The sequence below is a fragment of the Netta rufina genome (assembly GCF_964035555.1).
Source record: "Netta rufina genome assembly, chromosome: 9".
Lineage (NCBI taxonomy): Eukaryota > Metazoa > Chordata > Aves > Anseriformes > Anatidae > Netta > Netta rufina.
The window spans coordinates 20,892,199-21,468,914 of NC_140132.1; the positions used below are offsets into that span (position 1 = coordinate 20,892,199).

General features: G+C 38.2%; 4 protein-coding genes across 11 annotated transcripts in view; 2 read left to right on the forward strand and 2 right to left on the reverse strand.

Annotated features, from left to right (window-relative positions):
• Positions 1-4,375: 4,375 nt before the first annotated feature.
• Positions 4,376-295,247, reverse strand: NLGN1 (neuroligin 1; the record flags this gene model as incomplete). Of its 5 annotated transcripts, XM_084292423.1 has the most annotated exons (7): positions 4,376-5,204; positions 5,954-6,743; positions 10,768-10,980; positions 194,453-194,605; positions 203,395-203,454; positions 294,245-294,304; positions 294,752-295,244. In XM_084292423.1, the coding sequence occupies 7 exons, from the start codon at positions 295,242-295,244 to the stop codon at positions 4,376-4,378; spliced, it is 2,598 nt and encodes an 865-aa protein (XP_084148549.1). The 5 variants fall into 5 exon arrangements, with proteins under 5 accessions (XP_084148549.1, XP_084148551.1, XP_084148550.1 ...); XM_084292425.1 differs by lacking the exon at positions 294,245-294,304 and having other exon boundaries at positions 10,795-10,980; XM_084292424.1 differs by lacking the exon at positions 294,245-294,304.
• A 156,906-nt stretch (positions 295,248-452,153) lies between these two features.
• On the forward strand, positions 452,154-527,050 carry SPATA16 (spermatogenesis associated 16; the record flags this gene model as incomplete). The annotated part of the gene is made up of 10 exons (XM_084291810.1): positions 452,154-452,747; positions 466,914-467,059; positions 477,036-477,125; positions 488,524-488,608; positions 501,072-501,219; positions 504,421-504,567; positions 504,780-504,892; positions 511,222-511,386; positions 515,685-515,768; positions 526,928-527,050. 10 exons carry the CDS (start codon positions 452,154-452,156, stop codon positions 527,048-527,050), a joined length of 1,695 nt encoding a protein of 564 aa, XP_084147936.1.
• An 11,207-nt stretch (positions 527,051-538,257) lies between these two features.
• Positions 538,258-560,328, reverse strand: ECT2 (epithelial cell transforming 2; the record flags this gene model as incomplete). 4 transcript variants are annotated; one of them, XM_084291739.1, is made up of 24 exons in its annotated part: positions 538,258-538,347; positions 539,419-539,565; positions 540,677-540,784; positions 542,267-542,421; positions 544,046-544,184; positions 545,717-545,836; positions 546,027-546,105; positions 547,125-547,206; positions 547,670-547,766; positions 548,741-548,851; positions 549,810-549,878; positions 551,211-551,330; positions 551,978-552,114; positions 553,430-553,652; positions 554,031-554,093; positions 554,273-554,388; positions 555,299-555,429; positions 555,546-555,619; positions 556,255-556,362; positions 557,371-557,460; positions 557,953-558,135; positions 559,014-559,106; positions 559,208-559,287; positions 560,199-560,328. In XM_084291739.1, 24 exons carry the CDS (start codon positions 560,326-560,328, stop codon positions 538,258-538,260), a joined length of 2,745 nt encoding a protein of 914 aa, XP_084147865.1. The 4 variants fall into 4 exon arrangements, with proteins under 4 accessions (XP_084147865.1, XP_084147867.1, XP_084147868.1 ...); XM_084291741.1 differs by lacking the exon at positions 559,014-559,106 and having other exon boundaries at positions 559,208-559,284; XM_084291742.1 differs by lacking the exon at positions 559,014-559,106 and having other exon boundaries at positions 553,517-553,652.
• Positions 560,329-566,588: 6,260 nt separating this feature from the next.
• The window catches only part of NCEH1 (neutral cholesterol ester hydrolase 1), an 18,162-nt gene continuing 8,034 nt past the window's right edge, over positions 566,589-576,716 (forward strand). Inside the window, exons 1-3 of the mRNA XM_084292049.1 lie at positions 566,589-566,767; positions 574,304-574,532; positions 575,871-575,940. Coding sequence (XP_084148175.1) covers positions 566,630-566,767; positions 574,304-574,532; positions 575,871-575,940 — 437 coding nt within the window. The 5' untranslated portion in view covers positions 566,589-566,629. The remainder of the gene's footprint in view (positions 566,768-574,303; positions 574,533-575,870; positions 575,941-576,716) is intronic.

A 576,716-nucleotide genomic window follows, 5' to 3' on the forward strand; every position in this document is an offset into this window, starting at 1 on the left:
AGAAAATGCACATTGTGCATAACTCATAGTTAACTCACTGATTCTGCTATGTAGCTCTCTTATCAAATGCCACTAATTTCGATACATACACATCACATGGATATGCCAGAATTAAATACAAATAGGATGTTTAAGTAAAAGAACCCCCTTTGCCATGTTTCATATTGTTCAGCTGTATTTGGAGACCTCAAAAGGACATGTTCATCTTACAGTGTTATTATTTCAAATGGAACAGGAGATTTTTCATGTTTCATGTTTTCATGTCCCTTAGCTGAAGGGAGAGAAAGAACAGACTGAAAAAAAGATAGACTAAAAAAAGCAGAACTACTGCAACAGATATTTTGATGAGAGCTTTGAATGAAAAATAACAAAACCTCTGCAGGGAATTTCCCATTCATTTATTTGGGAGCACATTTTCACAACAATAATTAAATTACCTAATGTTCGCTTACATTAAAAAGTGATAATCCATAACGTTTTGTTACTAAAAAAAAAAAAGGGGGATAAAAGGCCAATATATTAAACTAACACCACGGGAAAAAAACATAAAAAAATTACAAACATCAAAAGAAAACCATGGTGTTTGACAGCTTCCTGTGAATTCTGTTTATTTCACCAAGCGGTGAAGTTGGCAACAGAAGTCCCAGTATTTTCTGTGCAGTGGTGTCTTAAAGTTTTAACATGCTTATTAGCTATTTGCAGGGTATTTCAATAACCAAAACATCTGGTAATTAATGTCTTAGGACATAGGAATCCATGTTAAGTACAGATTAAAAAACCCAACAACTACATTGTCCTAGTGAGCATCATGTTCTAGTAGCTCATCCAGGCTCTGCAACTCTTCAGTGGGTGGAGAATACCACATGGAACCAACTGAGATACCATTGAGCAAAATGCATTTTTATCTGCTTTATTACTCCTAGAAATGTCAGCACAGCACATTGTGTTGCCTGTAATTTTAATAGATAAACAAGACAATGATTCCATTGTGTTTTCTTTTTTCTTTTTTTTTTTTTTTTTTCTTCTCAAAATGGTAGAATACATTTTCTTAAAAAGGTCTGCAAACATATTTACAAAAGTGTGAAAGCAGTAAATGCAGGCTTTTAATATTTTTACTGAACTTCCAAAGACTGACTAATATCTTAATTTTATTAGAAATCTGGTCCAAGGATGATACAAGAAATTAAATATCACACTTAAATTTGTTTACTTGTAGGCTACTGTGGAAACAAATCAAACAGATAAATATTTAAAAAGAACAAACTTATAATCCATGAAGCATAAAGAAGATATTCCAAAACCACTTCCTATATTTTTATTATGTTTCAGCTCTAAAACAGCTCTTGCTCTTTCTTAATGTTGTCTTAAAATGTGGGACACAATCTTCCTTTTGGAAAGCTAGCTGCTGTAATGTAATTATAAAGTAGCCACTAAAATATCATTCACAGTATCTGCATCACATGAATGAACTTATTTTCAAACAGGAATGATAAAACTTGTGGAGTTGCCTTCATCTTTCACATTTTAAGTACTGTTGGCTGACAGAAATAAAGTGTAGTGTCATGCTTGGTTTACCTAAATCATTTATTTTGTAACTAATAAAAGTAAACAATTACCAGATACTGTATATATAGAGATATATAGATATATGGCCACAAATAAACTATAGTAAAAAGTTATTTTGGTTTTGATAAAGTTAAGAAAAGCACATAAAATCATATTTCATTAATATCTTGTTTTATGGCCATCAATATTTTTGTATTTTTTTTTGTTTTGTTTCATCAACATAGCAAAATACAATCTTCCTATTAAACAATAATTATCAGATGGCAGACAATTCTTTTATTGGTTTACATTGGCAGGTCACAGTCTAAAAGCACAACCACATCAGGCAGAAATTGCACACAGACCACCCTCGATTTTGAAGACTATATTTTATGCTTCTACAAAAGAGTTAAATTTAAAATTGGGAATATGATCCACTAATTAAATACATGGACTCCTATTGTGTTTTTTTTTTTTTTTTTTTTTGTTTGTTTGTTTGTTAGTTTGCTTGCTTTTAGCTGAATAAAACTTATTTTAAAATACTTATGTTGATTATAGCATTAGTTTTAACAATTGTGCTTGGTGTTAGCAAATATGCTTTGAACTTCCTAGCATTTGTTTTATGAAAGCTAACTCACAAATAAAACCTAGACTTCTCCTGTTGTGGACCACTGGAGATTTATTTAAATTTGTCCTGATCCTTGGCTTTTTTTTTTTTTTTTTTCCAGTCTTGATATTTGTATTTTTAACTTATTTTTGAAAATAATAAGGGACATTTTCATATAGTGCTATGACACTGTACATTTGCAATATCAGTATTTTTGTAAGAAACAGTTGTATATGGGACTAGACTATAAATATGTAGTTATTTTAATTGTAGAAGTCATGTCATGTCTTCAAAAACCAGGCTGGTCTTAAGATATTACTCTTTATTTGAGACAGTTACCATTACTTCATTAAAAAATGACAAAACAGCAATAAACATTTTAGCTCTTTAATGAGCAAAGATCAGGTCTCTTAGCATTGGAATAATATTCGTTATCCAGATTATCTTTATTTCACTCAGTGACCAGTAATATGGCCAAGAAGTACAAAGTAATTTTCCATCAAGTAGTATACAATTTTTTTTTTTTTTTTGTGTAATAAGCTTTCATTCTTGAAAAAGAGTAACTGAAAAGAAATGTTTCTGTTACTGCAGTTAGTTTGTCAGAGAAAGTTCTTCGCATTATCTTACAAACTATCAAAATTGCTAGTAATTTGAAAAAAGGTAAAAAAAAATCACATAACTTTAGTCTAATAGAAATATAGTACAGGTAAGAGAGAAAGTATTTATCAGGGATGTGCTCTTAAGTCCATCTCAATTATTTGTTTTATATAAATGTACATCTGATTACATATACAAACATTTTGAAAGGACTGTGGTATATAATTACTGGAAAGCAACAGGGGAATGAAAAATTTCTTGCAATTTAGAACATTCATTTCAAACCACACATGTAGTATTCAGATTTTAAAAATTCCAGTTTTTGGCTCTCTCCCCGGTCTTACGTACCCTCTTCTTCTATACTATTACAACCTGCTCTACAGAATTCATTGGAATGGCAAAGCTAATGTTTATCAAAAAGGGAATTAACTTTATGCTAAAATATTATAAATAAACTTTGTAACATGCAACATGAGTTTAAAGAATAAATGGAGAGGTGTAATCATAGTGGTAATGTTGGGGCATTTTTATATTGCAAAATATCACTGTAATTAAATCTTTGGACACACTTTACCTTACCAATTTGAACTAAATATATTGTAACTAAATCACAGTAAATTATAAATCCTTCATCAAAACAGATTCCATTAAAGTTATAATTATGTTAAAGTTAGAAATTATTTAGGTGGAAAGGAAAAAGAACGTTAATAAAACAGATTTTTATTTTTTTTTTCTGGGATTTAAATCAGCAAGTTTTCACCACTGTATACCTAGAATTCCAAAAATACCTTTAAGAACTGTTGCAATTCCTTCTATTACTGAAGCTACAGTGAAATATTTCACTGTAATTACTTTTGCCCCTTTAAAAAATCTTCTTTAGGTTGTGCCAATTGATGGAGAAAGCTTCTATTAAAAACTCCAATGGGATGAGAAGAATTTTAATTACGGCTTAATCAGCAGCACAGCCACCAAGCATATAAATTATCATGCACATCGTGCTAAAAATATCCAGTTTCCTTTATTCCCACAACTTTTATACTGACAGCACTTAAGTGATAATGTTGTACCTGCCAGGCTGTAAAACTTCTTTGTCTGACTGGCAGATTTCAGCATGAGCCCCTTCCTAAGGCCTTAACAGCACTGGTGCTTTGTGTACTTATTCAAATATGTAAATATGGTCTACACAATAAAACAGGTCCAAATAAAAATTGGTGAAAATTATCTGACATTCCATTAGTGTGTCCCTTGTGCATATTTATAGGTTTTTAAAATTTTCAGTCATTGTTCTTTCCTGTTTGTGTTGCACATGCCTAATTCCATTATGTAACTTAAATCTTCAAAAAATTAATACTTGAATGTGAATGAAAAAGTATCATTCAGGACAACTGTTTCAAGCAATTGCAAACAGTTGGGTGTTTTTGTTTGTTTGTTTTTTGTTTCTTAAGTTCATTTGATATATGTACAATTCATTTTTTTCAAAACCCCAAAAGTTCTTGATATGTATATTCACATAATATTCCTCCATATTTAAATAGTAAGAGTCTTGTAGGTTGAAAGCCAAGTAATCTTCAGTAATATCACCTACTGTAATCCATCAAAAAATAAAGTTTGTTTCATCTTGTCTGGCTATACCCTGGTTGTTGAGTGTGAATGGGGGTGGGGGTGGGGATGAGGATGGGGCAGAGTATTGTTCTGTCCTCCGGTAAATGTATTGAATGTGTGTAGGGGTTGAATCCCTGGTATAGTGTTGGGGATCATTGTGATGGTGTTGGGTGTCATTAAGGGAATATCATCAGGAGACCTTCTCATAGCTAGCGTGTAGTCTGGGGGACAGGCGGTCCTAAGAACCACCTCATGTGGATGGATGGACTCACATTCATGATCCAAGTCAGTGTGCTTCATTTGGAGGGACATTATCTCCTCTTCTTGTGCATGAGTAAGATCATTGGTAGTAGTACGTTGTGGGCTACATCTCCTGTGAACATCATGTCTCCGCTTGTCTTTTTTGTAGTACAATGCTGCAAAGGCCAAAATGTTCAGGAACAGCAAAGATGCACCAACTGCAATAGTAACACTCAATTCTGTTGAATAGTCCCTTTGATCCACTGAAAACGGGCTTGGCTGTTGCTTGGGATCATCTTGTTTGGCTGTAGGAAAGGCTGAAGTAACAGAAACAGAATTTTTCCTTGTTGGTCTGAAAGTATTATCTGTTGATGGCACTTTAGTTGTGGTAGAGGTATACTGTGAAATGTCGTTAAGATTGTGCAGATGAGGTACCAGTTCCAACCAAAGGTTCACTTTATTGGCCCTATAATGTTCTTTAACTCGTGGTTTTAATCCAATGTGAAGATACAGTTGGTCTTTCTGAGAATATCTGGTCCATGCTACTTCTTCAAAACGATTTGGTTTTGTATGGATGAATTTTGTGTCTTGTGGCACTGGTTGATTTGGGTCACTAAAAAAGAAAATCTCAAATGTTACACAGTATTTCAAACAGTATTTCAAAAGTAAGTGTAAAATTAATATTTTATACTTAATGTTTAAGTCTGCCTTTGGATAGAGCAGAATACTATTTCTTAGAATTAGAGGACTTATTAACTTTGGTTAGAAACAGCATTATGCAAATGAACCCTACATAATCTTTTACATAGAATTCATCAACTTCTCTAGTTCCCCCAAATGATAGTATAACTCACATAGTAAACTTTTATGGCTGAGGAAAGATTGCCAGCAACATGGTGATTTGAACAAATGCCTATGAGAGACCAGTGTGAGAGGCCATTAAGCTTTTTCTGTTTTCATTTTAGTGAATTGATGCTCAGAATTTCAGTTCAAACACAGTATCTGTGTCCTTCCAGAGGTGAAAGACCACAGCAGGGCATAATTCAGTGTAGCACACAGCGACTTGGACTCCACTGGCCAAAAGTAGAAAAGTTTTTTGAGCTACCAGTGAAAGCAGATTTAATGAAAATGTCAAAACCTCTCAAGTTGCAAGTCACTTATTTTTTAGTCAAAGGTGTTAATGTAAAGCGTTTTAAACTATATGCATATATTAAATACTTATTTTTTCACTCTCCTAGGGATCCCTTAATTATTTTTGTGTACAGGGTATTTAAAATTTCTTAAGGAAAAAAAAAAAAAGAAAAGCATTGTGTAGTCATATCCTGAGTTTGTATACAAGATTATTTATTATCTGGTACTCACCCAGTTTTTGCAAAGTTTGTCCAGTACGTCATCACCACTGCACTTAACATGACATCATTTTTGGAGAAATTACAAGGAAATAATTCAGTAGGACCAATCATGGGGATTCCTAGTACGTAAGGAACCTCATCTCCATGGGCTGCATCTGCCCATGCAGGTACCTGATCTGTCTGGCAATGATGGTAGAAGGCATAGAAATACGTAGGCGATCCAAAATTCGAGTGAAGATCTGCTGTGGCCACTGCTGGTGCAACCCACTGGTGATCAGTAAACAAAGCCAGCAGTGTTTTCCTTCTGGTCTCAGGATTGTGTCGATCTGCCCAGTCTGTGTACATAAATTTAATAGTTTCCCTCAATATATCTTTGCCTTCAGGGTATCCATACAAGTTATCGACAAAATTAGAAACTGCAAAGTCAAAATCACTAGCTGATATGCCATCTTCACTATCCACAATATTTTCAACAAATTTTAACCCTTCCCCTTGGTTAACTCCCAACATGATGTCATAATTAAGGAATTCTCCTTGTTCCATCAATATCTGAGGATCATCTGGTATCACATCACCATCGATTACTGGTCCAAAGGCTATATGGTATCTTGCTGGTTGAATGTCCTGGTCAACAAGTTCTCTATAAGGCTTCTTCTGTAGACATTCTACCAATTCTACAGTGTCTGACATGTTGCAACCAACTTTTGTAGCCAACATCCTGGCGTATTTCGCAGGCTGAAAACTAACTGCCCAGCTGGAGAGCGCTGTTCCACTTTGAGCTATTGCTCTTTGAAAAAGTCCTGTGGGGAGAAATATTTAAAAGCTACTGAAGTGACCTTGAAACAGCTATATATTTGAAAGATTCAAAGGAGTTCTTTGAAACAATAGGAAACTTTACCAACTTTACCAGAAGAGATATTTGAAAACAATCTGAGAAATAGATAAATACACAAGATGGTGAGATCTGACTGCCATTATATCTTAGAGGCAATGTCTACGAAATAAATGCAATATGTGCATAAATTGAAGCAAATGTTTCTACCTCTGTGCAGTTCAGCTGAGGATCAGACTTTCAAAAGGAACTCAGAAAGAAAAAGAAGTGGTATTACCTTATGTAGAACAATACTATTAGCTTGAAAGAAACTCCTGACATTAAAACAATTTATAGGCTGAAGGAAAATACAAGAAGTCTCTTCAAGGCATCAACAGCATGCATGCATATGACCATGTGTTAAATAAATCCAATATACTGCCATTTTATGTTCTATTTGGGATTAAACTTTGTTTGAGAGGTATATATCTTTGAATTTTGTATTATAGCAAAAGTTTATGTTCTGGAGCGATGGATGAGAAGGCAGTAATTAAATTTGTATGTCTGAGAGTTAAGATCTTGCAGACAGTCTTTTTTAATGAAAGTTTATAGCGATCACATTTACATAAAAAAGAATATTATATATTTTACATTACTTGGCTATGTAATTCAGAGATTTGATCATATGTTCAGGTATTCATTTATGAAAGAGATGATTTATTTGTGAATGAACTGACTGCATATAAACTTGTAGCAAATCCCAAAGACTTCAGTGCAATTAATTTGAATTTATGCTGATTTAGCTAGCATTTTGGACCTGTGAGTAATATAAAAATGGTCTATAGCAAATGTAAGTTGTACTAATATAAGCTATATGAGTCAGAATTAGATCTTGCTTATGCTTATAGGCACCTGAAGTAATTCCACTGACTTTGGTTGAATTATTTGGGAAGTGGAAGTGACATCTGGCTTCACTTAATTTTGCTAAAGATGTATCTTTGGTCTAATGTTTTAAGAAGAGCTGAACACTCTAAAGGAACTAAAGGAACCAGAACGAAAGTACTCAGCTTACCTCAAAACTTGATTTCAATAATGCAAAACATAACATTTACTTTGATAAGTAACATATTTCTATTGATAGACTTCCATAGTCTCTAAATCTAATCAGACACATGCCTTTACAGACTGTATTGCAGTACCAGACTCTGTACACTCAGAAGTCAGTTAGAATCAATTGTTGGCAGGAAACATTTTACAAGCTTCAGAGGAATTTTCAAATCATTTTAGATCGTATTATGGTCAAATCCAAAAGTCTTAAAATCAGATAGGTGGAGGGACTGAAATATGTAAACTCAAGCCTCTTCTTAAATTTATGAGAAGAATCATATCCAAGATATTATTTCCTTGCAAGATATGAGTAAAAAATGAGAAAGAGTTTGAGCTATAAAACAAGAAAAATATATTTGCATGTTTACAAGGTCAGATACTGAGCTAGTATAAATCAGCTCAAAGTCAGTGGAATTACTGCAGAGGATCCAGGCATTGTAATAAATGTAACAAAATGACAAAACTGAATTTTCACAAAGATGTATTTCATGATGCTTCATAACGTTTCTTTCTTTCTTTTTGCATATAGTGTAAATCTATTTTTATTGCTTTATTAAATATCTGTGAACGAGGACAGAAAAAGTAAACTACGTATTAAGAAAATGCTGATATAAACAGGATGGCTTGCTAAGTGCACATAAACTTTAAATGTTGGATTATGTGAAAGTGGTCAAGTCCTCTGGCCATAAAGTTATCTTAGGAAATGAAACTAAACATCTCTCCTTCTTGTGAGGAATTCTTAAGGAAATATTCCTCCTCTCAAACCATTCTGTAAAAAATGAACAAAAGTGTGAAAAATTATTTTCATTCTCTCATATAATTCCTGGCAGAAATTGGTATTTCGCAGGAAGGAGAATGACATTTTTATCTGATAATGTGTATGATTATTATAGCTTATGGGCCTCAGACTGATGGAAAGAAGATTTAAATGCTCAATGGACCATACCACTTTGTGACTCCTATTCAAAGGCTCACCAAAGTAAATAATAATAATTTGCATTTATTCATCTACATTTTCAGAGTGCTTTCTAAAGATGGGTGCTGTTCTGCGTACTTGCAGATGGGCAGTTATGAACATCACCATCTTGAAGGAGGTTGAATGCTTCCTCTCAACTACCAAGTGATCCTTTCAAAGGGAAATGAAGGAGCAAAGAGAGCATCCGAATTTACAGCTTATGAAAGAGACTGGTTAACAATTTGTACCTTTTTTTTTTTTTTTTTTTTTTTTTTAATGTTAAGATATGACAAAACGTTTGGAAATTTGGAAATTTGGAAGAATTTTTCTTATTTGAAGCTGACCAATTTATTTTAATACTTTTAAAGGCAGGTCTAAAAGTCCCCAGGTGTAACATAGCAAGCATGTGGTGTATGGCACATTGTTTTGTTCAAAACTGAATAAAGCTTTTTTCCTAAAAGAAATCCTGAAAAATTTACGTTTTCAACTGGATTTTGCCTACACAGACTTAAGCCTTCCACAGTCTATCCGTTTCCCACACCTAATTTCTCTGATCCGCTCCCTTGGCAAATAATTATATCAATATCCCCACACAAATTCTGTTTCTGGCAGAATTCTGGACGTGTTAGAATATGATAGAGTAAAATCATCTGATAAGAGACAACACGACTGTCCAGATATAGTAAATATTGGCGTATCATGTTAGCGTAACATTACGTCAGGAAGATCAATATTAAGATCAAATAAGAGGAGGGAGGAAAAACCAGGTCTCTGCAACCAACCTTAAGGTAAATCTATGCCAAAAGTTATCTTTTGTGGGTTCTGATGAAAAAATGATGAAGTAGGTCGACCCTCAGATTACAGTGTAATGTTTCTTTTAAAAACAGATTTTTCTGTCTTTTTAAATAGTGTAAAGGCATGATTTAAAGAGTCTGTTGCTTTCATTGACCTCAGTGGGCTCTGTATCATGGCATTGGGTAAATACAGCTCTTTTCATGTCAGTGGAATTATTTTTTTATGACTGGCCAATTAGTCTCCCACGAAGATACTGCAATATAAATCAGTGGAGGATTGTATGCACTGGGAACAGTGCAATGTCCCTGGGAAAAAAAAAAAAATAAACAATACAGATAAAAATGTGTGAAAACAGTGAGACAAAAGTAATGTAATCAATAAGCAATAGCCATGCAAGTGAGAAAAACTGTGTGGAACTTTGATGCCAAAATCATGGGATAAAAAAGTGGGGCCTCAAACAGCATGTTTTTAATTTCCTGCTGTCTGCCTCAAGTAGATAAAAAAGGTGTTAGTTATGGAACAGGAAAAAACATATAGAAGAAAATCCATTTGCAACTTGGATGCTTTGACAATTTTGGATCATGCATGCAAAACATTCAACCATTGTTTTATTAGATGACAGCAAGTGAAGTTCATGCAGTTTCAGACCAAAGATTTCTGAACTAGGTACTCCTTTCCTACACACAAAATAATAGTTTTAAGCATTTCAGCTATTAGCCTGAACAGAGAAACTGTGTCATTTTAGTTTTCTTTAAATTCTGCTCCTCGTGAGAAACTAAACGTGCCATTCATGACTTTCTGAATATAGATGACCTCATCTACTATGAGCATGACTGACTGGTTTTCCAAAAAGAGGACACCCTTAGGTAGGAAAGAAGAGAGACAAAAATGATGCATTGAGCATATGCTGTTCAGAAGTCTGCTATAAAGTGTTTCAACAAAGCTCTATAGGAAAAAGAAGAAAGTGACCCAAAATTTAAACATGCACAGAAGAGCTGAGGGAGAAGGCAGCTAGTACAGCCTTTAAAAAGTTTGCTTAATATTGAGCTGAACTCAACCTTTCTTAGAACAAAGAGAATATACAGAGCGTCACATAGTACTAATGGTGGTGGCATGCAGACACCAAAATTGTCAAAATTTGCAACCTGCATAATACCTTTGGTTGAATTGCTCCAACGGTTACCTTCAGAATAATGGGATAAAGTCAACAGATTGACGCATGAACCGCCTGCACCAGATCCAAAAACAGTTATTCTTAATGGGTCACCACCAAAGAACCCAATATTTTCACTAGTCCATCGCAAAGCTTGAATTAGATCAAGGAGGCCATAGTTTCCTTTTGCTGCTTGGTCCCCAGTGCTTAAAAATCCTGTGAATGTAAATGAAAAAAAGAAAGGGTTAGAGAGTGCTCTTCTGACTAATCTTGTTGCAATCTTCTAAGTAATACTTCCAAAGTATATGTAGTTAAGTATTATGGAACTACATAATTTTCCATATTTACTGAACAACAGTTTGCAATTCTGCACTCTTGCCCAAATAAATCCTATGGTATTCACTCTTCTGGCCATGATGTATTAATGTAGGGAAGGTGGAGAAACATCACAGGCTGAGTACTCAAAGTATTAACAGGTCACAACTTATTACACCCAAAGACTCTGTGCTGATTACACCAAGTTGAAGAGTAAAGCTTTAGCAAACATACAATGAAGGTATTTTTAAGGGATTTGGTCAACTGTGTATTGCATTTCTGTACTCAGCAGCAGCCACGATAGCCTTAGATGCAGGCAATGACTGAACTTCTTTGGAGACTTTGGTTAACTCACAATAATACACTCTTCCCCCGCCCTTATTTCTCCCATTGGCTTTGCTCTCCCCCAAAATACAGTTCGTGTCACAGGACAGGCTGTGTTGAACAATGTGAGCAGCACTCAACTCCCTGAGCTCCAGTCCACAGTCATTAACCTCAGTTAATTGAATCTACATTAAAAGGATAAAGACAATTTAAGCTGTTTCCATGCCCCTCCAACATCAAAAAGATAAGAGCTCAGGGGTAATCTGTAGAGCACAGGAATTGCTCCTTTTTATTCCTACTGGAAAACAGACAATGCAACGTGTCAGGTGCAGGAATGACTGTTTTACACTATGCTCCCAGCAGTGCCCTGGTATTTGTTATTGTTGTTACTTTTGCCATTAGAGGCCACTGAATAAACAGTGGACAATACAAACTTTGAAGACAATTGCTGTTGACTGAAGACATTGTTTTGCTCTTGGAACCCATTAGCTGACATTTCCAATTTTCTAAGGTTAAAAACCAAAATGTTTAAATAATACCAGCATTGAGAAGTAGCCCAGTGCCTCCATTTGCATACGAAACTGATTTAATAATCACTAAATCAACAGTGTAACTGCTTTTCCGTACATGCTTTGTAGAGAAATGCAACCATTATGACAATTATTTCCACATTAATTAGATATTAGTGGGTCTTCTACTCTAAAGTCATATGGATTTATCTCTCTTTAGTGGAGACAGCCTACTCAAAAAACGTTTACAGTAGTTTTTCGGAGAAAACCAGAAGACGTTTCTCAAAGGACTTTACTGTTTCACTATGACAATAAGAGCAGCTTTTGAGACATTTTTAAGAAGAAATACATATGTGCGTATACATATGTAATGTAAGGATTTAACAAGAATACTAGGTGCACAAATGCACTGATATCCACATATATTATGAACATGTCATTCGGTACTGTATTATTGTTCCAACCTGACTTTAGATGGCAAGCTTATATTTGGTGCTCTGTTGATTGTGTAGACATTTACAGTAACAGGCCTTCTTTGCTGTAAACTGCACCAGAGGCTAATTGGCCTCACTGCCTCTGTGGCTGAGCTGTGCCACCTCTAGGGTGAGCAGCCTTGTTTGCATAGGTCAGGTCTGATTTTTGTTACCATGGAGAACAAAGAGGGAAGAGGCGTGAGGTGCCAGGCCAGCTATTCTCCCACATCAGACCCAGTCTAATGGACATACTTCATTCACTGAAGCCATACTAAATTGTTGTTTAGATACTCGTCTCTAAAATAACTGGTATTTTACAACCAAAAATGGCCACGCTTACTACTTTGCTATATAAAAAAGCAAAGTAGCAACACTATCATAGAAGAAAATATAATTTTGATACTCAGGGGAAACACAGAAAGAAACTGATAACCAATTAATTATCCTTTTACTACTACAACTCAGTACTGAGCTGAGATGAATATGATGATATTTTACCCTCCCTCACTCTCTTTCATTTTCTTCCATCCTGCCAGAGGTGCTGGTAAGCATGCCAATGCTGTCAAAGAATGGCCCTGGTATACTCTTTCCTGCAGAGAAGTATTCATTCTTGTCTCCGTGTTCCAGGAAAATGTTGTCCCCTATAAATAATTAATTTTTAAAGACACAGAGATGATGTCTTTGAATCCATGGCAGAAAATCTAATGAGAGCTTCCTAACTAGTCTTACTGCCTTTGTCAGCCTGCTTGGAGTTGAGGGATGGCACCAGAGATTGTAACAAAATTACATGTAAAACATGGGAATCTATGGGAACTACTGGATCCAATGGCTGCACTTGCTAGGAGAGTCTTCCCCTTGCCTAAGTACATGACTGTGGAAATTCAGAGACAAACTATTTTGTCACGAAGCACATAAGCGATTGCACTGATTTAAGGGACTACAGGAAAAATTGACAGTGGTGCTCCTTGAAACACAGGCACCAATAAGATGGGAGCATTTGGAAGCAGTTACCAAAATTGTGCCCTAAACAAGTCATTCTTTGCTTTTTGTCCCCCTTTTTCTGCTTTGCAGATTCACTGGGCTCAGGCAGGATGTGCCCTGAGCAGACCTGCAGTGTTGGTTCAGAAAGATGCTTTAGACATCTCAAAGTGATTCCTCGCATTTATTAGTAAAATAGATGGTAGGGTTATAGCTGAGATACAGTGATCTCCCTGAAGGAGAACAAATGTGAACACTCAAGCTCTAAGAAAAAATTGGTTTTTGTACTCTGCATAATATGCAGCAAAATAGGAAGCAAGTAAGTCTTTGCCTAAAAAAGCAACAGATGAAAATTATAGGTAAAGCCTTAAGGCGGTCCCCTGATGTTAAATGAGTTCACATCAAGCCCTGAAGCTTGATGGGAAAATGGGAAATCCTTGGGAAATCATAGTTTTAAAGAACGTTTTGTGAAAAGGACCTTAAAAAGAAAGGGAAATGTCTCTCGTTGCTAAAAGTAGAAACTTGCATTCAGTTCAGGAAATGTGCCAGAAGGGGGAGCTTTCAGTTTATTAAAAAAAAAAAAAAAAAAAAGTATTGGTAATATTTACCTCATTTATCTATATTAGACAAATTATGACTTGTGTCCAGAGCAACATCTCTGATGCAAAAGAAATATCTCACGCCTCCTCAGCAAGAACCACATTGGCTGACTTCCATATCTACACAAGATGGATGATTATTGATGTTGACTTTCATGACATGAAACATTTCTATCTCATTTTTCAGAACCATAAGAAGCCTGTTAATATCACCACCTGTTCATGCATTTTTTCTTGTATGCAGTAGTACCAGCATGGTTTAAAAGCATTCAAAATGTCATGAAATCAGAGATAGTACTGATAAAACAGATGAGGCTTTTCTATTTTATTTTTTTTTTTCTCCCCTAGTGCAGCTAAAATTATCTAACTAAACATCCATAGAGAAATACCTTAAAACACATCATACCTGGTCTGTAGGTGCAAGTACTTATTTATGACAGACAAAAGAGAGATTGTACCAATATGTGTTGTCTTTATCCCTGGAGGAGCTTTCAGAATGCAATTAATACAGATACTATACAAACAAATATCAAATCTATTTCTCCATCTGTGGCATTTCTAGGACACAATCATCACATTATCGAGATATTAAGCTAGCAATTTGGAGTCAAAGAGGTGAACCTGCTCTTGTTGGAAAGGTTTGTGTGTCTGAAAGCTTGTCTTTTTTTTTTTTTTTTCCCCAAATGTTTTTTTTTTTTTTTCCAACTCTATCAGCTGTTTTTTTAAATGTATTATCCATCTCTGCAAATGCTGTCTTACTAACATCCTTGGATTGTCATCTCTGCAAGAACACTACTATCATATGTTGCCACCTTTTGCTCTAATGAAAGAAAAGTTGAAGTAAATTATTCCTTGTTTTAGTTACTCCAGGAAGACTTCCAAAAAAAACCCCTTATTTTTGCATTATTCTCTAAAAAGGTCAGATTGAGCTAATTTTATTCTATAATTAAGTCCTTCTACTCAAAATATTCCAATCATCAGTGAACAATTGCTATTTTATATTCTGAATGGAGAGGTTATCTCTTCTTCCATCTCCTCCAAAGGATCAGACTCTAATAGAATTATGGAAGTGAGGATGTGGTCTTTTGTGAATTAAGAAAGGGATTTATTAAGCTCATTTGGACCGTGTGTCTATTACATTGCTGTTATACAAATGGGCAGAGTGTGCCACAATCAGGCCCTGTATTTTGTGTTTGAATAAATTTTAATGCTGTATAGGCTTATCTGCCCAGGTAATGATTTATACTTGCCATTCAGATAAAACATTTTTCTAATACAATTCCTGTACTTTTGAAGAGTAAATAAAGTAATAGACTTGGGGATGTTAAAACATATTTTTGAAAACCTTACTAGATTCAATTATTTTAAGCTCTGACCTAATCTGAACATTCAAACTAATGAAGAGGGAAAGGCCAAGAGAGAATTTTTCCTACTGTAAGAAAATGTCCACAGCTTGATGATGCAGTGGGAGGAGGCTCTGGCTGGCTAATATGCAGGTGCCATTTCACATCACCAGGAACCAACCCATCACTGATGAGTCTGGCCATTTAAGTGTTTCATAACCCAGCGGTTTATATGACCGGATGAAAAAAGGGGGCAGAATGTCTTGCAGGATTAAAAAAAATAATAATAATCTACCCATGAGAAAATATACAGCAATAAATGCTATTCTAAAAATAAAACACATGACCTTGTGAAAAGTGGTATAACTTTAAGAATTTTTTTTCAAAGAGCTGTGTTACTGAAAGCAGCAACACTTAAGACTTTAAAACACATGCCTAAACAGGTGAGCAATTTTAGCTATCTTTCCTATTATAAATCCCTATGCAGTCAAATGTCATCTTTTATTTTGCTAAAAGCATATGTTACATTGTACAAGTATAAATGCTTCAACGTATAGTGGAAGAATACAGGACATATTTTGAGGGAGGAATTTTTATTCCCGCTGGATTGTAAATTCCTTGGTGAGGGCTTTGGTTTGACATCCTCTATTAATATTCAATGGTAATTGCCATCTACATAAAATTTCAGTTGCCCTTTAAACTGTACCTACTGAGTTAGAAATGTGAGCAAGATAAGCAAATTTTAAGTAATATGGTTAAACTTAAAGAGCACATTTGTTTTCATCTTAGACATCTCTCTTGAATTTGAATCAAGTAACTAATCTGAATGAATTACGTAGGCAGCAGCACTGTGAACATTAGTGTATATATGATATTCATGAAGCTGATGATACTGATACTCACTTTGCTGACCAGCCCACCCTAATATTAATAGCATATTTTAGTAATGGATAAGTGATAAGGAGACTAAAAGGACTAGGAACTCCAGTAAGGAAGATGTAGGAGAATGCGAAACGCTTAGAGCAAGAAAAATATACCTTCATGTACATCTACAATATACCTCTGCTCAAGGATCAGAGAAGCAGGTCTTCTAAAAAGGCTGTTGCTCAAACAGGAATTTTGTGACAAATTTATTTGATGTGCAGAAAAAGTCATTGCAAAACTAGCAAAGTTCTCATCTGTTTCTGTAGCTTGCTGTCATATACACGTTAGGAATAAGATGAATGATTCCAGAAGTGCAAGATTTTATCTGAACTCCATGTGGCAAGTGAAGTATCATGCTAGAACACTAGGCACTCTTTACTTGCTTTTTAAGATATGTGAAACTGCATTTATACATGGATTGTATTTTGATGTTTTTTCTTTTTTTTTTTTTTTCCTTTTTAATATAAGATTAATTTGTATCAGAATCTTTGAAGATAAATGCACTGTATTTTCAACCAATTTGAAGACAAATAAATGTTCTTTTGCAAAATATTTGTTAACAGGTGTACATGCTATACACATATTCGATTGCGACTATTCACTTTTCACTCTAGTACTAAGGTTATGTGATTGGTCACATAAATTGCTTGAAAACTTATTTATAATCTCTGATTTCATACTATAAACATTAAGGGGAAGTGTTTTCCATACAAATAGCCTGAAATTACTTTTATATTTTTAATATACCAACAACTCCAACTTCTCTGGCCAGTGCTATTGCTCCAGCAGTTAGCCTTTGGAAATTCCTATTCATTTCACCAAAGTAAATAATTTTCAGAACTTAATTAGTTCTCTATATAGGAACTTCTTATCCTTTGTCCTTTGCCATTTTGAAAGCATACATGGAGAAAAGTGCGTTGTGTTATATAAGCTGTGATGTGCTTTTCCAGCATTGCTATTTTACTGCTGGAATTTTTAGCACTTCTCCAAAGGGTACCAAATCCCTTGAACCAATATTAGCGAAGTGGCTGGAGCCTACAAAAAGGCTGGCCTTTTCTTTCAGCTCTTAGAAATAATGAAAGTTTTCACATCCTTGCATTTGACTTCATTTGTTTTCCCATGAGAGGCAAAACGAGTCGAGCACTGCAAGTTACAGAAGTCCCTTACAGCTGTTTGAGTCTGGCAACTGCCACTTGCCAGTGCTGATGCATTACAGCAGACTGTGACTGTGGAGGCATATTGCAAAAGAGTGAAGTGTCGTACACCAGAGCAGTTTATTCCTTTGTCACAGATGTACACAACGGTACACAATGGCACAATATGGGTGCAGTGCAGCCCACAGCATAATAGCCCATTCTTCCAAAATGCAGGTTCTTTTTCACAAGCTATATCAAAGCCCTTTAAATGAAAAAAACAAACAAACAAACAAAACAAAACAAAAAAAAGGTCTGCATGAAGCCAGAGTTTTTCCTGTCCTTGAAAGATTATCCTCAACTGTTACAGAAGGAAATTCTACGATTCTATGATTCTAAGTTGCTCATATATACTGTGATAGTCTTGGCAAGTATGCCATAGACATTGAATCAGCCTGAGATTATAATTTCAGGCATTCGCTGAAGGGTGTAAGAAAGTTTAAAAGTTTCAGTGGGGAGTTTAAAGATGTCTGAGAGTGCTTCCAAAGGCTTTGGCTGCCTCTTCTCCATGTGGCCAATAGTGTTTTCCACTGTCTTCTGTCCATCGTGTTAAACCTGATATGGACAATCTCTCATATTCTGAGTATTTCACATGTACAATACATTCACTTAACAATCCCATGCTGGAATATGGGGTCATGCTATGGGGAAGGCCCACACAAAGTGCTGTTTGTCAAACTGGTGTTGTTCCTCCCCAGCCCTCACATCAGGCATGACTTGGGTCGCAGCTCCCACAGCATGTGCTGAGCTTGTCAGACGCGGGGCAATGGTGGGAACACACCAAGTCAGCTGTTTGCTACAGAACTATCAGCTGCAGAGACAAGCTTCATGGAGGCAATCCTCTAAGCCGATGCGGTAGATTTGGGATCACAATGGGAAGTGTAAACTGATCCTGGGCTCTGCAGGCAGCTCTTACAGCCAGAGTCATTCTGGCTTCTGCACAGGGAGTGCGGATAAAACGGGCTTCAGCTGCCCTCTGTTTGTCAGACCTGTGCTCAAAATACAACACAGCTGGTCCCAAATGATCACCCAAGACATCAGCTCTGTGGTAGCTTATTATGGATGGTCTTTGCTGAAGAGTCAAATGAAAGACTGATAATAATCTTGAAGATACTTTAAAACAGTTGTATAAGCAACAGGGCTAGTTCACTAGTAGTGATCTTTAATACTCTTTACTGATCTGAATGTGCTGAAAAAGGAAAAAAGAAAAGGAAAGGCAAGACTAGTCTCAGGGACACAGCTGCAGAAACTCATTTTACAGGATTTTTAGTGATATGTGCTGACACATATCAGGAAGTAGAAGTAAGCTCTAAGAGCTGATGAATGACATTTGGCATAGGTGGACACAAAGGGAAGATGGAGTATGTTTGATTTGATCGTCTGCTTTTCTTCTTTAAAAATACAGAAAAAAAAAGATATATATTCTTTTGCTATTGAAAAGAGCAGATATCCATTAATATTTTCATCTTTGAAAAAGTAAGCAATACTGCTGCCAGCAGATAACATCTGCTTTAATGCCTTCTGCAAGGTAAAATTCAAACTTGCTAGTATACGGCTGAGTCATGCTCTATGGTGGCTTAAAGTATTTTAAAAGTATTTTTAAGCTGCATACAAAATTTTCTCAGGATAATGAGCAACACTGTAGTAGTAAATAATACAATAACAATGCTCTTATGACCTAGCTTCTTTGAGAACTTTAACAAAAAATATAAACAAAATCAATAGTCCCTAACAGACAGCATAGGCGAAACCAAATCTTATTACAGGATAAACTGTGGAATAATAAAAATCAAACATGATTTTTATTTATTAAAATACATTCAGCCAAGCCACAAATGATAAGGAAAGACTACTTGGGAGAATGGAAAAGTCCATAGCCAAAGTCATCATTTGACTTCCTGACTTAGAGGAAAAAAGTGATATCTCAAGGGAGAGATTCTTGACTTCACTGGGATTGAGTGGTCAGCTGTTCCAGCCCTACTTACTTTAAGTAGCACAATATACAAAAAATATGTAACCCACAGCACATCGTATCAAATATCTGTCCTCTACTTTGGTCTTTCACCTTTCCCACTTTCAATAAAAATAAAAATAAAAGATAAACAAAACCCACAAACAATAACAAGACATAGCAGAGAGTTAACAAATACCAATATTCTTAATGTGCAAGCTTTTACATATAAAAATTGGCCCATAAAAAAATCTCCTTTCTATTTTCATTCAAGATTGGGTCAGAACATTTTCATTACTCTCAAGATAGCCCAGATGGTACTTGAAGATCATTGTACCCAATATATTTGAGATTTTTTTGCTATATAATGAACTGTTTAATATGTGCAGCTACTTAGAACTACATGTAGTTCAAATTCAGATTGCAAAAGCATCATTTATATTGCACATTTCCATTGATTTTGTCATGCCAGAGACTACTTTTTCCAGTTCGGGCCTGGAAATCACCTTTGCTTTATAATGGTCATTCTGGTTGTGTAATAGTATATGTTTTCAGTAATATCATTCAGCTTTTCAGAATTTTGAATATGTATATGGATGAGAGAAAGGATGGATTTAATTTCACTAGAAGGGAAATTTCATATTTAAGAAATAAGAAAATCATAATTATGAGTTCCATTGAGAGGGACAGCACCATAATTTTTTATACTTCTTCACAGTATTGAGATGTGCAATGAGGGTCCAATCAATGCTAATATATATTCTATGAGCTGATGAAAGGGAAGTCAGAAATCTTCATGTAAAACTGCATATGCAAATCACTAGTTAGAAGCCTAGCAGCTATTTGAAAGTGCAATCTTTCAATCAGAACACAGAAATTATGGTGCTAATTTACTGTGAACTCAAATATCCTTATTTGAAAATAAATAGAAAAGATTAACCATTGGACCAATTTACCAAGAACTGCATTCAGTATGATATCACTTCCATTTTTAAACCAGAACTGGAGACTTTCTAAAAATATATCACTGTTCAGATAAGATTTCATTCAGGAAAGTCTTATGAACAGTATAATACAGGTAGATGTGATACCAGATCACAGAAATGCTTTTGAATGTGTGAACTAAAAAACATATGAGCCTTAAATAATCAAGATCTAACTTCTGTAGCCTGAGCAGTGCAGACAGGCACTTTAAATATATTGGGAATTTAAAAAGTTTTGAGAAATAAAGATTCTCTATCTTGCATCTTTCTCTCTTCCTCTCTCTTTCCTCTTCTCTTTCTTTCTCTCTTTTGAAGTTTAATCTTATTTAATCACTATCAACATTATTCTTGGAGTTCTGTCATGCATATGAAGATATGTATGTCCACCATGCTCTTCGAAATATACTTGGGGAGACAGAACCAATTTCATTGCTTCACAAATCCTTAGGAACACTTGGCCATATTTTCACCCCTATGGTAACAATCTGCTGTACTTTCTACAGTCTGACAAACTCCTTGACCTACCTATGGCACCACACCCACAACTGTTTCCCTCCTGCAATACAATGCACAGCAAGCAGTAGCACAGTGATCAGAAAGTTGCTCTGTCCCCTTCAATACCTACAGGCATATTTGTCTTACTGAAGACGCTATTTATGGCTATCTTAGCCTGTGTGTAATAACTTCTGATTTAAAAAAAAAAAAAAAAAAAAAGCGCAGAGAAAGCAGCAAGCCAATTTCAGTTTGAATTTTAAAGTGAGGCATGTTGAAGCACACTGCAACACCACAGATCTCATTCTGTAATTATATCACATCAGGTTAGACATCATAACTTGTTACTGCAGCTGCCATTTGTGTTCAGGAAAGCAGAGGTGCTAATGCTCCTACCCAGAGAGAGGTACTTGTCCAACAGTAAGAAATATAGTGGGTTTTTGACTTATATTTGTAGACCATTAAAGGTCTGTAGACTACAAACTAAGGGGCTAAAAATCACCAAGTAAAGCAAACCAATTACTAGCAAACACAAACGTACTTTAAGACTATTTGTGGTACCAAGGAAAAATTTGACAAAAATAAGTTGAAAACAACCATCTTCATAAACAGACTTGTGCTAGCCAGATTCCCACACTGTTTTCATTGCTATTAACTGAACACCAGAAACATTCATAAGAACATATATACTTAGAGAGAGGCATCAAATCTAATTTTATGCTAAATATCTATCAGTTCTGGCAAAACATGAAGTAAATAAGAATTGACTGGATCACCATATGCCTGTTCCTTTCTCACATGGCATCCTGCCTTTCCTAGTACAGTTTTTGCTTTTAGACACTGCTGCATCTAAACTTCCTGTTGCATAGGACAAGATGCTGTATTTCTTTGCAACAAATATTCTATAAATTAAAGAAAGGGAACTGAAGAGTCAAGAATGGGATAAGGATGTTACAGAGAGAGTAACTGCTATTTACAAAAAAAAAAAAAAAAAAAAATCACTATTAAACTATTTCACCCCAGCAGAATCCTGAGGGATTTGGCTACTGCTGACTGCTTATCTATTAAGCAAAACAGTAGGACATAGTAGATATATATTAATATACAAATCATACATACAAATCCTGTGCATCTCCTCCAAGCAGTCTTCTGAAGCACCTGGTCACATGTATATCCTCTAAATTTTCTAGCAGCATTTTAAATAAATACAAGATGTCAAATAATTGTCCCTAGTTCAAGGAAAGGGAAGGAAAAGAGACTAAAATCCTCCCAAAGTTAATTGAGGCTAAAATCACTGCTGCTCCATCTACTGCAATTTCACATTGGTGCACTTCAATTAAGGCATAATAAGAGTGCAAAGTCATTTATACTCATAGATTAGATGTCGTCTGTGAAAAATCACTGATTGACTCAAAGTAGGCTCCTGGAGTACCAGAAGAACAAATGTTGTAGGACTCTGAGTTTTGCTCTTCAGTTAGCACCTTGATAACACACAAACAAAGCCAGTTAAAGGCTCCAGTTAAAGGTATTAAAGGTAAGACATACTTTAAACATATGGGCACACATGGACACATGCTATCAGATCTTCAGGCTTCTTTCATCAAAAAACTGTCACAACAAAAATGCCTGTAGTGTTTCCATTAACGGTCTCAAATGTTTATTCGGTTACTGAAAGGCATTTTTTTTCTCTGTTATGTTGCAATGAGAGTATTCTTCAAAAGATTTTCTACTTCAGCCTCAACTAAATGCACACCTCTCATTTCCCATAAAATGTTGCATTCTTTCATGCCACTCTGCAGTATTGTATGCATCGCTACTACATCATCATATGCATATACAGATCTGCAGATGGAGCAGGCTTACTGCTATTCTAAATCTAAGTAATTCTAATGAAGTCATGAAAATTTGTCCATTGAAAGCAAGCAGGGATATGAGTCCATGTACTTAATCTTTTAGGATATGTAAAAGCACGACATTAGTAAGTGCATTTATAGATACTGCATCAAATACACAGCATTAACAAAATGGCTAAACTAAGTAATATTGAGTGGGTAGCAGGGAATAATTGATGTTTCAGATAATTAAGTATGCGAGATGACTGGAAGCTGAAGTAAGATTCTGGAAATCTTTGAAAAGACAAATGCATGCACATATGCCATCCAGCTCTCAATAACTGAGATTGCCCTACACTTAAAGATTTCTGCAACATATAAAATGAATGAAAACCAGTGTCCAGCTGAGGTAAATATGCTGTTAAAGATGCTAACTTTGCATTTACTGCTCCTATATTTGGTTCACAGTAGGAATCCACATATTCAATACTGCCTAATCAGAGATGGAGAGCATTGCATAAGAGCCCCATTGAGCATGGCTAGTTTCACCTTTTGCCATAAGAAAATAGAAATCAGGTAAGTACCAAAGTGAGGAAAATAAAAACAACAAAACCTAAATTATTTCATGCTGCTATCCTATCCTATCTTGTATTTTAAGGTCTAACACTTTTTTTTTTTTTTTTTTTTTTTTTTTTTTTAAGCAACTCTACAATTGTAAAGTAGTACTTTGATATAAGACAATCAATTACGCAGTTTTCAAGTAGAAGGATTCTTTTATGGGGAGGGTAAAATTTGTCAGTTGTTCACATTTGAATGAAACTAAGTGTCTTGAAGCTTACAACGCACGTTGCAGCCAATCTGAGAGAAGGAACAGGAGTCAGAGGTCACAGGGAATAAATTCTCAGCCCTGAGCAAGAACTAAATTTATCCAAAATGGTCACGGATAACAAAACAGTGCTCAGGAGAGGACAAGAATGTCAAGCACTTCTATAAAGTAACAAAGAAATGTTGTGGCAGTGGCTTGCTCAGAGGCATCACTTTTCTATTTTGCCATTAATAAGCATTCTAGTACAATTCTTGTAACTTACTACAAAGTAACTTAACAAAGTGGACTAATTTGCACAATATTAAGTAAAACACATTAAGTAAAACGGTGCTGATTTGTTTTTAATAGTTAACTAAATACTACAGGTTCTAAAGGCACTTTCTTAGCCTCAGATGAGTTGGTGTAAAATCTAATCTGTGCTAATCTTCTAAAAAACAGATGGTGCATGAATAAAACTGTGTAGACCCTTTTAAGCTTTCATTCCCACTAAGTCCCTTTTGGGATAACTACTGTTCATTTCTTAGGGCTCTGTTCTCCTCTTAAGTAACTGAAAACAAACTAAATTATTGTATAGGAAGATATGCTCAATAGGAGCAAAGTCAGACAATTTGGGCCTTCAAGGGATTACATTACGTATGCAAAGCTATTTGATAAAACATTTATTTTTTTTTTTCACGGACAGTACAATGATATCTGTGTTATTTACAATGGGAAAATGTTTCACTCCAGGCTAAGCAGTTCTATTCACTATGGAAAGTAAATAAAAACAGGACTAAGCCACTAAACCTCATTCATGTACATCACTTGACAACAGTTATGAACTCATAGGACTAAAGACCATCTCATCTGAAAACAAAGATTGCAGACAGTAGGTATTAACATGTGCTTCTTATTATGTAAGCATCTTAAAACCTCACCACAGACCAGGGTTTAACCGTATTGAAGAGATGAAAACAGGGTGTTTTTATGCTCTGTGCAGAGGAATGCAATCAACATACGGAAAATTAATTAAAGTTAGAAAGGTGAAATAACACAAAAAGAAAAAAGTTCATTAAAAGAGTCACACAAGTCATAGTTTCTCAGTAGTCTAAGAACAGATTTGTTGCAGTATCATAACCTTCAAAAAGACTGTTTCACAAGACCACACTGAAAGGAAGGATACCCATTCTCCTGGAGCTGCTGCACCTCACACAATGGGACACAACATGTCCCATTCCTTCCCCCTCCAAGTCAGGCATCTTTACCGAAAGGGTTGTAAGGCATTGGAATAGGCTGCCCAGGGAAGTGGTGGAGTCACCATCCCTGGAGGTCTTTAAAAGACGTTTAGATGTAGAGCTCAGGGATATGGTTTAGCGGGGACTGTTAGCATTAGGTCAGAGGTTGGACTCGATGATCTTGAGGTCTCTTCCAACCTAGAAATTCTGTGAATCTGTGAATCTCTGTATGTCTTGCAAGAAAGCCTGAGCCCCAGGGTCTACGCTGGGATTCCAGTCTTGATCTGCTTGTTTTAGGGTTAAGGGAACAAAATATAAATGGTCTATCAGTGTTCTTTCTTCCTCGCCCTGAATAGTAGCAATATTCAGTTCATAGGTACAAGGAGATACAGCATGAAGAGGACAGTGGCACAGACAAGATTACAGAGGAAAGCCCTGGTGGAAGAGGGAATTGAACTAGCCTCTGAACTATAAGGCCAGAAACATTTTTTATTTTTATTTCCCCCCCTCCCTGGTTATTCACACCTTGTGGTGGAGCTCTCTTGCAGTTCTTTTCCTCCAGTTATAGCTGCTGGCAGACTTATGCAATGAAGTAGCTAGAGAAGTTCCACACCAGTATGTTTTGAATATTTTTAGCCACCACATGTCCATCTTTGAACTTCCAGAAAAAGACACTGTTTTAATGTACCATATAAAGTAAGTTGGGTGCTAACTGATCAAATAAATTGAGTTTTAATAGACTTTGCTCAACAACATACCCCAAATGACACATCAGTAATTACCATCAGATCTCAAGCAATGTCCTGAAAAAGTTACTGAATGTGAAGCGCATCTGCTAGATTGCTACGGATTGCATTCTTGGTGTGCTTGAGATTTGTCAGAAAATGTATTTATACTCAACAGTAATTCTGCTGACTTTGAGGATTGCGTCAGTTAACAAAGGCATCTCTGACACTGCAGTATGGAATCATTTCTGGCAATGTACTGCTAGCAAAATACCAGCTGTTTTCAGTGGAGGATCAGTGTGATACAATGAGTTGATGTGCTGGCTTGATTAATCTTTATATGATTTCTCAGCCTCTAACATAAGATGTGCATAACTTTATATATGTACTCAATGGTGTAGAACATCACTTGACAGTTAAAGTACTTATGTACTTATTCTTTACTCATGAGAGTTACTGACAGAAGAAAGTTCATCTCTTTTTTAATTTGCTAACTTCTGAAAACAGCAGTGATGAGTCGACTGCAGAAAGAAAGATAGCGGCTCAGTGACTAGCAGTTTCATTTGGTATCATTCAGTATATCATTGCTATTTAACTACAGAACAAAAGGTATACATGGCTTTTGCTCCTCAATGATTCATCAAATTCAAATAAGTTGAATCGTGAATTTTAAATATTAATTTATAAAATGCTTTGTTAATCCTCATGGCAAAATCATATATGATTTAAGAAATAAACAAAGCATGTCCCTTAATGTTTTGAACTAGCCTCAGTAATTTTAACACAACATGTTTCTTTCTAGGAGAGAAACTTGAACTTCTACTTTAAGTATCATTCTTCTCCTGAAGATTAGAGTTGATTGCTGTAAGTTTGGAAGACTATGTAACAGAATTACCAGGACTGCAAAATCATGTCCCCCTCTGCTGTCAATAAGTCCATCTCCCACTATCACAGGCTCTATAGGCGTGGATATGAACTTTTTTTTTTTTTTTTTAGTGTTGTTTTGTTTCTTTTAAATGCAATACTTGCTCAGTTCTTTGCATGGTTTATATTAAGATTCCCTGCATCATTACTTGTATGTGTGGAAACCTAAAACACATATCTTGATCACTGTTTCTTTGTAAACCATTTTTAAATATTACTGTACACTGCCCCAGCTATTGTTTCACAATATGTGTACATTGTAGTCAACAAGGTGTAATATCTCACTGGATGTGACTGAACACAAATAATGCCATGCAAGGTGTGAAAAATACTTGCTTTAATACTGTAAGTTACTTCCTGATAGCTGTTGGGAACTGGCCATCAAGGAGAGTTTATGTTTCCTTCTACCTTTGTCCTTCCCAGAACTATATCAAAATAGATATAGAAAAGATGCTATGTAATAAGAAATGCCAAGTAAAAGAACATTACAGCTGGACAGTCAGAAACCTACACATAAGAAAAGCAATCTTGTTTGGACTCCTGTATGGAACAAAACATCATTTACATTATTTGTAATTACGTGGCTGTTATTTTCAATGGTACTTTTGCATTCGTAGTACTCCAGGTAACTTAAAAGCTATTTCTGATTAACTCAATTGTTTTGAGGGTTGTATCTCACTTCACAGAGCCAAGCAATATGTCTACATCTAGATCACCCAGAGCTTAGCAAATCTTTGGCTTTCTATTGCTTGGGGACCTCAGGCTTCCTATGTTTTCCATACTTAGAATTTATTCCCTTATCTTCTCCCAGTTGGAGGAGGAGCAACTAGAAAGTTGTTCTCTGCTTTAAAAAAGTAGTGGTGAGTTAAACTTTTTTTTTTTTTTCTCCCTAATATATATCAGGATCAATGAGTTTCAGTGCTGACAAATAAAATCAGACAGCTTTCTGCATATCAGAGTACACACACAGGCATTTTTCTCCCACGTATATAAAGTAGGTATAGACCAGTACACAAAAAAGAGTAAATAAGGAGTCACAATTATTATCATAAAAGTGAGACCTTAGATAACAAAGTAACAGAGCTGGGACGTAGGAATGAATTTAACCAAGACATATGAAAAGACATGGAAAAGCCATCCTCAATTCAAACCTTTATCAGTCATTTCCTATGAATTTGTTCATGGGGTTATTGCAATGCTTTCCAGAAGAGATGATTGTTTTTTGAGGCAATGAAGCCAGTGAACTTAATGAAGATATTTTCATTAATTTCATAGACTCTGCATTCCTCATTTAAAACAGGGATTGAACATTGGTACACTTCCTGCTGTTTATTGCTGTTGCAGCACAATCTTGCATATATGTTTTAAAATCAAAACCCTGAAGCTATTTATTCCAAAGTGATTAATTGATTGGAGAAGATGTTTATTATAAAATAATGGAAGATTTGCTTCACAGCTCACCTATTGCATCTATTTACTACTTCCAATAATACATAGGGCAGAAATGGAAGTAGCAGTTATTTCATCAATATATTGTTTTCTTTCATCTGTTTTCAAATTAGTAATCAGATTATGTTTTGCCTACCCTCTCAGCATGGAGGGGTGAACAGAATGAACTTTTCACCCTAGAATCTTTTAGATTCAAAGCATTTGATTTCCCACAAGCTAAAGAAAAAATAATTATACAATCTTTGTTCCCACTGCAGGTACCTAGCAGGTTTTAAATATAATAAATGCATTCTGGCAAAGTTAATGTACCATAAAATCAAGCAGACTGTATCACTCTTTGATACATATACCTGGAAAGCCACCACTGAAAATAACAGTAATTTATGCTAACAGATTATTCATCCATTCCAAACCCACCCTCTCTGTCAGGAAAGGTATTTTAAGACACAAAAACATAATCCCCTCCTCTTATATGTTTTCTCTAAGTACATTATTTACCCGGGATGCAGTGTCTGGTTTAAGTCCTGCTTTTAGTCAATTTTATAGTACGACTGAAACACTGGAAGTCAAGTGACTCAATGCAAGGTCACACAATGAATCTGTACCTCCGTGCATGCCAGGGCTTGGCTGCAGCCAACACCTGCTCCTTTGCCTTAGATCATCCTGCCTCCTATCTGCTGGCATTAGCCTCAAAAAGAAGTTGCAAATTCTGTTTTCAGTCATCAGTGGTGGGTGAAGCATTGTTCAGGAGGATCAAATAGCTCTTGTGACTGGGATGCAGGGCAAATTGTGCTTGTAAAACCAAGGGTTGCTGGCTACCTCTTCATTGTCACAATATTACTTATCTTTCATGCGACAAAACAGTGCAGATGCCAAGGTCATAAAAAGTATTATATGGTTCTGCCTGCCATCTCCTTAAGGTGGGTTGGCAAGGCAAAGGGCTACAGACAGAAAAATAGAGTAATAAAATTTAAGTGGTGGGCAATAATATTCATCTGCAGTGCTGCAATGCCGATTAAGAGATTGAGAAAAAAAAATCCCTGCAGTTCTAATTGGATTTTTTTTGTGTTGTGTACAACCGTTAGGGGACCCTATGCTGATCAACCGTACTCATGCTACCCATTTATCCTACATGCATGATTCCATAGGGTGGGCTTATCCATAGGAACAACAAATTCTTATGGCGTGGTGTGACTGCCACAGTACCCTTCAGAAATCACTATATATGACTCAGAAAACCAAAATCTTATCGATTAATATGACACACCACAGCACAAATGCCTACCTAAAAATGTCTTATTTGCACTATAAGAAAAATCAACAGCAAAACCAGAATGTAGTAGTCTTTGTGTGGTTATCTATCTTATATAAAATCATCTTAGACCTTATATATTGCTAACCATCCATGTAAGTAAATCTGATGGAAAAATATAGAACACTCACACAAAACTAGGTTTTGAAAAACAAAATATTTGTCTGGGAAAGCAAAATCTATAGCATTTGAACACTGCCTTCTGCTGAACTGAATCTGTTTTGATTTACTCAGCCTTGTACTCTGAAAAAAAAACTTACAAAAGCAAAAAGACGACTATTCTGAGTCTGCATACAGCCTTCACAAGTGCCTCCTTTTTTTCTTACAATTTCCTAAACTACAGACCAAAGCAATTAACTATTCCTGTTCACTGCTAATTTCCAACCCATTAAACAGGAGAGAAACTGATAAAAGCTGAAAAGAGCTGAAAAAGTTTCATTCCACAGACAGAATACTGCAACTGTTTGCTGTGAAGAAAACTCTAGAACAAATGAAATATTAGAAGACTGGGAATGTATTTATTCTTTTGCTAGAAAAGAAAAGAAGCTGGAAGGATAAAGTAACAAATCTCTCACTCTCCCAATAATTAGAGGGTCGAGAGTCATGAAGAGGAAATCAAGAAGCTGGGAATAGAGAGGTACATCTGTGATTCATCAACATAGAGCTGACAGTTGTATTTGTTTGAGATTATTGAGTGCTGTTTATTGAATTTTCTTCCTTGCTTATGATTGTTTGCTTCTTTTATTCAGATTCTTTCAGCTTCCTACACATGACCTGATGATTTTATAAGATCACACAGACTGGGCTTTTGCTATCTAGCTTTTTTTGGGAAATATGTTGGTGGTACATAGTTGAAGTGAACATCATTAAAAAAGGCTTTAGTACTTTAATTTAAACCCTGAAAAATAATTGGGAAGAAGGAAGAAAATCAGTTAAGTTAACCAGTGACACTAAAATGAGAAGGTGCTTGTGAACACAGCAGCAATAAAATAGAGGCAGAGAGAATAAAAACAGGGTGAAGAAAGATTAGCTTCAGGAAAAATGCAGACCACTAAACCTGAGGAGAAATGAGAAACGATAGGACAATATGTTTGAGATTTCTCCACTTCTACCCCAGTTAAATCCATCACAGGTTTGCATTGCCATATGGCAGCCAAAACTGATTTGCTTCTGCAAATGCGGCTCAGCACTTGTTCAGCAGTGGATAGGTATTAAACAACCCAGGTGTGACAGCATGTCTTTCTTACCCAGAATACAGTGGAAAAACAAATAGGAATAAGCTCAGAAAAAAAAAAAAAAAGAAAAAAAAAAGGAAAAAAAAAAGATAAGGTGCCGAAGGGGGAAGACTTTGGCAAAGATCAGAAATTGAGTAAACAACACAAGGTAAAATGAGTGTCACTTGGTCAAAAACCACCCTAGGGACTATGGGTACGTTACAGTCCAAATTATTCAGGTTGCCACGTAAGGTTATCACTTGGCACAAGAGCACTAAAATAAGAACAGGAAACAAACACACTTCTTGGTTATGAGAACTGCTATAAATAAAGGAAAGTTTCCTGAGGGAAATGGTGGCATACCTCATTGATCTGAACTTTTAAAGTCAGGAGACATAAAGCACCACAAAGTTGTGCATTGGTGGACAACAGAGAAATGAAGATGAAAAATTGAGCTTTTCCCTGCCTAATTTCTCTAGATCTGTGTTTCTGCAGCTTTGCTGACGGCATGATTGATAAACGATCCTTATAGTATTTTACCATCACTGTGTTCCTGCTTTCCAGTAATGAGAAGACTTTCCTTAAAAGGGCAGCATATGGGAGGCTTTCTCTGCTTTATAAATTTTATCCTTGAAGCAGGCTAGCTGCCAATTATTGCAGAAGGTTAGAGAACCTGGGATGTGAGCGTACAATATGCCTCAGATCCTCTGTACAGCTCTCTTGAAAAAGGCATTTTTATAAAGGATGTTGATGTGATTTCAATAAGGCCTTAGAAGCAAGGGTCAGGCTTTGCTGAGGAATTTTTGCATTTTATGTCACAGACTGGCATCTAGAAAACCTCCCCTCCATTCCTCCCTTCATTTCCAGAGACAACAAAATTAACTTAACCCCTTACATAATGGAACCAAGTTGCCAAATGTTACTCTGATTAATTGCTCTTTCCCCTTCTTACTGACATTTATGTATCTGCTGCTCTCCTCTCACCGAAAGCAGAGCAACAGAGATCTCAGGCGCTCCAGGGGTCACTCAGCCATTAGAGAAGGGTCCAGTCATGTAGGTCTTCCCAAACCCAAAGAAGCAACTGCTCCCAACCTTTTCAGAAAGCAAACAAACATCCAAGCATGGCAATGGGCTTCAGGTTGAAACGCTGTCTGAACTGATTGATTTCCTTTTTCTCAAACTTCGATGCATCATGTTATGTGGCAGCATCTTTTAAAGTGGCTACAGAAGCATACAAAGCATTTGTGTTGTTTACCATTTAGAATTTGGCAAGTAAATCCTTTTTGCAGTCACTTAGGATTAAAAATAAATTATTATAAAGTGCCTCTAATAAACCTTTTCTTCTTTTTAGACGGTGAGATCCAATCCATGAGAGATTAAAACTTCAATCATGATGTTCATGCTCATAATGCTATGAAAAGTAGCTGTATTTGTAATATAATTGAATTATTCTGAAGTCAGTTAAAGAGCTCTAGAAAACTAAAAATGAGAAGAAAAAAGGGTAGTTTTTCAGCACCTGCTGTTCAAGCCCCCAGTTGTCATGTTCATCAATCCTGTGCAGCCATGAATGCCTGCAAGCACACTTCAACACGACTGACACCTGCGCACACACATCAGCAGTGCTATTAGAGCCTGAAAAGAGCATTTATGAAAGCTCAGGGGGATAAACTCTAAAACCTGCATGCACTTTACTACTGTGGTTGTTAACCTGCACAAGTGTAGCTGCAAAAACATCTGTTTGCACGAGTGGCAGAGCACATTTTAGAAGGAAACATGGTGGAAAATTTGGTTTCCAGCACAGCCACTGAATACAAAACTGTTGCAGCAGGTGTGAGGGTCAGTGCTAGTCAAAGGAACAAATTGGTGTCACTCCTTGTTGCATGAAGTTTTCATTAGCTGAGACCAGGTTTCAATATTTGAAATGCATGTTAGACTATGGCCAGCTTGTAGACAAGGTAGTCTAGTCTAGAGAGCTGAGAACTACTCAGTGCTTGGCAGCTTCTTCTGGCAAGTCAATGAAATATGCAGCTTTAGATTAGAAATAGGTGTATTTTGAATCTGGCTTCCAGTGCTTGCTGAAGTCAAAGTTAAATTGGATCAGGATCCTCTGAAGAGTATTTGGACTGTAAACTTGACACTGTCACAATACTCTAAAGTTTCTCATTTGCAATAATGAATAAGACATTTAGAGATGTGAAGTGGAAAGCGTTTTCAAACAAGTTAGGAGGGTTTCTGTATTTAGCCTGTATAAGTGCAGAAAATCTAGAAGAAGAGTGTGTCATTTAAGTAGCACGCAGGCAGGGAGATAGCTGAGCTCAAGAAAGACCCTGGCTTCTGCTGCTTGAGCACTACTGCCAGCCTTGTCAAGGGCTCCAATTTACTGTGCATCTGCTAAATGGCTTCAAGATGATGCCTGTTCTCAGAGCACTTCCACTTTGTTTAAAAACCTGTGGCAACCAAGAATCCAGCATGTAGTCCTCAGACCTGATTCAGCAAGGAGTTTGAGCACCCGAGTACTTACATTGAAGTGCTTTGCCCAATCAGGGGCTAAATGTTGAAAGTGATTAAAAACCCCTTGTAGTCTGAAGAATAAGTCATTACAGTGCTCTTGCATAAATTTAGATTAAATACATCTCCAAAAAAACTTAAGAGCTTTGAAGCCAATTTGTGAAAAAAACGAGTCGCAGAACAATTAGTGAATCATGTAAGTCTAAACATTGTTATTTTTTATTTTTATTTTTTTTTAAACATAATGAAATAAACCTTAGATCTAACCTCAGGCTAATTGTATTTTGAAATGGGTTAGAAAGCAGAAACAAAACAAAACGTTTCATAGCTATGCTTTGAATCTCAAGGATCTCCTCAGAGGAAGATACAGAGCTGCTGCAGCTGAGAACCAAGGGGCATACATTGCAGCTCTTGTTTTCTCTCTTTGCACTCTAAGCTCAAGCTGCTTTTGCTACCACAAATAACTCAGAGGTTGTGCAACGCACTTACTCTTAACCAAAGTCATGATACATAAGGCATGCTGGCATGTCTTATTCATTATTGCAAATGATAAACTTGAGAGTTCCTAAAAGGTAAGGCTATATCGCTAGATCTAGCATAATAATATGAATAATTTTAAACATACTCTTCCTGCTGGTCTTTTCCCAGCTAGCACATTTAAATCTGTCTTTAATGAACCCCTACACTCTAGGAAATGATGTCCAGAGGCAGGTAATCCAAAAGGATTTTGCAGCAGCCATCTGCAATAAATCTGTTTGAAGTTTAGTTAATCTGCATTTTAATAGTTCACCAGACAGAAAATTCAAGATTTGGAAAGTTGGAGGTTGGTGATATACTAATCTCTATCACTAAACTCTACGGATGAAAACATGAACACCCCAGGACTCATCGTCACCATAAATAAGCCTTCTGTGGACTTCAACTGAGGAGATGTTGCAGAAGTTGGTAGCTCTGCATCCCCTAGAAGTACAGTTCACTGTTCTGGGCCTTCCACCTTCCTCTGCATGACCATCAGCTCCCATTACTAGCCCTCTATTAATCCACAGCAACACTTGGCTGAAAAGTCAGCTTGTCTAAGCCTGCCTTCCTAACAATACTGCATGTCTGTAAGGCACAAAGAACAACTTTGATAATCATATAGATGAGTTACAATGCCAAGATATGAACAAAACAAAGTTTTGGTGGGGGGTAAATCATTTTATCTCCTTGTTTTTGTGGCTCAGTAAGCCTTCAGTGAAGGACTGTTTAAAATTTCTTCTGAAGAATCCAGCGTAGATTCCAGTGTTTGAATCCAATTAGATGCAGGTCAAAAATGTTACTAGAGGTATTTCCAGGCTGTCTTGCATTTGTGTTTTAATTAGGAATTTCTTTTCCATGTCATAACCTGCTTGCTCCTACTTGGATGTCAGTGAATACATACAATGCACACAAAAACATAGATCATATTTCTGCGTGGACCAAATTCTCTGTGATTAAGCCATAATCCCTTGAGCTAAAGGCAGCAATGGCCCTTGGAGCAACTCTGAACTGGTCTCATAACTTGACCACACAAGCCTTTTCAACAATACAATGAAAAAATAATAATAATCTGGTTTATATAATCTTCCATTTACTGGAATGCAAGAAAAGTCACCCCAAATAGGAAGGCAATAAGTATTTCTGAGTTTGATTCTTGCTTTTCAGAACAGACAAGCAAGGGCTAAATTCCTCCCTTGTGTAACACACGCAAGCTGTCTGCTCACCTACACATGGACTGATTTTCACCTTTCCTCTTATATATTGTTTCAGCTAATAAATGATTTGGAGCAATAAGTAGCTACCCAAGAGCACTGCTTGAGCATGTTTGGATACAAAGCACCTCTTCAGCAGTAGGTGGCAAGCCTCTCTTGGTTTGTCAGCTGCATCCTTTCCTCTTCGCTTGAGATAGATCATAGCTCCAAGCCTCATTTTTCCCACATAAAAGATAAGGATTATGGTTCTCTCTTCTGAGGATTATTTTGAAGTCTACTGGTGTAAAATGATATACATATCATTTATTAATAATATGGGACTGTAAAAATCTTTGAGATTCTTGTAAGACACATACATTGAGGTACTTTGAATGAGAAAAAAAGCCCTCAAACCCCAGAGGTTCTAAAATGACGGTAACAAGGGATAATGCAGACAACTCAACCAGACATCGCCTTTAAGAGACATTTGAGGTTATAATAAATAAAAAACTCGTTATTAGCATGGCTATCCTAGGGCCTTCTGTAAATCCAGCCCGATCGCTGCACAATCAGTCATTAGTAGAATGCTGAAGAATGAGTCATTGCCTCTCAAGCAGTTATTTATGAGGATAGATCTTCATTTTTTGGTATTGTATTAACCCAAAGATAAATACTGCTTCAGTCTCATCGATGCATGATCTCTGCCTGCTCATCAGCTGCACTTGTAACATTTCTTGTTTGCTCACCAAAGCAGCGCAGTAAGCGTGACAGCAGAGAGATGACATTTTGCAAAGAGTATCACTACATAGCATCTGTTCTGAACTGTGTTTTTAAACTACCTTGTAAATGGCAGGTTATTTTTCATGTATCAAATATTTTCATATCACATTTTCACAATATCAGAAACCTCCTACTCTGTCAATTACTGCTTCGATTAAACAATGGACTAATTTTATCTTTTTTTCCTCCTGGTTTTAGAGATTGACTGGGCAGGTATATCTTTTTCATCATGAGGATAAAGGCTGGAAAAACAGACTTAACACCTGATCCATAGGATTTCCTATTTCAGGCGTAGAATGATAATATTCACTTCTTATGAAAAAGAATGACAGACGAATTTAAATTCACTCTGTAGATGCGCCACATACAGAAGGAAAGTTGTTATTGCTAAAGACAAAAACAAAAAGCCATATTTTAGCTACCATTTACCAGCCAAGGGAAATACTGTTGATTCAGATTTGTGCTCCAATTCCATGGCTGTGTGAAATAAAATAAAACTTCTGACCCTGGCTTGCTTTGCACCGTGAGAATACAATACAGAGACCTGATGTATCCTAAATGGGTGGCTACACCACTGGGCATTTCCAGCAATGTGATGTCCTCACTGTGGCAGCTCAAGGAGCATGAGCAGCAGGTCTGGCATCGCTCTGCAGCCCAGCGGTGCATGGGAAGGATGCTTTGCACCAAAGCTTCCTTATAGGAACACATCAGGTGTCTGGATTCCATGTGCATATGTACTCATAAGTTTAAAACAAACCTGGTGTTTACAAATGTTTATCACACCTGCAGCTGAATTGGTGAAAGTGATTTGCAGTGTTCAGGATAAGCATTTCAAATGCCACTGTGGAACTGTTATCTTTTGAATTTTATTGAGTGACCATTCCAATATGTCTCTTAATTGAACATCATCTGCATCCTGCTCTGAAATCACATTCATCAAAAAAAAAAAAAAAAAAGAAAAAAAAAAGATTGCTTCAGTTTTAAGCTTTAATTCACAATAGTTCTATGCTTATCAAATTCAGGTTTTTCATTAAAATAAACTTTAAACTTTTATAAAATAAAATCAATGTAGTCTTTCATTAAATAAATGTAAATAGGTTCTGTAGATAATTTTGTACATCTGAGCTGGTTCAGACCTTGCTGTAATCTAAATAACCCGATTTAGCTGTGAAGGATGGAAATGAGGGTGCTGAATATAAAAGAGAAAGCACTATAAGAAGGTTTTATTCTAATTCTGATTCAACAGCAACTGTGTAGCTCTTGGTATTTTTGGAAAAGCCGTAGATGGCTAATCTTAGACTTGATGAATGGAGGTTACAGTTCTTTTAGGAGGAAAATAACAGGAAAACAGAATATTGAATCAAACGAACAGGCACATCCTCATGAATAAGCCTGACATGAGAGACATCTGGCTTGAGCATATAAGAAAACTAACTTCCCCCCAGTACCTAGGTACCTCTCTGATTCATTTATTTTCAGGTCAAAAACCCAATTAAAAATAAAATGTGCGCAAATTGCATGTCAAAAACAATAGATTGATTTAGAATACACCCCTTTCTTTTGAATAGACAATGATGGCAGCTAAAGTAAGAGTACCCTGGCAGTGCTGGTCTCTGACCTGAGATGAGCAATATGTAGAACTATGTACAGATTCACAAAATCTGCTGCTGACATTTTCTGTGAGTCAGAAGAGAAAATACATCTTTGCCTAGCAAGGCATTTAAAGGCCATACACAGCATCCTCCAAACTCCTCATATAAAAGAGATTCATATTCACGCAGCCCTTAAGCAGCAGTGGTGACAGATGAGGTACTTTGAGATATTTTGACATCTCCCTTGAAAACACCTCTTTTAACTAAGTCAGTAAAAAATCACTCTCTACAATTCAGATAATGCACACCAGCGTAAAACAAACCCATGCATGTGAGAAGAAAAGGAATTGCTAGTTTGGGAAGAGGCAAAACACCATGCAAGAAACTAAGAATTACCTATCTAATAATACCTGTGCAGAATGGCTAACAAAATGTGAAGTTGGCATTTTATCAAACTTGCCCATAGGTAGACAAAACACATCTGTATGAATTTATGCACTAATTGAATTTTAAAGAGAATGCAAGAAGTGTCATAAATTAAGTCTTATAGACATCCACCTACTTATTTTCTTATTTTAAAGGGTAAGAGATTTCAAGAACAAATTTTCCCAGAACTTAAGCATGTTAAAAGTTAAGGTTTATGTCATCCAGTAATTTAATTGCAAAACTGAGTTACATGACCACAGTTGGTGGTGTTACACCTTTTCACCCTGACTCTGTCCCAAGTGTTGTTATGTTCCCATTTATTGAACCTCCCTGGATATTGATGTCATGGTTGCAAATTGGCTTCCCTCCCAACCTAATAACTTGGAGACTCCCTGTAAAACAAATGTAATATTAAAATGCAGACAAGTGACCTAAAAATGGCCCTTGAGGGCAGGCCTGCAATTTCCTGAATCACACATTCCTTATTCCCTCATTTCTTAAGTTTCGCAACATCAAGTTTTATACTGTTGCTGTTTTATTCAGTCAAATGATTGCTGAATACTAATGAACTGTCTCTCTTTGACAAATGAGTTATTGTTTGATATATTACATTGGGGACATAGAGACTGAACTACTTACAGATACTAGACATTTATAGAAAATACATTTACATAATAGTATACTATTAGCGTAATGAGGTCCCATATCTGGAAATAAATAGGGGTTTCAATAAACACAAATTTTGGCACCCATGTTCATGCTATAATAATATTTTGTAAGATATATTTAGGGAAACAATGGGAAATTGTCATTTTTTTCTTCAAATACTTTTCCATTTTGATATTTTATCCTACACTAGCCAGCTGTGCAAACACAGTTGACATTACAAGTACAGTAATATCAGGTTGCTTTATAATGGTTCACCATGAACCATTGTTCACCACTATAGTTATCATATACTTTGCTTTATACTTATATGATAACTGTAGTTATCATATACTTTGCTTTTAAAGATGCATTATTAGGGCACGAGTCCCAGTGTATTCAGATTATTCACCAGTGGCATATTTCATTTTAACACTCCTACCCACCTTTTTTAAGAAAAAAAGAGGTAACGTACAAAACAACTCGAGTGGACTGGCCTCATTTATCTAATGCTGTGCAGAGCACCTGCTCTACATTGGAACTTCTGCACTGCTCATTATTAATTGCTTTTTCAAAAAAATAAATAAATAAATAAATAAAGTAATTCTGCACAGAAATCTTTTCTCCTTTATTATCTGTCAGAGGCAGGGTACTCTCAGAATACATAAAGGGAGTCACTGATCCTCCTTGAAGACTCTTACAAGTCTTCTTGTGACTACATTTTCTTTTGACATATAACATTTTTCCACAGGTAGAGTTTTCTTCAGCTGGAACTCCCAGAACATTTTGCATTCCCACTGCTTAAAGATTTCTGAACTGAGAGAGTTGGGATTTTATTTATTTATTTTTCTACAGATATTTTGGCCACCGATATAAGAAATCCAAACTGTAAAATACTGCAAATACTGCTTCATTATTTCATGGCAGGATTTTCCAGTTCTAGTTGGTGTGTAAGAGCACAAAGGTCTGGGGTATCAGAGCTTGCTGCAACCGAGCTTCATCTTCTACCAATGTAGAAGCCTGAGATCCTAAAAATACTCTAGGCTGTCTTGTCTTTTTTTTTTTTTTTTTTTTTTGGGGTAAGGCTTTTTTTGAGGCATCAATATTTTCCTTTTTGTTCAGCCTTGCTTACTGTTTGTCATTTGCTATTCCTTTCATAAGCTACATCTCAAACTATCTTTGCTTAGATTTACTTTACTAATATTGTCTGACTTTTCTATTTGCACCTCTCAGCTAAATAAATTAATTTCTATTTGAGGCTCTATGGAGAACAATGCACCTCCTGAAAGCATGAATGGAACTGTCTGTGTGCAGCAGTATATACTTTTTCCTGGTTCACATCACAAACTACAATGCAACAAAAGGGAGAGACCCTTGATTGTTAAAATCTTTCAGATTAAAAAGAGTGGGAAGGAGGTAGATGTGCTTATCCCCTGTTCAACTCATATCTGTAGTCATCAGGATGTGATTACAAGATTAATTTTTCAGAATTTCTTTGTAATCAGTGGCTAGTCACACAACATGGAAATTTCTTTCCTATAAAATCTTTTATACATTTTTCTTACTCTTTAGTTAGAGTCTCTCATTCTTGTTTTTGTTTTTACACAGTTATTAGTCTGGGTGAACAGTTCAATTCAATAACATTTTATTTCCTACAAAAGTCATGTCTTTTTCTTCTTTTGACACTTGCCTTCTTTAACAAAATTGTGAACTTAAGTTTTGCCACTTGAGATATTTTGCCTTTATGTTTCTTCCAAGCAGTTTAGTCGAGCAACACTATAAATGTCAAATTAACCAATCAGCAGTAGTATGGTTCACATTGCAACATGAGAACTTTGGACTACAAATATTAGTGAGCACTAGAGATCATGACGGCTCATGAAATGTCCTTGTCAAATCATTAGCATAGTCAGTGACACTTCTAAGAACACGATAGTGCTATCCTCCAGATTCTGGCTGTCTCAACAGTGAATGGATTCATTTAAATATCAATAAATTTATAAGCAGTTTATGGGGGAAATCTCCCCCTCCCCAAAATTAAAACCAACACTTAGTAGAGCAGATCCCTTACCTAAAAGCCAAAGAAGTTGTTTTGGATAGCCTATCTACTTTTAAGTGGTTGTTTTAAGTCAGAAGCTGTCTTTCATGTCAGTTTTATTTTATTTATTACAATTGCCATCCCTTACACATTTCACTAACAGCAACTCACATAGGAGTTGTGTACTATTCGTTATATGCCAGTAGATTTAACTGACTGAATGGGCAAATCAACATATTCAGACATAAAGAGGAAAAAATACAGCCATATATATGCATTCAAATTGTGCTTAGATACTGAGGTGCAGCAAACAGGGTAAAACCATCATATTGATTCCTTCCCACAGTTAGATGCTATGCTTCTCCCAAACTTTCATTTGTAAAACCTCTCACCGGTCAGCATTTCTCTACTAAGAGCATCTTTGCCATTGCTCTTCTCCCAAATACTAAATGTTCTTCTCCTCATTTAATGTCTTCATTAAATCATATTAAGAAACATTCACCCAGAAATCCTATTTATGGAGATAGCACATGTTTTGTGACCAAGCTTCTATAAAACCTGAATATTATCTAGCAAACTGACCATGTTTCTGCATTTATTTCTCAACAACAACAAAAAAGCCACACCACATCATAATCTTTCAAAATAAATTTCCTGCCCAGAATATCAACACAGGACTGTAAGGTTTGTCTTTGACCCTCCCCCCTAGCAAATACAGTACCAACAATATAAAAATACACTTTATTTCCAATTTCTCCGGTCACCAACTTCTGATTTTCCAAGTTAGGCAAAGTGCAAACATTGCTACAAAGCATGCAGTGTGTCTGAGTAGTTATTATAAGAATTATTATAGACATTTGAGATGTTGCTATTAGCAAGAAAACATTACCTGTCTCATTCATTTCTGTTCTTATTTTGACCATACAATATTTCTATTTAAGTATCCTGTAACAATTGTATTTTATGAAAAACATTTATTAAAGGCATTACTGCTTTCTCATTTATTCTGTAAAGGTTATTAAGTTAATGCAACTGTCACTTTTAAATTGTGAGGAAATAAGCTCAAGGAGTATTATAACTAAAATCAAACAGAAATTAGAGGTTGATATACTATGTATGAATTAATGTTGGATGAATGAGTCATTTATCGAGTACAATTAAGGGGCTTGCAGATTTTTTTATTTTTTATTTTTTAAGTTCTTTCTAAAGCCTTTACTAAAATAAAGTACTAAAATTCAAATTCTTTTTTAAGAACAGAACAAATCAAATCATGAAGCCAAAACACATCCTTCTGGACTAGCAGATAAGATGCAATTTACCACTGCTACCCAAACAATGGCTAACACCAATGTATAAACAACCACTACATGCCAAAGAGTTTAGACTGCCCATGTCATTACATGTCCAGAGATGGAACTTTCACTTCCATCTGACTTCTCTCAGATCTAAAATATTTTCTTCCATTTATCTCCAAGTTGAATTGTTCTTTTGAATAACTATCACAAAACTATGGCAGAATGAAAAACGTGCATCTGTGTCTTGCTGCAGCTTTTACTTTGGAAGAGAATGTTTGAAAAAACATTTTTCCTTATCTCTCAGGCAAGACATATTAAAGATATTGTTATAACTATTATTATTATCCAAGCATCTTTGGATTACAAGCATTTTAACACTAGATCCAAATAAAATGTACGTACAAATTTGTTGTCCGAAAAGAAAAATCTCATTCCTCTCAAAAAATTTTTTTTGAAAAACCACACAAACTGATCTATTACATGATGAAAAATATTAACTTCAAGCTACTGGTCCAGGTGAAAATTTTAAAAGAAGAAAGCACGTACAGTGACTGTGACCACATGTGAACTTCTTCATTAAAAGCTTTTTCAAGAGTCACTTAGCGATTTGTTGTGATAGACAAGATGTTTCATGAACGGTGTTTTGGTAATCAATAATGGAATCAGCCTGCAAAACAAGTACTTGGAATGAAACTTTGCACCTTTGGCAGGGAACTAAAAGCTGTGAAATTAATAGCTGTGGACAGCACACTGGATTTTCCTATAAATGCCAATTGAGTAACTCTTATGTTCATATATCAAAATCCTGCAACTCACAGAAATGAGTTATGAAAACTGCTTTCCTATCACCTTTGCTCTCTAGTAATAGAGTTAAATTCATGTGTTCATGATTCTTTTGCTTCCTTCTATTAAGACATACCTTTCTCTTTTATCTGACTTCTCACATACATGAAGCATGCCTGTCCCTGAAATGTTTTTATATCTTTAACTTCAGTCATATTTGCTTGGAATTGACCAACAGATTAACAACCTATTGGTATGAGAAAAGAGACTGGAGGCAGTACAGTAAAAACAGACAGCATAATCACTTAAGTCTTATTTCTTTAACGACCCAGATTAAAAGTTTCCTTTGATGCAGTTTTCAAATGACTTTTGAAGAGAAAAATGCTCTAATACTGCAGCCATAAATATCAAAATACTCTGATTTTGCTATTTTGTTTGTAAGACTTGTCTGAAAAATATAAAACACAGTAATAGCATTAAATAAATTAGAAACAGCAATATAACCTAGGAAAAATAGAATAACTTTCAACAGATCGGACTGGAACCTGAATTATTGTTTCCTGGATTACAATAAATTACACCACCATGAGCACTAACAATGGTTTTAATGACATACAGAGAACTCACCACAAATATTTTCACTACCATCTGAAAACTCATTTTAACAACTTGTACAATAGAAGGCTGTTTAAAGCACATTGTTTCTTGTCTGCCACTGTTATGATGACATATTACATCAAATAAGCAATGAGACTGCAGTGATACATTATTACAGCATGTTGTAAGAGTGCCCCGATATAATGATTGTTTGGTATATCATGAGAACACTCTTGGAAGCATTGGGTTTGGGAAACAGGTCTGTTTGGTAAGGTTTGAACTTTGTGAAAGTACATATTCTGCTAAGAAACAATTTGAGATAGAGGCTTGAAAGCAGGCTCATAGAAATAAGGAAGATTTCAGATCACTGGGGCCCAGAGTGTACTTGAGAAAACTCTCCATTGAAAGGGCATCTCCCTTAAATTTCTGGGCTCTCAAAGGAGACCAGAGAAGTATTATGCTATGGGGCTGTGCCCAAATGCCCTCAGGTAATGCATTTAAGAAGCACCTGTAGAGATGGTACTAGCAGGTAAATGACAGTAGAATTGGTGGGAATGAGACCTAACAGAAGGTACACAGGAGGATAGCACTATTGAGATGTTTCCACAGTCTTTGTTACTTTGGTTACCAGGAACTGGTGCAACTAGGGGCAATCATTCTAAAGGGGAAACAAACCAAATAGTATGGATTATGTAGAGGTACTAAAAACATGCACAAACACTGAAGTGCTCAAAAAGATATGAGAAAAAGATTTGGTATGTTTTTTGTTGTTGTTGCTGCTAGAGACTGATCTCACACAACAGAAAAAGCAGCACAAGAATATGAACTCTAAATAAAGTGAAAGGTTCCATCCTTGCACAAAATGTCTTCAATAATTAGGCACAAGGGATTGATGCGACACAGAAAACATGATGTCCATAGATTTTCTGACTCCCTTCCCTATACGTAGATAAATTTAGATTTGGGTCTTAATGAGCAAATTCCAGGTTTCTGAAGTTTGTTATTGGTCACATTAGTCTGTCTTAAACAAATGGGAGCAGGAAAGCTTAGTAGGGACACATCAAATGTAATTCAAGGCTTACTGACGAGTTTTGATTTTAATTTCATCAACAAATCTGGGGAAAGAGACATCCACAGCCATGTATTCTTCCTTATGAACATAAGGAAGAGACCTCAAAGAGCCGTAGCTGCTTCTCACTTCTGCACCACAAGCAGATTGCTGGGCTCATTGAAAACCTCTACATCTGAATTTACAAATGGTGCAGGTCTTTACAAATGCTGGCCTTAGCTTTACACGGATTAATAGGTCATTCACCTCCTGCTGCTACCTCTTTTTATGAAAAACAAACACACACATGCAGAGCTTTCATATGGCTTGATAGTCTTCAGCTAGCTTTCCTCTCTGTTTAGTTACTTGGCTTCTGTCGCGAAGCTGACTTTCGTACCGAGGCACAAATCCACCGCCCTCCCACAGCGATGCTTGGCAGTAGGCAGCATGAAGCTGGAGCTCCGATTTCATGTTAGCGCTGGCTCTGGCTCAGCATCCCAACAAGCTTCCTGGGGGTCGGTGCTGCAGGGAATTCCTGCTGAGGATTCAATTAGTGCTACGCAGAAGCGGAGCAGTGCCAGGTGGCAACACGGCAGCCTGCGTCCTGCACGTGTGGCCTCAAGGTCCAGGCTCAGACCTTTAATTTGTGACCACTGCCCACAGTGTATGTTTTAAAAGGCAAGTGTTCAGGAAAATGGATGAACCTTCTGCTCAGCTAACTGGTCACGGGAGCAGGGTCAGCAGCTCACCTGGCAGATTTTTAGGAATTCAGCAGTAAAGTAGTAACTGAAAGCTGAGAACTTATTTCAGAAATAAACTGGACAACCTATTTCATTTATAGGACTAATTTTTTCACCTGTTCTTTGGATCTGGAATCCTTTTATATCTCTTGTCCATCACTGAAGGAATTCTGTTAGATTTTTAAAGTTAATGACAGCTTCATTAGTATCTTTGAGTGGAGCAGTGACTTCTAAACACATCTGGAAAATCAGTTCCTTCAAGTTGAATATTCAAAAGTTGAAACAGATTAACATAACTAACATTTCCGAAATATCTGGTTGTGTTCTCTGACAACATGTTTCACTCTGGTTCTTGAAATACAAAAATGACATTTCCAAGTGGTACCTGATAGAAAGCAGTACTTCCTCTCCATCCTATGAAGTATTCATTGCTAACTAGAAGATATTGCCCATGTACTATCTATGTGGACCCCCCACAGGCACAGCAAAGAATCAAAACAGTCATTTAAAGGATGAACTCAGCAAACTTTTCACACATGGGACACATGGGAATAAAATAATGAACATCTTTATTGCTACTGGACAAATTAAAAAAAGCACTAGAAAATAAACTGCAATGGAAAACCAGGTTGCAAGAGGATGTATGTGCACTTATAAGATCTAAGGGAACTGAAAATATGGTGAAATTAAAATAGCTCAAGACAGTCTAATCTCTGAAGTGATGTACATACAGCACTTACAGCACAATATTCTGCAGCACAGGAGAATAACTGGGCTATCTGCACAGCTCTGAAATGTAGACACATGCTCGTGCATTTCCTCCACTTTCAAAGTAAGCTGGAGAAATCCTACCACCTGTCTTGCAATAGCTTAGTTTTTAAATACTTATCTGTAAGGAAAATAAATTTGCTCTAATTCTCCAATAATTTCTTTTTTTAGAACTTCACTTCAGCCTTAACAAGAAATTGTTTAGACTATATCTTTAAACTGAGTACCTAGTAATGACACAGAGTACTGGTGCAGGAGCCAGGGCAGATGGATGCTGAAACTCACTCCACAGCACCAGACACTATCATTATGCCATTTGGGTCTGTTCAAAGGCAGAAAGTAGATAACAACGTTGTGGATCCTTGCAGCTGAAATTTCCCTACTGCTGTGACACCAAGGGGGAGAACAGTTGGATTACTGCAGTGATGAATGGAAAAGTCATTATTATGAGATACTTTAACATTGTGTTTTTCCTCTACCGGCACTATAGTTACCACTACAGATCTTCCCTGAAGAAGGGGAAAACACTGCTGCAAACTTTATTTTCCACTTTTATCTGCAGTCTATGCTGATGCTGCACCACACAGAGCTTTACTCCACTGATGAACAGAATGAGAACACAAAATACTTTTTTCCCCATGGATCCCAAAGTCCTTATTTGTAGAATTTTACAATACGCTTGTATGTCTCTTATATCACCAAAATGGTCATTATTACCTAGATCTTCCAAATCACAGTGAACAAATGTGAATCACTGAAATACAGAGTTAGAATTGTGAATGCTAAGAAGCATGTACCAGTCAGTAAACCTGCAAAAATTTCCAGTTTTACCGCAATCTACCAGACTCTTTTCACCCAAGGTTTCCTAACTTCAGTGAGTCTTATTCTACTGTGTACTTATGCTCATATCTAAGCCCCATTTAGTAAAACATATTTTGGTCAGTCCCATGATGGAAAAATCAAGACAGGTTTCACAGTAGTACAGATGGTTTACAATAACTTTAGCTTGGATTCTTCTCTCCCTCCCACTCTGCCTATTCATGTTCATACAGACTTCATGTTAAAAATTTACATTAACCAGCTCTCCTATGCCTCAGTCTTAGCAGAAGTAAAAGAACCTGACCTTATGCTAAGTACTGAAAAGGCATGAAATGCCAATGCTCGCTTACAAGGTGGGTTAGAATGAATTCATTTAAGCATCCCAGAGTTGAGCTTAGCTTTCACCTACATTTACAAGCTTATACATTGAGATTAAAAAAGAGTGGTTTTGTTAAATTGCTTTGTTTTCTTTGTCCATATTGACCTGAAATTGAGATTTGTATTTTAAAGAGCACCTTTATACTCACTTGGAGGTTGCCTGAGCTATTTTAAGGACCATGTAAACCACATAGACATAACTGTTTCTTCCCACATTGCTATATGAAAAACTTGAAGCTTACTCCCACCATATAAAGCTCACCAATGCCTCATTGTCCCTTTGACAAACAGTCTGTGGCAAATTACTGAAATCATCTCTTGCAGCACTGCAGCTTAAGTGATTCAAGCCATTGAACACTCCCCCTCAAAGGCTGAAGTCTAGCCTCAAAATTCCAAATATTGCAGCTTAATAAAGTTTTAAAGACTTTGAGACCCTCTCCTGGGATCAGCTGTCAAACATCTTTTCAAAAGAAGAGACATAAACAGCGTCCACCCTAGAGTCTGAATGCCTTAGTCTCTGGGAGGAAAAAAAAAAAAAAAAAAAAGACATAGCAAGGGGTGTTTATTACTGAAAAAAATATTCAGAATATGCTTTTTGATGTTAAAATGATAGGGTTTTGATCTTCTGTTGAAGACTACGCAGGGATACTTATTTTAAATGTTAGGATCCTGTTTATACTGAAAAAGCATAGCTGCGGTTATCTTTCTCCTTGCCATTTTAAATATCCACTGCTTTTGTGGATCTTTCTTGGGAATTGCATATCACTTTCTGTTACACAGAGCCTTCCCCTGATAGCTGCACTCGGCCTCATCAGCCCAGCAAAACAGCCCAGATTCATCAGGGCTTTCCTGCCTGCCCCGAGGAAAGAGCAAAGTTCACTGTAGTTCATGACACTTCCAATTTTGTTTATTTCCTTCTAATCAAACCTTATCTCAGATTTTTTAGCAAGTTTCAGTAATACTCTTTGTCACCATATGCTCGGAAAGCTAATCCCCCATCGTCTCTTGCAGAAGGGAAAACTTGTGACCAGACAGGGGAAGTGGCTCAAGGCATTCCTGCTTCCAGGAACTTGGTTTGGGCAACTTGTTCCAAACCCACACCTTTAATTGGTTCCTCTCCAAGCCCCAGACCCATGCCTTTAGTTACAGGTGTCCTTTATGTTCATATCTAACCTAGCCTCTAACTAATACAGGTACCTATTTTACTGTGCCTGTCAAAGTTATTTTTGAGTAAGAAATCCATGGAATCTCTTGTAACCACTTTAGATCCTGGAAGAGAAGAAGAATGGGAGCTATTCAATGTGAATTAATAGGACACATACTGAAGCCTGGGCTCTGAGCATTCCCTGAGCTCTCAGATGTGCACTTTGTGGGTGCTGAGAGAGAGTTTTAAAACTTTCCAATTTAAACCCATTAATAAATATGATGACACTTAGTACTAAAACACTTGAGTAATTAATGCTTAGGTGAAGCTACAAAGCAATGGGATGTTTATGCTGCTTTGAGCACACCAGCAAGTCTCCATCTAGAAAGCATTGCTTAGAGAATAATAGAAACATTTCTACCAAGTTAGAAAAGATTGTTTACTTTGAATAGTAGTTGTGGAAAACAGTTCAAGCTACTCTACTTGCAAATACTTTTGCTGTGCATTGTGACTGGAAGCACAGAAACCCCTTACTGCCCACCTACAGCAAAGATTAGAAGACTCAAAAGTCTACGTTACTAAAACACCCACAGTCTCATCATATATTTTGCAACAAAAAGGTTCCCTGGAGCAGTTTTGCAATTCATTGCATTCTGGTTCAATGCCCACAGAAATTAAGGAAGATACTCTTAACGGCTTCCCAAATCCTCTGGGTGGGAACCTTGCTCTTTGTTTTGCTAAACTGGCACCTCCATTCAGCGCCTCACAGAAGTTATCAGTCAGTGTGCAATTGTATATCCTATAGAAAATGTAAAAGTAGACTGGGAATCCTCCTGTCTGACTAAAATTAATTTATTGGGAACAAAATTAAAGCTGCAGAACTAAATGAACTGTTACTGACACAATATTTGCACTGTACTGTTGTGCTTTGTTTGAACAATGCCATTGCTCCATGGCATTTCAGTTGCATTGACAAACGGAAAAATTACTTTATTTTTGTTTTTGTTTTTAACCTAAGCCACTATGTTTGGCATTCTCTAATATAGTAGCTGAGTGATGGTAAAAACAAAGGCACAAGGAAGTGGGGTATTACATTCATTAGAAATTTTTCTTATTTGAAACAAAAGCACACTACAGAACTCACAGAATAAAAGCTGACCTAGATATTGTACTGCTATTGATCAGAAAGACAGGACAACTAATGCACTGAGTTTAAAGCTGATCCCTACTGCCTTTCCAAGGTATTTCTACTATATTAGTTTGTATATAAATATTATTCCCATATGCTTTAGAGAGGGTTTTAATGCTTCCCTAGCAAGTCAGAAAATGCCAGTATTCTTGCCATTCTTTTCACCAGCAAGTCTGCTCATTCATCGTGTATTTAAAATCCTCAAGTTTAAGTCACTTGACTTGACTGTATAGAATTTCACTAAATTTACTCAAAGCCAAATCAGGGAGTTTTTCCTTAAACACATGGGAAAAGTCCCTTACATTTAATCATTTATTAAAATGTATATTTACAAACATACTTTATAAATATTATCTCTTTGTGTACATGTTTACATATATGTATTTATACACACACACAAAACATTGCCTTGACACATCCCAGCCTTTAGCAGCTAAGATAATCAGCCAACACCCAATTCCTCTTCTAACTGAAGCTGGCATGTGCTATTGTCCAAAGTGGTCCATACATGCAAGTGGTTACTACTATTAGTATTCTGATGTAGAAGAGAAGACATTGGATATAAAACCATCAGAAGATCAAATAATATATAAAATAATTTGTATGAAGAATTCTTGCACATTAGTTTATATTACTGGAAAATGTATAATTCAATTGAATAGAGAAAACTATTGTTGAATGTTACAACACTTTCTGCAGTCCAATTGCTTTCTGAAATTATAGTCCTTGCCTCTAGAATTTCTAAAAGAGAAAAAAGAGAAAAGAAAAAAGAAATCTCCCTTCTCTATTCTTGAAAAGTTTATCGGAAAAAATGAATTCCCCAAACCATGATCATAGCTGGAATGCAGCTTTATGACATTCACGGCTGTGTTATATTTGGCTAGGCACCATACATCAGGTCAGCTACTGAAGTCACTTTTGGAGATGGGGGGTCTGTAAAACAGAGGACTGCAATACAGTTGCACATTAAGTAAGTGTAGATATAGGTTAGATTGTAACTTGAAAACTCAGCCATGCATTCAAGATGTATGGGAGTAACTGAACAACAAGAAAAACTCCTGTGGCACGCAGAGAAAATTGCATGCAGCAGCACAGCTTTCTGTACAGATGCACAGCAGGCTCAGCAACATCTGGCTGGAGGCAGTCATGCCTCACTGACCCCGGGAACAAGCTGTGTGGGCAGCGCCTTCCTTCTCTGGCACTAAGTACCGAGCTGTCATATCATGGTGCTGCTGCGAGGCCCTAGGGGAAGGTGCAAACCACCCTCTCTTTCCATTCATTATGCTGATAAATTCAACCTAAGCATATTGTGATGATGCCACGATGACATCAGTGGCACTGCAGCAGGTCGGTGTTTCTTCAACACCTGCCTGAATTACATGACACAACTTTATTCTTTGTGGCCCAAACTAAATTTCTTTTAAATTAGAGTACTCACAGCAATGCTTAATTTCATGTTCTCATTTGTACTCAAGAAGATATGAAGAATTCCTCAATAACAGTTTAAATGTGGAGCAGAGAGAGGTAGAGGTAAACAATTTAGAAGATGGAGTAATCTTGTAATGAATTGATTGATGAGTTTAGGGGACACTTGTTAAAGTTCTGAAACTGGCAGCTCTGTGAATGGTATTGGCTTTTTAAAAAGCATTTAAGGTCTAAATGATCACTGCCAAATACTCTCTGTAAGTAATGGAGAAATGCCTACCATTTATGGGTAATTACTCATTTCCACCCATTTCTAAAGACAGTGGCAGGAGGTGAGACATGAATTGTGCAGTGTTTCATTACATAAGGACGCACTGGGTCTATTTTGGGAATGTAACCTGCCAAAATGTAAAAGAATATATTTTATTAATAAATGATGCTTTCTCAAAGGCACTTTATGTTTCATAGAACAGAGGACAACAGCTAGAAAGGGTAAGAAGACTTCTAAAGCTGGAATGATGAATATGATGGCTTCCCTCCTGCCAGATCTGCATTACTTTGCAGCCCCATGGTGCAAAGACTTGAACTTTAGAGCTATATACCATGTAATCTGAAACTTGAAAGGGATGGAGACTTCACTGCTGACACCTACTGATGACTATGGACAGGTTCCTGAGTACTGAAGTGTCAAGAGACTTGCTGATTCCTAGACAGATGCCCCAAAGGAGAAGAAATACTTTCACTACAAGCCCTCACAGTGAGCAACCACGGCTAGATAGCAGAGACTAGAAAGATGTGTTGTCTGCTACGAATGCTTGTTAGACTGCCTTCATGCTTTGAAGTTGTGGGTGAATAGAATATTATTCGTGCTTCACAAGGAATGGACAAGATAACTGTGGCTGGTAGGACTTGTGACAGCCTAGCTTGTTCTCACACTCTGGAATTCATAGGTAAAACTCTCTGGTTTGTGTAAAACTTGAAGCAGAGCTCTGCCCTCATAGACTACCAGCCTGAAGCCCCAGAGAATTCTCCACACTTTGCCACCTGGCCAGGACTAAGAAGAAGTGCAATCTAATCACTTCAGAAGGAATGCAATAAAGCAGGAATTTATGATGGAGTTATTGTGCCACTGCAAGCACCAGGCATCAACAGGATCTCTGAGCAGGGTCACAAGAAGGTTAAAAGAAGGAAACGTGACTTCTGGAAAGCAAGGAGTTCAAATACGACATCAGCATATCCAACATGAGAATGATTTCACATACATGAAGTAAAAAGGCTGCTTATTACAAAATGTTAGTCACAGAGTTTGTGGACATAATTGCATGATGGCGGTAGGAAAGCTGAAACCAGTAACAATGTAGAAAGTAATTTCTTGCTTATGGAAATAGGACAGGACTTGACACAATGCATATAAACTAGTTAAAAATTGGAGTAACTACCAGTAAAATTGCTTCTTTTCCTAACAGGCTTTGCAGTAAGCTGTATGGGATGGACACAAATATAGTAGTCTGAAAACCAAAAAGCTGTAGGGCTTTGATGACGTGACCTATACCCAGCATGTCCAGGGGCTGGTAAAATCCCAGCAAGGCCACAGCCAGTGACGTCCAAATGAGCTACAGTGCTTCAGGCAAAGGGAGATGAAGGAAAAAGGCCCTGGTGGACAAGGTCTGAGCTAGGATCCTGACTGCTGTTCCCTCCATCCCCAGAGCCAAGCGCTGCAGATTACTGTCACCAACAAGTCAGAGCCCAGGCACTGAAGGAGCTGTGACAAGAGCCCTGGTGATAGGGGACTTGTCACAAAATACAAAGACTGACTGGGCTGGCATCAAGGAGAACAGCTTTGACAGGGCACTCTACAAGGGTCTGCCTACGTACTGCCGGAACGACTGCACTGGGTTAATCCCAGTCATATGTCTGCCACTGTGGAAAGCATACGGCGCACTGCATCGCTTGCTATGGGACTCCCGATAAATGAGATGAACCTGAGTGTTTTTAAATTACAATTGCCAAACATAGGTCACAGAGGTAACAGATGATATAGAGGCTCTGATGGTTAGAGACTATTCATAATATAATGAACCTTTATATTTGTGTATTGCAAAGCTTTCTTTTTAGAAACACACACATTCTCCCTCAATTTTAACCATATCTTTGTGCTCTGGACTAGTGTACCCCTGAATACTTAAGGACATTAACTTACCAGTGCCATAACTGATTTTGAAAAAGGAGTGCTGCAATTTAAAAATGTAAGAAAATATGAATGTTATTTTTAAGCTGTGAAATTTCTAAGCGCCAGCTGTCTCAACATTAACTGAAAATATGCATGGCAGTCTTCTCTCTTCTTCATATTTTATATCCATTCTCATCTTTATATCTTATACTGCAGGAAGCAAGTCCTGCCTATTTTAAAGTTAACAGCCATATCTTTCCAGGCTGAACCCCAAAGCTGCTGTGAATCTCAGCTCATTAGGACCCTCCATTTAATTTATTTTTATTTTTTAAATTATTTATTTGCTTAATTCTTGGTTATTTTTTTTCAGTCCCTGTATTTGGGCTGATGTTTCTGTCCTAGTGAAATCCCTCAGTAGCCTCCATCCAGGCCATGGGACCAGGCAAAAATTTAATTCTCAGGATATTCAACAAATTCTAACTCATCATTTTGAAGCCTGGGTGAAAACTTTTTTTTTTTTCTGTCCTGAATTACTGGTTAAAAATACAGTCTTACCTTCACTTGTGAATTTCTTTGAGAAAGTAAATAGCACTCCCTATTAACTTCCTGAAAAATAATTTGATGTCAAGGGATTTTTTATGCTTGCTTTTTCCTTTCTTATTACAGTTTACTGTATCACTACTTCGACTGGGGAGAAAAATACCACCCCACACCCCCAGACCCTGGAGTATTTTTAGGAGATCTAGAAAGCAATGTCACACATGAAAAAACAATCTTGCAGTAATATTTAATTGCCTGCTTTCTGTCTTTCTGCTGCCATGAGCTGGGCTGCACCATTTTATTTCAGGGAAGAATTTGGCCCCTTACATTTAACTTGTCTACACTTTTTTTTTTTTTTTTTTTTGTAAAGTCTCATGTCCTTGATAATTAATTCTCAGATCTAAATACAGGATAACAACACATTTCAGAAATTAGGAGGAAAAAAACTAAACTAGTTGTCAACATCATACTGAGTAATTCAATAGTACTGGAATATCCCGAGGGTGGATATGAATAAACAATTCATGAGGAGCTGGTAAATTACATTTCAGCTTCTGTTTATTGCAGAACTAGATACTAGTCAAATACTTAGCTCTATCGAATAAAGATAGCCCATTGGGCTTAGAATAAAGAGCATTTCTTAAGAGGTTTTCCTTCTGTATTTATTTTGTGTAGGATTGCTTAAAAACCAAAACCTGTCTTGAATGCAAACAGATAAGATTATATCAGACAAGGTCAAAGAGGGAATCTGATGGCCTGCAGCAAGCTGGGTAAGTCCTCAATTCTTTCAGAGGTTAAAAAAATAAAATAAAACTAAAAAAAAATATGACTTTCAGTTTCTAGACCAGCTTTTAAGATAACATGAAAAATGAATACAATTCAGAATATCTTCATGGTACATTTAGAAGCATTTATAAAATTAGATGGTTAGATGAGCCAATAGCATGCGGTACTTCTAAGATCCCAACTCACATTCATTTTATAACCCTAAACAAAATTATTTTAACTCTTTGGAGTCAGTCTTTCTAGCAAATCAATGCAGATGAAAAGGTCACTAAATACTAGTCAGTGTGAAATTGCTGGCTAAGATTCACAGCATATTTTAGGACTGAAAGGACCTCTGCAGTTGACCTGGGAAGACGACCTTTCAAAGCAGCCAGCTTTGAAGTTGAAACAAACTTTGAAATTGGGTCAGGTTGCTCAGGGTTTTATCCAGTCATGTTTCTCATACCTCTAACAATGGAGATTACAAAACATCTCTGGGCAACTTTTCATAATGAGTCTTCAGAACTTCCCTTGTTGCAGCTTGATCCTAGTTTCTTGTGTTGTTTACCAACACTAAACCCTGTACCACCCTGTCTCAGATCACATCACCGACTTGTGTAATGCTAGGAGAGAGCTATTTAGAAAGCTGAGAGCTGTGGGAATTTTCTCCATCTCTGCGGTAGCTGTGAAAATTCCCTTAAATTGGAAAAATACCAAATCTTCCATTGCCAGATCAGATTGCAAGTTTCACTTGCTTGTTGAAGAATACTCCCCAGTGAAATCACCCTCCTTTCACTGGGGAGGAGAGAATATTAGGAAAAGAATGAAAGTGCAGAAGAAAGGTCAGATGAAAGAGAAAGCCCTAATATGCTGCCACCTTTACCAGCATAAACAGAAGGATTGGTTCTATTATTATAGTTCTTGTGCATTAAGAGCAGTACGGTCAAGGCCAACTTGCTGCACAACACATGTCAAGGAATCTCATTTTACAACTAGGATTTTAATTTACACACGTGTATTTGCAAGCATCATTTGCTCTGGGGAATCAGTTTGATAAAGTCATCAGGACAAGTCTGAAATCCATTGTTAACCACCTTAAATGTCGTTTATTCACCAAAAGAACATATCCAATTAATCTGCTAGTTTATTCCTCAGTAGTACCACTGGTGAACCAGTCTCTATACTCTTCGGTTGGTTACCCAGTTAATTGCAATAAATGAAGTCCAATAAAACTCACAGGTTTTGCATTGCTTCTGCTGGATATAGTTTGGCATCGAGAGTGAGATTCGTTTGTGGAACAGACCCTAGGACCGTTGAAATGTCAGGGCCATAAAAGCTGGATGCTGTTAATCTTTAGAGCATTAGTGAAGTATTACGAAAGAAATCTAGCAAGCACCTTGCTAGCCTTCTCATACGATTAGGAATATGCTTTGGGGCAGTTAAGGAGGAGGAAGTCTTAGAGTAAATGGAACAAAAATACTGCAAGGTGAAATGGTGAATTAGCTTCTGGGATGCTTAATCAAACCATTGCAGTGTTCACACATCTAGCCCTGGGAAGAGAGGTGAGGTGAACCCGTGGAATTGTTAGTCAAGAAAATTACTAGGGTTGAAATTCGTGTTGCTAGCTATACCACAATACTGTGTGATGTACCAATAAATAACATCAGAGTGGCAACCTCTGTAATGAGAATCACAATCATTCTCATCCCAACCCTCCCAGATTTATTAGCATGAATTGATACTCCAGCTAGAGATGCCCTGACAGTCAGATATTAACTGAAGGCTGTAGGTAATTTTAACAATATTTTCCCGTTCAGATGTTACATTTGATTTGTTTCTACCTGCTACCATAGCTTATATTGACAGCATTAAAAATGGGTTACCGCACTGTGGTATTTTACAAAGGTTCATGTCACTTCTTGTTACTTCATTTTGTGTTGCAACATGACAGAGCACAGTCTGATATAATGTAGTGTGGCCTCCTATGCTAGAAAGGGTCAAACATTTTCTAAATAGTAATATTTACATTGCAATTGATATTAACACAGTAGCATTAAATGCTATATCAAATTGTGGCAGCACATTATTTACCATTTCTGTTAATTTATATGGCTCATACACATCAGGTTACATCAGTCAATGCCCTGTACCAGAATCCTATTTCTGTAAAAAAGAGATCAAGTAGGAAAAAAAAAAAAAAAAAAAAAAGATAAAATAAATATCTGCCTTTCCTCCCTGAAAATTCACACACAAACAATCTTGCATTATAAATACCTAAGCTTGTAGATGCTCTTCTATGATCTTAACTCTTCTATGGTCTTAATAAAGCACTCACCTGGCACAGTCATGGTAAAATACTTGCCTATTTGCATATAGAATACATTTCCTACTATCCTCTACAGTTCTTTGTGCCCCTTATTTCAGCTCTACTCATGTCCATAGATTATAAGCAGAAGTGGACATCCACTCTTTTCTCTTATAGCAAGAAGCTCATCACAGGTACAACCCATCTAAGTTGTTCTTCTCCATTTAATTTGATTTCTCTCTTGTTTAGAGTGAAGTGAGTATAGAATTAGCTCCATTGTTTACCTTACTAAAATCAAGATAAGATTTAGCCAAGTATTCCTAGTCCCAGGAGGGTTTTTTTTGTTTGTTTGTTTTCTTAAAACAAAAAAAAAAAAACATTTTTATTTCTTTTTAAAAACTTGCTTTTGTCCTAGATAACATTTTTAGAGGGGCAGAAAAGAAAAATCCAGATGAAAGTGAGTTTCAGTTTGCTTCTAAGAGTACCTCTGGAAACAGGGAGAAAGTTTTAGAACATGAGCTTTGCCTACACCAGTCTTTCCCTATGATGGAGAATCTTGCTTTTATTCCTGCTTTGAGTTCAGCCTATTTAGCAAGAATTTGGTAGTTCCCATTAAAAGTAGGGAACGAAAAGAAAGAGAATCAAAACTTTACACCAGAAATGCCTGAGTTCTAGTAAGAGCTACAATAAAGCCTAGTGCTTTGATTTCTTTTTTTCTTTAAAAAAAAGTGTGAAATTAGGATTAAAGGAGAGGAAGATCAAACAACTGTTATTGATACATTTCTCGGATGCCTGTATTAATTAAATGGTATTCTATTCCTCAAATGATACTGTCATGATAGTAGTCATATTCATATTCTTTCCTATTTAGTATTGCAAGAGATCCTGGGAGTATAAGCTTTTTGTATGCTGACTACCATTGACAGTTGGCAAAAGTATAACTGTTGGTATAAATTTAAAGCAATTTAACTTAAAACAGGTGCAAAAGACTGTGTTATTTGGGCTTAAGCCAAACTCATTTAAGATAATTTCAATCAATATGAATTGACTTATGTTAAATTCAATTAAAACAGACCTAAAAAATAAATTGAAAGTGCCTTGATGAGAAGCTGTACAGAAGTAACTTAAATTAGGTTTAAAAATTACATATGGTAAACGGTTCAACTATCTTCCATAGATAAAAGTGTCAGAAGTTATAGACATAAGTCAGAAATGAGAGAGAGCTTGCATTCCTAAAAGTTGTCTGAACAAGAGCGATGCAGCCTGAGCTAGATCTCCCAGATAGGAACGTGAGACCACTCTGACCAGTCTCTTCTTCCCGGAGTTTGCTATACTGTACAGAGCATAGCACACAAAACCAGGATCTTTCCATATTTTCTTTCCCCTTTTTTTGTTAAAAGGGAAAAATGGACATTTCTCAAAATTTTTGTATTTTGAGACAAATGTTTAAAAAAAAATTCCCATAGAAACATCCTTCAACAAAGCAATGCTTTGTTTTGAATTACATTCCTTTTGGAATATTTTAGAATTCAATTCGTTTCCTTCTAAAATATGTTCTGACATGCCTTTTTATTTTGTGTTAATGCATTCCATGCCAGCAACAGTGCACTACAATTAGTGGTATAGTCAACTACAGCTTAAGAGCTGAAATATTTTAGTATTAAATCAGAGACATATCTGCCACCGAGCATCGATTAAAACAAGATACTCGTTCTAGATTGAAATGTATCCAGCTTGGTTTAAGATGGAACATTTTGACATCTCAACAATCAATAATAAATAATAGCTGCCCTTAAAATGACTTTAAAAGCAAACCCAAGTTATTTCAATTATGTTATTCGATAACATCTCAAACTAAGAGTAGTAGTGAAAAGTAAGGCAGACTGCCTTCTGTAACATCACAGCCTCTTTCTGTGCAAGTTCTCAACAAAAGCCCAAATAATTTCCATGAAACATATGAGTTTCCTTGAAACATCATTTTCCAGGAAAATGTATTTTGCTAGAAAATTCCTTCTAGACAGCCTTCTCTTTCATTTCTTTCCATTTTATGTACTTCACAACTCTGAACGTCCCTAAAACTTGCAAGGGCATCATAAACCTGACAAGTAAAAGTCCCAATGAACTAGAAAAAAAAAAAGTTATCCCCATCTGTACCTTCCATGAAATCACACAAAAAAAAAGTGTCTAAGTTTGCCATCAGTCAATAAACATGATTTCTTTATAATTTGATGCTTTAAACTTCTGATTACTTACCACATCCTCAGAATACCCAGCGTAGCACAAGCATTGACGTGCTGTTATGCAAAGAACTGTTGAAGGTTGGAGTTTTTCAACTGTTTTATAATTACCGATTTCACAGAGCCCTCCTGGGCTTGCATTCGAGCAGGACCTGTAGGTACACACACCCCAGCTCCAGGGGCCAACTTTGCTATTTTGCCCACTTTGGTGACTGCATTCAAGGGTTAAAACTACCAACAGAAAGAAAATGAGACCATTTTGTATCAGCAAAAGGGAAAGAAGCAAGGGACAAGTGAGAATGCCTAGCTAAGTAGCCAACATCACAAGTACAGATGCCCAGAATCAAGACACCAGGGAAGCAGAGGCACACAGCCAAATAACAGAGCTGGGCCATTGGGCAGAAACAACTCAACTCCACCCTCATCAGAAGAACAGGTGATAAGGAAAGGTGGGAGAGAACTGCAGCAGATGGGAGGAGGCGTGGAAGAGCAGAAACACAATTAACAGTTTTCCATGTGGTTTAAATGATTTTGAATTAAGAACTGCTAAAATTCACAGCTAACAACAAACAAGCCTTTTCCACCTGTAGGAGCCAAGTGCTCCGGGAGGAGCCACGCAGCATTAACTCCATTTGCAGACAGCAGAACTGAGGCACACAAAAGGAAAATAAAAGGCATCCTACAGGCTGATTTCAGAGATAGCAACAGTATCTGAATGGCAGCTACAGCTCCATCCCTAGCCCAGCTACGGTTCCTGTGTATTTTTTTCTAAGCTAATAACTTATAATTAGACAGATTGGGTTGGGGATAGATGGGCAGAATTGGCCCTTGTGCAAAGGGAACTTATGAAGGAAAGTGCAATGGAGTTGGACAGAGTTTGAGAATGCCAGCTTAAGAAACTAAGTTTTCTGAAATGGTTAATTCTTAAATGGTCTTCTAGACAAACCCAGTGACCTTATCCTTTTAAATTAACCAAAATTTATGAACGTGGCGGGGAAGACATTTCTCAAAGATCCAGAATTCACATTTAGCACAATTTACTGGGAACGGAAGGTTCTCAAACCTTGAAGATGGCCATTAGCATTTCACAATGTTTTAGCATTTAGTATGTAGCCAGGTCAATTTTAAGTACCAATAGAACTCCTCAGACAGAATATGTTCTAAAGATGTGTCTTTAGAAACTCTGCAAAATCTTGTCATTATAGGTGATAAAAATGTTAGCTAATGTAATAACATTTGGGGAAAAAATGTGGACAACATTCAAATTCCAGCAGAACAGTAAATTGACCTTTCATAATGAAAATGACTAACCACATATTTCAAAAAAGAAAAAAAAAAAAAAGAAAGATCAGACACATTACAGTACGTGTAAAAGTGATGAGAAGGCAGCAGCATATCCAGCACTGACTCCTCTACCACTAACAATGAGTCAAAGGACCGTTATGGGTTGCAGCTCTCTTCCTTTTTTCTCCACTTTCCTCAGTTACTTATTTTCTTACTCTATTAAAGAATCCTATTGGTGAAAGCATTAAGGTCAAACCTTGATGTACATTGGAGCCACCGTTTGACTCTGGGGTAGAATAAAAATCCTTTCATTTCCTTTTTTACTTCTAGTTTTAATTTGACTTGATAACTTGTTGCACTTTGACTTGCAGCAAGTGTTTCCTATGTGAAGAAGTCATATGCAAAAGTTAAAAGACTTTAAAAATCAAAGTTTCTGTACGTTGAACTTCACAGCCTTTCTGACCATGCAGGAGCCATCTTGCCCTGGATGTAAAGAACAGATGCCCTCAGAAAACCCTCTCTGGAAGAGCTATTCTAGCAATGCTTTATTCTAAAATTAATCAACTAGAAGCACCAGTGACTACAGCAAGAAGAAAGGGAAGGGTATGCATTGAACTACCAAACCTGTTGTGTGGAAAGGCTAAATGGAAAATTCTGTGCATTCCACTAAAACTAGAATGCTGCAAAGATATGAAAAAAAAAAAGAAAAGCTTTTTACGTGTTTCGTAGTTTCATATTATTCCTCAAAGGAGACTAAAAAAACCACAAGAGTAACCTTTATGTGATAAAAAATTTTCAAATCTCACAATGAAAAGATTCCCTTCTTCCTCATAAGACCACAAAGTGATTTTAGAAAAAAAAAAAAAAAAAAGTACAAATATCATTACTATACACACCAGCCTCTAAAATAATGACATCTCAACAATGGCATGCTGTAACTCAGTGCTTTACATAGCACAACGAGAGCCAAGACTTTATAAACACACCAATGCTTGTAGATGTCATTAAATGTAATAAGCTTTCTTTCATCTCTTCACAGCTTGAAGATAATACATAAAATATATAATTTCCATTAAAAAAAAACTAATTGTGTACATCGTGTATTGTGACATCTTTTACCTGCTGTGTATGTGCATCATTTTATTTGTGATTTATTTTTTTAAAGAATATATAATGTTGGTACTTGCTTTCCTCAGAAATTCTTTCAATTTTTTATTCTCCATTGTGCCAGATATTGCTGCCTGCATTTTTAGTGAAAACAAAGGTCTCGCAATTACAAGAGTTGTGAAAAATTACTGGAGAAAGGAATCAGTGACATTTTCAGGAGAAAATACTTCATTGTTCTTTGTACTGGAGAAGTTTCCAGATGCAAATACTGTTTAATTTCATCTCATAGTATTGTGAAACAACAGAATTATTACCATGTATGCCCCAATGCATTTAGTTTCCTTTCTATGCAAAAATTCTGCAGGTCATTTCTGTTTGAATGGCTAGTTCTTCATGTGGAAAGAAAGCTCAAACAATGTCTTATTGAATAAAACAGGCTTGTTTTATGATTCATTACACCTCTTTTTGTCCTTATGTGTAAACCAGCTCTTCTCAGTTCCATACCAAGGCAGAATGCACAATGGAGGTTGTGCAGAGTCATAAAAATAATGCTGCAAATTCTCATGCATACAGTAAAAAGCTCAATAAAAATAAGAACATTTTGCAAAAGGTACTAATAGTCTCCATTTTAGAACTTATTTTTCATTCTGCATAAGCTCATTTTTCGTTGTGCTTAAACAAAATGACAGATGTTCATAAAAATGATATTAAGGATTCCTTTTGGCACTTTTGTTCAGTGTTTTCATTTATTACTCTTCTGGTAATAGAGTATGCAATGTTATTCTTATGAAACCAGGATCATCAAAATTGCCAGGTGTCTGATGTGTGATCACTCCCTCTATATGCAAAGCAAAGTGTTTCTGAATGCATTAATCTAGCGAATTCTATGCTTACGGCTCAGTTCTTCAGAGTGTTGTGTACTCTATATGCACCTTAGCTCTATGAGTTTAATGTCAATAATGATCAGCCTCCTGTAAGACTAAGCCCTTGAAGAAAAATAAATTCTAATTGTGATTCTTCCACTGAATAGGTTTGCATTCTTGAGCAAATCTATAAACTTGGGTTCCAAACTATAAAATCCATTCACATTTTCAAGCTCTAAGAAACAGTCCTCTTTTACAGAAATGCTAGGCTGCAGATAAAGTTTGCAGTAAAGTCAGTGAGAATAAGAGCTGCCTAAATATAAAGCTGGGCACTTAAATTAAGATGCCTGGAACTGGTGCTGCTAGTGCAATCTTTTGCATATGAATAATTTACATGCTTCCTCTTCCCCCTCACCTATGCCTCCCCCAAGCAGAAAAGAAGTTCAGATCCATTCATTTCACAAAGTAGACCTCTACGTGGATGGATTGGGTTATGTCATGAAAGGTTGCAGGAAGCAGGACAGAAAAGCTGAGCAACATGTGCTAAAGGAGGCAGCTGATAGCTTAAACCCTAAGCACACCAAGTATGTGCTGCACATATCCATGTAACACCTCCTGTGAAGTCAGCAAGTGATTTTTCATGGTTGGTAGAAGAACAGAACAATCTGACAGCAGTTTTTCAGACACTGAGTGGCAGCAAAAGAAAGGGGACCCTCGGGGGATCCCTCCCAGCCTCTGAAACTCCATTTGCTGTACTGGAGAACCCCCTTTGATTTTTCCCTCATTTTCTGCCTTCTGCTGCATTCAGTCCACCTAGCTCCTCATTCTCTTTTTCTTGTGGCCTCAATCTTGTCATTTACACAGTCCATCTTCTCCTTCCCCTTCCCATATAACCTTATAGCTTCAGAGCATCTCTCCTCCCACCTTGCTGTGCTCTGGGCAGCTCATATTCCCCATTTCTGCTGTCCCCAGCTCAAAGAAAACCAACAAAAATAAAATATTTTATAAGCTAGTGTATCCTTTAATTGTGTATCTTTATCAGAGAATACTATTTCAGTTGAGCCAAGTCTGTACCTTTCTATATATACGAAGTATTATTGTATAATATTTTCAGCTCAGCTACATTCTCCTTTCTTAGAAAAAAAATGTTCCTAATGACTGCAGTGTCACTGTGAGGATGACATTCATTGGCATATTTCTGGTTTGGGATAAACTGTAATTTTATCATCTTAGCCACAGGGCAGTTAAATGGCAACGGATTTACTAATCACTACTTAGTAAGATAAATCTGTTTACTTCCCAAATAATAGAGAAATCCTGCCTCCAGCTACTCATTTCTGCTTCTTGTCTTAAAATTTTTACCCCCTCAGAGTCCCCAAATGAAAACAGACCAGAATTTGTTAAAACAAAGGATTTTGTGAGAGGTATATTGCAATGAGGAGGGGTGAGGACATTGAGGGTGGAGGGAGAAACCTCCCAAGGTGGATCAGAGTGAAGCTCTATTAATGGCAAAATCAGTTAAAACTCCTTATTCTCCTACGTTTGTTCCTGCCCTCTCCAAGAAGGTTTTCGTCTCTTCATTTACACTACAGTCTCAAGTGAGAAAGCATGAAATGAAGCAGAAGGTAGAAAAAAAGTGTGATCACAAATTTATACTTTGTTTTTAGAAAATGATTAATATTGTAATTATGACTCAAAATTAACAAAATTACTCAGGAGGAGCACTGCTTCTGCCCCTGCCCTTCCCAGAGCAACATAATACAAAACTAGAAAACAATAGAAAACATACAGAACTAGAAATTGTACTTCTAATAAGTATCCAATGGATGTCTGGAAGATGAAATACTGGGGACTCATACAACATTTATGAAATGGACATTGCTGAAGAAAAAGTTGCCTTTCCGTATTGTAACTCTTCAAATCTCTGTGGCAAAATATATGGGTGAAACTTTTTTTCACAGAAAGAACTATTGGGGCTTAATTTAAGCAAAATAACTTTTCTCCTCCAGTTTTGTATTTTGAAGAAAAAAATGTTCCAATTTTCCATTTAATTCAGCCTGACACAAAGATCTGCTCTGGTTTTCAGTACAAATACAAAGTCATAGAAGCAATTCCAAAAAGCATCTTACAATATAAGAAGAATCAGAAAACCTTAGTTATAGTCTACATAATTTCCCTGTTTACAATGTACATTATATTATAGCGCATATCTTACACTAATCTGTAAGTACCCTTCCAAATCAGTACCTCAAATAATAGTCAAACTGAAAGAATTCTAGATAAATGCTGCAAGTCTTCATATTGTAGTTGTAGAAGAAGAAGAATTAAATACCATTACTGGTGTAATTTGAAAACCTCAAGTGAAAACCATGCAGATGTGAAAAAAGTGTTATGTATCAGGATGCTCTGTATTAATCCTAAAATTTTACTTGTGAATTATATAAACAAGATTCTAAAGTCATCCTCTAATACATTCAAGGTTATGGTTGGACTTGCTCTGCATTGCTTTAGCAGTTCAAATCTTGCAAATTCAGAAGCCCTGCAAATGAGTAGAGTTTGGTTACAGAAGACGTGAAAAAAGTTGCTCAGTCAAAGGTGTACCACTCATCTCTACACTGACCAAAAAGCCTCCAAGACCTAAAGACAGAGTATATATATATATATATATATATATATTTCTTGTTATCTTTTGCTATCTCTGTTGCAAAGTATTTATTATAAGCTTATATATGTTCATATAAATTATAAGCAAAAAAAATAAATAAAAATCCAGGTTTGCATAAATCTAAGGAAAGGATTTAATCTCAGGAGAAACTCTATTTTATACACAATTCACCTTCTGTTACTACTGAAATCATGGAAGATTCCTTTCTTCATTCAACAGGGATAAAATTAAGCAACTAAAAATGACTCCAACATTTCTTGCACTTGGAGACTGCTCTAATCTTCACATCATCCATCATGTCTTGTTCATTTAATGACAAAATATGTTCTTCCTTCACTGTTTACGTACTCTTGTTACTAGCTTTACTTTTAAACTAGCAAAATAATATAGCTTTTATTCACTCCAAGTCAGATAGCATTGCGTAATCCAACCCTGGACGAGGAAAGTAATGAGAGTTTTGTCATAAAGTTGTAAGTTTACATGGTTAGTTGTTGCAATGTTGCCCCTGTCTCTCTTTTATGAGCATTAATTTTCATCAGTACAAGGGAAAAGAAGTACAGCAGAGCTCCTTTGCTTTGGGAAGTCTATCCCCCTATAATGACTAAAAAACAAAGTCACTTCAAGCCTGAAGGGCAAATTTAGTGCATAACAGTCATGGGAAATACTACAAATTATTCCCCATGTTACAGCCTGTCTCCCTGATGAGGCTGTTGTACCATAAAAGTAAAAAGTCAGAGGTTAAAATAAAAACCTTCCCCCTTTGAACTAAAAACAGCTTAAGACCAAAACAACCCGTTTGATTTTTGTCATTCCATATGAAAGTGTTTCCTTTCTTTCCATAGTTTAATACCCCTCTAGTTCTTTTACTAGTCACAAGGTAGATTTCAGTGTCAATCTACACTTTTACAAGCTGATTGATGCCAGACTCTGTGCCAACTGCTATCTGGGGAGTTAGAGGATTTAGAGTTTACTCCTCTGTAGCAACGTTTGATTTTAAAGGCTGTGGTACTGTCTCAGCAGGGCTGCAGAAGCTTTCCAAGGTTTCCAAAGCATGTACAATGCGAAGAATACAAGGCATTGTGCAGTCTGAGAAACAAGAAGAGGTGTGGAAACATCTCAGGTATGCTCTGGGTAGGATGGAAGTTAGACCAGAGGGCTCTAACTCTCTTTTGCAGCTGGATTCATGTTTCTCTACACCTAAACTGATTATTTTGTGATGACCAGGTACACCAAGGATATGGTCATCTTGCTGTGCTCTGATGATATCTTAGACAACTTCTTTTTTTACATCTTGCTTCAGCTCATAAGCTTCACTTCCCAGCAAGTATCATACTTCAGATGCTTTAGGGAGCAGTTTGGTTCTTCCTCCTTGTTTCTGAGGGGGGAGGAAGGATGTAGCAATTAATTACCCTGCAAACACACAATCATCTCTGGTCATCTATCATCATTGTAGTGCCTCTACTGTTTTATGGTTAATGTATGTCAGCAGACACATGGGTCTATCATCAGACTCTGTAACATCTCTTTAGCAAGATGCCTGTGGAAGAAGATATACATAAAGCAGACTTTTTGTCTGAGGGCATCCAAATAAAATCTAGCTTTTTTACTCATGAGCTACACCAATTCATGTGCGTTATGGCCCTCACACTGAAAAAAAAACAGGAGACTGGGAGTGCAATCCAGCAGTGGTTACACTGCAGAAAGTTCATAGCCCACAGCATCTGCACATAAATAGCAGGCCAGACTGGTTGTAGGCAAACTGTGTCCATTTGCGAATTTCAGAGTAAATTGCAGCCTGGGACAGGGCTCTGACAAGCACTCATTTTGTTCAGGACTTGAGGACAAAAATCTCAGGACCTTGGGCATCAGAGAAGGTCACCCAGCCTGCAGCTTGAACTCGGAAGCATTTTCATTCTCCTGAACATTGAGAACAGCCCTTGCTGTACCAGGGGTACATGCTGGTACGTTGACCTTCATTCTTTTATTTTCCAAGCTATGTAGCACATTAGTAGAGGAAAGCTAATGCAATTGGCATCAAAGAACTTACACGCTGTCTGATGGGCTGGAGTGCTGCCAAGCCTCTAATCCACCATGTGACCGACAGGACTTTAGTCCCCAGGAAAAAGTGATTTTTAACACAGTTTTCTATTTCTCTGAAGTTATCAGCAGTTTCATTCAGATCATACAGATCAAATGCCTTCAAGGTAAGTGATTATTTAAGGAGTTATTTTCAATGAGAGCCTTTGGTCCTAGTGTTCATTCTGATAGTTAGCTGGAAGGAAAAAATATTCTCTGGTTCCCTGATGTCGAGATTTTTTGTACCAAGTTGTGCCAGATGAGTCTTATTCTACACAAAAAGAAAAAATAATCTGGGCCCTTTATATATATATAAGATGGAAAAAAAAAAAGAAAAAAGCGAAGTTCAGAGCTAAGTATGGTATTCATTCCAGGAGTCACCAAAGAAGATGAAGCCAAATCAATATTAAAAAATCTTACATCTTTCTCTGTAGCTTAAAATAACAGCATGCATTGCAACTGCATCTGTGGAGTTTGCTTACAAAGTGCTCAGAAAGCAATGAGGGAGAAGGGTGCCCGGATTCAGCAAAGCACTGCAGCATTTACTAACTTCCCTCATAAAAAGTGTCCCGAAGTAATAAAATTAAATCACCTCAATGGCTTGTAATAGGACTTAAACTTGGCTAAAGCTGCGAGATAAATCTGCCTAGACCTGTTCCTTACTGTGAGTTCACAAAAAAAAGACAGGCAGTCTCCTAAAATTAAAAAGGCCAAATACCATTAGACTAAGAAGCAGAATAACTAACTCTTCAGGACAGAGAAAATTCAAAGTAATAAGAAAAGACAGAAAATGAATAAATGTGGATCTAGGGAAGATTTCCCTCTTCCTCCTCTGCCCTTCCAGGCTGTCCCTCTGCCCCAGGCTTGGTGTAAATCCCTGTGCAGCTTTCTGGATTGCAGCAAGCACTGCTCGGTCCCCAGATTCCCAATGAAATTTCCTTTCTCTTATCCAGAGACCTGGGGGATGGGTGGGAGTCTCTTTCCAGCCCTGCTCAGCATCTCTCTGTTTTGCTTGTGCTCACAAGGCTCTCCCCTTGCTCACTGTTTCCCTACAACCCCCCAGGCACCTCTGGGACTTGAAGGGGTGTCATCCCCTGACATGTCCTGAGAGGAACCGACTGCACAAACCGAACAAACAAGCTGGAAAGTCTGCCATGAGGCCTAAATGCATGAGCCCCCAAATGCTTTTGCAGCCACAATTTCTCTGTGAGGCTTACGTGGCAGGTCCATAAATTGTGGTCCACGACCTGTGAGGAGTGATGCTTTTGTTTAAATCAATGCCCCTCAGAAGTCCCATCGATATCAAGAAGATGACTTAGGCATGTGAAGTTAAGCACATACATTTTGCGGGCTGTAGGTTTAGCTTTCGTAGGAAGTGATAAAGGAGATTTACAGCATTGCTTTTTCACCTGGGTTTTTACCCCATTTGTCCAGCCGGGTAGAAAAATGACCAAAGCTAGCCAGTAGCTGTAGTGCACATTTGAATAGGCTGCACTGGAATGCGAAGACAAGGTAAAAATTACTACAGACAAGGTAGAAACTATCTGAAGCTCATATTTAGAGAGAGTTTATGCTCCTTTCCTTTTTAATGTCCCAACAAGCAGGCTGGGTTCCCAAGCAAGAAAAAGATGCCATTAGACTAAGCACTGAAAAGAAGTCTAATGAGTGACAAACTCTACCAAAATACCTTGCAAGTTGAATATTAGATACAAGTAAATGCAGGTACACAGAGAGGTACAGAGATTTGTTTAAGTCCCATAGATACAGTCAAGATCTGTATATTATCAGTCAAATCCTATAACTGTGAGACTCCCCTGTACTCCCAGATACATGGAAACAATCCATTCAAAATCCAATATATTTCCATAGTTGGGGTTGCTTATCTTTACTACACATAAGAGAATAAATAATTATGCAAAAATATGGTTAAAATTCTTTGAGCATTGTCAATTTATCTCCATCGCATTTATCTTGTCTTCTAATTTACTAGTTAAGCTCTTTAAAATATACTTCACAGAAAGTCAGAAATCCCATGCAAGAGAATCAATTTTGGTATGAGAGATTCAGCTGGAGCATTTGTTAGGGTTGTTTTGGGGGGTGATTAAATACTTAACATAATCTGCCATCAAATTATTTCTGGAGTTTAATATGATTTCTAATTCTGCTATGCACTTTGAAGCTTACAAAAGATGTTATACAAATCAATAGGTGATCATATTGATTTTATTCATCTATTAAATACTAGGAGGGTGCAGAAAAAAAGGGGGACTAATACCTACTTTTTCATGCCAGAAAATAGCACAGCTTTCAAAATTGATTGAAAATAAATAAAAGCTAGCCTCAGGTGCACATTTTATATTCCCAGAGATGGTTTTGAAACATAATAAATTATTGGAAACAGAGGCTTTGCATCCAGAAAATTAAGTCAAAAAGCCCTCCAAGGCCAATACCACTTATGCTCTGCACAGTACTGCCAAAGATAAAGCATTCATTAAGGCTACGTACTAGAGATAACACAGGCATGTGCACTATCCAAAGGAGCTGGGTCTTTGGGAAATAAGTGAAATGGCCATTTTCCACTTCTTTAGCATACATGGTAAGCTGTATTTAGGTATTGTTTTCACAACCTGTACAAATCAATATCTTCTATTTGAAATGTATAGACTGCATAAATACACTGAAAAGGCTGGAGAGAATATACTACCTAAACCCAAATCCAAGGTTAGACAATCTCAATGGAATGAAATTGGAAAAATTCCAGGCCCTATGAATGAAATGCTAATAAAATGCGCTGTAGAAAGCATACTGTAAAGAGAATGGTAACTCTTTCTTTTTTTTTTTTTTTCCCCCTTGAAAACAAATTGGGATCCATTCTACACAAAATATATTCACTGCAAATTTACCCCCATTATGTTGCATCATGTCTAATACTCCATAAAGTATATTCTGAAAAGAACAATTTGTTTTCTAATATGCCTACTGAAATGTGATTTATGATCCTAAACAGGATTGGTCAGCAGACTCAAGAGGCCTCTTTGAAAAGAGTGAGAACTTCTTTTAAAAAGGTTTTTCTTTTAAACTGAAGTAAAAATTAGCGGAATAAGTCCTCCTTGAAAATTGGATGAGACCATGTATCCAGATGGCAGTGAACTTGACATTAAATGAATTTAAAATTTAAGGGGAAAATAACACATTTTATCTGTCTAATAATTTATAAAGAAAAGGACATGAGTTTAAAATTTCCTTTCTGTGACAAACTGTAATTGTTCCTTTGACACAGTCTAGTTTAAATTTATGGTTGGAATAAATGTAGCATCAGAATAATAGGCCTGAGGAGCTCAGTTAAGTATTTATAGAGCTACTAGAATAATCTATATTCTGCTTTAAAAACTGGGAGTATATACACATGAAGTTGTAACTTTATAATCTTCTCCATCCAGTGAGTAAGGTTGTAAGTTGCCACTCATAGCCTGATCTTTTTATTACTTCTGTTCTTTGAAGTACTGAAGATAGGAACACTTGGCATTACAACCAAAGCTGACTTGCACTCATCATTAGCTCTGAAATCTATGTCTAAAAGTAGGACTTTTTATTGAGAACCAAACCTAATGATCAGGACTTGGGGCAAAGGAAAAAATACAAACATAAAGCAACACATTCACAGGTTTCAGGAAGAACAAATACAAAAATGAAAAACTATGTCTAAAACTCAGGGAAGCTTTTCTGGAAAGACTTTTACCTGCTTAAACGGCCTTTGTTTTAGACTATATCAGACTTTCACGTGGTCTTAGTAATGGCTTATCTAGGACTTAAAGGAGTCCCACTATAAAATCTAAAGTAAAAAACGGTTCTAAAGTGACCAGTACTTGAAATGAAAAACCTTATATATCATCTCTCTTCTGATTTGTAAAATTATGGAATGATTACTTACAGCTGTATTGAGTTAACAAAACAAACAATAATAATAAAAAAAAAAAGAATTAACTGAAAAAACACGTGGCTTCTTTTCAAAATTTGTTACCATTCATATTTACCAGTGTTGGAACACGGGTCATAAAATTATTTTCTCTGAAGTTTGTTTCAAGTTGATATAACATTAAAAGTATCTTATTGAAGACTGACAAAGGAATTATGACTGATAAAACAACAACAAAACAAAACAAACAAAAAACAAAAAAAAATTTTAAAGCAAAAGGTAGAACTTCTGAAATTTTATCTTAATTCTTCTCATATCTATGGTGTAACCTAAATAAAGACTATTAGTTACTTTCAAGTAACCAATGCAACAAAATAAGTCCACTCTTCTGCATTCCTATTAAGCACTAATATAAGTACTCTGTCACAGCAACACTGAATTCTCCTGCACAGCATACACTGAAATCTATAACATTAAGAAATATCACTGAAACACCACTGTGTCAGAAGAATGATTTATAAAGCTGCATTTGCACTAGCCTACAATGATATATGTATTTTAATGGATCAGATTTCAGCCAGACTGTCAAAAATCAGTATTGCATTTGAAATAGATGTGTTTTACTTACATCAACAAGAATGAATCAGGGAGTCTCCTTCTTTCTTTCTCCAGTTCTTAAGTGCCAAACTCAGATAAGCAAAGAAACCAAAGCCGCAGTGCTTGGTACAAGAGATAGGCGCTGCCAGGGGACCAGTGCTGCTGTCAGCAAGGGTCTCTGGCTTCTGCATTAACTCTATCTTTACAGAATACTTTAAAGATATACTTTAAAGTATACTCGAAAGTATACTTTACTTTAATAAAGAATATTCTTTACTTTAAAGAATATTCTGAGACTTGTCACTTCTAGGGAAAGCTAATCTGTTGACTTCTTAGAATGCATGTTTATTTATATTACATTATTACACTGAGGTTATTACAATATATTTATTCCAGGCAATTACTGTGCTGGGGTAAGGCCTTTTATTTATTTTGTACTTCTGCACTCCAGTAGCTGCAATTGTGTGTTAGTCCTATGCTTTCTACAGGGACCCATACGAGCTATTTTACTGTTCAGTTCAACATTTTGATTAAAATTTGTTAATTTTTTTGCAACCTTAGGGACCACAGGCTGTTTTACTAAAGCTGAGTTCATACCATTGCAAGCTTAAAATCCACTTCTTTAGAGAATGGATCAGGATCAAATTGATAATGAACCTTGATCTTATAATGAAAAGTCAAAACCTACACTATGCCAAATTTTAATTTTAATTTTTGAATGATGTGGCAACAATGTATTGACCAAGAGAAAACATGAGCAAGCAGTTTCCAAACTACAGTACAAAACTCTCCAGTTACTAGACTGGAATCCTTGCTGCTTTAAGACCTGACTTTGTGAGATATTGACCAGAGCCAGAGCCTTGGAGCACCCAGTTCCCAGCCCTCAGTGAGACATTCATGGCACACCAGAAAATGTCAAACACTTTCAGGCTCATGCAGGCATTTGCTCTGCACCCTCCTACAAGTCAATTAGTTCATCATCGTGACAACTTGTGAACTTTTAATGCCTTACAAACATTCTCCAAAGATTAAATCAAGGTCATCATACTCATATCTGGTTTTATTCTAATCCACAGCAGATGTGAAGGCAGGTTGTACTAGGCACTCAGTTCAAACCACTCTGTCATTTGTCATTTATTTAATCTACTGACCCAAACAAACAAACTAATAGAGTAGTGCCAGATGCATCCACAATTATTTGAAATATAAGTCATTTTTCCTCATATATGATATGAAGTTACGTAATATATTTTTAAAGCATAATCAACAGTATGTAATAGAAACATGTAAGAAGAAAGGGGATCAAACTACAAGGTATTTTTTCATGAAGAAAAGGGAAGATCTTTCAACTACTCCATGTTTGAACCTGAACTGTGTACAGACTGAAGGGAGCTACAGTCTTAATAAAATATAATTTCATTATATTAAGCCTGGTATAATCAATGTAGTAATGGAAGTAAATGAAAAAAAAAATAAAAATGTGATCAAAACACAAGGGATTTTGAGATGAAATGAAGAGCAATCACTGGATCTTTAGATGGAAGTAAAGACAAATAAGGAAAAGTAGAAAGCAGAGATGAATTTAATAACTTTGGATCAACCTGAATATGTAATGAAGAGCAGCCAATCACATGAACATTCAGCTGCAAGGAATACATACACGTGTGAAAGAAATGGCTGACGTATGTAGAGCTGTAACATATAGAACAGGTTTTCTATACCTCTTTAGTTACAAAATTATTTAAATTCATATCCTAATATGTGTTATAGTATGGACATAAAACAGAAACATAGGGTAAGGTAGAATAAATTGCTTTTCATTGTAACAGACCAATAACAGACATTTAACAGACTAGCCAAACCAAAAGCCCTTGTGAGGTTATGTCCAGAAAGGTTCCCTGGTTCTGTGGAGCCACTATAAACACCTGCTTGCAGAAACACAACCAGGTGCCATAAACAGTATGCTCTCACCTCTGAGTCTGCCTAGGAATTTAGTGCAGATCATCACCTGAAAGAATCCTGACCAAGCAATCACTGAATATAAAACCACTGTCCTTGACCAAATCCTCACACAAATTACTGCAAAAATATGAAGCAAGTTCATAGTCATGTATGGCATATGTAAACTCTTTCTGGATTTTGTTACTTGGAACATTCAGCAATTAATATTACAATTAACTTAATTAATCAAAATGGCAGGTCAGAAGTATTAGGAACCCAAATTATAAATTTTCAATTTCAAATTGTAATTAACTTCGTATAATACCTATCACCTTCTGCCTGTGAGAAACAGAGCATGCAGTAGATTGGCTTCAATTTGCTACAGTGAAAAGCAATCACTTTACGTACAGAGGAAAATGGGACTGGAAAGTAAGGGAATTTTTCCCCCCATAATCTTGTCTGCTGAAAAATGGTGCAAGGCAATGCACAGTGGTGTCTGAACACTTGCTCAACCGTCTAGCAGCAGTCAGCAGAAAGGCTGGCAGAAGAAAAGCTCTCTTTGCTGCCGCTGCTTGTTGAAGTACTAATTTCTCCCACAAGAAATCTCGAGCCCACAAACCTTTCACTTGCTCAACCTCACTGATTAGAAAAGAAATCAGAAATAATAGTGCATATTTGTGTGTGCGAGCCATACGAAAGCCCCAGGAATTTCAGGTTTAATTCAAATAAGCGATGCCGTACAGCACTGCGCTCCAGTGAATGCAGGCTCATTCCTTACAACATCAGAAGCATTACATTTACTATCAGGTCTGGACATGATACCCTCACGTTGATTGAATCAGGCAGATTAGTTACCTCCTGATGGCAGGAAGGGTAAGCAAGAAGAAGAATGAGAGTTAAGTCGTGCCACTGAACTGGCTGGCACCCAGATCCACCGTGCTGTCAGCGAGCTGGGAGTGCCATCATGGTGGATACCAGTAGTTAACAGGGGAAAAAAAAAACAAAAACAACAACAACAAAAAAAAACAGGTCTGATGCAGAGTAATTCTAGGCAGGACACGTACTCATATGAGCAGAAACTTTAATTTAGAAAGCTCAGCATTAGCCAATGCATCTCCAATTTTTGTGAAAATAGCTCCAAAACAACTTGAACAATAACGCGCACAACCACAAGCTGCTGTAAGATTTATGATCGCACCAGACTCAGCCTTATTTTATAGCTGCCATATGAGATTTTATTTCTGGAAAGAAGCGGCATTGATAAAGAGGTTTAATTGTCTGTCAGCATGCCTTATGCTGCAGTTACTTCATTTACTTCAAGCCTGAATCTCATTACTACTTCAATTCTCCAGGTTCCCCTCCTTCTTGAGGTGGGTGCTTAATTAGAGCAGCCCTGGTAATGCAAGCAAATACGGCAGACATTCGCTTTTTTCTCCCCCTGTCATCCTGACAAATCTAATAGACTATTGATTTTCCATCCTCAAAGAGATCAGGCTCCACTTTTACCATTCAATCATGATATTAGCTGTCCATTAACTCCAATTCCCTGGCCTGACAGCTTCTGGACACCTCCAAGGCTGTTCAATCAGGCAGTCAACACCCGGACAACAACGCAATTACAAACCTCTTCCAGACCAGAGCCAAGGTCTTAACCTTCCTCTTTCTCTTGCTTCGTAAGAAGTTTCTGTTCCTATTTTTGCATTTCTTACTTATCAGCTTAATGATACTATTGCTTATTTAATTACCGTGCTTGAAAGGAAGTATATTTGTGATTGACAGGATGATTGTGTTATTCCCCGGCAAAATCATCATTTTTAAGTAAAGTTATTCTTCCACCTCTGCTGCACCTGTAATGGCTTGAAACTAAAGCAAGTGCTATTAACATTTGGTATTTGTCAGAGGAAATAAATTTGTCAAATCTCAGAGTTCTTCATTAACTTCAGCTGTGCAATTGATCCTGCCATTTCAAAAATGATCGTCAGGCATGACTAGTCCACTAACGAGATCATTCAGTATTGGGTGAAAAGAAGAAAAGGAGGTTGATAATTTTATAGCTTTGGTTATTACCCAGTCCACTTGTGAAAATGCAAGGAATAGTTAAGAATTCTGTGACAACCAAAAATAGGGCATTAAAATGTATTTTTAGTTAAATTAACTCTGTATTATTGAAATACCTGTATTTTGCGTACATGTAAAGCCTTAAGGTGTTTTTTGTTTGTTTGTTTTTGTGCAAAATGAATATTAAATATTTCATTAGGAGTTTTAATAACCTGTAACGTTTGAGGCTTGAGAGATCTCAGATTGTTAAGCACAGCCATACAATTTGGCATGAATACAAACAAAACACTTGTATCTTATAGGAACATCCTTACATACATGAAGTGTATGGAAAAGCAACTTTTCATGATAACCTTATCTATGGGAATGCAGCTTAAATGTATTTTTTGTTTGTTTGTTTATTTGTTTTTGTCTTAGACCAATACATCCACAAAAACAGTCATCTTTTCCTAGGTTTTACCTGTAACCACAATGGAACAAGACTAGCATGATATTCTTTAACGTATTCTGTTTGCAACACTTTATGAGCAATGGGGCATTTTGGTACTCACTTAAGTTCTGGCTGCCACATCACATTTGACTCAAATATTTTACAGCTGAAATTCGAACAGGTATCTGATTCTGTATAATGCCACCTTTATTTGATGATTGCACTGCATGGCATTCTCAGTGCATGCACTACTGGATATAGTCAAGCAAGAATAATTACTTCTTAAAATATGTATTATACGTGTAGAAATATTTTGGTTCTTTGGCAGGGGGATGCACAGGTGTTTCAATGTGAATTAACATTTAGCTTTAATGAAAAAATGCCTGGTTTTACATGCTTCAATACAGACTTTTTTTTTTTAATAGCCATTTCATTTTAAGCAATAAACAAACTGTCATTTATTACTGGTAATATTTTAAATAAGAAATCAGAAAAGTTTTTACAGTGCATATTCAATTAACTAGTTCTCTAAACAGATTTTCTGTTCCATGTCAGCTTATTCCAGAGATCAGGAACGTACACGTAAGTAACGCCACAGTTTATATTACACTTCATGCATCCTATGATCAAATATTTACTAGGTCTTCCAATCTGGCCAAATTCAGTCCTCAATTAATTTATGTCTAGGCTTCTTAAAATCAGAACTCTTAATTGAGCAAAGCTCTTTTCTGTACTGTGATGCAGAGCGATCTGAACTGGGAAGAATGACACTGCCACAGAAAACCCTTTTGTATTCTAATAAGTTGATTTTATCAAGGCATAAAATAGTAATCTACAACAATACCTGAACCCTATGTTAAATATTTGACCAACTGCAAAATTACTGTCATCCCTAAATTGCACAGCAGGTCCACTGGGATATTAATAGTAGCTTAACAGCTCCCTTAAATGCTCCCCAGAGTAGACTGAATTTACAATAATCACCCCGCATGACATTCAGTATGCAAAATTCAGAGTCCGCATGCAAAATGATGGAAATTAAACCTATTTACCCTCAAATTCAGACATACCTTTCACAACTTACACAGCCTAGGTTAGGGGAAACTGAGGCTATTTATTCACATTTATCTTCATCTGCTCACATTGCCACAGATCTCAAGGGATCATTCATAAGTAGTTTTGCAGGAGACTTAAATTAAAAGCCAGTATTTGCAGATATTACCAACCTGTTGTCCAATCCAGCACTCTGTCCTCACTCATGGACATTTTAGAAGGGTGGAATGTTTGCTAAATGAGATTTTCCTTTCCATAATGCAGCCAGACAGGAAATTGGCATGATGTGTCACCTTTGATGACACTGTGCTTGTTTATTCCAGAGAAGAGTTTAGCCACTAAATCACTGCTACAATGTCCTTGGTGAATTATATGAAGCTTGACTGTGTAATATATTGAAAATATAAAATATATATAAAATATAATCTCTCCAGAATAGTTACAAAGTCCATATGCTATTTTCTGTACTTTTTTTTTTTTTTTTTCTTTCAAGAGACGGTTATAGTTTAAGAGGACTTTAACCTTCCTAGGGAGAACAAATATTAAACATTTTCCCACCAAGCTCCTCTAACAACTCCTCCACAGCTGCAGGCTGGGACTCTGTCCTAAATATCTCACACAATATGTGGGGTCCCTCTCTGTATAAGTCTAATGTTAGCCAAACCAGCAGGCTCCACATTGGCTGATTACTCCATTTAGTGCAGCAAATCTGCCTGATTCACCGATTTTAACTCTTTGCTGCATGTTTAGATTGCCTCCAAGAAGTGAAACCTTGCTTCAGGTGAATTGCTGCAAAGAATTATGGCTGAGTTAATAAAGTGGTATCGGAAAGAGATTAAATTAAAATATTAGTGATGCTACCTGGAAGCAGGACAGAAGAAATTCTGCATACAGAAATGAATTTCAACCAGAAAGCAGACTAAAGATGAATCTGTTCGGTTTGTTGTACCACTCCAAAACAAGCTTGTATTTTAGCAACCAGTAGGCTCTCTGCCAGCACTAGACCCTCTCTCAAGCATGTCTGTGATAATTCTCCTTCTCTCCCTCTCCTCTTTGTCAATTTCCTCCTTACTGATTTCCATTTTCCTCTTCATACACTTCTTCCCATTATTTCTTTGGCATCATCTGAATCATTCTTGCAGGACTGACATGGGAGCCTGAAGTGGTCACCATGACCTGGTGCAATCAGGGTAATCACAGCTGCTTGTTAAACACTCTGGTGGTTGATTGTAGTTGAGGCACTTCTAATATAATGTCTCAAACAGGAACCAATTTAGTACTTTAATTCCTCCTTGTTGGCAATGGTGCATCAGATCAAAGTTTCAAGCCTGAAAGACAGAGGGGATGGATAGCAGCAAAGGAGCTTGCAGCAAGGTGGATAAAGCTTTGGATTGCTTTCTGACTAAAGACTAAGATATTAAAATACATAAACAGAAAATAAAGGGAAATACAACGTTAGTTCTGGTATAATTAATGCTTTTTTTCCTAATTAAATTCTGACTGGATCACTGAATATAAAGAGCCCAGCGATTTGCAAATTTCTTCTAGGAGGACCTGTCTCTGAAGCACAGGAAAGCTGTGGTAGCCAACCAAAATCATTTGCTGACCACTGACAAATCCTTCCTGGTAACCTTCACACCTTTAGACCCATTGACACTATATATGTAGTATTTTTGCTCCATCTTCAACCGAGATAGAGGCTGTTGCCACCAATACACTCTTTTAACTGACACTCTATAGGCCCACACAAACACAATCTATGATGACCTACATACACAGGAATAGATTTTGTAATGTAGACGTAATTTCAGGCTTTAATGATATTAGCTTGCCAATATAGCTACTCAATATGCAACTCATTTATTCCAACAATTTAAAAAGTTGCTCTTCTATGATTTACCTAAAAATAGCCTTTATGTCCATTTATACAGGTTTTAGCATACATTTATAATCAGCTTTCAGCCTGATTCAATAATTTTTATGCAGATTCAGTAAGGCTTACTTAAGTAGGCTCAAAGTCAACAAGACTACAGGGGTGCTTAAGGACTATCAAAATAAGTTAAAGTTAAAGTTAAAAAAAAAAAAAAAAAAAAAAAAAAGCTAAAAACTTTAGCCCAGAGAGAAGTCATACTCAAAGAAGCAAATGTGTAATTAAAATTATACTCATTCAAAGACTGAAAAAAATGAAAGGAGGGTCTGTTCTAAATAATACATTATATTTCTAAAAACTTTGCACAGTCTTTTTTCATCTGCTGACCTTACCATGGGGAAAATTGCTGTATCTCTTTTAATAAAAATTACATATCTCATTTGCAGTCTTCCAATCTGTTTCAATTGGAAGCTTTTTCATCCATTCCCTGTAGGTGGAACTCCTTCTTTAGACTAATTAAGTGGTGTTGCTTTGACCACTGTTGCTTAGATTTAGTTTGGTTAGACTCTAAAATGGCCACTTGTGTATTTTCATTTGACTATCAAGAAAATATCCCCACAAATTTGATGCAGCATTTTGTTCCAGTGTTTTGAAATACTTTTTTTTTGCCTCGTTGTATTTCATCATTTCTTTTCTAAGAAGACCACTATCGTTCTTTGATGAAACTTGCTATTGGTTTCCAAATTCACCACTATCTCTTTTAAACAACATTGAAAAAAAAGTGGTTTCCAAAAAAGTACAGAGTTCAATTTCATCTTCCACATTGTGCTGTTTCACGTGGCTCAGTGCACATTTCTGAATTAGCACTGACACAGACTTCAACCAGGACTTGTTGATGTGATTTATTTGCTGAATATTTCATGTATTTTTGACACTATCAATGATAACATTTTAATGAATTGCTTACACAACTATAACATTATCTCACAAACCAGCGAATAATTTCATCCTTCTGTGAATTTGTTCAGTTAAAACAAACAAGCAAACAAAAAAAAAAACCAAACAATGCGGTCCCCCATAAATACATAGAAGATATATCACAATGGAAAATATCCTTTGGTTTCTGGGTTTCTCCAGGGTGGAAGCTTGGGGTCACATTTTAACACTGATTCATAGCTCAGGGCACTATTACTTCATAGAGCACTTTGGTTTGAATTTTCATTGGTATGCAAATATCTCTCTGATTTATGGCACTAGCAAAGGTATTACTCAATGGCTCCTATTTTTCAAAGTTTCTTTCAGGGTATGTAAAATTAGTTAAGAAACAATTTTCTCTAAGTCTGTATGCCAACAAAATCCCATGGAGTATTAAAGTATCGCCCAACTTTTTGCTAAGAAAAAAATGAAAAGTTTAAAAAACTTTTTGTTTTCAATAGAGTTCATTTCTTGGAAAAAAAAGAAAAAAAGAAAAAATAAGTCTACAATTTAAAAAGTTTGATATATTAGATTATCTGGTTCTCTGTGTTATAATAGAAACAGCCCAGACTTTTCATTCACACTTTGCTTCCAAGAGATTAAGGGATTTATAGTCAAACTTGAAACTCACACCTGAGTTTTGATGAATCTGAATTACTGATAACAAAACTAGACCTGCAAAATAAAGGAATTAAATGAAAACAACAAATGGCATATTGTTCTTCAACAAACATCACATCTCATTATTTAATTTTTTTTGTTCAACAGAACCAAAATTAAGTTGATTCACACAGATTTTGTTACGTTAAAAAACCAAAGCCACGTGGCCTAGTAAAGAATATACCTATTGAATAAGTTAATTTTCATCCATGTAAATCTCCATTTTTCCATAGCACCTTCTGCACCTTTATAAACCACCTGGAAAATGTGCTAATAATCAATGTCTCAATGTTCTTTTACAGTATTGAAATTTGTAGTGCACCCATTACTTACTTATTTATAACAGTTGAGCTTCTGGCTGCTCACTCATTAAAATCCAAAAGGAGACAGGTTTGGGGATCAGTACAGAGGGCAGTGCAAGACCATACACTAAGAAGTTTTCTCATATTGTTCTTCCATGCTCTCATCTCTGTCGGCCTGACACACTCGCTTATGTAGAAATTAAAATAATCTTTTCATGCACATACATGGTGTGATTCACAGAACCCCATTTTATCTGTCATATTATCTCCAGCTGAAGAAATGCTCTCATTAATTAGATGACTGCGCTTCAGAGGAAATGAGTGAGCAATCACTAATTGCAGCTCAGGGCTGAATTTTCTCATGGCCACCCTGCTGTACAGGAGGCAGAAGATGGAAACAATGTCACTGTCAAAAGTGTCACTGCTGCTCTAGTTCTGCTGATTTCTGTTCAAAGTTCCAGCTGAAAACAAGAATTCAGCTGTGAGGATGAAAGCGCATGGGCACAGGTTGCCCAGAGAGGCTGTGGAGTCTCCTTTTCTGGAGGTATTCAAAACCCACCTGGATGCCATCCTGTGAAACGTGCTCTGGGTGACCCTGCTTGGTAGGCAGATGGACGAGATGATCTCCAGAGGTCCCTTCCAACCTCAGCCATTCTGTGGTTCTGTGCCAATGGATGAGCCACAGAGAAGTAGGAAAGAGCACCAGGAAAACAGCACTTCAGTCTGGCAACAACTGGGAATTGAAGGATTGAGACTGTCCATCTAAAGGCCTGATGGGCATCAGTTTCTTTCATCATTCCTACTAGCACATCACTTAACAGACTGATACACAGCCCAGATGCTGCAACTGTGCGATCTAATTATGCAGAGCATTATGCTTTGAAATGAGCAATTTATATGGGAAAGTGCAGACTGAAAATACTTTGATTTCAACCCCCTTCTAAATATAAGCTTGTCGTTTATTGTGTGTATGGTGTTCCTTTTTATGAAAAAGAATTCTTGTACTTAATCTTTTTTTTGTTTAGATTTCCCTAGGGCAACAACCAAATTAATATGTTCCTCACGGGAAAACACATGTTGGTAATAACATTGTAGACAAATTAGGTAGATAACCTGAAATCACAGTCAAAAGTAATCAGATCAGTGCTGAGTTCTAGGACAGAAAATGGTAACACTTTTACCTTCCGTAATATTTCTAAATTAGGTATCCCTGCATGACCTGGAGAAAGTACTTCAGAAGACTTTATACTGAGCATGCCTACTAGTGAGAAGATATTTCTTTACTGAATGGAGAAAGACAAAACTTTTAGGCTTAACTTCAAAATCTGCCATTTGAAGTTGGGGGGCCTCTGAAGGGGAAAATTTTTGTGAGTTACAAACCAGGTCCAGTAGCAGAGGGGTATAGAATTAGGGATGCATAAATGGTGGTATAACTTCACCTCCACCTGTTTCTTTATACTATAGTTGGAAATGTGACTATTTGTTAACCAATGAGCTTTTCACCTTCAGCCATGGATGGCTGAGCCACAGAACAGTAAACCATGTGGTTTCCAGTCAGCCTAAATTTCCTGTGCTCAGTTATAGCCTATTATGCTAGCTACAACCCCTGAGCCACTCCGAATAAATCTTCCTCTATTTTGTACTTAGAGTCTCCAGAAGTCTAGGACAGTTATGCTTTCCCTCCCTTATATATTTACAACCCGATTCTTCTTTCTTTACAACAGTGTAAATCATGGGTCACTCCAATGAAATCAGCACATTTGTGCTGATGTAAAAGAGGCATTAGAAATATATCAGGCCATTGTTCTGATTAGGTTAAAAGAAAAATCTGTTACGGCCACACATAAGATGAGTACAAAACACCTCCTTCAATGCTGGAAGTAATTCAAAGTTTGCTGATTATTTCTCATTTTTATGCTCCAATAAGCTACCCATGCAATACCTACTTTCCTTCCCTGTCCTTCTTGAACACGTTGAAAAGGTTTTGTTCACATGAATGTATTTGGCAAGACAGATACAGAGAATTGACCACATAAAGCATGAATTAATACAGTATCTTATTTTTTTGTTACAAAGATTATGAAGATCTGTATGTGTACATATATATGGAAAGATAATTTCTTCTACTCTTTCTTTCAAAGTCCATAAAATATGATGGGAGAAAGAGTGTGAAGGAGGGGCAATTGCAGCCATGGTGAAAAGCTTTTTAGCCTGCCCTGGCAGGTCTTCACAGAGAACCCCTGAGAAACAGGGGGACCTCAAGCCACATTTTACAACTTACCACATGAAATCCCACCATCCTTAACCTGTAGAAGACAGTCATTATAATACTTCTAATGCCAGCAGAACAAAAATATGCCACAAACATTTATATTATGTATAAAATAAAGAAGTTGTATTTTATAAAATCCTTATAACACGGCTGTCTTGGTATATGACACCTTACAGAGCACCTCTAAATAAGCATTTGGGAAAAGCAATCTGAGTAAATGGTTTTAAAGACAGGTTATTTATTTATTACACAAGACACAACTTCTCACATTATTGCCTCAAGTAAAATGAATGCTGATAATGCTCCTGTCTCTGAAACTGAACACATTTATATTAAAAATGTAGAAAGTACAGTATACACTGAGGTGCAATCTATTGACTATGTCAGTAATAGCAGCTTTTTCATTTTTCCCCTTGTAATAGAAGTCATTGCTTGCATTCAGAATGTATTGTCAAGCTTTATTAATCTCAGCACAGAGGCCATCCTGGGCCTTGAAAGCTATTGATTTTTTTAAAGAGATGGTATTCTTTTTCCACGGCCTACTCGAGATCTATTTCAGATCTGTCATAAAAAGGAACCTCAAATTACGGGACTGCTTAAACAACGCTTCATAATCAGTCATGTGTTTAAAGTCTCTTCCTTGAAAAGCTTGAAAATGAATTATAATATCTTCAATTTAAAAAAAAAAAAAAAAAAGAATCTTTGCAGGTTGGCAGTCACGCTGTAAAGTGCTTCTTTGTCTCATTATTCTCAGATGAAAATTGATTATTAGACACTGAAGGTGATATTCTGAGCAGAGCTGAATGCCTAGGGGAAAGTCCTAGGGAAAGGACTGAGAAACATCCCTCTCTGAGCTCTAAAAAAAAGCAGTCATTTTGGTGTCTTCATTCCAGAGATGAAATTCTGACCCTAGGGAATTCATTGGGATTTTTGTCATTTACAGCGTATGTTTTTTGTTTGTTTGTTTTAAACCTATGAATGCACACAGGAAGTATTGGTGCCATAAGCAGTGCCAGCAACCCTAGTATCATTTGGACTGTCCCATTATGAAACAGTAAGGCCAGATAAGCTTGTGTGCATTGTGGGATGGAAGAGTTGTCATAAGGTACAGAATCTTTTTAGCATTCACATCTGTTTTTTCTCTAAGGGGCAGAATCCACTGGTATAGGCTTCATCAGTATAACTCCCCAACAATTGTCATTTGGATTCAGACTTGTCATAAACAGAACTCCTCTCCCTAGTTTGAGCACTGACAGTGCAGTGTTCTAACAGCACATATCCGTGTTACTTCTCTGTTACTTGTCAATGGTTAGGAGACCAAAGATCTAGGCCTTAAAGTCATTTCAAGCACTGTTAACTTTCTGACATGCCCCTGACCTACCTGCATCCCTGTTTCTGCATCTGTTTCAAAATTTACGTTGCCAAATGATTTTCATGAAAGATCCTGCACAACTCTAATTGCCATGAGGAAGGACCAAATACAAGCATGTATTACTAAAATGCAAGATTTTATACAGCATGTGATACTTGAATTCAAAATCATTGATATTAATAAAGAGTGGTCAAGTCTAAAATATGAAACAATCTGTTTAATCACTTCTGTGGTGGTAGTTTGAATTACTTGTATCTGGCAGGACTATATGCTTCTATTTCATACTGCCTTTGGAGAAATGATGTAGGTATTTTTACCCCTTAGTAATACAGCAAAAAAATTATGAAGAGACTTGCAATTTTGCAGCTTTACATTCCAGTAGCACAGATAGGATTATCCACTTGTTCTTACTACTTGGATATAAAATAAGATCTCAGAGCAATGTATTTGCTGTTGAAACTCAGTTCCTGTAAAAGCTTAATAGTTTGTGTGTAGCAAGTTAATAGCAACATTGAATAAGATTTTACTCATAGTCTTTCAGTTAAGTCATGCTTAAAAAATGAAAAACCCTCAGTGCCAGAGTACAGAGATTTAAATCTTACAAGTGATGTGCACAAAGTGAAATATAGAACAGATACAACTAATGAAGTTAAAAATCAGCTCAAGCTGTCTGTGATTTACAATTAAAATCTGATAACCCAACAAGAACTTATTCGATAATGTTTGTGATTTCTTAGGCTTGATTTGAAAGAGTTTTTATTTATTTGTGTATTTAATTAAAGATGAAGATAGTTTCACATTTTACAAACATGAGAGATTACCAAGCATCATTCAAATTCCAGAAAGAAATTCTCCTGAAATTTCCAAGAAGTCCATGGGAATGTGGTGCCCTGTTTATTTCTGCAAAATAAAATGTATCCTTTACTAGACCTTTGGCCTATGACGATGAGTGCTTTTCTTCCATCTGAATTGCAAAATCAGACCTTAAGTAAATGCATTGAGTAGCCTTTGAGAATAATTTATAGCCTTTTCAAAATGGGCTCACATAAAAAAAGAAACCCTCTTGCAGTTACAGAGTAAGTGTACTTTGTTTAATACATCGAATTGCTGTTGAAGTCAGCAAGAAAATTTTGTGCCAAAGAACTGTAGAACTGAATAAATTTTGCATAATTTGACAATTCAAGTAATCAAGACACACTACCATATACTCTGTTCCTTCCGGACTGAAGTACATGATGACAATATCCTGTTCTAATGTATTATGAGATGCTGGGAAAAATTACTATTCTAAAAAGACCTTTTGGTGTTAAATGACACCCACAGCATTTTTTTTATTATTTTAAAATTTCCTAGAATTTATGTTTTCTTTCTAAATTTCAGACTCAACATTAGTAGATATGGCTCATATTTATTAAATCTACTTTGAAAGCATTAAAATATATATATATCTAATTGAAACAACACAACCATTTGCACATAAAATAGAGAAAATTAAAGGCAGAACAACTGATTTTTGTTAAGGGCAATCAATCTAGTCAGTCACTAGACTGATCCTGAAGCAAAATGGCATAATTACTCAGTATCTATAGATGATATAGCCATGCTTTACACAAGATAAAATAGGATGTAGAAATATAGAAAATAGATTCAAAGTTGCATTTAGAAGCTAATAATGCTCTCTCTTTTCTATGGCCTATTTTATTCTCCAGGGCAAGTTTCAAAGTAGCAGTTGTGTCTTTACATAGAAGTTTTACAGCTCCACATCCTACAATCCTACATGTGTCTCTCTGGCCTGGCTGTTATCAAATATGTGTAATGGGCTAGAAATACCCATATGTATACACATACACACACATTCTACATATACATCTAAACATCTCCCCCATCCTATTTTGCCAGACGTACTAACAATTTAGTAAATACGTAAATTTAAATATGTAAATTTAAAATCAGTTCAACACAAGGAAATTCACACAAGCACACATGAATGAGTTGATACAAAAAGGACCGATAACCTAAAAAGTTAAAGACTGAAAATGTTTTTCTGTGAGATGAGAAGCAAACCAATCCATCATTGTTGTTTTACAATCTGGTAATCTGATTTTAACTATTTCCCTCCCTTAGGTAGTAGAGACTGCTCTTAAAGAATTTTTTGATAGTCAAGAAGTATCCCCTTCCAAGTGTTGAGGATCTTGTTCCTGATGGCTTGAGTAGTGTGAATGTGAGATACTGAGTATTTCGTCTTTGGTGGAAGCTGCCCGGAACCCAGCAGCTCTTAAAACCCAGCTATGAAAGTCTTTTTCTGGCAGCATCTGCCACAACACTGCATTGCAGTGATCCTAGGCAGTGTGAAAGGCGAAAGGGAAAATAAAGTAGAAACATCTATTTTGCTACCAATATTTCCAGGGCATAAACTATGCAGCCTGTAAAAACTTGTTAAATCGTTTTGCAAACTACACCTTTTTGCCATATAGCTGAAGTTTTGGTAAGACTGATAAGTTCAATGTTTGTTTTCTACTAAAAACAAGAGCTTGGGATTACAGTTCTGCCTTCTTTTCTTCCAGCAAGGTAGAAGATGCTAATGTAAAAAAAAGCAGAACAAACAGGCTCTTTATTTCTGCAGGACAAAGAGCATTTGAACTTCATCAGTGGCTCTTTGACTGCCTTCAAAGCTTGTCTCTGACTAAATTAAAGCCTCTGCTGACTTCTGATTTGTACAACACTGTAGGCTTTCCATTGCACAACTAGATGTATGCAATAGCCTAAATGTTGCCTTACATTAATACAGCCCATGAAAAATATTTGAATTAAGATTTACAAAGGGCTATATTCTCACTCAATGCAAAGTAATGTAGCTCCTCAGATCAATTTTTATTATAGCATTTTACAGTGGCTCTGAATCTGACCCCTAATTCAATGAGCTAGTTCTGAGAGAGAAGTCTTAACCTTATTCTGTATAACCAGGGTAGTACATTTTGAGGTCACTGATAACATGAAATAGTTTAACTGGAATTAAAGTGATTTTGTGAAGATAGAAAAGCACAACTCAGCAGATCAACCAGCAAAATTGGCCCCAACACAGGAGACCACTGATCCTGATCTCACTTAAATTAAGAGGCACTCCTGTGAAATCTGTAGGGTTATCTTGGTACAGAAAAGCCAATCACAACAATAAAAAGAAGAGCAGAAAAGCATTTGGGGAAAAGCATTTGCATAGATGTAGTCCTGGTGTTTTGGCACTTCTTCATCATAAGATTACGGTAACTGGTTAACACCTAAACATTTACATATGATGGAGGTGGAGTGTAAACACTTGCCAAGGAAATTGAAATGCATGTTTATTTCCCCTCTCCCCACTGCTCTCACCATGAGACTGCCTCTGCACACCTCCTGAGCTAAGAAAATATGTAGCTGTTGGAAGACCTTGCTGCAGGAACAGAAAGGCATGGCTTGACTTTTAAGCAATCTCTTTTGGATGCAAGAAACCCGTATCGTGTTTACCTCATCTTCTTCTTGTATATACCTTTAAGGTGACAGCTAATTGATTGGCATTATTGAACTAAAAAGGATGAATTTACATTTTGGTACTTTACACCTGAATTACACTTATTTTTCTTACACTGGCCTCATCCTGGTATTTGCTGAGGTTGTACTACAGCTTTGAAAAGGCTTAAAAAAAATCAATCATTGGTTGTCATTAAAGAAATCCTAATATGAACTCACAAGAAGCTCCCAAATGGTAAGTAAAACAATACATTTGAAATGCTATAGTGTTTTCTTTTCTTTTAAGGCAGGGTAGTTCACCTTTTCTTTTAAGGCAAGGTAGTTTACCTTGTCTTCAGCATTTAGAAAATAAGAACCATTTCAAGGAGATGAGCCTCAGTGGAGATAATATTCCTACAGCAAGACCAAGTGCCCTCAATAAGGAGAATGTCCGCGAAAGAATTCACCCACCAACACAAGGTTATTCCCAACAAGTTGAAGTTTCAAGAGGGTGAAGGCAGAAAGCAGAGATGAACATTCTTTTAGACTCATTGGAAATAAAGGTAGATTGCTAGAATGGGAACAATAACATAAAAGCCCTAGGACACACAGGAATTGTGTGCAGAGTTATGTACCATAGGCACTTGCTAAAATCATAGGAGCAAAGTAGAGAAGATTCAGTAGAGACTACAACTAAGGAATGGAACATCTCTACATGCACTTTACAGAGGGAAAGAGCTGTATGCAGTCAGACCCAGTTTAAGCTATATTTTATCTGTCATTTTATTATTTTGCCATTCAAAAGATGAGTTTTAAAGCAACTGATTATTTTGTTCCTTTCATCTAGAACTGTGTAGTTTGAAAGAGACATTAGGACAGCAGCAAACCAGGGGAGAGGAGAAAATGGGTATTAATCATAGATACAAGAAAAAACATTCGTGCTTAGTGTGTGTAAGAAATCTAAAATAAGCTTGCTTTGGCACAGCCATGAGACAAATTATTCCTGAATGTAGCAGAAGGGATTAGTTATGTCAAAATACTAACTTCCCAGTTGACTTCTTCATCCTCCAAGAGGCAGACCTGCTTTTCCAAAACAGTTTTGAGAACTCCAGTGCTGCCACATAAAACCTCTCCTTTGAGCAATTAGTAGTAGGAAGAACTGGCTTAGTTCTTCTTTCCTTTTCTAATTGCATTATATTGCATAAAATGGAGTATCCGTACAGACTACACAGCTCAATCAATGGAAATCTACATTAGCAGAAAGACCTGTGGGACAAAGTCCTTCTAGCTTTGCCATAAAATTGGATGCTGTCATAGTTATTTCATGTAAAAAATAAATATACGGATACCTTCAGATGCCCAAATCCATAATTTGTCTACCAAATGAGGTTCACCACACATTTTTACCCTCTTCAGAAATCAGGATATTTACTTACTAAGACATAAAACCTGACTTCTTAAATAGAAATCCTGCTTATTACCTGAAGGGCAGGATTTGGATGTCCAGCCTTTTTTTTCTGCTTATGCAAATTATCCCGCCCCACCTCCAGCTGCTGATTCAAAAGGCTTTGAGTCTCTCCTATGTCCTGCGTTGTGCCTGTTAGGGTGTAAGGCATTCCAGATCCCAAAGGGTACCTTAACCTGTGCTACGTATTCATGCTTCTGCCCTGGAGAAAAATTAGGTTCTAGACACACTACAAAGAGGGAAGGAGGTGGCATGACTTTAATGACTGGCAGTCATTGACAACAAGCATAGGTTTAGGCTTTCCACTCCCTTGTAATGCTGGTAGTTTAACTAGTTTTCTTTCCCTCTGCTGTGGTGAGCTAAAAGCAAGCCTTTCTTACAGACTGCCTGCCTACAGAGCTTGATAAACCCTGGACAAGCTTCTCACCACACATCCCCTCAGCAGATCAAACACAAATTCTCCCAAAGCTCTCTGCCCTGTTCCTCCGCCCGCCTCATTCACTTAATAGCACTCTCAAAATGTTACAAGTTTCACATCTTACTGCTCATAAAGCACAATAATATCTCCCAACAACCACTGAATCCTGTTTATCCCTGAGAAGTATGTTTCAATTTGTTTTTCAAAGTGAATTTTTTGTTCTTAATGATGCCAGGCTAATAATCCTGAAGGCTTATTTTACAGGTAAAGCAGTAAAAGTGTAACCAAAATGTCTTTATTAAGGCCTTTATTTTGTAATCTTATGGGAAAAAAAAAAAAAAAGTGAATGTTTCTATTGGGCAAAAAACAATACACCCGCAGGCTCAAGCTGTCCTCAGTTTCTCTGAACTACGAGTAAACAAATAAATAGTTTTTTTTTTCTTTTTTCTTTTTTTCCCCAGATAATCAGTATCTAAATATCTGTAAGTCTACAAAGAGACATCAAATAGAAATATATTTCTTTTGCTTCTATAAACCCTTTACTTGAAATATCTCCAATTAAAAGGCTCTACCTCAGCTCAAACCGCCCCACATCTTCTATGAATGGAAGTAAGAAAACTGTGTATTTTGATCAACACATCTCTGATCAGTTGAATCTCCTGCTGTCTCCATTGATTAATTGTCTATTTTCTGGAAAATTTGCTGCTTAATAGTTGCAACTGTCAGGCTAGAGTTTTCTGAAGGCTGATAGTTGCCGGCTTTAGAAGGACTTCTTACTGTTAGAGGTCACTGCACCAACATGTTTGTACATTCTTTGTGACATTTTCTCATACAGCACTGAATAATTGGTGGTATGTATGTGAACAGGCTTATATTCTTTTGTTTATAACTTTTTAACAGAAAATCTTATCTTCTTGAGTTCTGTCAGTCATAGATGAAGAGAGTGTAGTTTATACCTAAGTGCCTCAAGCACTGTGCATTACTTCCCCCCCTTCCTCCCTGTTTCTAAGCAGATTCTATGATATATTGAAGCTTGGCCATAAACACTACTCCTCTGTATGAGTACAGCAGGCTTCTGAGTGCTGTGTATTAAGGGTACGCATGAACAATGTAAACCCACTTTATCAATGCATCATATGGCAGGATAGAAACTTGCTTCTGTAGGCTCACTGCTTCCCTTGAACATTCCCCAAGGAAACACGTGTAACATTTTCTATGATTCCACCAAGGCCGCAATATGCTAAGCGATCTTACTGCAAACTAGAACAGAACGTGCTAAAGAACAACTCTTCAAGGATGCAGTCCCTTTTAGTCCAAGTTCAGCTCATACTGAAGAATTTGACTTTGGGTAAAGCTTGGGAGCTGAGTTCACACCAGCCTGCAGGATTTAGCCGAAGGCTTTTCATGCTATAGGGAGGAATATGTGGTGCCTTTTGTCTTACACTGCACACAGAGAAGAGGACTATTGAGAACTAATGGAACATGTTTCATCTGACTTTTAACTTCAGTTTGTCCCTGAAATATTATGAAATAAGGCTTTCATTTCAATAACTCCTAAAGCTTTATCATTTCCTATCATCCCATGCACTCTGTTATTACTGTATTCTGACCAACTTTCACAATAACGTTATTTAGAAATCTGTCAGGTTAGTTTAATAGCAGATGCTATGCAGTCAGGTTTTCCCCAAAGAACTTGAAATGTTGGTTATAATCAAGACAATAAAGGAATAATATATATATTAAAAATAAATAAAAAACTGAAACAATGAGGAACAGAGAAAGACAAAGTCAAAATTTTACATGGCTGAGTGGTGACCTCACTCCTGCAGGATTATTATCAAAGAGAGCAGCAACCAGGATTAAAACAGAGAAAGAAATGGGGGAGGGAAAAGGAATAAGCATTCTCTTTCTGTTATGATAAATTTAAACTTAAAACTAAATAGTCACATGGGATCTCTGGAGTTGATGGGGTGTTAGTTTTGACAGATGACAGGATAATAGATAGGTCTTTAATTCAGTATCATGGAATTGTTTCTTTAAGTTAGTTGCAAATGAAATCCAAGTAAGATAAAGCACAGTGTGAAAAAAAGAAACCAACCAGGACATGTAAGGAACCCTTCACCGAAAGCAGGATGGCATCAAAAAAAAAAAGATTTCTGAAAAGCAGTCTGAAAGAACAGATAGAAAAAGAGGAGGAAAAAGAAGAAAGTCAGCTGCCTTGACAACTGTCAACAGGTCCAGTGGGAAACCCAAGAACTAATCCCAAGGTTTGCCTAAGAAATGGTCAAAATGTTTTCATTGCCATAAAGGAAATACAGTTCTGGTATTTAGTCCAGAGCTGCAAATAACTTTTGGAAGCACACTGCCCATGAGCTCAAGATGAAAAGAGAAGAGGAAGGTGAGGCAGATGTGAGAAGTAAGTTAGCTCATGTCCATGCACAGTTTGAACCCCACAGATTCCATCTGCTCTGTCTTTGGTCGCTGTTCACATGCCATCCTCAATCAGCAAGACTGCCAGCAGTAAGTACCCAGCTCTGAGAAAAGCAACATGTTAATTAAGTGTTTTTGCAGTAAATCCAGCACGGAAGTAAGTGCAAAATTATTCCCCTACTATAGCTTTTAGGAAAAAATGCAATTTCTCACAGATGTTAGTGTGGGGTTTTGCAAATATTGATGTTTACAACCAGGGATGCACTTAAGAGAAGTAAAAGACAAGTCACAGTTTGTGTATAGGATCCCTGAAATGACATTGAAAAAATGCTTCCTCACGACTCGTAATGCTGTTCACAGTGTTAGCTGCATGAATATAATGTGGTATATAGCTGCCTTATCTGTAAATAAGCAGGTATAAAATATTCTACCCTGATTTGATAAATTAGAAAACAAAGTAAACTGGACAGGTAATTAAAAGTAATAAAACATTTTAATTGGTTAAGTAACAATGTAGAAATTTGGTACCAAAAGCAGAAGTATAAAATAGAGCAATTTGGGTTTTGGTATTTTAAGTATCTCTGATGCTGTTGAGCCACAGTAGTTTCAGATACCATAGGGAAGCTAGTACATCATTACTATGCATGCAAAAATCATTAGCACGCCTGACTCTGTACACTTAAATAAAATATGTAATATAGATAACTGGCATCCTGAACATAGCAGGATGGTGATTAAACAGCAGGTACTCAAGAAATATTGCAGATGGGGCCCAAAGGCATTTTTATTTCTCTTCTGGTCAAGCTAATAAGAGGCCTGATGACCCCATCTCACAGCAATACCCCGTTAAATTTCAATAGGAATGATGACAAGCCTTCATAAATAAAATCATCCATTCACAATAGCACTAAACAAGGGCTAGGTAAGTCACTTTGCTAGCATGAGCACTTGCAGCTAAGGGCATAATCCTTCCATGCTACAACCAAGCTCCGAAAGACTTGCAGTGGGCAGGACAACCAGCACTGGCCAGCAGAATTAGGTACTCTGAAAGCTCAGTAATCTCCCAAAGGACCACAAGAGCTAGTCATTTTAAATGTAACATCATTCCCTTTTGATTTTCTCAGCAGAAATACAGTAGGAATAGCAGTATGGATGAGTTGAGTGCAGAAGGTGGGTATCCTGAGGAGCATGAGTGTGATGGGGAATATAATGAGTAACTCCAAAAGATATTGGCTCATTAACAATGCCCTACAGGAAAGATTTTTCCATCTAATAATAGAAGTAGCACAAGCACAGATTCTCGATATGATCTGAAGCCTGTTTAATTCAACTGCTTTGGGAGTAGGGTCCTTGATTTCTCCCTTTCTCTGTCACTTACATAATTTGGGCACTGAAGTGCTAACTCTATTATGTGGTTCAACATGAAAATGGAGACTTTTTTTCAAGCTTCATTAACATACTATTGCAAAAATTGGCCTGAAAAGAAGCTCTGTCATTTTGCAAGACTAACAATCTCCAGCACTATTTGTTGCCAAAAATAATAAGATCCATTTTTAAAAAGCAAAAACAGGATTAAAAAAATATTGTGTATGATATAAAATGGAGAACCTGGCATGGATCAGAACTCTACAACAAAATTTGTCAGAACAGTACTTCGATTGCCTGAGTCTGCTAAATTTAACACTAGCTATAGGATTGCAAGTCCATTGTCTTTGGCACTTTGAAAGAAATAAGCCCAGGAAGTCTGTATTTTGTCTCATCAGATCAGCAACAGCTTCCACAGATTTAAATTGGTATAACACTATGTAGCTGACTCTTTCTTTCCGAATGTCACGTTCATGACTTTTTTCCAATCTATCCTAAACGGAGCCTGTAGAAGACATAGTCACAAACAGATTTCTCTTTGAAGGTGACAGGATCGTACACCAGATGTACACTAATATTATACCACACAGTCTTCATCTTTCCTTTCCTGAAGTAGGTGATAAACCTTTTTGACTTAAAATGGAACCCATGACTGTACTAAAATAAAATAACCATTATAGTAGTAGATCACATTTGATCACGTGTCCTACCATACCCCAAATTTGTCTGTCCCAAAAATGAACCAAATTTAATATATATATATTAAATGTTTCCAAATCCCATTAAATTTTGATTGAATGTGTTTTCATAGTAAACAAAGTATGCATTAATAAAGTTTGTTTTCTAAATAAAAGGTATTGTAAATTTAATACAAAAAGGAATTGAATGGTCTGCTATTTTGAAACCAACATTTTCTGATTGTTGATGTTGTAAATGTTTATCTTACAAACAAATGTTTATACTTCAGATAGCTCCAGGAATAGTCTATGTAGCCCCAGACATGCATAGAAAGTACCCAGGTACTTTTTTGGAGGTAGTCAGCATGATAAATAGGAGGAAAAAAGGAATCAAAAGGCAGCTTTTATTTTTCACTGCCTGGGTGATTGGGAGAAACCAACTGAAGAAATATTATATGTAACTGAAACAGTTCAATGCATGGGCGTTTATTATTCTTTTTTATTCTGAAGGTGCTGTTTTTGGCAACATATCTGTTTTTTTTCATAGGTGTTTGCACTTTCCAGCAGTGAAACAATTGCACTGTCAACAATAGAGGTATCTCACTGAAAGAATGAAGCATTAGCGGGAACCATGATATAATGTCTCAGTATCTGAATTGACTATAATTAACAAAATATTTATGATATACTAGCAAAAAAAAAAAGATAAATATAAGTAAAAGCCTGATTACCCTATGCAATGCACATCTTGAGTAGTGAATAGAAATATAAACTCTTATAATCACTATGCGATTTACATTCTTCCACACAAGCCTTTCAGATACAACACGGAACCAAATATATTGTGCCTCAACCAAGAATAATTCTGATTTAGATATAATCAGGCAGGAAGGTGTTACTCACCCAACAGAGCTCTGTCTTCTGTGAACACACAGAGTGACGGCTGATGACTTCAGAAATTCCTTCCTTTTTGCCTCTCTCCAGCCTTCTCCTCCTTGCATCCTATGGATCCCAGAGAGCGAAGACAGAGCAGGTGGGGCAAGGATAACAAAGATGTACCTGATTGTGCTGGCTGTATCAGCACAGAGTTGGGTCCAGAGACGTAGCCCTTGGAAGCCCAAAGGAGAGATAAGATGCAGTACTGGAAATTGTAAAGTGTTTGCAGTTAATTAAGATGTTTTTGCTCCTCCTTCAGAACAAGTACAGGATAAACAAATTAACATGTTTCAACTGAGAGACAGGAAGTTTAAGGCTCCTTAGCTTTTGAAGCGAGTGCATTCACTGTGACAATGACAGGCGAGCAGCGAGCATGAAGTTACACATTGACATCTGTACTCTTGCTGCCCTGAATGGATCTGCATTTAGTTTTTTTGTTTTTTTGTTTTTTTTATACAAAGATCACATGTTCAGCAGAAGCCCTTTCATAAAACAAGATGTACAAACAGAAGTATCACCTCTAGGACAAGCAGAATGATCCCTTCTGCTCTAATAAGCACTGGAAAGACTTCATCCAGAGCACTGACTCTGCTTTTGAGCACCTTCTTCACAGGCAGGAACTGCAAGGAGAGAGAACTGTGCAGGGAACAGAAAAGAGGGGACAAGAAACATAGTGTATGAAAGAAAATGTGTAAGCTGAGGAGGGTGTAGAAGAGAGAATTGATAAGAGTCTGCCAATACGTAAATGAATGCTGCTATTTATCCCTCTTTCAGGGAAGGCAGTATGAGGAGTAAGAGTAAAGCAAGGTAGGTTTTGACTAGTTATTAGGAAAAAGTATCTAATGATAAGGACAGTTAAACACGGGAATAGATTTTCTGGAGTAGTTACAGTCATCTTCTCTCTGGAAGTTTATGAAGATGGATGTTCACATCCATCAGGAATGACAGGAGTATGGCTGACCCTGTTTGGGGCAGAGGAATGAATTAGATAGCCTCTGGGAGCCCGACTTGTGAGACTGTTCAAGAAATACGCCCAAACTGGGTCTCTTTGAATCAGCATCGAGGAGAATATATGTTACAAAAGCACAGCAGCAGACTTCAGGGATTTGAATCTATAATATACCTAAGGAAGAGGGATCATACTGGGATATAAGCTCCTTTAATTTTTAAGAGAAATACTATGTAAATCTGGGGGTTGAAACATTCAGTTGTAGAGATATGAGGGATGGAGGGATGTTGGGCCCAAAGGAATATAAAAGCCCTCCAAGCTATCAGCTTTGGATTAGCAGGACAATTTCATGTTCAGAGCTTTGGAAGGGATGTGTACAGGTAATGGAAACTCTCAAGCTGGTCTAAAAAGAAGTTTCTGTAATTTTCCACTACGATTTTTTCCATAATATTTTTCTCTATTAAAACACTATCTGCTGATTAATTAAACAACTTAGCATAATCAATGCACAAAATAATACGACTCCAATATTGATTAAAGCTTTCTTTGAAAACCTCTGAGCTCTTTTATTGCAACCCATAGAGAGAGATGGTATTTTCTAGAACAAAACAGAACTGCCTAGCAAGTGTGAAAGCGTGACAGAAGAAAGGCACAAAATATGTTACTGTTTAGCTGAGGATGTTGAAACAAAGCATGTTCAGAAATGGAATAACGTGACAGGTAATTTACAGTGATCTGATGTAAGCTGACTGGATGCCAAATAACCTGGTGTAGTCATGGTATTTTTTTTCCTCCAGATACATTAAGTATCTTCTTTCAAAGCTGGTGTAATTGACACATTAGATTAGTTACAAGATCACCTGCCAGGAATGAACAGGGATGAACACTGACATTTAGTTTTTTAGGACCATTTAGGCATAATGGGTTTTGATGCTTTCTACACAGCTCAGATTTAGGAAATGATCAGTGTCCATCTGGATAAGAGTAAAGATGATATCAGCTTTTGGGCAGTCTTCCTGGTTTTGGATTTAATTCCCTAAATAATATTAATTAATTAATATTGGGGTGAAATTCAGTGACTTTGGAGGACATTCTGGGAATATCATAGGCTCTTACCCAGCATTCACTGCAGACAGCAGTGGCAAGACTCTTGGTGATTTCTACAGGTATTGGATGATGATTAGTGATATTCATTTAGTGAGTATCTGCACATTTAAGTAATTAACAAATATAGTCTTAGAACGGTCATGCCAGGTTGGTGCTTCTCCCATGTTAATGAAACCACTTCCTTGAAAATTAAGTTGCTAACATGAATAACAATTAAAATTTCCAATCTTTTCTATGTGTATCAAACACCTGTAATTTGACAGAGCAAATGAGGAAAGTCCTGCATGCAAGATTATATGAGTAAAACAAACCAACAACTGTTTATGTAACTTCTCATCAATGTGCAGATTGTGTCAAATTATACCAGAACATAATTTAGCATATCCAAAGAACTGGAAAGTAAAATTGTTTCACGTATTTTAGGTACTATTAATTTTTCTAAGTGCATGGCAGTTTAGATTTATTCTTCCATTTTATTTCATAATGCACAATAGCTTAAATTAACTTGAAGTTGATTATAATGGAAGGAAGTTACATGGTCTGTTAAATGTTGCTCTATCTGATGAACACCTAGTATTTCTGCAATTACAGGGGCTGTTTTTCAAGAAATAGAGGGAAATGATGAACTCTGTGGGACTGAAGGATACCTTCCCATGTAAATATGATTTTGGAAGGCTACTACCACTTTCTGTGCAATGAACCTTGAAGCCGGACTTTATGATTATTATCCCAGCATTCTGCATATATACTACATAACCTGCCAACCAAAACCTGCCAACCTACAATTATGTGGTGTAGCAACTCCAATTATTTACACAAACATTTTCATTTGGTACAATTGTTTTCCTTCTGTCATCGATGCCATGCTTTTACAGATGAGTCCCATACTGTTCTGTTTACCTTCTGTCTTTCTACCTACAATGCATGAACTAGTTCCAGTGGTTTTCTTGAAAGCATAATGACTTTTCCTGTACTCCAGTAAAAATATATCCCCACAAATCAAGAGGAAGCAGGCTCAGACTAAGTGGCTGAGAAGATTTACATTCCATTGCTAACTCAGTTATTACTCTGCTGAAAACCCCATAGCATCAATATAATGAATCCCTCAACCTCTGCTGCTAGCACAATTTTTCTTCCCAACCTCATTGGCTCCCAACTTTCTGCTTGACCTTTTACAATCTGTGTGCAGCAGAACTTCATTACAACCTTTTAATGATGCACAAATGGCACACAACACCAAGGTCACAGCACATCCCCGGTGAGAACTTCTCCAACACCTCCCAAGAGGCAGCAAGATTTCATTTAAAGACACAGACAGTCCAGTGAGGAAAAAAAAACTTAGGATTAATCACAGCTCCCAATAGCTGCTAATGCACAAGTGACCGTGTCGTAAAATGAGTATCTGCTTCCATGAAAATGTTTTAAAAAACAAATTGATGTCTCAAGCAACCAAATGAATAAAATGGCTCATTTAGAGATCTATTTGTATCTCAGAAAAATAATAGTATTTTTCCATATAGGAAGATTATTTAAACATATTTATTTATATATCATATAATATATATAAATGGTAAGGGGTGAGCAACATTCATCCATCTAGCACATCGGAAGTCTTTCCAATGTCACAGCAATCCAGTGAATATCAGACAATGGATTATATCTCAAATGATAACCAACTTTTTTTCTTTTGGTTAAAACAGAGAATAAATAGTTCAAATTCCATCCTGCAATTTTCCAGCTGAAACATGGGGATACCAATTCTTAAGCCTGCTTTAAAAAAACTTCAGTTGCCTGTTTGGAAAGTGTTATATAAATGCAAAGCATCTCTCTATTCAAGTCTGTGGACTGCAGAGCACATTATTTGGTATTGGTGAGCGATAAGTCACTGCACCTCAGTTATTGGTGATGCATATTACAATGTTCTAAGTGTATATTTAATAATTACCTTATAAGCATTTTGTGTCTGAAGTAATTAATGCTTAAAACCCATTAAGTCTCATCTAAAGTTACCACATGAGGGAATATTGTAGTCCTTTAATTTTGATGCTTGATCTTCAGTTTATGAACTGCAGAGTTCATAAACTCCAGAATCTTTCCATTTGTTGTGTGCAGGTACATACATACAAAGCTAAACTAAATGCATTTTACATGCTCAATTCTTCTTCCTTTCAATAGGGCAAGTAGGAGTAACTCGCTGTAATCAGTGCAGCCAGACACACAACCACGCAGCTAATCTCAGGGAAGAATTAGGACCCAAACTAACACACATCTCATGATACACTACTACGGTTACAGTGATTAACTAATCAGATTAAATACCTCATATTCTTTTCCCTGAGTTGTCAGTGACACATCGTGCTTTAATCTTGGCCAAGTCATTTAATCGTATTTCCATTTACCCATTCGTAAAAATAGTACAAAACATACTTCTCACCCATATAAGAGAACATATAAGGATTGCCATGATGATAAAGATCTCTGATATCCTTGGACACACAGCAATCTGAAAATGTGAGGCCATGTATATGATTTCAGGTATTTTTCTAATATTAAAAACGGAGATATCAGGAGTCAAACACAATCACTGCCAGTAGTAAAGTCTTACTACTGGCATATTGCCCTGGATCTTAGACAAATGTGAAAAAATTCATCATGGACAATTGAATTTTACGTCCCTTGGACAAAGACTACCAGGGGCAAACTGTGCTTTCAAACTTTCAGAGTAGTAACTAATACATTGTTCTGGATTTATAGCAACATAAACAACAGCAGATATTGGCTGTGTTCCTTTAAACAGTTTGTACAAATACATAGATTTGGTGCAAGAATGTACTGCAAATTTTACTACCCATTAAGTTCTGGAAAGCAACACATCTTACGTGCTCTCTCTTAAACGCTTCAAAAACAAAATGTTTCCACAGAAAATTTGGCCTTCAAGTCAGAGCAGGCACAAAAACCCAAACCAATACTTAGCCACATTTCACTGGAGGAGAACAGGACCGACTCAGAGTGTCAATCAGCAAATAATTAAGCTTAATGTATGAAAATGGAAAACTAAATACAGTTTAATGAATTTTTTAATATATATTAAACAAACAAACAAACAAACAAACAAAAAACAAGGGACCCGACATTTCTGAAATACACTGGAAGTGTGTTTATTGTTGATTTGATTGAGTTCACGTATAGCAGGACAAATAACAAGGTTCTTTGATTTACTGAAACTGAGAATGACTTCCCTATATGTAAAGCTTGTTGCTGTTCACAATGATAAGATTTTAATAAATCAACTTACTGAAAGAAGCTTGATCAGAGAAATATTAAGTATACGTGTATTCAAGTGATACATGTCAATGGATGCACCCACAGAGAACACAAGACTGCTTAGACCCAGTTTCTGATTTGACTGCTGAAAATATTTATTTTCAGAGGGAAGGGAAAGGATGAGGGAGATGCACAGTGCTCTGAGGGAATGGGGAGGTTGTAGAACAGTTCTGGGCAAACTAACAGTTGGAGATTTATGCACATATGAGGAAAGGGAAGGGCCAGACCTTCTGGGAGAAGAAAGCTGGTGTTCAATGTAAAACACAACAGAATAATTTGTTTACAGTAAAGCACAAAGTGGCACCTTGCACCATATCATATCAAGTAGTGAGATATATTTTATCTTCTTTTCATATTAATTAGCAATAGAAATCATTAAGATGTGTATAAAACTGTATTACGGAAAAATGCAGTTAATTTGACTAAGTTTATTTACTGCAAACATTGTGTCCATCCTGTAACATAACTTCTCTAAAGCTTGTGACGTTAAAGGCTGCTCAGGAAATATTTAGAAATTCCATTCTTGGAGATTTTCACAGACATCTAGATGAGAGCCTGAGCAGCCCTATCAAACTTTGATGTTTGCCCTATTGTGGGCTATGATGCTGGACAAGAGACCTGCAGAGGTCCCTCCTGACCTATGGTTCTGTGATTCATGCCTTACTTCTCAAGTTCATTCCCACCAATCGAGCAAAATATTTTTTGAACTAACCATGTCTTTTGGAGAAATTAAAATAGTATGCTTAATTCTTGGAAAGACAAAGTTGGTATTGAATACTAGTTACCATGAAGAAATGCCCTTTTCTGCAAGGTTCTTTCCTGCAAATTCACTATTCGATGCCACAGGAACACACGTTAACCGAAAATGACTTCAGAAGAATTTTTACAAGCAGCAGACATTTCCTGGTGTGACCATGTTCTCAATCTCAATGATCTTCTGTTTCTTTACTTTCATCTAGACAGAATAACTGTGTGTCACCAGGAAGCATTGCTCTTCCTATACCTGTTTCACTAAAATTGGTTTTCATTTGCTCAAGTGGCCCCTACTACATTAAAGCCTTTTGAAAACGCATAGCTAATCACGCACATGGATGCAGCCAAAACAACTAATTGAATTAGGAGCCTGCTCAGTCTAAATTTCATTATTAGTATATACAGCAATGGGGGAGAACCAATCAGTACATCGATTTTTACATTACCGGAGTTACCAGGATGTGCTAACTGTTTTTCAAATGCAGAAGCAGCAAGTCCTGTTCTAACTAAAAGACCAAGATTTTTCCATGTCTTAGAGTAGAGGAAAGAGTTACCCACTAGCAGGATCATACTAAATCGGTATATGTGATATTCTATTCTATTCTACTATTAGTCCTCCTGCGATTTTTGCAACATATGTAAGTTTGTATGCGCTTAACTCCATATTTGTTAAAACAATTTAATGTCAGGCCTATGTATGCGTACACATGCATATATTGATATAGTTTATCCCTAAACATCCACAATATATCTATAACATGCTAATGCATCAGCAAAGATGTTTGTATTTATATGATACTGCAGTAACCACTTGGCCGTATCTTGCAAAAGGTTCTCCACTATTTTGAAATGCTGTGCTGTCACATAACAATTTATTGTTATTCAAACTTCCCCATTACTTTTTCATATTAAAAATCGGTAATGAGGCTCCCATCTTGCTGAAGAACTCACAGAAAGAATCCTGCTACTCCCCTAATGAAGTCCCCAGACACAACTGACAATTTTATGAAGAATAAAAGAAAAATGTTGCTCTAAGATTCAGAACTGACCCTATCAAGTGGAAGCTGTGTTTTACCTTGTTGCAAATTAATGCACTAGGCAAATTACCCCAGACCAAAAAGGCAGGAGAAAAGGCTTAAATGACATTCATGCTCCACATTTCCCAATTGGTATTGTCAGCAGTTGCTTTGTGTCAAACCCACCAACATCTTAATAAGAGCTGGAAGAGAGAAAATTGCCATCTCATGGTAGATCTGCCTGGGATCCCTTAAATAAAATAAAATAAAATAAAATAAAATAAAATAAAATAAAATAAAATAAAATAAAATAAAATAAAATAAAATAAAATAAAATAAAATAAAATAAAATAAAATAAAATAAAATAAAATAAAATAAAATAAAACAAAATAAAATAGCAACAGAGGATGCTCTCCAAGAAGGGAACAAAACCACTTCTTGGAGGTATGAGAAAATGGAATTCATAAATTTCTGCTTCTTCAGAGTGTCTGTTCCTCTCACTTCATCTCTGTTTCAGCTCCACATCAATGTGGGTTGAATTTTCTTCCTCGAGAAACTCAAAACGCTTTTCAAGAATAGAAACTACTCTCATGAATTTATGCAGATACCATAAATGATAAGACCTTCTGTTTTCATATTTTATTGTTCTTTCATATTACTCTTATTCATTTTTATTCTTCTTCCTTTCCTTAGTTTCTTTAGCATCAGCAATATTGCAGCACAATCCTTGCTACCTTGCTTTATAGAAATTGATATAGCACGTATAGTATTTATATTCCTTCTTTCTCTAAGAAAATATAATCTGACCTTTTAGCTTTCAGATCTCAATTATTTTACTCCATTTTATACTCCTATTTTTGTTTGTTGTTACTCTATCTCTGTCCTCCATGTCCTTTTTCTATCCTTTTCTTCTCATTGAAAGAATCTGCTGACAGGGTGTCTCAATGTAATAACTTTTATACCATGACTGTTTATAATTTTTGGCACATGAAATACTTTAACAAAGCATAGAAGGAATATTGGGTATGTTAGTCAAAAAGAACTTCTTTAATCTAACAGGTTAATTAAACAAAAATGGTCTTTATTTCAGAAGACAGACAAGCTAAACATAAGTAATGCTTTTACTTTCTTGAATTAAGTTTGTTTAACTATAATTCCAGTAGCAAAGCATTGCAAGCTGACTCTCAGGAGGGATGAGTATTTAGTCTCATCTTTTAACCCACCATCCCATGTCACATTTACTTTTTTTTTTTTTGTTTTGTTTTGTTTTTACACACAGACATTGTGCAAGCAGGATCAGATACAATTCAACAGGAAATGACAAATTTGTACTGGTTACCAGCCACAGAAGACAGCTTAGGATACAAGGCTATGTGCTAAGAGGCTGAGCACCAGCACCAATACCTGTTGGCCAGCCAAGGTGCCTCTATCAATCACTGCTGCTTTCAGAGTGGGCTGATCCTCTGTCTTTACTCTGAACCTGCTCTTTCTGGAGTTTTATATATTTTCATGTCAGTACTTTTCCCTTGAGCCCTAGATTTACTATAATCATCTCAAGATTTCATTTTTCCGGTATTAATTTTTTCATACTGTAAAGCTTTTGCTTATATGCAACCTCACAGCTCAACAACTGCATTTTTTTTTTTTTATTTGTTTATTATTTTCTTTTGTTTTTCCAGCAAAACTGAGCCAGTCACTGTGTGTCTCACTATTCTGGCTTTAAGCAAGACAGCCAAACACCTGGAATGTGGGTCGCAACCCACTTGTGTCATGAAAACTGCACCCTACTGCACCCTACTTGTGTCATGAAAACTGTTCAACATTTTTCTTGTGTTTATTATTAGATGGCTAGACAGTTTACATTTTCTCTAAGTATTGAATTCCTATTTTCAAGTACCCCCTCCAAATAGGCTTTCTGCTCATTTAATTTCTTTCATTAAAATCAATTTGAAATCAGGATTTTATATTGCTGGACCAAGCCAATCTCATAATATTGCCACAGCATAATAACAAACCGTTGAAAGTTTCTATTGCAATTCCTTTCTTGTAGTAATTAGTAACTAGTGTTTTGCATTATGGCATTATTTAAATTCAATTGCTTGACAGACTTACTGCATTATTAAACCTTTTGCTCTTGGGGCCTCTATTTCAATTTCTGGTTGTGCTGGTAGAATCTGCACAATGCTCTCCAATGTCAAGTGGCAATTTTCTGAAGTTCATTCTCACTGGTAAGGACCAGGACCCTTCCTGATAGTGAGTTCATTTGCTTGCAGGGAAGAAGAAAATGATTAGGGTTAAATTCCCTCTGGCCTTCATTACAGGAGCAGATAGTAGGTTTCAAGTTGGTAACTTCCACTATTTAAACGTATTTAAGTTTAGCAGTTGAAGACAAACAATTTGAAAAGCGTGATGATTATTTGTGTCTCTATTGCACAGTGTCTAGAATTCAGCTTTCAAAGGGGAGTGGAAGAGCACTTCAGAGAGCTGCATTTATTCATCTCTAGTGAAGCAGATGGAAATAAAATCCTGAGTCAATCAGTGGTGAGAGCCCAGTGCAGTGCTAATGGGGAACTTTCATGCCCACCAACAAGCAACAGGAGGCAAGTCCTACCTTCACACAAAGCAAAACCAGAGTCTGCTGAACACAGTGAGATCATAAGGCTTCTTCAGAGAAAAGATCACCTTATGTGCTGGCATTTATAATGTGTAATACATTATATATTTACACATACATTACACTGATTTTATACAGAGCTCATATGCATTTCTATACCAACATTCTTCTAAAACTTATTATTCCTAGGGCCTACTGCATGGGCCAACATGTGACAGAGATGATGGTGACAGTTGGGGATAATAGCGAGACCCTGCTGTTGTATAAAATGATCCATCTTAATTTTTTAGGGATAGGATGGGATAAATAAAACATGCAGTTTTGTTAAATACAGTAAATCATTTAAGGACAGAAAAACTGATCCCATCTAGAGTTTCCTTTAACATATCCATATGGCTGTGAAAGAGAAACTGCAAATCCTACCTCAATTTATAGGATGGAAGCCAGCAAGATTAAAAGCTGATTTTCAGAAGAAATTTATCATGCAATAATTCATTATTCTCTACTCCTTTCATCAGCAAAAAATGGCTCAAAGTATACTTCATTTTATATTTGTCTATTACTGGAGCAGTCCAGATACAGAAAGAGTACTGGCTGCACCACAAAGCTAGAGACAAATTCCTAAAAATATGTTTTAATAGGCATCCCCTGAGATGTAACTGTACATGGATAGGTATACAGATGAACAAAACTAGCAGACTGGGTAAAAGAAAAGCAAAGAGATTGCTTTGATCCTTCAGTCGTAAGCTTCTAAGCTTTTTGATAAAATTTTCAGGTAATTTTCAGCTTTTATGCTAAGTAGCTATGATCAACCTTGAGGTATCTCTATGTATGTTCTCTCAATACCCATGACTACGTAGCACTATGTGGGTGAGATGGAGTATATGCAGCTTTCCCCAAAGTTCAGCTCTGCCAGTTACTATTTAAAGCCGTTTTCACTCTTTTCAGAAATTTGTCTGCATTTTCTCAAAATGCGGATTGTGCTTGCATTTTTTTTTCCCAAAGATGCTGTATCACAACATAGTTTTACAAACTCAGACCTTCCTTTTGCTAATTCCTGGTTACTCATCCTACCCCCTCTCTCCCTGAGGCATCCCCCTGGATATTTGAGGCTTGACAACATCAACAAAACAGAAATGGTAACAAAGATGGGAAAAGCTAAGGCAGTGATAATCCCTAACCCAGTCTCTTTTGGGGGCTCATTAGGAAATAAGTCTCCAAAATGAAGAATCATATTGTTATGCTATTACAAGGAAAAAAACAAGCACATTTAGAAATGCAACATGGAACACTACTGGATTTACTTTCAATCAAGGATGATTTAGAGAAATACTGGTAACACGGGATCTCTTGTTCATTCAGGTGCAGCAGACATTGCAGTAATTGCAGAACTTCCTTAACAAGCCAAAGAAATGAAACTGATACAAGGACAGAGACCAACTCGGCATCAGGGGTTTGTTGCTTCTTGCAACATCTGTCCAGGCAAGAAGAATAGCACCTTTGAGACCTATGCCTACATTTTCCACCTTTTACACTCAGGGAAACAAGTTCAGCTTCCAAAACCATCAGCTTAACATTTTCCTAGACGGTAAATCAACTGTAAAAAGTTGAGAGTCAAGTCATAATAAATGGAAAACCACCAACAAAAGTAATACCAATCATGAAGATAAGTTGAAAAGCAGAATACGCTTATTATTCAAATTCTGGTTTGGAGGAATATATATTTTTAATTCTTGAACATGGGAGTGGCTGGATCTGAAATTTGCTCCTAATCTGATTTTTGTCATGTATGAGCTACTTTGAAAGAAATCCTTGATGATATTTCAGAACTCTGCCTCACTCTCAAAGAAATCATAGCCTCCCGTGTGCATTTTCCAGGAAGATTAGTTTGAATGATGCTGGTTGGACATAGGCAAGACAAGAAAATTCATAAAGAGAAAGGTACATTAAGTATTGTAATGACTACGGGAAAGAAAACAAAACAAAACAAAAAAAAAAAACAACTTGTAGGCTTGCAGTTAGGCACTTTGAGACAAAATTTTATGAACTTGCAGTTTATATATTAATGTTACAGCAAGTTAGACTAGTCACTGTTGGAAGACTTACCTCCTCTAGGGAAAGTAGTTCTTAAGAGATGTGTAGGAATTTAAAAACTTTAATGCTATAACATGACACAATTGTTAAATAAGCTATACCAGTGCTGAAATTACTGTTTACGTCTTTCAAATTCCAAGCTTAAAAGTGTTGAGATTCTCTCTCTGGGCTGGGAGAAGATGTGACATTCACACAGCATAGGAAGAGGAAGGCTTGTAGCAAGGGAACATATGAAGTATCTGGAGAACTTCAGAGTTCAGATAGGAGACTGCTCTCTGTGGGGTATATCAGGGAAACTTGTTATTCAAAAGCCGTAAAGGTAAAGTATTCCCTCATCTGAGACCTTCTGCAGAATTTAAAAGAAAAGTGGCTTTCTGGAACAAATGAAAGAAAACAACAACAACAAAACCAAGACGCATTTCTGCATGAAAACAAAGAAATCAAGAAAAAACTTCAGCACTGAAACTGTTCTCTGTCAAGCTACAGATCTGAAGTAGAAGGGTTCTTGCTGGGATATGTGCCACTGAGGAATTGGAGCATATCTAGACCTTTAGTGTAGTGCATCAGTGTATCCTGCACAGTGTTGTGGTAAATTTGAAAAGCTAAAAGCTTCCCTAAGATTTTACAATACTAATTGCATTGCTTGTTCTCTGCTTTTAGACTAAAATAATCCCATTTGAAGTTACTGAAAGAGAGGATCTCTGCTTGAAGATCCTGTGCTGCTATTGAAATTTGCTGCATATCAATCTGCTTCATAATCTATATAGGAAATTTCCTTTAAAAATTGCCAGTGACTTATTTCATAAATAAAGCACAGTGGGTGGGAAGAGGAAGAAAGGAATAACTACTAGCTGTGGAAGGTGAAAAGCTAAAGCACAAGAGAAAACAGTCATTAACAAACACTAGCAGGCAACAAGAAGCAGGGGTCTGAATGAAGTTCTAAGGCAGTTCTCCTACAAGAGTGATGGAGGTGAAAAGCAAAACTAGTTCCAGAACAGCTTGATACATACATTAATGGTGTTGTGTGATGTTGTTGGATACATCACTGGAGACTATAAACTTCATGACCTGTTCCCTTCATTTCTACGATGTGGTATTTATCCTAAACCAAGTGTTTCACTGGAAAAAAATTACCTTTCCATCTAATGTAATCTGAGGCATGTTTTTTTACTGTTTCAAATGTTGCTGGAAATTTGTACACATGCTGTTACTTGCAAAAGAACAGACTAATTTGTCCTAGACTCCAGTTCTGGAATAAATAAATAAATAAATAAATCTCAACCAAAAAACCCTCCAGTCCTGCAATGTTATCTTGCTGAAACCTTGCAGCAAAATTTAAAAACACAGCAGCTGTCATTTACCAGATCCTCCAGTACTCTTCTAAAACCAGATAAGATGAATACAGAAATCTCTAAGGACAGTATATAAACTGCAGTATAAATGGGAAAATGTGAAACAGAATTCATTAAAATACATCAGTAGCTCTACTGCCGGCTTAGAATGGATTGATTCAGGAGAAAATCCTGTGCAGAACTTACTGAACTGCTGCTGGCAGGCAGCAAAGGCTCAACATGTGCAAAAGTGATAACTGGTGAGACTGCAGAAGGCCTCTTGGCGATTTAAATGCATAGGCTGCAGACAATTCAGGCTGATTCTCCGCAACCACTTTTAGTGTTTATTTCATTACTTTCTGCAGCAAATGGCTGGGAACAGAAGGGTAGCTACATTAAAAAAAAAAAAAAAAAAAAAAGTATCAGTACCCTTGCTGCCTGCCCAAAAGTTTCAGTAAGCCAGCTTTTCACTTCAGTTGTGTCCTTGCAAGAATGAAAACTTCCATGATCATGATATGTACCACCAAGGCTGCTGGTGGTACAGAAAACCTTCAGCTCAGGAATATAGAGACACAAAGGCTGGAGATGTATTTAGTTTTGCATACAATGATCCTTCCAGTCATTACATTTTCATTCTCTCAGGCATACTGAGGCAAAATGAAATGAGTTATTCAACCAAAGCCAGCCAGAAACTAATGGCAAAACTGGATTCAATATCCTGAAACCGTAAATCAGTAATCCATGTCCTGGAAATCTTCATATGCACAGCAATACTGACTCTGATAATTTTTCTTGACATATCAATACCAACAGGAGTCTGAATTTAGATACAGAGATGCTTGCCAAACACATTGATACTATATTTTATCATAGCCACTTAAACATGTTAAGCTATACTGGAAAAATTACATTGGTGGGAGGGAGAGGGGGGGGGCAAAGCAAAGGGGAGACCATATAAATTGTATCCAACCTATCTGGATTTGCTGATTTTAAAGTCTTGCCAATAAACAAACATATAAATAAATCATATTCACAGCTGATCCAGATTGCCACATCAGCAAAAGTCCTTAGGGAAGAGCAGAACAACAACAGATGTTTTGCAAATAAAACTATGTTAGCATAGATATATCAACAGAATTTGCCAATGAAGACTGAGCTTAAATTATATGCCATCCTACCAAAGATGCTTTTCTGAGGAAGAAAAAAAAAAAAAAAAAAAAAAAGGATCCAAATATTATTCAACCTTATCTAAGGTTAGATACTTTATCCAGGTATCCACCTATTGAGCCCCAGCACTGCCACTAAAACCAGCATCACATATGTGGGTGTGCTGCTGCAGCCAGTCCCAGCCAATACGCAACAGAAAATCCCAAAGATGCTCCTAGAATAAATTTCTCTAATTCCCATACAGAATGGGCAACTTCAGTGTTAATTCCTTGGCTTTTAGGTTTCTTTTAGCACTTGTAATGCAACTGAGCTACCTCCATCTATGTTTTTTTATTTGATATAGCACTTTTTCAGTGTTCATACACCTCCTTGCATTCAGCTTACTTCACATCAGACATGAACAAACACTTCACAATTTGCCACTGGCAGCTCTGTTCCTGAAACTTTTTAACCAAAGAACATTAAAGCTCTCTGACAAAATCCAGAGTACCTTCTGGATTTTCATTTCCAACCAAATAAAAATTATAATGAATTTCAAATGGTAATTTATTACTGTTACTTTCCTCTGTTGCGCTTGTTTTATGTTCTTGCTTGATTTTTTTTTGTTGTTTTTGCTATTTCATTTTTTACATTTTATTTGCCTAGATTCTTCCACTAATTATCTTAAGATATTTTCATACACCATGTGCTCATTTCGAGATGTGTCACAAGATCAGTCCTCACATATTGGAGCAGATATTTCTGTAAATTAGACACGGAAATGTACACGACCTATTTAAGAGTTTAGGATTCTACACGCACAGACGTAATGTGCACAGACAGCCAACTAAGGCCATTTGTATTGGTTTCTGCTTTTTGGTGTTTTTTCTCCTTTAATAGAAGCACAAAATATGATACAGAGCTGGATGAAGGGAACACAGCTATCCTTCAGCTAATTATGGTTAGAAAAAAATACAAATTCATAACTGCCATTTATCACAGCCTTAACTTTGAGTTATGGGAGGGTTAGCGAAACGCCAGCATGGCTTGCACGTCCACCAGCACACCGGGTTGTCAGTCCCTTCTCGGAAATCCTTCCCAAGATGATACTTCTGGGAATGACATTAATTAGTCACCAATCAACATTACCAGCTCTGTAACACTGTTCCCAGAAATGGCATCTTTCTGCAGTCATATTTCCAGGAACAAAACACGATATGTATATAGAGGCATGCAAGAAAGGTAATAAGCACTTACATATACATGAGGCCAGCAAGCCCCAGCTCTTAAAAGGCAGAGGCTTTCATGAGGCTCATTCCTGCAAAACAACACCCATGACTACTTTTTAATCTGACAAAACATTACTATTGATTAAACTGGTACGATTTTTATCGAACCAGGCTCCGTTGCAGCATGAAGTGCACACCATTTTTTTGTGCTGTGTAGCATACCAAAACAAGAAATCTGAAGGGTCTGTTTGCTTTGGAGTAATGGAGCCCTTTTGCTGCCAGTCTGGAAAAAACAAACTGCATTGCATCCCTTACAAACGTGAACAGATTCCTGTTGCACTGGTGGCATTAACCAGGCCATAGGATTTGGACCCAAAGAACATCATTTCAGAGGTAAACAGGGAGGTAACGGGATACATAAAAGGCAGCTAAAATGGTTGCAGCCATTAATTCTAAAGGGAGTTAGGTCCATAACTTGGTTTGGTGTCTTTTGGACACCCAAACCAATGCAAAGCTGCATGGTTAGAAGCTCAGTAAGCTAGCTGTAGCTTTTCAGTAATTAAAATTATTGCATAAATTCCCTATCATTTTATCATTTGAACAAAACTCCAAATCCCTGCACAAACATATATCTTGCATCCAAGTCATTACGTATAAATGTGTTTTCTTAATCAGATTTCCACAGTTGATTTTTCCGCCTTATGCACTCAAGGAATGACTTTCTGATAGAGCGCAATGTTTAAGTAGTGATGAATTTGATTTGACCACTAAAGACTAAGGCAAAAGTCACTGTGCTGTAGCACATTCGCAGTCACTTAAAATCAGCTGAAGCATTCAAATTAGCACTTACATTGGAATATGGCATTGATGCTAATGTAAAATGAACCCTTTACAAGTTTATATGCATTTCCTCAAGTAGACACTGTAATAGATTTCCTTGTTAAAACAGACCTAATTGCATCTTTGGGAAGAATATTTTTTGAAATAGACGTCTATATTGAAACAATTAATCTGAATTACATTATTAACTATCTCCTCAAGAAGATTTGAGAGGTAGTATTGTAAACAGCCTGTAAATGTAAAATGGAATTCATACTAGTCTTGCACAATTTTTCATCCTTTAAGAGAAAACGTATGCTTGCTTAATCTGCCTTTTCAGCAGATAGTGAAAGTACTTTCAACAAAGTTGAACCAAGTTTTGTTGTAGTTTCACCACTAAAATTTTGGTATAAATACAAAACTGTGCAAATTTTACTTCATCCAACATTCCTTACAGAAAGAATCAACAATAAGGATAATTGGAAACTATACAATTTCTAATTGATTCAAATTATGCCCACTGGCTTTGTAATTTGGATAAATGGTTGGTGAAAAAGGGTACCTTTAAACTTTTGTTTGAGTCCAAGCATAGGTAGTTTCTGAAGTTATCCCTGGTACTATGTGCCAGAAGAATTCTGCAGAAATCACTTGGAAGAAAACTTGCAGAATGCATGTGCTAATTTTCCTGAAGGGAAAGAGAAGTTACTCACTTGAATCTTGGCTTTAGTTTGAGGCTTACTGGAAGACCAAAACACTTTGGGTTCTGGCCCTGGCCAACAATCAGAAGGTATCCTTTCCACATCAACAGTTTTCTTACTGACCAGTGTCCAACAAAAGCAACCACCAGAAAACGAAAGTGGACGTAAACAAACTATAATGCTTTCATCTCTCAGCCCAATAAAAGATTGGGAAGAATGTTTAATAGAACTTCTGCTGTATTTGTTAGCAGTGACTATGAAGAGGCTAAAGTGTTTTGGCAGTCAATTGACAATGAAATATCGCCAAAATGTTACATCTAGAAGACCCGTCAAATGTTAGAGTTAAGAGAATGGCTCTCTAATGCTTTCATTTCTTTGAGGAATTTTTGCTGGCTTATCCCTTTGTGGTTGGAAAGAGCAAGAGAGCACCAATATGGTTTAAAGATTACTGGCTTTGCAGATTGTAGAATGAAGATTTATCTGCTACCAAATGATAGCAATGACAACTTGTTTTCCAAAATATTATTTTTACTTCTTCATGGATACCTTTAAAAAGGAACAGTATGCCTTTGCAGTCTCCCTTTCCACATGTGCTGGGTGCACATTTTGATAGTACTTGGCAAACAAACAAACAAACAAACAAACAACAACAACAACAAAAAAACACAAATAAATCAGTAAATATTTTGTCAAACACATGGCCCTGATGAAGCAGGAAACCTCATAATACTTCTAATCTTCATGAATGCTCTTTCCAGTCAAATAAACATAAACATGGCTTTAAGTCAAACTCAGTTTTATTTTTGTAATCAATGATATGAAATACTGAAAACCATAAACATATTGAATATGTTGAGCACCTGTTCTTCAGGTTATTTTATTTTTCTCTTTAGGGATGCACTGTTTTCCTAGTTCTATTCCTTCCATGCTCAGGGAGGAAATATAATATCAGGAAAAATACGTATGCCATTTTTCTGATCTTTTAAAAGGGCTATGTATTGAATTCTTTAAAATGTAAAGCAGTGTAAGTATCAACTACTACTAGAATTTTAAAATAACACTGTAAATTTAAAAAAGAAATACATTCATATCAAATTCTACTTTCTATGCAAGATGGCTCAAGAACATATATATTCAGATGTGACATATACAGCATTAGAAACTAATAAAATACCAGATAATTGTGAAGAAAATGCCTGAAGATCTGATTACAGATATAAAGCCTCTCTCAAGGCTTTAAAATTATTCTAAGCGATGTTGAATTGTATGTGTGCACTCTTATTTCCATGGCTGAAGGAGAATGAACACAGTATTTTCTCCACTATTGCTCTCTGAGAATGCTATTTCACATTTACAGCTCAAGCTCCACTAAAATGCTAATGACAAATTGTTATTAGATGTCAAGTAGGGTGATACATCTGTCAGGCAGAAGGATGATAGCAGCCTTCAGGACTGCTAGATCTGGACCTGCATCAGAATCTGGTGCAAAGCCAGGAGCAGCCATTCAGCAAAGCCCGGGAGGAGAGGTTGCTGCCCAAAGCTGCCCTGCATACCATCAGCAAGATCAGACCAAGAGCTACATGCAGTAATCGGATGACCCTGGCCACTACGGGAGCGAAGCTGCATGGTCGTGACCTGTACCTGTTCTCTACGCCTCCACTGGTTGATGGGAAACATTATGTACAGTGCAATTACAGTGTCCAGAACATAGTATTGCCTTAATAATAGCTTCTTATAATTAATATTTTATTTGATTAGGCTAACCTTCCACTCGAAATTTGAGCATATTTTTTATGTTAGAAAAACATTTCGAAACTTGCATTCATTACAATATATTTGAATGTGTTTTTGTTTGTTTGTTTTTTTTTTTCTCCAAGGGAATTAAAATACAATAATTCATGCTAGGAGTCTCAAATGACAACGACAACAAAATAAGAATAACTATTGCGAACAACTTGCCAGAGAAATTCATCCAGCTAATGCTACAAAGAATGCTTCTGCCAACTTACTGAAGAAAGGAGCACAATTCAGAGACTGTTGTTTACTACACATAAGTATATTTAGCAAAAATACCAAGCTAAAAACAGAGGTGACAAATGGAGGTATAAATTATAGACTAGAAAATTAGAGAAAGGCAGAGTAAATTGGCATGGGTTGAAAAAAGTAATTTAGAGCTTTAATTTCTGAAAATGTCCACGACATGGAATGTAAGACCTGTCATGACCCTCTGCATGGTGTGGAGAATATTTCAAATCACAGAATTTCTAGGTTGGAAGAGACCTCTAGATCATCGAGTCCAACCTCTGACCTAAAAACTAGCATTAGACTTCATTTATGTATCTGTCTAGTTGAAAATTGACATATTCCCATATTCTGAATGAACATTTAAAGATTTATGGAAGTACTTACCAAAGACTTGGTAAGTTTGGCCTACAGTCATAAAATGTGTACGATCAAAATTACAAACGTGCAAGCTGCTTAGTAGAATGCAAATAAAAAATGTATGTAAAAAAAAAAAAAAGGCTACAAATGAACTATTAGCATTATAAACTTTACAGCACACTTTTTTTCAGTATAGACTTAGCTTTTATGGAAACAGACGTCACTTTGACAATATAACTATGCACATCTTAACCAAAACTTAATAAAAAGATCTATTCAGTGAATAATAATGTGAATGTAATACATTTATTTAATCCCTCACACAACGGAGCCAATGTGCCTACCAATTGGGCTATTCACACATAAATTTTATTTAATGGCTTCTTGTTAATATGCTCTAGTTGTATAATGAAAATCCAGAAATTTTAAAGCTTGAGCATCCTTGTTCCTCTACTGCCATCAAACTGAGCAATAACTGAGTCATACAGGAAAGTACACCTGACCTTGAAGCTTTAAACTTTGATTATCCAGCCACATCACAAAAACAGTCCTTTGTAGTTTTCTTTGTCTTTAAAGGTGGGTGGCAGTAGTAGATATTGCATTTTAACAGTTGAGAACCAATACCATTTTGTTAGAGTCAAATAAAAATTGATGTTTATTTCAATAAAAAAAAATATCCAGTGATTTTTGTAACAGTCTGTTGGCACAACATGAATTTTCTGAAGAGACAATAAATCATCAATAAATTCATAAATTTTCATTCAGAAAACTAGAAAAATTGATGAAGCAAAACCTTAACTCACACAGATTCAATTTTTTAATTCTGTGTTTCACCAACCATAAGCCATTTAACTAATAAGCAATTCAGGTGTTATTCAGAATCTGTCAGAGGAGAATTTGTAACTATATTGTATTATAGGAAAAAGATCAGTTAAGAACATGTGGCATACAATAGACGGGTTTAGCGATATATGTCATACCTCTGCTGTACTTTAAAAGAAGGCAAGTCCAGTCCACTGAAAATGGTCTCATGGTTTTGCATTATTATACTATAAATACCAGAGGAAGAGACATGGTCTGGTATTTAATGGTCTGACATAATACTTTCAGGTGATTTTCAAAGTTCTTGTGCTATTCTGCTTTTGTGCTATTCTGCTGTTGTCTATAGCAGCATATGCACTGAATATTGCGCAACTAATTCTTGGATTTAATATATCAAATGGTATTTCAGGCATTACACAGAAGAAAGAGTTTTATTTGGCCAACAAGACTATCATGCAAGTATTTCTAACAAAAAGGCTTCCTCCAAGCTAAGGCTATTACAAAAAACAAGGAGTTTCATGCCACATCCTGTCCATCTCCTATCTCCCTCTTCAGTGAAGGAAAACCAAAGTTCCTGTGTTCTCTAGTAGCCTAAGTGGCCTCTACAGCCAAAAGCTGTCCTGGTGTCACATCTCAGCTTCTGATACTTGAAATAAAGAAAATTCCAACTCCTCTGAATACACTGCAAATCATACAAGCAGTGTTGCTCTCCTCCTACTGACAGAGAGAAAAAGCTGATTCAGCGTAGCTATGTCTGGTGATGGGCAAAATGTTAATTAGCAATGCTGAATTTCTGTCAATCCTAAATGATGTGTTTTATTCTTAATAACTAAACTAACTTGCTAGTTCTTGAGTTCATGCATGAGTATAGCATAAGGGCCTTTTTGTGTTACGTCAGATTAAATCAAGCACCACATACTGAGAGATCATCTTACTACAGTGCTCTTCAACATGTTAGTTGACTTTCTTAGGTTCAGAGAGCTAACTTTATTTTTCTTCAGTCTCTCTAGTACTAATGGCTAAGAGCTCTCCACATGCAGAAGGAAATAAACTTATTTTGGAATAACTGTATGCAGAAGTTGATATCATGCAAGTAGCAACGGTTTCTCTCTAATCTGAGTTATGTTTAGAAGAGCACTCCAGAAACATTCAGCAAGTCCATTGCCTGTATTTCAGTAAAGTTGTATTTAAATCAGTTAAATTAGTTAAATATTCACGAACATTCACTTTATCCAAGTTCGGATATGTTACTATGAATTTGATACTCCATGTCCAATGCCACTCTAATACATTATATATGAAATTTAAAAATAACTAATCATACTCAAAGCCTAGTGGATTTTATCAGAATTTATAAATGCAAATTAAATGTGTCTAAGTTGTAGTTTTACATTATTGACTCAAGTAAGGGTCAAAACTGTGTCACATGGGAAAATCAACAAGTTTGTAACCTGCTGCACCATCTACTGACCAAAGGATACTACAACAGATCTCAGAAAAATAATGCACAATTTGAAGAACATACTTAAGAGCAAAATATACATATAATAGGCTGTTTTTTCTAAGACACAGCACTGATCACTGTAATTAATATGATCTTCGCTGCAGTGACATTACAGACAGTATATGTTTGTAGGGTATAACTAGTCAAAGTTACATACTGTTATCAAGATAGTGTGTTGTTTTTTTTTTTTTAATTTTATTTTTATTTGACCGAATTTCAAAACGGTTAACGGCCAATAAAACTCACTTGGGATTACTAATTGGATCTTAAAGGTATAATTGTCACACAATTCAGGCTTTCCAAGCTTGAAATACCACCCTTCCACTGGATATAGGTCAAATATTTGAACAATGTTGAGATTTACTTGGTGACACCAACAGCTAATGAAAATGGCCTCATGGTGTCCTCTACTTATTTACATAGTTTAATAAGAGTCAAGGTAAAAAGGAAGAAAAAAAAATTAGTTATCCATGGGAAATGGAGATCCTCTTGTTCTATTCCACTTTGTTCATTTTAATTGCTTCAATTTTTAAATCCAATTTTGAAAAATAAATCAAGACACTTTTCTCACTGGGAAGAAAGATAAATAGTCTAAGCCCAAATTGTCTATAACGGTATGCTGTAACTGTATATGAATATTTTTTCTCTCCATACAATTGCTAAAAGATGCAGAATCACATGATGAATTAAATAAGGCAATATTCCCTATTTATAGAACACTAGCATAATTGCATCCAAAAGAATGCACATGTACACAAGGAAGAGACTAGCAAATTGTAAGGCTTCAAAAATTGTTAAAGTAGTAATTATGAGTATGGAAATAAAAACTTATGAAGAAAGAGTATAAGAAATAATAAGCCTAGCTTGGTTAAATAATTACTAAATGGACTTGCGATTATTGTGTAAAAGTATTTCAAGGAAGTAAACATCAGTGCATTGCAGGGGGACTTTGCTAAAATTAATGGATCGGAATAAAGCAGAAAAAAAGTTTAACAGTAACACTTTATATTTTTCATTGGTAAAATTCTATAGGACTTGCTAGTGACTTTCCATAAAAATTACCAAATACGCTTAAGATGCTTAAATATGCTTTAAAGGTGCTTTTTTTTCCTATTAAAACACATACGTTACAGTAGTACATGTAGAATTTTATGACTCTAGGTTTGTTATGAAGTTTAATTGAAAGTTCAGGAAAAAAAATCTAAACGATTGTATGCAGTATTTTCAGGAAGTAAGATATGGTGTCAAAAGACAAGAAAAATAATGTAAGCAACTGAAAAAAAAAAAAAAAAAGTAGAATAGAAGATCTTGACTTGTAACTTCCTGATTCAACCCCAAATTCATTAGGTATCCTTCAGTAGCAGAAACATGAAAAGCTTAAGCACTTGAGAAGGGCACTTACCCTCTCTAGAATTAGTTTAAATCCTTGTGTATACGGTTGCACACAGCATTACAGATATGGTCAACTAGACCAAGCAAAACAAACTATGCATCAACAAAATCACCACCTACTGCTTAAACAGCTTAGTCAACAGCTAAGTGAGAGCAATTCATTGATTCGGCTACACAGAGACACTATCGAGAACTGGATGGATATCACCAAATGCATTTTTCATTTCCAAATTGTATTGATAAAATACTGTTCTTGGTAGTTGGAACCAAAGTCAAGAGACCAATACTTAAAAATACATACAGGAAATGAACAAACCAATAAAGAACAACAACAAAATTGGGAACTTACAGACAGGCTGCTCTGGATAGCAAAGCTATTATGCTAAAAAAAAAAATAGTAACTACAGAATTTCATGGAAGAAAATACCATTGGGAGCTGTCAAACATAAAGAAATTATGATAGGACTTTCTGATTCAGATATGAATTTGTATCAGCCTGTAAAACCATTTTACCAAATCAATAAGGATTTGGGGTGCCTTACACTGTTAAGAGAACATACATTTACAATCCAGATGGTTACCTAACTTCAGAGTTTATGAGGCTAAAAAAAATTTCTAAAAGAGCTTAAAAGATACTCCAACTTGCACATATTATTCCTCTTTGCCCTTGTTCCCCTCTTAGGGGCTTTCATGTATCTTAAATTCCCCGTCTAAAGTTCTTTTTCTTCTAAGCCCGTTGAAAGAGCTTTACAGGAATTTATAAATGTCAATGAAGCCTAGCCTATATCCTCAACATGAAAAGTGGAATTTTTCTATCAAATTATTGTGATGAAAAAAATAAAATCTGATTTCTTACAGGACAGAGTTCATAGTTCCGCTAGTTAAGTGAGCATTAAGCAGAAAAAGCTTAAAGAATAAGCTTTCTTCCTTTTAAAAGTTCATTGGCGTAGCTCTAAATGAAATTAGGACTAAAATTAAGAACAAAGAAGTCCATGCTGATCTGAGTAACAGCTTCTGCTTATTGACCACCCCACAGAATCTAGTTATACCTAAATTAAATTCACGAGTAAAATGTTCCTGTTCCTCCTCAAGGCCGATACAACACTGAAGAAATCTTAAAGGTCCCTGTATGTATGTCAAGCTTGCTTGAAAAAATAAAATGAAACTCATTACCTCAGTTGTATAACTTTATGCCAGATCAACAATTCATTTATGGCAATGGTTGTAAACCTTTTTTTCAGATGACACTGGAGAGAAAAGATGGTGTTTAGCACCTCATGGGGATAACATCCTCTGAGAATATTTGGAAGTTCTCAGTAAAATTTCTAACTCTAAGTATTTAGTAAATCCACTTTTGGTGGTGACACTCCCCACCCCACCCTCTCCAACTCCCAAGAAAGGAGAATAAAAGAATCATGGAACTTTATATCACTTTATTTCATTGATTTTTGAGAAATTGGTACTACATCAAGAGGACCAAGAGCAGTGATATTTAAATATGCAAAAAGTGGCTGCAAATATTATAGGCATAAAATATTACCCTCATCTCATATAGGACAAATAGCAGTGGTCTTAAATTGCAGAAGTAGAAGTTTTGGTATACAAAATCATGGAATCCTAGATTTAGATTGGTTTAGATTTATATTTGTGAGTTCTTCTGGAAATTATCTGCTCCAATGTCCTCAAAACAAGGCTGACTCCAAGTTAGATCTTCAAAGATCTTCATAGGAAAGAAAATCTGATTCATGGTACAGATATAAGAATAAACTTCTCACTACTGGTATCTCCATTATTTGAAACAAAGAACAGATTATACTGAAAGAGTTTACTTTTTTTTTTTTTTTTTCTTTTCTATGTTTGGGAAAAGGGATGAACACAAGGCCTCTTCAGGTCCTATTCTGTAGTTTTGTAAACTTCATCCTTTAGGCTCTTCACACATAGAATACATGTGGAAAAACATTTGTTTCAAAGATATTTAAAGCTTCCATAAAGCAGCTCTTTGCAATGCTTAGTGAGAATATACATATAGGGAGATTCATACATCACTGACACCAGCCATGGAAAACAAACTACATTATTTGCCAAACATCAATTTATAAAATATCATTTAGTTGTTTCTCTGAAAAAAAAAAAAAAAAAAAAAAAAAACACCCACAAATTAATAAGTGTTACTGTATGAAATACTAATGAATATGCATTACTATACAAACATTTTGCACAACAGCTGTGAGTTGTTTACTAAATCCTCATTCAAATAATAATGAGATTATTTAGAGGAGGTGAATATTGCTGTAGCTATTATTTATAAGTGAGGATTAATCAAGTAGCCAATAGAGTAAACAACTAAATTATCACCAGTGGTATCCCAGAACCTTATTAACCACAAAATAAAAATATATTTACATGTAAAATCTAAATTTCCATATAAGCAATTGTTGTCCATTGTGGGAAAATACAACAGGTAGAAATGAAACATGGTTGTCAAATGTCTAAAGGATTATTTTTTCCCAGACATAATTCAATAGAAGCTCTGAGTACAGGATAAAAATAAAATATACATCAAGACGACAAGATGGAAGTATGAAAAATGATGGACTTCGGCTTTTCATGTTAAGTAGACCTTTTACATAAATATAAAAGAAATTATGCATTTTGTGCAAGGCAGCATCCAGCTCTACACAGCACATCTGTCAAGTAAAATCTACTTTTATTTTCATGTTGCTAATCACTGTACCAAAACATGACTGCCTCTTCCAGATGAGGAGAATCACTACCTGAATCTGTGCATACACTTACATGAAAACAAAACTGTGCCTGTGACGAGCAGGAACAATTACAAGTGGAGCACATGAGTTTTACATCGTTTTGAAATTCTCAGTAAGCTTTCTCATCTCTTCCCTGCTTTTTTCTTGACTGCTTACCTCCATTTAAACATTAAGGAGATTTCATAAAAGAACTGTACCTGTAGTGATGATCTTGCTTGGCAGTCTCTGAATTCTGCTTCTTACTATTTGATCAGTCCAGAACAAATAAAACCACACTAACTGCTACAGGACAGTTCCTGGTGAGACAGTGACTGTCTCACCAGATTGTAATGTCAGAGCATATCCAGAACCTGGTGCACAAAGATTCAAGTTCCTGAGTGTGGTGCTGGTAGAGTCAACTCAAAACTCAAGGAGAAGAAATTACAAGCAACTGATACACAATAGCCTTGCTGAAGTGAATGCTGGATCCTGTGTTCACACCATTCTGCATTTAATCAAAGGCAGAGTTAGATCCGGAAGTCAGAATCATATTTTTCAAGATTACGGACATCTAAATGATGCTGAACAAAGTGTCGGGATAATTTGTGTCTCTGAAAACTTCAGAAATCCATCTTGTGTCCCAACGACACCACAGTAATATCATTAAAGCCTCTATTGCCACTGCAGTAAGACAATGTTTTACCTGAGGTGGAGTTACAGTATCTTGCTGAAGGTTTTTGTCTATGCACCTGTTCAAATTATTTCTAAAGACATACAAACATGACCCAATTCCTACAATTTCCTTCACACAAACACATTATACTATGTATTTGCGTATGTAAAATGGGTTTTTAAATTATGTTTTGAAATTACAGAAAAAAAAATAAAATAGTTTTTCTAAGCAAATTAATAGAATAATGAACAGTAGAATTTATCCTCTTAAAATGGCAACTACTCAGTCATCTTTATTATCTCTTCCTCCTAAGACTGTATATCAGTGTTCCATACCAAAACTACTAGGATATAATTCTGTGCATCTTGTGCTATACTTTGGAACAGGGTTTGGACCCCTGTTCTGCGCTGGAGAATTGGGGATTTCAGAGAAAAGATACGCATTTCCCCAAACACCAAATCTTCAGCACTACCTGCCCTCAGGACCAGATTTCAATGTGGTATGTATATCCTACATGTATATCACACAACTTTTTATCCAGCTTTTGCAAAATGCTGAAGTTTTCATAACCATATAAGTTAATTGTTTACTTCCATTATTAATTCACCAGTGTTTTGATAATCTTCATAGGAATATTCATTAATAACACACATATTAAGGAAACTGATTAATATAATGCAGTAAAAGGCATGAAATTAATCTTTTATAGAATATAAATGAAAAGCGTACATAAACTTTGATCTTCTGCCATGAAGTGTTCTGCAGAAATTGATTTGTTTTGTTATCATAAACAATGTGTTTACATGTCACACATTTTAGGCAGGGAACTCGCAATAAATCTTTCATTTAAAAAACATCTGTAACTACGCATGGTAATCCTATACATACAAGGAGATTTTCATTAACTCTAATTGTTCATTGATAACACTTTTGATTATTTGCCCCAAGGCAACATTATAAATTCTAAAATGTTTTTCACAGTTGTAATTACGGTATGTTTTCATTAATCTGATTTTGTTAGCTCACTCTTTGCTTAGTGATCTTAGTGTCAATCAATTATTCTGCCAATGCATGCATCAAACCAATTAAAAGGGATTTGGGGAATTGGAAATTTATTTAATTATTTATTTATTTTTAAGTTTTGAGGAATTGTGCCAATACTCTGAGTCATAAAATTATGCAACTACTGCTTAAACGTAAGTGATAATAATACAACCTCTGTGTTTCCAGGGGGCCATATTTGATTTATCTGTACAATACCTAGTGCTTCTCTGTCCATTCTTAAAAGAACAGAAGCACAAAAATACATGTTTAAAATATTGGTTAAAAAGCGGTGATTTCTTTTAAATTCTGGACTTGTCAGAAAGGGTGAAGGAGCAGTTACACACCTGGTGGTGTTTCTTAGCACCTACATTTTGGGTCATATTTGCATAGAACTGCAGCCGTCATTCAGGCCATACTTTGCTGTTCGGTGATTTGGGTCCTTGCCCCTAGTTAATATAACCCTGAGACTTTTTTGTTTATAGTGTATTTAACCCAAAGACACATTTATAGTTAATGAACACACATTAAATTACTACTGCAATTTTCATCGTGGAAGACAAACCCAGTAAAAATATGAACCAGCTTTGCACTTTGTATTTGAAGCAATTTTATCAGCCTTGTCATTAGAAAAATGGGAAAGCCTGTATTTAATATGGAGTGGAAATCAAATTGAATTTGTCTTGGGATATTAAATGAATGTTTATTTTTAACTTACTTTAAAGAATGCCTATGCTTCACTTTTTTAAAAACATGTTTTAGCATCATTATAAGAACAGAAAAACATTCATCCCAGTGCTGACAATATGAAGCACAGTCAAACAAACTTTTACATGACTTCTGTTTACAGTACTAAGCTGTACTGTGAGGAAAAAAAAAAAAAAAAAAAAAAGGCAACAAAAAGCTTTTTTAGTTATTGGTGGTGGAAAATGACTATGCATAATTCACATCTTTTGTTACAATAAATTATCCACAGTGCCAACCTCAGTATACAGAATACAAAGTACACCATCTGGCTATAAAATAGATCCTACATGGTACTCACTTAACAAATTTCATTACAGTTCATCCACAGCTTGAACATCACAGAAATGAAAGCAGGTACTTGTACATTTCAAAAATAAGCCTGGGAAATGCATCCACTATGACCACACATATGATAAACTTGCAAAGCACTGTTTTGATATAAATAAGGATAATACGAATGAATAAAAAGAATAAAAGTGAAGATTCAAATAGAGTCAGTATTTTGTTCATTTAGACAAATCTAATTCAAGAAATGTATTTTTCATTGGAAAATTTCCTTATCTTGATTATATCAATTAGAGATTATAGGTGATGGACTCTTCCTCAGTGGAAGGACATTAGTGAGGTGTTTGAAAAAGAAAATAAAACTAATTTAGATTGCAAACTTTTCTGAGGAAAGACCTTATTTCATAGTGTTCTTCTGGACCATGACTGGAGCAATAAGGCACTCCTACATCTCCAGTAACTCACAGAGAGATGCACTTGTCAAATCTATACATCCTCGGGGTGTTTCAGAAGCCTCTGGGCTAGCTAAAGGGCTGCTCCAGTCAAGTAAATCCTATGAATAATGCTAACAAAACAAGTGGCTGATACACCTCCATACCTTCATTTAGGAAAGCATCACAGCACAGCACTAAAACTTCCACCAGTTGGTACTGATCCAGGTTGCAAATTAAGACATCTCAGAATCTCACCATCTCCTATAGTCATCCAAATGCCTGAGTATTTTGGCAGCTGATAAAAATTTAAAATTTCAGTGAATATAAACTGAATCAAAATTGAGTGTTTTCTTGCCAAAGTAAGATTTTGCTTGCTTCTTTTATTGCCGAGTGTTAGTACATTTATATATATATATATATATATATATATATTTGGATCATCTCTATCTGGAACATTTTCTTTTTAGATGAAAGCACCCAACTTCCATTTCTGAAGTCCAAATCCTTAGCAGGTTGCAAGTGTCAAACATGTCAGAGGCAGCTCACCACAGAAATGGAAAGCTGAGAGCCTTTCTGCCGGCTGCTAGGAGGATTTCTACCTTGGCTTCGGTTTTCACTGTGCCTGGTCCCATAGTTGGGGGACCCAAGTGCTAAGATGATCACAAAACAATGGTCTCTTTTTAGATAATTTTGGAACAAAATTGATCTTAATTGTATTTGGGAAATTTCATTTTACTACAAATTGTATAAATTTTCTTTGATTATTATTATTTATTTAATTTCCTGTGGAAGATAAATTCCAAATACTGATTAGCTCAAAAGTTATTTTATATTTTGAAGACAGCAGTATATTTCATAGACCATATGAGAATATCCAAAGGTAATCATAAAAAAAAAAAAAGTGACAGAAGATACAACTGTGAGGAGGTACAGGTTCCTCTCTAATGGTGCTGGCCTTCATTGTTCTTTAAATCTTAAATTTATCAAGCCTATTTTCACATTTGTTTCTCATGTTTGCTAAATGGGCACACTACTCTTGACTACCTTATTTAATTGCAACATGGTAAATATTAAATTTCTTCCTTCTATTACTATTATTTAAATAACAAAATGCATCTCAAATGGTCTGAAATATAATTTCTATGCTGAAGAGCGAACATTTATAACTGTTATTTATATTTCTACATTAGCAAACATCCCTCTTTACATTCCTGACTTCAACACAGGACATAAGTACATTTATAATTACAGCTTCCATTCATGCAAATGACAGTTGTGCCTTGGTATTTATCAATGGGAAATGCTAGAGAATTTTAAGTGGAGCATGACACCCAAAATGATTAAAAAACCTCTCTATCAACAGTTGACATACAGTAACATGTTGAATAGAGTCCAATGTTTGTCTTTGGAGACTTTGTGCATTAGCTTAAAAAGTGATTGATAATGCCAGAATTAGTGATGGATTTGTCTGTGATTTGCTGTCATCTGTTTATCTGAGATGCATTACTGGAAATAATCTCCCTGTGAACTAAACATCGCAATATAAGCAATCACAATATCACAAGCTTAATTAGAAACTCAACCCAAGGTATTTACCAAGTCAAAGGGAAAAATAAAAGTCAACCATTTGTTATTACTTTTTTGACTAAAAATCCTGCTGGGTTGCCTTTTACTGAGATAAACATTTATGTCAGTCTACGCAGGTTATGTCTGTTAACTATCTGACATTCTTCTTCACACACATTAGCACAGAAGTAACATACCAACAGTCACTGCTCTTAAAACAGTTTAAACTGCTTGTGACAGACCCAAGATAAAAATCAAAGTTCACATGGGCTATCACATTGTTTTAGATAGCTAAAGCCTTTTTACATTAGGCTGCTTCTGAAAGGTTCAGTTCAAGAAATTCCTTAGGATATGCCTATAAGATAATTCATATTGAGTGTTTGAGATTTAGAGTTACAGTACAGTCCTGGGTGGGATGGCTTGACAAAGGTTGAAATTCTTGTTAAGAGCTCCCTTTGAATTCACCAGATCTTATACAACTTTATCTCCAAAATACATATGAGAGTATAGGTGGCTCAGCAAGAGGCAATGCAGTACAAAAGTCCTCTGAGGATTACACAGATTTACTTGCTAAACCCTGTGTCTGTAGTGTTATGGCTTAACATACGTGTTTTTACTGTAGCTATTACAGTGATTAAACAATAATGCACTTTTGAAATATAATAAGGATTTTATATTGTCCTCTGCTTCCTTTATTCTGTCAGGGTCCTCCTCCTGCCAGTCTGATCCCTCCTCCAGCAGTTTTTCAGAAGATTCTCAAGGCAAATCCTCAAGATTGTATTCTCAGTCTTGTACCTCCTTATGGTAAACTTTGGATAATCTCAAATACAAATGAAATTCTCTCTCAATAAGATCTTAGGTTCCATTTGAAATTTCTTATTTCTGTGAACCTGCAAGGCTGACATACCTGAACCAGCCTTAATATAACTATTATAGGTAAAAATGCAGCATAAATTGGCTAGCCAATTCATCTCAAGTTTCACTGTTTTTCCACAATCTTACACGAAACTTCAGTTGTTCTGTCATTACTGCCATCTCTCATAAATAATGCAGAGGTATGCCTAAATGTGCTGCAATTACATCTTTCAATGATATCCTGCCACACTTGCTGTTTTAGACTTTAAGCTCTTTATAACAGTGGGTTCTTGATGTATGCTTAGCTCTCTTAGTGTTATGATGAGTGAAATCATGGGTCATAAAACAAAATCGCTAGAATTTTCAATTTAATCTATTTGTTCAGTTCCTGCATTTAAATTCTTTTCAGCATCCAAAGTCCACAAAAGTCTACTGTAATTTCCTAATCTGTAGATATTGCACACTGTCATGATACGGCTCCAAAATGTTAACGTATACCTAGAAAGATGTGTTTTCTTTTATAATACTTTTCAACATTCTTTGTAATTTCAGTGATTAATGGGCTTCCTAGGGGTAAAGAATACTTGCAGTTGTTGAGCTTTTTTTTTTTTTTTTTTTTTTTTCCCAGACACCATACAAGAGATGGCCAGGAAGTCCAAAATACCTCTAAGGAATATACGTGAGTGTAGCATTAAATGAAGGAAAGAATAGCTTCTCTTTGGAGAAAACAAAGTTAACCTGGGGCTTTTGCATGATACAACAGACAAAGCAGAGTATATAAATATCTCAAAGGCAAAAATATGCACAGTACTTTTAATCACAGAGATAGAGATTTGCTTAGCTGAACAGAGCACCTATGCCAAAATAGGGGAACAAAAAAAAAAAAAAAAAAAAGAGTTTTGCATCTATCATTCTAAAAGACCTAACTTCAAAGCTAGAATGTCAAAATTTCATTTCTAAAAATTCTGAGTTCATAACATTCAAATACATGCATTATATTCATGAATTACTGCCTTTTACTTTGTACAGTAATATAGCAAATACATATAGATACAAGAAACTAAAAACTGAAAGTTATACATTAGATTCACTCTGCATATCTTTCTATAATGACATACATGTATTTAGAGTAACATTTCATACACTGTTATTATTATCATCATATGGAGCCATATTTTCAGGCTAGCAATATATTTTTATGATGCTCTGATTCTAGAGTTGCTTTCAATTGTTCCTACCATTAAAATTAGAGTTAAAAAAATTAATTTACACAAACTAAGCCATGGAATGACTTCAACTAAACTAATTAGCATAACCTTCTCAGATGTCATCCATATTCATTCTGCAGATTGTGGCAATGCTTAGTGGCTGAACTAGAACTGATGAAGCCTTAAGCTGTTTCAGTGCTACACTTCATAAACCTGTGAATTCAGCAAATCTTACCGTTGCCACCTACAGCAAGCACTGTGTATAATGTTAAGCAACTGCCGTAAACTTCATTAAAGCCATCAAGGGAACTGTGCACTGCAGAGATTAGAAATAACATCACCAGTGTCCATGCAGCATCATTCCTCAGCTGCAGGCTCCACTTGGCAGGTGGAAGCAGCGTACATATGTCCTCGAGGAGGTGACACACGCAGGTCGAGAGCGTGCCCAGCAGCATGTGCATCTAATGAAAGCTCCTAAGAGTGTGGCTTCACATCTTCTGCTGCAGCACATATGATTGGAATCGCCAAGAAGTGTCAGCATTAAAAGTTAAGAGCCCCATGAGCTGTGCAAAAACTTGCATCTGAAGATGCGTCTTGGGCTTATGCTCCTTACAGGAAGGCTGTGATATACAGCCCATACTGTCTTTCACTGGGAGGTAGATGCCAAAATCTAAGAGGGTCCTTTAGAACAGCTAGTTTTATTAGGAATCTCATACAATCTTGAATCTTGTGACCAGCAAAAATGAGGCCAGACTACTGTGGACGTGTTGGTTTCAATGAACACAAATGACCAAGAAGCTACTGAATGCCTGATCTTAAGCTAAATGTATCTTCCTAAACAGAGCTAGAAAATGATTCAAGTTCTCATATGAGAAATAGTATCCTCATGAAATATAAACCATGAGATACACGTTTTATATTCCTTGTTATTAATAATCATATAAATATTTTGATGAGGAAATCTTAACAGGCTGTAACCACACTTAATCTCTCGGGCTTTTAGGGCACAAGATTAGAAACAAACACCTAAGAGCTCTCCCTAGAAGCAGAGACTTTCTTCCAACTGCCCGCTCACACACTTATCTCCAGCCAGCCATAGACATGCATTTGTAAATTGTATCCACTCGCTGCAAACATTATACAATACTTACACCTTAAAAAAATTACAGTCACATTGCTTCTCCATTAGAATGCTTCGCACACAACTTCTTCAAATATTAACTTTGTAAGAATCTCATAAAATACTGCCTGGTCTCATTAATGTTGATACGGTCACTCAGTCAGAATATCCTTCTACAAACAATTCAAATATACGTAAGTGGCCACTGACATGTATAGTTTATTGTTATTTTAATCCTTTCACATATGAAAGGACACAAATTCTTGTAAAATACATTAACCCACTCTTGTATATACATAATCCAAATACCATTACAGAAATTAACAATTTATCCAGAAGCCCCCAAGCCCTAATTCTGATTCTATACCTTTCTATGCATTAGTACTACAAAGCCTACATTTATACTTAAATATAATTAACAAACAGAAACCTTTCCACTGCCCACACATGCCTGTGGCTTCCAGGACAAACAGCACAAACAGCAACATTGCTCTTGGTGATTTGTAATTGGAATTTTAATAAAGGCTTTAGCACACCAAAGCAAACTGCCATCAGCACAGCACTGACTCTGCTAAACGAATTCCTTGGTGATCATTCTTGGGACTGACTGGAACATGGACAGTTATTCTAGCAATATTTGTATTTTCTATTGGGAAAAATATAATAAATAAATAAAAACACCACTACCACCACCAAAATTTTAATGAAAGTTCTTACCCAAGTAAAAAGATCAAAAAATTGTAACACAAAAAGTTTTCCCTAAGAGCTATCTGGCACTTAGAGACAAGTAGTTCAGCAAAATGCAAGAGGGTAATACCAGAAGTAGAATCAGAAGTAAAAATTCTGAGAAACAACATCAGGTTAACTTCTAAAAATAACATTTTATTTACAGTTTGGATATACTATATTGTATGGCTTATACTGTGGGATCAGCCCAGGTTTTTACACTATTTCCATTCCAACAGCACACAGAAACAGTCAGAAGAACTGCATTTCCCTAATAAGTGCCAAATGGGCTCACTGCAAGAGCATACTATTCTTCAACACACGTTTTTTTCTCAAGATGGAGCTGCAAATTTCTACAGGAGTTCAGTGCATTAACATCTTCAGATAAAAGCTTGTCCCTTATCTCATAAAAGATTGCAATAACAAGTTATTAGGTTACAATAAATTCGCATAACTAAACCTCGTTCTTCTCTGAAAACCTCCTCATCTATTCACTGATTTCACTTGCTTCATTTTAAAAGGACAAGTAGCAGGCACTGCACAAATATTTTGATATGCATGCTTTCTATTTCTTATCTCAACTTGAATCCAAGAAACAAAGAAAAGAAAATCTTAATTATTCTGTGCAATTTTTAGAATATGCATGTAGATTTCTAATATTATGAAATGTAGATTTAAATCATGTAAATCAAACTATTCCATTGAAGTATGTTTCTGAAAAGACCCTTAAAAATGCAGCTGGACAGATATATATCTTTGTCATTGGTTTGCATTCAACAAGCAGTTGGGTCAAACATCATTTCACATCTCTGCAAATGAAAACCTCTCAATAAACGGATGGCTAATATCATTCAGCAGCACAAGATGATGATCTCCTTCTTCAATGGCACAGTGAACCAGGCAGTTGAAGCAGTAATGCAAGAAGACATTATTAATGCTATTACCTCTGCTAATTCTAAGTCTACCACGCAGTCTCTTAAATTCGCTGTGGTGACTTCTGTGATATCCCCTCCTCATTGCTGCGCTTCATACTTCTGCAGCAGAAACTCCCTTAAAAAGATTTCTGATACAGCTACTTCAAAGACAAACATATATATTCTGAATTATGCCAGTCAAAGTTTTTGAAAATTAAGTAGAGAGCTAGAACTTTAACTCCAAGTGACTAATCTTCCCATGGTCCACTGATTACTTAAGATAATGGCTTAGTGAAAGTTATTTTTATATTTAACAGTTTTATCATATAATTAAGAAACATATCTAAAAAGTCCTTAAGGAAGGACAGTTCCTAAAAATACCTATTTATATATATATATTTAAATAGAGTTAAGCATTTTAAAGGTTTTGTATCAGAGCAATATCTTTTTACCAGTGTCACCTATAAAAATTTTTTGAACCATTTGCTGTTATTTTAAAATTAAAAACAAACAAACAAACAATGAAATAGAAAATACTAGTTTAAAGTAATTTCTACTTCTGTTTCTAGTTATCTGAATGCAGTTTTCAAGAATGGCATTAAATCCACTCAATGCACCAGCAGGTGATGCTTTGCAGCAGGAGGGAAGGCATGGCTGGGAGTACACGGGTAAGCAGGGACCCTTCAAGAAGCATGCAAAACCAAAATGACATGCACAGGAAGATTTGATTTGTAAAAATTATGTTCAAAACTAATGAGAAGGAGCTTTAGGATATTGAGACTTGGAGACTTATTTGAACTGTCTCAAAGTACAAATAAGATCAGTTAAATAAAAAAATGATCAGTTAAGTAAGATGGCCTTCAATTCCCCTCTATTTCCTCTTTGTACATGACAAACGACCCCCACACCAGCAACATCTCTGGCAGACTGTGCTGACTTTGGGATTTCAGTATTACACTCAAGATTTAGCCAGTCCAGGTTTGACAAATTCTGCATCTATTGATCCTCTCTCTGAAATGGAAATGTTGCAAATACAGAGACAGCAAGGAACTTGCCCAGCATTTCTTTGGTAGGCAGTCAAACACAAATGAGTCAGTTATTCACTGCCACTCTGAAAGTTTTCCCTAAGAGCTATCTGGCACTTAGAGACAAGTAGTTCAGCACAAAATGCAAGAGGGCAATACCAGAGGTAGAATCAGAAGTAAAAATTCTGAGAAACAACATCAGGTTAACTTCTAAAAATAACATTTTATTTACAGTTTGGATCTTTGATCTTTTTTGGATCTTTGGATCTTTTGCTCAACAATTCACAAAGTTGTCCTTCCATTTTTAATATCCATTATTTATGGATTGGAGGACAATTTGGAATCATAATTGCTTCAGTCAAGCTTTGGAGTAAACCCTGGAGTAAATGCTTTTTATTTTATTAAAAAAAGCCTGTTTGACTTTGTAATATTAATATTTTAACATGACTTTATGCATAAGAGCAGCTGCTGATTGTCACATATATTCAATACACTATAAGAAAACTGAGAACGGGTGTTCAAAATGCACAACAAGCAAAGGAAACAGTTTTTATGATCATTAAAGATGCATGCATAGTTACAGTGAAAATTTTAATTAAATGCTATTAAATAACTTAATTATTCCCTCAGTTTGTGAAAATGTATCACATCTTTCATACCTCATTTAACTGGTTCTCATGGTATCAGGAGACCAAGCCCCTGATTTGATTTCTAACAGGGTCACTCTATTCTTAACCCTGAGATTATCATTCATAACACTGAAAAATAAATAAATAAATAAAGGCAAACACCAACACCACTATCTTTATGGCCTTTTCCACTTTCACCATGAGTGTAATCACAGAGAGATCCTGCAGCACTGCACCTACATCCCACTGAACCTGGGGCTGTTCATTCAGGTGTCCTTGCAACACACTTGCATTACTACTGTTAAAGAACAATCACAAGAATCTCCCATTTATATGACTCTCTCACACATAATCTAAGGGACAAGTTTAAGTATGTTTGAAATATTATGTCATAAACATCTAGAAATGATCATTTACTTCCTTCCTTCCCAGTGCAACAAGGAAGTCTCAAAACTAATGCTGCGGGACTAATGCCTCTAATGAACCCTTTGAACTGAAAATCAAGGCAGGTTTCTGATCACTGGCAACAGATCTGCAGACTCAAAGATGCATCAATGCACATCGTTAATGCCTGTGTTATACTGAAGATGTGTGTCTTTGACTGACAAACACAGTTTCCAGAAAGGAAACAGAAATTCCAGTGCAGAGAAATTCTGGATAAGGGGTGATGGGAAAATAAAACCAGAGAAAACTCAAGCTATGGTACCACATTCAGTTTCAGCTGTACCCATGAAATTCCACCACATCGTTTGGAAGCTATTCAAACATGATTTGGAGTAACAAAAAGTACAGCTTCACTTCAAAACCAATAACAACCATTATTTGCCACAGGTCAGAGATTTCATGCTCTCAAAGCTGGAAAAAGCTTGAGCAGGATGTAATTCCTTTGCATGATTTTTGGACAAAATTGAGGAATATCCATCCCACAATACTCCCACATCTATCTACTTTCTCACATGGGATTCTGGATGAGCCTGTGAAGTGAGAAAGGGAGAAAATGCTCTTTGTGGAGAAAAGAACAGAAGGAAAGCAGGATGGGGACTGCAGAGCAAGTTCCTCTGCTGGCAAAGCTGCCCTGTCTTCCAGATGGTGGGAAAAGGGAGCTGATTACGTTCCTGTGGGAAGAACTGCATAGCCAAAAACTTACCAGGTGCTTCAAGTCTCTTGCTCTGTGCAATTGTCATGCCCTTTTCTATCCCCTGTTGTTTAGTACAGAAGCTCCATTTTCAGAGGAAATTGACTATTTAGAGATTGGAAGAAAATATCCCTGTTGAGGCCAAGACTGGCGGACATTTGTAGGAATATAGCTTAAACACACTTGGACTTGGGAATCAAAGTGAATAATCTGGGGGAAAGTTTGGTTTATCTCACCTTCTGGCTAATATTCAGTACTGATAGAAGGCAGAAAGGGAACTCGAGGAAGCGCTGAAGACCCCGGTTTTCATAGCTGGACATTAAACCTGCATCAAGTTCTCTATTTTCCTTTAAAAAGGTTGAACTACATATAGCACTAGATGGACGGAAAAGGACAACTCATTAGAGGTTTACTGTATTAGGGGTATAAAGAACCACTTCACCACTCCTACACTAGTACCACTTGAAAATTGCCAAGTACGTTAATAAAGCTGCAGTGTGACACTTCAAAATCATCCCTTTAATCACATGCCACTCAAGATCGTACAAAATCATAATAAACAGCAGACTTACCATTTTAGAGTGCCCACCACTACTCTGAAGCATGTCACTTACTACAGAGAAGCAGGAAAAAAACCACGCTTTTAGCAGAGCAATTCTAGATAATCAAGGCAGCCTGCAAATATAGTCCAAATCCAATCTCTGCCTGACAAAATAGGAACCATCTCCACTGAGTTCAGATGGGTGAGTTTCTGTAAGCAGGTATAAAGCTTCCATAGTGCCCTAGGTAATAAAAAAACTATTTCATAATAATATACGTGAAAACTCCAACTTCTGAATTCTGTATGCCTGAAAGAAATAAAATCTTTGTGCTATCATTTGGTTCTAGCAGTTTTTAATGTACAAAGGCAAATTATAACCAAACAACAAGTGCAGAGCAGCAAGCTTTCAAAGATTCACAGGGAAAGGCCACGTGCAGAATTTTTCCCTACAATGACCTTGGAAACCAAAGCTCTGAGATGAGGACAGAGAGACTCATCAGTTGTAATACTGAGCGCATGGACTGAACTTGCACTTTCTGCTTTACCGTGTTGTGCCTCATTAGCTGCATTTCTTGTCATTTTATTAAAATAATTATAATACAAAAAGCAATATGCTCTTTGCCAATGATACATATTTGATAGGCTTTTTATGCCGGTAACTACATAATGAGTAAATACTTTTAGTAGCTATTAAATCTGAAATGTAAGGTAAGTAAAAATATTTTTTCCCCTGACACTAACGTGTTTCTTAGACATACCAAAGCTCGCTCTCAGCTATATAATAGAAAAAGAAAAAGCTTTGTCTTAATCTGTAATGCTATTTCAGAAATGACTTTTACAGTACAGTAATTCTAGAAATGATGAGAAATGAAGACTAGCAGCGACAACTGAGTTTAGAGTTAAGCCAAGGGTCCTCAGGGGAGAGTGCAGCAACCAGCAAAAAAACATTCTTCTGCTGAGAGAATGCAAGATGCTTGAAATAGGTTGTGCTCCTCCAGTTTACGGTAGTTTCATTTTAAAGTGCAGAAAAAAGCCCAGATACACCCCAGAATGGACAGAACCGATAAAAAGAGCCTACAAGGAATATAAAAGAGCAACCTGGAATGCAGAGAAGTCATTTATCTGGGGTATGTTATTCCCCTGGCAAGAAGGTGAAGACTACAGCAGGTGCACCTGGAATAATCAGAGAATGCTCAAAAGGGGAGCACAGGAAATTCACAGAAAGGTTCATGAAAAGCTCAGGATAGTGGAACAACGTAAAGAGATACTGCTATCCGCTCAGTGTAATCCTCACCGTAATCACAACTATTTTACTGTCTGTCCAAAGTCCCGACTCTCATTGCAGATGTATAAACCAGAAGCATTTATACCAGTGCAATCTGAACATAAGTTGATCTGAGAGACTGGCTTTGGGAAAAGGGAAATGAAAAAAGAAAAAAGGGGGGGGGGGGGGGGGGGATGATGGAATCAGGTTTGCAGAGGAGAAATAAGATATTTCAGCTTTCAGATACTTGAGGGCAATTTCATTCTTCCTTTTGCACATAAAAAAAAAAAAAAAGGATACATGAAACAAGCCTAAACTTGTCCTCCATCCTTAGGAAGTTAGGAAGTTACCTCACTAACTCCAATGGGAAATTTTCCAACAGGAACAAAAGCCCATGAGGCATAGTTAAATCCCTACTGAAAATCCAGAAAATACAAAGAGTTGACTGTCTTTGTTATAAAACTCATAACATATAACAACTCAAAAGTTCAGCATAATTGTGATTATCAGAGCAAAACCAGGCAGGAATCTGCATCCAGGTCTCAACTCTCCACTGGAGCTCAATTGCCACTTGGCTAGATTAAGCTAAATTTGGATCTACAGAAAGTTTTACAAACCAAATTCAACAAACATCCTTAATAGCTCTTCCACGAACATAATATGCAGTATTTTCTGAATATCTACCTTTTCCCTAGGTCTTGCTAAAATATTCATGGACAAGACATATTTAAAGATGATTTGAAACTTACTGTACAATTCCATACATCAAGTCATGCTCCTGGTACATCATCACAGTTCCCGAGTTATTTTGAGGAAACCAGTGCAATTAATTACAAGGTTCAGTGACAAAAGAGGAGAATCAGTCAATTATCTCTAACACTCTTAAGTGTTATTATTCTACTTCTTTCCCTCTCACTAGTTAGCAGACAGTATCTATTAACATATTTGAATCAAAGTTTGAGATTTAATTTTATTATTATATTTTTTCCATACTAGTGACATTCCCACCTCCGTGTACATTTGGAAAAAATTATTTGCATGTTACCTGTATAAGTTGCCTACTGCCTTCAAATCCTACTGATACCAGGCACCCCTTGCATCCAGGAAGAAATCTTGAACTAAATAAATATTCTTTAATTTGTATGCCCTCCAAAGTGCTTATTGGATGTGTCCTGTAAGCAATTTGAAGCTCCTGATTGCTTGTGCTGGATGATCAATTTCTCCAAGTGTTAAATGAAAACATATTATGTTCACATTCAAATCAGACGAGTATTCCCAGACCAGAACACTGTAATCTCAGGTCTAAAGATCTGGCAGCAGCAGAAAATGTAATTTTATTTATCTTTGATTTCATGGGTTGTGCCAGGCGTTGCTTCATCTGCAATGGCAGTTCCATTTTTGCATGTTTAGCTTGAAGTAAAGTTAGAGCAGTCAGCTTCCCTCCCCAAAACTATTATATTCCTAACTGCAGTTCATGGAGTGGTTGGGGGAGGGTATCAAGTGATCTAACATGTCGATCACAGGCATTTTGAGATGCCTGATCCTAATTAAGCATATCAGCTCTGATGCCAGACTTCTGTAAGACAAAAGGTTCCATCAAATTGATAAGACTGCTAAGCAGGGTTTAAAATTAATTCATAATTTCTTTTATGTTTGTCATGTTTTGTGAAAATGAACTGCCATTCAATTTTTCATAAGCTCTGCACAAGCAGAAGCAGCTTAATTTCAGGCAGTGCGCTGACAGGCCTGGATAGTTTTATGAACAAATTATGATTACACACAGTGATCAAGCTGCAGATAATTGAAGCAGCACACCAAACTATCCAGCACGCAAATATTAATGGCTGTCCCCGAAGTCTCTTTGAGTCTGCATAATCTAAGAAGTTTTAGCTTCTCTTTGCATTTGGAATATTTTCAGCATAAATATTTAAAGAGAATTATCTGAAGGATCACCCGATGAAGATCACTCCATCTTACATTTCCTAATTTTTGTCTGGAGACAAAACACAGTGAGCTTATGCTGGTAGCACAATGTGCTTGGGAAGCGCTGCTTCTGCATCCCATTTCTGCCTACAGAAATGAACGCACTCCAGTAAAATCTTCACTCAGCTATCTTACAGGTACTGAACATTCACTGTTCTCTAACAAATCGGTGGAGCTTTGGGAACACAGTATCAACAGAAATACCTCTGCCTGTACATCTGAAGCTTTAACTCCAGACATAAAGCATAATAAATGAGAAAGTGTTGGCCAATGGCATTAACTCTGCCTAAATGTCTAGTATCTGACATATGCTTATTTTAAGGTGTCTCAGAGTTCTAGAGTTACCAACTCTGTCTTAGTGCAAAATATTGGCATGATCAAGAAGAATCCAAAGGCTACTGTGAAGATTTAGTTAACTTCTATGTCTACCATACTGGTAAGTGTCAAGCCTGTGAATTATCTAATCACGGTGAAAACCAGTATAAAAATAAATAATAATAATAAAAAAAAAGACATACCATCTTTAATATTAAAATCTAAAAGCATAGTTTGCTTCAAGCTGGCGAAGAAAGTGGCAAGACTTGTTGCTTTAGGCATTGGAAAAAAAAAATAGCATTAATATTGTCAAGTCAACAATGGATATATTTTACTATTATTAGGTGGAAAATTGAAGGTGCAGAAATCCTTCACTTGCTTTGTAGTAGCTTGTTTAATAAAGGGGGACCGGGATAATCATTTTTCAACTTTAATATTATTACAGAGAAAGAGAAAAATGGTGTCTGGGCTCTAGCACTGAAAACCATTTTCCTGCTGGCTGTGAACAACTATGTCTGTTTTGACAAATCTGTTGCGCAGTAAACAAAAGGAAAACCTTTCTCTATCCCCTCATTAGAAGAGTCATGAGTGCTTTTCATTGATTAGTTCCTATTATAGCAATAATCCTCAACGTGCTGCGTGCTACGTGTGAATACTGTTGTGTATAAATAACTACCAGTGATTAGTGATCAATGAATAACTTCAGCCAGAGATATAAGTTTAATGGGAAGAGAACATAGTAAGAGCTACTCTGTTTCATTCTCCAGATCTTCAAAGAGAGAAGAGAGGTACAGAGTTAGCTCATCCTGTTAATTACTGTTTTCTTATGAACACAAGCACCAGCTTTATGTTGGATATTACATGAGATGTATTCCCTTGACTATAATTTTGATATGATCAAAACTAAGTCCTGCATTGCTATATGCATACCCACCCCACCCCCAGACTTTAAAAGGATTTCTAGTTATTAGTGTCACGTCTCTTTTCCTGTTTGTTTTACAGCTGTAACAAACTGTTTTACAGAGAATAAATGTAAGAGCTACACATTTAATAGCTGAACAGCTACGGGGTTTCATATTGATGAACGACCACGTTAGAAATGAAGGGCAGCTGGGAGCGCACACATTGTGGTCGAGCTGTCTCCTCCCAGCCCTGGAGCTCTGCCACGTGGCAGCAGCAGTGGCTGGCCCCAGCACACATGGCTGCACTCCTGGGGCTGGAGATAGAGCCCATTTTTTGAATCAGGGGGGTTGATAACTCCCAAAGTTGTTTTCTGGAAGGCTGACATGAAGCAATATTTCTTAAGTCAGTGGGAGGCATGTGCCCTTCGTTCCAGTGTCTGGTTTTTGAACAAAACCTGAAAGGAGTGGTATTGAAAAAAAACAATGGTTTGCACTTCTGTGAGAAGCTGCAGAGGAACTGGCTCTGTCTTCTGTCCAAATGAGAGTCCACTCCCTTGTCATGTCTGGTACAACTTCAGAATTGTGTTCTTATTCTCTTGTGGAAATAAAAGCGTAATGGTGTTGTGAATGGGATACCCTCTTCATGACATCTGTCCATTGTTACAGATATTTATCCACATTTTTCCACTGCTATTCTCTTCTGGTTTTATGGTGACTCACTCTTTCTTTGTTTGGTTTTCCTTTCAGTTGAATGCAAATCACAATGCTATTGATGCCCACACATTTACACATAGGATGTGCTCAAACGAAGTAACATCCCCATTTCAGATCGAAATGAAAACACTCATAATGTGATGGGCAGTGTAACAGTCTTGAAAGTACCTTTAGTTCTGAATAAAGCTTTGTCCTCTGATGCTTCTGCCTGCTTTTGACAGTTCAGTCACTGTGATGGATCCATAGATGTACTTTATTTTGTGTTTGCTAGTCTCTCACTTCCTTCAGGCTCAAAGATTAAATAAATTACTGAAAAAATTTCACTGTGAAGTGAAAGAGCTGACTAGTATCCTTTCAAAAAGCAGGTCCTCAAGTTTTATGACGTACAATTCTTGGGCTATGAAATCTAATATAAACTCACTGAAGCATTTAGCAAGTTTTGATTTAAATCCAAGCTCTAGCAAGTTAGCTGTGGGGATGGTAACGGAGGTGACTGGTACGACAGGGATCTCTAAGAGGCAGTGTGTGAGTTTTAGAAATCTACTTCACTTGAGACATAACACCTCCTACGGCACACCCAGACATGCAGAAGCAGCGAGTGGGCACAGCTATTGCAAAGAAGACAATTATACTTAACAATTCTTATAAATAGGGCTATGTAACTATGTAACTGCGGGAAAACAGCACGGGGGTAAGCACATGAGCCATCTACCCACATGTGGATTTCACCCTGAAGACGATGCAATGAGACAACCTGCAAGTACTAGGAGAGCAATTCTCCCCTTTTCTTAGACTATGGGATGGTACAATTTTACTGATCTGCTCCTGGAGACCCAGGCTGTTGCTGGACTTTGTGAAGTGTCAGCTCATCCTTTTGTGCTCTCTTCAACACTTAGAGGATGTGAAATTATGAGCTGAACTACCATACCAGAGTAGTCTGGATAAGCACATTCAAGTTTCTTTCAGCTGGCCACTTATGACAAACACTGATACACATTTCCAATTACAGTCAGAGCTTGTGGCATTTTGTCACTTCCTTCCCCCACCAAATTACTTCTGATTTTAATGGTGCTTCCCCAGGTGAGGCACAAGTAATGACTTCTGGCAACATTCATTTCAGCATCCCTTGCCAATGTCACACCTCTATTAAGGAGCAACTGACAATCACAAGGCATGTGTACCTAAATGAACTTAGAAGATCAGCCTACACAAACTAACATCTCCGTTTGTGAATGTTAAATGCTTTTGACTTGAAAATTAGAAGCCTAAATCAGATACTTTGAAGTTTTCAATGTGAATCATTATTTTCTATTACTGTATACATTGTAAATTGCAGCAGATAAAAGCAGCGTCTTTCATTTACAACTGCTTAGAATAGTAAATTCCTTTTCATTAGTTACAGTGTGTAAAGTTTTGCAAGTGCATTATTAAAAGCAACTAATTGTTCTTTGAACCACTAAGTACATATTTCCCTTTCCAATTGAGAGTTAAATTTCTAGAGAAGCAAAATATCCTAGTGCACATAGCAGTTTATATAATGCTTTAATCTAAGGTTTTGCACAAATAATTAAGTTCTCTTTAGCTTTCTTGCTTAATCTAAACAACAAACAATTATTTTAAGTTACCAAATTTCATGGGAAAGCCATTAGGCTAAATAAGAACTTCGATGAAAAAGACTAGTAAAAAAGGTCAATAAAAATGTAGCAAGTTCAAAAATCCATTTTGTTATTCCATCACCTACAAAACACATGGTGATGATAATAACACTGAAACAAGAATACCAATTTCAGTGATAACTGCACTGAAGAGAGAGAAGTGCCTCTTTCAAGGCTGTAACGTTATTACAGGAATGACACAACAGAACTAGACACATACCTTAAGGCCTACAAGAATGATAGATGCAACACACAAATTCCTGATGGCTAAAGGATGGTATTACACTGTAAAGGTCATTTCCTCAACCTTGTGATGTCTTCAGCCAAGAAGGGCAATTTCGAAACTTTAAACGCAACACTACAATCAACCACAAGTAAGCTACAATGGCAGCTCTGCAGAGAAACAAATCAATGACCAAATTAAAAATAAATAAATAAATAAAAATAAAAAAAATAGTAATACCCTTTTCAAGAGATGGGAATGATGATGATGGCTGCTACTAGAATTATTTCTTCTAATAATTTCAACATCTATATTCTCCATTTTGAAGTGATGTTAGACTTCCAAAGGATGCTAGAAAGTGACTGATACAGTAATTTTGAGAAAAAAAAAATAATAATTAATTATTTAAAATATTTAATCTGCAATTCTAAGTGTGTTTCAGTGCTTCTTTTCTTGGTTCTCTGCCTTATTAATTTCTGTCTTTCCTTTTTTATTATTATTTTTTTTTGAGACAGAGGAAGAGTATTTGGTATGTCTCAAAACTTAAAGAACAAAAGCTTGTTTTTCAAAGGTTTTCAGGGTGTGTATTTAGTAATATTAATTTTTAGAGATTGAGAAATTCTGTGAGATTGAAACAGAAGACTGTTACAGAAAGTTTACAAAAATTAAAGCTCAGTTTTAATCTCTAGATACTACTCTAGAACTGGAATGAACAGAACAATGCATATAGCTGCTAAATGACACTTCAGAGCTGACTTCCATCAGATTTCAAGATATTTTGACGACCTCTACCAGGATCTAATCCTCCACTGCCTCAGGACTTCATCCCAACCTTTGCAAGGCTCTGCCTGGGCAGTGGCAACAGCAACAACCAAAGTAGAGAAGGCTGCCATCAGGGCTTTGTTGAATCTGCCCAGAGTCTGCAGACCTCACACCCTCTGCTTGCCATGGCTCAGGCAGCCAAAGAGTAAATGAATTTAAAAGAGAAACTGCACTTCAATTTCATCTGGCTGATGTTACCATGTGCCTATGGAGCTCAGTGGGGATTCTCCCAGCTTAACCATTTGGAAGAAATCAAGGCCCACCAACATGAGATCTTTGTAACTGCAGTTTGATGGCACTGTAAGCATCAAGCATTTACTTTTTTTAAAAAATATATATACTTTTAAAAGCCTTCAAATTCCTCCTTATCTGGAAATTATTTTTAAAATAACAGAGTGAAAACTGAAACAAACACTTTACTAAAATATTGTCCATAATAAACCCTTTAAAACTGTTTTTTTTTCTTTGTTTGTTTGCTTTGTGTATTTTTATTTGTTTTAAAGTAAAATTGCTTTGACTCACAACATTTAATTAGATGTACTTAAAGTTTTTAGCCAAGGCACCTTCTCAAATAATGAAGGAGTTATATGGTATGCAAATACATAGTATTTACTCACAGCTTGTGTATTAAACTTATTGCTTTTTTTTTTTTTTTTGTCACACTAAATCCTGTTATATTATGAATTTACCTATACGTAAGATAAGCTTTTTCCTGACAGTTTCCAGATATAGCTTGATACACTATCAGTGTGTGTGTCATTTATATGAACAGACTAGAGCCGTGAAAGCTTCAAGAATGGATTTAATGCAACAGGCTACAACAGTGCTAACTCCATGGGATGTTCGGAGAAAAAAAAACACTGACTCTACCTATTCTTTCAACTGAAAGGTTGCCATTTGAGTCAAGCAGGGTAGAATTACTCAGTTTAACCACAGAGACACCCCACAGACGTGTCTTAAATATTTCCTTCAAGAAAAGATTCAGCTCCAGCAAGAATTCCCTGACCCAATCCTTCCACAAGTTGGATGAGGACATCAAGAAAGCTGATTCAGGAGCAGAAGACCCCTCTCAATCCAAATCAGTCCTGATTCTGCCTTGGTTTATCAGAGGAGCTGTTCAGACATGTACTCTGTCTGCTCCTCAGTGTCAAACTGTGTTAAACATGCTGCCCGTTTTAATAACTTTTTTCCTCCCTTTGAAGAATTCTCAGCTTGGAAGCTTTGAGGAGCACAAAATGCAGCAAGAGGAGCACCAGAGACACCACAGTGCCAGGCTCTGGGATTCCAAGGATGAGCAGGGAGCAGAACTACTTTCGGATCTCAGGGGACAGAGAGGAATATGTTTATTTGGGAATCCCAATTTTGCAAAGGTTCATGTATCCCATGCTGCCACTGAAAACTTCTGGACTTGAAAAAAGCAGAAATGAAGAGAAAGATCCCCTCACTCAAGGGCACCATGGGCAAGAACAAAATCTGCTTTTCTAATCTTTTATTTGAACCAATCTCATCTTGCAGATCAGAATTCTCCCTATTTCAAAAGCTATCCTGATCTAATAAAACCAAGCTCTAGAGATCAGAATCCCAGTAGTATCCGTCAGCACACTTATTTTAAGGAACCACTTCTAGCAGTTACATTTCAAAGCTATGGCTAATCCTGCCAAACCTTTCAGACATGCCATCTGGTTTGATGTGCAGCGTGCCCTGTGATACAGTATGTGTGTTATGCCTACAGGCACTAATGGCCACTTCCAACACACTGAGACATTTAGCTCATCGTCCAAGACCTGCACACACTTGCTGCTGTCCTCCTGTAAAGTTCATGGAAAGACAACTGCAGCACAGGGAGGCTCAGTCTCTCCTCCTGTCTGCTGAAGGTGAGACAGCAACCACCAAACTCCCAGGCTGGATACCTTGCTCAAGTCCTTCAGCTTAGGTGAGATAAGCACAAGCTATCACTGATTTCAAGGGAGCCTTGCAGGAGCAATTCAATGCATACGAGTGTTCCCCACCAAGTAAAAACAAAAGAAACTTTACTTTTTAGAATTTTGTTTTGGTTTTCTCCAACATGGAAAACCTTGGAGTCTCTGGACGATGGAGCACCCAGTATGTTACTAATTTTTCTTGGTGTAAAGAAGTAAAATCCTGATATCACAATGATAGGGAAGGATACAATTGAATGAAAGTGTCCAGGAAGGCTGAAACTCTACGGCTTTTCTATCAGAAGCTAATTTGGCTTTCCTAGCTGTGGGACAAGGCATTTCAGTGCCATTAACCCTATAGTGCATTTATTCCATCTTTTCAGATTAGAAAGCAAGTCATAAACTTTATCCTACTAATCTTCTCTCTTTTCTACCCTGTTTTTGAACATGTCTGAAATAGCTTCTCAACTACTTTTATTCCATTGCCTTAAGTACTTAAATTTCATTTTCAGTAAGGCACTGTTTAATGAATATTTATGAGTAGATCCTGCAGTGTTCATTGAAACTGTAGACTTCCCTTCACAGCAGGCTACAGATTTACATTTTGCTTTTTATTACCAAAATGTTAGCCACACAAATTGATGTCACTTCGAAAATAAGATGACAGTTCTTCCTGCAAACTCTAGCACCTTCGTTTGAGTAACTTCATGCATTGTATTATTCCTTGGCTCTGGAGAAATAATTTATATTTTTGATATGCAATATTTAATTAAAAATGCATAATTGTAAAACTTCCAGCAGCCAAAATTTACACATGGCAGCCTCAAGTCAGCAAACCACTGTGAGTAGTCTCCCTGAAGTCATTGAGATCACCGTTGTGAATAAAATTACTCACTTGAATAAGCGATCACAAGACGAGATTCTCATTACAGCCAAACACAACCTGGTAAACAGGAAAGTTAACTCTGACCTCTCTTCTTCTGTAGGCGCTGCTTAGAGGCTGTTGATCCCAACAGCGGTGATGCATGAGTGCAGAACTGCAAGGCCATCTTGTCAATTCCTTGCCAGGTCCGGAGACGCTCAACCTTTCTCTGAGGTCGCAGGAACACTTAAAGAAGTTATTCCATTGCAAGAAATCAAAAAAATCAGAGCCCTCTCTTTAGTAAGTTGAACTTTATGTTTGCAAAAGCAGAGGTAAGCAGATCCATGTTAAAAGAATATGAAGTTCATTTATTCTAAAAGAGATAAATGACCCACAAAACATCTTGCACACAGCTGTGTAACGAACCAGTGAATACGCAATGGGCTCTTCTCTGTAACCAGTTACAGGGAAATATGAACTTAAACAAGATGAATTCAAGCAAAGCAGCCCAGCAAATGAAAGAAAAAAAAAAAGTTCAGAGTTAATGGTGTTTCACTCATTTCCTTAAGTTTCCTGCTAAAGCAAGTTTCTCTGAGTTTCCCTTTAGTGTAGCAAGAGACGTAAAAACTGTATTGAAACTTTCATGGTATCAAACAGAGCTTCAGACATACATACTGTATAGTCTTTGCTTAGGTACATTTGTTTCCTCCAAGTAAAACCATCCCCATAGGCTATGCACAGGTTGCAGCTGCCTGTAATGCAGGATTTCCATAGAAGATGTTTTAAATTACTTTTAAAAAAATAACACTCATGCTAAACTGTGTTATGCCATATGTGTGTATGTATAAAAATATATATATAAACTTGTCTGAAGGGTGAGATACACATTACACTTTTGTGGCTTTAGCAAGAAAGAAGCAGCATTTACATTGTATAACCTGCTGGGTAGAAAGTTCACAGAAGTAAGAGTAAAGAATTTTCACATGAAATCAAAAACAACTAGGCATTGTCATTTGTGAGTTCCAGTAATATTTAGGATGCAAATGATACAATATAATCTGACTTTCAGGCTGTAATCAAGGTTAGATTTGAACGCTCACAGTTCAGAGTACCTGCTTCTTAAGGATTTTCTGTCCTGTTGGGAAGAATAAAATTTACTCTTCCTTCCTAACGAGAGAGATGGCTTTTGTATATGAACATTGCTTTGTCCGTTAGGTGATGAGTTAAGCACCCAACGCTTGGACACGAGGGAGTTACAGGATGCCACCCAAACCAGGGAATAACTGACTATGTGCTCATTCTTAGCCTATGGCTAATGCTAAGTAATATGCAACAAACATGATTTACTTGGCATTCAAAGTGGTGCAAGTCTAGGCAAAGGGTTTCTAAATACTTTGTAACACGTTAAGCCACAGTACTTATTTAGCCACCCAAGCCCTCAATACAGATCCACACTTAATGGATGCCCAAGACATGTCACACTGTCCAAATTCCAAGTAAAACATGCACTTTTCATGAAATGTTACTTCTCATATAATGAGGTCTCGATACTGTGAACAAAAGCTATCAACAACATTGCTGCCAGTATAACTGCACACATAAAGCCAAGTGTTGGTCCTTAAAGCTCTTTGAGATACAGTCTAGTTTCCAAGGTTGGATTTTCTCCAGAATAAAAAGTGTAAAAAGTTTTGTGCAAATAAAAATAAGAGCTAAGCAGTACTAACAATTGTACATTTCTCAACTATGCTCTGATTGATAAAGATGCCTGGAGATACCTAATTCCTCAGTGGTACTTCCCTAATATTTAAAATGGGGTCCAGGTATAATAGTTTACTGATCAAGGCTACATGAGGCTGCAGAAGCAATCCAAAGGAATCTGACCATTCAAAGTTATCTGCTAGTATATCTGGATCCAATGACAGACTGTCCCCATATAACAAGAAATAATAAAAATAAGATAGGCAAAGCACACTAGGGGTTTATATTAATATACAATTTTACAGCATTGATCTTCTGCCATCAACAGATGCAGAGATTAAAACAGTATTGTTACACTCCAGGTTTGAAAGAAACCCAGTACCAGATACTAAAGGATTTTCCAGGGAACATTTTATCAAAAGAGTCTCAATGGGAATTCTGCAGATAAGCATGTGGGGAAAAACTGAACATAAAGCATGGTACCAGTTCTGTTTCTTCTTGTTGAAATTCAGGCAGCCAAATCACCCACATAGAACAAAACCAGGATTTCAAATGGAATCAGCCTCACCTGGAGATACACAGCTGTCATCCACACTTGCGTTTTAACAGCCTGCCTGGAAGAGCCTGGCAGAACAAATACTACATCCGCATTTCACTTTGTCCTTCTGCCAACTTTGCACTTTTTCATTTATGAGCCTTCTGCAAGAATAACTAATTTTTTGCCAAGTTGCTTACTTCCATTCAGAAGTTTGTTAAAATCAGGCACCCTAACAGAGATTAAAAGCCCTCTAAAATCTAAGGTATGTTTTTGCAGACAAACAGTACTTTCTTTCTACCTAGCCTCAGTGATAACCCAATTTTCCACATAGAAATAGAATGGGACAGTCATTCAAAAATATCCTCCAATAATCTCTACAAAAGGTATGTACCAGAGGCATAAAAGCACTATTTTGCTTTTTATGAAAGTTTCACTTCACATGTTAGCCTTTTCTCATCCTTACAAATATGTACTTTGAGGCAACTGAAAGCTAAATCAGAGCCACGTAAGAGTACCACAGCCCAGAAGTGACCGTGCTGTTGCATTTGCTAAGGAACTGAACGTTTCAGGGAAATTGCTCCAGATTAGCTCTTGTGTATCCTGTCAGGAAAGTCAATGTCACTTCTACTGCTTTTGGTATATTTCATATCAAAAAGCAAAAACAGGGTTGATGAAAGAAAATCGTCATATAAACCTTTCCTACAACATAAAACAAACAAAATTCACTTCAGAGAATAGAGAACAAACAAGATTTTGCTCTAAATCCAAACGAGCAGTTGTTGATTGCCATTATAATTAGTAAATACAAGACTTGTATACAGGAATGTAGGTATTGATGTGAAAAGCCATGATAGATTGTGAACAAATAGTTTTGAAATGGCACTGCTATTCCTTAGGTTGCCAAGAACTACACTTATGTTTCCCCTTTCCAGACGAAGGAGGTGAGGAGCAGATTTAGCCTCCTTATTTTCACTCAGCTCTATTAACTCAGAGCAAAGCCCATCACAGTAAACAGATGCAACTAATAAGGGTATCAGAATCCATCTGACAGAGACAAATTCAGGTTATTATGTTAGCTCACAGAATTGTTTTGGTCCTATAACTATTTCATACAAATACAGAATATGAAAGGAAAAAAAAAAGGTAGCCAAAGATAATGATGCCATTTTCATTACTTAATCAGGATCATTTAAAGACATGTTAAAGATAACTACAGAGAGGAGGAAAGGAAAGAAGTCAATTTTATGCACTTACTGTCAGCAAGCCTGAATTAAATCTCTTGTTGTAATAACACAAAAAAATAAATAAACAAATAAAAATCCTTTATCAGAACACCACTGTCTAGATGCTTGATTTAATGGATAACACTATTAAGTCCTGTTACTAACAGGCTATCTTCCAGCCTGCTCATTTCCTCTCACACTACAAGCACACAGTATTTGCATTGCACACAAATGTACTTCCTCTTGTGACAACTCCCCATGAAATGTCTCGAAGTCCTCATGTGCATTTCACTGTACCTTTTAGACTAAAACATGTCCGAAAAGCTTGAATACAGCTCTAACAACTCTGCTGGGGTTCCCAGCTCCTTGTTAAAACTGGAACAGAATCGTGTTTCTCCCTCAGGCACTGCCTTAAAAAACTTTAGGCCATACGTTCTTGAATTATTTATCAGAAGTTACTATGCAAACAAGGATTAAATAATTCTCTTTGAGCTGGTTGTGGTAAACACAGCAGCTAGAGGCATATTGCCTGTATGATATCTACATTTTATCCAGCCTTCCTGGCAAACAAATTGCCTTTTGCTAGAGATGCAAGACCTGATTTTCCTCTACTCACATTGGGGCAAGCGAAAAAACCTCCTCAGCATCTGATGGAATTACATCACCATAAGAGTGGATAAGTTAATCAAGGATACTATTTGTTTCCAAATGCATTTGATTAATGAGTGTGGGACAGAAATAGTACAGACTTAAGCTTTATTCTGCCCTCTGGCTCAATTCATCTGGTGTTGCTTTAAAAAAAACAAACAGCTAATCTGCTAATGAATAAAGGAAATAAACAATAACCACAGAATAATTTCATTTCTTTTTCAAAAGCTAAGTGTGTCATCAACCATATGTAGTAGATGAAGGTCCTAACATTTTCTAAACTAGGCATCACTTTCTAAAAAGTTTTAGAAAACATTTGTCATCGGTATACTTAGGCAACTGCTGCTTCTGTATAATCTCAGTTCAAGAAAATTAGCAGCCTACTTAAAATATGGATTTGCACTGTAATGCAGTTTTAAATGGTAAATAAAATTATAGGCTGTATCCAAGTGTGTTATGTGGCAGAAAATACCTGGCAAAAATTCACAAAAATGAAACAAGTATTGCTGCTGCCTAGAATGAGTAATACCTTACTTTTACACTTTTGTCATATATGCAAACTTAAGAATACACATAAAATCCCAATGCCCTTTAGCAAACTCCCCAAAAGGACAGAGATTGCTTTGTTCATTTCTAAAAAGAATAACTTATTTATATACGCAAACATGTGTATACAAACATGCACAGCAAGAGGCATTCAGTTCCTTAGCACGGGGAGGCGGAATTTCCTTCTGCTCCTGTTAAAGAAGAGGATACCGGAAAACGTGACCACAGCTTTCCATGAAAAGTGATGGGTCTATGCCACTAGTCTTTGAGGAAGTCTTTGATTTAGGCAAAGAACAGCATCCAAGACACAATATACTTGATTTGGAGTCAGATCCAAAGATCTGAACTTCTGAACTCCCAACACCTAACACCAGAACTGTGAACAAAATAAAAATAACTTGCCACTTTACCCTGGAGGCAGTACCTCTGATCCTGTGCAAGACTTCCATCTCAACCAGCAAGCCACAAGCTTCTATCTTTGTCACCACAATGAGGACTTTGTTCAATGACTTTTTAAAGCCCAAATAACAGCAGCAAAGTCCGGCTGACCACAGAACTGACCTTTCCCAACAGCAGCCTTAACTGCCCAGCCAGGCTACTTCAGGGCACATGGGAGATGTTTCCCACCTGTGCACAGCCCCACATTACCTCTCGCGCTCCAGCCACAACAGCTCGGCAGGCCAGCTTGACAACCACAACATTAGAGAACAACGTGGAGAGAGGGGAAAAATCTATGGCACACTAAATGCATGCAGCATGGCCCTCAAAGTGATCACCACCAGGCTGCAGAGGCTGCTAACCTCTGTCGTTTACTTCCCAGGCAGCCTCGCTGGCCACTGCTGGTCCCCCAAATGATTCTCCTCATGGATCAGGCTTCAGACACTCTGTTGGAAGAGTCCTGGCAGTCCTGAATCAAGCACCTCCCTTTCTAAGGGAGGTGGAAGTTCAGAGTCAGCTTACAATATTTCAGTGGCTAATTCTGTAACTCCCCTTGGTGAATCTAGCCCCAAGCAAATGTGGTGCTGGATAGCTAAAGCCAGCGGAACTTTGTAATTAATGTCAATGGGTACAGAACGATGTCCTTAAAGAAGTTAATTAAAACTAAGGGGTTTAGTGCAACATAAAGATGAATTATGTGCTTCATGTATTAATACAGAACTTTAATTAAAAAAAAAAAAAAAGCCCCAAATAGTAGCTCTGACATTTGCAGTACTCCTGAACACTGACCAATGCTTCAGAGGGGAAAGAATGGAAAACCAAACAGGATTTCACCTTTTCAGTAGAAATAGGGAACAAACAGTCCAGGACTTTTTACAGTTCAGATTAAAAAAGGCTTTGTTGCTCAGTTTCAGCAAACCAAGCCAACCAGCTTCAGAGCAAGCACAGCTCCATGACCATGGCGTGGCTGTACAGCCAGCGTTGCATTTCAGCCCGTGCCTGGTTCCACACGCCTGCCTAGCTGCATTTGCTTTGTGCTGCAACTTTAAAAGAAACATTAGCAGCAATATTTCTTTTTGATTTTGTCCTTGAAAACTAATAATCTTTGAGAGACTGCGACACACGAGCCAGGCTTGCCAGCTATTAAGTGTTCTCTTTCTGTAAGCACTAAGTGCCTCTCAGAACCAAGATATGAATCAAAATAAAGCATACAATCAGATGCTATTCAAGTAAATAAATTATTTTATTTTCCCATATTTAAGTTGTTGATAGACAGATGCTAAAGCCAGCATCTTCTCACACCTCATTAATTTTTATATTTGGCAGTTTGAATTTTAGAAGTCCCCAGCAGATTAACACTGGTACAGTTCCTCAGAAAGCAGACAAGAAAGCATGGCACGCTTCGGCATGGTGAAGCCCCACGTAACTGGTGACATGGGACACGTGGTGTAAGTACCACACCTCCACATCTTTGCACTGACCAGCCCAGGAGCATGCCCATGAAACATCTCCTGCTGTGTGTTTGTGTAGACATGTTTATGTGTGTAAATAAATTAATTTTTAGAAAAGAACAAATGCAGGTGCAGCGGAGGCCTCGCTTTGGGGTATAGAAGCTGCTCACTAGTACACGGCTTTCTGTGCATCCCAGCGAGCAGGGGCCCTCATCGGAGGGTGTGTGAGAGGAGAGGTTAACAGAGATCTGGTAGGCAGGTCCAGTCACTGCTATGGCAGCTGATAATTGAGATAAACTGCAGGAGGTAAAGCTGCGCCAGGGGAGGTGAGGGAGCTGCTGGTTGTAATAGCCCAAGGGGTTATTTCTTGTAGACTAATATTTCTGCTGTGGTGGGTTTTTTGTTGTTGTTTGATATATTTTTGAAGGTAACATTTATGAAGAGTCACAGAATTTGCTCTTAATTTGGGCTTCTGCTTTTGGAAGTGAAACATTTTTCTTTTTATCTGAAACCCTTTGTAGGTAAAAAACCATGTACGTTAATCGAGAGAGAACGAGAAATAGAAAGCTTGCAGCTGAAACAGCAAGGCTATGAGACCACTATTTCCAATATAAAAGGAACTAATGTAGCTACTCAATTTATTGTTACTTGTATCTTAACTAGCACTCATTTCACTTGATCCTGCAGTGTACCAAGTGATGTACATACCCACTGACTCAGACCTCTGGAGCCTTCTGCATATTCTACCTCCAAGACCCAAAATACACCTAGGAGCTGTTACAGCTTTTATGTAGGCAGTGGCAAAGTTTGTCAGACCAGCTGTCTTCTTAGAGACATTCAACTCTGAGATAAAAGCTGAGTTCTTGTATCAGCTAGGTTATGCAAGCTCTGAGGAAGACACCAGATCCTCTGAGCCTGGTGGTTTAATCTTCTCTAACATGAATGGTTCAGAAGATTTAAGTCCTAATCCTGTACGTACTGGTGGGAGCAATTTACAAAGATAGGAAACATCCCTGTATGTATCCTTTTCCATTCATTTATAAACAGGTATGTGGTCATTGGGGTTGGTGAGCTGAAGGCATGAGAATGCAGTATGAGCTATAATAGAAAAAGAGAATTCTACATTGAGTAGAAAAAATTGTTTTTCCCCATATCTGGGTTTAACTTGTCACTACTATTGTTGCATCCAGAAGATGATACAGGTAGATGCAGTCTCTCTTTACACCAGACTATTTTAGGGAGATCTTAATACTTCTGGGATTTCATTGGGAATCTTAAAGCTTGCAGTACTTCAAGTGCATCTCAGCCCCATTTAGGAGGTACATGTTTTAAACAAGATGTGTCCTGTATCAGCTGACCTATACACTATTAAGTTTTCTTAGTTCCCACTATAAGATACTGAAGATGAAATACAAGACAGTTTTTAAATAGGTACACAGCTTTTAAGGGTTGTGTTCTAAACATGTACTGAACTTACCAGTTTACCAGAAGTAGGAACAGGTGTAGTTGCTGTTTATTTTGTTGGTTTTTTCTTTGCTGATTTTTTTGTTTGTTTGTTTTCTTTTCTTCTCCCCCTCCAAAAAAATAGAGTTTAAACTTATCTATTGAATTAAATGCAGCTTCATTTGTTAGTATATGTTACCAGAAATTAAAAGTGCTGTTTAACATGAATCTATATTGACACATATGAGTTCTGTAGTTAGTCCACCCTCCTATTACAAAGTCATTTACCAAATCTTTCAAACTATTCAGATCTGGATGGTGTTTGATGTTGTGTAGTAATTCTACTTTTGTTCAACTATGTCTGCCCTAAAAATTACAGTTATATAAAAGCCATGCTCACTCTAACACCACACAGCTGCAAAACTGTTTTGAAACAATTCAGATTATTTGCCAGACCAATTGTGTTCACATTCTTTAGAAAATTTACTTGGAGATTAAAAATGTAGATTAAGATTTGGGAATTTAGGAATGCATATGGTCATGACTGCATCTGATCTGAGCAACCCTCTTGATAAACATCCCACCTCAGCTTCCTTCTCCCCACCCCCAGTAGATGCCATTCTTTATCTTTTCTATCCCTTCCCTGTCATCTCACCTTGGATTCTCCCCTTGTCCATCGTGCTTACCCTTTTATATTAGTCTTCTGTCTTTTTAAGCAAAATGTCAGAAGTATCAAAAGCCATCACTTTTATTAGAACAAAAATAATATTTTTTTCCTTATCTTTCATGTTTTGTCTTTCAAGAAAAAATTAATGGCCTCTCAGAGGAAAAAACTGCTTAGTATTATATCGCTACAACAGAGGTCCCATAACTGAATAAACATGAAATCTTTATAGCAATTTATGTCCTTAATGAAGATTTTTCTGAGATGATGTCACTACTCAGTAATAACTTTACATAATCAGAACTTGATGATAAAGTTGTCCAATACTACTTTATTTTCATTTAATCAGCTGCCTAGTCCATAACATGGCAGAAGACCAAATATATAAAATGCATGTTACATATCAGCTAATCACACAGTAAAGACAGCTCTGAAGAAGACATCACATGAAGTTTGTTGGACCAAAGTTATTCCTCTCCAAGTAGATGCCATAAATTAAAATATCTCAGCTAATGAGTAAAGCAACTTTTCACAGGCTAGTCAGAGGAGATAAAGGCTCAAGTCCAAATTGCTGGACTCCCTGTGCAGACACTGCTGGCTGCCCATGGTTCTATGTGTACCCTGCTGGGACAAGAGACATGCATTCTTCTAAGCTATCCATCAAATGGATGTTCACAGATTCGACATCTATACATTATTTGTAAATGGAGTAGTTGTATTCGGACTGAGCTGCCTCTGCCAAAGCTGGGTTAGGGTTAATATGTTCTGAGAGAAGCCAGTCTCTCAAAGAAGGTGCAAAGCATCTCCTCAGCTGCTGAGGCCAGTGACACTTAACAGAACTGCTGCAGACAACAAATGTAAAGACAGTTTTGGTTCCCAGAGAAGCAAGACTCAAGATTTTTCATGCCATACCATTTTTGTGCCAGGAACTGTGCTGTTGTCAACCCCACTCAGTGATGTTTTTAAGTTCATATAATTGACAAATTGTCCTATAAAACTGCAGCATAGTGCTTATAGCTACCAACCTCACCTTCCACAGATGTGCTTATTGTACAAATGCAAGCCAGTACGATACAAGAACAGAAGAAGAAGGAAAAAAAACAAATAAAAAGCAGGAACAAGTCTCAGTCTCATCCACTCATCTTCATTTTTACTGTTCTGGAACCATAAACCACAGGATCTAGTGGCTGCAGAAAGAAACCCCAAGCCCTGTATGATACGGCAATATAACTTGCAGGTAAAACTGGTCTGGTTGTGGAAACTTTTGAAGCCCCTCTACTGGACACTAAGATAAGGTCTGGGCAATTTGGTACATTCCTAGCACAAACTAAGACAAAGCAAAACAAACAAACAAAAAGTTGTATCAAAGCAATGTGTAGCACTGGAAAAATCAGCTCTGCTTGTGCTGAAATAAGGGTTGAGGTGAAGACATAGGAATCCTTTTGCAAAAACACCTTCCCTTAGACCCTCAGAGCTCAGTTCCCCAGCCTTTCCAGAAGCGGATGATGATGAGGTGGGGCTTACCACCCTTAGCAAAAAAAGCTCTTCTGAAACACTGCGTTAGTTCACACAGAGGTTACAGACAAAGCCTATGCTGCTTTACTACTATCATGTAAGCCCTTAGTCTCACATCTCTATTTGAAACTGGGCATTCCAAGGAGTAGGGCAACAGCTCTAGACTACAGTGGAAGCTCAATAGCATAGCTGAGAATTATGTGGCTAGTTCTCAAAGACCACTTGCTCTCTGAGCAATCTATTTAGTGGGAGTACAACTCCACACCTTCCTCTGAGTGACAGAGTCTGGCCTTTGGCACCCTGGTAATGGATATACAAATCTACCAGTGGTTCCTGTACTGCTCAGTGCCTTGAGGCTCTCAAGCTTCCAATTCATATACTTGGAGTACGAGCTCTTGCTAAAAACATCATGTGTAGCTGGCTGAACAATGTGAGGGATCATTCAATTTCAGAGGACCGTGCGGCCCTTTGTATTTTGCATTAGCTTCAGACATTATACCACAGAACAAGAGACTTTTATGAATGTAAATCTGATTGCCTGGAATGACTCAATCCAATAGATGCAACAGTGCCACACCACTCTGCTTATATTGATCATGAGTTTGAACAGTGCGTGCACGACAAAACAAATCCATTACCACACTTGTAGAATGAAATCCCTGAAGCTTATACAGGTCAGCAAACACAACTTCCCTGCTGTATTTATTATGTAACCTGCCTTCTCCATCCTTACCAGTGCTGAGATGTACCTTCCACATTTACTGGTGTATTACACTATGATAACACATTTACTCTATCAAGCAATGGTGCCCGATTCCTTTGCTAAGCAAAAAGAACATAAATCATGCAAACACCAGCAAGGACAATAGATATATAGAGATATAGCACAAAAATCTCAAGGCAACAGAGGAAAAAATCTTTGGATAGCCCAGAGAAACCTAAGTAGAAAACAGGTGCTAAAGTTAAAAACATGCAATAAGAACATACCATAAAAACAATTTATCTAATTGACAGCTAATATGATTGTCCCAGGAACAGGCTGTCTATATATAATTTTTCTTTCAGCAGTATTGCTAACTTCAAAGGCAGGATTTACCTATCACTTACTCCCTGTAAGATATTTTATTACTATCCAAACAATAAGACACTGAAGTATAAAGGATCTATCATTCTATATTACAGTGTAAGAACAAACAATGTTACTCATTTGCAGATAAACTACTGCTAGTACCAACTTAAGTTTAATAATAATAATGAAAAAATATATTTAGCTGTTTAAACATCACGTACACCAGGCTTACAAAGAAAGAGCAAATTTTCACAAACCACTCTCACATCAGATCCACTTTTTCTTGGGAAATGGGTGTAGCTGAGCTCTCTCAGAAAGCTTTTAGCTTTAAATGGCAAGAACCCTTTTAAAGATAGAGCTAGAAGTACTCTCCTCAGCTGTACCTAGCCCTCTCCTTTTGCTTCTCCCTCCTCACCTTGTACCAGCTGCAGCACCTAATCACACCTTTTCCAAGATTCACCATGCCTTTTGGCCTGTAACACTGCAACTTGAATCTATGACGAAAAACTAAACTGAGCTCTTCTAAATCTTTCTGTTGTCCTCACAGCTGTACTTTGTGCACATACATTTTTAAACACTTAGCTTTGTTCCGTGGTTCTTCACTGTAAGATTTTCCCAATTATATCAACAACTTCCACAGAGACATTGTGGGACTTAGTTAATATTGAATTCAGTTATGTCTTTAGCTGTTTAGATGATGAAGCATGTGTCATTGTAGCATGTCACCAGCAACTGAACTACTGAAATGAGCATTACTCTGAGAAACTAAATTTTCCCACACTAAGATATTTCAGTAATCACCAGCCCATTGCTACAAATTCCTTTTTGCCTTTCCTAGTTGTGTTGCTGGTTTGCCCTGGAATTCCTCAGCTGGCTCTAATGAAGGGGAAAGCCAACAAATCCCCCTCCCTCCCCCTGATTGTCTATTGAAGTAGAAATGTATGCTCTTACATCTATCAATGAGGACAGAAAGGAAAGATGGCACCTAAGTTTTTCAGTCGATGCATCTTGCCATATTGCACTCAGCCAAAGATCTACTTGCTGTCAAACTGGTCTGTAGATCGCATTAATCCCATGGTCTCTAATCACTCTGGTATCACCCATTAGAAAGTCACTATTTTATAGAGAAGATATTTAAGGCTTTTTCTTGATCCAGTATTGCTATGCATCTGCTATTCAGCTGTATAAAATAATTAAGGAAAGCTCTCATGGAAAGAAGAGCAGAACTCTCTTAGGAACATGTGTGTGCATATAAAAATCGCTAACAAAATATACTTTAAAAAATACTCCTGCTATCATATTATGTCACTCTGCCAGTTAATTCCAAATGCAGATTTCAGTAAGGGAACTACTGTGCACTGCAGACTTGTCTATACAGAAGAAGAAGCAGGACCTAGTTGTGAGAACACAACAAGAATTTTAATTTCAGAATAAAATATCTTGATTTTTCAAAGAACATTTTTACTTTCACACCTTCTTTGCCACTGTCCTCCACCACATAACAAAACCCCACCTCATCTGAAGAGTTCTGTGATGCAGTCCAGCGCAGAATTTCAACAAAGATACACATAAAAAGATATATATATTTTTTTTTCTTACAAGTGTGTTTTTTAAAAACAAATAAGACATCTACATTAGAGAAGTGTGTGCAAATCAGAGCTGGTATATATTTGTGTGTGTTGGGTGTGCAACACCTTAGGGTCTCTCCAGAGAGTCTCTCTTCAAGGACTAAAATCTTCATTTTTAAGCTAAAAGTTCTCTGATTTAATCATCTGCAAAGAAGTAACTATACTTCTGTTTATCTTTTTTCTTCTCTCATGCTTTATTTCACATTTATTAAAAGATCCTTTGAAGCAAAGACTTGCATCCTTGAAGTCTGTTATTAAACAAGCTAAAATTGCTGCTTTCATTGTGACACTTAATTGGGATGTTGCGCGTCAGGACCCATTAGAGCTCTCCTGCTGGCATGGTTGGTAATGCCACGTTATGCCATATGGAAGGCTCGAGCTTGGAAGTGATTTGGAGGTCTTTGATCTTTGTGCCAATGAAGGCTAAAATACAAACGAATGTACATCCCAGCTCCAGGGACTTGATAGCACAGGTTGAATTACTCTTCGGCATCCCCTAGTGGCAGATAATATGCATGGGATTTAAAAAATAAAAATAAAAAAATAATAAAAATTTTTAAAAAGTCTCTCAGTCAGATAATTAATTGCATAATGTGGAGATATAGCCAGTTATTTTTCTAGGGAATTATTTCAGATTACTGAATTAGGCCCAGGAAATTTACTGTATTAGAAAGACAAGGCTTACAGAATAAGTTGGTGGAGAGGAAGATTTCAGTTAAACATTTTATAATTGCATGATGCAACAATGATGGGAGTAATCTTACAATTGCTATAGATATTGGAAGGATGTTAAGAAGCTAGGTATATATGACTCATGTATTTTTATATCATGACTGCTACTAAAAATATTTGATATAATCTTGTAAAACAAATAATGCAATTCTTGTTTTTTGAAGAGGGTCCTAAAGATGTTCTTTTTTGACATTGTAAAATTTTAAGGACTTTCTACCACTAATTAAAATAAAGTCTGTTTCCAAACCACATAGCAGGGTATAAGGATCATGGACTGGAAACTCATTCTGTCTTTCAAATTAAATATGATCATATTGCTGTAATTACCAAATCATTGTCTTTCATTAATTGGAAATAAATTGAGTATTCATAACTTGTTTATGTTGCTACTTTAATTTCATCTAGAAAATCATCTTTAGGTTCTCTCCCTCCCCCCCCCCCTCCCCCTTCCAAATTATTTCTGATTTAATTAATAGACAGTTTCAAAAACAAGCTTAGTTTGTTAGGTGTAATGGTCTGGACATTAGTATGGTGTTATGTCTGTCTCTGAGAACAGGAGTAGGTTGGATTGCATTTTTAGTTATATGTTTACATCTTCTCAATGAATCCCTCCATCTCTGTCTCAGATTCTGGCAACAGCTTTTTACAACTGAAGCTACATTACATTCATAAAACATTACCGCGGCCTTTGAGTTGATAGATTTTAGGCAAGAGCTTGCTAGGATTCATGGCACAGCATCTAGTAATAATTTTACCTTTGACATTGTTGTGCTATTTGTAAATCTCCTTCTCCAATGAGAAACAACAATTACTGGAAAGTTGACTATTTTTTCCTCCTTTCTGCATGAAGATTTACCAATTTAAAAAAGCGATTGCTATAAAACAGCAAGCAGTAAGACTGTTTTGATATACCTTGCATTAATGAGGTGCAGAACCTTATTCAAAATACTTTCAGTCTCAGTAAGGAGGGCAGGAGCTCATGAAACATTCAGTTTGGAACTGTGTGTAAGTGCCCTACTATACTGAACCTATATAGCAAGTTGTTTTCAAAATTAAAAACCAATCCATTTTTTGCAGTGTATTTTTTTTCTGTAAAATGGCCATGAAAAAAAAAAAAGTACCCACAGCAAATATTGCCTCTGCTCAAGGAGAGTTCTTGGGATTCAGTTCTGGTAATAGCAATTCAGAGTATATTCACAATGTCACAATGGTATAGATGTGTAAACACACAGTAAGACATTTTGGCAGAACATGTATAGAAGAATGACAATACTGAGGCTTTTTAGAGACCCCAGCAAAGTATAAAGTCATGCCGGACCTGAAACTTCACTGCTGGTAAGATCATCATGTTTACACTATAAGGGCAGTCTTCTTAACCAAGGGATTTATTTGTTCATTTATTTATTTATTTGATGGAGAATATTTTGAAGAAATCAAGGGTATCTGCAGTTCTCAAACTGAGTGGGCCACATGCCTAAACTTTCCTGACACCATTAACTTCTTCAGCCAGGACACATAGAAACTCTATTTGTGCAAATGATCTCCATCTTCTCAGGGGAAAGGGGAGTGAAAACAATTTTTTTTTTTTCTTTCAATGGATTTGCCCTTTTAATCTTGTATTTATAACTAAGAGCTGGAAAAAAAAAAAAAAAAAGTATGAGGGGAAAGACAAGAGAAGAAAAAAAAAAGACCAGAACAAGTAATAGGAAGAAAAGGAAATGAAAGAAGAAATGTATAAGTAAGAAGAAATAGAAAAAAGGGAATCTAGACTGGTAATAATAAAAGCAGTTTCAGACATTAAGGAAATATGATGTCACATGAGAAAACAAGAGACTTTAAATAAATTTATGGGTCAAATGGAGGCTAAAAGGAAAAATGTAAAAGTAAACGTGACACATTATTACTCTGACAGTAACAGATTGGTTTTATGTATTTTATATGTGTGTGTACATTTATGCATGTGTTTGTATATCACTTAAGAATATTGCCTTCAGTCATTCATAAGTCAAACTCTAATGTCTTCCGAAGGGAGGTGCATCCCTGCACTCCTGCAAACCTGTACATTCCCCATGGAATGCATTGATCAGATCCTGCTTCCCAAAGTAATCATTCAACACTTTCCTCTCTGTAACTCTCTCAAAGTATTATCTTGTGCATTCATTATTAGATCTCAGTCTCTCTATGTCTGCAGAATTGCTCCAGTATAATTTTTTAAATTTAATCTTCCAAATCTATCTTCAAGAATCAATTCTGCAGAGGCACTGCTTAGTAATAGCTGCTGTGTCCTTACCACACCACCCCCAGAATCATTTTCAAAGTTATGTCTATGCTGCTTAAGTAGGTGGAAACAAAAGTAGATGAGATTTCCATAGTTTGAGAAAGCTTGGTAGTGGCATGCCGTAAAAGTAAGTAGACAGAGTTCTGAGATTTAAAAAACTTGTTTTCATTATATTATCTCTACCATTAACAAAACAAAACAAACAAACAAAAATCATAAACTCTATCATTGCAAGATTAACAGTGGCAGAAGCGCAGCAATCACAACCACTATCACCAGCCAGTCCAATATCAGTTCACTTTCTTAACTGATAAGGCCCTCCAAGATGAATTTTGTTAAAGTAAATTTCCTCTGTTTTTCCACATCAAATCAGAAGTTTTTCAGAAACTTGCAAAGCTATTAAGAATTTAGAATATTCAGTTTTCCATATTGAACATCCTACTTAATTAAGCAATTATGAAAAATAAAACCCTTTGCTTATGTGGGCTTCAGAAAGTGAAAATTGAAAGCATCTGCTTTTCAGCTGCTATGACACTGAACACATATACAGAGAACCAACACAAACACTTGTAATTATCATACACCTGAACTTGGGTTTTGAACAGAAGCTGTAGAGAGAACCATTTCTTCCTTAAAATGAACACCCCGCTAAGACCTGCTAAGACCTCTAACACTGAGGGTAAAACCCAAGGGCTTCAGCGCTTTCCAAAGTATACAGAAAAGGACTGTACAGGAGGCAATATAAGAACACAAAATTTTGAGAAATGTTTTCATTAGCTCTCATAACCACAGAATACCTACATCTGTGTAACTGTGCCCTGCTTCTACATGAGCAGTTGTTCTGGAATATAAAGGACGATATAGCCCAGGTAAAAAAGCCACCATTATCCTCTGAGATGCACCCATAAAAACACTGGGGGGAAAAAAAAATAAAAAATGTAAATGCAAAAATTAAAGTGTGCTTTAAAGTATGTTTAAAATACAGAATAAAAATATGTACTTTGTGGTTTCAGAAATTGAAGTAAGGCTCCTATTTCTATATTTCTGGCATTAGAAAAATGTTAAGATTAGAAGTCTCTAAAAGCCTGTCATTATATTTTACTACCCTCACACATACACATACATAATAGGCATCAGCTAAAAGTAGAGCTATTGGGTCTGGGCTCATCACTTTATATGCGGCTCTCTACAACGCTATCTGGATGTTTTAGCTGGGGGAAAAATGTGGTTAAATAAATGAATGGGTCACTGACCTTAGAATTGAAAGATTTATCAAGGTATGTTTGCATGACAAAATATAGCGCTACACGAGAAGATACTAGCTCTAAATGTGACATTTCCAAAATGGAAAAGGATTTAACTGAATTAGCACAGTCCTCTCTGATCAACCTCCTATGCCCTGCTGTTCAGAAAAGCTACTTAACCCAGACAGAGTTGTACTAACACAGTTATAGTTGTCCTGGTTTCTGTGCTAGCCCAGCATGACTCTTCACTGAATTTAACTCAAAGGGATTTACATGACGCTTTCTGAAAAGGACCCCTAAACCTCCCACCACCTCCTAATTTCAACTTAAATAAGACCCTTACTGGTTAAAGTGAAAAAAAAAAAAAAAAAAAAAAAAAAAACAGCAAAATAAAAATATTTTACTTATTACTCTGGGCACTGAGAAGGAGTTGCATTCACTAAACCTTTCATGTCCTCTCTAAGAAAGGGGTGGAAGTTTATAGAAAACATGAACAGTACCAGCATGTCCTAAAGATATCCCCTGGGCACTCCTAACTCTCCTTTTTCTACCTGGGAGATGATTTTCTAGCTAATACACATCCAAATTGTAGAAAACCTATCGTCTTTGAGAAATCTATTTGGAAAGAGTCCAAAGAGGAAGGAGAGAGTCAGAAACACACACAACAAAGTGTGTGATCATTCTAATTCTTTTTTCATGGGAGAGCTAACCAAACAACAACAATGAAAAAAACAAACAAACAAACAAAACAAAACATTATATTTGACTAATAGACCTTAACTGATGGAAACAAAAGATCTGGGATGTTCATGGATGCATAACGCAGCTGAACAGAAGGTGATGTCCTTGTTGACATCTGCTTCCTACCACCAAACACCCCAGGGGACACAATGAAGAGATACCTCAACAACTAACCATGGCATGTACAGAAACAGTCATATAATCATGGGAGAGTTAATCTGAGAGGTCAAATTCTGAAAATCTCCCACTACTGGAAATAAAATGGAATTTTGGAAATTATAAGAGAAGGTCTCCTGTCAAAACTATAGGGAATTCTGTATTAGGCTGTGGTTATAGGCTACTGTTTTCAGGAAAGTGCATCTGATGTAAAAGGTTACCACCTCCATTCTGTACTGGGTCTGGCCCAGTACATTTGGTTTCTCTTTCTCAACCTGAGCTACATTCAGACATTTCTGGAAAAGAATCTCAGTTCCAGCAGTCTGTTTCTGTGATTTAGATATCTGAACTGGTTATGTGAAATAATCTAGCTTGCAAGAAGATAAAATAAATAGTTGTTAGCTAGATCATTTTCACAGATGCCTGTAACCATGGTGTTAGAACATGTCTTCACAAATAAAGAAAGCACAAGAATTCATGGTAACGTTGTTTCCAGTGACAATAATACAATATAAATTGTGTTACAAGAAAATTGTACAAACTATTCCTTTTTCTTTAAAATGTGTAATTCCATAAAGCTGAAAATAATTATGAACTAAATCACTCTGGAGAAAAAGCTAAGCAGAAAAAAAAAAAAAAAGAGAGAGAGAGAGAGAGAGAGAAAAAGAATAGCTTAGCTTAGTAGATACTCAATTTAAATGGAAAATCATGAATTATAATTGGGAACTGCTTAAGAGCATTTTCCTAGATGCTCAAAACCAGAAACTGATAATCACAAAACACAACTGACAACAAAGCAAAACAACATGTTTTAAAGCAAAATTGAATGCAGCTATTTAGACAATGTAAAAAGATACCATTATCACAATTGGGGGAAAAAAAAAAAAAGTTAATTCTCAGTAACAAATATAAACCTATAGGTATATAGGTATATAAATATAAACCTAAATGCAAGGAATTCAGCAATACAAACCAAAGAACACAAAACCAGGAGCTGGCAGATTTGATTAGGAGGGCAGAAAATTTTGAAGTATGTTAAGGATGAAGGCATTCTTTACAGTGATATACAGATTTAGTAGTTATCATAATACTGAAAATACAGGAGAACCCAGCAAATATGTTGCTTCTGTGTTTTGAAGAACCAACTAGGTGTTGCTATGTATGACAGAAAAAATCCTTTCCAGCACAAAGAAGCCAAAACTTAGTGGGACAGCTTTCATATGGAGATCTAAAACAGTTGCCTGAGAACCTCACTGGTCCATATATAAATATGGATTAAATAGACTATATCAAGGAAATTCCAGACAGCTAGTGATAAACTGCAATTGTACTAGTGCTAATTATGAGAGGGATGCAGAAAAGTATTCGTGTTAAATTTCTCTTGACAACTTTTAGACAAATTAAATTTGGTTTCCAAAGATCCTAGTATTGACATATTACACAGATAGATTATCACATTAGATTTTTATTAATAAAGTGGAATGATTCAAAACTCAGCATGAAATACATTAAATTAGTTGCAAGCTGGTTGCCTTCTTGAAACTGTAATTAAAAAGGGAACCATCAAGCTTCATTAACACTCCAGTTGCACTGTATTATGGAAGTTCATTGACATCAGGTATAAAAGCATTGTAGTGCCAATAGCCAAGATGTGCAACTGGTGATTCCGAGGCTGTAACATTTTCTTATAGTCTTTTGTCATGAAGCAGGATATCTTAAAAACCCAGTCAGTCCTTCAGGTTTGCTATTGTGTTTCCATGCAAACCATAACATGCTGACATGATCATTTTTCATGAAACTACTACTACTTTATTAGTAGTAAAATGTCCTAAAAGGTCTTTGTTATATTTCAATTTAATGAGGAAAATAAAAAAATATATATATAAAAATAAATAAAAAAAAACACCTCTATGAAAAAGCAGGGTGAACTGCAACCAGAGACCAGCGCTGATTTTAATGGTATGCTCTGCAGTACCCTAATGTAAAGAAGGCTGCAGTGGAAGCCCAGGTGTCATAAAGCAGTTCCACTGACTTGGACAGAATATTATACCCGCTGAGTTTTCTATTTCCTCCATGCTTAGGCTAAGTCTATATTTATGAGGGGGAGGGGGGGAGGGGAATGAAATATTAACATAGTAAGCAGCTTGAAAATCTTCTATTTGTTTGCTCAAGTTTAACACATGCTGCAGTAAAGACCAGAGTCCTGGAAGCAAGCTGCAGGGCCTTCAGGGGGACAAGGAGCTGTCTTGGTACATGCCCTGCAGCCACAACAACTCATCCCAAGTGTGTGGGAGCACTGCATAGAGGGTCATTGCCGCTGGGTCTCAGGAAACTTAAGGATACGTTTTGTAAGAGAATAAAAATAGGACTTAATGTTCTTTTTGTCCTTTGGAATGGAACTGATCTGGAATAAAGAAGGAAGCTATGAGAGCAGCATTGCAAAATTATTTGTAACTCAGATAACATTAACAGTAGAATTTCCTCTTAGGAAAGTGGCTGTCAATTAATAGTGAAAAGACCTAGGAATGATCCGTGACTTCTTCCTTCTAAACTACAGGATACATTTTTTAACCTGAGTCATATTGTCAGCCCAACCTTATTGTTCATTGTCTTGAATCTCTGGCACCCAGACCTAGTTTTGGGAAAAAAATAATAAAAATAAAAAAAATAAAGAGGACAGTACTTTTAAAAACTTTGAAAACTTGCTTTAGGGGAAGGTTATCATAAGTGAATATTTTTTTTTATTTTTTTTTTTTGTGACAAGAGCAACTTAGGCAAGGCAAAAATGGACCACCTTACTCCATACCCTTCCACACTTACTTCATGGCCTAAGTCACTGTCTCTGGCTATATAGACTGCACAAGAGAATCTGTCCTTTAAACAATGGATGTCTCAGACATGACAACCAGGGATTTGAAAATTGAAATGCTGTTAACCACTAAATAGTTGCTAGATGTTTTTCCAAACCTTTCTGGCTGCAAACTGAGAGACTTATTCAATTTCAAAGATAACAAATCAATTAACCTTAGATATGATATTATTCTAAACTATGACCACTAACTACAAGTTATCTAAGTGTTGCTGAGTGGGAGACATCAGGAGGGAACCTGTTCCTATTAATGAGAAAAAGCCCATAAAGGGTCTGAGGGGTCTGAGGCTGTATTCTCAAATTCCTTCTATACGCCACCATTATAAAGACACTGCTTTGACTGAGGAGATGCTAATTTACACTGAAAAGTGCAAATGTAAACATTGGAACATTAAACATTTCAACCAGTGATGTACAAACGTGTTTTCTTTTCTTTTTTTTTTTTTTTAAGAAATAAAAACTGCTATAAATGATATGATATAAAATACTAGATTTAAAAGCTTACTCTGGACCTCTGGGTATTAAGTGATCCCAAGAAGATATCTGGCCCTTCCTCTGCAAATAAAATTGGGATTTACACAGCATTAACCAAAACAGAAAGATAACGACAGGATACTGGAAAAGTAAGACAAATCTCTTGGTTTCAAAGTGGAAATTATCCTTATGCAGCATTGTAACATTTGGGTAGTTTCCTCACTCATTTAAGAAAAAGGTGAATTTTTTAAAGGAAATATCCTATATTCAAGTGAAGGGAGAGCAAACCTGCCAGACAATATTACATCACCTAATAAAGCATATATAGACAGAAAAACAAATCTGATAATTCATTTGTTTAAATATTATTTTTGGTTTTTCATTCATGATTTTTTATTTATATTTTTAACACAGAGATAAATAAAAGAATGGAAGATGCAATTAATTTAAAATAGAACTATGTGCTATCAGTACTAATATCAAGAGAGAGTTAATAGCATTAACAGTAAAAAAGAAAAAGATGCAAAAAGAGAAAGCACAAATTCTCAATCTTAATTGAAATGCATTTATTAATTCAGAGAAACAACAACAAAAAAGTTTTTCATCAAAATCTTATGAAAAAATGGGAAGTAGATCAAATTTTTGTTCTGATAGATTGTTAGAGGAGATGCAGACAACCACTTAGGACATAATGGAGCAATGACATTTGTAACAAAAATATCACATTTGCTGTTTCAAATGGCCAAGTGATCCATAGTTGCACTCAGACCCAACAGAGCCATGGTGGTTTTAACTTCTTTGAAAGGTACAGTGCCCAACATCCAACATAAATAAAAAAATTATAGTTCAGTCACCATAAATGTGAAGCACTTCTCTAGGGAACATTTTTTACCCTGACAATGTCAGCTTGTTCACATCAAGTCCCGGCCCACCCACGCCCTGTGTTCAAACCTTGCTGAAGCAGACAGTAGCTTGATGCAGAAACAAAGTTGAATCTCCCCACGTACACAGTGACAACATTAAGCAGAAAAGGAGGAGGAAAATAATTAAAACATTAACTAGATTGAAAATTAAATGGCATGGATCATTGGGTAGCTCTGTGTTGGCTTATTGACTGTTGATAGGTTACTTCAATTATTTGCAGTTTCTACTGCAGTAACATTAAGGGCCCCGTTGTGCTTTGTACGGTATAGACGTGCCTGCTCTTAACGACTAAATTTAAAAAGACAACACAAGGGAAGTGACACAGAGTCATAAAGAGGTTAATGGACTTAACCAAGGTTACAAGGCAGATAATAGGAGGAATGAGAATAAAATAAAACAAGCGAAGACTACAAGCTACACCTCCTATCCTTTTGTCATGCTTAAAATAACTCCATGATTTAGATAAATGAGCTTTGCAAGAAACTAGCTCTAACAGTCGTAATATGATGCATCCCAATGTCATCCAATGACTTTCTGGTGGTGTCCATGGAAGGATATAACTGTTGAATGACTATAGGTTTAGCCCGGAGTTTAAACACAAATTTTTATGTTATCAAGGGCAAGATTCCTAAAAAAGAGGAATGGCAGACGGTCCTGTCAGAATTTTATGGTAATACGCTAATGTGATAGAAATAAGGACAAGGAAAGGTAATTCAGCTCAAAATGTTCATTGATTCTGAAAATTTTCTATGTAAAAGCAGACTTCCTTCTCAGTAGACTAGAATTCTTTTATTTATTTATTTAATTCTTTGTTATTACAGATCCTAGGTGAGAATACTAAATTCTATTGGTTGTATCATCAACAGAACTGTTAACTATTCTAAAGTTGTGACTGAGAATTACTACACAAAAGAAACCACTAAGAAACTATCCTGACTTCCAGATCATAAAACAGGTTGATTGACAGGAGTGGCAGTAAGAGAAAAAAAAAAGAAAAGAAAAGTCAAACAACCTCAAATCAGTACAAAATCTAGACAGGAATCTTAAAATATCATTTTTTAGAGTCATATTCAAAACCACTGCTTTAAGGGAATGAATGATGAGTAACATTGAGTACTTTAAAGCAGATTTTCCAGTAAAATATATTTTCATTAAATGAAAACAATGAAATTCCTACAGTTTCTGGTAAGTATGTCAACACGATGATTTAGGCACATAAAATTAACAATTAGGGACTGGCAAATTTGTGTTCAAATGGCAAATATATTTTTATGTAATAGTATTCCAGAAATAATGAGAGGATTGCAAGTGTAATACAATAAGCAAAATGCTGGGATATACTGAGGAAAGAGATTTATTACTAGCATAGGTGCCTGGTTAATAGCTCCTAATAAATTCTACATGGCAGAATTTAAACTGTTCTCCCGATTTTTGATTTTTCAGTTTCTTCTCCCTGAAGTCCCTTAAGCTGTACTACTAACTCTTTGCTGACACTGATTCAGCTACACTGGTACATGCCTTCATAATATTAGCATAATTAAATTAGACAAAATTATGAAAAGATAATATTAGTCTTCACATTGAGGTTTGGTTACACATGATGTCAAAGCTCAGCTCATCCTGTAGAAGAGGCTGATACATCAGCCACTTAAAAAAAAATTATAATAATAAAAAACTTTTATGGTAAGTTACACAAGCTGTATCAATACATTGATATACTCCAATTCTGCCATATGTCTACAACTACTAGAGATAAATTTCTGTGACAGCAAAGGCAGTCATGGATGGGGGAGAAGGAGAGGGCTGATTTTTGTTTTTGTAAAGAGAAGTTTATATATTTCAATACTTTCCACTTTTAGAATTATCTCTCTGAGCTGTGTAACATAGAATTGCATATTATTTCCCAACTATTTACCATTTGCAGAACTTTGCTGTTAATGAAAAGGTAATAGTTAATAACAAATAAAATCTTTCTACTTTTATCTTGTATTTAAAAGTGATTCACCTACAAGCAGTGAGAAATCAGGCCAGTGAAGAAGAATTTTAGAAAATGACTGCCCTTTTCAATAGGAAAATATTTTCTTTTGCTTTCCATGACCTTTGAGGAGGACAGTTCAGCTCCAAGTTTCACATCATAAAAGTGTCTAAAGAGGAAATTGAGAGAATCGGTGACAATGTTTTTTCTTTTCCATTGAATCACCAGATGACATTCAAATGACTTTATCTTCTATAATTTTTCACTACGTTTTCACTGCAGCACATTCTTTGCAGCCCATATATGCTAGAGTCCAAGTAAAACAAAGTATAAACCTCACTTTTCAATTTATTTTCTAAGTTCTTTCTTCGTAAAGAAATAGAATGTTTCTTTCTGTAAATTAAAACACCTAATAAACTGTTGGAAGTAAAATACATACACTTATGTCTAATGCATATATCATTTTAAAGTTAGTGATAGTCATCTGAATTAATTTAGGAAGAACTAATCATTCATCTTGTTAGAGTTATTTATACTAAAACAATGATGAAATGACTTTTGTTTACTTCCCTATGGGGATCTGCAGCAGGTGCAGATAAGGTTTTCTACCCTTGAACCATGCTATGCGTGTTAGTAAAAAATTTTGTGCATTTTTCCATATAAACCAGTTACCCACAGCTCTTACTGCAGCATTTCTACGCAGTGCAGCTTTTTCTTAGTTTCTTAGCTTTTAGCTCGGATAACTTTGTTTTCAATTCTTGATTTGTCCTTTTAGAGCAGCTAAATTATCAGCCTGAAGAATCCATGTATTACTCTAGTGCCACTTAGACTTTTCTGGCTTTTTGAGGACACTTCAATCAGTCCTTGTTCAGGTCCTGCAATGGGCTTTCTACTTCCTTAACTGAGCTCAGTTCCATGCATAGGAAAACAAAAATAGAAAAATTAAGAAGTATTCATTGGATTGTGCTACATGAATGCTATTTGAACATCGCTGGGTATGGTGGCTAGATACAAGATTCATGATTCCCTACTATGACAGAACAAAGAGAATCAAGGGGAAAAAAAAGTGACTTTCAGTGTAACTGAGCCTGTGTTGACTTCAATACATTACTTGTGTTGACTTCAGCTGAAATAATGGTAATATAACATCTTCAAGAATCTTCATGTTGACCATCCAATATCATAGGACACTCGTGTGATGTGTACATTGCAAACTTTTGTACAGTCTGAATCATCTCCTGAAGCTTAGATGAAAAGACCTGCACTATATCTTCCAGTAGCATTTTTTTGACTAGTAAAAGAAGCACTTTCCTATGATACCTATCTATCTACATATCATTATGACAAAGATCTGGAGAGTCAAAGCAATTAGAGAGCACCCTTTCTAATTGGTGTAAAATGTGATTACAGTTGAAGAATATTGCTCTGAGAACTATGATAAATCAGCACTTATAATACAGCTCTTGAAGAGTGAAATTGTGAGATTACAGATGCTTACAGTTTAGGGTGGTTTCCTCTTCATAGAACAGTCTGGGTAAAATTATTTTTTTGATAATAAGGGATTACCCTTAAGGAAAGAAATTTGTCATCCATGATGCAAATAGATTAAAGACAATGGAGATCACATTCTAATTTTAAAAAGTGACAGTAAATGGCAATCTACTAAGCAAATCGCCAATATGTACATCTACTAGCTGTCACAGCAATGAACTGCAACAGATTTGTTATCCAATCTTGTTTCTCCATTCCACAACTGAGAGACCAAGGTGATTTTTCCAGCTAGATTCACGTGCATTGGAATTCTTGACAAATACTCATGATTTTTGTCTGTTTAAAAAATGAAATTTAGCAACATACCATACTTCTAACAAAGAATATCATCATGATCTACACCTCACATTATCATTTCTTTTGTTTTAAATGACAGACATCAGTAATTTTGTATAATTGTAGTGTTAAATGTGACATTAATAATTATGATACTCAGTTATTATTTTCTCCATCTATTCTTCCAGTTGTCCATCAGAACTTCTCCTTTATTTAGGTTCAGTCATATGGGATCCACTGACAATGGCAGAGCTAAGGTGATTGTTTTGCAACACAGCAACAGCCCCAGCTATGTCAGTTTCAAACACACAAAAATTCCAGAAGAAAAAAGCCCCACAAATGACAATAATAGCATCAAATAAAATTGGGACTGGGGCAAGTCTTTCACAGTCCCTTTCAACTCCTGCAGCACAGCTTCCTGGGACAGAATCAGGAAAACCTCTGAACAGATCTTTAAAACCATTTTTGGGGTAGACTTTATAGTGCATTAAATTTATAAAAACATTAAGAGAAACACCTCCTCACCCAGACACAACAGCTAACTGGATCCACAGCAATGATCTTTTCATCTCCAAATTCATACCCGCTGCACAGCCAGATAATATATTTGTGTTAAAATCTTCTGACTTATATTGAGCAGCCTCAGAGTACTTTATTTCTACATGCAACTAACTGGACATTTATATCCCTATCATGAATTTCTTCTTCTTTCCTTTTAAACATAACCTCTCAAAATCAATTTTCTTTCCTGTGAGAAGATGTTTTATAGAATCTTTTACTGTGATTTCTTGATCAGGAACCACTCTTAGAATAAATCACCATTCTCCAGGGTTATTAACTCAAGACCTTTCACAAGCGGTGTATTCAAATCCATAAATAGCAAGCACAAATTTTACATAATCTCTAACAATTAATATCTATAATAGATCATGCTTACCTGTTCTTAAAGTACTACCCAAAGTTTTGTCAAAAGACCTTTCTTAATCTTACCTAAACTATTTCTAAAATATGATAAAAGTGGGAAAAAAACAAGAGGGTAGACTTGTAGACTTTTTTTTTCCAGAGATATTATACTAGCAAAAAGTCCAGCACCATATAAATGACCTATTCTAGACAATTTACTCCATATGATGAATAAAGAGCCCATATAAAAAAAATAATTTGGGCTCAGTATTTAAAGGTTTAAAATTGACATTCAAAAGGAAATGAAAACCAATAATGTGTGGGTTGAGGATTACCATAGGACTCAGGAAGGAAGATGCCTTTGGAAATTAAAGTTGTGTGTTTACAGAAGGATAAGCAGTGATAAAAATCACGGTCCATTTTAATAAACAGCAAGAATGAAAAAGGAAAGCAGACCACACCAAACACCTGTCTAAATGGCAGTATTTGAACAAAATAAACCAAATCTCTGCATGACAGAGGCTCAGTTTCTGTAACAAGCATGATAGTTAAATCCAAGGCTGTTATTTCATGTAATAGAGATCCAGGAAAGGAAATAACTATTTTTTTCAATTTGAATTTGTGGATATATTCTGAAAAGAGAAATTCCAAGCAGTGTTGCTCTATACAGCTTTCAGAATGCAAATGTAAAAACTTTTGTTTTGTTTAAATTAACAGTGAAATAGCACATACTTTTTCAATTCAGGTAACACAGTAAATATAAAGAAAATAGTAATAATTATTAATATTAATACCTTTGGTTTTCTGGAGTGAATGATTATTCACTTACAGGATATAGCTCTGAAGATCTCAAAACACCTTATAAATATTAATGAATGATGACAGCTGTATAACAAATATAATAGGTAGCAATTTTCTGTTCTACAGAACTAGAAACTATGTCACAATCCCTTTTAAACAAGAAGTGGATAGGAAACAAAAAGAAACCAACTCTGATTCTCTTCTCCTATATTACAAAGATTGTTCTTCCACTTATGTTTGATATTAAGTGTTGTGCTGCTGCAATACTAAGTATCTTGTGCCTGTATCATTCTTAGACACCATTCTGAAGGGATGGAGAGTCAGATGGATAACGTTTTTTCAAAACTGTGAAATATTATTTTTGTAGTATTTTTGTATTTCTGTATTCAAGACTCCTTTCATTGGAAACGTTGTTGAATTACATTAGGTGATCATTACCATAATGATGGGAAGGTGGAAAAAATGGAAGAAAACCTTGTCTACTCAAAGGGATCATCAGATTCTAGTATGTTCCTGCGATACATATTTTTCTATTAAAGGCATATATGCATAGAAAATAATGAAAGTACCTTTTTTTACAGGTCACCTTCATACAAATTTATTTTTCATTTTTACTGCATTCCAAAACACTAATTACTTCTTTTATTTATTATTTTTTTAGGGTGTCAAATGGCTATTTTTAATAAAAGGTGTGCATAAATGCTATTATGTAATACTCAGAGAAATGGTAAGTCATTAAAAATAATGCAACTGTCTTATACTGATAAAATTCCCACCCTAACTGTTGATGTTTGGGGACAGTATATTCTTTCGACTAAGAAATGCAGATTAGGTTGAAACCATGATTGTCTGGGAATCTGGGATTTTATTTTATTTTGTGAGTTTAGGAGGAAGTTGTACAAAGGACAAAAACAAGGTATCCATGAACTTGACATGCTTTAAAGAAATGAATCATACCTTTTCAATTCTAGCACATTTGCTGTGATCTTTTCTGTCTAAATATAAATGTCAATTTTTCCTTAGACCTCTCATATCACATGCAGTATTTGAGACAGTGAGTACAGTAAAACTTTCAGAACACGAAAGGGATAAAGCTACATAGCTATGCTACATCCTGAAGAAGCCCAGTATGCAATGAGAAAAGTTTTCTACTTTCTTCGGGTAAGACAGAAATAGAGCTCTCAAAATAATGAAAATTGGAAGAGTGGGAACATGTATCAGACCATGAGATGGGGATGAATGAACAATCAGAATGAACAATCAGATGGTCCTACAGATCAAGAAAGCGAGGCTTATGTCAGTTCATGAAACTTGACAGGTCTGTATATGAGAGATAAAGAAACAAAATGTTTGGAGAAAAGATGGGGAGGGAATGTATGAGTAGTTGGGTGTGAAGAATTTGTGCAGCTCATTTTTGGTAAGGCAAAGCTCCAAGTCAGATGCCTGGAAACACTTATAACTACTAATCTTTCCAAGGCCAGAAGGGACCATTACAGTCATTTCCTCTTCCTCGTGGAATACTGCAAACCAGAGAATTAAACACCCTTACTGCAACAGCTAAACTGTGCCTTTCAAAACAAAAACCAAACCAAAACAAAATTGAGAAGGGCAATAAATTTCCATTTAAATGTAATGGAAAGCAGAAGCCTGACTCACTCTCTCCATAGCTATCTAAGGAACTCCTGGCCTCCATATAAGCCAGAGAAATACAAGAACAGCCAAGGCCATAGTAAGGAAAGCATAAGCATAGCTAGCTGAAGTACCTCATGTACTGAGCTGAGTTGTTCAGGTCTCCAGTCACCTGCATATTGTAAACCTGCAAAAAGCAAGTTGTGATGAAGTTGTAATGAGAAAGCACTGCTGGATTTCCTAAGCAATCAGCCTGGGAAGCACAGTAGCACGTAGATGTCAGAAGACAGTGCTGAGACACTGCTACAGGGAAGCACTGGGCACCGGAGCCAACTGGCATGGTCTCAACCACACTGCCTCTGGGCAGTAGTCTCTGAAGTAAGCTATGAAGACAACTGCACCTAGATTTCATTTCAGAAAAACGCATTTCCTCACTCAGAAAACAAGTCTGGGAGTAAACTAAAATGCACATAATGTGGTTACCTCAGCATGAAATAGGACATAAATTTCTTGACAGCTTAGACATATGTTAAGGCTACTGAAATACAACAGCCTTCCCAAATACAACACTCCTCTTTGTAGCTCAGACTCTTCCTTGAAGAAAGAGTCTCTTGTGTGACAAGGAGAGCCCTTGTTTCATCAAACTCACAATTCAAGGACATTCCCCTCTTTCTGAACTCCCAGAAATGCCAAGGAGTCCAACTTCTGCCCTTATATAAGCTGCCAGACTCAGGTCAGCTCTCAGGTGACCCCAGCTATCAGCACTCACAACGTCATCATACAATTTGGCAGATGCCTGTTGCCAGAAAACTTTATACCTGTCAGCTCAGTCACCAGTACGAGCTAACCTCCTGTCACGCTTAATTACATCTCAGTGGTGTAACACCTCAGTCAAGGATTCACTACTGGAGCCTCTTAACAGAGGCAGTTCAAGAGAGGGGGTAAGTGGCACAAGAGTCAAGAACTCAGAAAGAAGTTTGGAGTCTGACTAGGGCACATGCAAAGTTCATATTCCCAAAGGCAATCAGTTAGCAGCACACTGTCTGATTGCCCAAAATGTTATAAATGACATACACAAGGAAATATATTCCCACTTTTTCATAATTATAACTAAGGAGCTGCATTAAAATTCTCGCTACCGCTCTTTGTATGTTGTTCTTAAATAAATTACTAAAAGCTAACATCAAAGAGGAGCAAATAGAGGAGGGAAGTGAAATAAATGAAGTCTACCAGTAATTTTCCCTGAAGAAAAAAAGGAAAAGAAAATGGAAAACAAAGCTCAAGGGAAAAAAAAATCCATCCGGTATACTCTGTGCCACCGTAAAAGCAAAAAGGAGTAATTTTTCTCAAGTATTTTTATGAGTAAGGAAAAAGTTGTCCCTTTTCCCTGCATAGCTTAACACTGTCAGGGGAAACAAAAGCCAGAGGCAAAATCACAAAACAAACAAAGACCCCAAACCAATGCTGTTTCCCCCCAAATGCTCCTTGCCTGTACTCTAACTTACAAACACAAATTATGTTCCTGCTTCACAGTGAATAGAGCCGGCAGAATTTTTTTTTCATGTAAAACCTGTTTAATACCTTTTTTTTCCATCAAAAGATGAATAGTCAGAATGAAGGAAGAAGAATATCATCCTGATGGATCATCAAAAAGAACTATCTGCAAAAGTTGTTAGGACACCAAGTATAATACATCAATATGATCTTTTTAGCTGGTGTACAATCCCAAGGTACTCGATGCCATAACAAGCAATTTAAAAGTTACAAATAAGTAGATATGAAATGATCTACATAATAATTATAGAAATAACCAACTGTGTACCATCTTTGCTTTCCTAATTAGCAGCTTCTCAGATCTGTTTTCTAAGGCCTGACTCATTCTTGTTTGCATTTGATTTCTGTATCACCTGAACCACAGAGCATCTTCTTCCCAGCTGATGTCAATTCAAGACTAAATTTTATATTTTGGGTTTACTTTCTTTTTAAAAACAAAACAAAACCTTGACCAGAGTTGGAAGTTTTCCATTTGGGTAAGCAAGCAACACCTGCAAAAATGTTTTTATAGCTGTTACAGTAAGAGTCTTTCACAGTGGTTCATAGGCCAATTAGATCTGGTGTCACTAGGATAGTGTGTAGGAAAGTCTAACAATAGTTGGAAGGCTGTTTCTGCCTGAAATTCCTAGGGGAAACAGCCAGACTTCATGCTGGAAAATGCGAAGTTATCTGTCTAAACTAAAAATGCAGGATAAATATTTATCCTATAAAATAGCACAAGACAAAAACTGGAAAGAAAGAATGATGTTAATAAACCTCTGAATTTAAATTTGTGTCCTCACAAGTTCATTGAATCTGGTGCTCTCTCCCATAAAATATAACTGCAGTGTTCCATTCCCTTTATGCTGGTCCCTCTGGTAACTTTGATAGCTCTCATTAGCAGTTGCCCTTGATTTATCCAGATGTACTGGTTAATACATTTAAAAGACAGAAGGAACCACTATTAGCATGTAGAAATACTTAGTAAGTAAAGGCAAAGAATTCTGCCTATGGTGATCTCTACAGAGCCTAGAGATCTGTATTTATGTGATTTGCATGTGATTTAACAACAGCTACAAAGTGGAAAAAAGAAAAAAAAAGAAAAAAACAATACAGTATTTAATGATTCACATAAATTTACACTAATTATGACCTGGAGAATAAGAAGTCTGAGCTAGATATTAGTAACTTACAAGTTCCAGACAAAAATCAAAATATTCAGATTGCTGTTTTTTTTGGTGTTGGTGGTTGGTTTTTCCTGTTGACACTTATTCATTCACAATGACATAGAAATAAGTGAAATTTCAGAGACTTTGGAGAAGGTGGTCCAACCTTCTGTGGGATAGAGTTTTTTGAGTAAAATTTTTATAGATTTCAAGTAATCATTTATGGATAAAAAATAGGACTTAATTTCAGGTAGGAACCCACTTTGTACAATTTTACTAATCCCTTAAAAAACATTTCAGATTTATGCATTCCTACTCCACATAAGTTACAGAAATAGGACAGTAATAAAAGAAATCCGATCCTCGTCAGAATCAAGAAAAATTGCTATAAAGCAGATGGTTATCTGTGAAGTCAAAAAAAAAAAAAAAAAAAAAAGAGAGAGAGAGAGAGAGAACAAGAAAAAGAGGGAGAGAAAGAAAAAGGTAGAAGCAAGATACATGTCATACTAAACATTTGGCTTCCCTAATTATCGGTACTGTCACTTAAGTACTGGTTTCTTATCTATATTCTGTAGAGACTCATAGCTCTTTAAAAAACAGTAAGTTTTATTATAGCACTACTCTAAAAGGCATCCTTGACTGAAGGACTTCTACTCTTTTTCTTAAAGATCCCCCATTTTCTGAATATTTTGTTTTGTATTTTCATAGACCGAGGGATTTGCAAAATCAGCATGTGAGATATCTGAACTAGGCAAATATTGATCAGCCTGTTTGTGACAGGATTTTCAGATGACTAAGTTAGTAGGAGGAACTGTCATCTCTGCTTCTAATTGACCCAGAGGTGAGCTTTTGAAAAGTCTATTTTCTTGTATCTCACCTGGGATGTGTCATATGCATTTTATAGGGAAATCATTAAGCTTAAATGTGTTCCATAAACTCATGTGATACCTCAAGCACATGCCAAGCATTACCACATATTTGTAGTGGTACAATATACACAATAATTGTTGTAGCCTATATGTGTGCCTGTGTATATTCACATAAACACATACAGGCAAGTACAGACACTTTTTTTTTTTTTTTTTTTTTTTTTGGCAGTAGGCACAGAGGAGTCATGCTGTCTTTCTTAGAATACTTTCTATGACTGATCTCAATAGTGGTAAGAATAACATTGTATATACAGTGATTGCTCTATGGTAAAAAAATCTTACTATTTAGAGAAGTTTCTGATTTCTTCTTTTATATACCATCCCAAAGTTGTTTTTTTATGGAACCAGCAACAATTTTTCCCACCACAGAAACATTGCAGACCAATATACCTTGAAAAAGTATCCACCTGAAAAGGTTTCATAGATGTTTGCCAACATCTCTGCAGTCTGTTGCTCTGTACAGTGAACAGGTGGCACAGTCAAAACCTTGACTCCATACTCACCATCAGGCCTCAGTGACATGGCTCTTTAGAAGACTAAGACATTTGGGCTTTCTGTTTTTACTAATTAGTGAAGCAAGATTTTTTATATTCCCTTAGATGTCCTTGTTTGTCTGATAGATGTTGACACTCTTAACCTCTCAGGCCTTGATGTAGCAAACATATCCACATGAATGTAATTACTGGAGGTGAAACAAACTGGACCACTTACTGAGAAGAATATTCATGTACTTAAAAACTTGATGAATACTTCAGCTGCTGGTTTGAGTGGAAGAAAACCGTATCAATTTTAGACAATGGCATTACTTCAATAACATCTTTGATGCCCAGAATCTGCTTGAGGAAACACTTGATAACATAATTTTTCTTATGATTTTGCTGTGTTCATTGTGGGATTGAAAACCAGGCATTACACTGTAGTTTAAAAGTCTCATACACTAGGACAAAATAAATAGCCAATCACTTTGTAAACAGATAAGTACAATTATGTCTTCCTCTTTGGAAGCCATGGCTTTTAAAATTTTCCAAGACCTGAGAGAAATCACAGCATCTCTGAAATACTAAAGAAAAGGCTGAATTGATTTTTACAAAGGATTGCCTTAGCCAGTGGCATACAAACCAGGCCTGAATTCACCTCAAATTCTGCTGCAATGGTAGGGTTAAAACATTTTAGTTGGAAGATTTATGTTGAGTAAGCCAGAAAGTACTGCAATCAGTAAAACTCAAAGAAAAAATAAAACAGAAAGGATCAAAATATAGCTGAGATTTTATAGAAGTGTAAAAGACCATTTAATTACTAAACAGTATTATTTCTTGCATGGAGTGTCATCCAGTATCAAGGGAAGCATGATGATATCTGTAATGGTATAAATTTCCAGGTAAATCTAGAAAGTCTTTCACTGTGACAGATCAGTAAAACAAAGCCAAAAATATTACAAAATGTCTGAATATTCCCAAAGGTCTGAAATACAAGCACTGCAAAATCAACAAGCTTTTGTGTAAGATAGATCAATCAAATTAATTTGGGAAATATGGAGCTGCAAGCACTGTAGGATGAATAGCATATAGCCTATCTGACTGAACTGCAGTTATTTATTCCTAGGACCTGCTTTTGCTGTAGATATAGGGTAAAACAGTAATGTTAAGGTCCTATCCTTCCTTAAATGCCCTAAAAGTTCTCATAAAATTCTGTTCCACCTTTATCAGACACCAAATCAGTATGTTGCCCGTGGCCAGGGTTAGGTTTGTATTGTGCTTGTGCCCTTATAAGAAGAACTTGCCCTTCATGTTTGATTGGAAACTCAAATATCTGTTTTGTTTCAAATTCCTCTGAGAAATCTTACTTTATAATGAATATAGTGTCAAGAAATGTCACTTATACATTGGCTTCCTCTATAAAAGATTTTTTTGGAACAAGCTGTGGTTGCACTGCAGTTCAGTAGTTCACTTTGTTACAGTAGCACTTTGTAACTCCACTTTGAGGAGGCTGGAGTCCCATAGGGAACTATTCTTTTTTCCAGTATATTTGACATGTTCAGCTGTTAGTGCTTATTATGGTCATTATGAGCTATTACTGCTCATTACGCTGTTAGGCAGATGACACCTAGATTTACTGAGCTAATGATGATGGGGGTGGGAGAACCTTTCTTTTAGATACACAAGTGATCAAAAAGGAGAGCTAAAATATCTTTGAGATGAGAGAAAGAAAAGGAGGTATTGAAAGAAACACTATACTTTTAAACTCAAAACACTGATAGAAAATCATGTATGCCATTTGGTATCATCTGTACACATGCCAGTTACATGCATCTCCCTCTGTTTTTCTCCCTACTAAGCTCTAGAAACCATATAACTCAACTACTGGAAACAACAATGAATCTAAGCTAATTAGAAGAATAATTCAGATATTACTGTTCTATTTTCTCTGTGCCATCCCTCATGCGATGACACATTTTACTTCAGCGACTTTCTTTACAGATACAATTTCAGATAGCCTTAGGCATTACAATTTAATTATTCTCTACAGCAAAAATAGAAATATTGGCATAGGCAGTTTCTGAAAATAATATTGAGAGCTATGCAGCAACAGGCCTGTCTGGAAAAACTATTTCGATTACATATTTGGTTTTTCCTTTTTCTATTAATGCAAATCATATACCATAAAAAAGTAGCAAACAATGTATGTCCCATAAAAATATACAGCACAGTGGCTGACCAATTAAATTGCTTAAATAACAGTTACCAATGTAGTCATTTTTTCTTCAATCATCATTATTTTCTTTTTAAAGACCTAGAGGCATTATTTGGGGGGAAAAATACAAGACTAGCTATAGACTAGCTATGATATTGGATTTCATTTCACTTGGAATTAAGCTTTTTATGGGAAGGACAAGAGATTAAACACAACTTTCTGTAAAATAGACGGATAATAATGCCAAATTTCTTGTTTCTCTTCTATTACTACTCCAAATGTAAGGATACAGCATACTCTAGCTTTCAGATCTACACAGGTCCTTTATTAACTTCCCTATGGGTCACACAATTCAACACAGCACTCAAGCTCCTTGACGTGAAATCCTGGAATAGAGTCTCTGAGGGTGCACCGTACTGCAATAGCTTTAAGTATTATGCACTCACTAGTGTAAAGTGCCTAGTATAAGCTGCAGGATCAAGGGAAAGGAAATGCCATTGCTACCTGCTATTTGGTGTAGAACAAGAAGCAAGTAATAATCTTTCCCCTCATGGTTTCCACTCAGCTGTGTACAGGCAGGCAGCGAGGCCAGCGTTCACTGGCTGAGAAACAAAACAAATGCGATCACAATGAAAATGTAGAATGAGATATATCTTACTAATCTGCTTGTTGCATTCCAGAAACCAAATAATTCGACAGTACATAGCTATAGTATAGGAAATCTCAGGTTAAAAGCCCCTCTCCCCCCCCCCCCTAATGAGACAGTCATTAATAAATTGGTCAGGTACAACTGACAGATGGATAAATAATATGCAGGGGCATTAGAGTAATCTAGAGATAGGTTTAACAACCTGAGCATTTCTAGTATTGTCTAGTCTGCTCAGAAACTATTGTAAAGTGCAACAAAATATGTTGTTGTTTTCGTTTTTCCATACATCAAACCCAAACAGCTCATCACCACGTTGTGATACATCATACCAGCTCAAACTTACGGTGTGTCAGTTCTTTCCTGCTAGCCAAATTTTCAGCAGCAGCAATCACTAGAGAAAAAATTATAGAATAAATATGTATATCCTTCATGCTCTGATAGATCAAAACGGAAGTCTACTGTAAGTAGCAACAGCTTATATCAACTTCAAGTGGATATCATCATGACAGAAGCAATATAACATATAAATAAATATACATTCTGAATTAATTTCCTAATTTTTGCTGAAGAAATCTTCTGAGTAGTTTTTTTGCACTTGACTGAGCATTGTCTCATAGCTAATCCTGCACCAATAATTACTATCTAGTGCTTTCCTTGTGACTGGGTTAGTATTTTCCAAGAATTATATTGCCAGATGTCATAAATGCAGTGGACAATTACATCACATTACAAATACAGGGCTTGATCCAACACATTTAAAATTAATGATTTTTTTATTACCTGAAATTTGCCAGAATCAAGGCCACTATTAAAAGATATGGTCAGACTTTTGCTTTTGTGATAGAACTAATGTTATAGTATGTGATAATCTTGCAACTATCTTGTATGGAAAAAAGTCAGTGTGAGTGTAGCTTTAATTGAAAAAAAAAATGTTTTCAATGTACAATTTTTGTTTTTAAATAATTTTTACTGTTCTGGTCCAGTAAAATACTAAAAGGTTTTATTAGAATAATAAAGAACAAGAAATTATTTTTTCTATGTGACTTTAGAATAAGTAATATTTATTTTATAATAGATATATAAAAGAATTATGGCCAGATTGAAATCACACTTTTTCTACACTGAAAAAGATTCAAAAGGGAAAAATTTTGCCATTTCCATCAGAGCAAAATTTTGCTATTTTCTTCACTGCATTCTCCAAGGCTCAGATTCTATAAACATCTATTATATGTTAATTTTATACATGTAAGCAATCTAACTGCTATCAGTAGAACTCTCCACAGTCATAGCTAATCAGGAACAACAGAAATAACGAGCCATTTTAAAATCACAAAAACAATTTTAACAACAAAGACGAGGTATACAGAAAGAAACATCAAACTCATTTTTTAAAGGGTCTAGACTTTCTACTCTACTCTTTCCATTTATCATTCTTTTGAGACAGCCTCCCTTCCGTCCCAAATTGCCCTCTTGCTTCAGACTGATGTAAAGCCATGGTAGAATCACTGACATCTCTTTGGAGTTGCACTGTTGTGAGAGAAAAATTTAGGATTAGGAAATCTTTAAAAGCTTTTACTCGAGTGTTATTAAAGAAGGATGCTGAGGTTAGCCACATCCAGAAAGTGAGAATAAGCTGGACACCTGAGAGAACTGGATGACTGTTGCCCTCAGCAAGGAGCAATGTGCAAATGGCACAGCTTCAGACCTGAGAGCCCGGTTATAATTGTATTTGGAAAGTATAAGCAAAACTAAGAATCTTAAAAAGAAGTAGACATCTTTCTAAAGAGAGAAATGATTTTCTACTTTTTTCTCGTGTAGGGAAACATGGAAATTATAACAAATGAGAACAGTGGGGTACAGTAGGAAATGTAATTTTATCTAATGGAATTAAAAGAAGCACTGATCTTTTTTAGTTATCATGTAACCTGCAATTTCGTTCCTGGTTTTGAGTAATCTCATATACTATTATAGTGCTTTCACGATCATCGTTACTCAGTACTTGATAAAAATCCCCTTCTACAGCATTGCGTGTTAATGATCAGAGCACTTTGAAGAAAATATTTAATAAACACACATTTAATGTTGCTTTAAACCACACGAAATGATAAAACACCTGCATTCTCCCTTTTTTTCCTTTAGTATGACATAAGAATGTTTCCTTTCACAGCATAAAAAAAAAAGGAATTGCGAATTTTATTCTGCACCAAACAACTGATTGTTTGTTGTGCTGAGTGTTAGCGCTGACCCAGGTAGCAGTGTTTTATAGCCTGAAGATCAAAGAGCAGCTTACCCATCAAAATCACATTCAAGCCTTTGTTTATTACTCTCTTAACCTTTCATCTGCACTTCATGTGCTTTACACTGCACTGAAAAATACAAATATAAAACAATGTTCAGAAAGCCCTGTTTTGGTGAGTGAGCTTTGTTTTTGGACTTATTTTAGTATTAACAAGTTCCTTGCCTTTTTTTTTTTTTAATTCTTTCATCACTAAAATCAGTTATAATCCTTCTGAAAACTCACTGATTTAATATATAGAATAAATTTTCTGCTTTCAGAAGAAAAAATTGAACTTTATTTTCATTTACCTGTGATATTTATGTTAAACAGTCGATATTAATGCAAAACATAACGAAATAATGAGTTTTATCAGTAGCATTGCTTTCACTTTTTCATATTATTTTAAACTAATATTATTTTAGAAGGATTTTGTTAAAGAAATGCATCAAAAGGTATCAGATGTATGTAAACACTCTCAAGGGAAAGGAAAACAAGACCATTTATCAGTCGTATTCTTAGAGAGAAATCCCCAAAGATGTCTCTAACACAGCCTTCTGTATGCTGCAAATTGTTAAGCACAGGACATTTAACCTGCTTTTTGCAACTGCTTCATTTTAAAGCATTTCACTACTTGCATTTACTGAGAAGCTGCTATTAAAAGCACCTTCAATCTGCTTTATACATGTCAATTGTAGAAAGCTATTAGCTGTAATTGGCAATTTCATTTTTTTTCCTTTTGCTGCTTTTAGTGTATGATCAGCTTCCAAGAAGTAAGGTTTCGGAATTTTGCTAATGTACCCTAAGCGATGTGTTCACCCATGGCGTAGGCAGGTTTTAGTTAAGAAATTGGTCTTCATCAACATGTGATTTTTCAATATGTGTCAAGAGATGTGAAAAAATAGGTGCTCAGGAACGGCAAAATGGTGTGGAAAAGACACAGTGGGATGAGTGAGAACACAGAGGAAACATCTTAGCATGATGAAAACAAAGGAAAAAAACAAACCCAAATAGGTCATTGGTTGTTAGGCTGAACCTAAATAATTGGCATCAAACTAAAACAAGCCTACATTTCACGAGTGTAGGTTAAGTTTACGTTGGATTCCTTCTTAAGAGAAAAAGCAGGTGAAGAAGGGAGAGACAAATCAGTCTTCCACTCACTGGAAATTTTTTTCCTTACCAGAAAAAAAATTCCAATTGAAAAAATGACAGCATAAGACTTTACTTGATCCAACCTGTGACCATTTTATTCTTCATCCCTCAATATTTAATTTCTGGATAATACTAGGATAACTGTGGGGTTTATCCACAGTTTCTTCGTCTTCTCAATAAACTGTTCTGGGTGACTATCCCCACTCTCCTGGAAGTGGCTGAACAGCTGCCTGCTGATAGGAAGCCGTGAATGGATTCCTGGTTTCACTTTGCTTGTGCGCGCAGCTTTTGCTTTTCCTAGTGAACTTCATCTCAATCCAGGAGTTCTCACACTGTTATCTCTCTGTTTCTCTCCCCCATCCCACTTGAGGATGATTTCCTGTGAAGATGACTGTTTTTGGAAAAATCTTCCTTATTCTATACAAGCTTAAATTGAAGCCAGTGAAAACCAAACCCTTTCACATGCTTGTTTTCAGTTCTTTTGGCTCCCTGCATATAGTGCATGCTTTGCAGTGGGAGGTTAAGAGCCACGTTCTGAATATGTTTCTGCTGGGTGCTGCAACTTTGCAGGATGACTTGAACAAGTAAGTATTAGCGGACATTGATCGTCAGAAGTAATTTTGTTTCTTTCAGAGTGAGATTGATTATCTTTCCCCAAGTTGTGCAGATCTCCAGGGAGGATACACTGAAGCACCACAGAGAACGCGATGATAAAAGGTTTTAAAGGACTCAAAAGTTTTAGCACCAGAAGACTGACTAAGCGCTTGTGTAAATGAAAAGTGCATACCTCATGACAAAAGCTCTGCTCTGTATAGCCAGGGAAAGGAACTTTGTTTATCTATTTATGTCATCCAACAACCAGCATTCAATCATTAATGGGAAATACACCTGCTCAGGCCCATTTTTCCAACACAAAAGCAGAGAAAGATCCACATAATGCTAGTACAATATTGAAAAATTTCCAGAGCTATGCTGGAACAATGTGATGAGCTGTATGGGGGTAGGCTATGAAGGTGCTTACAACAACAGGAATAAGAGAGAAAACCAAAGACATTGTGCCACTTTTCCTTGTCACTTGAGGCAGCAGCAGCAGAACTGCCATCTCCTTCACTGGCACTGCAGCAAGTGGCTCTCCTACAGGCATAGCATAGCTTCTTTGGTCCAGCACACAGTATTTTCTATTTGTGGCTGGTCATAGTGAGAATAGATAAGGTTCTAGCAAAGCTGAAGATCTTTTTATGACAGCTGCTTGCATGAGGTCTTGCTCTGTGGTAACCTGCAATGGGTCACAAAACAGCACTGTCTGCAGGAAGAAGGTTTCTTTTCCATGTCTGCAAGATAATCCAAATTATTTCTGACCCTCTGCCACATCTTTGACACTACAGCCATGCAATATTATTTTTTTCATATTTTGTATGTCTGAAGAAAAAAGATTAAAAGTATTTATTATATTTAAAACTCTTCAAAATTTTTGGTTCCACTACACCTGTTGAATATACTCCTGTTGGTAAATTTGTTTGCCCACAGTAATTACAAAAGAAACTTCAGAGGTTGAATTTTGTGATTGCTGGAAAATTAAGACAGAAACTTATTATCTAACCCTAACATTTAAAAAGCACATTTCCAGCCGGAGAAATCCCATATTAGAAAAGACCTACACTAGCAGGGTCAAGGCAAGTGAATTCTTTTTCCTTCTTTCTCCTTTAAAAATAAAATGTATGAAATAATAAGGTCTTTTCCATTTTAAGTTCTCTTTTTAATATAAATTTAAGAAAGCTAATGAGAAACAAAACCCTATCAATGCGCATACATACAACTGTTAACTACAACAGGAAAAACTTGGTAGCAAAATGGTTTGTAAGCTTTGAACACACAGGATGTGCAAGCCTAGGAAGTGTTAAATGACAACATTTTAAATTACTGGAAAGAAATGGTGAAAAGAATGTTAATACTCTTTTTATTGTGAACATTTCCCTTTTAGTCTCTCATAAATTAGCCCTCCTAGTTAAGGACTATATAAAAGGGAAAGGAAAATATTTAGAGAATTTTTTTCAAAGAGGCATGTAATAATAAAGTGAGTAATTATAATAGCATTAGGACACTCAAGAGTGTATTTTACAGGGTCATTAATATGGTTCATGGATAGCTGAAAGCACATGGCCTTTGGCCTCATGCCTCACAACACACATGGGGCATACATTAATGGCTCTGTAAAGCACACCCTATTGTGTCTCAGTGCTTTAATAAAGCCTTGCAGATGAAATGCAAAACCATTTTCAGTTGAGCTAGAGTACTTTGCTGAAGTTGAAAGGGAAATTACAGTCACAAAAGCAAATCAACTAATGTGCAATGCATTGTACTGACAAGTAGAGATGGAAACAAACTTTCTGGGGAAAAAAATAATTTACCCATATGCTTCTTGTTCAAATCAGTAAGATGATGCCAATAAATGCTTGAAGTCACATGACATTAAAACTTAAATAAGGAAAACAGGTTAGGGACACATTTGCCTTCTCTTTTTGAATTTCTTTGGCATTATACCATTTCTATACTTCTGTTTTGTACTTCTGTACTGAACACTTCATTATCACCTAATTAAAAACAAAGTAATCTAAAAATATTTTAGAGCATACTCCTGGCAATGGAAAATTGCTCAGCCAGAATCCTGGTGAAAAGTGTTGAAAAGATGAGTAAATTATAAGGAATATGGGAGATTTCATGAAATCAACATTCACCGGCAGACAAATATACAGCAAAAATCATTTTAAAATCAGTAGATTTCTTGAACATGTAGTGAACCCCTCAGAGAAAGACTGCTCACCATTTTTTAATTCTATTTCATTAAAATTTTGGCACATAAAGAGTGAAATATTACTGCAAAATAATGAAAAAAAAATAATTTCTGCCCTGATTGTCATTTTGAGCAATGATACATGAAGAAATTTCCAACAGTTAAGATATGTCACCTTACTTTTTCAAAGATGTTTAGCTTGCAACACTTACAACACAAGAGAGACTCAAAACACTTTGATAAAGATGTTAGTATCTATTATTTGTGTTTTGTTGAAGGCTGTTTTCATATTCGCTTAATAAGGGGTTTTAACCAATATCCACCATTTAAAATGGCCTTTTGAAGACCTTCACCTAGAAGTTTGTTGTGCAGTGCATGTAATCAAATTTAATTTTCAATAAAATAATATTTATTTTTTTCAGTGTATCATGGAATGTGAGAAATCAGTATATCAAGCAATGCAGTCTTATATATATTCCAGTTGGAAAGTAATGCAAAGTGCTATATTTTAGCGTACATTTCTTCTGTGTTAGCTAAGGTGGTCATTTGCACACAGATCACCCATTAAATTGAAGAAAGAATTTAGGACCTATACTGCTGCCAAGAGAGTTTGGGGTCCTTAAATCTAGTGCTCGCATTACTCTTTTTAGCTGTTAAAAAGTTCTGTTACAACCTTAAAATACAGATCTTGTTCAATTGATTCAAAATTATCATAAGGCATTACATCAAAGACCATCAGTATTTGAGTTACTACCACTATGTGTAAACTACATTGCACACACACAAAACATAAAAATTGAGCAATATTAAGCATTTGAAATGTGTTAAAAATGAGAGTAACATTTCAACATTTGCAAATGAGATTCCTGCCAAGTTATCTATTGCTACCAAGGTTGAACAGCATACAGAATTGCTTCATTTTAACTTCAGAAAACTTGACACCATTTAAATATATGTAATAAAACAAAATGAGCTGGGACTTCAGAAGCATGCTATCTTCATGTCCTGCTACTTCTATAAAAAGTTTCAAATGAATCTTCATTTGCTTCATTCGGGCATGAATTGGAGGTCAGGGAAGGCACAGTGTAAAACTTAGGAATGAAGAGCACCTGGTCCACTGAGTTTGGGTACAGATCTAGCCTAGACGTTGAGCTGTGGCATATTTCTTACTATCTTCCTACCTTGGTTGAAAATCAGAATATTGGAAACTCAAAGGATTATTTCAGTGTTGGAATACTCTGCAGTGAGATCAGATTGCAACAAAGTCCTAATTCATCCCCAACTCTTGGCTTGCAAAAAGACAGATCCTTTCCTGGGACGTCTGGCATCCTGGCAAAAGCAGGGCAGGCTAAATTATGTTTGCTTGTAAGGACAGGGCCAAGTCTGGCATCCTGACAGGTCTGCTGTCACACGACAACACACAAAGGCTTGGGATGTTGTATAGTATATAATACAGGTTATTTTGTAGACATGAAACATCTGTAATATTGTAGAATGGAGGTTTTGCACATGGATCAATGATAGCGTTAAACTAATTTAGTCAGGTGTTACTTGAAGGAACGTGAAGGTAGAAATACATATCTAGATGGTAAGAATTACAAATACCTTCACGTAGGATAATTGGGTCAAAGATTTTGATATTTTCTGAGGCAGTAAGATGTCTATAATTTGTCTTCAGTGAACGCTTTCTCCTTCTTATTTTGCAAATATTATCAAGTTGAAGTTTATTATGAGCTCAAAGATTAGTCTGCTATTTGGAAAAACTGGAATATTTTTATTATATGATTAAATATTGATCAAGGGAACTTATCTTACCAAAAATTAATTTCTCTTTACAGAAATGGCATAAACTGCTCTTATGACAAAATGAATAGTTTTTAAATTTGCTATTTGTTATTTTTCTGTTTACCAAAAAGAAGTCTAGTGACAAACATTAGAATAAAACTGTTACTTAAAGTGTGCCTGTACCAAGATGGAAACCTATTCAGTGGCAAACAAAATGATGTCTTTGTGGCCTGAAAAATAAAGAAACACATATGTAGCCATCTATCTAAGCAGATGGATAATGTCAATTTGTTGTGCTAGAAAAAGCACAAATAGAAAAGAAATGGTTCATTTTAAAAGTGCACTATATATTCAGGGTTCCCATTTCATAAATATCTTGCCTGCTGTGCACTGCAGTTGACCCTTTAAACATATCTAGTCAATAACCTATTGTTTACTGCAAGTCCATTTTGTCATTTTGATGGTACAGCTTCAAGTGTGGCAATCTTCCTTTCTCTGCTTCACTGCATACACGACTCCCTTTGGCCGGTACTAGCTCACAAAAAAGCCAGTAAAATGTCATTAATTAGAGCTGGTTTGAGATCCAAATGCTAATTCTATTAACGGACCTATGAAATTAGGACACTGTAAATCTAGATGAGCTACGCCTGGGTGTCCTGCAATCTGGGCTGACCAGAGATTACCTACTATATTAAATAAGAATTGTCTAATATATTATTAGAATTTCAAGTATGTGTAAATCAAACCATGCGAAGTACATCACAAGAGGGAATAGACAACTGCAAAGTGCTTTCTTTCTTAGCCTCTTCTATTTATCCAGCATCAAATTCATTTGGAGTGTTTCATCCCGTGAAACAGTAATGGCCAAGGATAAGGTGGGATCAGATAAGGCCTTCTGGGCAAATTCTCTGCTGTGTAACCCCAAAATGATAAAAAATCATTTATAAACACTTAATAACTACAACTCTATTGGAAACTTGTCTCCATTAGAGGATCTCCAAAAGTATTTATGAATTACATTCTTTATATGTTCTTCCAATTCAGAAAACTTAAATGAATTATTTTTAACTTCACATTTTGATGTGTTTTGTTATTAATTTCTCATCTTTACTTTAAAAGTAATGTACTTTTAATTAGGCAATAATATATAATTTTTTATTCATCTATCATTTTTACTCAAACATATTAGGAAAGCGAGAATAGAAAAAAGCTCATCAGAGACCCTTTGGTAGTACAGCAAAGCCAGAATAAAGTGCCATCTCCTGACAACACCTTTAACGTTTCATAAAAAGATAATGGATGTGCTTGTCACTGATGTTAATGATCAAACATTTTCCCAGTTTTACTGGATATTAAATTGTGAACTATAAAAGAAAACTCCACAGTCTAAGCAATGTAGCAAAAAGAATCCTACTGCTTTTTTTTATTATTATTTTTTATTTTTTATCTCCTCTGATGTCTAACTAACATAAACCTTATTCCATTGCTACTTAAACTGAATAGTCACTATGACGTAGGTGGATGAAGTTTACTTCTATTAAAGTTAAGAAGTTTATTTTCAGAAGCCAAGACAACCCTCCAGGCTGCAGAACAGGGCATGATGGGTTATATGTGCAAAATTGCTTAAGTGACACAGGACACTAATTCATCACAGTATCTTTAAGAAGTTGACTAAAGCTTTTCTAATCTTCATAAAGCAATTTTTGAAAGGGTTAAGTCTAAAATTACTGGATGGTTTTGAACATCTATTGAACAAAGTGAAAATATATTAGAAAAATATCTTCTTTTTAATATTTTCAGTAGCATTACCATAATGGAAAATTAAAGAGGCAAGATGGGAGGAAAAAGAAAACAACTATCTGATGGTAACAACACAAGGTAAATGATTACCAAAATGAGGATCAATCAGTTTAACAGAGTAACACTGAAGAAATCACACCTACTTTGAAAGCACTGAAAAAAATGTTTTTTTTATTTTTTTTATTTTTTTTTATTTTTTTAATTTTCTGTTCTACTTGGAAGGAGGAAAGAAAATCAGAACAGAACTAGACAATATCATCCAATCAGAAAAACAAACAAACAAACTAGGATAACTGTTTTCTACTCAATTGTCTACTCAATTATCTACCAAAATTTTGGTAGATATTATCTACCAAAAATATCTACCAACTAACAGGTGACAATAATGCAGTTAGTCTTGAATTATCAACAGTGTCTTCCCTCTCCTCAAAAGAGAAAACTGCTTATAACTAAAGGACGTTGACCAAGACAATCTCATTTATGGGTGTACATTCATTTTGGCATAATTTATAGTCTTACAGTTACAGACTGTTTGCTTTCCCAATGCAAATGTTGTTCAGAATGCCAAATGGAAAATATAAAATACGTATATTTTTTTTTTTTTCTTACTTTATAAACATCTTCCAACCCACATCCTTAGAATGACAGTTTACTGCCACGTAAAGAGGAAAAAATTGGGAAATTTAAAGCAGTGCTTAACCTAGAGATTCCTCTGAATCATTCTTCCATCCCCCTATTCAATTTAATTGTGAGCTGCATTAAAAGTGTTTTTCTTTCAGTTCTATTAAATTCCTGTGGTTAAAAGATAATAAAGAGCTAGAAATATAAATTAATAAAATTAATAAAAGAATATGCAGTCTGCATAAATCTGTTCCCTCCCTTCTCTTCCTTCTTGGAAACTTAAGCTAGAGGAGAAGCAGCCAATACTGACCCAAAACGTTCTCCTTTTCTAAAAATACCTTTCAGAAGAAAGAACATAGAAAACAGCATTGGTACTATTAAATCTGTCTATCACAATCTGTTCTGGATGTTAAATATATTCCATTTATAATCCTTTTACATTTATTTTATGAAATTTAGATAATAAAAACTGCTTTTTACCAGTTGGAGATATTTTAAATAAACATTTCAAGTCTTAAATTAATTGAGTTCAAAATTGAAACTGGTTTTTCCATCCGTCCTTTCCTAAAAACAAGTGATAAAAATATTTCTGCACTTACTTCTATGCTGTCCTTCAAGGATATTACACCACTCATGCAGTATTTCTCACTAGACAAGATTGCTTGCACAAGACTTGCATTTAAAGAGATTCTAATGAAGATATAAAAAGCCTATTTCCAATGGCTTCTTTCTGAGTAGTCCCAGAGTTTCCAGGGCAAACAATTCTCTTTTCCATCTTATCAATATCTAAGGAAAGATTTTAACAGACTTTCATTCTCAGACTTGCTTCAGATAAAGACAATATTGAGCCAGAGAACTCACAGGACTTTTGTTTGTTTTTTAACTGCACTTGCTTCGTACTTCAATTTTTATCATTATTTTCTCTTTACCAATGAGATTTCACTTTCAAGTGTTCTAAAATTCTAGTAAGGAGCAATCTTGCATCTCCATAAGATGTAGGTCCTAAAGGAGAGTAGTCTATAGGACAAGGATTGTTTCGGATCAGAATAATATTAAAATATTCTGAATTGCACCTAAAGCTGTCTACAATGGTACTGAAGAGTACCAAAAGGAATCTAATACATATGCATACTAATGCATATCCTCTCTTCCCATCACTATCTGTCTGGAAGAAAATATTTCTGTTGCAGCCCTAAACATTTATTTAACTGGCTTCCTTGTTAAGAAATGTCACTGTGTGAATCCTGGAAAAACAATGGCAGAACTTCTAGTGCTCACACAGATCACCTACATTTAAACATACATCCGTAAAGACTGATAAAAGAAAACCAGACCAACAAAGGTCACATGAAAATGAGAATATAGACTACATCTATATGTCCCTACATCTTCACATGTGGACAAAGGAAGTAAAGTCCTGTACAGCCAAGCATTTTAAACAGCAATTAATTGACATTAGTTCTCATGCAAGACAGTGAAGCTCAATCTCTCACCTTATGGGATGTGAGTCAGGTAAGAGAAACTGAGAATTTGTCAGCTGTTTGTAAAACCCCATCTTATTTAATGTGACTGCAAATGGTAATGATCTGCCATATAGTGACGAACAAGAATTTCTCTATGCTGATGAACAAGAGTTTCAACAACAAAAATAAAAGTTGATTTCTAGTATGATTACACAAAAGTCCAACTTTGAGGCTAACTTACACAGTTATCTAACCACCAGAAAACATAAAGAAAGCCAGAAGAAAATGCAAAGTGTGCAGATTTTCTTTTTTGATTACTAGTCTGTTTCAAAACTGCCTATTTAGAGATGCCATCATTATTTATTTAATACATGGCAGGTAAGCATCGTACCAGGTACAAAATACATGACTGACTTCTGCTTTCAGTTAAAAGGTACATTTATTATACTAAGAAAACCCTACAAGCTTGACACAGGGTTATTTTAGCTGAGTTGAAGGTAATTTCAAGTATTCATACCAATCATTGGATTCTGCTGTGAGTTTTAGCGGTTTTAATGTAATAGGTCCCACTTAAAAGAAAATTAGGTCTCTGCCCCTTGAGGCTCTGTAAAGACCACAAAGCCCAAAGAACCACAAAAGCACGAACATAAATGAAATCCTCCTAAGCTCAATAAGATGTTAGCAGTTGGTTACCTCAGGGATCAGTGTTGAAATTACAAAAGGAAAAGCCATTACCATCAACAAATGAGAATTAATTCTCATCTTTCAAGCAACTAGCACTTTCAAACACTGCAACTACAAGTGAATTTAGGAATTTGAATATATAATTCATAAAAATAAACAATGCTTTCAGATAATAGCTACTGTATTACTGGACAGAATACCCTACTAGTACATAACACGGATAAATGTTCAAAACTTCAAGGACAGGAGGACTGGTATAAAAATAAAATATTGATTACAGACACAGATTACAGATTATTAACTGCAGCACTAATATATGCCTAAGGGCTTGAAGTAAATAGGCAGACAGGAGAAGGGAGAAAAACATACAAAATATGAGGATTTCCTTGCTTAAAGAAGAACATCACAAATGAAACCTCCAACTGAATACTAAGGATACTAACTGGAAGCCAAATAACATTTATGATCTTTCTGGAAAATAAAAAAACACATGTAAAACACAACTACAATAGACAATAGACTGTTTTTCAAAATCTAGGTTAAAATCTTCTATTCCCATCAAAGATTCCATCAAGACACTTTGTTAAGTATCTTCATGCACAAAATTTTAATACATATGAAGCCACTGGAGATAAGTCATCCAGATGAGCAAGCCAGAACAAATAAATTCAGGTATCATGCTAAACGAGTTTAGAACATGAAGAAACAGAGCACCAATGAAATAAAATGATCATACAAAAGAAAATCAGAGTAACAGACATTGCTGTTGCCCGCAATATTGACCCAGAAACAACTTGCTGCTCTGAATGGCACCTATCTTATCAAGCCACGTCAGATATTACAGGGAACACTCATATACACGTGCAAGTATTATGAAATTACTATACTGACTTCCATAATATCCCAGAATTGAATTCCTGCTTTCAGGAGCCTTAGCAAGAAGTTTGTCAGTAGAGTATGCAGAACAAAAGAAACAATCATGCAATTGTCACAAGAACTGTCAAATGTGAATTGTATATATGACTAAAGTGAATAAATAGCAAAGTGGTGTGTTGTTTTTTTTTTTAAGAAAGAAATGCAAGCTACCAGAAGCATACCACTTGCCTACCAACAGCATAAGCATATCCTATTCACCAAGTTTGAAACAATCAAAGGTGACTATTCACTTTCCAACTTGTCTGAGAAAGCAAATAAATATATATATATATATTTAACCTGTCTATGAAGTAAAGCATTGCTGCTATTCACAGAAAAAAAAAAAAAGCAAAAAAGAAAAACAACAAAAAACCACTTCCATCTAAACAGCTTAGCAATAGAAACACCTGTTTCACACCATTAAATGCAAAGCATGACAGAGGTTCTTTCAGATAACACTTGCAATGTCATTTTATCTCATCCCCAGAATAAAAATCTTTTTTTGACAAATTTGTAAACCCCAAAAAAACAGTAACAATAATAATAATAGTAATAATAAAAAAGTACGTTCTCACCTATAGCATGAATTGCATTACAGATTACAGATACCAGGGATTAATGGAAAGCTGAAAGCTTCTTACCAAGTACCCCAAGGCGATAGTTGACTGTGATGACTATCACATTCCCATAACTTGCTAGAACACTGCCATCATATAAATTTCCAGTGCCTTCCATGTAGGACCCTCCATGAATATACACCATCACAGGCTTAGGTCCCCCACTGTCCCGAATGTCTGGAAAAAAATATTAAGACAAATTTTATCTCAAGAAAGTACCAAAAAAAAAAAAAAAAAAAAAGATGCATGCAATACATATACATATACATATTTAGTGAGGTTATTTTTCTTGAAGTGTTTCTCAAGCAACATCTTTTACAAAAGGAAATGGGCAGATAGGAGTATTTCTTTGTGACTTGTTTACTTATGACTAGAGTTCATAATTTTGAAACTGTTATTGGTCTCAGAAAAGCAGAAAGGAATTGAAAATGGTAACATTTGCTCAAATGCAACGGGACAGCAGTCTGATTCTCTTCCTCCTGAATTTGATGTGAAATGTCTGCTAACATCAGTTTGAGCTCATTTAAGCATAGCCTGAATGCTTCGGAAAATCTCAGTCCATCTTTCTACTTGCTTAGCTAAAGGCAATTCATCATATTAAGATAAATAAGGTTTCTCCTCATACACAAGTTGCTGATGGCTTCCAGTATGACAGATCAATAATTTCTTAAAAAATACATAAACAGATGTCTTTTGATAGTTCTGAAGTCCAAATTTTCAAAAATGACTTGGAAGCTCTTTAGCAGTTGGACCTCCAACATATATTACATATAACCTTGGTAGCCTGATGTTTAAGAAGTAAGCATACTTCTTACTTTACTGGATTGTGAAAAGGACTGTAGGTTATACCTGAAAAACAGCTGCCTGCTTTCAAACCAATAGTAAGGTTCTTAAAAGTGACACTTTTAGAACTCAAGGAACAATTTTCAAACTTAGAAGCTCTGCCATTCTCTCAGACAATAAAATTAGACATTGACATATCATTTGGGGTTTCTTTTTAATGCAAACACTGATTTGGGTATCCCTACTTCTCCCTGAAATTACGGGACTTTCATTTTGATGCATTGACTCAGGACAAAATTTTGAACATCTGAAGTTTAGTGAACGTGTGGATAAACACTGCTGTTTGCAAGGAAAGCCCTTAAGCATCAACTCAAAGCAAAAGTTAGTTAATTGGTGAATAGTGAGATAATACATGTTTTTAAAAGTTTGTTTTTCTTTGACTGGAAAGAAATTAACAAAAGTGCAAAATTAAACTTTTCACATGCCGGGATTAAATTGTATTTTGAACTAATTTACCAGGCATCTGAGTCTTTTCCATTGCCTAGAGTAATCCTAATATTCCATTCTAACAGATGCTAAAAATCAAGGAAAACAATAGCAAGAAAGCACATGAAAACTTCCAAATGAGGAACTGCACTGCATATTCCTGTTCAAAGACATTTTTGTCATTATGAGAGTATTGAAGCGACTTCCCTGATTGCTCACTTCAGCTTTTGAAGAAACCTCAGATGTATTTTTTTACGCTTTTGATTTGTATGAATCATAGTTAGGAAGCTATCAAGTAAGATCTCTCTAGAATTGTTTGAATTGTTTTTGAAGCACTGTAAAGAAGACTAGGTGAGGGCAGTTAAACTAAAAGCCCTGCTTTTTGAATTTGCTGAAAGAGATCGGCACAGATGTGTCTGTTTATAGAAAGCCAGTTGCTATTATTATTTTGATATTGATTCTAATCTGAAGAAAATGCCAGAACAGTCAAGATCTGAAATTGGATCTTCAATATTGGAAGTACTAGAACAATCATTTATTCAAGACCAAAAGGATGATGAAAGGTTGTACATGAAATTGCTTGTATTGCTTTCCTCACTCAAGCATACAGAAAGGGCTTTCCAACATGCAATTTTCAGAGTGTAGTGCTAAGGAGATTATTTATCTCCATTGTCCATAGGATAGACTTATGAGCTCCTGAGGTTTAAACGCTACACCAAGGAAAAAGTCTTTTGAAATTCATATACTGTTTTCAGTACATGGTATGCTCATAGTCTACGCGTTTATTTTTTTCTGATATAAGTATGGAAGTAATCATAAATTATTAATCTGAAACCACCATGTGACTGTTCCCAGCAGAAACTGTACACAGTTAATTGTATGCTCGGTGGTAACACAGGGGGAGACCGACTCAGAATTCTTCTTTAATTAAAATTACATAGAATTACAGAGCACCAACTGTGAACAGTAATGAAACATTGGTAGTACTGGTCTGTTTATCTGGAAAATAATATTGGGATATTTAGAAAAGAATGGGTGTCTTTTATCAGAGAAAAGCACACATTCATGAGTAAAATCTGGCATTTAAAGAAGTGACTCTGAGTAAATTCTGTCTGGATCATATTTTTAGTTCTTACTAGTAATATGCTTGTAAAGATTACAGGCAGATAAAGTAAGCCTAATTTTAATCTCTGCCTATGTACCATGTCATAGCAGATGACACGTGGTATAAATTTTCCTCATGCTGCTTCGCCAAAGTCATCAGTCTTAAAAGAAGCCCCTTCTACAAAAGAAAAATTGCACACCTGTGTGTCTGAGGCAGTAATTTAGTGTTGGGGACATCTGCAAAGCTGTCACAGTGTGAGGCCAGCTGACCTACAAGCCATATAGAAGCTATGAAAAAGAGCTTTTTCATGTGAAAAAGGGGGATCATTGCACCGTGGCCATACAGGCACTGGTTTCACACCTACAGAAGTACAGTCTATAGCTAGGAATATTTGAAAGGTGCTGGAAACGTAGCTGGAAGAATTCTGTTTAAGTACAGATGTTACTAACTAGAGGATGTTATTTAATAATTAAATTGGAGGAATAGAGCAGAAATTTGTATCATAATCAAAAATTGGTTCCCACCTTACAGACTAAATGTTTCCTCATGAAAACTATGACCCTTTAAAATTATAATGGAGAAAATACTAGGTAATAGTCTGAGGAAAAAAGCTGTATTGGTACAACAGTTGCAGAAAGATGCTTTTTTCAGAAGAGTTAAGTGGCCAACTGGATAAAGAAAGTAATTGAGACTTCATCACTCAGCTCCTACTGCTGCTTAGCAAAACCCAACCCTAAATGATCTGATGAGTCTTTTTGTTTTTTCCTAAAAACTGGTATCAGTCCTTTGTACTCATGTACTGGAGTGCTCTTTGGAAACTGCAGTTACACTTTCTCACACAGATTAATAGTTATTCATGGAAACAGCTCTTCCTTAACAGGCCTGAACAATTAGGGTATAAATGAAATGTTCCGGCCAAGAAGTACAGATTTACCTACAACTGAAGTTAGTTGTATTTTGTACATTTTATTAAGTGTTGCTTTAATTAAAAAAGACAAGCAATTCCAAACACACGCAGGGACAGCGCTGTACAAAACCTTTCTTGAATTTAACTCTTCTGCTTTTATTCACACAGAAGGTAAGTTTTGAGTGCTGTGATTTGTTTGGCTTTAAATTGCTAGTTCATAAAACACCTAAGTAGGTCTTACTGTGTAGTTGAGAATGATCTTATTTATATGACACATGCATGAACTTTGTTGTGATGATTTTCATCTCTTCCTCTCAACTTAATGTTTGTTGCAACTGCTTTTTATGTCAGGTCTTAATTATATTGCAGGCAACTTAGGAATGGGGCTGTCCTTTATTCCATGTTTGTTACATCACACAATAGGGAACCAGGTCCAACTGTGAATACTGGTCACAATTGTCATATATAACAAAACATAATTACAGCTTCACTCAGTTGAAGCTGATATGAATTAATCATGTGACTTAGCAATTTGCTGGGAATCAAAACAGGAAAGAAAGAAAGCTTACCCAGAGACAACTAAAAACTATTTAACAAAAATGTCAGAAGCAGCATTTTTCTAAACAGTGTAGAAAATTGTGAAATTTTGATGTAAGATTTTAATTAAATCTTGTTTTATTTTTTTGTTTTGTTTTTGTTTTTTTAAAAAACATAAAACAGCACTGAAACAACGGAAAACTTTGAGACTGGTTACCAAAAAACCTACAGAATCCTTACACAGAACATTGCTGGATAAATGCGTGGCTCTTTTATAAACTTTTTCATGAAGCATTTAAGTAGAGCACAGTATCAATCAATTCAATGCTTTTGATCACTTGAAAGCCTTTTGAAAGTATTTAACCTTTCAGGTCAAATCTATCATATACCTCACAGATGCACTGTTTAATAAACTAATACCCTTATTAGTATTAACATGTAAACATCCATTAATGCTACATTTTTAACATGAGATTAACTTAATGTCCTGAAGACCACTAAAGGTAAGTAGTAATTTTAAGCTGGCTAAAGATTGTTAGAAATTCAAAAGCGGAGACTCTTTACTGCACAAGCAATGCTTGGCTTTGACAAAAGTATAACAGAGCCCCGAAGAGGTCCTTATATTGAAGGTCTATCAGAATTTTTACCGTGCATGTTTTCAAGTGTTAATAACATCACGGCAAAAATTCAACATCATCTAACTTATCTTCCTCATGTAAAGGGAAATCTGCTTCGGGAATATAATCTGCAAAATTTAGTATGCAAATGATGGGAGAATCTATACTTCAGAGTTGGAATCACAAAACTAATGGGAATGAGTGGCATGATGAACAGGAAACATGAACTCATCTATGTGTATCTGTCAATACATCCACCTAAACTGGTAACATTTGTGATACTCCAGCCTGGCTGGAACTCATTAGAGGCTATAATTAAGGCTGGAGCATGTAGTTGCTTTTCAAGGTAGATGAACGTGTTCTGTTGTTAACTGATCTCTGAAGTCCAAAAATGTACAGCTAGTGCCAGACGGAAAGATTGTTTCTCTGTTTCTTACCATAACAGTTGAAAGCAGATGACACACTAAACTTAGCAACCTACTCTATTTTAATACTAATAGAGAAATACAATTTTCTGGAGAAGATCCTCATTTCTGAAATGCACTCTTCTCTTGCACTAACAAAGCTACAGCGTGTTAAGCATACAAAGGAATTTGCAGATGGATTCTGCATCATTAGCAATTTAAGAGTGAAGAGTGGATTTTAGCTGCGATTTAAAACACGCTCCGGACCAAGAACTTCCTTCATGCTATGAAGTCCAACGGCCCCTGTAAGACAGAGCAACACACTAAATGATCAAAATGATCACAGTTACAGTCTGTGAACAAACAGCAACATCTGTTCCCAATCTGTCTCCCCTTTCACAGGAGAGATTGGAACAGAGAAGGGAAGAGCAGAAGTATCCAGCAATTACACTGCAGCCCCCACTTCTCAGGCACGCGTTGTCAGTTCGCTGCTTTACTGTGGACTTGGCATTTGCATTCTTCAGTGCCTGTATTCCTCATTTCTAAAAATGGAATAATAGCATTCCTCTATCTCAGAGGGATGTTGTGAGAGTGAATACATTAAAAATTGAGATGCTCAGATAGCACTGGGGACTAAATAAGGATCTGAGATTGACAGATTGATTTTCTAGGTAATGTGTGTACGACAGAACGGTGGATGAGAAGAATTCATTTGTGAGCAATCCTTCATGGATATTTAATACAGTGCTAACTACCTAGAAGTCCAGTTCTGATTACTGAGTACATAGGCTGATTAATGAGTTGTGTCACTGTATTTTAAGTCATGCTAGGGATCGTAGCATAGAGGAAATAAGGGTGCATAGAGATCCCCCTCCAGTCACATTATATGAATTCAAATTATTGCTTTGCTGAAACTGGGATAAATATATTAAGATATCTTTCTTCTTAAACCAAACCTCACTCCTGTCCTATGCATGTGTATGCAGCCTAGGTGTAGTTTATTCAACTGCCAAACAACTTAAATTTTGCTTCTACACTACATATTGCTTACCTGCATGTCAGTAAATATGCAAATTCACTACTGCTATATCAGTTCAAAGATGCTTACTGATTGTAGGTGTTTTTGTCACTTTTGTTTTTGGTTTCTGCTCAGGTAGTTCACTACTTATTGAAAAACAGGTAAGCAATTTCATGCATAGGCATGAAAGGGTTACATCAACAAAAATGCTACCAGACTGAGGGGGGAAAAGATTTATACAATTTGACAGTGCACACATTTCACACTCGTAGAATTTGAAAACACCTTCATTTTTTAAACAGCAAATTTGCAGATCATTAGCTGGTAATGTGCACTACTGCCTTTGGGTCTTTTGAAAACAAAAATGAAAAATGATCTAATTAAGCCTGGTCTACTGGTTGCAGCACATGCCAGAGATCCAAGTATGATTACTGATTCTGGTGCTTGCACTGGAAAGGTTTGGACAGCAATACTGGTAGTGACATGTGGCAGATAGGAGCAGGATTATTGAATGCAGTTTCAAAACGAAATCTTCTAAACCAACTCTGATGCATGAGTGACACAATGTAGAACACTTTCCAGGCATTTGAGCCAAGGAACTTCTACGAAAGATCTTTCTTCAGGAAATGCTTAACACAGAAAATGGAAGTGGTAGCTCTGAAATTATTCAGTGATACAGAAACCATCCCGGGCATTTTAGCAGTCACTGAACATCTGCTTATGTAGCAAGGATTCTATGGATATGAGACAGCCCTTTTCACTGTATTGGCTCAGCCTCCCTAATACTGACTGCATCATTTGGCATGTTATATTTTGCTCCCAGTATTCCATCTGTAGATATACTTACTAAAAACTACCATAGTGCAAAAGGTTTAATGGACAAGTCAGAAATTGAGACAGGTAAGGTGGCTTTTTACTTTCCCCTCTCTTTCCTGCTATTCCTATTTAAATACATGACAAAGTTTGTGAACTCTTCATTTCTGCATATGCAATACCTGCTAGAGCTTCAGTGCAGAACAACTCCTCCACAGAGGGACAGTGAAATGCAGGGCCTTAGCACACAGGGTTTCTACCAACCCAGTAGACGTCTTCAGCAGCCTTCAGGGTCTGCTGATCATAAAAATTTAAGTTTGCCCTGTCTCCGACTCTTGGAAGCAGTGAACATCTAACTAATGCTTGCATTCTTCTATTGGCACAGAAAGGAGAACAAAGCCATCACTTGTATGCCAGAGAAAATTAATCCCAGCTCTGTAAGGAAGAGATTTATTAATGCTTTAAGTGTGTTTCTTCCCCTCTAGTTTGACTGCTGTGTTCTTACAGTCCTTTCTCTCTCGTGCAGCTGTCAAGGTGGGAGATGAGTTTTCTCTGACACAGACACTTGTTCTCCAAAGACAGAGATACCTATTCTCATTTGACTTTGCATATTAAACTACGTTCTGATAACAGCCACTCTGCTGAATTTTAGCAAACTGTTTTAGTAGTCTCTTTTAAGTGTGTCTAAGTAGACACCGACTCAACAAATGTTAAGCCATTAGTGTCTGTCTTGGCAATTATACAGCAAATTAGAAGAGCCATTAAAGTCCTCTGGATGAATAACCTAGGTTTCAAACTGTATCTTAAAACATATTTTAAAACGAGACATTCACTTTTACTGTGGCTAATTCAATATTACAGGTCTTAGAGAATACACAAGAATGTCTTTTGCAACATTTTGTCATGAACTAATGTAAAAATGACTTGGCCTGATAGAGCTAAGTGGCTCTGAATTACCATACTCCACTCTGAATAACATGACAGCTTTCAATTAGGTCTTCTTTCAAGTCTTGGGCCAGCTGGTGGGCTTTCATTCATATGCTTAACTTTCACATTCAGTAGAGATCAAGGAAAATAGACAAATCAGAGTTTACTTGTAAAGTCTCTGTTCAACTACCGGTTAAGAAGTTAAGTGGTCATATTTGCCTTCCTTGACCTTGTGATAAGGCCACAATGTTTGAGTAACACAGTTAATGTACTGTATAATGAAAAATTCCTTAATTAAGAACCTTCCAATTTACATATTAAGCTTTATCATAATAAGTGATAAAACCAAATATTTAACACAGAAGCAAGTAGCAACTCTATCAGTCTTAAAAGGAAATTTGTTTTACTCATTGGCCATATAATATATGGAAGTATGTGCTTAAGATTCAGAATTTTGAAGCACATCTACTTGAAGGAATGAGACCACTCAGGAGATAGAGCCCCTTGTTACCATTTTCACAGCCCTGAAAAAATCAAATCTGCATCACTTATGATTAACAAATATCATTCATAAACAGAATAGCATGCTTGACATTATTAAGTTTTGATTTTACTTGGTAATATGGGTTCCAAGGAACACAAGCAAATACTCGTCTTTATGTGGTTGTAAAAAAAAAAGAAAACAAAAACAAAAAAAAAACAGGTCAGATTCCTTCAAATGTCCTGGGTTTAGCTCCACTGAATTCATAGGTGCTGTGCAGAGCTTCACCACCTGCAAACACTGCCTGCTGCTCTAGGGCTACCTCTCCTGTATAGGGAGGTGGGGGTAGTCTTGAATTTATTTATTTATTTATGGTAATTTAAGTGCAGAAGGGTTTTATGCAAGGAACTTCAGTTGCTTAAGAGACACTTTCTCAGTTTTCTATATTTTTCCTTTTATAAACACAATATTTGATACGTTTATCAAACTAATAGGCAGTGAAAAACATCTTTTTACTGGTGAAATACATAGGGTTAGAAAACATGCAAAAAGGTGTACAGAGAAACTTTAAAAGAGTGTTAGTTCAAATAGTATGGACAAAATTCAGTCAAAAGGTGGGATGCAACATAGCAAAAGTCCATTTCAAGAAAACAAAAACCCCTCCGCTTTAAATATTGTTACTGTTTTGTATCAAAACGTAGAACTTAACAACATTTTCTTTTAAAAAATTAAAAATGTATGTATAACAACAAGCAAGAAGACAAAACACATCAAAAATGGGAATTAAAAAAAACTCTTCAAAAGAAGACAAGAAGTCAAAAAAAGAGGGAAGAAAAAAGATTTTCAGGGATCCTTGTCATGCAAATCAGTTTGGCGGCAAAAAAATACCTTCATCTTCAGCACCGTCATTATCACCTAAATCATCTGTCTGTTTCTTTGTAAGGGGACCTAGGATTGAGAACGGAGAAAATGGAGGAAAAAGACAATTCAAGAATATACAAGACTGAGGAAAAAACAGTGAATATTAAATTCCCATGGATGTTTCAAAGAAAAACATTTGCAAGGAGGGAAATCTTAGTTTATAACAACCAATTTTTCATTAAGTTTTTAAACATTACAGCAGAACCTTCCCTAGGGGGTATGGCTATTAGAAACATCTAGCACAAGAATCAAAGCGCCCAGTGCTTTGTTTTTAAATGAAGAATCCAAGCTTGTTTACTAAAAGCATACCCACCGTAATAAACTATATTCATGCACATTTTTCTTAGGAGTAGTGGATACAAGAAATGCCAAATTATCTTTCATTTAATACAATAAGACAACAAATAACTGTCTACATTTGGTTAAAACAACTTCCTGTGAAACGCTAAATCACATTTCCAAGTTCAACCATTTAAGCTCATGCTTTACAAAGAAAAGCATGGGTTTCGCTTTTTTTGGGGGAGTGGGAGGAGGGACACAGTCATTACATTCTCTTTTAATTAGAACTGTAGTTTCCCTTGAAACCTTTGACTACCTGCTGAGATATTTGTAATGAAACATGAAAATCCATATGCAAACTAGAATCAGGTGTGAAATCCTAGACCAACTGAAGACAATGATTTTTGCCATTGATTTCAATGGGGCCAGGGTTTCTCCCACAGTATACAGAAATTACACTGAATATGGAATTGTGGTTTTAGCCTGGGCAGGATGCAAAATATAATTCCTTATTTCCATAAATAGACTGCAAGACATTTTTTTTTTTATGCCCAGCACTGTATCATTAACACTTATTAATAGATTAATCACATTTTCCAAAGGGAAAAATGCCTGCTCATTTACTGAATAATAAAAATATACACCAGAAGGAAAGTCAAAGGCCATTTTGAAAATATTTCCACGTCATATTTTACACACTTACGCACAAACAAAAGACAGTTGGAACTCAGCATTATCTTTCCTTTTTTTTCAGAGCTCTCTCATTTCCATGACATTCTGTAATTTGCATGCAAAAAAGCAATCAGTACAAACACAGGACTAAGTAACAAAAAAAAAAAAAAAAAAAAAGAAAAAGCCAGCCAAGCACAGAGTTGAAAACAAGAACTCTCATGCATAAAATAGCAATAGACAAAAATAACAACAAAAAAAGATGAACGGTATGTGTTGGTATTTGCGGTAGATGTAGGCAAGAGACATGCATTAACTCTAGGCACTATGGAGTATTAAAACATTTGTACTGAAAATGTTCTATTTAGCTCTTATTTTACAAGATATTAGTTATTCAGCATTAAACCTGTAGTTCCTATGCAAAATACTACGTATTTGACCGATGCGTTTAAAAAATTCAAATGTTTGTACCAGGTGCATGGATTTAAGATACAGAGAACCCATGAAGTACCATGAGGTTTTAACTGTGAATTTAGGAGTGGGACCGTGCTATTGAAAACCAAAGCTCAGTACCTTAATCACTGCATCAACCAGGAGTATAGTTTTAGACTCGTTCTAAATACAGAACACCAGAGTTATACATCATAAATTAAACACAAGCATTTTTATAGTCACACCTGCAACAATCATTCTCTTTAGTACAGAACCTTGGTGAATGCAATAGCTTTTCTTAATGGAAACCCTGGATGCAATCTGCACAGCGTATTGCATTAGATAAGGCGACCCTATCTGAACGCGCACATTGGAATGCCTTGCTGCCCACCACTCTCATACCACAGCAACTTACTTCTGAAAGAATAAAATTACAAAAGTAAAAGATGTATGGCAAGGAATAACAATCCCATGGCGGGCTTTCAGCACAGTGTACAGGAAGAATGAATGTAAAATTCTTAGAGCTATGCATCTAATAGCAATGGAGAGGCAGACAACCAAGGATATACATACACATTTTTAACAGTTTTTATCTTATATTTTAAAAAGTCACCAGAAAGGAACAGTAGTATCTGGAAAGGCAAACAGCATACATTTATCCAGATAACTTGCATAGAGAGGGACCATTTCTTTTCCATATGAAGCCACGATAATGAATGCTACTGATTTTAATACCTGGCCTTTCTGTGGTATTTTGTTTAGATCTTTGTTCCAGATCTCAACACCAGTTACATACTGCATTATGTCAACACAAGGGATGGATCTCAAAGCATCTATAATTTTACAGTCTAGTGAAACATCTCTGGGGTTAATGTTATTAAAGATAACCTGGGTGATTTTCATATTTATACAGGCATGAGTTTCACTAAAAGGCATAAAATCAAACCACCTTCCTGATAATCATGCTGCAATACAAGTCACAGATTACTTTTGCAAAGGGACTGTTATTTTTAAGCTGTCATAGATTAAACATGCTTTTCTCATACACCTGTATCTCTCTCCCAATACAGGGGCTCAGATTGCCCCATCCCCAAAGCAGGATGACATCCCTGATGGAGAGGTGTGGGAGACCCACCAGGCACCACTGATGCTATTAAGAAAGATGAGAGTTTCTGCCATGACTTCACTCCAGTCTGCAAGAGTATAGTGGACCATATTACCCTCCCTTCAGCAATAGTTAGCTTAGAGAACTACAGACCAAAATGCAGACAGATTTTCAGCTTCCGGGAATTAGAGAGTGCTGGCCAAGGCCTAGAAACCAACACAGTTTCGACCTCGTGCCTCAGACATGGAACTACTTACCTGTTATATGTACTTAATCTATACATACAAGTATGCAGTGAAAATTTGTATTTTTAAATTGCTCTGCAACCCCTAGAAGAAACATTTGCTTGAGACCTGTTGTGCATATTGCTATCTGAAGCAGCACACAGCAACACAGGGGTATACACTTGAACCCTCAAAGACAAAGAAGAGCTCAGAATTCAGCTGTTTCTTCTGTGCTGCCTGTTTCAATCTTATGGAAAATTCAAGAAGGTAACAGCAATAGCCGTTTTAATTAAAAATAAATCAGGACTGGTTCACATAGTAGCCACACAATTTTCGGTTATTTTCTGCAGGTTTGAAATAATATTCTACAGAAAATTTATCATTTTGCAAGTTAAACGTATACCTCAGCTGGATTTATTTCTTTACCCCTGACAATTTACGCAATACAAAATTCTTTAGGGTTTTTCCATCATTCTTTTCAGGTACCAGGAACTAGCTTAACAAAATACTGATACAAAGAAATGATGGACCCAGAACCGAACTCTAGTGAGAGATGTCCCTGCTTGTGGCAGGGAGGTTAGACTAGATCATCTTTAAATGGCCCTTCTAACCCAAACCATTCTACTACTGTTTCAAACAAATAAAATACGGGTATATATTTATTTGTGTTGTAATCATAATTCTCTAGAATTATTACCGAAGTCTTTCGCCCACTTCTTTCCACTCTTGTTCCATTGGAGCTTCTCTTCACCCTTCACAAAGGCTCATTCACTCCCATTCTTTGTCTAAATTTTAGCTAAAAGTAAGCAGGTACCATAAATAATGCAGAAAAAAAAAAAAAAGGATCCTAAAGGCTATAAAAAATGCTGATGAGAAGAGGAATCACTTAAAGAGCCTTTATTAAGGATGTCCCATTTAGTCTTGTATTAGTGCATACCCTTTAATTCTCACTAACAGAAAAGTAGACCCTTATGTTAGTTGAAAAAGGGAAAGACATTACTTCATTTTATGCCCCCTAAAGGCAATGAATAGTCTTGCTACAAAAAACTAAAGGAATGCTGTGTAAAGGGGAATCTAAGACACACTTTACTCATTTAATTTGAAAATAGTTCTTACATTACAGAAGCTATTCAAATATTTATTCTATTTGCATTGCAATAAGTATTAATATGAAACGATTTAAAATCGCTATAGTTGACCCCTGCATGTTTGCAGGTGGCTTTCCTTTACTCAGAATGAGAGAACTATCCTATCTCCCGTCCTATTAACTGAATAATTATTCCTGGGCACATAATTATTCAAGTCCAGCCGTACTAATACTGTTTTTTAATCTTTCCTTTGATGAAGGACTAATGTACTGAAGCTTACAAATACATTAAAGCTGATTATAAATTCTCTCTTTATGATCTTGATCCACCAGAAATTATCTTTGGCCTTTTGGACCACACATGCGTGGGAGGGATGGACACTTCTGGATGTCATTAGCTTTTCAGCCTAGGAAAGCTGTTTGTCACCAGAAATTCATAGTGGAAGTTGACACCATTTTGTAAAACAGCACAAAATCTCTAATTTAATCCATTCTTATGCATACAGCCACTATTTTGGCCAAAATATTCTCCTTCGGTAATGAGATAAGTCAGGAAGAAGAAAAGGACCTTTAACATTAGATTAGGCAGACTCCATTTTAGAAACCACCACAGTAATAATCATTCCTTGAGTGGTGTCTGTTCAATAAAAAGGGAAAGAGGTGAGATTATGGCAAACTGAAATAATACAGGTATTAGAATAATTCACTACGTGGGTTGCAACACCATGGAATCTATTTATACACACTTTAAATGATTACTTTTGCATCTTCAAGCTTTGATAAATGCTTTCTTGACCATTCTTCTTCATTAGCTCAGTTTAACTCAGCATTAAAGACCCATGAAGTGAAATTACTTCGCCTTTTTAGGCGCTACTTGGATTATTCTTTTAACTATCATTTTCCACTAAAGTCATATTTTTCTAGCTAAAAAAAATCTGTGCTGAATTATCAGCCTAGCAGATGTTAGCTGAAGCACAATAACATGTTGTACCTACCTCATGGTTTAAATTTAAAAGAAATTAATGACGAGTTATAATTAACAGTCTTCAGACCTCAACATTTTCAGTGAAGAGAATTCAAAAATCAAAATCTTATATGTTGGAATTAAAACGTAACTATATAATAGTTTTTCTTATAAATGTAATGGCAAATTGGAAAGATGCAGCATAATAGTCATCTGATGAATAATTTTAAAAAATCATCATCTTTCATTTGAAAATTAGAAAGCTGTCAGCAGAAAACTAGAATTCCTTATAGAAGAGATATTTAGAAGGTACAAGTGACAGCTGGATCTAAAAGAAAAACCTAACAGAAATAAATATTTATCATTATACTTTGTTGCAATAGACAAAAATAATCCACTTCGTATTTTCCCTTATTACTGTCTTGCTTTCACCATGTGCTCGCTTTTCTTTGTTATTTCTCCCCTGTAAATTCCTTTTATTTGCATAGTGTACTTATTTGCCGAGTGTACCAGCAGAGCAAAGCCCTGGTTGCCTTTGCTTTTGATGATAACATTTGCACTCATGTTTTAACAACAAATGATGGCACAAACCTCAGTCATTTCACCTCTTACTACCTGATTTGTGATGACAATCAAATACTGTAATTAGAGCTGCAAGTAACTCAAATTTGCATCTGCAAGTGAATGACAGGTGCAAATTGAACCCACAAAAGGGTTGCCAACTTTCTTTGAAAATTTACATGTATAAATGCTTTGTCACTAAAGAAGCTATTCTGACACTTCAAGACTAACTCCTGCTGTGTCTTTTATAAAATCATATTGCTGAAGTGTCACACAAAGAATGTTTAATCCTGAGCCTTTTTATTCACAAGATTAATCACACTGGCTGGATCTTGATTTCCCTTAAATCTGAAGGAACTTCATTACTGAACACTACATTTATATGAATTTAAATGAGGTGAAAATCCACAACTGGATAGTTTCACTTCTCTGCTTCCCATTTTAGGTGCAGCCCCAAATTCAGTGTATTCTCCAAGGTGAGGGCACTTTATGTTCATGTATCCTGTGGAGAGCATCCCAAATGAATCCTCATTTCAGCCTTTCTTTAAAACCCATTCCCTTTGCAATAGGCCACTCCATAAATTTAATTTCCTTTCTAAAAGGCTTTTGATTACATGACATGCCTTACACAGTCACGCAGCATTACTAGGGAGTAGATGGAATAAGTGCAAACTCACTGAGTGAGCTGGTGTCCCGAGGCCCATTCATGTGACAGCCATGCCGAGCCCTGAAGCAGCACACACCTTATCCTCCTGGATGCCTCCCTGCTCCGGGCAGCCTCAGGGTGCCTTACGAGATGGCAGCCGCAGGGGTGAAGCTCTGCTCCACTCCATCCCCACATGGCAGCATGGACAACTGTACTGCTCACACCTGTGACATTTGACAGGTTCAGAGAGGGCACACATGACTTTTCCTAACTTCTCATGCAGTACAAAGCTATTATCCTAGATCAGTTATCCTCTAACCCTTACGGGTTGCAATTAAAACTAAACTGACGCAGAGCATACGTAGTACAAGGATGAAGCAATTCATTGGAGAAGAGCTGACAGACTGATAATTCCAGACACAACTTCTGAACCACTCTGACTTCTGTTCTAGCCCTTGAAATAAAAAATCACATTGGAGCATGGAGAGGAGAGAGACATTTATTTTACTTTCCAGTGGACTAAGGAAAGGAACAGACACTTGAGGTAAAGCAGTGGCTGTGCCTCCCATTGGGATTACCTGCAAGAAGAAGGATGCTTCAGACACACTGGGACTCTGTTGGCTAATGTTGAGAGAAAGACAGCCCATGCATTTAACAAGAAACACTGCGGTGTGAGTACAAAGTTCCAGAGGCAAGGAATGGGCAAGTAACAGACAAAAAACGAGCCTGGTAATTGTCATATGGTTATCAGCATTTACCACTCTTGTGCTGCTTCACTAGTCTCAGTCACAAGTCCATGCAGCTTTTAACACTTCACTCACATTAATAATTCATGTTGTTTACAGATACTCATGTTCCAGGGTGACACCACCACTATAATAATTGAATGCAGCGTTACACAGCAATGCCACCACCTGAACTTCAAGATTATGAATCAGTTTTTCTCTCTAGAGGTAATGACTGCAATTCAGACCCTAATGAAGATTCATGTGCACGCTTAAATTTAAGCCTCTGAGTAAGTTCTCTGAAGTCAACAGGCTAAACCTTCTAATAATATAGAGACAGATTCACTCCCATTAACAGAACTGCTCCTGTTTGCATCTGGGCTAGAAGGTCAACTCAGAAGCAGGACTGAGCATCCCAAATTTCTACCCGGTAAAACTTCTGTCAGTTATTCTGAAGACAAGTCTAATGAACTAGTAGTATTTCAGTAGCTTGGACATACTGTCAAAGCTGTGTTTTTTTTTTATAAACACCTTTTTATTCAATTCGCTTACATATAAATAGAATGATAAATCCATTTTCTACATCTCCCATAATAAAATAGCATCCTAACTTTATGGAAGATTTGAATTTGTTTTAGATCACAAGCCTAAAAAATTAGTACATGTATTTAACTCATGCAATGCAACCGAGAAGCTGCAATTTTAAGATTCAAACTTTAAATTCCAAAATGAAAATTCACAGTTGCCATCAGTTGTAATATCAATGTTAATCTTCACATTCTTTCAAATCTCTGTAGTGTTGCTGTAACAGCAATACAAGTCAGGATGCAGTAAGCAAAGAATGCTTTTAAAGCATACATGAAGGTAGACAGCCAAGGAAAGCTAGAGAAAAGTTAAAAAGATAAGGCTTGGCCTCTTTGTTTCTGGTTTTGTGCCTTTTGTTTTGGTGTTATTTTGTTTCAGACGGGTGGGATAGGCCATCAACCAGGAAAAGAGATGTTAGAAAGCATTCTCTGTTATCTCTCACCTTAAATACCAAAATGATTAAAAGCATTCTTGAAATTTCGTATTCTACTTATTTTTGTCTTTCTGGTCTCAGACCTGGAATAGGAAAAAAAAGACTAGCTGCCTCCACAGGTGAGATAGCTTTGGATCCTCTGCTGGAGACAAATGCTGTCAGTCTACCTTGTGCTGAAAAAAAGCCTTTTTTCCCCACAAGTAACTCTATTAACTTAAAAAGCTGTTGTTAGCAGCAGCTATATAGTATTGTTCAGGGCACACCTGAGCATACAGGACCACCTCTGAAAACCCAGTTTCATAACCTAAATAGAAAAAACATCTTCACATTACCATGGACTTGAATGTTGCAGAGAATCAATTTAATCATGCATAGTATTTTCATATATGAGTTTGGATGGAAATATGCTCCCACCCCTTTCCGCAGTGTACTCAGTCATCTAGTTTTCAGCCACATGCCTTTCAGTTCTGTACCATTCACTGTACCACTGTAACCTGTACATTATTTTTACCATCTTGCATTCCATAGAGATCATAAGTAACTTGCAGGCTTTATTTCCAAATGTGTTACTATCAGTGGCAATTAATTCTCTGGCTTCCTCACAGAGCTGAAGTTCTTCAGCAAAGAGGTGAAAGAGAAAAACGTAGTTTACGGCTAACGGTGATCCAACCCTCCCCACAAACAACCAGCAGACAGGGGCAGGGAGTAGATCAATGATGTGCTCTGTCTATAAACATCCTCGTTAAATACAGCTCACTACTTTTCTTACAATGCTTTGAGTAGCAAGAAGAAAGTCTGATTGTATTCGTTAATCGTATTTTATTCTTTTTGTTAATCATAAAGTTTTGCCTTCAGCATTACACAACTGCCCCATCATCTAATGGTGACACTGGTACCTATGGCACTGAGTTTTTGTTCTCATTCTTATATCCAAGTTTGCCTCTCGTGATCTCAGAGAGCAGAGAATACTTCTGATACTTCATATTTGCATGTAGGGACATATTTAACTGTCTTAAAACAGTCATACAACAAAGTTTATCCCAGAAAAATGAAGGTCTGATTCTTTTGGTTACCTACAGCTATCTGAAGATACATACGCACACATAGTTACAGGCGGGTTCTCCTATGTACCTTTTTAACAAATTCTTCCCACAGATCTGAAGCTCTGAGCATTACTGAAATATAAATAGAAATACACAGAAATCAATAAGTACCAACACTAATAACCCGGTGTTCAGAACTACAGACTTTCCATTAACTTGGATCTTGAAGAATAAAAATGCTTCAAGTCAGATGTTTCTCTGCTATTCAAAGCTTTCAAGGCATCCTTAAAAGATCCTTTAATTGGAATTGTTGTCACCAGCTTTTAGACACAGTTTTACCTGCCTGCATTACCACACCTTTTAACAGAATCAAAGTGCCCATCTCTGAGTAACAGCGATGGGAGAACTGTGGGGGTAGCACTTGTGGAGAACGCGATCAGGAGAGAAGTGCCTTGCCTGAAATATTTTCTCATGCTTACATACTGTATTTTTAGAGGAGCATAATTTTAGGCAGGAGAACTTAAAACTTCTCAGCAATGGAGCAGTCACAAAACAAGAACAGCATGGCCAGCACTTGAAGATTAGTAGGATCAAATACCTGTCACAAGAAAAATCATTCTCATTTTGACATGTTTTCAATATTAGCCTGGCACTTGTTTGGAAACTACAGTTGACTTGCTCTGCATTTCATATTAAAGATTCCCAACTGGATAGATAAAAACCTTATACCGAATGGAGCATGAAAGGAAACCAGTGCATCACTTCTAATGAAGCAGAACTTACAGACAAGCAGCAAAACTTCGGACCACATATTTACACAGTTCCTGTCGACTCCTATAGAAAGGCAGAAGGCTCAAAAACCTTCTGGTAGATGCTTTCCACTCATGTTTCCTATTTAAAAATTGATTACCTTAACGCAGAAGCTGGTGAACAGGAAGCTATCATCAAAATAAAATAGATCTACAAAATGTCATGTCTGGCTTTACAATATATTATTTACAAAAGCACAGCAAACTTAATAGCAAAATGTCAGAGTAGCCCTCGCTTCCATTTCCATGACATCCATTTAGGTGAGAGTTGACGGGTTTGGGACAATATAACATTTCTAATTCTTTATCTGCTGACAATATGACTGTGCTCTCTGAAGGAAAGCACTACAATGCAGAGCAGATAAAAGCAAAACATTTCTCAGCACTGGACAAAAGGTACTCTCACTTTATTTCTTTCTCAGAAGTCTACTCATGTAGGAGCACCATAATGGGCACAGTTAATTTTTATACTGAGCTTCGTTTCTCTTTTTTAAAGCTGATCCTGGTGTGGTAAAACAACCTGGTGTGGTACTTTCTCTTCTTAACAAATAGGAAATTTCCATAAGCAGTGTGAATTACTAAATTATAACGATGGTCCAAGGTTTCACACTGCTCCTTTTGATAACAAAAGCACTAACTAAATTAAATATGGAGTTCTGTAATGACTGTGCATCACATTAAGTTACTATATAATCACTGTTCTAATCATATTAGGATATCTAAGAGTTATCTCCTGTTTAGAAAGTAAACAAATCTATGGGGGATATTTTTGAGACATTCCTCATGACTCCTTAGTCAATGGAAGTTAGCAGAAAAATATCACAATAATCCAAGCTCCATCCCAGTGAGCTGAATATTTACAGCAAGCACAGCAAACTACTGCAATAGAACAGTATTTCAGACTACCAAGCTACCAAAATGGAGAAAGCAAAAGTAGTTCCTAGAACAGGCAGCTTTTCCTATGGGGCAGGAAAGATCGATTTTGCTTATGGACCCATCAGTCAAGAATATCACTCCTTGTCTTCACTTAATCATCAGCGATGGGAAGTTACCATAGTTGGAGGCAAAATTTTAAATTTGCCATTTTCCTTTAAGGTTTAGTTTGCTAGTACTGTAGATTCAATAAAGTTTTGGTAACACTAGACATTATTTTTGGCTCTTCAGCTACAGAATTATTAACTCAAGTGTAAATGCAAGGTATAACGTATACAAATAGAAACAATCCAATTAACTTCAATAGATTGAGAGCTTCAAAATCATACCTTTGTATTTATAGATGTGCTAAGTCTATGCTTAAATTACAAAGTTAACATAGGAGAAAGTTTTTAATATAGGATAAAGTTTTAGAAGCGTGTGTGGACATAAATGATTAGTTTTTGCTAATCCTCTTTCTCCTGCAATTTTCTGTTTATAGTTTGGATATATCTGATGGTATCTGATGGAGAAAACAAAAAAACAAACAAAAAAAAAACACTAGATACAGACAATACTTTGAAAGCAAGAAACAGAACTTATTACTGATAACAACTTCTTAAAAACAAAACTTGATTTTTCTTTTGTTGGTGAAATTTCTTTTGTTGGTGAAGTTAGGTTTCCTGGAAACAACAATGGTCAGAAACACCAAACAATGACACTCAGTGTTTTTTTTTTTGTTTGTTTTTTGTTTTGTTTTTTTTTTTTTTAACTCAAAAGTTTTTGATAGAGTAGTTCTATTTTGTTATTATCACTGGTATGCAATCTTTCTTTTTTTTTTCTTTTTAAATAATTCCAGACAATAAGACATTGTACTTAGCTATATAAGCTACGTACAATGGACTCTTCATTTAACAGAATTCAATATGTTCTCATATCATCAGAAACAGTTAAAAAGCAGTGTTGACTGATGTTTCTGAATCCCACTCAAGTTTCCAGAAGTTCAGATTAGACAAAGTAGGGGGTAGGAGGAATGTACACATTCCTCACATGAAACCCAGGAAGATTTTTTTGTTTCACTTCCTGACACAATTTCATAGTTTTATAAAATTTGCCAGTTCATTGCTAATTGTGGAGTTCATTTCATGCAGACAGGAGAATTTAAATTAAAAATTCTCACTAAATTGAGCATGCTGTGTACCATTATGCCTATATAATAGTCTGATATACTATTGTCTTGAATATTAGTGCATGTCATTGAAAGCACAGATGGGTGATTCACATAAATATGTGTCATATGCAAAATTCACTGAACCTTTAAAGTCTTCCAACTAGTTGCATCTGTCATATCTATTCTGTCAAATAGTAAACTGCAGAGCCCATTTTGAGTTTCAATCTTGAATTAAAGGTCTGTAAGAGCTCCCTGGCATTATCCTTTAGAGACAAAATTCCATTGTTGGGACCTATGAAGAACAAAGTATCTAGAAACCTGTACGATTTTGGTAGGTGGTAGCAAGAAGTTTCATTTACATCTCTTTACAAACACTTGGGTCCCAGAAAACCTGTTACTTTATGCCCTAAGACTTCTCACTTGAAAAAAACATTCTAATCTCCACTCACTAAAAATTTGCCCCAATGCTTCATTATAACTTTGAATTTTAATTTCTTAAAAAGAAAATTATACACTTAATGTTTTTCCCAGACAGCTGTGGTCCATATTCGCCAGGCATACAGTACTAATTTGGAAAATGAATATCATTTACTTGATGAGTCACAATGACTATCAGTAAATACAAAAATTCTTTACTAGAGACTAGTCTTGCGAGCAGCATTACATAGAAATTGTACTTAAACACACAAACAGCTCCCCTAAGAACCGAGGCCAAAGCTAACAGCTCCCATCTTCTGTATTGATTTCATACTCCTGGATGATGAAGTCCAGAAGTGAGATACTGTCAACGAGTGCAAATTGTGAATGCAGAGACTGAGTTTTATCTGTTTTGTAGAACAGAAATCCCAGGGCATGGCAGACAGCCTCCTGCTGCAGATGAAATGATGCTCCATTAAAGCCAGGCACCTCGGGCAGTGGTCTGGCTATGAATAAACGGAACGGTTCTGGTACCACACAGCACGCTCCCAGCTCCTTCAAGCCCTGCGAACATGTTTTTTCCTGGTCATGCGTCAGGAGAAACCACAGATATCGCCCACCCCACCTCATCTCTTCCACAAAACTCAGAGGAAGCAGGAAGAAACTGCAGAAGACATTTATTCGGTGATAGTTCACAAGTCTCACTGTGTACTTTCAGAAGGGGGAGGGAATTCTGTAGATAGTTGCCAGATTATTGTTCTTAATTTTAACTATGCTGGTTCTTCTTTGTCAGATTAATAATTAAATGTTACAGTGCCTAAAGCTCCATGTAGAATTTTCTAAAACAAAATGTAATTATAATTGCAAAATTACATCTTAACCATACTTTTTTTTTTTTTTTTTGCTTAAATATTTTGCAGGACCAGGGGTTAAAGCAGTTATATGAATGCCTGGCAGCAGGATGCCAGGCAACCAAGAAAAACATTCCAAAAGAGCTAATTTAACTTCAGGTCATACCATCAGAAGTAAATGAATGTTTTAAGTTTTATAAAATCATTTCTCCTTCCTATAATACTGCAGTGTGCTCTTCCCATATGCAAGCTCATGAGAATAAAGTCACCATCACTTCTAGCACATTAGGAATTCCTATATCCAGTAACAGGTAAATTAGTCAAAGGTTAATTAATATCGTTAATTAGTATCTTTTAAATGGAAACTGAAGTTACTCCAGCAGCATTTGAAATATATATATTTTAAGCATTAAAAACCACATTAACGCGACTATTAGAAATGTGCTACAGATTGAATCCTTACTTGGTAATAGTAATGACTGAATCAATGACAGTTGCACAATTTTTTTTGGTCTGGTGGTAAATCTGAAAATGAGCGAGACAGCAAGCTGTTGTATTAAAAGCTCTACATCATAACATAGTAGATAAAATATGGGGCTTTTTTTAAATGTATATTTAAAATTAGATCCATTTTAGTAAGCCATGCTTCCCTGATCATGTGAAATGCCCCCAACTAAATGAATACAAATGCAGCATTTTCTGAAGTGAAAATAAAGCCAGAGAACCAGGACAAGGCCCACATTACAAAAGCAACTTGCAGTTATGCCCTACTTTACAAACCTAAGTGGAATTCATGTAGTTCATAAGCCCTTGGTAGCCTTTTGTAAAAGGATGAGCTTGTTTTGTTGTGTTTTCTGAAACACCAACCCTAGGTCAATATTGTGCCATTAAAAATAAGTAGTTCCCACAGCTCTCACAGATGTCTGCAATCTTTAGAAATATCACAGGTACTCACACAAATAAGGCATTTTTCAGAAGCAGTCACAGCATTTTTATTTTTGGAAGAGTTAAAGGATGAGAGTAACTTCAGATGTAGGTTTCTTCTGGCTTTGGAGGATGAAAGGGATTAATGGAGGGTCACAAGAGAAGGATGGGAAAAGTGGAAATAAGAGGAGAGTGCTATTGGATGCGGCTTATCCTTTCCCGAGGCAGTGGTTAGAGGGGTCTAAGACAGAAAAAAGGGATTGACTTCTTGTTGCATGTTTTGCACAGTTATTCCAACAGAAGGATCAGTATGGTGAAAATGGGATTTTCCTATTCTCTTTGTCAAAAGTAGGACTCAGGTCATGACGTTCTTTACACAGAATTTGATTTAGTGTAAAACTCTTAGCTCCTTCAGGATAGGAGTTACTGCAGAGGCTAGGAAGGACACCACATGTCCCTTGTTTAATTAGAGGAACTGGAAGAAAGCTGAAAAAACATAGTTATGTGCTGCTTTCTCAGAAGTTATGTGTGTATATATGTATACACACACACACGAGATCACCAGGACTCCTTGAGATTCTTGTGCTGTAAATCTGAACTGGAATCACAACTCCAGTTATTATAGAGAAAGCTATGGCAACTGCTTATCAGGTACTTAGTAGAGCAAAACAATTCCTCAAACACATTTTGCTGTGTTTTTTTTTGTTTGTTTTGTTTGTTGTTTTGTTTTTGTTTTTTGTTTGTTTTTTAATATTAAGATAAACAACACAGCTAGGTATATGAGTACAGAAGCAACTTCAGAATCTTTTGTTTAAAAAGATAAGAATAAAGCACGTTCTAGGGACATCACACAAAAATCCCATGGAACTGGAAACCCTACAGTGCTAATGCAGATCTTTGTACAAATAAGGGCACATTGCATTATTTTGCTTCACAGACAACAGAAAAAACCCACTTCCATACTCTTGACCATACTCTTGAGTATTTGATAGTCTTTGTAGACAGTGCATACAACTGCAACAACAGTTTTTCAAAAGTCTGCATTTAGTTTCTCTCCAAAGTTTTGTTAAAACGAACTACGCACTAAAATTCTTCCTTCTGATTTCTGCAATATAAGTATTGAAAAAAATACTACAGTTGAAGTTGCAAAGATTGGGAGGGGGGTAAGACTTCTCTGGATACCTTTCTGAAAACATTACACTATCATGAATTGTTACAAGTACACTAAAATTAATCCTCAGATTTTAGGATACAAGAAACTGTTTAATATATGTAACATAAGAAAAATATATGCCAGTGAGCTGTTTGAGATGAAGCCTACTGTTCAGGTATGGTACAATACTAAGGGACAAAGATGAGGACTGCTGCAGAAGCGACACATTTAAAGAATGAGCCTAGGCTTAACTTCAGGTGACTTGAGCATAATTCTTCTGCAGCATGGTTGGAAATAGATGCTTTGTGCAGCTTTTAAAGGCTGAGCAGAGGGAAAAGAAGTCAGAGGTTCAACTACTGTGAAAAGTTAACATTAATTGTAATTTATATGGTTATATAGACTCTGGGCCTTCTGAGACAGGAGCTAGAACCAGCTGGGGATATTTTCAGAGGCACTGAAGAGAGTTAAGCAGTGCCTTTTGACAAGCATTTCTTCCTTCAACCATTTCTTGTGTTCATTACTGTTCTTACACACATATACATATTTCTTATAAATCAATGAATTTACAATCACAACTCACCTGTGAAGGAGAGATGGTTTTACATTTCTTTCTAGGAGAATGGAAAACAGGTGAGTGATGAAATAGTTTGAGGTTGCACAGCAAGTCGGTGGCAAAACTCTTTATCTCATTTCGCATTCCTTCTCAATAAGCTTGTGCACACCTGAAGCACTGAGAAGCATTTCATCCCCTGTATGATTTGCAAAGCCTTCAGGAAGGTTAATAATGTGCTATTTCTATACAGTTCTGTAGAAAAAAAAAAAAAAGTGGAGATGCTCTAGTCCTCAGTGATCAGGTTTTGATGGCTTTGTTTCTGGGAAGTGTTCAACATAATTTTCTCCACTTTACTGTATCAGCATCTTAACACAATTGCTATTCCACTGTATATTGTTTCTTATTCCTGTTTCCGTTAAGCCCTTGCTTCCTACACCAAGAGACAGAATATATCTTCTGTCATTTGCTCTGAGTTTTGACATTTTCCACATTTTTGTGACCTTGAAATAAGTAACTTTATGATTAGCACAGAAATACAAGACAGCCCTCAGCAAGAAATGATAGCTTAAATGGTATCTTATGAAATCTCATAATTTAACCTCTCTATTATAAAGATTCTCAAAGTAAAATTAGGTTTCTTATATCCATTGGAGGTGATGCCCTTTATTTTTTTCTGCTGTTAATTGCTTTCTTCATCTCTGTGACTTCAATTTTATGATTCCTTTTTCCAAGAGCAGAAATACTGAAAAGACTAGTTTTCTTTCTCTATTTCCCAAATGGGAAATTAGTAAAACACTGAAAAGGTAAACATCCAAATGATACTTATGCTGCTTCACATCCCTTCAGAGTTCACGATACTACTTTCCCACTTGGTTTTAGTGACAACTACTCAGCACAGAGTAATCTCACCCTGTATGAATAAAAACAGTTATTACACAGTACACCACAGCTAACATCTGCTTCTGTGCATTGGGCAAGCATAAAACATCAGATCCCATAACATCCCTGGTGGGCCTTGTTCTGTAGGCTTAAGACATGTAACGGGCGTACAAGCCCACTACTGACTTATGTACAAGGATAAATCAAGCACTTTTTGTGCCTTTTCTCTTTGGTTCCTTATATGATACTGTTTTTTTCAAATATACTTTTAGTCATTTAACCCTGACATAGTACAGCAATATCCTGCTTGGAACTAAAGATTCCTTGGCAAAGACAAAGCACAGAATGGCTTTGTGATCTGATGAGCATTCCACTGGGGACAATATCATGCATGTGTTGGTCTCATAGTGAGCCCAGATACTCATTTCAAGTACTGCAACCAACACTTATAGCTGATAATGGTAAAACCTATCTGAAGACTGCCAGAATGGGTTTCTTCAAGATTGTCATGCAATTCATCTTGTGTTCTTATACTTCCTCTGATTTCCACTGCAATCTTTCCAAATTTCTATTTTTTTTTTTTTTTTAATAAAAAACAGCCTTCCCCCCACCTAGAAATCTTACCTCCAGTTTACAGAAAAATCCCATTAAAAACAAACTTTCCTGCAGCTGCTTTCCAGTCCTTTCACTGTGGCTCTCCTTGCTTGTTTTTAATCTGAATATTGTTCTGACTGCAGCAGACAATGCTTTTCTACTTATGGTCAATTACTTTTTATTACTATGTCAGTATTTTTATCTATGTTTTCAGGTTGTCATACCACCCACATCAATCCAAATCTCAACAAACTCATGATTTTGCTTGTGTTTTGGTCTATGAGGCTTTGTTGTTACCCAATCCTTTCGGGAAACCTCTGCCTGATCTTCATGTGTTACTCTGGTTTTGAAGTCCTAGCCCTGAATAGCGCTACCCAGCTACGGGAGGAGTGCATGCAAGTAGTGCTTTCACAGACTCCAGAATGTAAGTGGGCCACTAACACCAGTCACAAGAAAAAAAAGTCTAAATTCTGACTCCTCTCATCTGTTCCACTTCCACTCTATTGAGTGTATAAAAGTCAGTTTCAATGAAGTGATTCCTAAACCAGTAAAAAACAAGTCTGGCTCTATAATAACTCAATTTTCATGAATCTAGTCAATCACAATTAAAGGATTTCTCTTCACTGAAGTGTTAAAGGCAGATCTTGCCTGGATGTTCTCTAACCAATTTCCTACCCACGCAACAAAACTCTTAACCCAGGCATGGGGTAACGGCAGCATTCCTGTTGATCCTTTTAGGTACAGTTTAACGCTACACCGCTGCTTACTATAAAATAGTAATTCACACGCTTTGCACTGAGACACACTAAACCTCTCAGGTACAAATAATCCTCACAGCTATTCAACAATTCTCCACAGTCCCCCAAAGACAAGTCCTCCGGTACTTCCCTGATAAAGACAGCTAGACCAGCACAGTTTACTGGTCCCTATAAGCTGCAAAGGTGACCTCTGACATCCTGCAGACACAAATGAGCGCTCACAGCACCAGCACAGAAAATTGGAACGTATTCAAGGGGGCTTCTCAGTGTAGCTGCCAAAGCAGGAATTCACATGAAGGCCGGTCGCTGAAACTCTCCCCTATTCAGGCAGCTTCTTCCAAGGTGGATCAGACTTCGAGGGAATGCGTGCTGCTTCCTTGCTGAAATAATTTCTAAATAACAACTGGCCATGCTAGTTTAGAGACCCCATAAGCCTCCTCTTTAATCACCAAAATAATTACTCTTGGCAATTTGGTGCCTTACAACTCTGCGGCTGCAGATGTTCCTAATGCAGATACCTGATGAAAAACAAACCTTGTACAGAGAAAAACCTATTTCATTAATAAGTTGGTTAGCCAAGATAGAAATATTTCATTCATAATTACTGTAACTAGGGATTCATGTTCATGATAAATTTTACTATGGAAATCTTTCTTCTTGCCTCTTGATATTGAATTACCAATCACTCTTATTCAATCGGTTCTTTTTTTTTTTTTCCCCAGAAGCTTACCATTAATTCTGTATCATGTATTGCTTATACATTTAGGAAATATATAGCCTTAACTATGACGACTTATTTCCCTTTAGTATACTTTTCACATTTAAGAAGACCAAAATCGCCGAGTATGAAGCTCCACAATAAATTAACTAGAAACAATTAACGGGCAAAAGAACACAATCTAATTTAACAGAAATCTGTAACACCACCAGAAATCTAAAACTACCAAAATGACAGGAAGCAAAAGCTCCAATGCTGTAGGTCTCCCTGAGGCAATACGCACCCACCAAGCAAAGCTCAAGCAGTGTTTCATTCCAAAGCTACCTCTGCTATGGAAGTAAACATACAAGGGATGCGCATAGTCCTCTACCAAAATTCAGTGGTATCCTGATGCCTCTGTGGTATCCTGGTTAAATCATGCCATTTTTTTTTATACATGACAGAAAAGTCTCAATTAGTTCCAAATGCAAGCATTTAAACCCTTCCTCAGACTGAAAGCTAACAACGCAGCATCCCTCTTTCTCTACGCTATTCCCCACAGAGTATTCGGTCAGATTCAAGGTCTTGCTGTTATACTTCAAAACCCTCTAAGGAACTGATTTAAAATACCTGTGAGAGTGCCTCTCTTCACAACACTAACATCCCATGAGAACAATGTTCCCCAGAAACTTTGAAGCTGTCATCCTCAGAAGATAACACTTATGATTACAGGAGACAGGGCTATTTCCAGAGGACTTCAGCTTGGGTTCACACCAGAGGAGTTTACAGTGACCATAAATACAACAATAAAGTAAAATTCACTTCTGTAGCTTAATATTCTTAAAGGTGTGATAGAAGTTAAAGGAGGAATATTATTAGAATAAGAAGAGTACAGAAATTAAATTCAAAAGCTATATAAACCCAAATATTGCACAGGATGTAACATATCAGTAGTGCAGTTTATGTTAATCCCTGGAAAACAGATTCTACAGTGAAGATGCATTATACAGAAAGAATACACACAGGATCAGGCTAAAAAAGTGCTCCTATAACTGAAATCTTTCCTTGTTAAAAAAAAAATGACATGATGATAACAGCAAAAATCAATGAGTTTTCCTAGCATAAACATGCAATCATTTGAGAAGCACACATCCCGTTTACACTTTATGGGTCAGTTTGGTTTGTGTTTTTCTCTCTGGTACTGGGACAAGAAAGGACCTAACGCCATTCATCGGCTTAAACATTGCTGCCTTTCAGAAGTTAAATGGCCACAGAAGCAAAGGTTTGTGTAGCAGTGATCTAACGCAAACAGGAACTGCAGTGTGAGGGGTTTGACAAACTCATGCCAACACCCACTTCAGAGTATGCCTATCAGTTTATCTTCACCTTATCTCTGTCTGCCTCTTGCAGTAATCTCGCACAAAACCATTCAAGGATATTCTGTCCCGTGTGTGCTGTAACACTGACCTAGTGCTGAATTAATAGATAAGCAAGAGCTTTAGCTTCTATTTTCATTGATTTTATGGACTTAACTTAAAACCATTTAGTTATTTGAAGGTTTCTTTGTTAATGTTATTTAAGTACGTCTCAGGGATGTAGCCTCCTACAAGACACAGGAATATTGCTCATTTACATGCAATATTACATTAACCGGTACCATCGATTCTTGTTGCTTATTATAATGATAATGTGCACCAGGACTATTGTAACGGACAGTATGGAGAGGGACAAGCATTTCCCTCCTTGCTGAAGCTGTAATCAACAGAATTTTATTCAAAATGTCAAAAGATCTCTAGTCCTTATGTGAATAGCCCTGAAAATGCACCAGAGCAGCAGACTGGACTGAGCTATTAACAGGGTACAGGATTTTAATTCCATTCATTTACGGAAGTGAAAATCAGCTTCAATATCTTTGTTTTAAATACAAGAGTAAAGAACAGTTGATCAGATACTGAATTAAAGCCTCATTTCCCATTTCAAATTAAGACACACCAAGGTTTCTGCCTAAAACTGGTCACGCATTTTTCCTTGGTGCTTGCAAAGCCCAAAATTTTGTCCACTAAAGCCATGACACAATTCAACTTATGTAGTATTGGGAATGTTGCTATCCCAAAAAGGAGGTGAAAACTTCACAAATGAAGTTATATCTATTTAGTTTCTCCCATTTCCCCAGTTACAGCAGCACCATAGTGCTGCAAGTCAGTCACAGATTTGCCCAAAGGTTTAAGGTCTCGCCATCAGCTTCATTCCACTGGATCTGCTCATTAATGTGACGTGAGCACAGATGTTAGCACCCAGCAGCAAAACACCCACCAGGGTCTTTTACATCCTAGACCACAAGTGCAGCCAGAATAAAAGGTACCTGATGGCACAGGCTCCGTATTCTAAACAGGCAAAACGACAAATCAATTGTGACACTCATCCTTTTTTCATATAGGATAAATATATAAGCTCATTACTGCTTTTACTATTCCATCCTATTTCTATAAAACCATGAGGAAACATTTAATATCAGGAACATAGCTGAAAGCAATCTATCTTAGCTGTAATAGAAATAAGCCAAACATGCTAAAAAAAGAAGTGTACACGTGTGCCTCCTAAATATATGCACAGAATTCATGATGTCCGTGCCAGCTACTCGTTTTACCTCAATAACCTGACTGAGAAAATCTAACCTCGGGCTGTGCCTCAACCACAGTTTGCACAGCAACATGTGTGAGGTGCTGCTGCCAGAAACTCGTTTCTTCCTGCAAGATGATCAGGTAATATGATCATGACATGCCATCTGGATTTACCAGGCTATTTTGACTTTTTAAGAGGTATTCAGTCAACATCTAAAAGGTCAGATTTGAACCATCTGTGATGTAAAGTAGTCATCTCTTTTCATCACACATACCCCAAACCTTAACTAAGGCAGTTTGGCAGATGCAAGACATGAGAAAAATAGTGAAGTAAAAGTTACTTATTTCTTTTTTTTTTTTTTTTTGTTTGTTTGTTTGTTTGTTTTTGTTTTGTTTTGTTTGTTTGTTTTTTTGATGTGAAATACCTGGACATAGATTTGTTTGGTTAGGTGTATTTTGAAAATAATTTGAGCCAGCTTACTACTATTTTATATTAAAATGATTCTTTGAAGCTTTTCCTTCCAGCTCTGATCAAAGAACATCAACTTCACATTATATTTGGAGCCCCAGACTGTACAATACAGCCTTAGAATAAATGCAGACATGAGCCAGGATCCAGAAATTGTTGAAATACTGTTAATCACCACTGCCAAGGTCAACGTGAGCTGTTTAAGCCCTGAAACCAAAGGAGACGCTTTCTGCATATGAGAGGAAAAAAGTTGAAATCTCAGCAATAATTCAGATATTTATCTACACTTTTGCATGCTCACCTAAAACAGTGTTATCACTGATGATCAGATATTAGGAATGCAAGGTTTATGAGGAGAGGTAGCATCTTTTAATAGGACCACAGTCGAATCAAACAAGGTAGATGCTAAAAAAGTAATTTGGTAGAAAAAAGATTAAAATCACTGCATTAAACAAAAGACATTCCAACTTCAAACTTAGCATGGAGTTAACTGATTGACCTGAGGAAAGGACACCTGCATAAAATGACTGCTGCTTTTCCACCAGCAGTGGATGACATCATGGACTAGACCTGTCAGAGCTAGCTGGTATTTCAGTGACTAAACAGCACTTCATACACTTACAAGAAATAGAAAGAGTAAAGAAATAAAGCAACAAACAAAACCAAGTGGCTTTCATTTCCTAAAGTATTCTAGTGTTCTCCTACTTCTTTTAATGACTCTGTACCAGGAGATGTTATGGTAAATTGATAGCAGTCACAAATCCTAAATACAGACTCAAGCTTTGAAAAGATATGCAGAAGTAAATGAGCCCTCATTTCATTTTACCACATCACTAAAATTTCTCAATGGCTTTTTCCTCAACATGTTTTATGTGCTCTCGACTTCTTGCTTTTCTTTTTCTTGAATAAGACAGAACTTTCATTGCCATGGAAAAATAAACAAACCTTGAATGCTGTTTGCTAACTACAAACAACAAAAAGCTGATGCAACATAAGGTTATAATTGTAATAATTGAATGCTAGTGAAGCAATTGTCTTATATATTTGTGCTGACAAGAATTCAATGAACTAAAATGCTGTATATACATGGTCTGAAGCCATTTAAAAATAATCAGAAATGGAACTGACACTTGCAGTATTTTGCATATAAATCTTACCCAGATGGCAAATGAACTACATGTCAACTTGTATCTGAATCTAAGGCAAAGTGTACCTCTCACCATTTGAATTGAGAACAAACATGATATAATTTTGATCATAAAGATCTCATGCCATAAAGTCATACAGTCTGTTCCTGCTTTTAACTGTTTTCCCACCTTTTAACTCTTTAGGTATTTTCCCAGCAGAGAATACAAGGAGCTAGAACAGATTGCTTTGCTTTTCAGAAAACACACACAGTTTTGTTTCGCAGGCAGCACATTATGAAATCAGTTAATAAGGTAAGAAATAATACAATATTCTCCAGCTAAATTCTGAGTATCACCTAATTAATCACTTGAGTATCACATTCTAATTAATAATGTTTATTCTAGCTGCTGCACTATGAATGTGAAGTTTAATCCACATTACACATCAATTACTCTAACATCCTAGTCTCACTTCAAAAACAAAGCAGTATGAAAGCACATTGGATTTACCTATACTGATATTTATCCTGTACAAAGGTTTGAATGCCTTGTGTAGAACGCTGTGACTGAATGGTATTTTCTCCCTCTGCAGGCTTTGTCTTTCTTCCAAGTTCAAGTTTTCAGCAATTAATTGAAATTGGTAAATGCAAGTGGTTTTCAAACCTTTATTTTATTTTTTTTTTCTACTACATGCAATTGTCACCGCAAGCAGAGATGTGTAACTCCAAGCCTTTAAGTCTTCAAAACACATGACAGCAAATAATGAGAATGTACAAAATCATGATACTCTGCTGTTACCCATCCTTTCATAGGTGTCCACCCAATAGGTCGGCCTAAAATGTTATTTGTTATTCAGAAAACTCAAACTCTAGCTATCTGTAATACACCTCAGTCAAGCAAAACTAGCTCCCTGAACTCCAAGCAGCATTCACCTCTTCCACTGCTCAGCAGCTAGAGACTACTACGGGGGGTGAAAAATATTTAGGAAGGCATAACAAGTCACTAACAAATGCTAATTTTAAATGTCCTCAGTTAGAAGTCTCAGTGCTTTTTCTAGCCTCTGTCCTGCGTAGGCTACAACCCAAGAAAGGATCTGATGGAACACATTACAGGTACTGCATTTAATTTGCCAAATGGGTGAAAGCTGCCTGAGACTAAGGGAAGCTCTAAGTGACCTAGCAACCATAAGGCTCCGAGCCCTACTCAAAGTGCAAAATAGCCCTAAGACATTGTCTCTAGGTATACAAAAGATCAAAACTATGCATGAAAAACAAAATTAACCCCTCTAAAAGCAAAGCACATGCTGCTTATCTGACAAAATTTGCAGAATTTGGTTAAGATGCGGGAAAATACTAGCTGGATGTGATGAACATTAGTTGTACTGCTAAATGCTCTTTCAGAAGAAAATATTTTGGGGAAGAGGACTGCAGAGGAATCCAAACATAACAGCATAGCACAGATCATTTAAAAGAGGGGCTTGCAGTACACATTCAGCAGATGCAAGTTAGAAATGATCCTAGAAGTTTGTTTTGTTTTGTTTGTGTTTTTTGTTTTTGTTTTTTTAAAGCACGGACTCTATGATTATTACTGAGATGACAACAAATTCACTGCATGGAATATACCCAGGCCAGCAGTTTCAGAGAGCACGTGTGTTACAGCCTCCTGAATAGCCAAGTCCCACAGAGGAACAGGGAATATCCAAACACGCGGTTAGATGTTCTTCAATAGAGACACCTCAGCTAAGGCTGATGAGTCCTCAGTGAGCAGCAATAGGGAGCGAACTCGTCCATCGCAGTGGTGAGGAGCTGATGCCTGGGGAGTTCATTAAAGCGCTGAATAAAGCTGTGATGTCTTCCCAACCCTCCCATGAATTCTGACCTGTCAGTGGTTTCGCGACCACACAAGAAAAGCCAGATTCAAAACTGAGCTCTCTCTCTCTCCACTGTTAGCTCACTGAATTATCTAAGCACTGTAGCATGTCTGATCTCAATTAACAAACAGTACATCTCCGAACAAGAGCTTTCTTGGGCATCACAAACACTGCAATAGCAACCTAGCAGCCTGCAGCTACCTTGTTGCAGACTTACTTGAACAAGTCCCTCCACCAACAAACACAGAGATGTACAAAGAAACTAGTAAAGTCTCCAAAATCCCTGATAAATACCTACATGTACTTAATTTTCTATAGAGGAGGTATAGTGTAAATAATTGTGACAGCTTCAAAAAGCATAACAAGCATTACCTTAAAATGCTTGCATGTATAATAATACTTGTTTCTTAAACATTTAACACAAAAACGTGTTGTCTTCTGCATTTACCAAGGTTTCTAAAAATCTGTTTTACAAATAATTACTCCTATCCTGATAAATGATTTAAAACAAATGCAAGAGGAGAAAGGACTTCCAAAAACCAGACTAAGTTCTTATTTCTAACACAAGCCTCTAAATGGACCAAAAGATGCTGGTGATGTTTCTTAGAGAATGTAACATTTATACCTCACTGACTTCACCATAGCTAACGCTCTATCCACATATTCAGTCTTACCATTGGCGTATAAGATTTAGGAAGGGAGAACCCACTGCCATTAGCACTGTGCTGACCATATGGTGACCCATCCTTGTGCCCTGAGTCCCTCTTCATCATAATTCTGCAACAAGCTCTCAAGCAAGCGTGGTGTTCTGCAGCTGAGCACAGCGTAAGCTTTCCAGGTAGCAGTGATGCTGGTTTCAACATATCTTGGTAAATTTAGGATTAATGTTTACTGTGTAAGAAACTTTTAATGTTTACTGTAAGAAAGTAGTAGTGGGGGCAGTTTTCCAGTGCTCACATGGAGTGGCTTTCAAAGCCCCCTTGAACTGAAAATTTCAAGGGTGCGATAAGATAGAAGGGACACAGAAAAAGCTCTTAAAAGAGAAAGGTACTCAAACTGCTGGTAGCATCCACTTTTTGAAAGCTACATGCTACCCAGCAGCTTACAAATGCAGACTACTTCTCTCTCCAGAAATAATTTTAAAAGCTAGACAGAAGTCACTACTTGTAAACAGTTTGAAGTTCAAAGAAAACACAAACAACGGTAAGAAAAAAACGCAAATGTTTCTTTCCATTGGAACCCTGGCTCATGGCTGTTAGCTGGGTTTTTACATTACAGTACGCAATAATTGGAGGTCACCAGTGTAAATCCCCTCTTGCTTTTAGTTCACAGCTAAAGCAAAATGAAGCCAGGTGACGAACAGTTCTTGATTGTTTCTGTCAATCATTTTTCCAGATGAAATGAGAAAAACTACACAGGGTTAACTGAGAAAGCGGGGTTGGAGCTCCTTTGATATAAATGGGAATTGAACTCATGGGACTGTGCTGCTGAGAAAGATTTTACAACATTTTCATCTTTCCCAAGATTTCCCTCCTCCCCAGGTTCTCTAGGCACCTTGCAAAGCCCACATTTATTCACTGGCATTTAGGGAATGAACCACACTCACTGAAGTCATCAGGAGTCTTTTCATTGACTTCAGTGACCTTTACATTGGGTTTTTAAAGAGACTGACAGAACAGAGAGGGAAGGAAGATCTGATAACACTTCCCAATTTGGTGCAGACTGTGGCTATTGTGTTTTTACTTATGAAAGGATCAGTAACATGGAATTTTTATTGAGCATTACGTGGAAAAAAAATCAACTGCCTTCTTTTACTGTGGTAGCTGTTATGAACACAGGTTGGATATCTGATGAAATAAAACACATTAATCTTAGACAAAACATGGAAGAATGGAAATGTGATCCCATATGCAATACATCTTATTACTGAGCATTCTTTTCTAACAGATAACCCAATGTAAGAGTCCAGTGAATTGTTAAATGTATTTAATTATAAATGAAGTCCATATGCAAAAACTTGCTAGGTTTAAAGTGACTGATAAATGTCTGACAGCATGACAGAACACGGTTTAGCAAAAGCTTAGTCTGAAAAATTGAAGCATTTTTTCTCAAATGGGTACACGAGACATTTCCTATTGTATTTATTAGCCTATTTTTGTTAGATGATCATCAACAAAGTTAGTAAAAAAAAAAAAATAGACCTTCAAAATCAATAGTCAAAATTTTAGTACTAAAGTAGAGCTTACTTGCTATCACCTTCTAAAACCATGCACAAGACAAGCACTCAAAATGTATGGGTCACCTGCCATCCTAAAGGATGCAATTTAGGTTTACAGTTCTGTAATCAGATCTGCAGTAAATGATCTTTGTCTTTTCATGACAAGAAAAAGACAAAGATCATTTTGGTAATAGCTAGCAAGAACCTCACTAATTTCATTGTGTCTCATCCAGAATACCTTTCTCACTATCTAAGGAAAAAACTTTACAGTCCTTACACCTGATTATAACCAGGCAACCTTTTCTATATTATTCTGTATCAATGAACAGATTTATTAGGTAAACTGCAATTCTCGGTCCACTAAACTGGTCTCTACAGCAGAGCATGAACTGCTAAAGCTATAAAGAAATTTCTTCCATTCTTCCTTTCTAATTGATTTGCTGTAATTAATTAGTTTTACAGTATGCTCACTGATGACAGCACTGAACTGTCGAGATAAATAAACTCCATTTTTTTTCCCCCAACACCTGCAGTCAGTGACAGGGATCAGTGTTACTAGTCCAACAGTAGGGATTTCAGACTTGTTTGGCATGTGTGAAGGTTTTGACTTGTTCTTGATGTTCTTTCTCTTCAACACTACAGCGAAGTATTATTTAGCAACCACTGCTTTTGCTTTAAGCAGAGTCTGAAAGAAAAGTGAGAACCCCTGAAGTCTTACACATTTTCCCACACACCTTACCCAGTACCTGTAAGCCTAATATCCTGTCAATCTGCATTGCACAAAGCTCTTCCCACCTCCTTAAAGCTCCCTGAACAACCAACTATGATTTGCCTTTTACCCCCTTCTCACCCATTAGGCATTTATGAGAGAGCTGGTTTAGTCTCCTCCAACCACCAGTTTTCAAACCCTGAAATGGTAGAATGGGAGAAGCCAAGTAATTCTCTTCAAGCATCACAGCAAACAATGACTTAACACCAGAGGAGGAAAAAACACATCTCTAGATATTAGGTTGTATTAACGGAAAAAACATTAATTATAAGATTGATACAAAGTATTGTATTGTCATTTAATATGATGGTGGATAAGTATTTGCAAAATGATAGGGTCCAGCACACATTTTATCAAGTAGTTGCTTCAATCCTTTTTTTTTTTTTAAATGCTTTTCGTCCAGAGTTTATTTGTATTTTGTATAGCTCTGCCCATTCCACAGCTTGACATTTAATTACAAATCCTCAGAAAACCATTCCTTCCATGTGAAAAGTTCCTTGTCCACAAGGGCTTTGACAAAATGACAGCAGGTCCCCATGATTTTGCCTCTCTTTTATTAAATCATGAGCAAACATCGTCAGCTGTCAGGATAAACTGCTCCATTACAGTGCTGCTGCTGGAGACCCTGCTACCAAGGCAGCACACAGACCTCTCAGCCTCCTGATCATATATTGTTAGCAGCTTGACCTGGATCAACAACTTTTTCCTCCTTTAGTCCTACAAAATAATATAATTTCACCACTGATGCTCCTGTTTGTAGAGATTTCAAAATGGTAAAAGATTTTGGCACAATTAGAGAGACAGCAATCATTGTAACAATCTACTACATACATCTGCTTGTAATTTAGAAAAGTAATGGCATGTTAATGAGGAAAATAACTGTTGAAATATTAACTCTCGTAATTTTAATATGCTTTCTTCAATATCAATGTTTGTGATCTAGAAGTCTTATAAAAGAGACCTGTCAAAAAGCACAATTATTTGAAAATTGCTAGTCTTCGAATGATCTAGAACAAGTCCTCATTGACATTAATGCACTTTGGGGGCAGAATCATAGAAACACAAGGTTGGAAAGGATATTTTTCATTGTTTGCTGGATCTTTGCAGTGAAGATTATACTGAAATTTTTGCCTACGCACTTTAAGATTTTAGGAACCAAAAGGTCTAACGTTATGATATTGCATGTATGAAGCTCACTACCTAGAAATTTAGGTCTATTAGAAGACTCCAAAGTCTAATTCAGTGGCATAGCAAAACAGATACTTGCTCATAAATCAGTTTTTATTTACATTCATAAATCACTGCAGCTTAAATTAACCCTATGGGGTTTAAGGATCAATTTATTGCTTCCATATTTCAGTGAGTTTGGAAGTTTACTATAAAACAGATGTTTTCAGATATCATTACTCACTTCTGTTTACTATCCTAATTAAAAAGTGACAGAAATATATGCAAAATTTTGAATGTTAAATTGTAATTATCTTCTGCACCTTCTTTACCAAACCAGAAAATGTTGCAGAAAATCAAGTTTCATAATCTCATTTCACTCCCAACTTTAGGCAATCCTACATGTAGAATTTGTTTATATATACACACCTGTAGATATGAATTTTGGTGCATTTTGTGTTTCTGTATATACGAATACCCTCACAAAAATTCTGCTATAAGCTAATGACAGGAAAACATATGTAAATAGTGTGGCAAATTAAACGCAGATGACTAAAAATGATCAATAAAGCAGGTTGTGGCACTTCAGTTTTGTGTGCTCAAATTTTATTGAGCACTCCAATTTACGTGTTGTCATCATTAGAGTTAATATTTACATGCTCCAATCACACTAAACGAGCAGGTCCTTAATTTCAGTGATTTTTCTGCAGTTGCTCTCTAATTTCTGCCTCTTCACTTGTAGCTGGCAGTTGTTCTCTTTGCTACTGAGATATCACCCATTCTGGGGAGCTATATGTGCACCTCTCCCATACTGTTGATATGCATCAAGTATTATTTTCTCTTCCCTATATTTCGTATTTATACTTCTTTAAGTAAAATAGAACAAGACAATAACAATACAAGCATGCTTATAATTACTAAAAAAATAATCAGCAGCCTGAGATGTATAAACGAAAGCAGGACAAACTGGATATTTCACAGAAGAGTTTAAGATGAACTGTTGAGATCCTGATGAGACATCATTTATGCTTCATCTATGCTAAACCCTCAGCTATTGAAAGTATTTTCTCTGATGCTGCTCAGATACAAGTATGCTAACAGTTGCAATAGTGTTACTACGCTATATACACTCCTATACACTTCTCAAATTCAAGAACCTTATCCTTGTTGAGGAAGATTATTGCATCCCAGTACAGCAATCAGATTCACAAGGGCAGAGCCTTGCACTGGTTACAGACTCCCTCAGACATGCTCTGTGTTACGAAGTACACTTCATGTTATATAGCACATTTCAAGAGTAATATGAACAAATGATGGTGATTACAGCAATTTATGTAAGATGGTAAAATAAACAATCTGGGAATGTAAAGACAGCAATTTATGGGGCAGACGAGTACAAGAACTGTCATTGTCAGTAGCGCAATTGATCTCCAGAACGGAAACTCTAGTGTCAACCAACTTATCTCAGTAATTTCTTGACAGCCAGCCCATAAACAAAAGTTTTGGTGCCTGCTTTAGGACAAATCAATCCAGTTGTTTTTCCAGCATGGGATCTGGGCTTTATGACAGCCCACCCTGAAGCAGAAACAGAGAAATCTGAACGTAACTGTGTGATAGCAGCTTCCAGCACAACCTGCAGCTGAAAGGTCCAAGTTAGTCTTTTAAAGATCTGCTACCAAGCCTCGTACCAGCTCAGTTTTGCCTCTGGAGGCAGCCTGCACCAAAACTGTCATAAAACAATGCTTTTCCTGTGTCCTTCAGCCTACGCAGACTGTGCCTGTTTTTGCACAAACAGGTGAGTATGAAGCCTCTGAAGCCAGTTTTTCAATTTACTGCACTGCAAATCTGTTTCAGAACTCACTGAGAAAACTAAAGGCAGAAAATGGAGCTCTTTTTCCTCATTCACAGAATGTAGTGGCAAGCTCCTCACTTCAATGAGAAAATAAACATTAGTTCCATGTCTTTATTATACAGCTAAATCCAACACTTGTGGCACTTCCAAGACAAGCTGACAAAGGCAACCAAGCGCAACACCAGGTTTTAACCAGACAGTTTTACATTACTGTAAAACAGCACTGAAGGAGCTGCACATTGCTCCAGCTGACCCCTAGCACAGAGAAGATGCTGAGCCCCTACCACAGAGAGCTGCTGGGGCAGAAACAGGAATAGACTCCAACAAAGCCATCAAACAAGAACAAGGGATTTCACAGCAAAGTCTCTGTACATAGGAGATGAGGTAAAGAGACGGTGAAACACAGCCAAGGGCCCATCAGAAGCTTGTCTTGTAATGCTCAGTAAACTGTTCCTCCAAAGGCTCCCAGACCTACAGGTGGCTGAGTTAAGGTAGAAGAAATGAGATTTTAACCATCAGCATTTAACAAGCTTTACCACTGCCAGTGGTAAAAAGGTTCTTTCCTGTCACCAGATAGGGATTGCAATTTAGCAACTGAATGGAAAACACATTTGTTTGAACAGTTAATTTGTTCTCCAGAGGGCTAAAAGCCATCTCAAAAGCAGCTCTTTGTTTTGAAAACAAAACCACTACTAACAGGGCAGCAGGGGGAGGAAAACATACCCACAGGACCTATGATCCTGGATGGGCATTAACCTGGATACTCTGCCACTACATGCAAACACTTCAGTGAAGTATCATTGATATATTTCTCCATTCCGAGTAATCTCTAGAAATCGTATCTCAGATGTTACATGAGTTCAGAGATCTGCTGAAGGAGAGAGAGGCCAATGTGCCAACACGATTCACCTAACTTAAAGCAATTGTTTCTTTCCTCCGTTTCCATTTTACAGGAGGAAGTTTATATAGATATATACGGGCATAAAATTGTACAGGCTATCCTTCCCCCTCAGCTCAGGCTCTCCCTGCATGACTGTGGCTGGCACACCTGGGGTAGCACCCACTGCAACACTTTGACGCAGCACAGCGTTTGTTTTCTCCCTACAGGTGCCCTATATGACAACTCCTACATTCTGTTACACATCTCCACCTATAAACCCCTATAGGAAATCAACTCGGCAGCATTTGCAGGCACAGCCCCCGAGTGCCAGCAGTAGCTGCGGCTGACAGGGCCGGCGTCGCCCTGGCAACCGAGCAGGGCCCGCAGCAGCGCCGCGGCTGCCGCCGACGTGAGGTGGGAGGCAATGAGGGCCCCGCGCCCGCCGGGCGCTGCTGCCGGGGGGTTCGTCCCTTGGCCGGGAAAACTCGTCCCTGACAAAAGGCCACCGCTTTTTTTTTTTTTTTCCCCTCCTCCCCTCTTCTCCTTTTCTGTTGTTTACATGATGTAATTAAAATAAAACGTCTTTCTAAGGAAAGTGAAAAAGCTGAGCAGAAGTCCGCTCACCCTGAAAATTATTCGGCCGTGAAAACTTAAATTTGACAAACTGCTAATTCACGCTATTTAACCGCTCTTTATAATCCAAGTAGCAGTGTAAATAAGGAAGATAATAAAACCTGATGAGAGATTAATGTCTGACTGAAGCAGTAATTCCTTTTCTAAGAAATATAATCAACAGATTTATGACGTAGAATGGAAAAGCTATCACAATTTAATGGATAATGGAGTGCGGGTCAAATCCTGCACCCAATTATACTTAACACATTTTTGTTCTAGATACAGAGTAGAAGTTTTGCAGAGTTTTAATGATTTTAGCGGTTTTGTTTCTTGGTGTTGTTTTTTTTGGTAGCCTATAACAGAGATAAGCAAAGCCCTGTAGACACCCAGGAGACTTTACTGAAATAAGGTCTATTAATAAAATAGAATCACAGAATGGTTTGGGATGGGGACTTTAAAGCCCTCCACTTTCAACCCCCCTGCCATGGGCAGGGATGCCTCCCACTAAATCAGGCTCCTTAAGGCCCCATCCAACCTGGCCTTGAAAATACATTTTAAGTATGAAAAAATGAAATAGGTGTTTACATGATTTAACTGTATCCTTCCATAAAGGAATCAAAACTCACTGGGATAATAAAAAGCAGGAGCTCTGGAATGAAAAGAGGGGCTGAGGACAGCCAAGTCACCAGCGCAACCATCACAGGCAAGGCTGTGGCAGCCATTTTGTGGCCTGGTGAGGGAGAAGGGCTTCGGCCGCCTGAGTCCCCACACAGCACCAGGATCACTGGCAAGGGACAACTTGGAGGGCTGGGAGAAATGTTTGCATCACCTCGGATCAAATGGAAGTGTTTTAGCTGCAGCAATCCACCTTCCAACTGAAGGACACGTAATCCCCCAGATGACTGACTAGTTGTACTATTCAGAGAGCATTAGTCTTTCCATAAAACACAAGGACAGTGAGAGGTTAAATGAGATGCTTATAGTCAGATGCAGACCTCGTACTGTGGGTGTCACTCTGCAGTGAATCAAATTATCAGGGGATGTAAACACAAAGTGATCAGTTGTCTTTATCCCAGTGTCAGAAGTCCATACAAAAATAAAAAGAACATTTAACTGTTTCCATGTGAGGAAAAATTAGACAAAAATCAGAATCATCAAAATCTGGTGGGAGGATTCATATGACTGGTGTGTTTAAAGTCTTTAAATACATCCAGTCAGGAAGAACAGCATGCCTAGCAAGAGCTGGAGAGAGAGTGTTGTTGCATCAAATTATTCACACATCAGACAACCAGGCCCTGGAATGGATTAAAGTCCTATCTGACAGCAGCAATCATTAATGTTTGTTGCAGAGCACCATATTAGATCAAAGAGCAGTATTTAACATGTATGATAAAGAGAAGAAAAATACATTATCCAAGGTAGTAAGTCTGGATGCTAGTTATCTTACACTGCCATTAAACACCATCTCTAAAACATCTTTAGAGAAAGTGCAAATGATCACAACCTGCTTACATTTGCTATGTAAACCACAACTCCTAATAAGATACCTATAAATGTAAATAATTACTCCAGAAAAATCCACACCCATGTTCCAAGATTATTCAAGATCATCTTAAAGTCACTCTGAATAAAAAGAAAAGTAGAAGTTGCACTATAAAAAGTAATCCCTAAAAGGGTATGAAAAAACTGATTACATTGCATAAAATCTGAAATTTAAGATAACTGAAAGCATTAATAAAAAGAACTGTGGCAAACAGAGTTAGGTGCAATAATAAAGAAATTGAATCTCAGTGAAGCATACATCCATTACTGTGTTAGAAGTTTTAAAATATCGATAAAGATGCATAAAAATTATTCTTCAATAAGCATGGTTGTTTATATCTTTAAAAAAAAAAAAAACAGAATATATAGATATATTACAAAGGTAATTTAGTGGGGGTTTAATCCCTACAGTAATTAAGGAAAATCAGTCATCTTCTAGTGGTGGATTTTAAGATGAACAAATGCTTTCATTCAGTTTTTACATGATCTCATTTCTAATTCATCTTTAAATATTGCTGAAATTTCAGAAGACTAATAAAGGACACTTTGGGCAAAAATTGCTAAGTGCAAACCAAATGAATTCTTTACCTGCAAATCATTAGCTTGAATTTAATCCTGAGAAAAACAGCAAGCAGCTGACAAGGGAGAAAAAATAATTCACCTTGGTTTTATAAACATGCTTTTAAGTCTTCTCCAAAAAGAAAGTTTGCCATCAGCTTTAGTTGACAAAAAACAGAGACATTTAATGTTGAAGCACACAATGTTCTAATAAAAAAATAGCACTACACAGAATTTAAGTGGCACGTCTAAATGTGCACATTACTATGCCAAGCTGACAACTCTAGAAGTTGTTACATACTCATTGCTCATTAAAGGTGCTGCTACTAGGGGTCTTTAAACATCTGTTCTTGGCCCCATGCATTTTCATAGTACTTTTCTCAGTAATTTAGGAAAAACAGTCATACAGTTTAATATACAATGTTTTGCAGAGTTCTGAACACAAAAAGCCTTTACATAGGGGAATCCTAATTGTCTAGTAAACTGGAATAACAATACATGACTAATGCAATATTGCATACCAAGAAACAATGAATGGGGACTATCCTGACTAAAAACTTCTATAGCTTGGAAAAGACTGTATAAAAACATAATCAGCTCAACTCTTCTATGGCAGCTAGCATAGCTCCTGGTTGTATGAACATCAAGAAGGTGTAGATAAATGGTATTACATTTGTATGAAATTTTAATGATTCTACTCTTCAAGTTCCTGAACAGGTACTTTAAAAGATTTGCTATTTAATGGAAAGGGTTCCAAAAATGAACTGAGAAATACCCATAACCCAATTTGTGTTCCCTTCTTAGCTCCAAACAACCAATCCTTTCTAGAAATTGCCAAATTGTCTTTTCCAAAGAAAACATTATCCTCAACTCCGGAACACTACTAAAGAGCAAATATTTTGTCTTTGAAACACACCTCATTGCACCAGATGGTGCGTATATATGTATATTTTTAAATGTTCCTGTAGATGAATACTCCCACATAATCCTTACAATAGCACCTTCATCACTGTTCAAATCATTGAGACACACTTAAGGGCACACAATTGCAAACTTAGTCACACAAAAGAGTAGCAGATCAGAGTAATGAAGAACAAATGTTACCCAGCTGCATAAAACTCCTGTGCTTGTTAACATCCCTAGTAACAGCACTACTCTTTAGTACTTAATACTTTTACACCAAGGTCTAGAAACCATACAAAATCTATTATACCAAATACAGAGAAGATTTAAAGTTGAACATACTTATCCAATAGACTAAAGAATCCTTCTAGGTAGTTCAGGTTTTATTAATGTCTAACATACCCAATTCTTTATTTAAAGCACAAGCAGCTTATTGCTATGCTCTGGGCTCTTCACTGCCACTTACATCACTTACATAGATTATTGTTCAGTTATCACTTGTGCAGCATAGCACCAGTGACCTTAGGGGATTTTTACCTAGTTTACAACAGACTGAGGAACAAACAGGTATGGCCAGATTTGCAGCTGAGCCCAATGAAGTTGTATTTGCATGGAATTGTACTGATTTCTCAGCAAAGAGTATGGTCCTCAATTTGCCATTGCATCTTCACCCATTACTCAGCAACAATGGCAAGGTTTTTTTTTTGTTGTTTGTTTTCTTTTTTTCCCCTCCTCTAATCCATCTCTACATTTTTCCCTGAAGTTCCCACAACTGAAATATTTTGCCTGGACAGCAACTCCTCCATTATGTAAACCCCACCTTAATTTTTTTCTCCCTCATTTGTAAGTCTTAGTGTAAGAACTGTTTTTGGATCAGTCTCTTTACCATACATTAAGTTTCAAAAATTAAAACTAAACCTCAGGCAGCAACTCCCATAAAAACATGAAATGCATGAAAAAAACTACAGCCAGTACTGTCTTCCTTCATAGTTAGAAAAGTTGTCAACATGAAATAATCATTCAATCACACAAAAGGGTTATGACATCATATGAGAAAATTCCCCTACGAAACAGAAGAAATTCTGAGCTCAAAACGCCAGCCTGACAGTCCTTAGTAATATTATTCAGGCCACATAGAAAATGGCCATCAAAGAAACACATTCATTGCTTTCAATACCGCTTACCAGTACTTTATCATTTAAGCAGATTATTCATCTCACAGCCTAATACCTTCTACTCTGTCTCTCAAATACAGATAAATGCATAAAATCCACACAGAACTGAGTGCATAAGCTCTGGCATGCAGAACTCCATACACTCCATGTCCACTAGAAGTGGATCAAAAATAACAGTGAAAGAGGAAAAGTTCAATATTTTTTGTTCTGTGAATACTCTGGGGGTGAGAGAGAAACAAGATTGTCAGGTAGTTGCTTATAGCTTTTCAGATACTCCAGAATTTTTAGCACCTTCAGTGCTGCCATAGTTAATTTAGTAAGGATTAACTGAAAAATAGGAATGATTAACAGACAACTGTGATACTTAAAGTCTTACCCATCATCTTTCATTAGTATAATCATCTCTACAAACTTGCACTAAAGAAAGGGAAACTCAGAAAAAACTTCCATCACTATGCATTTTTCTTTTCAGTAACTTCTTGAACTGAAGAGCCAGATATAATCTCTAATTTAATCTCTCCTTGTCTAGTTTGTGCTGCCACAGTCCACAGTAATGCTGTTTCAAGACTGAAGTTTTTTGTTGTTTTTTTTTTTTTTTTTTTTTAATACACTTAGCTACCAAAGGATATGGAAAAGCACCACATCACAGAACATAGAACAAGAAAGAGCTTTGAAATTGTCATTCTTTTAAGAAGGCTACTGAGTAATAATGCTGGTTAAATTATGCAGGGAACATGGCATTCTCCCACAGACACACATTTAATATCTCCTGAGATTTAATGTATTACAGAGTAGAATGGAAAACGAGAAGATTGTTTTATAAGATTTCTTTGTAAAAATGCTCCTGGAGATAGTAACAGTTCCATGGAGAAGTAGTAAAAGGTGGATAGTTTTTCATACACACATACATATCAATATCATCAGTATTAAAATGGAAATAAAATTCATAAAAAGGCATAAAAATGCAACCAAAACCCTATGATTTTGAGTGTGTAGCTACTTTGAAAATCCCAGTCCTCAGACCCCAAAGGAGCAGTCCTTTCTGCAGCACTTTACAGACAAGGTTCTGCATGTCTTCATTCTGTGTTAGGTTTTGTTTGTTGGTTTTTGTTGTTGTTTTCTTTTTCATCCATGCACTACCATGATGTGAAGCAGTTGTTCATGCTGAAATATTTCATATAGTTCAGCATACGAAATCCTCTCATCCAACCAAATGCTGAGCTATGATGGCAGCTTAGAGCAGAATTTCTATTTATTTTTTATTTTTCCACAGCAACAGAATATATTTTGGTTTGGTTTGTCTTCTTCTATCTCCCTGGCATGGGCTAAGAACAACTTAAAAGAATATTCTAGGACCAGTGATGTAAAACAGTCTGAAGAAAGCCATGTAAGCCTTAACTAAGACCATGAAACTTCAGGGAGGTCAGTAAGTATCTTCTCTCTGCATGGAAGCCAAGGCCTTGGTCTCTTCAAAGGATCTCACACAAGCTTTATGGATATTTCACAGAAATCCAAGTGACTTTTAAAGATACCTAGTTGTACATACTCATTTGTTTTCTCAAAAGCAGCATTTCTTAAATACTCTAGCCCCTTGCTAATGCATACAATGTAAGCAGCGTAGTGATAGTGAGAACCCTGGTATTGCAAAATGGCAAATTAGAGACAAGCTGTGGGTATTCTGATACAAACATCAGAGCTAGAAAGCTAGCAACAGCTTTTGGAGAGGAAGAGAACAGCAAGACATAAGGAAGGAAAAGAATGCAGGGGGGTAATAAAGTATATCACAGCTTTGCAGAAAAAAATGGCAAACTTCCACTAACAGGCAAGCATTCAACCCAAGCATTCTAAACAATTTACATCCCTACTACTGCAGTTACTTAACAGAAGACCTTGTTTTCTTGACAAGGAAGCCCTAGTTAATATAATTCCATTTTGCCCATATTTATTAAACACTAACAACATGATTCACAACATTTGAAAAGTCACTAACAAGAGCTGGAAAGCTCCCATATGCAGAACGGAACTCAGGTAATTATTATTAGCCATAAATATTGAGAAAACTATGAATTATAATGCTATTAGTGGAATAGGACTGATGCAAACAGAAAATATGTCTAGCTGTGAAGTGCTAGTTGGGTAATATTGATGCAAATAAAGATACCATACAAATTGAAAAGACGGGCAAGTAGAGTCACTTTGTAAGAAAAAACCACAGATGATAGCACATATAAATGGGAATCTGATACAGTATTTCTTGAAATCAATACATGTTCTGAGCATGCTATGAATTCAGTACCAGATACTAAGAGCAGCAAGACAGAAAAATACAACATTAAGAGGAGAATATTGTCATTTATAATGCAATCGGTGAAGGTAAAGTTTACACTTTACAAGACTGAATGCCACATTCACTTGAACACAAGGCAAGCTAAGTACCTATGATCTGCATAAAAGTGAAATTGACAGGTAATTGTTCATTATTAAAACCAAATTGCTCATTACTAAGCATTAGAAATTAAATCTGTTTGCCAAGTCTGTCATTATCCTCAAATTATGTTCATGCGTGTGCATATAAAAAACTGAGTTTGTATGTAGAAAGACCTGAAGAAAGAGTTAAGACGACTTTGATCAACCAGGACATATTTTAACATGAAAAAATGTTAAAGGGATGGAAAAAAAATAATTCCCTTGATGTTCAGTAGTCAGCTATTTTGCTTTCTTTCGGGTATCTCAAAATGAGTAAGGCTGATGCAGGTAGAAAGTGTTATGTTTGAAAGAAATTAAAACATTTACTCAAATTTAATTAGCCCAGTTATTTTTGTACAATCTGGTTTGTCCATGTGTGCATTAAGAAAAGTTTTTTTTATTAATGTACATCTGTCAAACAGTACAAATCTAAACCGTAGAATACATTTACTTCCTTTTCAGCTCTGCTGAAACAGAAGAAAAAGGGAATTATTGATGCATTCAAACAGTGCACATCTTGCTTCGTAATGTAATCTGTTATTGTGTTTTTTTTCCTTAACACCTACACAGCTTATGTTCCTAGCTAGTACAGTTTAGAGAATAAATGTGGACCCAGGGTATCTACTTCCAAAGAACTTGCGGGAAGCTGTTTGCAGATTTGCATTTTGTTATTTAAGAACATGATAGTCAAGTTCAAGCTTTAGCTTCTTCAGGCACTTAAACTGGCTGAAATGATTTTTGTTGTTTTTTCTGGAGGTCATATCTTAATGTCCAATACTGCTACTCTACCCGTTAATGTAAACTTCTCTTTCCCTGCAGACTTTCATAAAGGAGTCAGAAGCTATTAAACCATGTACAGAACAGAAAACATCTTCTTCTGGAAATGAAAACACCTGTTGCACATCATTATATTCATAATGATCCTACAAACACAAACCAAGAACCAAAGTGATAACATGTAAGCCAATAAACCTTTATATTAAGGAAGTTTTGTGGGAATATGCCTAAGTTGTAGAGAACCTAGTCTCTTAAAACTGCAAGTAATCACAAAACACTTCTAAGATCCAAAAGGAGAGCCTGGTCAACAACAAAAAGAAAACATGGCTATGATTTAATATTTGCAATTGGCATAGCATAAGTCACCACATGCAATAAGAGCAATATTGCATTGCCTCAATACCAGCCATAAAAAAAAAAAAAAAAACAAAACATTAAGGCATACCTTGAATCCTTGAATACTGTTGAACAGAACTACCATTTTTTTGCGCATGTGCCAAGGAACAGCTAGGTCGGGAGTGGAAGGAGAGGACAAAATATCATGGAAGAAAAGAAAGGAAGAGGACAGGCAGTCAACTTAGTCGAGTATTTGCTGCAGGTAAAGGAAGAGAATTGTCTGCTGTGCTATTCTGAGAGAACTGGAAGGTTGAGTTGCCCAAGCTCAACTCCGGCAACCATAGGCTCTTATAAATGAGATGCATTTTTCCCAGGTAAATGGAGCATAGCAAGTACTTATGGCCCTCTTCATTTAACTTTGTTTTGCAACAGCTTCTGAGCAGTGTGCATAGGAATTAAGCACCAGTCTTTCCCCACATGGGAAAAGGAATTTTAAAATGATGTTACTTAGAGGTGGCTTATGCAGACAAGTTACAGAATCAGACAGCACTGCCAAAAAAATCCAACGTGGGTCTTCTGGGAGCAGACAGATAGGGATAAGTTTGTAGACGAACAGCAGCTGACAAACTGAACCCAAGAGGAAGGGACACAACCCTGATTAGTAAATACAACACTTTCCAGCCTTCAGTCATCACTACTTGTTTAAGTAATGACATGAAGGGCAGTCAATTTAGTCTACACTCCCAAGTTCTCCAGGATTCCTTCCTGATGCTTGGCATAGTTTCTCGATTTACTTCTGCCAGTAACATTTTCAGGAATAGGTCAATAGCATGCTCACCGCTAGGTGTGTTTTTTTCACCTCCCAACTGTTTAACAGTCCACAGTATCTAAACCATCACCAGGAAGTCTGAGACCAAGAAGTCCATTTCAGACAACACCTGTGCATGGGACAGCCTGTTCCACAAAGCTGAAGAGTGGCTGTGAACTGTCATGGTATCCAAGAAATGCTTTAGACCTCACTACCAGATCTCTTAGATGAGAGATGTTTGAATGCTACACACCATAACAAAAGAAAAATAAACATCTTAATTCCTTAAAATCTCAGATTCTCTGAGAAGAGAATTATGCCTCACATAGACAGGTCACACTGCTTACTGCTTTCCAGGAAAACATTGAGCCTGCAGTGATGAAGACACTTAAAAATGTCCAAACTGAAGACAATGGAATTGGGTCATATAATCTTGAACCCCTCTAATTTGCTCTCCCTTCTCATAATATGCCTGCTAACATCACATAATTATTGGGACTACACTCTTACAAAGAATAATTATGCAAAAATTAGCTATTTCAATAATTCCTATAACTTTTCACATTTTTAAAACCCTACTACATTTCTTAGCACATTTAGAAATTGTTTGTTTTTTTTTTTATCTAAAGAAGCTAAGAGGAATAAGTGATCTATGCAACAAATCGTACTTTCTGTCCTCTGCTATTGTAGGTTAGCTTCTATTCCTTTTAAACTTTCCTTACATCTTGAGAGAAACACAAGGGCAGTGAAACTGCTTTTATGCAACATACACGGTTCTAGCATTTTTCTTTTAAAAGAAAATAGAATACACCTATTTCAAAAGAGATGTATTCTTACTGCAGAGCTCCCTCTTCATTTTTCAGTAAACAGAAGTTATAAACATTTTTAGAATGATGCCAGTGCTTTGACTTTAGTATGCTGCTGCTTCTAAATTGGTCAGAAAGCAAGAAGTAAAGTGTGATCACAGCAGTTTAATAGGGATGGACAAAGCCTTTATAAACTAAAAAGAATTTTGGATGTATTTATGTAAATGGTACTCAGAGGGCATCTCTGATGAGGATAAATCTCTATCAATGTATTATTGCTAAAATATGCATTTGACTAAAGCCAAATTTTAAAACGCAAGAACTATTAGAAACTTTTATGTTACTAGATTTGCTTACAAAGCTCATATGTTGAGTTGTTCACATTCACTGCTTTGCTTCTCTGGTGTTTCCTACAGCCAATAAAGATATTTGCACCACAACATTCCCAGAAGACAACCACCGACAGCCAGAGCAGGGCTCTAACTCATTGCTCCAACAAGCTTATTCCTACTTGCCTTTTCTTCCCCCCTGCAGCAGAGGTGAGGGAGGAAGTGTAGGGCTCATCCCCACCTGGGCTCAGGTGCCATACTTTTAAAGCTTCCATATAAATGCACACAAGAGATCCTTGTATTACCTGGCACAACTCAAAGAATTTCATTGAGCATACTTGACAACCATCCCTTTTCCTCAGTCTCAATACAATTTAATTCTCAAAAGCAGCACACAAGATATGTTCCTGAGAAACCCTCCTCACAAGTCTAGTCAAGACCTATGTTTTTCTAATGCTGTTCTCCATTTCCTAACAGCTTCCTGTAGGTTCAGGGTAGAAGAGCCCTTATACTACTTACTGCTGTTTCACAAGTTTGTTCTCCTCAATCAATTGCATTCCTCAGTATTAATACTTCACAGAAGTGATAATCCTGTCTCTTGCAAAGACCATATATTTTGTCTGAGAGATTATTCATTTCTTATCAGTTCCATGTAGAGAGCACTTTTATCAGTCACCTTGTAGCAGGATAAAAAATATCTTGTTGGCAGTTGGTCTAGCGAAAGAATTAGAAGAACCACCTCAAAGTGGCAGGTTACTCTGAAGTTTGATCAACTAACACAAATAATACAGACCCAGCTGACTATTTCTGCAACCTTGTGGCTCCATGAATCATATGAAGCAAAAGATACAATTCCTTTGAGAAGGAAGGCAGGTAAGAGAATACTGCAGGTTAAAAAATTGTGCCTTTCGCTGCTGAAAAAGACTTTCATTACTCCTATGTTGCCGGGGATATTTTTCATTATTTTGAGACCTTTTATAAAGCCATACAAGGGAAAAAATTAACACTTCAGACTAGATGATATCAAATTTAGCTAATGCATGGAGGTACTTGGTAACCGTAAGAGTTACCGGGGCATCACAAAATAGGATTACACTGGTTAAATTTACTTCTGTCAGTAGGTTTTGTTTAATCTACAGCACACAATAATGCAGTGAAGAGATGGGTCTGAAAAGAGGTTGAAGTCATCTGCTCATCAGAAGTCATTTAATAAAAAGTAAGTTGTAATGGTAGCTGGAGGGAAAATCAAATACAAGAAATGAATTCAGGCTCTGCGATCGAACTGCAGTTTCATTGATTAACATCTGCTAAAATAAACTGCTGGACTGTAGACTCTCCCATTTATTGCCTTCCCCGTGCTTCGGTTGCTATGATATCCTTCTAAAGATACGTAGCAATTACTCATCTGGGAGTTGCAGGCAGGCAAAGGACAGGACAAGCAAAAATTCCCAATTAAAATGGATGATTAACAAATAACCCAAATTTAATTAATCTTGTGCCCACGTTATAAAGCTCTCAGAAAGCCTTTGCACCCATCAACAGTAAAAATTCTTATTCTTCCCCATTAACGTAATAATTTTCCTGTTCCCTGATTAGGCAGAGCTAAGTATTTCCAGCAGATGCAGAGTCTGGGAAGTATTAAATAAAGTGGAGGTGGAGGCACATTTTGCACAGATGGGCTCAGAAGTAATGAAAAGCTCAGGGTTGTTATTTTAGAGTACTAGAGCACAGACATCCCTAAAAATTTATGGAAACAGACATAAATTCCCCTTTCTCCCTCTCCATTCAGCACCATCCCTACTGCCATTAAACATTATTTCTACCAATTCTGCCCAGCACCTCCCAAGCCCTCTGCACACCCACCAACCTGTCCAGAAGTAGGATGCAGGATATTCTCATCTGTCCTGCAAACTAGCCCGCTCTGGGAAAGCAGAGCTGTATAACTGCTCCTAGGTACAATTAACACTGCTGGCAACAGGGAGGCACAAACCAAGTGCCCTTGGACAAATCAACTTATGCGCTACCCCTAACGAGCGATACCTGCAGTAACAGGCATGGGAGGGCTGAATGGCCCTCAGCTGAGAGCACAGGCAGATGATAACAGTGATGTGCAGGTGGAAGGCCCAGCGCCGTTAAGTGCAAGTAAGTTTATTTCAGGTGGTGATGTGAGAGAAGGAGAGGACATGGTTTGCTTCAAATCCCTTCATAGCTTTGCAGTGTGTTTAGGTGAAAAAATAAATAATGATTTCTACTTGTAAGCAGAGCACTGGGAATCACAGAAAAATAAAACCTCATAGAAGGGGGAAATTAAAATCTCTAAAATAAAGATGCACAGATACCCTGAGGTTTTCAGATAGCAGCAGTAGCATTTGGAGGAGAGCATTCCTACACCACTCAGACTCACAGCTTCAGCCATTTGCTGGGCACTCTTTTCCTGTCTCTGAACAATGACCAAAAAAAAAATGTTTTCACTAGCACAGTTGAAAATGACTTGTATTTGACCATGTGCCACACCAATGCGCTCACAAAAGCAACAGTAGCACTTTTCAGACAATAGACCTAGACTTACAGAGATGTCTGCATTTCCACTTGGCCACCACATAAACATATATAAATGTGCATATGTATGTATGTATACACGTGTGCTTGTGTGTTGGCACAGCAAGATGCCATGAAAGTGCAAAAGGGTCACTGTTCTCTTTCCCTGGATGCGATATTATTGTTGCTTTACTTGGGACTATCTGAGGATAGAAGTGAAATAAGGACTGCAAGGAAAGTTTTATTACAACTGATAATATGGGTAGGAGAAAAAAAATGGAGACTCAGATAAAACCCTGCCTTCGGTTTTGGTATAGGAGCAGTCCCCTTCAAGCTAAACATGGCTAAGAAAAAATGTTTATGTTAAAGAATTCAGGAAAAGGTTGTTGGGTATTCACTGAAGAGACTAAATAAAGGTGATCAGGACTTTAGTCCACATAAATAATATAACTATTTGACCTGCAACATTTTCACGTTCTTGTAGCAGGTTAATTCAGTACCCTTGATAACCTAATCTTCGTGCAAAAATAATCCAAATTAGCAAACATTGGCTTCTGGATTCTCAGTGCATTCAGGCAGATTAAGCACAGTAATGACGCTTTCCAAACCAAGACCTCAGTCCTGCTCTCATCCATGCGCTGTACTCATCTACTCACAGAGCGACTCACAGGGATACTGCAAAAGAGTACAGTGCACACAGCTGTGGGGTTAGACCCCTCCAGAGAAAACAACAACAGACTTGAATGACTGTGAGACAAAGGATGGAGACAGACAACAACAGAAAATATTGCCCACCATCAGCCCTGTTGATGGAAGAGCAATAAGAAACGGAGCTCAGCGGCCTGTAGGGACTTCAGAGACTCATAAAGGATGTTTCTTCACAGGAAATTATTTCACAGGAGGAACATCGTGAATGAGCACAACTGAGACTTGAACTTCCACTGAAAACTTAAATAAGTAATCTTTTTCTTTATGAGAATGACTTGGGAGTAGCAATACAGAAGTAACTTTAGTACACATTAACTATAATATTGCTGTTCAATCTATGAACCTTTTCAGGGGGTGAATGAAGGCACCCATACCAATTTACAACACTGAAATTTGAATCTTGAACACAGTGACGAAAAGGGAAGTTTCACCGCTGATTTTAATGCAGCTAGCATTTCACAAAAGAATTTGGATTTATTCCCCATGCTATTCATAAGAAAAAAACAAAAAAACAAAAAAAACTACTATATTCAGTGTTATACTGATGTGAGAAATGATATAAGAAAATAGTGACACTGAATAACAGTGAAATGATATATATTGCTTTAGTTATATCTACACGTTTTAATATGTTTTATAACAATTTGTTAGAGCAGCATCTGTTATGAATTTACTAATATGCTTTTCAGGGAGCTGAAGAACCGAGCTCCACCTATTAATCATGAAGTACATATCAATGAATAATTTATAAATGGTACCTTTATTCAAAGTGCTGCCAATTAACTAAACAGTTGCTGCATTCATAATTGTATCAGTCACCTCTAGACTTTCAACCTTTATCAAGATTTCAAATACAGAGGCATAGAAACTGAATGAAAAGTAAATTTTTAGCATAGCAGTGTCACGAGGACACTGATATTCCTTGGCATCACTTAAATTCCTCAGGAAAAGCAGTTCTGAACCCTTTAATGTAAAATACATCTGTATTTCTATTTCACACCCTACAGCTTTTTAAAGACAATCATAACTGCACACTGTATATACGGTAAAATAAAAATAGGTAGTGTATCTCTACAAAAGAAGTAAAGCGAGGCTAAAAATAATTCTACAAAAAAAAGACTACATCCTGAAGCTCTGTGTTTCTACGAATTTCTTCTTCTGCGACCCAGGTAGAAAGCTGTAATTTTTTCCCAGGGCCATGCCCTCTCCTGGTCTTGCAACTGCATAACAAACTGAGCAATTACATTCACTCTTCTGTCTTCCAGTCCAAATCACCACAGCGAGATGTTTACTTCAAAACCAGTGTAGAAACATTTGTACAGCAAGACAGAAATGCAGGAGGCCTGTCTTTCCTACTTTTTTTTTTTTTTTTTTAATTAAAAAGATAAATAATTGCAAGCAGCCACATTAATTCAAGATTAAAACTGCAACTGTAAATCACAAAGGGTCACATTTAATGGTGACATAAACAGAAGTCAAAATTATCTGCATGCATTTTTAATGTAAATTGGGGTTATTTGCATGTCCAAAAAGAAAGAAGGATGGTAGCAAATAAAAAAAGGCAATCAACTGTCTCGCCTTAAAGCTTCGTGTTGGTTTCCCTTGCCTTGTACAGAAAAGCCCTCTGGCCTCTCAGCATGGAGGCTGAGCTAACGCTGACTTCCCGATGTGTAAGATGCAGCTGTGATATTTAGCTAATTGAAAAACATGCTTGAAAGTGCATTAGTAAATTTTTTAAAGATTGGGCTATAACAAGGTGTTATTCACACAATCCCTGAATTCAGCCCCCCAGATTTTTAGGTTTCTATTGGCCGCATCAGTTTGGCAGCCTTGGAAATTTGAATTATTTTTTTTTATCCTCCGACTTTTGTAATTAGTTTATTTGGCTTTCTGTGGAACTCCTGCGATTGCAAATTATTCACCAGATACTTGCAGATCAATAACATTCATTTTGAAAGTGTGTATGGTGCAATTTCTTCAATTTCATTGACTTCCAATATTGTACCATGGAGGGTGTTGTCATGTGTTTGTATTCCTGTATAATGTTATGGTGCAACATTATAGTTTTATGTGGACACGAACCCATAATATATATGTATATTTGTGAGTATGTGTTTTGGAATACACACACAAATATGAATACATATCCAAAACAAAAAGAAACATCCACAACACCTACATATTTAGTGAAAGATAGTGGTTAGCCTTGGGGATAAGGGGGATGCAATTGTGGCATGTATTATTGTTCTCACAGTAAGGAAAAATTTAAAAAAAAAAAAAAAAAAAAAAAAAAAAGAAGATAGCAGAGAGACAACAGCAAAAGCTCCCAACGGAACAACAAATTTTTGAGAACATGAAGAGAAGCCAAAACAGAAGATGCATCTACCTCATCCTGCAATACAACTTCATTTTAGAGGAAAGATATAAATGAAAAGTCAGTAAATGTGTAGATTGGTAATTGAAAATCTCTGTAACTACCCTAGTTATCAAGGGATTTCATCTACTTTTACTCAAAGACATTGTTTTTTTTAAAACCAAGGCAAAATTATGAAAACTATTAGGGAGTACTTTAAGATAATATTTTAAAGTATGTAGTAAGAATAAAGGAACATCTATTTTATTTCTTACAACACCGACCAAACCGCTTTAGTTCTAGAAACTACGTAGGTAACGCATTTTCATGGGGACTTCAGCATCCCTGACATACAGTGATGTAATACAGCCATTGGGGTTTTGTCTAACAGGAAGAAGGATACCTCACAGGCATTTCCAAGCTCACCACCAAATGCTGCCAGCAGGGGAGCACATTACTGCATTGTACGTGTTAGGATAATTGTTGACTCTAAAATATCTTCTAATGGCCGCTTTGTAACTTGGAATTTTAAAAAAATTTTAATCATTTTCCATATAGACACAAGCAGTAAGAGGAGGAAACCCTCTAAGAAAATGGTTTTAAAATTTTTTCCTATGATTTGCATTTGCACTTTAAATAGCTGAAATTAACAGATGCTGGGACTCTAAGCATTTTTCCCTTAGATCTTTAGTCATGCCACAGAGGCAAGCCAAGTAAGTGAACTAGCTTGAACCTTCACCAAACTAAAGTTAGTAACAGGCCGGAGGCTACAATCATGTCCACTGTCCCTATCAGCGGGCAGCTGATGGATCTGCTAAATGGATGGCATATGAAAACAAAATGAACAAAATCCTGTTTTCATTCTTAAAATCCATTTGCTAAACAAAATAGGTGTTGTGTTCACATTGGTAAAATCCTCACTAGCAGCAGCAGTGCTACATTCCTACAGAAGGAGGAAGGAGGTGGTGATGGAGATACCCCGAGGCAATAGTTTGAGTGTCCAGTGTTGATGCAGGATGCAGCAGGCAGATGATAGCGATATTTTAAAGCAAGGCTACCAAAAAAAATACATTAAGAAAGAGCCTTGATGGGAGGAATTTTTAAAGACACAAACAGTGATGGAAATGCAAGATGGCTTTATGGATCTTTCCCAATTTCTAAAAGGTCCGAGTGTGTTACCTAGGGGTTAAGCACCTGCTAACACTGCTGGTGCTTTGACTGACCCATGGCCACCACCAGGACTACTGTCTGTACCTGTGCACTCCTGTTCTTGTGCATTGCTCTTTGTTGCACACTTTCACCTTCTTCAATTTCTTACTGTTTCCTCATTTTAATTCTTTTTAATATATTTTTTTTCTCACTACCTTGTCTGTTCAGCTCTATCATACAAAGTACAACTGTACGGAAAGCCGTAGGCCATTCCCTGCCATTCATCTCCTTCTTCTCTACCTACTTGTACCCTATAAACGTATATTATAATATATGTAATATATTATACATATATATATTTTTCTGCATCTTTACTATCTCAAACTGCAGGGATGGATAAAATTAATGAAAACTAAAGAGTTAACAAAACAGAGAAATGCCACCACTTTTTTTTTTTTATTCATGAAAATACTTCAGTGAGTATTTTCCCTGCAATCCATCAATAGTGCCTCTTTGCAATGTCCTGTCATTGAAGGATTAAGACACAGTCATCCAGATGATGCTGAATATGATGCCAAAAACCAAATGTGCAGAGTGGAACGATAGTTGTAGTTCTGACAGATGGCACAAGTTTTTGCATTTTTGGATGACTTTTTTTTCTAAATATATATATATATAGCCTAAAGAAGATTAATATTTAAAGAAAATTATTTTTAAAGTAATGTTTTAATGCAAAGAAAAAGAATGTAAAGTAATTCACTTTTGCTCCTGTGATTGACATATTTTGTACAACTACCCAGACCTCTCCTGGGCTGTCTGTTTGCTCTTAGTCAGTAAGGACAATGGCATCCTGAAGTTATCATTTCTCATTCATTTCACTGAATGTCATTCTCAGGTAGAAGGGAAATTAAGTGATTAAACAGGAAGAGCACAGAGCTGTCACTGGAAAATTAATATTTTCAAATTAACGTTAGACAAAGGATGCGTAAAATGTAAGTTATGTTGATGAAAACAAGCAGTTTCTCCGTAATAAATATGTAAATCAAGCCATTGATCTATCAGTTATTATGACAGTCTAATGTCTCAGAAAAACTTGCTGTGATTCCGAGCCACATCCATGCAATGATGAATACATATGGTAGCAGATCAAGATGGTAATGCACAACGGAGTACTTAGAATGCTAAAAAAAAAAACACACGACACCTTTTATCAGGTAATTTTTAATATAAACAGCTTCTAAATGCAAGAGCTTTATCTGTCACTGTTAATTAAACCTGTACTTTGTCAACATACGATAATCCATTTATTATAGTAAAAGCCACTACATTTCAAACCACTCACAAATTACAAACCATAATTGCTAGGATTATTTTATTTCCAAGTGCAGGCAGCAAAGCCACCTTAAGATTCAACAATGGTGAGATAATTTTGGAGTGTAACCATAGCTCTATCTCACAGTCCATTGGCTTTAGTATTGGCAGCAGACAAGCTGTAATTTTTCATTTCCTAATTAGATTTAGCCATTAATTTAACTATTCTATCATATTGGTGGGATAAAACAACCCTATTTGTTTGGTCATTTTTTCCTCATTTCTTTTATTAAATATTGTCTGATAAATGTCATAAATGAAAGAAAAACAACAACAACAAGGACCTAAATACACACAAAGACCTTGCCACATTCACTCTGTCCGTATCACTACCTACTTTTTGAGCACCTGACTTCCAAACCCAACTTGTGGCCCTCTAAGAAATATCTTCTGTTAGCACACGTGGGGAAATGGGGCACTCTGGGTGGGATTCCCAACCATTACCTAGAAAAGCTAACGGAGACTGCTGAGGAGGTGAGAACACTATAAAGCCCACTGCAGGGCACAGGTGCCTCACTTGAGGCTGCTGGCACCGGAGGGGGATTTGCAGCACCGGCACCTGATGCGATTTTGGGAGCCGGCAGATGGGCTCCGTGCTGTCGGTGTCACACTCCCTGTTAGATGCTGCCATTCACAAAGCAGAGCCCCGTTATCAGGTTGGGTGAATGTTTCAAGACCAGTTCAATACCAAGTCAAACAGATTAGCGTAAATCGCCTTTAATGCTGGTTCAGGCTACCCCGGCTGTCTCCGGATCGACAGGGAGTGAGAATGGCTGCTTTGGAGGCAGCAATCACTCGCAGGGAAAAGGTAACAAGACAAAAAGGCAGCATGGTGGTTACCTCTTAAATTGCTACAGCCAGTCCCAAAATAATCCTCTACCACTACATTTATGCACCTAAATCATTCTTTTCAAAAAAGTAAGTGAGGGTCATTCCTGTAAAAAAGCATAATAGAAGGAAGCAATACAAGTCACTTTTCTTCTGTACACTACTGAGAGAGAGAGGTAAATGTTCCACACCATTCTCAGCATGAGAGAATTCAAACTCCCATCATTTACCCATTTCGTAGCGCTCCAGCCACCTGCTCTGGCCAGAAGCACTCTCTATACTCTATGACTGTGAAAAACGTCTCAAATGTTCAAACTAACTAGAGGCAAAGAGGTGTGTGATCTGGGGGTTAAAGCACCTACTTACAACAGTCAAGAAGGAGAGGTTTGGGTGCTGAGCCCTTCTCTGGGGACCACTCTCGGAGCGTTTCGCCTAATGGCAGTGTAGACCATACTGGGGCAAAGAACTTGGCCTGGGTCTCTGCTAACCCAGGCACCTGCCTCAGTGACTGAACCCCAGACAGGCTGTGTCTATTCAGCCCAGCTTGCGTGAGTTTTGTTTTTTTTTTAGCAGAATGGCAGAGATTTAACTGGAATGGACAATGCTCTCCATGCTGAATACCTCAGGCGCTCCAGTGGGAAATGGAAGGTATGAATATGATCTCCCCGAGGCTACAGTGAGCCCAGAGTTTCAGTCATGCAAGCCTGGATGAGTGCTCTATCTACTGAAATATTGTATAAATTTCACAAGTCCTGATTTGGCCATTGTATTCTGTGCAGTCATCACATCAACCGTGCTTCGGCTGGGTAGGAGCGCTATGGAGATGTAGGCAAACATCACTTTTCTTGAGGATCCCAATGAGCCTTGGGTCTGAGATAAATCTATGTCATATGGATAAAGCAGCATTTTAGGAAGTCCGGATCTTTTTCTCAAGACTGGAAAAATAAGTATGAGCCCATTTGGGCTCAGCAAGGGATGTTAAAGAACACTCCTGCGCACTTAGAGTCATACATTTCTTAGAGTCTCCACTTCACATGATCGAACCCAATCTTTTTACAAATAGCTGCGATATTTGACTGCTCCCCATCTTCCTGGAAAAGCTGTAACTTAATGAAAGTATTTGTAAATAGATGTCAGTATCTGAGATACAGCATAGTCATTATAATAAGGTAAATCTAACATCAGGTCTAACAACTGAACAACCCCCATTAGAGTTGTTTCTTAAATTACTCCCATAAGTATTTGTGCTGTTCTGTCTTTAGCATGAAACAACATCTAAATAAAAATGTACTCAAGAGTTGGTGAATAAGTTTTGGATATCACTAGATCAGTGTCTGGACCTACTAATACAGGGTAAACAAAAATTCTTGAAGAATTTGCCTTGGTACAAGAAGGAAAAAATATCTTACATTATGTATTTTCCTGGAGTTTTAGAGATATCCTATTGAGAGGGCACTGACAGTGGCGAGTGCACACACTACAGCGCTGACAGACACCCTTGGCAACCCATGGGAGATATGTTTGGAAACATGAAATGCAGACCTGAACAAATGATATGAAACTGTCCATCCTGCACACAGAGAAACGCATCTCATAGTGACTTCTCAGTCACATTGTTATTTTTCCCTACTGAGCATCAAGACAAGAATCTCATTCTAAAATCATTGAGATGTATGAGTAAACAAGGTGAGACTTGATATTTATGCCAAAAGAGCCAAGCTCTGAAGCTCCAAGCAACAGATCTGTTGCATGTCACTGACACACAGTCCCTTGGTTTCAATATAAAACCACAGCTTATGTTAACAATGAGATTTGCTAAACCTGAAAAAACATGAGAGGGGGGCTGCTCCTGAGACTTTGAGACGGAGAGAATGACCCTTGAGACAGATAAGCAAATCTTTCTTCTACGTGAGCAAGTACCAGAAGGCTAATTAATCCTTACGTGTAATCGTAAGTCACCCAGCCAAAAAAGCAAGGTCAAACTATGAGTTTGTAAATCACTGAAAATTGTGAGGCTTTGCATTTTCTGTGATGAAGCACCCTACAAGTCACTAAAGCATGTGCCAACAGCAGAAAATTCTTGAATGTACCTGTTGCGAACGCATTTTTGTAATATTTTTTTTTAATTTGTTAATTATTGGCATTTTCCCATTAAAAATTAGAGATCCCACATTTATTATTGTCACAAGAAAATAATAAAAAAATATAAAGAAAAAAAAAAAAGGAGGAAGCGTAACAATACTTTGTGATTTAAAAGCAAACACCTCCACTACTGCTAATTGCTCTCTGAATCTGAATTGGTAAAACCATAAGATTATCAACAAGACTCAATACAGGTAGAACAATAAAACCTAATTATTTCTCACAAAGCAGACCATTCCATTTAAAATAGAGGAAAGCTAAGAGCAATAAAGCCTATGCCATTAACAATTAGTCTTCTGCACACATGATTAGACTCACGGAGATAAAGCAGCCTCTGAATTTAATGACGAATCCCATATTTCTAGTTGGGCTCAATATTCTGTACTAATTGTGTTGAAAGACCTTGTGCTACTTGAATGTACTTAGACTACAAAATATGACGCTGTCTCCAAAGATTCACTGCTAGCACTTAACATTTAATATCGGGCACTAAACTACACTGTGAATTAATATCAGCATTTAGGGTTATTTCTTTTGTGGGGGGTTGTTTTTTTGATTATTATTTTTTTAAGTAATTCTGGAAAGCTCGAGGACAACATTTTATGAGCTGCTTACTATTTAGAAGCCCTTAAATATGAGCTGTATACAGATGCTGCCCTAAATTAAAATTCAGCAGAACATGTTACTGACTGAACTTGGGAGCTTCAAGAGGCTTCACTGAGTACCTGATGAGGGCTAGTTCTTAGCAAAACCAAGAACACATACTGTTATACTCATTACAAATGATTAGAAGAGATAAAAATATCATTTAATCTTTAAGTGAATAACATGCAAATGGTAACAAAAATATTAAACATTGCCTTTATACGGAGTACTTGGAAATGGCCATAGAAAAGCTGTTAATTCAGCCTGCTATGAATATATATATTTTATCTTTCTCTTTTTTCTTTTTCCAATATATTTCTTCCTTTCAGGCCTGAATATAGAAATATATTATAAAAAAAAAATATATTCCTATCAGGTATAACCCCATACACTGCTCTGTGTCTGGTATTTTAAGAGTCTTGTGAAATATGCAAACACCTACCTGGAACAAGGCTCATAGCTTGATATATGCATGTACCACACACACACGTGTACACCCATGTCTACATAGCCCAATAAACTCTCTTCGTGTCTTCCTCATTAAAGATGTTGAGAAATCTCTGTCATTTTTGGGTGGCTGGATCTGGTTTCTAATTTGCAAAAACAGAGAATTTTGCTCACAAGTAACAGATCGTTTCACAGAATGCTGTGTGGGCGAGCAAACATGCACAGCGCTGTTAAAACACCGCATATAGGGGCAGGATTATTTTTACCAACTTTACCACAAAATTTGACACTCCCCAACTGCAAGTAACACCAGAAACTGGAACAATTTAATTAAACTGAATCATCATGTTTGGGGAACGTATGCCTCTATGTACTCCCCATACAAAATTACTGCAGAGCCAAAGAATGGATTTTGAGAAATTGGGTTATAAAAAACAACAATAACAACAACAACAAAAACCAATGAATTACAATGGCTAGATAAACTACCGTGGCTTGTTATTATCACAAATTAAGGTGTACACTTTGTCACGTGTGAGAGATGAATTTGATGGACTCATCAGTGACAGTGCAATCCAACTATAAGAAGCTGTGCTAGTCCTGAGCAAGACCCAAGATAATCCCAGATATAGATCTGCTGGGCCAGCTCCTAAAGCACCATGTACTCTCCTTTCTCCTTTGAAAATCTGTTCATAAATATAATAATTGTGGATGCTAGGTACTACAGCACAATGTGCACATGGTGATATGCCCAACATGCATAAACACTACAATCTCTGTATTTTCCAAGAACATCTTCTATTTAGCTGCTTTGCAGTTCATTCAAGGTTGCAATCCACTTTATATTTCCACTGAGACAAGTGTTTCAGTTTGTACTTTCTCTCAGAAATGCAATTAAAACCCGTATACTACTGCGGCATATGCAACCAATGGTATATTTCAATCTGTAGGTTTTACTGAATTTCACATGATGTTAGCAAGTATTCTAATTTGTGTCAAAACACCAAACTAGCAGGTATTAGTAGGTAGCCTGGATTGATTCCTGACATCAAACTCGGTGGCCCCAGTGAGGTCAAATCCTGATATGAACTCAGAATTAATGGAGACATTTTTTTTGCCAATGTGTGCAGGCAAACAAAGGCAGCAATGACTGCAATACTCCAATCCGATTTACAAGGGAAGAATTCCACAGACTTGCTAATGTTGATTGCTGATTTCTACCAGTGCAAGGAAGAAATCTCAAGCATATTCATTTAACTCAGCATCAGTTCCTCAAAATGTAAAATCTAGACTTGCTGTTGTACAAAAGCATTTTTGATTTTTTTCTTCTGAGCAGGTGTCAACAGAATACTCAAATGACATTATTCAGGTGTTACTTGAAAAATGTATATTTTCCAATAGTACACTGAAATTAATACCTGGAAAACACAAGACTACTCGAATAAAATGCAAAATATCTTCATCCCTTGCTTTCCCAATAGCATTGACTGATTGCCAGTGGCTGTGGGATAGCCTGGCCTCACGAAGGCAGTGATGCTCCCCCATCTGCCACCCAAATGGTTCCAGGGGGAGCATGCCCTGCATGGAAATGCCCTCCTCAGACCAGAACCCATGGACTTGGAGACCTGCGTGTGGACTGCTGCCAGATTGCCATATTATCCGCTCTATGTTTTTTTTTCAAACATTTACATGACAAGATGAGACAGACAAATGGATCTTCATACTGATGGCATGAATCTTTATTCATTGCCAGCAGTGCATCCACTCAGCTCACATTCTTAAAGACACGTTAAATAAAATTTATGTTGTGTTACTGTGCAGCGAAAATGCTAATCCTAGTTTATGGACATTAATCCACCATCTTCGTCTTCCTTAGAAGTATATAACAAATGAAGCTGGCATATTATGATTTGAAACTGATAGAAGTATAAGAAGAATCAGGTCAGATTTCTTTCTTGTCATAGTTGGAGTACATGAATGACAAATAATCCTCAATTCATTTACTGGATTTTTTTTTCCCTTTTCCTCTTGGTGTATTTAAATATTTCTTCCACATCAACTGTGTCTTTCCTTATAGACAGGTAATTTTTTTATCAGTATATAAAGTAAAATTTGCCTTAAGAAAGACATTGCATTGATCATATAGTGTGCTTTTGACTTTGGGAATTTGTTTTGCAACCCAAGCGTGTGATTGTTTGATTACAACTGTGAATTAGAACCTGGGCACATACATCATCCATTTCTTCATACACAATATTCTGCATACACAATATTATTCAGTAAAACACAAACTGAAAATATGAATACATACATTTTCCAATTTGAGTCAAAACCATAATGAGTCATTATGAGTTAGAAGAAAGTCACTGACTCAGCTCACTCAAACACGTGTGCACCCCTTCAGAGCAAGAGATCCAGAGGGGGGCAGCCCAAAGACCTCACACTCACTGATTTACACAAGTTGTGTATCAAAACTCTTTAAATAAAATCTCAAAGAAAATGTCATTGCTCTCAACCTTCTCAGCACCTTTCATAGCCCCTGGTGTCCAAATTGTTTTCAGTCAGTTCAGCACATCTCTAGTGTATAATTTGTTTTATTCAGTGGAATTTCCTGTCATGTCTCGTCACATCAGTCCCAGAATGGCTCACTGCCTTTAAGAGATACACAACAGTCTACGGTAAAGGGAAAATGTCAGAGAACACCACAGTCACAGCTGACTCGATGCAAAGGGAAACATTCATATGGAATAGATCTCTCTGAACCCCAGAAAAATGCAGATTTCAAGAGATGTGGAGATTGTCTTGCATTGCGATGGAAAATGAAAACTGAGCAAGAGTTCTTTACATCAAAATAGAAAGCAAAAGGCAATTTGAATATATCCCATCAGGGTGAAATGGAGAAACCCAGAGTGTAAGTTTCTCAGACTCACATTTAATGCAGAAATCATTGTGCATGCTGAGATTTTAGCTTGCTTCTGGATCAGCATAAGAGAAAAAGGTAAAGCTCGTGTCAAGTTGTGTCATCTGCATTCCACCTTAACCCACTTCCTCTGGGGTATCTCACATTTAAAGCTTGTAGTGGTGTTCAATTTGTTGAACAATTTAACAATCAACTAGTGAAATATTTTCTATTTCCTCAGAAATTATGGAATCATTTCCTCAGACAGAAGAAGAAAAAAAAAAAAAAAAAAAAAAAGCAGTTCTGAGTCTGCTAACAGTAACACAGCCTAATAACATGAGTTTATCCAGGTTAGAAACAGCAGCTTTGCACCACAGAATTGATTGGGTGAAGGTCTGTGGACAGAAAATCAAATTGGATTATGATGTTTCCTTCTGATCTTTTACACTATGTATCTGTGGTTCAGCCCTCAGCTTTAGTTTACACACAATGATGTTTGGCTGAAGACCATTTCTGTTTTTATTAATACCACTGGTCTGTGTCATCCCTTTTTGGTTACCAAGATTAACTTCACCAAGGATATGCGATGCATAATTTTTCAAAAATTACCTTATTGGTGCAGAAATACATTTTGAAGAGTATCTGCAATGCTGTTACATACATCCGTGCTGCTAATTCATGCTCATTTAGACAAGAGAACATTCCATCAATAATTTAGTGATAAAAAAGCTGACAAAATAGGTGAGTTCAGACACAGGCAGACAGCTTGAGAAAAACCTTATGATAAACTTTAGCCATTATTTAGGGGACAGAAAAAGTGCATTAGCCCCATGATATTCTGCGTTCACACAGCCTGGTGGAATAGGAAACAATACCAAAAATAATTACAAGCTTGGAAGTTCACAAAGCAGGGAGAGAGAAATCAAACTTTCAGACGGGAGGGATGTGAGTGGTCTGCCTGTACCCACAATGGGGTTCTTCTTTGCTCTGGGGAGACCCAGGTGCCACCAGAAATAACCTTACAGCAGACGAAGTGAGACTAAGGTAAAGACAATGAATGAACAGGCTTTTATGTCACTGTGAGGGAAACTAAGAGCCCAGTAGAGGAAAGTGAGGCACAGACAGATTGCAGAGCGATTGTGATGGCAGAACCAGATGTGATTTGGGAAGTCTGACCACAGGAAAGAAGAGAAAGATTTGAGCGAGGTTGAAAACAGGCTGATAAACATGCTACGAAGTGCTGAACTCAGTGCTGTGTCAGATTCTTCCATTAGCTGAAATACAGCGCTGGCATTAAAGAAGTCCCCGTTTTCCCAATTAGAATCCAAGGCTGTAAAAAATGCTTGCTAAGAAAATGTAAGGAAATTTCATGATGTGGTAAAGGATAACAAGCTCAGTCTCATAAAGCCAAAGAATTGTTTTTTTAAAAATATTCTCAAATGTTCTGGCAAACCAGAAGACACAGCACCCTGGGATTCTCATAGAGGATTTGGTTTCCAAACAGTCATGCAGCTGGGTTAGGTTTTATCAGGATCCATCTTACAAGGCACCAGTTAACCTCCTGTGGGCATACACATTTCTGCATGAAACATACACCGCACCACCCAGCACATGACAAGATCATTTGGCACTTTTCAAAAAGAGATCAAAAGAGGAGGAAAAAAAAAACCAAGAGAATAAGCTCCCTGCCTCCACCCTAAGCATCTGAACATGACCTGTTCTTGGACGCTGTCCCGAAGAGCTCTGTGAGGGAGATCCAGCAGGGCAGAATTATCCTAGATTTACATTTCACTAATTCCTGCTTTAAAGTGACGTGACGCAGAAGTCCCTCTGGGGGCCTCAAGGAGTGAGGGAGAGTAGGGCAGAATTCAGCATCTCTTTGCTTTAAAGAACAGGAACATCTTCTCATTGGCATCCCCAAGTTAAAAAGCATCCCGCTGGAGATTGCTTTTGAATTCAGGCAGCAACACAGCCAAGGCAAGCTTCCCCTGCTAGGAAGGCTTGCACATTCCATTTTGCTAGGATAATTAGTTCTGAGCTACTCTAATTGTAAAAATAAATAAATAAGTAAATAAATAAAATAAAAATAAAAACAAACAAAAAATCATATTCTCTGCTACATTTTTGCAAAATGTCAGTAACTCACGCCTGTCAGGTTCATTCGACCTGTGTATATGCTAGGTTTGCATATTGGAAAATATTGAGTGACTGTCAACACAGTTTACTAATTTAGCTGTTTCTGTCCTTCTATCTCTACACAGCTCTTTTGGCTGCCTGTTGTAATTAGTAACTGTCAAGCATGTCTCACTTTGTCTATACCTCGTGTCACATTAACGGCAGCTTATTTTAATTGATTCTTGATCAAGAAGATCGCCAGAGATCCCACAAGTTATCTTTTATTATGTGCGTGCTGTAAGATTTCTACCCTGCTCAGGCAGAAGGATGCCCCTTTAGATGATCAGGTAATGATGGCTGACACGCTAGCTGGCACCGAGCTGCGTGATATATGATTCAAATGGCAATACAATTTGGTATTAGACATTAATTCTCCATTAGTATGCATCATTCTATAGATTCTTGGCATTTCATCCAAAAGTTACCTTCAAAATAGAAAAAAAATATCTATCTATAAAATAGGGTGATAGACCTAATGAGCAGAGGCTGTCTTCATAACATTGTTTATATATTGCTTCATTATTCATTTTCTTATAGGTGTCTTATTAAAATTGGAAAACAGAGGCAAAATGACTATAGGAGAGCTTCATAAAGATAGTTAGCATTTCATTTTTCTGTGCCAATTTCTTTCAAACGCTGAAACACTAGACAGTACTGTTTGTCAAAACTGACTACAACAACTCATTTTTATCCTTAAAATTTCATCTCCCCACTTTACTTAAGGAATGAAACGCTCAAAATATTTAGTGCAAAATAACAAAGCTATGACTTTCCAAGGTCTACTCTTAATTGTACATCACATGTCCAACAGGACAGCCGCAGGAAATTGCATTAAGAAAATGAAGGATTGCAGTATAATAGGACATCTGAAGAGTACGTTCTTGCATACAGGTCTTCAAAGTCTAGCTTCAACAGGGAGCTAATGGTCTGTGAGTAAATTAGTGCCATGAACATCTTTTACATCATATTACCCCAGGGAGACCTTAGACCTACTAACTTCAGAATATGAAAGATGTATTAAATGTGTTCTGACCATTGACTGTCAGGTTTATACTTGTCAAAATTGCCTCAGACAACAAAAAATTATAGACAATGTTTTGATCCTGATGATACTCATGCAGAAATTGCCTTTATTTAATCTTCTTGTCTTTGAGAAATAAAACTCACAGCAATAACATAATCACTGAGACAAGAAAAAAATATATATTTTTTGTCTTTTATGTGTTACTAATTATTCAACGTTTTTTCCATACCATGGAAAAGAACTCTTTGCTATCAGCTACCATACACCAAGCACTTTATCACCCTTTTACTCCCTTTTCTGGACTGTGCTTTATTGTGATAGTTTGTGAAGAATTATTGGGATGTGGTAGGCTTTCCATTAAATTTCCAGGTAAAGATGATTTTATAGCATATGTATTGTATCTTCTGTTTCTGAAACATCCACTTCTCAGCTAGTGGCAAAGTAAATGCAAATACATGACTGGGAAGACAAAATAAGAGGAGGCTAAGGGGAGTGAAGTACGAGAAAGAACAGGTAGCCCACTGTCTGGAGACAAAGAATAATGTCTGGTTTCTTTTATTTTGAGCAAGCAATGGGAAGCAATGTGCATGCAGCAGAAAAGCTAAATACATTTATATGTAATTTTATAACGTTGAGCACTAAACCACTGCTGAAAGTGAAGTATTATGTAAGGAAATATATGCCTTTTATCTCCTTTACATCATGTTGAGAAAAAGAAAAAAAAAAATCAAACAAAAAAAAAACACCTACAAGAGCATAAACATTATAAAATAGCTTCCATTAGCTGTGAGCACAGCACACTTAATCTGTCTGAGGAACCTGGGCTTGAAAGTAACCCCAGGTTTCAGTCTCACCCTGCATGTCACAGCCAGGAGGATGGCAGCGGTGATGCCTCAGCCGGTGGGCGACGGCAGATGCTGCGCGAACATCACTTACACGCAGCCTTCGGGAATGAGAGCTGAGACCTTGGTGCTCAGCCTCGCTCTTTGCCTCTGCACTATGGTGACAGCTTATGAGAGGTGATGGAGGTGAGACTCAAGAGAAAAAGAATGGCCTCTTACAAAAGAAGCAAACAATCTGATTTCTGAAAGGAACGTGGAAAGCTAACTGGAAGCATCTCTGACTTGAAGTCTTCAAGAGAACCTCCTTTTTTAGGGTCAAATTGGATGGGCTTAAAACATACCTGAAAATCCACTTACAGAAATGCACCTGCTTCCTCTGGGTAAAATAAACACAAGTGCATGGTCTGATAAAAATATCAGGTTACTCCTTGGGGTAGCTAAAGATTTTGGCTTAACAAGTAAGTTCGGAAGTAAATAGTGCTCCCTTCATATGTCTCAAATTAATGCTGATATTCAGGATTGGTCATTGTTTTTTTCATCACAGCTGCCAATAAAACCATTAACTAACGACAATCTCAGCTGCAGGTGCGCATAGATGTGTAGCATAAGCCAATGAAAAGGGGGCAAAGATGACCTTCCACTTCTTTCAAGAGCCATCAGAAACTCATTGATCAGTAATCAGTATGAATTTAACTTGTGAACTCAGATGCCAAATCCATAGCTTGCTCCCTATCCCAAGAGTTGTTTTTCTGTTTACAAAAAACATCCAGCCTGCTAGAAATATTGATAAAAGAATGAGACTCAAATTTTCTTTACAGTAGTACCAAGACAGCAGCCTTGAAATCCATCTCTGTTTTTAAGGCATAGCTTGTTTTATAGAAAAAAATGTCAAAAGGTCAATTAATATTCATCAAAACATCAGTCTTCTTCCATTCTCTTTTAAAGGCTTAACACCAACCACAGTCTCTGTGTTACCTTGCCAAAAGCAAAAAATCTTTTTGTCTATTTCCTAGGATATAAAACGTTATTCAGTACATCAAACACTTTCTCTGAATTCTGTCATCTTTGAAACTGAAAAATTTATACGAATGTAACTTTATCTGGTGATAACTAGGTTCATACTGTTGATCGGTTTTGGTGGGAAAGAAACACAGCCCTCACTGAAATAGTTAAATCAGCATCAAAATTATGTTCAGACAAAATGCATAAATAGTTTCTGAACAGGTTAATGCAGTCATGATATTCAGTAGATATGGATCATTTTGTATCTGTGTTTGATGAATACCATCCTTCAAGTGAACCTGTACAGCAGGTTGTCCAGGTGAATATCAAAGCAGATAAATAAATACATTACTTGCTTAGTTTTACAAAAATGGGCAGAATTAACCTGACAGAGTAGAAATACATGATTAGACTCAAATAATTTAAACCTTGATCTACCTGCGCACATTCTGCAGCTTTTCACAAACTGGGGAAAAGAAAACCCAAGCCAAAAAGCACAGATGAGCTTTCTCCTTCACCCCACTTTAGCCTCTTGCAGCCACAGAGACCACTCTCACTGGGTAAGTGCTGCCTGTTGAAGTAAAACAATTCTGCAGCTTTGCTTACCTAGTATTGTCTTAGAAACCATTAAGCAGAGGTAGTCACAGTCCTTGCCAGGAAACTTGCTGTGAAAGAAGAAAATTTCCCTTATTGCTTCAAAGCCTTACCCGAAGCCAAACAAAAAAGAGGAGGTAGCAGGGCAGGATGGAGGCAACAAATGAAGGTTCCCTTATTCCAGCCATGCATCCCTGCCAATGCCATTGGGTCCCAGATACTCCTATGACAAAATACAGGAGCTACAATAGAAATATAAGGAAAAGGAACCAAACTGAGGAGCAAAGAAGAGCTAAGCAATCCGTTTCTCCACCTCACAGCCCCACTTTTGGGACACCGCTACAGCTATCACCATGTCACAGCATAAAAAGGAAAAAGAGCAGGTGCCAGGTGCCGATCTTCCTTCTCTTCTGTGAGGAAACATGACACAGCAGAGTCTCACAGTAAATCCTTTATCTTCACGCTAAGGTCTTCTGACATTTTAAATATCAGCCATAATGATTAACATCTCTCCTTTAAGCCAGAAGCTAAAATCCGCCAGTCTGCCACACACGGTGACACCTTTAAACACTCGCACACTTCAGCAGTTACTAATTTTCCAATCCAGTACCTGGCTATGACATTTTGACAAGTTTGCAAAGGATTTGCTGAACTACTTATTAGTTCAACGTATAAAAAGTATGCTTTTTCGCAATACCTTTCCAAAATAACTTCTGAGTACATTTTATACGTGATTTTCTAAAGTAGCTTTCCCATCGCTCTGCTTTCATGTGCCAGAAGAGCCTAATGGTACTTGCGGCATTCAGGCGACTTAGAACATCTAATTACCTCAACATTATTTCAAGTAATAGCAAACTATTTTCTATCTAAGTTCTGTTAAGCAATACAGTCATTAGGCAAATGGATGGATCAAGAATTTGCAATGGCATTTGCAGTGATTTAAAGTGGATACCATCGTAGCTATTCAATGGCTCGTGTAAAACAGGAATATGGCCTGAAGCTGCTGTGTATTTGATAGATGTCTGCGTCGCAAACACCGCTATAAAAAATAAAAATAAAAAATGCTGTGGGTGTTTTAATAAAAAGGTAAAGACACGATAGTGGAAAAAATCCTTGGAGGTAAATAGTTGGGGACAGGGTGAAGGCTGCTTGAGGAAGCTGTCACTGCCTTTTGGCATGCAGGTTCAGGGGAAAAGCAAGAGCTCAGTCCAGTACCGTCAGCAACTACTAAATTAGTTATAGAAAACATGTTCTAATTTAATTAACTTGGAGTTTCTATATAGTGGCTGTATTATTCTTTCTCCCTGAAGTTCTCCTAGGTCAAGTGATTGTTTTCCCATTCTCAGAATAATGATAGGCTATTTTATGGAACTGAAGAATCCAAGAAGCTTTTTATTATCTTGAAGGCAATCTGGATCATGTGTTAGCTCTAGGACAAACTGCAGGCTGGTTTAATAAGACAACAATGAAAACTAGAATCATTCACAGTGGGGCAGCATTCAGCAAGCATTGTTAGCTAAAATGTTGGCAGTGTAATTATTATGCCACACTAAGACAGGCCCAGCACTGCACAAACATTGCATTTCCCCAGAAGACGTTACAAAGTATTTCAACTTGCAGAGAGGCAGGAGAAAAGAAGATTAAAAATGACCTTCCAAAAGTCATAAAGTAGATCAAAACCAGACTTTAAGCTCAACTAAGAGGCCCACGTATTGACTTAAGCATCCTTATTTGAGCTGCGGGTCTGGTCCGCATGTAGCACTGCTCACTTGGCAGCAAGGCAGTGCTCCACCAGCTAAACGGTGTCTCAGGTGCATTCAGATGCATCTTAGTGACTCCAAAGTGATCCCAGTAGGATTCAGCCCTTACGCCTTCAGGAAGGGAGGAGCATCATTCCTGCCCAGATCCATATGGCTATCCCCTTCACCTCGGAGGCATAGGTTATGCTTGGGGGATTCAGCAGTGCTCAGCTGAATTCAGCTCATGAACTGGTTTTGATTGATCATGGATTGAATTTCTTTTCAAATACGTCCCAAAACACCTTCAGCTATTATAGTTAATATCTGTAATTCAAGAAGAGAACCCAGGTCCTAAATGAATTTAAAAGTTTCGCTCTCTCTTTTTGTCTGTCAAAGAGAAAAGTAATGAGTTTGGTTATTCCAGTAAAATATACCAATATGTTAAAGGAGATAAATGTGATGATAGTCATGATATAAAGTTCAAGGCATATAAAAATTGTATTATGATTATGGAAATAATGCATTTATAAATTATGCAGAGACAATTCTCTTTGAGAGTTTAGTTTTTACAAGGGCTTTTAATTAAAAAATCATTTTTTAAACAATACATCCAATTTTAATCTACACTTTTCCTTTGTGATGTTTAGCTTGTTTCAGAGCACTGCAGAGGGATGGCAGGTTTAGCCCACAGAGTATCAATGAAGCAGTGACACAGTTGGGAAGGAAGGGGATCAGACTTTGAAAATACAAAGATATCACAAGAGAATTCATTTTATGATGTGACCACTCTATTAATCATGTCTCCACAGCTGGAGAAGACACTCATTTTAGACAGACTATCCAAGAGTAACTGAATAGAAGCATCCCACCCCAAAACTGACACATGCTGATTTCAAAAGAAATCGTCTGTGTAGTGCCAAGGAAGTTACTACATCTGTGCCCGCACAGCTTCACTTCATATCTTGGCATTTTTAAAAGGAGTTTATCTATCTTTGTATAGTTATAAGATCAGACATATATGGGCTTTTTATAATAATAGGTAAAATTATTTAGAAAAGCATCTAAGACTCTTCAAGAAGATGTCAAGAAGTGCAAGACACATAAGTAAAATAACAGATATCATGGGTCGAAACATGCTCACCGTTAGCAAGAAGAGGAGATTGTTGCTTTATTTGTTTTAACCCAATTCCAACACCATTTTCTCTGCAGGCTCAGATTGTATCACTCCCAGTAATGCTCCCGGGTGCCATCTGGTGTTTTATTTTTACATTGCAATTCTTGTTAGGGGAATATTCTCTGCAGATGTACTTTATCGTTGTGTTCAGCTAAATGCGAAAAAAAAAAAATCACAGAACAACAGTTGTAAACTGTTGCTTTGGTCTAGGCAAAATGAAACTTGGAGTCTTTCCAGTACCAGTTCTTGGACATTGCAAATACATGTAATAGTACACACCGTACCTCCTGCCACATAAAAAATTACAGATGACCTTACTCATTTTAGCCCCAGATTTAACTCTGTCCCATCTGGACCTCTTTAAATATAACATAAGAGATGAATAAAGAGTCTGATACCCTTAAACATAATTCCAGTCACTGGCATTCTCGTGCTACACTTCAAACAAGGCTTTTGTTGTGTCTTTTATTCATTTAAGGCTTTCCTGTCTGGCTTGAAGGCCAAGCTACACATGGGGTTTGGCAGGCACGTTGCAATGTTCCAACACCCAGACAGAGGAGCAGAATTGATTTCACTTTCCCCCCTATATAAATAGATAGATGTTCCTGTATTTCCATACTTTCTTTTAGAAGTGAAATTATTCTAAAAATAAAGGTCAAACATGTCAGGTATAATTATATTGAGACAGACAGCATTAGGCCTGATAGCCCTGCTTCCTTTTACACAGAAGTCAATGGGAATTTTGTGCATTTAAAGAAGATAAAATTGGGCCTTTTATTATGGCCATACTGTGAGCTTCTTTCTCACACTGCTGAATAGTTCCTCAATGGAATAGTGCCATTGACTGTAATGAAGCTATTCCAATATAGTGCTAAAGGAGTGACTGAGTCAACCTGAAATGTCTCAGAAGGATCCTGATTGCCTCACAGGAGGGGACCGAGATACTAGAGAAAATTTTCTCCAAGTTTCTTATGTGACACTTTCTCTGTGCCACTGCATTGAGGGCAGAGGGATGAAAGGTTTGGTACCAGGTCCCACAGCTCAGAAACTCAGGGGTTCTGGGGATGGGATCGGCTGCTGAAATATAGATGCCTCTTTAATAGACTGCAGGATAGCCAAGCTATTTGTAGAGATCAGCAGAGGACACAGGACATCGGGGAGAGATTTGTCCCTCTGGAGTTCAGTGAGACAGACCAGCCCAAATCCCAGGGGGTGGGCAGGTATCCAGGTACCCACTTTCCCCGTGGGCACTCAAGAGCAGTTTTCCCATTATGTAGCACATGTGGGGGGCACAGCATTGCACACCACTGTAATATACAACAAATTTGTGCATGCATGTACATCTTTCCCAACTGAAGCCATCTTGATTTTTGTTCTGTTTCTGAATTCATATGCAGTTTATCACAATCTGTCCTAATGATCTAAGAAAATTTGTTTCTTACGTAAAAAGAAATAGGAAGTAACTGAAAGAAACAAAACTGCTGTGACAAATTGTAACCAAAAGGAAATGATTGCTGAGTACACTATGTTTAAATCCCCAAGAGCAGAAAAAAGAAGTACAAGATTTCGGCTACTGACAGAGACAATAATTTCTAATTATCAGTAACTGCTCACATGTGATTAGCACAGACGTAACAAATGATCATATGTTTACAGCATTTATTTTGTTCTTTCTGCTGAAGCTGTCTCTGTAGGAATTATATGTTACCATTGCTTTGCACATAAACATTTCTTCATGAAAAAGGCTGTGGACAAGCCTAACTCCCTTGCCAGTACAGTCTCCAGTCTTCTGACTTACTCAGGTATGTAAATACCATGGATCATTGTGACATAATCTCTCTTAAAAAAAAATCATTAGCATGAAAATGAAGTTTTATATATATATGTATTATCAACATCAAGAAAATGATTATCCACCAAGTAAAGACAATGATGCACCAGTGTATAAGTGATCAAGTTTGTTGGTTTTTTTTTGTTTGTTTGTTTGTTTTCTCCAAATCTAACAGCAATACAGTCTTTCTTATGACTTTTTTCTACTATTAAAACACATGAAATTTTCAGGGGAAAAAAAAAAAAAAAAAAAAAAGGATGAGATTTGAAGGCAAGTTTAACTTGTAAATAATAAATACCTGTTGTGCTGATGAATGAGAGTGACTGCCACTGCTCGTGCACCATTCCTAGAGCTTACACAGGGCAGCCTAGCTGACTGATTGTGGAGCCGTAAAGCCAGGGATAACAGTGGGCCTGAGATATTTCACCACACTACAGGGGCCACAGCAAAAACACCAAGAACTCTTCCACATAGAAAATGCAGTGAGGAGATTATTTTTAGGCTGGTACACTTTGAATTGTTTTGCTATGCAAAACTTCCTGAATTCTCACTTATTTATACCTAAATACTGACACAGCTCCCTCTGCAGTAGAAGCTGAGCATGGAAGTCCATTTCACCACTTATGCGCTAGGCTTGCTGGCTGGGGAGCGACAAATCTCCGTTTCCTGGTGTTCCTTTCCCTCGTTTTGACAAGTTTATGAATTAAATACCCCTATCACTCACGCCGTTTGCGCGATCTACCCAAATGGCCGTCGCGCTGCTCTCAGAGTACATCCTAGCAGATCAGGTCCCAGAGTAATATCTTTCTAACACTTCAGTAATTCCATTCGCAGGGCTTTATGGGTTTAAAAGCAATGCTATTCCTGCAGAGAGTTACCCCAACTATTTCCTACAGCGCAGGAGCTGTAAGGTCACGAAGCGACTGAGCCTACCCTTGTTTCATAAGCAGCTTCCTTCAACAGCTGTAATATCTGGGACGAGTGCTCGGAGAGTGTCATTTGGCCTCACTGAGTGATTCATTGTGTACTGGAAAACTGCTCTGCATTCTTCTGGATGTCTTCGCAGCGTAGACAGGACAAAGCCCCATTTAGCTGGAAGCCCAGCATAGTGGCTCATTATTCACCTGCCACGGCAGGCACAATATTGTGAGGGCTTCTAGACAATGGTGAAAATTTCCACCTACTTTTTATAGGAACACACTCCATTTTCTACTTTTGTATCCCGAGGAACAGAAGCTGCATACAGACAGACTGAGCGTAGGGAAATAGAAGTCTTTTTTTTTTTTCCTATAATAAAAGAAAAATAAATTGCCATAGTGGTTTGACAACTACCACAGGATGCTCAGGGCCCAATGATCCTGCCTCAGCATCAATAATACATACTCGGGAGGGAGCAAGGGAGAGAGGGAGACAGAGGGGGAGAGAAGGAGGCAGAGGAGAGATGGAAATAAGCCACTCAGCCCTCCCCTGTGATTCTGGCAGAGCTCTGGCAGTGCTGGCAGCTCCACATGCGGCCATGCCGGCAGGACCCCTGCCTCCTGTTGGGTGGCCAGACATGCCCTGCTTCTGCTCAGCCCCTCTGCTCCAGCCCCTCGCAGCCAGATCTCACAGGAGGATCAATCCACATCTTCAATCTTCTTCTTACACCTGGTGCAGAAGCTTTCACTGATTTGGGGATGAATACATTTCAAACGCCACACCAAAGCAAATGCACTCTCTCCAAAAGCACTGCATTCAACAGCTGGGTTTTTCCTAAAGTATATTTTTGCTCAGAGCAGTAATAATTCAATAAAACTAAGAGGTGCCTTTAACAGTTTTCCTCTCAAATGTGTGTCCTGTAATACACTGCTGCACAGGGATATCCTCAGTGCTCTTGTGAAGGCTTTTAGCAGAGAAAGATTTCTACCTCAGCAGGGAAGTAAACAGTATCAGCAGGCTCTACAGCAGTCCCCTAAATGGCACCTGCATTTAATTTCTACATAGTCCTTCCAGCACTCTTTGTCTTTGTTTTGGTTGCCACCTCCTCATTTGTCAAACTCATCACTGTCACATTTTCAGGAGGCGTACGTTCCAGCAAGGCATATATTCTAGCTACATTCACTTACTGCATGCCCGCGTTGCAAAGATCATAAAAAGGTATTTGGGAAACAAACGCTTCAAAAACCCATGCTGCATCCCTGCGGAGATTGCCACCTACTTCCTATTAAGCCAAAGCATGCCATATGTTTTAAGGGCTTTTAACCTCCTTTCTTCCTTGTATAGCTCTGCACTTGAAATCACGCTCCCGGTTCTGCTGCTGTAGGACCTGCTTGTGGCTGGGCGGGCAGGGAAGGAAGGGAGGGGAGAAGGAAGGGAAAGAGATTGTACAGCCAAAGTGGGGTGCTTCTGTAATGTAACCCACAATATGAGTGACTGTTTCTTTGGCTAAGATGGAGAGCATTCTCTGCATTAAACCTCTCCACGCAGGAAGGCTGCTGCAGGACAATCGTGCTGCAGAGGTGCTCTCCTATAGCAGGGGGTTCCCTGCTGCATGCAAGTGACTTGTGAAAACCTTACAATCCATTTACAAATCCCCTCGGGGAAAAGTATGCACACACCTTCTCCTTTTGTGTCATCCCAAAAGGCCAGGAGAAACCGTCCTGTGTCCAGGAAAAGTGGGGGCTTTGCCATCAGTGACAAATTGTCACTATCAGTTTTCTTGTGTGCAGTTGTTGGTAAGCCACAAATCTCACCGCGCTTGGTGTCATTTCTTAAGCCTCAGCTTCTGAAGCCAAAGGCTACATGAAAATTTCAGCTAATGTCTTCCTAAGCTTTGTGATCGCTAAATACGCCTTGGAAAGGTGAAGTTAAAAATTTGGGAAAAAGGATGCAAATTAAAATAGCTCAAGGCATTTTTTCTCTGATCTCAAATAGGGGGCATGGTGAGGGCAGCAAGTCATTTCCAACTTTTTATTCCTATAACTTGGAGGGGGGGGGGGAAATCAATTTATTAGTGTATTATGACTTAATTAATAAAAAGAACATATGCATAAATCATTTGGCATCCTGATTTATAATTAATATTATAATAAACCCCCACAAGCATTAAAATAATACATGTATTATGCTGTTTGGCATGTTTATTTCATATGAACACCAATTTATGCATTAGCTACAATGCTAATTAGAACTTCACTGCTGTACTGTCTGATACTTTAAAGATTTAAACTAGACTAATGTTTAATTGTGGAAGATCAAGTAGATAATTCATATCGTGGCTTTCTTAATCCAATGTTACTACAGTTCGTAAGGAAACGAACTACCTCTCCTACAGTACATTGCCCCAGAATTTAAGCGAATACATGTTGACATTCAGGTAATGACAAACACAGGAAATTATAAAATTCTTCGGAAAGAAACGGTGCAAATTTGATCTTTGCATTACGGAGAATGCAAACTTAAGTGAAATGTCCGCCATGAGAAGCATGAGAGGGTCCTATGGAATAATGCTATAGAAATCCTCAGAATTTTGTAGTTCACTGTGTCACTTTAAAGGCTTCTTTAAAAAACCCTTCTGCCTCTACTGCAGCGGATATCTTTTCTGTGCTAACCACATAAACTATCAAATCAATCCCTTTGATTTCAAGGGGATGAAGATTTCACCCTCTTTTGTGGTAGTTTTCAGGAGGTTTTTTTAAAGCTGCCATAAAGAGACTTTTCCTCATTTCCATATGAACATGCATTTTCATGTTCTTTCTCTGAAACTCCTGCTAGATTTTCCATGTGGTTTTCAGATTTATAGGACCTGTGGGGACTTTCTGTCTGTATCACTCTAAAGAAATTATATTAAAACAACATTAAGTCTGCTGTGTCAAAGGCTCAGAGGTTAGGAAACACCAGAATTAAGTTAAACTCATCTAATTTGGCCTCCTATGCAAATGCCTTATGAAACTGGCTACAGTCTATAATTACATGCTCCCATCTACCCCAAGCCAGCCTCAGAGCATGAGTGAATATAGGTCCTCCATCAACCAGCCACAGCAGCTCTCTGTGCAAGATGGATTTCTCTTAAACCTTGTCTTGTCAAACTGCCACGAGGTCCTCACTGAGCTTTTTGCACAAAATTCAGTCTGAAGCTGATACCAGCACAGATTGTTCTGAATTAAATAAATAATAATAATAATAATAGTAATTAATTAAATGGGTAAAGCAACTTTATCCGTAGGAATCCCTCCCTTCCGTACCTGTAATAAAGGTGTGACAAAGCTGTATGCCATGATGGGAAGGCAAATGAGCTGTGGAAACCGCGCGGCACGAGCTGGCGCGATGCTGCTGACTGCCACGAGTGAAAACTGCTTCACAGAGGCTGGTGACTGCAGAGTGCTTCTTCACAAAGCACCCTGGGATTAAAGGTGTCGCTTTGTGAAAAAAGGAAAAAAAAGTACAGATGTACAGCATCAACACTGTTCTGTGACTGTCGTGTACCATGAATTATTAACTATTTTGGAAGTGTAAATATTTATGGTTATTGTTCAAAGGAGCAGTCTGCCTTCTGCTCTAGTCTTTAACTTTACATTAGTTTGCTGCTACCTACCCTTAAGCTTCATTGGATTTTCCACTTTAAATGACAACTTTTTTTGCAGTGCTTAACTTCTCCCGCAACACTCACTGTGATTTATGACCGACACTCTCATTTTAAAGAGAAATACAAAGAGGCTGTCAGTTCAAAGTTGATATGCAAAGGTAAAAAAATAAATAAGGTGTGCCTTTTCTTCCGCTCTGTTATGTACAAAATTTTAAAAGTTTGCTTTGGTTTTCAAAACAGTTTCCAAATACACAGGCTTCTCCTGTTTTTCACAACAGAAATTGGGCCAGGAAGATTCTACAGAAGCTGGGAAAACAAGGAACTTCATCAACTCAAAGGCACTCAGACAGATTTTGACTTCTGAAAGGATGAATACTAAGAACCAAAATGATTTTAGACACCTAAAGTCCTATTTTTCCTATGTAAAGGCAGAACCCCAATGTAGATAACTGAGGTATCATTTCCTGGTCCCTAAAAATAAAAGCTCTGGGATGAGCTAAGTCAAGCACTCCCTTTCCTCTAAGACAAGCAAAAGTAAATTTAAGAAGATTAAAGTTCTAAACTTCATTATAGTTGTAAAGTTCATCAGGTTTTGCATACATGAAGAAAACCACAGCCTTTTTTTCTTTTTCTTTTTTTTTTTTTTTTTCCAAATCATATGTAAAATTACTTTCTGATTTTTATACTAGGCACTTTAGCCAACATTCCTCATATTACTGCAATAAAATCACTAAAAGATACTTGCATACTAACATACACATCTCAATAAATAAACACAGAACGTATTCATGTTGATACAAGATACCTGTTTGCCTCACCAGTGGTAAAACCTACCACAGCTGTGGGGAAATGCTGCCTTCCTTGCCCATGCTGGCATCACTCTGCTGCTCCTCTGGCCCCTTTTCTGCCCTGTGCCCCCTTGCCAGGCCCCGGCCACTTGTCCAGGCTGGGGTTCCCCTGCTGAGAGTTGGGATGAAGCTGAGCAACACCACGGGGATACAGGCGCACAAGGCCAAAGGCAACATCTCTGAGCATTTTCACAGCCTGCCTGCATTCTTCCTGTATGAATTATAGGCAGCTGAAGCAAAACACGTTTGTATCTCTTTGATAAATTCTGTGTTGAAAGTATGCTCCTGTATTGCTATTTCCCTTGATTTCAATTGCTATGCAGGTTAGGATTTTTTTTACTTTCCCTAAAAAAAAATAAAAAGTACCATAAATGCTTGTCTGGAGCAACACAGAGGCTGTGGGCAGGAAGACTGATGCAACATGGCAGAAGCACTTCTGAAGGCTTGATTGTAATCCTCAGTGTTGAGTTGCTATTAAATTTTTATAGAAATACTGGATTAAATAGGGTTTTTTACTTCTTTCTTTTTGAAGAATTTTGCACATCTTTATCGCTAAAACGCTCTGTAACATACAAAGTAACAAGGACTTTCAATTCTAATGATGTTGTTTTTCTGCCTTTTCTACTTCCTGTGTTTCTGTCAATCTGAGGAACAAAAACGAAGTCAGTTCACTCTGATTTCAGTTGGGTTCCGCTTAATTTTTATCTCAGGCAATCTTGTGTTATCTCATGAGAGAGTATCTGAGATACAGAAATCTAAAGAATTACAGCTTAATAAATACTAATAAGATTAAAAATCCATAAAATGTACCCTTAGCTTTGATTTTATCTTGCTTTGATTTACAAAATCTAAAAATTCATCTTAATTTCATCTAGCAATGATTCTTTAATATACAACATGCATTTTCTATATCACCAGTTTACCAATGATTTCAGCTACCGCAAGGGTAACTCCCAAGCACAAAGTAATCAGTAGGTTACTACAAGCCTGTCTTATAATTATTTAATCTGAATACCATTTCGTTAAAAATAAATAACACAGCTTCTTTCTCCCTGCTTGAGAGAGAGAGGGAGAGAGAGAGAATCTACAGCTTCCTCCCAAAAATATGTTGGGTACCAGAGTTGCTTAGCTGCTACACTGCACCTGGAGCAGAATTTTAACACTGTATGTACTGCTATGTGCACAAAAACGCAGATGTAGCCAAGAAGGCAGTCCTATCAGCAAAGTTTTCAATTTTTAAGATGCTAGTAATTTTAATTGTGGAAACCAATAAAACATATTTGCAAAGTGGAAAACGCTTGAAAGATATTCTTTTTTAAAACATTTTTTAAAGAAAATATAGGTTTTTAATCAATGAGGGTGAGTGTTCTTTCACTATTCGCAAGAAATGAGGGCAAGAGTACAGCAGAATCTGGATTACATCAGCCTGGCAGCAAGATAAGGTCAATTAGGGATCAGATTTTTGCTAATTCAGGTCTATGTTTTATTACTGGGAGGAATTACTCTGATTCACCAAGTGAGAGCAAAACAATAACTCAGTTCATTCCTGCCTACCACAGAGCATAAAATGAGTATGGATATTGAAAAGCCATGCTCATGGAAACCCTGGAATTAATGCACTTGTCATTGTACTCTACACAATCTAGATTCCCCTGAAAAAAAATCTGGGCCATTAAAATAACACAGAAAACTTTGAACAAGTACAATGCTTTTGCGGCATCTGCTGCCAGAACAAATGGCACGATGACTCCAAGAAAGACATAAAAGTCATTTTAATTATCTCTTCTTTGAAGGAGGCATTGGCTGAAGCCAGACAGGTTGAATCCAAACCTGACTTTTTGCAATGCTCAAGGTGAAACCCAGATGTGCTGTTCAGGCCCTCACTACTTCCAGAGTCAGTTATCAGGGATATCAGCGCTTCCCATGAAACTGCTAAGCACTTAACATCTGCTCCGACAGTCAGCATTTCGGCGCATTGCTGGATCTGTGAAGTCTCACACCAAATGCAGCAAACAAATAATGAGCACTTCCTATGGGGAATGGCATTTCAGCAGTGCCAGGTGCAAACCCACAAGATCAAAGAAGGTGTGGGCAGTGTTCACAGTTCACCAAACACTGCATTTTTCCCATTTTTCTGAGCTGAGAATATGATAGGTGCAATACAGTTTGTCCTGTAGCTTTAGCATCTTTCACACTACGATTCAAATCTGAATCTAATTTTTGTGGATTTTTTTCCTAGTATTTCCAGCCTTCCCTGAACATCCTTCTAAACAGACACCAATACAAAGCTGTAAAGGTGACACAGTAAAAACATAACTGAAGTTGGTGATCTCATAAAAGCAATTAGCACTTGCTCAAGTTGCAAAGGGTGGCAGTCTCCCTGCTGCCCTGGCAGGGAAACTTGCACTGCAGTCAGACGTTCTGTTCTTTATGCTATTTTGTTATAACAGGCAAGTACAAGGTTGCTGATTGTGCATTCATTCCCATGTATAGCTTTTGGCTGATCATTTTGTCTACAGACTTCGCTCTTCTATCTCAAAATATTCCACCTTACAGTTAGTGAAAAGAAAGTTACAGTAAATAAGCAAATTAAAGCAACTCCAAGTACAGAAGGCCAACATTAATGTCTTTTTTTTTTTTTTTTGTTACGTCTATGCAGGGTGAAAGTACCCGAACATACAAATATTTGGCTGGCTCAGAATCCAGACAGTGACTGTAATTATGCCTACATTATAACAACATTTTAAGCTGATTTACAGACATCTCATTGCTGCTTTAAAGAGCCAAAGCAATGTCCATGGGTTATCTGGTCCTTAGAAGACATTCTTCCAGTTTCAGCAAACTATGGGACAAATTCTGCACGCAGCTGCAGTTCTTTGCGGGGCATCATCAGGGAAGTGATGCCTGTGAGCAGGCACAGGTGGGCTACAGCAGCCCTTTCCACTGAGCAAAGGGCTAGGAAAAAAAAAGCCTTTTTTTTTTTTTTCCCTTTGAGGCAACGATTTGTATTTTCTAACATGTATTTTTATGTGCTGTGGCTGATTATTCTATCATACATTATACAGCTTAATATTTCTTTACTTCGAGTGATCTCTGTAGCAGCAGTTGTAGCCCGTGGTACAGTCACACCGAACGCTGCGAGGCACGCCACCACACAACGCCGTACACCATAACAGAGTCACTGGGAAATAATGTCAGCCTTTGTGGGTTTCTGTATGCGAAGTCTCACCTATTCACCTCTGCTTACTCTGAGTTGTGTATACACACTTCTATTCTTTGTGCTTATCCTTTCATGCATCTAAAAATAAAATCACTTTAGAGGAAAAGCAGAAAATGATAATGGTCCTACACGAGAATAGCGACAAAGTTCAAAAAGCAGCTCCAACATGCAGCTGATGCAGCGACGTGCTGTCACACTGCCTCGGAAAGGCCAGGCCTGCCCTGGCTGCTGTCACTGCACGAAAGAAAGCCCCTGCTAAGTGCTAAATCTGTCATTACATCCTCAAAATGGGCGATTTTCCTTTGCTGTGTGTGGATTTTGGGAACCGTCCCTCACTGGCTCACACACGAACTAGCCACAATGGGAGAGAGACCCATAGGTCCTCATTTGAGATGTGCGCTTGCTTCTGCCACCCATTGAGTTAAATGATTACATTCAGGACGTGAAAGAGCACCACTAAGATGCTGAGTGGTAAACACACAAATCAGGTCAATCCTTTTGCTTTCCTTGTAATCCCTGTACGTTATTTGTTACTGGCTTTTACTGCTGCCTCCTTCTCCTCTTCCAGCACTCTACACACGCACCCAACCGCTCCTGCTCTCCTTCTCCTTCATGCCATGTATTATGGCAATCCCTTCTTATCAAAACTGCTGTATTCTGTTCTACTTTACTACATCCACCAGCTTTATATCTTCACCTCTGTTGTCTTTTCTTCACTGTAAATTCTCTAGAGCAGGGAACTTGTTTTCTCCAAGTTTGGACTAAAGCCTGTAAATTTACAGCACTCTAGGAATGTTTGATAACAGCACGTAAATAATTAATAAAAGCTGCAGCAATCCTTTCTTTTGCTGTATTTGGAAGCTGTAAGGCTGCAAGTCAAGTGGGAGGCAGAAAATATTTCATGGGCTAAGATAAGACTTGAGTCTCGCCCCTGTAGGGGGTAACTGACTGACAAATACTTGCACTTAGGAAAGATCAGGATTAAGTTGTGCAGGAATTAAAGACAAGAAGCATTGCCTCAGCAACGTGAACCATAAAAGCAGCCCAGGAACATCATAAACAGCCTGGCCCAAAAAATAAGGGACGCTGAAGGGATAAAAAGAATGGGATGTTTTAACTTCAGCTCCACAACGGCATGTAGTCTCTTTCCCTCTCCGTGTGTGACTTTGCAGAAGTCTGCTGTTTTGTCCTAGTTTCTCAATCTTCAGTATAAAGGAAAATTTTAAAAGCGATAGTGGCAAATGAATAGCTCAGGATTTTTTAGCCCTAAAGAGGTAGTAAATGTTTCTAAACTGAAACTGAAAAAAAAAAAAAAAAAAAAAAAAAAAAAAAAAAGAAAGACAAGCCAGACAGAATAATAACTGTGAGATCAGGAAGCACAGAAAATATAAAGAAGAAGGTAAAAGAGATTTGTTATTATAGGAGAGTCCATGATGCAAGACAGGTATAAAATTATTTAGAGAAAAAGAGAAAATAAGGCTGGAGGAAAAAAGTCACAGAAAGGGAAAAGACATTTATCTATCCCAGGCACAATTTTCAAAATCTTCTACATAACATTCAAATCCCCTGTACCTACATTAAATTTATGAGTGTTCATCTTTTAGAAATGGAGATTTGGTCTTGGCCTTGCTAAACTTGAATCTTGTGATTGACTTTTATGTGACCAGGAATTTACCTGTGGAGTGAAAATGGGTACAGGTGCTTTCAACTGGAGCACAGCAGAAAGGCCTTTATGGATTTTCGTGCCTTCAAAATAATCAATAATGTAATCCCGACACTTATGTCAGTTTTGCAGCTAAATATCCTAGTTTATGAAGGCAATCAACTACTTTGGCACCAAAGAATTGTAACTGCACTCAAAGAAATTTGAACCTGAAAAGTGCAGGGACAAAACCAGAAGACACTATGTCTGGCACTGAATGCTTAATCAGGAGAAACATCATAAAAACATAGCAAAAAATAATTGTCAAGGGCAGTAAATTACTTGATTTTAGTGCAGTGAAGTCTTCAAAATTAGTTCTTTTTTAGAACAGAGACATAATGACTAGTTTCAGAATAGATATTGGCACAGCAGGGCACACAAAAGCCCTGATTAGCCGCTGTATGATGGAATCTTTAGTTAATATTTGTTCTATTTCAGTGTTGAATTCTGACCTTTCCTCTTTGACTTCAGCTGGTCAAAATCTAAACCTTTCTGAACTTATTTAATACCAGATAACTGTTTCTAAATTGCCAGAATATTAGGTCATGTGCTCCCTTTAAGGATGAAGAAAAAAATGCACTTTGCAGTGTTTTTCTGTCACTTTTCAACTTCAGCTAATTCTGAAGTAGCAAGATGCGTAACAGATGTAACATCACTTGTGATGCAAGAGTTCTTGAACTAGTTTTAGGAAAAGAAAAAGAAAAAAGGACCAATTAAAGCATATTATTCTGGTTCTAACCAAGGAGCAAGGCCCGATACTGGGCTCTCCCTAAGTACCATGAATCTTGAGCGTGATTCTGATGGCTTTCACCTTTACTTAAAGAAGATCTGGCATTCTGCAATCTCAAACCTGTGCTTCTCTGCAGTCCTCAGTGAGAAAAGAAGGGGATAAAATCTTGTTCCAGATATTAATACTAGACTAAGCCAGCAGAAGCTTCTTTGTTAACTCCTAAGTCGGTGATCATCCTGCATCTTTTTTCACCCCTTTGCATATACAGCAAATATGTGGGAAAATATTTCTTGATATTTCAGAGCTCTAACTGCTGCATGGGAGCCTCCTCACCAACTGATTTACATCCACAACTCCTCTTCCAACAGCTTCCTTCCCAAATTAAACATGCTAATGATTTTCTATGCAAAATTTAACAACCTAATAGGCTGAACAAGTCAAATGAAAATACACTAATTGTTGCCTTTGATGTACACTATTCAGCCAATTCTTTCATGAAAACAGTATACTAGCATTAGCTGTAATACTTACTAAAATATATATTAAAAAGAGGAGCTCATAAATATATATATATATACATGCTAAGAAAATGACACTGCAGGCTGTAGAAAATACAACTTTGAGGCTTAGAACTGACAAGATTGGCAATTATACACTGGAAAATGTTTTTCACAGGAACCCTGAAAACAAACAGCTAAAGAATCAACCTTTATCTGAATTAGCTAGTGTTTGTTCATAACACTTGGTTTATGAAATAAAAGTAGCCCAAATAAGATTACAGACAAAATAATAAATACAGAATGACATGAGAGGTAATAAAAAGATGGTGACAGAACAGAAGACATCTGCCTAACCCCAGGGATTTGAAATAAGTTCCCCAAGAAACCTCCCAATTGCTTTAAAAATTAGATTTCCATGTGCATGTGTATACGTGTATATTTCTCCTAAAGTACATGCAGAGAGGTGTGGTTTAGCCTAGGAAGAGCATCACAGAGTTTCACTGCACAGATTGGTACCGATCCTGTCCTCCAACCCAGTTCTGAAGGTGATGCTCAGTGCCACTGCGGTCCTAACAGATGTAAAGAAAACAGAGAGGCAAACAAACAATAACAGGATAAATATTCTCTAAAGAAATACAGCAACACAATATTACTTTCTATTGCTTTGTCTTTAAGAGTTTGCTTATAATGATCTGATAATCTAATCTAATTGATCTCTCCAAGTACTTTTGTGGCTCTAATCACTACGGTATCTGATTAGTGGAACAGATCCATACTTAAATCTCCAGATTTAATAACTAAATCTATACTTGAAATAGAGTCATGCAAGTTCACCAGAGGAGAGGGCCAGATGCTGCTTAGCTAACGTAGGATGGAGGGAAGGGGAAAAAGCTCACAAGGGCCAAAATGAGTGGAAAGGGACATGTTGCCCTGTGTCAAATCATCCCTCTACAACCAAAGTCCATTTAAACAGCAAATTTCTGGGGTTACAGAAGTAAAGTGGGACTGTGACATAACTAATAGGGGCAGAACTAAAAATGAGCTACTCTCTATGGCTTGCTCTTCTTCGAACTGTCATCGTTGGAGGCATAAAGTCCAATTATTATTATCATTTTTTTGTTTTCTTCTGGGCTTGCACTTCATCAGCCCCAAAATTATGACATTTCCTGAATATGTTTCGATGGCTTCTTAACCTTTCTAGCTCCTGAGTACACCGGCACACAGCACTTGTCAGAGATTTCAGCAGTGAAGAGGTTAACCCCCCCAAACCGCTAATAACAACAACAGTATTCACTGAGCCAGATAATCACTCACACAGAATTTCAATCCAAAGTCACTTAAAATTCAAAAGAAAGCACTGTATTTCTTTAAGGAAGTGACAGCATTTAGAAGAATATTCATAATCCAAACAACAGGCCTGAATCTGACTTACTGCTGAGTTTATCTATTTTTAATCAGGGGATATTAAGGGCTAGCTTTTGCTCTACTTCAGGTCGAACTTATTTTGTAACATCCCCCATAAGAACTGCCCAAGTCTTCGGCTGAGTCATGGTGGTCAGACCACTGGGGCAATGCAGCCATCAGGCCTGGGAGGGCTGCGGAGCATTTTTAGTAAATCACCTGCTTCTTCCTTTCCTGATCAACTACTGCTTGTGTGGCTAATCAGGCAAATGAGCTTGTAGTTTAGTATATCAAAGCTCTGAGCAGGAAAATGGCAACTAATACAGGTGAGCAAACTCTGGCTAAAAAAAAAAAAAAAAAATCAGTTCTGCTATTTAAAACTGCAGAAGGATTTCTGCACTGCCTGCTTCTTGGTCTTACTTTGCCTAGAGGGAAAGAGCCTTTTAATCCTATTTCTCTGCTCGGTGCAAGGCAGCGTGCACCTGCTTCCACGTGTGTGTCAGGAGCCTTCTTTGCTGTCAGATCCCCTTCCTGCTCCTCTCAGCTCAGCTTCTGTCTCCCCGCTCACCTCCGCGAGGGAATGGCCCTCGCCTGCCTCACCGCATCTCGGTAGCCATCGTTCAGAGATGTCATGAGAAGAAACAAAATCAGCCTGTCAAAAACACATGACTGCTTCACAGTTCAAGGGGCAATGTTCTGCTTCACGTGTGAACGACACGGAATGTAATGCACACAGAAGGGGAGGCGAGGAATTTCTGCTAACGGGCCCAGATTCAGGATGGGGGGACTTTTACGGTGACCTCGTCAGCATTCATCCTTTTCTCTGTAAAACATGAGCACACGTTTCATACGATCTGGTATCAAAATGTGCTTTAGGCCAGGTAATGCCTCCTATACTTCAAGTCTTGCAACTGCAACGCCGCAAGAATTGCCAGGTAATCGAGAGTTTCACGGCACTTTGAAGAAAAGGCAATTGATGCATCTTTTGTTTCCTCTTTTATGTGAGACTTCATCTTTGGAAACTTCACATCAAGAGACTGCAGGTGCTTCAGCACTTAAGTATAGCAATTATTTTTTGTTTCAAAAGTTATTGTTTCTAGCAAAAATAACCTGTTTGTGATTAATGAATGTCTCGCTTAATGACTGAAAAATGCAGAACATAAACTTAATTCCCTTTCCTGTTCCGCAGAGCGCAGTGGTTAATTGATTCATATGGAGGGGTACTTCATCGGAGTTTAGCATGGAGAAACAGGGAAAGGACCAAGAATTTAAAATCTAGCTTTACAGCCTAATGATTTCTTGTGAAATTTCCTGAAATAAACCTGCCTCTACACCAGCTATACAGCAATATTTCATGGATCCGAGGTGCTATATAGATCACAGGGCACTATCATTACTGGAAGCAGTCTCAGAGGAAGTAAATGTGCAAAATCTGATGCAGTACCTGTTTGGCTCATGCATGTGTCTTAGGTCTGGCCTTCAGCAACTAAGTTTGGATTTTAAAAAATCTCCAATACCTTGGCACTTTAAAATAAATATGAAAAAATATAAATGTGAATTTTGCAGTGAAATGAGACAAATTGTACCAGCTTTTCTCTGAGTTTTCAAATCTGCTTGTGGCTGTGTATGTACACAGACCATATAGATAAATGCCTGGTTCATATTCTGTTACCACTGGGTCCATCTCCTTGAGACAACTGCTTTGGGAATGAGGACTCTCAGGACTAAATTCTCATTGTTTCAGAGAGATCCCACTGGTGATTGGTATGTTCTGTTTCCCCGTTCACTACATTAATACTAACATATTAAAGAATAAAAGCAAAAAATGTTGACAGAAGATAAAAAAATCTGCCACAGCACTGGAATGGAGCTTGACAACTAAGGTGGTGCTCAGCTTCTGGTTAAAGGGCAGCATGTCCTCAGAGAAATACCGCAGCCATCTGAGTAGATCAGTGCTCGTGGGGGCTGCCTCAGCAGGGAACCTTGACACAAGATGGTGTAACGAGGGAGGCCTTCTCCTGGCCATGGAGAGATGATCTCTTGGCAGCTCCAGGATCTCCCCCCCCCTTGGGGGTTTGCTCCCATCCTTTTGTGGGACCTCCTGAAGTAGAGTAGATCCTGTAAGCCCCCATTGACCAAGCTTGGGTAGAACTGAACTGATGTGAACCAAGCGAATTAAACGGGAGGTTTGTCTAACCTGCCTGGATGCATCTCAAGTAATTGGGAGGAATGTGCATGAGTCATTCCCCTAGCAAAACTGGGAGCAAAGGCTGGAGGAGGAGCTCCAGCTGGCAGGTGGGAGGTAAGCAGCCGGTGTACGAGGGACCAGTGCTCCCCCAGATGGGCTGTGCGTGGCTGCGGTCTGCCCCGAGCCATGGCCTGCCAGCGGGGTGCTGGCATTAGCAGCAAAACCAGGGTGAATGTGGTGGTGAGGGTGGTTGCCTGGTTGCCAGTCACGCCATGGGTGCTCTGTTGTACACCAGTCACTTATTTCAAATCACTGAATGATGAAATAAGCCTAAAAATTGCATATGCCTTCCTGCCATTTTCAATTACTTTTAAAATTAACTGAAGTGAGAGAAGAGAGATCATCTGTACACTACAGAAAGTTGACATGACAGAGGATGAGAAATCTGTGATCTTGAGGTTTTGGTAGCCATTTGGAAGCCATTCTGGCATATGCTATCCCTGCCCATCATTCCTACACATGCCAAGGGATAGAAGAGGAGATGTTCTGTAGGGCTCCTCTGCACCCACACCACTTGATGCACCTCCTGTGCTTGGAGCATCAAGGACCCGGGCTGCCACAACAATTTCCTTCTCTCTTCCCCCGGTACCTGGAACTGCAGCATTTAGACATCCCCATATCCAGGCAGATCATCAAAACTCAGCATGTAAGGAAAGCCTCCTTATATTTTTCTTTTTCTCATCATCTTGAACCAACTGTTGGATAGGTTTTTCCCTCTGTCTAAGTACAGGCTGTGCTTTCACATAGATCCTATTTTGCTCTGGGCTGAGCCTTCTAGAAAGATTCAGCAAGCTGTGCAATCTTCATCTTACACAATGCCCCTCTCCATTAAATATCTGCAGACAATTTTTAGGTGTAGGAATATAGAGAACAGAAAGTAATGACAGAAAGGCAATAGAGACAAATCCTTTTCCATGAGCTCTGTGAAATCTTTTCTCAAAATAACTTTGGAGGGGTTTTACTGCCAGATCATAATGTGGATGAATCACTTCTGATATTTCTGATAAAACAATATTCAAAACTTCAAAATCACTTCCAATTCATTTATGCCACCATTTAATTAGGGCTTCTGCAACATGTTACAAGGACGTCATTATCCCCTATAATTGTATAATAATTACAATTTTTAATGAAATAATTGCAAGTACACTAGATGTGTAGATATAATTATGATAATTACATAAATACCTGATTTTCAGCTAATAATTAAAGAAGGCCTTTACAAAAAGGGTGAAATTTAACAAATGGAAGCTTGCCAGAAAACAAATACAAATAATAAACGGCTGTCTCTCCTATAGATTTTGACTTACTAAATTCTCTCTTTATGTATGATAATATGATTTTTCCACGCATTATAAAATAGTATAAGGATAAAAAAATTATTTAAACAAATATTAAATCATACAGAGAGACCACAGCACTTTGCCGCCGCAGGGCCTGAACCCAAAACACTGCCATAAATATAGCCCAAACCTAATTATCCTATGTGATAACCGAGCATCTCACAAGACATTGAATTGTAAATTACTGTCAAAAGAAAGAAAATATGAATAGCACCCACAACAGCATTCAAACTGTGCTCTGATTCCTCGGCTGCCATAAAGGCACAGATCCTGGACCACCACAAAATACTCAGGAAAAGGCCCATGTGCAGTCCCTGACAGCTGCTGAGGGACTGCCAGCCCTCCTTCAGGGCACAGCACTCCAGCGCAGCTGCTGCTAAAGCTTACCAGTCATACCGTCTATGATCTTCTCCCAAAATGCATCTTCTGGGTCAAATCTGCTGGCTAACAGAGAAAACCTGCAGGAGCTTTTTTTCTCCTTCTGCCTTCCTTGGTGGACAGACCTTTACGAGGCAATTTCAGAAAAAGACTTCCAGAGCTTTGACAGCTGAAGACCCAGAAATTCTTCAGCAGGGTAATTTTCCTTCTCCTCAAACACATACCTAAGACTAAACTTACTGTGCATTTACTGCACTAGCAGTATGAATAGAAAAGACAAAATTCATCTTCAGTAAAAAGCCCATAGAAAAATTCCAGCAGGGCAGATTCTGATTACTGCTCTGATAGCATGAAGGAATATTAGAAGAATTCCCACAGCAGAGGAATTAACTACGTGATTTACTGTTGCTGCTGAAGTTTGACACCACAGCAAAACTCTGGAAGGGAAAACAGCTCCAGCACCTGCACTGTACAGTTTCTGTACCTCTGGCAATCTCTGCACTAACTTATAGCAGCCTCAGGGTGGCTGATTATGGCCAGAAAAATATGAGGTATTAGAAGATAGGTACAAACATAGCTTAATGTCAGCTTTGTCCTACTTCTCTTAGGCTTATATTGTTTGGGGCTGCTGCTTTTTAGGATAAAACTTCGTTATTAGAAGCATAAGAAAGTAATATATGAGATATTAATATTAAAACAGAAGGAAACGGATTGATACCCCCCAAACAAATCTCATTTATGTTAAGCTCATTAAAGCAGTGGGGTTCTGAATGTAGAATATAATTAATCATACTATACGTATCAAAGTAGAGGAGACGTATACTTGACAACATAAAGTAAGTAAAAAGGAAGAGGGTTAAAGAATCACAAGTGAAAAGAATTTGGTTAAAAAAAAATGGAATTATACTGGAGCAATATTCAGGTTATAAGAGGATTATTAACATTATAATTGAGATGATCTTTAAGAATGGCTTGACATCATGTTTCAAGCTTCAAAAAATATGCAAGGAATATTAAAAATGTTTGTATCCATGTGTATTATAAGGAAAAAAATGAAGGGCATGAACACAAAGCAGAAAAAGGAATAACAATACAGTACGGGAAGAAAAAAAAAAAAAAAAAAAAAAAAAACAATGACAAAAAAGCAAGCAGAAAATTGCAGCTATCCAAAAGTTATGTGAGTAACTCAAAAATTCCCTCTGAAAATGCACAAACATACTCCTGTAGCTATTTCTTCTAAAACTTTGTCCAATCTGGCTTTATATGCTAAATTAGAAAATAGCAGATTGAAAGGATAACCACATCAGAGTTATTTCCTGGGTAAAACTGGCCCAACCCAAGGAAGGCAATGGGAAGAAGCACAAAGCAGTTTTATCTGACTTAGTATTAGCAGGGAAACATCACTATTTTAGAGCCTTTGTGTGGGAGGATGTAGAAAATGAAAAGCAAGCAGTAAAATAATGGACAAGGAACGGAATTAGATCAGAATTTAAGACCTGTTAGAGCTATAAGCACTGTCAAGGTGTATGAGCAAAGCAATGACAGCACGATGACTTTGTGGTCAGCAAGAGCTCAGAGCCTGAACAACTAGACATTTCAGGAGGACTTTGACCAGTGTTGATGGCATTTAAGATGACTGGAGTCTAAAAATGCAGTCTGCAAAATCTTCTATTGTCAAGCATTGGCTCACCCAGAAAGAGGACTGTGGAAAGTACATCGGAGTTTAAGCATTTTATGTTATTTCAAATATGACATAAACCTACTGCACATCTTTGAAAAATGCTGCTAACTGACACTAACAGCTTTAGATTGTGAAAGGATGAAAAGGTCTGTACAAGACAATGTTTGCTTCATTATCTTCTTCAATGTATTACTAGTATAATAGGAAATACTGCTGTGGTATCTGAGGAATGAAAAACAGGAACACAGTGCTTCAAAAAGGAACAGAAAAAATGGAGCAATCTTGGTGTTTTAGCAGATAGCACCAGCGTTTGGAATTACAGGCTACATCTGTGCCTGCAGGGATGGGTACCGGCCTCACGAGGGCAGAATGAGTTGGAGGAGCCAGCAAGGATGAATGGGGGCAAGACTTCAAATGTGTACAGGCAACTATGACACAAATATATTACAGGCAAATCATTCATTATGAATTTTTGAAGCTGCCTAATGCAAAATATACATCTTTTGGTTGCTATACACCAAATATACACTGAAGTATCTCTATGGGCTTTGACACTCACTTTCAAGTCACCACAAGCCCTGGAAATGGTCTGCAAATGTATGTTCTTAGCCCACTGGCAGTGCAATGTAATTTGACAAAGCTGAGCCTGCAGTGATGGAAGCACACACCTTAGATTTCCTTCTTTTCATTTATATGACCGTGGAGAAAAAATATCTCAATCATTTTTCAACAGTATGGCATCTACAATTCCATCATTTTTATATCATTTTCTACATGAGATATTTAGAAAAAAAAAAAAAAAATCTGATAATCAATCACTAAATTGTTCCAGTATAAATGCACATTTCACCAGGTCTAAGCTTGTACTTTACCCACTGATTTCAGAGCTGAAAAAGGAGTATGGAAAGAAGTTTATTTAATAATGGCTGTAGCAACTGTACAGGTTGCATTAACTTCTTCTTCCAAAACTGGATTGTAAGTCAAACAGCTCTGAGGTAGTTAAATACAGACCTGGAACAAACATCAGACAGAAGCAAAGGGTAACAGGCTAAATTGGACTCTTTTCATATCTTCCTAGATTTATGAAAAATGTTTCATGTTGCTAAGCTTAAAAGCCTTGAAGTTATCTGTGCCATTTATGAATCACAATTGATGTAAGATATTCTCTATGGAAAACAATGAATGTTCAGTGCAGGATGAGATGATAGCGCTGTGATTTTTGTTTCATTTCTGAAAGTGTATTTGTATGTATGTATATACGTTCCTATGCATCCATAGTAATCACAGCCATAACCCAGAAAGTATGGTGGTAGGAGCTTTGCTCTCTGAAAATCAAGTAGCCCATTAGGAGGCATAAATATTAATAGAGCTGTCTCATACTACACTCTCAAATGAGATAGTTCAGATCATGATTCTTTGCATTTAAAATTTATTCACTGCACTGACTAGAATAAGAAACAGAATCCACATGCGAAGAAGTCACTGATGTTGGGCAGTCTCCTAGCCACTGGTAATTCCTAAACATAAAAGTAAGGATCAAGTGATTTCTTTCCTTATTCCACTCCCAATTCTCCGACAAATACTAACATCTCCCAAACTAATTCCATGATATCCAGCATATATCATATTTTCTATGAAAACCACTCTTTCACATCTTCATATTCAGAAATCTTCAGGCAATACGAATGCTTTTGTACAGGTTCCTAGCAAAAGGCACACCATCATCCCAAGTGCAGAATACATATCTGGGGTTCCTTTTAGTGGTCATACCAGTGACAATTTTCAAAATTCCTTTTTATAATTGTTGTTAGAGTTTAAAGTAGGAAATTCGCAGTCCAAACTCTTGCAATGCAAACAGATGGATATACGGGATATATGTCATTGAAAAAACAGAAGCTTGCAGCTAAAGCAGAATGTACAATCCTTCTAAGAGATAATAAGTTACCCTGTCATTCTAGATCACAAGTAAAATATTCATGCTTTGACTATAAAAGTAAAATAGAGATTAGAAACACTAAACAGAGCGTAAAGCTATTCATCTGTTTCCTAGAAATGATGCAAAAGTTTGCATCATCAAAGAGATTTGGGAAGTACCACATGATCAACAATGTAATTAATATCAGGCAGTAAAATGCTGTTATCTAGGATATAATCTCAATTCCATTAGAACTTACAACTGTGGAATCTAGCCTCTAAGAAAATAACACAAAATTAATTAGATGCATTTGTAAAGATTTTCTAAAGCCAGCCCTAGCAAATAGAGGTATTCTGCTTGTATGCATACCCATAACAGAATTAGCAACTGCTGACCTTCACATACATGATTCTACATGATAAGCAAAAGATATGAAAACAGATGATCTTTCCTTACTTATTGAATCAGTAAACTGAAAATGTAATATACTGAAAAATAAGCAATGACACTGAGCAGAAATCGTGCTATATTGCCTCCTTCCTCTTCACCCAGCTCCCATCCTATCATTTTGTAGTTTCTGCAGCGTGCATATCAAAATCCCACCAACACATGGTAATGGTTATAATTCCCATTACAACATGACTTGCAGATAAAATTGCTTTCATTTCTACATCCATCTTCATCAGATTACTTCCTGTTCTTCAAAATTTTTAATTTCCTCATGTCCCTCAGCTGACAATTGAATATAGCTACTAATTTGTTTATCTAATAAAATCTATTTCACATAATCAGAAAGCTCTGAACAGTATATAAGATAGTGTACTGTTGGTGTGGTCACTTCTAATTTATATATCCTGTATTAATTAAGCAGATGGTATCAAAATCTGCCTCTCACTTTCCTGTTTTCTCTTTTCAGTAACCTTCTTCCCTATGTGTAATGAAATGACTCCAAAATAAATTCCTTCCTTCTCACACAAAACCATTGTGGGCCATTTCCAAGCTAGCGTTTGTTGCTAGTACAATGCCCTTACTCTGTTGCAACTTTGTTCTACAACATGATTCATTTTACTACTAGGTTTGAAGGCAATCCAGGCCAAAGGTAACCTGAGGCTGCGTATGGGTGAGCAGAGGGTGAGCTACTCCGAGAACAAGGATGACTATGGCTCTGCCAACTGCCCATGCTAAAGGTATTCAGGAGTTCTCTGCACTTGTCAACGAGAAAAGGTAGGCTTCTGCTGCTCTTTATTGTGCTGTTATGTGCAATGAATTAAACTGGCAGGGTACCTACTGAATTTCAAATAACTCTCTCTTTATTCTCCTTCAGGCTCACAGGACAATAAACATGACTTTCTCATCTACTGGGCTCTCCTTCCCTTTATTTTTGCTTTTTTTTTTTTTTTTTTTTTTTTTCCTGATTTTTTTAAATATCCTCTCATAGGAAAATATGCTTTCTGAGAACAATGATGGAGATCTGCATCTTTATTTATGACTTTGTGAATCAGCGTCTGGGTGATAGGAAGTGAAAGTTGCTCAGCTAATTACACACGCTTGATGAACTGCGTAATAACTGCTGCAGCATTGCACATTAATTGAATGCATATAAATGACAGCAGTTATTCTAACTTGAATGATGTGTGAAGAAGTGACGTTGCTCACTGTACCCTGATTATCTTTGATTCCAACTTTGGGAATCCAGCTTAAACAACTGTATTTTACAATACTGAGGAAAAAATCCCCAATAGAAACATCAGAAGTTGACTCAAAGCCCAATGATTTGAAAACAAATTGAATTGCCTTAAGTTACTGAAAGTGGATTTAGACATCTAAAAAAGCATACACTGAGCGACTCCAATTAACAATTAATAATTAACAACTAGCTGCAATTAACAGTCAGTAGGAACTGCAAGAGCAAAAGCCTTGGAAAATAAGGGACCTTCATTTAGATGCCTAGATATGGCTTTAAAAACTAATCTGAGTTAATAGAGTTGGAACAATTTCCCGCTATGACAGTTTCCTAAAATGCGTTTTTCTGGAGTGGCAGCAACAAACAGCAACTTATATTAAAAATATGGATTACAGATAATAGATAATTGTGTATTTCCACTGTTCTGTTTACCCTAAGTACTCTAAATTCAAATGGAGTCCAACTATTACACAGCACATTATTTTAGAGATAATAATAAGGAAAAATAACTTGTTACAAAACAAATGTGAACAGTAGTACAAAATTAGTACTTTAAAGTAGTTACCAAATACCTGCTGCAAATCAATACCAAAATATACCTTCTATGTCATGTATCAATTGCTTTGGGAATTTGCAAATATCCACAAAGAAATCTGCAAATCCTCCCATGCTAGTACTAAAATGATAGAAGCCAAGTTTCCAAAGCTTCCAGAGCGGCCTAGTTTCCGAAGTATCATGTCACAATATTTCAACATTTCTCTACATCCCTATTAAGACTTTCACTTTTACAAAGAGAGCCGTAATCACAAAATACAGGAAATCAGCACTCACTTTTCGAAATGTGTAAACAAAAAGAAGTGTTTCACAAAAACGTCCCAGGAAAGTTAACGCTGGTCCAAGAAAACACTGTGCATCAGGTAGGAAGTCAATGCGGATTTTCAGCTCTGCTTTGCTACGATACCTAATAGCCATTTTGCAACACCACTGGGTTATAGAGCTGTGGAGTTGGGCCAGCAACTTCAGTGGCCCCCAGGCATGAAAGCCACCTCCTGTGCATGCATATACAACATCAGGTGTCAACGTATGAGGGACAGACACTCCTCTAAACCATGAGGCCAAGACAGAGAAGCTGCCAATAGGGCCAGCTCAAGACAGTGAAAGAGATGATCAGTGCAACTGAGTTCAGACTTTACAAATGTTATCTTCTCATCTGCTTTACACGGTCCTCTCTTTAAATACTTTTCTGGCTTTGTTAGGACAAGATAGTCCCTAACTGTTCACTTCATAGCATCAGCAAATCAGCCTCTTTCAGCTGTATTATATGTTCTTCCTTTGCAAGGTTTCGATTTTTCCCCCATTTTTTTTTGTCCACTTTATACATACCTCCTTTTCTACAAATTTTCTTGCCGGGTTTTCTGGCACATTCCTTGGATATTCTTTTGACTGAAAAATGAATAGAAGACTAGAAAATAACATGGAGCTCCGTCACAGACAGTAGGAGCATGCAACACCACTATCTAACTTAAATATGACCTGCTTTATTAGGTGCGGAAGAATCTCAACCTCTTGTGCCTGCACATGCAATGGATAAGATGTTGATGCATCTTCCCAGAAGTCAGTGGGTGGCAATGAGAATTAGGTACCAACTTTGACCTAAAAATACACGTGCTGTGGGAGAAAAAAAAACACGAGTGTAGACAGAAAAATTTTAAAAATAATAATAAATTAAAAGGACAGATGCATACAAAGAAAAGCAGCATGCATACATGTAATATGCTGGCATGCAAACAAAGAAAGCCATGCATGCTAACAGTACACATGAATTAATATTGTTAGAACGTAGAACAGGAAAATAAAAAGATCTCCCTGTTTCGTCTGCTATTAACTCACCATCCTCGGTTGGGACATAGATATTTAAATAGAGGCAGTCTTCATTCTGATCTTGTACATAGGTGGAAACTACATCCAAGTTATTAGTAAACCACACGGGAAGCATGACTTCAGGCAACCTGCCTTCTATAATGTTCTGGGGACACACTGGAGCAAACTGAGTGGTATTTTTGATATCTGCCCAGGGAGACGGAGGCTCAGGAGGTTGGAAGCGGCGCTCCCCTGTTGGAGGGGCAGCATACGGAACCCCAAGAAACTGAATAACAGGCCCCAAAATTTCATTATTTAGTTCCTTCTTAATCCCTCTTATCTTGCCAAAGTTGGTGGTCACCACTGGGTTGGTATCATCCAATTTTTGGGAGGACACAGCTGCAGCGTGAAGCAAAAATCCAAGTATAGAGAAAGCAAAAGTGGCATTCAATCCCATGTGTAACAGGCGGACTATCATCGCTCTCCATACACAGTTCAGCCACATGGATCTTGGAAAGGCCATGGTCCCACATTAGTTGTGTGACTACAATGAAGCAATCTTATTTGTATCCACTGGTGTAAAAAGAGGGCAACCAAAGGAAACAGATCAAGTTTCCTAAATAGGAGCCTGTCAGAAAAATCTCAAAAGGCTTTTCATGCGGTAAGTATCTTCCATTGATTTCACACTTATTGAAGCTGCATCTTCACTCAGCACTATTTATCAGACTACATCCTATTGACAATTCTGTTTTCCATAGCAGCAATATGAAGAGAGCGGCCATTTACTGTAGAATCCCCTCTTATAAATCAAATCCAGTTAGCCGCAGGTCTATATCCTGGAGAAAATGAAAATAAATCATTAGTATGAAAGAGGTAATATGGGCAGAGTGATAACTAGGTGTTTCACAAGTTATGTGCATACATTAATAGTTGCTAGAGTCATGTAAGTAAAATTGCACTAGTTTATGGTACCATGAGATGGCGGGTGAAGCACTGATTACTGGATTATCTACAATGTCACCTGCTGAATTTAGAGATTTTTCAGAAGAAACAGGTCTGACAGAAAATGCATTTTTAAACTTCACCTTTTCAGGAACAAGCACTTTACTGCCAGGCCCCATTAAATAAGTGTTTGCGTTAATATTTTATTTAAGTGAATCATTTTATAATCAATTTTCACCTTGTTTGCACAAGTTTGGTTATCAAAAAGGATGGAATTATTTCTCAAAGCAAAAGAGTGAAATTAAGATAGACAGGCATACTGAAGACTCTAAGCATTTTATTTAATCAAAAGCAGATTAGAATACATTCAAACATTTGTTTGCTTATTTAAATTCCAACTTCTGATTCAAACATTAAGGCAACCGCCATATTTTTATACGAATAACATAAATTACCATACTTTCTATGGTATTTGTTTCCCCACAGTTTGCTGACAGCTAATGAAAAACACCTGAATTTTTGGCAGAGTGAAAGATTCACAACAGCAACAAAGGTCCACAGTCTGCTCCCACTGAAGTGAATGGCAAACTCTGAATTTGCACATAAGTATGCCTGGACTTCAGCATTAAAAAAAAAAAAAAAAAAAAAATGTAAAAGGATATCAACAGGCACTTGAGTGATGGGGCTGTACATCTAAAGTTTTACTTTGGGCCAATCCTGTATTGTTTTTAAACTACTCACAAATGAAAACACACAATCAATGCACTCAATTCCTACCATCCTTAATTTACAATATAAACAATAAACATTCCCATAGGACAGTGGAAATCCATATACCCACCCGCATGCCGACTGAACAGTACCCTAGAAAAATAATCAGTTAGGATCAGGGACTGCATAATCTCAAATTCCAGATTCTATTTTCAACTATGTTAGCTCAGAGGTTGTCACACAAGGCAGTGTTCCAGCACTTCTGAAAATTGCTCAGTGCATATCATTATATCTTCCATATTCATGTTAAACATATTTCTAACACGATTTACAATATTCTATTATTTAAAATGCAGTGTGATACACAACATAGCAGTGTAATTTTACGCTCCCTATTAAGCAGTGTGTAAAACACAAGAAATGTGTTTTGCTTTGCATAGGAAACATTTTAAACCACCTGCTTTTGAATAGCATTGGCAGCTTTAATGAGAATTGTTTTTTTATCATGTCTATACACATTGTAGAGAGAATTCAAAGGAACGGCTTGTCTAATAGTCAGACTACCCTGCAGTTTGGGTTATTAAAAAGGAGATTGTAAAAGCTATATAGGACAGCAGGAGATTTGGTTCATGTCTAGTGTTCCTTTAGCTCTGAACAATCTATCTCAGGAGGCAATAAGGAGATAGATGAAGCTTTTCCACAATTTTCTCTCTCCCTTTCTTTCTCTGCTAATTCTAACACCTTCACTGTGAAACCGCATTAACAAACAGGCTTATATCCTTCACTCTCCAGCTTCAAATTTTCAGTGTTTGCTGGAAGCACACCAATTTAGCTGCAGAAAATAATTCCCCAAAGTTAATGTACGTGTTTACATTTCGTTCAATAAACTTGCACAGAGACTGGCATCAAGACAATTACCTCTCAGAAGATTGTTGTTTTGTTGGATTTCAAATTTTGCAGGTAGTAGGATATCACTTAAGAAATAGTAAAGACAGGGGACGTAGACATGTGCTGGAGCAGAAGGCAGCTAGTACAACTTTGCTGTTCTGAGCTGATGTGCAGTCATGGAATAGTAGGTCGTGGGTAGATGGAAGCCTATTCCTCAGTCATGTTCCAAACCTCCATACATTTAGATCTTTTCTGTTATGTCTTAAAAACTATGTATTTTTTATTTCTGTCTCTCTGCTCTTTCTAAAACTCTGAGCTCTCTCCATTTGCAAATAGTAGGAACTGAATCTCCGCAGCTCTACTGCTAAATGGCATGCTCTGGGGAAGGGCTGAGGAGAAACTGAATTCAACTTAGCTGCACCCAGTATTATCCTTCATTTCAGGCTGCTGAGTTTTCCATGGCTGAATGTGGAAAATGACCAAAATGCTACAAATTCATCTAGCACTATCACCCTCAAAGTCTTAGATCTGTTTTCAAATCAAGTAGAACTTTGTAAGACACTTTTGGTACCTAAAGTGGTAAGTTTTAACAACAATGTTGGAAATACCTGGAGTTAATCAGAACAGAGACATATTTCAGACTGCAAGACTGGGGCAACACTTCTTCCTTTAACTTATTCCAAAGTAAAATTATTACTTATGTAAATTCAAAGCAAATTATAGAGCTGGACTATAGTTTTGAGCTTGTCTATAGTCTGTTTCGCTGTTGCAGGTGAACATCTCTGCTGCGATTGAAAATTCTGTTTTGCCTTACATGAAGCAAGTTTGCTATAAGACAGAAATGAGACTAAACTGGTAAGATTAAAATGTTTGGCTATCCCGATTAATTAACTCATGGGCAGTAGCTAGCTTCAGCAAATAGATGTATAGGCTATACAGGGCAGTATCATGTTAAGCACTTGCAGAGCTGGAATCAACAGATCTGCATTGTGTTTGTAACTTGAATTCTAGGCTTGTGTTTTTCCCCGCAAGCTTTTCTTTCTCAATGATTAAGTAACAGTTTATTGCTGAGACTCAGAGAGGTCAGACATTCGAGCTTGTTGCTGGCTGCCCTGAAGCTACATTATAAACACAAACTCACGCAGATCAGGAGCCTGAGATTACTCAAATCTTTTGAGACTTTCATGCCAAAATTTTACATCCAGCACTAGGTGGAAAGGCAAAGCAGGGATGCCAGACTGGAGCATGTCTTAGTTGTCCAGCATCGATGGGCAACAATGGTTGGACAAAATTTTCCTTAGTCCTCCAGCAGATGATCTACATGTATATAGGACTTTCCCCTGGTATCTGGACTTCAAATGGCTGATCAGGAATTGGTGGAGGCAGAAGCAATAAACAGGAGGAGGAATGATCAGTGAGATGGGCAGTAGAATAAACTAAAGAGTAATGATGATCAATTTGGGCCAAGGTATAAAGCTTCGGCATCAGAAAACTGGATCTGAGGAGGAGGAGAAGCATTTTCAGATTTTATTATTGTCTAGATGTGAGGATCACAATTGTTCCCTGTGGTAACACAAATGAATTCTACTGTAAAAGGTATTTGATAAAGTCTTTCACGGTCTTTGGAACAGTCTATGCTATACAGAAGTTTTTTTCTGTCATCCATTATTTTATTATCTTCCCTTCTGAATTTGAATTACTTTATAGCTCAGATGCTGAAATACTTTAGAGCAGCATTTAGTATGCCGGGGAGCGAACAGTCCAAGATAACTTCAGAGCACCTTTGCATTTCCAATGACACAGGGCATCCCACAACAGGTCGCATCTGCTGCTAACTGCAGCAGCCAAGCTCCTCTTTGTTACTCATGCACAGAGCTTCAAATCTTAAGGGATATCTTGAACTGCACCACCTGCCAATAGCTCCAACGGATTAATAAAACCTTCGGTGGGACCCAAGGCTTCTGGCCATATGCCAGACATTATTATGATATCTTTACAGCACCGGCTGTTTTCTTTTAGCTGAAGATGTACTCCATGATTTGATATTCATGCTTAAAAATTACTTTCCACTTCCATTTTTCCAGTAAGTCCCAATTGCACAAATATTCACAGAAAGTGATTGTAAGAGTTTTGAACACCACACAATGCCGCTTCATCTCGAAACACAAATACATTTTTGCAGAACCAGCTACATTTGCATCCGTTTTTCCTTACAACAGTCTTTACTTAGGACTAAGAGCCCAAAGATGTTTCACATCTCTAAAAGGAAATCTGTGTTCTAAAATAGGCTATGATCCCACACAGCAACATGGCCATCGAAACAGAGCCATTAAAGGGACAACTCCAACCCAGTGTGAACACCACATCGGTGTGACAGACCAATTGTCAACACAATCAGCCAAATCCTCAAGAGATGCATCATGGAGTTTCCTCTCTCTTCTCTCCTATTTCAAGTTAGCAAAGGGAAGACTTGTATCAAACATGGTATATTTTTTTCTTGTATCAGTAAAGATTTAGAAACAGACCGTGCTCATAGGTACTTCCATTAATGCTTGGTGAAGAGATTTATATGTGTTTAGTTCAGAAGATGAACTATTTGTGTTTTAAAAAGCAGGTGTATGCAGTAATAATAGAGGAGACTGCAACCCTGAATTGCACAGACCTTGGAAAGACACAGATCTGGTTAGCTTCAGAAAGCAGCCACAAATCCAAACCTATTGAAATGCACGGCCTTTGCTGAGATTGCCAACAAAGGTACAAATAAGACATTATTCTGATGGGGTCACAGGCCCACCCCACATTAGTATGAGATTACAAGTGTTATGCTACACAGGTCCACAAACAACCCAGTAGTAAGGATTTCCAAACGCCTCAAGCTGTGCAAATATATCACTCACAGATCAGAGGCTCTGATTCCTCAATGTGATTCTCACATTTGCTTCTATTTAACGTTACATTTTGTACACAAAACCTTCCAACCAAATTAGTAAAAAATATAAGTGTATATATATAAATACATTATTCAACACAGTGAAGCACAAATTAATGAAAAGTTGAATTAAACTGAGTTGATGATATAAGACCCATTTAAATTGTCATGTATTTTTCAGCTTCACTATATTTTTGTTCTTCCCCATTAGCAGGAATATTCACTAATGCTAACTCATTATTAATTAGTATTTTCATGATCAAAAGATCTCTTTAAATAATTTCTGCAACTTAGTTTGCCAAAATAGGAAGGCTTCTGATCATAATTTTCTATTAAGCTGTTTTTGAATCAGACAAATTAAACCTATGAGAAGAAGAGGGTCACTTAAGTCTTATTATCTTCCATTTACTCATATCAATAAATCATTTTCTTAAAATAGTTCTACTTCTTAGCTGAAGTAATTGTTTATATTACCAGAAGCTGGCCACAATTTTTTAATGTGGACTGTAACTGTCTGACATTTTGCACAGTAAGTAGGTAACGAAATGGTGATTTTACCCATAACAGAAAGAATGGGTAACTCTGTCACTTACGTGTAAAGTTTTAGACAGCTAAGTAATACAGATTTAAATTAAAAATGACAGATGCACTGGCTTGGAATATAATGGGCACTGAAGTGAACCTTTATTCTTTTTAGCAGCTTATGGTTAACTCTTAAATGGACCACATTTATACTCACTTTTGAGCACTACAGCTATTCAGCTAAATGATCAGATGCCTATTGTGTTGATGACAGTAGTGTGCTTCAGGACATGAAGATTTTTTGACCTACTCTAGAAACTGAACTGAACTCATGCTAGTCATAGGTCACACTAGAGAAAAAAAATATTCCGGATGTTTCCCATCTAAGATTTTCAATACTGAAATCTGCACACTGTATAAAGCCAAGTTAATTTAGCTTTCTTTGATTACCACTTTATAAAACATTCACACACTTCCCATCTGATCATTCCAACAGAGCATACCAGAACTCACACAAAAGTCCCTGAAACCAGGTGTGTTTTTTCTGTCTCTTGCAGGTGAAAAATTAAGTTCCAAGATGAGTAACAAAGTTCACTATGGGACCTATATTTATGGCCAACCCTTGGTTCACCAAGGTTAATCATATGAGAAACATAAGTTGGATTTTGTTAACTACTTTTAAAACAATTATAATACCAAAAATAATGCTATCTTTAATGCAAGTTCATCATCACCTAAGGCAAGCTTTCATACTAAACTCAGAAGAAAGATGCCACTTTTTATTTTGCTATACCGAGGCATTAGGAATTCATGATTTAAAAAAAAAAAAAAAAAAGCTAAAGTACAGTTAATACCATTTCTGAACAGATAACTGTGAAAACAAAGATGCTTGAATGAGTTCAGATTTGTCTATGAATTGTTCTTCTATTTGGATGCCATATAACACTTCCAAAGCATACAAAGCCCTTGTAGAGTTGAATCAATAGCTAGCTCTTCGATATGATGAATTAAAAGAAATAAAAATAAAAAAACTTCCTTGTGGCAGAAAAAAAAAAAAGAGCAAATGTTTATCTTACTCGATCAGATCCTGGTCTCAATTCCATCAGTGTAATCGAGATCAAATTCCAGCTCATTATAAAAACCACAGAGGTATAAATATAATTTGTTAATCGCAAACCCGTCATCTCTAACTCAAGTTTGAAAGTGCTCTTGAATGGTGTTACCATGCTTACAGAACTGTAGAGTGCACACTACATTTAGACTGCAATATTGGCATTGTAGGGATCCATCAACTTGAGAATGCATTTCCTGTGATGTAGCATTCTGTACATCTGTGACTTTACTTGCATTTGTTCCAAAATGAATTTCATGCTTAACTTGTTTTTCTTAATTAAACTTCCTTTAGCAGTTTCTAATATGTGCATTATTAAAACTCATTAGTCCCATTCATGCCTGCCTGTCATTTTTGGCTTCACATTCATGTATTGAAGTGCTCTGTTGCTCTATATAGGAAGCAAATTAAATAATAAATATGAGAACTTGAACGTTTTATGAGTGTCAGTATGAGAAAGTGGCTGCAAGGCCCATAAGGTTTCACACAAAAAAAGCATTACAGCTAAAGCTAACATGCTGACACATCTCTGATCTATAAAGTCTGCAGTAATGGTAGCAGTAAAGTGTTGTGCTATAGACGGGGAATTTTTCTCTCACACGAAATAGAAATAGGATATAGCACAGACTATATTTACTGTTGTAAAAAAATTTCAAATAAAATTTCCCAAAAGCTTAGAATATAACACCATTAAATGTCTGCAAAGATTTACTCTTTCCATCTGACTTCATGTGTAGCTCCCATTATTCAACTCCTTGTCCTGGTTTCATTTTCTACTACCATCTGTGAGAAAGACGCTTCTTTAAGTTATGGGACCTAGTCTCAGGTCTCCTGTGGTCACGTCCTGGTCATGTTGACCATGACTCCAGTGACAGAAGTGCTTCCTAACCCAGCAGCGGGGCTGCATGGTGACTGTTTCAGGGCTTGAGTTACTGGTCTGAAGAAAGAAAAGCTCCACCCCATGACGCCTGTTTTACACAGGTCCGAAGATGCCAAAACATTCACTGTATTTATACAGTAGGGTTTCTCTGAAAGAAATAGTCAATCCCTCCTCATAAATATTTCTAACGCCATGTATCTATATAAAACTACTGGTATTATATAGATACTACATTTTTTTTGAAACTGGTTGATAGTGTTGGGAAGGGGAGAGTCAAAGAATGATTTGAAGTTCAGGTATTGAAGCAGAAAGCTTCAGAGGAGATGGAATTAAAGTACAAAATACACCATAACTGTATTCCCCTCATTAAATTCCCAGAACCAGTTCAACAAGTGGATTAAGGGAATCTCTGGGCAGGATGTGATTGAGTAGCTGCAGACAATATATTTTTACATTGCCATTTAAGTTCTCTGCTTGGTAAAGGGATATGAGTCACTTGAAATATAATATTTTTAACAGTCCTTGATCATTTTTATGCTTTTACAAGCACGTGTTACTAATTTCAAAGTATTAGATTCTCCTTTATAATGGTGCAGAAGACCTAACCAAGCATCAATGGAAAGTAACAGACTACCCAAAGGCAGCACTAAAACTGATTATGCAGAAAATGTTACAAGAACTAAACAGAAGAATTCCACAAACGGGGGTAAGGGAGCTCCAATTGCTTTTCTTTTAATGGCCTCATCTTTCATTTGCCCATAGCAGTGGAAAAAAACATTTTACACCAAGGTATGCAGGCCAGGACTTTACATGGACTGATTACCAAAAGGATATTTACAGCAAGTGCCGTGTCCTGTGGTTTCACACAGATGGTGTCCCTTTACACCACCAGCTTTTTTTTTCTTTTTGTCTGAAGAGTGGCATGTTAGAGTAGGTGTGCAGGAAACCTTCAACATTGTACTAAGTAGCCAACTAGTCACTTTTTATCCTTGGATAATACACGGCACATCATTAACTGGTGATTCATAATTATGAAAACAGAGTCTGTTGGAAAACGTGGGGTCTTCAGAGGCAGGTGGAAACATGCAGCTGAGTCACCAAGAAGTCAACATGATTTCTCCTTGTAGTTCTGTAATTCAATAGTCATTCTGGGGAATGTAATGTCATTTGTCATTAAAACTACAGGATGTGTTTCAATATGCAATACTTGATGAAGTTTTCACATCAGCTTCTTTTTCTTTGGTATCCCCTATGTCCGCTCCCAGTTCCACATAAACTCTTCTGCAACAAGCAGAGGCATCCCCCTCTGAATGTATCCAGTCTTTCCTAAGGCAGAGCTCAGAAACAGGACTACTGTAATGGAAATATGTTTTTATAACAGCATTTATTCATCAGTCAGGATCTATTTTTTGTCATTACCTATTATACTTACCAAGGATGGGTATCTGGGACTAACCAGAAATTACGTTGTTTACTGGATCAGATTGAATACTGCCCATCTTTTATTAAGAGAAATACCCAAAGGTTTCTCCTGAATCTCTGGCAAAATATTGTCTTTTCACTATTTGCTTTCAAAGAACGTCTGTCTCTTTTTGCCCTTCTTTTAAACTATTTAATTTTTAAACAGTTTCTTTTTCATGTGATTAAAAAAAACATAATAAATATGACAGCAAACAAATAATTCAAAGCTAGCCAAGGATCTGTAATACAGCTCCACGTCTCTATTAGAAAGGAATGTGTATTTGCTTTTAATAAAGAAAGGCATGCCAATCCATTACAAACTGAGACCATATCTAAGCCTCTGCTTTCTTCTCTTTTCCCCAGACTCCATTTGAACAATTAGCGTGGTTTGTGCTTGTGCGTATGCCAGTGGATATTAAATACGCAAACTGATAAAAAAATAAAACTACCACCATTACCATGTTCAAATCCTCCGTTCATTTGCAAATCAATTTATCTGCCTACAGCTCTGTCCCAGTCTTTAAATAACCCTCCTCAGCAGACTGCTCCACCTCCAGCCAAATAATCCAGAGGAAACCCACTTTGTTAAGGATGTTTAAGTATCAACAGCTAGGATATTATCTTCTTACCCTACCATAGAAAAGGGGTATGATAACCAAAGCAGTAGCAGGATGACAGCCCTCCTGCTCACTTCTACAAAACTCCCTGCCTTAAACAGCCTGAACATCCTCTGATGGCTTCATTGCTACTTCAGTTAATCACAACACAGAGGTGTTCAGCCAAATCCTGCTTCCCAGTACACTTAGTATGATTATCCCCAGCCTCATTTTTCTTCCTGCAGTCTGCATATGATTCACATGAAGGATACAGAATAAATGAGATTTTTCATATGTACCTAAGGACACCCTAATCATTTACTGCAAAGCTGCTTTTGCTACACTGCTGCAGTCTGTAGCTGTAGTCAAAGAAAACTGGTGTCATTTATCAAAAGTAACTAAGAAGTAGCCTTCTTTAACCCTGCCTCATGCACAAGGGGAGGGAAATAAATAAATAAATAAATGAAGGAAGGAAGGATGGGAAGGGGAAAAAAAAAAAAAAAAAACACCCAAACAGTATTTCCAAACATGGCTACTTAGCATTTGGCTCCCCATCTGCAAATCCAACTTCAAAGATGCAAAAGTGGGCTGCGTCTTACAGCTGTTGAACCCACACAAGTCTCAGTGCAGTCAATGGGAATCAGTACCTCTGAAAAACAGGGCCCTGAGTAATGGGCTCTATTTTAAAATGTTCTTTTATATCATACAAAGGTCTTTCATTTGTCTGTGCCTGTAATACAGCGCGTGCAATTTCATAAGTATCCTTTACTTCAATTAAGCCAGCCCAGAGAAAAAGTAAAGAAGTTCCCAAAGCTCAGTGTGTTGCTCTTTCAGCAGTGATAATCTGTAGATGCATTGGAAATGCTCCTACCGTAAAAACAAGCAAACTGGAAAAATAACCTAGGAATTCAGGGAGCCTGAAAAAGTTATTTTGAGCGTTATCGCAAATACATGTTTTCAGATATGAACTATCTCTGTGAATTTACCAGTACAGCCTGGTCCTGCTAAGGTCTAAGGTTCTGGACAAATGCAAATATTGCCACAGTGGAAGCCAGTAGTAGAAAAAATATTTCCTAAAACAATTTCTTACACTTCTGCTGGGAAATAATAATAATAATAATAAAATGCTTCATTTCAAATTCACAGAACATCTAAATGTGCTAAAAACATTCTCTTTGATATTTATAGCATGTGTAAGATATATTTCCATTTTTTCCTAGTGGATTTTAATGCCACAGTAGTTAAAGCTAAACCAAGCTGGCCTTCCAGAAAGCAAAAGCAGTGTCAAACTAAAATGATATTCCTTAAAAAGGTCGGCAAATTTGCGGAAGAAAATGGCTTGTCCAGGCTGTGGCACCTGCAGCAGCAGGAACGCAACGCTGAGACGAGGCTCTGTTTTGGTTTATTTCAACAATTATTTTAATGCGATTGATCTGGAACCGCACGCATCCTTAGGATGCTCCGAGATAGCATCCTTTCTGCTGATTCCAAGGTAACTTTCTGGCTTTAATTATAAGTCAATTAATATTAAGTAATTTGACTGATTAATTTTAATTAAGCCTGCTGAAAATTGATTTTCCTTCAGCCAGGGGAGACGAGGCCAGCGCGGCGGCGGGGAAGGGGCGGGGGGGCTCCAGCGCTCAGCCCCCGAGCGAGGGGACGGCGGCGGCGGCGGGCAGGGCCCCCCCGGAGCCCCGGGCTCGCCCCTCGCAGGAAAAGTTCGGGGGGAGGGGGGGGGGCGGCTGCTGTGGGGCACGGGCGGCTGCAAATCGCCCTGCCAGCATCTCTTCCACCCCCCAAAAATTAAAAATTAGAAATAAAATTTTAAAAGGGGAAAAAAAAAAAAACACCCAAGGCACCGGACATGCACACATACCCGCACTGCCGAGCGCCCCCGGGCTCAGCACCGCAGCCTTGCTCGGGGGCTCCGCACACCCCCCAGCCCCATCCCGGCCCCATCCCAGCCCCATCCCGGCCCCATCCCGGCTCGGGCTCGCCCCGCAGCCGGCAGCATCAAAGTATTTACCAGTTCACGGCCGCTTTCTGCAATCGCAGCTGAAAACTGTAATTCAGCTTCGCCTCCCCCGGCTCTCTGCGAGCCGCCGGGTGCCGGAGGTTTCCCAATCGTGCCCCGGCCACTTCGCAACGAGCTGGATTTTTAGGTATTTTTCTCCCCTTTCCTCGGCTCGGGGCTGGAAATCCCCATCCGGAATGGAGCCTCATCCGTGCCGAGCCACCTCCATTTAAATCCGACCATCAGGCGAAGCAAGAGAAACGCTCAAACGCTACTTCTCCCCGGCTGCAAGCAGGCAGATAATCCGACTAATCCAACAGCTCGCCCCCGGTCCGAAATTGCCCTCCAGGCGAATCCCATCCGTTTGCTGGCCGCCGGCTGGGCTCCGAGCCGCGCCGGTGCCCCGAGGGTGGTGGGTGAGTGTGAGTGTGAGCGTGAGTGTGAGTGCGGTGGGAACGGGGTGTGAGTGTGCGTGCGGAGGGGAGGGGGTGCTGGTGATGGGGATAGGGGGGGGCAAGCTTTTGGGTTAATCTTTTTTGGCTCCTGGATGGATGCGCGGCTCGCCGAAACCGCCGAGAAATCTGCTCTTTTTTTTTTTTTTTTTCCTTTTTTTTTTTTTTTTTTTTTCTTCTTCTCCCCCTATTCCACGTTTCCACTCCGAATTGCTGCTGGATGAAAAATGGTACAAAGATACCCCCAGCGGCGGCGCGGCGAACAGCGCGGGCAGCCCCGGCCCCCGCGCTCCGCACCGCCCCGCACCGCCCCGGCTCCCCCCGGGGTCGGAGCGGCCGGAGCGGAGCAGCCTGAGCTCGGGACGGGGGGAGCCCGATGCGGGGGGCTCCCCGCAACCTCACGCTGCTGCTGGCAGGGGGCCGCAGCCGTGCGCCCCCCCCCCAAATCCCGGGTGCTGCGCCCCCGCGGTGCAGCGCGCAGCGAGTTGCGCCCCGCTCAGCGCCGGGGGCAAGCGGCCGGCAGCAGCGGTTGCTGCCTCTCCGGCTGTCGCCACACACAAATCACGCGAGTTTTGGGCTTTTGCACGCTGTTTCTCGATTTGGGGTATTTTTGAAGCGTTTCTCGACGCTTCATTTTTATTTTTGAATTGAGGGAAGCAGCCCCGATCCTGGCCTGCGCGTCTTCTAGGATCACGGCACGGAGGGAAAGTTGGCAAGGCAGAGTATGTGGGAGAAAGGAGGGCCAGATCAGAAGGGAAAGGCAAATAGTCCTTTGAATTCTGAAAGGTCTATTCATTTTTTAAGAACAGACACAACCACACACTAAAAGATTATAAGCATCCTGAGTTAAGCCTCTTGGAGAGAGCTCATTAGCATCTCCTGTTATTTGCAGAGAGACTCCCCTTCACGTTGTGCTAAAAACCTGTATTTTGTTGTGTTGACATCCACCTCGCTTTAAAATATTGACACTAATCAAGCACAGCACACCCACTCCTGTATCCAAGCCCCAGGCGAGGCCTGAGGGTGCCCAAAGACTTGCTGGGTTTTCACACCCCTCACCTGAGAGCACGTCCCAGTGGGGCGCAGGCCAGTCCCAGCCACACCAAGCTATTTACGTCTCCGGGTCCCACTGAGGATCTATATCTAAATGTCCATGGCAGGAATGACAGCACACGGCAGCAGTTCATCCTGTGACATTTCTGTGTACTGGAATAATTCTGTCCTGGGCACATTTTTCACCTGGTAAGTATCAATAATTGTAATAGTCCATGATTAATTGTCAAAGTCCAGCATCCTTCGGTGCTCTGAAATTTAACTCTCTGACTGCAGCTGAAAGCAAATGGCTCTCAGATAAAGGGGGGAAAGGCATAGTCTTTGCTGACAGAGCAATCCTATGCACATTGTTATGCTATTCTCAAGGGAACACTAGGGGAAAAAAAGGTTTCAAAACCAGAAAGAAAATGTGCATATGAATATCAGTCACTTGCCACCAGCTACAGACAGTGGCTACAACCTGAAACTATCACCAACTAGGGCGATACCAGGTGAGCTATTCTGCCATTCTTCACCTGCATAAGAGCCTGGAGTAAATTTATCTTCAGGTGGTGGTTGTTTTTTTTTCACTGAAATGTAAGAAATAATGAGGATATAAACTACATACACCCTTGTTTTCATTTGATGAGCCAGTGGAATCCAGCTGTCCAGTTTTCCTCTCAATTCTTCAGGGCGGACCTATGAAGCCTCCTCAGGTTCCCCGAGCCATCGTCAGACTGCTCCAAGAATCATGTAAGGTTATTGTCCCCTACTAACTACGTGGGAAACTCTACCCTTTTGTCCCTCTACCATAGTTTTTTTGGGGGGACATAACTCCCATCCAATTGACTACAATCCCACCTTTGGCAGTCAAGCCTCCCACTGACCCTAACCCATCTTAACTCATGCAGAAAAGACACCAAGCTCAGCAGGTTAAGGTTTCCTCCAATTCCCTCTCACAGCAGTTTGTGTGTGATACCAGTTCACACATGACATTACTTTTCCTCTGTCCTATCCCCAGTGGTGGGATCAATATAACTAACTTCCCACCACCTTTCACTCTACTCTGCTCCTCCTGTTGAGTGCTTCTCCTCACTTCTTCCCTCCAAGGACCTCAGCAGCACAGCAGATCACCTCCCATCCCAAATATTGCTGGGAAAAGGGGAAAACCGAATCATGGGGGCAAGATTTGGTTTCAGGTCTAGGAAGGGGCATAGGGCTGGACCAAGAATCCATGGAAAATGCACATTCCAGTGTCCTGTAATACTCTAAAATTTAACTCTCTGCTCCATCTATTCTCTGCTCCTTTCTCTCAGTTTTGAGAACCTGAAGCCCTTCATACAACCCTCATCCAAACACCTAACTTAAAAAAAAAAAGAGCAAAACATAATAATGAAACACTAAAAAGAAAAAAGAAGATACCAACGAGCAAAACCAAGCTAAAGTATGTATCTGAGGTATATAAAGTACTCATCTGAAGTATTACTGGTAAGTTTTTTTCTTTGACAGAAATTTCATGAGCTATTGAAACATACAACTTGGGATAGTGTTATCTTTTTCTTTTAAATATAGATTTGTTCAGGATATATTTCCCAGGAAAAAAAATACTAACCTTATTAATAGGTAGAAAAGGTAGGATTGTTTACATATAGAACATTCTAATTATTCATTAATTTGCTTGTCTCAGGATGGCTCATTAAATTGTTTCTTGCAAGTAACTTCATTAAATATCTTCTTTGATTTCCTGAAACTTACTTAAGATTATTCACCTGTCCGTTTACATTCTCTAGATTGCCCCCAGTCGCCAAACCTTTAATGAAATTATAATGCCTGTCTATAAGCTGCTTTAGTCAGCCACAGCTGCTTAGTTATTGCTATTCATTTGGTTTAACCTTGCCAAGAACAGAGTCCCTTAAAGACTCAGTCCCTCCTCACGGCGCAGCCATTTGAGACTCTTCACAAAGATACAGGGGACTGACAGTCCCTCTGTCACTTCAAGCACTCGTCCTTACTTGTTTTATTTAATGTTGTTCTTTAATAAAAACAACCACATTTAAAAATTGTGATACTTTCCTTGTATCCAAAAAACTCTGTCACTTAGGAACGGCCAGGCTTTCATGTACCAAGAGTTGGGAAAACAAGATGCACGTAGTCTAAGTGTTTCAACTTCAAATCCCTTCTCTCACCTCCAGAAAAGTCCCCGAGCCTGTTGTCACATCCCATCTGTCCTTACCGCTGCCGCCGTGCCTGACTTCAGCGGTCAGGGTCAGTGGTTCCCTTCCTCCCGGCCCGTGATGGGAATCGTACATTGTGTCATCTGGTGGGATTTGTATTCGGACATCATACAGGTTGTCCTCCGTGACATTCGCTTTTTATCATTAGCACCTTGTACTGGAATATTTAATTGGTTATGTTGTATCCCTGCACTGTAGATTTATTTTGCATCTACATTTAATTAACAGCCATGACCAAGAGTCTGATAGATGGCAAAGCATTCTGTGAAGTTGAATCCTCCTGGATTAAAAGCTTGGCTCGAAGGTGTCAGATGCCCATTCAGCCTCAACAACTCACCGTCAGTTTCCTTCAGAGCAGCAAGCTCCTACAACACAACTCCTGAGGGCAGGGGAAGGGGAGGGACATGGGACATGGGGGCCACACAAGACCTCTTCCTGCAGACTGACCTCTGAACGCTGCACTGCCTTGACCAGACGCTCGGACAGCATGGTCCACCCACGGATGCTCTGACATTCAGAAGCTCAGGTTCTTTCAGGTGCTGGTGAAGGACTGATGCTGATACAGAAAGCCACTGCCAGTGCTCTTACTGGAACTTCATCAGTAGATTACAACATGTTACACTAGTGTGCTTGCCAGGGAATTCTGAATTAATTATAAAATCCATTTCCTTGTTTATATGGCTGTGAATACTTTTAGCCCAGAAGAGTTTTATGGCTCCATCCCTTTCCAAAATTTCAGCTATTCTTTGAAGACAGCAGTGACCAAATATAGAAAAACATGGGGCTAGACTATTTTTTTTAATTACAAAACGCATTTATGAAAAGAGTTTTCTGTTTACACTATGTGAAAGCCAATCTATTGCTAGTTTTTTAATTAAATTAGCTTAAAGCTATAGTTGAAAAGGGTACTACGACAGTATGCTACTTCTGACAGGCTGAATTTTAAAGCATATGGGAATGTTGTCCAAAGAAGGTGGTGCACTACGTCAGTTTACAGGTAGCTTGTGCTCTTTTTGACCCAGTGAGAAAAGGACAGAGAACTACGAGCCAGCTTCATCTCTGGTGTAATTAAATGGAAGTTAGAGGAACCTTATCAGAGAATTGTGATTGTTTCCTGATACCTGACCTGAGCAGAAAAATAAAAATGTAGGCTGGATTGTTAGCATTTGCAAGTAAAAATAGTAAATTGTTTTTCTGCATGCATTTAATGAAGAACATCTTTTAGTTTTCCACCAGCCAGTTTCCATAAACAGGGAAAGCTTCAAGATTTTTGAATTAAGATGCTGAAACCTTGACACTCTCTCAGCACTGATAAAGCATTTTAGGTCCTTATTTAAATCAGTCAGTAATAAGATGATTGTGAAATATATCATTATTTTACTTCCAGTTTCTCTTGACTTGATTGGAGTCTGTTTGCCTCCAGTTACGATTGCACTGATAACTCAGTGACCGATATAATTAGCCTGGCTGTCATTATGGCTCCTGGCCAAGAGAGCCCGACATTGCGAAGATATTTCTTAAAATTTCCTTTCAGATGCACCAGATAACACCATGCATTAATTAAAACCCATGCAGTCCCAGTTAATTCCTCACAACTGAAAAGAGACGCAGTTCAAAAACACTCCTAAAGAGCTGTAAACCTCTGTCAACCAAAATGTGAGCCACAGTCGAAAGAAGGCGGTGAGGCCTTGGGTTTGGGTACAGGGTTGGTGTCCAGGGGCTTTATCAGTGACCACGTGGAGACCTTGAGCCAAGCTATTTTACCTTTCCTACTTCATCTCCATTTAAACCATTCTAAATTTTCAGTCGCCAGGGCAGAGGCCACCTCCTCACATATAGGAGGAGGAGGAGGAAGGAGGTGGGGAGGAGCGGGAGGGCCGCGGGCTGCTCTGGCAAGGAGCTGCCTGTGCAGGGCAGCCGGGCCCGGGTGCTGCCGTCCCTGCCAGCCCCAGCTGCTTGGCACCGACAGGCGCAGTCGTCGCAGGTGCAGCGGCGGCTCCGTGCTGCAGCGGCACTCACAGGGCCTCTGAGAGAGGCCAGGCACCAGAGAGAGCCGTGGGGCCTGCTGCTTCTGCCGAGCAGTCGATGCCACAGGTTTATGAAACGCTGCTATAATAAGCGTTAGGAAATAATGAGCCAAGAGTGAAAGACTCTGAAAAAGAAAGCTCCCTATATTCTGCAGGCATTAATCAGCTTCAGTAGTGATGAGGAAGCCAGGAGATAGTATCAATATAAAAATACCACTGTACAAGCAGCAATACCTTCACCTGCTTATCTTAGCATGTTTTAAAGCTCATGACGTCTGAAGATCTGATTCACCAGGCAATGACAAACCACGCTGTCTTAAACAGACCTGTGCAGCAGGCAAGAACATACAGATAATGCGAAGAGTTAAAAAAAAAAAAAAAATGCCAAGAATTTCCAAGGCAAAGCGACCTAAAGAGGTCCTAACCTGAGGGACCTGAAGAAATGTCATCTTTACCAGATGACTGCAGGCCTTGGGGGGAACACATTAATCCTTTGAAAATAAAGTTACTTTTGAGAAAGTAAACTGAAGACAGACCAAATCACTTGTGATTTCTGAAAATCTCATTGCAGTATAAACAAGCCATTATTTACAGCCCATTAATATTATTCCTGTAAAATCCAGTCTTTCTGGTGATTTAATAACAGGCCAACAACAGCAAAAGTCTTCCTCCTAGCTGTGTGACAGGAGCGTACTAGATGATGCACTGCTTTGTCTCTGGCTGCACTTACAGACACCGGATCATACCACATCTGCAGTACCTGGCTGCCAAACCCCACTAGAAAACTGGAGGGACAAACAGTACCACTACTCTGTGCACAATATTTGAGGATACCTCTGTATGGTACAAGAGAAAAAACAACCTCAGGAAGCCTTTGCTCACATCCTTGTAGGCAGAGATACAGGGTTATCTTGCTGAGTGCTCAGAACAGCAGTCTGCCCACATGAAAACCAGCAGATACAAAAGTTGTGAGAAAATGAAATTTATCCAAATGTTCCTTCTTGTTGTTGTTGTTCTACAAAAGGAAGATTTGGGTCTCTAAAATAATAATTTTGCCATGTTCAGGAACATTAGGTACATGCAGGAAAAGAAAGAAGAGAGAAAGGGAGAGAAAAAGAGAGACAAAGAAGGAAAGACAAGGCAGAATAGAACAACTGTGGTGAGCCTATTATCTAATTGATGCCATAAGGCAGGAGCATATATTATCCTCTATACACTATGGTCATGTTACGATACGCACTCTACATGGAGTTTGAAATCTCAGTTGTCCTTTATACAAGGCCTGCTAGAAAGAACTGTAAGTGAAATCTGTACAAATATTTTATAACACCTGTCTGTGGTTAAATGGAATCCCACAACCAGAAAGACATGACTTTGAATTTTAATCTTCAAATTTCTAGAAGGTCTTGGTTGCAGAATACAATGTTTTTATTCCACATCTGGCATTTGCAGAACTAAATGAACAGTGTCTCTGGCATTCAGAATAAGCACAATGCCGCTTAATCTCTCTCTCTGTGGCAAAGTTTGGCATTCTCTTGTTGTAGAAAGTGAGTGCAGTGGTTGTCTACAAATAGTTTTTCTGCCAAGACTAAAGACTGCATGAGTTTTCTGTTCCTCACACCTTTCACTTCCTTTCCTGCTCCAGGCAAATAGGAGGCTCAAAATTCCTATGATTTTTTTAATAATGATGCTATTTGATTTTTGCTGGTAAATACTATGCCAGGATTTCTCCTGCAGCTAAGAAAAAATCAGTGAAAGCTATTTGTGGTCTGCGCAGCAGCCAGTAGAGGGTGCAGGCAGCGTGGCTGCATTTCCTGCACGCCCGAGCTGGCCTCTGCTGCTGCTTCAATTTGTTTCTAGTGTTGTATTATGGGTGCAATTCAATACTAAGTAATATGCAGGAATTGCACACACCTCAGCTTCTCGTTTTCTTTGTTCACAACTGTTTTCAGAGTTTACAGTGCTGTAGGGATTGTGTTGCATACACGCAGCTCAGAGACTTGGCAAGAAATCATACGATGGCAAATGCAAGAAGTATCTGTAAGGTTTTTTTCATAATCATAGGAGTAAAAAAGGAGTATTTTCAATCAGTAGAAAAGTTTGTTTCTGCTATATTTTCAGGTTTTAATCAGGCTTCAGACAAATAATTTTCCACTTAAATAATCCAAAACATTTCCCCAATGCTAGGAATATTATCTTTTCAAAATGATGTCAATTAAAGAGGGGCAAAGAGGTGCTGGCTTGCAAGATGAATGTTGCACTTGCCATTGTTAATGGGGGAATTATCTGAAGGCAGTATTTTCCTCTTTCCACAACTGTCTATGGGTTAAACAGCCCTGGCTGATGGGACCATGTGATGGACACTACTGCTGTGCAATCAGTTGCACAACAGTTGACAGCTGTTGTTTTGTAAATATTTTGCTGTAAGGCTAGCATGGATGTGAATAAGATTGTGTCTGTATAAGCATCTGAATATATCTGCTACAGTCCAGTGTTGCATATCTGTAATTCTACTTAGCTTGCAGTGCCCAGTCTACCCAGCTGTCTCAGTGTCTCTGAAGGCCAAAAGGAAACGCTGGGATTTAGGTGGGGTTTAGGCTGTGCGAACCTAAACCCAGTGTTTCAAGCAGCCTAAATCTCTGTTAGATTGAGTTCAGCACCTAGAGAATAAATGAAAATGTGAAGCTGTGCTTGATAACGCTGAATCGTAAAGGTGAGTAATTATCAAAGAACGAGCACAATGTAATAATCACAAGATACACAGCACGAAAGGTTTTGTGACAGGTGAAAATGAACATTTTTACACGGGATGGAACTCAACTTTGAGTCTAAAATGAAGGATATACTTTTACTCTTGAGGAACCGTTTATTGATCTAAAGACCAAAACAATGTTGCTTGTCTCATTAACAGGTGCTATACAAATGACATCCTCTTTCTGCATTATTGGAGGTGCAGTTGTGAGATGCCATTCAAATACTAGACGAGATAAGGCACCTTGCCTTAGCATACAATCTGACGACTTCTCAGAGTGGTTTAGGAAAATACGATGGTAAATTTTAAAAGTCAATAATTTCTGCCTAGCACAGGTAAAATCAGTTTTGTCCACTCCTTTCCAACAGAGTACCCACAATGGAAACAACTATCCACATCTCAAATGAAATATCTCAAATCTCAGTACCCGCCCCTGCAGCCATCTGGTTCATCAAAGTATGAAACAAGCTGAGGAGAGCTCATGTTCAACGATGCTCTGAGGAAAAATGACTGTCTGGCATCAGCACTGGAAGTAGGATGTGGCTGACTGATGATTTAGGATTGTTTTTTGAAAATACTGGGTAAATTGAGTAATTTGAACCAATCATCGAATATAACGTGCAAAACAACATTCTTCTACCCTGCAGTCTCCCTTCTGGGAAATCTGGAGTGGTGGTGAGTATATTTATCAAGAAAATAATGACCCCAAACAGACTCCTTGAAGCCTAAGATTTTTTTTATAAGAGGAATCTGGGGAACTAATTAGGAGGAAATAGCTCCTCAATGTCCTGAGCAAACTTCCACTGAGAAAATAAACAATTTACTGACTCACGCAACTACAGACATGAATTTTTACAAACCCAGAGCACAGAAGGCCATGCAGAGTCAAAATCTGATAACAAAGAACCTGTATATATCCAAGGATTCACACCTGCCATGATTATTCTGATTTTTGTCTTTGAATGAAAAAACGGTGTTATACCAAAGAGGTGTACACGATTGTATTTTATTCAGTAGGAGTATATAGGGTGTGGAGTTCTGGCTGTGGACATTTGCTGACTGTCAGACAACAAGTGTGCTAGAACTGGCTTTGAAAACACTTGGCCTAAAAATACTCCATCTTTCGGATGTTCTCTCCAGAAGAGAAGGCCAAGTATTTTGGTTAACGAAGGAATAAAGCCATGAGAATGGAAAATGGGAGCGTATATATTTGAAAGGTACAGGAGGTACCTGGGAGCAATGCAGAGTATCACCAGAAGGTGTGACAAGTAAGGGGAGCACATCAATATTTAACCATAAGCACCAGCAGAAGTGTCCTGTCAGTGTGATGTGCGGAATTATGCCAAGGGAAGTAACTATAGCTCTTTGCTGACAGCCATCGCTTTTCAACCTATCAGGTCAGCAACTGCGTATCTATACCAAACATTTTCATAAGCCTTTTCATTTTATGATGAACATACGAAATAAATATATAATTGATAGGCAGCAATAAGCCACTGATGTAGAAAACATAGCTACTGTGGCAGAATGCAAAACCAAATAGCTTATTGCTTTCATTACTGAATGCCTGAAGTTGGAGTCCCATTCTCTTAGGATTCTGAGGATATTTCTTATGGTCCACAGAGAGAGAAATAAAAGGCTTTGCAATAATAATAATAAAGGCTGAACACGCCGGCACCATATCAAGTAATACATATATTCACTCCCGTACAGTATCGTTTCTCAATAGTTCAGTTCCCTTGTGCTTTTAACGTGCTCTCCTTAAAAGACTTGTCAAGACAAATTGTCTTCCAAGTAAAAGAGGCAATTCCTTAATATAACTTGATAATCAGCATTTCCTAGAGAAGAGCGTTAAATTCCAGCTGCTGAACCCCTCTCTATTCGATCTCTACAGTCTTCCTTTCTCTTTCTCCTGCTGATGTCCTAACATATCTTCTCTACTTGATGTCCATACTGTTTAGGTGGCCAAAAGTTGTGAGTAGGACCTACTCTATAGTTCGCATTTTATATTTTCTGGATCTTGTACAAGAAGCATCCAAATAACTCCATACTGGACATTTGTATTTCTGACACTTTATCAGAGTTGTTATTCTTACATTTGTATGGATAGAACCAGTATGTTTTGAAAAATTTCTATAATGCATTAAGGAAACAAAGTTGCTAAGTAGAATACTGGACACAGAAAACTAACAGGAAAAAAAAAAAAATATATATATATATATATATATGTATATTCTAGGTTATATCACTTGCCTTAACAGATGATATTGTGAACTGAAAATATTTTTATCTTATACTGGTCAGCACAAGTTATGGCTGCAATTAAACTACGTTGGGCACAGTGCTCAGCATATGATGCCTTGATGGATTAAGATAATGATGTAAAACGGGGCAAACAATGCTAAGATTATTTGTATCATGTCCTCTGTGTGTTTGGGTTCTCTGAAAAAATTGTGGGTGAAAATTATTTAGGAAGAAATCTTTGAGATGTTGTTCATCACATCAATGTTAGCATAAATTGCATCTGATTTATAAAAAAATTTCGCTAGAAGGAATATTTAGAGAGTTCATTCTGGCTAGATATCATGTAAAAGAAGATTTATATATTTTAATGTTTAGATCATCGTTTCTTGGGGAAACATGATTGCATACAATTTCCAATTTCATCCTCATTTTTGGGCAGTTCTCAGAAAAAGACATCCAAACCAGCAATCATTTATCTTTGATTTAAGCACAATTTGATGCCTACTTAATATACATACAAAATAATTCAAGACAGCACAAAACGCACATTTGACAGGTTTCCAAATGACACCAGTGCATATTAATATTTTGACATTTACAGGCATAAATTCAGGGGTGGCTCTCATGCTAGATGACTTGAAAAAGTCTTTGTAATAATGGAAGTATAAACATTATTCATTTGTTCAGTGTTTTAGTTGCATATGCTGCATGTGTTATTTCCTGCAGTGCTTACAGGATCACGTTAGTCAGAGATTCTGCTACTTATTTACCCATACAACACCATTACTACCCTTGAAATGCCAAGAAAATGCTGATTTGCAGGGTTTTACTACAGAACAGATTGTAATTATTATAACAGTCTCTAGAAATTCTTTGTAAAATATGACTGTCATAACTATGCCCTAGAGAGCAATGGTTAAATAACAATATACATATATAATGTCATTATTATATTGATTTATATAGATGTAACATTACCTAGACGATATGTGAAAGAAAAAAAAAAATCAAGTCAACTGTTAATAAAAGGAAAAACTAGTCATGCAACTTATGCAATCAAGAAAAGTTTTTAAACCAATGTTAAACAACATATATACATTATTCTGTCTCAGATCTGTATTTTGAAACATCCCCGAAGCAAGCATTTGATAAATAAAAGAGCAAACCCACTCCTAGATCAAACTTTTTGCTTTTCACAGCAGGTTTGACTTGACACAGCCAGAAAAAAGATTTCTTCAAACAAAGCCTTCTAAATACAACTTCTTTTCCCCAAAACCCGTCAGCTCATTATTAGTTCTTCAGGAAACTATGAGCCATTTGCAGTGAATGGTAGGTTAAAGAAACACATGAACTTCATTGTTACTGAATGAGGATTCAAACTTAACTTAGTCTACACTGGAGATTTTTGAAGCTAGGTAGCTCTACCAGCTGCACAAAAAGGCTGTAGCACTTTGTTTCAGCAATGCACTCCTATACCATGAGCTGGTATACACAGATGTTGCTATATTTGTAATAAAATTCTTGAGGACATAAAAGCCCACATAAAATCAGGTTAAAGGCTTTCTAACCAATCATTATTGCAATCAACATACATTTCTCACACTGTTTTTTTGACTTAAACAAAATTGAGGCCAGAGGACAGCTGGAGGCTTATGGTTCCTACTGAAAGAAACCTGTCTACTGAAACAAGATCATCTTTCCTATTTATTTTTGTCCTTTTAAACATCCAGATCACATTTCCATTGATTCATAGCCTAAATCTCTCTTTCAGCTGTGTAGTGATGGAATGGGCCAGACAGAAAATATACTTTTGCTCAGATTATGTCCCAATGCCTTTACTGATTCTTTAACCCATCTACAACATAGCTCTTTAAAGATGATACTTGGTTAGAACAGACAGAAAACGAAAATATTAAGGGAGCATTAATGGGGGACATAAATCCTTACCCTCATTCAGATTTAATATTTGACTGCTCCAATGATATCGTTCTGTAAGGCAAGTGAAATGGGATGAGGGCAGGAGGACAGTAACCTCAGAGGAAGTTAAAAACTGGATTTTTCTGCACTCTATTTTTATGGAAAATTGAAAGATTTTAGAGCTTGTATAATAAACTTGAACTTCATTTTCTACTGTGTGTTTTATGCACAAAATACAGTTTTATGTGCTGTATCGTATTCTTAAATAGACAAAATTCTTCAGACCATGCAACATACTGAAAATGAGACACCAGCTTCATTTGAGAAAGCCAGTGGCCTCAACACAATAAAATCAAGTACAGATTGAAACAGGCAAACAAAGTGAAACTTTTCAGCTAAATAATACATTAGTTCAAACACGCCAAACAGAGAAAAGTGTTTATAGTCTTGGGACTCTATATGTTAATACATAGGCAGCTGGGATATGCAAAGCACTGAATTGAACATGCTTGCCCACAAGAAATCAGAAAAAGAATAAAGAAAGAAAGAAAGAAAGAAAGAAAGAAAGAAAGAAAGAAAGAAAGACAGACAGACAGACAGACTGTGAGGAAGGGCAGTGAATGCTTGTTCCTGGCAGTTTGATAGTAGAATTAAACTATTTCTAAGCTAACAACTAAAAATATGGATGTGTCAGAAAGGAGGGAACTGCTGATGTGAACAGGAAGAAAGCCACAAAATAACTATTACACCTTACAAGAGCAATCTGAAAAATACTGCCCAGTATCTGAATCCAGTCCTGAGTTCAGAAATCATACGTAGCTATACCCTTCCACAACATTTCCCAGGCATGGAGGTCACATGCACTGGGCAACTGAAGATGCCTCACTGACTGCACCAAATATGTTGGTTGGGCAAAGGAAAGGCACCTGTTTCGATAAAAAATAGGAAGTGTTATCGAGATAGAATAAATATTCCCTTTCTACAAGACTTAAATCCACCAAACAAGGCAGCATGGCTGATGATACAGCCATATTAGGGCATATAAAGGCCCCAGGACTAGTTCTACCCAGCACCAGCAGGACTTCCTTTTAGTGGTCAAACATCTGCAAAAGACAGCTGATCTCTTTTGGAAGCTGCCACGTGCTGTTGACAGCTAAGATGATTTACTGGAGCCATCAGAAACTTTAGCCTGTGTGTGCTTCTCCAAGTATCTCAGAACTATTCTTCTAAAGTAACCAAAGTCAAAACAATCCATGCACCCAACTCAAAAGAGCCTAATATCAATAGCAAGACTTCCTTTCCACTAGCAGCCAAAACATTACCACTCCCAGACCAATAGTGTCTACAAATTAAAACATCCACCAACATTTGAAAACTTGATATCAAGTGGAGACTTGACAGGAATTCCCATCAAGTCCTCCTTGCTAGGTAAAGAGAAGGCCTTCTCTGGAAATTTGATTGATGATGTATTCCTCATGTGTAGCAGGGCTTCATATTGTGCCCTAATGTATTACTTTGGTACATCATTTATATGCTTCTGCTACAGCATCAGTCATCACTAATGGCCTAAGACCTTCCTCGTCTTTCACACAGCATTCATCAGAGCTGGCTCCTCTCTTTGTCCCTTTCTGACCAAGGTACCGATTGTCATCTAAATTAATTATCATCAAAACATGACAGCTACCATGTTAGCTATTGAAAAGTTTAGATTTCTGAAAGCAGAATTCCGTTACTTGTCTTTGGTTTCGGCAGGGACCTGTACAATGCTACTTCCAAATTGCCAAAGTCCTCTCACCTCTCAGGCCGTGTTTCTGGTGTCACAAGCAGCTGCTCTGAAACTGCACCACTGTAACTGGCTTGCAGAAACCTCTTCTCTTCCTTTTAACCCAAATTGAAAACTCCATGCACATAGCTGTCATTGCTTTGCTTTGGAGAAGTGTAAATGGCTTGAACCACTAGTAACAGGAGGGAAATGGAGGGGCCTAGATAAGCTCTCTGCTTGTCACTTCCTGAGTATGAAGACTGGGTGTGGCTTTTCAGGTGTGCTTTAGCACCTTCCATAGGATGTCTGCCTAGAAGATGGCAGAATAAATTTTCTTTTCCCTCTTCTAAACCTTTCTCTGCTACAGGTTTGTTTCATCACAAAAAGTCGACAAGCTCTTTTTAACTGGAATAGTATAAAACTGGACTGAGAGCTTCCTGCTTCTCAGTTCAGGCTTTCTGATACTTCCCAAAGAAGGACACAGCTATTCTTCAGCAATACTTGCCAAGCAAGATGTACTCTATATTGCCACTGTCTGTCCTATTGCTTCAATCCAAAGAGTAATGCCACCATTCTGGTATAATTGACATAACACTGGATAGCTGATCAGTATAAATCACAATGTCCTAATGAAGGATAAAAAGAAAAGGAACTTTTATGTGCACACATAATTCACAGCACATTTATATTGGCATTTTTCAAGAGCTGAAAAGGTATATAGATAGAGGGTGAGGCAGGACAAATGAAATAAAGAGCTATGTGATATACTCACAGGGAATCTGTTCTGAGTGCAGACAAACTTCTGAAAACTTTTTAAAGGTCATCGATACTCAAGTTTACACTGAAAATTTGTTTTGTTTCCACTCTTATTCATCATACTAAATATGTTATCCCCCTTTGTGATTTCATGCCATGTTCAAGCAAGTTATTAAGTTTCTTAGGCTCAGTGTTACTATTCAAGAACCGTGTATATTTATGATCCATTGATATACTACTGTAACCATTAATAATAATTTATTTCAGGTTTCAATTAGCATGACTGCTGACATGAAATACGGTGAAGAACATAGCAAAATAATTATACTGATAATAACAACAACAAAAGATGTAACCACCCATACAGTACATGGAAGCTGCATCTACTTTAGGAGAACTTGCTGTTTTTCAGTGGGATTCACTCAGCATGACAGGAAACCTCCTATGAGCATGTGAAATTTGAAATCTGCAGAATCTTTTATTTCCATGTAATTTTTATTTCCATCCTGCTGTGCCATTTTGAAGGCTTTGTTGTCACTAATATTCAAGATCATTTTCAATAATTGAGACCCTTAATTTTACCATCTCCTAAAAGGTCATTAAATCATCAGTCTCACCCTGACTCTCCTGGGAATCCCATGGAGGGGAACCTTACCAACTGACAATTTGGGCATAAGTGTTAAGTAATGTAGGAAAATACAAACAGTGTGTTCGCCAGAAGAGGATTGGTGCCACTGAGTCATTGCAAAACATGGCATGCTTCTCCAAAGTGAAGGTTGCAGCATGCCACCTTTCTTTTTGAAGGAACTTTAGCAGCAGGTATGCTGACCCTGCTGTTAACCCACCCCTGGCAGTCTCAGGCAGCCTTTCATTTCTCTGGGAAAGGTGAACAGAACAGGCACATCTCCACAAACCCTTACATGCAATGAGTCTGGCTGCTTGACCTTCACGCTTTTCAAAGATAGGGAACCTCCACATCAGTAATGACAGACACAGAAAAATGCCATACAGCAGCTAATGCTCTTTCCCAGGCTTCAAACATTGTACTTTTAGGTTTTGCTACCTTTTTTTTTTTTCCTGGTAGGATAACAGAATTGCTCATACTTATTACTGGCAAAAGATGAGCAGGTTAATGACAAGACTGTAAAATGAAGCTCCATTTAAAGTCAGACTAACCCTAGCAGCAAGTACCGGTATCTCCTAAAAACTTAAATGAGTCTGCCAAAATAGTTACATACGTAGCAACAGCCGAAAGTAAATCCAAGTCTATGGTCCTAAGGAGTAAGTGTAATCACTATTTTATCTCCATTTAAGTGATACATTAGGACAGGAGGAACACCACTGTGTTCCTAGCTGCATAAACAGATATTTAACAGTGGTAGCATTTTATGCAAACTACCTATTAAGCTACTAGGAAAGTGCCAAAAAATGTAGCAAAGTAATTAAATAATGGACAGGGCCTGAATTTTATTATAAGCTTTCCAAACCACAAAAAAACAATGCCAGAAGATAGTATAAATTTACTATTGTTTGAAATTCTTTCGTACTGTGTATTCTTAAAGTTCTGTACTCTGATCTACTCTTTATTACTCATCCACAAAACATCTAGTGATTTCTATTACAAGTCCCATCCATTACAGTATTAAACTTAAATTCAATATACACTGCAAGGTCGTGATCCCACTGGTGATGAAAATCTGTGCCTGGTACAGCCAGCTTCATTTAAGGCTTAGATCTCCTGACCTACTGAAAAAATGAGACTCACAAGAGGCATGCTCGGATGTCAGAAAGAGTAGACTCGGCATCAGAGTGAAAAGTTTACCTAGTATCTCCAAACAGTTTAATTGCATGCCAGACTCTATTTATGAAGTCCTTCTGATGTTAGTGTTCTGGAAGAAACCCCCTCTGGTTATCCGATGTCAAAGTTGAAATTAGTCCTTCAGATCAAATAACAACAACAAATAAATATTTAAGCCAAGCTGCATGTGTATTATACCTGCCGCTGGCAACAGTAAGCCTGTAATCTTTGGAATCTCTTCAATTTTACTCAATATTTGCCAAGTTAAGTTGTACTTTAGACTCTGTAGTACTTCACTGGCAAATGTAATAACTCAAATAATGCTATTGTGTGGAAAGTAAATTGCACATTCTGGGCTGAATATATACTAAGGATGAGGCCAGAGTGGCATAGCCCAACAGGTGGCATTACTAAATTATAGGGGACCTGTCTTAAGACTTCAAATCAGTTACTTACTTATATTGAAAAAACACTTGATTCCTTAAACACGTTCACATCTTTATCTCACTCCTCTTTGCTTTATTATTTTCCTTCCTTCCATCTTCTTATTTTCTTTTTAGCATCTGAAAGAGTTATTGTTTCATCTCAGAAGCAGTGTGATACTTTAAATTGTTTACATTTTACTTCTGGAGCCATAAGCTAGGATTTGTCACACAAACAATGTGAGGTACTTTATGTATTCTTGATGTATTGGGTTAATTAATACTAATTTTACCAATCCAACTATCTCACCAGCCTTGTCTCTTAACACATACTGTCTGGACAAGGACTTAGCGAGATAACAAATCTAGACTAGTTGCATCATCCATCAGAAGGTAGAAAATTACACAAAAACCGTCTAGTTATTGCCTAGCAACAGCATAGTATTGCCTTAGTATTCTGATTTGCTAAGGCAGCTTTCTTTCAGAGCAACAAGGCAGAAGAAGAAATGCAGCATGCTCTGGATGCAGAAGGACATCCTCCCAGTTCTATGCCCTACAGTCAGAACAGGTTGGCTGTGTTTAACACAGATCCTGAAGGTCTTCTGTCTGTATCTCTGGGCTAAATTCTTGCTGAGCTCGGGATGGGAATACCTGTGGATAAATAATATGAATTGTTTATGTTGTTTTCCTTTCCTGACCGCACAGGAAGATGACCTTTCTTACTTGTTCTCTTACAGACAGAATTCTCCTGATGGAGGTATTGGAGAGGGCTAAAAGGCTGACCATTCCCTGTTCCTGCAATCTCCAAAACTCATGAGATTGAGTTGTAGTTTCATGTTTAGCGACATCTCTACTGCGTTAGCTATATAATGTTCCCCTCCCCAGTATGAATAATTACTTTAAAGTCAGTCTTCTGCAGCAAGGTATCTGCTCATGAATGGTTATCAAGAATGAGGGTTTTTAATCTAGTCTAATAAGCTAGAAAAGGCAAAAATAGAATTAGGCTTTGAGCAAGGATGCTGGGATTTGTAAACCACTCTGGGAAAGTAAGGACACTCCTGAGCCACTGTTGGTTACGTTGCTCTTGCTGTGAAAACACTGGTAGAGGCCACTCCATAGATTAAAACAGCAACTGCACAGGAAAGGGTGGAAGACTAAACGAAAACTAAAGAAAAGCATTTTCAAACACTTAGGGACTATATGTGACACTTCCATTGTTAGGGATGGGAGCTGTGCCAAAATGGTTATACGCAAAGGGAAGAGACAGTTTGGAACACTTAAATGGAAATATTTTGTACAAAACGTGTAATTAAACTGTGAAACGCTCTTTCATTGTAAAATACAAAGTCTAATAGCTTAGGAGGATGTACAAAATACTGAGATATTGTAGACATAAAGACACATGTAATGTCTCATACCAAATTACTTTTAAATAATGTATTAGTCTATATTGATAACACAGAAAAATACTTCTTACTGTTTGAGATATGGTTATCAACCACTAGTGTATATATTATAACTGCTCCCCAGAAGTGCATGTCCCAAATTGGCAAAACAAAAAAGAAAGGAGACAGCCCATTTTCTAATGCTCCAGGGAATGGCATAAAACTGGTCTTGATATGCAAAGCTGAGCCCTGTGTTCCCATTAAAAAGATGCATTTTCCAAAGAAAGACAAGGAAATTAAGTAAAGGACATACTGAGTTAATTCACAGCTCATAGATGGAATCCTTGATCTACTGAGGGTAAACTGATTAAATCATTGGCTACTTCAGCCATTAATGAGAAAAAGTATATGACTTGCAGCTGGTTTAAATGGTTTAAAGCTGAGATACTATCATAGAAAGGACCAGGTGATGAGCACTGAATATGCTTTCTAGTCCACAGATAAAGGTGGGTGGGATAAAAATAACAAAAATCCCCTGGCGATAACTTGCAACAATTGTTTGGCAGCGCAGAATTTTTTGAAGAAGATAGAAAAAAAAATACAAAGTATAGAAAGGCAGGGAGAGTTTGATTTCTCTTTACAGAAAGAACACAAAGCTTGCCCTTCTCGCATACCAACAGTGGCATAGTGACACCTCATTATTTTGGAAGTCGCTACTACAAACAGCTCTACCAAACAATAAGCTACTGATGTACCTGCTTCTCCTTTTGCCTTTGTCTCTGAAAAAAAAAAATACACTGTGAAGCTTAGTATATAGTTATTAATGCCTTTTTATTCATATACTGAAATACTGAAATATTCATTTTCACAGGAAAATAAAAATCTCTCAAAATAGCATACCTGAAGAAAGTAACAGCACTAGAAACCATTAAACTACAGTAACAGAAACTTTAACTAAGAAAAAATAGTAGGTCTGTCTCAAAAAGTGATAGAGCTGTTAACGTTCCACTGCAAAGGCATCAAAACTGTTAATTTAGCAGTAGCTTCAAATTCTAAGAGGTTGTGTTTTCAAATTTTTATTATATTTCATAAAGTTGGTTAAAATTAGCCTTCCTTGGAATCTTCCCCTGATATTTTAGAAGAGAAAACAATAACATTACAATAGTTTCTTTAGAAATTCCAGGTACAAGTCTTCCCCAAACACATTCAGTGACATGTCACGAGAGTGCAGCAGACTCAGACAAACCCAGGTTATTGGTGATGTCAACGTAAATTTTATATTCCTCTGCTGAAAGACATTTCTTTGGCTATAAAAATTTCAGTAAGATCCTCCAAATCCTCAGTAGCACACACAGAGAAAGTTCCAAGTGTGTGAAAGAAAGGCCAGTGCTGTCATACAAGTTGTGCTTTTTGCTTGCTAGAATGTATTTAAAATTACCTGCTTTAGAACTAAACTTGGTCTGATTCTGAGAGCAAGGAGCAGATCTGTATCTTGCATAGCCAACATCTGCAGCAAATTATTACAAAAATATACAAAATCTCACATCAGATTAGAAATTTCCACACTCACTTCACACGAACAAAAACTTCTGTGTTAGACAGAAGATGGTGGCTAATCTGATCCCAACATCTATATATAAATTGTCCTACTATGAGAGAACTCTGAATTCAATACAAGTAAATCTATTTACTTATGTTATACCATGCTTTATTATTTATAGTTACCAGGCTTAAAAATTATCCAGCATTGCCTAAGGTGACTTTATCACAATTTCAGCAATAGCTCACATGCAGCAAATACTATTTCATGATTTAAAACAGCAGGAGACCCTAATGTGCAACCCACATTATTTTGTTTCCTTGAATAAAAATGAACTGTTGAGAAGAGAGAGGATTTCCTTGAAGATTCTCATGGATTCAGCAAGCAAGACATGTATGCCACTCCAAAATATTCACTAGGTTATGTAAAGAAAAAAAAAAAAAAGAAAAAAAAAAGTGCAGAAATGAATGGACTTTTCAAAAGGTAGATTTTGAAGAAGCAAGTTTAAGAAAATTGATGTGAATTAAAACAAGTCCAGATAATCAAGTGTAGTAAAGGAAGGATATTACCAGCTATGCTTGTTCCAATAAAACATCTACAGGATGTGTCACAAATGAGAACAGAAGCCAGCGTGCAGAAGAAAGGATGGGGAAAACAGTATCAAGGATAAAATGACAGCGTTAAAAGGTAGAAAGAATCTAGAATACAGGAGGATTATGTAAATTATAACAAGAGCCTGAGGCAATCAAAAATACTTGAGAAAGCCAAATTGAAAAATGAGCATCAAATAGTGCAAAGCATCGCAACTAATACCAAAAGATATATTAAGTGTAATTATACACCAAGCAACTGACAAGAGAAAAAGGTGATGGAGTGTAAAGGAACAGGAAGGCTATACAGCAATTATTCCTGTACCTATCCTTAAAACTGAAGAGGGCAGACATTTGCCTAAGACACAACACACAGAAGTGATGGTGAGGATTTAAAAGAAAAGGTGATAATCCCAAACTGTCAATTAACTGGATTGTTGTTCTTAAAACCAATAAGAGACCAGCACCAAACAACGCTCATCTAAAAGTACTACATGAAGCAAGCATAGAAATTGAAGAAGGTGTAATGAAAATTTATATTTAGTACCGTCATTTCAAGAAACTGGCATGGGGCCAAGCAGACACACAGCAAGAAATTACCAGTCAGTTCATTTCCCATTAGTTGTCGAGCAAGTCTTAGACAACTATTAAAAGGATCACACTGGGGCTGGGGAGGAGGGGAGCAGGAAAATTCAGAGCATAATCAAGGACAGCTAATATTGTTTCAGGTCATGCCTCAGTAACTCAGATTTCATTGAGCTTATTACTGCCTAGCCTGGCAAAGGGGTGCAGTAAATGTCAAAGATGTTAGTTATTTAGATTGTCAGAAAACATTTGACAAAGCTCCACATCTAGGAGGAACTTATCAATGTTATAAACCAACAGACAATAAGCTCTAATGTGTCAGCAAGTTCTAAAATTTGGTTATTAAACATGCAGCAGCACTGCAGAGTTCAAGGTGTTAGAAACCAACACAAGAGCAGACAAAGAAAAATCAACACTAGACCCGGAGTGACTAAAAGAAAGGTTACAGATCTTTCATACTGATATGCTTCATGGAGTGGAGAGTGCTTCTGCCAAGTCACCCTCCAGAGCAATTTAGATACAGGGTAATTAGATCTGTATCATCTTGACAAGTGGATCCAATTAGTTAGAACCAGGGTGTGGAGGTAAGAAGAGGACAGTAGGGAGCACAGTGGTCCTGGAAGGAACCAGGGGAGGAACTTAGGCTAAGGCTTCCACTGTCCCTGCATTACCAGCACCACCCCAGGCCTGCGCCGACCACAGGCCCATATGCTCCTGCCTCGCAGCACGATGCAGGCAGGCGCCCCTCCTGATGGTGGGATAACAGCTTTTGTCTATTCTGGAGGAAAGTCATTTTTAGACTCTCCTAAATGAGGACTGTTTGCACCTTTGTGTGCTGTTAATGCCTGTTGGCTCCCTATCCCTTCTCGCTGTGTGGTTGCAGTGTATTTTCATGCTAGTCATCCAAGGAAAGGACTTCATCCAGTTACCAAGCAGAAAACCTATTTTGCTCTTCACAAAAACCAGCAAGCTTTATTCCTTATTCCCCCACACATTCTTTGCGGCTGCGATTGTGAAGGTGTGGGGCAAGGGAGCACGAGCGCCAGCGCGTGAGTCACGCTGCCACACAGAAAGGGATGGCAGCAGCAGGAGAAAAGAAGTCACGCGCTCTCTCCCTGCGCCCTCCATCACCTCTGCACAGTGAGCAACAACCTGACATTTGACAGCCCTTTTAGCTCTTGCATATCCTCCCTGCCCTCTTGCACAAATGCTGTGCAAGGTGAGTGCCCAGCCGAGCTGCCAGGCATCCCACGAGGGGTCGGAGAGGGAGGCGATGCGCTGCACTGTGCTGCATGTGAGCCAGCCGGCGGTGAGATGAAGAATGAAATGAAGAGGAGGAGGAGGGAGATGTTCCGTGTTGGACACAGCTGGGAGAGCCCAGCACCCAAAGGAGCTGGCAAGGAGAACACCCTCCAGAGAAGTTAAACAGAGAGTGAGGGGAAAAAATAATAAAAGTCTTGGCTTCCGCAGGACTGTGCATCTGTTTAAAACTATGTTTCTGCTTAAAGCATATATTGGATCCTTAATTCATGTAAAGGCATTGCAGCATTCCTCTCCTGCATGCAGGAAGGTGAGGGATTATTGCAGTTAATAATTCGGTTTTTGGTCTTCACTCAGCAATTTCTGATGCTCGTTTTAGGGAAGGACTGGACACTACCGAATAAAACAGCATATGGCTTGCCTATGTACAGGTTGTAACTGGTAATATCTGTACATATAAGCAGCTAATGTTTATAGAAGTTGATGTGCCTTGTACATGATCCCTCTCACAGATAATGACTTGATATGACCACCAGTCACCCTGGAATAGTGGAGAAATTACTCTGCTCGGAAGGACAGAACTGAAGAAAACTGACAGCTATCAGTGGAGCAGGCACTGGGACTGCTTTATTATTTTAGAAACCGTCCTTGTGGAATGAATCACAAAATACGTGTCAAAGAACTGCAGAACAAGAAGCTAAATTCCAAGGGAGTTTTGAATACTTCCCTGCCAACAAAGTTGGGAAATGAAAGACAGCAGCATTTGAAGAGACTAGGATGGCCAAAGCTTCAGCTGGTGCCCATTAATTGAGCACCCTTGGGTTCCACAAAGTAAAGCAGTATACAGAAGCCAAGCCCTGAGTCTTTAAGCCATACCCTGATTTGATGAGAGGTTTTCCTAAACTGTGCTCAACTGCTAAGAAACAACATTGTGTAATTTGTAATGAATCAAGCCTACACTTTCTTAAGGTCTTCAGATATTTTTTATTTTTCCTGAAAGGGCAAGTAAATAACTCAAATCCCCTGACAGGTTTATTGGAGAAAGAAATGGTAGTAGTTTGCATCATAAAACATTTTTTTCTTGGAAACTATTCGAGAACTATAGGAGAGTATTTAAAGTCATTTCTTTGGCTGAATTAAATAGAGAGAAAGATTATGTTGATTTATACATGGACAGGTTTGTTCCACTCCGTTTTATTTAAAAATAAAACCAAGTGAAAAGGGGAATTAATAAAACAGTGGCAAAACAGAACAACCCCCTACCACAACACTTTGCAAATTCCAAGACTCCCCTTTCCAAGATAGACTCTTTTATCGCCGAAGTGCTGTATAAAGGATTGCAGTAATAAAGTGATTTCACTGGAATGATCTGGTTTACAGAAAAATTCTTAAGCTTTTCTTTTCAAAGAATATATGAAAGCAAATTAGGAATTAGCTGCTAGGTTTAAAATAGCTGAGTGTGTTGAGAAAAATGCAGATGTGTAATCCTGTGAATGTACGATAATTTAACATAAATAATTCTTGAATTAATTAAAGGATTTACATGTTTGTGTTATGTTCTTTCTTCTGGCTTTTCTTTTTGAAAGCATGACTCAGAACGATCATCCTACATATATCTGGCACACGTAACTGTACGCGTGGTTAATGCACACAGCAATTTATAGGTAAAATTTCTGATGTTTTAGGGCCTTTTCAAGTCTCAAGGTCCAACACACTTTGTTTTACAGGGACATCATGACTCTACAGTCTGGCCAGCACCCTTACAGCAAAGTATTGGGCAGATTAGAAAAAAATATTAATTAGCACAGGTCTTTAATTGGGCAGAGATGATCTTAAGAAATGAGAGGTATTTCTCTTCTAATTTTGAGCAGAACGTATAGATTCAGAGGTACTAGAAGTCCTTGCCAAATTGTGTGTGTGTCAGAGAGGAAGGGAGAAGAAAAGATGGATATATTTTTTAATGCTCATAAGATCTGGATGTAATTTTTGACTGCAGAACAAAAGCTGTGCCTCATTCAGCAAGATGACAAAAGGTTATTTGGCACCTGGCATCAAATACACTTCTTGCAAGAACCTGGCATGAAAACCAAAATGATAATGAGTAAAATGCCAACGTCTGTGCAATGAAAGCATTGATGCTGAATGTTAAACAATCATAAACAGAATACTAAACCTTCTAAGAACATTATTCCTCTTTTGTGAATGCAGAAATTAGGCAAAGTTAAGCTTACAGTTTACTCTGATATTAAGCAAAAAAGAAAAAAGAAAAAAAAGCCATGTCCCAAGATCTTTACCATTAACTTTAATGTCCTAGGACATCAGGTAAACAGTAAGAAACACATACTGCTACTTGTTCATGAATCATATGGAATAGAATGACATCAGTCCTGTTAATGGATACTGTTCTCTGCCAAATCTATGGTTTTAAATTTAATTATAGTTGAGCTTCATCAATCATTCAGCAAAAGAACATGGTGAAGACTCCAAGCTTAGCCCTTAATCAACAGACATTTGCCTCATACTCACCTAATACACTTGCCCAGAGAAATCATTTGATAGGGAGAATAAAATTGTGGTCCTTGATGCTTTATGATTAATAGTTTCATTAGAAGAATTTAGTCCTTGTCCTGTAGATAGCTCCTCACCACAAATACAGATATCAAACACATTTAGGCTCAGACCCAAGAATTCTCCAGTTTTCCAGATGCTTTACTCTATTGCTGCCAAACCATGTCTCCTTGAGACAGTCACTTATGCTATGTTTCCCCATCTGTAGAAAAAGAGAGTGCTATTGTTCTGTATCTGTCATGGAATTGCGGCGATCAACCTTTACAACACGTTTGGCAGATTGAGCATCACTGAGGTGAACGGGGAAAGTGCCATTCACATCAGCAGTCTGGATTAGAATTTCATAAAGAAAACATCCTATTTGTTAAAAAAAAATAAATAAAATACTTATTTCTGTGTAAAATTCATCAGGAGCAGATTTTTTTTTCTCCTCCTTTTATGTATCCTGCATGACGGGCAAGGAAATAGAGATAAAATAAAGTTTAATAATAGCTGCATGTTATCATCTAAATACACAAAATACTCCCCAGCAGTTTATCAAAGTCCAGTATCATCTCATGTGGCAGACAGGCTATCCCCAGACAAAGACTGAGGAATTAAGAACTACCCTCCTCCCCAGAAGCCTCATCTCTCATTCAGAAGCGGTCCTAACAGCCGTGGCCCTCAATCCTTCTGAGCACTGAGCAGGCAAATACTCAGGATGGAAAATGCTGGTGATGCAACCTCCTCCCCATCCAACACCCACCAAGGCTCCTGTTCCTGCTACTCTCACTACCTGCATTCAGAAGAGAGAAATGATATACACATTTTGTTGACTAAATGTATGTATCCACAGAAATCTGCATGTTGCCTACATGCAGGTGAAACAAGAGCACAATCCTGTTATCAGTACTCAGCCAGTATTTCTACTGACCACAGGTGACTTGCTCAAGTATGGGATTCACTGCAGGAATGCTCTAACACGCAAACACTTTCAGTAAAGTGTTTATCTTCTGAATCGTAGATCTTTTGATATTACTCCACTTCTTGTATATAATTATAAGCATATTATCTTGATTTTTTCATAATTACATGCTAAACTGAGAAGTGTCCACTTCCCCACACTTAAACCATGGGGAAAAAAAAATTAGTGAGAAGAGTGTTTTTGTTTTCAAAAGCTATTTGTATTAAAATAGCATATAACAACAAGAAAAAAAATCGTGCTCTTTCATAAAGGCAATTGCTAGATCATTATGCATTTCAGAAGAAACACTCATCAACTAGGAGCTAAAAGAAATTTTAAACAAGCAGTACTTGTGGATGTCACTTCTGTGAAACTGTATACTAAGACAACTGTATTGCATCTGTAACACTAATTAGGACCTACTGTGAATATTATGAATTCAAAAACATTAATTAATCCTCACTATTTTCCCTGAAAAATGAGGGGTATTTGTTGTGTTATAGTAAGAGAAACTGAGATTTAGAAGCTATACTGGGACTGCCCTATGTCAGACCAGTCTAGGAGGAGTCTAGAGGGGAAAACACGCTTTATTCTCAGACTCATCTCCCATCCCCCCCTTGCTAGCACATGGATGACCACAGACTGGCTGCCTCCAAATCTCACACTGTATTGCACAACTTGACAGGAGACCAATGTTGTCCACGTAGTCTTTGCTGCCTGACCCCATTCTGCAGACACTTGACCAAAATCCTCCCCTTCTGCCAAGCCACAGGGGCTGCCCAGAGCCCAAGCCCTCAGTGAATGCTTGTGTCCAAGTAGTCTAATGAAAAGCAAGTTTGGGCTGAGTACAAGAATAGCCAGAGATAAACTGCCATGTACACAAAATCACTACAGAACCTAAATCTATGGCAGCAGGGGAGAAAGAAAACAGAGACTTCTTAGGACCTAGAGCGACCCCACCGCATAATAATGTGCATATTGCTGCACTGATAATGGTAGGAAAGCAAGGACTGACCAGATCTCAGATAATTTTCCTTCACTCAGTCTTATTATGTTTGGAGCAGACAGTGCATACTCAAATTTATTCATAAAAATATTGTTTTAATCAGTAGCCCATGACTGTCTCTGAAATACCAATACATTCAAGACAGGAGGAAGAAAACCAACAAGCATAATGTAAGCTGTAGAAGATCAAAAGAAACCAAGAGTGCAATTAATTTCATCCATTTTTAGAAGTAATTGTCTTTGCACCTTATCCAAAATTTAATGAGCATTACGTCTCTAGCATGTAAAAAAGCTTTGTTCTTTTGACTTAATTGATTTGTAAACGCAGTAGGAGAAGTGTATCTGAAGAGCAGTAACCTTGATAGTTGAAAGAAATAGAGCATTCTGTGGGTGTAATGCAGAAGACAACTGCAAACCCTGGAAATGTAACTATGAAATGGATTTCCTTTTCACTGAAACTCTCATGCAGTGTATGTGTTTTGCAGCTTCAGTTACAGTTCTTACATACTCAGACTCCTTATAATTTTCTTTTTCTCCTCTCCTGGTGATTTAGGATCTTCATTCTGAAGAACATCATAGCACACAGAGGTTTCCCATGACAGAAAAACAACGAAGATCGGATGGCTAGTGAAAGATTTTCAAACCCAGACTAGGCAGAATTTTATACACTGCATCACAGATGACTGGTTTTAATGTGGTCAATGGATTAGGGGTTCAATGCATCAGGAACACTGAGGAAGCAGAGGGAAAAAAGGAAAAACTGTAGCTGCTGTCTATGATGAAGTAAATTATTTTCAGTGAATACGTTAAGCCTGGGAGAAGTTAGGTTTACATTTCATTTTTGCCCCTTAAGGAAAGATTTAGCTCAGTATTGTTCAGTATGTAAATTCTAGTTACAGCCTAATGAGATTCCTACAAAATATCCTATTAACACTAGCAGCTCTGTTCTAAGATTGTACTTACATATGTTGCTTATCTTTTTCTCATCAGGGTTCTTTTATGCTCCTGGATGAGTTTCTCAGCTGGATCATTGTAAAGCACACAAATTATGGGATTGCTTACCAGTACTCTAGGAGATTAACTCAACACATTCTGCCACCACCCACCTAGATTCTGTGGCCATACGAAAACATCCTTGTAATTCAACGTAGAAATCCATTTAAGATAGACTAGTGACCCAAATGTAAACTGCAGATGTTCATGTTTAATATTGGTATTAATATTGCCTCCTTGCCTCTCCACTAAATTCTGCAACATCAAAGCAAGCTGATCTCTTGGGATAGTTTACAGGGAGGCCAGGGAATAACATAACCATCTCATCTCTGCAAAGCCTTCAACCAGGAGAGGGGTTGTGATATGAGACTTCAAAATGAGCCTCGCGTCCCTGGAGAGAAGTTAGAATTACAACATGCAATGCTTCATTACCACGTGTATCACCATAATGAGAAGGTAGTTATATTACTGAACTTGCATTATACAGAATTATATGCACACCGCATAGATGTGGGTTTAGTGTTACAGTGTGTGGACTGAAGGATTGGGCTGTGTAATAACAGAGTTTAGGTATTTATTTTCTTTTCTGATTCATTTTTACCACTACCCGTATTATGAGCAGAAGTAGAAATCAATTTTGAAACATGGCTACTTAATTTAAATTACAAGCATTTCTGTTTTTAAAATTATCACATTTAGATTTCTGTGACATTATGATCAGCAATGTTAAAATATAATGTTAAAATATAAAGGTCTTACAATCTATTAAAATCTTTTAAATGCTCATTTAAAAATATACTGAGCCAATAGCGCCTCACAAATCTTAATGAGCTGAAGAATATCTTCTCATTTGGATTAATTCCTTGAATGTTGGGAAAATGGCAATGAGCTAAAAACCAGCAAGTCTGTGATAAGAGACTAGCAGGAAAGTATGTGATCTATTAATTCAAAAATTTGGAAGCAGAAGATGCAGAATATCAAGTAGCTAGGCACAGTTCCTGCTATACGTGTTAGGTGTTCAGAGCCTTCTGAATTCAATCCCTACTGATTTAGCCTAATTTGTCTGTTCTGACAACTGTGCGGTGCATGTACATCCATTATTAAATACCAAAATATCTCGGAAAGTCTGTCAAATGATGACCAAAATAATTAGGTACAATAAAATTAATAACAATTTCATTTTTTTAGTATGTCTTTCTTTAAGAAAAGAACTGAATTTATTTTAATTTATTGTTTTCAACTTTTAATCAGCATTTTAAATCACTTTTATTTAAATATGTCTTTTCAGTTTGTGAGCTGCTGTAAAATCTACCTACAGTTTCATCATTCAGATATTGCACGGACCATAATTTTCTGTCAGGAAGGTAAATCTGAAAGCTTTGAGTGGAGCCTTTTTGATACTTGGAACATGATTAAAGTACAGAAAATAATCCTGCCGTTTTCATGAGATGTACTTGTTGTCCCCAAAGGAGGTGTTCCTGGCATTTTCCAAGTTGTGTGGCCTGTGTCAAGACCGTGAGGTCTGCCAGCTCATCATGACACTTATGGTGTGGGTGTGGGATGGAATTTCATTTTGCTGCTCTTAAAGAGCGATGTCTTTGGGGCTTTTTTTCCTGAGCAATTGGCCAAATCAACTCCTTTGACATCAGTCTCTTCCAAACTGGAAAGAGCAAAACAAATCTGTTGAGTAAACTGGTGCCAAGCCATTGTCTGCTTAGAGCCCCACATGATGCTGGGTGTGAAGCCACCCTGTGTCATAAAGTAGCTTACAATTTGGCTGTATTCAGGGGAATGATGGTGCAAGCCTGGAACATGCGAGCATCAGCCAACCATTTATACTTGGAAGGGGAAAAAACATCTCCAATATGAAGCCACATAAATGCTTAATGTAATAATTTTATCTGTGCATCTACAATCTCATTTTATGGCAAGTACCCTTAAAGAACAGGATTTTATTCTGTCCTCTTCATTTATCAGAGGACATCTGACTCTTGGCATGCTACCTGAGCATATATACATCCTGGCTAGTGAAGGAAAAGCACTTCTGTCATGCTAGCCCTAAATCCATGGCATTTTTACTACCCTAGTGATCTTCTGTACATATAGTTATGGTTATAGAGAAAGAAAATAAATTAGAAAGTTATAATATTTCCTAAAGGAAGGTGTTCGTTAGTAGTTTTGTTTCTCTTGAAATGGTACAGGAGATAAAGTGGCAATAGAAACAGAGTAGAAGCTACAGAAAAATGATGGTTCCAGAACATAAATATTTCACTGAGTATTTGGTACTCATTTGTCCTAAATCAAAGCTAATTAATGTATAACTTACTGCCATTTTTTTCCTCTCTACAACTTTCACTGTGCTCCATGGGGTCAAAAATTCAAAAACTGCTGTCTCCTATATTTTAAAGGTATATGAAAACTGTATATTAAAAAAGGAAACAAACAAGAGGTCTAATAGGCTGCAAAATAACATTCCAAGGAAATGGCATGCTTTAAAAGCAACTGGAAAAATCATAAGTATTATAAACAGAGGGATGGTCCTGAAAGAGATATACAAGATAAATTAGGTTGTCTTTATCTCTGTATTCAAGTAAAAATGTCACTGAGAGCATAACTTCAATAATTCTGCACACAAATGTCATGTCATATGCAATACAATTCTTTAATCCTATTGCATCAAAGACTTAATTGCAGTTTTTCACTGAAATTGAGGGAGGTAGAATCCTCAGTGTACATACAGATTAGATCCACTCAAACAAAGCAGCAAACAAATCAGCAATCCAGGTCTCAGTTTAACAATCCATATTAAAACAGGCATGTTTTCAGTTTGAATCTCCAAAGAATGTTGCTGGCTTTTTAAATGGAAAAAAAAAATAATAATAAAATGTCCATGGTTATCACAACAGATGGAAAAAATAAAAAATAAAAATAAAAATTAATACCTGGGAAATAGTAGGTTTCATTTCTGTTTCTGTGTGAGGCAATTTTCATTTCATACATATCCAATTAATATGCTTCATTTCCATTATGTGAATACATTCTAGTGTGGTTCTACTGTAGCTGAAGTTTTCTTTCAACTGTATTTTTACCAAATGAAAGAAAGTTCCAATACATCTGGGGGCATAATGTCACCAATAAAAAAAAAAAATGCAATGTCTTCATTAATAGCATTATAGTAGTAACTGAGCACAGCAGCTAAGGATGAGCTCTATAAACTTGTGTTCAAACTCAGCAGAAACAAAAGGAACAGTCCCACATCTGGACGCATTATCTACTTTAATGGTAAACTTCAGCTCAGGAATTGTCTACTACTTTGAGTTTGCAGTCTTTCTAGTTTAAAAGGATCTGGGCTGATTTGTAAGCACTACTGCAGTAAGCAAGATTTACAATAAAACTAGCCAATTTTGCTTTTTAATTGTGACTTTGTTTCTGTTGCACTGTGGAGGTAAGGCAGCAGAACACTACACCTCATCAGCGTAAGACTGGGTACCTGCTCCTAGACACCTAAATCTGCATCGCATGGCCTTGCCAGTGCAGGGTAAGTATCCTTACTTCAGATTTTTAAAATATTTCCATTGAAAATCCTTGCTTATTTGGGCAATACAGAAAGACAGGAGGACATGAAGACGACTGTTCTCTAGTGCTCTAAGGCAACTCAAGTTTTCCATTAAGATTTTTGTGACATGTATGGTTCACTGACAGAACAAATGCTGGGGCACCATATAGAGCGTATCTGGCCTTACAAGGAATAAAAAATAGATAGGTTGCATATCAGCTTTCTGTTCAGTGGCCTCTTTCGTTTTTTCTATTACTTGCGCTCTTCTGAGACTAATCCATCTACCTTTTTGGCAAGCTGCGTCAATTTTTAAATGGTTTTCTTTACTTTTCCACACCCACAGTCTGCCCATCTACGATGAATGGGAAATTTTCCCAGCGGTATATCAAGCTCTAGGGATAGAAATACTCCCGATATAATGATACAAGGATATGAACAGCAAATCTGACTTTTACCATCTCTTTCTCATTACCTTTCCGTTAACAGATAACAGATTCATACCATGGAACAAGCAACACAGATTTCAGGAGTTTTAAAATAAATTTAGTTAACATTTAATAAGAGTAGTCTGGTATAAGAACAGCCTAATAAATGTTCACCCTGAAAAAATGTACTGTGTAACCACTGATATGGTATTTTTTTATTTATTTATTTTTTGTTTGTTTGCTTTTAGTAAAGAAAATACCATTCTTTATTTGAGTTAGTAGCACAAGATTAACAGACTGAAATCATATGGTCATCTGTCCACGTCCATGGAAAGTTAGTAAACAAAATCAATATTTTACTAGTTATTTCAGCCAAGAAACACAGTTTGCCAAAAGTCTCATAGCAGAGCCATTCAAACATGATAGCACTGCATTTCTAAAAGGTTGCAACAGCTAATAAAAACATCTATCAGACTTTTGAAGGTTCTTTATTTACCCCCTAAATATTTAAGAAATAGCTCTCTGAAGGAGCAACAGCATTATAAAAATCATGATATACCAGCTAAAATATGTCAAATCTACAAATTCAGAAAATCACTATGAATAGATCTGGCTATTCAAATAAGATAAACATGGCTACGGCCATTTCTTAACAATTGTCTAAAACCTCTGTTTAAAGGTTAACACCAAGACCTGCTATTGCTCCCTCTCGGAAGCGAGCAACAATTTGAAATTCAATTTGAAACTCAATTCAGAACAGTCCTGGAATGCGTGTGCTTATTTAGAACAGTACAGCTCTGAGAACCTAGTGCATGCTGAAGCAAGATGACTCGCTTCAAGCTTCACTTCAGTTTCTATTTACAGCACAGAAAATCCAGACTAAGTCTGCAGCTATAGCAGGCAACTGTTTGGAATCCATCAGCAGGATGGAGTTCTGCTTTAACATGAACTGAAAGCTGCCATTTGAAAGCTTAGTGTCACAAAATATAATTTTCATATTATGTGCAAACATTAGAAAGCTCCAATTAAACTTGGGGGAAAAAAAGCCGCTTTAAAAGTTTCAGGTATTCCAGCTATTATTCATGAAAATGCAGTGCTTCCCAGCATCGTTCGTAGCTTATCAAGTATAAACCAGAATCCCACATTTTAAATGAAATGATGTGTAAAAGTTGCTATCTTTGTGAACATGAGATATTAAACAATTTCAGAAAAGAATGTGTGAATCAATTAGATTCAGCAAAATAGGTTCTTCAGTATCTGAATATTGCGGATGCACAGACACAACACGTGTCAGAGAACAGTGCTGACTCAAACACTTTTCTAAACAAAGCACTCAATGTACACCATCCCTGCTGTGAGATTTCTAACCTCATTCATACCTACATGCTACAATACCAAGGATATTTAGATTAATTATATATGATGCCTATAAACGTATCACTTAAAAAAAAAAAAAAATCAGTTTTCCTATACTTTTTCTGAAAGGAAAGCTTGGCTATCATAAATTATTATATTGTTAAAAAGGTCTCAAATAAAACCAAATTACAATATCTCATGCTGCTCATCCTTTGGCTTCTATCCCAGTGTAGGGTCATGGCTCTGTACTGAAAACACAGTGGGATAATAAAACTGCCTGGAGATACTGAAGTGCTTCTCGTACAGCAACCAACTATGTATGACTTCTCCTTATTTTTTTTTTTCAATTTAAATGACCAGTTTTGAACTTACTGACAAAGATGTCAGGGATTCAGTCCTCACCTACACTGAAAAGCACAAAGCTATCAAAAATCATTAGTATTATAATAAATTCATGCTAAATGATTTAGCTAGAATAATATAACCTCCCTGGTCACTGGAGGAAATATATATATATATATATAAAATATATATCAATGTCATGGCACAGTGGTGAATGAATAATTTATATATATTTGTTTGGAAAAAAAATAGATGCTAAGCTATAGTTATGAACAAGTGTAGTAGATAGAGTTACAGGTGCCAATGTGTTGACAGTTGCTCCCAGGTGTTGGTTGTTTCTTGTTTTGTTTTTTTATACTGTCTTATTATTCTTTGTAGTCTACTTATGCATACTATACGGGAATCTTACACTTAGCAGATAATAAAAATATTCATATACAGAGAATGAACACCTTAGTTTAGTGCTGTCAATAAAGCAGTATTATGAATTGTCAAAGCTTGTGATTTTCCATTCTGCCATCAAAAGAATGCAGCTCACACTCCACAAGAGGTAATCTTACCCTTGCCTTTGCTAGATTGCCTGTAGACTGCAAAGAGCTGTAAAGCATGGAGAAATGACCTCCCACACCAGAGGTCTGCACCACTTTCCCTGTTGCCCTGAAAGCCGTTGGGCCCCTAATAGCACAGTGGGACTTGATGGAAATGCCTCTGCTGACACAGTTTGGCCAGCCAAAAAGTTCCAGAGGTTCAGGACTTAGGAGTAAGATAAAGATATAAGCATCGCTCACAAAGAGAAGCAAAGTGCTGCTCATTACCCCACCTTCAGGACAGCCATCCTAGTGCACACTGCTTTTTATTCCCCAATTCAAGACTGTTACTCTTTCCTAAGCAAGATCCATGCCTAGTCAAGTATTTGTCAGTGAAAGGAGATGTATGCATGTGTTCTCTGTGCCCATCTGTATTCACCTGAAATGAATAAGTATAAGGTACATCCACTGACAATCTGTTTAGGGTGTGAGAAGAGAAACAACAGAAGTATTAGCCTACCCCTCCTCTGCAAAATCTGCTAAACAATAACCTAGTTATTATTATTATTATATTTTTTTTTGAGGGGGGGGAGGGGGGGGGGGTGTAAACAGATGTGTGACCTTAAGCCCAGCTTCTGCTGCTGTTCCACTGACACAGTACTAGCATTATGCTGGTAAGTGAAACGATCAAATACTTTAAAAGCAATTAACTGAAGTGCACGCTAGTACCATGCTGCTGGACACAAATACAAGGTCAGGCTCCCTGAGATTTTTACTTCATGACCACACGTTGCTTCAGTCCATTCACCTGATTTTCTGCCGTCCGCCTTTGAACTGCCTGAGGTTGGCTGTATGCCCACCCGTGCATCAGCTCAGGGCCCGGCACAAAGTCACTGATGGCTCACCGATTTCTTAAGACTGGAAACTTATGCTGCTCACATCCTCCACACCACTTTCACCACAGGAATGACATTCATACAGATTCAGAACAAAGGAGGGAAGATCTCTCCTCACTTCATCATAGAAAAGGAGGCTGTACTCCTTTTAATTAAACCATCAAGCATGCTCATTATAAAATGCACACCTTCAAAAGTGAACAGCTGTATATACAAGTCATCCTATTGGCACTGCTTGTCCAAGTCATCCCATCACAGTGGGACACTGGGCTTAGATTTGATTTGGAAAAGTGTTAGGGTTCCAACACTTATAATCATGTGATGAAACCTCAAAGATGAGTTTTCAGATAGCCTGTATCAATACTGCTGTCACACAGAGGAAAGGTTTTGAATGCAAAAAACACTTTGTTCACATGGCATTTTAGGGGGCCGTTGTCTTTTGACATTTAACATTTGCTTCTTAATGGCAGCTGTAATAATTAAACAAGACTGACAGGTCAAGTAACTTGTCCAAATAATATCAGAGAAGACCCTCTGCTTTCTATATTCATAAGAGGAGATCTGCTGGAGGCAATCATTTGTCATGATGGAAAGAATTAATTAACTGTGACCCATTAACATTTAATCATTTAAGTTGTGCAAAAATAAAATAAAATCAAAACAACAGCTTATCTGGTGGCCCCGAATGCTACAGTTCCAACCTCAAAAACAAGACTAGTCCTTGGCAAGAGCCCCTGAAGGGATTTAGTAAGGGTTCGTGTACATTGCCCTAGTGATTTAGAAAGAACGACACCTCAGAGTAGAAGAGTAGCTAGGATTTAAATGTGATGACTGTGACACAAAAGAGAAAAAAAACAAACAAAAAAAAAGAATCCCACGACCTCACTACAGACACTTCAGAAAAGTCAGAAAAATCTTGCAGTCATAACAATTACGATATTTTGCAGTAGAGAAGACACTCTTTCTTATGACTTTGAAGTGCTTTGAAATTCTTAAGATTCGACAACAAATATTAGATGGATTAGAAAGTCAATAAAATAAAATAAAATAGTATTTTGCTGCTGAGGGACTGCAGATCAGAACACATATTTAGACATGGAAAAGTCAGGAACAATGAGAACAAAGATGGTACCAAACCACATCTCTGGGCTACCACAACCCAAGACATGTCTGCCTACAGTGTGTAGGAACTGCGTCAAGACAAATTTGAACAAGGACACTATTGTATGTTGGCAGAGCACAGACATGAATTTGGAAGTGACCCAAAGGGAGAGAATGCCAGGTAATGCTATTAAGCAATATCTTTCAATTACTTGGTGTTATTTCACATAAATATTGACTTCTTTCAGTCTGTTTGTAAGGCAGGGGGGGGAAAGGAAAACAAATTAATGAATTATAAAGTTATTTCTTTTTAAAAAATAAGTAATAATATAAAGCGTGTTCTTTCAGTAATTTATGGCAGCTAGTTTTGAGAGCATTGAGAAAAGAATGCATTCTGTAACAAAATATAAACTGAAGGATGAAAAGGAAATCCATTATTTATTCATTTCTTTTACTATCCTCTCTGTTTGTCTCTAGAAGTGTAGCTTCTGTTCCCAGTCATATTAATGTAAGCTCAGCTATTTTATCTTGCATATAAATAATGAAGGATAATAATGGCTCCACAAGAATAAAGACAGGTCATGGGATTTTTTGTACTGGCAGACTGAGTGACGTCCTTCTGGCATTTGTTTAACTGGTAGTTTTTATAAGAACAAGAAGAAAAATGGGATTGACGAATTGTCTAGTGTTATCTTGTTAAACTTAGTGCATAAAAAAAGGAGAAATATTTGTCTTTCATAACATAAAGTCGCAAGTTACTGCAAGTGAGAAATAGCATATAATTATACTTAACTCCTTAGGTGTTCACTTAATTGTTAGGCCAATTCCAGTCCTACTGTAATAAGGAACAGACAAAAAAGAATGCAAAAGTATTAAAAACATTTTTAACTGACCCACAGAGATAACAAATATCAATGAGATCTGAATTATGATCTGAAAATAATTCTTTACTGGATAATCATCCTGATTAAGCCCTTTAAGCAAGACATAACTTCTTTTATAATGTGACATCTAGAAGACCATCCTTTACTCGGAATAACAACAACTTCACAGTCCTTTAGTAACATTTCTAACCATGTGAATAAATATTATTATCAATGGAAAGTATTCCACCACAGGACTTAAATAGTTATAACAAGTAAAATAATTTTTTGCATATGTATATTAGAAAAGAAAGCTGTGGAAATTACCTTGTGATCTGGTAATAATGAGACTGCACAATTAAATTGGTGCCATTGCTTCAGCAATGTTTCACATAATGCCTTGGAATAAAGGAGAAATGTTTTTCTTATCATTCTGATTAATTTTGGCTAGGACATCAATAGGGGCTACTCTCCTTCTCTGAAACAACGAACAGGGCTTGAAACTTCTCCTAGGCTGCTGCCAGAAGCGCACGCTATTCCTAGAGCTGACTCATAGTGCAGCAGCCCGCTGCAATCCTAACCAAGGCTCTCAGCACCCTCGCACCGGACTCCTACAGACAGGGATGTATCACATGAGCTGAGGGGGCAGCCATTCGGGGCTGACAAACCAGATCTGCAGGAACAAGTATTGGTAATTTGCTGGGCAGGGCTTCATGATTTTTTTTCCTTATATCACCCTAGATAAGTGACAAAGAACCTACCAGAGAACATATGTTCTCTTTTCAATGACAGACAAAAGAGACAGATTGAGAAGAACTGGCAAGGAACGGGGGGAAAAGAAAAAAAAAAATGTATACTTCAGTTTAGTGTGGTGGGAAATATCCCAGCTGAAATGCATTCGAGCACTGTATGGCCATACACCCACACTCTCATGCATGTGTCTAATTCTCCTTTTAAATACTCAATTGTGAAAAATTGCTCAATTTTATCGTCTTCAAAGTTAAGTGTACATCACAGAATGATAATTTTCCCTAACTCTAGTTTTCCTTTATTTTTCAAGTTCAAGACAGTACAGATCTACAGATTTTGTGTTCATTTTTTCAAAGGCTGCTGTAATCAGTTAATCCAGTGCCATGCTTACATCTAACTACAATTTTGAATTTCATCACGTTTAGGTAATCTTTAATATTGTAAAACTCATACTGATGCCTTAAGCATACACAGCACCTCGCTGTGAAGCTACAAGTGCTTTATGCTTTATTAGCCCCATTTGTCTTCTCATTGAAATTCTGCTCCATTGACAAATAAGGTATATAGCTCCATCTGGCATGTATGTGCCACTGAAGCTACCTGGGTCCTATTTATTAGTGTATTGTGCACCATTTATGACCATGCACACATAAAAGGTTCAGGACCCACCCAAAGGGTCTAACATGCTCCAGCTTTACAACACCCAAAAGACTTCTTCCTTTGCACAGCAGTAAATAACTCACTTCTGCAACTGAAGGGTAGATAAGCCAAATAAAATGGGTCGTTTCCACTTACAGTGCAGATGTGTCTAATTTCAAAACACAACATAAAATTATTACTACAAAGCAAATTTAATTCAGTTAACCTCACCCATGCTTCTGGCATACCTTCTTGCTTAAAAAATAAATAAATAAATAAAAATAAAGACTGATAACTATATAACCTCATGTTTAGTATATTATATTGATCAACAGTGTATTTCCTACATTTACTGCATCAATATTTGTTCCTTTTGGATTTAAATCCATTGAAGACAACACACTGCTTATGCTAGACCCCAATATTTCTGCTACTTTTTAGGTATAAGCACATGGTCAAAAGCCTGGATACAGAAACTCACGCAAACTTGTCAAGGTTTCTGTGTTTTGATGCAATTCACATTTATTAGGGAATATATCTTTATATTTGCATTACAGTTAGTATACATCTTTATGCTTTTTACAAGTTGAGGATGAATATCAATGCTCGTTAAACTGCCAGACTGATCATTTTGGCTAGAATCAGGTATTGTGAGCCAACAGCTGCCTTCGCTTACAGCCAAAAAAGGTCTACCCACTGCAACTACACTGAGAAGTTGAATGGGATTGAAGAGATTAAAAGAATGATAATTTGGTTCTGTTTTGGGAGATGATTTTTCAGGCTTCCTGTTATTCTATGCCGTGATTAGATGAAGTCCTGAAATGCAGCATCCAGTACAAGTCTAGGTCCTGTGTTTAGGAAGAGTTGCTGCTAACTGTTCCCTGTTCCCTTCTTCTAAGGTAAAGAAAAGGGGGAGGAGAGGGAGGAAAAAAAAAAAAAAAAAAAGAAAGAAAGAAAAAAAACACCTCCTGGGAAAGGAAGGCAAAGAGGCAGTATTCTCTCTGTAGGATTTTCTATTTTAATAATACAGTTATACAGATAATGAGCTTTTTTTTCTCCATGACTCTGCTCCCCTACCCCTATCCAAAAATAAAATAAAATAAAAGGCAAAACAAAGCAGCAGAAAGACAAGAGTGAATAATTTTTTTCCTAAAATTGAGCAGCAGTAACAGAAAGTAAGCAGCAGTAAGTCTGAATATAACAAGGACTGCGTAGGTGAAGGGTAAGAATCACTTTTTTTGAAAGTTATGAACCATTATCCTCCTTTTATCTTTGCTGCTTCACAGTTCCTCAGTAACGCCCCACTCATGTCCCCGGGGACTTGATTCCCTCACCCATCACTGCACAGCACCCACTCTGCATCAAACCCCAGGTACTTACTGCGGATTATTCCTCAGCATGAGAGCAACATCTCAATGGTGACTGAACTGGGATCAGAGTAAAAGTGCCCACTAAAGCATCGAGTACTTCTTGCTACTCTACAACTCATCAAAATTTCAGAATGTGCACCTACATAACAGCCACTAAAGAGATGCATCTTGGACAAATCAAGACCGTTGTGATCTTCCTTATAGCTCCACTTGCGCGCACTCACACTTAAAATACCCTTAAATGCAAGGTAAGGAAGAGACTTCTGTATGAGGGAGCTGGAATGTCTTTTTGCTTTGAAATGCTAGGAAAGGTATAAAGGTTTGTCAGCCACAGAGCTGTTCAGGGACAACTACATGGGTGGCAAGGTACGAGCCCCACATGACTGACAAAATACTCTGTCCTCCTAGGTGCTTCAGGACGGATTAGCTGCAGTTCCCTGTTTTGCAGATTATTCACCAAAACCCCTCAGACATCCACGTCTGATGGCAGGGGACCAGAAACAGCCGCTCTCCTGAGGAGCCACGGCCTGGAGCGCACTGACCTCATCATTGCCAACAGCAGCATGACACAAAACTCCCCACAGACCAGCCGCGTGGTCTCCTTCCCCCAGACCTCTAGCTAGGTATAGCTCCCTAAAGAGTGCTGTTCTTTGACTAGAAGATTATATTTCTTCAGCCTAAATTTATGCTGTACAGGCTTTCTTTCAAAGTGCCACGCTGCATAAATTACGAGTTGCAGATTTCAGTAAGGAAGATGAAAATTTATTTAAGAGAAAGGAAATTATGTGAGAATATCAGCTGAAATATAACAGGGCTTTAACTATTGTACGAAAATTAAGTGTGTATATCTGTGTGTGTCTACTACAAAAATGTTTTCACTTTTTGTATACCATGGTTTTTATGCTATAAGCACTAATTATCTTTTAATATGTAAAACTGGAATGATTAATATAGTTTAACATATTATACAAGATCTTGTTTTTGCAAGACAGCTTGCTTTCTGTTTATTCTCATCTAGATGTTTAATGAAGTGACTGCCATATCACACAAGTAGATGGGTTAAATGAATCAAACACAACATTTTGCCTAATGAGAAGAATTTACAGAAAACTTATGTAAGGGTTACACTTACCAAAAAAGAAACCACAGAGTTATAACAGCAAAAACTCACAAAGGTCTGTGTTCCTCAGAAAATCAGAAATTCTTATGAAAATATAATGATCAAAAGTGTCACACAGAGGAACTCTCAGTAATTATCAAAAACTTCAATATTGTCTGTAAGCTGTTACACTGAAAACCCAAAACCTGCATCTTTTTATTTTATCACTTCTCCAAACAAGTACAACTAAACGAAGACTGAAATTGCTGCCAGAATTTTTTTAAATGCTACACTGGAATGATTCACATGAAAGCGGTTACACTTCTCCAACTTGCCAATGTGCGGTGTTTAAGATTTTCTTGGTATCAATGCAACCTAGGAGTGATCATCAACGTAGTTCCCTTAATGACACTACCCATATTATGGAAATGTCAGTGGTATTGCTCCACGTGGCTCACGAGATGAACTTCAGTTAAGGCAAAATCTGCTACATTCCCAACAAAGTAAGCAAACCTATCTGTGAGCAACCAGGACTACCAGCAATTCTGTAAACATTCTTTGGGGTTTTCCAGAGGACCAGAAAGGAGAATCCCCTATTTTTCATCCAAGGGAGTACTGTAATGTCTCTGTATTCCAAGGCTAACTGGAAAACAGTTTTAAACAATTACTCAATGAATTACCTTTGGAAAAAAAAAAAAAAAATCCAATTAAATCAGTCACCAACAGAAATAAATCTAAGGCTTGGGCATAGAAACAGAAGGACAGATCCCTCTCCAAGGTTGGAATGCACTCTCTCCAACCTGAAATCTGACACACGCAGTGCCATTTGCCTCTCCTCTGCTGTGACCGGGATGGCAGCAGCTCACCTTGTGTCTGGCACAAAGCTGGGGGGCTCCAGCCCTAGGATAGTGCTGCTCAAGTCTTCCAGAGTTTTGCAAACTTGGCAGAACATGCATGTGCTTTCTGGTGGCCACCATATGCCTGCGTTAGCAAGAAATCCTTTTAATGTGCTCAAGCCACAAGTCGATACATGCCATTTCTGTAAGGAAGGCTACACAGTAAGCAGAGGGAGGGAAACAACATGGAAAAGGGATTTCTTTCCTCTTTTAACTTGAAATGCTTTCATCTGTCTATAGCTTTCCACTGAAGAAACGTTACTTCGTAAGGAAAATATTAAATAGCTGATTAATTACAACAAAAGTAGGGTCAGTTCTGTGCACTGCTGTGCATTAGGTAAGTACACACTGTAAACAGTATCAGACTAGAACAACGAGATGAGTGGAAGTGATTGCCTGTAATTGTAGGTTGACACCAAAATTACTGGCTTCAAGATTGAATTCGGTGATAATGTAAATCACTCCCTGTTATTCTTTACTTAGCAGTCTGTCGTATGAACTGCCTGAAAGAGGATCACTAGATTCCTTTGTAAAGAAAATGAAGTGAATTCATGGTGTTTCCCACTTTCATTAAGATTTTTGTCACATGATTTTGCTAAGGCGCAGGGTTTGGGGCTTGGTTTTCAGTATTTCTTTTACAATCTCAGTTGTTAATATAAATCTATCTCCCTTGCTGCTGCAGGCACGTTCAATGTCAGCAAAGGCATGCCCTGGTCACCTTTCCAGTGATCTCCACTGGTGACTTGCTTTTATTACTGCTTCGCTTTTGCAGGACAAACATTTGTAAAAATAAAATAAAATAAAATAAAAAAGACCTTGTGATTACGATTGCCTACTGCAGTTATGTATCATGACTGAGGGTTTGGTGCAATTGCATGGGCTTTTTATTTGTTTTATTTTATTTTTATGTCTTCCAGCTCTTTCACAACGAGCAGAAGAGCAATGTATGCTTTGGAAGACAGATGTAAAACTCCCTCACAGCCGCTTCTATCATGGGAGTTTCTTATAACCAACCAACTACCACACCATGGTTAACACACTTCTGATAACAAAGCTACCCCGCTGTAAGATCTATCTTTCTAACAAGTAATACAGAGAGAAAGGGGATAAAGCACAGCAGAGATATAGACACAAAGGCTGTTTTTACATTCGCGTTTTGGCTCAGAGCAGCAGAGCAATTTTGAAGCAAATCCCTGCTCTCTCCCACTTACTGTAGGCTGGTGTGGTTCATGGAGCATGATTTGGTAAGAGTGTATTTGACTCCCTGCAGAGGAAGCCACAGCATTTGCTCTTCTGCAGGTGCAGACTAAGTGCTCTCCACCCTTAATGAGTGCTCGGCCATTTAGATAGCCTCTAACGACAGCCTGGTGGGGATGTTTGGCCTAGGGCACCAAACTAAACATTTTAAACAGAATTCTACCACATTTGTCATAAGAAAAATCAACAACATTTTCAAGATCTGCAGAGCACTTTCACGTGCACGACACTGAATCGCTTGGTTCAGTGTTGCTGGCAATGCATGCAATTTGGCTCCTATGGACCAAGAAATGTATTTGTTAACTGCTCTCCAGTAATTAGTTACAACACACCTCAACACAACTGAGTGCCAGAATACAGCATCCTTGTAATGGAGGGTATTGCAGAGGCAAAGAGCCTTTGGAGATGGCCCAGAATAGTAATTACTTAATACCCAATTGATCAGAACATGAATGAAATAAACAGCATGGTTTCTGGCAGCATGATAGGCATTATGAAAAGCACCTTAGTTATTAAACAATCAAGTAACACTTATCTAAGGAGCTCACAGCACCAGATAAGAGACTGAATAACTAAACATGAAAAGGCATGGGGTACAGGCAAAAGCCATTATCTTGTCAGATCTCTATGAGATTTTCTGGAGATAAGTTTGAAAATGTTCTGTATTACCCTGTCAAAAAAGTAAATACTCTAGATGTATACTGTGTTATGTGACACTGCACATCAGAAAACAAAACCAGTCAGGAAAGGCACGCATGATGGAAAGCTGATTTAAGCAAAAATTAGACAAAATAATCTCAACAAATTAATAAAATGCTACAATTTGCAAACACAAAATATAACTGGATTACCAGCCTCCTTATTTCTGAAGGTTAAAGTAAAATTGGCATTTAAATAATCTACTATCAGGAAAAAATAGGACAAAATCAGAACCATTCAGCTGAGATTCAAGCTACTTTACTGTGGGTAATACACAGCAGATTTCCACTTGATTTTTATTCACAGAAGACTATGCTCAGAAGTACCTGGATCTGTGTTTCAACCAATTCAAGGTAACCCAGTGAAAAGCTGTGGTCATAAAAATGTTGGCCAAATCTACCTGGTCAGAGTTGTTACAAAGTAGTGTTTGATCTTGAGAATGGCTAAGCACCTCAAAAAAGGCTGATTTTCCCAGCTTCTCTACAAGTCAAAACTATATGTAATTATTTTTGCAGATCAAGTATTTTGTAGGGCTGCATTTTTCACACCTTAACATGATACATAAACTTTTGTAAAGGTCCACACTGGCAGAGTTGGCCTGTTTCTGGTATCCTAACTAGCTTCAACAACAACAACAAAAGTTTCAGACATTTCTGCAATAATCAGGTTTTTATTTCCATATCAATAGAATATGGAAATATCACTATCATGTAAACATGCATGTTTTCACATGCTGCCGTTAGTTAACAAGTGAAAAGGAGCAGAAGGTGTCCTTCAAGCAACAAAGGCTGCTCTCCTACAGCATATCCATAAGGCAGTCAGAAGAATACAGGTAGAGGCCAGGGCCAGGATGGCTGGAGCTTGGAGATTTGTCTTAGACTGTGGGCCTTCATGCTGTTCATTATATATGCTCTCAGATGAAAGGGGAAGGGAAAGAAGAAAGAAGAAAAAAAAAAAAAAAAAGTGAATTTATAGCAATATTCCACAGCTACTGCTATCTGCCGGGTGTGATGCATCTTCCTCTGATGCACTGAGGCCATAAGTGATTAGCACAATGGATGACCCACTGAGTTAACTACATAAGGGAAAGCTGATCTTCTAAAGAAACTGCTAGGGAAAAAATTCCCCTTATATGATTGACAATGGTCATGGATATCCTTCAGAACAAAGAAAACATTTTATTTTCCAAGATAGTTGTTCTGTAGTGTAGCAACAGCAGTTGCACCAAACTGTCATGACCAATTCCCAGAGCAGGACCATTTTTATCTCTGATACTGCGGGACAACAATAGCAGTTAACAAAAAGCCATTAGTGCAAACTCCCATCAAAAATAAATTTAAAAAAAAAATCAGGTGGGAAAAAGCACAATAAATACAATAAATAGGCAAAGGCTAACCCATATAAAAGGCCTGAAAGCTTTGTTTTCCATCCCCTATGAGGAAAAAGGATACAAAGAAATTGTACAAAAATATGACAGCGTTCATTTAAGTCCAACACATTTACTAGCTTAACAATTATGCAACATGAAAAGAAAAATGTTATAATAGTAATAAGGTAAAATAAAATGTGGTGTTTTAAAATAGATGCAGACAAAACACCTCTGAAATCAGTATTGAAAATGTGTTTAACAGCAAAAGTACACAAATGCTCTAAAGAGGCTAGGTCATGTAGAGCTGTATCCTAACATGTAAACTAAAAACAACTGGCATATCATCTTTTGCTTGTATCACCTGTACAACAGATGACTGTCACACCTGTCTGTCCCGAACACTCATCAACTTCAGTTTGCCTCGTACTGTTCTTCGTCAGATATACACCATCTGAATAACTCGAGTGTCAACCAACTTAAAAAACACATTTGCAATTTCAGCACAAGTCAACACATGCCAAACTGAAATCAGTCCCAAAGAATTTTAAAATATCACTTCTTCAGCTCTACGTGATTCTTAAAAATCATGTATATAAGTTTATACATTCACAGGGTGTTTTACCAATATGGAATAATATAACCTGCTGTCATGAAATGCCTGAATGCAAAGGGAGACAAGAGGAACCAACATGAGGGAAAACACAGAATGACAGTCAGAACATGTTGAATGAGGAGTGATTACTGGCACGTTCAGCTAAGAAGGAAAGATTTCTGGCATAAGTACAGTTTGAGGAAAACATAGAAATGGTAGGAGAGAAGAACACAAAGCTATAACAAGCAGAGTACAGTAACGATAAAACTGTGCATATCTGAACCATAGAAAGTAGTAAGGTGAGACAGCTGGAAAGATTGTTAAATAGGGCTGGAGTTAGGATTAGCTTCAGTTTGCATTTGAGCAACAAAATGTACACTTGAAAACGGTTTCCTGTCAGCAATGAGTAGAGCAAGGCAGCAGGAAAGTGCAGCCTGTGTAGGACAGACACACGAGTGCTTCCTGAGCCTGCAGGCAGTCTGAACACACCGGCCACAGCCTCAGTACACCTTTACCTCAACGGTGAATTAACTCTGAGACCCAAAGACGATCATTTCAATTACATGCTCACTGTTTCACCAGACATCATTTCGGCAGAAACATCTGCGCTTCCATCTGCCTTGATCATCCTTTCAGATTTCAGGGGCCTGGGAAGCGCACGCTGCCTCAGGTACCTGCAGCGAACGCGGTCGCCTGAGAGCGCCGACGCTCTGCTGGCCGCTGCGGCCTACAAAGGGCCAGCAAGATCCCGACCTCCACGTCCACCTCAGCCCTCTCACAACACAGCACTGTACTATCAATCCTAAGATCTGCAGTATATGGTGAACTGTAAATAAGAGGCTAGTATAAACTCAATCCAAGTTAAGCTGAAAATGAAAACAGAAGAGCTACTATTTCAGTCAAAATTTCATTTTCATATTGAATTCATCAGAAACTTCCATTTTAATTTTAACTGGAGCTGTCACAGAATTCCCCATCTGCCTTGCAGGAGGGCTGCAGACTCTAGGAGAATTGCCACATAATGTAGAAAAAGTTTGCTGTGAAAGCAGGTTTTTTGGTGCTGTTTTTTTTTCAGAACAGAAGGTAATTGATAGAATAAGGGAAAGTAGGAATTATTTGAGATGATACAAGTACATCAGCTGGGGCCTTGAGTGATTTTGTTTGATGAATCATGGGGCTGAGAAGGGCAGACTCTTGCAGAAGTGCTTTGGACAGCTAGAAGGAGGGAATACACATGGCAGAGGAACAGAACGGAAAAATTACAGTGAATAAGCCAGCACAGAACCAATATAGTCACAGGAGGTTGTGGTAAATTTATTTTCAAATCCTGGCAGAGGTTTAAATGCATACTCTCTGTTAAATACATTCTGAATTATTAATATCAGATTGAAGAATGAAAACATTCAGAATATTATATTTGATATGTTTCCCATCCATTTCACACTAATGACACAATTGATGTAAGTCAATATGAAAATCAATGCTGAATATTTGGCATAGCATAGCGGTACATGGCAGAATCCAATGAGAGCTATTACATTCAAAAAATTAAGAACCTGCAAGGAAATAAATACAAATTATATGCAAGTAAATTACATAAAGGTTTACGGTTTTGATGATGAAAAATGGTACCATCTGTTAAAATTAAAACAGCCCTTAACAGGACAGGAAATTGCTTTAAAGTTAAACATTATCAGTGGAGAAAACTGCAAATGCACATATTTAATCACACAGTAATTTCCTAGTGTCTTCAGAAACTGTCCCACATCCTTAGAACATGTTCTCATGTTCTTGAAACAGCCAGGGAAAAAAGAAAAAAAAAAAAAGTAGAAAGAAAAGAAAAAAAAATGCAATGAAAAATGTATATATTGCTACAGAAAGGGTGGTTCCTTTCATCTCTGTTAGTGCCTAAGTACCATTTGTAGGCTAGAAAGCAGCTGGTTACAGAAAAGTTAATGTCTTCATTGTGCTGAGCTGGTCTAACCACTGCTCAAAGAACTTTGTTCGTCTGTTTTACAGATGAACAAAGAGGACTTCAAGGACAAGGACTGAAGAAATTTGTGTTAAAATGCAATTATATGCTGAAAAATGAGCCTATAAGTGGTGTCAGTGAGTTCAATGTACATTGTTGTGAATGATTCCTGATGAGATTTACTTGACTTAAATGGTTTTCTGATTTCCACCACTAAAATTCTGCCTGAGATCTGAACATCGAGTTGTATTGTTTACAGTCCATGCATCATCATCTACAATAAAGACTCTACATTTGGGACTTAATTAATACAGCCAGGTCAGAATCCAGCTCATTCCTTCCTAGAGATGTGTTGGCTCTGCAGTGCTAACTGGTGTAAAGAATAGCACATACTTACTTTTCCACAGGCGTCAGCAGAAAGACTGAAAATACACAGGACGTAGATCTACTGTCATTTTTTTGCAGTCATTTTTCTGACCACATACATTTTTTAAAACAACAAATATTTTTGTCACTTCCCACAGCATTTGCTGTCCTTACTCAGGGAGTGTTTTGCCAGAGAAAGCACTTGAGCTCTATGGAAAATTATTGGCACGGTTATACTGCATTTTGCAGCATTCTGCTTTTTCTGAGGCTTGTTAGTCTAGAAGTGCAATTGTTCTATGTAAAGGTTGACTTATTTAGTCCAGAAGTGCAAGTAATTTTTCTGTGTAAAGGTTGACATTTTTTCACATTCATAAGTTGATCTCTTCTATTTTGCTTATACAATAATGTACATATTATTCAAATATCTACATGCTGTGGAGGGGCAGTGATTAGCCTTTTATTTCTTAAATACCCCTTTCTGCTCTCATCTGCCAGCTGTATGTGTTGGGCAGAAATACCTATGAGAAAGCCTTTCTGACTTCTACAGGACAATGCTGATTAGGGGAAGAGCTGGAGATATATTACATAGAGAACTCAGTGTTGGATCTGGGCTTATGGATAATAACATCACTTTGTTCTCACTGCCGCTGGAAGAGAGTGATATGGGCAGAGCTACCTCATGCCAAATTGCTGCAGACTGACATTCTTAATTTTCGAAGGTAGGAAAACTGCCACCTCATTAAGAAGAACACTGTGTTATTAGTTTATTGGCATGGTACCAGCACAGGAAAATGCAGCATGCATGTCCTTGTGACTAAAGGAAAAAAATGAAGAAGTTTATAGAAAATTATTTCTTTAGACAGGAAGCAGCTTTAAAGGGACCTGAAACAACAGCTAATACTAAAGAACCTTCTACTTCTGAATATATCCTCTCAATCTATAATATTGTTCTAATCAGTGCAGTTTCATGCACTTCAATTATTTTAGACTCATGAATTTAAGACAACTGATTGACATTCTAACACTGAAAACTTCACAATCCAACAAAGGAGAGACGGTATCACAAGAAGGTCAAAGTGCACTGCTATCATAATGCAGATTCCTCCATGAATTCCCCACCTTCCACATTCTAGTGATACATGGGAATAAGATTAACAGAAAGAAAAAGCAGCTTTCATTCTGAGCAGTCTTTCTGAAAATCAGCATTTCCAGCATTTCAATACTTATTTGCCACAGCAGGGAACTAATCCTTTAAAAAACCCAACCCAATCAACCAATGAGCCAACTGAACTGAAAGAATAATAACTTCTTTGAAGTTTTCTTTCACTGCACTGGGAAAGTTCAGATGCTCTTGCTGGGACAGTTCAGATGTCCCAACCTGCACTAATTACAAGACAAGTCCTCCCCATTCATTTTCATTGTTAATTGCGAGACTCCAAGGTAGGGGTAGGTTCATAATGAGGCCACTGTTGATTCTTGCACAGGTATTAGTCTCTAGCCAAGAGCTAATTCTTCATCTGAAAAACTTTGTTTTCAGGCTTCTGAAAATGCTCTTTCATTCCAAACATGCTTTAATTGACACGTAAACCATCATACATCTTGTTTTTCTTTCACATGAAAGATTACTTGCAAATGGAATGTATCTAAAATGAATGGCTCTACTCCATCATTGTATACTGCCCTTTGCAGAAGAAACAACTAATCTGTGAGATGCATTGTTTCACTTGGGATTTACAGCCTAGCATTGTCTAATTATTCATGATGTGTTATCCATCATACTGCAAACTTCTTCACAGGACTAGCAAAAACAATGTGTTCCTGTTAAGGAAAATCACAAAAGCAGAGCTATTGAGAGCATATTCCACCTTGATACAAATGTCTACAATACTTATTAATATCTTTAAGAATTGCACCTGCTGAAGTTTCCTTTTTCTGCAGGGCAATGAAAGTTCCCCAAATGAATATCATCAGACAGTGAGATGAATTAGGCATCAACTGAAATGGTAAAGTTTATCTAATCTTTGTACTAAGAAATTATTTTAATATTTTTTCAGTTTGAATCCTAATCTGCTTTAACTGACCACTAGTAATTATAAAACAGTTGTAGAACTGTGCTGTTAAAGCATAAAAATTATGAACTAAATATTTGAGTATAAATAGATTCAGAAATACCAGCTGGGATTACATGGCTCAAAAAACTGCTTCCTGATTAAAAAGCACTTTAACTCTAGGTCACAGATTAAATACAGAAAAGATAAATAATGAATGATAGTGCTACCGTTAATAACTGCTTGGGGATATGGGGAAATGAACTTGCTTATGTCTGACCATTTTCCACTTTAGTGATATCTGTGTTTGAACCACAACTTATAAGCGGATGGCTTCTTTGTTTGCAATCCTGGCTCTGTAAAGAGATCATTGCTTGTTTGAGTAACAATATGAAATTTCAGCCTGTCTCTTGATTACAAACAGCAAGGGGATGAATTTTTTGTTGGATCTGCACCTGAACCTTAGTTCTTCCAGTATCTTCAAGCATTAGTGCAAATGATTTTCCAAAATTGTTTTGTAGAATAAAGATTAAAAATTATATTTTTAATTTCAAAATTATTTTGCATCTATCTTGAGGCTACGGCTAGCTAAAATGGGTTCTAATCTAGATTGCCAGGCACATTCTCTGCAGATATCCTTAGACAAATGTATCCTTAAAGAAAGCATTACCAAATTTGGACAGTACACCAGTATTAACACATTTTCACTGGCAATAGGAGAACTGATGGGGAGGGGTCTCCGTTGCCCATGCAGAGGTGCGTAGTGCCATGCCAGCTTCTGTGGGCCAGCCCCACCAGCCCGCAGCTCCAGCTCCAGACGTACGTGGCTCTCGACAGGCTTGGATGTCTTGGACATTACAGTATGGGCAACTGCATCACCTTCTTATTGCTTACTTTTCTGTTTCTGCTCTCACCTTTGTTTTTCTGCAACCCTCTTAATGACTAAATGATTAAAGGAACTAAAGGTTTCTCATGCGTTTTCAGTTCCTGGATGGCAAAACTATTATAATCAGAATGCTCCTATAGAACAAAGGCTTCCAGTGAGAGAGAAGGCAATACATACACTAACCTTAATTCATCTTCTTCTGGTGCACTCATGCAGAGCGTCTCCAACAAACACTATGCCAGATGCTGAGCTCTTTTTAGGGAATGAGTAAGAATACTGCAGTGCCAGAAGACATGCATGGTGTCCTTACAGTCAATCCCTGTTGTAAGCTTTTCACCATGTTCCACCTGAAATTTTAAGCAATTTTACCACCCAAACAGAGGTATAAACTCTGAAACCAAGGAGTTTCTTGTGTTTAAATGGATTTCTTTCACTCCACATGCAAACTAAAAAGCAAAAGCACAGCAACCATGGCATTCATTGGGAATTCTAGTTTTTTGAGCCAAGCACACAGAATAGTTGTGTTTTTGTTTTTGTTTTTGTTTTTTGTTTGTTTGTTTTTTTTTCCTTCAGCTTCTAAAACTAATGCTGCTTAAGCTGAATCACATTTTGTATCTCTATTCAACACCACTGATAAGGCAAAGTACAAAGCAATTAGAGCATCACCATCAGGTCAGTCAGCAATTTCTGTGTTACAAAGAATCCTCTACATTTATTTTCTTCCATTTCATTCCTATGCTAGAAGTTCTGTTACACCAACACATTTCCATACATGTTGTAATAGTATGAGACCACATGCAAAACTACTAATAATAGTAATAATAATCACCAAAAAGAGCAGGAAGGCATTTCAACTTTCCTTTAATCTGTTTTCTAAAATCTGTCATGTTCTGCCCAAGGTGCTGTCATTTGCACAGAGTATGCTGTGCTAAAGCTTCAATCATACTATCCAAATATGAGACGCCTGCAAGTAGCCATAATGAAACTGATGTCAGACAACCTCAGCTCATGCTAGATTGCAGCAGCTTGACATCTTCAAACACAAAGGACAGCTCTTTATTTTAGTTCTGCAAGTGGGTCCGTGTTTCAGATTGAAACTTATATATGTCTCAGTATCTGTGGTGATTTATTTTTCTGTCTAACATTTGCAAAATATATGAGAATACAACCCACTGCACAGTTTATTTGCCAATTCAGGGAGGTCTAAGCCAGTCCATTGAAATTCTTCAGAGCTCGCCTCACTCACTTGGCATGCTAAGCATAAAAGAAGAGACACTATCAATAATCTACTGCACAAAAGCTGGCTGCAAATATCTTCTTGATGATAGATTAAAATCACACCTCTGTAGGGACAAATTCCATATCTGTACATGTTACCAGCACAAAATTATCAGTCTAGTAAAGTCACTTTGAAGCAGAGGAATAGTCAGTGGATCAACTGAATTGGCTTGCAGAATCACTCCAAGAGGGCCAGCTTCCTATGATGGGATAGATACTTTCACAGCAAACCTTGGAGGAAAAAGACCCTCATTATTTGACTGTGATAATCATGCAGTGGAAGATGTCTGACAACAGAAGAGAGATTTTAGTGTTTTAATGGAACTGGATTAAACACGGCAGGCAGTTTCCAATTTAGAGTAAGATTTAACAGTTAGGAAGGCCTACTGAGTAATTGAAGAAATATGATGCTTCAAGGAAAGAAGGAAGGAAACAAGAAAGGGTGTGCTGCAAAAGCAGAGTGGCACAACAAGCAAGAAAAAGCTGGTGAAAAACATAAGAACAGATCCTATTCCTTTTTTAGTTCAGAGAAAAGGGTTCATAACAATGTGCTCCGACTCTACCCGTTATCTGAGGCAAAGAAACAAACAATAATGCAGGAACCATGGCACACAGATTGAATCCAGCAGTGTTGAATGAAACTCATTCCCAGGTGTGGCACGATTAGGATTAGAAGTCCTTGCCAGTTTTGATATTTAGGTATAACAGAACATTAAAAAAAAAAAAAAAAAGAATTCTGAATATGAAAACTCAAGTGGAAAAAGCATACTTACATATTTTGCTCATTGGAAGACTTTTACTTGGGCCCAACAACGCTGTTAATACCTATTACCACTTAATCTAGGATTAAAAAGTCCAGTGCAACCAGCATTCAAGTTCACCGACTGTTTTGGGAGGCATAGTAACCTGAATAATCCTGTTATGTGCTTGTTCCATACAGGAGTGTGAAAAGAGCTAGAGGCCTACTTTCGTTCAGGAATCAACAAAGTAACTCTGAATTTATGTAGTGTATGTATGTGGGATGTTGAGATATTTAGTTAAGATATTTATATATCACCATTTTTTATTCCAATTTCTAGTTGTTTCATGGAGTTAAATATTGTTATAACACATAGGTGCCTAAACAGATTCTCTGCTATTCCTATAGTATAGCCAGTCATCAATACCACAGAAGTTGGATATTTCCAGTGCAAACCAGCTTAAAATGTAAAATACATTTTAAGTTTAAAATGCATCAAAATAAATGTGAGGTCAAAAAAGGGGTATATTAAAACCCATTGCAGAGCCCACCTACTACTTAAACTTTCTGATTGTAATCTAAGGCTTTGATCCTGCATACATGCATACATTTAACTTTGAGCCAGAAGGAGTGAGACTTCTTGTAAAAATTAAATTATACATGTGCACCCAGAGAATCAGATGCTCATACACAGTGTTTATGCACAAAAGAAAAGAGCCAGGAAAATGTGCAAGACCTGGGAGAAACAAAGAACAGATTCCTCCTGGAAGGACTAATGTAGCTATTTAACATTAGAATCAGATTGAGTTTAGTGGTTCAATATTTAGATCTTATGTAGCACACAGCTAACTGGGATTACAACTTGAGGGGACAGATCATGTATTGAAGGCTTTGTACTGAAGCACATGCTTACGCTTAAGCAGTCCTTAAATATTTATAAGCAATGAATCCTATAGACACCTAAAGAAGACATCTTGCAAATCTAACCACAGTCTTCTGGAGAATAGTAAAAATCTTCACATTTACTGAAAATGCAAGGATTGAGGATACTTGATGCCCTGCAGGATCTTGTCCCATTGCAATTTTATTTGAAGATGTGCCACTTGGTTCATAACTGATAATATATATATATATTTGATCAATAGAAGATATTTAATAAATATTTCAGAAACTTAAATTATTAGCAATATGGTCACAGAAATCTTACACAAATCACTCTGTCTTTGGGAGCACCCTAAAGAATAGTTTTCAAGGAGGAGAGAACATTTATATTCTGCTTTCAAGCAAATTACTCTAGCAGATTTCAACCTCTTGCACTTTATAAAGGTCCTCCCTCTGTGTGAATGGAAGTCTTTCCTGCGAAAATTATAATCTTAAATGTAGGTTTGTTCAGAATCACTTTTATCGAAAAGACAAAGACAACATAATGTTCTAGGCCTTATCAGATTTTGATAGCAATACAACGTGCCCTACTATATACAGTCCAGGCTAATTCTCCTCCCAGTTCAAACAACTTCACACCTCTGCAATGCCACTGACAGCCCCCCAGTACACAACATGAAGCAAGGCGAGTTAATGCCACATTTAATGCATCCTCATAGGTAGATACATTCTCGGGGACTCTGGAAGTCTCTCAGGCACTTCCCAAGGTTACTTTCCCTCCCTGCAGCTTGATTTCGACACCTGAAAAATATGAACGCAAGAATGTCTGTGCTCCACTGCAGAGCACTTTCAGATTTTAAGGATGTTCACTAATGTGAACTTGAATCCTCAGATCATGAGAATAAAGATACACAATCATGTCTGATATTCTAAAAACTACCAGAGTACTGCTAAAATAACTATGGCAGCTGAGTGTTGCTTTTACTTTATATTCATGCAGTGTCATTAGAGCCAGTAAAGTTGTACAGATAGAGAAAATAGTGGGGTTTTGATTCACAAATTACAAGGTGTTTTTTTTTTTTCCTTAAAAGCAATTCTGGTGGAAGAAAACCAAATTAAGAAAAATGGCAAATTATTTCCCTCGTCCTGGCAGTATCATACATAGATTTATCTCTTTATCTTGGAGATTTTTATGGTGGCAAGAACTATGAAAGTTTGATATCCAAGGTACCAAGATATAGGCAAGTACAAAACAACTTCTACTGCTCAGTTAAAGCAAATAAAAATTAAAAAAAAAGGAAAAAGGAAAAAGAAAAAAAATGTAAACGAATCTATTCACCTTTGGCTCACAAGAAATACTTAATTCTTGGATTTCTCCAAAGTATACAAAAAAACTACCTCTATTTATCTAAAATTTAGCCTTTCAAAATTAGCCTGGCAAACCATGAGGAGCTGGACCCATTTATAGAGGGTCCTAAGTGTTATTTTGCTGACTGTAGCAGAATCTCTAGGCATTTTAGTTGGGTTTATTTCATGTATACAATAAACAAGGTTATCCCTAACACAAGAGAGAGCTCCTGAGCAGGGACCCAAAGCCTTTCAAAAAGACATTCTGACAGCAGTCAACTCAAGAAAACATTTCATTCTGTTTACCGAAAATAAAACCTACATTATAATAATAACAGCCTGCTGTAGATCGAAGTAGAAGCCCATTTTTACAATTTAGTCCTTAAAATTATTTGGTTTTTGAAGATGCACACAATTAATTTATTGCAACACAAACCAAAGTCTTGGGCACAACTGGATACATCAGTAGTGACCAAAGGAAATCTCGTGTTTGTCACATGCTCACCTTTCAGGTACCTTATTTGGTGACTACTGAAGCCAACTGCACCTGGAGCAGAGAAAAATCAAGCTTCAGTTTTCAAACTAAAGGCTCTCCTTAAAGGACTGGCTTAGTGGCTAAAGACGACATTTGGAGAAGAACCAAGCATGTCTACAGATAAGCCCTTTCCTGTGCCAAGTTGGTTTCTCTTTCACGGGTTATTTACATGTGACCAGTTAACAGGTTCTCGTATTGAAACACTGGGCAAAATTTTGTCTGTGCACTTGGGTCTATCTTTGTAAGGCTGATTTTTTTTTATCCAGTGATGATCTCTGGAATCCCATCATAGACCAATACTTTGCTACTAGAGTAATGGGCCAGCTAATTGTAAAATCTAAATTAGGGACTGATAACTGAAAGGCCTAGATTCCTTTAGAAAAGAAGCATATAAATAACCAGGAAATGAAATAACCATATTTCCAGATCAAAATACTAAAACTACAAATGTCTTAATAACAGCCCTAGTAAACTCTGCCAGTGTACTTTGAAGTGGAAATTCAGAGAATTTTATGAAATTCTTCAAATCTTGAGCTTCTCTTGGAATGCATTTCCACTAGGTTATCAGAACCGAGCAGCTATGCTATGAACAGTAATAGGTATAGATAAAGAAAAGCAATAAAATGATTACCAGTGTGTGGAAATTATGAAAATGTTTTATTAAAAGTAATCAGCTGGAGAAAAACCCTGCCACGTATATTTCAGCAGTATTGCAGGTTTTCCTCCAAGCTTGCATTTGAGGACTTTCACGTGGATAATGAACTTGATTATGTTTTTGTTGTTCCTTTCTTAAGAGGAGTATTTCCTTTCTTATTCCTGTGCAGGTCAACACCTTGAATTGTACACAGAAGGGAAAAAAAATAAAATAAAACCCTTCAGCAGAACATTTAACAATAGTCCTGTACTTGTTTGAGCTCAAACCTCCAGCCAGTGACAGGTATAAATTTACTGCAGGTTGAGCTAAGGTGAGGCAGTAAGGAGGTTCCAGATCTCCCATTAGCCCCAGCCCCTACTCCCCTGCAACAGCAGTGGAAAATCCCAGTACAGTACTGTACTATTCTGCTCACGAGCTTCAAAAATCTTCTGTAAATGCACATGTATTGCATGCTCCAGGAAAAAAGGAAAAAAAAGAAAAACAGAAAAAAAAAAACTGACATTGATTCCTATAAATTGGGAGGGTAGGTTAAGTATAAACTCTGCTTAGGACATCTCACTGCCTGTTACTTCATATATGTTTTTGCTAAGGAGCATAGGCCTTCCCTTACTTTTCTCTTTTACAAGGCACAATGCTTGGAACGCTCTTTTTGTTCACTACAACACATGGACTGCACGCGTGGTCAGCTTCCGTTAAGAGGACCAGAAGGGAAAAATGTTTACGCTTCCTTGCTTCATACCCACATGCCAGAATCCACCACAATCTGGGCCTAAGAAAACAAAACACATTCACTAAAATGAGCAGAGATTCAATTACGGAATTAATCCTTTTGAGCAGGTGGCTTCTGGTGAATCCACTGCCAGAAACAGACCCTGTATCAGGTAAATCCAACTTCTACTGCCAAGGAGTTAATCAAAAACCTATTACAACTTATTACTTGTCTAATTTGGGGCCTGCAAAGCATTGTAAACATTTTTAGTTATTTATTTAAGTAGCACATCCATTATCTATATCCAGATACCAGGACAGATAGATAAAATGATTATTTTGTAATTTAACATATGAATTAATGTGTGTTTGTGTCTGTGTGCACACTATTCAGCAATTTATCACAAATACCTCTTCTTATACCATTTGGTTTCTTTTCCACTTTTGAAGAAATAGCAAAAACAAGGAACTCTTTTGTAGTCTCTACCATATAAAATGGAGCAACTCATACTAACACAACTTTAAATCAAGAAATACAAAAATAGGGTTCTAATATTAATGTTAACTGGCCCTCATTACACATCATTTTATGGACAAAAGAGCAATCAAAAGGGATCAGGAAACTAGCCTTTTAAATCCAGGATGCTTTCAATGAGCGTGGCTAGAACTCAAAGTTTCAGAGAAAGTGAACCTCCTTTCCTAGTAAATGCAGTAAACCAATTATACCAAACCCAGCAGGTGATTAGCTTATGCCCTGAAGCATGAGATTTGATTATTCTTATCTTGGTTTGCATACTGGTGCTACAAATATTATTAATGGCCATAAAATCATCCAGCCTTTCAAAAAAAATCTAGCCTGAAAGTTTGATTTGATGACCTCCCTATGTGGCAAATTCTGGAATGTTTCTTTTATTTAAACTAAAAGCTTTAGCTATCACATGATTGCCTGTATTCATTCATGTCACAAGACATAATTACAAAGCCTAACCATTTTCTGTGCACTTTGCCCTTTGACAATAGTATGTTTGAGCTACATTATTGCGTTGTTGGTAAGAAGGTTCAGTGGAGCTCTAGATGAAAAACTGAGCACATAATTTTCCTTGAGATCTTTTTAAAGAGAAGCAATGAAAAAATGATTCTTTACAGAAACTCAATAGACAGATGTAATATTTTTCATTAGAATGTCATTATTTAGTGAAGAACATAGCATTGTCAAAGCTACTGGAAACTGATAGACAGATGACCAGTATCACTAGGAAATTTTCCATGGATCTCAGTGGACTCTGGACTAAGCCCCAGTTGAGCTAAATCACCCTACCTATTTTTGGTTGTGGCTCTAAAGGATGATTGCTGGTCCTCTTTGAATTCAAATGAACAACCTAGGAAACTAACATCTTTAGAGATTTTCCCCCAAGCAACCCACAAACCAGACTTTGCCACAGTATAGAGTTTTTTCACCAATGTGAGCCCATTTACAATTATGCAGATCGGAGTTCAAGTGCCATTCAGATGCCCAATTACTCCACCTTGATTTTTTCATAATACTCCAGGTTTTGATATATCACCCTGCACAGAGAAGTGAGTTAGTGCAGACTCATTTTGTCTTAGTAATAAATAATCTCCTTCAAGATACAAACAACAGCTACTGTTCTCTGAACGCTTGGCTGAGAGAAGGTTCTTGGATAAATAGCCTCACTTAGAAAACATATTTGCAAAAGCTTTTGAGAAAGTACAATATATATGACAGTTTCAAATGGTGCTTTGAGAACACTGTACTTGACCTGATAGAAAACTGAATACTTTTTTATATGAACTTCCAATCCAGATGTCCTTCACACAAACAGTTAAATCATAACAAATTGTTTATTCTTGTTCGGTCTTTGAAAGAAAGAGATAGTAAAAACTGAATCAAAGACCAGAAAGATGAAGTCAATCACATTAAAAACACACTGACTCTCTCACAAATGCTTCAGGTTTTTTCGTCTGCTTCTGACAACCTTTTAGGATTTGAACTTGCAAACAGTGAAGGAATATGTTTCAAAGTCATAACTGCAAATTTTGCAGCTTTCAGGTTGCGATTCACTTTTCTACAGGCTGTCAAAACTAACATCCTTCTCCTGTTTCAGTGGGACGAACCTGATTCTTGAAATTTGATAAAAGGCTACAAATTTAATGAAATCTGTGGTTCTTCCATGGCTGATCTAAAGACCATTACCTTATGCAGGAGCTAGAAAAGTTGTACTGACACACAGCTTTCCTGGAGATACTGTGAAGAAAAGGAACCAACCAGGAGCTTTAATTGGTGCCTCAGGTCAGTTTGTTCTGGCCAGACCTTTCTATGAGAGATCCCTTAAGGACTTTGGTATCTCAGTACAACACTTAGATGTCCCTGTGACCCAAATACCCCTTCTCATCTGATCCCCTGCCCCTCTACTCACCTGTTTTGGCCAGAAAGCATAGAGAGAGATCCTGAGCTGGAACATTTCAGGCTATGACCATTATACTGCCAGATTCTTCATTTCTGATTTGTTCCATATCCTCTCAAAGAAGGAACTTGGAAACTAACCAGTTTTCCATTTAAATCTAGCAGTATAACTTATATATATGCAATTCAGTATTCTCCTTGTGCATATGTGTATGTATATACACACAGGCTCTAGACGTGTGTGTGCAGCTGTATACATACACATTCTCTACACATTTCCGTGGGTAGGCACCTGTCTTGGAAATCTCTTAAGCAGACAGATTGAATACACTTCAATTGCTACAGCTTAATAACTTTGCAGCTCATGAATTGATTTTAGTACTATTACACTGCCTTATCAGCAGAGCCCCTGTCTAAGGAAAGGATTTGTGTGCATGTGTATGCGCGTCTGTGTGTGCATGCCTGTAAATAAGTGAATTTTACTACCGCAGTAGTAGAACACACAAATCTAGTTTTAACAGCATTATCTTTGGTGTACAGAGATCACGTTTTATGGCAGAAAGGTTAAGAGAAGAAGGAATATCTTATGAATAAGGTGCGGGACTACAACTTCAGAGGTTCAGGTTCAATTCCTCACTCTGCCAGAGGCTATTCTGTGACCCTGGACAACTCACAGAAGCAGTTAAGCAAATGCTTAAGTCTTCTTTTGTTCAAGGGATAATATATCCTTTCCCTCCTCTTTTGTCTGTTGTAGCATGTAGATTACAAATGGTTTACATCAGAGCCTGGGAGGAGGTGTGAAAGGGTTGTTATTCTTTGTTTATTTTATTATTTTTTTTTATACAAAACAGTAGCTCAGCCCTGATTTCACTTTGCAACCTATGAACTCCACGGAAATACCTGAATAATATTACTTTTCCAATGAAGTCCAGAATTGTTGTATCACATGTTCCAGTTTTGAGAAATCTAAGAGAATATACGATACCCAGATACAATGTGGAATTACTAGGGAAAACAAGGTGGGTATTTGAGGAAAAGGAGAATTAGCCTTATATATATTCCTACCAGATATCACATTGTACCAATTAAGAATGCAAATGTAAAGGTCCAATATGTAAACACAAAATGTATTGACACAATTCTAGCAAATAAAGGATCCAAATTTACAGTTTTAATTGAGAATCAACATTCATTTTTATAGTACTTCTTTGTAAACTGCAAAATACTGTTACACAACAATCCAGAAAAAAAGGGCTAGATTAGAATTTTGAATGCAATTAATTAAGAGTATTTAATAGAAGAAAAATGTCAGATGGCCAACAAATCAACACACCAAATATAACTTCAACTTTAAAATATTATTTTTTGTGCGTGGACAGGCATCAGCTTACCATTTTTTTTCTGCCATTTTGTCCCTTTTTGTTGGCTCTTTCCAGCCTTTGAGCTGTTACATGGCCCACAGCTGGGCAGGCGGCTCCCTCTGGCGCTGACACCAGAGCGGCTCTCTAGATCATACAAATCTTGCTCCCCGTGATTCCGTTTAGAACCAGATAATGTCAGCTCAGCATTGTGCAGGCCTGGGTTTGTTAGTCTGTAAAATAATTAATTTTCCTACCTTTCGTATAGAATTGCCTACAGAATTTGCCTTTAGATGGAAAGCTCTGAAAGCATCACGCTAAGCAGTATGGTATCACACGGTATCTTATTCACAGATAACCGAAGGTAAGGTTGGACTCGTTGCTGGAGTTTGCATGTTTCTCTCTGCTTTGATTAAGAACCATCTTGCATTTTTTGAAATATCAAATATTTTCAGAATGACTGCAATTACAAAGTGAGAGTTCAATTATATTATCAACTGAACATCAAATGGCTTGCTTCACTAACACTAGGCTCAACTTTTTAGTTGAGATTATGAATCCCTGGTGTTTAGATAGTTTTGAGTTCTACTAGAAGTTTCACGCTGTTTTTTGAATTTAAGTCACTGTAGTATCACAGTTACTCCTTCTCTGAATTTCTGAGAGGTTTCCTGACCCCACATAAAATATTACAGTAGGAGAAGAAATGCAATGCTTAGCATCGTGGATGTTTTCATCAGAGTTCTATGATGGTTAAAGTCCAATCATAATTTTCCTTACAGTTCCCTAATTATTCAAAACTATTTTTTAAATATGTTCAAAATATTGTATATAAATTTTGACCTAGGAAGTTATAATTCTCAGGGAAATATGATTAACTCTAAGGAGAAAGTGAAATATTAGATAGTTTGTTGAAACGTTTAATGTAACTGAATTCTAACTTCACGTCACAAATGCTGACTGATTTCACAAATGCCATCTTAGTCTATATTAAGTAATTTACTTTTTTCTTTCTTTCTTCTTTCTTTCTTTCTTTATTTTTTTTTTTTTGAGAAACACATAACCACTTTCTGAATGGCCATGCCCATATACATAAGGAAGCTTTGTTATTTTGGAAAAAACATACTTGAAAAAAATTAAATACTGACATTTTGCAAAAGCTGAACAGTGTCCATCAGAGGTCCAACAAGATTTCCCCATGTGAAACTCTCCTCATTTTCAAAGGCTGTTGCAAAGGAGAAGGCTCCCGAGAATGGGATCATTCATTGCGCTGCTGGTCTCTGAACAAAGAATGGATGGCAGATGAAGAAAGACCTGTGGCTCCCCCATTAATAGGAAGTTCAATATTTTCTTGCTTCTTCTGCCAGAGCCTTTATGCAATTCTCATAACTTTTAAACTATGCAGTGTTATACATAATGAGCTGAAGAGGCAGTACTGTATTTTTTCTATCTGCAGTAAGCTTTCCAAGCATTCATTAATCCTCACAGCATCTCAATGTAGTAGTTCAATTTATGGATGGGAAAACAAAATAGATTGAGTACTGGAATATATTTTAATGTAAGTGCCAAGCAAAGGCATGAGACTGAAAGTGCCCCAGTGTTTCTTTCTTGTGGATGTGCAGCAAAGACCTTAGACATGAGTATGCTGGAAAAAAAACTGTCACAGCATAACTGCCACATCACGGGCCCCACAGCTGGGTGAAGAACAAGTATGGGAAAAGCAAGGACCAAACCATCACACCAGGTCTTGTCTTCCTTTTTACCCTAGTCAGTGGCAATGAGCCACTGAACACTTTCTACGAACGTGGTAAGGCACAAAGAAAAGTGTCTCTCCCTCAGCAATGGGGACAAGAACCTAGGCAATGCAAAATGTTGCTAAATGGTCAAAAAGGAAAGCTGTGGCACCCTTTTAAGATTTTCTCCATCATTAAGATTCCAAATGCTACAAGATTTACGTCTGGGTAGTGATTTTCCTCCTATTCACTCCAGCAAACATACTAAAATATGATGGTCAGCGTCAATTTTGACCACAACAACCTACAAAAGCATCAGATTTGTATGAGTAGACAATGTTGGAGGTGAACGAAGACCAATGAAATCATTACATTTTGTGTTTCCTAAAAATCTCTACTCTACTCTCAATCTCTACTTATTTATACTGATGTTAGAATCAGGCAGTGCATTTCTTTTATGTATTTGCACTATCATACAGTATAGTGCTTGTCAATATACATACGTATATTTTTTTTCTCAGAGTCTATCAAAGACAAGGGAAGTTCTCAAATGGATTTTCTTCCAAAAAGTGCCTCCAAATGTTGATTCACTGAGAACACAATTTATTGTTCTGACCACTCTGCCTTCACATTGTATTCCAGTTCATCCACAATTTACGTTACTTCCACATGTCACGAACACATGAACTCAGCACAACTGTGGTAAATCACAAGATAAGAACTCATTGTAGAGTGAAGGCGAAACTCCTTGGGACACAAAATGTATTATTTATTCATACAGTGCCTTGCATAAGCAGGTGATGATTTTGACTGAACCCTCTGGTTGAACCTGGAATACAAACAATGAGCAATAAAACCTCAGCACTCAGCTCTTCTTCTACAACTCAGTAACATCTAATTTTCATTTTACTGCAATATAAATTGCTACCTGGCTATGTCTTTCAGTAAAACTTAATCTGCTTTTAATTTTAATTGCCCAATAAATATGCCTAATTGGAGCCAGTCCCAATTTTACCCAGTTCAGTTTTTTTCTCAACAAATATAAAAGTCAAATATATCTCAGCTGGAGGTGATGCTTTATTGAAAATAACAGATGAGCCAATTCTGAATAACCGTTGAACAAAAGAAAAGGCAGGAGTCATAAATAAATACCTTTAACTATATTCAAGCTTCCTTAAAGTGAACTTTCACCATATTAAGTGTCGTTAGCTAACTCATAAACAGTAACAAAATTTCTACTCTAAATCCAGAACTCCTGTGCTATGTTTTCTGGCAACCAGGGTGGAAAGTCCTTCAGAGGAACAATACAGCCTCCCTCTTTTCCTTCCTCTGAATAATAAAGTTCCCCTCAATAGGAAATGGATCAAATCCTAAATAAATAAATAAGCGCATCTGGTATTTATTTATCACTGTCCTTGGAAATTTTATGCTAATTGAAGTTCTGTTACCAAGGCTCTGGAAAACATCTTATAGTCGTTTTTATATTATTTTACTGAAATGCATAAATATAAATGCTTTCTTTCCTGGTGTTTCTCCACTCTCCTGGTATATAAAGTCACTAAGCTGATTAACAATGTAGCTAATGTATTCTTTCTATTTTCTTCTTGTGTAATACAAAGTCTGAAAACCTCCCTAAAACACAGTCCCTCTCCAGAAGCACAGTGCTTTTTAGTCTTCCAGCTAAAAAAAAAAAAAAAAAAAAAAAGACACAGTCAAGAATTTGTTCCAAGGTCTTCACCTTGACAAAGCTACCACAAAATCTCATTTTGGAAGTACACCTTGAGATAGATACATATTTAAAGACAAAAAAGGCTTCAAAGCATTTTTTTTTTCCTGAGTTTGCAAGAGCTTCTCCAGCACACATGAGAACCATATGCCGGTATTGCCATTTCCTGGAAAGCTGTAGAAACCAACCACACATCCAACATCATAAGAATATGGTCATATATGGTCATTTCCCTAGCTAAAGATAGTCTCTTATGAAATTTTAAAGTCTGTTTATGAAGTCTATTTACCATACAAAAAGGAAAAACAAAAAGCAGTCTTAACCACTTGGATACACAGTAGATTTCTGGCTGGACCTTTTCCCAATGGAGCTTCATAGAGAGTTCAGACCCAAAGCTGGGACCACCAGTACACGAAGCCAGGGCACCATCTCACCAGCTGTGAGCAGTAGTAAAAGCTTCACAGCACTGGAAAGCTATGAAGTAAGTGAACAGTTTGACAGGTTGGTTCATGAGGAAATATGTAACCTACACAAGGTTGCACTTGTGGTCTGTTGGTGTGTAAGGTCTACACAACCACACTTGGTTGGTGAATTCAGTCCAACCTATCTGAGGAACAGGAAAAATTCTTGAAAAAGCCCTGAAAACAGACATAAGAAACTCTGCAAGACTGAATGCTCCTCTCAACCTCTCTTGACAGGCAAAAAAAAAAAAAAAAAAAATAATAATAATAATACACAAAGCAATACACGATCAGGGACAGAGGAAGATGAATGGAAGCTCTCATCAGAAACTGGGGAAGAGTTTCACTCTTAAGTCAGAAATCTTTGGGAAAGCAACTTTCATTAGTTCTGGTTTCTAAAAGACATGTAGATGTGGTGCTCAGGGATATGGTCTAGTGGTGGACTTGCCAGTGCTGGGTTAACAGTTGGACTTGATGATCTGAGAGGTCTTTTCCAACCTGACTGATTCTATGAAACATGAACATCTTTTTGAGTGGTGACAACTTTGACATGCTTCACGGAGCTCATCCTGCTGACTGTGATGAGGTTACATGAGTGTAAAAGCAACAGAACTTGTCCACATCTTACACTGCAGTGCTCTGAACCCGAATGAGATTCCAAGGTAAAAGTTGAATTGTGATCAAGCAGATTAATAACAGACATGGGCACAACAGATTTGTTTCTTTGATGCCTGAAAAACTGTATCCATTGCTTTCCAATGCAAAATTACAGAATCCCATCATCTGGATTAGAATATGGGAGTTCTGTAATACAGTTTGTTACCTGAAACAGAACAAAACAAACAAACAAAAACTTCATGAAGCTAATTTAACATGAAGAGCTAATTAGGAAATATATCGTACTTCCACAGAAATCTTAGCTGGAGATTTAATTTTCTATACACTTCAGTCAGCAATGTTCTCTGTCCAGAAAGGAATCTCTGTGTTGACTAAAGAACATGAGCACTTACTTCCAACTTGCTGTTGCCTAAGAAATTATTTTTATTATAGCACATGGAGAAAAACATGTTCAAACAGGAAAATAAACAAATAAACAGAGAATTTCTTCAATGACCAGTCAATTCGAGAACCAGAATATGCTCAAATGCACACAGATGAATAGCAAAAAGGTACATAGACAAGCTTTCTAGTGAGTCACCAATTCAGTTTTCTAAGTGTTCTTCATATGTTCAGAGGAAAGAAATTTCAAAAGCTCCAACCCCAATCTGTCCTCACTGACTAACTGGTCTTTGACAAAGAAGGAATGGCAGTGGCTGCATTCATGACACAACAGGAAATGCTCTTTGACCCTTTCCAGTTAATGGAGATAAACCATAAACTTTCTAACACTGACAAATTAACTTTAAATAAATAGTATTAGCATCATAGTTACCACATCTAAGTTATCTGATTGCACAGTCAGAAAATTCTCACTGAAAACATCTTTACGTATGGATTCATGAAGTCTGTGGAACTTTTTGCTTGAGTGGGGACAGTGAGATGGAACTCGGCATCTCTGAGATATTTCATTCTCTAGAAACTCACTCTAATGAGAAGGTGTCAAAGAAAACAGCACTCAAGTCTACATACATTTCATAAAATATCTTCTTAAGAGTTCCATTAACCTTACTCACGTGTCTATGCAACAGCCACAAGGAACTCAGTCTTACCAGATTGTGCACATGGGTATTTTCCAAAAAAGACACATGATACATTTTTAAGGACCCAGCATATCTCTGTAATTGTATTATGCTGGGCAGCTACCAGCCCAATTAATCGGATGGGGAATTGAACCTGCACCTCTTCAGTTCGTGATTAATGTTTTTATGCAGTAAACAATTTGTCAGCAGCATTAAGGGGAGCCTGTTCACCTGAACACATAGCGAACTACATGGATGAAATACATACGTATAAATGTCTGTTACATCTATCACCACAGATTATTTTAAAGGCTGTTAAAAGCAGTAGAAATATAACTCAGGTAAATGTAAATGTTGTGGCTCAACTGTTTTCTAAAACATTCAAACTTGATCCCTTTCCTTATAGCATGTTTCCCTGTGTTCTGAAAGAACTGCAATATTTTATTCCAGCCTTTCCAATACATCCAAACTCTAAATAATGGATCAAAAATACAATCGTGAATACGGAAGAAGGTGAGGGGGGAAAAAAGCAACGGAAAAGGATGGTACGAAAGAGGAGCTTTTCTCACATAACTGCAGGAACATTACTATGCTCTGCTGAAGCACTGAACTGCACTGCTCCTGCTTATTTGTAAGAGGATTTGACAAGCTAATGATAGAATCAGCAAGATTACCAGAAAGAAAAAAAAAAAAGGAAAAAAAGGAAAAAAAGCCTTTCCTTTTAATCAAAACATAATCAGAAGGCCTAGGTGATGATTACCTCCTGCTTTCAACCTAAGTCACTGAAGCAGTCCATTAAAAGGGCTTCCAGTGCTGTTGGGGTGAGGACAAGGTACGTGCCATGCCACAAACAGGTATGACCACACACCACGCTCACTTCACACTGCTCCCATCGCTTCCTATATTTCGAGAGGACAGGACAGAGGTTGTCTACAGCTAAGACACGCTGTAGGAGTTCTGTAAACATGGGCCCCACATTGAGAAAGTCCCTTTTCAGTAATGGCACCTTTATTACCACAAATATGTTCGCAATTGGTACTGCAATTAATTACCGGGACGGGGAGATACGCAACAAAAGACTAAAAATTGCCTTTACTGGGACACAATTCATTTAGATGATTTATGGAGTTCTTTATTGTTAGCGTCACAAGAGCTTTTTCAAAACAAGAGAAATCATTAAATCCCATAAACCACGGACTATCGCCGCGGTTAGCTGGTAATTGATGTCCTCGCTCGTGCCATTTATATCACTAAATAGAGCTGATAAAACAAAAATTAGTAAAGGCTGCTGCTGCTGGAGCCTGCAGCATCCCCGAAGGAACCGCGGGGCTCCCTTCCCCTCCCTCCCCGGCAGGAATCCCCCTTCCCCGGCATCCCATGGCCCCCGGGAGCATCTGCTACTGAGCGCAGGTGGAGGGCTCAGCCCCCCCAAAGCCCCCCAGGCACCCCCCCATGGAAGGGCAGAAACTGGCACCCAGACACCAGACCACCCCCGTGGGTGTGGGGGGTGAAGGAGGGGAATTCTTTCGCTTTCAGCAGAGGGAGGATGTGATTGTTACCCTCCCTCCCCACCCCCGGCCCGTTTTCCCCCTAGGGGGGGTTAACTACTTCTCTCTCCTTTTGAAATGCAAGTAAAAAAGCTTTTGTGTTGCGGTTTTCCATGGGGCTTTGCAGGCGTCCTGCTGGGTGGAGAAAGTGCACGGCAAGGAATCATTTTAACCAGAGGATTGGTGGTTTTAAACAGTTACCAAATACCAGCCAAAACATGTGCACGGCAGAGAAACTCCCAAATACAGAGCAGGCAGGGAGAGGGGATGGATGTTAGTGAGGAGAAGCAAGCAGGCGTATTCTAAGACTCGGAAGGACGGGAGAACAGCACCGAAAATGCAATTAAATCAGCCCAGATTTTATGAAAAAAGAGAAGCTGCTGAAAACCCTGAGCAAATGCTGCTGCCTCAAAGATGGAAATAGCTCCCTTACCTTATTACTAATCCTCGCTTGCACCTGCTCTGCAATCATAAATACTTCGAGGTGCTTAATACGAAGCTAAATTGATGGCTGAATTTAAGCAATTTCTTCGTGCACCTCTTTTACAGATTCAAAAGGAGATTTTTAGGATCGTCCTCCTCCGTATCCATTTGCTTCCCAAAGAATTCCAATTTTCTTGAAAAAGAGGCAAAAAAAAAAAAAAAAAAAAACACCCACGGTATGTCTACATACAAACGGGCACTGTAACAGATCCCCCCAAAAAAAAAAAAAAAAAAATAGGGAGTGGGGGAATCTGAGAGGTGTCACTACAAACTTGGCAAGCAAAACGTATCCTCGGCAGGAAGACGGAGAGCGAGAGGGGAAGGAAGAAAAAAAAAAAAAAAAAAAAAAAAAACGCTGCAAAAGACAAAATTCCCAGGGAGATTTTGAAGGTAAAAAAAAATAATAATAATAACCCCGAGGAAAGCCGTGTGAGCGGAGCAGAGCAGCGAGGGGCTGGCGGGCTGCGTCCCAGCCATCCATCCGCCAGCCCGGGGAGCAGCGACCGCCCCCCGCTGCGGGCGAGCGGCTCCCCCCCGGCCGGCTGCTGCCCGCACGGACACCGACAGACAGACGGACAGCCACGCAGCCGGGCTCTGCAGGGCTCGGGGGGGGACCCCGCGGGGATCCCCGGCTTGTGCGTGTGCCCGGCGCCGTGTGCGTGTGCCCGGTGCGTGTGCCCGGGCCGCGCGTCAGATGTGACGCTCAGCCGCCGGAGCAGCCGCAGCCCCGGGGCGCCGCCGGGGGAAATTTCCCCTCTCCTTGCCTCCCCACATGGGGTTCTGGGGATGTACGTGGGGTTTTTGTGCACCCCCCTCCCGTGGGGTCTCTCCCCTCTCATCGCATCTCCCTCTCTCCCAAGCCCCCCAAATTCCCATAACGTAGCCTGGGGAAGAACAGGGGGAAGCCCCCGGGCACCCCCTTCCTTCCCGGAGGGGGGCAGCTCAATCTCACCTCCCCTCTCTCACTCCTGCTCTCCTCCTCCCTGACCTGTTACACGTTTCATCAGAGCCTTCCCCAGACCTTTAATTATTCTATTAATGGGCGCCCATACATTTTCCAGGGCAGCTTTTCATTAGGCAAACGTCAATATCGGGTGCACAGAGGGCGAGCAGCAGGTCGCACACTGAAGCCGTAACACAAGCTACAGCAGAATTGCTCAGGCTTGCTTCCCAAGGCTGTTCTAGGGCACTTTTTCTTTAAAAAAAAAAAAAAAAAAAAAAAAAAAAAAAAAAAAAAAAAAAAAAAAAAAAAAAAAAGGTTGCATGGGAACAACTTGTGGCAGTAGAGGGCCAGGTTAGTAGGGCAAGCCCCAGGTTCCAGCAAGGCTCTCCTGGGAGCCCTCACCAGCTCACAGTTAAGACTAGGAAAGGAGAGAAAGGAGAAACAAAATAAAAAGTCACAACTCTCTAAACTACCAGCGTTTTATAGTCACATCATTTACATACTCCGCTGAGAAGCAGATGTTTTTTGTTCTTGACAAACTGGGAGTCAGAAAAGGGCACCATGAGCAGCCCAGACAAGCGGTGGCTCCGTCCCAGCAGGGCACCAAAAGACAGAGGCAAGGAGTCCTCCTGGCCCCCATGGGGTGGTCACGCCTGCACTGCGCAGCTCCTGGGATTTACAACTGGTCTTCGTGCCTCCCAAGGTGCTGGGAGGTGTGCAAGTGGACAAACGTGGAAGTTCAAAGGGAATTCAATGGGATTCAAGGCAGGTCTCACGCGTGGGTGCAGAGAAGGCAAAGCCGAGGAGGGGAGGAGGCAGCAAAGTGTGCAGCGAGGCGGAGGGGAGGGAGGGAAGAGAACAGAGCGGCTGGGAATAAATTCTTTAGGGCTTCCTCAACTGGAAAATACATCTTTGTCAAGGACTTTTATACACTATGTTTCAGTGAAGAAATCAAAATCACGTCCCAGCACTTGGGTATCCAGTTGAATTTTGAGTGTTATTGTAGGACTGAAGGGAAAGGGCCTTAAACTTTCTTAATGCCTTTTTTTTTTTTTTCCCTTGACAAGAGAAGAAAAGATGAGGGATTGGTTTAAAAGATGAGCCCAGGAAAGATTCTTCACAATTCTTGTACCAGACAGACATGTTTACTGTAAAATCAAAACACCACCCCTGGGAAACTGGTACAAGTGGAGCAACAGTTTTACGCCCTGTATCCAACACAGCCACTAAGGAAAGCTGCAAGGCCTTTAGATATGCCAAAAACAGCACCTCTCTCAAATACAACACGTTATTAAAGCCCTCAAGTCATTGTGAGTAACCGGGGGGGGGTTACTTCCTCCAAAACTGAGATGGTCAGTACATGAAAGTCTTGCTCTTGTTACTGTTTACATCAAATAAAGCCTTGATTTACCCTCTGGAGCAATGTATGTGCCCTTGGAATTTGCAATCTCATCTTTAATCACTGTTCCAATGGCTGCAAAAGCAAGGGCAGATGCTCCCACCTGCTGCGGGGCACCGGGTGGAGCAGAACAAGCCAGCACCCCAAAAAATGGATCACTGGATGCAGCACCTCTGTAACACCTACAGGGGTCTCTGGGAAGAGCAGCCCCCTACCCACACCTCACGTACCTCTGTACCAAACTCACGTATGTGCACAAATCCTTACACACTGCTCAGCTCAAGCAACAGCCATTCTGGGGAAAGGAAACCCATGGAGAGAGAAGAGGGAGCAGGGGACCAGCTGTTCTGGACAGCACGGTGCCTTCTGCAGCATGCAGTTTCCAGCTGGAAAGTCGTATAAATTTCTGAAGCGATCATTAATTTGGCATTCCCATCCCAAGAAGCAGATTTAACCTTCTAGCCAGTTGGTTATCTGCACAGCCCTCACCACTGCAGTATCTGAATACCCTACAAGCTTTGAACTGAGCATCTAGATGATGTTCTCAAAGTCTAGGGGTGAGGCTGACGGCTTCACATTTGCTCAGGTTTTTCTACGGGTTGGAGCTTGAACATAACATGGCTGCATATAGCAGTTCTACCCTTCAGATGAGGGTGATTTGTCAGGATTAGCCTCAGGGGCATTTCTAATATCTTCCCTTTACTTGTGGTGATTAAACAGGATTGAAGCTATCTTCCAGTCCCTTCCAGCTTCTACATCTTTTCCCGTGGATTTATATTGAAGGGAAGATGCTGTAATACAGCCGGTAGCTAACGTCTTCACAGGGACAGCGTAAAGTCACTTACTCACACAAGTTTAGCCTTCCTCAGCGTGTAGCTCTGTGTTACCACATGGGTCTTGCCAGCTTCTTTAACATTCAACCAGAAAAGGAAAAAAAAAAAAAAAAAAAAAAAAAAAACCACCCTAAAATTTATGAAGAATAATGTCAAATAATTGCATGTTTTACAGTCCAAAAACAAAGAGAAGAGACTTCCACACTTAATGTAATCATCTCTGTTTCTGTGAGACGGAGGAAATGAAGGTGCCCTAAACATGACAAACAGAAAATGATTTGTACAAAAATAGGGGAAAGAGAGCTGCATAATAAAGCTGTCTTTTGTAACTGTCCAACAGAGACTGAGAAGGCTGAAAATGAATTGCAGCAAGGATGACTTTGAAGAGAAATTGTCAGCTTGCTTAGCTCCCAAATTCATACCTTCATGCACAATCTTTAGACAAAAAGCAAAATGTACATGCCTGGGAGTTACAAGGCAGATGATATGACCTGTATGCTTTCCTCCTGGCTTTGCTACTTATTCACTGTATGATCCTAGATTAAGCTTCATAACTGAAGTTACATTAATAACATAATTATTATGAGCATGAAATATAAATAAATTATTGATAAGTATATGAAATTAAGTGCAACTTTAGACTCCAAACTTGATTAAAATGGCTTGATTTTCAATGGTGCTGGGCAGCTGAAGACTTCGAGACATCATGGGAAAGTAAAAGACATCTTTATCTTAAACAATGCCCAACAATTTAAGTGCTTGCATTTAAACTTCAATTCCCATTTTTCCTTTCTTTTGTCTATTTCACCTTTTTGAATAGTCTATGCTCATCTCTCAGAGAAATCATGCACTGACTGGTAGAAGCAGATGCGGTTCCAAAGACATTGTGTACTTTCTTTGAAAGGAATCAAGGATCAGTTTATAGCAACAGTATGGCTAAAATATTAAGGGGTTAAAATTTCAAGGAAAACAGTATTTACTAGCAAGGGAAATGAAAGAGCTTATTTGAATTATTTTAAAACCTATTTTGAGGCTTTGCTTTTTGTTTGTTTGTTTAAGTAATCAAAGCAAACATTATCAAGAGTTAACATCTTGAGCAAGCTTACAAAAAACCTTAAATAACTATTGAAATATTATTTTAAAGGTGCTAAATAAAAATAATGATATGCATCAGACACACTACGTATCTTTGAGAAGACATTCCTGTTCTTTGTGCCCATTGTTGTAACAGTGTGGGGTTATTTTCCTCCTCCTTTAGGTGTGAAGGGACCCTTACTGAATACCAGGAAAAGAATAAATGAAGACATTAGAATAAAGAAAACAAATATTCTAGTGCTGGGATCCTGGGGCACCTTGAGGTGATTTGTCTTTTTCACCTTACTTCAGTGATCTAGCAACTGCTCTTATTTCCCATGTTAGTATCAGGATTCAAAGATGACACATTCACACATGATATATAGTGTTTTCTCTTTAGACTCATGCAACCCATAATATTAAACAACAATGCTGTTGCTAGGTCTGCTGTGTCATAAAGTCCAATTTCCTTCTGGAATGGCAGGCAGAGTTTGAAAAAGAAGATTTCTTGGGGGCCCGATTTGTCTTCTATGTAAATCAGAAATTGCCCATTGCAGGTTTCAGGCACTGAAGCCTGTTATCCAGAAACAAAACTCTAAGATTAATATTTTGCCAGCAAGGCAAATAGGCTCTTCGCGGGGTTTTGAAAAGCTTCTGGCTTCAGCCGAGCTTTGATCAGAATCACAGGCAGCACCTCTTATGCCAGGTGCAGCTTTATGAGCAGTCCCTCGGGCACTGGGCATCAGTAATCAAATCATCTGAATCTGACCTTAGATTTTTAGTAATACGTTTTAATATGTTTAGATTTAGTGATACAGTTAAATACATTCTCATCTCTCACATCTCTACAAACACAGCTTGATGCTGTGAGCATTTATGCATGGGGCATGATCCTGCAAGGTGCTGGTGATTTACCTACCTGGCTCTCACAAAGGGCCTGGTCTTATTAACAAAATTAACACAGATCAAATCAAGGCCCGATCTGATCTCACTCTAAATAAATATTCTGCTGCATCCTGGTTTATACCCGTATCTTAAAACTGTAACTGGCCAGTAGCTAACCCTCACCACCACCCCCTTTTTTAAAAAAACTAAGGACTAAGGATTTTAGCTGCTTGTCTGTGAATATAATAAAATAAAGATGTTCCAAAACTACGCAAGAGCACATGGTAGAAGACATTTTTCCTGTCTGCACTTCTTGCCACAAACAGCCCTCAAGAAGAATGTATTAAATAGACACTTAGACCATGCAGATGTAAATAAGTTCCAATTAATAGTATTATGCCTCTAATATGAATTTGACATAACTTAGAGGTGGGTAGTCTAAGGCCTCTTAAGTTCACATCTATTCCTGATACTTCAAGTATCTTGATACTTTTCTGAAATAAAGATATCATTACTTTAAAAAAAAAGTCTAAAAGTACAGGTACCATAATAAGAAAGAGAGGAAGCCACGGTGATTATACAATGACGTCTAAAGATATGATGATCATCAATATGGCATAAATATAATACTCAATACCAAGGCATGAAATAGCTACTCAGGCTTAAAATACAATACATTATTCGGCCTTTTAGCACTTTCTCAAATATTTTTAGTTGTCAGAAGTATTATTTCCATATCTGAGACTACTAGGTCTACTGGATGTAAAGGAGTTTTGTGATTATCCTTAAAGTGTATCTGACATTGCTATTACTGCTTTAAACTTGCTACCAGTGCATTTTTGCAGTTTCATCCTTTTAGCAGAACTGACACATATAAAAGCTTTGAAAAATCAAAGTATTAATCTCCAGAAGCATATGTGTAATGATTAGTTAACCAATAGGATGGGGTGTTTTTTTTTAGTTCCTCTATGAATTGGCTCAGTAACAGTACAATATTAATAATGCTTTAGCTTATACTTTTACAACCTGTTCTCCATTTCTCCCATCTGTCGATAGACTAAAATTGTGTTTACAGAATCACTCATTTTCTAAATTTTTTTCCCCTATAAGGAGACTATAAAACCCCAAAAGTTGAGACTCTGCTCTGTTTTTGGTGCTGTTGATATAATTGTGAAGCAGCTCCATTGATTTGAAAAGCGTTATTTTGGTTTCATCCTGTGACAAATGAGAAAAGAATTTTCTTCTTATTACCATTCCAATTAAATACACACATTTAGTTCTGCTCACTACTTTTCTCTCTCCCTGTAGCATCCCTAGGGTCTGCTACAACATCACTAGCCCTATGTACACAAAACCCACAGCCAGCGGGGACCTGCTTTGTGAACCTGAACCCGAGTCACCTTTGGTAATGCCCCTCTAGGAGGCCCAAAGGGAAGCAAGAAGGAAATAATTGGGATGTCTCAGCCATCCTTCTATCAGAAAAGCAAGATCTATGCTTCCGCTCCTCCTCCTAACCACAGATTTTAGGTTATCTGCCACCATCAGTACCCTCTCATCCACCAAGACTCCCAAGGCTGCAAACACATATGCCTGTAGAGAAGTCACTTTATGGTACTGTTTTACACAAGAATTTCTTTGCCCCATCAGGAACAGGGAAATGGAGAAGCCTGCCCTCCTCAAGACCTGCAGAGCCCGAATTCCCTCCTGCTGCATGCAGCATGTGGGAGATTGGCATAAAGAAATGAAAATCTTCACAAATAGCTCCCAGAGCTGTAACTTGGGTCACTGTTTTCAGTCTCATTCAATAGACTTGCCTTAGTAAACACTGGTCTAAAAACTGTTCAAGGACCTCAGGATTTGGCCCCAAATCAATGTGTATATAAATGACTTCATTTACAACTACGTTTTTATGCCAGATTTAATGTCAACAACCTAATGGTGCATTGGATTTCATTTATATGATTTATTAATTTTTATCTAATGAACAATTTCACACGGCAATTTAGATGATTACAACTGTGAAATGTTTGCAATGAGGACCAGATCTTGCCAGCCTCGCTTGCCTGTAGTGCCACTTATATCAAAAGTAATTGAAAACAATTGTACCTTAAAAACACCAAAACAAACAAGTTTGAAAACAGTCTACACGAGAAAAGGAAGCATAGTAGACATTTCTGTAACTTCTGAGCCATGTGCCCCAGGGCAAATAGGGACTTCCTGGGAGAGGCTGACTTACAGGAGGAAACAAGAAACATGTTGGCATACCCCTTTGGGTCGGGACTGCCAAACAGCAGATCTGTCCCTACAACAAAATCCCCCACTGAGTGCCATAGGAGTGGGATGAGGTTAAAGCTAAGCATCCTAAAATCTCACCTTGTCACTTTAACAACCTGAAAAATCAAAACAAGGGAACATTGCTTTAGTCAGCTACCACAGGAAACCAAGGAGCAGCTTATTTACCATAAGTTCATCTGCTGGGTAGTATGTTTTGTTTTGGGGGTAAGATGCTGCTTTCTCCTTCTGATCTTGGAAATATACTACAAAGCTTCCCATTTATAATTAATTGCATTCTTTAGATGTCTTTTGCTTAGGTGGTTAGAATATTCCCAGCACCAGTGTCCAAAAACAATTACCAGCATCGCGCTCGGTTTACTTCCAACTCCTCTTCACCCAGCAATAATTATATTTCTTTTGTGTGTTTCAGAAAACAGGGATGGTTTGCCATAAAATTAACTTGACGTGATTCAAAAAGAAATGCAAAGCATTTTATAAGGAGTCTGAGAGAGTGAGAGAGCTGCAATTGTGAACAGAGGCTTTAAATGAGAATGGGGAAGACTTGTGCTTTCAGCCGGGGGAAGCTTCATTACAAATTAAGTTTTGTTTCCTTTACTTGCTGCAGCACAATGACAGCTTTGACAGACATATGGGTTGTTTAGAATCGTAAAGGCTTTTTAGTTTAAAGTGCTTCAGGAATATATCTAGCTGCAGTATATGACGTGGGCACTTTTTATTTAGCTGTATTCCGCTAAATGTAGTTTGTAATTGGAACACCTTTCAGTCCATGCATAGGAAATATGCTTCAGTCTGCTTCTGCATTGCTGAGCTTCTCGTGCAGTGGACCCTACTAAGCCTATGGACCGCATACTGAGCATTTTTATGCATTTTAACACCATACATATCATTGTTATTTATTTCTATGGGAACTGGAAGATACTTGAGGCTATCCTGTCTCTGAGCAGACAACCGAAACCACAAGGTCTTTATGTCATGTAAACCTTCTTCCAAAGAGAAAGAAAGAACAAGGTCACTCTATGCTCTTGCTTTTTACATGTTCTCTTGTTGCAGGGGTTGCAGCTTCAGGTCTGTTACAATTCTTAAGATTTGGCTTGAAAGCATCATACTCTGCCATTATGGGCCCAGCATACATCGGAACTCTTATGCATGTTACATCTTTTATTCCCCACTCCCCCACACCCTCCCAGCATCAGAACTGCGCACTTTGAGACAGATCCTGATTTCCCTTACACCATGTAATGGCCAGAGTAAAACTCTTCACTCAACTGGAATTATACTAGGTGACAAGTATGGCTGAGATCAGACTGTGGCTGCTTACAGGATCTGCAAACCAAATGGCACTCTTTCTGGCTCATGCATTAGTCACCGCCAATAATGATGCTGCAGGTTGGATGCTCCGATAGTTTAGGATGCAAAAGCAACATCATGCTCCAGATCAGAGGAAATACCGGACTTGTAAACTACTAAGTAACTAAATAACTAAACCAGGACAGAGATCAGTTTTCTTTACCCAAGCCTTCCTGGTTCTGCCAGTAGACTACAAAACACACACAAATGAAGCAATCCCCAAAGGCAGTTCAATATAAAGAAGACATCTCTGGAAAAAAAGGAGGCTGTACTGTTTCACCTCCTATCACCTGCTGCTCTGTAGCCGTACCCTTACAGCCACAGTTTATCTTACTGCTGTAATTCTTGACCCTAGTAGCAGACTGTCCTAGAACAGCATCTAAAAGGTCAATCAGAAGTTTCTCCTCAAGATGCTGTGGAGATTCAGCTGTTTTGCTGTGCTCTGGAAAGCCCTTCCAGAGCTGGTACCACCTGGCACAGGGGTGAAGGAGCAGCTGCCCTATATAGACCTCTGCACCGAAAACAGTTCTATTTGATTACCAGTGGACTAGTGATGTGTTCGGAAGAAAAGAACCACAGAAATGGCTCACCCATATGAACATGGGATCCAACAGAAAAAGGACACATTAAATAAGAAATGTGAGAATGAAACAAAAGTTACACCCTGACTTTTCTTTTAAAATTTAAAAATATCTTCTGCATGAACAAGAGTCTCCTGGGTGCCAGCTTCAGAAGTAACTTAAAGAAAATTCTCATGTCATTTGTGGTTGATGTAATGTAAGAATTCTTTCTTACAGTCTTTCAGTGAGATACAGGGTAGAAAACCGGACTCCCACTCACAGGCAGATTTTTTTCCCTTTGCACACTTGTCAAAGAATGTCTTTTCCTCTTAGGATAACGAGAACCTATTCAAAGAAATTCTGTGAGCAGAGCCTTCATTCCCCCATAGCGGAACATGGGGAACAAGGGCAATATCCTCAGAGTTTCAAGGGGCTCATTAATAATCAGTTATAAACACTGCACTTAAATAAACATATGCAAATCATGAATAACAATTCTGTAAGAATTATGTGGGGTCACACCTCACTAGGTGTTTTTCTAGCACTTTTTTATTTTCCTATTAATGAACGTGCAAAGTTGGCCTTGTAATTCTGGATTTGTAATTGAGCCTGCATTCAGAGGCAAAAGACCACATGATCTTGACAAGATTCTACAGTGCCTCTGAACTCATTTGTACCCAGGATTGAGCTGCAGATTTTATTTTATTTTTACACAATTTTGCTATAAAATACCTGATGAGTGCTTTTGCCAGGGCACGGTTCACATTTCTCTGCCCTATCTCACAGTCTTAAGAAACCTTTCTATACATCCGAGCTCTGATAACTAACCGAGAAAAATAGCCTGCTGTTCTTACCCAGCCAAAAATTGCAGAATGTCAGAGATAGAGCAGGAAGAACATTTGGCTGCTTCTGTCACTCCCAACAAAATCTCTAACATTTTGTTTTATTTAATGGCTTCACTTTTCATAAGATGATTCAAACCCCTATAGGGGACCTACATTAGTCTGCTGACATTTTTCTGCTGGTATAATTATTATGTCCTTCTACAGCCTGCTTTTCATCTGTGCAGAATTCCTCCTTTGCACAGAGGAGTTTAGTTAAAGACCTCAAGGTGAAAAACTGGAGAAGCCAGAACAGTGCTTCAGCATAAGGTAAGGTGGAGGGCAACCTATTTGGTGTAACTGTGCATGTGCTGGGATGGCTGGCAGCTGGTGGCATCAAGTAGCAGATGGACACAATGCAACTAAGAAAGAATCTTCTTACACTGAAAAAAAAAAAAGCTAAAAATACTGGGGCTGAGAGGCTTTTTTTTTTTTTTTTTGTCTTTCTTTTACATTTCACTAAGCAAAATATGTTGCAGGTTTCAGCCACTTCAATAGCAGGAACGGGGGTATTTCTAACAGAGTGCATCCTGCAGTATAGGCTTGTACATCACCCCCATTAATTACAACTCATAACAATTTGATTTGAGTACTCCACACAAAGGTTTACCCCCAAGTCTGTATTTAAAGAAAGATAAACTCCATCAGAGTCTAATGTCATTATAACATACAGGGCTCCTACCAAAAGTATAGAGTTTTAAAACAATCCTACCTAGACTTGGCTGTACTTTTAAGCTGAGGTTACAGCTAGCCCCTTGAACACGTGTCTTTTTGTTACTAAGCAGGTGCAGATCTGAAATCAGAATAGAGCACTTGGGATAAAGAGAAAGCAAATCCACCTCCTCAGATTTAAAGACAATATTGCCTTGGTAACAGGTAACACATGTGAAGTACATGGTTAATTAAGGCTTCCAGTTATAACAGCGACAAAACAGAAATGAAAATGAGAAGCACTGTAGCAAAATATAGACAGTCCTTAATAGTCAGGTAACTTAAAACACATTAGTATACACCTTTAAACAACTGAAGAAACAACTGCGTGGGTCAGATGGAAACAGTGAAGAAGTGTAGAAAACAGTGGACTGGAGTGTGCTCAACAGTGCGAGAAGAGATTGTGAGGATTAAGGGGACGAGAGGATGGAGTTATCTGAAGCCAAATCTGAAGCTCTTTTAAAGAAAGAATGCGATTACATCCAGAGTTTTTAACTCTGACCACTGTCATTATGAAGAAGAGCAACACACCAACCTGGAACAGGCACAGACACCGGTGCTGAACACCCATCATTCATCTTCCCTTACCAAAGAACTCTGACCTTACCTGCTCCATTTGGAAAAAAAATCTATGAGATGTGACCACAAGGATAAGCGTTATGGAACTGAAATAGGGTCCCTTAATCACTTAAGGGACCACTTTGATAGCAAAAAAAAAAAAAAAAAAAAAAAAAAAAAGGAATATGAAAAACAAACATAAATAACACAGTATAAAGCAGACCCAGTTTACACAGTGGACAATAGAGCTCACTAAAAATAAAGATTGAAGAAAAGGCCAGTGACTTTTCCATAAATGTTAAAATCTAGACAATACTTCAATAAAGGAGTTTAAAAATCTAAAAGCATATGCAACCTAAAAAAAGGGGGAAGGTCTATCTACTGGGCAAATTACTGTATATGAAAATGGCATCATATTCATAGCAGACAGATCTCTGACTCACAATTAGTAACTTTCAACAAGGATGAAATAAGTAACTTTTTAAAGCTCTGATTAAATGGGATGCCTTGAAATAGAAAATATTTCCATGTATGATATGCGATGTCTATCTCAAACTAGAAAATGTGACTTAATCCTTTTTCAAAGAAGTTTTCTTTCTTTTTTAATTACAGAAGCGTCAAATTCAATTCATATGACACATCATTTATGACACAGGTGAATGCATTCCTGTATAGAGCACTACCAGTGGGCATAGGTACCGGTCCACTCAAACATCCATTTGTGCAGATCCATTTGCATAGCAGAAAGCTGAATCTCATGCCACGGCAGTGCTATCTGACAGATTTAGCCCACTGTTGACAAGCCGAAGAAAATTATGCACTTTCATTCCTTCTTTAGGCACGTTTGCTTTCAAATATTGCAGTGACACTTGTGAATGGTGCCATGCAATTATGGACTGCAAGGACTTTTATGTGTGTAGGGATATATAGCTCAAGGAGCAGCACAGTCACTTAACACACACCCATAATAGTGTTTTAATCCAGTTTGGGGCAAGACTAAGTCAAAGGGGAAAATGAATTAGATACCTAAAGACTTACAGATTTTGATTTGCACAGTGTTTTTGTTACTTGGCAAAAAGAATGATAATAAATACCAAATTCACAGAAATCTGAGCAGGATTAATTGTTTTTTGCAGAGTGTAATGGCATGTGGTCATAGGCATTATTGATAGTTCTGGGGTTAAGCTAAATTTGACCCAGTAACCTACAGTTGAAAGACAGAATCAATCTATAGTCACAAATCTTTCAAGACAGCCAACTAGCTTCAGATGCTATCAGAGTCACGGTGACAAAGCATCAGCCACATTCCCTTTCTCTGGACAATTTATACAACTCTACAACAGTGCTTTTCAGTAAACACAGAAATCTAGGTATTGATCACTTGTAATGCTTAATTCAGTTTTGAGAGGAAATGGTCTACATTTCATGGATACATTTCATTAAAAGACCATTTATTCATTTTGCATTTTGTAAATACTTTAGGAAAGAGATACTCAATGCAAGCTCTCAGCGTAGCATGATGAATTATAAAATTTGTTGCCAGTCTCCAGCAAAATGTGAGCAAAATGATGTTACAACACGATGGTCTCCTAATATATTTAATAGAATCATGGGAAAATAGGGTAAAAATGGACCCAGAAATGTAATCTTGGGTATCTCCTTGCCTTAAGGAAGGCTCAACTATATTTACATCACATCTGACAAGTTTATCTAACCCAATCCTTAAAGATCTCTCATGACACTCTACAGCCAGCTCAGAAAATCTATTCCAATGTTGCATTATTTGCATCATCAGAAACTTATGGGGTTTGTGGGTTTTTTTGTGTTTTTTTTTTCTTTTTTTTTTTTTCTTTTTTTTGTCTCTTGTTTCTCCTAATGTCTAGTCTGAATCGTCCTTGCTACAGGTTATGCTCATTATCAGCTGGAATATAGAAAACAGCTTAGACATGCCCCCCTTTTTTCTTTTTTTTTTTTTTTCCAAGACCCTTAAACTTTTCAGAAGCTATGCATCATCATCTCTTCCCCCCATCAACTTTCCCTTCCTCCATCCTCTAAGCTCCTCTTGATTTGTGTCACTCCATTCATTCAGTCTTTATGTATGTTGTTTACTGGGCTCTGATCTTTCTTGCTGCTGGTCCGTGCCTTGCTTTAAGCACAGTGTCCAGAACTAAACGTTGTACATTCAGCTGAGCTTTTACCAGTATGAGTTACTTGTACCTGTAAGAGGTAACTAACTGTGCATGTCAAAGCCTTGACATGTCGGCCTCTTTTGTGCAGGTGTCAGCTTGGCCAAGACCATTTGAGTCGTGACCCAGTGCAACTTCTACATCGTCTCCAAAGACAAGCCATCCCCCATTTTCAAGTGAACTATCGATAACAAGCTTGAACACATAAAACCAGTTAGTCTCGCACTCTGTCAACCGTGGCTCCAGCCTTTCCCTACCTGGCCTGTGAGAGCCATATAAAAAGTCAGGCCAACCTCAGAGAAGCTTTGACATATCTAACACCTACAGCTTCTTGCCTGACCACAGAACCTGCTGCTCTACTGTAAAAGGAAATTAGACTCATTCTATGTGATGTGCTCTCAGTAAACCCACACTAGCTGTTATGCATTTCCTTGGCACGTTAGAGTTGCTTATGAGTATTTTAATTATTTATTCTAGATAATTTTTTTTTTTTTTTGAGAGAGAGAGGAGGCTGAGCTGCACCACTATGATTGTTTTGTGTTTTTTTTTTTTGCTGGTTTTCTAGTACCTTCTGCTAGTTTGTTAGACCCAATGACTAACAGCTAAAACATCACTACACACCATTTTTTTGCTGCCCTTGAAAAAAAAGTTCAGCATGACCAGCTGATCTGAAAGTTCTGACCTTCTAATCTATGAAATTCTTTTTGCCTCCCTCTTCCTTTTTCCAAAGATTGTGAATTCCATCATTTTACAGCTGCAAAGTAACTTTTTTCCTGACCTTCCTGAACAAGATTTATCCCTTTCCTTTCAATATTCCAGCATATCCCATCAAGTTTCTGCTGCAGTAAGTCAAGATCTTAATGTGTGTTAAAAATTCTGTGGATAGACCTTGTGCAGGCAGCGAAATCAGATGTTCAGGCACTAACATAGGATTTGCTAGATCAAATGTGGAATGAAAAGGGAAAAGATGAGAGGAAAAGGTTTGGAAATTAGAGTTTTTGCCACTCTGAAGAGGAAACAAATATCTAGTATGTGTAGGATATTGGAATGACATGAGCCATGTTTTGCAGTAATGGCCAGAGGAAGATTGTCACCAAATATATACATGGACACAGCTTGTTATATGATGTGTCTAGAAGGGTGTGCAGAGCCCTGTGGCAGCACAAAAATACATCTTCAACTAGAGCCAGTGAGAAAATCTCTAAGAAGTTTTGTATACACAGCTGGGCAGTGGCTGCACTGTAACATAGTTATGCTACACAAACCTTTATGCCAACTCCTGGTTTTGCTTTAATTTTCTTAGCATTGCCCTCTTTTCAAGTTTTGCATTCGAGATTTATGGAATCATTTATGATGAATCATTGCCTATTTAATAGCTCCAGTACTGAGGCACTGTTAATGATTAATGAATTTGCTTTAAAGTTCTAGCCCACATGCATACAATCAACAATAACTATTTTATGCATATACATGTGCTTAGAAGCTTAGTAAGAAGTCAGTAATGAACAAGACCCTGATCTACGCTTCACAAATTCACCCATGACCAGGGACTTTCCCCCATCCCTATTCCTATAGCTTCTATATTTTATGCCTTCTCCTGTTTTAATAGCATAGCTGTAAAGCGCCTTGGGACTTCATAGAAAAACACTATCAACATTCATACTATTAAAGGCATAACAGGTTATTGTAAAATTTATTTACTTGCTATTTAAAAGTTGAAATGAATCATATTCCCAGGTTCAGAGTGACACAGGCATCAAATCTAGCAAGCTGTGATAGATCAAGCAGAAGATAACAGCAGCCACAGCTGAGAAAGCCACCCTGTCTGTATCTCAGCTTTCCTTAAAGCAGGAGAGCAGCAAGCAGCAGCACCCCCACTTCCAGAGAACTGCTGGTGAACCTATGCAGAAACACATTCATTACCTTCATTCCTTGTTTAAGCTATACTCCAAAACACCACAGCATGTAAAGCCATGTAACAATCTACTTCCATGCTCATGTTCTGGTTTTGCTACAATTGGGCTGCCAGAAAATCAAGAGATTTTTATGCTGAATGTATTACCGGCATCAAACTGGTTTATAAGGAAAAGCATTACCCTTCACCAAAGCCTCCAGCCCAGCAGGAACCAGCATTAACGTCACCAGCAAATGAGTCTACAGCTTAAAAGGTAGTACAAAAATCTTGTTTTTTCCTCTGCCTTACAGGGAGGGAAATTTAGGTGAAAACTAGGTGAAGACTTCACGTCAATGATCTCATAGCAGCTATGTCAGGGAAGGAGATTTTGTGGAGAAAATAAACAAGATCATGGGTCATCTCCTGACAAATGTGTAGGGAGATGAACTGCCTACAAGTTTGCAATACGCTGGCACACATATGTCAAAGAGGAAGTTAATTCCATGAACACATTTTAAAGTCACTACATCTTAGCACTTAATTTATTTCCATACTCAGCCACAATTTATTTATAATACTAATAAATATGATGCATTAGGAAAAGCAGGTCAACATAAATTATTCTTCAATCTACAACTGCATCAAGAAGTAGATGAACATGTATTCTTAGCTTTACACACTTTCTATGTCAGTTACCTTGGCAATTTGATGAACATATTTTGTGGGCTACCAACTGTTTTTCCTGCATTTTTTTTTCAAACGATAATTGAGTTTCCTTTATAATTGAAGGATGAGGAACAGGCTAGAGAAGTTAGAGTCAACTTCAATTTGTTTGAGATCTGGAATCAAAGAAAACATAGCCTACAGTCCACGGTCATTTCTGTCAAGTTCGAAAAACTGTATTTTCCCATTTGGAAAGGGAATTGTTGATACAGTCACCTGCAAGATTTAAAGTCTATTCTCTGTCAAAAGGCCCAGTGCTTCTTCCACTGAAATCAATGACAAAGCTGAAAGAAAGCTCTTCTCTCTGCAGTCTCTATCCATGGGGCCAGAGATGAAAGAGCGCTCAGGCTTTGCTTCTCTCTACAATCATTGGCTGGAAAGAAATCTTGGAAGATGAGCACCAGAACTTTGACTCTCCATCTTTCCTTCAGCAGATGATTTATTTTAAGTGAATTCAGCATATTTAATAATATAGTTAAAATATTAACCTATAAACAGACCAGGATTTTCCTCTTCTCCTGAGTTTGATCCCGTGAGTATTTTTGTTGTTGTTGTTGTTGTTGTTTTTTTGTTGTTCCCCCCCCCCCCAGGGAACAGGACTTCCTACAAAAACTTGAGAAGCTCCTTGCATTCACTTGTTCTGAAAATAAATCATTCCAAAAGCCCTTTCCAAAAAAAAAAAAAAACCTTAAACCCAGGATCTAATTCTGAAAGAAGGAAGATAGTCTAGTTGGCTTTCCTAAAGACATAAATTTTATTTCAGCCTCTGTTATATGAAAATTCCAGGTGTCTGACCAAGCACTAGTTTTCTTTTAGTCATTCAAACTAGAAGGTGCCACTGAAACCAAACTTTTTTGACGCTTTATTCTTACTTCACATTTTCAGCATTCAAGAAGTTTGATATATGAAAACAAACACTGAACTTCCCTCAAAAGCATGGACAGCAAGAAAAAAAAATATAGCACTAAAGCAGAAATACAGTTGGTTTATCCACTGCAGGATTATGCTGGTTTTGAAAAATGTCATTTTAAAATGAATTGTGAAATGTTATTGTATACAAAAATATACTCCTTGTCCATCTTTCACTCCTTTGGATGAGCCCTTCCACTTTACCAATATCAAAGGATTGGTTCATAACCAATTCCTGTGTTGTTGTTTTTTTTTCTTTGTTTTTGTTTTGTTTTGTTTGTTTGTTTATTCTCCTTTTTGTTGCCAGCAAAGCCTTGCTATCATATTTTCAGAGTGTGCTTTGAGAAAACATCTTCCTTACTGGCCAGCTTTTTTAAGAAGGAAAATGGCAGTGAAAAGCCGTACTGCTTAAAGCATGGGAAGCTGTAAAAAGAAAAAGAGACAGACATTTCTTCAACTAGCAGAGAAGAATCATTCCTTTTACTGAAAAAAAAAAAAATACTGCATGAAATTCAGTGATCTCTGTTACATGGACCATCAATCTAAGAAGTCAAGACAGTCCCTCTACCTGAAAAACAGTCTGTAGTTCAACGAATAATCAAATCGTCAAAATTGAGTTACAGCATGTCCTGCTATCACCACTAATTCTTTTCTGCATGGCTTCTTGTCAACTGTTTGCTTCTGTCTTTCCTGCTGGCCTGTTCAAAAGTGAACGTCTCCATGCCAAAGCTCAGATGAGATTTTTCACTTTCCAGGGAGCCTTTCATGGAGATTCCTCAGAATAACGGAATCCATTTTCAGAACAAATTTTGAACAAGAATTTAGACCTTTTTCGGTGCTTGATCTCATCTGTGTCCATGACCCAAATACTACCCAATTACAAACCCAACACCTCAATAAGAAATTAAGCATACTTTACCATTAATTAATGACTGAGATATAAATACAGTCCTTTCAGCACACCAGAGAGTGAATACAAGCACAGAACGTGCCATAAAGATAAATCACACAGCTAAGTCAGCAAATTAGGAAAAAATACAGAGGATATTAGTGTTCAGATGATAAAGTCCCTGGAATGAATTTTTAAGGTGTTTAAACTTATGACATTTATGACATCAAAGGCAAACTATCACAACTGCAGGGAAAGTAAATAGCAGGAACTGACAAAGCTTGTCTACAACTCATTAATTCTAGATAGTACAAAAAACAGATTCATTATGGAATCTCGGAGAGCAAACAGATATAGATGTCTGAAAGAAGGAATCTTCCCTAGCTGATGCCTAAACAGACAGGCAGTTGAATAAAAAAGCAAAGCAAGGGGTCTGATACATATTCTACACAGAAATCCATTACAGTTGCAAATATATTTCACAGTGACAGATAAAAAAAATGGAGAAAAGCACAAACCTACAAATCATGTTAAGTATTATTGAATTAGTCTGAGATTTCAAAGGGGGGAAAATGAAGTAAAAAATAAATAAATAAAACTCTTGTTTTGTCCTCTCAGTATCAATACAGTCCTTAAGGGACAGAAAACAGGCCAACTGGTGTCTACTTTCCTAGTCTGGACTAACACACCAGGTACTATTGATTTCCATCAGCAAATTAAAAGATGTAAATTTATAAGCCCTGTGTCCTTACTGGTCAATTCTGACCCTTTTTCCTTCATCAAGCATCTGCTCATATAAATACTTTCTGTCCAAAGCTGAGTCACAGATAAATTAAAAGGAGGGACAACTTATCTCCATCTACTCTTTAGAGCAGGAAAAAAAAAAAAAAAAAAAAGCAAAACCAAACAACGACAAAAAAAAATCAAAAAAATTAGTCCAAATGATTTAAGCACAGAGACTGGGTCCTGGATATTTTATTCAGGCAAAGCTTCTACTGATTCCAGCATGACATGTGGCTCTTCTGCGGGTATGCGTATGGCCAGACTGTGACAGCCTGGTCTCTTTATGGCTCAGTCACAACTCCATACTCTGGCCTTGGAAAGGGAGAAGTGACTATTTCACCTGCAGGAGCAGTCCCAAGGAACACAGTACAATCACAATCCCAAGAAACATTGTTCTTCTGAGACACACTTTTCCCTTCACTTCTGCCTTCTGGGGTTGGGAACAGTAATTCGTTGTTGACTTGTATTAGAAGAATTAACTTCCTTCCTGGCACAATATGTTATTCTGTCCAAAAGAAGGGTAGATGGAGCTGAGATTCCTCCCATGCCCTTTACTAAGTGTAGAGTCAGGAGCTTTCTTGTTTTTCTTTTCTTTTGCATCTGGACTTATGGAAGTCAAAGGGAGAAAAAACACAAGGTCAAAGGAACCTGGGATGGCATTTCCTTTTGTTTGCATGCTGTCTGAATTGCAATCAATGCTTAATTCTTTTTAAATTTCTAACTCTTTTATTAGAAGATAATGCTAGGAATGAAAGCTATTACAATTCATCTGTAGGACACACTTATTACCATCCCATTTTAAGGATGTGTGTGCTGGGGCCTAAGAGGAGGGCAAGCAATGTAATGTGTATTTTAGAAGTTAGGGTCTTTAGATTTCAGAGCAAAATTCCTGATGCTTAAAATTAATCTGCTACATATAGTAATAACAATTGGGAGTCATGATTTAGTGTCTGTTCTTTAACTCAGAAATCATGGCCAAATGCACATAGCCTAAATTCCGGTTACATCTCTGTACTTACTGTTACCTATTTGATGGGTTCCTGCAACAGCACACAGCCAGACAATGGGAAATACCAGTCAATGTCCAAAATGGAATTAGATTTTATGTCTGTAAGCCTGGCAAAAAAGCAAGAAGAGCGGGGAGGGAGCTTATTGAGTTTATGGTAAGATCAGGAACCTGAATCTCCAGCACTCCAGGCTATGCTTCTGAACTGCATTTTAGTTTCACTTCACTGCCCACCTGAGTCATCCCAAACACAGAATTTCTTCAGACTATGCCTAAACCCAAGCTGCTATCCTGAAGTTTTACCAAATGTGATTCAACCCCAAAATGTTTCTGGTTAATGGCCCAGGAAACAATTAGAGTAAAAACAGTCTCCCCCAAAGCCCACCTGTTGGAACAGCAACAGCCCAGACTTCAGTCACCCATCAGGCAGCCTCTCATTCCCTCATTGCTTAGCCCCACAAGGGACTTTTTTCCACCCCCTTCATTAGCTCAAACTGATGCCCAGAAGGGAATAGATGGGCCAGATCCTCATTTCCAGGCCCTGCTCAGTGATGACTTTTAATCTATTACTTAGCTTAGAAGCTAAAGAGCCTGAGCTGCTCAGCAATCACTCTGAGGGATATTACCAGGGATATGTCCGCGTATGTATGCTGCAATACCTCTTTTATATATACAAATTTACTGGCAAAAGGAGGAGATTAAGAGGACTTCAGACATCCTCTCCTCTGCTCTTTGTCATTTTCTCAGCATAGCATCACTGCTGCTCTCCTCTACAGATTTAGGGGGTTCCATGAAGCAATGGGATTTAGATGGACACAAGCGATGCCAGGCCTCCAGCAACCTAGATGAGCACTACATCACTCCCTCCACCAGCCTTTACTGTTCCCCATTGCCCATTATTGGACCAAAGCAAACTTCACTGGATCAGCGTCATGACTAAACCCAAAGTAGAACTTAAATCGTGTTTTGTTTTGTTTTTTGTTTGTTTGTTTGTTTTGTTTTTTTTTTTTAAAACATCTGATACAAAGCTAAGCTCCACCACACAACTCTCTCACTCTCCCTCCTCAGAAGGACAGGGAGAAAAACGCTCATGGGTTGAGATAAGAAGTACTTTAATTACAGGGGAAAATATTGCCTTTGGGTTTGTGAGTTTTACACCTTTGATCAAATAAAGACAATTTTATTCACTTTGATCATTACAAAGTTGTTTGGCATATTTGGTGGTTTTATACAACAACAAAAACAAGAAAGTAAAAGGTCATGCGAGTACCTCATCCTTGCCCAAACCCAAACCTAGCACACATCTTTTTTAAAACAGGAGTTTGCATTTCTGCTTTCTACAGCGTGACTCCACTGATACTCTTCCTGGATATGTGCATGTGTTTACTGGCCGATACGGTGTCTGGTTAAAAGACTTCTTCCTGTTATATCGAATACATGACAGTTCAATGCTAATACCACCCATCTGGTTTCTGCAAGGCAAATGTGACTGATAACAATTGTCTTGTTTATTTAAAATGATTTCAGATTAATTTTTTTTGTATGTGAGAATGGCCAGTCATGTCAAAAGTGACTTCGATAGGGTAATAAATAGTGCACCTATAAATAGGCTTTGATCCATGAGCAGAGAAAAATGTCTCCAACAATTTCTTAGCACAATGACAGCGAAATAATGAGAATGAAATCCAGACTGAGCATCATTCAGTATGTTGTTTAACTCCAAGTACTTAAACAGTTGCTTGTGAACCAATTTATTCATTATCTATTATGGATAGAGTTGGAAGCAATAAGATAGGTCTGTAAATAATAAGCTGAGTGGGCTTGCTTTCTCTTTCTTATATAGCACGATAACATTTGTTTTCTACTACTCCGATGGAAAAGTTCCAAGACACAGTGATAAATTGAGCATATAGGTGATAGGGCCCTGGTATTACATGAGCAGCCAGTTTAAAAATTTTTGGAGTTACACCAGCAACACATCCCATCAGAGCCTGCTGCTGCCATTTCTACATTTGCATAAGCCAGGCTGTCTCACAAACTGCTGCTCCTGTTCCTACAGCTTTCCCAAGCCAAACTCCTTCAATCTGTTGCAGTTTTGAAGGCCAAACCCCTTCAATCTGTTGGTGCTGTTTCCAAGTGTGGCTGATGCTCCAGCAGTTGTCCAAGCCAAGCTCTGGAGTAGATTTTTTTTTTTTCTGTTTATTCTTAGCTTGCTCAGCTCTGATCCTGGCTAGTGTTAGGCACCTAACAAGAGCTCTAAATTAAGAGCCTACTCTTTATTGGTACCCCTACCTTGGACCCCTCTCTAGTCAACAGGAAGGAAGAACCAACACTAAAGGGTTGTTCAAATCCTCAGTAAACTGAATCAGTGAGGTACAGAAACACAGAAGCGCTTCCTGATGTTGTACCTAAAGGAGATGGGAGAAATCAAAGGCTAAGTCCTCCATTAGGTTCCACAAAGACTTGACTCTTCCATTGAGTCACAACCTGAACAGAGGTACAATTCTAAGATGATACCCTAATAATCATTTACCTGCACAAGACCTGAATCACTTTTTTAATATATATTATTATTATTATTCCTTTTGCATGCCACTCTGCATCCCCACATGACAAGGGACAGGTCTGCTCCATCAGACCCCTCATCCCTTCCACAGCCACACTATCCCTTAGCTCTCCTTTCCAAACATTTCAATAAACTCACACATTGGCTTCGCTACCATCCTGACATGCCCTGGCAGAAAGAGCAAGCAAAGGCAGCGCTCTAAAGGAAAACCTCCAGTGTAGTCAAGGAGACATGGGATTAAGAGGGAAGTGTTTATTATACCCGAGCCTGGATGATCTTCCAGTGACTATGCTATTTCCTATGCCAGTTCTAGATTTAAACTTTCTGCTGGCTTAGTGCCTGTGACAACAGTGTTGGCTACCTTGAATTACAGCAGGTGAAGACCTAGCCTACAGTTTACATCTTGTTAACACGAGCCGTGCTAGAAAGAGGCTGGCAGTGTCACTCAGCCAGGATTATCTTTTGCGATTCCAAAAGTGTCAGTCCTCAAACACCAGCAATTAGGCTGACTGCACCTGCCCACTTCTGCTGCACCTCAGCATCTCTGGGAGATGGCACAGTGGTCAGCCAGAGAGCAACCATCTCAGAAGAGAAAGACATTTTCCTCTACATCTTTATTTTCTGGTTACTATGCAAAAAAAAAAAAAAAAAAAAAAAAAAAAATCTATATCTTGATAAGCACCTGTCACATTCAAGCAAAGAGTTATAGCAGGTCATATATTTCCTACCAGCATGTTCCTATTTCTGTCTGAATACGCTTGAAAAGTGTGTTTATTATAGCTTCCTGTTTGTTACTCTCAGATGTGCTTTAGTATTGCTGCGTATCTCAAAACTACGCAACCAGTGTAAACACTTGGAAACTTAAAAGAGGTTATAATTAAAAAGGAAATGTCAATTCAGGATGATCTATTGAAATATCGGCCACACAGCTTGAAAATAATACAAGTAAATTGGCTATAGAATCAAACTAAAAATACTCCATCCGAAGTACCATTGAGGTTAACAGCAGGTACAGCTTTAATGGAAAGTCAGTCTTTGTTTTTCTTGAAATATGTCCCTTATTGCCAGGCTCTAAGTGTCAAAAACATATGTGGAAAATTGGCAAAGAAAGTCTGGGCCTTGAACTTCTTTTTTTCCTCCAGAAAGCAATGCAGTGTTATAAATACTGCTACAGATGTGAGAAAACAATACCATTTTATTGTTGTAAATGCTTATATATCTTTTTGATCAAACCACCAGACCTAGCATTTTTCATCTTCACAAAGCTTTAGTAACAATGCTCAGTAATGATCAATCATTATTGTACAATCCTGAATACTAAAAATAGCAAATAGCTTTTCCTTTGCTTTCATGTTTTTCCTAAAAAGTTGTTCTTTACGATGTTGTGATCATCTAGCAGGCTGTAATAATTGCCTGGTTCTGTATCTTTATCTGCCACATGACCACGATACTTTCGGGAACCAAGTGTGCAACTCTTGCTTATAAATCTTTCATCTATCGAGAAAGATGACTATTTAGAAATTTGTTTTCTCTTCCTGGTTTATTCCACTGCAGCTATTTTTGAAGCACACACACAAACAAGTCTTAGAACATTAAATAACCATATAAACAAATAAACTTGATACTGGTATAAAAGGCTTCCATGAGTTTTGCTCATATTCCCATGCACAGTTCAAATAATATATTGTATTTTCTGTATGAACAAGTATATCCTGACAACATTTAATAAATATTCATTTTCATCTGGTTCATGAAGAACATGCTTAATCCCCTGTAGAGTAAATACACTACGTGAGAGGGAAAACAGAGCTGATCCTAAGGCATACAGCACATTAACCTGTACTCATATTCTCGATGGTTAATACTCAGAAAAGCAGCAAGCGCTCCTGAATACTGGGAAGTACTTTGATGCAAATGCAAAATACATATGTAAAAACACTGCTAGTATAACTGCAAATTAATTTATGTTAAGAGAGGTTCAGAATGCTAAACACCTTTATTGGAGACAAATGATGTTTCTTCTATTCTCTGAGGGTATATTTTACATCTCTTGTCAAGTTGTTGCTGAGATACCATGTTAACCAAGCACTTATATTGTGATTTATAAAAGAGAAGGGAGAATTCTGCATGTATTACCTTGGATTGTCTACCTACTCCTTTGTTACTTGCACCTCTTGCTTACAACAGTGTTCCAGTACAATTGGGATCGCAGGCTACCATAGTGGCTGTATTTACCCTTAGTTAGCAACTCTAATAACTGCTTAATTTAATGCTGCATAAGGATTGAGTAACTTCAGTGTGTGCAGTTTTACTTATTCAAATAATGTTTTCAGAAGAAAAGCCCAAATGGCATCCCTGCAAAAAAAAAGCTTGAAACACTTGGAAAGTTAATTAGTACTACAACAATAGAATAGGGACCATCCAGCCTCATTAAAGAAAAAACATACTTTGATCAAAAAACTCCAGAAGCCAACAGCAGCAATGTTATAAGAAGTGAAATGTCAGCCAAGATACTGAAGTCAGAAGCTTAAAAACCCCCAAAGCCTCCCAAAACCTGCATTTATTTTATTTTTTTTAATCCACACCAGCATCACAGTGAGGACACTCCCTTACAGACTATAAAATAACACATTTTGCATCAAGCTCAGAAGCTTGTTTCAGTCACAATATTTTGGTGTGCTAGAGATGAAGATTTCTATATTTAGCATATAGACATGTGTCCACTAGTGTCCTACCAATTCAGTAGTAAGGAAGGTGTAATTTAACTTAAATACCCGAGGGAACATCAGATGCATCTGTATGAAACAAAGCACACATTTCCTGACAAATATCGCTCATACATTTCTGCGCAGTCATTGGCTACAAAACAAAGTTCATAACATTTGGGAATCAAAGGAAGAGGGTGCTATGCCTAGCTATTCCATTTTATTCCACCTCTTATTTTAGCTCTGGAAACAGTGATTTACCTGTGCACCCTAAAAGAGCTTCTATCTCAGGACTAGCATCACAGCATTTCTGAACTTCAAACAAGCTCTTCAATCATGAATACAGATCATTAACGCCAAGTAATTAATGCCATGAGTTCTATAATGCTAGATGTATAAATTGTTTCCTTGAGGAAAATGACTTATCCATACGATCAGAAGCAGGCTGAAGTATCGGGATCCTATTCTTAATGAAAAAATTTAAGCAACGGGCTCAATATCAAGACACAGGTTTCTTTCTCAGTTGCTCAACTCCAGAAATCGGAGGAATGGTTCTCCTTGCTCTTTTGTCAACAGCTGTGCTTGGGGCCAGCTCCTCATGGGTGGGGAAGGGATAGTTCTCCCGATATCACCGGTGAGGAAGACAGTTTAGATGGCCCATGCAACAGATGACAGAAATAATAATTTTGCTTCCTAATCTATAAGTCATATAAGCCAAATACAGAGGAGCACATACCCTAGGGAGAGACTGTTACAATACTGATTAGACATTTTATGGAGACTACATCATATTGTGCTCTAGGAAAGTAGTACAGCTATCAGTCTAGTACTTGGAACCAGTGATCTTAACTAATGTGAAGTTCTTCCTCTCCCTTTTTTCGCCCCTCTAACACACACAGAATAAAAATTTCTGAGAAAGTCTAGTTGTGACAGTACCTGAGTAATACAATCTGCTAATAACAAGTGATCTAACTACCTTAGGCAGTCTTGAACAAGAGCTGGACTGCTGACTAACCATGATCAATAATACATCAACAAAGTTATAGGAGATATTTAAAATCTGTAGTGCACTTTTCAGTGGGTTTTGGGGATCATCAAAAGCAACATAACCCAAACTGTATTTACTTTTCTGTGAATTAATCTGAAAATAACAAATATTTACTATGTTAATTTTTTATCATTTTTGGTCATTAAACAGGATATTATAAAAATAATTATATACACTACACTTTTATGTCTCTTTGTAGGTTTTCCTCATATTCTACCTCTGGAAAACCCATCCATCAAAAACTTTTCAGTTTTGCTGAAACTTCTTGGCACCATAAAATTATATGGCTTGAATATTTGCAAACATATCACTAAAGTAAGGAACATGTGTGTGTCTAAAGGGCTGGTAGCAATTACTGCTCATCCCTTGTTCTTGGGTTATTGCACTGTAGTCACTCAAAGAGAGACAGCAAATAAGATATGCGTGTGTCTAAATAAGTGTTTAGACAGAGTTAAACTCATTTTAATATACCTGTAAGTCATGCATCTTTCAAGTCCCAAGTATCCTCTGCTATCATTCACTTCAACAGGAGGCATCAGGACTTAGCAGGATCCAGCCTATAGTTCTAACAGCAAGTGGCATATCAAGAGCATATTACACTCCATCACCAGGATTTTGAAATGCTGAGCATTTTTTAATATAGCACCCCAGGTGTTTGCTGCTTAAAACATACTCTACATGAGCATCTGCAGATGGCATGTCAACAGGGAGCCATCTAGATTCAAATGCACTAGCAGTCACTCAGGGACCCCATGCTGGAGCCCTAAAAAATAAAATAAAATACAAATAAGAATAAAAACCACAACCAAAAAAAAAAATCACACAACATAGCAGATTTGCCAGTATGAATGTTCTCATGTCTAGCATGTAAAGGTCCTGGTCCTGCCGTCCTTTTTCAGGTAAATCAGCCCAATGAAAATAAACAAGAGAAATGCAACTCAAGCACTCTACTCCAAAGGTAATATTCTCCGTGGATAACTCAACCATGAATAATTCAGTATAGGTTAAGCTCAAATAAGACCACTACTAACTGTTTCCATGCATGGAGGGCTGATTCTCTTTAAACATGGCAGGAGACTCTGGATACAGTGCTTCTAAAATGATACAGCACACATTGATGATTTGATTGAAGAATGCTGCAGAGGATATTCTAACGTTTTGCCTCATACCACACAGGAGGGCGGGGAGGGAAATCTTTTCCAATACAGTTTTACAGTTACATACTGCTTAGCAAAGATTAGTTAACTATGACAGATCTAAAAAGGAACGTAAGCACAGAAAAATTATACAGGTATTTCCTGCTTCTGTAAGCTAATTACAACATTTAGATGCTCTAATTCTAGATAGAGATTGTTCAGCCTACAAACAACTCTAATATGACCAAAAGTATTAAATAGCCAATAACTGTTAGCAATTATACACAGGCTGCACAGCTAGGAGGAGGCACACAAATTGAGTCTTATATGTGAGCAGAACACCAATTGTATTTGACAGACAGGCATGTAAAGCACTGCCTACAGAAAGGCTTATATTCAAAGATTTACAAGAACACATACAAAACTACAGTGTGTAAATTGCGTTGTGTCTTGCAACTACATTACAGAAAAATAAAGCTTTTTTGTGAACTATAGGTAAGATCCTTCTCTATATAACTGCAAAGACACCATCAATGGTAGATTTTGACTCTGTAACTTAAGAATTTATGAAAAAACACCTCTAGAATATTATAGCTTAAACTAGTTGCTCACTTTTCATGATACCTTAATGTAGTTATTTAATAGCACAAAAACATTTCAAACTTAGGACTATTGCATTCTCTGCTCTGACACTCGAGAGAGTTAAAAGCCATCCTTCCCACAGCCATCACCACTTAATTTAATAACAATCTAAAATTAAGATAAATTGATTCTCTAATGCTTGAAAATTAGTATTAGAATAAACCATGATGGAAGAAATCATTTGCTCAAACGCTGTTTTTAAATAATTTGCATTATTACAGTTCCCTTTTAAGAATTACTTCATGAAAGATTATACAGATTTCTAGCATAAAGTGCTTACATCTACAGCTGTCCTAAACTCAAATTCCTTTCTTTTTTTTTTTTTTTTTAAACTACAGGATTCAAGCTATAAGTATTGTTTGCCACTGCTTGTAAAAATTGGAACTTGTTTATTGAGTCTTAAAATTCATAACAAAAAAAAAAATAGATCAAGATGAACTTGAAATACTCCAGAAGTGTCAATGAATATCATTGTTATGAATCAAATTTATGTCACCCTTTGGCCACTTGTTTTATGTCGAATATAGTCCCAATATTTTTTCTGTTCCTATGTATGAGGTGAAATATAAAATTCTCTATTAAAATCGAGAAGTTCCCTCTAAAACATTGGAACAGTGTCTACCATAGAGGACAACTAGCTTATGTGAACTGTCCTGCTTAGCTTCCAGACTATCATTGGAGCGGAGCATGCCATAAGGTTTTGTCTTGGTTCACCTGTATGTGCAAAACCTTTGTTGCACAAGTAAATAGAAGACTAAGACATGGAAGACTAAGAAGACTAAGACTCATTTACTGTACATTTAGTACAATGTGATCAGAAGCCAAGTTCAGTATTTGCACAGTAAATTTTACTGGATACAGAGCAAAAAGTTCAACCTGAAGAGTTTCAAAACAGGAAACTACTGAAAACTGACTGTAGAAATGACAATGTTGAAAACTGTTTTTATTACTTTTTTATATAGCAGTGAAGTCCAATACATACTACAGCATGTGTGTCAGCCCTGCAGATGAATCCTGATTTGCCCGGTTTGTGTATCATTATATAGTTTAGGAGTTTTATGCTCTTACTGATGCCTCTGCAGCACCAAGGTTTTCAATGCAATTACTCCTCAGTTATACCTCAGCCACTAAGACATGCAAACACTGGAGTCCTGCAGTCTGAAGAAAGTTAGACTTACAAATTTGTGGCACATTGAACCAAGGCCCCACTATGACAGAAATGGAAAGAAAAAAAAAAAAATCAAATCTGTCTTGTAGGAGTCCTCAAGAGGAAAAGCTGTACTGTCTCACCAGGCTGCTTCTTGCTTTGCTAATGCTAGTGTACCTCCAGATTTGTTAAGCTTGAAGAAAGCAAATTAAATTCATACCTATCAGCAGATAGCATACAGAAACCAAAGCAAAGAAACTAGCTGAAAGATACCTATTTATTCCTATAAGCTTCAACAGGTATCTTGCTTTGCTTTCCTAATTAAACTTAACAACATCAGCACTTCCACACTGAGTAAATTCTTGGAATGTAGATATGACCTACAGATTTATTAGAATTGCTACAGTGGTATTATTTCATAATCTGAAGTTCTGTTTGCTCAAAACAGAGATGGTCTATCCACCTGAGTGGACATTCACATACTCAGTACATTGTGGTTGCATATCATTTGAGCTAGATATGCACAGGAACACTTCAGTCCACTTTACTGTTTCAGTTTCTTCAAACTGATTAACAGTTTTAGAAGTAAAAGAATGGTAGCATGCCATTTCTCAGTATCCTTTTCCTACACTCCTGCTATTTCCCCGTGGAAAACAAGCAAGTAATAAATTGTAGCCAAAAAGAACAAACTTTTAACATTTCTTTTTATACCTTACACATTGTTATAGCTTTGGGTTTTTTCCTATTTTTATGAAGATATATATTAATATAAGTACTAGGACAATTTACATTTCATTTTTTATTATATTACAGGCACAATTGTGATGGTGAGAAATAGACATAAATTAGGCAATGCATACTAGGCTTCGCACTAAAACACAGTACATAAAAAACAGTTGGTACTTGTCTTCCATTTAGCTGCTGAAACAGCAAATGTCCTGTCCTGCCTGGACACTGGGCAAGAACTCTGCAGAAAAATCTCCTTAAAATAAGTATGATTTCCCTTATTTGATGTGAGCATAACCTGTATATTTGCGTGTTAATTCAGTGATGTATTTTCTATGCTACGTTTATACGCAATCACTGTAATACTTGCTTTCTGTAAAAATATTGATTAAAAATCAAAGATTATAATTCTGTATTTCTCATTTAGCCATTTACTTAAGGTACACACTTCCATTTTCAACAGTGTAATTGACAAATGTATGCAGGTACATGGAAATTGGCATTAGAATCCTTAATCTGAAAGAAACTATATTTGATAATTAAAAACAAAGAAAACAAGTCTTTGTTCTGGGCAATATCATCTCCTTAGTCATTAGCTGAACGTGTATCAATTTATCTTCACAGCAGCCCTGTCAGGTATAAAAGCATATTTATCTCAGGAGGGTGAGGCAGAGCAGCTGAGACAAGCTAATGGCTCTGAATGCTCCTTGAACAGGAAGGTCTTGTTCCCCACCTTCCCTTCAGGCTCATCCTGCTCAGCCCAGATGTGGCCCAGCACTGGCTCTACCATCTTCTAGTCTTCTCAGTTCCACTCAATATCCCAGCAGAAAATTATACATCTTTATGTAAGACCTTTTTTCCCCCCCTCCTCTTTTTGGCCTAGTAAATTGAATTGGCTTGAGGATAGGTACAGATAAAAGCTGCAGCTGACACCAGCTGTGCAGATAAGCCTGGAGAGCAAGGGTGGAGGAATGAAGATGGAGGAGAAAATGGAATATTCCCTTTAGCTGCAATAAGATCAGCTTGAGCTCATGCAACAACTTTGAAATGTCACTGATGGAAAACTGAGATAAAGAGCATTAAGAAAAGTTCCAGCTCAAAGCAGACTAAGAGCCAATGTCAAACACAGTGAGCTTGGAGAGACAGTCCTCCCTGAGTCTCCCTTGGATCTTTTGAGGGCATAAACCGCTTCAGCTAACACAGGGTGCAAAGCCAACCATGTTTACTTACAGTGAAGGTACAGGCAACCATGGAGCCAAGACCTGGGCTATATTGTTTACTGCAAATAAATGGATTTAAAAACCGCAGTAGCTATGTAAAAGTGACATATTTTGGATGGGCAGGGGAGTTTGAAACATCATTTTGAATTGTGAAATTGCATCCAGTTGCATATCATGCTCATGATTGTTTTTACCTTCGATGCTTTTTTAAGTTTGCCAGACAATACTGTGAACAAATTTTCAAACACATACTGTCTTTTGCTTTGAAAACAGGCTGTGGCTGATGAAAGACACTAAACCAGTTTTTTTTTTTTTTTGATAAGGTGTCTTGAGAAAATAGATATTTGTAAACAACTAGAAAGCTTATAAATGATGAATAGAAGAGCATTTGAAAGTCTTTCCCAGAGGGATCAAATAGTTTAAAGAAAGAAATTTCATTTTGCTTTTAATTTAGTAGTTCAAATCTAGCCTAAGCTAAGAGTAGAGGCAAATGGCTATTACTATCTACTGGCTGCTGGGCAGCCTATGCAAAATGAGCCCTTAGTTTTAGGACTGTTCCTATTAGATAAATTCTCACTTTGTAAAATCACCTCTGTAACCAGAAACCTTCATCAGCAGTCTCAGTGTCCTACACATATGGAAATAGAGATACACAAAGGCTTATTACTGATAAATTAGTTCTTTCCCATCAGTGCAGGGATGGGGTTGCTGATGATGAACTACATTGCAGTTATGCCTAAAGTATTCCTAAAGTACTGGTGTTTTGTCTAGAGGTTTCTACATGCCAAGAAACAGTCTTTTTCATTATTTCCCAGGAGGCCCAGATCTAAGTGTAGTAGAGGATTTTACAATTAGTCTATTTTCTCATGAGATGCAGCCTAAATTTTTCTTCTTTTTAACTCAATCACATTTTTCTAGCTTAAACTCTCTTCTGCTCCATATAAAATTCTTGTCTCTGCTGCTGTCTGAATCTTAGTAGTTAAATTTACAATGCCTCTACCTCCCCCTACATCACAGAACTAAATGTTTTCGTGTTTTCTTCTCCCCACCCCAAGCTCCTTCCCCCCTCCCCACATGAGCCTCCATGATTACTATTTTATCCCAATCTCACATCTCTGATAGCTGATTCATTTCTAGTTTACATCCCAGCAGAACATCCCAGACCCCATCATGTCACACAGCAGACAGACCCGTAAGATGAATGCTGCAGCCCAGGGGTGGTACAGCAGGGTTGTAGTGTACAACAGCCCTCAGTGGGAGCTGTGCTAAGCCTAGAATCGAGGCAATATGCCAATGGTTGTACAATGCACAAATGTGTGAGACAAAGGAGAAGAGCAGGAGAAGGAAACGGGTAGAAACACACAGATTTGTTCACCACTTAAAGCACGAAACTAAACGTGTCCACCAAGCTCTCCTAGCTTGAGAGGAGAATTAGGTCCTTGTCACAGCCCATTGTTCCTTCTTTTCCTTACAATATTGCTTGATTACAACTGCGATTTCATCATTTCTGAACTTGTAATTTGAATATGGCTTGCATTTTCCCTCATGGTCTGTGCTATGCACCATGGTGTGAGGAAGTCCCCAGAGGCCATTTCAGACCCTTCCCCTTCCCCCTGAACCACGGCTCAGGCACCTCACAAAAATTACCTTCAAACCTGATCTTAAAGGTGATCTGCAAGGGTCTTGCTGTAAATTAAAAGCTTGTTTGAAACTCCTTAGGGAGATAAAAGGACACAACTTGTCTAAAATAGGATTAGTGCAGTATTAAAATAAGATGTGAAAGCCAGACAGCCAATGTAATTACAGAATGGTTAAGATCCCTTCCAACCTTAACTATTCTGTGATTCTTTAATTACTTTACATTTGTGTTTGGACAACAACACTGTAGGGAAAAAACACTTTCCTGCAGCACAACCCCATGACCAGGCCCTGGGGCCTGGCCCACACCTCAGGCCTATGCAGCTCCAGGACCACAGGGCTGCTCAGTCCTGCCCTGCTCCCTCAGTTTTTCTGGTTTCACACTCTTTATCCCTCCTTTTTCATCATATGTTGCCCCTGAAATTACGGGCTGTCTTCCCAGACTCTCAGGTGTTATTCACAGCAGATTCAGAGCTGTCCCTTCAGGAGAAGCACCACTCAAAACCCAGCAAGCCTTAGCTGATTGGGGACTACAGTTAAAGGGTATTTAATGCCAGAACCTCAACCAAAACATTAATCATGCACAGAAGGAAAATCAACCTTGCTCCTGGCCTTCTCTGCCTAGTCACCTCTCCCTCTGGAGCCCACCCAAACCTGCATGAGGGGGGAAGGTGCAGGCATTACCCCTGGGGAGCCATTCCCATTCAAGCAGCCATGGCCCCATAAAGCCCAGCAAGGCCCACAAACTTTGAAAGCATCCCTCCTTTCGTCCCTGTACCTTCCAACATTCCCCTTTCAGAGACTGGGAGGCAAGCCAGCATCCAGCTGTCACACCAGCACCATGCAGACATGAAGATGACTTGGTGGGACAGGGTTCCAGCTCCCGACAGACTGCTCTCACAGGCCAGAGGTGCCTCCAGAACAACCCATCCCTAATGCATCCTCTCCAGAGCTCCCCAAAAGCATTCCCTGGAGACTGGACATTTCTCTGCTTACCTTAGGGAAATGTAGGAATGCAGCCAGATCCAAGTCATCCCTCATCAGGAGCGAATTCCTTTGCTTATCTAGGTTTCTTTTTTTTTTTTTTTTTCCCCTTACCCTTTTAACTTTTTGAATTTAACCTGACTCAACAATTTACAACATTCTTCACTGCTTTGCACCTTGTGGAGCCCCATCTGCGTCTGTGAAACGCTTCCAAATCCAAATGTTAGCACTCTGAATTGCAGTTTAACTGCTGGAGTTTGAGGATTTGTGTTTTGGGAAAATGGGAAGTGCACTCTGCCTCATAAAGAGGGGAAAACAAACCTTCCCTATTCATTTTAAGTACAAGATTTGATGGAAGGAAGGACATCTTTAAAACAGTAATATAAGTACATATAGTATAGTGGTAAAGGAATGGGGAAATTCTGCTGAAGGAGGAATTACAGCAGCAACAGATGAGTTCAGCTGTTCACCAGCATTAACACAGCATGGGGCCTGAAGAGAGCAATTCAGACCCTGTCTTCCGTGCATCTTGTAATAAATGGGAAAAAACAGCCCTGCTACCACAGGCTGCTACAGCCATGCATTCCAGCACCTGTCCTGTGCCACTCATCCCTTACCACAGCCCAAGTGCTCCATGCATGAGATCTGAACATGTTATGTATTGCTGGTATGGCTGCAGCATGAAACCTGCTTCATGGTGTCTTTGCAAATGCAAAGTCAGCTATACCACAGATACAGCAGTCACCTTGTAGCAGTTTATTCACCATCTTTGTTTTTTCTGTCTGAGAAATAGGTCTAATTGACAGGGGAGTTCCAATTTGTCTCTAATATATATAACTTCCTAAGCAGGAGCCAAAAAGGGATAGAAAAATGTAGAAAATTCAAGCAAACAACATTCAAGAATGCTGACATGGGATTTAAGCTCACTGCTGCATTGTTCAATGCAGATTACAATAGCCCAGAGTCTGAAGCCATCCTTCATCTACCCAAACAGAGGACCAGCCTGAGCAAACCCCAATCACCCCCACCTCCTACAGCCACCCCTCCCAGTACTATGGCTCCAAGCGGTCAGCCTGCAAGCACTCCTTCAGGCATAGAAGCATATGTGCAGGCTGAGTAAATAGATTTTAGGGTGCTGTGCACCCTGCTAGCACAGTCTGAAGTAGTACATGCATGCAACACAAATCTTCTCACCCCAAATAATATACAGAAGAGAATTACAGGAGGCAGTAAAGCTTCCAATCAACATTTTTCTCCCCCAGCTTAGGATGAGAAGTGCATGGTCAGCTGTTGGCTTTTCTTTAAATATTTCCCTACAAACAGTTTCAGCAATTCAAGCTTGGTATAGTTAGTAGAGCTACACATACTCATTCTAATCAATCTTTTCCCCAAGTGAAGGGAACAGACGGAAATCCAAGAATTGCAGGGAACGAGTGAAACTGGATTTACTGGGTTAAGCTGTAATTATTTCAGATTTCCTCGTGAAACCGAAGGCTCTTAAGGGCCTGCAGAAACTTTCAAAGTAAACTCCACCTGAGCTGCAGTAATTGTTTACATTATAAAAATGATGCAATATGGCATATTCTGAGATGTGCATGTAATTTAGATTAATTGCACAGCATGCTGACCTTTTACAGCCTGCAGAGAGACTGTAGCTGTGTAGCAATGCATACAGAGTGAGGCAGGAGAACCAAGTCCAGCACATGTGGATCCTGCTCATGACAACAAATTTCCTTGGTCCTCACTGATAAGCTGCAAGATCTGTCACTACTCATCATTCTCTCTAGAATGAGTCATTTCAGCAGAAGGCTCTGACAGGAGCCGTTTGGTCCATCCTAACAGAAGGAACAGTAATAATTAGTCATATCAAACTGAATAAAAATGAAAGCAATTGATACAAAATGGGTTCTACAGAACTCACTTGAAAATACTGGTAGGGCTGAATCCTCGTACTGTGTAAGCAGGCTCCACTGAAGCCAATTTATATAAGCTGACAACTGCCCCATTGAATTTAGTGGAAAATTATCTCCATTCTATAGATTTTCTCTGCTACTTGTAATTACAGTTCTTTTGATTTTCACAGGATGATTCAATGATGAACCTTCTTCTTTAGACCTCTTCTTAGAAGCTGTTCAGCCCATCATTTTAGAAAGCAAATAAGCACGAGAGATTCATAGCAGCTTTCAGACTAATCACAGACCAAACATTACTATTTACTACCATATAATAACCAAAAGCTGACATTCACAGCCAAAAGTCACAGCCAGAAGTTCTTTCTGGCAAACACACAGACAAACTTGGACCCAAGAAAAATTGCACTGGCAATCAGGGAAATCACCTGGATGCTGGAGTCTTCTTTTGTGGCTCAAATAGCAGTCCACAGTTCTTATTTCATCCTTTTGTTGGCAAGTATATTTCAACACCAGCTGAATTTGTACAATATATGTTTAAAAGTTCAGATGGAATATATCAGAAATATTTAAGATATTCAAACACTCAAAGCTGAAGGAAATTTTGGACTTTTGCTGCCAATATTAACTGGAGCAGAAAATGTTTTCTCTGTTTGCTTATACAGGGAAAGTAACTTCTTCAAATATGGAGAAAAATAAATTTTAGGACAGAACCCTAGGTTATATAGTAATTCAATTGAACACCATTTATCTTCTCAAAGATCAGACTTTATTAACTTAAAACAAAGAAACAGAATTTGTTTTAAATGATACTGCAAAACCTAAATAGAGTGCAGATCTTCCAGTACTGTGAAAAGTAAAAACTGTCTCTTCCAGTGAAGTCACAGATAAATTTTTCATAAATTTAAGATATATTTCTCGAGTTAGTGGGAGTTGCTTTGCAAAGAACTTCAGTGCATTTAAAACACTCTTAAAGACATTAACCTCCCACATTTTATGTTACAGTGTTCCCTAGGTAACCTTGGGGCAGAAACACCTCATTTCATGGTCCACATTCCCCTGAGATGCTGTTACAAAGACAATCACCCCAAGACATCAATACTGTTCAGACAACGTCTTCCCTTTGTGATACACCCTCGTAACTCCAGTAATATTAATACACCTTTCCTCCAAGTAAAGCAGAACCCTCCTGTTACAAGTAGTTCCACACACATACACACGCAAAATGTTAAAAGAGCACATATAACAAAAAATAAACAAACCCTTCAGCAAGCTAAGGATAATTGTGTAGGCTGACGAAGATCAATAGTAAATCTCAGGGCACTGAAATAGTAATTAAAAATAAACAAACAGGAGATAAAAATAGGACTTAAGCAAAATATTTTCCCACAAGTGTTATAGAGTAGTCAAGCACCCTATCAAAAACAGCAGGAGAACAAATTTCTTTCTATTTTAAGTAAAATGAAATTCATTCCCCTGTAGAAAGCAGACTGCAATCTCCAGTTAAGCCAAATTGGAATTTAGTCTGTTTCTGATAATTCTGAAAATTTTCAGTAATCATGATTACAGTCTGTCTTTGAACACTGCAAAAACTTGTTGGTGTGACCCTTGCAACATACATCAGTCATACCTTCTTCTGTCACCTTAAAGAGGATGGTGACAAATGCCTTATCCAAGCTCCTGTGCCTTTGTTATTTAATACAAAAATTAGAATGCAAGCTCAACTACCTTCCGTTTAAACGACAGTCCCTTGAAAGTGAGAGTGGGTAAATCTGGGCACATCATCAAATAACACAAATAAGCTAGAAATCTCACTTCAATTTTCTTTTCCTGTACTTTGAAAAGTGCAATGATCATGAATAGGTGATACAAGGACTCAATAATTAATGTAATGGACTTGTAAAATATGGATCTACAAAAGGACTCAGTACAGTCCACTAATGATTCTTATGCATATGATCTTTGTATTTTGCCTTTTGGGACTATGCTCAATTTCATTTCAAGTGCAAAATTCAGAAAGAAAATAGAGTGGATAAAACAACAAGGAAAATTAGTCTGCTGGTTTTTGTTGTTTTTATGTATAATTTCTGATCCTTCATTATAGGCACTGTGCTCTGTGCAGTTTTATTTAAATAGCTTTCATTAACGGTGCACAGAGTAATTTAGAGTGTTAAAAGATGTTAACTTGTAGCTAAGTTTATAAAAAGTCCAAGGTGTTTTATTTCTTCACTTGAAACTACGCATCGTGTACTAATGGCTACTAATGGCAGATGACGCATACACATAGATGGACAAACTTGAGCTCAGCACCTGTGGTAGTGCCAGCTGGGGCTCCTTGGCACTATAATCTGCATTTATACTAATGTTCTAATTAAGTCAAAGTTAAGGAATAGTAATAACTAAAGGATAAAATGAGTTCCCCAAGAAATATCCCTGTTAAACAGCTGTTACAAAAGCTGGCTAGGATGCAGCGTTGGGTACACCGTAATTGAATTTTACATATAAATAGTGTCAAGAAAGCAAAAGATACTAAGTTAGCCATAAAGTCCACAACAGATCTGAGGTGTAGCATAAACAGCTATGGAGGGCTCTGGACCATAGTTAAAGAATATACATTTAGAACAGGAACAGCAGAGCCTACTGTAATTCACGATGAAGCACCTTAATATCCAGAGTTCTCATGCTGTGCTCTGAAAAATCTGCTCAATATATAGAGCTTCTCTTTAATAAGATCATGGGCTGAAATGATCCAAAAACCTACCTACTGCTTAGCTGGTACTGAATTGCTGAAGTATTTCTTTTGACTAAGAGTCTTGCTAAGGTCAATGAGGGCAGCATCCTATCCCTTAGTGCCACAGTATACGAGGGTTGGTGAATTTTTTTTTATTTTTTATTTTTTTTTGCATCCAATCAGTTCTTTCTGTATCAATGATAGTAGTAATTCATAGCCACTGCTTTAACAATAAAATTCCTGGTGCTTTTTGTCATTATTATTAGAACCAATGTTCTCAAATTCCTCTAAAATCATTTTAACCAAAAAAATGGATTTGTGATTGCAAAATGAGGTAAATGAGAACTGTTTTATCCTAAATATGAAAAAGTACTAGCGATCAAGCAGAAATTGTTTCAGAATTGACAGAGGGTAGCTTTGCATAAGTATTGCTGAAAAGCCCAATCACCTGTATTACAAAGAGCCAGCTGGCAAGCTCAGGGTGGGATATTTCAAAAGTGCTCAGTGCTCTGCTGCTGCTGAAGACAGGCCTGTTGCTTGTGAAGCTCTGTGAGATTTTAGCTATGACCCTGGAATGCAAGGCCAGAACCCTTGGAGAGGTAAAAAGTTATTTAAAGAACTGATTTAATTTAGTATATTTTCAGTCCTCAGGGACTACCTGACATTGCATCCCCAGTCTCTAACAATTGTCTTTGAGAACTTTGTGAAGACAGGAGGTATCTCAGAGGAAGGGCACACAGTGATCAAAACAACTAATGATTAGAGGTTACACTTGCAATTCTGAATGCTTTTTTAAAACAGGTACCATGTTTTAGCTGTTGCACGTTCTGACTTCTCAGGCATTAGCTAAGTTCTCTCATGACTGAAGGTCACGTTCTCCCACAGCGACTCATCCCAAATTTTATGACATGGGAAACTACGAGGAAGCTGGTGTTATTTAGACTTGGCTTTATGTGCATTTCAAAAGCAGTCCCTATTTAGCATGACTTAAAGTATTAGTGTGGAATAATTATGATATGAAAAACCTGGAATTAATGAAAATACTCAAACATGTCCCGAAACACAAAACAGAGGTGCAAGTAATCTCAGGCTTCAGATGTTATGCTAACCCATTAAATAAGGGAAATTAACATTTGATATATGACAGGTTAGTGCAGGATTTCTTGCATCTCCTTACTGCGTACATTGGCTTCAAGAACCAGTAACATTGTCATCAAATGGAGCCATACCAGTGTCTACAACGGTCCCCAAAACACTCTGGCAGCCCAGTACGTTATCAATTAATTCACTTAAGCACAAGTTAAGTTCTCTGTAGCCCAGGGAGAATTGAAAACATCAGATCAGTGAGCAGGCCAGTGGGTTATGCTCTCATTTCTTATCATGCAATTCTGTCATTTTTTACACTTTGATATTTAAGTTATTGAGAAGATTGAAAACAGGTATGTACAAAAATACTGCATCATCTGAACCCCCATCGTGCAACTGCTAGTGTGAGACACCTCATCTGAATTTACATTCTGTAGCCCAAAAGCTCTACTTCAAATCTTAGTGTAATGTTTTGTGTAATCTTTATAACACACTTGTATACTTGTCAAAGTATGTAGCTACGTATGAACTTGGCAACATAAAAAATTGGAGTAACATAGGGCTATATTAAATTATGCATAATACAACAGCAAGTGGCAGATGGTATTGTAGAGTATGCTGAGATACTGGTATTTATACAATAAGCATTAAAATAAACGTGTCTAGATAAACGAGGTTATTTGCAGGTATGACGCACCTAACACTGAAATAAATGTTTATTTTCGGGTTGTATGCATCACGCACAGGTTATTTTAGAGGCTGCATCTGTCAGATTGCGAGATTGATGTGACGCAGAAATGCAGACACTAGTAAAGGGAGCTCACAGTAGCATGTAGTGGAGAGATGAGTATAAGGAGACAAAGGCTTCATAAAACAACAGCATGAACACAAAAAGCTATCTTGACATCAGGGGAATCAGGAGGGACAAAGGGAGGAGGCAAAATGCTCCAAAATGCTTGAAAAATGAGATCAGGAAGTTAAAGGGACACGTCTCAGGAACAAATAAATGACTGCAAAATACAAAAGCAGCAGCTATGGAATGTGACAGCCACCGAGGGGGAAAAAAAAAAAAAAAAAAAACTCAGACTCACGCTTCCCTCCTGCCCTTCATTCTACTTTTATTAATGAATGCTGCAAAGTAATGGCAAGGCTTAAAGATAGGAAATGCTGTAATGAACCAGGGCAGTTCCCACCTCCTCCAGCATTCCTCGGTCATCTAGGTGGGCTTGCACTAACATCCCATCACTGGAGTGAGGGGCTGAGGTGTAGGTCCCTCCTACTGCTTTAAAAAACAGAATGTATAAAAGAAGAAGTATAAACAGCAGGGGATAGCATTGCTTTAAACTACCCTGATTCACAGTTCCCATGGTATGTCACCAAGTTTTTGACCATCTTTTGAATGTTGCTGCCCCTGTCCCTCTGGTTATTAGAAAAGGTAAAAGAAGACACTCAAAACCCTCCCATCCTCTTCCGATAGGCAGTGGGAGTTTGGTAGGAGAAAAGGAGGAGACAGGTCACATTATCCTCTATCAGGTTTTACTTGGAAGAGATTCAGATAATCATGTGGGAATAAAAGAAGTGTTTGAAGAGAGTGGCAGGTGGTGAAAGATTGGCAGGGATAACATTGGTGAGACTTGGATCATAAAGAATATTAATGATGGAGGAAGAATGCAAATATCACGGCTTCTGAATGGAAAGGGAAAGTGCCCCTCTGTGGTTCTCCAGACACACTAACAACCCTGGCTGTTTGAACAGTTGTCCAGCCTTTCATCACTTTGTGATAATGCCGTTGCTCAGTTTACTAGGCATGTAGCTCAGACCCTTTGGGTACTAAGGGAGGTGAAGTGGTTGTGAACAGATTAAGCTTTTTTCCCCCCTTTAAAAACATCAGAAATAAAATGAATTTAAACTCTCATTCCACTGGTGCATTTAGAAGCTCCTCAAATAGTCTATTCCAATTCCAGAGCAATTCTATAAAACAAAATGAATAGCACAAATCCAGCAAATATATCTCCTGCCAAGATGAGCTCTCCTGTTTTAAAATCTTTTATAGCATCTAATGTATTTATTTGCATCAAGAGGGCATTATGCCAGTTAACATCTGTGTTCTCTAGAGTTGGTAATTCTGCCTCCCATAACTAGTCATCAATTCCGCATGAAAATACACAACTGTCTTTCCACTATAGATTCTATATACTGCTCAATTTTTCCATGTACGTTTAGAGAAATGTTTAGTAAAATACTTCAGCATAAGAAGATACAGATAGGAAGGCATAATCCAAATGTCTTTGGATTTTTATTATTTTTTATTATTTTTTTTAATATTCCCCCTCCCCTTCCCATTGGATGTCATTTATGGACCTTTGGATTCAGAACAGATATCCCATTATGAAAAAAATTAAAGATTAAATCTTCAGCTAATATAAATTGACATGGCTTCTTTGAAATACACAGAAATTTCCCAGATGTCTATCAGCTGAAGATTTGGTCCTGAAACCTTGCAGCAGTTCACAGCATGCAAATTAAGTAAATGCACTTATTCTTTGATGATGATTAAGTGACCTCAGCTAACAATAAAATCAAAGCAGGTTTCTCCAACAGAAAGGCAGACATGTAACAGTAGAAAGAAATTCGTCCGATGTAAAATAGCTTGAAAAACTTGGTGCCAGAATTTTAAACACGTTTAATTATCTCTATTTGAATTTAGTTGCCTGAATACCTTTAAGAATCTAGTATTAAGTGGCCAGGAAAGAAACCCATCCTTTGTCTAAGAGAAGATATTAATGAGAATCAAAGTCATAGCAGACAGTGATAAAAGTTGAGATTTGGGCCAAGATCACAAGCAACTGAGTGGATCAGAGGTAAACCACACGCCAAGCAAAAATATGTAATTCGTTATAATACGGCAAAAAAAAAAAAAAAACCTTTGTTTCCAGCATCGCCACAGACTTTCCTTCCTCAGCAGACACTCCCACCATCCTGACTGACCCCAGGGTGCAACCATACAGCACCAACTGGCAGCATCCTGGAAGTCTGCAGGCTAAAACTCCACCTGAAGCACCTCAATCTCTAACTCACAACGAGAAATCACTTACTGTGATAACTGGCTTGTCAGTGTATGTCCTTTGGACCTGGTTTTATGAGAAAAGCTTGTACTTATAACAGTATACTTCCTTTATAGAATTAAATTGCAATTTAAAAAACATCTCTCCAAGACCTCCATTTCGATTCATGCAGCCATTCATGAACCTGCTAGTCCAGCAGCACATTTTGGTCACAATCCTACTAGTTAGCAAACTAGCTATTGCCTAACTGACAGGTAATTCATAATTGCCACTTACAAATATCCTGTGGAGTATTAGCAAAAGGATGACTGACCACTTTTCACTGCTACATTCAGTATTCACAGTGTATATTTTATTGCCTGACTGTTTCTCCAAGACCCTTTATGACTGCATGGTTGGGATCTAGGCTTTGGTTTCTGCATAACTTCAATTACACAAGAAAATAGCTGTATAACACTTCAGCAATCAGAACAAGAGATTTCAATGGAAGTGCCATGTGCTCTGAATATCCAGAGAAGAAACATCTTAGAATGAAGAGGTCAACAACATGCCCAACTTCTCATCAAGAAAACACATAACAGTTTTTACTACTTCTTGAGAGGTTTGTGAGCCAAATTATAGTTCCTATATTATTGTCAAACACAGTACTCAGGTACCCAGTTTATTAGTTAGAGGCAGTCATTTTATTTATCTGTTGCTGTTAGTTGTGGTTTGTTTTGTTGTTGTTTTTTTTTTTTTTGTTTGTTTGTTTTTTTCCTTTCAGATTTCTGTTTGGGTCTGTGTTGTCTCTAGAAATTGTTCATATTTTGGACAAGAAAACAGATTTATTTTCTGCGATATGCTTTCAGTTGGTGATATCAGAGAACAAGTAGAAGAATGTGATATACGTTTCAGGTTATGTGTAGGAGCCAATTTTCTAGGATTAATGTCTCAATTAAGTAGAAGTATAACTTCAAATTTCTTTTTAAAAGTGTGTATCAAATCACACTGTCTTTCTCCTTCCTGGCAAATGTTTATTTTACAGACCAGTGAAGTTCTGAGAGTCAGGTCTTTTTCTGTCTCAATCACAACAGGGCAGACTTAATTTTCAAGCTTGTATACATACAGATTTCTTCAAAGAAGATTTATAGCAGTCCAACTTCAGTCAATACCTTACTTAAAGAAACAACAGGGCTTTCACACTAGCTATGACTGTAAACTACTCTTCACCTCAGTGCTCAGATTATTAACTCAATTCATTCTTTTGTCCAGAAATCACCGCTTTATTCAGTCTTTATAGATACCTCTCAAATAGAGTGCTGAAGGGGAACCATTCAGCCAAGACATCTTTTGCCTTCACAGTCTCAATGTAAATACTGAAAGCTGTTCCAATTGGTTCATGTACTTAACACAGGAAATGCTGCATTTACCAACTGCAATTGCTCATGTGATTTTTTGGGGTTCTCACTGCATGAGGCAAGAACCAAAAATTACTGTGCAAATGCCTACCAGGTGAGAAATCCTTTGGGTTCTTCCCACTCTTTCTAAACACTGAACTATGACAGTCAGACGTTTTTAATGGTAAACATACTGTTGCTGTGTAATCCAGTATGAATACAGTACTAGCAGGAATGAAGGAACCAGATACTATCTTATGTGATTCTAAGGAAGTCTCCCACACTCTTGAGTCACGGTCAAGCTGTTTACCCTAAACATATTACGATGACTGGAAGGAGCATGTAAAAACCTTCTTCTCAGCCAGGATATTCTGACTCCACCTGTATTTTTTCCAGTTATCCCAGACCCAAATGCAAAGAGAAGCTGTCTAGTCAGAATCATCTGAATAGTCCTGGTACTTCTGTATAAGAAAATGCTCTAATATTTTTAGCATGGGCTGGTGCCTCCTAATCAGACACCTTTGAAATGCAGACAGCAACAACAGGCACTGCCATTTTCCTCAGAATTGAGGTACAAAAGCCCTCAATATATTTGGTTTTCTGTCTCAACTCCAGATTCTCCACATTTTCCGTAAACACAAAAGCTCCACTGGTCATTTTATAATTAAGCATTTCAGCATTGTAACTTATTGTTGGAGTGATAATGAAGTATTTTTGATCTTCTTTTGAATGTTACTTTAAAAAAAACACTTTGTTGTTGAGCAAACTGAAGTATGTTCCTGGCTGCCACGCTACAAACAATTCAATTCAGCAGCTGCTGCACCTGTCACTGTTTTGTGTGTCTCCATACAAGAACAGAGAATTGCCTTGGTGCAAATGTCCCTGTTGATCTGCTTCTATCATCAATGCCTTCTTCACGGTTTATGCTGGCATGCATCAACTCTCCTGTGTTTGTGCCAGATAATATAGAAAAACCACACATTCCAAACTCTGGCCACAGTCTGAGCTATACAATCTTAAACCATTTACTTCTCAGACTTCACACTCCAACATCTCCTTAAAATTAGCAATTATTATACAAATTCTTGAGGTATATTACTCTATCAGAAAATAAAGTTGTTTGTGCATCTGTATGCATGAAGATCGTATATTCTATGAAAAGAAATAGAGCGTGATAGAGGTTCATTGTCCAGTTGCTTTACTGAAAAGGTCATTAGACATTTGAAATAGTAATCACCTATAACTATTCACTATCCCCGCTGACATTTCTAATAGGAAAAATCTCCTTTATCATGCTTCTTAGACAGCATCATTCATGGACATTAGAACAAGGAATTCAGGAATGTATTTTACATCTTGAAATAAATTATTATAAAATATTTCGGGAAGAGGTATCATCTTTCTTTTATGAACATTGGATGAGAAAGTGCAATGCCTAGCAGCAAACATATTGACAAATATTGTTAGACTTCTCTATAAAGAACTATTAATTAAGCCCCAGAGCACTGCTATGAGTTAAAATAGCTATTACTAACTTCTGTATTTTAGAGACTGGAGGCAGCAGCAAGGTGCCAAGAGTTATTCAAGGCAGAGATATTGCATGATGTTCAGGCCATGATCAGTTGTTTCATAAAAACAAGATTCAGACTATGAACAATAGCAGCACCAACCTAGCTGAACTTACCTTTTATTTTTTTGTCCCTGAGAAGACAGTTAATATCAAGTTTAATCATCCCAGATTGTCAAACGCAGGGTTCCCTTATAAAAGCTCCTCTCACTGAAGGGATATGCAATGTTTTTTAAAATTAAAGTCTTTGTACTTCACATCTCAAATGCCTTTTGCTTCTCATTTTTCTGTACCTTTAGTATAAGCTAAAAATATTTTTAATAGTGATTGCCATGGCAATAAGTAAGCTAAGCTCTCAATATTTGAACTTCCAACTACTGCTTGACAGTTCATGTTATGCATTGACTCTGATTTATTACATCCAGTTTAACACAGCAAAGTCCACACAACACAGAGGCTCATCACAGCTCCACGCAGGGCAGCACAGTGGGAAAACCAGATCCGGTTGGTAAAGAAACAAGGACATGTAAAGCATAAAGTAACGTCTTGAAAGAAGCAGTGCTGTACTTTTATATATGGAAACACAGCCATAATAGCCTCTGCTTTGTGCAAGGGTACTGAGGAGTGGATGTGAAGGAACTGCTGTTTTCTTTCTGTGGGCACCTCTACCCAATCCTTCTGCTCTGTGTATTTCCTCAGCATAAAGCCTGCTTTACCTGGGTTTTTGCAGGGGTGATATATCTTACCATAAGCAAAGAGACAGAAGTCTTGAATGTAAACTTGAATGCAGTCAAATCACCTCCATGCCTTTGGTAAAGTATCACAAAAATGAACTTCCATGGATATCAAAAGAGAACTGTTATTGATAAGACATTAGGAACAATTTCATCTTTCTTCTTTGTTTTTAGTAAAGAAATGATACTGCTCTTCAAATCACTTGAATTCAGTACATATTTGATTACAGGGAACATAAAAGATGGGTGATCAAAAAAAACTTTCAATGGTTGTTCCTGCTTGACTTGCAATATAAAGGGCAAAGAACCTGATTTTTTATAGACCCTACAATATAAAAAGGACTTGAAATCCAATATACAGCTTTTTGTTATTGTTGTTGGCTTCAATAAATCTGCATTTTACCTTCTCTGCAGGGCACAACTTTATCTTCCAAACAACGTCCATTTTGAAGATACACTCATCAACTCTGCAGTATATTTTTTTTTTATTTTTTTTTTTTTAAGTGCTGTAGGATTTCTGGCTCCTATGGAGTAGGAGTAACAGAATAATATAAAAATTACTGCTTAAAACATAAGTACAGCAGATTGTATTTGCCCTCACCTTTCATAATAGATAGTGCCTTGGTATACATCTGCACTGTTAGAAAATGCATAGCCTTACTCAAATCTGTAATAGAAATATCAATATCATGCAGGTGTAGATTCATGAGGCATACCAGGTGCAGGCAAATATGCTAGGTTCTGGAAATACATGTAGCTAGTCACCTGTAATTTATAGTTTCGCACTGACATGTAGTTTTGCATCTCTATTTAACTTTCCTCAAATCAAAACCCTAGCTCATCGTACTGCACATTACCACTAGGACCTATTACCACAGCTTGATTCTCCATTAAGGTATCAATATTCATCCCCGCACTCTTTGCTCCAGAATCCCCAATTAAATTACTGCTTTAATTGTCTACTACCACTGACAGAAAAATAAGTGCACAGTCCACAGGAACAACTGAAGGTACTTAACATTGGTGAAGAATTGCACTACAGATCTACATGATCATTCTTCATGCATAAGAAACAGTCATAAGTTACTGCTTCAGCACAGTCCTCTTCAAATGGTGGCGTGTTTTTTTTTGTTTTGTTTTCTTTTGTTTCCATGTAGTTCACAGGCCAGTGGTCTAATTTGAAAGATACGGTACTTTTTGATTTCCAGCCCCTATCAATATTCTAAGTCTGCTAATAAATGCTCAAAGTATTTCTCTAAACTTGGGGGAAATTTGTGCAATAGGATCTTATTACATAGATGCCCATATTTTGAGTGTCTTGGAATCCTTCTTACATTTTCATGGACTCCTAAGAAGGAGGAAAAGGACTGATGTTTATGCACTGGAATTAAGACAGAAGGACAAATTCTTTGTTTTCTAATAAAAAAAAAAAAAAGCACTGTTGCTTTACTCATGCTAAGCCCAATGCTCCATTGCACATAGAACAAGACCAACCTAAAATGACAGGGAACAATGGCAAACACCTGCACATGGTTAGAAATGGCAGTGCCTCCAACTATACAATATTCTTTTTATTCTGTTTTGATTGCTTTATACTAGATCAGAGAGTTGAACTGTGCTGAAGTAGTTTATAGTTCCAGCTAAGTTAAGAACTGACATTTTAATGGCATCTTTGAGGAATTTATATAGACAAGTCATATGACCCTAATGCGATAGCTTAAATGTAGCCCTGAGTAATTCAGCCCAGACCCCAAGGGTTCAGGCAAAATCGTAAGTCTCTTTAGTCTTTGAACCATTAAAATTCAGCTAGACTGTGAAGTTGACAGCTGTTTACTGTAAGGTTACCTCCTGCCTGCCAAATAATAGGGCTGCTATTGGCACTCTTCCATCCTCTTAGTTGAGAAAAGGCTTCCATATAGTCAGAATAGAGCTGAAACGTTATATTCCTCAAGCTGGAAAGGTGTGTATCTTTAAGTAGGCTTATGCAGGATGGAACAGGTCCATTATGTTACTTTGGTTCTTCTCAAAGTAAATGTTATCCCAACATTTGAGCATGATACAAATGCCAAACTGGAAGTAAGCCTAGTAACGCTAGAAGGCCCACAAGAAGATTAAGATGAATGGCAGATGCTTTTCCAAGGCCTCCCAGCACACTTTGTTCTTAAGATACTCAGGTTGCTGTGGGAAGAAAACTAGGCTTCCTCCTGGTTTGCTCCCTTATAGAAGAAAGTATTTCTGTTCATATATGTCACATGGAAAAATAGCCATCATTTTGTATCACCATCTGCCAAGATGACGTACATTAATGATATAGAAATAATGAATGCTGTGTTGAGGTCAAGACATAATGCAAAAAAAAAATGGGAAAAAAAAAAAAAAAAAGCCAGCAAAATCCTTTCATTATTGCCACAAGCCTTCTTTGCATTAATTCTGTATTTGTATTTTATTGTTCCTAAAAGCATTATCAAGGTTATTGAAAATATTTTACATTACACCAGTATTAACTAAGAATTGGAGAAAACCTTCACTTCCTTCCTGCCTTTGCTCTCCTTTTCCTCCTCCTTCCTTCTTTTGCTCTCTCTCTCATGTGCTTTCTCCTGCAAGCCCCTGTGCTTTCATTCCCTACCACAAGGCTTATGACTCCTAACAAAGAGGACAAACCCACCTCATTTTCCCTCAAAGTCAAAACCACGCACTAAAAGCTGCAATTTTGAACCGCTCAGGGTGCATGTGAATAACTTAAATCTTATTTTTCAGCTGCTCTACCTCTAGGAGATTATATAAAAAGGAATAAACCTATGACTGGTTCCCTCTTGCTGCATTTTAAGAAGAAAATAGAGATGTCTACTCATATCTTTCAGAGTTGCAGCCCAGCCACCTACCTACAGCAGCAGACTTTGACTTCTGATTGCCTGCGAGGAGAGCTGCCTCTCTGCCACCCTGGCTCAGGTGTCCAGCCATGAAAAGGGGTGGAGGCCCACACCATCCCCTTAAGTATTTTCTTTTAATCACTGCTAAATAGCTTCTCATGCACCTGCCTACCTTGGCCTTCAGCTCTACGTAGGAGACCCCAAGTCCTAGCTCAGTGTGGGATTTGGCTGTAGCGAGCTGCAACTTGTGCATGGGTGTTTCAGGAGCTGACTGGGAGGCAGCAGAGTTCTTCCCGATATCACTAGTTTTAAGTCATTCAATACCTCTGAAAATCTTTGAACAGCACCAAGTGTCAGCAAAACTAGAATTCGATTAAGTAGATGCAGAAGGCCCTTTTCTCTGTGGGTTAATAGGGGAGCGTTTCCACCTTAAAACCAGCCGCAGAGGATGTTTGTGCAGTCCTGTCATGGAGGCATGGAGCCAGGCCTAGCGCTGGAGTTAGCGCAGCTCCAGCACCATAGGCTCTACAGGAACTGCTGCTGACAGCAGCTCCCTGTGCAGTACACCATCGTGTCCCTCTCCATATTATCCAGCAGATTTTTTTATCCTGGGTTGGTTCCCTCATTCTCTTCACTATCCGTCAATGCTCTGATGTTGTGTTCCCAAGAAAGGCCATCCACAGCCTTCGTAGCCATTAGAATCAACTGTAATTCACATTTATTTTACTTGTTGTGTTCATTATTATTTACCGCTCCTTCCTTGGCTTTTGTGTTGTTAGTTCCTCTGTTTTCTGAGACTAAGATGGATGTTGAATCCTTTGCAAATGGGACTGTTCAACAGATGGCTGTTCAGTTCATGCTCTATTGGATTGATTGTTTGGTCTTTTTATAATTAGTTTTTTTCTGGTGCTTTGTATTATTTTAATGAATCCTTATTAATGGATGGGACTAAACAAATAGGGTTCTCCTCAAGTGTAACAACTTTAAACAGTTAAGAGCATGCCTTCTTATATAACAGTAGTTAAAACCATTTTGGCCTGAAAAAATATCTTCAGACTGTCCTTGTGCTTGTGCATGAAATTGTTTTGGATGTCATTATTTTTAAACACTTAATTAATTTTCTCCAAACTAAGAATATTTTCTTCCTCTAATGAGAATTATAAAACCTGTCAGGTCTGAAGAGTCTATCTTTAGCCATTTTTTGGAATTATGCAAGTCCAGAATTTAGAATAGAACATATGGAGGCTTCTCGACTCGGTTCAAAAATGGCAGAACTAATTCCATAGAAAGATTTCTCAGAAAAAGCTGACTTTGAAGCCAAGTGGATCATGGAAAATTTTAGCAAAAAGTATATTTTGAGAAGGTATGAGTTGCTTAAAATGCTGTGTTGCATCTTAATCTTAACTTTAGCATTCGCTATCAGGAACACTATAATAACATTATAATTATCTATATTATCAGAGAATTTTCTGTTCATCCTACTTAAAAGTAATGCATTGTGAGTCACTAAAAATTATGAAACTGAATTGCCATTTTAATTTCAGGATATCATTACCTCAACTTGCACGACCCAGATATACCTAGCTAGGAAGCAAGTTTTCATATATATATATTTATATACATGTACATATTTACATATATTGTTGGACAAACAGACTCAAAAAAAAAAAAAAAAAAAAAAAAAAAGAGCACCCCGTTTTTAAGCTGATCTTTTGGGTAGTGTGGTGCTGGACACTGAGATAAGTTACCCTGTGATGCTTCCCTTCCCATCTGTTATTTCTCTCTCTGTTTCCTGGCAGTTTTTCCAACTGACAACTCCACGGTGAAGGTCTGAATCCAGCGATCTGAGTGGGTGATATCTATCAATCTTGTGCCACACGTATGCAATATTGCTAGGCAACAGGTAGCAGCATGACACCCACATTCTGCAATTTCCTTTTGGTGACTGAGACTTTTACTATATTAATTATACTGAACTTTATTTCATGTATTTCAGACGTTAACTTCTATGGAAAATATTTTAAAAAATTCTTTGAGCTCAGATTGCTTTCTGTTGCATATTGAATGAACAAATATTGGCAACTGATAAAGTCATTTTAACAATTGGTAGATATGAATGCGGTGCACAAAGCCTTCTAAAATTGCAGATAAGTGAGATATCAGATTATTTTGTGTTAAAGATAACTATGCTACAAGGAACAAAAAACTTTGCAAGGACTTCAAAACATGAAAGACGTAAAAATATGAAGTGAGGAGTTAACAGTGAGGAAGTTCTTTTTTTTTTTTTTTTTTTTTCTACTTGCTTTCTCTACTCCAGGGTGGGTTTTTTTATTATTATTTTTCTTTCTTACTTTTCTTTTTTGGCTTCTTTTTTTCAGTGGTTAGGATCCTGCAGAGGAACTAAGCTACAGACTTACTTTCACGCCCATCATAGACATTTTGTGTGACCACAGGCAGATGAGGCTGTACCATAGTAGAGAGAGAGAATGCAAGTGAGCTGCATGCACTTTACTTCTCATGAATTAGCCTAGCTTAGGAAAAATAGCCAGACCTTCATCATTATTGCACCCTTGCAGGCAATGTATTTTGCTATGGATCTGGGATTTCTCAAAAATGTGTTCCACAGTTACTTAAGCTGCAATAAACTGGGTCATTCTACACATTTAATTCTGAAATAATTTGCCTGTCCTTTCTGAATACACAAAGGATATCCCTGAAATGTACTCAAATGGAGCTAGTCTATTTGTTGTAAAGTGCTTGTGTTAGCCACTGATGAGTAATAGTAAGTTCAGCTTTAGTTCACACCCTCTGAGAAACCAGCCAAATCAAATTAACAGCAGCAGCATACTCATATTCAAAGTTTTGCATGCAGATAGAACATTATTCAGGGCAGCCCTTGAATTACATCCCCACCAGTCTTTGCAGCAAGATAAAGCTCTTCAAAGGTATGTTCAAATAATCATAAGTGATCATGAGCAATCAAATTACTACTGCTTGCAGAATTGCTAGTGGCTTCTATGTCTTGGCAAAAGAGCAGTAATTCAGTATGCCACTATCATTTACAAGAACTTGATCATAGCTTTAATCTCCTTGGGGTTAGGCTTTTCACCTGTATCACTTTATCTCAGACAGTAGCTGCTTGTAACCAATGTTTGCATGCACATAGGTCCTTGATGCTTGCAAATACCGTATCAAGGCAGAGAATTCCACAACTAGCAGCTTAATTTTTTGTTGTGTTAAGGTGAATGGAAAGAGAGAACACTTCAATATTTGTGTAAATATTCAAATATTTGTGTAAATTCTGGTCAACAAGACAAGTACACTTATATAACATATTTTGTAATGTAACTATCATTAGAAATGAAGTCTCATTTAAGTGTGTCTTTTCTCCTGCAGGTGCCCTCTCCTGACAATCACTCAACCCTGCAAAAGGAAGCAAATTCCAAAACTGAGCAATAGACCTAAACCAGATAGAAAAACTGTTGTACTTAGCTGTGCGGTATATCAGGAAGGAAACAAGGGAACTGTTGCTTCAAATGATATTTTTCCCTTTCCATTTAGGAAAAAAAAAAAATTATATATATATATATATATATATATATATATATATATATATAAATGCTGGGCTAGTACCACACGGGTAGCTTTGTTTGACTGCATTAAATTCTGGATGGTGGGTTGGCTCCAGAAGGAAAAGTCTACGTGGACTCGCTGTCCACCAGTTCAAGACCGGCAGCAGGTCATGAGACAGTAGGTATTTCCTTTGCTAGAAGGCACTCTGGCCAAGATGTTGTGTGAGATACCTGTTACATATCCAGCTGTGATTAATGAGGTTGGAGAACAAGTTCTTCAGTTACCAAACACAACTTCTCAGCTCTGAATCCCAGCAGCCTAGGGGGAAAATGCAGGCTGACAAGCGCACATAAAATTCTGGATAGGTTTTTGATTAGTTTGTTCCTTGTTGCTGCATGTTTTTGTGCCAGCCATGAGCCCAGTAAGAGCAGAAAAGCCTGCCATGCTTGCAAGTATCTGTTGATACTCAAACAGGACCATGACTTTGAGGGTCAGAACTTAACATTGGAAAAGACTGTTGGAAAAGCAATGGGGAGGTTTTAGTTGCCCTGTTAGTATTTGGATTTTCATAATTTCTCTTAAGAATTTAGAAGGCAACATCAAAACCTTTAGCTTGGGGAATTCGTAAGCAGGAATATGATTAATATAATTTTAGATATATTTGTAGAAGATGCAGAACTTGCTGTGGGAACTGATAATTTAATTAGATTCTGGTTTACATGATTCATACACCTAATATTCTGAGTACTATATTAAAAAATAAATACAACTTAATTTTTCATAGGGCATTGCTTCGCTTTGCTGTACAAGCGAACACTTGATTACTGGTAAGGCACAACTTTGATTGGCTGTAAAAAAATAGGATCTCGTTGTACTGCGAAATAGCTTTCAAATAAAGCTAAACAAAACAGTCTGCATATACATAAATACATGAAATCCCCAGGGAAAAAATATACATATTTGGGAATTTTATTTTGAATCTCACAAATCATATGAAGTCTTGAATACCAGTAACTTAAACAGGAAAAAAAAAAAAAAAAAAAAAAAAAGGTGCTTCATAAACTATTTATAATACATATTTCTTAAAATGTTACCTTTCAGTTTTGCACCAAGATTTAATGCAACTGGCATGAGACTTTCAAGTAAAGTCTCACTTATATCTCTAGGCTACATACTGTGATCAACAAAAGTGCTGGCTTTATCATTTTCATAGATATGAGTCAGCTGTAGTTTTGTGGTAGTCAATGTAATTACACCAGTGAAAGTAAGAGAATCAGGCCCATATTTATTAAGTAGAATAGAAATATTTCTTTATAGGTTCAGGAGACACTTAATACGTGTTTGGATGTATCTGATATGCAGTGAAAACCAGTTTTCTCCTGGACTGACTGCATAATTTAAAATGTATATGCCCTGAGTATCAATAAAGTCTAATGTAAAACAAGTTTGCTCTATTTGTGGGTACTGTGAAGGTCAAAAGGATTTTATAGACTTTTTTTTCTTATTTAAACAGTGCTTCAGTGATCCAACTCTGCAGATTGTTAAAACCCTGTAGCTACCTGCAACTAAGCAAAACACTCACAATTTGCAATAAATACAGTGGCAGAGAATCATAAATCTGGGTATACAGAAGTTTAAGACTTAAGAATCTAAGAAAAAGAATTCTTTGCCATAAGAGGCAATATTTATATGTACATGTTTTCTATACAAAGCCAAAATCACTCCCCTACCAGTTGCCTCTGGAAACCACAATGAATGTTATGTGAGCCAGCTCTTGCAAATGGGAAGCAGTATTTATTATAACCTTTTAGAGCCAATTCCATCCAAACTGGTGTCCCTGAAGAACCCCAGCTACCGGTTTTTGTGTTGGGAAAGAAAGAGATGTGCAGCAGGTATGCTGTAAAACCACACATGCAGGGAATCACTTCTGTGCTGAATCACGTGGCAGAGCACTGGGAGGAAGCCGTCGTGCAGAGGCTGAAGTTGGGCTGCTACTGCTAGGAACTAACTTCACGATGATGTAAAACTGCCATGAAGAGGAAGCTGAGAGGTACATCCCTAATGGACCCATTTCACAGAACTTCTCCTTTGTTAAATGCCCACTGCCACTGCAACTGGAATCTGCCCACATCAGGTTGGTTTCCTGCTTCAGAAGTGGGTGCCAGGGTGCAGCTGCAAAACAAAATGTTGCATGGTGAAGCTGTCCCTTATTTTCTGAGAAGCCATATCAACTGAAAAGGTTTCTTCCAGCAAGTGTCAGGATTTTTTATTTCATTAGAAGGTTCGATGGGATTCAGTACATTTATGGTACATGATTACACTGTAATTGTTTTCCATTTCCAGATACAAGCCTGAGAGATCTATGTTTATAAAATTTAAAGCACCCTCTATCAATCCAGAAGTATTTTGGCACTGAGAACATTTAGAGCAGCTTGGCTTTCTTTTGCCCTGTGTCTTTTCCTGTCTTATACTCCTCATTAGAGTGGACGGAGAATGCAACCAGATTGCAGGGGTGACATTTTGCATGTGCATAGGGCAGTTGACAATAAAAAAGGCAATATAGATCTGTACTGAGCATATGTGGATTTTTTCCCAGTGTTGTACGGTTGGTTCATCTTCATAGACTGATGATTTTGTCTTTGTTTTCAAAAAGCTAGAAGTATCTTGAAGCTATTTAGCCATTAAATTTCCTCAGTACATATATGCATACACAGATAATATAACTAGAAGACAATGAAAAGAATGGCACAGCTTGATTTCTTATTTCTTTTGCTGAATTGTTTCAAGTTCTCTTCTTGGAGGAAGATGTGTTTCTAATAGTTCCAGTTGGAATATACAAAGCTAATGATGTACATTGCTAATGTACAAAACAGATTTCCTATTACAAGAAGCCTTAGACAATAAACATATAATGAGTCCGCAAGTAATTTCTCACTAAAAGCTAACGGTTCCAGAGTCCTTGACCTAAGTGTGGGATTTTTTTTTTTATCAAGATAGCCAAAACCATCACAAGTACATAAATTGAGAAAGGGCATAATGGCTATTTCAATATGTCCAGAAAACTATTCAGTTTCATGAATGCAATCTACAGGAAGATCAGCCAAGGTTATCACCAGATGTTCCTTGTCCCACATGCCACAAATTGATTGTATTGTAATTAATTCAGCTGAAAAGTCTTTCTGTGAGAACTGTCTCTTCAGCACAATTTCAAGCTTGGTCTCTAATACCAGAAATTATTTCAGATTTCTTAAAACATTCTAGACAAATGTGAAACTCTGTAGTTAGGGCATGCCAAAAAATACTTACAAAAATGCATTTAAATAGCATTAAAGGAGTATATTCTCAAAGCAGTTATGATTAAAGCTAGATCTTTGTGGTTCAGAGACTTATGCAAGTGTAACAGAGAGGCTTAGGGCCATATTCAGTAGACTGTTTGCCCTAGGACATATTGCAAGTTCAGAGATAAAAGAGAAATTTGAACTCAGGTTTCTGCACTAAACCACAGTAGTATTTATCCAGTAAGCCATCCGTAATATGAACAAATAAGAAAATCAATATTTCCCAAGATATTTTACAGCTCATCTTCCATTTTTTTATGGCATATCAGACCGAAGACCTGCTATAATCTTGTTGCGAAGAAAGATGCTTTTAGTTATTTAAAGTTTGAGATCCGTTTAAAAATGAATTTGATTAAAGTCAGATACTCACAGGCATGGAATTAAGATATAAATAAAACAGAACATACTTTATTGTAATATACCATTTCATTTTGCTGAGATATTTGCAGAAAGAACGCATTGAAATCTGCCTCCAAATTACTCTAAACCTAATTCTGGACAATACAAGCCTGAGACAAAATGAGGTGTGTTAGAAATTATGGTTCTGGTTTTCAGAGGTATTGGCCACTGAAGCCTATATTTAACTTCAGGTAGAATCGTGTTCAGCATGTCTGAAAATTGGGCCCTAAATTAAAGATAAGTGTTTTTACCTGGGTAACATTCCTTAAGTACCACCCACAAATTATGTAGTGATAGTTCTTCCCATAGGAAAATTGTCTTCTGGATTATTTTAAGACAAAAGCACAGGCCAATGTCAGCCCTCTTACTAGCTGCATACTGATGCAAGGAGGGGAAGGAAGGATTTATTTGGAATCTCCTAATTGACCTCAGTGGAATTGGGCCTGGAACCATTAAAACATTTATGAAAAGCAGTTATGGAGCATGAACAGTACTCAATCTAAAACATTAATGTCTAGGTAATATTAAAAGTAATTTGTTTAAAAATAGCAGGGAAGGGAGGAGCAGGAGCCTAGCTGTATTAAGGACTAAATTCCTCCAACTTTCTGTTGATCTTTATTGTAATTTTTTAAACAGTTGCGGAGACAGAAGTTGCTGGTTTTCTTCAGGCTTCTCCTTCCCTGGTACTGTCCTGAGTGTCAGCAATACTCCTCATTTTCAATTCAGTCCCGTATTATTCTGATTTTTAGACTAATGTGCCAACATTTCTCAGGAGTGACGTAGGCAGTTAAAAGCATTAAAACAAATATGCCTCCAAAACTAATGTGGTTTGCAGGAAGTGAGTGTGATGTATCAAAAGCCAGAGGGTATGTTCAGAAGAGGGAGATTCAATTCCAGGGTGTCACAAAATGTTCTCCATCACCGCAGCATGGCAGAAACCTTTTCTTAATGCTATGATAGATGCTCTAAATATGTCACTTACTCAGAGTTATTGGATATGGGAACATGCAAATCCACCAATAATGCAAGAGCTGATGCTTTATGAAGGGCACAGCTACCAGAAAGGTAACTGCCTCCCTAAGGGTTTAACAGGAGCTGCGCAATGCCATGGTGCCTTGGGTATGAGCCTCTGCTCATGTTCATTAGTCTTGGTAAGAGAGGGGATTAAGAAATATCCTTACGCCAGGCCTCCTACAGCAGCTGTTCAGGTGGTTCCTAGTCCAAACAGACGCTGTTAGTGTTCGATCTGACAAGTGCCCATGTGAAAGCTGCCTTGCAAAAGTTAACCCAGTCAGCAGGGTGAAATTGGAAGGTGTAAAGCAAAATTGAACAATCCAATGAGTAGGAGCTGCCTGTGACCCTCCCCGTCCAGGACATCTTCTTTGCAGCTCCCAGAGTGCTGACTTCTCCTGTGGTCCCTTGTGATTTATTTCCAAGACCTCCAGGGATGAACAATGGCCATGTGCACCTTTACCTTTGAACAGATGAATGCTGTCCCTTCAATCAGAAGACCACATAGTCACCCTAGAACCATAAAAAATGCACTTTAACTTAATTATGTAGCAGCCCACCTTTTGACCAGAAAAGATCTGCAGGAGTATGTGACGCCAATGCTTATTTTCTCTCCTGTTCTTGCAGGGACATAGCAGCAATGTGCCTGAGTCATCTCACCCGGAGCCGTGACTGCTCCCGTCCAAAGGCTGCCCATGTCAGAAGTCAACGCCTCACCATTTGTCCTGGCCACTCGCCACAGCCCTCCCCGCCTGCCTTCGGCTACCTGCAATTTTTCACAGAATTATTTGAGACAAGCAATTTTGCAGATGAAAGGTGAAGCATTTCAGTTTGAAATTTTTATTTCAATGTCTCCTGAAAGGCACAGTCTGAACACTTCTTGTCCTTGGGTCTAATTTGTTTTCCCTGCTCGAGCTATGTCTCATGGAGACTTCTGCAGCTTGTTTCTCAGACAAGTCACATTTTAATCAAACACAACTACTTTATTTTCTTGTTTACATTTCAGGGAAAAAAAAAAAAAAAGAAGAAAAAAAAAAGATTTTTGGGTGATGCATATTTTAAGTAAACAAAATCTCCACTAAAAAATAACTGATTAACATTGCTCAACTAGACCTACTTTTTTTTTAAGGTATGTTCCTAGTAAGGAATCTTTGATGCAGTCAGCAAGACTTCTCTTCTGCCTAGAAGACCTACTGATATATAGCCAAACAGAGAGCAGAGAAAAAAATCCACTCTTGTATGTCACTGGACTCTCAATCTATTTTATGAGCCTTAAACACTAAAACTCTTTGCACGGTAGAAATTTCAGAAGACCTAGGAACTCCATTTTTTCTCCTTATGTGGCTTTTCTACACCTGAAGTTTTACTTTTCATGAATATTTTTAACCAGCACAAACTTTTTTCGGCTCTTTCTTTACATCTATCCTTTGTCAAGGAAGAAAGAAGCAATCCTGTGAATCAGATCCCATGTGCATAATCACACAACTACGTGAACTAATCACATCCATAAAAAGCATTCAGTTCAAACATTGCTGGATAGGGAATGCTTAGCCTTAAAAATTATGCTGTTTGGACTAGCAACGTTGAATACATCTCATGAGCAATCCATCTGCACCGGTACTTTTTTTTTTTTTTCCAACTTAAATCAAGGGACCTGAGCAACCTGACAGTGTCTATAATAAGCCTGCTGATTACTTCACCTTTTGTAACATTTGCGCTTTTTTTGTTTGTTTCATATTCCTGTCATACTAAGATGCAGATGGTTAAAATGTTTTCAAAAATTATCAGATCTTGACTGGCAACTAGGGTATTTAGAACAGCAACCTCAAACAAGTTTGTAATGGGCTTGCAATTAGTTAGCCAGCATCCATCCATTACCAATCATGAGCAATATAAGGCTGAAGGGCTGGACTTGCCACTTAGCCCAGGAGGACTTGTTGCCATCACAGATTTGCCACCCTTGTTTTTAGCCACTGTGTCATGGCCAGGCCTGCTGGCTTAGCATGCAGGTGGAGGGGTGGTGGCAGACTGCAGGGTAGTAGGGGATGAAGGGTGGTGGGCACAAGGGCATTCTGGGGACAGGGGCAACAACCTGGGGACAGAGGGAACACGGAGTATGTAGGAAACACCAGGCGGTGAGGATGGAGGGGGGACACGGAGATGCTGGGGACATCAGGGGGTAAGGATATGGGAGACACAAGGGGTGTGTGGGGACACAAAGTGATGAGGATGCAGGGATCCAGGCAGTGAGGACATGGGGAGGTGTGGGACACCGGGCGGTGAGGACTCCGGGGACACCGGGACGCCGGGGTGGAATGTCGTCTTTTGAACCCTGGCGCATTCCGCCTGACACCTAGTTGTCACCGGTGGCTGAAGACCTGCCTGGTGAGTGAGAAAGCCACCTGCCTCTATGCCACGCACACATAGGGTCTATGTGGGGTCTGAGTTAACATGACTGAAACTTTTCTCTTTGTGGCATAGCCAGGTATTAACAGTTTGTGAGGCAATGGAGAGGGTGCCTTGTTGTCAGAGGAAACACACATCTCCTCCTCTATCACCTTCACCCCTAACAGAGTTTACTAGGGAACAGCCTTTCTTTTTCTTTACATCACCCAAACTTACAGTCCAGCCTCAGCACTTTACGGACACTACAATGGGTTTCTTCAAAGCATCTTCTCTCCTACCTACCCCAAATCCCTTGTTTCTTTCCATCACCTAAAATCAAACTCTTTACAACTCAGCCACCCCTATTCAGGGAGTTCATTCAGCATTATGGATCTTCTTAGGTACCTCTACCAACTACTCTCCAGTCTCTCCTCATCCAGAGCTTTTTTCATCTTCATAAGTCACTTAGGTTTAAAAAAGTCAGCCCTGAAGATCTAGGTGGAGAAGGGCCTTCTCTTTTTCATTTCACATTTGCTTCTATTTTTCAGCTTCTTTTCACTACCATTTAATTCTGACTATAACATTTTCCTTGAGGAAAAAGGCTTAATTATTGTTTAGCTGGATCTCCCTGGATCCTATTTCCAAATAAGTGCAGCATCAACAAGCCTCTAAATAGACACCAGGAAAGTTTACACGAGGGAGACACTGTGAATGAACCAGCGTCAGAGAAAGCCTTACTCAGAGCATGCACACTTAGGCACCAGAGAGCCCAGCTACAAAGGCCCGGGAAACTCTGTTTCATCACTTCTGCTCCTCATCCAGCTACGTTCTTCATGCTCCTGCCATCTCCCCTTCCTATCTCTTTTCTTATTTCTCTGTTCTCTCCTCAGATCTTTGATGTGTCTCCCCTCTTACTGAATCCCTAGGCATTTCTATTTTCTTTCTTTCCCCTTTTTGTTGCTTTAGCCCTGCTGCATTTTTTCCCCATGATTGTTTTGCTCTGCTGTGCACTTTCAAGGCAGCAGATTAGTAAGGGGGAATAGGATGCAATGAATCATACATCTACATTTCACCTCAACTGCATAGCTAAAGTAGGAAATGCAGATGCCATATACAAGTTGCACGTGGGGAAGCAAATGTGCAGAGGAAACATTAGGGCTGAAGCTACTGAAAAAGAAAAAAAAAAAAAAAATTGGCTGGAGAGTAAATTTATTCACTTATCTGCAAAATGACATTTTGTGGCAATATGGCACATTTGTTCTGAGATTTTTTTATATTAGTTGCTTGATTAATTGTGCTGGTTTGTTTGGTGTTTCTTACTTGTCTCCCTCTGGTCTTGGGATTCTTTGGTGCATAAGAGGAGAAGTTGCCTGGTGTCTGTGAGGTTTACATCATTGTCTGTTCTGAAATGCCTGTTGAATCCTTGCAATGTCCCAGGTTGGCAACATGACTCCGACATCTCTTTTTCCATCAGCTCTGTCTTGTGGTCTGCAAACGTAAGAATTGTAGGGATTATTTGTTTGAGTTAGAAGTTGCAGAGACTTCATATTTTACTGCATTAAAAGCATTTGCAGAATTTCCTTGGAGAGCAATGTCAACAAGTTGCTCTGATTTAAGTGAGTTCAGCAATTTAGTCTCTTGACAAGTGAATAAGAACCTTACTCAAAACCCTTCTCTGAACCTGTTTTAGAGCTTTTTTCATTTACATCAGTGGAGTTCAGGTGCTGATAAGTATGAAGACACCTTCTCCAGTGGGCCAAGGTGGGAAGAAACTTCTGCTTACACTTGACAGTCTGAGATGCAAGTGGTAAATGCAAGGTTGCAGGGATAGAGATTTCCCTTTGAGACACCTTCCAGCAGGTTAAGTTTCTTCTGTTATAAAAATATTGGGCTGAAAGCATTCACAAGAGCTGAGCTGGAACTCCTATGCCAGGCTGTGCTGTAGAGCATTTGGGATTTATTTACCCTGAGTGCATCAAGGAGAGCTCTGGAATACCCCAGTGCACACTCATGTGCTCAGCAAGCTCGATTGCTTGGAGGCAGCCAGTGGTCCACCTCCCAAGCTCTTCGCCAATATAGCTGCTCCTCAGTAGCCCCTGAGGCAAGAAAAGCTGGGCTGAGCTGGCCCAGCACCAGTTTTAGATGGGACTGAAACAGGGTAACTGCAGGAACCGTAACAGTGAGGAAGGAGCTGATTCCTAAATCTGCTGTGGCTCTGAGTAGGAATTCTGTCTCTGTGTCTCATTTCTGTACCACCATTTTACTGCAAAGCATACTTCTTTTCTCTGTTTTGTCTCTTCAAAAATGTATTTATTGTACGATGAATATGTAATAGGATAACACGGCCCTGATCTCAGATGGCACCATTTAATTTTATTTTAATGATAGTAATAAATGTACTAAGCACAAACAATGTGCTCAATGTAGAAGTAGATTTAATATATTTAACTGGATTTTGAAATTGCTTGTCCATGAACAGACACCCCTCCTTGTTCAGATCAGAAGTGGCATCTCAGAGGGTACTTTGGACGATGACAGAGTACCTGTCATCCTCATACCAGGCTAAAGAAGAGAAGTAACATTAGGTATCCACTCCAGTCCTGTGAAAGGAATTTTTTTTAGATACTTGGATTTTATTTCATTATGTTTCTATTTCTTCATTTAATTTAATATTATGTTCCAAATCTATTTATCCAAATGCATCTGTTTTATACTTGAGGAAATACAATCTGAAAAGAAAATGTAACTTTTTTCCAGTAAAGTTTGAAGAATGGAAGACAACTAATTTTAAAATATTGCCACTTAATGTCATCTTCGTTGCTGATAAAACACATTGTAAAGCGTTTTCAGTAATCACCTCAAGAAAGAAAACAGAGCTTTCCTGAGCTAATGAATTGAGATATTTATTTATTTATAGGATATTCATCATCATAATTCCTTTGTGTTTTGCAGATATTAGTAAGTCAATCCATGCACCACTGAAAAGTAAAGTCTTATTAGCTCTGTGAGGCCCAGGAACCACATGGTCTGCCTGTACTTACCACAGAGATGCATGTGAAGTATAATTAGAATGGGGAAAAATCGTTGTTATTATTACAGTATCCAAACAATAAAACCTCCCTATCTCATTCAATATTGCTAACCTTAAACATTAAACATCCTCAGGCAGGCAACCAGCAACATCTAAACAGATTAGAATGATTTTATTTTTTTTTTAACAAATACATTCTTTGATTTCTTTTCTTTTGGTTCCTGAGCCTTTACATGATACTTGAGTTATATTTCCAAGCCTTTTTCTGCAGCCATGTGGGCTAGAGACATTATTTTAAAATAAAAATTGAGATTGTCATCTAATTGCATACCTTCTAGAAGGCGAGTTGTAAGCAGCATGCTAAATAAGATGAAGTCTGTTGTATTTCAGGGTGGGCACACCGCTCATTCTGTAGTTGCATTGTTTACAGGAATTATAATACTGTAATACATTACATTAAGAATCAATAAATGAAGTATTTTATTAGATACATTCCCTTTATAATGCCTATTTCTTTTTTTTTTTTTTTATTTTTTTTTCCTCCTGTGCACATTGGTAGCATTACCAGGATATCTATACCAAGGCTTACAAAACTATTTAGGAAATATAGATGAAATATTGTGGCAATATTATTCAAATGCAACTAGAGACAAACCTTTTTGGGCAGAGATTTCTGTACAGATGTAAGGCTGAGTCCTTCAAAGTGCTTGCATTGGTTTCTCTTTGCTCTGAAAAACTCACTGGAGCTTTTAGCAACTGACTGAAATGGCAAGTCAGGCCAACAATCAGGAGGCTCCAAGTATCACTGCTGTTTTGAAAGAATACACAGAAAATTCAATATGAACTGTATTGCTGCATTCAGCATTTCCTTATTACATCGTAAGCCCTGGCCCTGTAACTGCTTGTTTGTATGTCTAATGTTATGTGGCTCTGTGAGCCTACTTGCTTCCATAAAATTAAGATGCTGCATGTGTGTGTTTGCAGGACCGTGACCATGAGGAATACTTGCTCAATGCAATAACTACTGGTTGAAAAACAAAATAAAAATCAACTCTAATTGTGCCCATTTAAATTCAAACATTGAAAAATAGTTTAAGTATGGTATTTCAGAATGTAAATTTTATAAAAAGTCTGAAGATTTTAGGATTCTGTTAGCTCTTTAGTCCCTCTGTAACGAGGCTATTACACAGCATCACTCCGATTGATGTTGAAAATAATGCAGCTGCAAGAGCAGCTGCAGCAAGATTTCACAGAAGCCAGGATGCAAAGCAGGCCCTGCTTAAAGTCCCTGGCTTTAGTTTTATTTTTTCTTCCTATTTATTTATTATCTTAATTCCAGCATCCTCTAAAATGACACCTTACTGAGAATAACTGAGGGTTAAAGCTTTAATGGCTTTACTTAGCCTCACAAATGAAAAACCTGGAGTTTGCTGTCTTCTGCAATCCTGAGTCACTCCGACAGCAGCAAAAGCTGCTTTTGCAAAATGAACAATTCGGGGTTGTTCAACATTAAGACACTAACAGGAAAACAGAGCATCAAAAAGAAGGAAAGGTACATTGCAGTTAGGGATATGGGTATACAGGAGCATCTTTGTGCTTTTTGTATTTAAATGGATATTTATGCCTCTGGGCAGGAGGTGACAAACTGCTGGGCTGCCACCTCAAAACTCTTGGCTGCCATGTGGCTTGCAGGCAGGTACAGAGGATGGTGCAGGTCCAGCACCCATCCCTCTGTTTTCTTTTCACAACATATCGAGGGTATGAACAGCAATTAATTGCAGCAGCAAAGTGCTGGTCCCTGGGCAAACCCAGATTTTAGTGATCTCAAAGGAATTTGTCACCGTCCTCACCCTATTTCCTAACCCTCTACCTGGGAAGGACAACTGACACCTTGGTTCTTCTTGGTTCTGTGAAATTAGGGAAAAAAGAATGTTATATGATTTTGAAACAAAGTTTCACACATAATGTAAAAGCAAGATGAATAAGTCGCATCATTTGGTCTTCCATAGCCACCTTGAAAGACCTTCAGAAGAACCATTCCCAGAACCATTTACAGTAACAGACGATACAAAGAAGCCAAGCTTCATTCACCTTCCAAATCTGAGTGCACAGAAACCCATTAATTCAACAGATTGGGTTTCTGGCCAAAAGTAGCCTGTAGTCAGGACACACAGCAAATGTAAACCCATGCTTTGCTTCAAATCTAAATGTTGGAGCAACCAGAATGCCTTGGAAGATCCCTGCTAATGGCAAAGATCATACTGTGGTGTTCACATCCCAGGCATAGCCCTGCCAAACACTACAAACTTCTCCTGGCAAAATCAGCTGAATAAAAGGAACAGATACAGTTGTCTTTCAACTGACGTACCATGGTCAGCCACCTTACTACAAGTTAGAATTCAGGTTGCAATATCATGCATCCATTGAAGCCTTGCAGAATTTTCTCAGGAAGGTCATAAAATAAAACAGTAGAGTAGCGAAACTTAAAGGTTACAAAAGCATGGGCTACGGAATCAGCATTACTCTGTGATAGCGCTGGCTTCAGTCCAGGTGTGGTTTATAGGAAATAAAGGCGAGAACCAACCACATATTTTATAAAATGAACAAAAACAGGTCAGAATCAATTGTTGGATCAGGATTTTTTTGCTGTTTCCCAGTGGCCAACAGCTGCCACTGGATTTCCCTTGGCTGTCACAGCTCTTATAAAGCCGTGTTGCTGCACATAAGCATGTCAGAGGTTTGCTCACGCATCTCCAATGGGAAATTTGCACCTATAGTACTTATGCTGTGTACATTTCTGCTCATTGAGGGAAGGAAAATAATTTTCCTACCATTCTTGAGGCACTTCAAGGTTAAAATTCATATTGACAAAAATAATGCCGCAGAGGTAATAAACATTCACAGAGATTAAAAAGTTGAACAAAAGGCATTCTTTTTTCCCATTGGAAAATGAAGACACCAAACTAAAAGAAGAATTTAAAACCAGAAGCCATACTAAGAACCTAAAAGGTGTCAAAGCAAAAGAACTGCCTTGAATGTTAATCTGAGCTATTTCAGCCAGTCCTTTTCCACAACCTTTTCTTTCCTGCTAACTTTTATGTTACAGCTCTATTGGCCGTACAAAGTTGGTGAATTGAAGCTCTGCCTGTCAGGAGCTCTCATCTCTGCGTGCTTTAGCTCTCAGTTGTTACTGGGTTTGCTTCAGCTGCCACTGTTAAACCATTACATGTCAAATTACAAAGCAATTAGGGGTGGCATGCATGGCTGTAATGCAAGGGTTAAAAAAGTTCCAGAAACCCTAACTCTAAATTTTCTAGGTTTGTAATGATGACTTTGGAAAGTATTAAAATACATTTTTAATGAATATAATCCTCAAATTACTGGCATGTGCTTCTCCTGGTGTCATGTAAGTTTTTTTAATCTTTCTGTCTTTCTCTTCTTCCTTCCTCCCAGGCTTCTTTTGCCTAGGAATACTTAAAATTCATTATTCCACACTGTGAGAAATGGAATAAGCATAACTTGACTATTTGCTAAAGCAGCTAGTGAAATCAGGAGGTGGATAGATAAACTCTGAGAGCTTTATCATAAATTCTGACCCTTAAATTTTGCCTAGGTCTGCGTGTGTATCTCAGAAGAAACCCCTTGGAGGTATACCATCAGCATAAGGCAACTGCAGCACTGCTCTGCAGAGGATGGGTCACTGATAGCTGCCACCGTTGGGCCCTTAATCCAGAGCCAGGGAGGAACTGGTGCTGAGCTATGGCTAACTCTTAATATCTCTGCTTAATATCTCTGCCTCCCAGTGGGACCCATAGTATTTAATTACGTATCTAATGGGAAATTCAGCCTCACCCTGTGAGCTCCTGTGCTCCCTCGGCTTCTCGTACATTGGAGAAGCACTGCACCTCACAGGACTGGTCCTGCCATGAAAATTAATTAGTTTATGCCTGAACAGGGCTTTCAACATACAGATCATTCTGTATGACAGAGTAGCATTGTATAACAGATGGAGATATTCAATTGAATTTTGGAGCCATAAGAAAATTGTTGTCTGTTATTTTTAATCAAGCTGACTCCAAGGCAGATTAGTCCCCGACGATGTCGCTTTGGCTATTTCAACAGTTCTTATTGCCACCAAAAAAAGTTTTTCGCTCTTTCTTATCCTGTGCACCCTGGAGTTTTCACTGCTATACAACCCCATCAATAAAGCCAGCATTAGGTCTCAGGTTAGCCCTTACCTTCAGTGAACAGTAATTGTTAAGACAGCATGTTGCAGGTAAATAGAAAGCCTTGTTGGTCTGGAAAGAAACCTCTCCACTTCACTTGGGGCTTTTTCTTTGATTGGTTGCTTGGTTGGATGTTTTTGGGTTGTTTGTTTTTTTTTTATAAACTACCCGTTTAACCATCACTCACTCACTGCAGGGATATCTGAGTCTAGAAAGAGCTCTGAAAGTTTCAGAGAATTAAGCACCAGTAGTTCTGCATCTCTTTTCATGACATCAGAAAAATCTCAGGTTATAGATGTGCATATGATTTCTTATGCATGAATGCTTCAGTGCCCTCCCACCAGTTATCAGACTCTTTATTAGCCTCCATAACCCAAGCAGAAGAATTCCAATACTGCCTTTAAGGGTCACTTGAGTAGAAGCTTCAAGACAAATTGTATTGCTGGGGTCACAAAAGGTAGCTAACTTGGCAAAAGACAACTTAGTTTTGTTAGCTGAGATATAAAGTTATAGTGTTTGCCTGGTCTTCTCTGCAGGGATGAATTTCTGCTCTTAGGCACCAGTTTGTGCTCCAAAGAACCACCAGCTTCCATGTTTTCAGACTCGTTAAAATCTTTGGGACAGATCAGTGTTAATTTATGCCAGCAGAAGATCTGGACTAGGTCTTTAAAATTTCCCCAATTCTCATTTAAGCTGCAGTCTCCCTGATCCCCTGCTGCAAAGCATCCTCATTACAAAAAGAGCAGGAGGGACTTGCCAGTACTTGCTGTCTGCTGCACAGTTCCATCACCCTGGGCTGTACTCTACTCTTTTTACTCTTTTTCTTCCATTTATTGCTCTTACATTGGAAATCAGATACAACAGTCATAAAGAACAATAGCACCAAAGAAATAAAAGCCACAACAATAAAAGATGAGAAAAAGGAATTCCAGTTAACGACATCTACCTAGGGAGATTCTCCCTGCAGGGAATGGGAGCAATGCGGGAGGACATTCAGAAGGAAGACAGCCCCTCAGTCCACAAAAATTCACTTTGCATCTTAATGGGATGGCCTGTTTCATCTGATTGTTTCTCAGACCCCGATTCAATGACTTCCTTATCATTTTTGTTCTTTCTCCCTTTTCTTCTTCCAATTCTCATTCCTTCCTCTTCTCCTTATTGCTCCTTTTGGTTGACTGTTGATTTGGGTAGCTTTTTGTGTTACTATTAGGAAAATAAATACTAGCTTTTTGTTTAAGTGGCAAATAAAATGAATGACTTACAAAACTCTAGCACTTGGTGCTAAGTCTCAGTATACCCCAGCTTTATTCTAATTACACAGGTAGCATACCCAAAGGCAAGGATCACTACCAAAGCTATCTTTGTCAAAATGGGATGGTCCTACTTAGGAACTTGGATGCTGCAGCTAATGTTTTCCCAAATAAAACATTACAGGAGGTAGCAGTGGGGTTTTGTTGGTGGTGAACAGAAAATAGCAAAAATGGTAGTTCTCACCTAAAACAGTTATTTTCAGTTAACACAAGTTAAGGAGCAGGACTGCATGGACTGTGAGGGGACATCTGTCCTAGGTGGTGATCAGTGACTAGAGTTTGGTCTGATCATGGTAACATGGTACACCTAGAGCAAGAAAAGGATCTGTATCTCCTGCCACATCTCGCTTGCTAAGCATTTGATCTAAGTGCTGTGCAAGGTGTCAGGCCCCTTCCTCGCTGTGGATCTGACAGCTGATATGTTTTGTGCACCACACAATACGTAATGGAAGTGGTTATAGGTCTGCTAATGTCTCCTTTAGGTTTGGGCTTTCCTTGGGTCTGGTCCCATAGGAATGTGATTATTTTGTGAAGTGAAAAGAGCGCTCTCTGCACTGTGAGCTCTCATTGAATTCCTGCCTCGTCCTGGAAGCAGGGCTGCCCAGAGCAGCTCTGAGATGCAGACCTCTTAATAGCATGTTGGCAGATCTAATCAAGCCCACAGCACAGTCTGCAGCAACCCTCCTAAACCAAACTTTGCCCCTCTGCACTCGTTCTTTAGAAGTACTCAGCTCCCACCATTTCAAAGCAATCTTTTCAGAAAATCAATAGTTCTTCATCTCCTTCAGAATGAGAGCAAGTAGGACACTTGGACATTTGCTTTGTAATCTCTTCAAAAATTGCTTTCTTGTCTTCCCAACAGAATTAGGAAATATTGCAGTACAAAAAAAAAAAAAAAAAATCGAGCTTTTTCAGCACAATGTCTCAGTTCTAGGACCAATCTTTGCATTCCTTTTCATTTAAGGATTACCCTAAACTCGCTAGTCTGTTTATACCTTAGGCTCACACATACACCCTTGTTCCTCACACAGAGGAATTGTTTGTTCTCACAACTCCACTTTTCAGGAGCCTGCTGCAGAAACCTTTACCATTTTAAAATTTCCGTTTTCTCTCCGTCTTCACTCTCGGCATCCCTTTAGCTATGAAAATGAACCACTCTGCTCCTGCAGTGCTGAGCTGCCGAATCCAATCGAGGAAGGCTGGCCAGGCTTCACATCCCTGTCAGACACAGTGTTGACCTTTTTTTCCTAATTGACAATGCGGGGCTTTGTGCTAATAGGATGACATCATTACGCCAAGCTGAAATGCTCTCCCTGCTGTCTCTTTTGTTTCTCAGTATTTTTCTCCCACACTTTTAGAGGAAGTATTTCACTAGGAGGGAGTGTAAGGAAGACAGTTACACAGTGCCTAAAAAACATGCAGAAAACATCCTCAATTTGTCTCTCTTCATTTTCCCTTAGTCACACTAGTTACCCACCACATATCCCGAGTCCCCACCATGCACTGTATCTTCCTTTTCCTTCCTCCAGGTTGTCAGTTGATCACTGATGTTTCTCGTCTGTATTCGCTTTGCCTGACTGCCCTGAGATATGCTGCTGGGGAGATTTGGGTTCCTTCTTGATTTTAAATTATAATTGTAGTTGTTAGCTTGCTGTCCTTTGACAGCTCTCATTTTATTCGTACAATATGTTAACAAAATCCTTGAGCATCCCTATAGCAGTAAATAGTTAATTGAGGTCTCTAACTTTGTGTGGAACTGTTGGCAGTTAACTTCTGCTGTGGTACTCAAAATTACAACATTTTAAAATAATGTTTTAAAGAACACATGGAGGGGAAAAAGCCCCAAAGCAACGGAAAATATTAAGATCTTTTTTTAACTCTCATGAGATTGGCTAACCCATTTCAGCGAGTCCTACAACCTATTAAAATACTGCCTTAAAACTTTAAAATATGTGCCTTGGTGCTGGTTAAAGATTGACAGCAATGAGGCAAACCATACAGTACTGGCTAAGCCAAGGAACCAGATAAATACACATGCTATGAGACAGCAAGGGCAGGAATTTCCCAGCCTTGCCTATCCAGTCCCATCTCTCCTGTGGCTGACGTGTTAGGTGCCACTAACTCGTAGTATGTGCTTCTAGCCTGCTTCAGTGCCTCATGAAATGGATTTGCTCAGATCCCAGGTACTTCTGTGGATCTGTTTCCCCCAAGCTGCTCTAGTCTGCACGGGAATGCCCCAGGAGCACTGATTCAGAGAGCTGCAGCAAGAGCAGGGTAGGGCAGTGTTGGCCAGCCAGGAGAAGCAGCCTCTGAAACCATTCGTGCTGGCTCTCCAGGAGCATGGCTGTATAGATCCTTGTTTAAAGAAAGGCAAGCAGGAAAGAGACTACAGACAAGACATACAGTGAAGAAGGGAAAGGATTCATGAGGGAGAGGAAGGAGATTCCATTGCTACTCAAGATTATCCAGAGCTGGCAGGAATAGGGATTTACTGTTGATGACGTCATTAACATACATTGTCAAAACTTCTCTTGATTATTTTAATCTAGTTTTCCCATATCTTTGTGCAAATTATCCTTAAAGAGATATTAAGTATTTTAACCAGAATTTGTCCCTTACATTCTGTTTCTGTCATTTCTACCTTCAACGTTAGTTAACTTGCATAAGCTATTCCTGGCAATAGAAGGAAATGGACTTTATATGGTAAGCCTAAGCCTTTGCATAAGAGCACCTAGTGAGCTGGCTGTCTGATAGCTGTGAGCAGTAATTATTAACACAGTTTAATATTTCTCTTCTGTCTATAGGCTAATGAGATTAGTGCTCTGTTGTACTCAGTACCACGTAAACAATTAATAAGTGAGTTTCAGCCTCAAAGACCAATTAGAGTAATATGGTTAAATCCCTGCAAACTACTCTGAATAAAACACTGTTTCCCTTGCCAAATTTCAGCCCAGAGTCCAATTTATTATTATTATTTTTATAAACAGGTTAAATATAGTGAGTGAAAATAGTGTTTAGAGTGGAAGTGCTGACAAAACCTTTACTGCGGCAATGTGGACAATGCAGCTGTAATAATGGCAAGTGTGCCCTTATCACAGCAAGAAAAATGTAAGGAGTTCTGATTTTGCACTGAATGAGCCATTACTTATGTCTATCACAAAGAAATAAGAGTACTGAACAAAAAAAGATACATTAAGGCTTTTTTTTTTCTCCAAAAGAAAACTAAAAATAAAAAAGATCAGATGTGACTCAGGCTTTCAAACAATAAAAATAGCAAGATGAAAGAACTAGGTTGCTTCATTGCCTAAAGAAATGGCTAGAATCTTAAAAAGTCTGAAACCTGATTGTGAGAGACTCACTTTATGGGCTGCTAAGAAGGTGCTGACCTTCGTCATCAATAGATTGTCTGAGCCTTTGTGGTATTCAGCAGTAAAGGAAGTGCTTAAAAAGTCATCCTGCTGAAAGATGGACTGAAAAAATCTCCGGTTCAGATCTCAGCATAGCTGTTGTCAGTGCACATGCTCATTCAGAAAGTCTGTCTGTAAATCTAATACAGATAAATCTTGCTTCATTTCTAAGTGATAAAACTGGAGCATCCTCACCTTAGAGATGGATCAGGATATCTGGAATTCAATTTAAGTGAAATTATTATAGAGGAGGGCAACTAATGACCTATCTGTTGTGGGGCTTTGGATGTGTTTTGTTATAGTACTATATTTTTCTGTCTGTACTAAAGGACATTGAAGAAGTGGGATAACACTTGTACAAGTACCAGTGGTATAATTTTCTTATGCTTGTTCCATAGTTTTGGATGCATTTTTGCCTCTTCCAACATTTGCACTGAAATGAACTGTAGCAGATGACTGCCCTGTGATTTCAAGTGGTCTTCTGGGAGAAAAAGACTATTACGGATAAAAGAGTTCAGTTCCTATAACTTTCTGGAAAAGTCTCATCACTGTCTTAGTAGTCCACTAATACGGCAGTTGTCATTACAAGTATCTTTTGTAACACGAACTAGCCCAGGTGGGGAACCAGGCTAGGACAACTACGCCACAGCTGGTACTCAAATGAGCTCACTGAAAGACACGCAGGATGTCTTTGCACAAAGCGTGTGCTGCAGACAGTCGTGCCCTGGCTGAAAAATATTGTGACGGTATCCTCTAGAAACTGTACATCACCGAACGGTCACAGCAGAGAGCACAAAATGCTGATGATCACTAATGACTTCTGGGACAGCCGGTGAGGTACAGGCAGCCCATCCTGGCCAAGGCAGCCTGTACCTGGCTGCAGCTGAAGTAAAAACAAAACGAATGACAGCAGAGATTTCTGCCAGTTCTAATACAGGCTAGGAGGAGATTATTCCTGTCTCCAGATCTGATGCCTAATCTGTCAAATGCCTTTGTAAGGCATTTATGGGGCACGTTCAACAACAGAGTATGATGGGTCCACTTTGGCTGCTGTCAAACGGCCAGCATAAGGAACCTAGTTCAGAGTAAAATACATGATCATCAAGTTCCCTTGCTGCATCCTAGCTTCTGTACCATCTCCTTAAACTTCCAAACCATGCAAATGTATGGTCCAGTATGCCAACACTGGGAAATGTGCGAGCTGGACCACCACTTGCTCCTCAGAGATCTCTCAGTGCTAAAATCCCTCCTGGAGCTTTCTGCTTCCTCTGGACCCTCTGCCTTAAAAAGCAACCATGATCCTCAGAAACAGTGCCTTATGTTGTCAACTGAAGGATTTCACCAAAATCAGGAAACAGACCTTTTTCTGAAGACCAGCCTCACAGAACTCATATCCAAAAGAGCTATTCATGACAATGCAATTGTCCAGCTTCAAGGCAGCCTATTTCCCTCTGAGAGAACAAATTCCTTTCTCCTACCACTGCACTTAAATCAATGCTGAATGTAACCCAGGGGTTCAGCCTTGCTATATGCAGATTCAGGAAGACCGTTATATGCAGTCTTCAGTGTTTAGAAAGGTTTTACTTCACAGCTATAAGGGCAAAAGCTTTTTTTTTTGGTTGAAATCAAAGTTTAAATTCTGAAGGAAAAAGGGATCATCAAAGAACTGGCAAAGAATTTAACAACTAGGTGCCAGCTGAAGTGCCAGCGTGATTTATCAGCAGGTTCTTCTCTAATCTGATCTGAGATAATAGGAGAAGGTGTTGAAAGCAGAATAAAACTAGATACAGAACAAAAAGCATAAGGAATAGGGTTCACAAGATCATGCATGTGAGGAAGTTTACGTTATCTAGTAGGCAGGCCGCTCTCCCCAAGAAGGTTTCCTCAGCCATATGGGGAAAACAACAGACAAAACCAGAAGATTTTCAAAGATGAATGATCTTACATTTTTCCTTTTACATATATTTTTTCATGTAAGCCTCTCCATTTGAAGCTATATGGTTTCCTCACTGCCAGACCCAACAAAATACGTAGCTGTAGAAGCTGGCAGGGCCATGGACAGAGGTCTCCTGGCAAAAATTAAGCCTCAAGTATGCAGAAAGCTGGACTTGCTTGTGACTGAAGAGGGAGATCATTCCTGACAGCTCACAAGTTTAAGTAGTTTCCTTCTGACTACAGCACTAAACTGTCTATCTGCATAGTGATTCATTAGAAGCATTTTACAGTAAACGCTTCCAAAATAAAAAACAGACGTTTTAACAAAAGTCTCAGGAAAATACTTAACTGACAAAGATAATGATTTTCTAAAAGCTTTTCTCTAGAAGTGTTTTCTTTTTATTGAGGCAATGATTAAAGTGAGCCTGCCTGAGTTACAACGTGCCTCCATTGCACAACCCAGTCATGTTAATCAGCTCGAACACCTAAAAACACAATAGGAGCAGTATAAATCCACTTGATACAGCAAAGTTCATTTCAGGTGTTTGTCCACTGGAGAAATGTCCATTAAGTGATTACCTGAACATATTTCACTGATTGAGCTCTGCTTTCTTTATTCCATGGCAAATTATTTTGATCTTCTTAAGGCAGTCTCATAGCAATCAGCTTGGTCCAGACAAATTCACATTCACACTGATATCAGCCCCCCAATCAGATATAGGGCTTTGCCTTTGTAAGCTTCCTCATGAGTAGAAGAGGCCATTAATTGGCCTTGAGGGCTCCATGGTGCAATGTGTCTGCTCAGAGGAAAATTCCTGCAAACTTGTATCTGATGTCAGCCCTGCAATCTCATTTTCCAGTGAGCATCCCACCCAAGAGGCTGTGAGAAACCTGCACTGCCCCATAGGCACTGGGATAGCCATACACGGCAGGAGGTACATTGCAGGCCCATGTGTGACAGTTGTGCTGGCACGACGTGGCACCAAGATTAACAGGCTCATCCCTCAGCTGGTCCTGGGGCTGGCTGGAGTATCTCTGCTCCACTGCACAGTGGAGATAAATCATAATTCCCTAAATTACTTGGTGCTGAAGCCAGCACTGGAAAATGAGGCTTCCAATCTTTAGGCTGTGCTATGGTTTGTTTTAAAAAGGGATTGAGTGTCTAACAAACAGGTAAAATTGCTGCCAGATGCAAGTACATTAGCCTTTTCCAGCTGCTTTACTGCTGCCATTCAAAATAGTTTGCTATAAATATGATTCCTTTGAGCTCTATTCTGACAAGTGCAGAGCACTATCTGAGAAGGGCCGCTGGTTTTCCATCCCCACTGAACTCAGTAGGAGTTGTGATTGCTCAGCATATCACTGAAAAAAGTCCTCTGAAATTACCTTAAATCACACAATTATCCCCTCACCTCTCGCTCTGTCTCTGGCAGTCATGGAAAGAGGAATAAGTTTCTCCACAGGCAGTTCTGCTGCGGTCAAGTTCTCAGCCTGGTGGTTGTGAACAAATGTCAAAAGCAGTGCATTCCCCGCTTTGGGGGCCAGTGATGTTCCTGGCAGCAGTCCGGCTTAGCCAGGGCAGCAGAACCGGGGTAAAAACATGAGAAAGAGTTGAAACCTTATTTATACCAGAATTCCATATCCACTTCTCATCTAGCTTAAAATGCCTTCATCTCTTTCCTTTTCCCCGTTCTGTATGTTTCTGCCCAATGCCCATTGCCCTAAACAGTAGAGAGTCATTGTGCCACAGCGTACAGAATATACTCTGGCAGCTTTTATGAGTCCAATAGTGCACATTGTATGGCCTTCACTAAAACTTAGCAAGTTGCTCAGGGTTTAAAATCTGTTTATGGCTGAAGAGAAATGCATTTATTATGTATCTTTCCCTTGTACAATCTGTACCCGTAGTTAAGTGCATTAAACCGGTGCTAAACGTATGGAGGTCTGTTAAACAATAACACGAGGTTAAAGGCTGAGTGCTTATGCTTAACAAACCATTCTGAAAGACGCTCATGATTAAAGCTATTTACAATTACACTTTTCATTACTAATGGAAAAACTAAGAAGAAAAATACCCGTGCCTCCCACCTTGTCACTATGAAGTCAGCAGAGGCAGAAGAAAATCAAAATTTCCTTTGAATTTGAGCACAATTAAGAGTTTACAGTGCAGATCAAGTCACCTTTGCTTTTGCACAGGAAATGCTTGAGAAGAGCCTTGTGGGTTTGATTCTGCATCTTGTACCAGTCTGAAGCCACTGCCAGCTCCCCGAATTGAGAGTTGAGCTGCTACCTACTGCGGGAGGCTTCCTAGCAGCAACATGCCAGTGTCCTTTGCAGACAATTCATAAAGAATGGCTTTGAAACCCAAATCCGGATCTGAATTTGGTTCAAATGCAGCTGAAGCTAGGATCCCACTTTGACCCTGTGTCCCTTTGGAATGTAACCGAAGTGCCTGATTTGTAAACACTCCTCTCTGGCCCCAGCGACTGTGCTCAGCAGCTCTTGAAAATCAGGCCACAGTGATTTTTTGCACCCCATAACAACATATAACACAAGTCAATCAGTCACAGGTTTTTGTTCTTTTCTTCTTCTTTTTTCCCTTAAGAGTAAAAGCTGGATTTTCTCTTCTTGCTGTACATGTAACAAATTGATGCACCAGCATGACCCCACATAAACAAACAACCATTATCAAGAGTATTTAAAATGCCTTAAACCCTTATGCGATATAAGAAGGTAATTGCAGTGAGCCTGCTATGCTATGTGCTACATCCTGAAGAGCTTCCACTCACAATGGTGCCTACAATGTGCTGAGAGGAGAAAGCATTTACACAGGGTTTTTTGGCTTTGTGGTGTTTGAGTATTTTTAACTTTTCTGCATTTTCTCCTAGGACTCTTTCTTTGCTGAAGTTATGGAACCAGGAAGCAACTTTGACTTTCAAAAATATTTCTTAAGCGCGAGTGGCCGGAATGAAACCTCTCAGCAAAACCATGCTAACAAGGAGCCAAACGTAGAGGCAAACAAATTGAATGATATTCCAGAAGCACCACAAGAGGTCAAAAAGCACCTTCGAGATGTAGCAGTAGAAAGTATGGAGAGAATAAAAACGGCAGAGATAAAGAAGGAAAACCAAAGTAATGATGCAGACAGAGCAAGCCGTAAACGGAAATCAGAAACCAATGAAAAACTCACTGAGAAGAAAGAAGCGGCGATGTTAGAGCCTGGCAATCGGCTAATCCCGGCTCCTCTGTCTCACATTCCTCTAAAAACCCTGCTGGACATCGAAACGAAATTGGTCTATATTGACGAGGAGGAGATTTCCTTCGAGTTCGCTGAGGTGGCGATGCCTGCAGGCCGCCGATCAGCGCGCCGTGGCTGTGCCATGAGTGCGCCGAGCGTGCCGCGGGTCGACAAGCAGCTGCAGGTGGCCCTGTGGGATGCCAGCGATCGCTACAGGCAGAAGAACTACGCGGTGGCAGCAGCTCAGTTCGCCACGGCGCTGGAGGTACGAGGTGCTAGGGAGATCACAGTGTAAATGAGAGGCTGTAATCGTGCCGACTAGGTGTCACTGTATCAAAAGGAACAAGGCGCACAAGCCTGGAATGCACCTGGTTTAATACAAATCTTGAGATGCGATTTCATGTGAAATCTGACAATTAAGACCTATAAATAAATCATAGCAGGTGAGGAACTGAACCTGCTATGATTTTGGCCTGAACCAAGAAAAAAACCCTCGGGTGATTTTTGTTTTAATCTAGGCCTTCAACTCTAGTTATACTTTATGAAAGAAATATAAAACATATAGAGAGGAAAAAAAAAAAAAAAAAAAAAAAAAAGGAAGAAGAAAAAAAAAAGCTCTTCTTTTTAATCCCATCTCTATTAGGGTCAAACCATGTCTCCTTAATCAGGAGAGTTCCCACCATATGAGTTCCCACAGTATCCCAGCTATCCATGCACTACTGGATGAAATGAAATGTTTAACCCTTTGTTTAAAGAAAAGGTCTGGTTTTGCTCCTTTTTCCCTACAGCAATTCCATCATCTACTTCCATCATCCATTTCCCTCTTTTTCCCTAAAGCCAGTAGATGGCCACTAGATTTGTACAGAAATTCTTCTATTTCTACATGAGAAAGGACCAGTCCAGCAGTGAGCAACCCCTCTGGACTCAGCCAGCTTTTTCTTTCTGCAGCTGAGAACTAAAATCTGTTTTGTTTTGTTTTGTTTTTCATGGAAAGAAGGATCTCTTGGCTGCCGCAGACACTACAGAAATAATATGACCTTGGCCATGGTCTTTGAAACTAGATCAAAGATTTTCATGACTTTCTATCTTTAAGTGCTCTAACTTGAGCTGTCCTAAATTGATCTGTCCTTCAATAAGTGATGTTTCTATGTTTGCAAAAGCAGAGCTCTTTCCAATTTCAGGCTGAGCCTCCAGAAAGGAGGCATCTGAAAACCTTTGACACTTTCAAAAATCTTAGCCAGCCTTGAATTTTATCAGTATAACGCGAGAAGAAAAGAATAAAAGAGGGAGTTCCCAGGACTCTGGCAAGGTTGCAATTAATTCTGTGAGGGGAGGGAGGGAAAGGAGGTGCAGGAACCCCCAACAGGTGGGTCACAGTTGCATCCACCAGCCTTCTGTTTCCTGGAAGCCAGAGTGAGCAGCATTTACAGTAAAACTGATTGTCCAAAGTTGTATCATTATTCCCAGATTTCTCTAGTGCTGCTAATCTCAGTTAATTATATTGGAAATCCCTTGCATTATGACCATGTAATTCATAATGTGCCAGGAGAAGTCATGGTTCATAATAATCGCATAATGGGCAAGGACTTAGATGTAATCAGATTTTAGTTACCCTGTCGTGTTTCCATAATGCTGCTATAAAACTGACATAATCACAAAAAAGCACCAGTTATTTAAACTTTATCAGATTGACATCCAGTATCTTTCTCTCTCTCCCTCTCTTTTTTTAAACAATGTAAGATTACAAAAATTGGATTACAATTGCTGGGAACAGACTATGATAAACTGTTTGCTTGTGTGCAGAATGAAATTTAACAGTGGCATCAGACTCTCAATTTTTAGTAAAGTGAAACCTGTTAAATAGTAGCACTCTGCAGCCAAAGGCTGCTTTCAAAGAGGTAGCATCAGAGCATTTTGAAAACCGTATCTCCAAGAGCATAGCTGTCTAATAAACCTTGAAAGATGCTCTGTATTTTCACAATTAACCCAGTCACTAACATTTACTGCGGGGATGCAGGCTTGACTTTTTCCATGATACATGATGCAAAAAATCACTCTTTATTAGCTGTAAGGATTTTAGAGGCCAGTGTCTCTTTATTTAAAAAAAGTAAAAAATAAAGAGAGAGAGACACTTTAAACACTTCTCAGAAACACAATTGGTGATTAGAATAGAGGACTTACAAGCTGCCCTTTTAGGGTTCTCCCTAATATTATATCTCCACCATGACCCCAATCACTTCAGCTATGCACTTGACATCCTGAAAAAGGGTCCAACTGTACTTGTTTCAGAGCCATACCGCCAAATTTAATCCAAGAGTATTTGTAAAACATTCAAGGTTTACTGTTGACAAGCAAATATTCCTTTCTTTTTTTTTCTATAATACATTTTATTTTAAAACAATAAGTATTATAGCAGTGAGTGAGAAAAATTAGAAAGTGACATCCTTTTTAGTTTAGGGTTTTTTGTTTTTTCCCTTCATTCAGAAGTGATCTTTGATGGGGACAAAAGCACTTTTCAGTTGAGAGGAAAGGAGTACTTGTCTGCTCCTAAAGGGAAACGGAAAGGCCAGCTAATAGACATCCTGGTGAAAGAATAAACCGAGATTAAATAATTCCTTCCTGGGACTGTGGACAGAGTGACTGGGAAATCACAGAATTGTAAGGCGGAGGCTTCTCAAACAGTCTCATAATCCAACCCTCCCCAGAAGAACAACAAGCTCAGAACATCTCTGAAAGACATTTCTGTTCTCTGTTTCTAAAAAATATCCAGTGAGAGGGACTTCACAACTATTTCAGCAAGATGATAGAAGGTTTTTTTTCCAAATCTCCCATACTGCTAAATAGCTGATAACTTTTTGTATCCTTATTTGTCGTGAAAAGCAATTAACCACCCTATTCTCTCTGTACTTGCAACCTCTTAGCAAATCTATTTTCAGTTTCCTCTAAATTAAACAGATTCAGTCCTCTTATTATTTTCTCCCAGGTCATGTTTTCTAAACCTGTATATCATTTTTGTTGCTTTTCTCTGCATCGGCTCCAATTCATCTGTTTGTTCAGATATAGACAAATTGGAGATGATGCAGAGAAAACCAGGAAACTTAAACTGCTGAGATTGAAACTGTGCTTGTTTTACCCACGGCTCCTTGATGAAATACACAAAAATTTCTCTGCATTTCATGTGGGTGAAGAGAACTGCGATATGTAACAAGCTCAAAGGTCAGGAAATTCAAAGTTATAGTTTCTAGTGCAAAATGTTTACAGGTATTTTTCACTTTTAAGGAACTCAAGGTTTTAGTCTGACATTACAACATTTTGAGTTAGAGACCCTGATCCAGAAAAGCATGTGTATGGCCTTACATTTCAATAGTATCACTAAAGCATGCTACCTTACCTACTGCAAATATTGTATGTTTCTTATCTCTTTTTCAAGCTAAAATGTCTTTTCTAGTTCTACCTATATATTCATGTGGCATTATCATTCCTTAGACCATGTTGTTTTTCAGATATGCAAATAAAAGGCAGTTCTGAATGTCTAGCACTAGAATTGTTGGATTTCAGAAGGGAAAATTGAAATGCTTGTTTAATTTAGAGACTTTTATATGTTGGACAGCATGCTGCTGATTACCACAGACGTCAGGAAGGCAGTGTTATTAAGAGAAGAATTGGTGTCTTCTTACTATTTCTGCACTATTTAGCTACCATTAAATTAATCAGAAGGGACTTAGTGTTAGTCAGCTGCATTATAGTTGGCCTGGGAGAGTTAAAAATAATGCTCCCTTGGAGAACTCTCACCATTAGAGCTTAAGAATTAAATACTTTCTTTTGCTAGTGAGGAAAAGAGCTGAAGAAATTGGGGCAATAGTCTTTGGTCTGCCACCTCTGAGCTCAGTAATGCAGTATATTATGCAGACTACATTGAGAAACACTGTAAATTTCCCTAAATTTTTGGCATCCATCTGTTGGAACATAGGAAAATAAGACTTGAACATCTGGACTGGGATATGAAGGGTATGAGAAATGACTCTCTAGCTTAAAACCTCAATGGAAAGCATATACATATATCTATAAAGTCTCTAGCCAATTATTAACAGCTTAGCTAGGAAATAACATTAAACCTGTATAGGGATTGAAAGATCTTGTCTCATGCTAATCTCCTAATATCAGGGAGTATAAAAGACTTCAGAAATATCAGCCTGTTTAAAACCTGCACAAATTTAATTCCAGACCCTGTTGTTCTGCAAATAACCCTCCCCGGTGATTAAAAAATAAATGAGACAGGTTCGTGACTGCTGGGCCCAGAAAGCAGTCCACAGTGCCTCAGCACACAGCGTTCGGTGCGGTGTCTCAGAGACACAAAGCACATCCCACGTGTGAGGTGAAGGCCTCAAACAGCGTGTGGTTAATTCACAAGAGTGCTGTTGTGGAGCCTTCCACAAGCTGGAACGCCTCCATCTCCCACAGATGGCTACTGTGGGCACCGTTCCTATGGCAGTGAGCTAAACGTTAGTGCCATCTTTTTTTCACGTACCTTGAGTTTTCAGATTAACCTTTCCTGTGGCTCATTGCCTCATGATTCACGGCTTGCCGTGTCAAGACCACACTCCCTCTTCCAGGCAACAATATCTGCAAAAAGCAAATATTTTGAAAGAGGCCATGGCATCCGTGCCTTGTCAGCATAATTACATACCAGTAAAGAGTTAGACAGTATGGTTCAATTGAGTCTTCTATCAATGTCTCAATATGAGAAGCAAAAGATAAGTATTTCCTCTATAAACACCTACATGAGAAGAGGTTCACCTCAAGTAGTGAATAGAAAAGCTCAGGTGGCTTTCTTAGAGGCCCTGCTGCAGTCCAGGGAGCACCACATCGAGATATTTGGATATCTCCCCACTGAGACCATTGCATCAGTGCTAGATGCTCCAGAACGACCATGGTACAGCCACATTTCTGTGCTCCCCACCCCAGTCTCCTGTTTCAGGTGGATCTTAGCATCCAGGAAACCATCACTGTACAATCCCTTGCTTTAAGAAGCATGGGGACTAAAATTACTGGTCATCCACTGGGATGAAAAAAAAAAAAAAGGGGGGGAAATATGTGACTTGTGATATTTTTCATTACCCCCTTTCACCAAGACAAGCTGTACAAGGACTAGACATATTTTAACACCATGAAATATGAGTCCTCAAGGGATAACATGTGAAAGGCTAAATATTTATTTTTAGCACCAAATTTCTGGAGCTAAAAATCAGACTCATAAATTATCTATCTTTATCATCAGCATGAGTCCTCCAGAAACTTCTTCCTGAGAATACACCAGGTCTTGAGAACAACAAAGATGACAGTCACTGATCCCCCAAAGCCTGAGCATGAGATGCTGACTTTTCTATACATAAATATTCTTTTAACCTCTAATAACAAAGTAGGTTCCTAAATACAGCCTACTCATTTAACTTACTTAAAAAAAATAAAAAAAATAAAAAACAAAAACACCTGATAATCAGCAGTTTTTCTCTCCCTGTAGTGCCATCACGATATTTTTAGGCTGCAAAGCCAAGAAATTGATTTTTTTTCCTACTGATACTTATTGTCTTTTATGGCTGCAGAAGATTTTAGACCAGGAATGTGAAGCTTACAGATGGCTCAAATCTGGCTTGTGGGATAGAGTGGGAATCTGTTATAATGATCCATTTGGACACGCTCCCATCTTTTGATCACTGAATTTGAATCCATTAATCTTCTAGACATTTCCAGCACGCCCATCACCATGAAATAAAGCTGAGGAACAGCACAGCTATTTGTCTATAAGGATTCATGCCCCCATTCTTCTTGCCTGAACTGCTGTTACTTATCTGGTTTATAAAGTGTAGTTTGTTTTTCTGGGGGGAGGGGGTTGTTTTGTTTTGTTTTTTCCCCCAAAGGAATACAACGTGCTGACCATAAAACAAGTTTCCTCACTCACGTGTGTCTAGGAGAACAAAATTCGTACTTCAGAAAGGACAAACCATATTTTCCAATCATTCTGGTGCCAAAGCAGATCAGTCAATTTCTAATTAACTTTAATTGGCTTCCTCACATGCTATTAAATTATTTACCTGGAGGTGACGGGTGCTCAAAAGTGCTAAATATTTTCTTCGTACTTTGTAAACATTGAGCAATATAACCGTTGATTAAAAATAATAATCACCCACCACTTGTCACTTACAATCAAAAGCCTCATTGACCTAAACACGTGCAAATCTCATGTATTACAATCACTGCAAAACAGAGACGAGGCCCATGTAACACATCTCTCAGTAAGTAAAGAAGAAGAAAACAATAAATAAATAAATAAATAAGAGAAAGAGAGAGGAAAAAAAGACTTGGGACAGCCTTGGAGGAGGCACCAGCCCTTCTCCAGAGATGTGGGCTCAGTGTTTTGCTCAGCCACCACTAACATACTTCCCACAGCTCCCCACATGTATCACAGGCATTGAGATACCCAGTAATATGTCAACACAACAGTGTGATCCTACTTCACGCCTCTCAATGCAAGGCAGTGCCTTAGACCCTGGCTGGAAAAGGAGTTCCTGTTATATTCAGGGCCCTGAGAAATTGGAGGCATTTATCCTCCCAGCTGCCATCTGCTCCTGGAAGGTATCTTACAGGAACAGGGAGGGCAGAGTGATTCGTGTTTAATTTGTAGCTCTGGGTGCTTCCCGGCTGGAGCCGACAGGGCGAAAAACACAATGACAATTGGCTTAATTTATAGGGAGAAAATTAGGCAGGTGAAGAGATGGTCCAAACACCGAAGGCAGCTAATGCAGGCAAGCAGTAGTCACAGAAGGTGTGCTATTAAAGTGTTTTCTATCCGAAGTGTCTTTTAATCAGACTGCTGCATGACTACCTAGGCTCTGCAGAGGAGAGACAAAAATGCAGGCTGAAGTGGGCACCGAATTGGAAAGTGTTCACGGACTGATTTGAGAGTAACTTTATCCATGAGGACAGTTTAGAGAAAATGTGTTATTAAAGTACTTTATTTCCATTTAGAGATTCACACAGGCATACACAGACAGTAGGTGGTGACAGCTGCTACCAGAACCATTTGTTATCTTACTCCTGTTCAGCTTTTGACAGTGTAAAATGAATATAAATGCTGAAAAGCTTTACAGAGGTGAACCAAACAATAAAAAGTAGGGGGGAATGAATTCTGTTTAGGTTACTTTAGGGAAGAGCTTTATTTCTGTTTATTCCTGAGGCATGGATATGTGCCGTGTTTCTTACACTGACAATAACGCTTAGGAGATTCGTGCTGGAGTTTACCAAATCCACACAGTCCTGAGGAGGGCGCAGAGGGGAGAGCTTGCAGCTAACTTTAATGTCATATCCAGAAATGGCATGGAATTAAGGCTTCAGCAAATGATTGTTTTTCCCTAATAATCCTGTCCATCACGGCAGAGTGAGCCTTTCACATAGTTTGCCTTTACAAAAGTGGTGAGATATCTCTGTGTTTGGACGTAGTGATAGCAAATCTCTTGGCATCAAAGGGATTAAATTAGTTGGCCTGAAATTATATTGCTTTTTCCAAGCAATCATGACAGCTCTCAAAATCTTGCTACAATACAGTCACATCACACCAGCTGACAGTTGCCACCAAAAAAAAAAATAATTTTGGCCAGCTCCCGTGAATGCTATCAAAAAAGACTGATGCTCCTGCTTCCAAGTCCAACAGACATCTTGAACTACATGCCTATCAAGAGGAGCTACTGGTATCAGTTTTGACTTTTGTCTGATTGTTTGGTTTTCACATGGAATATTTACACCCTCTTTGTTTGGTTTGATTTTTGGGTGGACTTGCATTGGAGAACTGACAAATTTTGCATTACAAAGGCGATCCATAAAGGAGACTTCAGTATATAGCACAGAATATAAAGTTCCTTGGAAACTATTGTGGTGTATTGATTCCACAATATATCTTTCATTAGAGAGCTTTGGGGTTTTGTTTTCCTTTTTCTTCTGTACTCCTCACCCTGGCAATACCGATAAGGGGGGCACTCCATAACAGAGACCGTTAGCAGGAGGCACAGATTCGTAGCATGGCACACAGATCAAGATGAAGTCAAATGGGCAACATTTGCCTAAAACCTTTGTTCCTGATTTAAATGCTATCGAAGCAAATTATTTACTATATGAGAAAGACCCCTGAGTTTGTGCTGAAGGGAGGTAAAGCCTTTATCTGAAGCTGGGCCAATAAACAGGAACGACTTCGGCTTAGGAGTGCTGCGGGGAACATCGTTATCTTCTGTGGGAGGGAAAGATTCACGTCAAGTTTATTTTTATAAAGCAGCATCCACCTAGGAGTGAGCACAAACTAAAATGCTATATCCTCTGAATTTTGTGCACACTTGAAGTCTCAATTTTGCAATTAGGTTTGGGCTTCTTTAATGTTCTGCCCCACATGGTCACCAAATCCCTTTCACGCACCTGCGATTACTGTGGAGACACCTGAAATATAGGCTGGTTATAGCTGAAGAAGGAATTTAAGCCTAGACATAGAGGGGGCTCTACATAAACCCAGCGGAAATGTGGGGAGAGCAGGCTGAGTCCCACCGCGAGGCCTGTGAAGTTCATCTGGTGCTGCTCACCAGACTCACTCTTTTCTGGCAGACAGTGTTTTCTGAATAGAAATAAGGATCATTTCTCGAATCTTGGCATATCCGAGGTATATCTGGCTCTCTGCCAGTACTGTGTAACCAATAATATCCCCTAGATAGCAAATATGCCCTGCGCACGCATTACTGTTACAAAATCTAGTGCTAACTCTGCATAAAGCAGCTAATATGCCAGAAATATCATATGTGCATATTATTTGAAAAATCCATTGCAGAGCACATTGCAGAAGCTTAGTAAATTTAGTTCTTCTTACCTGACATCTATAGTCAGATTTAGTAGTGAATTATATTTTTTCAATATGTTTTTAGAGAGTTATTTACACAAATCTCATTAACAATAAAGACAGAGGTTTTATATACAATTCCTGCTCTGCTGACTGAAATTACATACCAAGATGTCAGTATGACTTTGAATAGAAGCCAGAAAGTTATGCTGCATGAAATCATATCTTTGAGAGCAAACCCTCTCTCTTTTTATTCCCCATGCTTAATTTTTTTAGTTTTCCCCCACGGAGACAAAACTATCATTATCTGGTTCTTTGTTACGCTGGTTTTCTGCAGGATTTTTGATAGTGCTTAATAGTTGTAGGGACTGGAACACACAGCAGAATACAAAAAGTGGTTTGTTTTCAGCCTGATGTGGGGCTTGCAATCAGATTTCAAAAGTTATTTTCAGAAGTAGCCTTCCTTAGCAGACATTTTCTGGGATGCAGTTAATGTTCAACTTGCCAGGTGCCTGATGTGCAATGCAGTGACGTTACCAGGCTGAGTACTTGGATTGTTCTGGAGTGAAGGCATCTGGTTAGGACTGTTGGCTAGTCAGAAGAAAAGACTCTAATTAAATATTTCTTGCCTTTTCAGGTTTGTCCCTCTGATTAGCCACTCTAAAATCACTCCAGGGAAATCCACAAAGTTATCTCTAAAACAGAGAGACATGATTAAACAGTCCTCTGCTGAAAAAAAAAATAAATAAAAAATCAAGGCAATCAGCTCCAGCAAGGCCAGCAGGTTACTGCTACTGCTATAGTCAAACTCGCCCTTAACCCTTTCATTCTGGCAGAAGAAAGCACAATTGATCTCAAAATTGCTGAAGACTGTCATTGAAACACACCATTTGACCAAATTTACTTATTTTTCCAGGCAGCTCCTGAGTTAAATTTGCTATCAGATATGTATCTATACACACACAGATAGATATATATTGGGCACCTAATTCTTTTGAGCAAACTGTACAGTTATTTATCAAGACTCTAATTCTTTAAGACAACCTGTATTCCTGATTTGAATATACACCAAGCCTATAGCAGCAATTAGCAGGCTGCTGCCTTTGCCAGTTTTGTACAGCTGAACCTTTCCCTTGCTTTCAGTGACACAGCTCTGGCAGCAAGGCATCACCAGAGCTCTAGCTTTATTTTTCCAAATAACACCCACACTAAGATGTAACACCTACTTTCCAGACCAGCATTTCCACTGGTCTTTCACCAAAGCCCTGGTGGATTTGAGGAAAATCTTTTCCTCTCTTTCTCGTTAGCTAATGCCTGGGAGGTCTTTACTCATAAAATTTCTTTGCTTGCTACTGCCAGAATTAAAGCCTTAATTCCACAGCAAGATCTATGTTAAGTTCGCCGTGCCACAGACTTGTTTGGTGACCTTTGACAAAGTACTTTATCACAAGCATTTATATGACCATGCTTTCAGCAATACACTTATAGGCTCAAACACACTGAAAGAGAAACCTCCTTTATCAGTAAAAGTATAACATAATCAGTGTCAGTTCCCCACCAACAAAAAAAAAAAAAAAAAAAAAAGGAAAAAATTGCAGCTGGCACTTCGATTCCTAATACCTCATTTACACAGAAGGTAATTCTTTGAGTGGGATAACTGGGCAGACTTCTGAAGTTTGCATGTTCCATGTACACAAAACCTCCAGTTGTAACAAGGGCTCCTATGAAAACAGATATATCCTTTGGCAGAATTTTTAAAATTCAATATTATTTCTGGAAAAACATTCCTGTCTACTGACAGGGGTACTCTCAGGTAAATTAAGTCTGCAAGTGAAAAATACTGTTACATTTGCTAGCTATGGTCAAGGCTGTAAAATGGTACTGTTGCAGGTTTTTAACCCCAGATTGGCTTTAAAACTTCACATGTTTAAGTTGTTTCCTTCAATTTCATAGCATCTATAACCTTTTAGACATTGGCAAGATTTCTGCAGACCCGAAAGTACACCAAAGTCTTAGTTAAAATGTACCCCCAGATTTCCCAGCATGGAATTAAAATCAAATTCAGTGACATAGCTCTGGGAAAAGAAACCCTCAATGGTAAAAAATTTAACTGCCTCTCCAAGCCTGCATCTATATTTGAATGTCCTTGTGATAAGACCTTCAGGTATTCAGAGGAGTGAGATGGAGCTGCTTTTTCCTTTTACTTAAAGCAAGAACTCCAAAAACACTAACAGCCCTTTTGATCTTCAAAGGTAGTGTTACTGGACTGCAGACTGCAGCAGGACAAAGAAAACTCAGTGCTGCTGGGTGAGACATGAAAATTGCAAACAAGTCTCCTCCCTGCTCATTATGTCTGTGCATGGCACAGCCTTTCTTCCCTTGCTCTCAGTCCAACAGGTTTTCCCAAAATTACAACAATCTGTAGCTGCAGAGCTTCCTTTGGATCCCTAGGAAATTGTCCTTTTTCTCTTCCCCTTTGAAACTCAGATGCGAGTCTTTCTAGAACTCTTCTCCTCATCTCCATCTGTGCTGCCAGACCCCAGCTCCCTGTCTCTGTCCTTCAAGATAACAGATCACATGCAGACCAGTGTGATAACCCACCTAAATCCTTCCCTGGAAGCTTCCCCAGATGAAGCTTCCCCAGTGCTTCCAGGCACTGCCTTTGCCTCACCTCCCAGAGCCCTTCCTCTCATTCAGTGTTCAGCAGCAGACAGGACAACGCAAAGAAACGATCTCTCCTGCTGCACAGTCAAGTCCTTTTACCAACAGGTCAGCAAAATACAGTAAATGCTGAAGAAACAAATACCAAAGTTATCATTTTCAAAGTTATAAATAAAAAAGTTTCAAAGTTACAATTTTCAGAATTTGATGTGCTTGTAGGGCTGCACTGAGGTGCTTTGCCCAACAAAAACCCTTCACAGCAGTGTCTATATCACTACCCAAACCAGTCCCTTATACCACCACTGCCATTTAATTTATTGCACGTTTCACTTTTAGAAGACGCTAGGGCTATCTTGTATATTCACGACCTTTCTGCTAAGTACAAAAGGAGACATTTCTGTGCAATTAGGATGAATCTTGCTTTTGGTGCAAGCTGTTGTTTTTTTGCATGGAATTAGAGTGAAGGAGCCCACCTCAAGCCCATAGATCAACAGCAGAAATGCTGCACAAAAAAATTCCTGTGAGAGAATTTCTGATCTAAAACATAGACTGCTTAGATGGTCACAAACAGAAGCAAAACCCCTTGAAATATCGCTCTGATTTTGCGAGATTAAACACTGAGTTATTTGTTTGTTTGAACTGTTACTCTGAGATCACTCAGAGGAGACCTGGCAGAACCCAGCCTTCACTGTATTTAAGGATATTTGCTAAATCCTTATTTATTTACATATGGTTTACAGAGACTTGTGTCTTGCCTTTTGTCGAAGATAACTGAGGGGTTACACGAGTCGAGACATAACTCTTCATATCAGCAGGAAGAATCAAGGAAAGTCTGCATTGTGGCACTTTATACGGAAGGGATCCTTAAATGATTCTTTTCTTCTCACAATCCTTCAAGAACTTGAAAGTCAAGGGAGTAGCCTCAAAGCTCTAATTCCCATAAATTTAACAGAGGTCACAGCATGGCCAATTCAGCTGAAAAGTGTTATTACAAAAAAACTTGATGATACTTTTATGTTCACTGATGTGAACATAATTCTCTGTGTCTTTTAGGTACATATAGCATGTCTTACCCATAGAGACACTTCAGCAGATATATATGGCACCATGAGCAAAGTTAAAAGTGATGAATTCTCTGATTTATAACTTCTACTGATAACAAGATGATAGAAAATCTTAAACGTATGGGTGTTATTATATACACTGTGTAACTTCACAGCAGAGAGGAGATGTGGGAAGGAAAAAAAAAGGATATTTATCATACCTGAACTAGGGGGACACTTTGCTGAATGACCCTTGACTGGAAAGAATTGAGCTGATCTCTAACCAATGCACAAAATCCTAAAGATGGGGTTAGCTTCGTAGGTGCTAAGACTGGATGTGGGTCTGTAATCCTTCCTGCTTTGAAGGATTCTGTACAGGAAGAAAGATGCATACGTAGATGAGCTTTTTTCTTGACGGATTTAATCTTCTAAAGAGATCTCAACTGCTGAATTGACCTTGCACCTCATAAAGATCAGCCACTGGATGTTAACTAAGAAACTACAAGAAACTAGTTAGTGTAACTAAACTTCTTAGTGATGAGGAGCTAGACAAGCAGGCTATATCCTCCTCCTTCCATTTTAAAGCTTTGGTGACTGGCAGAAATGGACTCAAATGCAAGTCCCTTGGTTATACACCATTTTTAACGTAGAAGCTGCATTCATCCCCAGCAGCCTGCAATGCTGTCAGGGTCCGCAGCACCGGTCTGCATGTGATCTGAGAGATTAAGCACACAACCTAGCTAAATATGAATTTGTTAATCTTCATTAGAAATCTGCTTTTAAAAGTTGATTTGCAGTGAAGTCACTTAGGCAGATGAAATCATTGCACACTAAACAATCCTGTTAGAGATGTTTATCCAAGCAAAGGACGTTCAATTGCATTTTCATTAGTAGCATTGTATGGTTATTGTCCTTAAAGACAAAGCTCTTAGACTTAATCTATTTGTTTACAGTTGTATCTAATTGCTTACAGTTGAATTTTCTTAAGAACTAAAAGCTAATTTTTAGTACTTTTGGGCATTACAAAATCAGATTGCCTGAAGATTAAAAAAGCACAAGGATTTGAGGATGAAAGGTAGTTCTGCCAAGTTTGTTTGCTCTGCCAATGCTGAATAGTCTCCAAAACTTTAACGAGTTGTGAGTTACCTAATTCTAATAATGCTCATTATGAAATACAGTGAATTTCTGATTAAATACTTTTCTGTGATGAACAACAGGTGATTCATCTATCAAGAAAAGTATCATATTTTTTCTAAAAAAAAAAAAAAAAAAAAAAAAAAAAAGAAACTTTCTCTCTGCTAAATTCTATATGGCTTGAGAAGATGGGAAAGATGTTTGATCTCATCCTCTCTACCTTCTATAACAGCTTTCTGGAAGGAGAAGCCATCCATTTAATGAGGGGTGGAGATTCTTTGGGGCTTCTTTGACCTGCATCACTCTCTGCCTTAGTCCTACAGCTAGGAAAGTAAAGTTCACCACTGGCTGTGCAGAAATAAGAAAATAGCTGTCTGAGACTCCTTCAAACATAGTCTCAAGATGGCCACAGATTTTGGGAGCCTGGAGACAAGCCCTAGATTTTGAAAATGGGGTAAAATATAATCTCTTTCTTAACAGTGCTTTTTAGTTTTTAGCTTATTACCTGCTCTTTTGACTATCCCTTCAGGGAAGATGCCATTGCATTTTATTTTATGTTCACACATATTTGTACTGATTTCTGTAGTGCTAACTGTAGTTAAGGTCAGGGTATATTTTACTTAGAAGTCAGTTTTCTCCATTTATCAGTTACAAAGTGCATTTCTATCTAACAAAAAACATATTATAACTTTAGTAAACAATGCTTTTGTTTCTTGTAAAGCTTTGCAGTAAAGGTGTTGCTACAGGCAAACCCTTTGATTCATCTCCGGAAGATATTTCCAGTATTGCCAGCTTTATTGAGACAAAACTTGTAACCTGCTACTTAAAACTGGGGAAGCCAGATCTTGCTCTGAATCATTCACACAGGTAAGAATGAAGATCGATTAGATAGGCTGCTAAGAGTGGAAACAAAAAAATAAAATAAAAAAATATAATAAAAAAATACTATGAATACATCTTGTGCAAGAATAATCAGTCTAATAATCAGAATAGAGGAACCAATAAACCACTACTTACACGTCACTGATGCTTAGGACAGAGTAATTCTCAGAATTTGAGGCATTAAGCTGCAATAGCCATGTATACATTTACTGCTTTGATGATGCAGTAGGTGAGGATATGCAGATGAGTCGCATAGATAGTTCAGGGCACCCTCAAGATTGAAGCTAGGCAAATATAAACATACCCAGCATTATATGGCTGTAATATTATGAGGTTTTGATCTTTTTAAAGCCAGATTAGGTCAGGGATGACTTAAAATTATTTTCATTAGATAATTCCTTCATGAGCTCAGTTGTGATCCACATCAAAGGCTGCACCACACCAACACATAAAGAAGCCAGAAACAAAGCTTGCACATGGTGGAGCTGAAAGTCCCATTAATTTCAAATGAGTTAGGATTTTGCTGGGTTTGTGCTGCCTTTAATTAGCATTCAGGCATAACGGTAGTTTCTGTTAAGTGCATGCATGTCCTGCCAGCAGCATTTCATTACTGAGGTCTCTGTTCATTTCTTCCCTTGTACAAGATGTATTAGGATGGACACTGCAATTAGCGCAGGGTGAGTTTTCTCACACAATCATCTCAAATGAGTGTAAGTACAAAAGAGTAGTTACACCAAAAGAGGAACCACATGCTTATGCCTAATTCGCAGGAGACAGTGGCAAAGAACAATGCACTGGAATAGCAATGTGACGCCATCACGGCAGCAGGTTCATTTATCTACAAGCAAACAAAGCCATGAGAACCTGAGAATCCTGACATAATGACGAGGTCTTCATCTCTCTTCTACACTCATTTCTACCCCTTTCCCAAGCAGTTTTTGTCTATGAAGCCTACCTGAGGCCTATACACAACTTGTGGTGCGTCTTCAGACTAGCTACAAGGACCATGCTGGGTTGATGTCCTGAATGCCCATGAGTAGTTGGGCACAGAAGGTGCCCTCCAGGGCACATCTATCAGGCACACAGCCCATATTCCTTTCAGGTGGAGTAGTCTGTTAAGGGACCCAAAGCATAGGAAGTGGAGAAAACTGAGAGATTCCTGTTAAAAACACACGCTCCTTATACACACTAAAAAACAACCACATTTTTTTCATGGCTTCTCAAAGACCATGCTAGGGAGAAAAAAAAAAAAAAAAGAAAAAAAAAGAGAGAAAGAGAGACAAGGTTTGACTGGACTGCAACATCTGGATAAATGGTAATGATCTCTTTCTTTTCCTAACTGTGATTTCCAAGAATGCTAGAATGAGAAGAGGTAGTGATAGCAGTGCTATGGAAACTAAAACCTATCTTGACATGCTTTGGTCCTAAAACAGAAACCTTGACCTACAGAAACCCAGAAACCATGATCTACAGTGAAAATAAATGCAGTCAGATGGGGATCACTGGAAATCCAAGGAGGGAAAAAAATTTCATTCTTCTTTTCTCACACATAATTATAACAATCTGTACTTAACATTTCGTTACATAGCACAAAGAAAAGTGGCAATCAGTAATGCCTGTCTTCAATATAATTCATTTAATAACTTGCAGAATGGGAATAAATCTAATGACCATGTCTGTTACACTGTAAAATGCAGGAACTAATACACAGAGTATGCCAGTAAAAACTATTCTGAGATGTCATTTACATGAAGACAAAACCTGAAATATAATCAACAGCTATATTTTTCAAAAAGAATAAATAAATTACTCTCAGCTCTCCTACTAAAAATAGCTTACTGCCATCAGTTAAATAGTGCATATAGGATTTTTATTCCCATTGAGTTTTTATGTCATCACTACATTTTAATGGTTTGCTGGTAATCCTTTGGTATTAATCATGAATCCAAATTAAAATATTCATTTCTGCATTTATTTGCATTTACTGAACTATTCTTTCTTTAATTTCATGTAAATTTCACAGCTCCTGCATTCATTTCTGAAGCTTTATTAACCAAAAATCAGCTTTAATATTCTCATACATAGTTGTATCAAATATATATAAGTGGTTTTTGCTTGGAAGGAATCTTATGAAATACCACAAGTAACTAGAGGAAAATTCCAGCAGCACAGTTATAAAAATGTTCAAGAACAAGCATCTGCATGGGGATAGATTTCCCATTCTTAAAAAAAGGAAAGGCAGTACATTTTCTGTCATCAGCTAGATGACAAGAATCATTCTATAGAGATCCTGTATGAGGAGCAAAGTCTGGGTTCACATGAAAACTGGCAATTATGTCCTCAGGTTTCTTAATATCAAAATGTGAGACCGCCTTTAGCATCGCTGGCCCACTTGACAATACTGCTTGGGTTCTAAATATTTGTCAGGCAGATATAAAATATTTATTCTTTGCAACCAAACTATTAAAAGCACTTATCTGTCACAGCTCTGAAGAAACGTGCTATGGGTTGACCTCACCAAACAACATCTGTGGTAACATACTTGACCACCACTTTTCATCATAAGGATAGCCATCAAAACAATTCCTAACTTGCAGTCTGAAGCTATAAAATGAATCACACAATATTTACATACCCTGTGGTCCTTTTGGCCCAGGCATTATGGCATACCAGGGTTTAATGATCTTAATAACCCCATATGGCTTGCTGAGAAATTAGATTTTCCCTTTGGTTGCAGAAGGCAATTTTCAATTATAGCAGATGGTGAAACAGTGAAGGTCTGAGAAGTCAAGAACTGACTAAGAAACCTCAGATTAGTACTTAGGCTTTATATTGCTCAGCCTAATGCCAGTGGTTGAATTTTTGCCCCAAATGAGAGTAATCTTGAAGCAGAGCATAACGTTTCAGCAGAGCAGTCCCTCATTTATGTCTGCTCTTCAGAGGGCCAGGCCCAACAGAGGAATCCATAAAGCTGCAGTTGCATGTGGAAAAACAACCTGCGGTGCATCACGTACACAGCTCGGCAACTGTTAAGATTCAATTTTGTTCAAAATTGGAGAGAGCAATGCTGAACTCCAAGACAATTGAAGACGGAGGATCCTTCAAAACATGATATACATGACTTTTTCGATGAGACTCTATATCCCCTTATGGTTTCTTTGCTTATTTTGCCTTTTTTTTTTTTTTTTTTTTTTTTTACCTCCAAGCAATCTAAAATTAATCTACATTGACACATGTGACTCGCTGTTTGCACATGGGGAAAAAAGCAGAGAACCTTTCTATTGGAAACACGATTTTCCCTGCTATATTTCTGCTTCCTCAGCTGTTATGGTCCTCATGGCACACAAGATTTGAAGAATGATAGACACGTAGCTTGATCCAGTTCTGTCACCATAGACTGGTGTTCACAGAGATCCTGTATATGGTTTAAAGACTAGAAGATGTTGATGTTAACATCATCCTCCCAGCAGCAAGTGATAAAAAGCATTTTGATTCATCTCTGCCCACATTTGATCGCTCCTTTCCCAGTTGCTGCTGCCATTTCCTCTGGAAATAAGCTGCTCAGCCAGGGAACAGGGCTGCCTTCCACAACTCATCCCAATGATCCTGCCATCACACCATCAGAAGTCCACAGCTGGTGGTGGGAGGTGCTCTGGGAAGTGCCCCCATGAAGGACATTTGCAACCAGCCTCCACCCGGGACAGCCCCAGGGTTCATTCCTTGCCTTTCTCTCCACAAACTCCACCTGGAAGATGTGTAAGAGCTAAGGGGAGGAAGAGAAATTAGGCACTGCAACGTATTTCACTAACACTGCCTCTAAGTAATGCCTGAAAATTGAGTTCATTATCATGAAGGATGCTGCATGGAGCTCTTCAAAATTCTTTGGGGGTTAGCAAGATTTTCCTGTGTCCTTTTAGGCTGCTTCACAGCTCTGACCCACTGCCAGTATTCTCCCTCCCTTCCAGAAAGGCAATGCATAGGGAATGTAATAAATCTGTGAAGCTTTTCCTGCTCTGCCTTTTTATGTGTTCGATAGAAGGCAGAGCTCTCTAATGCCTCTTGCACAATTCATAGGGAGACACATGAAGTAGAAAATAGCACCTCTGTTAAGTAGTGCACGATTGCTTTAGTGATGACTTAACAGAGGGAATCTCTTAGGGAGGCACAGTGGGGAAAAAAAGAAAAAACCCTCATGCAGCACAAGCCTTACGGATTTGATTCTAAATCCTCTACATTTTTCCCAATGACTTTTCAAACAGTCTTAGAAGGTTTAAACTAATTATTAACCATCAGGCTTTATGCAACATCTGTCAGAAAAAAAAAAAAAATGAACCTCAAAACTTGGTCCTTGAATTATAGACAGGATAAATCAGGACTCTTTAATCCAGATTACTGAATTTTTAGTCTGCAAACTCTGAATTAATCAGCTATTTCTTAATTCCCTATCTTCCTTGTTTCACAGCTTTAAACAGGACTGTATTAAAGTATGTAGAACAATGCAATCCTGGTGAAATATTAAGTAATAAAAAATAAATAATGCAACGATGCCACGATACAATGTAGTCAGTGGGCATTAAAAAAGAGAAAGAAGAAGAATTTAAGAAAAGGACAGATTTTTAGGTAAAAGTATAAAAAGAAGAAACATAATGGCTGATGCTGCTAATCTGTGGGAAGCCTGTAATGTAATGTATACTTTGCTCTAAACTACTCTCCTAATCACTTTACCTCCTCAGAAAAGAGAAGAGAAAGAGAAGAATTAGCAGCATCTAATTACTTCAGCAATTGTGTTAGGCATATTGCAATATACATAATAGATGAGATATTATTAATACAAAGCTATTCCATTGAGATTCTCTGGATAATATAAACCAGAAGTACGCTTAAAAAATAATTCCTTCCCATACCACATTTCAAATATTTCCATGTACTTCAACTTCATGGTTTTTGTTTTTTTTTAATTAATTTCTCTGAATTCTCTGATTTCAACTCTCAATCCTATGTTATTTCTAGGTCAGTTATATCAGCAGCATAGTTCCTATTTCATGTGCTGAGTCTTTTTTCATTGAGGTCAAAGGCTGTATTCCCCTTGACTTCGATAATGTTGCATTGCAAGAACATTTATCTACACAATGTGTGGTGGGATCCTACTTATTCTTGCCCTGCAGGAAATATGGTTCCTCTTGGAAGGAAGAGTCTAGCAACACCAAACTGTTTTATAAATTCTGAGATGCACGGCAGCAATCAGAAGGTGGTCAAGAAAAGAAAGTGGCATTTGTATAGCTAGGAACATGTTGTACAAACACGACAGGGAACACAGACTATCTCTGCTTGCATTTAGATGCTTTAGGAGCTTTGAAACATGTTTTTCCTAAATATCTTTTTGTTCTGGACAGGGAACATTCTCCTTTTTACTACCTTCACAGACGAGGAATCGAGACCTGCATAGCACATTTATCTTATGCTTGCAATTCAAAGCAAATAGCTGCTGCAAAACCTTTTAGCATGGCAGTTATATTTCACTTTAGTGGCAGTGAAAAGGTGTTGTGTGTGTGTGAAAGCTTTATCGGGATCCCTCATTTCCTCCCTTTCTATCTGTTCAAGTATGAAAACTTCATGAGGTGATTTCTTCTGCGCACTGAAGGTCCTTGCCTGTTTTCTGATTTTGCACATCACTCCTTTGAATGGGGTGGACAGGGCAGGGCAAGGAGGGAAGGGTGCTCCTTCCCTTGGGAACCAGAGCGCTCACACTGGGGAAAGAGGTTCCTGGGCACAAGGCAGGGTGGGCACAGTCACAGCCAGGCATTGGTGGTGCTGGAAAGAAAACATTGCTCTGGACCCATGGGTCTTAACCTGTCCAGACACTGAGAACAAGCTTTGGAGAAAGACACTACCTTCCTCACATATCCTTGTGAGAGCCTCCTTCACATGGCTCTCCTCACTGCAGCCACACTTCTTCTCCCTTTGCTCATTACTGCATGATAGCACTGAAACCACCAGAAGAAAACTGAGTGAGAATACAAAGTTGGCTGCAAGGAAATGCACTGCCATAGGCTCCCCAAATAAAACCTCTCAAATCCCAACGTAGCTGCACACACACAAAGTGCAGGGAAATAGGGTGAGGTCAATTCCTGGCTACTGTAAGTTCAGGAATTTGTCTGTAGTAGAGCTGAACTCTTAAACCAGCTGGTGATCCAGCCCTTGGGATCACAGAACAGAGCACGGCAGACGCAAACAGCTGTAAGAGTAGTACTACACTGCAGATAATATGCTACCTGCCATGTAGATGAAACAAGGGAGAAGAAGAAAGTTGAGCTTCAATCTAATTGTACAGCAGCCAGGATTTGTCAGGTTCATCTGTAAGCATATTGGGGCTGGATCACCAGCTCTACTGATTGACAGTATTCACTGAAGATAAAAGCATTGTATTAGTCTACAGCAAGTGAATACATGGTTCTGCTGAGCACTGGTTGACACGTTACTTGTGCTGACATCATATTTAATGCTGTGGTGAATGCCTCAGCACCTCCATTTCTACAGTCACTGTACCAGAGACATGTGGACATGCAACACGGTGCACTGCTGTGCCGACTGCTCTCATGTGTCTCTGCACAGACATGTATATTGCTTTAGCACTGAATTTTTATTTCTGGCAAATCACTTAATTCCTCTCTAATACTCAATTACAATTGACTATTAAAATGTATTTGTACAGAAGACCACATCGTATTGAAAGATGACATGGACAACTAAGAAAAGGAAAAAGCCTCTGTCACTCTAATTTTAACAAATAATATCTCGCACCTCTACTAACAAGCTAGCTTTTACTTCCAGTACTAGCAAGAAAAATGAGTTATCTGCTTCAGTAGTGAAGTGTATTTTTTCACCTGCTTCATCTATAGAATCATCTTGCTGACTTTTTCTTGGCCTATAAAGGCCAAGTACAAATGATGCAGTGGATTGTAGTAGAGGCACTTTTTCATGTCAGTCAGATTAGAGTTAAATCCCCGTTGCATTTAGGAAGGACTTCAACAGACAATGTATACCCTAGAGAAAAGGCAATGTGATTTCCAGCAGCCAGTTTTTATGTAGTGATCCGAGTTTCTTGCCGTACCTGTTTCCTTAATACTGGGCAGCAAGATTGAAAGAAACACCTGGAGAGAGAAAGCCACAGACTAATATGTGCATCTTTGATTCACATGCTCCAATTGTTATGATGGGGAGAGAGTTGATGCCTTCCTCTCCCCCCACTCCTTGCAGTTAGAAGAAAGACAATAGGACAAACACTATTATTTTTAAGAGAAGATGTCAAGATGAAAAAATGAAAATGTCAAAAAAGAGGCTGATATACAGCATTACTTAAGGACTGTTTTGTTGAGAAAAACTGACCAAATGATTTACGAAAGGCTTTTAACAGGGCAGTCTTTGGATTACAGTGAAGATGAAAAAATAAATGAAAATCTATTTCAAGTTTACTTTAACCTAGTCATTTGACAGATGGGGGGCAAACCTGGCAAGAACACAAGTTTTAATCTTCAGATGTAGTGACTTTATTTGCAGTTTTGTGGATTAGGAATTCTATTTGTGCAGAATAAGAGCTGTCCATACGATTCCTGTTGAAGTGACTATTTCTACCTGAAGATCCCTGAGAGGCACACGAGTTGGAAGACCAAAGGACCGATCCTTCTGCTCACGGCACAAACCACCACACACACAGATTGTCCTATGAGCAGCAGCCGGTGTGTCCGCTGCCTTCCTACCTACCTCATTCTTCTGTCAAGCCTCCCTCTTGAAGCACATCCCTCCTAATTAATTACTGGATTAACCAGCCTAGTATTGAGACTGCCCATGGCTGGAGGTGGATCTTGGAGCACGGACTTGTTCTCAGTATGCACAGCCTGGCACATTGCTGCCTAGCCAGATGGGTCCCCCATCTGCTTCGATTTGAAGGAGAACTTCCTGGAATTAGGGTTTTCCTCTTAACCTTTGTTTGTATAATTCCTTTGCTTCTTATTTTCACTGTTTTTTTCCTTTACACCAAAAGCATCTGAAATATGTCAGAGTCAGATTTAAATGCCAAAGGGAAAACTGCACAATTTCTGTGCACGCGTGGCATTAATTGGCACAGTTCTGCATTAAGGCTGCTAAACTGGAGCTGTATTGGTACAGCAAGGAACTCCTTTTGGGTAGAGAAGTCATCAGAAATCATTTCTAATGTATAGGCTCCAGAGAACCTAGTAGACTGCCATATAGTCAAAGGTAGCTTTCTGATGTTTGCTCAAGCTATTAGAGCATGCTATATTTTTCAGGATAGAATTTATAGGTCAAGAGAAGCAGTTCATCTTTCTCAGACTAGTAAGAAATCAAGACGGAAAGCAGAGATCTGATACCTAATTCTTTGAAAATCTGCTACAGTTCTATATTTATTATAAGCCTATCACAGTACATCCTGCTCAAAGACTTACAGGAAAATGTGTTGCTAACTACCAGGGAATTATTGATTTTTTAATTTTTGCCCTCATAGTGCTATTGCTTGGCTGTGGTAGAACCGCTAACTTGAAGAAAAAAAGAAAAAAAATCAATATTACTATTATCAACTGTTGACTACAGTTTACAGCAGCAATAATCTCCTTTAAAATAGCTTGCAGAAGTACCAGTTGTCATCTAAGTAAGGCATTACTGCCTTGGTCAAATCATTAAATGCTAGTAGTATTTGATCTTTTGACAATTTCGTTTTGGTTAAGTTTTGGTGACCATTAGTATTTTCTGAACTTCACACCTGAACCATATTTGGCTGAAAACCCTCCTGTTTGCTGCTGCCATTATTGTTTTGTTACTGACAGGAGTGACTCATTTACCCCATTAACGTAAGTGGGTTAACATCCAGTGCTGTTCTCTATGCTAGATTTTAGTGCACTAAAGGTAACGTGCCTCCCATCACCAAGATCTGCACTTCCTTCAGTTGTGCACAAACCACAGGTAGCACTTGAAGGCACTGGAATCCAAAACAACTAAGCTTCAGACAGCTTTAAGCACTGTTCATGGAGATGTTCCCTTAAACAAAAACATACAAGTCATCTTTGTAATAGAAGGCAAAGCATCAATCTCTTTGTTGGTGTGGTAAGCTGTTATTAAATACTTTATAAAACACGTAAATAATGACAAATATTTAATGTTGCATCCCAGAACATGCTTTATGTACCTTTTTCTCCAAACTCTGGGAAAAGCGCTGACCAGAGAAGTAGCCACATGTTGGAGATCTCATGAGTGGAACTAATTAGATGTAGATGGAGCTGTCATGCTTGCCCTTCTCCTACTTAAACCAAAAGGATACCCTGCCTGCCAATCTGACCACTTGGCTTATGCTATTTTTACCCCTACAGCCTTTTCTGATATTGACTTAAAGCCTATAATTTGTTACACCTGGAATTGCATCTGCTAAAGTTAAGGGTATAAGAAGCGTGCTGAGGGTCCACCCACACAGAGCCTATCATTGATACTGAAAATATTTAAAAATCTAAGTTAGCATTAAAATTAATTGTAAATGCATAGTGGTTCCAAGAAGACAGGCCACATAAATTCCACTCATGTTTCTGAAGGTAGGGGGTTAACAAGAAGTTTTAGTGTGGCACTTTTACTTATGTTATGCTATATTGCCTTTAGCTTGAGCATATTACAACATGAACTTTTAAAAAAAAAAAAAAAAAAAGTGTTTCCATAACAATACACAAAACCCTAATGAAACTGCATTTATAAATATAACCTCAACAAAAATTTTAATAATGCTTGTTGTCACAGTTGTCAAGAGAGAAAATGATAGTTCATATTACATTCGAGGCATACAGAGTGACTGTTGAGATGTGTAGCAGTATATACTGGATTCATCTTAGTCATAGTTTATTAGTGGCTTTTTAATGATTTAAGAATTTGAGATCTAAACTTGCCCATCTCTTATCTTTTAAAGGAGCATTTTTCTGAACCCAGCCTATTTCCGGAATCACCTGCGTCAAGCTGCCGTGTTTAGGTGTTTAGAGAAATACTCTGAAGCTGCAAGGTACTCTGGCACTTGTGGATTTATAATGGTTTCTCCACATCTCTTTCATTCCAGCTCTCAGTAGTAAGGTTATCATCGTATACCCAGGCTTTTAAAAGTCAGTGGGAGCTTTGTGTATATGATCTCACATTCAGCAGAGCTCCAATCCTCCCAGTCAGAGTAACATGAATAATCCCAATTATGTCCCTGGTTGCAGTTAGACTAACGCATATAGGAGTACTTACTCTCAGGTGTAGTGGTGAGCCCTGGTTGGGTCCCTGGGCTGCACTGGGGCATGAGCTACATGCACACAAGCATCTTTTACTTCCTGCTTTCCCTGTACCTTGGGCAGAAGCTCAAGTGTGTTCTGAGCAGATTTAAAAAAAAAAAAAAAATCAAGATCTCAATGTACACTGTGATATGCTGCAAAATTTAGCCTGGGTGCAGCTGATGAGACTGCTGGTGTGAACAGAAACTGCTGGCAGGAGAAAATTCTGCAAGAGGAAGCTCTGCTTGCATGCGTGCATTACACTGCCAAAAACTGAAAGTTCCAACACGCAACAGAAGTTTTTAAACCACTGAACATGCTTAAGTGAAAGAAATGCACAGGGAAATGCAATGGCAGCTTGCTATGTATCATCATTACTACTAACATTAGATACTTACAGAGGACTGTTCAGCTGAAGACCACAAGGTATAGCACAAAAATATTTTGCAAATCATTAGCTGACTAATGGCAGAATAGTCATCGCAAATTAGGCAAGAGACTAAAAGGGTTACATTGCTTATCTTTTAAGATATATGCTAGTGGTAGAACTCTGAAGCTATTAAAATAGCAGGAAAACAGTTTGAATGAGAAGTGAAAAGACACTTTATCAAAGCAGAGTTGCAGAAAGGATTTGGGAAGATGAACACCAATTTTCTGTGCTGGACTCCAGCCAAAAAAAAGGCAAACAAAAAACCAGGGACAAACAGTTTCCTTCTGCGGGACAGCATCAAGAGCGTGTCGAAGTGAAATGCACTGGATTTCACATGCCAGGAAGAGAAGAAAACAGTTCTCCAAGACAATTATATTTTTGCTAATTTCTTTGTAAATACTAACTCAGATTAACCTGGAATATTTCACTTACTGTAATTTTTTATTTTTTTTTTTTAGAAAAAAAAAAAAAAAAGGAAAGAAAAAAGCCTCACTTCTGAAACAAAAATCTTTCAAACTAAGGAATAGAAACATTTTGTTCAAAAACACTCTAGCATTATATTTCCCAGGTCTCCTTTTATATAGCACTGATCAGGGTCTCTTCTTCCTAAAAAATCTTGTTGTGGTGTTGATTCAGAGAGAAATTGTTACCTACAGTCATCAGCAGCTGAGGTCCACTGATCAGACAGACATTTTAGGGTGGTGTTAGTCCAGTATGTTTTGTGACAGATAGGGAGGGAATCCTGTTCAGGATGCTGTCAAACCCAAAAGTTCACTAGTATCCTAACAGGTGAAATACAAGAAGATTTTGTTTTGTTTGTATGTTGGTTTGTGTTTGTTTTCCCCTTGAAGTCAGGTTGATGATTTAAAAAAAAAGTTAAAAAAAAAACATTTTCAGAAACTGGTATTTCAGAAGAAGAAATACCTTAATATGCCTACATTTAAGAAGACAGTATGAACCATGGTGTTCATAAATATGATTTCAAAAATGAAAATTGTGGATGGTGTTACTGCAGATAAGCAATCAGTAAGTTTACTACATCAGCAGGCAAGAGGGATCTGTGTCAGCCTTTTTTTCCCCATATTGAGATGCTTTCAGGAAACTAGATGATTTTAAATGAGATTATGTATTCTGTAAAGGAGAGGAACATTCTGACAGACTGAATCCAGAGCGGTTCCAAAAAGCAGCGACTATAGCAGCATTCAGAGTTTAGCCTAGTTTAACATAGTGTTATAGCAACTGTGCGGAGCTGCTTTTGCAGGTTGTGTTAAACTAAGCTTAGCACCACTTATGGCATCTCATTGGAGTCACTGGTCTTAGTCAAACCCCATTAGAGATGCAGCATGCACTCCACCCATTACCGACTGCAGCAAGCAGACATTTGGTTGCATTTTCTGGAAATATGAACTTGGTTTTTATCATCATAACCTGTCATTTATTTCTGCTTGCTATTTGAGTATTCCTTGCTTTTCTATCCCCAGCATGTGTTTAAATCACTGTATACCCTGTTAAATACACCCAGAACACCGTATGGGTATGTGAACAGGAGGGGTTGGTTGTAAACAGTACAGCTTGGCACAAACAGCACAGATAATGACATTTAACTCAGCCTACCTATCAAGCTGAGATCCCCTGAGATTTCATCTCTGAGGATATACCAGACCAAATTATTTGGTTCAGAGAAAGTCAAAAGCTAGAGTAAGGTCAACTGTAAATCCCAAGTTTCTCTGTGTGTAACTTTCACTAGTGCTTGTCAGCCCACAGAAAGCGCACGAAGGAGTTTGAATGCAAGGACATCTGAGTTAGTATAAGGCAACTGATATGCCCACATCTGCATCACTCCTGAATTTTGTTGACTGCATAGTGATCCTTCAGGGTAGTACTGTAATAGGGTGCTACCACGTAGAGTGCAGCCTAAGGCCATTTGGCATCGTAAAGCAGTCTTAGAAGCACCATGTGGGGTCAGAGCATCTGCAAATGATGAATTCTGAAGTGGTGCAGCCACTTTCACTGAGGTGTCAGCTAGTAAATATATTTATCCTCTATTGTTCAGAGACTGCTCTTGACAAGCACAGTAAAGATTTAAACCTCAGAAGGGAGCAAACCTATTTCAGCTGAAAGACCATCTTGGCCTTTGAACAAATGGGCATAAATTCATTATACATAAATTTAGTCTGGAAGTTACCTAGAAGTTTTAGACACTACAAGGCATTTAGGCTCAGGATCATCCTCGATAGCAGCTACTGAAAGTACCCTGGCAAGGGAGACAGAGTCACAGCTGATCAGAAGATCACTTAATAACCAGAATGGAAAGTTCAGAAAAGGATTCTGGGCTCACTTCTCTAACAAAGAAGAGAAAAGGCTCTTGGAGAAGGCTGAGGGGGCCCCACCTTCCTGGGGATGTGGAGTCAGCTTCCTTAGGGAAAGATGAGACAAGGGATGTGTATGTGCAAGGGGACATGCAAGCCACAGAACAGCCTGGGAAGTCCATACTAGTCCCAAGGACAGAGGAGCCAAACCACAGGATGTTTGCAAGGGTAGCAGTGCTAGAAAGGGGACAAACACTCAAGGGTGACCCTCAAAGCTCCTGGAGAAGGAGACATCAGAGCCTGCACATTCTCCGAGTCCCCAAGCCTGGCGGGCTGTGACCCCACAGCTGCCTGTCACACATCTGCAGTGAGAGGTCTGACCAGATGAGCAACAAGGCATGAAAGCAATTTTTCTTTCTCACTCAGATAGTGCAGCCTATTGCTGACACTGAAACAGTGGTAAGGTGAAGATTCGTAACTTACAGAAAAAGCTGGCTGCCTATTTGCTTTGAATCTGAAGTTTAAACTACAGAAGGGATTTTGCCCCTTTTTATCATTAAGCCGTATAGCTCTCATCTTTCTGCTAATCAAATCGCTGTGCTGATTTAACAGTGTCACTGTGTTCTGTGAAAAGCTTAAGATAGCTCTTTTATCACCAGCTAGAACACTAGTGACTTGAAATTAGTTGTATACATGTAGGGGAAAACAGACTGTCTGTCCCTCTGCCAGAACAAACAACTCATCTTCATCTGACTGCACAGAGTAGGGGTAAGCAATCCTTAAGGAGAAAAGAGCTTTAGGATCTGAATAGCTGCAGCATGGCTGACTCAGCTTTTTGACATTCCTATTCAAGAAAGCCTAGGTAATCCCACCAGCGAACCAGGTAAAGCGAACCAGGTCTGCAAGGAGCAGACCTCAGCCCTCTGTGTGAATCCAGGGGCCGTTTCAGTCAGAACTGAGAAGGCAGCGGGTAAAGCTGCACAGTTCGGGTTAGTTGATATATTCAGCTTCTCTTCACAGAGCCAGCAGTGGCACACAGGCCCACCCCACGCTGGGGATGCAAGCTGAGGGAGCAGGCCCACCTTTCAACCCTGCCTGGTCCCGCTCTTGGAAGAAGAGGGGAAAGTTTATATTCCTTCCCCATCCTAATTGTTTCTACTTTTCCTCAATGGAAATAAACAAAAGGGAAATTCTGTAAAAAGAAAAAAACATTGGTTGTCATAGAAACACCAGCACGGAGGGGACTCTTGCTGCCAGGGCGGGTGGGCTCAGCACAGGCCCCGGCAATGGCAGGTGCCCCACAAGTGGCTGTGTAGGGTCAGGCAGCAGTGAACCCCCCCACTGCCACCCTCAGCAGCTCTGTTGAGGAGAAGGGAACCTCCACCGCTGGCCAGGGCATTTCACAGGCAGTGCCCCTGGGCCAGGGGTCAGCAGGGAATTGGGTCCAGTTGTCCCCACACTGAGCCACCCGAGCTGTCCCGTGGGATTCGTGGCTGGCCGTGTCTCCAGGGTGACATTGCAAATGGCACACCTCATAAATTGTGTCTAGGAAAGCGGCTTTGACAAGCGCTGGGATCAGTCAAAGCCCAAAGGAAAGCCCACACTGCCTATTATTTAATTTGACACCAACATATGAGGTTAGCCTCTGTCTAGAATTACTGGCCGTTATTTCTGCACTGCGCACATTATTCTTTATCACTTGAGACTGTCCAGGTGTCAAACAACAGTGTGCTCAGGCAGGCAGGCATATCAGGGACAGGAGGAAGCCTCCACACCAGTTTTTCCATGATCACTGCCACCTGTTAGAAGTAAATACAAACACTGACAACAGCACAAGGCACATCCCCAAGCCAGGGAGCATGAGGTGCAAAGAGATACACGAGAGCAGAGCACCAGCTAGAGCGCGGAACAAGCACAGTCTTTGTCCCTCAAAGTTTCATTGCACTTCTGCCATCAAGCAATTCATCCCAGTTTCCCCATCCCTTCCCAAAATGTCTCTACCATGAACCTACCACAGCATCAGGGCCTCCGCAGCTCCAGTGATCTGTGCAGCATGCCCATGCTCACTGCTGCTTGTTTCATGCCCAGTCACAGACAGCATGACATCTTGCTGGGCTTAGCACCCTGTTGTCTTGAGCATGCCCCACCATTTTAAAAGACCTCTCATTTCCCCACGTTTTGCACAGTTTTGCAGATGTGAGCTGAGGAGAAGCATCCTTTGTGTCTTTACATGGCAGCTGCCCTTAAATAGGAAACATCCATTATCACGGTACAGGAATCTCAAGACAATACAGAAAGTTGTTACCTGCATGCAGCCACCAGACAGATAATGATACTTGTAATAAATATATTACAAATGCAGGTGCCATTTTCCTTGCAGGAAACATTTCTACTTTTAGCAGTGGGCTAGTGACCCAGAGACTTCAGCAAAGATAGCTAGCATACCCCATTGCCAACCTGGAAGGGTTTGGCAGGACAGAAGAGTTTTATAGCAGCTCCCCAACACATTTAAGGTTCACTGGTAAAATGTTTAAAAGGGAGTTTTAGTTAGTTATCTGAAGGCATTAGCAATGTTAAGGCATTCCGCACAGATAGCAGAGGGATTGCCACAACACTTTCTGCTCCATTTGGGGGCAAGGTCATGGATAGCCCAATCCTCACACCACTAGTTTCCTTCCTGCTCAATATTCTATAGTCCTGTTTCTCTCTCATCTAATGGTTTTCATGTATCCCCATAAACCTCAAAGTAACAACCTTACATTTATTTAAGATATAGAGAGATGTTTCAAAAATAACTGCTATTATTATCCACTATCCAAATGGGATAATTGCAGTACAATAACTACTTTATTCTTATTCCAGCTATAAACATCATTTTCCCTTTCTAATCCCAGAAAAAGATAAGAAAAAGTCATCCAGAATAGTTGTTTATTTTCTCCCATATTCTAATGCTAAGCCTGAGATACAAAATAGATCTCAAATATCCAGGTGTCTCCATCAGAGATGATCTTAGCAGGAATATTAAAGTTCCTGTTAAATCAGAAAGGAGTGGTGGGGGAGAACAGATACACTTACCACTTCCAAACAGTAGCTCTGCACACTACCAAAGCCACATGGCACTGGCTGAGGCCTTCTATTAGTACCACTTACTGCAGACCAGGTGAGATCACTTGAAGTAGGGAGCAAAGGTAATTATCTGCCACTTATCAGCCTCCTGATCTGAGCAGCAATTGGGGCTGAACAGCATAGAAGTGTGAAAGTCACTGTAACGTGCATAGGCTGTGATTATTCCTAAGGCCCTTCCATCTGCAGAGAGCTTCTCTCCCCCTCAGGGTTCCCTTCCTTTCTGAGAAGCTCAGGGGGAGCTCAAGGAGCTGACCTTGAGCCTTGCCCTTATGTTTTTCCAGTGATTACAGTGGTAAACGAGCACACATCTGTTTAGCAACAATGCTAATTTCTTGACTTCTCTGGAAACGTGACACTTTGGTGCATTCCAGAACAGCATCCGCACCATCCATTTTCTTGTCACAGGCTTACATGGCCACTGCGAAGGATTTGGCTGCACACTCGCTGTTAGTGTCAGCAGCTGTCAGGCAGCAAAAGCCACCGTTGACGCTTTTATTATAAGGCCTATACATTTCTGCAGATGGGCTGAGGAAGACAGTTTGAGATCTGTGGTGTGCTGTTCACTTGCACATATGGAAATATATCTTATTGTTCTGCACCACCAAGTGGCCAGATTGAGCAGATTTAGCAAGGCACCTTTTGATCCAGGTTTACTACATTAACACAGATGGGCTTGGTAGCTCTAAGCATTTGGGTTCTGTAAACAAGAGGTCAATATTTCTGAATATCACTTGAAGTGGTTGTGTAGAAAGAGTATGCATGTATCTGGTCTTTGCTGTTAGATTTCAATCAGTATATTTCAAAACTGTAAAAATAAAAGATGGCATTTCATCCAGAAAAAATGCATTGTATGACATACATGGGAGCTGTTTTCCCTTTCTTTCGCACCTTGTGTTTCTGGTGCTCTGGAAAGTTCAAAGTTGAACGTTTGAGAGGTACAAATCAGAGTGAGGTCTGTTGCAGGCCAATTTCACCAGTCCAAAATCTGCATACAACGGATCAGCAGACCCCAACTGACCGGGGCCACAGCCTCTTACTGCCCAGCTCTTCACAAGTGCCCACATCCCTAGGATCTGTGATGCCAAAAATTGCAGAAGATGACAAAAATGCTAATTTGGTTGTGCCTATACTATCCTAATCCATATCTATTTTATACACCAGCCATATTTGGTAACATTACAACTCACATTTAATACACAATACTGATATAGTAACAGGGCAGGAGCAGTCCCTCATTCGGTTCCTGTGAATCTGTTAATGCATTGGAAGAGCTTTCTGCTCTTCCCAAATCCCTGTTAGGGAGGGGAAATAATCCTACACATCCTCTACTGTACACACCATACAGAGCCTTTTAGGTATGGAGTAGCAGTAACCTGTCTGAAGCAACCCAGCTTCATTCTCAAGACATATATTATCCTCATAAACCTTTAAAAAGAATGCACTCCCTCAGTATGTTACAGACTTTTGTATGCTTCATTTGACCTATAATTTTACTTCTAAAATTGACTCTAATTCACAGTGGATGGCCAGTTTAGTCATCACAGATTCCCTTGTTGACCTATATTCAGTATTTTATCAGTCTGTACTTTGGACTACTGTACTCAATGTGCAAGCTGAAATTTCAAACTTTTTTTTTTTTTTTAATAGACACAGCAAGTATTTAGCATAGGTGAAAGTGTAATACCAAACAAGAAGAGACTGATACATACACACGAACAGAAAGGGCAAGAATAATCTGAATTGCAGAGTTACCTGGCACAGTGACTATTTCAACTGAATTCTTTAACTGTTCCCTGGAAAATTTCATCAGACATAAGAAGGGAACCTTCAGAATCAGTTTGAATTTCATCCCTTGTTTTTTGGTATTTTTGTCTCAGTTTTGGAAAAGCAAATTTCTCTCTTCTTCCTTAGCACACTGAAGGAAATGGAAGCATTGCATTTTATAGTGTAAAAAAATATGACAAATGAGTCTATTTTTAAATAAAGAAGAATCTTCCACGTGAAGAAGGAAACCTCCAGATAGTCATATAATTGAAGGAAGAATTTTCAGCTTTGCTGAAATGCTGAAATGTCATTACACATACAGACATTAAAAATAAATAAATAAATAAATAAAAATAAAAAAGTATGATCAAGATGTCTTTAGATATACGCATGCAATAGGCTTTCATTCTGAATAAGGACGAAGAAAAATTTGTTAATGAGCTCCATCACTGGCTGAGGACCCTAAACAATAATGTCATAAATAGTATAGTATTTCTTTAATGAATATTTTACTGAAATATTGTTTTCAGAGTGTGGGCTCGCACGTCCCTTACTGAAAGTCATTGTGACCTGGATTTCAGTGGGCCAAATGGATAGGTACTCGCTGGGACCTGGGGACCAAGTTCTGTGCTTTATGCCTTTGCATACTTCACTGGAACCAGGCTTTTCACCTGCCTAGATACCTCAATCAGTCCTTTGGTTTCTCTCTCAGTGCTTAGGTCCCTAAATATTTCCCAATGCCAGCCTTATAACCATATTCAGCCAGCATTATTTCACCTGTGTCAGGGAATTCATAATTCCCTATCTCATGTGTCACTTTGACTCTGTGAATCAAGCCTCAGAGGCCATTAAAGAAAACCCTCTGGCTTAGGCATATTTGGGGTTGGACGTAGGCCATCCACATACAGCCTTAATGCTTATGTTTCTTTTGAAAGTGGAATTTTTTAAGTCCCTCGTAAGCCCCGAGGTCGCAGTAGCAAGCATTGGTCCTGACCTGTGTGTGCTCCCTTATGACCAAGGAACTGAGAAGTGAAATTGGGATGGAAGTGCTCGAAAGGCTCAGAGCGTTTTTATGTATGTGTCTTGCTGTTCATGGTGTAATGCATGGTGGTACAAGAGAAATCCAGCAGGGATAAAAGCAGATGTTTAAAAAATAAACACGAATGCCTGAAATGTAAGTGTAATTCTGATTATTTAAATAAGAGCAAATTAAGAAGGAAGAATAAAGAGGAAAGGCATTTGTCTGAAGTGCAGCAGTACCTAGAGACCTCTGCCATGATCACAGTGACATTGTGCTGAGCACGCTACGAAGAATTAGTAAGAGAGAGCTTGTGACAGGAGGTCTCGCACACCAAATAGGCAAATCAGTCAAATATGATTGTCTTCATTTTACAGATGATACTGGGAAACAGAAAGATGGAGTGACTTGTCTAGGAATTGATTCCAGATTTTTCCAGAGCTCTGCTGACACCTCCACTGAAAGTGGTACCAAGCTGGGGAAAGAAAGCACTATTACCACAGAGTGGGAGCTCACAAACTGAGCCTTGTGGTGTCTTGTCAGCAGGACGTCACCAGACCACGGCCTGCAGTAGGGGTGAAAAATTACACTGCGAGTGTCTGCATCCAGCTGGTTGCATTCAACCCATGGCAGCACTACTGCCGTGTGAGATGGTGATACTCAGGGTTAAGGATATACCAGTTTTAATCTCTCAAATGACAGCAGTTTTGAGGGCAATAAATCTATAGGATACCAATTTGTAAATGAGCGTTTGCAAAAGTCATTTGACTCCAAAAAATACCAGGCTCTAGTAGTAGAGAATTGCTCCAAATTTAGATTGAAAGTCACGTCTTTCTTACAAGGCAGCCACAGGAGGCCACCACCACTCTCATACACTGCTAGAGACTACAGTGCCAGCGAACGCCACTGTCACAGGAGCTGGAACTTTTGAAGACCACCTCTAGTAGACCACGGGTACAATAATACAAAGTAACTTGGCAAATTCCTTCAAAGTATTCCTCCCTTTTTGTGCTATATGTTTATTTCCCTGTTGGGTCTCAGGAGACAGTGGACAGCTCTTCTCAAAACCTGACAGTGGGTTGGGCATACAGTGCTGGGTACTTCGCTCACCTTCTCTATTTCATCCGTAGGATACTTGTATGTCATTCCTGGGATTAGGAATTCTCCTCTGTTTGGAGGCAGTAAGAGTTTTGCCAGCAATTTCCAGCGCAATGAGGATTTCATCCTTTGTTCACTCTGTGCCGGCTGGGCTAACAATGTTCAATTAGAAACTGCTCTTTGTTCTACTGCAATCAGGAGGATTTTTGCCAGTGATTTGAATGAGCATTGGATAAGGCTTATGGCTAAATCCAGTCCTTATGCAGAAATCCATGGATCCTACTGAATTGCTTTTCTCCCAGTGAAATTAGTGGTAGCTGTACACTAACATCTAAGGAAGATTTAGTTCCTGTTTGTAACAATATGTTACCCCCTGATACTGGGCCTGCTTTGAAATGTTTATTGTTAAATCCGTGTATTTTTGGTTATATCTCATTAAGAACATAATACAGACTTGGAAAGTACATTCTGAAAGGGTATTACAACAGGATTGGGATTACTGTTTGTGAGATACTTTTAACTAGGGGGAAATTTCAAATTCAATTTACAGTAATGTCAAAGCACAATTAATATATAGGCAATGATAAGGGGAACATGCAGAAGTACACATTGATAGCACTACATCAACAAATAAACTTTCAGTGCTAGTAATTAGGTACACAAGATTATTATATGTTTAATTGACTAAAGTGACAATTTGGAATTACATCTAGTCACATTTAATTGGATTTGGAATCTCTAGAGGAATGGGAACGGAGAGCAGCGTAGAGAGGCAGCCATAAAAGCAAACTGATTTTCTGAAGTCTGTTAAGACTCTGCATTAATATCCATTGCACAATAGTTTTTAATATCCCTCAGTCTAGAAAAAGTAATGCAATGATTGCAACAGACAGTGGGAGTACTAAAGCATACTCAATTAGGTAGCAAGATAGCTGATTACTTTGGGTTTGGGGTTTTTCTTAAGATAAAGTTTAATCAGAGGTGAACTAAGTCTGAATTTGCCGGAGACACTGATATCCTCAGACTGCCAAGCTATGAGGTATTACACAGGTTGATGCTATTGTACAAAAAAAAATGTACTTGCATATAAGACATTTCACCCACAAATACTTTAAGGAAAAAAAATTAAAAGCCAGACTACAATATTGTTGAGCAGTCATTAAATAGTTGCTCAGACTAAAATATTGAAAAAAGATTTTAAAAGTGCAGGGTTGTTCGCTTGCAGATAGTTTAACTATCTGAAAATGCTTACTAATGATTGTTTTAAAGTTGGACAAAGTCTGAGAGTTATCTGTAATCTTTTGATACATACTTCATGTTACACTCTTTTAATGTTATCTCCTTTAAATATTGCTATATACATCCTTCTCTCCTTATACATTCATTTATTCTGCTTTTGTCATCAGGAGTGCCATGATTGCCGACTATATGTACTGGCTGACAGGAGGCACTGAACAGCATATAAGCAAGCTCATCAAACTGTATTGGCAGGTAAAAATTGATAGCCCAATGAGGAGGGAGGTGCCCATCTCACTATTAAGACCAAAATGAAGGATTACTGCTTAAAAGACTGCCGACAAAGGTAGCTCTTGGGCATATCAATCAACAGGACACTATATAGTACTACCGTATTTATAATGAAGTAGATTTTCTTGGACTAATTTTAAGGGCAAAATTCAAGGTTGTTAACCCTTGGCTCATACTTCAATTTTATGGACTGCTATAAAATTTAATTCTGGATACTGTATGGTCCCCAAAGCTATTTTTTTGTGAAGTCTTCCTACCTTAGTGACACTTTCCTTTTACAATTTGCATGATACTAATCCTCTGATACCTTTCCAAACTCTTCAACCGGAAGGGGAGGAAAAAATGACTGTAACAAATGGTCTCAGAGAAACCTAAAGTGCTCTGTGAAGGATAGCTAGGTACAACCCCAGTTCTACAAAGATTACTTATGTGGGGAGTAGACCATTGACTTCAATGAGACTTGTCTCTTGAGTGATACTTACTTGATATAGCAGTTCAGCCACATCAGCACAAATTTAAGTTTAAGGGTACCCCCCTCGGCTCTGAGGAGAGCTCTCACACACCTGGAGGTAAACGTACGCTAAATCCTCTGCTGTCTGTGCTGCAGGAGCTTGTCAGTGCCGATGGTACCCAGCCCTTGAGGCCTGCAGCAGTGGAAGACCAGTCAGCCTCACAGGGAGGACATGGCCCAGCCTCATGGCACTGTAGGCCCAGCCTCATGGCAGTGCGGGCAGGCACCCACAAAAACACACACAGTCTCAGACCAAGGCAATTTGTGGGCTGTCCATAACTGGCTGGGGAGTTTCCTGTCCTCACAGCCCCACATGCCTCGCCTCAGAGCCGTTTCAGCCTTGTACAACCTTCCTCCACCTCACCGTGGCTCTGCCCTCAAAGGTGGCTCTCGAGGCACAGTTTCACTGGCTGCTTTCTGTGACTGGGAGGAGGTCCTGTGCAAGTTACGTTGGTGACAAGGCAAAAATGGTTAATACCCCTTGGGATAAAATTTCGGAGTCTGATTCTGATCCCATTTATTTGGTGTTTATTCTGTGAGAACATCTATGACAACAAAAGGGCTAGTCCTTGTTGTACTTTATGTGAAGTGGTGCAAAATACATCTGGCATAAGCCAGGGTAATAAAGATCAGAATCTGATCTTTTACCTTCAATCACATGGTAAATTCTTCCTTTTTAAAACTATTATTAGTTGCATTCTTATTGGTAAAATGGAATAAATCTCAGTCTTGGGAGCTGCTGAATTTCAGTACTGCTGTGAGTGCAAAGTGCATCTCATTCAGAGAATTACCCACTGGGCTAGTGTTTGCAGTGCCTGTGAACTTTCTTATATGCTTTCCAGCAGAGAATTTCTTCTGTACAGAACAGTTTGAATTTTTCCCCACTGGGTCAGACTCGTTTAAAATCTTGAGTTCACAAACAGGTTTTATGAAAGGGTCATTTCTTCGAATGGAATATCTTTTTTTGTCTCTTAACACTGGTATCCATTGACTCCTCTTCTTGATGTCATGGACATGAAGCTTCAAAGAACAAGCCTTTAAAGAAGAAGCTGTCATAGCTGTCCTCTCCCCCAGGGGTTCAGTCTGTCCTGCTAGGTAACAGGGCCAAAAAAATGGCATGAAGGGCAAGACTCATCACAGTGCCTCCTCGTAGAGTGTAAACCAGAAGCTGTGGTTGGGCTAAGATAGGAATGAACCAGACCAAAAGTGGGGCAACTGAATTGCTTCCAGCCATTAACAACATCTTACAGACAGCAAGGGCCAAAGGATTTTGGCAGTGGTAGGGCTCTGGTTCATCTCTGCTTTAGTCCCCAGCTCACTGTTCATTTCTGATCCTGATGGAAACTTCATGCATGGGTTTCCCTGGACCACCACGGTACCGAGAGGCACCACCACACTGCCTGTGCCCATGTTACCACTTCTCCACTTTTTGCCTGAACCTGAGCTGCTGTCATCTTTGGCTACAGAAGCTTTGAAATGTCAGTTGTGATCTAACCTTTTGTTTGATCTCCCACCATGCTTGATTTTCACAGGGAAACAGAGATTGCTCCACAATTTTGTGCCTTTTGTGCGTATGCTTTAGCGTGGGCTATGCTAAGGATTCAGCAATATCTATATGCTGACACACACGCAGTATAGGCAGCTGGGTGCCCAGTACCGCTCCCACTCAAGTTAATAGCTAGCACTTAAGAAACACTGTTCGTGAAGATATATCCCCAGCACCACCAGCAACCTTCTCCTTCCTGAGCTGATGAATTCTCTGCGTTCAGTATCAGGGGTGACTTCAATGACATTAGTGCACACAGCAACAATTATGCAGTATGATGTAGCACGTGACACTGCACTGGGACTTTCCACCACAGAGAGACCAAGCAGAGGTAACATAATCTTTTTTATTAATATTCTCTCTATTTCATGTTGTAAAGCTGAAAATAACTTGTCACGACTATACATGCTCATGTGCCTTTGTAACCAAAGCAACAGCTATTGATGCACGCTTTTCTTGCTAACTACTCCTCTGCCCCAGAGCTCACTCACATTAGCTCACAACTGTGAGCAAAATTTTCTGAGGAGGAAGGAAATAGATAGTGAACAGGACCATTTGTTTTTTACTTTTCCAAAGAAAGATTTTTAGAAGAGATTTGTCATTCTGTGCTTTGATCAGTTGGTCATATATATAATCTTCTGGTGTGTCATTGACTACTTTTGTTTCTTCATTATTTTTTTCATTGCTGGAAAAGGCTTTTCCTCCTCACAGCCTGCCTTCTACTTCTTTCATAGCTTCAAAACATCATACAGACCACTCAAATCCTTCAACTGACTTCCTTTTTGGAAAAACTTCAGGCCCTTAATTCACATCTGTGAAGTTCTTTATTATTTATCCTACTTCTAAATCACTGTTTTTCTCTCTTGATCTATTTCTCATGCTCAGAGCAGTCTTTATCTTGTATCTCCTTTGGTTTACTTCTCCTGATTTTGGTTTTATACTTTCCTTTGAACTCCTTCTATCCCTGACATCAGCTGCCAAGAGCCCTATTTCTTCAACAATCTTCTTAAAGAATCCTCAAATCTCTCCCCTCCTCATTATTAACTCTTACGCATTTCTTCTTCAGCAGTGATCTGTTCCCTGTGACTGTGTACCTCCTCTTAGACGCACCACAAGGCTTGTACTGTCAGATTTTTAAGGCCAGATGGGCTCGTGTTGATGAATTATCTGACTTTCTGCATAAAAACACCACAAAATTTTACCCAACCTTCATGCATCAGTGCCAAGAGAGGCAAAGCTGAGACTGTTTTTGAGAACATTATCAAATCCTCATTTAAATAGCTTAATAACAGAAGATTCACCACATCCCTTCTAAAAGGTGATGTATTACATGGATGGCCCCCATTTCTCCCTGTTTCTCCTCCCAAAACTGGGATCTTGTTCAGTCCACACTTCCAGCAATTTACATTACACATTCATCTCTGAAAGCTTAAAGATCCTCTAGCACTTGTTATCTGTTCCCTGTATATGTACCTATGGATCATGATCAAGGCAACTTTAAATATTCTTTTTGATTAGCTTTTTGATTAGCTTTCTTTGATTATCCCCTTTAAAGTAAATCATCTATTTCTGGAGTTTCTGTACAGTGATATGTAATACCTAATGCCCTGTGTTGTTTTTGAATATTAATACTTGCCTTCCATTCTGCTCTGAGATAAAGGTATAATGCTGATGAGAGCTGAAAAACTAATTTGCAATGTATAATATTATTCAGTAAGCTAGACCTTTCCTCTGTTGAGTATCTTTTAAAATATTTCATTCCGTGGATGGAAAATATACATTCCAAGTTAACATATAATCAGGTGGATGGACTTTTGTTCACAACCCACTGTGGAATATGCACTGGATGATTTGTGTATTGTCTCTTAGATTAAAAATACTGAATTAGAATAAATATTAGAATAAATAGAATTCATCGCATGAAATAATAATGTGAAAGTTATTAAATGTATTATGGTAGATATTTGCAGTGGTAGCAGCAAGACAAAGTTTAAACCTACTTATTATTATTGTCAGGCAAGCTTCCTATTTATTGTTGGCAGTGATATTTCTCAGCTGGAACAGCAAATCAAACAATAGACTGGAGATATTTCATTCCGTAGAAAGAGTCCATCTCCAAACTGTCCAGTTTTATTCACACCTTTGTTAACTATTTCCACTGGCTAAAAACTGTGTGATATACCCCGGATGTTTCATTCCACAAGTAAAGATACATCACTGCATACTACAATGTCACCAAATGCCTAACATTGTCAGACAAACTTTGCAAACATATTGGAAGTCACAGACTGATTTCACCAGTATCTGATGCAGACATCTTAGGAAAATGTGAATATATTGCACAGCTTATGTACATCTCAGACCAAACACACTAGCACACTACAAATGTAATTGCTTTTGTTATTCCATTGTGAAAACCGTGTGGCCCATTTTACACTGAAGGCTCATATCTTGCATTCGCTACGCCCTTACACCCAAAGTTATTCCCATCCACCCAGAGTCTTACACTAACTGCTGTTGCACCAGCAGTGCATATGTTGCAGAAACTACAGAACCTCCAGACAGTATTTTAAGCTTCCAGGCTCGTGTCTGTACACCTTCATAACCATTTGTACTAAAAGCTTTAATTCCCTGACGTAGCCTATGTGTATTCGCTGCAGCACAAATGGAGACCTTTAATTTGCATTGCAGTGAACTGGGCTTTTAGCTTTAAAGATATCCAGGCCAACCCTAGCGTTTTGGCCAAGATTGCAGCCATCGTTGAGCTGCTCTTAGTACATTGACAAGACTGGACCTGTGCCTGCTGCACAGGGTGCCAACAAACTTGTGTTCCTGAGAATATTTCTGTCAGTTAAACTCAATGTCACAGAGGAAGCTTCCGTGCAATGGCTGACATGGAGGTATGGGTACTCAGACATTTGTTTTGCTCTCATCAGGTGCTTCCAGTTCAAAAACCTGGGCTGCTGCAAGCACAGAGCAATTCACAGATCACACAAGAAAGCAAATGATAAAGAAGGCACCCAGCCCTGCAGGGTGGCTGAACACCTACACTGCAGCGATGAACGCTGTCAACTTCTTTAGAGCTCAGCTTTATCTCACACCTTGCAGGGTGACAATCCCAGGCAAGAACATTAAAAGAAGAAAGCTCTCAGCAGCCAGAACGTCCTCCGCAGCCTCAGCCGGTGATGAGGCCCATGAGCCATCCTGCATGCTCATGCTTGACCCATGTCTGCGATGCAGCATCAGGTTTCCAGGCTGGCAAAGGCACGGATGTTTTGCAGTCCTGCTACTGGGATGACTGATAGGAGCTGACAGGCAGCCTCTCTGGGCAGCCTGGCCATCATATCACTGAGAATATGCCTTTTTCATTCATTCTTGAGGCTATCTCAGCAGATCACGCTGTGCCACATTTCACTGCAGAAAAGTCCCTTCTTTAAATCAAATCTGGGGCAAAATCCCACTGAGTTCAATGACTATGATGTATACAGGCAGAATTAAGCGTCTAATATCTGTAAATCCTTATTGTCTCAGAGGTTTGTGCAGGTTTTTGCTGCTTTATGAATTAATTTTAATTTTCTCATTATAACATTTCTCTTTATAAAAAACAACTGATCCTCCCTCTTCTGTATCAGTGGCCGTTTTGAAGGACAACGCTTGTCTTGAATCACTGAGCTTGACATTTTCTGGCGGAAAATCAGGATGTAATGATTTTCTTCGTATAGCACATCAGAAGAAGAAAAAGAATAAAAAAATAAAAATATTTTGGCCCATAAACAGAAAAATCAGTTTATTCTTAAGATGCTGCACTGGTATCCAGATGATCCAAGTGCATCTACTGACCACTTTCATGGATTCCCTGTGTTCTCTTTGTCTCATAGCTTAATCAACCTGCTAAAACTAAAATTGTTAGTATTTTTCAGGGAAGAAAGGGCTTCATCCTATGTATGCCATTGCAGGGATTAAAGCCTTTCTGGCTTTCAAACATGCTGTTTGTAAGACATAACTCCCAAGCTGTAAAAAGCAGCTTCATTCTACTCTTAGGTACACAAGTTAAAATATGGAGTAATTGAAAACTAGATTGATAAGGCAAATAACAGAAGAGAGAGTTTCTATCATGTTGATACAGATTTGAGAGCTTTCTATTGCTTTTGTTATTGCTGATATTTCCATTCCAGGAACAATTGTGCCTGTATAAAACCAAGGAATTTAACATTTTTCTTGTATTCTTTCTTCTTTAATAATATCTACCTCCATATATTTCCTACCTACTTCTATTTTTCTAGTGCCAGATCATTGAAGGTAGAATAACTGTTGCTTGAATCATACTTATATTTACAAGCTGAGAGAATTTACTAGTTTAAATGTCACAATTATTAAAACAGATAGATTAATTGTCTCTAATTTCAGGAAAGGTGGATTTATTTAATACCAGCTGAATGTAATAGGAAGTACATACCTTGCTCGTAGTTGGTAGCTGTTGAAATCCCAATATGAAGCAAAATATCAACCAATTAGAGCTTTAACTATTAACAGAGGGCCAGAAATTGTGCCTCAGAGATATTCAGCAAGAACAACCTAGCCAACAAAGCTCTGTGCCATTTAAAAAACCCACTGGGCAGCTCAAAAGTAGTGTGCATATCTGACAAACACAATTCTCTATTCATTCTAGTTTTTCCTGGGTTGCAAAGCAGACCTTAAGATTTACAAAAGAAACCTGAGAAATCAGCGTAGAAAACCAACCATTTTGAGCTGTTCTCAGGCCCTTATTGTTCCTTCAGGTTCCACAGGTCCTTAAGAAGTTACACTTTCATTATCCTCTTCCCTTTCTTTTTACCCCATCTCCTTTCTTTGGGGAAATGAAGCTACATACAGGAGTTTGTGCTGTTCCCAGGATCATTATTGGTTATGTGGCTTTCCATTTGTGCACCTGCTCTTGAAGAACTACAGAGGACATCACACAAAAAGAGATAAAGTCACTTTTCAGAAACATCTCTATATACAGCCAACTTGTCTTCTACTAAATTAGCAGCCATTCAGCCACATAAAGTAGTTTGCCATTGCGATGACTCAAGCATGATTTTTCGCTGCCCCTTTGAACAGTGCTGTCCATTTTACAGGCTAACCACATCAGTCACCATCTCTGGCTGTCTGATTCATCTCTTCAAATTTAAGTCAAGTTCCCAAAAGATGTTGAGCTCAGTGCTAGGAAGGATTGACATCTCCTTCTGCTAGTTTTTGTATTTTGGTTTCCTTTTTCTTTCCTTTCCATTTCTCTTTTTTTCCCTTTTCTTTTGCTAAAAGCCCTGGAAAGCCCCTACAGCAAATACCCCCACTTCTCCCAGGAGTGTTTTCTTGCCAGGACCAATCCCTAGCTCTCAAGCACATGCGTGAATCACTGGATCAATGCAGCAACCAGGTGTTAGCCCATGCCTCCAATTGCATTCGCATAAAGCTCTCGGTGATGCTCAACCTTCAGGTCTGCCTGTCTCAGTTAAAGTCTCCCTGAGTCCAGGCTACAAAAGCTGTTCAAAACCCCTTCACACAGAAAGCTGCTGGCTAAACTGTGACCCATTCGTGATAAAGCAGGAGCCACAAGAAGCTGGTGAATGGCTTCTCCTGGCACTGGACAAGCAGTTCTGCTGCTCCGAGCACAGGGGCAGTGAGCCACCTAATTGGAATCAGGGTATCTCTCACCATGAAAACTCTCTTATCCTGAAGAAAGGGACAGTATTAACAAAGCTGTATAAAAGCTGTGGTTTTGTCCAATAGCTTCATGTAGAGGATAACAGGCACCTCCACAGGGGCTGTTCTTTGATTTTCACATCCACTACCCCGCTGCCCCATTGCAGACTTGTGTCTGCCTGTGCCATCATGCCAAGGAAGCGTGTCTGCACAGCAGCTAGCTGGCTGGCCGAATGCTGCCTGTGCTGGACATCGCTCGTGCTGACTATCAAAGGGCTCGCTCTGCTGGCCTTGCTCTGCCTCCACCCGGAGCACCCCAGCTGGAGCAGGGGCACATCGCCCAGGCCAGCTGCCAGCTCTGCAGGGAGGCTCAGAGCTGGAGCTCCCGGTGCGGACAGGCGAGATAGCCATGGGTGGCAACAAACCATCATTCGGGCAGTAACAGGGGCTCGCCTTGTCAGCATCTGGATCAGCCTGGTAAAGTAAATATCAGCTCTGTTTCTCTGGGCTCCCCACCATAGCAAAGAAAAACTGAAATCCTTCACATTTACCCCTATGCTGAGATGAAAATTTAAGAGCTCCAGCTGGTGGTAAGCGATATAAGAGCTGAGGACTCCTGCGGCACTTCGCGTGTGTTAGGTTCTGAGATCGGACAGGCTCATGGTCAGAGATCTTCCTCAAACTGGAGTTGTATTTCCACATTCATGCTCAGTCCCTGATTTCCCACCTGCCCACATCACGGACAAGGAGTTTTAAACGGCAGCCTCCAGCTTTTTCCATACTTTATGTGTTCTGGGATATTTCCTTAATGAGCAATGATCTCTTTAGAAGGATATAAAGCATGGATTTCTTCTCTCTCAAAACATAAAGAGATACTTACTGGAAAATCAAACAGATCATGAAGCCTAAGGTAACCCATCTGCAATACGTCTGCCTCTGCCTTTCAGACCTTGGCAGCATACACAGGGCTATGGCTGTGGCACTCTGCAAATCCACTTTCAGAATGTACTGCATGCAAAATAGCTCACAGAGACTTAAATACGTTAATAACTTAAGAACCTAAATAAGCTGATATTTGATGTGACCTACATTAATGGGGAGGCATTACATGGCAGATAAGCAGAAAGTTCTCATCTATTGTATAATACATGATTTATTCATACCATAAACATATCGAGAAAAGGGATATGCTCTGGCATTCCCTTTACTTATTTTTCCCACAGAAAAAAAAAAAATACTAATGTAAGAAGATCATGCTGGTGAGAAGATATTCATATCACAACAGCAACAGACTTAGTGGCAGGGCTGCCAGATACTGCTTTATGGTTGGAAAGATATAGAGAAAAGCACATAGGTTGCACCACAGTGCACCCATAATTCTAACTACCAGCCTAAGAGTGGAAGCAGTTCGTAGAAGAGGCTAATGGCTTTACCCTGACTGATATCATTGCATTAATAAAAATCATCAATAAAAGCATCAATTCCTGCTGTAATGTAAATGAGACAGTAGCAGAGTATGCACTGCAGCTGCAAGATAAGGCACTAGAAAGATATCTAAATTTTTGGTTAATTCTAGATGTCAAGATAATTGGATTTTCCAAATTAAACCTTTCTGTATTTAAAGAGGATTAAGGTTAGGGACTGTAGCAGAGACAGCTACTGTCACTGTTACAAAGAATTTGCTGCTACAGTGCCATTTCTCTTTTTCTATGCTTTGTCTGCTCTAAGCAGGCAAAATGGCAAAAGCTTCATAAAAGTGTTGAAGTAGTTACATCATTTGCAATCACAAGGATTGGCATGGGAAAGCATTGTTTCTTATGCATCTACCTATTTGTGTTATGAGCTCTTAAGAGAATTTTAGTGGGTATTGAAGGGACAATATAAGATTGTTTAGGCTAAAGCTTAGCTTTTATTAAAAGGTCTGTGAAATTTAACATTACTAAATACGGTAGAGTATAAGGATATTGCAGAACCAAGTGCTCAGAGAAGAGGGCTATGTGATGTTGGGTCAAATATACGCTTAAACTCTTGCTCAAAGCAATATTTTTTTTTCTTTAGGAATGTCTTCTGACTCTTTAATCTCATGATAGCAATATTCATCCCTCAAACCTTGTGAATGCTTCTGTTTCATGAAAGAATTAACTGGTATTTTAATAGAAGTGCTGACAATATAAATACTCCTTGAGACACTTTGTCTCCAGATGGTTTCTCAGCAGAAGTTCTCTGATTCCCCACACTTCCAAAACAGGGATATAAACCTCCTGACATAACAGAGAGTGAGTCAGTCCCGCAAGTACAAAAAGAAATCTTCCCTATCATCAGATTATTCTGCAGTGTCTTCTGAAGAGACTTCTTGCATCTTCACTGAAGCAATAGATGCTGTCCACTGCTGAGGTAAACCAGCACATTTGGTGGACTCATGTCGAGCATAGTCCTTCCATTACTGAACGTTGTGAGAGGAGCTCCTTCTGGTTTAATGTCTTCTCAAGGCCTTTATTTTTTCTGACCCTGCTGGAGTTAAGTCTGGAGTGTAACACCATGTGATGAGATATCACTGCAGATTCCACTTGCAAGATATGCCAAAAAAAAATTATCTTTCTTTATCATCTTTATCAGTTTACCTGCTGTCACCATTCTTAAAAAAGAGCCTGGCACTTCACCACCACATGGCCAGAACAGCAAAGTTCTCCCTGATGTATCTGAGGGGACATCACAGAGATGGCCCTTTCCTTCACGTGGAAAGACACCAAAACACATGCAAATGGGAAAAAACAGTTGTCCTATCCTCTTTCCAAGGACTCTGTTCAAAGCCCATTGGAACCCTTGCAAGTATCTCCAAAGTTTGGCTGCACCTTGAGTAACTTCACTGTGTGCAGTATGACAGACAATGTTCTACAGGCAGTACCGTTTCCTGGACACATTGCCAGATACTCATCCACAGGTACGGACTTCAGTGCATAAAGGCTTAAGGAGCAAAGTCCGTAGGGATTTCATCATATAAAGTTTTCTGCTCCAAAGTTTTTATGGGCTAAAGTTTTATATCCTTAAAGTCTTTAGCCCATAAAAATCCAAGAGGATAATAAAACAAATAGCATCTATGTCCAGGGTCTTATGTCCAGGGTATTATGCTCTTGGGTAATAATAATACCTTCAGTAGCAGTATTGACCAGAAACTGCAGATCTATTTTTTTTTTTTCCCTTTGGCTGACATTTTGCCATTACTGCCCTCTGAGCTAGTCAGTATTTGCATGCGGCACAGAGCAGCCATGGGTACACGGTAATGCAAAGACATTATAGGTGTGACTTTGAACTGTTCTTGAGGGTGACAGAGGCAAAAGTGAAGTTTGCAGACAAATACCAGTAAAAATATTCCCCAAATCCTGCAGAATACAGACCTTGTCTGGCCCAACCACTCAAAGTTTCATCTCACTGCCTCACTCCATATATTTTATGTCTGAAATGTATGGATGCACCCAAAATCGCATTCACACACTCATATTCATCCAGATCAGAAAATGGCTGCCAAACTAGCCAGAATACACAACAAAACAAAGGAACAAGAGAGGACTTGTCAATAAAACACCAAATTAATCCCATTCTGATAATTTCTGCAATCTGGGAGATCCATACACTTTGTTAAAGATATATATAGAGAGATATATATTATCACAGAATCATTGAATCATTTAGGTTGTTAAAGACTTTTAAGACCATCACTAAAGCATGGTCCTTAGTGCCATGTACACACATCTCCTCTCATCTTTTTCTGATCACCTCTGTTAAACTTGTGTTATTATTGTCTCTATTAACCCCATTCATGCTTTTGCTGAGACAAAATAACTAAGTCTTACAGCTTTTCCAGTTTCCAGAAAGGACTGTCCATGTCAGGAAGACTAGATCTTTGTTAGCAACAGACACAGCCAAAGCAGAGCTCAATGTGGTCTTACAGAAACCCCAACCCAGGAGGAATCACAGCTGAACCTCACTTGCACTGATCGATAGAAAGCACCAAGTTTCCAGGCTGGTGGCTCCTCCAGGGAGCTCCAACACCAGTTCATTGGGGTCCACTGAGTGTGAAATCCATGTCCCCGCATAAAGCCAGCACAATGCATCATTTGAGTCATTTTTAAGGGATGACAAGGTTCATAAGCTTCGTGTTGCCCTCCGCACAGGAGTGAATTTTACTCTTAATGCAAATGGTGTTTGAATGCAATATTTTAAGACTAATATTCCGTATAGACACAGTGTTTGATTCATGCCAACCCAAGGGGTAATATGAATGCTTAGTATTGTTTAACCAGCTCCCAAGGACTGAATAAAACCCTCAGATGAAAGATGTGACCTTCAGAGAGCATAGAATCACTTTTTCTTTTCATCTAAAAGATAATTTATCTAATACTTTTCTCCTCATTGAAGACATAGGCTTGCTGCTCTGAAAACTGTTTACAAATGTTCTTTCTCCATTAAATTGATTTTCTGAGTATAGATAGGCAGTGTTTTCTGGAACTAATTTAAATTCTCTTCTAATTAATATTCAAGACCAAAATATGTTATCTTTGCATGACTGTGCAATTATTAAAGGCAAAATATCATCTGTGAAAGTAATTATTTTCCTTTCTTTTTTTTTTTTTTTTTTTTCTTTAACTAGCCATTAACCAACATGAAACATATCATTTCTTTCACTTTAGGCTATGATTGAAGAAGCCATCACTAGAGAAGAATCTTTTTCGGTCATGTACACACCATTTGTGACAAAAGTCAAGGTTGACAAAACTGACAAGATAAAGGACACATTTGCTAAAAAGCACCCTGACTATGTGGAGCACATATATACAGGTAAGAGCAGATTTCATATGCTGTTAAGCACTGCATACTGTTTGCCTGTGTGTGGCTGACTTAAAAGGAGCTTGAGAGAGTCTGGAGCTTGAGTCTTTAAATGTCTGCACTTCTGTGGGGGAAAATTAACTTCTGAGATTTGCTGTATGATTGTACATGATTTAGGTAATCAAATCAGTACTTAGGCAAAGCACAGACTTTACACTGTAAATCCCCACAAAGACTATTTTTATCCACGAAGCCTCGTGTTCCAGTTGTTGAATTTCATTATTGCAAGAGCTCTTTTGTTCAGAGGCACTTTTGCAGTGTCTTGTGGCAACAGCGAGGCCCAGGTTCATTCCCATCTCTCTGGCTTCCCATCAGTAACTGGCCCCGAAGCAGGCCCTTTGTTTTCCAAAAATATCCACCTTTCTGTGAGCACTAGTGGAGGGATTGTCACCTTTGGGAGTGTTTCAGCTGCAGGGATGGGAATAGGTTTCCTTTGGGCTGTTGAAGACAAATAGTATCCAGCGTTAACATGGGCTTCGAGGGGCCTGTTGTCTCCCGGAGGACTGAAGTCAAGTAGCATCTCCTGGAGTAAACAGACATTTAAATTCTGGTGACCACAGCTTTATTTCAAGAGGAATGGGCATGACATTTCGCCAGAGAAGAGGCAGGGGGATAAAAGGCATTTCCTACACTGTTAACCTGGTGACTTGGAACACAGTTTACTCTGATAAAACTTGGCTCAGTTGGTGGTTGAGAAACATAAGAGGAAATGTACATTTCCCAGGTCAAATTCTGGGTGGTCTCTGTCTTCATCACACCAACGAGACCTGTAGCTCACTCCTCGTGGCCGCTTCCCGTGGGGCGGTTCGAAGAGCTGCCATATGCCAGCTCCCCACGAGAATTACAGCAGGGTCGGAGCCAACAGCAGCACCTGCTGAGCCCACCACTCTGCGGGAGAATACGGCTTCCAGAACAGCACACATTGCACCTCTGGGGAGAAACAGAACATCTGTCTGAATTCAAGTGGGAACTGGGGAAACCAAGTTTTTAACACAAAGCTGCAAATATTTAACACGAGTAAACTTGGCTTGTTCATTTCATTTTCCTTTAGAAAACCAGTATAAAACTAGATCGTGTTTTGCAAGTTGCAGAGCACCCATGCATTGGTTTTCTGGCAGTAATTTGGGGATTTTTTGAAGAGGAAAAATGGGACTTATTTATCGTGGAAGTTGTAAAGTCCCTGTCTACCATTTACTTGCTGATGTGACTTTGTGGAGAGTTTCCAGGGACAAAAGTATTGGCTTTAAAGGGAGCATAAAATAAAACTCCCTGAATCTGATTTGAAAAAAAGATAAATTCAGATTTCACATAACTCCCTCAATTTATAGCAAGGGTGAGACTTTCAAAAGCACATAAGCAGCAAAAGCGTGCAAGTGTTGCACTGAAATTCAGTTGTGTTCATAAATTACAGGATGTTTCTGAAAGTGTCACCAGGCATTTTCTCACTCCTAACCAAGAAAGAAAAGGTGGAAAGAATGAAAGGATGAAAGGGCTTGGTCCTATAGCACTTCAATCAATTATAAAACAGATTGAATAGAGCCAGGTCTGCACTCAAGGGTGTTCGTTTACAAAAATCGGTAGGTTAAAAGAATTGCTTCAATCCTATGCAAGTTTCTCTGAGTGCAGGCACTGGAATCACTAGTTTCTAGGAATTAAATGGGATAGCCAAGATCATAATTGCGTATATTGTGTTTCTGCTTCTAAGCAATACAAAAGAAAAAAAAAAAAAGAAAGAAAGAAAGAAAAAAAAAAAATGGGTGTCAGGGTTCAGAGACTGCAGTGTGTGGGAGGTGCTGACTGAGAGCCCCAGAGGCTGCCACACAGTTTTCATGATGGTCCTCATGCGGGCAGGAGTCTCCTGACCTCCCTCTTCTGTGTCCTGGAAACCCTCTCAGAGAGAACTTTTCTTGGCCTCAACACTGAGGTAACTGAGGGTATTACCTGAAGTCAACTGAAGTAGTAGTGGTTTCTCAGCTTATCTGTCCAGACCTATCCCCAAACCACGTCACCCACCAAAAAACAACAACAACAACAAAACAAAATAAACAACTCACAAGGAACAAGTTGTACCCATTGTAGGTGTTGTACTACCAAGCATTCAATCTGCAGGTCCATATCTCACATAGGTGAAATTACAAGTATGAGCTAATCCCCCTTTTAACAGTGGGTTTGAAATACCAGGCACATCACGAACATGTTATTTTAAATAACCTTCCCGTTCCGTAGCAATCACTCATCCAACTTTAGTCCACATTCTGCTATAATGCAAGGACTGAATTGATTTCAAAGTTTTCCTTATTGCCAAGGAAGAGAAGCAGACACACATTTAAATACAAGCGCACAATGCAGTTTGTTTCAAAATTGAGAATCCATCAGAAGCCGAGCATGCTGCAAGGGAAATATCAGGTCCACTCGCTTTGATTTATGTACGAGTAAGTCCAGGGAGCTCTGAAGGGGGTTCTCCATTTGTCACTGTGACCGTGCAGCCTGGCATCTTAAAAGCAGAGCTCACTGAAAACAGAGCACTCCTTTGTGAAAAGTGACACTGACATTCAATCTAGGTTTATTTTTTGCAGGGGAAGGAGAGGAAGGAAAGGGCTGGTCTAGTTCCCCAAGCAAAGCTGGTTTATGCAATTTCTCTGAGCATCTGTCCTCGCTCAGGTCAGGGCAGCCAGATATGCTGGCTTTTCAGCAGGGGCATCAGAAACTTTGGACAAGCCACAGCACAAACATAGCCTGGGACTATGGTGGCGGTGATGGTAAAAGCCCACAGCTGTAGAAAATCAAACGTCATAAATTTGGGGAACTTCAGCTTGTTTCACAGTTTTAAAAAAAAGGATCTTACATTCATGAAGAGTTGAATTATTAATGCATTGGATGATCAGCACTGAAAAGAGTAATAACAGAAAGAACCTGTCTTATCCAATGTATCAGCAAAATTTAAGCTGCTGATGGAACAGGTTGCAAAGTCCAGAATTTCAAAACCCACTGACAGCTGGATAGGTTTTTTTGGTCACCTTTGTTTTGGCAATCTTTTTGGATTACATTTCATTCCTTCTTAGACTTCCTGTATCTTCCTCCAAAAAAAGGTAGCATCTATTGCAACTGAAAAGAAATGTAACAGCAGAAATTATTTTCATTTTCATATTCCAGATCCTTATGGACTTCATATTTTGCCACAGACAACTGAGTGGTCTTCTCCTCCTCCCCAGCAGTACTTACTAACTCTGGGCTTCAGAAACAAACACATTGGAAAAATATTGGAAAAGCTGTCAAGTAGAAAACTGCCAATCTTTTCAGGTACGCCAACTTGCTTAATAGATGTGATAGCTCAGGGGTGACCTCCTCAATCCTTGCTGAATGAGGGGGACCAGAGATCTCTCAGGACCCATTTATCTGTGCCTGAATCTCTGACTCCATCAGAATCCTCTAGTTTACCCACCATCCTGATAGATCCTCTATGCAAAATGTACATGAAAAAACAGTGCACAGTTTGTGATTTCATTTCTTAGACCGGAAAGCACCTTTCAGTCCTATCACTGAAGAAGAATCAAGAAGACATTGGGAGACCATTGGGAAAAAGATCGTGCCAGTCATGGATTTTATAAGAAGCACCAAATTAACAGTGGGTATAAACTTCACTTAATGTTTTCTCATGTGTGTGGCAGCAGAAGTCAGTGTGCATGTGAAAGATGTTTGCTTTTTGGTGGGTAGGTCATTTTGCTCATACTCCAGAAATGCTCAGCTAATTGTGCTAGGAATAGAGATCAGTTGGGTTTTAGGTACTTTTTAAAAGAAGCCGTAATTGTTTAAGTGTACCCAGTTTAAAATCACTTTGCATACAATTTTCTCAAACCCTTATGGCCTATTATATCCCTACTTCACATAACCACCAAAACTACTCTGTATATTTAATACCCATAATACTCTACACTTATCACAAGGCTCTCCATCAAGAGTTAATAATTGCTACTTGAAGTATTTCTAGTGATTTAGATCCTGATCCCTATGTAGTAAAGTATGTGAAATAACCTTCAAATCTGTTGCAAACATATTGAAGGTATATTAGTTAATTCTAGTCCATACTTTCTGCAATAATGTACACAGCTTTTTAGCACCATGGCTTTTGATTAGCACAAAAGGTCAAAAATCAAATTTGCATGTAGACTAGACTGTTTTAATTCAATTCTTAAATTATTCTCCTGAAAATAAGTGGAAGAAGCCTCTCCTCCCCAGATTGTAAATGCTAATGTTAATGCTTTTTCCCTAGCAATAACAGTTTTTTTAGTTTTCTGTATGTTGAAGGAATCGGAGCCATTTCCTCATCAGGGGTGTCTTAGCAAATCACAGGATTTATATTCTTAGGCTTTGATACCAGATAGGAGGTTGACAAAAACTGCTACTTAGCAACTCCTAGCAAGGAAGAAACATTAGCTAGATATTTGGGGGATCTATGTCTCCTTTATTCTCGGAGAGCAGCTGCTGAAACAGTAAGTGCTTGAACTCACAGGCTTAGTGGGAGGTAAAGGTGCTTAGTGCTTTGCCAAAATGGGCACTCATAAAGCATCTTCTTCAGTGTGAGGCAGGTGGAGCAGGCTGAGGGCACACATCCACTAGGAATCACACAGGTGCTTCTTTCTTATTCTTTCCTGAAGCCATACGATGCTTCCCTTGGATGACCAAAAACCCGGGTTATTGATGTGCAGGCTGGCAGGAAAAGCATCTTTGGGGAAGTGAAATATCTGCTATAGCCATGTGCATTGCACTTCAACATCTAGAAAGCTAGAAGAATGCAAAAATAGTGGACTGGATACTGGGTACAGAATAAAACCCTGGTCCTTATCAAAGCTCCTGTAAAACTCCAGGGTTTGTTTGTCTATTTGTGTGGTTTATGACCTCACAGTTCTTTCTTTTGGTATAACGTAGAGCTTTCAGATATGAGGTGCCAGTATTGCAGTTATTCAGTCTCTAAAGAATATCAGGAAGAGAAAAAATCTGAAAAGTGATATGTTTTAGATTCCCTAAAACTATCCTATTCTATAAATGAATTTGGAGGAACAGGACCACATGGTTTGAACAGAGACACATGGTATCTGGCATCCAGGGTATAGGGAAAAGAAAAACTTTCGTAAGAGATGAGAGCAGAGAGGTATGCTGGGATTGCTCAAGCCAGTCCCCACTAGCTGTATAAATTTACACTGCTCCTACACAGTAATATTTTCTACCAGCTCTGGACGCCACCTCAGACATCTAAATATTCTTGCTGAAAACAGAAGAAGGTTCCCAAAAATACAGGGTGAAATCCCAGCACCACAAGCCAGCAGAAAGCTTGCCTTCTTTTCAAGGAGGTCAGCATAGCAGCCAGGTGGTTCGGGCAAGGTCTGCCCAAGGCAGAACAGGGTAATAGGTCTGAACCGTGCTCCAACAGATTTATAACCAGTCACCAGGGCACCAGCATGGGAGCTTGGAGAGAGAAGAGAAAAACCCCAAGACAGAAAAGATCATCACTGAGTTAGAACAAACAGCTGCCAATTCCACATCCATTATTGGTAGGACCATATTCACTATCCCTTTAGTTTTCGTAGCACTGAAATAGTCTGGGCAAGACAGAACCTCTGACCCAAAGAGTAAAATGACAAAGCGAATTATACCTGATAATGCAGATAGGCACAAAGCCAGAACTGCTCTGCTACTGGTGATTAAAATCTCTTTATGGACCTGGCAGAGATTTAGCCACTTTTGCTTCCTTGAGAGTATTCCAAAATTTTCTTCAAGCTAGAAATATGATTCCACCAGCTATCCGTCACACAAACTAAATTTAAAACTTCTGCGAGACAAACCTCAGATACAAGGATTAGTATTACAATTTACTTTAAGACAATAAGGGAATGTGTTTATTTTTAATATTCCTTTCTACCCTCTTCTTCATTTGCAAATGTGCAATCCAAAATGCTTGTCCTAATCAGATATTTTTTTTCACAGAAGCATCTCAGTGCTGAAGCAGAGCTTATTAAGCAATGGCAACACACTTAATATAAGTCAGTTCTGCCACCTCAGTTTTGCAGCTACACAGCTTACAGTTAATTATATGATTTGTACACGCGCCACTGTTGGTAGGACATGAAGCTAATGATTAAAAAAAGCAGAGCATTTTTCACTTGCCCTCTCATCTTCATAAAGAACAGCCAGTCCCATTTAACTCAAAAGGACATTTATGTATTGCAAAACAAGGGCAGTGAGAGAGGACACAGCAGTCTGGTCCCTGTGTACTGTCTGCTGCAGGTGGTAAAACCCCACAAGCCTCAAGTGTCCAGAAACACAGGCCATGGCAGAAAGGTTATTTTATTTGCCTTAAAAAAAAGGTATCAGTCAGACTTTCAGCTACTGTTATTGCAACCAAGATTACCAGTGATGACAAGTAGTTATTCTATCAAGTGATTTCACTGGGGTAATTTCTGCTGCTTTGTGCGCACCGAGTTTGCCTTTCTCCTCCTGTAGTCCCGTGTCGGTGGCACATGATGCTACTTTACAGGAGAAACAGTGGCCAGAGGGGCTTATTAGACTGCTCATCTCATAAAGGTGAGCAAAACCTACCATATGATTCACAGCATGATGCGTACACTTACAGATCTCACTGTTTTGATGTCTATTTTTTAATAGAAGGAAAGTGTTTACTACATTCAGATTTCAGCATACATATTTTCTGGAGCATACCAAGGGCATTAAAGAAACATGATGATGGATTTTCCTGCTTGTTATTGCAATACACTACCAAGCTGTTTTCAAGGCAGAACCTCATTCAGATTTTGAGCTGAAAAGTAGCACTAAAGATGCCACAATCGTCAAGAACTACTGAGACACCCCAGACCTTTGCAAAGTGGTGCAGTTAAAGATGATAGTTAGGCATGCCACATGTGTTGGATATGACAGATGTTGCTTTAAATCTAGGCTGACCAGCCACTTCGCTTTGCTTTTTCTTTACCATTCCTGGTACTCAGGAATTCGACTTTATAAATAGAAGTGGCATAAGCGATGACTCCTTTTTTTAAGAACAGATTAAAGCAAAAAGGTGGAGCTACCATCCCAAAATTCTCAGTACATGAAGGGACACGTTATTAAATGAGCCAACTCTTTCTCACTGAAGTCTCCATTTAAGTTTGCTCTTTACTTAACCTTCACTGCACCTTCCTGAGCTGGTTTCAGCTTCATCTGATTGCTTGGCCACTTTATTATGTTTTTACTTCAGCTTAGTAGCCCCTTGAATTCTGCTATACTTCATGTAATTCTCATCATGTGGTTCAGTTCCCTGTGGAATTTTTTCTCCTGATAGCAGTTATTTACTGTCTCTTTCTACATTTTTCATTGTCACTGAAAGACCACCACTGACAATGTTCAACTTTCTCTAATACCCCTTTTTTAAAACAAAACAAAAACAAAAACTGATGTTTGTTATTTATTTATTAACTTCCAACCTAATATAAACTTAAATAGTATCACTATGTCCACAGAGTGCCTGTTGGCACAGGTGCCCAGTTTGTTTCCTATAGCTATGTGATGTACTCTCATATTTTTCTGGGGAGTCAAGTAAGGAAAAAATGTTTTCTTTTTGCTTTTACATTCTTAATCATTGGAGAAGCCCCCAACAGACACATCATGGTGAGAGAGGATCTCTACCTGCTTTCGCAGCTGATGACTCAATATGCTTATTTCTCAATGCTTACACAAAATGTTTTGGGTGGATTTCAAGAATAGCAGGGAAAAACCTTTTGCTGTATCTAAAATGTTGTTTGTCTATTTTACGTTGATAAGAGCCCTCTTTCTCTATCTCATTAACTGATTGCTTCTCCTTATTTTAATGTGCACAGCTGTCTCTGGAGACACAGCTATCTGGCTTTCACACACTGATGATTAGTTGGAGACAGGGCTCCATTTTCTTCCTTGCTCTATTGCTATACTAACTAGACTGTGTCAGACTTACAATTTCACATATCAGAGATCACAGAAATCCTTTTCCTTCCTAATGTATCCAACGACTGCTAGGTCAGACCCACAGAAAAGGACTTTTCAAGTGATAAAAATAGTTTGTAAGCAAGTTGGTCTTGGTTTCCCCTCTTACAGATGGGTCAACAGAAGTTCATAAGAAGGTAGGACCACAACGGCTCTCCTAGCTCCTCAAGTCAAATCACCTCCTATTATACATCCTTGTGTCACATAATATCCTGATCATAAATTGAGTAAAATCCACCTTAGAACTAGCTGGGCTTTCTTATATTTCTATTCTTGCTGTAGCACACCGAAGACCTTCGACCTGAATTATAAGAAGCTTAATTGCCACCCCGGTATTACTTGTACCTATTTATACACAATAGTCCTTCTGTTATCATCATCTTTTATCCCCCCTTCCCTTTTCAGTTGTTTATTCTCTTTAGAATTTAGCCCTCCATTATGTTTATTGAGAAAAATAATAAGCTCTTGGCATTTTCATTAATAGACTAATCAAACCACACTTCTCTCAAAAGAGGTATCTTCTACCGTGCTGGCATCTCTGCTCCGTGATACTTGGGTTTAAATTAACCTCTCCAAACACAGCTGACTGGAGCTATCTGCAATACTGAAAGAACTGCTGACCAGAGCTCCTCTTCCCTGTGCAGCGTCTGGTGCTAATGGAAATTCATTGGCTCAGTTCTTCCTTTCTCAGTTGCTTTCATATCTGGACCTCATAGATTATAGCTGAATTCCTGACAGCAGTCTTCAAAGTATGGTCTTTTATTTTATATTACTTTACAATTATGCTATATATTATATTAAAAGGGATAAAAATGCTTCCATAAATAAAGGAAGAAGAGTATTGCTATTAAATACTTGAATTTTATATAAGAATGATGTTCTTAGTCATTTTGGTAATGATTTTTATAACCACTTGATGCTTTCCCGGTGCAAATTTCTGCAAAACCAAAATCAAGATCAGATCAAAAATTTGAGATTCTTTGTCAATTTGTGGAAAAATAAATTTAATTCAAAACTTTCCATTTGCCCTGCTCACTGTACAATGGGACCTAGAATCAGCTACCTGGGAACCAAAGCGTATGTAAATGGCAGCATCAACACACCACCATATGGTACTGCCAGAACAAAGGTCTGCTAAAAATACTAGAAGTGTTTTTGAAAATCTATGCCAATACTTGCAATTTCAGGCACTTAAATACATTCACAACCCTGATTAGATGAATGGAAATTTCACTCAGAATGGCTGAGCATTCAGATAAGCAATGGCTACATTTTGTCAAGAATCTAGGCCAAATTGCTTTTGAAAATCTCAGTAGGGTGCTCATTTGCATTTTTGGCATCAGAACACTTTTGAAAATATGGTAGTAGGGCTGCCATCCATCAAACGCTTCAGCAGGTGCTGAGATTTTATGCAAGCACTTGGCTGAGCTTCTCTATGCACATACTTAAAATTTACCATGTGCCTGGAGGATCAGAGACCACCTCTGCAGGTTTTAGCTCCTCAAGGTTGTATATTTGAAAACTATGGATTTCCCTAGTCTGCAAACAAACCATAGGCTTAGCCATTGCATGGTTTCCTCAACCTCTTTACTGAAACTTTAAAAGCAATCCATAAAAGTCAGATAATATTTAACTGAGGGGATTATTGAAAAGCCATTTCCAAATGAGAAAATTGCATTCATGTTTGTTATCTGCTCTCTCCCTTTCACATATATTATGACTACATATTTATTTTTCTAGTATGACTAGAGAGATTGTGGAAAGAAAGTATTTTTCTCCTCTATAAAGATTGTCAAAAGCATTATCTTAAAGGTGCTGGATGCCATATTGCTTATAGTATTACCAGCGTAAATATATATGAAGATAAGCCTCAAGGCATAAGACTCAAAGGATAAGTGTGTTTTCTGTGACTCTCCTCTAACCCACTTGCTTTTCCTGAGAGAACAGGACAATTTCTGTGCGTGTTCACGTGTGATAGAGAAGTTGCATTACGCCAGCATCCTCGGCCGGTTGCAGCAAGTCACGGAAAAGTCCCAGGTGATTAATCAAGCGATGGCTGAGCTAGCATCCATTCCCTATCTGCAGGACATCAGTCAGCAGGATGCTGAACTGGTGAGCATTCATTTCTAATCCTTGTTTTGGCTTTTGCAGGCAGGAAGGTAGGGAGGGAAGGGTTGGGGCAGAGTGCTACGCTGCAATTTTCTCTGGAAGTAATTTTTTTGAATGTGTGGACCTGAAGTAGTTTTAAAATCCTGCTGCAGTGCCTTGTCTGAGATGCTAATCACCTGCAAGGATGACTTTTACAGAACCAGCATGACTCATCTGTAGGCATATTTTTAAAACCTCTTCTTTTCCCCCAAACCTGCCCAAATCAGTCTGGGAAAATGATTGCAATTATTCAGATTGTGCTACGTTAAGATACCTAACATCAGAAGCCACCTGCAGCAAAGCAGGCCAAATCTGGTTAAAGCATAAGACAGGGGAGAAAGGAGGAAAAAAGACTTTTGTTCCCAGCTCCATCTACAACTTGCTCCTTGGCTCTGAACGAAGCAGGCTCTCCCCTTGTAAAGTGAGGACAGTGATGCAAGCAGGGCTGTGGCAAGACCGGGGTCATTACTAGCATGATAATGCATCAATAACCTGCGACTAGAAAGTGCTGCAAGTGCATGGTTATCCTTCCACAAGGCTGCTCGGTTTCCTGACATGGAGGGATAGAGCTCATGCGCAGGAACATTTTACACATTTCAGCCTGGCCAAAAAAAAAAAAAAAAAAAAAAAACCTTCCCACAGTGCCCACATGTAAACACAGCCAGGTTTTGATGATCTGACTTTGGTCCTCTAAAGGCTCTCAGTTTTCCCAAAGCCAGCCCCCAGACACATGTCTGTGGCCCTGCAGAGCTCCGGGGATGGCGAGCAGCGGCCTGCAGCTGCTGCAAGGGCCTGCTAGCCCGTGAGGTCTGGGCTCCAGAGAAAGGGAAGCCACATGGCAAAGAGACTGTGTTACAAGGAGATATTCTCCTTTTGATGCAAGTTTGCCAGTGTTAAACTTCAGCGGGCCCACATTTTAAGGCTGACTAAAGGGTCTGGAGTTATTGGTACATATTTCAGTTATAGGTTTTCTCCAGGGTGCAATATTTTCAGTACATCACAAGCTAGATGCAGGCTATTACACTGCTGCCTGTATCTTGTCATGTAGTAATCACAAGCCTGACCTCCCTGGAAACCTTTCTGAGGAAGGCTGCAGGCCAGCCCAGGCAAAGGTCCTCGGCCTGTCGGGGCAGGACTGGGCAGAGTGAGGGTGCCTCCTGGAGGATTTCAGTGAGAGGCTCGAAATCTTTCAGCAAAACACATGCTTTGTTTACTGAGCCCAAGGTAAAAATGTCTTTTAAAAGAAAAAGGCAGAAAATCTCTACCAGCTATTCTGTCCGGAGCATTAAAATGCATTAATTCAGCATTCATTTTTTTTCCTTTGTCTTGTCATCCTCTTGTAAACTATATCTTTGGTCTGTGTATGCAAATGGAGGCTCAGACACCGTGTAGCTGGAATATTTTAGGGAACTTCAGGCATCACACTGTTAAGAAACACATCTGCAAGCACAAATGTGCAGATTGGCTTCACCGGGGAGTAATTAATGGCCCTTGCCCTTCCTGGTGTCATGAGGGACTGCACCGAGCTCAGGACATCGCTGCCCACTGCTGGGCCTGCTCATCTGAGCCATCCCACAGTGAGCAAAAGATCAAAGATCCCCTGTTGCTCCTGGGCACTGTTCTCCTCCCTCCACTGGGCTGTGGGCAGGAGGAAGCACTGGTGGGACTGGGCTATACTGGTGGGCCCTGGCAGCCTGCAACTGCCTGTGGCCACAGGCAGCACCCGCACCCCTTCACCTGTTTCTCACTCCTCAGCTGTCTTTCTAGGAGGTATCTAAATAGTTTTAAAGGTATTTTTTTCATGAAGAAGACTCGTCTGGCCAAATTCTAATCTCACTTGTGCTAATAAAAATTTAAAGTAATTCCTCTGAGGTCATTCTAACTTTACATTGGAAAGGTGAGATAAGGCTTTATGACCTAGGAAGGCAGTTAAATTGTGTTGGAGAATGCTAAAGATGCCAAATGTTTATTATCGCATACTGTATGAGTTGCATAAAGTTTAAAACATGTTGAATTTATAACAGTGCAATTTGCACTGATACAGCAAGGATCCCAAAGGCATTTCAGTTATAAACTCTTCTCTGTAAATGTCTTCCTGTAACTAAATAAATAAAGTCCTAATCTATAGCACAGAGAATTTCAGCTGAGGCCTTTTTAGATTAGTATTTATTCATAGACCCTGGGAGAATAAAGATCTCAGTTAGCTTGAACAGTTCAGTTGTTGAAACAAAACATGTCCAAGCTTTATGATTTCACTGTCACCATATTTGTACACGATTAATCAAGATGAATGCTTGTCCAAAAAAAAAAAAAAAAAAAAAAAAAAATCTATTTCAGTTTTAAATCAAATAAGGACAAGATATTAAAATAAAAATTTCCTTGAAGGAGGGGATTTTCCAAAAAAAGATCAGCTTTGGGAGAATTACTTTGGTTTGCCAACTGTCCACTCCTATCCCATTCACCTTTTTTTTTTTTTTTTTTTTTTTTTTTTTTGCCATCAGAGCCAGTAAAAAACTTTGGGTGATGAAAACTAAACCCAAAGCAGGCACAAGGCCCTTTTCACAATGAGCCAGGTTTCCTGGCTTAACTCCTTGTCCAAAGCAGTGAAGTCTCCAGCCTAGATGGGTTTGAGCGTGGCAGACCCACATCCCAGTCCCTACCCCGGTGACCCCTTTTCAACCAATTCAGGAGGAATTGCTCCAAGAACAGCCACCGAGAAATCCCTTCCTTCCCTGTCCTGTTCCCCTCCGCCTGCTCTGATGCAGACTTTGTGCTTTACCCTTTCTGCCCTTAATACCCTTAATCTCTGGGCTGTGTCTATTCTGGATTCATAGAAGGAGATTATCTGTCATAAAAGTATTCTGATGGAAAATTTCTGACAGCTTCTTGACTCTTTTCACATTAGGGTCAGAGGCAGAAATTTGCAGTTTTGTTTTTCATGAATACTGATGCATGACTTCCAAAAAAAAAAAAGTTTCATAAAATGTTTTGGCCAATAATGTTCAACTTAATGGTTGCACAAGCACAACATTAGCTGGAACTGACCCTAAGTAAGATTCAGAAGATACCTTTATCCCTTGTTGGGACAAAGACAGGGAATTTTAACATCAAAAACCTGAATGTGAAGGTAAAGTTGAGGAAATACAAGTCTGTTCCCTGAATCTCAAGACAGCATATTTATATCTTGCTCAGATAAGCCTAAACATTGACATTTTAAATTTTATCACCTCTTGTACTCATGGTAGACTGCTGCCAATCTAGATGCAGAAAGGAGACAATTTCTGTATGAATGCTTACACTTTATTATTATTATCCAGTCTATCTAGTCTGGTAATGTGCAACAAATTTGGGAAGAGGCACCAAAAGCTATTTCTTGCGTTGGTTGCTCCCTTTAAACAACAAAACATTTTGGAATAAAACTTACAGAGCAGTGCAGTACCCCAGGTATTACATACAGGTTTCTCCCAGTTTCTTCCTAAATGCTGGTGCTGGCTGCCCATGGGAGGATAACACTGAATCCAAACCATGTTGTTAACAACCCTGTGTTACTGAATACGGAGTGACCAAAACATTTTTCGAGTGCATAGAGAAGGTACAGGGTGAGACAATACCACAACAAACCTGAATTTTAGCCTTCCCTCTAACACTAAGCACAGATTAGCAAGTATTTTCCTACAGCTTCCTTTTATAGTTTACACTAGAAATTGTCAGCCTTGCTTTTATGGTCTGTTATGCTGAATGATGGGGAGGAGGAAGGGTCTGCCAAAGAAAAAGGATAGTAAAAGAAGGGAAAATGAGCTAGATACTCCCAGCTACAGTAAAAGCATCTCAGCTTTAGTGTTGTCCTCTTGTGCAGTTTTACATGCTGCCCTAAATTATGATACATTAGCCTTGGGAGAAATACTAAAAAGCAGTCATGTACGACACAGAATATCCCAGACAGCTAAAGAATGAAATATGGAACCTCTGTTCTTTACAACCTGAGTCTTCCTTAACCAAGTATAAACATTTCCCGCACAGAAACGTATAGGCTTAAATACAAATTTTCCACTGGATTTTTTCCCATTGTTAAGTATTTTATATCCACAATAATACAGTGTAATGGCTGAAGCAAAGATGAGGTGGCGGTGCTCATTGTGTGAAAGATGAGTAATAAAATCATCAGCGTACAAATGATTTTTTAATTAGGTTTTAATCTGTGTATTTAGAGAAGTTATTTCTGTGTGAATTCCACACTGATAATTTTTATCTTGGTGCCGCAGCTGCAGTCGTTAATGGCAGATGCCATGGACACCCTTGAAGGAAGAAGGAGTGATAAAGAACGTGTGTGGAATAAAATTGAGAAGGTAAAAACCTGCAGAAGGGGCAGAAGAGCATATTGTTCCTTGGGGAGTATATGTCCACCTGAGCCAGAGCTGTTCAAAAGGTAGAAAAGAAAGTAGGTGCTGCTTGAAAGCTGTCTGCGGGCCTTGAACTCTCTTAGCACTCAGACACTAACCACAAATACATATTCATTTCTTGCTTTAGCCCCTATGGCTGATCTTTGTCCATGTTAATAGCCTCTTGTGGTTATCTAATGAAAAAGAAATCTGCATAGCTTATTTTTGGCTGATAATTTTGCTTCTCTTCCATCTTTGTCATATGGGTACTGTGCTAATTGTTGGGGTGAGTTGTTAGGGAATAAAACTCATCCCAACAAATGAGGTCCCTCAGTGGAGCTCAAATGAGGCTTTGGTGATGTGAGATGTAACAGGCATGTAAATGCTTCTCTGGAGTCTCTGCTCAGCAACCGGTCAATGTAATTCTTGTAGGATTTGTGAAATGCAGGGAGCCTGTTGTTGGCTCTCTGTGCAGAGGAATTTGACCCGATGTAGTGAATAATAGGTCAGGCTGGGATGTAATGGGAGAATCTTACATTTGCACAGAGCCTTTCAAAACAAAGCAATTCACTCTGGGCATTCAACACTATTGACATTCCGCCCCTTCTGAGTGCAGGACGGCAATGCATCACTAGGAAAGGAGGATTTTGCTAACAGGTCACAGCATCACTCTGACACTGAATCTCTGTAGGGCCCCAGGCAGATGCACGCTCACTCTGTACCACGTCCAGACAACAGGGCACTGACAAGACTTGACAGAGCACTTTGGCACTGACAGGACTTGACATTGTTCCACTGTGGTACTTAGGGTTTACAGTCAAATCTCAGGGAAAATACCAGGAACCCAAGCTGCCTGCACTGCATCCATGTGAATAGGACAAGCAAATGGGACAGGGGTGTCTGAAACAAGTGACAGGAGCAGAGGGTACAGAGATGTTCAGAGCCAGGATTTATGAGTTATTAGGATTAAAGTTTCAGAAGGCATCACCTCTGAGAGTGAGCTGGACCAGGTGTAATGCCTCCTTGAGCTGTCACATAGGTGGCTCATAAAAAAAAGTTTTCTAAGTACAGAATAGTTGGATAAAGTAACCAGAACTTAAATGCCCAAAATTATAGAACAAGTTGCATCTCTTTTGACTGTTCATGAGGTAAAGCAAATATTAAATGTTCACATTGCTTTTCCATCACACCAGGATATTCTCTAAATCTCTCACACCTGCCTGCAGATTGTGTGAGAAGCTTTTGCAACACAAATACATGCAATATAAAATTACCTACATTTATCAGTTGCATACATACTTCCTGCTATAATAAACATTGATAAAAACATGAATGCAAAGAGTGAATAATATATTGACAAATAACTTACTCCCTCTGCTTCTTTGGCAGTTATCTTTCTCATTCTCAGACAACAGACTTAGGTATTAGATACAAAGTTTTCTAATTTTTTTTTTCCAAAAGTTGGGATTTTAATTCACAGTTAGGTGTTTGAAATAACCAGCCAGGTTTTCACAACTCTGAACAACCATAGAGAAAGGATTGTGGCTGGAAGTTAGACTACATATACCAATATCAAAATATTTATTAAAGGTTCATTAAAAGTCTGTTGATGGTACTGAAAAGATTGCCATATATTTCAACAGACACCAGCTAATATTTCATTGTAAATTTAGTAAAACATCTTTTTTGTATGTGTGATATATTTGTACATATACACGTAAATCTTTTATATTTCTCTGGATACTTTAACTTTCAGTATAATCCTAACTGAAATCAAGCTAACATTTAAAAATGGACTGGCATCCCAAATTACGCCACACAAAGCTGTGCATAATTCTATATTTAGGAATAAAATTTACTCAATGCCTGAAAATCTGCTCTCTGCATTTTAAAATGTGGTGCTTCAAAATTTGTTTGCATTCTGAAAATAATTTTTGCATTTCATTTTTGACAGCTTGAATAACTGTATCTGATTTGGGGCATCTTGTTCCAAGCAGAACTCACTGTTTGTTTCATAATACAAAAATATTTTTCTATATTATTTCAGAACAAAGAACTGGAGAGCATCATCAAATAGTTCTTTTCTACTTTACTTTTTTCCAAAATTTAATTCCAGCATATTCAGCATGTTCCTAGAGGAATTTTCTTACTTAGTAGAAGAAGCAGGAAAGTACTCGTGGAGTTTGGCTTCTTGTTGTTTTTTTGTTTGTTTGTTTGTTTTTTTATGTTTCACTTAAATCAGCTCTAATTTAGAAAGTTACACCAGGTTAAAGGACCCTAACAGATTACTACAGAGGATTAAATCTGGTGACAGAAAACCGATGTGGCATGGATTACTGCCTGTCACTTACTTGTGCAAGAACCATTTTGAAAAGTTCAGTGGTTCTCGATTCGCTCGTCGCATGTCGCTGATTGTAGGAGCTTGCTAAGAACCTTCACATAGATCTAGTTACAGGGTAGTTATTTGTAATTTTGCTATTGAATTAATTTACATATATTGGAAAGTGAAAAAGAACATAAAGGAGTTTATACAATCAGCTATAAATGCAAAACTCTGAGAAGCTGACAGCTACACTACCACCAGTGTAGTTTGGCTCTTGCTATAGAAACAGCTGTTGCACCTAATGAAAGCACTCAAAATTTTTCTCTAATGCAGCAGAATTATAGCTGTGCCTATTTTCCAAACGGTTAAAGGGTCTGTCAGAACTGCCGTTACAAACCACTGTTTTCAGAGTTTTATATTCCAGAGTCAGCCATAAAAAATTCATTCAGGCTGAAATCTGACGTACCAGGGCACAAAGCCTGACAACCAAACACTTTTCCTTTTGTCACAGTGGAGGGTTTATCAAATTAGTTTGAAATTAATCTGAGCAATTTTGAATTTACAGCAGTGACAAAGTAGTAATGTATGTGTAGCTTCAAGTGTTTTGGGCATTGCACTGCTCACCCAATTCTCTGACAAATTTATGTTTTTAAGTGAACCAATTTTTCAAACGGGCTAATTATTTTCAGAAGCTTTAAATACAACAAAAAGAAAAATGACTCAGTGATTAGCTGGAGAAAAGGGAACATCACAGCTCAGGAGATGCCTTTCTCAGTAATAGCAGGCTGTGGACTCTGCAGCCACAAGGAGACCTGACCCAGGACAGCCTACATTACTGTGGGAGATTAGGAAACATCCCCCTGCAGAGGCTTAACCACATTTTAGATATCCTTGCAGAATGGAAAGGAAACATGGGCTGGGCCAGCCTCTCCAAATCCCTTTCATGCCTGTTCTCTGGGATTTTACAGACACTTTGACATGCAGCTCCCTGGGTAAAACTGAGCTGAGCTGGTATCACTGCACAGTGGTACATAGGGCCATTGCCCCTCCACCAGCCACCAGCAAATCCATGGGATGGAGCTGGTGGGGTGGCAGTTCACCATGCCCTGCCTGGCCGTGTCCCCACTCCCCAGCTCACAGAGACTCACCAAGTAGTTTAGACCCTTCCATGTGTCCAGGTAGTTGAATATTCTCAAATACACATCATGAGACTCACTGCAGTGAGTCTACAGCAATTTAACTTTGCCCATGGCCCATATTTTCCCTCTGCCTGCCGGGCTAGGGCTGGAAGCCGCGATGTTCCTGGGTATCAGCAATTTGGGGAAACCCAGACACCTGGGGGTAAGACCCATCAAGCACGTAAGAGAGGGAAGGAGTCCCAATCTTCTTCAAGAACAAATGTATTCCTAAAAATTCCCAAACTGAGCTTGCTGGTGCCCAGATTGCTGGGCTTACAGCAAGGCATCATACTAGGCTTAGATTATTTTTTTTTTTAATTACTCTCTCTGTCCAAATGTATAGGTTGAATCTTGAAGGTACTGAAATATCACACCATCAGCATTTTATGAGAAGGGACTTCTCTGAAGCCAGCCTTGTGAATGCAAAGTCCTCATAAAGTAGCCAGTGGGAAACACTATGGGGAAAAGCATCATAGCCTATCTTATAAAGGGTCTTAAGTCTTCACCAGTGAACAGAGGCAGAAAAATATTTTTTCTTACTGGATTTTAAAGTGTGAATTCTCTTCTTAGTTCTATAACATTTGAATTTATTAATCTAATGAGGCTGCCAGGCCAGCAGTTTGAGCAATGACTTCCAATGCACAAGGCTCAGCGGCAGTGAACAGATCTCCAAGAGAGATGGAGGGGAACTACCCTGATAATTCAGCTGGATCCCACAAGAGTACTGCAGCCACTGAGTTTTAAGGAAATGAGGCACTGTAATAGCCAGGTCTGGTCACTGTTTGCTAGCTGCTTTCCTGACAGAGTTACAGATTTAAGTAAAATCTGCCGTGAGTATGAATGTTGGGAGTAATGATCAAGCTTGGCCCTAAATAACTCAAGGAATCATGTCTCTGCATGGCCATTCTAGGATGTTATAGCCACTATGGTCAGGTGGAAGGGTTTATGGTATCTAAGATACCTAAAGGGGTAGGAAGCGGCCTCCTTTCCTCTACAGAGCCCTCAATTCTATGTAGTTTTGTAACAGAAGAAATAAGGGGGATTGTTTTCCTGTCTCATAACAATAAATTCATTAATATTGTTACAGTGAGAGGCATTTCATTAAATAAAGAGATACTTTACAGCCCATCAACCATAAACTTTTGACATCCGAAGAGAGGAGAGCCCAATAAGGTAGCAAGTGCCATATTGGCTCTGTGAAGATAATAATGCAGTTCTGCTTCTCTCCTCCATTTAGCCCCTAGGCTTTCATAGTGGTTTCATAGGATTCTCTTAACATCATTTGAACAGCCAAAGGATAGACAGGAGTTGGCAAATAAACACTTCCCTACACTTCTACATGTGAGACACTTCATAAAACCTTTACATCTGAGTTTACCTCAAGGGCATCACATACTTTGCAATTTAGATAAGTTATTATGCCCATCATTTGCTGAGCTCAGTGGAACGCCTGTTTCATAAATCTGAAAACAGAGCAAACATGGATGAGTGAATAAAAGAACAGATGTAACTTACATAAGGATAAGTATATAACAAAAACTGCACTAATATATGTGAATATAAAATGAAGTAAAATTAGCCTAACGTATTATATAATCCTTTAGCCTGGCACACAGATTCTCAGTAGTTGACCTCTGCTTACTACAGCTCTGCCTTTTGCAGCAGCAGGAGAACGCTGTCTGATGACCTGTGCTCTTCCACTGACATTATCTCTTAATTGAAAACCAAGCCATGGAAAAGGGCCGTGGACTTGCCAGGCATTCGGTCAGCCAGAGGAGCAAGGAGGGAGATTCATATTTTGTTGATGGACAGTGGACGTGTTGCTGAAGAGCACTGCGCTGGCTGCTGCAGCAGTTATTGGTTCTGTGTGACTTTGTAGGGTCCTGTGCAGTAACCCAAGCCCATGCCACAGCCACTGGGAACGCTGCTTGTTCTCAGAGCCAGCAGGCTTCCCAAATTGTCTCGGTGTGCTTCAGCTTGGCTAGTCCTGAAGCAGCCAAGGAATGGCTGGCCACTACCAGAAGGAAACTGGCTCCTGCTTTGCTCTCTCCCCAGGGCCGTGACACAGCTGGGCATTTCACAAATGCACAGAACCATTGTGAAAAGGGAGGAGGGAAGGAGGGTCTGTTTTTTCCAGCCAAATCAGTTGGTCTAATATCATATGACACTTACACCCATAATTGGTAGGTCATCACAGAGACAAAAAAAGTACTGGTAATGCAAGTGGGAAGGAGTGTTTTGTTACAAGAAAAGCTCTGGTCTATTCCGCCAAGCCATAGGGTGAGATAAGTCAATGGGATAATTTTAAATACCAGTAAATATGGCAATTGAGCAGTAAATGTCTCAGACATCAGAATAATGTAGCTGGTTGTCGTTGCCTGGCAGTTAAATCACAGGCGATTCTGGACATTAACGGTGCCTGCATAGGGATTTCGACAGATATTTCCCCAGCCCTTGCTAATCATGCTGTCACTTATACATGAGCAGTCAGCTTACCTGCTGCCCTCTGCTAGGAAAGGTCTCCAGCCCTATAAACACCTGCTGCCAGGTGTTGTTACTGCTGTGAAAGATAGCACGAGTCAACAGGACAGCTCGCAGTAAACACTGAGCTGGACAGTGATTCAGGAGAGCTTGTAAAGTACCGAAGGACCATCTCCGTTGTAAGGTGCTTAATAAATGTAATTCATTACCAGCATCAACAGGTTCTTTATTCAATTTCCCATCAGCAAATACTCCTTCTTCCATCTGCTTTTAGCTTTGGAGCTTTGCTAACGTGTTAAGACCCTGTTAATTTTTCAGTGTTTCACTAAACTTCGTCCTTCAGGGTGGAAATGTGGACAGCGCTGTCAGACCGCGTTCTTTAAAGAAAGGCAGCGCATACACAAGGCATGTGAAACTGCAGAAATGGAGCATGAGGGACAGCACATTTATCTTTGGCACTAGCATCTAAAGCTATGAACGTTTCCAAAAGCAGGTCCAAGGCGAGAGTTGTGCGGTCAGTGGGTTACATCGCCAGACAAACATAGGGAAATGACTCTGGCCTGCCCATGGCCATTCAGGAGATGATGTGCTATATGCAAACCCAGCTCCCTTCCAAAACCAACCACAGCAGCTCAAAAATGCTTCACTTAACACACAAGCAGTAAAATCACAATTGTGGCATGTTCTCAGCGTTTCCTCCACACACCGTACAGCCGTCCCTGCTCACCCTCCGGGCCCTTTCCGTACCGTTCCTTTGGTTCCTTCCTTCAGCCCAACGAGTGCTTCAGCAAGTGCAGGGGTACAAAGCAAAACACAGAGAGGTACTTCATGTTTAAAGGCAGCTCATTTGCCTTCTATTAATTACTAAGAGCTCCCAAGTAATAGGAATAGGTTCTGTTATGCCCCCAAATCCTTTTTGCTGTTGCCTGTTATTTATGGCTCCTGCATACATTTTCAAAAGCACCTCTTTCCTCTTTCACACTGACTCTCCCAGTCTGTATCAGGATTTAAGTAGTTTGGATGTTTAGGCAGTGTAGAGCCTGCATACACTTGGATCCATGTAACACAGACTTGTACGGTTTTATGTCTGCTTGCTGCATTTCTATCTACATTTTTTTTTTAAAGAGTTGTTTTCCTACATGAGTTTGTCCTCGGGAGTTTGTCCTGGCTCTTTCATTTGTGCTGTTCTAAACTCTTCTGGTGAAAACTCTTCTATTGCTGATATTTTTGTATTTGTATTCAGATTCTTGCCAGTATTTTAAAAAACACAAGCTAGTTTGTGATGAGAATATCTCCCCCAGTTTTGGACAAGCCATGAAGCTTCCGCTGGACCATCAGCAAGCCATCGACCATGGGCATCTGTTCCTTGGAACAGCCCCCTTGCAGCAAAGGTTGACAAGTTTCGTGACATCTGTGGCCCATCAGGACTTGGACAAAAACACCCTGCATGATGGATAGTGTCTCTGTGGCCTCTCTTCATAGCTGGTGCATATCACGTAATTAGGAACCATATGTGGGATGTCTTATCCCAGGGAGTGCATAGGAAGAGCAAAGAATATACTGGCCTTGTGCGTTTTTCAGGGCAAAACCAGATGCATCTGGACAAAGCCAGAAGTGACTGATTGGACGCTAGCAGAAAAGCAGTAGGGGCTTCAGTAAAAGAGGGGAAACCCCACGAAGCCTGCTCTGCAGAGGAGGTTGGTCTTAACGACCTCCAGAGGTCCTTTACACTGAAATCTTATGATGGTTGCAGCCCAGCTGCAGCAGCAGGTGCTGCTTGTACATCCTCCGTGCCGTGAGGGAATCAGGACAGCATCCGAGAGCAGGACTGCCAGCTCGCTCCCCTTTATCCATCACTGGACAACACCTACAGAAGGGCAAGATCAGAAATGCCTCTGTATGCTGCAAACAAGGCCTGTCTTGTTCTCTGCCTTTGTATGGACCTACGTAAAGTCACTTTCAAAAACTGCCATAGGTCTGGATCAGATCCCAAGCCAAAGGGAAACCACACACTGCCTCGCCTGAGGAGACCCTCCTTTGTTCATCCCTCAGGCTGACCCCATTGCATTGCCTCTCACCTCTTTCAGTTTGCTCTCTATACCATCCACCTCCTTTTCCTCTGCTTCTTCCAGCTGATCAGAGGGGCCAGACCAGAGAGAGAAAAGCCCAGTGAAAGAAACAGGGACAGGAGCAGCCAGAAATGAGGGAAAAACAGAAGCGACTTGTACTGCTGGGAGAACCTAGGGGAGCAAATACCTGGGGTATCTTGAAAATAAGATGTCTTAGCAGCAGAGGATTAAAATACATTGAAGCCCAAACTGTCTCCATAAGTACTCAGGCCACCAGGCACTCGAGAACTTACACTGAGAAAAAGCCCATGAAGCGATAATTCACCTAGAGCAAAATCCATGTACAGGAGGGCGAAGGGCTGACCTGGCATTGATCCCTGTGCAGGGTGAGTCCTCGTGTGCATCACTGGCAACACCAGCACTGTGAATCAAGTCCTGCAGGGCTCTTCCCATGGTGGGATTTAGTGGTGCTTTAGAATACACAATGGCACTTCAGCCCGCGTAGTGGCTGCAGAGTTTGGCTACACAGCCCTGGGGGCTCAGCAACAGTCTGAGGTCAGCTGAGGAGTGAATCGCGAGACTTCTCCAAAAGCCGCTTCCCTACACTAGTCACATTTGGGCTGGCTGTGACATATGTCCTTCTGCACACTCCCATCCACACAGATTCTTTTTTAAGCACTTATTGGAAAGAAAAAAAAAAAAAGAAAAAAGAAAAAAAAAATGAAGCTATTGATTTTAAAAATTTGCATTTCCCAACGAGAGCCCTGAAGGTGGCTCACCACAGTCAAACAGCAGAAGAGCGGGCACGGGGAGGTTTTAAATCAAGGCAAAAAGGCAGAACATAATGCTTCCAATTTACTTTCTTAAAATGAAATGTGCAAGCTAAAAAGCCATGAATAAGCACTACTGAACACTGCAGCCACCAAAAAGACATTTTTAAGCTACCCCCCTTCCCCCCTTTATCTTGTCAAGAGACTGTATTTTCATTGTGTTTGTATGGTAATTTAAATCATGCCAGGGCTCAGCGCATACAGTGTAATTGTAAGTCAGCGAGGGTTTGAATGTCATCACTGCTGTGCAAATAACATCATCAGCTCATCAGCTGTGTCAGTAGCATTGCAATTATGTAAGCAACTATTATTTCCACCCCTGATATGCCATATTAGAACTTATTTTGGGGGCTGGAGTTGACAGGTATTCTATAAATATGAAAAGCACACAGCAGCAGCCAAGCTCTGGTGGGAACACCATCCCACCCCGGGCTCTCTGGTGGCATCACCAGCAGCTTGGCCACCGCTGGATGGTCCTAAAGGAGCTCCTGGGGCTTTTGATCGCTTCCTGGACCTCCCTCACCCCTTCCCCTCCCCACTTGCCTGGGATTCATTTCCCTGCCTCTTCACACACTTTGTGCTCGCCCAAACACGAGCCCTACTCCCAGAAATCTAACAGATTCCTTATAATCACAGAAGTCACAGAGACATTTTAATTTGGTCTGTTGCAGAACAGCCTTGGGGGCTTGCTTGTTGTTTTTAATATGGCTGAGCCCCTGGACTGGAGCTTGGCACCAAGCGATTAGTCTTTCTCAGACTTCCTGCCTGCTTTTGGCAGATCAATGATTTCCTAAGCTTTTATTTCAGCTTCTTAAAAATGAGGCTAGCATAACGATTCCTTTCCCTAATCCCCTGCATGTTCATATTGCGAGCACGTCACACCAGAGCCAGCCCCAACCTCCGTGGGCATCTGTTGCTGCAGCCCTCCTGACAGCGGAGGAGCAAAGCCCACTGGGGTCACCAGCATGGGGTAAAACTGCTCCAATGCAAGCTCGTGGGGTGCAGGAGGCCGAGCTCCTGTGCCCTCAGCACCCCAGAGGAGCAGAAATAATTGCCCACGAGCTCTGGTGCTTGCCTGGTGGCGTCTCCATCACACGCACGCCCCTCTCCAACATGCACGGCTCCAAGCTCGGGGCTGGGAGCACTCTCCTAACAGCTCAATATACAAATAAATAACAGCAAAATATACAAATAAATGCACTGGTGAGCCACGCTCAGATTAATTCACAGTCAGCTGCTCAGTGCTGTGACTAAAGAAGCAATGCTCCACTGAATGAGTGTCAGGATGATAGATTAGGACTTTTTTTTTTTTAAAAAAAAAAAAAAAAAAAGATTGCAGCTTAAGATGCAATTGGAAGATTGATTCTTTAGATCCTCACGTTATATAGGGTCTAGGTCCTGAGCATGACTCAGTGCAAAGGGAGATGGTTCCCATCCTCACCATGCAGAAACACTGCACATCACAAATATTGACATAAGTTATGAATAAAGGTAAGGCATGGGGGAAGATAGCCATGAAATTATGAATGCTTGTTGTTCACAGAATACCTGTACACAGTACTATTAATATCTGGTTTTGATTATGAACATTTATTTTCAGTTCTGAAATCAGCCTTGCAAAGTATATCTATCTGAATGTACTCTTTATTAGAATAATTATGTTTTTATTTGGGGGGGACACAGGTCATCTGTTCTTTTACTACATTCTCTAGTGAATTATATTTCATGGGAAAACATATTTATTCAGAACTTCATTTTGATTTAATAGAAAAATGGTTCATGCCATAGCAATGCAGAATACTCATTTTTCTCCATGTGCTGATTTTTGGCATATAAATGCCAGAAGCTTCTGTTCTCTTTCCTTATCAAGAAAGACTTGCCCGAGATTAATTTCCTCATCATCCCTTCCTTTTAAAGTGGCTGTTTTTCAATGCCATTTAAAGACAGAGTTGTGATAAATTTCTGTTTTCAATGCACAGATTTCAATGAAAGAAGTCTCTTCCACAGCAGTAAAGTAATTGAATCCAAATTCACAGAACTGAATCTGTGCGTGCATAAGGCCAAACAGAAAGGGACAAAAAATTTAATAAATCACGTACCATTACTCCAGCCAATTGTACGAGAGGTGCCTTCACATGGTTTTCCTTCTAATGAGAATTAGTTCTGAAATAAACTAATTGCCAAAGTTTCTAATGTTTTTATGCAGGGACAGGGACATGATTCTAACACTTCTTTGTAATTGCAGATCGGAATAATTGAAGACTTCTTATACCAAGTAGAAGACAGTTACTTAAAGAACAAAAGGCTGAGAGCAGCTAGGAGGGAGAAAATGAAAATGAAGAGGCTTCAAAATACGCAGCAACATTAGAGCCTAGGAAATACAAAGCTGTCCCTCACCAGCCCTAAAGACATGGCCACACAGCCAACGAGAAAATTAACACTGTAGATATTTGATAGATAGGTCAGCAAAAGCCACCTTTCCACTTAATGAGCCTTCCCCTCGCTATGGGGTATCTTTAGCAAGACACTCCTGCACTTCATTAGCCTTAACTGGCTGGAATAAACGTCCACGCAAGGCTTATTTTAAATTGTCTTGTTTATTTAAACAGTAACACCCAGCGGTGCATTTTTCTCTCTACATCCATGAGGAAAAAGCCGGGGAGGGCTTCTAATGGTTTACACCCACGCTTACATACACTTAGCTGCAGAAAACTGCCTGGGGCTACAGCCCAGCTACCTGCCCACACCTCTGCAGCCCGTGACTTGATTTTACAGAGCAGTGCACATCAGGCCAAAGGGGCTTAAATTTCAAGAGGAAGCCCATATGGATTTTCTGACCTGAGGACATTCTGTAGCCACACCCTGTAAAACCCTCCTGGCCTGGTTGTCACACGAGAAGTGCTGAGGACAGGCATCCCCCCCCCAGTCCTTAGCTAAAAGGAATTTGGCCTCACATTATCTTCTTCCCACATTAATGCTTTACACTACAGGTATTGGTATAGCAAAAGGTGACAAGTGGGAGCCTGCACTTTATAGCTGAAACAAGGACAAGTGCAAGAAACATGACACAACAAAAAGAGAAAGCAAAAAACAGAGGCCAGTGTTGCTCCGGGTTAAGAACCTGGAGCCTTTTGCTCTGGTCTGTGCCCTACAGGTAAGTTTTCCTCCATTAGACAATAATTTTTAATTTCACAGAATCACAGTTTTTATTTCATTTTAAAAGACCTACTTTTCAATAGAGATCACCTTACCAGATGATGTTTGCTAGGCGTCCTTAACTGATGTGTGCAGTCTGTCCCTTTTCCTTCACTGCATTTACTTTGTAAGAAAATAACCTCAACCTATAAAAATAGGATTCAGTTCCATATAATTTCTCATTCAAAGGTAACTTTAAAACAAAAAGATAGAAAGAAAAAATCCAGTTGAGCATTAAGATTTAATTGAAAATCTAGGACCTCAAAGGTATTTAGCCACATAATTCCCGTTATCTATTTATCACAGATAGGAGTCTAAATCCCACAGATTTTTAGCTGCTACAAACCATCTTCCTAGGCTCTCATAAAATATTTTTTTTTTTAAACTAAGAGAGAACCAGCAAAAGCTTTGATAGTCGTTTGTTCATCGTTAACAGAGTATGTATAAAGAAATCTTTCTGTGAAAATCTGAGCTAGCTCAAGCTCAGACATGTGGGACATAGAAACGAAGAATTATTGCCCTTTGGAGACAGCATTATTTTGCAATGGAGTTGGTTTTGTCAGATGAAGTTTTATGACACATAGTGGCAATCATCCATCTTTGATGAGCAGACACATACTAAATCAGAAAGACTGCTCCCCATGGATCATCAAGTCACAGTCAACACACAGTTTGGTAAATCATGAGGCTCTTAAGCAAATACTCTTAATTTGATGTAAACTAGTTTACAATTCTGCAATATTTTATGCAAAATCACGTAGACTCTTTTTCATCGTTCCAGGTAAAAAAAAGTGCAATGAAAAGAGGTGAACTTTGAGGGGGGAAAACAACACTGCTGGTGAGAAAACAGTCTGTGCAACATGAAAAAGTCGATCTTGGTGCACTGAGCACAGCGTACCAGGCTCATTGCAGGGCTTTGTGAGAACCCCAGACCCGAGACAAGATGTGACAATTCACTTTCAGGTATCTGACATTCAGGTAGGGCAGAAAAACTTACGCTACAGATCAATTCCTCACTGAGAGAGAGAAGCTGTTGCCCAAATCAATCTGTTAGGTGTCTGAAACATCTGGGCCAACATCTGGCTACAGCGCCCTTTAGCTCCAGAAAGCCATAGACTGAGGCAGTTGTCAGAAGAAGTCATCTGTGAAACACCACAAAGGAAATATGAAAGGAGCCTCTGCCACAGGGAAAGGGGTTGCTGTTTTCCAAAAATACCCATCTGTATTGCATAGATTCCCAGGCCCAGATCTGCAAGCAGGTGTTTTACTCAAGGCTTTCTGAGAGGCAGCTTCACCCCATGAACGTACTTCACTTTGGCTGGATGGCATGGGAAGGAGAGGGGTGTGCGGGTGGGTCTGATGCTTGCTGCATGCGGCATAGTCTCCAACGCATGTGATTCACTAGGCTCCCCTAAATAATATATAATAATAATAATAATATAATCTTGTCTTTTGAATAAATTGCAGACTGTATTATAATGATTCCCTGGCCTCATAGCTGGGGATTGCTATAAGGAGACAATGCACGCCATGGCTCCTCTCATCAGGAGCTAGCACCAGTTGGACTTCACTCCTCACCCTCCTTTTCAGTCTTGCACACAAGGACACAACTGAGACCATTACCCAAGAGTTCCACTTTCAGGTCACTTCTGTTTCAAAGACTAGTTTCCAAATGAATGGTGGGCATTTGTTTTCCTCCGCCACATCATTTTTTTTTGGTCACAAAAATGATTTATCTGTTGACAGCCAGGTTCACTGGCCCCAAGCAACTTCTGTCAGTTGAAACCACTCAATGAAAAGCAAAGAGCACTATACCAATTTAAAGACAGGGAAAAAAAAAAAAAAGAAAAAAAAAAAGTAAAAATACCCTCTCCCCAAGACTGCCTCATAACTCTTTTGCTTGCTGTTGTGATCACTGCTTCCTTGTAAATGCCAGAATTTCTGTACCAAGGCCTAGAGCACAAGCAGAGTGAGCTCCTTCAGGTGTTAGGTACCTTTTTACTGCTTGGCTCCAACACTGATTATGACTCACAGAAGGTGCAGTGTTTGGTCTTAATAAACATTTCTCACTTTCACTGTTTATAAAGTCTCTTCTCTCAAAGGGGTATGGTAAAAACGCTTGAAAAATACAAGGTTGTGGTCTGAAGAGAATGGGTGTACAGCTAAAGAAATAAACTGAACGTCACCGGTGGAAGAAGACAAGGTGCACTCACGACATCCAGTGGTGAGGACGAAACTAGAAGATACCTGAATGGAACCCGCTACTAGGCCTTCAGTAGCAGTCTGTGGTGCTACTCTCACTCTGTAGGGGAGGACACTGCTCAGAAAATAACTCTGAGCACCTCAACCACGCTCCTGCCTCTGCACGTATCTCCCTCCACCCCCATTTCACACCAAAGCAAAGGACAGAAGAACACTTGCATCAGAATTCCCTTGAAATTTGACTCCACAGTTTGCAAACCCCTGAGAGCAAGGACCACCTTAGAGTCTAGTCCAAGTGTCCCCACTAGGAATTAGCATATTAATAACTTTAAGCCAAACACAGTTTAAATAGAAGTCTAATATTAAGTACTCTGTACATTAATCATTAGTTTAGCAATACAGAGGGGAGGGACATCAGGCACCACACACTACTTCCAAGACACAGCCTATGGCTAAAATTAGAAGGATTTGTGTGTATATATACACACACATATGTATACATACACACGCAGAGTATTATACTTACAACCCAACCAAGCAGTCATACAAATGTAACCAGTTCCTTATTCAGGGGCTAGATGTGATCACACATCTTTAATCTCAGCAGACAGAACAACAGCAGGCCGCGGTTTTACATTTCTCCATTTGAACTACGATCATTGTCACCAGAGCCAATTTCACGTTGGGCTGTTTCTTGTTCTTGTTGCAATTCATCACGAGAAGACATGAGATCCGAGATACCCCGGCAAGGCATAGCCCATGAATAATACAGCGCATCGCTTTGACCTTTTCAGTTTGCTTTGTAGTGTGATTGGCCAACCACTCCTGTCCTCCCCTGTTAACCACCCCATTAACCTGGGAGGAAAAGGTAGAACGGACAGACAATTAGCCGGCAGAATACTAAAAAGGTTAACGCTGGAGCGCGGAGCCCTGGCTTCCTTCAGCTTTAATGGGTATTAAGATTCTGAGATCTCTTTCCTCTTTTAAAATCTGCAATGAAAGAAAATAAGAAACCGCACAAGATGAACTTTGTTCTCATTTCAGATTATAATCATGTAGTTCCTTTCAGATGTCACACTTGGATGACTCTAGTTTATGCGTGAATAAACTGAGAAGAATGTTTATTTTTACCCCTCTCAATATGGAGAATATTCAATTAGAGCAGTGAACTTTCTCTTTGAAGCTGGTCATTCTGGAGTAAAAGAAAATTGGAGAAAGTAGAGGCAAAACAGCTCCATAAGGCAGTCTTCTTTAAAAAGGTCACACTTGCTACACTAACTACAGTGAGTCATTCCAGGCATTTCCTAGTCAAAGAGAGGAAACGCTGGAATTTTCCCATCCCAGGGGCTGCACAAGGCTTTATCCCTGTATTCACCGAGACTTCCAGGGCAGGCAGATCTCCCATTTCTCAGGCACAGGGAGAAAATGAGGCACAGCAGGTCTCGGTGAAGTTTCGGAAGTGCCTGGTGAAAGCAGCTGCCCCATTTCCCTAGGGTTTCCATACATCTCTGTAAAAATCTTCCTGTTGTTTTGAAAGATCACACTGTCACAAACCACAGTTACATGGGCAAGCATCAGAAAACAACCGCAGAAGTCTTGCGGTCAGAAGAGCTGATTTCAAGATTTCACACGGTCTTCTTTGCTGGTAAAGTTTTCCTAAAAGTTACCCTGCTGGCTCAGCTGTGATGACCTGGGATCATTTGTTTTTCAGACCCATTTCCTGTCTTTGTTTAAATGCATTGCTTTTTGTTGCTATTAATAGCAGTTATGTTAAATACTTACTTTAGATAGGGGATGAGGAGCAAAGAGGAGGGGATCTTACTGCCACCCGTTAGAACTCTAGATTTTCCATTTATTACTGGTACTGACTTCAATAATACAAAGCTTTTTTTTATTATTATCTCACAGTAATAATATGATCTATTTTGCTTAAGGTGAATGGTGATACTCAGACAGGAAGAATTAGTAACAAAGAAAAGATAAAGCTTTAAATTATAGAAACAACTTCTGCGGTTTCTCTCTGTAATACCTTTTAAGTCCAGAGGGACCATTATGATCACCTATATGCCAAGAATTTTTATACTGTGCTTTTTGATATATAGGGTCTTGAGCAACACACCATTTCTTTTTACCATTGCTCTTGAGCATTATTTTTGAAGGACATTTACAAACCATGTATAGAAATATTCCCACACTTCGGGACATGCTTACAAAGTAAGATATTAGAGGTACAGCGGTTCTTCTTAGAATAAAAAGTTTTTTGTGTTTTTGGAGTAATATCAGTGACTGAAATCAGCACAAAGAAAAGTTTGTCAGTCTGCAGTATTTTTTGTGTGTTTGAAAAGCTCTGTAGCATCCTTAATGAGCCCTTATTCTTGCTTTAACATCTGGAGTAGAACTAACTATTTCAGCGTTTAGTGAGAAAAGTTACAGCAGAGTTAAGTAGTTATCTGGCTGTCCATAACTCTACCCACTGATGTTCGGGACTGGAGGGAAAACATCCCGAGAATTACCAACCCCAACAGCTCATTTTTACAGTTTGCTATCACAAGTTAAAACATATCACTGATTAGGAGAGTAGTAATACTGTCAAGAACCAGATTAAATTCGGGGTTTGTTGAATAGAAAAGACAAATGAAGAGAAAGGAAAAAACAGACAATCCATTCCCACGTTCATTCTAGTGTCTGGGTGACCTAGTGAGCACCTATGGCAGCGAATGAATTGTCCCCTTCTGCAGATAAAGGGCTAAAAAGCTTATTGTTCTTTGTGCTCACTAAACGAGGGCTGAGGCGATCCATAAGAGAATGAGAGTGCCAGGAAACATGCTGAGTTGTTATACTGCCTTCAACAGTTTCTCTCCAAAGCCTCTTTTATAAGCAACACAGCGGTAACTTTATTTTTGAAATATATTTATCCACCACTATTGTTAAATGTGCCCTGAGAATCTTTGTTTTCCAGAGGGATGAGACCATCAGCTTCCACATATCAACAAACGAGGAGAGAGAAAGCTTTTTTTGTTAGGATACGGTGCCACTTTTTATGGGGGTGAATGCTGGAGGTGCAAGGAACTGAATTCTGCCATTTAATTAGTAATCAGCAATGATCTGTCAGTCAGAGTTACTGTAATTCATGAACTGTTAAGTCAAAGCAGAAATGGCAAGTAATTAGACTGTATCCATTAGAGCTTCTCTAGCACTTGCTCATACAGCTAGGGTTTCAATCTGAGAAAGAACTGGATGTGTGAAACTCCTTAATATATTCAGCTTTTTAATTAGCAATCAGTGCTGATTTGCCAGCCATACCAACTCTAATGCATGAGCCATTGAAACACGGGGAAAAAGACACATTTCCAAAATCCGTTATGCTTATATTTACATTCCCTTCAGGCTGAAACACTGGAGGAACCACTGAAATATCATCTTTGCCGTTATAGAGCAGCAGAAAGCATGTAGGAGCTTACAATCCAAGATAGCCAATAAATTACTGACTGTTTGGGTAAAGACAGAAGTTGAATATTTATGAGTGCATCAGTGCTGAGAGGTAGTCAGTATCTCCAAACACCGACAAACAAACATTACCATTTAAACTGTACGTGAAACAAAATATTCAAGAGCTCAGGTAATACAATTTATACTCTAGTCGATCCCAAAGAATCCATAAATAGATTGATGGCATGCTTACTAGGCTGTTGTGCTTTCCTCGATCTCCGGAATGGGAAGGTGGTGCTGGAAGGGAGATGCAAGTCATCCTTGATCTGATCTTCACAGGTACAAGAAAAACATGAGCTGCCTTTGCTTGTGCAGCTGAACTGAGCCTGCTTCTGGGCTTTGATGGGCTCAAGGCTTAATTCTCCCCTAATAAGGGGGTGCTGTGAGCTGAGCAGCAAAGCTGGGCTCTCCAATTCTCATTAGGCCAAATCATTAGGCCAAAAGTCACCTCCTTCTTCCCTGGCCCTCCAAGAAATTGAGATGCCCGAGGGAGAGGGGCAAACGAGAGGTATAAAGGTTCTTCTCTTTCTACTGATATTTATATTAATATCAGAACTTTAACTGCTTAATTTCCCAAATATACTATCCCTATATAGGGTAAAAATAGAGTAAAAACAAAAGAATGCTTCACATCTTTTTGTAATTATTTTTTTCTTTCAACAGAGGGTAGCTCCCACTACAGTCCCACTATAGTCTCCAAAATTAGAGTCATGATATGAAACAGCTGATAAAAGCACCAAGACAACTTAAACTAATTACAATTTGCAGGTAGAGCGGTAATTGCACTTGTGACTGCCTAAATTGGGCATACAAATGCATGGTTGCATTTGTATAGAGACTCTCATAGAATAGTCTGTGCCAGCTGAAAATTCAGCCCTAAATAGTGGTAATGTTCTTATCTAAAAATGACTTTTGTTTGCCTAACGTCTGACAGTGTTAAATCTATTTCACTAGACGTTTAATTAGTTTGTTTTCATGGTGTTCTCATTTCCATTTCAGCTTTCGTATACTGATGGGAGAGAGCAGGTTTCTGGCTCGGCGCTTCAAAACCAGTCCCAAGGCAAAGAACATGGCACCAGTTTGCCACCACCCTTCCAATGTCAGCTGCACGGAGCATTCAGCCAACATTTTAAGCTCTCAACAGCTTTTGTGTTTTTAAAGTACGTTCTAGCTAGCCCCTGTTTTGTCTCTGATGGCTGGCTTTCAGAGGTTGTAAACATCCATCTCACAGTGGAGTTTTCAGTTCCTATTTTTGAAGCAGCAACTATTTTTCTGCAAAATACAGGTCAAGCCATCCCGTTGAATCTACAACGCATTCACAAACAGGTGCTCTCAAGCAGCTGTAATTTCTCTCCCTTTTCTCTTTGAACAAAAACCTGTAAAAGATTAATTATCTTAGTCCATAAATGCTTTAATAGCTTCCAGTGAGTTTATAAATTATAGGTGTAGATTTGTGAAAGGCTGGATTTGCACAAGCCCAGGCTAAGCTAAGAAGTCCCCATGATTCAGATATCAACAGAAGAGTTTGGTTTCAGCCAGTGTTCCAGGCTTCCTGCAGGCTCATGGCCAATTGCTGCCTTCTTAGCATCCCACTGGTTTCTTTTTGTTTCATTTTTAAGTGTTTTAAGCAAGCAAACACTGTTTCTTCCCTATATATCACCCTGCCTGAGTACAAGCTCTAGTCTACATGCTCCCTCCAAACTACCACCCAATACCAATACAGGCTTCTTAAACGTTAAATGTGGTTTACAAAGTATAAACAACTTCTGAGCCATATTCCATGTTCCAGCTTGTAACAAGGGTAGGTTGACAACACAATCCATGATTTTCTCAAAATGTCAAAAAGCATAAACTCCATGGCAATGCGCATATTTGTAGTGTCTTTTCTTCTGGAAGCACCACTACCCAGAACTTCGAGATACACATGCCAAGAGGGGAAGAGAGCAAGCCCACTGCTAGAAAGCTGTATTCGCTTTGTGAGTTTGGATGAATCGCTCTGAACAGCGAGACATCCCCCCTAACAACACCCACTCAACAGCTTTTTTTCTGACTCTGGAATGCTCCCGTAACACAGAAAGCTCACTTCCAACTCCACATCCTGTTCTGTTTCGAACCCAAAGGTTCTTGCTGCTCTGTGACAGCTGTGAAGCTAATAAGCACACGCTCCACTTTGCTATCCACTTTGTCATCAGAAGCACTGAACAGACCTCCGTGGAACCCCACTAACTATGACTACAGCAGATACTGATGAGGTTTGTTATCCGATGTGTAGAGGTATTCACTCACTAGTAGTTCCCCCTCTGATAGCAAACATCTAATACTGTCAGCATGACCATCCCTTGCTACATTTGACCAGATAATTCCTTTTTTTTTTTCCCCTATTGCATTCAAAGGACTTGTTACACTGCTCTAGGTAATCAGATTGAGAATATGAGAGAAAAGTGATCAAATCAACAAGAATATGAATTATTACCTTGTTATTTTTAAACAAAAATCTGTTTTCACATCTGTCTCACTGAAAAACTGCTGGTCCTCTTAACAACCAATACCGAAAAAGCAATTAAGGGCTTTCAGCACAAACCTGAGATCCACAGTGGTGGCTACACTCACAAATTTCTCACAAATTTGGGAGCAAATGTGCCTTCAATTAACTGCTATATCACCTTGGAGTGGCATCACCTTGGAGTGCAGTCAAAAAGCAGTAGATAGAGCTAATGAATACAAAAAGCAGGAGATAAAGCTAATGAATACTTTGTTTTAAATTACCTCGTTTAATGGCAGTGAGACTACGCTGCCATTATTTTCTTAGTCCTAACAAAAGATTTTATAGATATATTTTTAAGTCATTTCAACCTGAAGCTGAGGCTTGACATAACATGTTAAGGTAAGGACGTGTCCAAAATGCAAGAGGGTAGAGTCACCCTGAAGGTGACTTGTTCTTCAACTTAAGAAGCCAGGAAGTCTGAGCAGGGTTAGAACTAGGATAATAGTGCTGCTGCTAGTTTGTGAAATATCTAGGTTCACACACCAACTATATAAAGTTTTACAGTGAAAAGTAAAAGCCGCATCTACAATTAAAGAGAAGATCAAAAACAGTTGTATGAGCCAGAGAACAAATTCTGCAAGAACTTGTTTATCTGGAATTCACTAGGCTGAAAATGCCCTTCCAAACAACAAGAAACCAAAACTGGTGGTTGATAGTTTCAGCATAGTATTTATTGGTTTCTTTCCTAGAGATATTTATTCCATTACATAAGTGTCAGTGCATATTTTGTTTAGATGTTTGCTTTGAATGGATAAAGACAAAACACCCATGGATATACATCCAGTGAAAGAAAGTAGAATAGCAAACATACTAAGAAAATAAAAGGTTCAGTTTGGCAGATTCAGGCCTACCCAGCTGTATACCTTGTTAAAAATAGCTATATACTTTATTAGAGTACATTTGTAGGCTGCAACTCTTTTTTTTTTAAGCAGAAATACAGACTTTCATAAAATCCTCTTCAGCAAAACCATAAGCAGTGTTATTTTAACCAGTTTATTTACATCACTTGGATTGGCAAAAAGATATAAAAAACTGTTTACAGTCTGACAGATTCAGAAACATCACTAATTACATATAGACATAAGACAGGACACTGGCGGTTGAGAAGATACCAGAAGTTTAAAACTCCTGCTGATATAGACAGTTAAACCGTTAAAGAAATGCAGAAATATACATATTTAGACGGTTCCTGAGATAGCATTGAATCATATTGACTCTTGAGAGGAGATGTAGTTATGAAGGACAACACAGATACATGGGAAAGCCAGATAAAAGCCTTAGGAGTACACTTGAAATTTAGCACACCGAAACCAGGACCTTAAATTACAATGTCACACCAATAATCTCAATGCATTAAATAGTGAGCTGTTAACCAGCTGTTAATTGTATTTAGAAGTTGTTTCTTTTGTTTATTTTTAAGCAGCCCTTAGTAATGTAAGAGAATGCAATTACTTTTCTTGAGCTTCCATCTCAAAGATGTCATTTTTTTCTTAATCACTTTTTGTGGACAAAGCTAGTCATACTCTTTAAGCTTACTGTTCAGATTAAACCACGTAACATAGCACTGTGTTACAGTGAGGCTGCAGAAGACCATAGAGAAACTGAATTTTATTTCTTCACAAACAGCTATGTTTATAAAAATATCTGGAATAAGCAGCTGTACAACAGGTTAACTGTCATACTTTAAAGGTCAGATACTTCATAACGCGTCTCCATTTAAGAAATCAACATCTTGAACATTAGAGCCTTCAGCCGACTGATGAAGTCTGGTGAGCATGAGAGTCATCCAAACTAGCAGTAAGTTCTGTGATCAACATCCTCGTTTCAAAAGCTGGTAAACTAGTTTATTGCTTGCAGGGGCCAGTTTCCATAAAAGAAAATGATTCCATTTTGTCAGTGAAAAAATAACCTTGTGCAAGGGATTACTGGGTCTTAAATGAAGACCAAGTTACTTATTCCACTGATTAGATGATCTGCATCAATACAACTGAAAACACCTTTGTGATTAACTTAGTGTTAACTAACATTTTGCTAATCATTGCTAAGTGCTAATGACTAAGGTACCATTAATGTCAGCAACAGGTCATTTGAACAGCCAGCTGTTTGTCAGTCACCATGATACAGCATTGCATTTTAAGCCTCCTTCATATCAAGTGGGTTGTCGATCGACTTAATGTATGACTTCTCTTTTCAAAGATTGAGGGAAGGCTGACCAAGGAAGGAGAAGGAATACCCTGTTGGGGAAGAAAAAACATTTGGTCATTTACTAATCAATGTCAATATTGCAGTAGTCATTTTTCAACCTTGATATATAGCATAAGGAACCTATCTGTAAAAAAGATGTTGAAGGCTGGTGGCTTTTGAAATTAATGGTTCAATGTTTCTGGATTTTGAATAGCAAAGTTAAACCAAAGAAATAGAAGACAAAGATGATAACTAGAAGAAAGACTTTTATTGTTACCAGACCAGAGATTCAGAATGTGTTTTGTTTTTGTTTTTTTAAGAGTTAAACAATTGTGTACCTTGCATCACATTTTATGCAATAATACTCTTTCCAAATTTAAGAAGAGGTGCATTATGAAAATATTAGAGAACAGGGCTCCCCTCATACCCTATAACTTTCTGTATTCTTCCTAGATTAGAGCCTCAAGTCAGATGCTGAACACATACCTTCTTGGCTATGGAGAACAATAGACTATATCACGATGACTTGTCAAAGCTTGCTTTAACTGCACCTGTTTATGCACAAGCTAGGCAGAAAGCTGACTTTTCTGGTGGTAGGAACACAGGCTGCTTCTGGGACTTAAAATTGTACTGACTCTCATACATCAGTATACAGTACTGAAAGTTAACCTCTGTGTATCAGCTCAGATTTTATACTTCTACATTAGTCATTAAAATACTTTCAGAAGCAATCTTCCGCTGCTCTTTATACCACAGACAAGCTTTTCAATGTGGTCATGGTAGTTAGGTAACTGGCTGTAGCTGCATGCTTCAAGAATCTTTCAAATAGCAACATTTTAAGCAGATTAAGCAGATAAGGACATGCCATTTCGCTATGAAATCTAACGTCTGTTTACAGCATGTCTATTTGCAGTCATAGGCAATATTTGAAAGTTAATCCTGTGTTCCTCCTTAAATAGCAGTCCCTATCCAACTTCAGTACTCAGTACATCTGTGAATGTAGTTAAGCTTTTTTCTACTGTGGATCACTGAAATTGTTAGAATAAAATCAACACCAGATATTAGAATAACTGTGCTCTTAAGAAGGTTACTTATTTGGCCTGCACAGCCAAATCACTTACTGCCAGTGACGACGTACTGGTCAGGCGGCTGCCTATATAATTCTCATTAGCCGAACTGGGACTTCTTCCTTCCGTTGCACTATGTGACATTAAAGCCCTTCGAAGAGCTCTCTTTGGTGTTTTTGAGAAGGAAAATGCTCTTGTAACCTGGGGAGTTTGAAAAACACTGTTATACAATGACAAAAAAAACAGGCTGTAATAACTACTACAATAAGCTACCATTCAAGTTTTGAATCTTTGTAGGACAGGCTCTGAGTCAAAAATGTATGGTATCTCTTCCTTAATATGACCATATCAAAAGCAAATAAATCAGAACCGCTTGTAGACTTCTTTTCAGGTCCCCTCTACACCTCCTCTTCTTAGTTCTTTCTGTTTGGAAATGATGAAAGTTTTGAGAAGAAAATTAAGGGAGGAGTCAAAATAAGGTCTAGTCTACTAGGATTCCCCACATCTTGCATTTTGCAAAGTCAGGCCTCCCTCCTGTAAATTGCTCTCAGCTCTGTCTTTAGCAGCTTCCAAGTTATGGTAGCCTCTATAGTTTTTCTAGAGAAACTGTATTATCTTGAACACAAAGACAGCTTAAAGGCTGCTGAGAAGAATTGGAGAACAGATTCCTCCTTGCTTCATCTTCTAATCACCCCCCTTCTCACATTCTGCAAGGCTCACTAGAACCAGGCCCAGACAACATGAGAGCAGACATGCAGCCTTCCTCCTGCCTCCTAGATGGGTCCTCTTAGCAAAACAGGGCACACTTCGGTTAGTCAAGAGCTGCTACACCATACACAAAAGGAAAACATATAGAGGCAGAGATCAGTCTTCAAGACTTACCTTCTCAGTGTATTCTACCAATAGCACACGCACACTCAATACCCACCCTGCTTGTAAAGTTACTCAAATTTGAATTTTAAGGTGTCATTCAATACACTAAAAGTTATAGCTGAAGTCTGTTTTTATATTTAACAAGTTAAAAATACTAAAGTAAGTTGCATAATTCTATAACAGAAATACAAAAATTACATAAGATTTATGACCACAATACTTAAAGTACTCCAAAACTAGGCAGTTCAAAACCCAAATTGCTACTTCCTGTCTTTAAGGAACTTATACTTCATTTTATTTCTTAAAAACTTAAAGCTTTAATTCAGATTAAGTTTTCTTGTGACTGCCGTAAGTACTACAAAGCACCTGAAAACAGGAATACTGGTGCAATTCCCTAAAATTCTACAAAGATAGTGCTTTACAGTAAAACTCATCTTACCTTCTTTGATGTTTTCTTTATTGCTCTAGATGCTCTGCTTAAAGTACTGTCCATATCTTTAGTATTTACTTCAACTGAATCCGGATCAGCAGTATAAATAAGATTTTCCTACAGACAAAAGGTAGTCTTAACAACGGTTGACACATCAGCACTTAAAATAGCATTTTTAGTTCATGAGGTCAGATTAAGGGGTTTTTAATTGCCATATTTCTCTGTACACATATTGCCTCATTCTTCTTAACATACAGTTAAACAGTTACTTGCATTGATGGTGTTCCATGAGATTGACTACTAGTGCAGTCAGCTTACAGAACCACCTCATCTGTTAGTTTCATGTTTGGTTTGATTTGGTTTCAAGTTCAGGGCTGACCAAAGCGAAGGCAGTGGTTTGGAAGCATGCCTGGCAAGTCTCACTAACTACATAACCTTCTGGTTCACTGGCACATAAGACTCTAAGTGAAATCTTGACAGCTCCAGCTGTAAAACATTAAGACTAAGCCTTTCAGCTTAAGCCCAATAGATGTTTCAGAATAGCCTTTGCTTTTTTCCTTCCATGCCTCACTCAAATTTTAGCATTTGCAAATCAATCTGATTGCAAAGTCAGAGTGCAAAGCAATCTCTGAACAGCTACTTACAGGAAAAGTGGAGGGGGGGGGGGGGGGGTTGTATAACATGGGAGTGCAAGGTTGCTGGGGTTTTTTGCCTTTGTTTCTCTGTCTGGGGAAGAGACAGTTCACCCAAAAACGTTTCAAGAACTAAGGACACCAAATAGCAAGTTGTATGGCTAGTCCTAGTGCCTAACAAAGAAGTAGGTAAAGCTTTTACTGCCACCATGTGGCAAGGCTATGTTATCTCATTCTCACACACAGTTCTTAAAAACCAGGGAAGAACAGAAGCATGCTAAACTTAACATTCAATTTTACATTCAAATTAGCAAGAAAGAGGTATTAGATGCTACAAAGCAATAATTACAGAAGTTACAGTAAACGGAATTGAGCATAGTAGGTTGCAATTTGTCAGCATGATTCTGAATGTCCTGTGCAAGGATTAAATGCTTGTTACACAGATTAAATTTCTATCGAAAGACATCTTTCCATCCCTTTGCGTTATGTTTATCAGAATCAAGATGGTGAAAACACATGACTGATACAGATTAAAGTAAATTAGAACTTCTGAATTGGTACTTTTTCCACTCAATACTTGGAAGAAAAAAATCAAAGTCAAGTTTCATATTCCTGTGTCCCTACATGAAGTTCAAAGTAAAGCTAAGATACAGTGAAAGCAAGCTGAAGACAATGTGATTTAGAGCTTCTCCTACTGAAGATCTGCAGTGCAGTTTAAATTATAGATCATTAATCTATGATGGAGGAAGGGTGAGAGTCTTGATTTTAAGTACTTATTAGCTTCTGCAGAGACTAACTTCCAGGCTGCTTCCTCTTCCACATTTTAACTACTCACTTGCAGATATGCTAGCACAAATGTTTTCTGCTCTATTTCACCTAGAACATTAACAAGTTCTCTAGCTTCCTATACTTCAAGCCAAACAGAGCAAAATATTTCCAGTTAACAACATGGCTCCAGAGAACTTACTGCATCTGCTTTACAAATTGTGTTAGCCACCTGCCGACACAACATCTTCAACCAATCTTCTTTAGGAGGTTCTTCAGTTGTCATCTGGAAACTGAGTAGCTTGTTGTTGAGTTCTGTAGGTGGACGCACAACCAGGGCAAAAGCTTTGTGGCAATCTACAAATTAAAGAAAAAACACAAGAAAAAAGTTTCATTTCATATGCCTCGCCGTCCCCGAGGATTATGGGGGTAACCTTCTAAATAGTTAACCCTCCATCTACCTGGAGCTAGATTTAGAGGAAACATTTCTTAGTGCATGGACTTACTTGCACAATAGCTGTTGTATCACTTGCATAAGCACTATGAGTTCTGTCTGCATCCTTCATCAAGGAGGTTGCAGTTTATTCAAATAGTTTGTACGCTGTAGTCTGCAGACTACTCAACCTTTACTGGATACAGCAGTAAATATCAATCTCATTCTTTAACTTGAGAAATGTTGGACAGATCATTCTTTTAGTTGACATAGGGTAAATGTTTTCTTTGTTCTATTTTGTAAGGCAGGAAATAGCAACAAAAGATGTCAGCACTAAATATGACATTCAAGGTTCAGGTTACAGAAGTTTTATTGACAAACACCATTCACTTGATAGCGGAAAATTAATCTTTTGCTGAAACTTTATAGAAGATGCAGCTAAGGCATGATGAACAGTTAAGAAAAAAATATCACCACCAATTCAGAAAAGCAGCACTGGAAAAGCAGTCCTGTAAGTTAGAGTAGCTGACCTCTCCCCAAGATTTGTCTACTAAAGTTCTTTGGAAATACTAAACAATATGCTTAAAAATGACTTCCGCCACTCACGGCGCTAATTATGTTTAATAAGTGCTATACCATAAATTCATAACTGATATACCATAAATTAAGATGACTTTTTAAAGAGAAGTATTTTTAAAGGGAAACCCAAAATTACTTTTTAAAAATGTAGGTAAGCTATACATTTGCTACCTACCTGCTTTGCCATTTCTATTTTTTATTGGGCTCCTACATTAGAGAACATTTAAAGAACATGAACAGATATAACATTCTGCTTTAAAGAACATAAGCAGAACAAGTGTGACGTGCATACTGTCACCCGAAGTGAGATACCAAATCTTTCTAGATAGAGAAACTAGTCTGACTAGACTTCTTTGGAAGAAGTCACTAGCAAGGTTGGAAGAGTTTTGTAGCATCAGTTCAACCGGTCTAGCAATGCATTACTTCAATGAAACCCTTAAGGCCTCGGTACAGAAAAGCAGACACTGAAATTGAGGTCATTTAAATCTTTCTCCTAAATTGCTAAGCATAGCTCCTCCTGAGAATCATTATCATCAGTTACAAAGATTTAGCTTCACAGCAACAGTTCTCATAGCTGGTCAGCCTAACACTTTAGACTAAAGTTTGGGGCTTTTGTTTGATATGTTGTTGTTTGTTTTTTTGTTGTTGTTTGTGGTGTTTTGTTTATTTTTGTAATTTCAGAGCTGTCAAGTATACTTCTTTAATTCATACTGCCATTTGGCTGGCTTATGTTAATGCCATCTAATAGTCCTGTCCAACTCAGCAGCCTGCCTACAGCCTCATACAAGATTCCAGTACAAGGAATTCTGAAGCTCACAGAGCTTTGAACAGCTCATACTAAAATCTCATACCTAACACACCATACAATAAGTATGTCCTAGCATTCTATCCCATGATGGCAAACCTTCATCTTTCACACTTGGAACAAGATTTTTCATTAGCTATCATGGCATTTTAAAACATACAGACCTTCTGTCTCCCTGATGTCTAGGACTTTTTTGATCTGGGAGAGAGGCATCAGAACAACATGCTTGAGAGATGCAGGAGGCCTCGTGTGGCCATGGGGACTCTTGAAACCACCAATAACTTTGTGACGTTTCCTTGCAATCTGCAGTTAAAGAGAAGGCAAGTTAAAGTTAGAAAGCCTACTACCATTGTTTTGTTTGCCTTCTATACTCTTCCCTTCTAGAATATAGGGATGCACAGAAAGCCTTGTTACAGAAAAATATTCTGAAGAGCATTTTGGAGAGCTGCATTACTCTATGACAAAAATCTTTAGTGAATCTTGAGTTAAGAGTTCCTTATCAAGGGTTCGAGTGGCACAGCAATACTTTTTACTTAGCAGCAGTACCCTAACCTCTGAAAAAAATGAGGGACAGCAATTTTGCATTACAAACCTCAGTTCCACCTGGCAGAACAAGCAAGGACACCTGAAAACCTACCTACCATAAGGCAGTCTAGACTTAAACAGAAAAGACATCTATACTAATTATTTAATCTGTGTTATGTTCTGTCTCAGAACTATTACTTGCTGTTGCTCATGCATACAGGCATAGAGAAGGTTTTACATGGGATGTTCATCAGTTTTATTTTACATTATAACATATGTATCTTAGGTGTTTAAGTAGGGTATTGTCAGTAGCTTCTGTTTTACAGAAGTCAAGAGGCTTTAGTGGAACTGTTTGTTTTCCTTTCCTTCCTTAAATCAGCTTCACCACTCTTTCTAAACTTCACTCCCAGGAAGAGCTCATCACTAGTTACAAGCATCACTAGGAGACAAAAGCTTGTACTTAAGTCACTGCTTTTGGATTATTTTAGAGCTGGTCTTCTATGAAGACTAAGAAGAGCACCCACCTGATGTTCTTTGCTGCCACAGACAGTAACAGGGAGTTCCAAAGACTGCCACTTACAACCTCAGTTTCTCCACATAAGTCTCCAAAACAGTTTACTATTCCTTCTGGACCTTCCTAACACACTGTTACTCTAGACACTTGATATGTAGATATTTTCTTTGGTAGCCAAAGCACATACATCCCTGTCTCAGAGGTCCACTATTTACTCACATTAAGTACAATTAAACTTCAACAACAGCCTGCTGAGCCAGGGACTCCAGTGCTTTTTCATCTGTTAGTACCATTCAAAGTGTTATGCAGATAAGCAATTTAATATGTTGAGAATTCTATGTTCTGCTTTAAACAGAAGAAAAGATATAGTTCACTGCTCAGAAGAGAACAGACATTGGCATACAATGCAGAAACGCTACTTTAATCATCTGAGATTCCTGCATATACTAACAAAAAGTTTAGTGACTGACAAGACAATCATCAGTCACTTATGATGCCAATTTTTATAGTGTTAGAGATATTGGTCTTATTTCCATAAAACAGCATTAATTCCCTTGCCAAGGCAAAAATGCCTTCCACTGCTCCTCAGTATCAGCTTTTTGATCTGGCTGCAAGACCGTCCAAAACTGACCAGTTACTTGTGTTGCTTACACAATAGCTACTAGAAAGATAAAATCATGATGTGTTGAGCATCCCTAATTCTGCTTCAAAGTTTGTTTTTTCTTGTTTAAATTTACATCTTGCATCAAGCATTTTATAACTCAATTCATGAGAAGTACTCACACAGTAATCTTACCTCTAAGCAATCATTGAACAGGAAGAGTGTGACCTGTTCTCCCCGGTCACAGAGGTCATCACCAAGAGCAACAGTTTCCAAACGCTGAACTAAGCTTCGGTGAGATGACAGGAGATTGGCCTATGTGGTAGAAGCAAAAAGCTCATTAAGCATTTAATTCGAGGGCTGGATTACTACTTGCTTACAACTGAACACTGGAAATCTACTTAAAACAGCACCATAGCATTTTAACTACGCATACTTTTGCGGATGGAGCAATACAAGCGAGCAGTCATTTTTATAGGTCTGCAGCTTCAGAGAAGTTACTTACTGGACATCCGTCAACTTCATAGACAACATCAAAGAACTGCCTTTGTGCCTCCGTTTTTCTCTTGTCTTCATTAATATGTCTGAGGGAAGCACATTATATTTATCTTCAGTATCAAGCAACTATAAGTGATTGCACTGCATTTAAGTCTCACAAAAATAATGAAGCTGAACATTCAGAGTTTGCACAGCATTAGAAAAAAACAAAAAGCAAGTACATTCGCTCATTAAGCACCATATGCTAAGTATAAGAAACTTCAGAACTAGAATATTCTTGTCATGTCATCACTAGCAGGCATACCATTACATAGTACAACATTTCCCTCCTCACCCAAGAGATTTTGAGCTAGACCCCAATCCAATGCAGTTTTCTCATAGCACATTTTACAGTTCTCACCCCCTAGGTCAAGCATGCACTTCACCAGGAAGCAAATGCAAGAGGAGTAAGATTACAAACTGTTGTTAAAATAAGAAACTTTTGCTCAACTAATACAGGAGGCTTCATTGCTGGAAACATATGCTACATTTCAAAAGAGCTGAGCCTTATAATCTGAACAGCTTCAGCTTTAAGCTAATTAACTTGTGAAATGGTGCCAAGAATAGCTAATATGAGACCACAAGACGAACTAATCTTCCACCAATAACATGTCCTTTCAGTAGAGACACGCATATATGTAAGATTGAAAGATAAATGCATCTCTTCCACTCTGTAGGGGACAGAAATAAGAATTGGAACAGAACAGAGAAGTCAGATCATTCAGATTCATGCAGGGGCAGGGAGTCAGCAGCCCCTTGGATAGGAACACTGTTACAACACCACAGATTCCTTCAAGGGCTCTGGTACAGAAAGACAGCAGAATGGAGGCCAATCTGTAAAACCACACATTTTTGAAGCCTTAGATATTTTATTTCCCCTCCACCCATTCTTCAGGTGGGGAATCCTTTGGCAATCATGGCACTCACCACCCTCTGAAGAATACATAGGATTAGGTATGCTTGCCTGGAGACTAAGTATACAGTAGCAACATATACTGTTACAGCATTTTTGAAGGAAGAAATAGAACTAAACATCTAACAGTGTCATAGAACAAGTAGCACTTACGTCATCACTTCCTTTAGTGATTCAATAGCTCTTTCTAGAATGATTTTATCTGGATTCTCTTCTGCTGTGTGCTTCTTCAGATCTACAATTAAAAATATTACAATTTTTAGACCCTTAGAGACCTAATGATCTTAAGAATCTGTCTTCCTAACTCTTGGTTTCCCAGTTTGCTTGTAAGGTAAAACAATTTTGTATCTATTTCATCCTCAAGAACTACCACTACAGCCCACTAAAAGTCACCTTAGAGCCTTCAAATGTATTCACACACCGATGTTCAGCTTACACACACTGGTGTTTAAAGTGACAAAGCAGTTTCTGGTTGCAGCTTCTAAATACTAGTTTAACTGGATGTTATGCTTATGTTACTACTGTTATTAGCCAATTTAAGAGGGCTGCTTTGCTGACTGCCATTAAGGCATGACCAACTCTCTGAAATGGGTGTGTTTCATGTGAGAAGCCGCTCCTAATCATGCCAAAAGCAGCCACTGTCTTGGTTTTACACCTTCATCAACAAATTAATAAGGAAAACCAATAACACTAGTTACCGTTTAGTAGTAGAGCAACACTAGGCAACCTCTGAACAGGACGGATAAGGAGTTCAGCCAGGCTTTGGCGGCCACATTCTGGTTTAGCCTGGTTTATCTGGTGGAAAAGGGGAAAAAGGAAGTAGGAAGTGATTCTCATTTTTCTAATTAAACAGGAGAAAAAGTTGTCTTCCCTAAAACTAGTATTGCAGTAGAAGCTTTCCAGAATCATTTATTGCAGATTCTCAATCATTAAGAGACATGTTAAGACATTCAGACAATCTACCTTGTGTTTACCACTTGATCTACATGCTCAGAATGATTAAACTTCCCATATCATCAACCTCTAAGTCCTTGTTTTGGATGCTAAGACTAAGATGTGGTGAGACAGGATATCTGGTTGTGTTCTTATGCCTTTTCTCCATCTTTTAAATATCAGTACGTAGATAGAACTCCTGGCACCTCCAAAAACAAGAACTGGAATCTGTTAGTTTGATTATTCCTCCTTTGAGAGATGCTTTTTGGATACAAAAGAGGAGGAATTATAGTTAACTACTAGGGCAGAGTAGCTTTAAGTATTTATCTGGAATTTCCAGAGTGTAAAGACTCCTCTTCAGACAACTCTTTCTTTGAAGACAGTCTCTCCCTTAGATCTCCACAGTTATGCTCTCATTCGCTAGTCACAAGAACATTGAGATATCTTACCTCCCCGGAACTTTAACAGCTGCCAAAAGGGAGTTAAAAACTATTTCAGAAATACAAGTCTTAAGCACAGGGAGGGGGACCAATAAAGAATGAGAAGGCATGTATTTGCGAGACTACGATCAGAATGCACTCTTTCAGCAATGGATGCATATAACCAAACTAGCTTGGAAGCTGTAACAAAAGAGGAACTTGTATCTCTTTTGTAAGAGTCTTATGAGGAGCTTAAGGGATTGAAGTTCAAATCCTTCCTATTTCTGTCTCACCAAGAGATGTTCAACATTCCTCCAAGCTTCCACAATCTCACATTCTTTCATCAAGTGCATTAAATAATACGCTTGGTGATAACCTCCAAGTTCCACCCAAAGACTTATTTCTGTAGACACTCACCTTCAGGAAGGCATGAAACCTTGGCTTCTGTTTTTCGCATCTAGTAATAGTCTCCTTGCTCATTTCAAAGAAATTCACAAATGGAGGGTACGTTTTCACCAAGTCTTTTGACTAAAAAATAAAAAAAGTTATAGCTCTGCTTTACATCTTATGTAGCATTGTACATATGTCTGTATGCCCTGAGCCATAGGAAGCTGCTCAAAGGCAAATTTTAATAAAGAACATAAAGTGTTTCAAACTCAACTTGTTATATGAACATGAATAAACACTTTTGAATCTTGAACATCTGGCATGCAATGCTGCTGATGAAATAGACCAATCTCAGAAACAAGCACAAATGTGACAGTCTTAGAACCTGCTGAACAGCTCTCAAAGTAGAAGGCAGGTTCTCATCCAGCAAGATGCTTTTAGTGCAAGTTTTGGAAAATTTCAGACTGGTGTTTTCTCCAGTGCATGCAATCGCCTTTTAAAAAAACCACAAGAAGCAATACCTCAGACAGAAAAATGTTTGAATGCCAAATACTATTTGCCTCAGCATGATCAAATCAGCAGAAGCACGGGATACGTAGCAGACTTATGTTAAAATGCACTGCAGTCCCAGACCTAGTCTTCCTGTTCTGCACATTATGTACTTGTGAAAACATGGAGTCCTTATTCACACATTTCAACTCTCTAAGAACACAGGAAGTTCCTGCAAAAAAGTTCCTGTTTTTCAAGTTCCTCACTATTGAAAGGAGGCAGAAGATCACTGAGAGTACAGTAAGTCCCTTTTAACATTTGATTAGAAAGTATGTCTATAGTGTTGTGAATTAAAAGTTTTCAGGCCACACTTACTGCAGTTCTACTCCCTCATGCATACACTCAGATTTATTAGTTGAGTTAGATGATGCATAAGTAATCCATGTCAAGACCAACTCAACTAAGAAGTCTAGATAGAAAATACAATGATACAAGTTAGCATTCTTCCTCACTTTAATGCTTTGCTTGTGTGCTTGCTAGCTCCTACAAATGAATTATTTATAAGGTAAAATAACAGCTCAGTTCTAATGCACAAAAAAGAAAGACTTACATATTTAAGAAAGATATCACCAATACTTTTGTTTTCAGTCCAATTTATCATAAGATCTTCCAGGTCTTCCTACATTACATGCAAAGATTGGGAGAAAAAAAATAAGTGTGAGCTGCATAAAGCTGTAGATGGGACCAGTGTTCTGTCAGTTAGCAAAGAAACTGAGACGGTAGAACAGGCAATCCTAAGAGCTGTACAACTCCACATTAACACTCTTAAGTCTATTAAGAAATGATAGCAAAATACCTCTGGCTTACCAAATAGTTTTGAATCCATGCACTCAAACTACCAGCATCAGCACTAGCCAACTCTGCAACAACAGATCTGCATCCACCACCCTACTGAGCATACCCCAAATGATTATTAAAGTGTACACAGTTAAACCAACTGTCACTAAGTGACAAGTTAATACAGTCCATAACAGAAGATAGGATTCAAACAGAACATGCATAGGTGTTGCATAGGTGCACTCACTCAATGCACCAGGGGTCAAGAAAAGTGAGAGCAAGCTGTTAAGCCTGTATTGACTTGATAAGGATCAAGCTTATTTACTGTCAACTAATTATGTGGATAGGAGGGCACAGCTGAAGTTGAGGATTCCCTTTAAGTTGAAAGGTTTCACCATTAGCATTCTTAGCATGTTTCTTCCACTTCTCTCATCTTTATTACACAAACAATGAAAGAAAACAGAGTCACACTAAACATAAGTGACTGTGCAACAGGTGAATCCTATCTGCCACCTGGACATGCATACTACTTTTCTCTCCTAATCACAGGAGGTCTACATCAGCATCTGTCAGTGATTAACTAGATGGGATCCCAACAACTAAAAGATATGCTGAACATTCATCTATTTTTAAAGCCTGTGAAACACAAACAGACCAACTATTATTTGGAGGAAATTTTATTACTATATTTGATGAAGTCTTGCATTGTAGTCTGCTGTGAGACTCAAACCAAAATACAGCAAACAAAGCATCAATAAAAGTTTGATAACTTTAGCTATTCTTCCAAGAGTCCTTGCTTACCACATCAATAGAAATATGCATGTTGTAAGCACTTGTGAGAGCTAAACTATTATTTGGCACCTCTGGCCCTTTTGACCAATTTTGTATCAGTTACAGAAGACCCCTTACTTGAAGGGAGATTAACATGGGAAAAGAACAAGCCAGCTCACAAATGGCAGTATTAGTTACATGTACAACACTTACACTTCAGGTACTTGTGAATAAGTGTAAATCCAGAACATACTTTAAATTTTAACTTAACTCCATAGGTTAAACAGTAAATTTAATTCACCAAGAAGAATCTGTATCCATCCAGCAGACATCATGTTACACATGCAGGAAGTATTTAAAGCCTGCATCATAGTTTCCCCTGTGGGGCAAAGTTACAGCTTACCTTGATTTTAGTGTGTACATCAAGAATATCTGGAATGCTGCCAAATATAGTCTTAATCTCTTCCTGTGCAAGTATTGGTCCTCCAAGTTGTCCTTCCTTTTCCAATGGAACTTGAAATAACTGATGAATTGGACAAGAAAAAGAAGTCTTCACCCTCCACAAGTTGTGATAGTGATGAAAGCAATGGTGTCTTGTTTCTAGATCATATTTTTCTACAGTCACAATCTTGAGACATTTTGTTGCTACTTGGCAAGAGTGTGTTACGGAAGAGTGGTTTTAAGATATTAACACTCAGTTCAGTAACATTTTTATCTACTTTTCTACTCACACACACTTTGGCTTGTTCTTTAGGTAGATAATAAGCCGCAACAAAGTGAAAAATTTCCAGGAAGAGCTTTACTTCTAAGAAGTTGTTTAATACACTGCTCTTCTTGGAATAATAAGTTTGTGGAGTTTTTTTTTCCTCCATCTCTCTATGCACAAATATCTTAGAAATCTAAGTCATGAAGATCCTATTTTCTCAAAGCTTTGGGTTTTCATACCAACTGCAAACCCACTGCAGATCCCAGATTAGAAGTTATAATTTCCAGCCTTTATGATTAACAATTTTATATGCCAGTAAAATGACATGAGAATGTATACATCATCTTTCACCAACCTTTCATGCCCCAAGTATTTAAAAAGCTGAAGATCACAGGTTGAAAACATTATCTAAATACTAGGTGTCGTACTACAATTGAACTGTACTTGCTTTAATGCCAGCTTACCTGAATAATTGTTGTAAGAATATCAACGTAGTTACTTTCTGTCTGATATAACTCCTTTGCAACTTGCCATCTTGCAGACTGCTTCAGTGGAAGAGGAGTTGAGTTTTTCGAAGGCCTTGCACAGGATTTTGGTGTTTCTAATTTTGGAGAAATTTCCAAAAGAAAATAGTTATATTACAATTCAAAGCTCCTGAAAAATTCACCCTCCAAGATAAAAACCTTTGGAATTCAAGAGAAGGCTTTTTTTTTTAAAAAAAAAAAAAAAAAAAAAAAAAGCTTTTCATTAATTATCAGGGCTCCTTCTATGAAATGACTATTACCACCTTATTATAGAACAACAGTAACACATCATTTCTCAAAACTGCTTCTAAGCTATTAGGCCGCTAGTAAACCATTAAAGGGAAGGTCAGCAGCTTAACTCTTATGTTTAGTAGAAAAAGGTGTTAGGTGCTGAACGTTATTTATATGTATACGAGGCACATTATTTTTCTAAGTTCTCTTTGCCATGTAAGCAAATCTTTCAGCTGCCTCATCTTACATTAGCTATGTAACCCAAAAAACATTTGAGATAAGTCTTGACATACGAAATTTACAATATTTCATTATAGGTAGATGGCTGGTGCTGGAGTAACAAGGAAGAAAAGAGGGTTATTGTTCTTAAAGCTAAAGCTGAGGGGGACCTAGAACAGACCAATAATTTAAGTAGCACTTCCTGAAACTGTTTGCTGATGTTACATAGAAGAAGCTTCCATACCAGGTGTTACAAGAGTTACAGCACAATCTAAGAAAGCTAATTTTAGGATCAGCTGAAGCTTTCCTGTATTCCTTCCGAATTATCACTTACAGGCTGTGCCTCTGAGATTACTTTGACTTAAAAGTCACAGAATGGTTTGGGTTGGAAAGGACCTTAAAGTTCATCTAACTCCAGTCCCCACCATTGGCTGGGACACATCCCACCAGACCAGGTTGCCCAAAGCCCCATCCACCCTGACCTTGAACACTTCCAGGGCAGGACAACCACAACTTCTCTGGGCAACCTGTTCCAGTATCTCATCATCCTCATATTGAAGAATTTCTCCTCAACACCTAATCTAAATCTACTCTTAGTTTAAGACCATTACCCATTGTATACAAGTATTATACATTACATATATATATATAGTACTCATACAGTCTAAGAATTGTATGCAAGCTTTTGCTTTAAAAGAGCAGCATAACTCTAAATACCTCCCTCTGTATATGCTGCTGAATATGCTTACTGAGATGACAAGAGGCAACACAGCCTCTGTCTGAACTCTTCAATTCTGCATCCTACACACTTCAAAGGAAACCTGGAATTACTCAGGAAACCTGTAGCAAAACCTGTAAGGCTTCCCCATCACTGTCATTATCCCTCATATACAGAGAGCTCTTAAACATTGCAGTGTGACTGAGTGAAGATTTTCACTCTACCTCCATTGGTAGTGCTTGACTCTGGAGTGTTAGAGATATCCAACAAGGACCCAATAGAAAGGGAATGTTCAGCTGATGGGCGTTTGCGAGGAGGGAACGGTGACATGTCTGTTTCCCTAGTCAGTTGTGCAAGAGTCTCTTTCAAACGACGCCTTTTACGGTTGCTGTTTGGAGTATTCAGAGAAAGCTGTGACACAGACTTTTTGAGGCCAGGACTCTCCGACTGTAATAAGAAAGTTCAGTTAAGCATTTTTACTTGCTGTTTCCAGATCAGCTCAGTGCAAAGGTAAGTCAGAAACGAACACACAAAATGTTTCTCAGAGAAACCAGACAAAGCCCTATTTTTATTTCTAAAAATAGGAAACCATACTATTTTTTTTGTTTGGACTAAAAATACTTTTAACCTTCAGGAAACAAGAAAAGGCTTTTCCAAATTAATATTTTAGACATTAGATTTATAATGGATACTCTTGAATTTAAACGGTACTTTAAAAAAATTGAATTTGAATTGAATTTGATCTCTGGCCCCACACATACTATTATACATGCTAATTTTACCCTGAAATACAAGCTGTTTCTTATGTGAAAGAGTTCAACATACCTTTTCAAATAAATACATGGACTCGCCAGCTCTGGCATCCATTTGAATACTTCCCCAGAACCACTGAAGGAAAAAGAAACATTAAAATTACATAACTAAAAGTACTCAAAATAATATATATAGCATTAACACAATTCGCATACTAAATGCAAACGTGGGGCTTAATTTAAAAAAAAAAAAAAGCAACTCACACATGGGGTAGTATAAACAAAACATTATTCCAAGGACTTTTAAGCACTAACCTCTTGCTTTACAACATAAAGCTTTTTTAAAGGTTCAAATGGAAGATCTTTTATTGTACTTTCTTCAACCACTAAGTGCGTACACCTTTCATCACCAACTGGTAAATAATGTCCTCCTAGGTAAAAAAAAAAAAATAAAAATAGAAAGAGGTAAACCAGCAAGACAGAAGAATATTGTTAAAAATTAGTTCACTAGATAGTTTTATAACACTTAGCTTTTATGACAGAAAAGACAAGCAGAAAGGAACTTATATAACACCCCATATATAACCAGTGGACAGCTTTTAAGAAATAAGATACAGCATACAGTAGCAAAGTACACATTGGAAGAGTCAAGAAAACCTACAGTTCAGACGACATTAAAGCATGTCTAGCAATAAATACAATATTCTTCTGAAAAATTTGCCTTGTTTCATTGAAGAACAAGGCAGGAATACTCTCTACATCCACAAGCTAGAACCTGCACATACCACAATTTTATAAATAGCTATAGGTAAAAAGGCCAGGGAGTGAGAAAACAGGCAAAATTAGCCAGCTTTCATCTGTTTTGAGGATGACTTGCTGTTACAAGCTTGCTCCATTCCCATTTCTCTAGCATGCATACTCTAGCAATAGAGGACTGGAGACAGTTACCTGTTACATCATGACTGTCTATGCATTTCTTAACATCATACTACACAAACAGTAAAATCAAACACCTCCAATCAAGAGTTTTACCAGCAACGCCTCATATCAAAATTGCAAGCTTTCTATGACACCTTCAGGCATCCTATAATTTTGTTTTAAACTGCCTAATTTCAATCAGCCTAGGAAGTTTCAACAAGCGTTCAACAGCTATGACATCCAACATTCAACACTTATGACATGCAAAAAATGAATTCCCAGCTTTCCAAATTGAAGATTCTTCAATAATGCTTTAGGATTCATGGTCCAGCATTTCAGTTTCAGTGAAATATTAGTACCAATATAATATTTATCAGCTATAATCCCCATTCTTTTCACAGGTCAGCATTAATAAACAATAACCTTGCATTTCTGTCATTTCTTCCATGTTAGCTTTCTCTTCATCAGAGAATCCAAGGAAACTTAACATGCAATCCTGGAAAGGAGGAACCTTGAACCGATTCCTAAAGTCATCATCAACTGCACAGAAATCACTGGAGAGAAGAGATTTTAAAAAAAGGTCAGTGGTACGTCACTATTTAAACATAAGTTCAAAACACTACAAATGAAAAGGCTGTAAGTTCAGGATTGGAGGAAAGTAAGCACTTACATTTCATTCCTTTTCTCCCAAGCCTTATAAATCCACTCAGCTTTCATGATAGGAGTACCAAGGCTTACAGCAATCTACAAAATAAGAAGAGCATCAATTGTAACAAGCAAGTTTTCCACTTAAGTCTTTTGATGTCAAGAAAAAAATTAACATAGTTTTTATTTTTCAAGATACACATTGCCTAAAACCAAGCATTCCTTCAAGAATCATTTCTTACTGCAGAACCTAAGAGTTAAAATGTATCAACTCTTCAGTGTCTAGGAGGTAGGACCAACAGCTATTTTGACATTTACTCAGAATTGCACTAATTTGTTACATAAAAACAAATTCCAGTGGAATATGCAATCTTTTTCTGCTTCCTATAAATTGTACAAAGATTAAAGTCCCAGCCTGCTTTTACAAAGAGGAAGTGACTATTCTAAAGGTAGCTTCCACGATTACTTGAGAGATACTAAGTTTTTCAACTTTTTCCCCGGTGAGCTGGCAAAAAAGGTGATTTTGGGATTTAGGGAATTAAAATTATTTATATGTTTAAGAGACAAAAAGTCAAAGCTCAACACCAGATGGAGATAAACTTGCAATGACAAGTCATTGCTGGTGGTACAGGAAAAAAGCCAGTGACTTACAAGCTGAAAAATAATACAAGGACTCAGTTTACAAGATGTAAATTCTGAAAGTTTCCATGAAGTACAAATTGAAGCTTACATACTCTGAATTTGTCCCCATGTGTTGAGTTAGCCACCAGATGCGTAACTTTTGAGCTGAAGTCTCTTCGAATAATTCCACCCATATGATGAACTAAGGTCACTAGCTTAACCTGCAAAATAAAGACAAAAGTTTAAAGTATATATTTTGAAATAGTGTGGAGCAAGAGAGGTACAAGAATAGTTCAAGTACAGTTTACAAAACAAGTGATAAGAGGTTGTATTAAACAGCTGATACAACAGAAGAATTATTAGCTTGCCCTCCCCCCCTTTTTTTAAATAAACATTTTGTGCACCTTGAGAAAGGCTGCCCAAGATACTGGTACTCTCATGACTAACGTCATACACAGTGCCTTCACCATTTCACACGGAATAAATTTGAGGTGCATTATCCTCACTGATTTGGCAATTCAGCCTGAAGGGACAGTTGCCAGAACTTATATAGGAGACTGCAAGCTGTTTGAATCCTGTCCAGTTTGAATCCTGACAATCAAATATAACCCTAACACTGGGTAAAGGCTTCATATATTTTTATTTCGTCCTAACAAAGATGTAGTGCCATCTTATTGATTGTCCCAGACATCCAATAGGAAAATTGGGTGCCAATTGCATCACCAAAACAGAAAAGTGCTAGGGTGTAAGACCACTTAATACCCGCGTATGTCAAAGCTAAAGTCCTGATAACATGATAGAAGCAAGTGCCCCAAATAAAACTGCAAAGCTTTACTTCATCACACAACTTCCTGTATAAAAAAATAAAAGAACATCACTGGGCAAACGTGATCTTATTGAAAAGCCTAAATGTACAAATATTAAAGCACTATTGAATTGTAGTTTAATGCCACTCAAATAAAAAGTGGGCAAAGGAACAGTTTTCTTTTCTTTGAGCAACAGTTTTGTTTCTCTTGGGCAAAGAAACAGTTTTGTTACCATCCTCAAACATCACTGCCTTAGTACATGCAAGAAAACAAAAGAACAAACAGAGCAAGTCATTTCTGTTATACCAGGTCTACACTTGGTTAAGTCTTACGAGTGACAGAAGAGAAGAATATTTTGAAAAATATGCTTAGCATCGCTTTACTCATCCAAGGGGGGGGAAGTGAAAAAAAGGAGAGTCTTACTAATTCATCTTTCTTTCTGAATCCCGTAAAGCAGAGTACCAAGTTCAACATACTTGCACAGTACAGCGGACGACATGAGAAAGGTAAAGGCTGGAAAACAAAAAGGTAGTTGGCTTATTAGTCAAAATAATGTTAAGATACTTCTATTAAATATTGAATACAGTATTATTCCCAGTATTAAAATATATTAAACAGTCCAAGCCTGTGTTTTCAATTATGCCTCAGCTTCAGACCCACCCGTGTTCTGATAAAGTAACTAAGTCCCAAAGGCAATGCTCTGTGAGTATTCTTCCCAACCCACTCCCCTCTACATGAGGCCTTTTGGATATATAAAGTGTCTTTTAGTGCATCATTTGTACGCTGCCTTTCCTAATGGCACAAACTCCCCCAACTACTGCAGTAGCTGTGATCTTACCTGTGGCTCTCTCATCACACGCAGTTACTGTTCTAACAGCACTAAAACTTGCTTTTCCTCAAACTTATCTCACTGACAGTATTTGTGATTGACAAAGCAAAGGAGATTTTGTTTTGAACACACCAGGCAGAACTCACTGCATGAGAGAACTACTCAGCTGCACATACCTCTCCTTTCCGTGCACAATGCAGTACCAGTGGCGGGCCAACGACACGACAATCTGCCTTGCAGAGACTGTTAAAGATGGAATCTTGAAAGTCTGTTACAACAAAGACTGTCTCAAATTCTGGGGAATCAGAATCTCCAAGCTCTTCTATTGTATCCGTCTTTATGTAGGGCACTTTAATTTCCTGGGGAGGAGGGGGAAGAGAAGCATTATTCAAACTCCAACTTTTTTTTTTTGGACCATTAGGAGAACGATCAACATACATATTCCCCGAAGGATTTGTGAAAGCTGGATGAGATATTATTCTCTAGCATAAGAATAGCTATGAACTGCACCTAAAAATTTCTTGAAGTAATTCCTACTTCTGAAGAATAAGAATTCAAATTATTAGAAGTAGTTTACACTGACAACATAGAATCAGCAAATAATTACAGATGATAAAAAAAAAACTAAGCACACAAGAGAAATGAAATCTCTCCTTTCAGACTGTCAGAACACCTTAAGGTACTCCTAGATGCTACTAAAAAGTAACACCCAGCTTGCAACAGCAAGCCTCATGCTGCATATCATCTAAAGAACAGAAGTCAATTTAGTTCAACAACTGATATTTCTAAAGGCTTAAAAATTTGGTCTGTCCCAATTTCAGTCACTAGTTCCAAATTGTATTTTTTAGGTGTTTCACATGAAAAAGGGAACCCATTCTTCCACATAAGTTTAAATGCAGCTTTCAATTGAAAGAGGTCAGCTAACCAATTAAAGTCAGTTCATAGCAAACCTTATGCGTTGACTGAATAAGCATGCAGTTGATATCTCCACTAGTATTTCTATTCCCTTGTTAGAGAACACAGCTAATTAAGAGCTGCAGATATTACTTCCTTATATGAGAAATTGAAAGAAGCTCAAGAAAATTGAGAAAATGAAAAGATTTAAGTGACACCCTCAGCAGAATTAGCATATCTTGTGACCACTACCCCAGTTAATATCAAAAGTATCCGCATGTTTCAGTCCCAGTGAAGTGCAACATGCTGCATGCAATCACAGGTGCTTAATTGCATGACATACCATATGAATAATACTTTTTATTAGTTTTTCTTCTGATTTACCAGGGCTAGTTTCCTTTATCTTTATAACTGGCACTTCCATTATCTTAATGGTCTGTGGAAGAGGAGAACTTCAGTACAGAACCAAATCGGTTATCAGAAGTCCAACACCATAGCACCTCATTCCAGCTACTCTGTCCCCTTAGACACACATACCTCCAAGGCTTTCAGAAGCTCCTCATGTTTCCCTGCTTCTTGAACCAAAACCACTCTTGTTTCTATTTGAGGCATTTCTTCTGTTTATAGAGAAACAAAGACAATAACCATATTTCAGTAGAAAATTCCATGTTAGTTCTAAATTGAGCAATGTCTAGAACAGGCAGACTGTATCCTTCTCAAGATACCTCATTTACCAGGGTCAACCCTGAAAATAAGCGTTGCTTCAAGAAGCCTGCCCTTACATTAAGGCACATCTCACTGGACATACAGCCTAAGTTTTCTAGTATATGGTAAAACAAGATGCTGCAATTCGTGGACGCTTACCTGACAGTCAAAACAAAATTATTAAATTAATACTTGCAACAGAATTGGATACCAAGACTTGCTGAAAAATATTCAGTTGGTATCTCTGATAGCTTCTGTGCCCTAATAATGGCTCAGTTGCACAAGGGAATGTCAGAAATTAAATTAGATATCCTGTTCTTCTCCAAGCATAAGTTTTCAAAATACAAGAAGGGTCAAGTTCTGCGTCCAACAGTCATTGGCTCCAAAAAACTGCTACAGGATTTTGACTACTGCCATTTTTTTATATTTTTTTTTTTTGCTATTGCAGACAAACAAATATTTGTTGTTGCCTTTCTTTAATCTTAAGATTAGTTAAGAAATCAAATACATGTCAAGCTCAAGACTATTCATCTTTTTAAGGGTTACCTGTAATCCTACACAACAGAGCAACTGTAGTTTCCAAACACTTATCAGAACATCACTTAAAGTGATCTACTCCACAGAAGAGGCATCAAATGGGACTGACAGCTTTCTATATATTTGTCAGAAGACACATTAGATTTCACAGCTGTAACCCAAAATTTTGATATCAAGATGAGTTTCAAATGCAGACAGTTCCTTTGCTGGTGGAAAGATACCAAACCAACACCCATTTGGCTACGCTAGTTTTCCAAACCTTCTTAAAATACACTTTTCACATCACCTTCAACATCCAAAACAGATCCAGGAAATTCATTCTCTTTGGAGGTTTCTATAATTCTTGAATCAAGAACAGAAGAATCAGCCAAGAGGCTCCTCCCGGTTTCAGACATCAGCGTACTGTTGTCAGCCATGATTATATCCCGTTTCTTTCTACAACAGCTAGAAGACAGATGCACTAGTTTAAGTTACAGTTGCAAAGGCTCATTAATAAGAGTCCTATGACTAAGGCTGTCAGAAATAACTTCAGACTCATTAAATCCCACTCACGCTGATGGAACAGTTCTGAAAGAGTATGTAGAGTCGCACAACTGCTGGAAGGACGGACAACTAGTCTATTACAGAAGTGTTTTTGAGCAGACTGCTTACCACAAGCACCATTCCTTTGCACAGAAAGCTGCAGAGAGGATACTTGAACTCTGAACAGCAGGGAAGCACTAAGTTTAGAGTTCATTTAAAAAAAAAAAGTCATCACAAAATACTAACAAACTAAATGCACTCGTGTGCCTCTGTAATGAATTATCATGAGCTAGAGTTATCACCAATATTAGCATTATTAACATAAAACATTAGCAGAAGAATATGGGTACACAAAGCATCTTAATAAAATTTGAGCTTTTGGGTGAACAGGCTAGAAGGCTGCATTTTCAGGCTAAAATTATGTTGGTTACATGGAAATGAGCACCCAGGGCGTGGAACTGGCAGTACTTACAAATGAAAATCAGGTTTCTCAAAATGAATCAAAGTCTCTACCAAGCTAAAAAGCATATAGATACCTATCCATACAATCTTGTCTATTGCTTCACATCAACTATAATACAGAAGTATCCACCAGTAAATTAAGAGGCTTTCTCCTTCTCACAGATAGAATATATCTGTGCCCTCCCTGCTTATCAAGGAAGTTTGTTGCATACTGGAAGGGCAGAATCCTTCATCCTTTCATATTTGGCACAGGTAGCTAAACTACCTGAACCTTGTACCAGCAAATATGTTCTAAGCCACCTGCCCAAGACGCAGCACATTTTCTTCTGCACACAAAGCGTGCATTACCTGTGATTCATCAGTCACGTTAAATATTTACACGATATCAGAAACTACCTAGAATAACCACTATATATGAACTACTGTAGTCTATAAAGCCCCTGTATCACTTTAACAGAAGCTCTTCTCATGACCACAGACGCCCATCTAAAACAGCAGCTACCAGAACAACACATTAAAGCAGTGTCTGAAATGTTGTGAGGCAGTACTACTCAAGGAGAACAGCACATGCTGTTTTGCAAGTTGTGCAGCGTCCAACTTGTGCAGTTACAGAGAAAAATAAAGCCAGAAGACAAAAAATTAAGTATATTTTGGCATGACAGGAAAATAGGAAAAACAAATATATTTTTTTTTCAGTTATTTGCAAAGTTAGATCCAAAAAAAAAAAAAAAAAGCATCTAGTAAGATATAAAATTACTTTGAAATACTACAGATTAAAAAACAGGAAAAAAAAAAAGGAAAAATCGCTGATGTGATGCCTGTCATATTGCTGATACTATACCTAATAACACGTCTATGAGCATGCGCTTTCAGAGAACCCCAGTTTATTATGAAAAAGCCTGTAGTTTGGGCTAGGCATCAACCTTCATTGTGGCTTTCCCAGTTTATTTATTTGCGGAATTTCGCTTCAGACTTATTTTTAAAGCCTGCCACAGCACTCGCAGGTTAACCAATGCCATCATTACCCTCCCCAGCGGTTAACCATAACCCCAGCCCTAGGATTATTGACGCTGACCCCCTGACAGCGCCCACGGGCAGAGCCTCCCCTCACACGGCAGGGACCGGGGCCCGCCCCCCACCGCCGCCAGCTTCCCGCGGGCCCAGCGGGGCCCCCCGGGACCCCTCAGCAGCTCTGAGGGGCCCCCAGCCCCCAGAACGCCTCCCCCAGACCCGGGGGCGGCTCCGCAGCGCTCCCGAGCCCCCGTGCCCGTCCCCTGAGGCCGCGGCCCCCCCTCAGGCCGTGCCTGAGGCCCCCCGCCCGCCCCTCACCGCCCCTCACCGCCAGGCCAGGCCAGCAGCGGCCGCCGCCGCGGATTCAAAAAGCGAGCCGCCGCACTAAGCGCGCCGCCCATTGGCTGCCCGTCCCCGCGGCCGCCTGTAAGCCGCCTCCTCATTCGGCTTCGCTGCCAGATGTCCCGCCCTCCCCCTATCCTGGTGGAAAGAGGGGGTTCGGCGCGCGCCCTCTCGGATTGGCTGTTCCGCCTGCCGCTCTCCGCCAGGCGGCCTCCTATTGGTGGTGGGAGAGGAACGGGCCTCGCGGCTGTACCCGAGAGCAGGTTGCTGAGTGGGTGGGGTCAGCGTGCGCTGATTGGCTGCTGCCGCCGTTCGAACGCTTCCAACGGCCGGGGCCGCCCTGAGGCGAGCAGAGGAGGGCGGGAGGCGCCTCAGGGTGGGGTTTGTCGTCGCTCCGCCGTTCTCCCTGCACTGCCTTGTCCCATTGCCCGCCTCGCCACCTCTGAGTGACCTTGGAGGGGTTATAAATAACTGTCCATCATTAAAATGTTGTTAATAAATAATTGTCCATCAGTAAAATATTAATATTTCAGTCGCGTCTGCCTTTCTGAGGGTGTCGGCGTGCAAACATGCTGCTGAGTTTCGTTATAAACAATTTCTGGCAAATAAGGGGGATGAGAGCTGAGGTGAGAGCCAGCCAGCTGACTCGGTGGCACCAGCCAAAAATGATGACACCAAGTGCTTTTCCCTCATTTTTTCTCTATTTTTCTCTCCTACTAAAGCTTTCTGATCTGGAAAGGGATTCATTTGTATGTGCCCAGCATCTCTGAAACCTGAGTTAACAGTGCCTCAGACTCAATGTAAAAAGAATGAGAAATATAAAAACTAATTTTGCACGTTTTCCTATTATATGCTAAATTCTTATATGCCAAATTGAGTTCTTAGATCTTACTCAGTTTTTTATATTACAGATTTTTATTAGTTCAAATATTTTCATGAGTGATCCAGCAGCCGTTAGTGTCAGTAAGAGTCTATCGACTTTTTATGATTTGGAAGAAAGTAGAAGAGGAAAACGCAAATAAAGACGGTAGCAGGTGTTGTTTGTGTGAAGAAAGATACACATAAATAAGGATTATTTTCTTAAGGAAAAGGTATCAATAGCAGCCCGGAAGTCAAGGCAGTCGTTTCAATTTTGACACCTCAGTCAGCCAAGTATTAGTCATACAGTAACTGCGCTTTATATTATGCAATGCCATCAGTGACACACAGACAGAGTAAAACCTAACCTGAGGTCCTTCTGTGACCTTGAAAGCTCATCACCATTCAACAGTTCCAGGATAACCCTCACCGGCTTTTTTCCATGCTCTTCTTTCGTTGCATCCTCGCAAAGGAATTCTCAGCCCGGTCTTCAGGTTCCCACACTCCCTGAGCCATGGGCCGGGTTTCCCGTAGATTTGGAACAAGTTCTGCCGTAGTGGACTCATCATTTCCGTGGTAAAGGTTCTGGAGAATATGTGGGTGATTGTACATTCATTGCCACTTGACCTCTAGAAACTCAAAGGAGCTATATAAAATGTACCTGCAAACATAGGAAAAGCATATTTATCAGGGTTTAGGATTAATGGGTGGTAGATGCGTCACTTCTTTGTCAAACTTTTAAATACAATAAAAACGAAGCATAAACATTCATAGATAAATAGTGGTATACCATGCATAGAGTGGCTGACCCATTTTCTTGAATAGGTTTATAAAACTAGAATTAAAATCTCATATAGCAACTGGGGTATTCTGATTAAACATCTTAAGCTATTCTTCCTTGTTCCTGGGACTGAGAAAACATGGACAAATTTTAGGTAGCAATTACTTAAGAAAAGTTGTTAACTGCTTTTATAAAGAACATGTAGATGAAGAACATTAGATGTAGAGCTTAGGGATATGGTTTATTAGATGTAGAGCTTAGGGATATGGTTTAGTGGGGACTGTTAGCGTTAAGTCAGAGATTGGACTCGGTGATCTTGAGGTCTCTTCCAACCTAGAACTTCTGTGATTCTGTGATTTTTTTTCTCACCAAAATTTAGATCAGACCTGATGACAGAAAATAATTACTATTCTTTATATATCTCCCATTTAAAAATCGAAGTGTTTTTCTTATAAAAGTCTCCGAAATACAAACACCTTTTATTTTTGTTGTGTACAATGTAGCATGCAGTTGAAACTTGCTGTTTCTTCCAGTTATCTAAGCACCAATAACCCTGAGTATAACACTAAGTAAATAGTTAGTTTCGTCTTGCAGTAACACCCACAGGGAGAAAATTCCAGGAGACTCAATCATTCAGTGAGTCCTATCACATAATCATCGTGGGATCTAATACCATGTAGAAAAAGCAATGAAGCTACACGGGAAAATCTGATGTAACCCCAAGAGGCCCGAAGGGAATGTTGATGCCCTGTGTTGTCTCTGCCAGTTGTATGTGTAGCAACAGCCTCCAAGTTTCTTGGCTTCGGGGTGTGAGTTTACGTAGTTTACTGCCTCTGTCCCATAGATAAGTTGCAAGCATTCGTTTTGGGGTTTAACTTTATCTAATTTGTTGTTTTTGTTTTTAAAGAACTAAAGTGTTTTTTCAACCAACTGCAATGAATTCCTGGAAGGAATGGATTCCTTGAGAGCTTTATTCCATTTAGCAAGAGCAGTAGCTTTCAGAACGTGGGACAGGAGGGAGATTGCGCACAAGATGTATATGGGTGTTGGGAATTGGCACAAAGGGCATGGACATGAGTCCACGGAACAGTTGTTCGATCTGAGCTTGTTTTAAGCAACCAGGAGTAGGCCTCAGCAAATCCCATGGCTTGCTGTAGCTGAGCAAACCAAGCTACCAGGGCAACTATGAGAAGTTCCCATGACAGTGTTCCCACATCGCCCAATTGAGGAATTCAGAAAAATATTGTTACCAGCAGCTGGCTTCAAGTCTATGTGACTGCTAATCACAAGGGGGTTGTTTTCTTGCAGGTGGGGTTGTTTTCTTGTAGTTGTTTGTCTGAGTGCTTTTGACCAATAATCTTGTGTGAAACACTGTCCGCCCCTGTTAAGTTCACTATAAAAGTTAGGCTATCCGGACAATAAAGTTGAACTATGCTTTATCACTCACATTGAATTGGCTGCATTTGTTCCTTCAGCCGCGAACCGACATGTGGGGGTCAGTGGGAGCATGAGAAACCAGAGAAAGAAATCCAGCCACCCTTTTTATCTCTTTTTCTAAGAGATAAGTAGGTGAGAGGAGTGGGACTAGGACAGGGTTTGCGAACAGTGGTATCTGTTGAAAAAGACAGGTACAAATTATTCCACTCAAGGATCCTGGATGTGGAGTTTAGGGACAGATGCTTTGGAAAGCAAGGGAATGGGTGTATGCAAGGCAAGGGAGGCAGGGGAGGAGGACACAAGATAAAAGGGAAAGATGAACACAAAATAATACAGACAAGAATAGCTCACAGCTGGAGACCTCAGGAACCTCACCTTACGCTGCTTTGTTGACAAAGCTTGCTTTCCTAACAGCCCTTTCACATCCACAGCCTGCTTAAGCTGGCTCTGAAAATGATAGGAACTCGATTTGTTGTTAAAGGAAAAGGTTAAAGATGCTCGAGACTCTTATTTCCTCACAAAGTCCAGAAACTGTCTTCTCCTGCCTTTAGTATCTGGGAGGTTCAACTTTTGTTCCAGGATAGCTGGTTTAGAAGCTGGCATTTTACTTCTTAGGAACATATTTTCCTTTTATTACCTCTCCAAATGCCAAATTTTAAAGGCAGTTTGTCCTTTCCAGCACTCTAAATTTCTAAATTTCCAGGAATTTGAATTTCTATGTGGTTTTTAGCGTTACAAATTAATTTTAACAGCAGAATTACTGTCAAAATTAATGTTCATTCTTTTCATCAGCTCCATAACGCGTGTGATTTTAGCTATTTAAATCAGTATTTTAATTTACTGGAGGTGGCTCTGTGAGGAGGTATTGAGGAACATATTTGATTTGTGCCCGGACCGGGTTCTGTGGTATTTGTTTCCTAAATGTTGCAAAAAGAGGGGTTTTATCTGAGGGGAAAGCACTCACGGGGGGGTGACAAAGCCCAGACTAGAAACCGCCCTCGCGTTGGGCACAAACGTGAGGTAAATCCCAGCGGCGCTGTGCCTTAACCCAAACCTTCCTTAGGGAAACCAAATCCCAATCCCAACGAAAACACGGAACAAAGTGCCGGCAGCGCGGCCCCCCTCAGCCCAACACCTCCAGGGGGGCGGCCCCGGGCCGCTGGAGCCGCTCGGAGCGGCCTCCCCCGGCGGGCGGGCCCCGGGCGGGGCGGCGGCGGCTGCGCGGGCGCGGAGCGAGGGCCGGCGGCAGGCAGGGGGGCCGGGGCTGAGGCACGGAGGAGGAGCGGCGGGGGGGCTCCGCGGCCATGCGGGCCGTGTGGGTGCTGCTGCCGGCTCTGGCCGCCCTGTCCGCTTACTACGTGTACCTGCCGCTGCCCGGCACCGTGTCGGACTCGTGGAAGCTGATGCTGCTGGACGCCACCTTCCGAGCCGTGCAGCAGACGGTGAGGCGGGGGGCAGGCGGCCGCCCCTGGGGATGGCCCCTCTGGTGCTGGTGGTGGTGGGGGGAGCCCCTCAGGCTGGCTCCCTGCCTGCTGGGGGGCTCCTGAGGGGCTCGTGGGGCTGGTTTCCAGCCCATGGGCAGCGAGGAATTAGTGGGTTTTACCTCCATGGCTCAGCTAATGCGTCAAGGAAAGAAGATGTGGGGGGTTCCCGGCAGATGTTGAGGGACATGCCTGACAGTTTGGGCATTTTGTGGTTGCTGCCTCGCTCCCTGGCAGTGTTTGCATGCTGACCTGACACAGATCAGCAATCTTAAATTTCCTGAGCTTGATTCCCCCTGCTAGGGTGGTCCTGATGCGAGTCGATCACGGTCAGGCCTGATGTAAGGCACTGCATGTGCTGAAGTATTTTAATTTTGTTATCCCCAGCGGCAGTTTAAGTTGTGCATAAAATGTCCAAAAGCTTCTCCGTTGGGTGGATGGGAGTATCGTCAGCTTCAGCAAGGCGTTAAATGAATTCATGGGTGGAGGGCCCATAAACAGATGCCGAAAGGTGGGGATGTGCCTCCCATGTTCCTAATGCAATGACTGCGGAAGCGAAAGGACAGTGTCCAGACTTGTGCTCACCCTCTGCACAGCTTCTCTGGTCGCTGCTTTTGCGGGCGGGTAGGGCTCGATGGACCTCTCAGCTGAGCCACTGTGTTCCTATCAGAACATACTGCTGAACCAAAGCATACTTCTCGGGTGAAAGGATAAAACTTCTTGCTTGTATACCTTTCCTTTAAGACATGATACTCATGCGCCATGGAAACTACATAGGCATGTCAGGCAACAGCCTAAGGTTTCTGTTTAAAAACTGCGGTTTGCCCTTCATTTGCTCCGTGCTGGTATCTAAAAAACGTAACCATTAAACCAGCAGCTCAAGGGGATTCTTTGAAGGTGTAACCAGAGGGGCAGTGATGGCCACAGCGTGCTGCCCGCAGAGCACGTCGTAGCGTGTCTGCCAGGAACACCTGAACCACGTCCATAACCTCTAGCTGAAGGAGAGCTATCTTTAGGAAATCATATGACGGACTATATATATGTATGTTGCTGTTGGCATATGTACACGTTCTGCTTGTCTGTGGTATGTGGGGCATAGTGGGATGGATTCTGGCGTCCCTAGCTTGGTGGCTGGAGGGCATGGCACCCCCTCTGGGATATCCCAGAGGCTGTCGTCCCAAGGGGAGCTGCTGGAATCCAGCTGGGCCTGGTGGCAGGCAGTGCTGAGGTGTCCACGGCTGTCCCCACCTCTGGGAGGAGGAAGCAGTAACTTCTTAGACAATCATTTACATCTCCGGCCTTAGAAAGGTGAGCTCAGGTAGCAAGAAAAAATCACTGAACGAGTAACAGACCCTGCCATATGGAGCTCACAAGGAGGAACAAGTGGATTTTGCACAGAGGCATAAAGCCTTAGGGTGTTTCTTTCCAGAGAGAAGGAGAAGGTGCTTTCTAAGCACTTAGAAGTCTTTCCAACACTGAGATGGCACGAAGTTAGGAATAAGTGACTGCCATTAAGAATGAGATCTGTGAGCTGAGGCTAGGATTGTAAAAGTTAAGCCTGAGTACTTACTCTGTCAGACAGCTTTAGTGTGTGTATCTAAAATAAAGCGTGTCCTGCTGTAGAGCTGAGCTTCCCTTTTCTTTGTCTACCGGAGGTTGCAAGACCAAATGCTCTAACATTGCTGTAAATGTGATTGTTGAACTTTCACCTACTTCAGAATGTATTTTCAGCTTGCTATTTATTACTTTCCTTTGTAGGCTTGATAGCAGACAGAAGTACATTACTAAGTGGCTTTTATTTTACAATAATCTCTGCAGTGTACTGTAATCCTTTCTTCCAAGAGCATGAAGCAAACTTCACGTGCTTCAAATACAATTGTTCCCTCATTCTGAAATAGATTTGTGCTGACTCTGACAATTGAGCACGACAGCTTCTTGTTAGGGATAACAATGTGTTTGTTTTCTCACTTTAATAATCACTGCCACTAAAACACACTAAGGCTGGCACTGCTTTTCAGTATATTAAACACAAAACCTAGTCATTATGTAGAGTTTTGTCCCAGTCAGCAAATAAATTTTTTTTACAGGCTTGGGACTGACTCAGTGCCCTGGATCAGAGCAAAACACTTCCAAGAATGTTTATGTATTATCACATGGCTAAAAACATGTCATGCTTACACGGCAGTTTCCATAAGCAGGTTTCAAAACGTACTTCAAAAGCAGCCTAGCACGCTGATCTTACTTCAGGGGAGATGGGAGGAGATGGAGTGCCTTATCTGAGGTTGCTGAAAATTCCAGTGGCATAGTACACATTCTGTACTGTGTAGTCATGCACCTGCACTAAGAAATGGTTCTGCAAAAGAAAAGAAAATAAGAGTGCCACCTGAAAGCTTTACATGGGATAAGCTGCCTAAAATGCAGTCAGAACAATATGTTCTGCACACAGTAAAATGGGGAAGTAAGCCTGATTTTGGTTTGTTTGTTTGTTTGTTTTTGCTAGTCTTTTGCTATCTACAGATATTGTAGTTGGCATTTTGGACTCGAATGTTACAGCAGCGTGCTTTGCCAAGTGATGCCTGAACTGAGGATAGTGTTGTTCAGAAGCAGATACAACTTTTAAAGGTAGGAAGCTAAGTCTTAAAAAGCTCAGTTGCCCAGCATCAGCATCATTACTCGGTGAGTCACGAGGGAGATTTGGCGTAGTCCTCGGCACTGTTGTGTGTAAAAATACAAACAGCTACAGCAACTCCCAGTTCCTGACTGCAGCTGAGGCCAGGAAGGTCTGTGTAGCTCCTGGCCTCTCACCAGCTGCAGAGACAGTGAAGGAAGCAGCTTGGCTGCGGTGGCACGCTGCCTTTGTGTGCCATCTGCATGCAGCCTGTTGCAGTAATTTCAGCACTGAAGGTCAAATATGCACGAAGCTGGATGGTTCGCGTGGTCTTTAGGACAGCGTCAGCTAACGGAGTCACGAGGAGAGGACAGACGACCCTAATGTGCGGAGTGCTACTGGAGTTCAATAGAAATTAGCAACACAAATAAGCATTATTTTTTTTTGTACTAAAGAGTACATAACTAATACAAAGTACAAGGAAGGAGGGGTAAGCACGATTGCAGTGATCATTTGGGGAATCTTCCTGAAGTTACCAGGTGAGGATCCAACAGAAGAATCCTAATAATTTAGGGACCTAGGATCCAATAATTTAGGTAACGAAAGGTGAGGTAATGGTGCCTCTCTCGAGAACAGGTCTTTGCTCATTCCACCTGCTTTTTATCGCAACCCGAACTCCCTTCTGCACTTCTTGACAGTTTCTTCCAGCATCAAGTTAAATCTCTCAGCATCTGGACCCTTGCCAAAGAATTTACCCAGAGGAAGGTGTTAATCTTAAACAGCTTAGTCTTTAGGGCATCTGTGGGTTGTCTCTACCTCAACCCTGGCTATGGGGACATCCTGCTGAAAGAGCAGGCTGTGGCTGTAGAGGCTGCTTTGCCCGATTTGTTGGAGAGTTGGGATCATCACAGCGTGAGTATAAATCGCACCACTACCAAAGCAGCCGTGGATCAGAGAGGCAACAACCCCAAAATGAAACCCTGCAATGAGAACTGGGCAATAGGCTGCCAGTAGGCATGCTGCGATCTGCCCATCGTAGTTACTTGCTGAATTGGCTCGAGTAGCTGCAAAATCTCATTTGCCTTGCTCGTCCTCTCCCAGGGTCCTCCTGCCCACGCAGCTCTGTGCTGTTCATAGCAACCAAGCTCACTGGGTGTGTGTCACCCCACCTGTCAGTCCCATGAAGTTCTCAGGCCACATCTCCCTGATACCTGAGGTGTTTATTCAGGCTGATGCCTGAAGACGTGGTCATGATATGGGAAGAGTTGGGACATTGTTTAGTTTGGGTCAAAGCCACATGCCTGTGGCTGCCACGGGAACTCCTCTTTTCTGTCGTCCCTTAACTGTGTAGTTTCCTCCTCTTTCTCTTCCTTTTCACCGTCTCTTATTACAGCACTGTCTGTTTTCCCTTTTTACCAGAGAAATCACTGTTCCTCTTCTCTCTTCTGTATGCACTTGACTGCATACGTGTAATTCCCTACATTCAAGTGCTAGATTTGATAACCTGCAAGAGTCCTGCATTCTGTCACAAGAGAGGTGGTAAAGTCACGAACACTAACAAACATCAAACCAGTTGTTGTTCACATGAGGTGACTGAATGCATTTCTTTATAACTGATTTAAGCTAATCCACCTGTGGGCTGCTGCCAAAAGGGTGAGTGTCCTTTTCCCCCATTCCCTCTTTCCTTCCTTGGATTATCAGTAAGGTGACAATGACCTGGCTGAGGTTTGCTGTTTGTTTTTGCTGGTTTTGTAGTCAGCTGGCACTGCAAACTGATACTCCAAGGCTTCACATTTGTTACTGCCAACACAGAAAGGTGCCAGGGAAGCACAGGCAACAGGACAAGCAGCTCTGCCCTTCGGGTGGCAACACAGTCCTGGGTGAAACTTTGCCAACCACCAAATACATCCTCTGTTGCCAGTGGCTCTGTTGCAGAGTGATGAGATTTGTTTAAAAATGCATACATATATTTTAAATATATATATATATATATAAAATAGGGGCTTTGTTTGTAGGACCTTTGGATAAGACTAGCTCTCTGCCAGCAAAAAGTACATGTACAGTCCTGATGTGTTGTAAATAACAACCAAATGACTGATTAGATATACTTCCAAAGAATCTGCCTGATAAGTGCTTGGCAAAAAAAAACCTGCCCGTGTCAACAAAAAAATAAATTAGTGCTGTTCCTTTTGTGCCCTGGTGGATGAGGTATCTCTTCCAGACTTTGTTTTTTTTTGGTTCTCAGAAAGAGTGTTCTATTGTAGGAAAAAAAGCATCTGATAAACCTGCAGAGGGCCACGGTGCTCTGCAGCTTAAAAACCAGGGCAAAACGCTTGTCAGTAAACAGCAGTGACTAGCCGTGGAAATAAAACACTTCCGATCCCAGGGAACACGTGGTAATCTTGTCTACAAAGAACAAGAACTCAAGTAGGAGAAAACTAAAATGGGATGCTTGTTGCAGCACAGTCAGAAAAATCTACAGATGTGCTGTTTTGCCTGGCACTGTTTCTGTTTCCCAGTGGTTATCTTCCCTGGGAAGCTCTACGGGGTGCACAGAGGATCAGATCTGTTGGGTAAAGCAGTGGCAGTTCAATACATTGCACATCAAATTATTAATAGGTGCATTACTCTTCACCAGTCAAGCCTGAATGGTGTTTTCCTGTGGGGATTTTTTTAAATAACAGTGGGAGAAAAGCATAATCAGAAACTCAAAGATAGAGACAGTCTCATGAATTCGGTGTTTCTGCCCACTTTGTTGTTTGTTTGTTTTCCCAGAGAAAAACCTTGCTGTTGGAAGAAACGATGATCCATCCATAAAGCAGCTAACATTTCAAAATTTGGAGTCTCACCAAACAATCTCAGCAGGGTAACCTTACCGCAAGCTAAGCAGGAAGAGAGCCATTTCTTTAAATTCTTGTTTTGGAAGTGGATTCCTCTCCCCACTCACATACCAGTGCGTTGTACTTGGCAGTCATAGAGTCTTTGGGGAAAAATTTCAAAGTCTGTCTCTTTCCACAGAAATCTGCAGTTGAAGTGGGGTTATGCAGGGTCTTTCTGACCCAGATGAAAGCTAGATTTATTTTTTTTATTTTTTTTTTTACATTGAAACTAACTATTGCAGATTGAAAACATAAGAACAGGGACTGTAGACCTAAGGGAACAGATCCTCTCTGGCATGGACACTGCTGAAGGCAGGAAGCCTCTCAGTTGATAGGGAGTGCTTCAAAATTTGTTTTTCCTCTGGAGGATGTATTACTGGCAGTGGTGTGCCTCCATTAGCTGTCCCTTCTCCTTGAGAAGAGACTTAGCACTGAAAGTGACTGTGGAAAATGGTAGTCCAGAAGTACAGTGATGAAAAAGCAGGAAAATGAAATGGCTCTCCTTGTAAATGCATCATATAAGCCAGGAAGAGACTGTAAAACTCTTACTTGCAATATCACGTCTGTCACAAGGAACCTAACTTGGCTTCCACTTGGTTTTTGTACAGGCTAAGCTAAAGGAACTACCCGTTCTCTGCAATGTGGACGTGGTTAGGCTGGTACCTGTGTAACTGATCTCTCCTTGGTGTTGGACTTCTGTAATTCATACCAGCAGCTTTGCACTGTGCTGGTGATACTAGCAGAATTAATAGTAAAATGGCTGTGTGTAAACAAGCCTCTTGACTCCTAACAATACACTCTTTTTTTAAGCATCTGTTATCTGTACATAAAAGGTCACAGCTGACTGTTTTCCTTACAGCTGTGGTCCCACAGGTGTACATCAGGTATATGCATCCATTGTACTTCCCAATTCCATTGCCTTGACACAGAGGCTTAGCTGATTATCCAATTTCTGTTCTTCCTCTGTAGGGTAAAGAATAACTGCAAAAGGGGAAAGACCCCTGCTACTTACTATTTTTAGGGGCCAGTCTCTGCATCAGAGTCCCAACAGTCCTTTGGCTCACCCTTTGCTGCCCCTCTTGCACCACCTAGGGGATGGGAACAAATACATACAGCAATGATGCACAAGTCATACATGGGGAGCAAGTTGTAGGCATTTAGGCTGGAGTGCCTTAGGTCCCAGTACTGTTTGCTGAGAGAAGCAGGTTTACTAAGGGCAAAGTTGGTTTTCATTTAAAATAAAATAAAATAAATGAAATCCTGGATAGCCAAAAGAGAAAATCTGTCCTTCTATCAAAAGCAAACAGAAAGATGAAATCATTCCCTACCTAGTGTTTTACATACCCACACAAGAGAAGTAACACGTTAGTTTCCAAGGAAGAAATCACAAACCAGCCATGCGTCTTGGATATTTCAGATGCTTTCCGATTCATCAGGCAAATACAGGACAAGCCAGTAAATAAGCACTGTATTTGTTTGAGATCATTTGTGTTTTCAGATGCCTTTGCAATCACTGAGAGCTTTCTTAATTTGGAAACTTTCTTTATTTGGAAATGGAAAGTCTTGCAGTGGAACAAGAGAAATACTTTATTTTGTGCCTTACTACCACAAAAACATTGACTGTGTGGTATTGCCCTCTGCTGGCACTGGTCTGAGGAGCTTCACAACTCCAACAGTGGAATCTGCTGGTCAGGTTTGTCTCTTTTGGGGGTGTCTTTCAAAGGCAAGGATCTTAGTTCTCGTTCACACTGGTCTTGATCTGCATAGTGTTCCTGGTTTGATTTATTATGACAACAGAGAATCTGTTAGGGACAGGGTTTTGTTTTAATACAGCTTTAAAAGCATTATGGGTCTTTGATAATCATTCATTTTCTGATGAATATTCTAAGAACCTATATAATTTTTTATGGAGGAGCTGCCTTTTGAAGACAGTTGCATTAAACATCAGTGTATCGTAATGTGATATGCTCTGAAGTAACAGAAATCTCCTTTGTTTTTTTTTTTTTCTAGTGCCACCTGATTCACTATTTCAGACTCAGCCATCACCTGATAGTTCTGAACTATTTGATTTGTACGTTCGACAAGCTGAAGTCTGTCTCTTCTGAGCACATTAACATAACGGATGCTGTTTTCGACGGTGTGGAGGTCAGAGTGTTTGAACCTCCTGGAAAACCAGATGAAACGCTCAAGCGCAGTGTTGTTTACATCCACGGGGGAGGCTGGGCCTTGGCAAGTGCAAGTATGTGTCTGCTAGTAACTGAATGGGATTTTCCTCTGGTTTCCTCCCAGAAGGAATAACCAAAAGCTGTTTTTTCCTGCCAGGGATGACAGTTTTGCAAAGACTTAACTCAGATATTAACTGTCTCTGGTAGATCAGATGTAAGAGAGGGAGAATTTAAATATATTTATATGTACACACTATTGACATGCTGCAAAAGTATATATTTTATCTGGATATGGGTTGTCAAAGGACCAAAAGGTTAATTTTGTTACATCACGAGACAATAAATTTTGTAGTATACAAAACAAATTACACAGAGTGGGTTGAACAAAATTGTGTGCAAGAGCATTGCTAATGGCTCCTGACAGCACATACCTGGGAACGCACGCTGCAAAGATTGCACCAAGTGCATTTGGACTATATATGCAAGTCACTTAGACCACGACTTATGTGAGATTTAGAGTCATAAATACATTTTAAAGTCTGGTTTTCACATGCCTTTGGAAATCCTAGTCTCTTTGTCCTGTAGCATCTAAACATTTTGCTCCTCTTCTTACAGAGGAAACGGCTTTGAGATGGGTTTTCTTAGGCCTACCTAAGGGATGTTTATTAGTCCTGTCTACATCATTTGTGCAGTAACAGTTTGCATAAGATTTATTGTGTCAAAAGTTTGTATTAAATTACTGTGCTTTGTTTGGATGACTGTAACTCAGGCATGTCAGATGCTATCCTTAAGTCCAGGTTGCCGAAGTTAATGGCACAAATGTCACAGCCAAATACTAAATTCTAAGACTGGGTACTTTAGAAAACACTTAGTGTCCTAGTATATTTTATAGTACCAGGAATCAACAACTGCATAATTGGAAAGGAATAAAATTAAAGAAAATCAGTCCACTGATAAATAGGATAGCTGTGATTAATCCTCCCTTAAATGAGTAGTTCATTGACATTAATAGGGCAGCTCATTTGAATCAAAGCAATAGATGGTATAATAACATGAAGAAAAAGCAGTGACTCATACAGTAATAACTGTTTCTGGATGCTAATGCCTGCAAGCCACGGGTACCTTGAATTTTGCCCAGTTGTGAGAATTGTGATAGGTGGATGAAATGACGTGCTCCAAGTCACAAAGAAACAGATGAGAAAGAAAGCATTAGGCTGCAGATCTTTTCGAAGCGTGAATTATGTTCCTTCTGCTAGAATGTGCATTTGGAACTTAATCTGTTGCAAGCTGATCTTATTTACTTTGCTTCTCTTTGCATGATATCTTTATTTTCTGGGAAGATTTACGTATGGCTTTGGGAAGTACTGCCATAAATGGACTTTCATGTCCCTAATGCTGTCCTTTCATTCCAGGAACAAGCCTCTATAACAACCTCTGCAGAATCATGGCTGAATCTCTCAATGCTGTGGTTGTTTCTGTTGAGTGAGTAATCTAAAATAGATCAAATAACTTCAAAGTTTGTAGAAATACGTAATGTAGTTCTTCTAGCTTTGCCCTTTTCCCTTCTTACTGACTTCTGTATAAGGCTTTAACTTGGACAATAATTCTCTTTACCATGCTGATATTTTTATACTTTTAGAATGACAACAAATTAGAATGGCATCAAAAGTTCGTTTGAATTTCTGATTATTTTAGAAGCCATTTCAGAAGGCAGAAATGTGGGAAAAGAGTAGCATCTTAATCAGTTGGACAGAAACTAAAGTGCAAGTTTTAGTGTATTTTGCAAATATATCTGTATGTAAGGAGTGCATCTAAAACCTGAGATCACTCAAATGACTTGCATTATAATTCAGTTTTTTTGACAAGCAGTTTACGCGTGTTATATACCTGAAGGAAGGCTGAACCGCATCTCCCTGACCCTACACAGAACTAAAGTGAATTATTCCATCCTTAATGGAAAGCATATAATATATTAAAAACAAAAACACCAAGTCGGTCTATAAAACACATTTTCTAAGTCCCACTGAGCAAGGGTCTGCAACATAAAAATTAGCAAATCATTTACCACTGCTCATTAACCAAAATACACAGAGAAGTCTGGCAGTTCCTGCTGTTCCCTCAATTGCCCACTGTTCTCCTGTAAGCACTGTACTCCACTCAAGAGCAGGAGACTGCCAGGGTGCTAGACAGCAGAGGAGCAGGGTTGCCTTTTTTTTTTTTTTTTACCAGCTGAACAATTCCAAGGTAAACAAACCTCT